This window comes from Solenopsis invicta, chromosome 7 (genome assembly GCF_016802725.1).
Source record: "Solenopsis invicta isolate M01_SB chromosome 7, UNIL_Sinv_3.0, whole genome shotgun sequence".
In the NCBI taxonomy this organism is placed as follows: domain Eukaryota; kingdom Metazoa; phylum Arthropoda; class Insecta; order Hymenoptera; family Formicidae; genus Solenopsis; species Solenopsis invicta.
The window spans coordinates 2962085-3444188 of record NC_052670.1 but is presented as its reverse complement, the minus strand read 5'-3'; the positions used below and the strand labels follow the sequence as shown (position 1 = coordinate 3444188).

Below are 482104 nucleotides of genomic sequence, written 5' to 3'. Positions count from 1 at the left end.
CTTTATAGCAGGTATTATTTATATATATTTACGGTCATTTCAATGTTAAATCTGACTTTACGACGTAGAACAGTCACGCAAACCGTGCATTAACGCCAACGGCGGACTTAACGTAAGTTTGAAATCTTTAAAGCATCGGCGTTAAGACCGTCAGATTACGGATAATCCCTCATTATGCTCGCTATATATTTCTGTTTACGTCTACCTCCTAGCTCGTTCTACGCGATGAAAAAAATGGTGTTCGAACTTTCGATTGAAACTTAATTTTCCACATCGCCGTTGAAACTGACGGACGTAACACAAATCCTTTGGAAAAAGGGAAAACAACTTTCTTTAAAGCGAGCTAAAGAGGTAAGAGAATAAAGACTAAATATATGTACAAAGTTAAGATAACTGTGAAACTATACTCCGGAAACCATGATGTTTAATCAGTTAACTGCGAATAATATCCACTTGGTCCGTATAAATTTTTTAGCTTCCTCCGAAAATTGCTGTAACGCATAAAAATGCTAGTAGCATTTTTGTACTTTTCACAGAACACGCAATATCAGAGCCGTAATAAACTCCGAGCACTTCCGTAGAATTCGCAGCTTGCGACATATTTTAGCAAAAACCGATGGGCTTCGAAATACTGTTAAAGAAAGTGGAAAACGAAACGCGATTTTTTTTTTTTTTTTTATAACCATCCAAACTGTTTCGTTACTCATGGGCAATTTCAATTTAATAACTATTTGAGAAACCGAGATCAATTATTCCTTATCGTAATTACTCGCAGAAGTTTTTGCGAACTAAGCTGCTGAGATGCTATTAATTAACAAAACCTCGTCGTTCATTAAAATTCTAGTTTAATCTGTTCTTTAAACATTTTAACTCAAAGTTTTATTATCGATATATTTAATATTGAATATCAAAAAATTACAACACGCAATGAATTCTTTCGAAATTTTTCCACGGGAAAAAAGTGGACTCCAGTTTCATCGCTAGAATTTAAAATTATAATGAAGGTTGGAGGTTCTGGGATACTCTATTTACTTCCGACTGATCTACCGTAAGAAAAATGTCGTCCCGGCGTTCCGCATTACAGACAATTTCTACGCGCTCGCTCTATAAACGCCTTCGCGAAATTTGTTTAAAAAGAAAATAAAAAATAAAAAAAATATATATATCTATCGAGCGGCACTTTTACAACATTTATTCTCGCGATCATCAGAAACCGGCGAAACTCGGAAACGTTACGTCGAATGTATTCGCACCTATCGCACGAAATCAGACGCCGTCTTCTATTCGGAATGCATGTGTAGGGAACAGTATTCGTCAACGTTCCTTCTAAGAACGTTAAACCACGAGGGAAGTTCGCACACGAATTGCGAACGGCTTAGAAACGTTTCTGGCGCACTGTACTTTTGATGTGAGCGATCGATGCGCGAACGGTTTGCGTACTTCGGTTTGGCATCAAAGCCCGCCGTCGGGGAAACTAGTTGATCAAACAAACAAAATTCGAAGAAATAGTTAAAAATGTTCCGAACTAGTGAGTAACTTTGCGTCGCCGTTGCCAGAAGCCGTAACGTTATAGTTCATCTCCCGTATAAGCGGGTATTGATTTTCCGCGGTGAGCCCCCCTTCCCCCCCCCCACCCCCTCGCAGCTCGGCCACGCATTTTCGACAATCTCGTCTCTCGCACGGATAAGACGGTTTTTCCGAAAACCGCTGATCCGATATTCCGCCGACGATCATCCGCGCTACGAAATTCCGTCCCTAGACGCGTCGACCGACTACTCGTGGCGACGCGACCATTGAAAAATTGGAAACCTCGCGCTTTGTTGCTCTTGCGCCGTTCTTCCTTCCCTCTTTTTTTTTTACTGGAATATTCGTTACGGCACAATATGTGTTTTTGTTGGAATTTTAAATACGAGAAAACTCGTGCGCGCGAACGCAAAATATTTTCCTTGTCTCGCGTGGCCGCAGTGTAAAAAATTGAAGGGGAGCTAATTGTTCCCGCGCTGAGGCAGATTAACAATGAACGAACGCGAGCGCGAATATTGCCGGGACGTTATCCGTTTTTGGCAGCGCGTTGCGCTGCGCCGCGCCACGCCACGCCGCGCGGACATTGTCCGCGATAGCATTCACATAGCGATAAGTCCGCGAGCGAAATCCGTGAATGTCGAAGTTGCATAATTATGTAAATTATTGGCAACGAGTGCGCATTCAATTACAGTCGGAACCATTAAGTATTTAATATCATTCACGAACGCGTAATGTTGCGTCATGTTATATTGAATGATTAAAAGAACATTCCAATAACTGCAAACTCTACATATATAAAATATAATTATAACGTAATTGTGAACGTATCAAATTAACGTATCTTTTAAAATAATGAAATCGTTTAAAATAACAGGGCAAGAATGTACGCGGGAGATGTACGTAACGTTGGGTATGTTACAGAAGCTATCGTATCTGTGCAACAAATGAAGAAAGTTTAGGAGACATCTTTTAAGGATATATCGAACGTACGGTCCCTACAGAGTAAATGAAATTTGGAAATGCGTTAACACTTCAAATACTATATAATATGTAAAAGTTGTATGAATAAAATTATACTTTTTATTTAATAACATTTTTATAATTTATTTACTCTATTTATTAATAAAAATTTTAATTATTTTTTACATTAGGAAAAGTCTCATTTTTCATTATGTAAGCAGTACCTTAAATATTCAAGATAATTTATACAAAGTTTTATTATGATTATTTGTTTAATTATTTCATAAATAAATAAATTCTGTTTGTTTTACAGAATTGATCTTTGCATCGCAATAAAACTACATAAATCATCTTGTTTATTTAAAGTACTTGAGTAAAAAAAATTCAAATTTTTTTTCAACATTTCTTATTTCATTATTAATTATATATATATTTTTTTTTATTAGAGCACATGTCTGCTTCTTATTGAAATAAATTTTTAGTCAAATAGAAATTTTTTTTACTACTTTCAAATGCAGTATAAAACAATCTGTAATCTTAATGTTTTGAGCAATGTCCTGTACATACATTCTTAATTATTCGCGCACGCTTTTAACTTCCCGCAAAATGAAAAAAAAAAAAAAAACGCGCTATTATATAATAATCGTATCATGATCGCAGACGCGTATTTTTGTAACTTTGGTAATGGTTGGGCTTTAATAATTCGATACGATATGACGATGTGTGTCGTGCTAACAATACTGCCGCAAAATCGTCACAACAGATGCTTGAGAATACATCTGTAACTGAGCGCGGCGCGAGAGAAGAGCGTGGAATCCATTTTTACGCTGTCCCAGCGTAACTCCCCATTTATCTTCCACCTGCGCCCATCACGTACTTGTCCGGCGAGTTCGAGAGTTCGTAGCGGAGACGGATGTCTCTCGCGAAAATCAGACCCGAAAGATCGATCGAACGGCGAAAGAGCTGGCCGCGTTTCTGTCTTTACGTCTTCCTCCTACCTCCGCCGTCTCCTTTTCGGATTCTTCGCATCGCTGATCTGCTTATTGACGCGTCGCGGTTGACTAATCTATCTTAGCGCGAGCCATCAGCAACTAATTTTCCAGACACCTTATTCGGCGTTTTTTTCTAACGCTTTTCGTGAGACAATTATTCAGCGGCCACAATGCAAATCAATTGCAGCGCAAGAGCCTTTTTCAATTACCGAGACATTCGGTTGCTACTTCTAAATAACAATTCTCCATTCTCTCGAAAAATTATTAATAAAAAAGTTTGAGATATAACGGATACGTTACAACGAAGAATGCAAGAATCTATTTTGAACCAAATAAACTTTTCTTGATGGAACACCGATGGATTTCATGGAAAATATTTTAAAAATGCGGAAAAGTGCAGGGACAAGTTATAAATTATGATTGATTTTGAGAAGATTTTAAAAATTCTTTCTGAGAATAAGCAATCGCTGTGAAAGGTAATCGAGAACCAGATATTACACTACGAGTTTTCTTCGCTGATAAACACATTTTTTTTTCAGGAACATTACACTCTCGTGCTCTCGTGAAGGCACTAACGCGACAGACAAACGACGTCGCGACGTCTGGAATGTCGGAATGGACTCATCGGACGACCGCACGGAAGACGGATGCTCCTCGCAGAAATCAGACTCGATGGATCGATCGAATGGAGAAAAAACCTGCCCCCATTTCTTACTGTCTTAGGTTATCTCGTCCCTCTCTCTCCCCCATCCGATATTCTCTCTCTCTCTCTCTTTCTCCTTGATCTTTACGAGCTTCGCACGAAGGACCGCGCACCTTTCTTGTTCGGGCAAACTCGTCCATTGAGGACGTCCCACAGAAACACCCTCTCAAAAGCGACAAACGTCCCTCGCGAAAATCAAACGCGAAACATCGATCAAATGCGGGCACAAACTTTCCCATCACTTGCTAACGTCAAAGTTTTCGGGGCGTTATCGTTTTACGGTGTATCGCTTATTTCGAGTAATAAATCGGCTCGTGACGTAAAAGAGATCTCTATCCTGTATATTTTCACAATACCAGCAGCAGTAGAAATAAAAGTCTCATTCAAAACGCATTACTTACGCGTAAGCGATATCGTTCAGACGATAAAAAAAAAAAAAAAAAAATTAGAATCATTTTGAATCTCGGAAATTTTGTTGACGAGAGAACTGTCGCGGATCCCTCATTCTTTGTTATCATTCGTGCAATATGGAGAGTAATGCTTCGAATGCTCTCTAAAATTGATAACCTTTTACGAAATTTCCCCAAAAGAGCAGTTTGCAATTTTGAGTGTCAGAGGCACATTTTACGCCGTGTATCTTTCATCGAAATCTTTCCGCTCAATTAATTCTGAGAAAAAGTTCGCGTCAGTTATGTTTGTCAAATAGCTTTTAAATGGTCGATAACTCCGCGACTAATCCCACTTTCTCAAAACCATGAAATTTTTTGTTCTAATCAACAGCGTTGTTAATGGCATTTCCAATAAAAAGCCCCGGAGTGTTATGTTTTGTTTCTCGTATTTATTTCTTACTTGCTGCGACTCGGTGCCCGGTTTCCGTGATACCAAGATACCACCGTGGCGAAACATTCAGTATCTCGACGGGGGGGCTCTCCTTATCTGTCCGAGGAATTTCAATTTAGAACCACCGCTAACAAGGACTCAAGGTCCAATCCACGAAACCTATATCCGTACAATCGCCTGCATTTCGCCGTAGCATATCAAGAAAGCTTTTGTTGCTTTGCTGCCGCTCGGCGTACTTTGGAATTCGCATCCGCCGGCTGATGTATGAGAGAGAGAAAGAGAGATTTCGATATGACGTTTATTTTTCGACTGTATCCGCATACTTATTCCGCAGGGTTGTGCTATTTCAATTTTACGTTCGAATTCCCGTTAACAATACTGCAGTCGATGCTGATATAATTGATATAATGTTACAATAACACAGTACATATTTGCAATTACCGTAATCGAGGTTGAACCACACGCGTGACGTTCGACAAACAGTTTTAGGTTCATTGTATTTATGACTTTTATGAACTTTTATTGTAACCTCTCTTTTTTGTTTTGCATTTATACATTGACGTTCGGATTTTTCAATTTCCTACTTATACGTACACACGTTTAATAAAACAGGAATATTACGTTTCTGATTACACGGTACACAAGATTTTTTTATAACCTGACGGCCTAATTCCGGAAACGACGAAAATAGCTTGCGCTACGTTCTACGAAAAACTAAAGCGCCTACAAATTTTTTTTCGGGCTTTCTGGGATTAAAGTCAGCTCACACAATCGCCGGTAGTTTCGGGACCGAATGTTCATCCCGAAAATCAAACCTGATCGATCGAACGGAAAAAAGCTCCCGTTCGCCTTTCCATCCCTGCACATTCCTTCGTTCTCGAACGGTCCTCTGGGCCATGTAGGGTGACATACAATATGAATCGGGAAGGGAAGGAAATTTATTTATATGTGCGTCGGATAAATAACCACCTGTCTGCCAATAGCTAAATGCGTTAACGTTAATCAAATTCTGGATTTTACGTGCCTCTTGATGAAGATGGTGCGTATCGTGTTATCTCGATCTAGATATTAGACTACATTTAATGCCAAACGGAGGATATGGATTATGGATGCTGATTATGAATTCGTGTTTCTCACTCTCTCTCTCTCATTCACTTTGCAAGTAGTTTCCACGCATATAACATGATATCCCGTATCCTGTATATCCGAGTATACATGTTCATCCCTTGTACAGACCATTGCGCTGCAAACGGCGCCTGGGTCCTCGCACTTTTCTCTCGTCCTCGAGAGAGAAGAGACAAGCCGACTGGCTCCTCGTCGCATCCCGTAAGATATTCGTTCGAGTGGGTACGTCGCGTGTGTGCAAGGCGCACTGCTGCAGGTACTACACGGTATGGTGCGGCTCGATGCTGATCGCGCGGAGCTTGACCCGCCGCCGGAACGAGGAGGAGGAGGAGGAGGAGGAGAGTGGAGGAACCTGTGTCCTCTCCTGTGGAGGATCAGGGGGCGGCGGACGAGATCGGCGTTTGCCAGCGTTAGTGCCGTAAGGTGGCACTCAAGAGCCTCGTCCTACTCCCTGAATGACTGGGCGACTGTCAGGCCCACGAGGCTCGAATTTAATACGCGAGAGATTTTGGCTCGGCGTGACGCGCGCTCGTCGCTTTTTTCATGTATACATCCGTGCACACCCTCGTTCACTCGCACACATATGCTCGTGGATACGCGCAAGCGGGGGTGGTATACACGGTGAGGCAGATACTTGTAGACATAGACACGTTTCAACGCGCGTTTACACGCAAGCGTAACATAGAAAAAAATCTACAAGCTTGCATTCTCGTGTACGCACGTGCGTTACACGCTCACGTAGCGTGTGCAGGTAACGCATACGCGTGCAATCACGATGCGCCTTCGAGCGTGTCCCGCGAGCGTTTTAGCGGAGCGTGAGCTTTAAAAATGATACCGCGCCGGTATATACCGGAGTGGCCGCGTCGTTTGCCACGAGAAATTTAGTGTCATTACGCTCTCCTCCCTTCGCTACGACGGCGACGACGGCGACGACGGCAGGGCGCATCGAAGAACGATTTTCGCGTTTATTGTTGCTGGCCGATGAAGCGGGGGTGTGCGTGCGCGTAAGTGCACGCTGCATATCCGCCTATATATCCGGGCATTATGAATTTAATAGTACATCGTTACTCTTCAACCGCCGGGCATTGACAAGCGGCAATTAAAAACTAAACGTTTCCGGTTATACATGTATCCGCGGATCTATCTTCGTGTCTTTTTTTTTCTCTACAATGGATAAACGAAAATTTGTAAACAATTTAATTCGACATATAGTGTCACTGCACTATACTGCTCTCGCCAAACGAGCATGAATATTGTTTAATACTCTGTGCACACGTTATTTTACGGCACCTTCTCTGCATACATTGGGTCTCGACACTTCAACTTAATTTCTGTTAAGTTGAAGTTTATTTTCATTTGCGTTTGAACGTTATTACACGGAAAGAACAATTTTACTGTAGTATCTAAAAATTTAGCTAGTTACAGATCAGAAAATAGAGTTTTATGTTGTCCTATCAAAATTGTAGGATTCATTCAAGCACGATGACATTGCTGCAAAAAGTTTTGACGTTCTAGCAACCAATTTAAATGTCCAAGTTAAATTCTTTAATGATTCAACATATTTATTTTTAGATCTGTATTTCAGCAAAATTGTTCATTCCATGTATGTATTTGTTTATAAGAACAAAGATCAAGATCGATTAATGTTATCATTTGTTTTCGTTATTTTGGATTAGAAATTTTAATTATTATTTGTTTTTAACATTTAAAAACAAACCGTGTGTCTTATTTTTAATTTTTATTACTTTTACAAGTATAAAAAATTCCTCAATGACTTTCACATATACTTTAACATCTTTAAATAGTACTTGTATAATTGTTGATTTAAAAGAATTGTGTATAAATATTGTAACTACTCTTAGTTCCCCGAAGAAAAGAGACTTGCAGGATAAAATTGTTGAACTGTGTGTACAAAGTGTTAAGAAAAATATTAGTATAAAACTTTAAAATAATAAATTGCAAATTAATATTTTGTTAAGCCAATTTTCATAGAGATTTGATTAGAATATCATTTTTTATTTGAAAATGCAATTATATAAAGTTGTTCTTATTTGTTCATCGACTGGTGCAATTTAACTGTTTAACTTAAACGATGTACAGAGAACATAGGACAAATACGACATTCAGGAAATAACACGTTAACTACACGTTAACTTGTTAGGTGTTACTAAATTTAAACTAATTTACTACCACAATTTTGCAACGGAGAGAACAGCATGCTACAAACGATGAAAATGTCGAGCGTCAGTGTTGGAAATATTTTTCGTACATGACTCCTTCGATAATAGGGCAAGTTCAAGTCAGCAAAGTGGCTAGGCCTGTTTGTCGAGCGATTGAACATGATTAGTTTTTCCATTACTGTATCCAACCGATCATGTTCAATCGCTTGGCGAGCAGGTCTTTACTCGCTTGAACTCGCCCATTGATTTGATAATATTGAAAAAAAAAAAAAACTTTCCATCGTGAGCATCCTTGGCGAAACGATGAATATCAGATATCTTGTCGCGTACGAAACATTCGAATCATAGACACCCGATGCAATTCTGCCGTTTCTTTTTTAGACTTTTACAGAGGCGCTTCGTCTTTTCTGCAGGCGCCGCGTTGTCGGTGCAAATCGATCCGCAAGAGAGACGTGATCATTTATTTAAACGGAATATTTAGTGTGCTCGGTTACACGAAAATGGATCGGATCATAGAAAACAATTGTTACAGCTCGATAGTCTATTATCGGCTTACCAATTAAAATGTTTCGTTCTTTTTTTTTTTCCTTTTTGAATCGCGTGCCTATGTTGTTCGTTGTCAAAGAGCTCTCGGCGCCAACTCTTTCGGCGCTACCGCAAAGAGAATCAAGCGATGTCGAGGCGTTGCAAAATGAAATAATATCGTCCTCTATCTCTGGGAATATCGTTTCCCCTTAAAGCCTGTTCTTCATTAATTTCGCGAGTTGCCTGTACACGCGGTCCAAATATAAGGATACCTTCCCACGCCGCGCACTAATTATTCAATATCCGGGAATAAGTCTACCTTTGTGACTTGATACCTGATTAATTCAAGTGGCGAATTCTCGGTACGAATCAATAACTTCTACTCCGTGGCTATTTAAAGGATCTTCCATCGTAGATTGCGTGGATAATTATTATTGGGACCGGCTCTCCCTTAAATAAATTGAAGGAGGTTAATAGCCACGGTAAAAAGAAAAGTACTGTACGAAAGCGAGCACACGAAAGGAATTCGCACAAGTGTAACAACCGGAAATCGGGGGAGAGGAGGAAAACGTAACGCGCGTTCGATTTGCGATACAATTCCCTTTTTTTCTTCTCAATCACATAATCGAGCGACCACTTCTTTGCACGCGAACGTGTCTCTCGTAAAAACCTCTCTCCGGAAGCACGGAGACGGTCCATTTATATGTATTTGATTGCCGGGCCGTTTTAAGAGAGGACCGTTTGCACAGAAGCGCGAAACAAGCGTTGTACGACTATCAGGAGGAGGCAAGAAACTGGGTCAAGTAATGTCTCCGACGTTTCTTTTCTCCTCTCTCTCTCTCTCTCTCTCTCTCTCTCTCTCTCTCTCTCTCTCTATGTCTGTCTTCCCTTCCCTTCCACCTCTCCCTTTTTTTCCCTCAAAACGTTCTTGACTGTTCGCGCGCGCACTATGTTCTCTTAGCGTATAATAACGCGGACGCCCCTCGCGCGCGCATCCCCGAACACGAAAGTTCGCTAATGCAGTCGGAATTTCCAATTCGCGGCAAACTTTTTGCCGCGTCGCTCGTTAAAAAATTCCACGCCACAAACGTGCGAGCTGAATTTTTCATAAAAATATCTTCGGGAGCCTCTCCGCCGCGCGCGCGGGTCTCCGCGGAGTTCATCGGCGTCGTCGGCCTCGCCTGGGCTTTCAGCCTGAGTTTTACCTTCTTTCCTTTCCCCCCTCCCCCCACCCGCTCCTCCCTCCCCTGTCGCCAAAAAATTCCATATAGGAACTTATGGTATCGGACGAAATCCGCATGGATCCAAATATATTCCGATGGGATTTTTCTATCCGATCTTATCCGCTCTTATCCAGTTACCTACCTCTCGATACTATTCGATTTAATACGATACCTTCCCCGGAAGCGCGGCACGCTTCTTCCAACCGCGACCGACCCTCGTACATCTCCTTTTCAGAAATTGTAACGTGTATCGTCATTCATTTGTATACAGGAGTGAAAAAATTTACGAGGATACTTAATGCGTAACGATCCTCCCCATGCGTCTCACTTCAACCTACAATTTGTCAATAAGCTCGATTTCCAGACAACACGCTTTTCCTGAGCTCTAACCTACACCCGATTCCTCTCAGGAATCACATCATTTATCATCGTATCCGAGATTAAGAGACGTTCGAAAAGGTACGCCGAGGTCCCAAGGTCCGAGAGTATCAGCGCGCGTCTCGATCTTCGGCCGGCGTCCCTTGATTCGTCAATATCCTCGAGACCGCCAGCTCTGGCGGCTATCGAGAACTCTCCTCCGTGCGAGAGAGGTCCGGCGAGGACGTCGGCGTTCCCACGGCGGACCGTCCGTTGCGAATGCGCTGGTAATTAAGCGCGGCATTTCCGTGTCTCTCAGATCCATCGTCGTCGGTGCGTCGCGCTCGCTCGCGGCGCAAGCATCGTCCCACCCATCAGCAACGGTCCGTACGTTCATTATCGAATCAATTTGTCGATCCACGCGTGTACCCCGAGAGCCGCGCGTTCGGCCGAGGCGCCGAGGCGTCCATGTACGGCACTGAGGGCCGGAAGGGGATGTTCGCGCGGATGGTGGGGCACGAGCAGCTGGGGCGGCCTGGAGCTCGGAGTCGCGAGCCCACGATACCTACCCCGCGCCAGGTCTGGGTTTGGCCGGGTCGCGGCGGCGGCGGCGGCGGCGGCGGCAACGACGGCGGTGGTGGGTGGCGGCGGCGGCGGCGACGGCGGCGGCGGAGGCGGCGGAGGCGATGGAGGTGGTGGTACAATGGTAGTGGTAACGGCGGGTTGCTGCGCAAGCAGCGGCGAAGGTAGAGATGAGCGAAAGCGAGCCGGATGGCGCAGCGACGGCCGACTAGCAGCCGAGTGAGCGAGCGAGCGCAAGACCACCGGGCTTGGTGAGCCACCCCCGTTTTGCCATCGGTCCGCCGCCACCCCTACCCCCCGCTCTCTGCCTCCACCACCTTCTCCACCTTCTCCTCCTTCCTCCACCGCCACTATTGCCGCCGCCACCGCCGCCGCATCCGACTCCTATATACTCTCTCTCCTACTCCTTCTCCGATGCGTTTTGGCCGCCCCGTTCGGTCCGCTACTACTGCGTTCGTTCGTTCGTTCGTTCGTACGTACGTTCGTGTATCCCCGGCCGAGAGAGCTTGTGCAGAGTGCTCGCCAACGTCTGCGAGTCCCGTGTCTTGCACGACTCTACACGGAGAATTATATTACGGAGGGCTCGCGCCCTCGTCGTTTGCGCGAGCGTAGTCCAATTTTCTCCGAAAAAAATCGCGCCCTCGAAGCTTTGGCAGCGCGCGCGAACCAGGCGTCCACGAGAGCTCCGGTCTATCCTCGCCCCTTCCTCACCCCTTCGCCCTTTTCCGGTTTGTGGTAGCTAACCGGCCGGCCGCGAGAAAAAAAGGGGGTACCCGCGGCTGTCCCGGGTGACAGAAAGGGCTCGCTCGTGTCACGGAACCCTAGGATATCAAACTCGTGTTCTTCGCTCGCGCGAGAGGCACGCGTGTCGTCGCACGCGTCTCTTTACCGGTGAAAGAGAGAGGAGAGAACCCCCGTGTTGTGAGACGGCCGTGCCGCTGGACCAGCGCGGCCCCGCCGCTGGGAGAGACGACGACGATGCAGTCGATGTGGCCAACGACGACGACGACAACGACAACAACGACGATCACGACGACGACGATGTACGCTCGGCATGGCGTGAGGAGCGACGACGGCGACGGGAAATTGTGTGCGCAGTGAACTCCGCGTAAACCCTCGCTAACGCTACGACGACGGAACTGCGTGCGTGTGAATGCGTGCGGTACGTACGTTCGTGCGTGCATGCGTGCGTGCGTGCGTGCGTGCGTGCAACCGGGAGACACACGCGTGGTCCGCGTCGCGCGTACCTACTCGTCCCGACTGGCTCTCGCTCGTCGCCGTTGCTCGCGCGAGACGACCAACCCCCTTGGTACACACCTAAGTGAGGCGTTCAACGTGGCCGATCCTTGGACATGTAAGTAACAGTACGATATCGGCGGTCCAAAGGCGCACCAACCGACCACCTCGCTAACGCGAGAGTCGATCTCGTCTCTCTCTCTCTCTCTCTCTCTTTTCTCTCCCTCTCTTTCCCCCTTTTCATTTCCCGAACGCGCAGCTGGCCGCGCGCGCGAGCGTGCCGCTCGCCGACGTGCTCGCCTTTGTTTGCCCTTCCGCGCGCTCCCCTTCAGGGCCGAATGCAGAACGGCGGATTACAGCCGGGATCATAATCGCACGATCGAATTCGGATCTCATAAGGGGAGGTTCGGGAACGTGGAATTTGCCTGAAAACCGATATACGCTGATGTAATCACTGCGGACGGATTGAACAGATCCTCTTATAAGTAGATTCGTTTCCAAATCGAGTTCCGCGTCGAGATCGTCGCGAATATCTTTAGATTACCATGATCGTTCGCGAGACGAGATTAGAACGCGTGTGTGTCGTCGATTCGAGGGATCGAGCTGCGAATATAAATAAATCTTTAGACCTGTCCGTCACGCGTTAAACACTACATTCGTGTGTAAATGCGACATATATTCGAAATTCGGATTTTGCACGGAAGCCTATCACGAAGTTAGGCTTCCATCTAAATACATGTATACGTGCTACACATCATCGGGATTGTGATTGCAATTTGACTCAAAGTTCTCGAACTTCTCTCGTTTTTGCCCGCAACGTGCTGCAACTCGCGCCGCGATTGCACGCCATCCATCGCGATCTACCGCGGTTCACAATTTTTGCAAGCCGACGGACGGACGGACGGACGGACGGAGCGAGCCGAAAATCGGTCAACGCGACGCGCCACGACACTGCCCCAGCGTCGTGCCCCAACGTGCCGTGCTACCGTGCCTTGCCCTGTCCCGTCGTGTTACGACCCGAAAGTCCCGTGCATGCGAACTGGAATGAGAAGTGATCGATTTGTTTGGCGGACGCGACGCGTGTGATACTGACAGAACTCGAGCACGCGAGTAAACACTCGAACGGGGCTGCGTCGAGGGACGAGGGAAGCAAAAGGGCTTGGGACGAGCGCGGGTGCGGGTGCAGGTGCAGGGAGGCTCGGAGGGTGGTAGGGTGTGCGACGAGATAGGGCGAGAGATAGGGCGAGCGGGGGTGGTTTACTCCGGGAAAAAGAATTCGATGTAATCGCCCTGAGCTTTCCTCGAGAGCTCGAGAACTCGGCGCGAGGGCCTGAGGTGGGGTGGCCGGCTCGGGTTACGGAGACGGTTTCCTTCTCCGGATCCTCTCTCTCGCCGCAGGGGAAACGTGCGCCCCGTCGCGAAAGATTGAAGGAATCCAGGGAGATTTGTCAGGCATCGCCCTGAGACGCAAGGAGAGAGGGGGGGGGGGAGGTTCGGTCTCAATATCGCCTTAGAAGCCTGTTGTTCGAAAGCGAATCTCCTTCGCTAACTTTCGGCAACTTGCTTTACGATGTATCAGCGGTATTCTGTATTAACGAGACAACAAGGATGTAGAATGACGTGAATGAAGGATCTCACGAATATATTATATGCTGACCAAAAATATTTCTTAGCGCAGCGTAAGCAGAAGCGCGTTTTTTTTTACGCGCGCGCGCGTATTCGGTGGTTTCCACTGCTAATGCGGGAAATTAAATGCATGTATTTTATAATCCTTTTATAGAGTGCTAGCATTATTGAGTGCTCTTCGCTAAAACATTAAAAAAATTATGCATTTATCGAAAATAACAACGAGTGAGCTTTGCATAAGTGTCCGCGGAGTCGAGAGAGCTTTCGCGTTGTTGAAAATTTCTCCGCGGAGCGCACTGGCCGCACCTATTTTCGAAAGACGTACTCAAATTCGTTTTGTTTTATGTAAGAGCCGTTAGAGAGCTCGGAGTTGGTGTCGACGTACAGAATAAAACACTCTGTTAATGGCACAAGCCCGACTTTCCATGGTTCGTAAAACAGTAAATGCCTCGAAGGTGCTAAAGTGCGTTTTTATCAGAGAACACAATCCGTACGTCATTTTTGTTCAAGAGAAAATTCTCGGTCTTACAGCTTGCACCTCGCGCGTGTACGTGCGACGATTCCTTTAAGCGATCGTATACGTGGCGTTATAAAGCGCTATTTCATATCCACTTTTATAAAACAATTATTTCCAGATCGTTCGCGCGGTACCGCGAGTTATCCGTCATGTTGACGTTACCTGATGTAAATATTTTTTTTTTCTGACCTAAAAGTAAAAAATCAGAGAAACGAACGATTTGAGTGTGTATAAACTTCTGTGCTTCTTGCGTGTGCGGATAAAAAAATTCCCGGCGAAATGGTACAACGACGAGCGAACAATACATCTTTATTATTTCTATACGTTTCTCTTGTAGTTATGATCAGGACCGGATGGCGTTGGCAGGGAACCAACATTGATCGGTATAAATTCGGATAGAATTTGTTCTCGGGTGTATCTCTTAACGCAGCCTGTCAATTCCCTGTCAGTTTCTGCTAAGCCGTAGGAGAGACGTACGAATTTACTTGCTTTTAATACGCACGTTTTCTTATCTGTTATAGCCGCGCGAACGATATTGTTACGTCTCTACGTTTCTCAACTCTGTCTTCAAATATCTTGTTTTATCGAAAGACGGTGTTGGACAATTTTTCGACCGCGTCGAAAATGATTAAGCGTTTCACGTACGTCACTATTCGCGTCACTGATTTGAAATGCGTTGTTTATGCAAGATGTTTTTATTTTATTAACTAATTCTACAAAAGTGAATTGAAAATGAGAAATCCTTCGTGGAACAAAGGCGAAATATCGAACATGTAATGCCGCAGGTATGTACATACGTCTTAAGACAATTGTCTCGAATAGATTAATACCGTTCATTCCACTGTGTCACACGCTCGCACATACACAAACACTCGAGATGTTATTACTTAGGTTACATACTCGTAATAGTTTCATTTTAGCTGCGAGCAAAACGCGTCGCGCCGCTTACCGTCCATTATACGCGTGTTTATTTTTACTAAATACATAATCCAATTAGATCCATCCGTGTATGATATTACGTCCGCAATTCATTATCGTGAAATTAATACTGTATCGTATTCTATTATTGGCATCATGTATTACATCTATTAATTCGCATCTATTACCATAAACGGACAGATATAAAATAGGACAGACATCAAATAACGTCGCTATTAATTACTAATAGCGATAGTCGGCTCGGTCCTTCGGGATTCTCTTTGCGCGGCCGGCTTTCTCCAACGCGAATATGAGAATATACAAAAATGATCCGCGTTATCTCCATGCACGTCCACGATTAGTTTGAAACGTAATTCACTCGGGACCGTCTTCGCGAACTTTGCTCTCAATCGCGATAATAAACGCAACGTGCGCGCGGCTGGGGTTGCTCGGGGAACGCGCCCAATGTGCGCGTTTAACTCCGGTTTAGATAGAGAACACAGTTTCCATTCATCAAACAGCGAAATCCGACAAATATGTGCGGTCGTTAGTAAGCACTCCTGGAAAGTGCCGTCTAATACGCTTTTCGGTCGGTCCGGCAAACGAGATCGAAACGGCGGCGCGGCCCGTGCACGTTTCCGATCGATCGAATTCACCTCAACCGGACGATCACGCGCATCGTCGATCATCGCGCGCCGCACTCTAAAGAGCTAACTTTAAAATCTTCTAAGCGGCTTTAAATATCTTCGCTCGAAACCTTCCGGCGTCGCCCTCTCGTCTCCCGCGGAAGTCTTCCCATTTCGTCGCTGCATTATAAATTCTTTAAAATTATCTAAAATACGATTTAAAAGAGCGAAGATAGAACGGACGTCTCCTTTGTTTCGTTCGGACGTTCTTTCTTCCGCAATTCAATAAAAGTTTTTTTTGTTGCGTGCAACGTTCTGTTCTCGATCGCGCGGGCAGAATTACAGGCGTAATAATAATTTTTCTGTATAGCCAACGTCTGGCGCGCACGAGTTTATGTACGCGCGCAACGTAAAACCCGACAATTCGTTTCGATTGTTTTCGTTTTGCTCGGGATCAACATCTCAGAGATCAGAAAGAATTTATCTCGTATCGTGCACCGCGCATAAGAACGAGGTATTCGCGAGATGTGTCTTTCGGGAACAGGATGTACAAGGAAACGAGCGATTCTGGTAACAGTGACGCGAGATCGATCGTCTGCTTCCGAAATGCTTCGGGCTGTGGCCGTCCAGATCTAACGCGTATGTACGATTCTCGACGCGAGAGGGATTGAAACACTTTTAATGTAATTCAAAATGCATTATTTATATTAAGAGAATATTATTTATGAATATTATTTATGTAAAGCGTGGAATTATGACAGTTAAATAAATGACAATGCGCAATGGCAATCACTTGCTGTTAATCCTTTTAATTTGCTAATTTTAAACGCATACGTATGAGTAATTTTTAGTAAATATTGTATTCTCATATTCCACGTTTGAAAATTACTGTGCGAATTGCCGTTTCGTCTATAAGCGAGACAATTCTAATTTTGAACTAATTTTTTTTAATTTTTGTTATTAATGTTGCTCAACAAAGATTGTTGAGTAAATTCTGCGGGTCACTGACAAAAAGTAATCCAATTTTTGTATAAAATTCACTATTACATTGTTAAAAATTATAAAATAACGTACGACAAATGTAAAATGAACATTTGCTAACGCGTGACACGAAATGTTAATAAAATCCATTTCTTTACTTTTTTTCTAAAAAGTACACCGGCCCGTTACATCAAAATCTGTTTTCACTGACGTATATATTACGAAAGTTTGGAAACTAGCGCAGTCTCATTTATGAAGTGCAGTTCGCGCGTACAACAATTTAGGAGTACGGATTCATAAGCGTTCAGAACGTAAATGCGTTAGATTAAATTTCGCCGTTTGTTTTAGGGATAAATTTGGAAGATCCATTTACGGCTTAATTTGACGTATTACGGACATTGTTGTCGCAGTATTACGTTATAACTTATAATAAATCTAGCTCTACTAAAATTATAGCGACTTCTCGCGTGTGAATTCACCCTAATGGGAAACAGCTCGTCGCTCTCGATATGCGCACAATCGAATAATCTGACGAGCGGAAGCAACGTTACCGGCGCTACTACAAGTTCCTGATCTTATGCCAGTCTGATAGTTAACTTCGACCTGGAAGTAACTAGTTAGTGTACAGGGCGGGCGGTTTAACGTTCGTCGATCTTATGCGTAGCGCCATCAGGCAATAGTTATTATAGCTTATACGTCGGCTGTGTCTTATTAATGAAGTTGTATTAACCGTGTTCGGAACAGGTTCACTGGAAAAACCTTCAGATTTACGTCATTAAATTTCTCCTTGTAACATACATATACATAATAACAATCGAACGATTGTTAATCGACACCCAGAGAAAAGTTTCTTCGAGCAAAACAAATTTATTTGAATTAAAGAAATTTGTGCATTATTATACGATTAAATAAAAGTTTCTTTGATTTGAAGAAATTTTCTGGTTGTTCCTTTTATTAAAAGTAAAGAAGTTTGATTTTGCAACGCTTTTTTTATTTTTTTTTATTTTTTTTTATTGAAAGAAATATATTTTGTAAAACCAGAACAACGAAATTATATTTCTGACATTTCTGTCAGTGCTTTCTTTGAATTGAAAAATTATTTGTTTAATTTAAACAAATAATTTATTTATTTAAAAAAAGCCAACGTCATTTCTTGAAATCAAATAAATTTGTATTTTCCTCAAAATTATTTTCACTTCAACTTGAAGAACTAAGTTACAGAAACAGTTTTTATCAATTTAAACATAACTTTTCTCTGGGTGTAACGAGCAATCAAGTGAAAGTTCTACTAAAAAGATGTGAGAGAAAACATAATAGCAAAGAAGTAAAAAATTGAAGCATATGTAATCTTTGAAAAATTGCTATCGTACAATATAAAAAAACTAAAACTCGAATAAAAAGACTAATATATACATACTTATAAAATATTAAAAAACAGATTAAAATTGTTATGTAATAATTATTTTCTTGCTAGACGTTTGCAGAAAACTTAATTTAATTTTTCCCACCTGCACAGATATCTACTATAGATTTCTTCTTATCGGATTATGATTTTTGCGTGGAGTAGACGATCATTGATATCGCAATGCACGCCAATATTTAGGGAACAAAACTTAGATCGATTTGTCCTGTTTCGAGTGTCCAATCAAGAAGTGGACTCCACGGCTGAATGGTAGTCGCGCAACTTTCACAGATTCGAATGCCTATTCTATATCCATTAACTCACACCGGAGCGCGACGTAAGTAATGCAGATTTTGATTCGCCGGAATCCGACGGCGTATTTGTAATGTAAATTAATACGGATCGAGAAACGCGAGGCGTACAAAACCGATGACGTTTATCTCGTATTGTTACAGTGCTACCCTTTTTTTTTGCAACCGCTGACCCGCGAAAGATCTCAACGGCGCACGGTTTATTCACGTTTTTTCTAATGGAAAGGTCGAATTTATCCGCTCGTAAAAAAAGAAGAAAATTTGCGTTCGCGTAGCCACGCAGCGCTTTTAAAATAACGTTCAGTTAACGCCGCACACGAGAACGTTTATTAAACACATTGGAATAGATACGATTTGTTCTATGCGCTCACAATTCGAGTGAATTTTATTCTCCAAGTTCTGCTCTACTTCACTTAAACTTAAATCCTCCTCTCAATCACACTATGAATGTAATATCAAAATTATAAAATTATATACATTGTATTAAATATAAAAATGCATGAAAAGAACGATTTTGGTGAAAATAATTTTGTTTAACCATCAAAATAATTACGAAAAACGTTCAAACACGACGAGCAATGCTGCCAAAAATCTGGGCGTTTTAAAGCAACCAATTTGAGCTTCCTACATAGTTATTTCGACGGTTTTTAACAAAATGAATTTAACAAAACTTTAGCAAAATCGTTCTTTCCGAGTAGGAGGAAGGAAAATTAAAAACAAAATTTGATAAAAATATGACAGGTGAGAGGAAAAATTCTCCCTATACCCTTAATGTGCTCCGCGGCAATGTGTTACGCGTAATTTCCATTTACGAAGAGCGGCAGCACACACGCGGTAGTACTCAACACTGATGATTTTCCCCTGTACGGTGCAGCATCTGAGGAAAAGATTGAGAATTAATCCCGACGTCACGTTTCGCCGGAACCAAGCGGCGCGTTTCGAGGCGACATAACGTAAATCGCGACAGATTTCTCCGGGCGACGGGTTTACGCTCGTTTCGCTTCGCTCGGGGCGACGTGGCCGTCGTCGTCGTTTCCAAGCTCTGTTTTTCAAATCCGGGAGGGGCAGTCGGTTTAACGGCAATCCGACGAGTATAATCCTGCGAGAGTGGTGAGAGGAGAGGGGGGCGGGGAGAGGAAAGCGAATTTGTCAAATCGATTTCGCGTCGCGGAGCAGTGAGCCACGCGAATCGCGCTATTTCTAAAGGGCAATCCGACCAATTACGAAAACGCGCTGAGCGACACTATTCGTCGCTTTGGTACCGGGCTAATGCAAATTTCGGTTTGTCGAAAGCTGCGAGTAAAGCCGTAATGCAAATCAGTGCAAATTAATGCGGATCGTAGGTGAAACCGACAGGCCGATAAAGTTTTTAACTGCGTCGCCGATGGAGCGGACGAACCCGGGGGTTTGTCGCGTCGCTTTCGTATCCTCTTTCGCGTGTAACGCCTGACTAAACAGCATGGTAATACCACTTATATTGCACGCGCGACCCCGCACCGTACACATTCTTCCAAGTGATTACAAATATTCCGTGTATACGCTTCCATTACAACCTCGCGTCGCGTCGGCTCCAAAAAAAAAAGCAAAGCTACAAGCGCTATAACTTCTTACGTGGAAGAGTTCACCAAGCGCGACGTTTAAGCGCGCTTACGGCACCCTTGACAGCCATTTTTCGTCTTTATACGGAGTACCACGGGAGAAACCCGAGCGGATTTTTTGGAAACGCAATATTCGCGCTATTCTAACGAGAAAACTCTGCCGACCGAAACTTATTGTTCCGAAAAAAAAAAATATTTCAAAAAAGAGAGTTTTTTCCGAAAATTTAATTTACGTAACTTGCCTACACTGTTAACTCCGTATAACTCGTTCTTGGATAATTATGTTATCGTTGTTGACGGTAAAAGCGCGTCAATGGGACAAATAATTACGTAAAGTTAAATAAAGGATACGAACAAGGAATATTTGATTATACAAAGTACTACGGTATACATGTATAAAAATCCTTCCTGAATAGAAGAATGGTTTTGCTGAAGTATCTAAAAATTTAACTGGATACACATCTGTGAAAATAACTTTGTTGGGGTCATCAAAATAATTTCGCAGGACCCTCAAATTGGTTGTTAGAAAACTTTTCGCAGCCTCGCTTAAGCGCTCCCACATAATTATTTTGATGGTCCAGCAGAATTATCTTCAAATCTGTATCTATTAGCTAAATTTTTACAGGAGAAAGAACAATTTTGCTGAAACACAGATCTAAAGGTAATTATGTTGAACGGTTAAAACGTTTATGTTGGACGTTCAAGCTAGCTGTTAGAATGTCAAAACTTTTTACAACAGCAGGATCATCGTGGCTTGAACGTCCTTTATAATAATTTTGATAGTTTAACATAAAATTATTTTCTGATCTGTATCTTAGCTAAATTTTTAAATGCCACAGTAAAATTGTTTCTTTCCGCGTAGATACGTCAGCGAAATTGTTCTTTCCATTTAATTTCTTCGTTTAAACGATTCATTTAAGCGAAAAGTCGACAGTTTTTTTTCCGAGGTAACATATAGAATTTATTTAATCGGTATTTCATCGAATATACACGTGTAACGGTTAGACTTCTTTATCGTTTTACCTGCCAGGATAAAGTGTTGTAATTTGATTTTTACACATTGTGATTGTATCTCGGACGAATGTCGGTACAATAGAGAAAGAGTTATTTCATTGAACGGTGATAAATGGTGGTAAATGAGTAAATTGTTTCGCAAATAGATAAACTAGTTTCGCGAATGAAGCCCCGAATCGATCGTCTCGAGCGTGCAAGTCTCGTAAAAAATGCGCATAATCTAATTTACGAGCAACAATCTCCAAAGAGTTGACGAGCGTCAAAAGGAGCGGGGGATTACGTAGAACAGCAGTATTGTTTGCTCTTACTTCAGTCTTTAAAACGGACGAGAAGAAAGAGGAAGTTTGCCAGTTACCGTTTGATTTCTGCCCGTTACACTTTACGAGCGAAAAATTTACAGAAATTTGCGCGTTCTATTGATTTTACGGATGAAACAGGGGTGAGGGAGGGAGGGAGGGAGGGAGAGAGGAAGAGGGGTCGCATGATCGAATCTCGAAGATTTGCTTTTAAACATTGAAACAGTGCTCGCAGTTAAAGGGTCAAAGCGAGAATGGCGGTGGCGCGGGCGCGGCGTTTCTTTACGATCGGTGATTCGCAGAGTCGTAAAGCGTAACGATTTGATTAGCTTCCTTTGGGATTTACATTTTACGTGCGGGCGCGCGGGGCGACGCGGACGTAGGAGTGCAGACGCGCGCGGAGCAAAATACGCGGTATCGCGGATCTGGATAATAAATCATCGTGGCTTAAGCCGTTCGTTAGTATCGCGCAATCTTTAATCGCGCGCAAGGAAAATATTTAGCGAATAAATGTAGATTAAAGACCCCCCCCGACGGCAATACTATCGCTAATAGCCGTCACTGCGAAAATCGTTAATCAGCGTTCACGTCTACGTCGTCACTTTGATTAGCCTTCCTAGGCGTTTTCAGCGTAACCGCATATTGCAAACGGGATCTGGAGATTAACATATACAAACTGACGTAATGATGACGGAGGTACGCAAGACGGTCAATTACTCTCGTTCGTCAACCCTGACAGTACGGAAACGGTAACAAAGACACTCCTCGCATTCGTTTGCACATCATAAATAATCAGCGCGCTCTCTTCACGCTGCGTTATACACTATGTGTATCAGCGTATCGCGCGGAAGCTTTCTCAACATGATTAAACGATTTTGAAAACCGGACATCCTCCCCGTATCCTCTTTTACATCAATCCTCTTTCTTAGCGTGGCGACCTAAGCGGCCTAAGCCCCGCGCGCACAGCACGGCACGTCCGTAAACGGGCGCTGCACATTCGTATACACGTGTTTCGGTCCCGCAAATCCCCCGATCGAAGCGAATCGTACCCGTGGTGTGCGGACCGCGGTGTAGAACCTTCTCGCCTACATCCGCGCGGTCTCCTCGAACCTGTCCGCTACACAACGGATTCTCGGTCGGCGAATGGCAGTCTATTACGGCGCGCGTAATCGACCGCTCGAATGGGTACGATTGTCATGGCTGACAGCCGACTCGAATCGAATCATCTCGGGCAGATAAGGCGATTGAGACGGTTTTGCGCGTCGTTCGCGCGCGAACGAGCTATCTATAGTGTACGCGCACACTGCAACTTGGACGTCCGTCGCCGCGCTCGCGCTCGACTTGCAACGACGTATTTCGCATTCGTATCTTCGTATCTTCGTATCTTCGTTGCGCGATCCGATACTCGCGATAACCTCGTGCATCCTAGTTTCCCCAGCAAATTTAATAAAACTCTACGTTATATTTTACTACTGTAATTATATTACTTTTATTACAAATTAATTAAATTAAAATCAAGAAATGCTCAACAACGATCAAAGTGGATCTCGGTGCTCGAATAATATGATTCTATAGGCGGTTTTTTATATACATTTTCTAATTCCCCGAAATGCGCGCTGCATATTCGTCGTGCTTGAAACGTACTTCTTAAATTGAATCAGAAAAGTAATTTCATAATATTACATTACTAGTAAATAAATTAACTAGAATTAACTAAAATTAGGAGAGAATTAAATCAAATATCTAAAGGATAATACCAATTAAAACCGACACCAATTATTGGTGTGTGTGTGTATATGTGTGTATGTCCACGTATCTATTATTAATTAAAACTACAACGTAACGTTTCGGTCCTGCGGTGGAATTGAATCTTCTTCAGTACAAACGTAATAAATTTTAATGGCTATTAAAAATTATTAAAACTCGTTTGAAACGCCATTATATATTTGATTAAATTGCTAATTAAATATTATCGATGCTAACAAACATTATGTAAGATCCTCCCACCTCATCCCGACAAATTAATTTTCTTCACATTTTCTGAGGTGGAAGAGGAGGCGATCTTGGAAACGCTGGTTAGCATCAATAATACTAAAATAATAATTGTCAATTTAACTCTGTGATTCTCTCTCTCTCTCTCTCTCTCTCTCTCTCTCTCTCTTCTAATTTAATTTAACAACTGTGTTTCAAATCGAAGGTAAAGACATACACTTCAAAAGAATAAAAAAAATATATTTAAAATTACACAAGAAACATTATTTTTAACATTAGGATCTTGATCATACACTGATTCTTTTTCGATTTAAATTGTACACTGTTAAAAATATCGTAAAATTCAATGTATTTTTAAGTTAAACATAAATTTAAAGTACATTAAATCTAATGTATCTATAACTGAAAAGCACGTGTATGAAATTTAGTGCACTTTTGACAACATTAAATGTTTTTAATGTACCTGCTTGAAATTTGCTTCCGTTACATTACATTAAATTTTGCTTTTATCTTATTTTTAATAGTGTACTAGAAATCACAGTTTTATTCTAATATTAGTTATTGTTAATCAATTTTATTACAAATTTCTTCGAGACCGTCTTGTTAGTCTATTAAATTATTTTTGTATTTACATAAAAAAAATAGAACCAAAATAAAAAAAAGGAAAGAAAATGATTAAGACATAATTTATATACATTTATATCATGCTATTTAAGAAAAAAAAAAGAAAATTTTTATAGTCACTTTTGCAAAGTTATTGACAAATAATACAAGTTTTAGAAACATCAATCGCCCAGTTCTTGATTCTTTTGAAAATGTTCAAACACTGTTTTCGAAACTCAAGATAATGTAAGCGTAAGATAATAAGCATATTATTCAAATCATTTATGAAATGCGTGACAATGATTTCGGCGATAATTTTTTTCGTACGTTCGTCGTAAACGAGAGCAATTCGTCCGACCGTTTCTGAACCATTCACACGCCATAGGCGAGAATGCGTCGCGCAGTTCTCCATGCCACGCTATTATGCAAATGAGATTTATCTAAAAATAGAGAAAAACGCGTAAGAGGAAGAGGACACGATCTCAATTTTACTGGCGCGCCGTGCGCCGGTGTCCGCGTGAAAACGAGGTCGGCGTAATTTTAACGGAGCGCTCTCTCGTGTGTTTTGGGTAAGCGCTCGCGCGCCACGAGATAAACCGCGTTGCCGTGATGCTAATTAAAAAAACGCCGCGGTTATTACGCGTCATTGTTGCAGACGCGTTGCGCCGCGCGCGCGCTCCGCCCACACTCGCATTTGCACGAGCGATTCGTTGAGAACAATTGACCGAATCGCGATTGACGTTGAAAGACAATTGGGTTACGGGTGAAATATAAATAAAATATTGGCGAACAGATCCCCATGATGGGGCGATTGACAGAGCCTGAAAACGCGACGAAAAATAATTCATCGTTTTGATAAATAATTGCTCGTCGAAGTTTTTCAGATTTTTACCGCGCGTAAGCGAGAGATAGAGATAGAGTGAGAAAGAGAAAGGTGGGGAGAGAGGGGAAAAGAGAGATTCCGCTGTCACGGAACACTGAATTTTTCTACGGTTGAATTATTTGGAATAATCCATGAGTTTTGTATGCTCTCGCGCTTTCGCGGTTTTACCGCGATAACGAAGTCTTCGTAGAATTTCGTGCGGAATTTGAATCGCCAATTACCATAATGCCGCGGATAGGACGTCAGTCTATCGATGATCAGTCAGTCGACCAGATTTTAAATATACGTTAGCGATAATGCGCTTCGCCGTGGCTTCCGCGATTCAGTGATCCAAAAAAAAGAGAGAAAGAGAGAAAGAGAGAGAAATAGCCCATGATTACACACTTTCTTCGGGTCTCGCGATTAATGAATAATTATTAATAAGTACTGGAACTCAGAGAAATAATATATCAACAGTTTCAACAATCACGTGTGCTCGCCGTGAGCGTAAAATTCAAAGTACTTTTGAATAAAGCGAAGAAATAAACGGCGCCTAATTAAAAAGTGGTTATGCAATTAAATGTGAGCGCGTAAGTTAATTTACAAAGAGAGGTAAAAGTTGCGAAACAAAATAGAAAAGTGTCGGAAAATTTTAAAACATTAAAAAAAAAAAAAAAAAATATTCGTCTCGCGTTTTCGCGAACTCGCTTTGAACGGTGCTACTCACAGAGCAGCAGGTTCAACTCAATTATCAACTTGTGTGTTCGCCGAATTTGGAACAGGGAAGATATACGGCCATCCTTTTTGCATTATCTACATCAGTAGTACATAAATAGCGCAGCTCCAACAGGAGCGTAGCTCCAACTTATCTCCGAGACGCTCTGTTTGAATTAGATTCAGATCTGCTCGCGCGCGCAATCCCCGCCGCGCACCGCCTCTAGCCTCCTCGAAGACACCGGCAGCTACTTTAGCGACAACTAATGCCAGTTCGACAGTTGGAGATCGATGAGGATGTAAAAGTATCGTCGGTCCACGTTTCGGAAAAAGAATAATTTCGCCGGGCCGCGCACGTACGGCGGGAGACGGTGATAAATCATTGGCGTCGCTCGCTCGATCCTCGCGGAGAATATACGCGGAACCGACGATCCACGTCCTCCCTCTCTCTCTCTCGTCCTGCGAATTTTTCGCACAGGCGAGCATAGATAGCCGGGCCAGGCCCTTTCCCCACCCACGTCATTGTAATTAGATATCCGAGCACGATGAATAACGATACTGAAATATCCATATTTTCCCCTCGTCCTCTTCGCCTTCGTTTCTTTCTTCTCGCGCGCTCCCGCCGCCTCTCGCCCTCGCCCTCGCCCTCACCCTCGGCCTCGCGCGTTCCTCTTCCTTTTTCCTTCATCCCTCTTCTCTTTTTCCTCCTTTTCTCCCTTTTTCTTTTTGCGCGCCACTTCCCTGCCGGTACGGCTCCCGATACGCTCGGTAAACCGAGATACAAAGTCCACTCACGTTTCCCGGGGAAACCGGGAGAGACGCTGAGGAGAGGCGGGACTCCTCGAAAGGAACCCGAGAAAGTATCCCGTATTAAATTACAGACGAGAGGCGTAAATCTTTACGGAGTGAAAACTCCAACTCGCGCCGAAGTTTTAGTTTTTTAACTTCGGCGAGACGGCCTTGTATAATGAACCACCGGGCATCGGCGCAAAGATATATTGTATCCCGAGCGTATACCGGGACGCGCCCGGATTTAAAAGACTGAGGGATCTTCCGCTAGAAGGACTGCTTTGGCGACGCGTTCCTCGCTTGTACGCGCCGCGCGCGCTCCTCTCCTTCGTCGCGTACGTGTATAGGCGCTCTTCCTCGTTGCGTCACCGTACAAACGATATCGCCAGCCGTATCGTTTAATAGGTCCGTGATTTTAAGAGGAAAACGGAGATAACTGTCTCTAGGATACCTCATTTCTCCTCGCCTAACGTACTTGGTTCAATTATTCAGAGTTACTATGCACTCCCTTCTACTTTCCTCATACATAAAAATATTTCTCTTCCGTAAGAGTGAAAAAATAGCATCAACCCAGAATTAAAGTGGTTTACGTAATATTTTCTTTTCACGTAAGCGCACGCGTTTTATATTTCAATCAATTTTGCAAGAGCGACAATTGAGCGAGACATTTAACGGATAGGAAAATATTTTTGGTAAAATTACTAAATTACTCTTCTTTTAGTAACACTCATTTTAATATAGCACCGAATGTTTTTGTATTTCTGCAAAAGTAAAATGTTTTCCAAGTAATTTGTTCTTCCCGAAGTGATTCGATTGCATTCTATTCCGCGGTAACTTTGTTATTCTGATTCAATTATATATTTATACGTATTTTCGAAAGTTAAATGGAAAGTTCAAGATGTATATCGGAATGCAAGTTACAAGCAAATTTCTTGTTTACTACCTTCGCTTCTGCAATTCGAAATGGCCGACGTAGGTATATCGAGAATCCTTAATGTCTTACATCGCACGCAGACCGTAAAGTTTTCGCAATTTCTCTGTACGAAACGTAAATCATTAACGGCTCGAAATGCGGCTCTTTCAGCGAAATAATACAAACACGAGCCACACGGTTGGTAGATATACTCTCGCGCGTACTTTCTCATCGATATTCACGGAAGTGGGTAAATCAAGCTGGCATCGGAAAATCCGCTTTGAGTCTCCTTAATAAAATCGCAATCCCGGAAACGGTTTTCTCTCATTAATCTTTTTATCCGATCTTACCCCGCGCCCGGAGCGTTTATTTCCTGTTCATCGCTAAGACGCGCATTCATCGTTACATAAAACTCCTCAGCAGTATTAGGATCTCAAAAAGCTCTCTCTGGTTACAGCGTTCGATTATTAATTTCTTTTACATCAATCGAGATTTCCGTACGATTTTCTTACGTCCCGCCCCTTTTTTCGGTCCCCCCCCACCCACCCCGTTTCTTTCTTCCGCGTTCACGGAGCTACACATTTTCTTTCCCTCTTTTTCCTTTGTTTCTACGTGTCCGATAAAGCGATTTGCCCGCTCATCTTTATTCATCGTGTACCAGCGGGTTAGTATACATTGTATATTACTAGCGCGGCGCTATTAATTCTCGTTTGACACTTCAAGACCGATGGGGTAGACACGTCCTGAGAGTTTTTACGGGATTTCCATGATCGATTACCCCGTAGATTATGCGAGAACATATGTACTCCCTCGTAGTGTTTTGCCTTACGTAACCAAATAAAGAGTCGGAGCTGCGCGCGCGGCGCGATCGCGTTGCCTACGGTATCACGATGAAAAGCCATGATGCATCAATGCGAATCTATCATACGGTGAGATCCGCTTGTCTCGGCTTATTTAAATAGCTTAGAAGCATCGTTCCAACTCGGGAACGGACGGGTTAATAATTAACTACCAGACATTCTTTGTCACCGTCAGAGATCGCTTATCCGTGCTAAAACCGTGCTAAAACGGACACATTAGTCTCATGAATAAAAATACAAACTTTTTCTTTATGATACACATAGCATGTATTTTTTTTCCCTTCCTCTCCCCCGTGAAAACTTTTTGCGCCTTTGAAACTTTTGAACATGTGCGATGAAGTAAAATGTCTTGTATAATTAGCACTAAAATACATGACGGTTAGAGAGTAATGGTTTTAATAGCTTAGACAGCACTAAGAAACGAAGAAGATAGTAAAGCTCAAAGGCTCAGAGTTGCTTGAGAGTTAAACCGAGCATAGTTGATAATGTTTCTTACGCTAGGTCATGCTTATCATATTAATTAACTACAGCTGATGACGCAATCTCTTGAAGCGGAATCTCTATTAAACTCGTACTTACATAAAACATTACCTCACGGCGCATAAGCGCGACTCTGTCGCGCAATTTGGAATGGAAAGTGAAAAACAACTCTATAGTTTCAAACGAACGTCGAATCCCCGCGATTGCCGAGACAAAAGCCTCGACGACAAGTTTTGATATACTTTGCACCTCTGCTGGAACGGGAGCGGAAACTCGAGTTCAATCTTAATATTTAATAACTCCGTTAAAGATCGTGCTCCCCGAAGAAGAGTAGGGCGCGCGCCTATTTATCATAAACACGTATTTAATCAACGAGCTCGAAAATGCAATTAATTATCATATACCATATGCACTAAAACCGCGCGTAAGATCGCTAATGTACGTCAAATAAATGCGCGAGTCTGTTATTACCGCTATATTAACTCGCCGCCGCCATCCCCTCACACCCAGACGCCCGTCCATGAGGAATTTTGCTCTATTTACGTAACTCTGCGATATCTACGATATCTAAATTTTTCCCCACGGGTTGCGTCATAACGCTCGCAATCTCCGTATATCCTTGAGGCATTTACGAGGCAGCTGGTACGTAGGCAAATCACCGGATAACCGGTACGTGCGCCTGCATAAGTGTGCGGGCCATGCAGCACCGGACAGTTCGAACGCGTTCTCCGTGAGTGCTGCTACCGGGATAACACACGTACAAACGGCGCGGCGGCGAGAAATTATTACAATTACAATTTCGAACGGGGTCACGGGATGGAATTAGAACGTAAAAGCAAAACGAGAAGCGGCCCGGGCCGTATATCAGGTCGCAGTTCACTAATCTGCTAATCCAATCCCGCGGCTCTCAAGCGATAGCTCTCCCGGTACTGGAAATTACCCAATTATGTCTCTCGGCCTTTTGAGTAACGGCACGCCGTGTTTAGTTGCTATCGGGTAAATAAGAAGTAGTCACCGCGATAGTTATGTCGGGCTAGTTTCCGCACCGACTAAATCTGCCGGATTTTAGCGTCACGAGTCGACGCGTTACCGTTTCCGAATGTATAATATCGTTTCACATGGTTGGTCCTTCTACTGCTGTATTGCGATGAACAAAATAGCAGTGAAGCACAGTTGGAAAATTTGTGTTACATTTAATGTATATTGCGTATCTCAAGCGATCCACTCAAACTTTTCTGTTAATTTAACATAGGATGAATACGTTGGAAAGTAACATAAATATTATGTACAAAATTAATACAAGAGACTAACGCCTTGATACAATTTGGAGATAAATTGCGGAAGTTGGATGTTTCTCCCGTAAAATTAACATTTATAATATATTGACAAGTATAAGTACATTTTATTCATTTATCTTAGAAAATTAGCATTTCAAAACTTCATTATGTTATTTGTTTATTTAGCCATAAATTGTATTTTGATACTACGAAATGTTGAATATCAATTTAGCACAAAATATTTAAATAACATAATCAATAAAATAACATACATGTTAAATACCCGAATATTTAAAGTTAAAAATTCGGCACAAAAATTTCGAGGGCCGTTTTTAACATAAATGCAAAATGCTTTTTACTATAATTGAGATAATTAATTTGTCAACCTTAAAAATACATCGCTTGTACTAAACGACGTACGAAGTTAATGATTTCTCGTCATCATGAAATCACATGCGCACATCATAATTATTTATAATTCGCTAGTCAGAGGAAAAAGAAAACGGGTCATTAAATTTCATCAAGTTACGTGATGCATTACTTGAAGTGAAGTTTGTGTATGTGTGCATGTACGTGAGCGCGCGCCTATTACGTTATGTCGTTGAGATTCAACGGCGGCAAGAGTGCGAGGGCTTTTCAGGAAGTTTAGGGACGTGTAAGACGTTATCATGTAATAAAAAGTATGCCGCGATACAAGATAAATAATTAAGGCGACATTCTGTAGCATGAGAACGCTCACTGTTCATTAAAGAAAAAAAAAAGTTGTGTAAAAAGTGACGCACCGTACACACGTATATGCGGACACTTGAAATTTTAATTGAGGAACGTATAAACTTCTGCACGGTGGAAGAAGAGCATAAAAGTGTAGTAATGAAAAGTAGCGCTTGTTTATTTACCTGCATCCTATATTTTTGTACAGTTCCATACCGTGTTAAAAAATTTTCTTCTTTAATAACGATCGTTTCAGTGAACTGTGAGTCTTTACTCATACGAGAAGCTAATATTCTTTATCTTCAAAGTATGAAATTCGAGCTGTTAAAGCACATATTGTTGGAATACTTAACTTAGATACATATAAATAGTCTTTCTGCAATCAGGTTTTTATTAAAGCGATAACTCTCCATTCGCGAGTAATCTCTTAAGATTTTCAAAATTCACAACTTCATATTATCGAAGCGACGTGAGACTGGAGATGCTAACATTAATATTATCACATTATAGGATACTACCATTAACTTCCGCAGAAATGTGAACGTAATAGCAAAAGCTAAGGAAGTGCAGACGTTAAATGTTCATAAACTCAACGTTTATTGAGTTTATAGTGCATACAACTATTTGCATAATAGTCTTTGACAGTGCGTAACTTTAATGAAACAATTTGCCATGATGTCGCACGCAGCGGACGAGTGAAAAACAAAGTGTTAAATGAAATGTGAAATAAACTTCGGAGCGAATCAAGTCGACGGGCGCTTTTTACCGACGAGGCGATAGTGACGGACAAATACTGGCTTTAGTTCCTTGCTGGGGCAAAGTTGATCGAATAAAGTTACGTCGCTTATATACTCGACGGTGAACTCAGTCGGTGGCAATTTGCGCGGTGCAGTTGACAGTCGAGCGACAACGCAAATCTCCCGCTCGCTCGTATACCAACTCCACCGCCGCGCCTTTCCGCGCAAAATTTTCGGAAACGCCCCGCTGGAACGACGTTTTTACGGCACGTTTGGGAACCAGGAAATTGTTACGATTAGCAAGCAAGCCAGGGATCGCACGAATTATGTCGGCAGCGGCGGTAACGAATGAGGCGCGAAACAAAATTCAAGCCGCTCCAGCTAATCTGCCGATTTAATGACGTTACTCACAGATATAAATGGGCGTGCGTGCGTGCGAGGGGACGTGTGACAGGTGCATTAAACTGTGGAATTAATTCGTCTAGAAATCGGGCCGTTGATTAAACGTGACCGTGCGCGCGCGCGCGCGAGCGAGCGATTGCGTCGTCGTGCACGAAGAAGAAAAAAAGCGGCATGTATAAATTCCATCGGGAGTGGTGAACCCCCGATTATTCGAGTGACTTGTTTTTTTAAATACACGCGATTTTTAATTTCGCGTCGGAACGGCGTGATGCGGATGACGTTCCGACGAATATATTTATGCGAACGCGCTATACAATTTCGTGATTTTTCCATTCGATCAGTTCAGCTCGGACGAATTCAATTTATTTGGCTGTCAATGCGTTGAGTTTTAAGATGAATGCATTATTCTAACTCCGTATTCTAACACTCTATTATAAACAAATATAGAACATAAAGTATAAATCAGACGAAAAAGTTCAACGTTCAGAAATAATATATACAAAAATAATTGATGAATCGATGTTTAAAAAGTTGCGAATATCAGCTCTGAATTATTTGTTATCAAATACGCAGTAGTAAAAAATTTTGTTTTTTTTAATATTATTGTCAAATATTATCATTTATGTATCATACGCGTTGCGTATAAAAATGTCATTTTGATAAAATCATTATCACGCTCTACGCGTTGCTATATTAAATACTTTTATTCTTTTATAGCAGGCATTAAAAGTTGTTTGGAAAGATGACAATTTTTGATCAATAGCGTAATGAATTCGACGCTAAACGAGATTATATAAAATAGCATTCTTGCAGATAAATATGCAACGATTATTATTCAGTTTCGTGCTTTTACGTCTACCGAACGCTTTTCAAATTATTCGCGATTGCCTTTCCGGTGACAATTAAAAATTCACCATAAGTGCATTCATGAACGCGCGTTTACTCAGTTGCAAAATAATAAATTTAAAAAAATGTATCGGATATAAAAAAAGAATTCCCGCGTGTATTTACGCGGATGTGTGCCACTGCATATAATCTATCGATATTATGCAATTTCAATAACTGTTTTATTCTTCGCTGCTACGTGATATCGCAAATTTTTCGTCGAAATTGTAAAACGTTTGTTTTCGTGCGTCGTACGTACGATATGAAAAATATCGTTTGTTCCTACGTGAATTCAAATATTGGGACACGGCTTCACTTTTTTGGTAGCCGCATACCGCAGTGTTAGGTACAACACTTTAACCGATATTCCGATACACACGTGCAACATTTACGACACACATGCCCCCTGTTGAATTCTACGATATTAAAAATAAATGATCGTTTATCACAAAATTATATTTCGCATTCGCGCGCGATAGCATGCTGAATATTCTCTCGCGAAATTTGTGCTCGTTACAAAAATGCCACATTCAATTTCTCTGGCAAAGTTATGATTATAAATCTCTTATTTTTGGCATTTTATTTTTAATCTATTAAAGATAGAACGTCGAAGACCGAATTCTCATTTATTACTTTATTTGAAAAGGAATAATCAATATCGCTTTTGTTTCTGCATTTTTACGAGGCGAATTTTGAATTATCGACTTTATATCAGAATAAACGAAAATTTTTTTATTGTCTCGTCTACCGTCGCATGAATTTTACGGAAATCTTTATATGCAGCAAACGGTAGCAATCAGATAATCATATTAACAATATTTAAAACACTTTGAAAAAATTCTTTTTATATTTTGCTTGATTTAAAGCATACGCAAGCTCGCTCCACTTCCAAATTTTTATTTAAAATTTTAAGAAATTTGCAACAGTCACAGACTTATAAATAAAATGAAAATTTAAACGGTCATCACTTTTCGAAGCTATTATATATTACTTCTCAATCTCTCTTTCGTAAGTTAGCAGTATTTTTCCAATTTTTTTCTGCCGATGCATAGATTGAAACGGGACAAAAGGGAGCAAAAAAAAAAAAAAAAAAAAAACTGAGGTCATATCGATCAGCGTGTATGCATAAAATAGATATAGGTAGAACACCAAAAATAATCTCTCCGCAAAAGTCACGCCCCGGGAAATGATCTCTCAGTTTCGCGAACCGCGAACGATTCCTTTCGCCGACGCTTTTCCGCTCCCATCAAAACACCCCCGCCTGATACACCCCGCGTTCCCATTTCGGTGTGCATTCTCTCTGTATCGTGGATATTTTTTTTCTGTTTTACGCCGCACCGTAACTCGTCATCGATAGATGCTGCGTCGATATTTTCGGCCCTATCTGGCGAGCGGGATTGATCTCACCGTCCGTGCTGTGCGACGACTGATTCAGCAATAACTTATCGCGCGCTGATACACACAGTGGTCGCGCTATTATCCGCGATACTTTTTCTACTTTGTCGACGTTTCTCGATATGCAACGACCGCTAAAAACGCCGCGCGCCGAGCGATATTTCTTTCCACTCTCACGCCCATATTATTTGTAACATCCTCTCGCAAGAATGTATTCATGCGCCGGCAATGGATACTGATTTTACCGGGCTCCAAAACTAATCAGCTTTTGGAGTTTCTCAGCTAGAGTGCAATCAAACGAGACGGTCTAAAGGGGATTTTACCCTTTGTCCGCGATAAACAAGGCCGTCGCTATCGCTTGATGAGATACTCCGATTAATTTGATGCCAATTTTTTATCAACGAAATTTTCGGATAACTGCTCTGAAGAAATTACTGTGTTATCAAATTCTTAAGAAATAGAGAAAAATAGGTATAAATTTCACTAACTTGGCTGTTCATTTGTCGTTGTTTTTTTTTAAACGTCACGTTGAGAACTTGATCGTAGTTAATCAATTTTGCGGAATTAATACTAATATATTAACATTGATATTTATTAAATCTCATATACGTTTAATTTAATATATTTATATATTAAGTATCACATCATGTACGTTTATTTTATGGGTGATATAAAAAAAAAGATCATCAGCTAAATAAAGTTTTCAAATTCCTTCTCACAAGGGAGGCCAAAGTCTTTTAAAGCGACGCTAAAAACATTTTATGCATGGTATAAAATTTTGTACGCACCTGTTTGAACGCAGTTTATTGCAGCGATTGTTTGCATTTTTCCTACGCGAATGGACGCGGATAGGAGGAATCGTGAACACAGAAATGGGAATCAGGATGCATTCATTATTTTTTCACGGCGCGGTAGTTGCACGACCCGATATTTCCCCACGCACTGTTATCAGTGGGGTCCCACGTGCGCGATATCATATTTATCAACTCGTTACTCCTTTTCGCCGGCGGCGAATCTCTCGTCGTTCTTCATTTCCCATGTTTAATTTCCGGATCTTTAATTACTATCGTCTCCTCCTTCTTTATCCCCGAGTGTTCTTTTCAACCGGCCGGAGGATGTCCTCAAAACTTTTTTAATTATAGATTTTATTAGCGTCCTTTCATATATAACATCGCCGTTAATGTGCGTTTTAAGAAACACTTATTACGAAGTTCACACGTTCGAGTCGAAAACGCCCTATTACGAGGGTCAACACCGTGCCGTTACACCTGTAATGACAAGCAGTTGGCAGCAGATGACGCGGCGAGTGGAGGGCACAGTGTACACGAGCAAATACGTGCTCCAAATAAATTGTAGAACTAATTTAGAGCGAATTAAAATCTCCACCTGCCCTTCCTCCTATCTCTCTTACGCTCTATTTGACTCTGGATGTTTCCTGAATGTTTATTAACAGCGCACCTTTCGGTGTGAAAATACGACCGATACAAAGAAGAAATTACAACTCTAGTTTCATTATTTATGTGATTTGTTATGACATCAAATTCATAAAATAAAATAATGCTGCATCTAGCTGCAAATTACGTATTTCTGAGCACGATTTGTACAATAATTGTTATCAATAAATGATTTCAATTATGTAAGAAGCAAATGTCTTAACATAACTTTCTGTTGCCATCTTTCAAAGCTCAAAGAGGTCTCTTGGAAACTCTTTTAATTTTCTTTCGCGCTTGGAAGGAGAATTACGTCAAAAAAGAAAGACAAAAAAAGTTAATGAATTATAAGAATTACACGTAAATTTTTATGTTCTTTATATATCCTCAATGAAATTTTAAGCTTCCTCGAGAGCTTAGGAAAAAAAAGCCAGACTCCTAAATAAAAGAAGTGAAGTTATTAAGGAATGAAATCGAGTTACCGCCGAGGTATTTCTTTACATTTCGGCACGTCCGACGATAAAAGCCGAGCGATCATTTCGCAGTCGAGTCGAATATATTCATCGTCAGTGCGACGCCAAACGTTTGAATAAACTAACGAGGCTACACTCTTTATACCACGGCTGTTGTAACATCACTCGTTGGCACGTCACGCGTAAAGCAGACCGAGAGAATAATTACGGACGCGCGGGCGGACGGTCGGCGGGCGTTTGAAAATTCGTCGTCGCGCATCGTTACCTCGAAAGAGCGCGTGTTGAGCTGTGTACGAGCGCAAACAAATTACTTCGGCAAAGTATTTGCGCAAATATTGTTAATGTCGCCCGGCGCGGCGGCTGGAAAAACGACGGGTCGTCGTTTCGTTCGGAAACATTAAAAACCGAAGCCACCGCGGCGGCGAGTCTCGGGGATGGTGGTCAGCCGGTCGACCATATTTTTCTATCCGCGACAGAATTTCCCGGAATAAACCCGACTTTAATGTCGGCCGCAATTCAGATAGAAATGGCCGATATCCTGCGCCGCCGCCGCCGCCGCCGCCGCCGTCGCCGTCGCCATCGCCGTCGCAGCCACCGTACCATACCGTTCTTCCGAAGAAACGTTACTCGGGGCTCTTTGGGACGCGGGGACTCGCACACGTCCCGGCGGAAGCTCGTTCCGCACGACGGAACAGTTACTACTAGCATAGATAGCAGGACAGCCGTTATTCCCCGTTATACGTCGAGTTTATGTACGGGGTGTTCCGGGATTATCCGAGAACTCCTTTCGGAACGGACCCCTTGACCTATCGATTTTTCCTTTTATGCCTCTTATTTACGTTGGCGATTAATTAATTTCCAACATTTTACGAGACAGCAAACGTTTTGTACTTGATATAAAAAGAAATTGCACGGCGTTTATTCAGATCCTCCAGATTCAAGGATGCCTTGGACACATACAGTCCTTACAAAGTAAATAAAATTTTAAAACGTGTTAATATTAACTCCTCAAATAAACTATGTACATGTGAAAGTTGCGTGAATGAGATTATATTTTTATTTGATAACACATGTTTATAGTTTATTTACTCTATTCGTTATTAAAAGATAAATTGTAAAAAATAAATTGAGAAAAATCTCAATTGTTTGTGTAAGTACTTTAAGCATTCAAGATGATTTATACAAAGTTATATTGTGATTGTCTGTTTAGTTATTTTGCAAATAAATAAACAAATTTTGTTTATTTTACAAAACTGATCTTTGCATCGCGATGAAACTTTAACGTAAATCGTTTTAAATGTTTAAATCACTTATAAGTAAAAAAAATTCAGATTCTTTTCATCATTTCTTATTTCATTTGAATTATATTTTTCTTAGAGCAAATGTTTACTTCTTATTGAACTTTTCATCTAGATAAAAAATCGCCGCCAAATTCTTTTTTACTATATTCAAATACAATATAAAACAATCTGTAATTTTTTCATAATTTTTTTAAATATTTTGAGAAATGTCTCGTTAATATTTAAAAATTACTTGCGGACTAATAATTATTAGTATTTGACCGAAGCAAACTACATTATTCATTATTTCAAGCTTGCGTTACCTCCTGCAGCGAGGCAGTTCTAGAACATCCTATATGTATAACTATACCCCGGTACGCGTACACGTTACATACGCATACGTATGGAGATACAGCGATGGCGTAGCGCGATGCCCTGTCAGGATCAAAATTGGCGCCGGGTCGACGATAACTTTCGTCCGTTATAAGCCCGCTCGTATTTCGGTACATGCTTGCAGCTGTCAAATTATTGTCACTTAGCCGTCGCTCGAGCTCGCCCACGGAGATGAAGATGACCGTGTACAAGGAGCGACGATAGTGCATCGGGCTCCACGGCGAGCCAAGCCGGATGGCTAGCTCTGCCACGTAGAAACCTAGATTGTGGTGAATTTTTAATACCGCACTGAGCTTAATCCTAAAACGAATGGGACACTTTATATACATTTTACACATATGTTTACCTTTCGCCCTCTCTTGTGATTTTCTCGAGGAAAAAGTAACACGCTAGAAATAACGGTAGGTCTGTTCTTAAAATGTCGAAAAAAATCTCATTCGAGTCAAATCTAGTTAGTGTAATCAAATCCAATAAAAGTACGATTCGCGAATCAGTTTCTGTTACTCGTCGTATATAGATTATACGCAAACCGCACAGAGATGTCAGCGAATTAAGAGTGATTTTCTATTTCTTGCAAAAAAATACCCGCGCCACGATAATTTTACCCCGTCGTAATGATCGCGCGAATTATAGCGTGTCTATAAAGGTAAAAGTACGATATGAATTCTAGGAATTTTGTTTAACAGCAGAAATTTCGCGTATTGATTTCTGAGATTAAAGGTATCGTTTACGTAATCTCGCTGGATTGCCGGGAGCAATATTTCATTGCAGCGCAACCGCCTGCTGTTACAGCCGTGAGTTCCTTATTTCAAATTCCGTTTGAACACGGAGCGAATTTGCGGTAAATCGGAAGGGCTTGCTGCACAGCGGTTCATCGTTAGATGCGACACTGCGTTTTGCCGGAATGTTTTTCGCCGGCGGCGCACTAATTTCCTCGGGGAACGACCGCTCGGGAAACTCATGTTTCACGGGTTCCCTGTTCCTTCGAGCAGGTGAAGCCGGACATATGCGCGAGGAATCGCAATTCGCATTCGGTTTTACGTACTTTGTCATCTCCCTCCCCTTTTCCCCGTTTTCACGTATGATCGACAAACGCTGATCCCTCGCTTAGATATAACTCGCAGAGTGTGTCTCGTTGTTAAAAAATGTATAAAAATTCACATAATTATTCATATAAAAGTTCAAACGTATAAAGAAAAAAATTTGTTCCTGAATCTTTCACTAGAATCTTAACAATATATTGGATCTCGCTTCGTTCGAATTATGGAAAAGACATGGTATCTAATAAAATTTTTGTTAAATTTAATTTTTTATTGCAAGGACATAAAATTTTTGCGCATATTTCCTCGAGTGTGTTATCAAAAGAGGCAGTCAGCGAAAGGAGCCGCATAATTCTAAGGAATTCCCAAACGCACACGAGCTACAATAGACTGTAGGATCGCAAAGGGTAAAATCACAGTAACGTGAAAGTCACCGTCGAGTTTCTTTGGGAATATAAGGAGAGCCGGGTGTCGACGGCGTGTCGCTCTTTCGACGGCAACCAGTGCATTATCATGCAACGCGTCCTTATTAAACGGAAGAGAAGGCGCGGCGGAGGAAGAGGAGGAGAAGGAGGAGGACAGCGGCGGTATATGGAGTACCGGTCGCGGTAGACTCTCAGTCGATGAACGGGCGAACAATGCACCGGGACGATGCGTCGCCGGTAGCAACAACAGCAACAGAGCCCCGTCGTCATCGTCGACACTCGTCCGCGTGTACATCGTGGCCCGGTAAAAGCTGGCGGCGACCTAAATGTCGCCTTTATGCCAGGGGCGTATCCGTCATGCGCGCAGCTGCCTTGTATCTCACGGCCGCCCTCGGAATATTAGTGACGACGAGAGAGAGAGAGAGAAAGAGACAGATTCCTCGCGACGAGATTCCTTCCTTTACCTCCGCGCGTCTTTTCCTTTACGCTCTTTCGGGCCTCCTCCGGTCCTCTCTTACGCCTCCCTCTCGATTTAGCCTTAGCTCCTCTTCTTTCTGCTCTTCCACGACCGCCGCCGCGTCCAGCCTCTCTCCGCACCATATGAAATCCTCATGAAGAATTTACGACGTGATAAATTATTGTTTGCTCGACGGAGAAAAGCGCGAGAAATGCCGGCGCGAATGTAAAATAAGAAGAAATTAGATTACGCGAGGACGATTCTGCAGAGTGACGCCGCGAGAGTTCTCGAGAGACTTCGCGAATCCTTCGCGACAGTCGCGAAGGATATCCTATCGTTTCGCGCTTTTTTCGAACATCGAAGGGAAGATTCTCGAGATAGCGACAAAGTGGGAACGATTTTCGGCAAATCGGGGATAATTTATCTGTCGCGCAGCGACTGAATGACTAATACCCATGTAGATCGTCGCAAAAGATCAAATTTTCATTATTAATCGCACGAGTTTTTTTACTCTTATCGCGCAAGGAGACAAACCAAGTTAAAAATAGTTTTACAATACCGGAACGATAAGAGCTCCGTTGTTTTAGACATGAATAATTATAAAACTCTCAGGAATATATAATTTTATATTGCACGTATTTTGCATGAGAACAGGAAACTCCAAACTCTTCCTCTGTTCGCTTTTATCACGATAGACGTGCGGTCTTTTTTCACTTATTCACTTTTTGCACGACAGGCCGTGATGTAAAAGAAATCGTAAACGGCAAAAGAGCTGCGGATTAAAGGAACATGCATGAGCAGTCAATAGACAATAGAGGAGTTCTTTTTAAAAAGAAACAACGTGCAGAATTTTTTACTACCTCTTTATCAAGTCTTAACCACATGTTGCAAAATAAATCCTTAATATAGACGCGATTCCACAAATACGCTGGCTACGCCGGCTAATAAATCAATAACATAATAATTCTTTAAAAGAAACATCAAAAATTTATTTTTAATCATAATTATTGATTTCATCAATTTATATTCCTCTATTACTAGAACGTATAATTTTTGTGAAACATAAAGATAACGATTTATGCTGCGTTAAGAAAAGTCCCGTAATAACTACAAACTATATTCGGGACAAGTTATAACCGAGCTAGTCGTTAATATTATTGCTCCATAACATCTAGCTGCTCTTACACATCCTCGCTATCAAATATTGACTACCTAATGAGATGCCATTTTAGACTTCTGTCTCTCCAAGTATTTAGTACTTTACACTTTACGGCGTCTGTGCACACAGAATATTCCAAGGATTGCGCACTTCCTCTCTACAGTTTCTCTTGACAACAAACTTTTCGACACGTCTGGAATTAATCTTTTTAGACGAGGATTTGATTTGATTGACAACTTCCTACATATAATTGTACTTGTAAATGTGCTCGATACTTAATCAATATTGCTTTGTTAATATAAAACAAATAATAATTCGTTAATAACTCTAAAAATTTTTCAACTAAAAATTTTTTAATGTGCCTAAAATTAAATTTAAAAAAATAAAATAAAATGTCTATTTTTGGTAAATTTACTTGTAAAGCCTTGTTACACTTGATTGTATAAAATAATTTATATAAAACAGTCTATTTTGAAACATTATAAATTGTCACACGGCTATTGCCAACTCATCCTTTAATTAGATGAATCCAAACGTACAAAGCGAGTACAGCTCTCAACCTGACCTCTAATCGATACGCCATTAACATTCGAACTAACATTGTGTTTCAACAATACGTCGAGTTTTGCTATAATTGCCAATTGGCGTCAATCTGCATTCCGCTAGGAATAAAGTTTCAAACATCTCTTTATATGCAAAAGCCGATGGATTAAAAACTACGTCAGTTTTCGCATCTTAGGATTAAATGATTGAAAAAAAGACTATATGATAATACAATAGTTATAATTATAATTATAACTATATGGCGTTATTGGAACAGTCGATATTCCTTGCTTCAAACTTTGTACCACATATCGAAATGTAATGGAATATTTAAATGAATCGCTGTTCCAAAACGACTGAGCGGTCAGAGGAGCGGCCCCAAAAACTAAATCAGTGACGCACGTTGGGAAAAATAAATTGATTCGGTCGATTAACGCGCAACGTAGAGGCCCTTTAATCGCGGTGCGAGAGTTCGACGTTACAAAATGGACCGAATAATTACATTCCCCGAAACAACGCTCCCTTTGTTCCTTTGGAAACTAGTCGTAAACTGACGGCGGCGCGGCGACGGCGGCGGCTCAAGGTAACGTGTATACATCGTCTCGCGCAAACAGGCGCGCCGGGTCCTTAAAACAAAACGATTGTAATCCAACAACGGCATTTCGCAGCATTATTTCGTGCTTCGTAGTTGTCTCGTACGCCCGCGTTGCACGGTCGGATTAACAGCAACGTGGACGCTACGGGACGCGACGCGACGCGGGCGCGAGAGGACAAGAACGGCTACGAGGGTTGCAGCGCGGTGCAACCGTGTTGCACTGCAGCTATACCCGTCCGCATTGTTCAAACTTTGCCTTCTTTCGTCGTATTTCTCTTATCAAAGACGATATGCAGTTACGCGCCTCGCGAAATCCGGACTAATTCCTTGCGCTGTCGCACGTTTTTTTTTTGTTACTTTACTTATAAACTTTTGCAAAATTTACTCTTGTGTATGTGTTACATTGATGTGTAAATCTATTTAAAAAAAAAAATAAAAAAATAAGTAAAACCCTCTGAAAATAGCTAGCCAACACAAATGGATGTTTAATTTGAACAAGAGGAGAGAGCTGATAATTAATGTATTTAATTCGCTTATTGAGCGCGCTTTTAAAGTCGAATTTGGCCAGCCTTTGGGAATTAATATATTTTTCACGGAATTTTTGTAACTGTTTCGTTTCGCAGAGTTTGAAATAACTTGGCGAACGTGATGCGGGTATATACATTTATAATATCAAGTATTGAATTTCAATCGAGCCGTGGAATAAAACAAGTACGATCAGCTCGGCGCAGACATTATAGACGAAAGGAAATTTCGTGCTCGTCTCGGATTGGGTTAAATGACGTTCGACCCGGGGGTACGAGGCAGAAAACACTTTGAAATTTTGCCTCGCGAAAATCCTGTATAAGGCAGTATATCAACAAAGAACACTCGCAAAAGCGGTCACTATCTACCTCCGATGAGCTACCAAAAGCGGCACGCGTTTGAATATTTCAGATTGTTCTAACCGACTTAAAGGGTAGGACCATGTTAATTGCTCGTTAACGGGATTCGCGTACGATGTGCACGCGCAACTGTGAAGGAATAACTGACGATGCGAGGGAATTTTGCGGCGATATTTCAAAGCGCGAGATGAGCGCGCGGACGCGTATATGCAGATCATCGTGAATAATTTATGCATTAATGGATTGTGCGCGGGCACGTGTTTCTTCATACTTATCAATTTATTACTCGTGCTAATTCCGCGCGGTCCAGAAAAGAGGCCATCCATCAATCTACATTAAAATTAATAAGGAATGAGAACCTCAATTAGCCGAAAATTTCCCTATTTACCGAGGAAGTTATTTACAGGGCATGTTTTAAGCCGATCGATTAAGTAATCAGAACGGAATTCAGAATATATGAACCGTAACGAAATATGTGGAGTGTGGAGTAGCTGTATTAACGATCTTTCTCTTTTTCCCGCCCCTCCCGCCCGCGTCCCAGGAACGTAAATCACGGTTAACACATTATACAATTTTGCAAATGACAGAAATGTACACGTTAATACATCGCAATCCATATTTTATTAACACGCTGAAGGGGGATAGCTTTCATATTTCAACCGCTACGAAGACATCAATTAACTATTATACTCTTTGTCATCAGAGTTCCTGTCATGTTCCCCGAATAGACGATACCGTTATGAATAATTAAATTTTATCACTTTGCGGAGGAGAGAGAGAGAGAGAGAGAGAGAGAGAGCGCCATCGCGCTTTCCCGCTGAAAATTCGTATTCTCAACCGGTTGGGGCACTTTCCTCGTTTTTCTTACTTGCCAACTACGTGACGAACCCGGTGATATTAAGCCGACGATCGCGGCGGAAACCGCGGTTTCGCCGTGCACATTTTAATTATTCTCCACGGCGCCGGGGAAGCCGCAAAATAAATGTCACCAATCCGAGCGGTGGTACATACACGTATATAGAGGTCTCCCAACCCGGGATCTCCATAAGCGGCGCGACCGGAGTCGCGTTTCCCAAAATAACGAGTGATATCGATTGCGCTCCGCACACACGAAGAAACTTTGCGCCTCGGAGGCACGCATGCATCGTATGCACTTTCATAACGCGCGCGTCGCATCGCGTCGCGTCGGTGCCGGTGCCGGTGCCTTATGCGGGAAAAGTATAGTATATGCTTTCTTTTTATTTTATTTTATTTTCTTTTTTTCTTTTTTTTCGTTCGATCACGTGGCACGCATGTATATTTCATGGCACTTCATGTTTAAACATCGCGGAACGTCGCGGAATCGAGAAAGACACGATTGTCGCAGGGCTGATCTCCCTTTCGAGCGAGAGCGACGGAATCTAGCCGCGGAATCGTGCCACGCAGATTGGATTTTTAAACGTTCCGTTCCGCGAAATGGATGGCTGGATCATCGCTTTTAATGAATTCGCACTGGCGAGTAAAAGTCGCGTAGCGCGCTTCGCTCGCCATCCCGGAGAGAGAGCCGCCCCGGCGCGGCGCGGCGGTCGATAACGAATGACTCCATTTGCAAAAGTTTCTTCTTCTAGTTTTACGTGACGCAATTACAGAGAGCTGAGACCGCGAAGTGGAAACGACCGGTCCCATCGTGGGAGCGTTTGCGCGGATGTATAACAGGCAAACTTCGGTAAAAAGCGGACCATAAATTGCGTTGTTCCATAAAAGATCAAAGCGCGCGCACGACCGGGATCGTCGGTGGAAAAATTGAAGCACGCATTCAGAGAGGGAACGCGTCGACGGTTTTACATACAGCGGACGATTTGCAACGAACGCACGGGCGATACATCTATGCAACCCGAATAGCTAACGGATATCTTACATATATCCCTTAGATATACAAACGTAACCCATTATTCAGGTTTCTGTATGTTGACATTGCCGTTACTCGCTACTGTACAGAACAGTTGTTTTATATGAAAACAAGTTAGCTTGAATCAATAGACTGTCGGGAACGACATAAACGCAAGTTGCAAAGAATAAATTTTCACCCCGCGGAAAAAAACACATTACGGTTTAAATTTAAATTATATATACACGAAAGAAGAAGACGGCTAAAATAAGAAGAAGACGGCTAAAATAAAGTCTAAAAATTTAACTCGATAAAGATCTAAAGTAACTTTGTTACACTATTAAAATAATTATGGAGAACGTTCGAGCCAAGCAAGGGCGAGAATATCAAAAGTTTATGCGGCATTGCTCATTACGAAGCATTCATAACTGTATTTCTATGATTCATTAAAAAATTATTTTCAGATTATCTACATCTGGCTAAATTTTTAGATACTCTAGCAAAATCTTTGTGCCACTGTTACATACGTATTGCATGAACATTGTATTTGGAAAATGGCTGAAGAAGAAAACGACAATGCTTAACATATTAAGTTTTGTTTATCCCGCGCTGAAATTATTCCAAGATCGTCAATTTATATGTTTCCCTCAAGGAAACTCAAGGTTATACCCATACGTCTCATCCTCCATTCATTACGCTTATCATATTTTCTTAACCATCTCCTAACTGATGATTAGACTCGTGTAATATTTGCCCACTATTCGCTCGAGAATGTTTCGGCACTACAGCCCGAGCGCGCCTAAGCGTTCCGGGTGCGCCCGAGAAGTTCATTGGCGCAAATCGATTATATCCTCACGATCTGCAAACACGGGGACCTACCTAAGTCACCGGTTACTGTAATCATGCGACGTCTATTGCCCCAGAGTCCCTTCGCTCGTACGGACAAATATTGTGAAAGACAATACGGCACGCTGACGCGTCCACGACAACGGCGATGCATACCGACGCGCCAGTTTGTATGCACTCGCCACCGCCGTTGCTGCTGCATCCCCCGACAGACGGACGTACGGGCGGACGGACGAACGAACGGACCGACCGACCGACCGACCGACCGACCGACCGACCGACCGACCGACCACCCCGGGATCGCTGACCATCCCCCCGACCGTCTAGCGCGATCGTCGCATCGATCTCCCTCCGGAACGGTTTTGTTCGAAGGGCCCCGGACTAGACCAGCAGTAAATTTTGATCCCGATCGCCCCGCCCGCCGCCGCCGTTGCTGCCGCCGTTGCTGCCGCCGTTGCTGCCGCCGTTGCCGCCGCCGCCGCCGCCTGCCGCCGCTGCCGTTGCCGTTCATTTGACTGCGGACGAAACAACAAACGCCACGTTGAATAAATGCACCGTGAGCGTATTAATCCTCCGGACGTGACGACTGCATTATGGCTCGAGGAATTTAGTGAGACACGCCGCTGACCCGCGGGGGTTTAATGGCCAGCGGTTATGGCAGATATTCGCCATTATCGATTTCCTCGCGCACCACTTCCGCGCCCCTTTCCGTCCCTGTCACGATACGAATAAGACATTTATGAAACTCTTTATCGAATTCCTCGATCGCGGCCAGTATGATGGAACTGGATCGAAGGGCCGTTGGGATATCTCAAAGATACCTCTCGATAATCTTTTACGAAGCAGGAGAGATCTTTCGCGGCGGTTCGATCTTTTGCATAAGATATCCCTTTGTACGCCCTATGCATTCAACTCGGAAGTTTTGTTAAAAGTATATCTTAGCTTTTCTTATCATATTTTAATACTCCGCGCCAACTGCTGTTTAATATTTATAAAATATAAAGAAATAACGATTTTGTAACTCATTTTGCCGAGACTTGCATATTGTAAACATTTATTACTATCGATTTCTAGTTTTTCCAGTTTCATTACTATTGAACGGGGTAAATATTACAAAACCTTTTAATAAGCTTTACACTAATATTATTTCTTCCTGTGTCAATGTTTCTCTGACAACGAGTGAAATAACGAGATAAGAAACAATCGATTGTTTTGTGAAACATTTTGCGATTTGTAAATATTTGCCGCAGTATCAATTAGCAATAACGAAATGTATAATCAACACCGTACAATTACATAATTGAAATTCTCTCACCCTTTCGCGCGTCTTCGTCGCTTATTGCAAAATGCATTACGCAATACATTAAACAAAGGAAGTAGCATCCCGGCAAGAAGCTTCATTATCATCGTCCATCTTTATCCACGCGCACTTCGTCCCACCCATAACCACCGTGCGCTTCCTCCAATATCGCTTTACATTTTTCAAAGGGGATTCAACGCCGTGCTTTGATTACCGTTTGAGAGGGCGAGAGAAAGGAAAAAAAGAGCGCTCCGTCGACATAACTATCTCGATCGCTATCGCACGGACCGACGACGTGTAGACTGACGCATGGGCGAATCCCATTTTCTGGAATTATTCGAAAGTACTTAACCCTCGCAGCATGACGTTAGCAAAAGTACCGGCACCCCGACGACGGCACAGTTAATTAATTAACACTTCTCGTCGTAAACTTCCTCCGCCCAGGGGATTACGTCTCGCGGCACAGTGATTGTGTTCCGCGAGAAGAAAAGGGATCGAGTAATACTGTCTACGTCGATGGCGTTCTCATTTGCCAGGGACGACGAGGAATTGTATTCAGATACGCCTTCGTCTTTTGCACGCGTGCCCTTCGCGAATCGCGACAGAGAGAAAGAAAGAGAGAGAGAGAGGAGAAAGGAGAGCAAAGCTGGAGACGCGGATTAATCGCGGAGAAACGGCCAACAATCGTACGCCATTATTCCGTTGGCCGAGATTCTTTTCTCCGCGTGCGGAAAAGGGCAGGCGCGATGATGATGATCGGATTGAAAGGAACACCGGAGAGAGGCGAGAAGAATATAATGGGGCAGAGTTCCTGGCACGGCGCGGCGCGACGCGGCGTTCAGGAGCGCGCGCATATAAAAGATACGAAGAAAAGAAGAAAAGATATAAAAAACAAAGAGAAAAGAATCGGACAGGTATATGAGAGGCGCGTGTCTCTATAAAGCATTCCCGAGCCGCGTGATGTACGATGGCGTTTGCGACGTAGGTGGCAATGAACGGAAGAGATCGCCGGACGTAGATAAGATATTCTGACGATGCTAGATTGCACCGGCAAGTGCTCGGAGCTGCTTCTACAGACAGAAGCTGCTCGTAGACAGACCCTGCTCGTAGTTTATATAGGGGAGTTACGAGTTTCTATCTTATAGCTGCTTATCAGTATAGAGCGCGCATTCTCTCTCTCTCTCTCTCTCTCTCTCTCTAAAACCCAAAGTGTAATCCTTTATCGAACGCGACCCTCACGAGATTTCAGCATGTTGTTGTGACTGTCGTTGATCCTGTTTGAGAATAATAAATAACAAAGGCTTATTTTATACAAAATTTACGACTAAATTAATTTTCAAATTTTAATATGTATAATTTTTTTATATTAATAGATACAAAGAGATTTAATATAATTTTTTTGCTAAAAAATAGTTGCGTCATAATAAAAATAACGAAATTCGTTACTTCTTATGTAACTTATTTTAAATTATATTACTTTCTTCTTTTTAATTTTCTATAAAATTGATTTATATTAAAGTGCTTTAAGAGAAATTGCTGTACTATTAAAAAGTAATTAAACCAACACGTTTCTGTTATATCATCATTTTTTTAATTTATTTATCTTTTATTTCGCGGAACATTATCAATAAATAAGTTTTCAATTGTTGTCTACCTAGCTGACAAGATATTTTTGAACGGTGGTCAATTTAATAATCAATCCAAATTAAAAAATTGATTTTGTTTTCAAACCATACAGTGATACAAAAAAAAATCGATTCTATTATAAAAGAATTTCAACATTTAATATGTAGGATAAATAATTTAATAACCTCATAATTAGTTATACATAAGCTGTATTTTTAACTTTCAACGCTTGGCCGAGTATTGATTTGTGGTTATTATCGTCATCAAGAATTTAGTATGAAAATATATATTTAAATGGTATATATGTGTATGTGTGATATATATATATATATATATATAGAATCATGATATAGAGTTTCTTCAATAAAAAAAGCATAAAAGCAAAATGTAATGAAAACACGAGGTAATATATCTCAGACTGCAGATTACTTTGAATTAACCATATCGAAGTAATTTGTTGATTAACATAATTGTGTAATTATGGAACATTGAGAATGATATCCGAGGCACATCTCGTCTAATGAAGTTGAGTTATAGCGATAGTTCCACGATAGAAAGTTTCTAATTGAGTTTCTACAATTGATAATCATTGTTCCAAATAGTAATTATTCAGCAATCGATATTTTGTATAAGTTATTACGAAAGTGATTGCAATATCGAATCTCATCAAATTTTTTCCTTATGCTTCTTAAAATCTCGTGATATATCATTCTTTTTTTTTTATATGAGAAATGTGATTAATACACGGAGTCACATATCGATGTGCCATGTGATCGAATCTAGGTCACTTTACACGCGTCTTTATTCCTCGCCGTATTATATTCGGCAAGAAATGAACGCCAGAGAGAAATTACAGTACGTTGATAAAAATCCTGATGATACCAAGTCGCACCGGTTCACCGTTTACTTACTCAGCTCACGCTACACTAAGAAAGGAACTGCCGTTATTTGTTCCCTCGAGATTGCTTGTATTTGTTCTGCCAGCCGGTCGATCGGTTAGCAATTCGATAACAAACTCCACTAGTGGAAGGTTCTTATTCCTTTCGTATTTTTTATTTTGTCCTCATTTTTTTTTTTTTTTTTTTTTATACTATATTGTGTTTTTCACGACGATGACGCAAAAGAAACTATATTTAAGAAAATCGTGATTAACGCGGACGGGAGAATTTGAGAACTAAAAAATAGCTTTATCAATATTTACGCAGTGTATACTACCGAAGTTTTGTCTATACAATATCGACGCATTAATGATAATAGGCCTGTTCTTTTCCTCTTTTTTTCGTGTTGGGGAGACTGGCTGTTGAAAAATTTGATCAAATTACAACAGTTTGTAATAATGTAGAACATGCGATAACACATTTGACCTCGCTTCGGTTAAAATAAAACTTGTTTTGTATATCGCATAATCGTTTTTCGTGCTGTGTATATTACTCGATAACACATTATAAAATTACGCTATTTCAAAAAAATATCCTCTTTAACCGGTATATTCTCATCGTTGACAGAAGTTGAAAAATTTTATTTTAAATGACATAAACGAGACAATCGCGGCGTTTATTCCGTTTAACCTCGGTGAATTTTTTTGATGTGAATTGGAAACACAAGCGCCGCAACAGACGAGCGCGCTTGAAAATTTAAATTACGAATGCGATTATAACGGAATTACTGGACAGAATCAAGATTCTATAAAATTCAATTTTAAAGCGCAGGAATGATATTGAATGTACGTTTCTATTTCCTCTGAAGTAATACCGCGCGTAATCTGTTTTCGGGTTTTTATTCAACTTTTTAGTGCTTAATTTATTAATTGAACGATCATCGATTTTCCTACGCGCATAAAGTGTTCGTGTATCAACGTTAAAATGATCAAAGCCGCTGCCGTGCTACCGCATATATTGACAGAAATAAAATAAAAATTCGTTATCATGAAAGAGAAAGAGCGAAGACTTTATTCATAAAATTTTTGTGGCTTGTATTTAGAAATGCGTTTTACTCCCGGGATGCATAAGGATGAAAAAACTTGATTTTTGGCAACGCAAAGCGATGCACAGTGCGATACTTATTTTTCCACTTTTCGCTGCTTTCGCTGGCACTTTTCCCTGACCATTCAACTCGCAGCAATCACACTTCGCGCACATATGTGAAAATCTATTTCTAAAAAAGAAAAACCTTGTCAGCGCACACAAGCGCCATGTAATTCCAAAAACCAGAGACTACGATAATTTTAAAATTATAAAATGTAATATCTACAGCGTGCTCCGATTCGTCGATTACTATAATACAGAAATATAGGTTCCCTTATTTATAGTTTGAATACAGACACACGTTACCTATTCAAATTTTATATATACATGTGCATTTTCATTTATAGAACGCGGGTCCATTTTATAAATATAGCATGTGATTTAATAGTCTTTTACATTTAAATTTTGCATTTGCAAATTTTAAAATTATCCTAACTATATCGGCGCACCAATCACATTGCTTCATGACTCAAATCCTAAAATCTTATTAGTATAATCATCAGCATTCTGTTTTAACTTTCAAACGTACGAGTGAATATCCGTTGTACGCATAACAATAGCGCAATCGTGAATCCGCAGTAAGATCGGATGAAATATATTTATGGAAAAATAAATGACTGCTCTTTTCCCCTGACATTTTCCTCTATAGGTCTGAAGGATTTCTGCGAGAGATAACGGGACGAGAGGGTGGGAGGGGGAAGAAGCTCACTGATATTTGTACGTAGCTCTCGATGTGTCCCAGGATCCCATCGCTACACGGATACATGGTAACAATGAGGTATCGTCGCGCACGAGCCAAATTCCGGCGACGTGAGCGTTTTTACGGAAATTAGACGGTCTGCCCTTCGGGCTGGTACCCGGTTTTTGTTCGCTCAATGCTCTTCTGCCGACGCAGCGATTTTGGACGCGCTTTTTGGACACGCTCGCCCCACACGAATGCGCTCCGTATTCGCAATGTCGAACACTGTCGTGATCGCGGATTAGTTCGCGCGACAAAGTAGTAGAACCAGATATGCGGTCGGGCTTCGTTGCGTCCGAACAGATAGACCACCGGCTCTGAATGCCGACTATTCCGGATCGAATGGATCTGGCCGCTCGGCCGCGACCGTATCGGCCTACCGCCAGGTATGAGCCTCAATGGGAACCATCGGATCGAAGGGCTGATTTTCGATGACCGCGGTCCGACACAGCACAGATGTCCGATGGATACTCTTGGATATCCCTTGGACGCTCAAGCGTGTCCTCGATATCCACAGTTCTAGATATTTATCACCATCGTACTTTGTACGTAGACTGTTAAATTATGAAACGTCAAAATGATACCATTTATTGTCTAAAGATAGTCTACCGTTCTTTATTTTAATAAAGTACGCGAAAGAGTTTGTTGAAGTTTGTCGAAATACTGGATACAGATCTGAGAATAATTTTATTGGACCATTGAAAGAATTGTGATCTCGATGTTAGGTATGTGACGTATGTTCAAGCGAGATGAGCGATGCTGCAAAAAATTTTGACACTCTAGCAAATTAAGTTTGAGAAGCCAACATAATTATTTTGACGATCCAATAAAATTATTGTCAGATCTGTCTGTATCCAACTAAATTTTCAGATACTCAGCAGAACCATTCTTTCCGTGTATTTTAAGAACTATATTAATAATTACGTACAGCTATTTTATCATGTTTACTAATGCTCCGAATCGTTTTCATACAAGCAAGATTAAAAAGGTAAGATCTTGAAAATTCCTACACGGAAAGAACGGTTTTGCTAAAGTGTTCAAAAATTTAGTTGGATACAGATCTGAAAATAATTTTGTTGGGCAATCTAAATAATTATAGAGGCCGTCAAACGTGATGAGAAAGGCTGCAAAATGTTTTGACATTTCAGCAACTAATTTCACTATCCTACGTAATTATTTTGATGGCCCAACAAAATTATTTTCAGATCTGTATCCAGCTAAATTTTTGGACACTTCAGCAAAACCGTTCTTTCCGTGTAGCTGCTTACCTATTGTTAAACTGAGATAAATATTTGGTGAAACAGACCAAACGTTTAGTTAAATAGTGATGGAATAAATTTTATAATTATAATTACTAAATATGCAGTTGTTATGACCAAACAATCTATAGCCTTAACTAAACAATCGTCTTTAAACAATTATAACCAAATGCTTTGTTAAACTAAATTTTTGGTACCAGTAACTACAAAATTGACTTGATCACTATTTAACTAAACGTTTAATTGATATTTCTCTCAGTGTACATGAGAGTGAAAAAATTAAAAACAGATATTATATAAATTAAAAGATTCGTATCAAATCAATTACAAATGATCGATGAACTTTTGAAATGTGAATATTGCGAAATACTTGAACTTGAACAAATAAGGATATCCGAGAATAACTGGATATCTTTGCTAATACGGGGAAGCGTGATCTCGACTGTTTCTTCTTCAAAAGTGGAAATAAGACAGGCGACGATGTTAGAGAATCGTTGGCCGGAAGACATCGCGATATGGCCGTCGCGATGTTTCGAATGGAAATGGATATTGATTTTCGTGTACGCGGCGCACGGTGGAAGCGAGACGCTCTCTAGGAAAAGCCAGGCGTTGTCTCTTCTCGTTGGGTCTTTGTCTCGAGCTTAAAACGAAACGGGTCGAACGACGGAGAAGACGACGGCCGCGAACGGCGAAGGCGTTAAAGCAACAGGCTGGTCGCCGTCGACGTTCGTTGGTCGTCAAGTTCTGCCGGGTTCTTCGGAACTTGGTTAAGGAGATTTTTCGGTCGCGATTTAAGCGGGGCGACGCGCTATTGTTTCTTCCAACAGGCGAGAGAGGGAAATGCCGCCTGGAAATTCATCTGTCTTTTTGTCGTATCCGTCGCGCTCGTTTATCGCGAGTTCACGTTTTTCGCAGCGCAGTCTTTCCAAGCGTACCGCGGAACGGATGGAAATTTTAATGCGAAAATGAGATATATTCAGAACAATCATATTTACGTTACATAAGACAGATAACACTGTTTCTGAAAAGAGATAATGATTATTTCTCTTTTCTATCAATTTCCGAAAACAATAATTGTGTTTTCTTTATCGAATTATCTAAACGTCTGCGTTAATTATTGCATGCGCAAATAAACAGAATTTTTCTGAAAACGTTGAAAGTCTTGTTATACGAAAAAAAACAAGTAAATTTCTGCGTAAATTTACTCACAAAAAATTATTGCGCGTAACTCTATTGTGCGTAACAAAAATGTATAAAAATAAAATTCTGATACGTATAAATTTTCGTGTTTACGTGAATAAATAAAAAATTGTATTAGCTTTTGCTTCATAAAATTATAGAAAAACATTTCAATAAATAGTCAGTTTTAAATAAACGTTTAATAACCCGATTTCTCGAAGTGAGGAGAAAGGCTTTTCCGCTCAACGCGGTCACAATTGATTCACTCACATATAAAATGGATTGAAATGAGGCGCACGCTCTACTAATATTTCCATTTAACAAAATAAAACAAGCTAATTGAGACTGCGACAAATGTGATAACGGTGATTTTTCAATAATTAAGAGACATTATTATAAAATTATTAAAGAGGTTCACAGGTGTAATGGGCATAGAAACGTTAAAAGTAACAATCGGATATTTCATTATTTTATTAACCGAGACTCTTTCAGCTACTCTACACTTGGCGCTCGTCGAATGCATCACAATGAGTTTTTGTAAGGACGATCGAACGCTTGTCACGCTTCAATTCGAAATTATATGCCATCTCGGAACATTTACGTCTATTCAATGATAATTTGCGTAATTCAGGTTTCCACGTAAACGCACGCTTCGCTCCTGCCAATTCGACCGTCTTCCCCAACGCGACCTCCTGACTCTGGCAATTCAGTTTACCTTCCACGAGAAAAAGAATGAGGTGAATTTCATGTTACACAGAATACTGCTCTTTGGCAATCTCCGAGCAGATGTTAAATCGTTTTGAAAAATTTAAAGGTTAAATGGAGAACAATTTTGCAAAAAGTTTTACATTGGATTTTAATAAATAATCGTTCGCCAGCTTCGGACTGCGGGGATGATCCCCGATATCTTTCTCAGCGATAGACAGTTCATCTCGCTAGTTGCGCACATTGCGGCATTTATTATGCATTTATTCCTCGTCGGAACGAATACTTGGCCGCGCCGCGCGCGCGTTTCGCATCCACCGAAACTTGAGCGCGTGAGGAAAATCCGGGAAGACGAGGGATCGAAGAAGAAACTCGCGGGAACGTAATGTGCACGCTTAAGCGAAAACTCAAATTACGCGAGTCGTTATTGAATAGATGCAAGCGTCCGGTTAACGGCGGCATATAGAGCCAAATCGAAGCGCGCGGGTGCGCGAGCGTGCTGCTACTTGGCTGTTACGCTGAAATCGCTCGTCCCCGATCCGCGCCAATTTCTTCGACTTTAAACACCGGCGGGCGTAACGACCGAAGGGGAGGCCAGAGCTATCGAAACGCAGTCAGTTTGATGGACGAAAATTCCAACGATCGCGAAAATCGTCGATCCCTGGCACATCTCGCCCCACCTCCCCTCGCCCCTCTACCCCCCCTCCTTCCGCGTTCGATTGACTCTAAACTTTCGTTACTCGTGCGCTCTCTCTCTCTCATTCTCTTTCCACCCGTGCCTCCTCGAATCCCCTTCGGCTTCTTGCGCCACGATTTCTAGCTCCAATTTCGCATCGATAGAAGCGTCGCTCGATCCCCAATGCTGGAAGCTCCTTTCTTTCTGTCTCTCTCTCTCTCTCTCTCTCGCCCTCCCTCTTTCTTTTTCTCTCTCAATCTGCAGTCGATTTTCTCGTGCATCGACCCAATTTCCCAGACCGGTACGGGCAATTTAACACAGGTCTTCCCTCCACTTCGCCATGCCAGATTGGCGGAAGACCACTTTTTCAGTGCCTATCGTGGGATAAGGGTCAGAACCGATTTTTAAGAGCGCCGCAGAGCGAGTCCTGCGGACGTTACAGTAATCGAGGGGGCAGCTAAACGAGACTACCCGCTCGTAAAAAAATTCTTTTTTGACGGACTAAGCTTAAATAAGTTCGGCGAATGCGACGTGAGTGCAATGCATGTAATTTCAAGCGATTCTCCTCAATGAAATAGATTTAATTCACATTTGGGTAAAAGTCATTTTCCTAGATGCATTTCCTAGATAAACGTAATAATTCATTTTCCTCCCTCACTGTGCGTGCTACATTATATTAATGACGTATTTTGAACGTTAATTAAAGAGTTAAAAATTCTCGGAAGAGAATTTTTCTCTTCTGTAGAAATAAATGTAAAAGTGTAGAGAAATTATAATAATTGTCAAATTATTTCAGCGATTAAAGTTAATCAATATTCGGTGTGCATAAAATTTGCACATTTAGTAAGTTTGCACATACACCGATGTGTTCTCTACTACTGATTTATCACGGATAAAATAATTACATTTCTTTCAGTTTTATCTTTAATTATATATTATGTTAACTATAATATTTCATGTCAATACGTATATTTATTGTTATGTTATTGTTGCAATACTCTACTTGAACATTAATCTTTTATAATAAATATCGTTAATAGTGTATTTTTTTTTATTAAGTCGATTATTAATGGAATATGGCGCATATGATAAAAATATTTAAGACGTTTCTATGTGTATTTTGTTTTGCACTGATATTTAATCGCGAGAATAGATCATACGCATATCTCGAATTTTATTAAAAGAATATTTAAAAAACAAAAAAAAGAAAAACTAAAATACATCTGGATACACGTATAACGATTCTTTCTTTAACATATTATATAGATACTCATTTATTTTTATTTCGCGAAAGTAATACAGTGTATCTAATATCTTGGTCGGATCTTCATTATTTATGATATGAATACCATGAAAAAAGTAAAGCAAGAACTTTATATTGAAAAAATATCAGTATATTTTTTGTCATAGAGTTTATTTTCTTTTTCTCATCTTTTATTGTTTATTTCATTATTTCTTTTATTTGTCTAAACAATAAATTCGAAATTTTTATAAATCAATTATATAATGTACTAAATTTAAAATTACATCTTTAAATTTTAAAATACGTCTTTTCAATGTGTCATGTTTATTTTCATAGTATTGTCTCAGATGAATTCTTTGGAAATCTCATCTGTTTATAAAGTGCTTAAAACACAATAATATCTTCACATATATTTAAAAATTTTTTTTTTATAACAGTTGCTTTATCATGCTTATCACTTTTACCGAGCACACTTTAATTGACATCTAAATGTGCCAATAATATTTCCCTTTTTATTCACCTACACTTGCCTAAGATTTCGAATTTCCCATAAATTTTGAGCGACTTATGTAGCTTGTAATTGTTAAACACCCAATTACCGAGCATTACCATGCTGCCGCATAATAAGATACCGAAATGCAGTAAATGATCTAACCGGTCAATAATGCATTAATAATAATGATAAACCCTATTTTGTGCGCTCTGTACGTTTGCATACATGTATGAATGCATGCATAATAGGTCGACGGATGGTTGCACGGATATCGGGGTTAAACATTACACTAATATGCCCTAGTTCATCCATTTTAAGGCAGCGGATCTGTCAGATATTATGTTTGACTGTAATATTCGCAAATCCATTACCTTAAATTAAAATAAGAGATAATTTAGCACTCACCAACACGATGCGCAGCAGCGGAGTTATAACTGCATCGACCTATAAAGCACACAGAATATATTCAAATTATAACAGCGTTCACACAAAGTGATCAATATCATGATTTCAAGCAATAATTATTACGCCCGCTCAATAGCACATTTGTCTTTGAAACATCAAAATATTTAACAAGATAGTATAATAATTCAAATGAGACAAGAAGAGCTTCAGGGCCGTGCAGGATGTTGTGCGCCAATACAAGATAAATACAAATGTAAATAGAGTAAACGTTTCGACCGTTTAATAACAAGTCATCTTCAGTACAACGAATCTATAAAATCGAAACAAATAGCAAATCATATCATAGACTTAACGCAACATAAATCAGTATAAATTTTCAAACGAAGAGAGGCCTTTTTTTCTTTTACTAGTGGAATATGTATGATAAAAATATGATATTTAAGAAGTTTCTGCGTATATTTTGTTTATTAATTTATTTAATTTTTGCACTAATATTTGATCACGAGGATAGATCATATGCATATCTCGAATTTTATTAAAATATTAAAAAAAAACGTAAAAAAGAAAATACATCTAGACATATAACGAGATTAGACATTAACATATTAATGTAAGTACAAGCTCTTATAAAATTTTACAATTAAAAAAAAATCTCTGCTCATACGCGAATCATCTAATTAAATAAGCAGAAAATAATTTTGAATATCACTGCCTTTTTAAAATCAACTCTAACTAAATGTGTTAGATTAAATATAAAATATAAATTATTTAAAAATATAAATATTAGGTTCAAAATTATAGAGATGTATGAACTATTCGATTCAGATTTGAATCTCTATGATTTGAACCTGAATTATTGGAAAATTTCAAATCAAAAGGCTCGAATTTTTACATTTTTGATTAACGTTTTGAAATATGAGATCCATATATCCTCAAATTCTACATATTGAAGCATCACGTACTTGTGTAAATAATATTAGCACATTTATATTATATCAAAGAAAACAGTAGATGCAAGTAATTATGATGTAACTATCACGAAATATTCGATCGTTACGTAAAGCATTATTTCCAATTATACAGCATTTACAAATTGCGTCGAATGGTACAATAAACAGCAATAAGTAACTTACTTCACGGTTGCTCCGCCGTTGCCTTCTCTCCCCTCTCTCCTCCTCTTCCTTCACCACCTCCCAGGTTTCTCGTTATTCCTTTATGGCACTCACTCGCGAAAACACGATTAATTACACACACACACACACACACACACACAGGTACGCTGAAGCACGATCTCGCGGCACTTGGCCCGACACTTTCAACATCAACGAAACGCGTACGTGACGCGATACACCTCGTCGCGATGGAGAAACTTCGTGAAAAAGTTGCGATTTCGCCCGGCACGCCGCATGCCGCCGTATCGTCGACTCGACGTATGCACATAATCGACGGTGAACGAGTCCCGGCGGAGAGTCCCTTAATCGCCGCACAAATCCCGGATTTGCGCCGTGTGTTTAACAAATATCAAGGTTAATCACGACCGTATTTACCAGTCAAACGGATCGCGACGCGACGCGACACGAGAGCCGATGCCGCTCAGCCGCTGTTGGTGGACGCGACTTTTCGCTAATGACCACTCGACAACTTCACGTCGGTGCCACGCGCGACACCACGCGGGTCAAGTCGTTAATTAAGATGCAGCCCGCCCGCAATTGAGAAAACCGACCGATTCGAAAAACATGTACGCGCGTGCATTTCATTTCGTCGATGACCATGTACAATCGTGCGGTATCGTTGAAACGCGATACATCTCGTACGCGCAAATCCCGGCGCATTGTTAATAAACGCTTGCACGAATACCGCGGTCTCGACGCGAAAATGACGGTCAAATTACACTGGAATCGGCGAGAAAGTCGGGGCGCGCGTTGCGCGTAATGGTATATATTCGAGAAATGGTACGTTCGAAAATATCAATTAATTAATCGTGCGTATTTAACCCTCGCGATACTACGTTCAGAACAATGCATCATCCCTACTGTCCTGGGTGTCTCAAATCTCTTCATTTTTTTTTCACCTATTTAAAATGATTTTAAAAAATCTCTAAAAATTTATGAACATACCTTCAGCTTTCTAGAACAAATGTCGAAACAAATGTAGTATATTATAATTAAATAAATAACCGAAATAGTCAAGCTTGTGCGAACAAGGAATTGGTCGTTAACGAAATAGCCAAGATAGTAAGGGAAGGGTTAGTCCCCTTCGATCGACATGTGAAAACACGATATAAATAAGAAAATTCAAAATTTATTCGGTGCGTAGTTTCGTGAACGTGAAAAAGATGTTCAAAGAACACGCATTAAATATCAGCTCTAGAATCTACGACTGATCAGGCACATTTCGAGATCGTTTATACTAATGTATCATTCCTAACCTCGATCGAGCGTTACCTCCGAATGAACCGTACTAGATATTCGCCGCGACGAACGCTCGTCGACATGCTCATTGACTCGTCAATAGGGAAAATACTTGGACCGATAGTAATCGCTTGTTCATCGATGGCTTGTTCATCGATGATACGCGCTTGTTCTTGTCCCGAGTGCTCGTCTCGAAGGATAATACAACGCTACGACGACACACGGAGCGACTCGCGCCGTCGGCCGCCCGCTCGGAGTCTCGCCGTACGAATGCCATCACGGGCGACCTTGCGTAAACAATAGCGCGCCGCGCGTCACGAAAACAAACGCCGAGCCGTGAGTCCCGTAGCCCATTCGATGAAATATTTCCAACACGGCAAAATGATCGATCGGCAAAACGATTGATCGAGCGCGTTCTGCGCTAGTGCAACTTTACGCTGTAAAAAGCTGTTACTCAAGCATAATGCGATTAATCAATCGATGAATTAAAAACCTCTCTGCTGTAAGTACTTAATGGTACGATGACACCGTTTGCACTTGTTTAAAGCAAGCTGTTTGCGGTTGTTTGTTTAATCTTGACGTCAAATGCCGTCCGTTTTAAACAATAACTCGTGTGGAAAATTTTAGCATGAAACTCCATTTATAAACATTTGCGAAATTAGAATTGATCTTTATACAGAAAATGTGTTTAAAGGCGTACAACAAATCATGCGATGTAAAGTTATAGACGTGATTCTATTCTAAAATGTGTGATAAAAATTATAAATAAGGTTGCTATCTATAGCAAAAATTTTTAAATTAGAACTTACAGGTCAAAAGTCCTGAACAATTCGCTTGCAACTCCGAAAGTATGAGTAAAATTGATTGTTCCAATCAATAATTATTTCACATGTAATTGTTCACCAGTATGTACAATTAGAGCAAAGAATTTAGACTGGAAAATTTAAACTGGAAAATGAATAAATACAGGATGTTTTTATTTAAAATAAAAAATTTTACTATAGATTTAGAATATATCGACGTGTTTTCATTGATGCTTTTAAAATATCAATAAAATAAATACATGAATATAAAACATAATAAAAAAGTCCACACTGATAAAAAACAGTTTACACTATTGATTTTTATTTTGCAACTGCACCCTTTAAATTAGTAAACAAAATCACATTTAAATATTAATTGAGACTGCATTAATTCCTGAACTCCTACGGAAAATTCCCCTCGGACGTTCCGAACGTTGTAAAAAAAAAGAGAACAGTCTGGAAAAAGAGGACGAGTTGCAAATCTAATTATAGACTGTTTCAATGTAAACCTTATAAAATAAAAAACAAACATAAGAGACAGAGAGAGAGAAAGAGAGAAAGGGATGCTGAATACGTTGTTTTAATTTCGATAAAAGAGAATTATTATGACACATTTTCGATCTAACGCGTTTATAGATTTATCATGTCGAAGTAAACGAGAAGAGAAATACGTGCGTGATTATAAGTTTTATCGGCGCTTTATTAAATTTGCTCTGTGCAATGATGTTACGCGTCCACTTCGCCAGATCTCATAGACGAATCCCTGCTTCTCGATCACGACTTCGCAAAGTCAACTTACTTTGGTCGAGAACGTGTATCCTTCGGGAAACTTTTCGAGTTGTTTAAATGATTAACGTAAGGATTATTTTCATTTTTAATTATCTCTCCGTCGGCCAATCGATTTCTAGTGCGCGGCGTAACCATTTGAGCGTTAAATGCTGCCGTTAAGTCGCGTGTCATATCGATCGCGAAAAAACGGATTTAGATTACAATTTCGACTGTTTAATCGAACCGAGACGTTACTAATTGCTTGTTTTTGTTACGAAATATTTCCTACCAACGCGCGCGTAACGTATGTATGTGTTTTTGTGCTCGATGTAACTGCCACAATATATTAAAAAAATAAAACTTATCTTTATTTTCGGGAAAGCATTTTTATTACTATTGTTACTTTACATCTATATTACATACTTCAGAGCGTAAAATGGTAAAAATTTCAGCACATCGAAAATTTTGCCATCTTAATGTAACTTATTAAAATTATGTGACTTTATAATAAATAAAAACAATTCTCCACGATTTCATGTTTTAATTTATTAAGATTTCGATTTATTAAAATTTCTATTTTATTCTATTAGACATATGTATAATATAAATGTAAAATAATAAGTATTTCTCTTTAATAAAAGATTAAAAAAAAATTATGAAAATTAATTTCTATGTTTGCAGGATAATATATTATGAAATAAAGACAAATATTACTCCAAATGTAGATTTAATAATTTTTTCTCGAGTAGAATAATTAATTTGTCAAATTTTAATTAAAAAATTATACAATTTGCATGTAACATAAAATGTGCTACTAATAATACTTGTTTCTAATAATTATTATAATGTATTATAATGTATAATTATTATAATGTAATTATTAAATTCTCTGCATATAAAAAATGTCAAAATTAATAAAGCAGTAAAAATTATTATCTGAATTATGAAAATCATTAACAAATGATATATTTACATGTGGATAAACATGTGGATAGTTGTAGATCAAATTAAATAAATTTTATGCAATATCATCGATCAACTCCACACTTAAAAAAATTTTTTTTTAACAAAAAATGTTCATTTTCTTAAACATACATTTCGATGCAAGTATTTGTATGTTTTATTGTATGTAAAAATATTTACTTTTAAGTAAATAGACATATTATTTTAAGTATATAATTTTTTACTTTTACATTTTTTATATTTTAATAATGTGATTTTACAAATAATTTAATAATATCATTAAACTTGATTAAATTGGTTTTTTAGATTAAAAAATTTAATTGTCTTGAATATAAAAATAATCTAACAGTAAATATTTTTTAAAACTGCAAGAAAAAATGACTTGATTAAAAATTCTTTTTTCATTTTATTTACATAAATATTTCAATTAAGAAACTTTTAGCTCGACTGCAAGTAAACAAGCTATTACACTAAAAAAAGAAGTGTTTAAAATAAATAGATTAAAATGTTTTATTTTTGTCTTCATTTTTTAAACACTCAAAAATATTTTTATTTTAAACGATGTATAAATTAAAAACACTAAAACGTATAAAACTAAAATCTTTAGCAGGCTTTAAATATCTTAGTGTTTTAAATTTAAATATCATACGACTATAACATTTTTAAGTATTTCAAGAATAGAGAGAGAGAAATAAAATATTTTAATATTTTAAAATTAAACACGTCTTTTTCGAGTGTAAGACTCGCCGAGTGAATAATTATTTTGTGTTAAATAAAATTTTGTTTTAAGATATTTTTTCTCTCAGCGTATAACTGAAGAACCGTTATAATATGAGCTTTTTTATATATTAAGATTTTCGATTTTATCCAATCTTCAGAATAACCGTTTGACAGTGATGTACAACGCTCTCCGTAATGCCTCTTAATATTCGCAACGCGAAGCGTACAACATATTTTTGCAATATTCCGGGTACGTGACGCAATTTAATGTAACCGATCGGCGTGAACTGTTTTTCCGCAAGTACGACCGCGCTGGCGGTGGGCGGCGGTGGCGTAAGCTTCACGCGCGTGCAATTTCAGTGACACTTGTACGGCGCGTGTATATTTGCAAAGTGAAGCAGAGCAGAGCAGAGCAGAGCAGAGCAGAGCAGGGCAGAGCAGAGCGCATTCGCTCCGCGTCCCGCTGTGGAGCGCACGCTGGGCGAATTACCATATTCCGTGTTGCCTGCCCGAGCGCTACATGTTCCCGTGGGCTTGGCCCAGATTCCGTTCCTACCCGCTTAATAAACAGAGCCTTTACTGTCGCGCGCGTGCAACGCAGTCTCCGCACTTGAATCCAGTTATCTTTTATTGCGGATTCCACTCACCCCCGGCCGTTCCAAGCCGCAACCCCCACGTCCTCCCGACCACCACACGGTGATGGTCCTCTCCACGTAGTCGCTCAACGTCCGAGTCTATTTTTACTTGGTCGTTGGTAAAATCAGATTTTTATTCCGCGTTCCTTCCGCGCGCCCTGTCGTGCCGCTCGTTAGCGCTGACGTTTTCGCAACGACGTTGCATTAGCATGGATATTATTCACGTGAAAGCCGATGGGTTTTGCCACGGGGAAAGGCGTTGTACGCGCGAGGTTAAAAAGACAGGATAACACGAGTACCGGCGGCGCCGCGCTGCATTTGCTTTCTAAGCGTACGTTGTGTTATCAAGTTTCGCGGATAAGGACGACGGAACTTTGTTACGAACACACTACTCGCGGGGGCATCGATCCGCGCCAGTTGCCGTGCGAATTAATAGATCCGAGGTATTTGTACGGGGAAACCGGGCGGTAGTCCATTCACGTATAAGGGGAGTTAGTTTTCTGAATAGAATTAACATAATCCTTTCTGCTCCCTCTCTCCCTCTCTCTCTCTCTCTAAACACTCCACGAGAATCACCGAGTTGTATTTGGTGTCTTAACGAGGCCCCGGTATTCATTTTATGTTCCAAGTGCTGTCCGTATGTCGAAGCAAATGAAATTTGCTTACGTTAATCAAAGAACATGCGAAGCAAATATGCGATATTATATTTCCTCTGTTCTCCTCGTCAGCGCGCTTATCGCGAGAATTTATTAAAGCGCGCGTCACCCATGTAACATTAAAAAAAAAGAAAAACAAAAAAAGAGAGAGAAGGATGCATCGAGTTAGCGTCTCCGGAGTAACAAATCGTCGAATCGTATTTGAGCGATGGTAAACGACTTTGAGAAAGGGACGGCTCGAGTGGAATGAATAAAACTTGGTAAAAAGTGAAGGGTCCAGTTGTAAGAGAGATGGAGCGCGAGGAGGGAAGATTTTAAATCGAGTGAACCAATGTTGTTGATGATGCACATCCCGCGCCAACATCCCCTGTGACACGGAGAAAGAGCAGGCCGGAGATAAAGCGAAGAACGTTTTATTCACATGCAATCGGACGAATCATTGATCGTTGAGCCGACTGCACGGGAAAACCGGAAAAATTCTGAAAAAGAAGAAGCTAATATTTTCCTGTACTAACGCACGAAACACCGGGAAAGTAAGAACTCTTCGAGAGAGACGGAAGTTGTTGACAAATTTAATTTCTGTAAAACTGTGAAAAGAATTAAGATGTACTTAAAATATTTAAGAAGGGCCGAGAGGGGAGAGAGAAAAAAAATGATCCGCGCTTTGTTAAAATATAATTAGATCAGCGGAAGCTACACGCGAAATTGTGAAGCAACAAGAGGGAACACACACGCGCGAAGGAAGAAAAATGTAACCACGAAAGAGAAGGGCTTTGCTGTGTAAGAGAACCGTCACTAAAAAGTGTTACGAAGAACAGGCTGGAGCAACACCTGCAAGCCGTGAAATATTACGACTATTTATTCGGTTCTTTTTAAGAGGATATATATCCCCGACCAATGAATATATCCGAGGTCTCGCCGAGACTTTTCCCGGGGTCCCCTTCCGCAATATCAATTTACTTCTTCAAGATTTTGAATTGTATCGTTCCTTCTTCTTGCACCGATGCGGCAAACGCTAAAGGACTATAAACATACTTTTTTCTTTTATACGCGGATTATCTTCTTCTTCCTTAGAATGAAGACTAAACAAGAAACTTTCTCTTTCTTGATAGAACCTGATAGTTCCTGCCATTTATTGACAATTTGTAGAGCCCTTAGGACTCCATTGTCCGTAGACTCTCTTCGTGCAGATAAGAACTTGTAGAACTACCACCACTATCGGAGGAACCGTGGATATCTAGTACAAACCAATATTAGAAGTTTGCAAGATATAATATAAATTCATATATTCCATATAATATTCCATATATTATATCTAACGCTATTATTTATTTATAAATCTAAAGCCCGCTTAAAATAATCTCTAATGCACAAAGTTAAACTGGAATTCTATTTATAATGTTAAATGTTCTAACGAGTCTAAGGATGACGTAGCGAAATATTAATGAAACGCTTTCAATATTTATTTAATATTATTTGTTTGATCTATCTACGTAAATACAGTATTTTTTTTCAACCTGCGAGAAATAATTTAAGAGTGTCAAACTTGTTCTTTTTAAGAAAGAAATTTAATCTTCTGCGTGTATAGAGTTAGAAAAAATTTCATTTCGGCCATCGCGTTACGTTGAACTTTACGATTGAATGATAAAATAAAATTAAAATACACTGTATTTGGTTTATACATATACATATACATGGCTGTGTAAAGTTTACTCAATTTCGCGAAATTTAATTTACTTTCAGGGTGAGGGGGCATGTTGGTGTGTCGGCGGTTGCTGCTGATCGCAGCCGCGATCGCGGCCTCGATCGAGGTTGGCTCGGCTAGTTACCACCCCGGCATTTCGTCGTCGGACTACTCCGGATACCCGAGTGGATACGCGATTTACTCCGGCGCGACGTCACCCGAGTCTTCGCCGTCGTCGTCGTCGTCGTCGTCGAGCAGCTCGTCCACGTCCGGTCCGACAGCGGAGTCCGCGGCCAGCAACGCCGAGTCGCTCTGCCGACCGTCCGAGTTCCAATGCGGCACCACTGGACATTGCGTCGCGCAGGACAAGTACTGCGACGGCGAGAATGACTGCGACGACAAGTCTGACGAACCGAGATATTGCACCCGTGAGTACTCCCCCCGCGGACGAACGGAGACGTCGAACAAAGCAAGTCGCCGCGCCGCCGGGGCGAATCGATACGAGCTATTTCACTTTCTCTCTCTCTCTCTCTCTCTCTCTCTCTCTCTTTCTTTCTGGAAGGCGCCTTTTATTAGACTATTTAATCGGAAAAATAATAAACGACTCCCAGTCAATCATTTCCTGAGAAGAATTCATTGTTACGGTTCTCTTGTTAAATCTGAATTTATGTACATACGATTATTGAATAACACGATAAAAAAAAAAGAAGCACCGAGTGGATCACCGTTTCCATCAACAAAAGGATTGACATTTTCATGTTTTTGAACATTAAAAAGCTTTCGACTACATCTGTCAAGTGGTTCGTATTAAAATACAAATAAATAAGAACCAAAAGCTTTTTATTTGGTATCGGATCGAATATTCTATCGAATTAATCATTATCAGGCAAACAATTAAATATCCATGGTTGGCAAACTGATAATAAAACGAAAAATGCATTTATAATAAAAACGATATTGAGAAATAAAAAAAAAATAATTACGATTGTTTTTGGTAATGCGCAGCAGTTTGTTTATCTGACATACTCAAAACAGTACGAATTAGTAAATGTATAATTTTAAATCAGCAACAAAGTTTTTGCTCATCCAAGCAGATAATGCCGCATACCAATAATTATTTTGTTATACGTTATCATTTAGCTCAATTCGTATAAAAATCGAAATCACGTTATAAAATTTATCCATAAAATATATGTCATTAGCCTCGTGTTTGTTTCGACATATGGCTTGTATTAGCATACAAACGCACGATTAAATAATTTTTATTTAATAATTTAATGAGGTAAATAATTTGTCCGTTCATTATTGGTATAATAGTAATTATCACTTTATACGAAATTTAATCGATTTGCAAAGCTCAAATATAATTATGTTATACAAATATCGCATTTTCATCCCTTTGAATTTTTAATTTTCGATAATATATGCGACACATTTCAATAGAAACGTAACATAATAGGAGGAATTTATTATAGCATTTGTGATCCAATTCCTTCATAGAATTTCAAATTGCATATTAAAATATATGCTGGCCCAAACCAGCTAATTACGTGGAATAATTACCTATGTTTTATGTTTTTAGTAGTCAAAATAAAAGAATATGAAGAACATAGCAAACGTATAAAAATTTTCAATCGCTATTATATTAATTCTCATGGGCCTATGTAGTCTATTTCGCGCACTGCAATGCAATGCGATGTGTCTCAAACATCGCATTAAACATTTAAAAAACAAGTATAGTTATAACGATATAATACAAGTGCATGTTATAAATATAAAAATGTGTAATTAGTAAATTTAAATGTTTATAAATATCTAATTGAACGTACAGATAACGTTACGAGAAAAAGAGAGAGGGGGGAGAAGGGGAGGAAAGGAGAGAAAGATAGAGAGAGAAAAAGAGTAATTAAGAGTTCATATTTTATAAAATAATGTTTTATTGTGCCGTGTTATAATCCGGCATAATTATACCACAGGATTTATTTTTCGCGCATAATAATTGCGCAATAAAAACATTCCGGCTTACTCTGGCCGGACTTTGTGCGGCTTGATATACGAAACCGTGAGAGAGTAGTTAGGAGAGAGTTAGTATTTTGCGTGTTTCAAATAATATTTTATCTCACCTATGTCATAAGCATAATCGTAACGGGGCATTGAAATATTTCAGAATATATTTTCCCAGATAATCGCGAGCGTGCGTGTATGCGTGTACGCGTGGATCTGGCATGACGGAAATATTTCCACTTCCAATCGGACATTATACGCTTCGATGTACAGGGTATATGGGCGTTTAGTTAGGCGTTAAAATTCTCTTGAATATTATTTTATCACGCCGCGTTATAACACGCAGGAATGATTATACGACGCAATTAACTTTTCCGCGAATAATTATTGCACAACGAAAAAAGGAAACGAGCGTAGGAAACGAACAAACGAACGAACGAACAAACAAACAAACAAACAAACAAACAAACGTTTCAGCTTGCAATCGGACGTTGTACGGTGACGTCGGGCGGACCTACAGAGTGGAGATTCGCCGGCCAAGGGAGGATCGACTGCCATTCCTGTGTCATCTCAACTTCACTGCCGCCGGATCTGATCTCGGGGATCTAGTCCAGGTTGGACATAGAAATGATGTAGTTGTAGAAAATAATGCTGACTAGTATCCCCGGCCGGCGTGGGAGTCTGTCACGGAACAGACAGCGGGCCGACCCGCCGCGCCGCGTCGGAGCCCGGATAATAATTTATATCCCGGCTTTTACGATTCTTATCGCGTTTATTGGCGAAATTAAATCAGCTCCCGCGCTGAGTAAACATCGTGTCCGCCATCACGGAATACGCTTACTCCACAGATCTCCGATTCCGAACTGTAAGTTCCCGTCAGGTATATATTCCAGAGATCCATCCCGATTGATATTGACACATCGATTATTATATCTCTCCGCATTGATGGAATCGATACTTACGTTGTGAGCGAAGTACAATCAAGCGGTCAAGAGTATAAAGTTTTCACGATGTGGATGGAATGGGGTATCTCGGGATAATAAAAACGTAAAAATGACGGCACAAAAATACTTGAGAGCTTTTGAATCTTTTAAGCAGCTTTCTTCGGTACTTCTGAAAAATCAATATTTCTAAATTAGAAAATACTTTAGAGCTTTCTGCCATTCTTATCAAACAATAATGCTTATACTATGGTAGTTGAACTTTAAAACAAATTGAATCAATATTATAAAAATTATATATATACGTTTATATAAAATTTCTATAACATTTATCCACTTTTGTTTTAAAATATAATTATAGTATAATTATTGTTGTCTTATAAGTTTAGCAGAAAGTTTTTAAGTATCTTCTACTTTACAAAAATATATATGTACATGTCTTATGTTATAGAATATAAAAGGTAATACGGAAAGAACACGTTTACTGCAGCATTTAAAAATTTAACTAGATACGGTCGGAAAATAATTTTATGCTGGGCTATTAAAATAATTATGTAGAACGCCCAAGCATAATAATATTATTACAAACAGCTTTGATATTCTAGAAACCAACTGAAACGTTCCATATAATTTTTTAAATGGGTCAACGTAACTATTTTGAGATCTATTTTTCAGCAAAATTGTCTTTTCGTTAATATGTTGCTTCTACATTTTTATAGAAGCCGCATATAATATTTTCACTAAAACTCGTTTCCTTGTGACTTGTCTAATTCCTTCTCAATATTACAAGTCAAAATGTAACATTGCGAAATAATTAACGGGATTATAATAGAAATGTTTGCTTTTATCGCGAAGGGTTCGTAATAACTGTGTTCTAACTTTTATCTTTAGTTTTATTCCCAACAAAAACCGTTAGCCGGTTGCTCGCGCTGATATTCGCTGGCTCATAACTTTTAGAATAATGCCCTCCCTCTCCCATGACCCCGGTGTTACAGTTAACTTTTGATACCTTCACGGTCGGCCGCTTTCAATCCTTTACGTCGGAAGGATGTCCAGATGGTTTCATGACTATTCGCGAGGAAGGCCGTCCTGCGACGGGAGGACAATGGTGTGGCAGTGCGTGGGGCTACACCGTTTATTACAGCGAAACTCCTTCCATCAATCTGACTTTATATTTACTACGTTTATCAGAGCAGGTAAGAAATGCGTCAGCTCGGAGTGGGATACGCGATTTGATTTTCCGCAATTTCGCTGCGGCAATTAATAAGGCACTTTTATCGAAGTTATTTCAAAGCGTTTAATTTAAATAACAATACTTGAAGTCGCCTCTTCTCGGAAAAATATTGAGAGACATCGTTACTCGCTACGCCGTTATCGCCTCCAGTTGTTAAATTATTAATTTGTAAATTGTTCAAAAGACGTGTTCTGTCATAAAGGAAATTCTGAGACGCATCAAGAGGATATTTTGAAAAGAGTTTTCCAACGTGAAGTAAAAGGGAGGCGACGCGTTACGATCGCGTGACAATTTTGGACAATTTTTCTCAGGGTATTGGCTACAACTTCGACTTCAAGCTGTCGTACAAGTTCCTGAGAAGAAGCGAGGCGCATCTCAGATACGGAAACAGCAGTATGTCCACATGGCGCGGCGAGCTGGTGAACGGCACGTACTGCGATCGCGTCCTTACCAAATGCGATACCAGGGCCTGCCGGCTGCAGTCGCCGAATTATCCCGGAGTTTACCCCAGGAATGTCACTTGCTACTATCGGGTGGAGCAAAACCGCGCGCCGGTGGGTCATCGGGCTCTACTCGCCGTTAGTCAGCGGAATAGTCACAAGATACACATTAAGGACCAGGTCGTGAAGTACGACAGAAGTCAGCGAGTGCTGAGGTAAATCGCTGATGCTGATGACGCTAATAAAGTCAATATCAAATTTAGTAAATTAATATTTAACAGTTGAATTAATATTTAATATTTAATATTTAATATTTAATATTTAATATTTAATACATTGTCGATAATTTCATGAGCATATTTTATATGATACAAAAGATTTTCGAAGATAGTGAGAAACAGAAGTGTGAGGACAAATGTAAATAGCAATACGAAGAAAATAGATTTTCCAAGTAAAATTCACGCGCTTTTCAAGGGTGTGGGATCAGTGCAACGTAGTGCAGGATTACTTAACGGTATATGACGGAGGTTCAACCTCAGACCGAGTGCTTGTAAGGCTGTGCGGAGGAGATGCGGTGCCAGACATCATCAGCAGTCACAATACGATGTTGTTAGAGTTCCACACGTCCCCGTACGACAATCCATTTCATCCAGTACCACTGTCTTTCCTACCAGGATTTGAACTCGAAGTTCAGGTAACGCTCGGATAACATATCTTATTACGTGATATCGTGACAAGTTGGTTGTAAAAATATGGAAGTGAAACTAATACACTGTGTGACACGAATTTTAGATCACAATCCAGACAAAATAATTTTTAGAGATTTTTTTTCCCTGAAAATCAATCCGCTGATGAAATGTTTCTATCATGTATTACTTCATATTTTGTAGCTATTTTTTCTCAAACGTAACTTTATGTTCAATTTTCTCAAATATGTGACGTGATATAGCAATTTTGTTTACGGATTGGTTTTCAGTAACAAAAAATCTATAAGAATTATCTGGTCTAGTTTATGGTCCGAAAAAAAGTTTAAGTTTGTCCAACAGTGTTATTTGGAATTTTTTCAAGTCGCTGATAGATTATTAAAATATGTGTTTATATTTGATTTAATCATTTAATAGGTAAATAATTAAATCAAATTGAATCTAGTAAATTATCGATCCTTTTCACGTACGTTCACGCGTGTGCAGGTGATTTTCGTCGACGAAAAGTCTCGAAGTTTCGTGAAGGAAAACGACAACTGCGATTTTTATATATCCGGTGACGAGAACTCGTCGGGCATTCTGGAAAATCCGAAACACTCTTTACCGCCGAACACAACTTGCCGTTATCACTTCCAAGGGAAACTCAATGAAATCGTTTGGTTATCGTTTGTTAAATATTACGCCGCCAGCGTAGAAGCTGCTGCGAGTATCGACACTACCGCTGATTGCAATGCAAAGCTTCTGATATGGGATGGTGATATCACAGTGGACAAACTTACTTCCAGCCGAAAAGTACGTACGAAATTGTATCCCGCCCTCCCTACCGAGTCTGTTACTTTAGAAACTTTCTTGCTTCGTTACTGAAGTAATATAACTTCGTTACTAAAGTAACTTCGTTAGTAAAGTAATATAGATATAAACACAAATTCAGAAAAGAGTGCTTTGATTCCACGAGCACAAGAATTGCATAATCTTAATATCTCGCAAGAAGAATAAAATTCATTCATAAACTTTCTTCCGCGAAAAATCCAACAACAAGAGTATATAATTATTTATAAACTGAAAAAGATCAAAGATTGTTTATTTACATATTAATATATATAACGGGACAACAAAATTACCATTAAATTACATCGATGTGACTGAACACGTCATTCTTATCTAACACATGCCGTATATAATAATTTCGCAGAACGTCACGCTGATGGGACAGTTCTGTAAGGACGACATACCGCGACTCTGCGACCACAGTCTACTGCGTAACAGCAGCCGTCACACACGGCCGTGTAGCCTCGCAGAGAGTTACGTGTCGACCGGCCGCGATCTCACCCTGGAACACATATTGCGCCAGGGTAGCGCGCTGTATCCGATAAGTTTCGTACTGCGCTACGAGTTCGTCCACGAGGCTATCTCGTGTAACCACGTGTTTGCCTCGGCGCCGTCAGCCTCATCCACGTCTTCCACGTCGTCCTCCTCATCTTCCTCTTCATCTTCCTCTTCTTCCTTATCGTCGAACGCCGGGAAATTCGCGTCGCCGAAGAACGTGTTCTTTTACGGTCGCGGCGGGGCGCAGAATCTGAGTTGCGTGTACAGATTCGAGGCCGAGCCCGATCACAGGATAGAGCTGTCCTTCGTCAGGGCCTCCTTCGGTGGCAAGAGCTGCGCGTCTTACGTGGATCCGTTGGTGAATCGATGGACGTGCGACCGCCGTATGGCGGATATTAAAAAATTCGGCATGGCGGATCTTGTTGTCGCTGAATATCCTTGGCAAGAAGTCGAACTGGTATGTTTAAACATATAATAACATTTTCTTTTATTTATTTATTTAATTCTAAAATTTCTAAGCTGTCGTGATCATTAAAGAATAATTTTCAAAAACTTATATTTTTGAAGAAACTATTAACACGTAAAAATCCAAATCTTTATTTTCAAATAACTGCAAATATTTTCGAGCTAGTGTAATACGATTAATTCCCTTCCGTACGATCGTCGTAATTCTCTGCTTTTAGGTTCGCGATTGTCTGTGCTCAAACGTGAGTGAGAGAATCGTCGTGCGGACTCTGACATCGAACGTAGTGGAGGTCAGGTTTACTATCACGCTCATGAACGTCACTCAGGATTACCGAGACTTCTTCTTCGAGGGGGAATACCGTTTCGTCCCGGTAGGCACGGAATCGAACGAGCACGGGTGCTCGTCGAAGCTCGAGGAGCGACGATTGCGCGGTACCAGCGGCGAGATCTCCCTCAGGAGTCCTCTGCCGCGGATGATTCCCAGCTTGGCTGCGGTGGAGGAGATCCTAACGAACACGGAGGATCTCACCGCGACGCAATGCGTGAACGAACCGTGGCTGATCGAGCCCGAGGACGCGCGCATCAACTTTCTGTACTTGCGAACCGCCGGCTACAGCATCACCCTGGACAACGTCGAGGAGTGCACGACCCTAAACAGAATCGTCGTCTACTCGGCTGCGAACACGAAGGAGCGCAGCGTGATCTGTCCGGAGGGTGGGGTCGACACGACCAGGACCGTCGACTTCTTCTCGGGTGGCTGGAATTACAGTGCCGTGAATGCGAGCGTGGCGATGGCGCAGCATGCCCGCAGCTTCGTCGTAGAGTTCCTTCAGCGAGAGCCCGGCTTCTACGCCGTCACATGGATCGCGATCACCAAACGTTCCCCAACCGCATCTAATTTAGGCGCCAACGCGTTTGCCATATTGCCCGCGGAAGATTGCCCATACAGGTTCGTTATATTATATAATTTACATTATATAAAATAATCAACTTTCTTATCTATGATAAAATAAGTTAGAATTTAATCGAAATAAAATCGTTTCATTCGTACTCTTTTTATCTATCGCCAGATGTCCAGAGATTCAAGCGTGCATCAGCTCTGTTCTGTGGTGCGACGGTGTGCGTCATTGTCCCTCGGGCTTCGATGAGGAAGAGGCCAATTGCTCATACCGTTTTGGAGTGACGCTGCTCTACGTCGCGGTGGGCGCCGGTGCCCTCGGTATATTCCTGATTCTCCTGCTGGCCACTGGTTGTCTCAAGTATTGCCTCTATCGGCATAAGGCGCGCAAGAAGAAGAAGAACGTTGCTCTGAACGTTAATCATCTCCACGTGAATCACACTCACCACAACAACGGCTTGACCGGAAGCAGGTTGAGCGGACGCTACAACCTAGCCACGCCCCAGGAAATGTACCTGGAGAATTACGGGAAGGACAGTATTTGTTGACAATACGCCATCGCCAATATCGAGACCACCGTGTGAATAGTCATGATTTTTAAATGCCTACCTCGCTCTGGGCCCCTCCCTCTCCTCTCCACCACTTCCCATCAACCCCATGAGTAACGGACCGGAGTGTACGGCAGCCAAACACTCCCATCCACAAGGGCACGCATACAAGTACATACATCCATTCAGATTTCAAACTTACATGCGTACACACAAACACACAAACACACACACACACATGCACACACGTATACATACTCTCGCAGTAATCGTACGAAATCCCGTAGAATATATCCAAAGCGCATAGAAGCGAGCGCACGAGACGTGCACGCTCGGTAACCACTTGGCTGGTGGCGAACGTAGTCGAATTCCATTCCTCTAATCGAATCATAACAATCGGCTTGCCTTGAATAAGCGGATCGCGATTCGACTCATTAGACCGAGGTGGATAATAACCGCCGTGCTTGTCGCACGAGAATGGATACCACGGGACGATGCCTGCAATCCTTCAGAAAGGAGTCGCGACGAGAGGTAGATGTAAACGCACCTCGTACGCTCGTGTATATGGCATTTACGATAAACACCGCAGTATCATGGTAGGTTTAGATACACACGATTTAGGAGTAAAGAGAAAAAAAAGAGAGATACGCGCGAGTGGACGAAGATGAGCGGCGAAATTGGGCGTTTACGCGTCCGCAATGCTTCTAAGAGACGTAGGATACGCTGTTTCCGTTGAGTGCACTTTCTGTCGGTTATCGGGCGAATGTCGTAAACGTCTACGATGCCGGTACGACGATAAAAGTAACGAGATGAAGGAGCGAACACGATGATGCGAGCGCTAAAGCGCGAGAGAAGCGCGTTTCAAATAGCTTACGTGTGAATGACGATGCGACGGACGAGAAAAAAAGGATACGCGTAAGATTCACGGACGCAGCAACGCGAATGACATTCGAATGATTTTCGCGGACGTGCCGGGGTAAAAACTCGGAGGTACTTGTCTATACTCCTTTGATCTCGATCACGTGTGTTCCGTTGATTCCATACTTGTCTGTAACACAACATGCATTTCTGTAATACGAGATCCAGGAAAAAAAAGAAGTGATAAAGAGTTGGCCATGTGATTAAGGAGGATTACGCCATTGACGTTCGCGCAAGATCTGTCTTGACGACTGGACTAACGCCCTTCACATCCATTTAGCCTGATTTTCTCATTAGATCACCCAACGACCTAACTAGTCGTAGGCTACGTTACCGCGATGCATTGTTCCAAATTAGGGTCACTGGACCGGATGATCTGTTTTTTTTTATCTTTCTATTAAAAGGCACTAACTGTTAAAATGTTTTCATTATGCCAGAATTTGATTAAATATTAAGCGCATCATATATTCACAATCTGACCTCAATTGAATCAAAATAGATTTATTAAAATTTAAGTTTTTGACTACAATGGATTTAATGAAAAATCTGATAATTTTATGAAAATCCCGCAAATAAGTGAATCAGTTTTCACAAATGCTTTGCCGTAATTCAATTAGTGCCTATTTGGTACAATCCTCCTTATAGTGCATTATTACTGTTTTATCGTACGATATTGCATTACCAATTCCACTTCATACAGTTATGATGCGTTCGCGCATTCTGATGCAACGAATGATCTCATTCCATTCTATGTCGATCCGACAATCGTCATTTTTATTTCATTTCATTAATTTGATTTTTTGAACTTTATACATGATTTATGAGAAAGACGTCTGATACATAGATAATTTATTCATATAATCCAGATTTGGCATCGATGCCCGCGGCTTGAATGAGACGTAGATACTCACGTATAATTAATTGGATGCTACAGGAGCGTGTACACCGTAATCCTGTTAAGCAAATGAAACGTTAAGCCAATGGACGCGGTCTCCACGCGTTAGCCTATTATGGACACTGTATGGTAAAGCGCGTCTGACGTACGTCTGTATGCTGTGATAGAAGTAAGCGTATCACAAATCGGAAATAAATCTCTCGCGTAAATTTCACGTTTGCATGCGCGCATCCTCGAGAACCATCGCCGACAAGATGGATCATGACCTTTCAATGCAATCTTCTTTGGTATTCGATATCTTAACGCGGCCGAGCGCGTAATTTCTAGATCGCCAGTCAAAATAATAGTGGCCCAAGCTCGGGGGAAAAATGCAAAAAAAGAATGCACGATTTTTCAAACGTACTGTACTTTGATAAAAAAAATTTGAGAAAAGTTGATTAAAGACTTATGAGCTGCGGACGTGAAAGCGATATAAGTCGAAAAAAACAAGACAATTTTGACACCTTATTATGTAATTCTTAAGAAGACATAATCAAATTAGGGTGAAGTAAATTTTATATGCTTCCCTTTTAGAAACATAGCAAATGACCACAAAGAGAAGCGATTTTACATTACATTTATAATCTTTTTTCTATCTATTTCAAATCGAAAGAGTTTCTCCATTAGCTGCAATAGTTCAGCTAATTGCAGGATCTCACATGGGGACGGTACTTAAATTAAAAGTGGCACTTGCAATTTTCGATGTTTTTGGTGTTAATCGATGGAATTTTGATACGATATTTTTGCAAAGTTACGAGCGCTCCGTGCCACAATTTTGAAAATTTCTGCAGAGACGTCGGCCGCGTCAAGATATTTTTTCGCCCGTCTCATGAATTGCTCCGTGAATAATTCACTACCCAAGGACATCGTCTACCAACGAATACTGCCGCAGTTATTATTTATTCATAAACTTTTATAAGTCTCTTTCTACCCGAATAACGAAAAAACTGTCCGAGTGTATATGACGTTCTGTACGCTATAAGACACGGAAATCCGATAACGAGTAATGTAACTAGCGAATAACGTAGCGTGCATTCGGAAGCGAAACTGTGTGCACCCATCCGGGCGCCTCGATGTGTTAACCGCGCGATTGCCACATTAAAGAACATGTTAAAAATTTACTCTAACATATCGAAAGTTCGAAATTAATTTAAGCGCGCCACCATCCATCACTATCTAGCCGAGACTGAAAACTAGCGAAATCATTTTTTTTTCACGGATGACCGGAGGCGACTTCCTTTCGTGAGAACAAATTTCTCCCGTTTCTCCCATTACACAAGGTTCCGTCAAGAAAAAAAAGGGAAGAAAAAAAAATAGGAAAGAGCAGAAAGCGTTTCACACGAAATTTTTTATATATCTTCGAGCGGATGGTTTTTCTCGCAGTTCACGATAAATCTGTCTATAAATAAGTAAACGTCCTTCGACGACGGAAATCGACGTAATAAACATTGTGGGACGCATCGTTTTTCTATTCACAAGGGAACGAGACGATTTATATTATTTTCTCGATACCGAAACGTTGATGTGATCCCGGCCTTTAAAAGCACCCACGGAAAGTCGTTCCTGTCGTCGTCGTCGTAGCCGAGGCGGATCATCGAGTTTTAATTTCTCCGACGGATACGAGTCTAAACTATGGAGCGTGTAGTCATCATGGGATTTATACGATAACGACTCGACTCCATGTCGCGCTCAATCGAGAATGCGTCCTACAATTACGAAACTATAGTACTAATGCATGTATGTAAGAACGTACACGAAAAAAAAAAAACAAAAAAGGAAAAAAAAAGCCGTAGCACAAACTGGCTCGCACACACGTAGCTAAAAAAAAAAAAAAGTGGATGGTAAAGAGTTTTGAATCAAAGAGGCCTTGATTCAACGACGTTTCTAAGCAAGTATTACGCGTTACACGATGTATTGTAATCCCGTGTTTATAATTTTAATAAAATACCATCGCGTTAAAGAAACCCAGCAGATTAGCCGTGGGAAGTGCATTATTAATTAACTCTTCGTTTCGTTCTTTCTCCAGAAACAGCTTTCTCTCCGAGTATATTCGTAATCATGAAGACGTATATGATCCAAATTGTTCAACATAAATGTGTGTAATGAACAATGACCAGAAGGATTATTCATTGCGGGAACACAAGGATTTTTTAAATTATTTTCTTATTGTTTTACGTAAATAATTTATAGTTAATATATATTTTAAAAAGTTATCGCAATAAATTATTTAAGAAATAGATTTAAATAATATTTAAACAAATCTATAAAAAATGTTTTAAAGTAATTTTTGCTAAACCAAGTCAAATAAGTTTGCATCCTCTTTTTCTCGTGCACTGTAAAAATCCAGAAACTTTTGATATTTAGGTTAACTCTGCTCGATAAAACTACGTCATAAAGATTGTAAGAACTCTTTCTCAATCGCAGTTCCTCGAAAAGTAACGCTATTCATATTCTAGCCCTAATTTAAGTTTACAAATTCACATCACGTAGCTATGTCTCATGCAACTTTCCTTCAATCTCTCGTACGCCTTCGAGATGATTTATGAAAGGATACCTCATTTTCAAAATACAAATTTTATCATATAAAAAAAAATAGAGAATATCACCGGAGCGCTAAATGACAGAAATAATAAAAAAGTTTTTGCTTTTAACTATTGCTGATGTTTTGAAGGCAAATTCTTCAAAAAATATAAATAAGAATATTACAGTACCTTTATCTCAAAAAAAAAAAAAAAAAACTTGCCAAAAATATCGTGAAAGCATACAAAAAAACACTTATTTACAAAGACAAATATGTTTATAAAACCGTGACCAGTTGACAATTTCTTTTTTAAAAGTTATTGTTTTACGAAATTTTAGATGAATTTTTAACTGATACATATTACACGGTTCTGTATGTGTTGATACAGAATCTATATTAATATTTATCATGATAAAAATAATATTAAAATGCAAAGCGATCGCTTTGTAGCGAAAGCAGCAGGATACGTGTATTCATAAAGCCCTGCAAAACAGTAGAATACAATTTCGTTAAAAAATCTTCAATATTTAAACGCCCCTCTGTCTTCTGACACTAATAGCAAACGTCCTGCCTCACTTTTATTCAAATTATCCGAAAAATGCATATCGTGGAAGACATGCATGGTCGATCACGATCAAGGGGACGCAATCGCGCTTCTACGTTGTTTGCCTCTTGACATCTTCCATCCGTCAATTTTCCATCCACGTAAAACCGCTCGCCTATAACCCGGCAGATTTATCGCGCCGATCTCGATGAAATATTCATCACGTCGCGGACAGACTCGCGAGAAGACGGGATCCTCGAATGTCCGGCGGGAGCGCATCGTTCACCGATACGGCGATACAGGACAAGCTGGAGCCACCGAGATCGCTGCACGGTATCGAGGATGCCGAGGTCATTTGGGACACGATCACACGGCGATTCCCGAATGCGGCGCCGCTTCTCTGCGAGATGGAAACGGTGATCGAACGGGCGGAGGATCTGCTGCAGCAGCTCAGAACGCCTTGCACTCAGGAAAATGGTATGCATTTCCTCGAAGCCCGGGGTCAGGCGATTTCTCTCTTCGTGTCTCTCCGCGGGCACGCGCATAAACGCGGACAAATCAACGAGGCTCGGAGAATTTTAGTGTACTCAATTTAACATGTTTTACGATTTAACACGTTTAAAATAACGAGCTTAAGCTTGAAATTAATGGTTACAATAGCGTGATCCAATTATGCAAATAGCCTGCATTTATTCGTGCATTCGGCTAACCTCATTGTAATTATCACGTTATTAAATTAATGGTATACATGATAGAACGGGAAATACACAAATAATTTATTCACGAGGAAGATTTATCTTTCATAGAAATGTACGGTATAAGCGAGACCTACATCCATTTATCCTTTCAATTGTATCACGGACTTATTGACCAAATTGTTATCTGGAATAATCCTTCATTTGCTTCATTTTGTAAATCTACCGTTTAATGATTAAAGAGTGCTTATTCGAAAATTTGCGACGTAATCTGACGCGGCGCCGATCGCGTAAGCTGATTTAAAACTAAATTTGCTGCATCCGCACCTTTCGATTGTACAATTTATTTGACAATTTGATCGAATTATTGCGCATAATAATTTTTCGTGTCACGTGATTCCAAGTATATTCTGGAAATTTTTGCGAATTCTGAATCTGAAATTTACAACGGTGCAATATTGTCTAACTTGTGCTAGTTCGTGGGATCTGACGCTCATCTGATATTACAGACACGTCCAGCTCGTTTCACACACCGGATTCCCGGGAATCTAACGCGACGATTTCGATGGTATCCGACATAGAATCGTTCGTCGAAGAAACGAATGTACGTAGCTTCCTCCTGACACTTCCCGCTTATTGTTACACGTTGTTGTTGCTCGCTGTCTTAAAGAAAAAAATAAATAAATAAAACAATACGTGCCTTTTTCCAAGATTTTGGAACATCGCAAAGCCACCGAGAATGTTGAAACGCATTTTACGGTACATGATATTCACGAAAAGCGGGCGGATTTAGAGTCTCAGCATCATAGTGAACAATCCATTCAGTGCGAGAAGAAACATCCCTGTCAGGGATATCATTTGAATTCACCTCCAAGAGTCGACGAGGTCGTTCAACATTTCAAAACGAGTTCGATGAATAAATGTCACAATTCCCAGGGGAAATCAGACAGTAACGTAAAGGATAATGCTGACAAAGCAATCGTTGTTAGTTCGGAAGAAAGTAAGTTGTGACATGGAATAGTTAGAAAAAGAATAATATAGTCTTACAGTGATATATTCGGACGTAGAAAGATTTATAACAGATTTCTTGTGTCCGTATGTGTATGTGCGCACTTCAATGCATGCGATTGCGTTTGTAATGTAGGACTGATGAAAGCAATAGATGAAACGAATAGTTTGGAGGCATGGGCGAAAATGACTGAGAACGCATTGCAAGATTGGCATGACGACGTGGAAGGTATAACAGTTTATTTTGCAATTAATAATACGAACGATAAATGTTGTTTCAATCGTCTCAGATGACAACAATTCGGAAAATCGTCCAAATGTCGAGGGGAATACCGATAACCATTCGTCGATGGTCGACAGTGATGACAAAACTGACGATAAAAAGGTAATTATAGTTATTGAGATGCTTAATGTTATATTTGTAATACTAATATTTATAATATAGCCGAATTAAATAAAGCGCATTGAACATGCAGCTTTTGAAACAGATAAAGCTTATAAGTATACATTTTTTAAATTTCTTATTTTATCTTTTTATGTACAGTTATTGAGATACTTAATTTTATATTTGTAATACTGGTATTTGTAATATAGCCAAATAAAATTAAGCGTTTTGGACACGGAGCTTTTAACGCGGAGCTTTTGAAACAGACGGAGCTTATAAATAAACATTTTTTTAATTTCTTATCTTATTTTTTTATTTATAATTATTAAGATACTTAATGTTATATTTGTAATACTGATATTTATAATATAGCCGAATTAAATAAAGCGCATTGAACATGGAGCTTTCAACGCGGAGCTTTTAAAACAGAGCTTGTAAATAAACTTTTTAAAATTTTTTATTTTATTTTTTTATTTAATTAAGCGTGGATAAAATGTGAATTTTTTGATTTACCTAAAATTTCATTTTTTATAACTATTACTGTCGCTTTAAAAATACAAACGTTTAAATAATATAGGTCAGTGTTGAGAAGTGTTCCATGGCAACTGCGAATCGTCGCTCATCGCTTGCTATCCTTGAAGAGTACGCAAAGCGATGCAAAATGCCGATCAAATACGACAATACAAAATCGAGTAAAAACCTGTGCGTGATAAACGGTTACCTGCATGGATTTCGCGGTAAATGCTGAGTAACTTATACAAACAGATTACACGGAATATTATCACCCTCATCGTGCACGTTGAGTATTTTACTTTTTTATCCGGTAACACCGTAGATTATTCACTGCAGTTATTCCTTATAACGATCATTTTAATAACTTCCATTTATCGTTCATATAAAATGTTGCAAGTGCTTCCTCACACGTTGTTAAACATAGTTTGGATAATGTGCCAGCAATGTCGTGTGCCGAGACCCAAGATCAGGCCAAAAATGAATTGGCAGCAAAAATATTGTGGAACATAGCCGAGTATCAGATGAATGGTTCGAAACTTTCTGCCTGGGGATTATTAGATTTCTCGAGAGAGGAGTAAGTTTAATGGTGCAAAAATATATATGAGATATTAGAATATGGATTTTGAAGGTATAAAACTGTCGGAGCAACGCTCGTCGCAAGACAGTCCAGTTTATGTAGAATAGAATTTAATGCACTCTCTTCGTATCAGGATGTTAGAGATAATAGAAGTTAATAAAAACGAGTTGAAGAACGCGTCGCAAAAACTTTACACGTTTTGTCTTGAGAAAGGGAAACCTGTTCCAACGTATAAAGTTAAACAGAAATCAACACCTCAAGGATTTACATATACGGCTACATGCGTAGCTTTAGGTCTTAATGAAGTTGGTACGTCACTTTTCCAGTTTGTTGCAATCAAGTATAAACCGGTTAAAAAATAAAAGCTTCATTATATTGATTTGCATCTTCGCAAATATTTTTAAAATTTCTATCACGCGTGAAATCGATATATTATTATTACTTTGTAATATTAAAAAGATATTTTTAAATGAAATATGATATATAATTTTTATGACACGTTACTTTTGAATATAATCAAATACTTATTAATAATTTATATTCTATTATAGGACAAGGAGTCAGGGAAGGTAGAGCTAAGATTGCTGCTGCAGAAAAATTATATCAGAAATGTATTGAGGCAGAACGGCAATCAACATAAGCTCAAAAATTGTGCATTGTTACAATATAATGATTATTTCTTTTGGTTTATCTTTAATAATAAAATTTAAATAGATAATACATCAAAATACATATAACAGTTAAGTTTTATATAATTAAAATTTTTTATTCGATCTAAATACATTTTTGTATCTTGTCTTTGTTTACTTTTATAACTTACGTTAAAAAAGTTTAATTAAATTCAATGTTAGTACGTTAGACCTCCAAACAGAAGTATGTGTGCTGGAGGACTTTATTTAAGTTAAAAAAAATGCAAATATATTTATCTCTTTGCTGCAATTTCCATACACTAATCATCAAACTCTCGATTGCTTTTTTTTTTTGCAAGAAGTAAGAGACATTTGTACCGCTATCATGGTATTTTGGCGACGATCCAAGGTAGCTTTCCGGTTTTCTTAAAAGACCAGTAATCATACAAAAGCTTGCCAAGCACGAGGAATATTAATGATGCCAATACGATGTTCAAAATGTCGAGGGGATGAAGCCAAGAATCTTCGTTCGGTGAAATGCAGATCTCTGTCCGCGTAAGATCGCGGATCTGAGAGTCATTTTATTAAACGTTAAAGGGCAACGTAATTGCATTTTAATTGCATTATTCATGCGTCTGCTTTTTAAGCTGATTTCATGGAAAAGACGTGCAGTTAGTTACCTGTTTGTTTGAGTTATCGCTGTCACTAGTGAAAGCGCATCTTATGTCGTTGATATCTTTTATTATATTTGAATGCCTGATCAGAAGATCCTACCAAAAAAAAAATAAATAAATAAATAAATAAAAACATATAACTAAATTAATAATTAATATAACTAAATTAAGCTTTAATAATAGCTGCTTAAAGCTTTTTTAAATCATCAGAAACAAGAAATTCATATAAAAAGTATATTATAAATACAATATTGGATATTTGGAGATTAAATTTAATATAATTTACGTCTTCGTGTCTACTTATCTATTTTGAATCTTTATTAATTAAAAAAACGATTAAAATAAAAAAATGTCAAACTTAAATAAAACGATAATTATGCTAATTTTAATTGGCAATTGTTTCTTTTAAATTTACATTCAAATTACGAGTATGTACGAGTATTATTAATTTAATCATACCTGAAAGCTCGGAGTGAAGTGACAGTCGCATGTCCACGAATTATTGCCGAGGTACAGGCTCGCTACATGGCCGTTGTCCAGCAATGCGTTCTCCAGAGCGTAAGTAGGCAACTGAAAGACATAGAACAAAAAAATCATAAACTATACCTGTAGTCTCGTGCATAATAGTAATATGCTATGTTGATACAGAACACATGCGCGTGATACTTTGCAATCTTCTTAAATCGCATATCTCGATCCATAATCATATACCGTGCCGCACGAAATCAACTCAAACAATTTTTCCTTATTCCAACACATCCGTCATATAAAATAGATTGTCTGCTCGCGTGACATCCGATAACTTTGACACAGCGAACTAACATCAGTAAGTTTATTTCCTCGAAGATTAAGGAGTCGGAAACGGTCCAGCCAGTCTGATCCTTCAAGCCGAGCGATAGATTCTACCAGATTATCGTCTATGTAGAGGTCCAGCACAGACTTATAAGAGGGATTTGTCGCAAGCGGAGTTAGGTCTTGGATCTGCAGTAAACAAAAGATTAAAAGAATATTTCAATCGCCATCTAACACATGTAAATTTTATCCAATATCACGTATAAATATGCGAAAAGCGTGTAAGAAAAATAAAAAGAAATAATTCAATATTTTATAATTTATTCTTTTAAAACAAATTATATTGCAGTAAATTTATATAAAATATTTTGAAACATGTTTACAGATATTATTTTGATTACATTAAATTACATCTTTTTTTTTCATTAAATTTAATATGATGTTTTATATATTATTAGCAGGAAAAATTGTGTAGATTAGTGACCTTGTTTCCACTTAGACGAAGGGACGTCGTATCCGTGGGTACAAATTTGGGCATTTCCGTTAAACCACGATGACTACAGTTGACCGAAATAAAAGCTATAAGCTGCCTCTGCGGACTAAGTTTGACCGCACGTCCAACCACGTAAATTAATTCGCAGTCGCAAACTGTTCTTTCGCATTCCTTCTTCAACGTCTGGAATGGAAAATTGGATTGATTTAGCTGCAAACTCAAGAGCTGTTTAATCATTAATTATAAGAAAAGGATGTATTTTCTCGTTACCACGATTATCTCGACGATCGGGACAAGCGGTCTTCCATCATACGGCGTGGCGCAAAGTAATTTGTCTTTGTCGGCGACTTTACTCGCGGCTGATCCTTCACTGGAGTCCAAAATCCACGCTACATCCTCCGTACATCTCAATGGATTACCTTCGTCAGTACGTCTTGATTAATTATCCACGATCCGCGCATCAATCGAAAGCAATTCTGATTAAACGATTTATTAATCACATAACAAAAAGTCTCCATATTGCAAAATTATTTCACAGCTTGTCATAAATAAATTATCATAATTGTAATTTACGACGTTTTCTCAGATTATAAATGGCTCGTTTATTTAACGAATTTTTGCAGCTTCTCATAAAAATGTCAATGGGTTATTCTTACCAGTCAGATATACGTGCTGCAACGTAGGTACATTGAAAGCCTCAATATTGATTTCTTCGAGAGTATTGTTTCTTAAATCGAGGCATCTCAAAGTCCGCAGATTAGAGAACGCATCTTTCGGTAGTGAGCGCAGTCTGGTGCCGGTCACATTGATTTTCTATCAATACAAACATCCTCCAAACTCCCGTGAATATTCTCGAGATAAAATGCAAAGTTGTTATATTGCGAATGCAAACGAATTTTCATGATCAATATCTTCCGAGAGAGAGAGAGAGAGAGAGAGAGAGAGAGAGAGAGAGAAAGAAAGAGAGAAAGAGAAGAGAGTCTGCTTAACTTCTATTCTACTCTTTGATGAAATAAACGATAAAACAATTATCAAGCCCATTGTCCATGAAAATTCAAATAAGCAAGTTGAAGTCTAGACAAAACTTTCGATTGCTCTCCAAGCGTTTGGCACAAGCATTCTCTACCTCCAGAAATTGCATCTCGCTCGGAAATGCGGTTGATAATCGAGTTAAGTTACTGTTCGCTATCATTAACCTTCGTAAGAATGTGAATCCTCGTAGGATCTCTTGAGGATCAAACGTTGCCTTCGGCCATACGCAAAGTATAAGTACCTGCACATTTTCAGCCCTAAAAATTTAGTGTTATTTTACTTCTTTAAACCCAATAAGCACACAGAAAAAATCTTATTATCAAATCAGCAATTCATTGTTCCATATATAAGCAAGAATATAAAATCTTCTTGGAAGTACGTACAATCTTAAACAGATATTTGCTAACACGAAGAAATTTTGTTTGACACTAATTTTTTTTCTGTTTGCAGATAATGTTTTTTAAATGTTTTTAAAATATTTAAAAAACTTTATAACAAAGAAGAAACGTTTAAAAACATTTGAAAATGTTTGTTGATTGGAAAAAGATTTTGAAATATTTATAAAATTATACCAAATAACTAATCTTCAATTTTGCGTCAAGAAATCAACAATATTTCCTTGATAATTATTCGAGAAAAAAAATTTATAGTACCTCGCTCTCCACTCATCTTTAAACCCGTTGAAACAAATAAGACGTTGCCGACTTTTCTCAAAATCACACTCGAGATGATCGTCGGCACGTGGATGATAACAAATGTCGTCATCTTCCGTAAGGCCACGCGAAAAATATACTTGTACAAATAAAAGTGCAATTCTGTAAATAAAACGATTTAATTAACCGCGAGGAATTTGGGGATGAGGGACTCGCGGAATTAAACGAAACAAGCAGAGCTATCTCGATCCTTGTATGCTCCTTCGTGAAATCAAATTTAGCTTTATTCGCTCATCGTGTTTAAACATCTGTGCGTGATCGCGCCGGGCATATAATTTATCCTTTGTTTGATCGTAAAATAACAGTTTGCTTAACAATATTACACAATTCGTGGACTCGTGCGACGGAAGTGGGTGGCTAGCGTGAGAGATTTATAATCTTTATTACTTGGCAGCTTCATCATTTGCTCAAGACGCGATAACGAGACCGACGCATCGTTATACTCTCGCCAGCATTAACGTGACTTACGTACATAATTTAATATCTCGCATTTATTATCTCTCCCCAGCTTTGACGAGCACCGCGATCGTCTCAACTTATCAGTGCTTGAAACACTTTCGCGATCGATTAGCCGCGTCTTCCCAAACAATTTAGTTTCCAAACCCAAGTCCACGACTAATGAATGTAAACGAATCACGTGACGGTGATGCCTCTACCTTGATTTTGCTTTTGATTGTCAACGCAATATTGTCGCGCTGATACTAAATATCGTGCAAATATTGTTACAGTTATCTCTCCGCGCCTAACAGTGGACCTGTCCTTCGCGTGAGCAACTCGATCACAAATTTAACATTAACGTCACTTATTAGTAATAAAGTGCGCCTTTTCCTATTTGCGACACGCAATCAGCTACACGTTATTATATTATTTGTAAATCTAAATCAACAAAAATGAATGACGATTTTTAAATTATAGCTTCAAAATTTAATCACATGTTAACCGCGTCTCTAGGCAAATAATTTTAAATTGCTAATAAAAATTTGTGTGCGTTGTAATATATGCCTGTAAAATTTTTATTGAGATAGATTCTTCAGATAATTCTCAAGATTTTGCGAGTACAAATGTAAATTACCAATCGATTTCCTATTAATCAATTGATTGATTTGAAGTGATTTACAAAAGTACATTTTACAATTTGAAGAAGCAATATTTAGAAGCAATACTTTGAAAAAGTTATCGTAAACTTATCTGCAAAACTGATAAAATTTGCGTAGTGATAGAGCCAGAAAAGAAAGTAAAAGTTAAATACTCACAGGAAAGTTCGTTGCACTACCATTCTCGTAGCGTAAAATATCAAGATATTGTAAATAAACATGAGTTGACGAATTGTTGTTTACGCAAACAATGCTCATTTACAAACAACAAAGTTTGTAAAAAGTACGAAATAGTATTGTCACTCGGCACTTTTTTTTAACGCGCTGTCGACCTAGTGACGGACCGGCAGCATTACATGTGCGATCGCGATGAGTGTCGTATGAAGAGTGGCAGTAATGCTAATAAGAAAATAGAAGATTCGGCGTGTCAGCAGGTGGATAACTAAAGCAATCCGGTGGCTTAACGTGTAAAGAACATATTGCGCGATAACAACCGCGGAGATGTGATGTACCTGATGCAGCGATGCTACATTGCGATAATACATTTTTCAAATAGACGAAGCCTACCAGCGTCAGCTTGGTTAAACGACGCTCGCATTAAATTATTATAAACTTTGGATTTCTTGAAACAACTTGCAGAACATGAAAACATTTGCGACAATGTTATTATGAGTATACGGTATTTTATTTTTCATTGTGTCTAAATTAAGAAAATATTATATTTCTTTCGTTAGAAAGAATGCAAATCAAACATTTATGTAATTATTTATTATTTTTAATTTTTACAAGATCACATACTTGTATGTGTGGAAGCTTTATCTTGAAAGTATGGCTTAAAATCATGCTTTAATATTGATCTTGAACAGGTTTATCTGTGATTAAAATGAGTATTTTTATAAGATAAAAGAAAAGATAAAGAAAACACATTTTCTAAAATAAGATAATCTGTAAAATTTATTTAGTAATAAGAAACTGCATCGCATTATATACATATAATTGTATGCATCAAAAATCTAGGTATTCAAAATTATATTTAAAAGTAATAATTTTAGTGAAAAATTAAAATCAAATGCAATAAAATTTGGGAAAAAATTTTTTATATATGTATAATTATATGCAATTACATTTCAAATGTGTCCATATATAATTTATATTATATATAATTATGTATAATGTATAAATAATATATATTTTATATATTAAATATATTTCATTATATATATTATATAAATATGAACATATTGATTTATAATTATATATAAATAGATATGAAAAATTTTTTCTTGGGAGGGTGAAAAAAAATATAAAAAGGCTCACTCTCACGCAAATTGAACCAACTGCAATGCAAATACTTGTAAAATAAACTTATTATCAAATATTAACAAAAAAATATTTACAGAAATAATTATGAAAATAAAATTTGAAGCAATATAAATATGTTGTGTTACCAAAATAATGCTATACTTTTTGTATTAATGCTATGATTCTATCAAAAATTAATTGAGAGTAGTGATAATTCAATATATAAATCATTCGATATGTGAGCAAATTAATTTATATCACTAATTTAAATTTATAAATTTTATTTATTTTGCTTATTAAAATTATTTTAACTGATTCGAATTTATCATCTTATGTGTTCAATCTGCACAAATGTATGCACTATATTTTCAAATTCCGAGTCATTTGCGATGAAATGCTGGACTAGCGAATCAGCGAGTTGGACAAGTTTCCAGTCCAGGCTATTGGTGCGCGTCTGCACATTTAGTCCAAAGAAGCTAATCTTTTTTATCGACCGAGTCGTATCACCGTCATACGTCAATTCATCCGCTAAAAATTCTTCCCGCGGTCATAACTATACACGCGCGAACGAATCCGTGGCGCTTTTGCGAACGCGATCGGCGTGTAACCCTGTAGCTGGGCCAACGGCTGCACCCTCTCGAAGTGCGCATTTTAAGCGGTTTCCCGGACTCGTCTGTCGGCATTGGCGATTCGGCAACATTCAAATCCCGTGGCAGGACTGCCCACGAGTGGCGAGGTAGTGCGAGGCACGTCGCAGACGCGACTGAGAGAACGTAGGGCGCCGTTTCACTTCGTCCGGCCGTGAGTGCTTCCCGTTCCGAGGATTGTGCCGTATCGTCGCAGACCCAATGTCAGGCATAGCGATCGCCAGGCTCGCCGAAGAGCGCAAGGCATGGAGGAAGGATCATCCTTTCGTGAGTTTCCGCCGCACGCTGCTAGCACGCGTTCCCGCGGGATCGCGCCATCGGTCCCGGTGTTTGGCGCGCACGAAACACGCCGATAATGATTCTTCGTTATGTGCCGCGGTTGTAAACAATAGCCCGCGTGGCGCTTCGAGTCGATCATTAAAAGCGAGAGTTGACGTCAACTTCTGCCCAGCTTTATCTTAACTAACGTACTTTAGAGATTAAAATAAAGATCATTATTATCATTGTTCACAATCATGAGCAATTCCTAATTTTGTTCGTAGAAAGACAAAAACTAAATTTTTAATAAACATTTTTTAATTAACTGTAGAACATTTGTACAGCAGGCTTGTAAAATTCTCTAGAGAAATTTGTTCTACTGTTTCTGTATCATAAAAATCTTCTAAAGTCTTTGCAAGCTGTTTGTAGAAATGTTGTCTCTACGTTTCACATGATATTGTGAATTTTTCTCAAGTAACACAAGAACCAATTTACAGGGCTTTGTAGCTAGGCCAACCAAAAACCCAGATGGTTCTCTTAACCTGATGAGCTGGGAATGCGCGATACCTGGAAAGAAATCTGTAAGTCAGTTACTTTTGAGTAAATAGTGTGCGTTTGTATTGAACTTGTAATTTTGCAGACTCCCTGGGAGGGTGGGTTGTACAAATTACGGATGATCTTCAAAGACGACTATCCGTCAAGTCCACCAAAATGTAAGTTTGAACCACCACTGTTTCATCCGAACGTATATCCATCTGGCACTGTCTGCTTGTCGCTCCTGGACGAGGAGAAAGACTGGCGACCAGCCATCACGATCAAGCAAATCCTACTTGGTATCCAGGATTTACTGAACGAGCCAAACGTGAAAGATCCAGCTCAAGCTGAAGCTTACACAATATATTGGTATTTGGTTACGAAACACATGTTCCGACTATAAACTCATCAATATATAAACAATAATGTTGAGTAATTTTGTTTACAGCCAAAATCGTCTGGAATATGAAAAGCGCGTTAAAGCTCAAGCCAGAGCAATGGCTCCCCAAGAATAAACTGCGAAAACCGTCGAGTCGGCGTATTTAAAATAAATGTGGGAAAGATATTGTATGTGGAACACTCCTAAGCTGATCTATAGCTCTTTATAATTAATCTTTTTTACAAGTAAAATTAATATATGTTGTAACTAGTTAAGTTAGTCAAACTTTTAACTTTTATTTACCAATTATTCCATTCATCTTGCACATTTCTCAAAATTTTGAAATGTAGATTACATCGTGTCGACGTGTGAGGATCAACACATAACTTCTTTCGCACATAAATATCTTATTAATATTAAGACCATGTTATGAAGCTATGCTATAAAGATATACTTTAAGACAGAATTATTTTTTGATCTAAACTTTAATTTTTAAGTCCTATAATTATTATTTTTAAGGCGGAGATATGAACGGAAGACGTTAAAAAAATAGCAGCTGTTAAATATCTATCGTCTCGAATTCTCTATTTGTTCTTGATTATATTACAGTACATGTATAGGTAGACTTATTTTAGAGTTTACTAAGTAATGTACAAATCTCGAAGAGAATAAAAAAAAAATGTCATCTCTAAACTTTGGAACGCATACTAAAAATATCGTCGCAAATATGAATCCTCTGTAATCACATGCAAATGTATTCCAGTCAGAAAATTAGTTGCCGCGCTAGCGAGCACACATTCAAATCGTCGCGACAGCGAGGAAAATGGTTCAATAGTTTCCTTAATAATTCACTATCGATCCTCGTCCTACCTTATACAGCCTACCTTATTCAAGCGTGACGTATCGTCGCTAAAATATCTAGACGCAACCTCGAGAGCTACAATACATGGATTGTGTTAGATAACGCCGGATGACGATGATGTGAGTGTGTGCAAAATATTGACAGCGGTTCAGTAGCAGTTCAGTAGCCTTTCGCGACGGTCACCGGCTCGTAGCACGATATCGACGATGTCGGGGATATTCACGTTGCGTCAGTTAAACGTCGGGATCTTGTCCATGTGCATAATCGCTCTCGGATTGTCATTCTACGCGTTGCTCGTGGAGTTCAAGAAGGAACATGATGACTCGTACGAGGCGATGTGTGACATCTCCGAGCACATGAGCTGCACCAAAGCGTTCATATCCGAGTAAGTGTACTCGAGTAGTGTGCTACGTCATCATAATCGCGCCTAAACGTGATTTGTTTAACCCTACACGAGTAATCGAACAGGCATTAACCCACGGGTTTGTTCTTTTTTTCACAACCTAGGAGTGACTCGACTGATCTATTTTTTCTCTTTTTCTCTCCAACGTGAAAAGAACAAGAGGAAAGATAAAACGTGAAAGAAGTCAGTTCTGTTGGATGTGGAAAAAGAACAAGTCTTATATTATCTTCATTTTCTGTTTAGTTGATCACGATTGTTCAACTCTATAAGTTTCTTTTTTTTTAATTATTTATTGAACTTCTTGTGTTACATAAATGTGAATAAGTTTCAGAGTTATTAAATAAATATAACCCCTGTTGAAATTTTTCTAATTTTTTAAACTTTATAGACATTGTTTCATAATATTTTAACATATTAAATATATATTTTTTACATCTTTAAACCTCAACGCGCTTCGAGATCGCTGATCGAGTGATGCTAATCAAAATTTTGATTATGTCTTGTGAACAATATTTATTCTAATTAGTGAGAATTTGTACGTTTTTTTTTTATTCATACCTTAATTGTTCGATCAACGATGTTCAAGTTTTTATTAACATAATAAATAAGCTGCTTTCATTTGGTGAGTGCACACTTGACTTAATCATTATTCTATTTTTTCTTAGTATTCAATGAATAACAAAGAACGACACTTGTGTCGACTGTGTTCACTAAAAGGAAAACAGCCATAATATACACACAGCAGATTTTATCCAAAAGACGTCCTTAGGATGTATGTACGGACATCCTTAGGAGGTCTGTGTGAGTAAGGTCCGATTTTATCAACGTTATTTTGGCTTTAAGCGAGACTTAAATATATGTTTGTATTTATTTAGAAAGAAAGATAAAAACATGTTTAAAATCAAAATAACGTTTGATACTACCGAGCCTAAATGCTATACGAGTATATAAAAAAGCTCTGACGTGTCCAAGAGAGCTCTTCTGATTGGCTGGACTTTTTCATTTCGAACATGATTTTACAATAAGAAATTGTCGTGATAGATATCGCGTGAATATTATTATTTTGTCTCTAGTGTTTAAAAAGGATAATATTCTGGTGTAATACATTCGTAAATGAAAAAAGCGAAAACAGTACTCGAATAGCAAACGTGACATGACAACGCCATGCACATTCGCCATAATTACTGCTTTCAACCGCGCGAATTTTTGAGTGATACATCAGAATTTATGAAACACATAAAGAATAAACGTTACAATTACACAATATTTAAAATGATGACATGATTGTGAAATCATTAAAAATGGACGATTGTAAATAATCGTAAAATTGTTTCGGAAAAATGTATATACGATAATAAAAATATAACGTGTCGTATTTCAGGTATGGCAAGGGATTCGGATTGCTGCCAAAAGATTCCCTGTTTAATTTTCCAAATTCTATATATGGTTTAGCATGTTATATGCTATTTGCAATTTTAAGTATGTATTCGATTATAATACCCTACGCGTTTATACGTTTTACGTAATAATAACAAAATTTTTTTTCAGCTATGTATAACAATTTCGTCTGTTCGGTCGCCCTTATCGTTCTGGGAATATTCTTTAATATCTGTTCGATATATTTGGCCTACATATTATATCTGCTTAATAATTTCTGCGTTATATGCGTTACCATGTATGTTATAAACCTTGTGATCACGATCTTCGCCGTTAAGAAATTGCAAAAATTAACCGCGGAAGACGCGCATAAAAAGAAATCATCTTAAAAAATTTATAATTATATATTTCACTATTGTTAAAAAAAAATTGTAATATTTTTTATGAGCACTCAGAAAGGTATTATAATTATTTATTATCATTGTAATTATAATACATTATAATAATATGTTCTATCTGCGCTATGTAGCGCAAATAGAATTACTAGTAGAGTCTTATTAAATTTTCTTCTGTTATTTTATTATTCCGTTTTTATTGTCCTGCAGAGCCAAAATTAAGAAGACTCTACTGTATAAATTTTCTCAGGTAGATCAATGTAAACTTTCTATATTTCTATATGATAACAAAAGAGATTGAGGTATTTTTTTCACTCATTATGCACTACAAACAACTCAATGAATTTTTGTATACTTAATATACGTAATGTTTTAAATAAAAAATATAATATACAAAGATAAGAACTCTCGTTTATTTACGTTATATTATTGTAAATCAACAATACGAACACTATATAAATAATATCGCATCTATATGAAACTCGTACATTCATTTGTTAATAAAAATTACGCGCAATAACAGATACAGAATGTTCCGCGATATTTTCTTTCAAGACTCTTGTTTTTACGGTAATTCATGAAAAAAAGATATCCTTCAGATTAAAAAATGTGTTAATACGAGAATATAAGAAGATAAGACATCTAATGAGATGCGGAGCATTCTGTGTATAAAGCGAGACGATCAATTATATTGCACAATATTTCTCAAGACTATTCAAAACAAACTCATTTAGCCTCCGGATAATCGATGATTTGTGCAATAATACTGACCGTCTAAAGTCCGCTTAACAACCTTCACATTTTCCGTTTCGTGAGAATGTCAGTAATCTGTCAAAAGTGTGCGGCACGTAAACATTAAAAATATACGAAACATTTTATAATATTTAAGAAGATTTAGCGATTGTTATCGAGTCTACCTTAATATATTTCATACGATCGATTTCAAAGGACGTGACTTTGACATCCTCGACTCCAATAGACTCTGATTCGCATTAAATAATTCGTGAGAATGCGTCATGTCGTATAATATGTACAAAAAATGTCGATTATAAAAGTTACTACCGCGGCACCTGTTAATTTCTTGAACAGTTTGCAAGTTGATTGCTATTTATTTACGTCACGCCGACAATAAATGACAATATCCCGCATTAAAACGCATAATTGATACTTGATAACATGGAAATAAATTAAAGAAATGTAATGCATTTATACAAATATATATGAACACCATGGCCAATAGTGACACGATTAGGAACGGGAGCGAAGAAGGAAGAAAAGATTTGGGCAATAACAAAAAGGAGAATAAAAACAAAGATTTACAAAATTTATCGAAAACACGTGTGTGTTCGAAATCTATAATACACATAAAATAAGAATATATTTAATTGCTTCATTTTTATTTGCAGCTTTTCGCTTAAAATTTATTAAAATCATTCACACTTCGGAAGGATCTCTGGGTTCGCTTATATAGGGGGAAAAAGGAGGATAGCGCAAATTAGCGTCCGAGAAAGGATTATTATATGGTTTATTACGGCCACCTCAGTATTTACCGTCTCTAAACAGATCCCTATTACTACGGCTAATGCTGGCGAGAATGCCGGGACTCTTCAGCGGCGGCGTCTCATCCAGGCGGTTCAGGTGTAAATTGGAGGTATACGGTACACAGGTCGGCGTGCCGTTTTTGTCGGCCTCAACGTTGAAGCTCTTGCTTCGTGACAGCGACGACTTGTACGTACGTTCGGGTTTCGGCGGTGCCTGAAGAGTGCTGTACGTAGACGTCGCGTTTACCTTGGGCGACGTGCTCACCGTGTTCTTGATCGATATGTTGATCATGCTGCTGTGCTGCTGGGCCACTTTGCCGGGTGTGCCGTGCCTGCCGATGTTCGCCTGGTGCCGTCTGCTGGTCTGCAAGCGTGTCGATTGTCCACCACTAGTGGAGTGCAGGCTCCGCGGTAACGTCTGGGTGGACCGGAAGTGCTCCTCCCTCTCGTGATCGCCCCTCTCGTGATCGCCGATCAGTCTGCTGGTGGACTTGCTAAACCTGCCGAGGGAGCTGGAAACGACGCTGAAACGCGGTCGTTTCCGAAAGGTGATTTCCAAGTCGTGCGGACTTTCTCTCGTCGACGTTTACGGCGGCGACGATCGAATGAGCCTACCGAGCCATATATACGTTCGATTCCCATGCGTCCCTTCATGCAGCCTTCACCCGAAATCGAAGCACGGATCGAAGCCGAGATGCGACTTAAAGATACCCAAGCGGCCCGATTTAGACGCACTTTGGCTCCTGAAGCTCGCACAACTAACTCTCGTCTTTGACGATCGTGAGCTACATGAGATAGCGAATTCGCCGTCTATTCACGATGACAGATTCTGATTGAGAGACAAATTTTTACTGACAACATATGAAAGCGTGAAATATCTTCTTAAACGCTATGTCATTCCTGACAAACATATATTTCATGCATAGACAGATCTGGAGAGTGTCTCGAATTAAGTCAAATCCCTCGCACTTTCGATTTGCATTCGATTTTCCCTCGGAAAAAATCAACGACATTCTTTGTAATTTTTTGATATTCCTATTTACATAATATTTATTTCAGATCTAAATTTGTATATTAAATTATATATTAATATCTTAAGAAAGCTCCCACTTCGGTTTAAATAAAAGAATTTAAAAAAAATAAAAAAAATTAAGTATCTTTATCTTTGATAAATTTCTATAATTTAATTATTTTAATCGATAAAAATTTATCCATCTTATAATAATAATAATAATAATGATATTAAATAGCTTCATAAACCCCAATTAGTAACGCTTTAAATACTAAACAAAACAAAGAACATTAATTTAATAATCCATAAAAAACCTTATAAACCTCAATTAGTAATTCTTTTAAATTCCTGTTGAAAAAAATCATACAAAAGAAAGAGTAGAAGACATAATATTTTACAAGAAATACCACTGTACAGTCACATGTTAAGTATACGAAGATATTTCAATAGCAAGCACGACAGCGATAAGAGGAGTATCAATCACAGCGCGATCTAATTTAAATAGGAGAGAACTTTATCAGTCAAAATTTGTCTCGCTCTCACTACGTCATATATCGAGTACTTGGATTACCTGTGCTCGGAATCTACGGCAATTTTACCGGAGCCGCGTGGTCTTCCGTGTCGCAGCCGATCTCTGTCGTTCTCGTATCCTTTTTCGCGGCCGTAGATACTGCCGCCGAAGGGATCCTCGCCCAGGTAGTATCTCTGCAAGGGCGGTGGCGTGGACTCGCTGCGCTGCCACTCCTGGACCCCATGATCGACCGTCTTGGTGATCGTCTTCGTGGCTTTGTTCGACGCGCTGGCATTCCGCGGCGATCGCGGCGGTCTCTCCGGTGGTTTCGCCTCCGTGTCTCTTTCGCTCACGAAAGGAATATTCCTGTCGATCACGTTATATTGCAAATAAGTCGGACCGTTGTCGTCGGTCTGCGTTAATTGCGAGGTCGAATTATTGCTTCCTCTCTTGTTCTTTCTCTCGGTGCTGGCTGAACGCAATTTCCCCACCAGTTTCCGAAAGGACTCGCCTATCTTGTACTTGGGCCCATGACCTGCGAACATACATTTACAATTTTATCATGATACATGGTTCATACACAATTATAATAATTAATAATGATGATAATAACAATCTTTTATGCTACTGACGATATTATTGTTTCATTATTAGTTTGCTTCGCAGTTTGATTATTGTAATAATGATTTGATTTAAAGTATTTTTGATTAAAATTAAAATTATAAATTTATAATTAGAGTTTTCACGTATATTACTTTCATCTTGAATTAATTACAAAAGAAAACTTACCCTTTGACGCTCGTGGACTATCCGTCTTCTTCTCTTCGCGACCGTTTATCGGCAATTTCGGTGAGGTCGACCGTGATCGCGGCGTGGTACTTCTGTAATCGCGTTCGGGTGTCTGTGCTCGAACATCGCGATTGCGGCTTTCCCAAGTTCTTTGCACTACGTGTACCGGACTTGAGGTACGGCCTGATGATGGCTCGTTCGAAGTAATCTTTTCCTCGGACTTTGCCCACTATAGAAAGTTATAATCGATAACGCAATGCTATGTAATACAGTAAAGCAGTGCAACATTTTACAAACATACAACATTGTAGATTAATTAGTCAATTTGATAAATTTATAACTATTCTTGAATTACATATTTAGTAGATAACAAAAAATAAAAACTAATATGACAGAGGATAAATTTGCGTAATATACACTTTACGCTTTTATAGCATTTAATATAATATATCTTCTCGTAAATGGTAAAACGATGACTGCGTAACGAAGAAAAAAAAATGTTTCGCACCTGTTCTTTCGATCTTCGTCGTATCGGTGGGGATGGCGTACATTGTCGTTCCGCGACAGAATCCTGATACTCACGTCGGAACGATTCGTAAGTTTTCGAGTACGATGATTCAACTTGATTTCTCTTGTGCCCGTGGGCATGTCCGTTGGCACGTGGAAATTCCACGTACCGAACCGGAGAGTTCGATCGTGCATGATTTTGCTTCTCTGCACGTGCAGAATACATTATATTCTTATCATCTCGAATTCATGTACCAATTGATATTTCTCGATGAAAAATTGTGATAAACAATTATTCCCTAAATTTTATATAATATCTATCTATATTATCTCCCTCTTTTTTTAAGGAAATTTTATAATTTTATACCTCATTACGTACAAAAATAATACTCTACATCAAGATATGTGAAATTAGAGATCAATTTTGAATTGATCGAAAAATACTTTTCATAATAAATTCTTTTTCCATACCTTTCCCTTGATATCGTTCCGACCATTCGCTAATTCCATGAAAGTAGCCTGAAGGCGAGCCTGATTCCCGTCCACGTCGCTGATTGCGACTGGAACTTACATTCTGATAATCGCGCTCCTTCGGCGTGCAAGATTTCATAGTGACGTTGATGTAGCTCGTGTTAGTGAGCTCGTGTTAGTGCTGGTAGGAAGAGGAGAATCGTCGGCATCGAGAGACCCGTGCGAGGAACGCGAATCGCTGCCGAAGTGGCTTTCCAGCCACTTGGACGTTTCGAATTTTCTCGCCTCGTCCTCTTCCTCAAAGTCCAACGGTTTTTTCGTCAAAGCATCTTTTCGAGCGGCATCCGAGGAACCTGCAATAATTAACAATAGCTTTTTAGAAAGGAGGAAAAATGGAAGAATAATATATCTCGATATTTTCTTCAGCAGACTTCAACTCTTTAAAATTGAGATGACAAAAGCAACTTTCGTTGAATGCAACTTTCTTTTTAATTGAATTTAAAGATACACACGCAGCACCCTTGAAATTCAGTCAATTTATCAGCTGTTAGATCTTATACTTAAGTGCCACTCGCGATTATCCGTTGACCCCCTGGTCAACCATTCGTAAACATGTGGAACGCAGCGATAGAAAATCAATAGAGAAAGGCGACGTACCGGGGTACTTGTGAAAACGAGTCGTCCGCATGCCCGTCGGTGATGGTGACCAGTCGCCTATTCGTTCTCCTTCGGTTGTCTCTGCGACGTAGCGCATTTCTCGGCCGACTCTCTCGCCGGCCGAGATGTAGTCCACCACGTCTTCTTCTCTCTTCTTGACGTATCTCTGTGAGCTTTCCTTCTTCGTTTCAGAGGCGTCGTCGTCGTTCGTCCCGTCGTCCGGAACCTCGTCGTCTTTGATCTGAAGCGAAAAATAATCGTTTTACTCGCAACTGTTTCTTCAATATGATATGTTAAAGTTACATTGATATATACATTAATTATGCATCATTGAAGTTACATATTATAAACAGTTTAATACAATTAAAATTGTTTTACAATTTGTAAAAGTAGTGAAGATAAGAAGAAAGAAATGTCAGCGGGAGTATATTAGCCAGTTTTTGCTGTCGCGACTCACCTCTTCGTGCTCGACCGTTCGCTTCTTCTCGGTAACGATTAATCCATCAGCCTTCAGTTCCTTTTTCTCCAAGGTCTTCTCGGTGTCGATGACTTTGTTTGACCTAGTCGTGTGCTGAATGACCCGCGGACCGGATTGCGGCGCCAACTGTTTCGAAGATTCGGCAAGAGCGACTCTCAAGTCGCCCCTATTGTTACGCACCGCCTTCTGGTAAGCCTGAAAACCAGATATGGATGCGATCATTTATCGTCTCCACTCTCGAGCTCTCCTGTATACATATATCTCTCGAAAGTGCATTTAGACCGGGTTGTTGGGGTTGAAATCTTAGGAACGCTGAAACTAGACACTTTTTATTAAAAAAAAAAAAGTTTTATTTTTAATTATTTGTCCTTGTTCCTAAATATACTTTTAAACAGAAAATACCTTTTGTAATTTAAATATTACAGTTTAGTGGATTAAATATTACAAACGTCATTTAACCTTGCGCAGGTAGCGATTATCTGATATATGCAAAAATATTTTTTAAATATTTTTAAACAGATTTAGTCCCAAACAGTAGCTTTTCTAATTTATACAATTTTCTTACAAAACTTGTTATTGCTCTCTAAATTTTATGCTATCGTATTTCTCAGGTACATCACGCGACCCCACAAATAATGTTTAAGACCACAGGTTTAATTTTTAATGTTTATTTATGAGAAAGAGAGAGAGAGAGAGGGGGTAGATTAGGGCGGTCGAAGATCACAAGTCCTTAGGCGCAAATTCTATAAACGCGGCCTTGGCCACAATAAACCGGCTCGTCCGGCTGTGCCTATTTTTCTCTTTCTTCCGCGAAAATGTATTGCTTTTGAAAAGGGACGTGACGCTCAAGACCAGCTGTAATGGGGCAAGTGCGCGTAATCGTATACTGATAAATATGTAAACGTATCGCAAATGAAACAGAGAGAGAGAGAGAGAGAAAAAGAGGAGACGTGATAAACCAGAAAGTTATCGCGTGCTTTACAAGCTTTAATTAATGAACATCGATTTGACAAGCAGATAACATCTAGATTACTTAAACTTAATAACGGAAAGCGACGACAATGATAATTATCGGTTATCACTCTTTCGTCCTGTCTAAATAAAACAATCGTCAGCAATCCACGATGAATAATTAGTGAACAAAAATAGGCGTCGTGTTTCAATACTTTATATTAATCATTGATTTAATTTTAAATTCGCGTTCTTTTTTACACACACACACTTTTTTTCACTTTTATTTTTATATATTTATGATTTTCCTTTAAAATCTCACGTTTAACGACATTCGACATTCGCTATATCTACTTCCTTAATTCTACTCGAGTGAAATCCACGTGTCAAACAATTATGTATTAAGAAATACTGTCTGTGCATGTCATCGGACAAATAAATTAAAAATTGCGCAAAGTGCCGGTTACGATGACACGACACGATGCTCCGACCTTCGTCGAAAGAACGACTCAGTATTCGAGCACGCGGAGGACGATGACGAGCAGGACGACGTACCGCCGGCCGCCCGATGATACACACCGGGAAAACTGTGTTCACCATGCGACATATTACTTTCGATCGAAGCTGCGTTCTGACCTAGCAGCGGTCTTGCAGCGGGCGCGCGCACTTATGCACATATGCGTTCGGAACGAGTCGCGGCGATATGCGATTCGATTTCAGTGCGACGATACTACGATACGATTAATATTATATATACCTTTTGCGATCATCTCTGCCTAGGGAGAAAGACGCGACACGTACCGCCGGGCACGAGTTAAGCGGCTCGGGTCTTTTTTTCGCGGAACGATTGTCCCGGCATCTCTCGCGCGAGAGGACGACTGGTCCTGTCCCGGCGCGGGGCAGCGCGGCGCGACGACGAGGAATCTCGAGACTACGAAGGATCGGGACCACACAGAGAAACGGATGAATTCCAGCGAATTCCCGCGGAGGGGGAGGGAAGGAACGAGAACGAGTGCGGGACACTGTCGCGGGCGGATTCGCGGCTGATCGCACCCGCGCGGCCGAGAGACGTGCGGAACAGCTGCTGCTGAGACTGCGGCTACACGGGCATCTCATGGCTCCTTCATCGCCATTGGGTGAAGGGAGAGCAAAATCGAGAGATCATCGACTTCCACTTCTCGAGATCCCTTTCCCTCTCTTTCTCTCTCTCTTTGTCTCACCGCTTTCCGCTCTCCCTCGCGCGGCCGTTCCCTCTCTCGCTCGCCAGCTCCGTTCGCCGTTTAACTCCGTCCTTCCTTCGTCCTCTTCGTCCCAGAACGATTCGACCTCCACCGTCCTGAATCGTTCATGCGCGCGAGAGCGTCCTCTCCTCTCGCGTATATACCTGTTGCCCGTCTTTCGCAAGCCGGGTATCCCCGCGAGGTTTGTGAAACCTCGCTGCGATCAACGTGGATGCGATTGCATGCTCCATAGATTGATATCAAGGGGAGGGAGGAGAGCGCGAGGGTTTTTTTCTTTCTCTACTCCGTGTGCTATTCCTGGGCGCATGTCTAGCCACGCTAACGCGAGCTAAATGCGCGGTGTGTTATTATGACACTCGGATCGTGACACGATCTATCGCTATTACCGTATCAAACGACGTAAACGTCAAGCTAACGTTCCTAATTTACGGTTTCTGATTAGCGTCGTAAGTGAACGCGATAATAAAATAGCCATCAAAAACTGTGACACGTTTTACTTCAGAGAGCAGCATAAATAAGTATGTTATATCTTTCATGAAAAACTGATAAAACAAAGAGATGATTGCACAATCTCAATGTAACATTTGATCGCCGTACGAAACTTGGAAAAGAAACTTCTTTTTAAAATAAAGAAAAATTAAGTACGAGAAGATCTTCAGAGACTCGTGATACTTAAATTTGTTCTTCGCGCGCGTGTTTGACATGCAGAACCGTATAATTTTCCAAAAGCGCGACGCTGAGATCTCCTCCCGCAGAGAAATATCGCTCGAGCATGCCTCCTTTCCTCAGCTTCAGAAATGATTTCGTAACGACGTGAAGTGAATATCTCTGGCGCCGTGCTGGCCGAATCTCGGCGAGCTTGAGACACGTCGACCTGCCGACATTTTTGTACACTGCCGACAATGCTTATTGTTAGTCAATGCCTACAATGCCGTCAATCCTATATTAAAATTAAGGCAATGCCATGCAATTATGAACACTACCGCGTGCCCATTATCATACGCCAATGCCTGCACAAGAATTCTAAAGCTTTCCCGAAGTATTCAAAAATTTTTGTGCTCAACCCCATGATCGAAAAACCGACTCTGAAGTGAGCTCACCACTCCCCAACCACTGACGACAATGCCGTCAATATTATAGGTCACTGCTTACTTGTTCTTCGCGCGCGTGTTTGACATGCAGAACCGTATAATTTTCCAAAAGCGCGACGCTGAGATCTCCTCCCGCAGAGAAATATCGCTCGAGCATGCCTCCTTTCCTCAGCTTCAGAAATGATTTCGTAACGACGTGAAGTGAATATCTCTGGCGCCGTGCTGGCCGAATCTCGGCGAGCTTGAGACACGTCGATTCGCGAGTGCTCGCGAGAGCTATCAGAGACGGGACGAGTCGTTGGAGAGAACAAACAGCGCGACCTTTTCGCGGCGCGTGACGCCGGGAAAGAGAATGCGCATACAGACACACGATGCCGCGTGTATATTCGCCTGCGGCACGCGCAGGTGGAATTCAGGTGGTGGGTGTGTCGCGGGTGCATATATACCTCGTCCGAGATATCTCCCAACTGCTGACGATCCTCCGTCTCGAGTCTCTCCTCGATCTCCTCGCGGCTTCTCATCACCGTCTCGTTCAGCTCCTTTTGCACGATGTTACCGCCATTTCCGGTCACAATACCACCTGCCGCCGGCCGCCACTCGACCTCCTGCGGTTGATCCCCGGTCGTGCGTCTCTAAACACCGGTTCGCGGACCAGTTAAAAGCACATTTCCTTGCGCGCGCGCGCGCTCGCGCGGAATACTACAAAGGAAGCCGATTCTGATACGTAAATGTATGCAGAATCGATGAACAATAGACGCGTGTCGAAAAGAAGAAAAAAGAAGAAAATTCTAGCGATTACAGAAGAAAGAGAGATTACTAGAAGAAAATTCTGCTTGTTACATCTTTCTCGTAAAAATTAGATACACTGAGAGAAAAAATTTTTTTAATGAAAAAATACATTATTTTTTAAAACCGTATATTTTGATGCAAGCATATGTTTGCTTTGTTTAAGAATATTTATTTTTTAATGAATATAACTATGTATTTTTATATTTGTCAAGTTTAAACAACGATGTTATAAATAAGCTAATGACATTAAATTAAATTAAATTTTTTTAGATTAAAAAGTCTGATTATCTTGAACGTAAAAATAATCTTAACAATAAATATTTTCTAGAACTGCAAGAAAAAGTCACTGGATTAAAAATTCTTTTGTTATTTCTTTTTACATAAATATTTTAATTTTTAATTTCAAATTTTTAACTTGATTGCAAGTAAAATTATTAAGACTCAACAGAAGTAAATAATTTTTTTGTTTCAAAATATTTTTTTCTCTCAAGTGTACGAATAAAACGCAATCTGAATAAAGAAATGACAGAAAGATTTGCAAGAACAACTTTGCATTAGTAAGTGAAAGTTCATGACCATTTGTACTTATCATTAAAATTTACATTGTATACTGCATTTATTTTGAGCTAAGTTTATTAGACAGATTAATGTTATTGGACAAACGTGCGAACCTCCTGAGTCGTATGCTCCTGTTGCTCGACGTCCTCGGTCGTGTTCGTGGTGACGAAGGGTCCGGTGTCGACGACCACCTCGCCGTCCTCGAGAACGACCTGCCGCTTCACCCTCGTCTCGATTTGCCGCGTGGTGGTAATCTCCTTTTTCTTGCGGGTCTCCCATTCCTCTGAAAGGCGGAAGCGGGCATTCTTTCAGCCTGGCTCGCAACACCGGCATTGTTTCGCAAAACTAATTTCTCGGTCCCGAACAAACGGACATAAAACGCGGATGATGAGCCGACGATGGCAGAAGGGAGAGGTGTCTTTTGTGCCTCTGTCGACATCGCTGTCAACTATCGCGCCTTTGCAAGCCAAATGAGCGAAATAACAGTTATAATATGCCTCGAGTAAACAGTTACTTTTGCAATCGTGATGTTTGTCAAATAAGGGAAATGAAACCGACGGAAAAGGTTCTTTGCTTTTCCATAAATATACTCGGCTCACGATCCATCTTATCTTTTATTTGAACAAAGGGATGGGTGTTTGGCAGGTATAGATCCGAGTCATATGCTAGAAACTTTTGGATCGAGATGTAGCTTCTTTTAACGTTGCTGGCGTATCTTGAAAAATAAAAAACTTAAGCCTCTCAAGATTCAAGAGAGACAAACAATATTCCAATAAAATCTATTTGCTATTTCACATTTATCATAAGGAAAAATGTAATTTTTTTCTTTTCTGGTTATCACGAGTGGCGGCATAAACGACCGGCGAATTACCATTTTTGCCTGTGGATTAACATTTCTGTTCGAAGAATTTACCTTCTTTGATTAATGCCACGGAGTTCTCAGGGTCAACCTGAAAAAAAGGAAACAATACGTGTATATATATGTAAATCCGCCTACGAGCGAGAGCGTCGGAGATGCGATTCCTTTCGGCTAAGGACATTCCGGGGAAGTTACGTATCGCGAGAAGTACGTCTACCGCAAATAACTTCGCCGTAACCGCTTTCTTACTCCATGTTACACGCGACTAAACTCCTGACCGACACCCGGCAGATTCCGATCCGACAGGGACGTTAACGTGAAGTAAGATCATTCGCAAGATCTATTCTGCGGCGAATAAACGCGCGAGGGACTCGCGGGGGACCGTGTGTTCAAAACAATTATGCAGATTACAAGTAATGAGTGTAATTAATATATGTAAAATATATGTTTAAAGTGCTGGAACTTTCAGACTGAACGAAAGTATCTTTGGGGGGAAAGTCGCTAATTTGAATATAGAAATTTGTCAATACACTGTTAAATATGTCACGAAATTCAATGTATTTTTAAGTCATGCATTAAATTTGATGTATCTATAGCTATAAAGCATGTGCATGAAATTTAACGCACTTTTGACAACATTGAATTTACGTTAAATGTACATTAAATGTTTTTAATGTACCTGCTTGAAATTTGCTTTTGCTACGTTACATTAAATTCTTCTACCAATTTTTAACAGCGTAATAAATAAATTGATGGATTCATATACCAAAAGGTGAAAAATTTTGTTCAATTTTTGGTCAACAAACTCAGCAAGTTTCTGTCGATTTCTCAGATTTATTCTTAAATGATTTATTTTATTGTTATTTCGTATATATTAGATTTTTCGAATATTTACGAAATGTAGGCCCGAGAATGTGAACTCTAAAGGAGAAACGCGCGAGTATCTGAGAAAATGCATTCTGAAGAGGCCGGAGAAAATGTTACTCACGAGAATAGAGGAGTGGGTATTTGCCGGTGGACGGGCCTCGTATCGGCGTGTCGAAATCACCTCCATCATTGGATCATGTCTGCTACGTAGTCCCGATGTTCCTGTCAGATTACTCGGTCTGTCGTTGCGAGGAGGGATTCAGTCGACAAACCATGAGCAACGACGTTGTGCCTCACGCTCTGCTACAATTACATCGATAATCAATTTGCATAATGAAGTCAGAAAGCTGATGATAAAAGTGCTAATAAAAATTAACGCTTTGATCAGCAGTGTTTCCTTTCAATTAAACGATAATAGTTTTATTTTGATCAAAATAATAAAGCGTGAAGCTTTGATCAACCTTCCGCGAACCAGATGGAAAAAATCAACATGGTGAACCATGTGAAGTATTTCATACTCTATATCACCTCTGATATACTTCATCAATATGTTAATTTAGTGCAATTTCACTGTCATAATACCGACATTTTTTTATTGGAAGATCTCTTGGGAGTGGTTTCATGAAATTCCAAATTCTTTTATATAATTGAAGTACGCACAGAAATAGTGAAAACATTTTTTAAACATATAAATTTTTAAAAGTTAAAAAGAAATTTTTTTTTATTATTAGCATAAATTTGCTTTTTGCGCGTAAATTGATATAAAATCTCTTAATGATCAAACAAAATAATAAAAAAAGAGAATAAACACCGAAGGAAATAAACGCAATATTTTAAAGCAAAAAAATAAAAAGTTATAGGAATTTAAATCTTGCTGCGGTATGTCACATCCCACTTCACATCCCAACTCACTGAAGGTTAAGGGAAATGGGAGGTAACTTCAAGGAAGAAGAACAATTTTCTGATCACTCTTGTTAACGATCACCTTGTGCGCGACATTGAAGATCTTTGAAGAAATTAATATAATATACATATAATTGTTTAATACATTATTGTTAATACTTAAAATTAATATTTAATTTTAATGTAATATTAATAATTTATTATAATTGTCCGACATTTTGTACGTCTGATCTCAGAGCGACGGAAAGATTGTCACCATTTCTTCAATGACGCGAGATTCTATTCGAGATATTAGTCTTGCCGCCGCGAGCCATCCCTCTTCTCATTCTTCCGCTACGTCGACGCGCGTGTGAGGAACACGCATCTCGCGAAGCTGCAATAATTCATCGAGAAGCTCTCTCCGCGTAGAGAGAGAGAGAGAGAGAGAGAGAGAGAGAAAAGAGAGAGAAGCCGAAGGCCGCGGATGGCGAGCCTGTGGTCGCGACCAACCTCGATATGGTACGCGCGATATGATATCGAGATGTGGCTAAAGACACCACGTACGGTCGATTGCTCTATGTCCTATATCAATGGCGTAAGGTAATGCGCAAGTGGTTTTAACTACAAGCATTCATGATTCCTTGATCGGAGAGTTCGCGCGGATTGAGTTGTCTGCTCGCCCGAAAGGATATAATTGACGCGTAATTGAGGAACGATTAATTTCTCCCTACGGTTATTATTAAGATAATAATTCCGGAAATTGTACTAAAATACTAGTAATAAAACGAGCAAAGCTGTTTCTTTGATGCTAAAAATAAAAAATACTGGATAGAAATAACAAGATACACGAAAAGAATTTTTTCTTGGAAATTTATCCTATAAAATAGTTTACTTAATTTTTACTAGTGTAATAAAATTCTTCAAAGTTCACGGTTGTTCCACAACTGCCATAATTTTGCGAAAATTTTAAGAGAAAATTTTCTCCGTTTATAATATTAGGACAAAAGAATGAAAAAATGTTCACAGAAGATTTAAGATTTTCCGTTCGCAGATAACATTAATAAGCATCAATGTGTACAGATTGTGTACTATTTCTGTAACGTTTCACTGATCTAATTATACTAAATAAGTTAAGCGTTCAACTTGATCGACTCAATCGTCGCTCGAGGAGTTCCACGAACGGAGCAATTTAATCCGTTTTTAAAAAAGAACTTTGCCTACGCCTCTGAACACTTGCGTCCTTGCGGTTCAAATTACGCACGCGTTCTCCCCACCTCGAACTATGGACAGGTACGTATAAGTATTTAAATTTTTTCTACCTTTTAGGATCTACGACTATAAAGTGTGATTGCAAATTAAATGTGCTTAGCATGATTTTTAAGTACTTTGTAGAGATCTGCGGTATATGTACAAAGTACAGTTGTCGTATAATTTCTTAATACGTTACGTGTGATGCTCAACTTATTCTGTACCATAAATTACAAGTTTCTTGATTGACGTAATAATTATAGTGTTTATTTTATCGTACAATTAATAATATAGAAGGGCAAGATTTTAATAATCAAATTTTGTAATAAATTAAATATTTTGATAAATGTTTACACGTGTTTGTTGCGGCAGACGTACGTTTAAGAATTACTTAAACGTGTTTAAAAATTAACGTTCCTTTGTTTTTCTGTTTTTCTAGCATCTTGACGGAGATAATGTAAACATCGCGCCAATAAACGTTTCATATCTCATGAATAGATCTAAGGAGACAAGCATGCACTTTGCATTGACAACATACTTCTTTGGTAATCCTCCATACAGCCATGTTAGTCTCACCTTATTTGATATGCGTGTGACGTCAGGGATGCGTCAGCGCGTAAAAGCGAATAACTCGAAAAGTCCATGACATTTTACGCACTTTGTCTACAGCAGAATGAACTCGCAAGAGCAACATTGAGAAATTCATGTAAGGAATAACGTAATTATCCTTGACAGTAATGGGTCATTAAATAGTTCATTAGCTTAATAAAAAGTAGTAATTTCATTCCTTCTTCATACATCTATGACACGGTAAATCTTGCCACATTTCTCTACGAAGATAGAGTTAATAATTAATGCAGCAAAGTTTTTGATATATAAATAGACTCCAATATGAATACATTTCTCATAATTTTTTTCACAATTTTCTGAGGAATTTGTATAGACAAATTTTTAGCGAATTTTTTACAAAGAAAAATATGTAAAATAAGTCGATTTTGGTCCCTGGAGTGGTAAGTAAAAACTATATGCTATTTCTGTACTTTTCGAACTGCTGAATTTGATTTTGACTTTTAAAAATTTTAATTTAATAAGCCGCTTTTAAAGTCCGACAAACATACAGCACGCACCTCGGGGAACTTGTATGCATACATAAATTCACGTAGAAGATTGTTATTGAGCACCGAGATCCGCTTTCGATCGGTTAGCCGTTTTTCTCAATTTAAATGTGTTTTGTAATTACGTTGCTTTGAAGAAACAAGTCCATGTTTGACACGCACCCGCCTACATTTCTTCGGAAAGAGCTACATCGTTCAAGTTTCACTAACGTCTCATTAACTTTAATCGCGTCCGCAGCCCCGATTGCTGCGTAAACGCAACGGGAGATTAAATTAGCGTTAATCGACAGTGGCGAAACTCTCCTTCGTTAAATAGATCGAGATAAAGCACGCGCGCGCGGCACACCGTTTGAATCCGCGCCGCCGACGCGCGTTCGTCGCGGTGATTTCAACGCGTGGCGAGACGCGCGAAAAGCGGCGATTTAAGCGAGGAGCGGGCTAAGCGGACGGCGACGCTGGACACGTGACCTCGCCAAGGACGTCGCCATTTTGGTTGAAAATACGAAGCGGGCTCGTTCGATCCGCGCACGAATCCATTTTAGGACCGCGCGACACTGAGGATCTATCAACGGGAACGGGCACCTTGGCTTTCACGCCAAATACAGGTTTGAGGTCGACCCTCGGCGGCTGCGGTGGCGGCGACGATCGATCGTTATCAGCGGACGATCGTGAAAGAAAACGCCTCGCCTCGAAATCGATAAATCGCGCGTTCATCGAACGCCCGAACACTCCGTCGTGCACTGGGAAGATTCTCATCGCTCTTGCCGCACGACGCGTTATATAAGAGGCTGACAATGCCACTCGCGTAATATCCTCGACGAGGAAAAGCCGTTCGCCGCGATGCGCGGGCCGCGATCCTTTCTCGGAAACGCGAAATGCACGCGACGCGTATCGGCGCCGCGCCGCGCGTAAAAGAGAGATCGCGGGGGAACGTTGGAGAACGGAGTGAAATTTTCAGATGAGAAGAAAAGATGTGGGAACGATGTGAGAGTAAGAAACGCCGATTGTTTACTCACCTACACTCCGCGCTGGTTCACGCGAATCGCGCGGCCGGAGATCTTCGGCACGGAGATCGGCACGACGGTGAGATCGATTTTTAACCAATTTAAGAAAACCAAAAGCGTTCACGTTTAGGGCGAGCGTCCTCCGTACCGCGAAAAATTAATTCTTTTTAATCCTGTCCCACAGCGAGAGGACTTATTCAAACGACACGATCAACCTCGAACGCGAACGAGCGCGCTGCTCACGACGCTGCGCGCAACGAAAGTACTCTCGACGAGACTCGCGCCGCATGCTTTCGCGCCAGCGCTCGCGATACTGTCCGGCCGTCGAGTACTTTCTGACGGATCCACCTGGGGCACCTCAGGCTCGAGTCTAGCAGGTGAGGCGCCCCAGAGAGTGCGTGGTCCGCCGTTACCACCGCCTAGTACTATAATACACTCTTCCAGCGTAGCCTCACCAAAGAGACAAATATAGAAATCCGGCACATCGTGACACCGAATCTTTCGGGTTTCCACGTGTGAGATCTGTGGATCCCCTTCTTTATCGAGGTTTCCTAAAAAGGAACATCTCGGACGATGCGTTCTATTTAAGTGGGCTAACTTGCCATGAAAGCGCGAATATTAATCGGAACAGTTGTGGCTCTAACAGCGCATGATGTCAAACGAATATATAAATACGATATATGATTGTACGAATATTTATACGATATTTAGAATATTATAGAATATTCGTACGATATCTAGAATATTCTAGAATATTCGTGCGATATCGTGTTCTGTTAGACTGTTAGAGAAAACAGAAACAAACGAGTGACTGAATTATCCCGCACAGCACGTAGTATTGTAACAATATTGCGACAATATTACCATATCGTAGCAATATTGCAATACTACGTACGGTGCGGGACAATTCGTTGCGAAGTTTTAGCATACAACTTTGATGTGATTATACAACTTTGATGTGATTTATTCAAAATTTCAAAACGACGATAGACTGGTCGTTTCGCATAATCGAAGAAGAATGAAGGTAAAAATACAATACGTTACGTTATTATACCGTAATAGGCCCTACGTAGAGGATTTAATTGTGCACTCAATTATGGTAACGTTATGTTACAAAAAGTTGCTCGTACAACTGAAAAGATTTTTACGCGCACAAGAAGTTAAATTGGAGCCCGTGCATTAAAAGTGCATTAAAAAGAAGTAATCGTATCATCGCACATGTGCGCTTTGGACTTGCATTGGCCTTGAATTAAATATAGTCTGTCCACGAGCCAATCATTTTCCAATTGACTGATCTCATTCATTATTCCGAAAGAATTTCAATTCGTGAATATTATTGGCATATAATTGACTCTATACTATTTGCGTTTTCATATTCGAGTCTAACAACACTTGAGCACCCATGTAGAACACAGAAGTCGTAATAATATCAAAAGTCACTCGTTTGTTACTCGATGACATAATAATGATGTCAAAAGGGACTTATTGACTTATAAGTGACAAACAAAGTCATAATGACGTCATTATAACTTTGTGCTCTACCTGGATAGGTAGTGCAAAAAAAGTATCGGTTATTTCAAGGGTTATTTTATTAGATCGTTTCAAGTGGCTAGGAAAGAATCTTTTTTTTCACAGACGAAACAGCTTCGCTGGCTTATGCCGCGACTGCCGGAAGGGGGTATCGAGTAGTAGGGAGGTGAAGATCGGCGGGGCGAAGCCACTGTAAACAACAGGCACGTACGCGACAATCGAGTACACGCCCGAATGGGCAAACACCGTGTATCTCTCGCCACAATGGCGTTCGTCCAATCAGAGATATCGTCGCGCGAGAGACGGAGATTAACGTCCCATTAACCCATTAAAGCGCGCGATTGCCTTGAGATCTTTCCGCGGCACGGCTCTGTTATAGAATATCCGCGCACCGACGTCTTTTATCATTTTCAGAATATGCTGAAACTAAGAGCGCCGACTATCTAAAGGTAAAAACGTAGAGCGCTGTTAAGAAATATCATGTCAAAAATGTCAAACGCACAAAATTGCGGAATACCCTTTACAAAAGCATCATATCATTTCCAATATATTGCATGAAACAAAAGAACGGATGAGAATAAAAATGCGTAGGAGCATTAAATCTTACTGCTGAGATATCCGATTCCAGAATTTAATTATAGCATTATACACAAAGAGGATATAGACATTACGAATTCACGACCAAAGGAAGAATAATAAAATGATACTGTTGTGTAATAATAATAGCAATGATCTAGCTCAGGGATTCCTAAAGTGGGTCGCAAAAAATTTTTCAACGATGACAAGAATCGAAAATAAATTTCGAAATAAACAGTTATCGAACTCTTTGTATATAAAAATAATTTGCATCAATGTCAGCGTCAAAGTCGTCATCAACAGAAATAGGAAATAAGCGCATTCGTCACACACATTCACATCTCATAGAGTTACAAAATTATAAAATTGATTTTTTAAATCTCGGAATAAAAAATTGCTCGAAACATTGGGCAAACTCAATTTTCTCTCTGTAAAACTTTTACTTTTACTTTTATTGGAGTGACAGATTATTCGGAAAATTGCACAGACTTGATTTCTTTTTTTTTTTTTTTTTTTTGTAGAGTGACGCTTTATTCTACGAAATTTAAAGAGATCTAAAAAAAATAAAAAATTGAGAATAAAGTGACACATATAAATAATGAATTTTTCGATGTTTTTTCCTGTCCCTCAAACTACATTGAAAAAATTTTTTATACAAGTAAGTAAATTTATTTCAACATCATTTCTTAAAAAAAAAATTTTTCTCAAGGTAAAAAATAAATTTTATATTAATTTTTATTTAAAAAACTGATAGTTAAAATAAGTTATATAAATTATATAAAATAAATATATTTACTTGAACATAAAAACTTTTTTTCGGTGTAGCCAGGTAGTGAATGTCTGACTTTTTAAAAAATGGGTCACGGTCTACATAAGCTTGGGAAACTCTGATTTAACTGATCTAACCTTCTAAAATCCATCGAATTTATGTGCCATCACGAGCGACCCGAAAAAGTTTCTCGATTTAATCGCATGTTTCTTGATTTAACTTCCTGCTACGAGGTCTCGTGAACATCCGCACGTTTCGGCGTCCTCGAACGGCGCCATCGTGATGAGCAAGTAGGTACATTTCGATCGCGTACATTTTCAGCAGCCCATTCTTAGCATTCTCGAGGTCATTAATATGCAAATGCGCACGTTCCGGCCGAGCACTTTATGCCGCGTATCAGATTCGGCATGTAAAGTGATTCATTTCGCGGGTCGTAATCGAAATACAGGTTCTCTCAATAGGTCCCATTGGCGGTCTTCGTGGATCCGCGCAATACGAGGTGATGCTGCGCGAGCGGCAAGGTCGATTTGAAATGATGACGTCCGATCGCCCTCGATGATTAATTAGCGGTGCGAGAGAACATCGGTAAATACGTCTCTCTTCATTTTTGTCAAATCGATGGAAATTCATTCGGTATCACGTGCAACTACGAGTGGGTCAATGATACACGTCGATCTGCTCTATTTGTCGTCGACAGTATATTGTTGCCGTTAGTTCATTAGTTCTTTGAATGATCGCCCCACGATGATTATTACACTGAGAGAAAAGCGTTTGGTATTTGTGACTGCAATTGGTTACGGTTAGGAGCTCCATTTTTATTGTTTATTACCGTTATAATGTTAGTAATTATAATCTTGTGTTTATAGTTCTATGAACAAGTTTACTGAAAGTGATTATGATAATATTACTGTAGCATAAATATTAAGTTATAGATGTTGAAAATGAAATAAACGTTTTTATACAAAATTATATAAAATTCATATATAAAAATATATAAAATATAAAATAAACATTTTTATTCATTATACAAAATTAATGTGTAAAATCATTTTTACATATTAAATGTAATCAATTATAAAAAATATAACAATTTTTTAAACGTTCGTAATATTTAATAATAATAATAACAGCTTTAATTTGTATAGTTAAAATAACTATAAATATATAGTTGGTACAAAAAATTATAATCTATAGTTAAATTAAAACGCAATTATTTTGCTCTCAGAATAGGAATGTTTATTTCTCATCGGAGATTATGTCGTATGTATATAACAACGTCGCTTTTAGAACAATTGCAAGTGCACTTAAATCATCCGACTCGTTTTATGTTTGTTTTACTCGAGTTGCGTCGACAAGCAAAGAAATCTCTGCATAAACAATAATTCAAGTGTTATCTGCGAATTATTATCCTATGAACTTTCATCGAGAGATGTAGCCGGCTGTAATCAGTGCTAATGTATGCAAAAGTCGCGTGATAACGACGAGTTATATGTTGTTTGCGTCGATATACGTCGTATAAATCAACAATAGAAAGCCCGACAACCGTACGAAATGTGTCTATTACGTGCCGTTCTCCCCGTCTACGATCATAATTTTCTCGCTTTCCTTGACGGCAATCTGATTCCTGCACAGCCGTGGCAAATTGTGTAAGTAGATCTCAAAGTTATCAAGACCTTGGGACCAAAACACGCGCATTAATCTCGGCGCTAATGCATAATGCGTCCGATATATCGGGGAAACGGTGTCAATGTCAATATACGCTGAATGCGGTGAGCGCGTTAAATCGTCGCCGTCGCAAATTTCCGTTCAGATCTCTCAGATTAGAGTCCCTTAAAATTTTCTCATAACTAGTGCATATCCCTGATATCGGTCGATCACTTCTCTCTTTGAAACATATACCCTTTAATAAACTTAGACCTTTGCGATTCAAACTATTTCTCGCAAGTGAAGTAAAGTATTTTAAATATCTCGTCTTTTAATCAGATTCTCATCGGCAGATTTAACATAAATTAAAAAATTTTTATTAAGTATTTGGAAGAATGTGTGAAGTTTTCAGAAATAAATTTTGTCAATTACAATCGAAATTTGAATGTGTGAAGACTGATGCAGTAGACGATAGCAATGCAATGCATAATGTAGGACTGAGTAGTAATTAAAAGTTAAAAATTAAATAATAAAGTTAATAATTTTTAACTTAATTTAATTATTCTTTAATGATTTAATTTTTAACTTTAACTAATTATTTTTAAAACATAAACTTAACTTTCTTTTAAATAAAAAATTGTGTGTATCTGTTAAGGAAAAAGATTATAATGAAAAAAATACATTTTTATATAAAAGCATTTCTTTGTTAATTTACACAAACTTAATACAAAAAAAATATTAAATTTGTATGATGATCCTTAATATAATTATTTTGAGTAATTTTAAAATTTTACGAATTTTTAATTTAATAATTCTAATAGTATTTTTAAAAGCATTAATATAAATAATGCTTTTCAAAATTGACTTTTAATTTAATTTAATCTTAATGTGAAATCTTAGTTTAAAATGGAACAAAATATAGTAATATTCGCTGCAAAAATTATTATAAACCAAATTTTTCATTGTTTTCTTCTTTACAGCTAGTTTCGGAGTCAAAATTGAGACATTTGTGGTCAAAATTTTTTTGTTATTAATTAGGAAAAAAAAGATAAGCCTAAAGAAGCCTTCAATGTCAATAATTTTTAGCTCGTATTGTATAGATAAAACTAATTCCTTAACTAGTTGGTTTTTTGTTCATATAAATTTTAATATAACTAAATTAATTATATATACATTATTTAACTTTAACTTAAATTAATTAAAAGAATATATTAACTTATTCAGTCCTGGCACGATGTCGAAAATTAAAATGTAATGTATTCTTTTGATGTTGAAATTTATTTAAAGATAACGTTTCTCCATGTCAACATCTTTAACATTATAAGGCCATCAAAATCAAATTTCTGCATTCGCTCAAGGGTCATCTTGTCAGTGTCGGGCACGTACATACGTGGGCGAGTCTAGAAGACTCGCGACGGGTTTTACCTATATGGATTTGAAAACATGCCGATCTCCAAAAGCGGCCGCGCGAAATGGGCGCGGATCGCGGAATAGCGAGCTCGACGAGGCGCGCTCTCGCAACAGCGGGAGCGTAATTACTCTCCCGCGAACTGGTTCAAAGGAGGCGCGCCTCTCCAGGTGCGGTCTGGCAGTGCGACGATGCGAGGAGATGCGATCGGTGCGGCTGACTACAGTGACGTCACCGGTCCGGTTTGCGCGTCCCCGGCAACGTCCTCGTTCGTCATTTTAAGGATGCGAATCGCTTGCCGTTCAGCGACTAGAATCGGCATGTGAGAGTAATCTCCGCGTTACGCCTATGCGAATGCGTCTCTTCCATTTTTAGCGCTACATAGAGGAAAAGAGCAAAAGATTCTCTTCTCCTTTGATACTTTTACACGTAATGCAAACGTTAAAATATGAGAAAGATTCTTCGCACGGCACCGTTCTGCCGTCGTTAATCATTATCATCGTGACTTCTCGTCCTTGTTCGCGCAGAACTGAAACGAAACTGGAGCAACTCTGCGGGAGCAACGCGATCTAAAAACGTCTATCGCGAGAATTCTCACCTTACGATCATCTAATCGACGGAAGTCGGAGCATCGGAAAGGCGTTAAGCCGCTCGAGGGCTCGCTCGTTAATCCACAAGACTTTAATAGCCGCTCGCTGTGGTAGATTCGCGCGCCTCGGCCCCCATTTCCCATTCTCGGCACGATCCTATCAAAATTACGCGCTGTGCCGCGCATCGAAAATCGATACCACTTGTGGGCCGAGGTACGTACCGCCACCTAGTGGCCCGAATTTTCGTCCAGAGGAAGCGGCAGAGGGCGCTACGCGCCGTCGCAGGTCGAGTCGGCGCGCGCGTTTTCTCATCTAGGGAAGAAACGAAAGATACCTAGAGGACGGAATGCCGAAGTGACGGCGCGGGTAGGTACGGAGAGGAAACAGAGGGGCAAGGACCGATGAGGAAGAGAAGAGGAGAGAGAGCGAAGCTCGGCGCCGTGGCGAGAGCGGAGAGCCACGACCCCAGACGAGAGAGACCGTAGGGCGCGATTCTCCGTACTTGTGTATGCATGTGTAGTTGTTTGCGGTGGTGTACGTGTATGCACCGTCTGCGGAGCGTAGGTAGCGTATACGCCATATTCTCTCGTGGTGGTGCGACAGAGACGAGGATAGGACGAGAGGGAGACGGCCGGCCGCGGACGGATGACAGAAATGCATAAACGTGCGAGCGCGAGGATCGACGTCGTCGGCGAAATCGCGTTGTAAATTCGCACGTAACACGAGGCGGAGAGGGTGGTGCCTCTCACCGCAAGATCTCACGGCACTCTCGCTCCGTCTCTGTCCCACACCCTCCTCCGTTTCTCTAGCTCGCTCGCACACTCTCCGTCTTTTCCCACAGCAGCGGTGCCGTAACCACGGTGGCTAACTCCGGTGTATCTAACGTGTAATACGTGCAAGTATCGCCGGAGCACAACGATGCGCCAGCGACGGCGCGCGTCACGCGTCATCGTCCCGTGACACGACGCGACGATCCGGCGGCGACGGCGACGGGGACGACGACGCCCGTCAACGACGTGCAGCGTGTACCTATCGCAGAGGGTACACTCGTGCACTCGCCGCTCACGAGGAGCGAAGAGGGAAGTACGGAAGAGCGAGAGTCAGTCAGTCAGTCAGTCAGTCAAGCAGGCAGGCAGGCAGGCAGGCAGGTAGAGGACGGGAGCTTCGACACACGACGGGGACACGATCTGCCTGTGAGAGAGCCAGGGCAGATCGGCAGCGCGGCCATTTTTACACCGTTTACATCGCGCACGATGCGGCAACCGTGCGTGCCCGTTCGATCCGCCATTCCAAACAATCGGTGCGCTACGTGCAGTCCACGCAGGATGCGTCCGACGGTGGCAGGTCGCGGTACCGCGGTGCTGCTCCGTCGGCGACGATAGGCGCTCCGCGTCGCGCGTCACGCTGCGCCAGTCGATCAGTTGGGCGGACGGCCGGACGGACGGACGGGCGCGAGTGAGCGAACGCGAGCGAGCGGAGGAGGCACGCACGCACGCACGTACGCACGTACTCACTCACTCACTCACTCACGCACACGCAACATAAGACGCGCTGCCTCGTACAGCGGTAAGGCAGCGGTGCGCTTGTGATACGACGACGTGACGTCGCGAGGACGAAGAGACGACGGCCCGTGGCCGCCGGCGGTAGTGGCAGTAGTGGTAGTAGTAGTGCTGGAGGTGGTGCTAGACGACGTCGACAACGACGACGTTGGCGACGACGACGACGACGACGACGACGGTCGTGGTGGTGGTGGTGGTGTTGGTGTTGGTGGTGGTGAGAAGAAGGAGGAAGCGTGGAGGCGAAGAGGAAGGAGGCGACGGAGGAGAAGAAGAAGAAGAAGGAAGAGGGACGTGCTACTGCTGCTGCTGCATCGCACGCGCGGCGATAACGTGAGGAGGATGATAACGGCGCGCGCGACCACCGTCGCGACGTGGACGGCCACGACGACGACGACGGCGGCGGACGACGACGACGACGACGGCGGCGACTACAACGAGGACGAGAAGGTTGCCGAAACGGCAGATCGAAACGGAACAATTACGCTGCGATACGCTGCCGAGTTCCTGCTTGTGCTTCGTGCGTGTCTGTGATTCGCAGTGGTGTTTAGCAAGGGCTATCAGCCCGTAGTGCGTGAATCGCCGCGTCGTGATTCCGTGTGTCTGTGTGTCTGTGTGTGGGACGGCCGTCGGACGATAACAGTGCGGCGACGAGTCAGAGAGTGCGTCTCGTCTCCGGTGTACTACAACCAGTGTATACGTGTGCTCCATCTCGAGGTATATACGCGCCGTCGCTCCGTCATTTTCTCTCTCGCTCTCGCTCGCTTGGCTCGCGCGCGTTCCCTGTCCCTCCTCGGTGTGTATCTCTGTGTGTGTGTATGTGTGTGTGTGTGTGTTTCTCTCTCTCGTTTGTCCCGTCTGTCCAACCTGCGTGCGTGTTCTCGCGTGTGCCTCCTTGCCACACGCACTAATCGTGTGTGGACTCTCTCTTTCTCTCTCTCTCTCTTTCTCTCTCCTCTTCCTCGACCACTCCGCGCTCCCGCGATCGATGTGACATCCGCGCGCCGTGTGCCGTGTGTCGTGTGGTTAAATCGTCGCCGCGATATCCGTTGCGACAACGAGAGGACTCGGAGCCGAGAGAGGACTCGTTCTTCGCGACGAGAGTGCATAAGCACGAAGAAGAGGATATATATATATATATATATATATATATATATACATATCGGGGAGCCAACAGCCGTGTGTACGCGTGTACACACAGTGTGCGTGCGACGGTGCGTGCCGACGGCAACGTCTCGTGAGTGCGCTCTCTCCTCTCTCTGCCTTGTCCCTTCTCTCCTCCCCTCTGTGTCCCAACCTACCTACCATCTTCTCCTCCTCTCTCGCTCTCTCTCCCCGCGCGCAGTGCCCTGCGCCTCGTCGTCCACGTCGTCTTCCTTTCTTCCTCTTCCCCCCCGCCCCTCTCTCACCGCTCCCTGCCTCGCTTTTCTTTCTCTCGCGCTCTCTCTCTCTCTCTTTCCATCGGTCGAGACGACCGTAGAATGCACGACAACGCTGCCAGCACGACCATCGCTGCTGTCGTCTGCTCGTGCGCTCCCTTTGTCGTCCCCGACAACGCTACCTTCCTCCGCGCCGTCCGCGTTGCATCGCGTTGACCGCGCGCCGGAGCCGCGCCGCGAGTGATCCGGCGACGACGATCGTACGGACCTTCCAGCCAAGTGGTAGTGCCCGTGGAGTCGCGTCAAGTGCCGTGGAGATCACGCGAAGATGGAGATCGAGGCGAAGCAACGTAGCCAGAAGAATCGGCGACGGGAGCGGGCGCAGCGCATGCTGGCGCAGAGGGAGAGCCTGGCCACCGCGAAGCAACAGCAACAGCAGCAGCAACAGTCGCAACAGTCGCGGCAACGGCCGCCGAACGACGAGGAAGATAGCCACAGCGGCGAGGACGAGGACCCCGCCGGAGGTGGCGGTGGTGGTGGCGGTGGCGGTGGCGGCGGCGGCGGCGGCGGCGGCGTCGTCGTCGTCGGCAGTGGTGGAGGCGGTGGTGGCGGCGGCGTCGGCGGTGTCGGCGGCGGCGGCGGTCTGCGGCGGCGGCGGCGGTGGCGGCGGCGGCGGCGGCCTCGGACTCGGCGCCAAGACCGGTCACCCGCGGGACGGCCACTCGCGACCGCCCAGGCCACCACGACCCCCGAGGCCTCGCAAGAAGTCTTCCCTCGCGGCCACCAACCAGAAGGAGCCACCTTTCGAGGAGGACATTATCGACGGATTTGCCATCCTCGCCTTCCGCACGTACGAGGAACTCGAGGTGAGCGACGGACCGGATGTCCGAAATTTTTTTCTTTATTCTCCTTCATCTCTGGTCCGAAACCGAGATCCGCGCGCCGTCGGAGCAGGAGGTGCTTGATAATCGGAGCATAGTTGGGGGAAGCTGCGAGCTGATCTGTTCCTTGCCCGCCGAACGTGTATTCGCCATAACCTAAAAGTCACCTGGAGATAACCTATAAATTTCTCTCTCTCTCTCTCTCTCTCTCTCTCCTCCTAATTCTGCTTTTGTTTATCTCCCGACTGTTTTCCACAAAGGCTCTTTTCACCTCGTAAATCGGATTGGAGTAGAAATACAGTCATTCTTATGGAAACCATTCAAAAGGAGGTTGGAAGTTTGAACTTCGTTTCTAGTAATCAAAGAACTAACCAGTCGGATCTTTACCCAATTCGTAATGTTCGATACGTAATGCGTAAAGTCAAACAACAATTCGAACGTGAAGAGTAACATAAGGAACTACATTGTTCGATGTACTGCAGCATTAGTTCTTTTTGCAGTCTATTGTCCTCGTCTCGCGATTCTCTATTTGAATCAGAGATTTTTCTAACTTTCAACTTCTCAAAGTAATAAACTGTTCGAGTTATACGACCGTTAAAAAACGGTGCTACTTCGGGTTTATCTAGCCTATCATTAATCATTCCAGACTTACTGTGTACGTTCGCGCAAACATTTGTAGCGCAATGTAGAATTACTTCAGACTATATTTCAAAGTTATTTACGAAATGCTTCGAAACGCTTGTTGAATTGAAAAAAATCGTGCTAGAATTTTATTTTTTCGTGCAACTGAGCGAGAGAGACAGAAAAAGAGAAAGATAAAAAAAAGGGAAGCTTAGATGTTTCTTACTGTAGGTTGTCACGTAGATACTTAGACAATATGGATAAAGACAGAATTTTTATTGTCTCCGATACGTCATGCTGTGCGATTACAGTGTATCGTCTTGTTTGGTCAACACTCTTGAAAAGAAGTGACGTCTTTCTCGGTAAAAAAGAGGTCGTCACGCTGTTTCGTCTTAATCTGTGGCTTTATACACGTTATTTATGATTGTGCAGAAGGTTTTGATAAGATCGTACTTACATCGAGAGTTGCCAAAAAATTGTAATACAATACTTTTTTTTTTAGAGAAGATAAGCAAGTTTTGAGTAATCTTAAAAATGATCTCAATAGCTTCTTGTTCCTTTCTGGTATTACAACTCTGTTACAGAGAAAAATAATTCACTTTAATGTAGAATATATATACAGAAAAAAATTAGTATCAAATCAACAATTTATTGTTTCTTATATAAGCAAGGGTATCGAATCTTCTTGAAAGAATTTGATAATTTTACACTAAGAGAAGAACTAAATTTTAATAATAAATATTTGTTTGAACAGTTATAATAAAATTTACGTACATAAATAGTTATCCAATAAAAAAATTATAGTTACATTAAATTAGTGATCCTTGTATTAAATAAATATTTGTTTACATTTAGCAAATATTTTTTTGCAACTATATTCAATCATATATTTATTAAAATATTTATTAAAATTTATTATTATGTAAACAAAATTTTTTCATGTTAACACATTATATCTGATTAATATTATAAATTTTTTCAGAAAGATTTTATATTTTTGCTTACATATGAAACAATGAATTGTTGTTGATTTGATACTAATTTTTTTCTGTGCACAAGAAAACAAGATTTGTCTCACAATTTTTCAGATATCAGAAATTTTGTTAAAGGAAATTCAACGTTCGATAAATTTATTCAATTAGCTCGTATAAGTTTGCCGAATGGCTGCATTTGGGTTTTATACGCAATATAGATTAATTGGGAAATAATGATCGATTATTACTCGTAATTAATTGAGATAACACAAATTAAGTTCTCGTGAGAAACGTTGACAGCGCAGGTCAGCGGTTCTCAAATCAGCGTTTCACGTGCTCGTGACACGAAAGCGTTAGCGCAAATTGTCGCCTGGATCGGATAAATCTCGGCAGCCTCGCTGTTAATTAGTAAAATTTCGATGGCGCGTACTTTAATTACGGAAAGCGTGTGCGCAATTGGTGTCGCATGCAGAATAGTTTCTGTAATTGGGAGAGCGCGAAGGGGAGAGTCGCTGGCGCAGGTAATCGGAGCAGGTCGTAAACTCGCGAGTGTTAAGCAGGGGAAAAAAAAAGGGGAAAACATGTATTTATATCGGAATAAGTGGCCCAAATCAAACAGATCGATATCGGCCATTATTTTCCTAACAACCGGATACTTCGGTCGGCAAATTGTACTGGAAATACTCTTCGGTGCTTCGGCAGGGTCCCCAGCTCGGCCAGTTGCCGCGGTTTAATCGCGGTTAGAGTTGAACCGACGTCACGCCCGTGCAACTGGCCTTTGGAACGCGCGCCTCGGCGATATCGGCGACTGATAGCGCAACGATCGCCGTCGCTCCTCGCGCGCGAGCAACGCGAGCAACGCGAGCGTGCTCCTGCCTCGCGGTTCGCATCGCGTCGCGTCGCGTCGCGTCGCGTCGTAATGCGTGTACCGACCATTTCTTCGCGGTGTGTAACGGTATCCACGACGCAGGCTCTCCTCGCGCGAACGAGCAGCGAGAGATAAGGATCCGCTGGCCGCGTATGCGTGAGATCGCGAATTTCTCTTCGCGAAAGAGAACGAGAGAGACACAGACTGGTTTTAATACAAAATGTAATAGTGAATTATTATTATTATTTTTTTTTTTAATTTAGACGCCTGGAAAAATTTATTTTATTCCGTAACTGGCGCGTAAACGTCGAGGAAAGAATATGAACCGAGAGTAGATAATTTGTAGGATTTCTCATTTAAATATAGAAGTCAATTTAAAATGAATTAAACACGAATCATGATATTGATCTCTACGTTAGCTCTCTCAATATAAATTATTGTACGTAAGGTTTAAAAAAAAATTACGTTTTATATAATGTAATTATGCAATATATTACAATTAATGTAATCGGAAGGTTACGTTAATCGTAAATGTAAATACGATTGAAACATTAACGAGAGTTTATCTTGGTCGAGATAGCAAGAAGGATAGAGCGTTCTGAGCTGATTCGAATCGGAGATAGCGCGAATATGCGCCGGACGTTCCGAAGATAGATAAGTCAGTCGTGAGGGCTCGTCGATAAGAGATATCGTAAATCGCTCGCGAGGCGAGTGCTTATTTTTCCCCCTATTGACATAAATTTGCATCGTAACGAATTGCGACCTTGCAGGTATCACCGACATGGACGCTTCGACGCGCATTACACCTCGCTGCCTTTTTTTTTTCTTTTTATTTATAAGCGAACAGTGTAACGCTTTCGACGTGCCGCGATAATTTCGAAATCTCGTAACGATTTCCCGGATATAGTCGGGAGGGAACGATCCTACTTTGAAGCACCCGAGACATTTTCCGGAGAGCCAAAGTAAAAGCCCCGTAAAATTAAACGGCACGGAAGTAAAAAAAATACAAGTAGGTGTGTGTGTGTCTTTGTAGGTTTGTTTCAAAACTGCACGTCCCGCGCCGCGACGAGAACGATTCTCGATAGAGTGAAGCTCGTCGGTGCATACACGTCGCCGAAAGTGGCACTCGAGAGTTTTATTCCCTCGCGAGAGCAATCCTCGACAGTAAAATTTCCGGCGTACATTGAGAGCGACACTTAATGAGCGCCCAATTGAGAGTTTCATTCTCTCCGAGAGTGATCCTCGATAACAAACTCTCGAGTGTGCACTTAGCCTAGCCTCCGACCAACCCGCGAGACGTTCGTCCTCCTCCTGCTCCAAATTCGTCGGCGTCGAATTACGTCCGTCCGAGTTACTGTTTTGCCTTTGTTTTGATCGGTTAATCGAGTGATTAGCGCCAATGTTTTTCTTTTTTTTTCTTTTTTTTTGTTTAACGCTCTTCAATACACACCACGCATATTATCGCCGACCTCACGATGGCAGGATATTAAATCTCAACTCTTGTTAATGCAATCGACATTAATCTAGTGACTTTTTTTGTTTACCAAGAGTATCATTACGCGCAATTAAAGATGAGGAGCGATATAATGACACTCATTTTACTCTAAGTAAATGTAATTTATCTTTTCCTGAGGGAAAAAAGAAACAATCTTTTTCTTCACGCAGAAGTATCATTAGCAATAATAACGAAGCTCTGAGATTAAAAATAATTAAAAAAAAAACAGTTATCCGATACCTCGTCGTTATCATCGAGGGAAACAAACAAATATCCGATGAATTCACATTGGCCTTGTATGAAGTTTATCTCGCCGTAAATTTTTTTTTTTTTTTTGTTTTTAATTTGCGCATCGATCGTAAAGACGACTTGACGCCTCGACGCTTTCTGCTTTCGCAGCGTTTATCGAGCAGCCCCGTCCGAAGCTGAAGTTATTTTGTTAATCGCACGTCCTAAACCCTGCATCGTGATGATTTATGCGTTGTCGTCCGCGCGCTTGTCCCGCGCGAGATTATTATTTCTTTTCGTCGGGAACGCGGTAAAAACTTGGCGTGTCGCGTCGCACATTAAATCCGCAAATTAACTCGAAGACACGTCGCGTAATTACGCGCGCGGACGCGCCTTTATCGTGATTTATCGCGGTCGGGAAGTTAATCGTTACGTTTTATTATTCGCACGATCTCTCTCTCTCTCTCTCTCTCTCTCTCTCTCTCTCTCTCTCTCTCGTTAATCGCGACATCGTCATTCTCCTTGTCAGCAAATTCAAACACTGCAGTGTGCAATTTCGTTAAATTCAATTTTTGGCGCCATGTATACCGAGAGGGGAACGTCAAAATTTGTATTACGCTCTCTATATTATTACGATTTCGTCGACACGAATAAATGCCAGTCCGTCCAAGAGAGATTTTCTTCAAATTCAATAAACCTGTACGTATTTTTAGCGTAACGTCGCTGCGGGATATTATCGTGTAACATAATTAAGACTTATTTAAATTAAATAATTGCATTTTAGAAAAGTTTAATTACGAAATTTATATCATAATCAGTTTTTCTTTCGTGAAAAACTGATTATGATATAAATTTCGTAATTACGTATTCCTTGCTTATTCTATTTTTATGTCACCTCCCGGAGTAGAATATAACTTAATTTCCCTCGATATCGACTAGATCTGAAACGATGACGATTTGCTTTACAAACCGATAATCGTGATGGAGATAACTGTCGCGAGGCTATCATAATTACGGATGTTTACTTTACCTTATTAAAGGCGTTTCTACGGTATTTCTAAAGTAATCATTTTGGTCTCGTTCGATTTTAGTGTTCTACGACACATGGCGCAATGTTGATCTCTCATCGATCTCTTTCCTTATTTAATCGCACGGCACTCGAGGGTTCGCGTATCGACGGAATATCTGTAGTTTATCTATCAAGGCTGCCTCGTGTTTATAACGATGGGCATCCATGCAGCCGGCTTGAATCTGCAGGTGGCTCGCCTGTTGCAACCATTCACCCGCTCGATCCCGATGGTTTACGTCTATCCCGCCATCACATATCGTCATGGCGATAAAAATATAACCTGCATTTATATAGCGCGCGTGTCGGGTTCTAAATAGCACGTATCCGCCGATCCTCAAATAACACGAATTTGAAATTCGCGAGATTACTCGATGCGAGGATTCGTCTCTTCTAAAAACTCACTTTTCGATGCCGGCCTCGTCGTCGCGGGCGAATTTTAAGCACCAACGAGAAGATAGAGCCAGACATTCGACGTTCGTTAAATCAAATTGTTCGAATGCGTAATAAATTAAAGACGACGACGTTTTCGTCCGAGATCGATTACTTTCTTACATAAGTTTTCTTCAGATTTAAACTTGAACGTGTTTTCAGCGCGATATAAAAAAATAGGTATTTAGGTACACTGTGAAAAAAAATTGAAAATATTTAGTTCAATGTGATCAACTAAATATTGGGTTGATTCAGCAATTATTTAATTGCACAAAAAAGACAGTTTATGTGAACTATTTAAATATGTTAATCGAGAATGAATTGAACCAACTCAATTTAGTTGAACAGACTAAATATTTTAATTTTTTTTTTAACAATTTTTTTTCTTAGTGCAGCACAATTGAGATTTTTATTGCACACACTGAAATATCTAAAATTTAACTAAATACAGATGCGTGAAAGTAATTTTGTTGGACCATCAAAAATAATTATGCAGGACGCTCGGGCATGATGAGAGCGATGCTGCAAAAAATTTTAGCATTCTAGCAACCAGCTTTAGCATTCTGCATAATTATTTTCATGGTCTAACGGAAAATTCTTTTCAGATGTGTATCTAGCTTAGATTTTTAGATACTACTTTATTACAATTGTTCATTCCGCACGTGTAGAATCGAGTAATTATGTGACACCATTATGTAAACGTCATTGCAGTGCAGTTTGTTCACTCCTGTCCCTCCTCCCCGCCTTCCGTCCCCTCCCGTCTTCAGCCTGATGAAGGAATAGCGAGATCACTCGTTCATCAATATCCGAGGTAGACTTGACTTCAGTTTCATGGTAATGTAGGAGCTGCCAACCTAGCTACTTCTCGCGCTTGTTTTTATTTCGCAAAAAAAAAGAAGAAAAGAAAAAAACGGCATTTATCTCGTCGCTAGCAATCGTTTTACGAGACGGCCGCAAAATACGTATCACCGTAGGTAACCGCTCATTATCATAATCATTACGCTTGCTGCGCTTGTTTATGCAACCAACTTCGGTGTGTGAGTGCGCCTTGTAAATTTATCGCCTCGTGACTTCTTTTACTTTGTATCGTCATCGCACTCGTGTCACGATTGAAGGACAAAAGTGACGAGGCAACGCGCAACTTTTCGTTATGGCCGGCCCGTTTTTTGGCGGTACAAAGATCGTAGCACGCGCGTGCATCGAGTCGACATTAAAATAATCGATACATCTTTTTTTTTTTCGTGTAAAAAAATAATCTTCAGATTTATTTTTGCATTGAATATGATAATAAGTTATTAAGACTTTATAAGCGTGTCGATTGCATTGACATATTTACCGAAGTACTCTTTGTATTAACGTCCCACTAATTGCTATGTTTACATTTTTCAATTATTCATTATTTACGGGAATAGAAAAGGAGGAACTTTAATAGTCTTTTCGTGTTTCTTTGTAATTTGCGAAAAAGCTCTTCGCATTTTTATTTGCTTTTCGAACGTAAATATTTTTACGAACGAGAATTGATTTTAAATTTCAATAGGAATATACCACGTATTGAGACAATGTGTTGACTATAATTGCATGGTTAGGAGCTCCATTTTTATAGTTATTACGACTACAACATTAGTAATAATGATTTTGTGTTTATAATTTTACCAATTATAAAAAAATTTATTATAGATTATGAAAATTTCAAATATTAATATAATAAAATATCAAGGTACGAATGACATTTTTATATAATAAGTTTAATCACACAGTTGTAATAGATTAACTATTTTTTCATATTCGCCACTATTTTTCCGGTAATAATGATTAATATTTATATTTTGCATAGTTCAAACTGTGAATTTGTATTTAGCATAAAAAATAACTATAAATTATAGTTAAATTATACAGAGAGGAAAAAACTCGTTGACCTGTCTCAATTTTTCAACTCGATTAACTTTTTTCAGTAAAAGTATTTATGTACTTTACTTAAATACATAAAAATTTGAATTTTAATTTACTACATATATATATTTAACTTAAATACATGAATACTTGAACTGAACAAATTCAATTAAGTTGAAAAATCTAGTCACATTAATAGTGTTATTTTTCTCAGTGTTACAATTACATTTTTTTTTCTTTTGGTGCGTCTACTTTCCTCCAGTAATGGATCACCTTACGCATGTCAATGAAAACGCACTTCTCGATACATATTTGTTCTAGCAGAATATTTTTAGAACATTGTACGGTCGTTCTTGCGGCATTGAAAAACAATCGGTACTTTTTTAACTCCGTTGAAGCGCTAAACGCGACGTTATTGTTATCGCGCGTGTGAATGACGGGGCAGAGTAGCACGAGGACCGTCTAAACGGGCCTGTCGATCAATCCTGAATAGATAGTCCGGCATGAATCAAGCTGCTCAAAGCCGCTGGATGTTCAAAGCGGAAAATCCGCTCCCGGCCACGCACGGCGATCCGTGTTTTTATTTTCTTAATTAAAAGTACCGCGAGAAAAAGAGAGAGAAACGGTGTTCTCTCTCTCTCTCTCTCTCTCTCTCTCTCTTCTTGTGCGCTGTAATCTGTTGCAAATTAAATAGAAATGGTCACCGAGCGTAAATGTAACGAGACAGTACATCCGCCGTCCGTGAGTTATCGACATCACTTCTCTGGTTATTGAGCCTCCGTTATCGCGAGAACGCGGCAAATAGAATGCTTCGAAAGGTCTGTCCTATACTATGATAGGCTTTCTCTCTCTCTCTCTCTCTCTCTCTCTCTCTCTCTCTCTCTCTCTCTCTCTTTCTCTCTTGCTCTCTTTCCGCAGCTCTTTTTCTCCATCTGTAAGGCGGCGATAGAATTCGATCCTGTTAAAAATGACGTTCCCCGCCGACCTTGGTTTTCTTATTTGGGAATACTTGCGCGGGTAAAGCGAGCCGCAGAACGGTGGACGGCCTTGCGAGCGAATTTCATTCTCTCGTCTGCCCGCCGCCGCGCCACCACCATCACCGCCGCGCTAAACGTTCGACTCCGATTTGCGAAATGTTTCGCGAGAGAGAGAGAGAGAGTGAGAGTGAGAGTGTCGTTCGGATTGCATTTGGCGCGTTCGATGTCAAAGGCGCCATTTCGCTCCACCGTGTCCTTTTGCAATTGCCGTCGGCGCGTGGAGATGAAGGAAGAGACGACGACGGCGATAGGAGGGGAAGAGATCCTTTTGGTATCTCCGATCCTGCCGGAATGCAAACTCCGACCTCGCCGCCAGGTGCCGATTCTCTCACAACAGCGAGTGTCTTTCGCCGTCATTTCTTTCCGTTTATTTGCTTCCTCCGTCGTCGCCGCCGCCGCCGCCGCCGCTGCTCCTCTTCCTCCTCCCTCTCTGTGAACGAGATCGTTCCGTTTTTCAGAAAAATACCGTCGCGCGTTAACATCGCCGTGAAATGTATGTGCATCCGTAATTATGCTGTAATAACGCTTCGGGGGATCATGCGAGTTTAACGTGTGGAAACGCGCGACTCGCAAATTTTCAACGTATCTTGCGTACAGCAGCATATTAAATGTCCGCGATTAATAATGCTGCAATTTAACGCTTAACGTGATTACAAAACGTTCTCCGATACACTTTTTTTACGTAATTAAATCACGACGTGTTCATATAGTTATTACCTCGACAGATTCACGAGACACGTTGGCCACTATCAGCTGGATAATGCAGAATTTCTGTCGATGGTCGTTCAACTGTGTACCTTTTTTCCTCCCCGATAGATTTCGAATTAGCACGTGCTTACGGTACAGTTATCTTCTTTTTTTTTTTTTCGTTCTTTCCACTTGTACATAATGCGTGATTTCGCGCGGTTTGCAGCGATTTAACAGCTATTCGAGACAATTTATTTATTTTAACAAAATCTCGGATACGAGAATCACAATATTGCGCGCAGCGTTGAAAAAAAAAAAAAACAGTGGTCACCGGCGAGGTCCGCTAAATTGGATTGAATTTTTAACGCCGCGTTTTTTTTCGGGAACGAAACTGCACGTACAAAAGAATCTGTTTCGCGCTCTGCACATATTTTTTCATCCAGAGTCATTATTGTCTATCGTTTTCGCCGCAATGCCCGCCACATTTCCGCGTATAGCGGACAAACTGGTAACGACTTGAAAATATTAACCGAGAATGGTATCGTTATTTACGATTATGGCCTCCCGGGCTGAAATCGGTGCGTTTCGCCCATCCGCGTTCGCGAGAGCCACGATAAATGGCATACGCTCCATGAATAGAGCACGGAAGAACGGATTTGTCGTTATAGTCTATTAAGATGTCCGCAAACTGCATTATATCAGGCCGCGCTCTCCTCGAGGAGCGTTGGCCGTTCGCGTCGACCGAAATATCGAGGCTCGTTGATCGTCGGGACGTTGACGGCGGTTCCGAAGGCGGTTTTTTCTGTTAAAAAGCCGAAAGGCGCCGGCCGATCGATAATCGTCGACGTACGCTCGTGAATTCGGGATGAGGTCAGTGTCACGTTGCCTGACAAATGAGGCCGCGTTATACAAGAAACCACCGACGTCGTTAAATACGTTATTTATTTCGAACGACGCCGAATGCGCTCTCTCTCTCTCTCTCTCTCTCTCTCTCTCTCTCTCACTCAAAAGAGAGAGAGAGAGATTGCGAGTTCAAGGATTAACAGAACGTGGTGCGCAGGTGTCTTAATTAATAATTTAACGAGGGAGCCTGCATTATTATCGCAGCGACACATGAAATATCAAATTAACGGTAACTTCGTTAATGTTATTGATATTTGCGGTAATGCGGACGGTAGATAGATATTATTCATGGACGCACTAGGGGGGGATTGCGGTTTAATTGACACGTAATTATACGAGTTTATTTCTTGAAGGCCGTAAGATTTCGAGCAACGAAACAAATTAATATATTACGCACACGTGTATCGACAGGTCCGTTACATCATAACCAGCTGGAGAGAACGTGGTAGTAAGGTCATTTTTCTTATCTCTACCGGAGAGACGGCGGGCGTCTTGATTCGCGAGAAAAAGTTAAACGTAAGGAAAGAAACCCAGTTACCTCAGTGCAATATTTTTATTACAGTTCAACGAAAGGAAGAAATTGTACGAAGCTTTAAGTCCAGGAGGCGGTCACGTATATACGTGGAAAAAAGTCGCGAATTTAAATTGCAAATTGGACAATCAGTGCGTATACCGTACCGACGCGAAGTATAATAAACTATCATCGTACGCGAGTACGCCGATACAAAATAAACACTCGGGACCTTCCGAGGGTGTGCGCGCGCGCTGATAAGACCCGGCGATAAGACCCCCGATGCGCTTGCCACGGGGTTTCGAATTACTCGTTTCGGGGAACGATGTCCCGCGGCTTCCTTGGCAACGGACCGAATGTCTCGAAACTTTCGTATCGTACCGAACAAGTCGAGTTCCCGTCGCGAGCGAGCGAGAGAGAAAGAAAGCAAGAGAGAGAGAGAGAGAGAGAGAGAGGGAGAGAAGAGGGTTTTCGAGTTCGTCGGCCGAGAAACGTAATTTTGCGTCGGACGAAATCGTCGGCGTTCGGCGGATCACCGAGTGCTCGCGCTCCGCGGTGTCGTTAGCCGTGCCGAGGGAGTGAGGTCAGCAGCGCCCGCGCGCGCCACTCAATAAATCAGAGTGCCGTTGCATCGCGCGACACGCGTGCTATCGGTCGGGAAGCGAGGACGGTCGAATTCTGCCACATGATCCGTCAACAGAGATCACCCGGATGAAATACGCGCATCCGCGTCGCATATGCATGTATATGCGCACCGACGCGACGGCCCCGTGAAAACCTCCCGGGAGCCTCGAGCGCAAGGGGGTTGAATGAAAGCCAAAGGGGAATGGCTCTACACGGCCGGGAATCTTGGAATCTCTGCGGGGGAAAAACGTGTAGGACGTTTTCCTCGATTGCGAAAATTTGATTTGAAAATTCCGAGGAAAATTCGGCTTGCTCTGCGGCGGAACGCGTTTCAAACTGCACGGAAAAGGACGACTTTGCTGAAATACAGATCTGCAAATAATTTAATGCTGAGCCGTTAAATAATTTTTATTGGACGTTCAAGCTGATTGTTGGAATGCCAGGTCTTTTCGCAACAGTATCATCACGCTTGTACGTCTTACATAATTATTTTGATAGTCCGACATAAATTATTCTCTAATCTGTATCTAAAGTTAAATTTTTCACAAGGTATTACAATAAAATTGTTCATAAAATTTTGCGCTCGTTATCGTATTTTTTGCATTTAATTGCCGCTTTACGGTTGCGCTGTATTTTGCTGGCTTCTTCATCATCACTTTGTTAAACTCGACGGTTGGCACGAGAGGACAGATTTTTCGATATGTGTAACATTCGAAGATTGAATTTAACCTTTCAAATGTCTCACTTTTGCGTAATCGTTTTAGAGGAAAACGATTCCCCGCAAAACAAATAGGTAGATTGAAATCTTTTAAGCTACGTCCTCCTTTTTTTTATTGTCGCAAAATTTTTTAACCATGTAAACGCCGTGTTTTATCTCTCCGCGATGAAATATCTACGAGAGACGCTCGTTTTCTATCCGTCGTTTTCCACGTCTGTCGTATTTTCGATACACATGTCGCTCGTCGCGATTCAATTTTCATTCCGACGCACGCAAAAATGATCACCAGACGGTTGTAATAATTCGAAGTATATGCACAATTTTAGCACCGGTCGGAATAACATTGAAGTTGCATGAAACGATATTATTTTTTCGCGATATTGAGCAACGAAATCGAAGCACTGCTCCTCTACTTTTACGGTTTTTTTTTTCTTTTTTTACTTCGTTCTCTCGATTGCTTCGTGAAATAATTCGTGAGTGCATCGCTACGTTATTCACAGTTCGTTAAAAAATAATATACTCGACCGACCGACAGCCCGCTAATTGCCGCGCGAGCGATAACAATTGGATGACGCGTGGCAACCTAATTATCTTATAATTAAGCATGCGCTTTGAGTTATTTTACGGCGAGCGATTTATAAAAATTATTCGAGCTACTCAAAGGCAACACAATGTAATTGACTATCATCGGCGAATAATTCTATTATCCCGAATTACGCGATACAACGATGAATGCGTAACGAGGTAGCATATTTTAATAATAAATCAAAGTGCGCTCGATCGGATCGCGCTCACTCCTACACCCTTTAAATCCCCGGGTTATTAATAAAAACTACATTACATTTATCGCTTTTAGTTAATTATACAAAAGCTCTTATTAATACTGGTAAATAAATGAGATTCAACGGCGATAGCAAATACACGGGATCCGTTGGATAATTACCAGCGATTAATTATCAACGATATGATATCGAGATACGTGCGGCGAATAAACGCGTTCCGTAAATAAGCACATTTCTATTCGTTTTGACGAAAACATACATGTATATCTCGCGTGTACCCCTAATATACCGTTGTAGATGCATTATGCAAAAATTGTGCGTCCACGACTTTTTCTTCACGCGATACGTGTGTTTTGAGAGGGCTGAAAGAAATGGGGTTTATAACCGCGCGCGCTGGTAGAGATCGATATGGGGGACACCGTATCGATGTCCGGCGACAAAGAAAGTCGCTTGCACCTGCATGAAAAGTGACCCACTTCTCTTGGTAATTCCCTAAGATGCGGAAGAAAGTCCACGTCTACTTTACCTTTTCGCATCTTTCTTTGCGTCGCGGTCGTTGCGGCTGCTTTCGCGAGAAGAAAAAAAAAGGAAGAAATTCACACGACGAGAAATGACTGTGCTATGTTGCTTCTCGGATTTTGAACAGCCTCGGGTACATCAGATACGATAGTTTTCTAGAGAGATATAACGTATTCTTTTTACGTTTATAGAAATAGCCTTCGAAGATAAATCGATATCTTTCGTTCCGTTAGAACGGTACCGAGACCGTATGAATAAATATTTTATATATACGTGTCGTGGCATGGATGACGACACGATTGTCCATTTACATTTTTTAAAAGAGAGATAAAATTTAGAGATAAGTAAGTTTTTAAAAGTTTTTTTTTTAATCAGTAAAGCTGCTCGCAGGGCATCTCTCCCTGATACGAAAGCTTTCTGTTATCCGAAAAAAAATTCAAAGAAAAAAATATAGAGAGAAGATTACGCCCGGAGAAAAAAGTCACATCAGCAACTAGAAATTTGAGGACAAATAGCGCTTCAAATGTATTATACAGTTGTAATGAGAACAATAAATGAACTAAGATTGATATCTATAATCGTAAATAATTTTCGATCTTTGATTGAAAGCGTAATTACAGATTCATTCATTTTTTTCTTTCAATCAAAAATTGAATAATAATTATTTATAATTATAAATATCGATTTAAAAAAATATAATCTAATCATTCGTTAGATAACTAGAGAAATATACAAATGTATAAGACGGTGAAAAGATTAAGCCTGTTTAAGATTCCTTCGTTCTTCTCTCTCAGCACTTAAGATGCCACATCACTGTTATCATAATTATTTTGATTGCGTACACCGAGCAAAAAAAGTTCAAGCATTTACGTATTTAAATTAAATACGTAGTTAAGTTAGATATATAAACGCCTAAATTGAAGTTTAAGTATTTTACGTATTTAAGTCAAATACATGAATAGTTGCACTGAAAAAAAATTTAATTGAGTATCATCAGTGTTACTAGGACGCCAAAGTATATTCCAACGCCGCGCCGCGCCGTTTCGATTTCGGCAGACTTTTAATGTATTCGGCAGGGAAGCTAATAATGGCTTTATTACTATTCATTGCCATGTTACGTGATCGATAGCTGACGTTTCGCTTATCTAAATAATCAACGACGTTTTTTTTTTCCTTTTATTAAAAGTTCTTACTCTCTGCATGCAGAGGGAAACCAGAAGGATCGGCGCGAATTTTTCCCGGAAGAGTGGCGGCGATCATTCGCACGCGGAAGCGATCGAGCAGCGGCGGCAGCGATATCCGCGATAAACATTAGGCACACGTCGCCGCGGCGCGGCGCATGCGAAGATAATGACGTGCGCGGTGCTCATTTTTCCAACTTCGTCGTCGTCGTCGTTTCGACGCGGAATTCTGCGCGTTCAACGCGCCGTAATAACGGGGCTAGAATTACCGGCTCGCGGCCGCGCAAATCGGCGAAAGATTTTCGCGCGGAAACGATCGCGCCCGGGACTTTATCGCCGCGTTTACGCCGCGCTAAATCTTTTTACCGCCACCGGTTTGTCGGTCCGCTATTTCTTTTCCTTTTTTCCCCTCTCCCACTCTCCTCTCGGCCCTTCCTTTCCCTTTGTCCGTCTCTCTTCTCTCCTTTTTTTTTCGTCCGCGTCGGGATAAATGCTTTATTGCCGAGCGATTCGAGCGGGGCCAGTGGCGTAAGCGAGTGGCCTACGCACTCGGAATACCTGACGCTTAATTCTCAGCGGGATGGAAAATCTAATGCTTCACTAATGCCTCCACCAGGCTAGACTCCTTAAGAAAAAATGTGTTCACGGGTGTTCGCACTCGCAGAAGAGAGTACAATAGAAGCGTCTCATACACTTTGTGTTATCGCTGCTGAATAATCCTACGATTATTTTCTATTATGTATCTTTCCACACACTCGCCATGAGAATGATTTAAAAGTTTTGAACTCGTTAGTCTCGATAATGCGTGTCGATGATATACTTAGAAAATATTCGTTATCAGCTGTTTCTTTTTGCTCCTTGCACAAATTCTTATTTAAATTTATACGAATGGAAAGAAGACGATAAAACCGACGTTCTGATAATTTCATTGATACGTGTGCGACGTTGGCTTGCCAAGGTTAACCACTACTTTAGGCGAACACGCGTTGACGAGCTGAGTAATAATGCAACTTTCTCGATCGTAAGTGACAGAAAGCTTGTTGCACTGCCCGTGCATCGCATTCCTCTCACTCCTCTTACATCGTTTTAAACGCGAAAAGGTATCGACATTCGCGATAAGAACTTTTTCCGTCCGCAGCGACGAAGAGAGAGTTGCGTTGTCGCAATCGGAATCGACAGTGTATTTTGACAATATTTCTCAACACGCTGCCGTGTTCTGCCGTTTAAACCAAACAATCCGACCGTCTTCCGTTTATTATCTCGCGTAGGCGAGCGTGCGCCTTCGTGTCGGATAAACGTCTCGCGTAACATCGTGTCCCCTCTGTTGGGCGGCTTTGGGATACATGCTTGAAATACACGTCTACTTTGTGGGACAATATAAATTCGTGCGTGCCGTGTAGCGAGGTATTTTTAAATTAATTTAGAACTATTAATGATTACAAAAAATAAATTTTGTTATCGTAATGCAAATCTGATAAATCTATTAACTAAATTTAATTTGGTTTATGTAGTCATGCTCAACCAAATGTTTGATTACTCCAATCAAAAAATATCTTTAAAGCAAGAAAAATATATTTTTGTAGGTAAATAGAAGGAATCAAATCTTTTAATTTGAGTAATTAAACATTTGGTTGTATTTTATATATTTGAGTTAAATACATGAATACTTGGATTGAAGAAATTTAATCAAGTTGAAAAATTTAGTCAATTTTATAACTTTTTCTCAGTGTATGTTAAAACGCATAGATATTAATTCGTAAGCACTGAGAAAAAAATGACTAAGTTTAAAAATATTTGTTCGAATAGTACTAATGAAATATTTACTAAATGTAAATATAGGATATTTATTTAATACAAAAACCACTAATATAATTTAAATATCAATTTTTCTTATAGAGTAAATGTTTATGTACCGAAGTAAATATTTTATTACAATATTCGAATAAATGTTTATGAAAATTTAAGAATTTTTTCTCTTCGCGTGGGGATCAAACGCAAGCTAGGAATTTACTAATTAAATGTATTGCGTAACAAAATATTTTTGAACATGTTGATTTTTCTTAAATCTCTAATGTTTGAAAACTATTATTTTATGTTACAAAACATGTCTCAGTTTATTATTACTTATAAAGAAAATTAAAAGACGCGTCAAAAAAGTTACGTGTTTACGGGAGTTAAATTAATTGAAGATGTTTGACTGCATGAAATTCGTCATGTATGTACAGGCAGTTAGTTTATTTGAAGCTTCATGCAGAAATTCTAGCAACCTAGTTTGAGTATCCAATTAACAAAATTATTTTCAAATTGTCTCTAGCTAAATTTTTAGATATTTCAGCAAAACTGTCTTTTTTTCTGTGCAAATATTGAAAGATAAAAGAGTGGTATCCAACTAAATTTTCGTTAAAGAAATTAATCTTAACTCTGGACATATGCATATGTGTGAATTGTCGCTATTAGCGCAGATAAATTATGAGAAAAAAATAAATAGATAGATGAGGTGGCTGCCAAGGACATGGCACGAGGCGCTGCGCCTTGACGTCAGTGACGCTTTCTCGTGTAAATCGAGGTACATCCGAGGACTTTTATTTTGCCAGCGCGTCGTAACCACCGCGATGACGTCGCTAACGAACAAATTACGGATGCGGCGCGCGCGAAATAAACGCGCGTGGAAATACGGCGAGCACCGTAACTCCGCGAGCGCAAACAATGCGTTCGGGGGATGATACGTGTTTACCTTCGTATAACTTTGGACGAACGCCAAACGCGCGCGTTCACCGAGTCAATTCCCCACTGGCAAACCGCCGAAATCTTCGTCAGACCATATGTCCTCGCGCGCGGGCTCCGTTATGTCAGCCACTCGTCGGGAAAAGTGAACGTATGTTGCGTGGAATCTTTTACACGTAAACGTTGCACACGCGAGTTGAACGTGGCACGCGGGCAAAAAGGGGAACGTTGTCAAATTTAACGCTCGTTATGTGCCGCGCTTATCGAGTGATTTATCTCGTTCTCGCCACTCTTCCGTGAAAATCTCTCTCGTTGAAGCGTGCGAGTCCGATAGTTTCTGTCAGCACGAACGAGGCGTAATTCAGTGACTTCACGTGCACGGTGAAAATACGATAAAACGATATACACTGAAAAAAAGAGTTGAGTAATAGCTGACAAATATTGAGCGAAATAATGCCAATTAAATATTTGCTTGATATAGCCAATAATAATTTTATTTATTTGGGAAATATTACTAAATTTGGTTATATATTTACTGAAAGTAAAAATTTTTTTGTTATATTATGCAAATATTTAATTATTTCATTCAACATTTGCTAGCTGTTACGAAATTCTTTTATTAGCATAATTATCTGGACGACCATGTTCCGTACACTCAAAAAAATGTTTTAAAAAAACTTATCAAAAAATTTATTGCGACACAAAGATTTTTTGTGTCTACTGTCTGCTAAAATTTTGTTTGTCACATATAGGGAATTTATAGTAGGAATATTTTAGCAATTCTTCTAGAAAATTTAAATCTCATTATACAGTCCAATTTTATAACAAGTATAATTGGTCTTAATAACAAAAACATACCCAGAGAAAAGTTGTGTTCAGATTGAAATCATTTCTTTAACTTGATATTTTCAAGTTGACGTGAAAATATTTTTGACGAAAATAAAAATTTATTTGATTTCAAGAAATGACATTATTAACCTTTTTTAAAGTAAATAAATTATTTGTTTAATTTAAACAAATAATATTTTAATTCAAAGATAGCACTGACAGAAATGTAAAAAATAATTTAGTTCTGATTTTGAAAATATATTTCTTTCATATAGCAATGCACAAATTTTTTTGATTCAAACAAAAATTTTTTTTTTAACTCGAAGAAACTTTTCTCTGTAGGCGCCACAGAACATTTTCATTCTAAATTTCACAAACAATTCAGATAAATTCTGTCTCTACTATTTAGATTGCTACCAAACACATGCGATGTCACAACATTTGCTAATCATTTATCTACCTTAGTTAATTTTTTGCAGCCAAAAAATTGTGGCTTACTAGATCCCTTTTTTTTTTTTTAGCATGTAAATATACGGTAAAAATTTTATTTTATCGATTCTGCAACAATTTTATTTTATATTGGGCAATGTAAAAATGTTGCTAAATATTTACCTACCTTAGTTGATTTTTCGCAGACAAAAAATTATGGCTGTACTTGCAAGACCATTTCTTTGAGTGCGCAAATGTATGGGTGAAAGCTTTATTTTAGCAGTTCTGCGACAGTTTTATTTTATATATATTGGTCAATGTAAATCTGTGCACGGGGCAATATCTTCCTTGTCATTCTCGCGGACGATTTATGACGGCTATAAAAATACAGCGCTGCACAGGGTGTTTCACCCTGCAGGCGTCAGTGGAATCGAACCCCGGTGTTTATACAGGTAATAGGAAGTAAAAATGAATACTCGTATCCTTTCGTATATGACCCAATCCGCGCTTTAATCCGTCAAAGCGCGCACGTAGAGTTTACACGGTATCGCCTCGATTATTAACGGCAAAGTGATTCCATTAACGCTTAATTGGAAAGGCAAGTAGGTGAGACCGTAAAAAGCCGTGATTGCCGAAAAAAAAGCCTTTGTGCGAGCAAAGTGTCGCTCTAAAAATCCACGTAACTCCTACTTCTTTATCGCGATGAAAATAAATATAAATTTGAACATGAGCATAGATATTATAAATTTAATTTGTGCTGGCACCGCGTTTTGCACTGAGTATAATTTATGCGTGATTATTTCGTCCGTAAACATCGCGCGCGACTTCAGACCGGATTAAAAAGTCTCCGCGATAAACCTGAACAGTGTTAACGTCCCGTTTGATGCGGCAATAAGTGAACAACCTCTTGTAACTCCGCGTTGTAAAAGTGTCGCGCGTCTGCCGTTCGTTGCATCGAACCGACTTTCTTTCGGGAAATCGATTTTGCATCGTTTTAGTGACAAATTAGAGCGGAGCAGCGTAACATTCGAAAAGCGTAACGATGTCGAGAGAGAGAGAGAGAGAGAGAGAGAGACGTGCATTTACAAGAAAGCGTCATTTCTGTGCGCAGATTTACGGTGAATTAACGATACGATCACCCTCCCCCTTCGCGCGCTCGACAAGATCCGCGGGACCCGGTTGCTCGCCCTGTTTCTCCCTCGTCCCTCGCGAGTGCATTAACAGCGTTTCGTACCTGTGTGTACGCACAGGCGAGAGCATATTAACGTCGCTCGCCGTGCGGAGCGGCGGGCGGTTGATTAGAGCAAGCTCGGTCGTGTCAACATAACGAAACGCACGGGGAAACGCGGCAACGCCGCGGCGTGCGGACGGACGACTTTGGTAGCCGGCCGGTCCTGAATGCACGCACGCATGCACGCACGGATGCACTCACGCACTCACTCACGCACTCACGCACTCACGCACTCACGCTTACACGGCACGCAGGCATGCACGGCCCACGGTGGAACGTCCGCGCGTCCGAGAACGACCTTCCCTCCGCGCGATTCGCACCGCTGAGCCAAGGAACTTTGCTCGCCGTGAAATAAGTTTCTATCTCGTTCCTCGTGCGCACGCCGCGACGAACGCAGATTTCTCCCGCGGACAGATTGAGAGGCAGATGATTTAATTGATCGATTGATTTTCAAAGATCTTTTGTTTTTTTCTTTCTCTTTTTAGATTTTTCTTGTAATTTGACAACCTCAGTTAAGCTCGTCTTTGGCCCTTTCAAACATTTATTTATGGTATTCAATAACGAGCAGGAGCCACAATTAGGTATAAATTTTTCTTGTCCTCTTGTGGGACCTTTCAATGACTCGCGTGCATTTAATGTTGTCAAAATTAAATTTCATGCACACTCTTTTCAGTAATAGATACATTAAATTAAATGTACTTGTGTGACTCAACAATGCATTGAATTATATGAAATTTTAAGTATAAGATAGTTGGAAAATGAAAGTCTAGAAGCATATTTAATTAAAATTTAATTTAAATTAATTGTCATAAATAGTGCATTGTAATAAATTTTGCAAAGTTTCACAATTTAATTTTTGTTACAGACGATTAGTCAAAATTACTTTTAATTACAAATAAATTTGAATATAATTTGGAAATTGGCCAAAACGTACACTGAAAAAAAGTTTGGTAATAGCTATCAAATATTAAATGACATAATGCTAATTAAATATTTGGTTAATATAACCAAAAATAATTTTAATTTTCTAAATATTTTGTAAATTTGCTACTTACTAAATATTTAGAAAAGTAAAATTATTTTTTGTTGTATTAACCAAATGTTTAATTATTTCACTCAACATTTGGTAGCTATCACCAAGTTCTTTTTTCACAATGCAATGTTTATAAGAAGAAAAGATTGACGTACGTGAATCTATGAAAATAAGAAAATTGATACATCTACATTGCTAAAAATACGCAGCAAAGTTTAATGCAATTTAATATAACGGGAGCAAACAAGCAAGTACATTGCATAAAAAATTGAATGTTATCATAAAATGCACTAAATTTTATGCGCATGTTTTTTCAATAATAGATACATAAAATTTAATGTATTTGTGTAACTCAAGAATACATTGAATTTTATAAAATTGTTAACAGTAGGAAACTCGGAAAATAAAAGTTTAAAAGCATAATTATTTGTGACATTTTTGCAACAAATTTCAAAACAACGTAAATAAATTTAAATGAAAAAAGATACTTTTTTGTTGTTTTCGTTATTTGGCACATTTTTATTGCATTAATAACGTGTCAATTATCGTAGAAAAAACACCGGTACACGTATAGATTCGCGTGTTTTACATGTTTCGACACATATGTGTGTACGCATTAATTTTACGCACGCGTGGCTTTTGAGACAATCGATAGATTTCACTATTCATTGAATGCCAAACGGTAAACAAGTCGTTTGTTGGAAAAAGTGGGCTTGCTGATCGTTGCGTCCGACTCTTCAACTCTAGTACTTTTTTATTCATGAATACTAATGGCTTTTACATCTCAATACTCGGCGCAGCGCTGTTGATTTTTTTTATTACGTTTTTTTTGCAACAAAAGCCGAAGTAAATATGAAAAGAATACATTTTCATTGATAAAATCTATCCCCTTTTTTGTCCATGTTCGCAAATTTTATGGACAATAGCGTGCGTTTTATAGTCTCATAAGACTCGTGTATCATTTGTACGCAAATCGCGCACAGTCGAACGAAAAGGAAGGGGGTATAGGGGGAGGAGAAAAATTATATGAATAATAATATGCAACGTTGCGTATCGCGACGTGAAGAAACTTTGTTACGCCGTAACGTCCGCGTAACGCACAAGAACGCGTGTTATCACATCGCGTTGCCTCGAGCGGCATGAGTCGTGACTTGCAAAAAAAAAAAAAAAGAGCAAATGACAAAGTTCGAGGAATTTTTTCACGCGCACCTAAACACATAATTACATCGCGTTAGTCTTTTTTTTTCTTTCATCTCTGCAGAGGCGATTAATCGTAATTAAGTTCTTGTGTCGTTCCCGTAATGGGATAGTCTTGAGGACAGGACGACGGGCAACAGCTCGTTACAGAATCAACGAGTCATGTAATTCGTCGGCTCGAACCGCGCTACTCGTATAATCATCGCTTCCAACGTCCGTTTTTCCTCTCCCGTTTCTCCCGTCCCTCCGTTCGAAGATCGTTCGTTCGGATTTTCGCGGAGAGAAACCGAGAGACAGAGGGAGAGAGCTACATACGAATTCTTGCGAAGAGATGCGCGATGCACGCCGCGTGCGATTAGCGTCGCGACGCGTCTCCACCGCTGGACGTCGCACCGCACTGTGCCGGAGCGTGTCTCGATTATGTGCAGCCGTGATGAATTATCGTGCGCATATTTCTTGCAAAAGGCGCGCGTTGTGACATACCTCCGCGAGTAAAAGCCATAGGGAGGTTTGCGGAATTAAACCCATACAGTCTCGCGCGCGAGCGGCGTACTCGTGGCTCCAAACGGGAGAAAGGATTTAATCATTGTGGATATACATGATGATAGCGTACGTTCCTGTCCAACGCGATATTAACGTCAATCAGAGTGCTCGCTCGAATTTTTGCGAGCAGGCTTTTATTACGCGCGCGCGCGCGCGCACACATACATGGAATGAATCACACGACTTTTACGCTGCCTACCGATCTGATATAATGTATCCGTAATATATTTACAAGCGATAATCGTCGAGTGTTTCGTTCTATAGATACAAGCGTCTCGAAACCGGGCGGTAATCGTCCAATAACGATCTCCGCAAGGGAGAAGCGTTAATCGCTATCGTAAAAAAAAAAAGAAGGTAAATTAATTCGCGCTGTACGAAGGTGCACGATTTATGGAGGTAAGATTGCTCGTTTATTAGAAAAACGCGAGTCACGGATGTTACGTTATAAAAATAGCGCTCGTGTGCGCTCGGAGGAGGGGAAAATCGGCATTCCTGATGTCTCGCGCGAGCCGCTTCCGAGTCCGGAGTGACGTCTCGTCTCGCGGTGTGCATAATACACGCGGCAGCCTGTTAATCTCAATCTGACAAAACGTCGCGTCGTTCGGGCACAATGTGCGACTATCTCTAAGAATAATGCGCGTCAGCTGATTCACAGTGCAGCCGTATGAATGAACGAGCGGCTTGCCAACCGTGATAGCTCTCATCAATCACGTCCTGGCGCATCTTTGCTTCGAAAGGAAAAAAGGAGAGCGCGCAAAGAGGGAAAGCGCGAAGAGACGGGGGAAAAATATATACTGTCTCGCGAGTTCGTTTTCGCTTCGACGACGACGCGTAATCGCGAGAATTTTGACCTACAGGCAAGGTGTGCGCGCGCTTGCTTCTTGCTTCGCGAGCGTTCTGCGCGAACCGGCGGAGGTTTTATTCAATTAATTCGCGTCGCCAAAGACCCAAGGAGGAACACGCGATTCTCTCGACCGCGACGAACGCCGAGTCCTAGGGGGTTTCGACTCGCAGTTGGCACACGTGCGCAGGTGGAGTGTGCGGTTTTTGCTGGGCGACAATGGTGGTGGTGATGATGGTGGTGGTGGTGGCAGCGCGCCGGCAGCGGCCGCGGCGACGGCAGCGGCGGTGGTTTTTTGCACCAACCGCGAGGTCTCTAGTGGCTTTTTCCCTTCTTTTCTTTGGTACCCACCCGTGGCACGAGGGAGGGGGTATGGCGAGAGGCGGACGGGAGGGAGGGAAGGAGCGAGAAGAGGAGCGCGACACTCCACGGCCGCGTGACGGACGGAGAGAGCGGCACAACGCTCCCGTCGTGAAAAAAGAAAGAGGGAGAGAGAGAGAGAGAGAAAGAGCAATCGGATCGCGGTTCGCTCCTTCCAGCTGGCCTGGCACGACGAAGGAGGCCTTGTCGCGCGGCTTCTCGTTCGGTCAATGTCTTCTCTTTCTTCCTCGCTCTCTCCCTTCTCTATTTCTCTCACTCGCTCGCTCGCTCTTAGCCCCTCGTAGCCCTTCTACCGTCTCCTCGCGCTCTTTCTCCTCGCTTCCTCCCCGCTCTCTTTCATCGCTTCCCTCCCCACCAGCAGCAGCACTCCCGTGCTGCATCGCGCACACACGAGACACGGGTGCCTGCAAAATCCCTCTGTCATCTTGCGAACGAACGCGCCCGTCCGCGGGGCCAGGATTATCCCGCGCCGTGCGCGATCGCGAAGAGTCAGTTCGTCGCGCCGGAGACGCGTCGTCGTTATCGTCGTTCTCGTCATCGGCGGCAGCGACGGCGGCGGCGGCGGCGGCGACGGTGACGGTGACGGTGACGGTGACGGTAGCGGCGGCGACAGCGGCAGCAGCGAGGAGTCGCGCACGCCACAAGAGATCCGGCACAAGCACCGCGGATCACCGGTAACATTGTTCGACCGGAGAATGAGAGAAAGAACGCGGTGCGTTCGGAAATGTGCGCTCGTACCGCGGTTTCGTTGAGGCGCGTTCGTTGAGGGCAAGGAGGAGGCAGGCGGCCGCCAGTGCTCGTTCGGGCTTTTTCCGCCGGCGGCCGCGCGCAACAGCGTGAAAGTTCCGCGATCGTACGCCGCGCGGACTCCGGCGCTCTCTCGACTTGTACGTCGTCGATGACGTTCCTGGTGGAGCCGTCGTCATCGCCACTACCACCACCGCCACCGTCGTTGTCGTCGTCGTAGTCGGGCCATTTCTTCGCGCGGTGTTTACATCGACGTGCGCTATTGCGTATCGGGTTGCGTGGCGGCGTTCCGGGGTGCGTGCGCGACACAGTGCGAAATCTCGATCGCGCGACTCCGGAGCATGGCTCTCGACGACGTCGTTGTCGTCGCTGCCACTGCCACCGCCGCCGTCGCACGTTAAGAGGAGCAGTATCGCGCGGGCGCGAAGAATGAAACTCTATACCGCGGACTCGCGGGCGAGACACTAGCAAGCGGCTGCGAGTGGCCTGATTGCGGCGACGCTTCGCGTTTTTCATCGACGCAGGTGGGCGCATCTTCTCGCATATCCGCGGATTGATTTTAACAGCGATTTAACGATATTAGGTAGATAAATATGGTGCCGATGTTTCGATGAAAGTGACGGCGATGTTTATACGTTCAAAGACTGTGATTCATGTTTATGACGTAAATAATAATGCAAATGACGCTTCTCGCTAAATGTAAAATTAAAATCTGCAATGACGTGGATTTTTGCAAATGTGCTGTTGGACACACGCTTTCATTATTTTCTGCGTTCAATGCGCACAATTCTATGGACAATGTAACGATAAAATAAAAAGTTACAAATAAAATATAATTATATATATATATATAATATACAAAATTGTACAATAATAGATATATGTGATTGCGTTTGTGTGCCCAAGAGAATATTCTTATTTTAACCACGTTCTGATAATTCACTACTAGTACTGAAAATTTATAATGTACCAAACTATAGATTTTCAGTATTGACAGCATACACTGGAACACAGCCCTTACATATTCTTTTCTCTGTTTTCAGAGTGCAATAAAGTTAGCTGGTAAAAATAATGCCAAGAAGCTGCACAATTTGCTATCGATAGTAGAGGAAAAGCCAAAGGTGGACACAGGGCAAAATAACAGGCACAACGAGCACCACATCAAAAACAATTTCAAGCATAACCATTACACACACAATTCCATACTGACACCCTCGACGCTAAACCAGGTAATTGACTAATCTTAAATTAAATCACGTTGAAACCATGCTGATGTATCTCAATTAAAAGTGATGATGGCAGTAACAGTGGTGTGAAAAATTTCTCTTACAGGGCCTAGATGCAGGTACAAGCGACGACAGTGGCAGAGCGTCTGAACAGTTGCACGGCCCTGGTATACCTAGGGATTGCCAGGACGCAGACAGTTCCAGGGACCATCTCAGCGATGTAAGTTCTACGTGCTGTAATTATATAACTTGGAACATTAATATAATTGTATAAGTTAAAATTTATGTAACAAATGTTATCTCATGTCTTCCAAGTGTGACAACATTAGTTTGATATTTTTCTATATAATATATATATGTATATGTATTATTTTCTTTAGTTTCTAGCTGTGTGATTAAGAAAAGAAATATACTTGCCAATTTCTTTATTGAATCAATCATAAAAAGTTAGAAAATTAGTTGGTTACATTTATTCATGAATCTATTTTTATAATGCAGGCTAGCAGTCATTGCAGTTCGGGTAAAGGTTATATCGTAAGTATCTACATTTAATCAATATACCCTCAGAAGATTATAAATTATATATTATGATGATAAGCAGAGGATAGGCATTTATATATAAAATATATATAATCTACATTACACTTATACAATGTAAACGATAGCTGCAATCCAAACACTTCAAGCGCTAAGATTGGCATCTTGTAGCCTTGTTTTCAACATCCAATAAATGATAAAGATAGAATGACGCCATAACATTTGAGCGTGAATCAGACCGCGGCCTATGTAAACTATGTTTTACATGTTATATAATTAATCTATAAATCATAAAAAAGTTAGATTTCATAAAAATAGTCAAAATTATATTCAATTTCTCAATATTTTTAATATTATATATTTTTATTTTATTAATAGTCAAGATATATTAACATTAATAATCTTATAACTTAATTATTTATTGGATTGTGTTATCCAATTTATAATAATTTACATGCTATTATCTACATGAGAAATTTGTGTAAACAAAACGTTAATAATACATAAATAATTCATATAGATGTAGTTTTGAAATTAACAATCCTGGTAATAAGTACGACATATTAATTCATTTAATTTTTCTTTTCAGTGTGATAGTGAAGGAGAAGACGATAAGGTATGCACGTTTCCTGTAGATACTGTACTATCATAAAGAAAATAAATGCCTCTTTAATTATTTTATTATTTTTATGTTACAGGGCTCGGATGCCGAATCTGTACTCTTTAAATCTTCTACCCCACCACCTCTCACACGTAAATGTAAGTAATGCTCTTAAAAATAAAAAATGTGAATATTTATATAGAACAATCAGCTCTGAAAATATATTGCCTTTATCCGATACATTGTATAATATATTTCTCATTTGCAATTTTTTCTTTTTGTTTTTAGACGAATTGCCGTCTTCTTCGCCACACGTACCACCCACAAACGGAGCAGGCGGATCTCCACCGGACACGGGTGGTCAAATTTCTAATCCAGCAACGGCACCTATACCACCTCCTGTGCCTGCGTCTGCACCAGTTCCAACAGCGCCAAGTCCTCCCAGCCCTACGTTGCCTCCTCACATATCCCAGCCTCCTGTAAGCTATTGCGTTATAAAAACTCTTTTATTGTTTGTGTACACAGAAAGGGGGTAATGTTGTTATTTATTATGTTTCAGATGACTAGTCCTTTGGCAGCGAATCCACGTGCAATAGCTCCGCAACAGCGGCCAGCTTCCCCCGCTCTGCCACCACCTTCCCTATCCCAACAACCGCACACTACGATACCTGCATTGCATCCAACCATTGGGCCCCTCGTTTCGAGTCATACAACTAGTCCAGCGGTAGCCAGTTTAGGTGTTACGCCAGCAGCACCATCGAACGGAGCGGCCACCACGAGTTATCCACCGCCTATTCCTATAGCTGCGTATCCGCAAACGCAACCGTCGTATCCACCCCTCTACACTCCGTACACTGCTTTAAATCACAGCCCATATCTTCCGCCTGCGGTACCATCCCCATCTCACTCTGCTTCGTCGCGCGCTGACGTGGTAAGTTATACGCATCATATTGTATAGCGTCAACATTCAGTTATATTACTAACAAATACTGTTTATCTCAAGTACAGAATATTCATAACGAGGATAATAATTATATTTCAGAGAGGGAGTAGAGCTTCTCCCTGTACCAACATAAGTAAGCAGACTATAGGAAATAATCTCACGAGTCACAATAATACTCCACTGAGTGCTGCCACCACAACATGCGTATCCACTATAACTAATACAGTTACCACGGCAAATACTATCGCTCATAGAGACATGGTGGCCTGCAGTCTGTCTGGACGAAACAATAACTCTCCACGTGGACATAGTCCCAGTCGGGAAAGAGATAGTTACAGGTAAAATATTTTCTTCTGATTGCAGTATTACGGGCACATTTATCAAAATTAAGTAACAATAGGAAATTTTAATAATAATTGTAATGTTTGTTACAGCAGTAACGTGAGTAGTCTAAGTCGGGGCAGCATAACGCCTGTTAGTGTGCCAAACACCTCCTCTCCAGCCAATTCTAGTCTACCTGCATACACCAAGCCACAAGGTTGGATTAGGTAAGTTCAAGCAATTTAAGGTTTAAACCTATCGATAAAAGTTGTACAAAAATAATAAAAATCTTTTTCCTAAAAAACAAAAAAAAACAGCAGCAACACAGCTTCCCAGCTCTCCCCAGCAACAGCTACGTCTGTTCCGAGGCCAACTCCGCCACCGGTACCACTCGGCATACACACGTTTCCACCACCCATGTTCGCAGCGCCTTTACCACCTCCAGTGTCTAGCTCAAGCCCGCATACTTCACTGCCCTCGCTTCCTCCGCCGACGACCAATCCTAATCCGTTTTCGGCGGAGTCTTTGTTTCAAACAAGTAAGCTTATAATCCAACTTTTTTCAACGCATTGCGGTCTGTGTGAATATGAGCAGATAATAAATGCACTAACCAAAAGAAGGGGTGACACATGTTGCAGGTCAAGCAGATCTTCTGAGGAGAGAACTCGATAGTAGGTTCTTAGCGTCTCAAGACAGAAATGTTGGAGTTGGAGTGGGGAATTTGGGTCCACCAGCGTATCTTCGAACGGAAATGCATCATCATCAGCATCAGCACACGCATGTACATCAGCATACGACACCATTGTTGCCAACAGCTGCAGCGTCAACGCTTTTTCCACCTCCAATTGTAAGAAATATATCTGTTACCTAATTAGATTAAATATTTATTTAGCATGATTGATCGTCCGATCAAACTTATTTTAAACTCGTCAATACATATAAACTGATGTTAAACGAAATTGTCTTTTAATAGTTTAAGGACATCCCAAAATTGGGAGGAGTTGAATCGCCATTTTTTCGTGGAAACTTAAACCTTTCTGGTTATTCTGGTTTTAACACTGGACTTCTTCATCCCGGAATTGGACCACCTTCAACACCCTTTGTGCCACCTAATCATTTAACTCCGTTTGCACCAAAGGTACTTTTAAACATAAATTTTTTTGACCTTTGTATATATTTAAACAATTGATCTTTTTACAGAAAAGTGGAAAATGGAATGCGATGCACGTGCGTATTGCGTGGGAGATATATAATCATCAACAAAAGCAACAGGCTGAAGCTAAGGCGGGAAGTGTCGTTAGTACCAAAACTGAGTTATTAAGACCACCGGGCCATCTTTATCCAGGGGGACCAGCCAGTGGTCTTGGACTCGGTGCACCATCAATGGCACCTCCCTTTCCCACTAACATACCATCTGCTCATCCTGCACCACCTCCACCTCATCCTGTCGGTTTTCTGTCAACAACGGCCTCACATTTAGGTAATAGAGGTAACAAAGATTCACATTTATTTTTACGTGCGCACGTTCATTTGTAGATACATACATTGAACTGCATTGTGTAATTCAGTGATTGTTCATGGATATGATTTTTTTATATATATATATATATTGTAGGAGCAGGAATATCTCCCTTTGGAAGATATCCTTCAACGTTTGGCGCGCCGAATCCCAATTTTCCAAATCTTTCAACTTTTCCACCAAGGGAAATGCCGCCTCTAGGTGGACTTGGTTCAGTGCACGATCCATGGCGAGGGTATGTATATGAAACATCAATCAGCTATTGGATCATAATTTTTCTATTAATATACTCTAACTAACTTTTGTATATATATATATAAAATTTCAGATTGCAACGCGCTACTACCGGATTTCCACAAACTACTGTTGCATGGGGTCTGAAGCCGGAACCTCCTGCGATAGACAGGCGTGCCGAGTTGGAGGAACGAGAGCGCGAGCGTGAACGGGAAAGAGAACGCGAACGAGAACGTGAACGTGCCGAACGGGAACGTGAGCGTATCAGACGTGAAAGAGAAAGAGAAAGGGAAAGAGAAGAGCAACGTGAGAGAGAGAGGCGGGAACGTGAGAAAGAGGAGAAAAGGAAACAACAGGAAGCGGCCGAACGGGAGCGAGAAAGGCGAGACAAGGAGCGCCGCGAGATGGAGAGGCGTGAGCTGGAGCGCGAGAGATTACTTCACCAGAATCGACAACACGTGGTCGTATCCCGAGATCGTTCGCCGCTCAGGAATGGTTCAGCGCCTTTAGATACCGGGGAGGTGCGCGTAAAAGAAGAACCGCGTAGTAAAGACGACGAGGTTGTAATGCTTCCACGGCCGCCGGTACCCGGTCCCGGAACGACAGGGCCCGCGCCAGGACCTGGACCAAATCCACTGCCCGATCCAAGACCATACCATCACCCGCATCCGCATGCTTATCTTACGAGGCATCCACACAGTATGCCAACTTCGCATTCTATGCCGCGTAGCATGCTTCCCAGTTTAAGCGCACATCCGATGCAACATTTTCCACCACCATCTGCGCCTGCCGGTCAACCGGGAGCTCCTTGGCCGGGTGATCCCTTCCGGGAGTATCGGTTCGACACGCTACAACAATTACGATATAATCCGTTAGTAGCGGCCTTCAGAGAAGAAGAGGAACGAGCGAAACTATACGCCGGCTATCCTCCACCGCCAGTGAACGCACTCAGGAGTAAGGACCCTAGTCCAGGTCCGCTCAGCAACTTACATATGCATCATAGAGCAGGACCCGGCCCAGGAGTACCGACACGTCCGCTTGAAAATGCCCTCATGCACGCGGATATTCACAAGAAGGAGGACGGATCGCAATCCCGATGATACATCGTTCCGGCGTCCTCGGCTTCCGCGAGCGAACGCACTGACGGGCCGACCTTTTGAGCATCCCACCCAATTAACGCTCGAAGCTCGGTGCTGATATTTTGCTAACAGAGAAGAAGCGTTATTTAAAAAAGAAAGTGTACATAATACTATATATAATAAATATAATATTTATAGTTATTGAGAAAGAGTACGGAAACGCGTAGAACTATGCGAAAACGTAACAAAGATGCCTTGCTATTAATGCCGGTGTTCCACCAATAACTGCGGCTAAATGAATGATGACGTTTCGTGAAATAATTACGGAGGCATCGCTGATGTATCACAAATAATAACGCTGTCGTTATGTGATTTCTGCAGTTTCAGTGATCTGACTGTCTGTAGTGGTAACGAGCTCTAATTATTACGACGATAACTATGCGTACATTTTAAAAAGTATCGTGTGTAATATTAATAGTTATTATAGAACGTGAGGCGATGGCTACGTAAAAGGGGAAAAAAAAAGAATCCAGAAGTTAGGAGAGTTAAATAAGCGGATCTCTATTATTACTCAAAAATTATTTAATTATTTATTTATTGCGACGTATAAACGAACTTGAATCTCTACTATTGACATACAAGTGCGTAAGATTTGCCTTTATTTAATTGATGTAATATACAAACGATCGAATGTAAATTTATTTCTAGATTTTAATTTGTATATTAGAGACGGTAGAAAAAAAAGAGGAAAGGGTATATAAAATGAAAAGTGTTCTTTGGCTTTCGGCGGCACATGCTTTTTTCATTTGCATGCTGACTAAAAGCACTCTCGTGCTTTCCTGTGATATAAAAAAGAAAAATTAATCAAGAGTAGTAAATTATTAATTTGTTTTTAACCGATCTTCGATTTTTTCGTAAATCGAAGATGCAAATAAAATCAAACTATCTCTGATAAAGTTATGACAGTTGTTCTTTTTTTGAGAAACACAGGATGATGCTTAATATAACAGCAGTTTGTCCGTGCCAAAGTGCTTCAATCAAAGAATATTTAATACTGTGTGCATGTGCATATAACATTCACAGTCTGTTTTTTATATGTTCCCATAAAAATTGTGGCAATTTTATCCTTTTCATTTAACCATTCTCTCTATTCTCAGCCATATACATCATTGTGTTACCAGAGAGCCAATTATGAGATCTCTTAGAAAGTTATGTGCCATGGACCAGGTTACGTTCGAATATTCCTGGTGCCTCAAAAGAAAAAACGTGACTTTTCTGAATAATCGAAATAATTCCCAAACTCTGTTCCGTTTATATTGTAAAATCACAGTAAAATTGTATATTATATAATTAATTATACACACGCAGTTTAAAAATTGTAGATATTTTTCATCAACGCAAAGTTACAATGTGATGCAATGATTTTGTTCATGTAGATATCGCGAAGTATAAAAGAGGATTTTGTGTGAATAGGTTTTTTCTAAAACACTGATTCTTTGTAAAAGGATCTAATAATCATAGTTTCTATCAATCTTGTTGTTTTCAGTACTTTTACCAGCCCTGTGTATAAAATTGTGTATATATAAGACCAAAAACAACACTGAAAAGGAGATAAAATAATTATGTTTTTACATCATTATCTTCTTTGATTGGGACAAACGTATTTAAAGCGAAATCAGTCATTTTTACTTGACTATATGTTAAAAATTATGTAAGAATTGAGAGGAAGTTCTCGGTCGAAACGAACCTTTTATAGTTGAATAAATATTCTTATATCAATTATTAAATTTATTTAATTCTATAAACTCTCGATATGATTGGCCAATTCGAAATGCAATCGTAAACTAAAGCTAAAAATATTTCAAATTAATTTAATCGTCAAATTTTTGGTTAAAAATTAATATATACATATAACTTTAAACATTTGCTTATAATTTCAAACATATAGTGAAAAAAAATGGTTGACCTTAAAAATGTTCGTCTCAAATAGCAATTCACATGTCGAATTTGAGATTGCAGATAAAACTCGAAATCAACTTGGTAAATAAATGTATACATATATACATATATATCTCATTTGCTAAAAATGAAAAACATTCTAAAAAATTTATAGCCAATATTTTAAAATATAATTTCATATTAGAGAAACGCATTCCCTCAGACTGTCGTTTCTCTTACATAACATTATTAAACATATTTTGTCTTTATTTATGTAAAAAACTTGGTTAATGAAATCCTATGATTCCTTTTCAATACATTAAATATGATTAGGGATAAACAATTATAAAAAAATTAATACTAATATCAATTTTTTTATGAACTATACATTAATTTTTTATACAAATATTTATCTTTTAATAATATCGTAGTAATGATATAACGTTAAAACTAGTTCTTACAAATTTTAGGTATCAATTACTACAAAGGAGACCAATCAATACATATTGTGAAATTAAGTATATTTCAAAAATGTTTCGATGAAACATTAAACTATTGTACTATTTATATAAACTAATTTATGATCGTTATTAGTGAACGTGTCTTATTATAATTAAAATCATTACATTTATTTTTGCTTGTGTTACTTTTAACACAATAGTTTGAAAAATGTTAATCATATTTAGTTTGATATTTCTTATGTACAATGCGATGAAAAATTATTATCGAGAACTACTCGAGCTAGATCTTGTATAACGACGGTGTCTATGTCGAGGATTTCCCGGTGGACTTCGCGATCGAGTTCTTATTCTGCGTGGTCGTGGTCGAGGACTTCGGCGTCGATTCATTAGCGGCGAACGTCTGCGATAACGTGGCGGTGTATTTCTACCGCCACCTCCCCATCGTGGTATCACGCGTCTGCCTGGTGACATTCGTCGCATCGGCAACGGTCGGGGCTTTGGCAATAATACTGGAGCAGCCGTGATTTCTTGACCATCTATCTGCCCTGTAAACAAATCATTACGAAATGCGTTAGCGTGACGATAAAATGACGCGACAATCGAGTGACACCGATATAAACCACGTTTTACCCCCGTCCATATGTTTCATAGCGTTTTCAGCTTCATCTGCAGTTTCGAATTCGACATAAGCAAATCCCCTTCCCTGATTTGGATGAAGCTTATCCACCGCAAAATCAACCATCTTTATTTGACCATATACAGAAAATATCTCTATGACATGATCTTTGGTGACGTTCCGTGTTAGATGACCAATGTGTATCTTTGTCGGTCTAGGAATCGGCGAACGCTCCCTACGCTTTCTACGTGGAGAGGGAGATCTGTGAATTAAGGAAATAATTACTGATTGACTAATTAATTATGAACAAGAAAAGATTAGAGTTTACAAAGTTAATACCTCGATCGTGCTTTTTGTTTAGCTTTATCAGGGACAACATTATTCCCCTTTTTCCTTTCCTTCTCACGGTCTCTGTCCTTATCCCTATCTTTTTCTCTCTCCCTTTCTCTTTCTCTTTCTTTATCCCTTTCCTTTTCTTTATTATCATGTCTCCGTGAGGCATCGGCACTCTTGCTGCGGCTTCTTTTTCTTCCTCGATCCCTAGAACTTGCTGAAGAGCTAGCAGAACTACTGGACGAACTACTAGAACTAGAGCTTGATCTGGAACTACTGCCACTGCTAGAGCTTGATGATCCAGAGCTGCTATCTGATGAGCTATTAAACAGTTTTAAATATATCTGTCAATAAAATATAATTCTAAGTATTGAATAGTTTAATATTCATGATCATCAAATAAAATATCTGTGTTTAATTTCTTGTCCTACAAGAATTCTTGAATATGAAATGTTCTATATGATTTGATAGCATAAATACATTCCAATCATCAGAAATCTCTAATATTTAAGTAAATATAGGGTTATACTACATCTTCTAATATTTTTACTGTTACCTACCTAGAACCACTGCTGGAGGAGGAAGCTGCCCGTTTTTTTCGTTCCCTGTCTCTACCTTTCTCCTTCTTATTCTCCTTATCTGTAGCTTCAGAGTCACTCTTACCCGTGCTGTCTTTTCGACTCCGGGCCCTGTATAATAGTGAGTTCATAGGGAAAAAAAGAAAGAGTTAAAAATTAAATAGATCAAAAATTGTTCAAATATTAAATATTACCTAATTATTGATTGCGTATAACGGATTTACTCACATGATTAACGGCGAAAGAATCTCCTGGCTGTACTCTTAGGATGATGTACTCCAGCTTCGAGGCGAAGCCGGATGGTACGCCGACTACGACGCGAGCACGTAATGGCGGACTACCGGGATACAAGCGGGTCTTACAATTGTATTCCGTCGGAAGTAACGCACCCGCCTCGCACGAAACAACGACAAACGCAAGAGAATGTCCGAAGAGAGCTCAGCCGAGCGACGCAATCAAATTGTCTCACTAAAATACTTTTGGCACACGTAAGAACGAACGATACAGTTACTACGAGACTCTCATGACAGTATGTCGCAGAGTTACCAGTTCAATTTGATATATTTGATACCCGTCCCCACTTTAGCTGCTTGAGGACGATACAATCACAACAAAATATAAAATTCTACCTCCTCGAACAATCGTTTTCCTTAATACAGGCCGGTGCCGTTTCCAACTTGCTTGATTGATGTAAAATGGCGTCCCTTTAACACCAACAGGGAGGGAAGGTTGGACATTGGGCAATAGCGCCTCTAGTAGTATTCTAAAGCCTTGTATCCATGATGCTAGAAATCGATCTAAAATCTCGGACAGAAAGAAAATTGACCAATCGCATTTGAACATTTCAGTTAACTAATTAATTCGATTGATCAATTCTTTCTCTGTCCAAGATTTGGGACCAATTTGTAAAATTCTTTGTTCCAATTGGTTAACCAGGCGCTCCAAAGCACTTCTAAAATCTCCGCAAAATAGTTTACTTCCGGTTTCGTAGTTATGCAATTATACGTTAGAGTCCTTAGGCCGGTATTCATAGTCGAGTCTTATTTCAAGATTGTCTTAAGCAACGTCTTAAGATGCTAATACGGCTCTCTGATTGGTTGATGGCATCTTAAGGTGATACTTAAGACGATCTTAAATATAAGAATCTTAAATATAAGAATCGACTATGAATACCGGCCTTAATGTCGCACTATCAATACTTTCATCAGGGTGCAGTCCCATGGAGCGTATCAGGCGTATCGCGGATTGCGCGTATCGAAAATCTGACCAATCGCGAACGTTCCGCTGCTTTCGGTACGTGAACGTTTTGTTCCTACGGTCCCATGAAGCGGAATTTGCGTAAGCGTATTAAGCGGATGCTCAATCACGAAACGAATTTTGTTATTTCTCTCATCCAAACAGTCTTGTGATTGGTGAACCGCTGATCCGCTTACGCGAATTCCGCTTCATGGGACCGTAGGAACAAAAGCAGACGGAAGAATAGTAGAATATTCACAGTATATATAAAGTGAATTTTATTTAATTTATTAATTTATTTAGTATAAGTAAATAAAACATTTGACTTTTAACAGGTGCAGAATGAAATCGAAAACAATATTGCTTTCAATTGCTTTATTAATAAAACGTTTAAAACGAATAAATTACGATGTTTTTACCAGGCATGAAATACATCGTAAAATTATTAATCTTTATGCGCTTTATTATTAAGCATTAAAAAACGAGAGAAAAATTGCGAATAAAGGAAAACGGAAATATTGGGTCAGACCAATATTTGTAATTTGCAATTTGTAATTTGCAATTCATAATACAATATTTATATCCGTATTTATATTAAACTGAAATAATCAGTGTAGACTAATCAAAAATATGCTTCGTCAAATTCTAAACTAACCTTAAAATATTATAATTAATAAGTATTACAAAAATAATATTTTAAAATACTATATGCTACTCACAGGACTTATATTTCCTTTGTTCATAATTGTTTTAATTGTATCAATTACAAGAAACTGCTATTTTTCTTTATGTTAACCTCAATCCGCTCTGATCCGCTCGATTGAATACGCTAAAGAATAACTTCGGCGGAACGGCAGCGAACCAAGAACAGCGGAAGCAGCGGAACGTTCGCGATTGGTCAGATTTTCGATACGCGCAATCCGCGATACGCCTGATACGCTCCATGGGACTGCACCCTCATTCGTCATAGGCTTTGTTTACACCGAATACTTGATACGCGTAATATTTAGTAACTTTCTATTCAATTATCTTAATTTCGGTAATAAATCTAATGAATAGTATATTAAGCTGGTACAATATGAATCAAGATAATTAATTAAATATAGATATCACGTATACATTTACACGTATTGTCGAAATTAAGACAATTGAATAGAAAGTTACTTGTTACAAGGTCCGTGGATTGGCGTTGGAGGAGAAGGAAGGTCGTTGCATCCACTTCAACGATGTGGAACGAAAATGGCGGCGGCCATACTTTTACTGCACACTCGCTCACGCACACAACTAATAGCTGTAGTACCTACGTACACTAATACTGACTCGCTGTCTCGAAAATGGCGGCTATGCAACGACCTTCCTTCCCCTCCAGCGCCAATCCACGGACCTTGACTTGTTGGTATGCGTGTTAAGTGTTCGGTGTAAACTAGGTCATTCGTCACTACTAGAATCCTAAGGCTGCGTTCCGATATACACTGCAAGTACTGAAAATCTATAGTTCACGTTACGTATACTATAGATTTTCAGTACTGGCAGTGAATTTCGGAACGCAGCCTACATAGGCCTAGTTTACACCGAGCACTTGATACGCGTACTAACTCGTAACTTTCTATTAATTTATCTTACTTTCGACAATGCGTGTATACATAATACATATATTTAATTATCTTGATTCATATTGTACCAACTTAATATACTATTTTTTTTTTAATTTATTTCCAAAATTAAGATAATTTAATAGAAAATTACTAGTTAGTACGAGTATCAAGTGCTCGGCGTAGAGTCCTATATAAAGAGAGAAGCGACATTGATCCCTCCCCCCACGCAACCTTCAATATCCAATTGAGTTCTCCACCGCCATTTTGGGACCGCCAACGTCATCAAACACCATTCGTATCATTCTACAAACAGCTGTGGTCACAATATGGCTGCTCGCTTAGCCAATCAAGTATCAATCAGATTACCAATCAGATATTCGGACATCAATGTCGCTTCTCTCTTTACATAGAACTCTAGTGTAAACTAGGACATAAAGAGAGAAGCGACATTGATGTCCAAAGCTCTGATTGGTAATCTGATTGATACTTGATTGGCTAAGCAAGCAGCCATATTGTGACCACAGCTGTTTGCAGAATGATACGAATGGTGTTTGATGACGTTAGAGCGGTCCCAAAATGGCGGTGGAGGACTCAATTGGATACTGAAGGTTGTGGTGGGGGTTCGATATCGCTTCTCTCTTTATATAAGACTCTAGTCACTACCGCCAACTACCAACTATCGCTTAGCCATGCGCCTAGCGATGTTTGTTGCAAATTTGAATGATATGCAAAATATTTATTTTAGAAGAAAGAAAGCAATTGATTTATTTGTTTGATTTTTGCTTATTACTGTTCCATTTTTGATACTCTCCAAGGCAGATAAAAATGTTGGTTACAAAGAAATTTCGAAGTCCTATTAAACTTTCGTCAAGTAATCCTGCCGATGTGTATTCTCATGATTTACAATTGTATCAGAATGTTCCTTTCGGAGAGATAACATTAGATGAACTGCAAGAAATCAGTGAAACGCGGCTCAAAGGTTAATTGAATTTTACATCTTGTTTTATTTAGCACATTATTATTTCTGTGTTTATATACATATATTTTTTTATCTATTTTTATATGTTGTAGTTCTCTCTTTGGTAGAACATATTCATTTACAAAAATTGACAATGTCAGTATCACAACGCAAAGCTATCCTGGTTGAAATGTTATGCAAAGAAGGATTAGACGAATTTGCAAGGTTGATTGATAGTCCAGGATGCAGATCGCACACTGATATGGATATACATAATAGAAGAAAAGATCATATATCTCACTTTATATTAAGATCTGTAGTTGCCTTTGACTCGCTTAAAAAGCGCTGGTTCTTTAAGCAAGAATCACGACTGTTTAAGTGGAGGTTCTCCTCATTGGATGATGAAGGAATCAAACAGTTCATACGTGTTAACAATTTCGATCTTATACCAGTCAGTCATTGCTTGTAACATTTAAATTTAATATTCTTCGAATCTTGAATTAATAATATTCTTTATTATTTTCAGATCAATCAGAGTGAAAAGGAAGATATCAGAGATTATCTTCAAATTTCTTCTCCACATGTTAGTAATATCAACAATACACATTTCTACAGGATACCTTTCTCTCACATAGCCAGTTTAATTAAAAATCGTAAAGTTTTTGTTATGCAAGGTGAAGCTTTTGTACCTGAACAAGACTTGGCATTTGTATTTGCATCACATTTTAGGAGAATTCTCATATCAAATTTCGAAGTAGGTATAAAAATAATTATTATGGGTCAACCAACAATTGCATTTTTTTATTCTACATATATATATTCCAGATTGCGCGTGAAGCTAGAGCTAATTCGTGCAATGATGAAAGGTTTACTGGCATCTTTGCCAATTTGGCAAAAATGATTCATACAGAAAATACCATTCTGGTACATGACAAAGAGATACAACAATATGTTTCACTCAACAAATTGGATATGGTAAGCACATGAAGCTTGCTTAATAATGAATAATTTTGTAACTAATAAATGATATATTAATTATTTTATAGTAATATCTTATACATTTGAGTTTAATATGTTATATTATTTTTTAACAAACGGTAACTGTTTTACTATAGCTTGCAGAAACTTCTTATCCTCTCTGCATGAGAGTGCTTCACAAAGCATTAAGAAAGAATCATCATCTTACACACGGTGGTAGAGTACAATACTGTTTGTTCCTAAAGGGCATGGGACTTTCTTTGTCCGACGCGATGACCCTTTGGAAGGATGAATTTACAAAAGTAATGAATGATACTGCATTCAAAGAGCACAGCTATACCGTAAGATTTGTCTATGGGCAGGAAGGTAGTCGACGAGATTATCAGCCTTACACATGCCGAAAAATTATAGAGTCATCGACTGTTGGACCTAGAGATTATCACGGATGTCCTTTTAAACATATGCTACACGATGTACTTGAAAACGAACTTGTTGATTGCGGTTTTAGCGCGTTGGGTAAGTATCACAAAATCTTCATTTATATAATTATAATGTGAATTCTTTTATATGTTAACTAATTTATTAAACCAGAGAGATCAGCGATAATAAACTTGTCTGAGGCCGGCCAATATTCCGCGGCATGTAACAAGTGCTACGAAATTAAACATGATTGTTTGAACGATACCTTATTTGAACATCCAAATATATATTTTAACGAGAGTGTAAAACAACACACTTTATGATGAGATTTATTTCTATTTTATGTGTATAAAAAAACCATTTACTATATTTTGTACAAAAATTTAAAATTACAATAAAATTAAAGATCTAGATCTGAAAAAAAGAGAAGCATATTAATCATCATATAAAATGATGAACATTGAAGAAGTTAGAACTATTAGAACCGTTGCAAGTTATATTTAATACTATTATATTTAATATTTTCAACAGAAAGTATATAATGTTTTTTTGTACAGATCCCTGATTATGAGTATATATAGGATGTTTCAGATTATTCTGTTTAAAATTAAGTTTCTTTTATTAAAAATCCTAAAAATGATAAATAAATCGGGTACACTTTATCGAATGATGATATTTTTAACTTCTCGTTCGATCGGAACTGAACTTTAAGATCTAGTGTTGAATTTTTAAAATATAACATAAACTTTTTATTGATTTAAATTACATGCAAAAAAATAAGTAACTTTTGTCTCAAACATTTTTCTAGAAAAGTGCTTCCATAAAATGACCTTTAAAATGATCTTAAAAATAAATGTGATAAAAAAATAAATTTAAATGTACGATTAATATAGGTATTTAGAAAAACTATCTGAGACAAGTTTATTTTTTTACGTGTAATTCGAATCTGTAATAAAAAGTAAAATGTCTCTTAATTTTAAAAAGGATGGTTTGGGAACACTGCATATGTGTGTGTATACACACATATATATATAAAATTTATTTAAAACTAATAAGATGTAAAATATTTCCAAAATGTTTTTCAAGTCTGATAAGCAATTAAAACTAGTTAATTTCATTTTGCTAATAACGAGTTAACAAGTTTTTAGCGACTTTTCAATTTCAAATCATATTATTTTTATTTTAATTACCATAATAAATGAATAATAAGTTTTAGTATTTCTTAACACTGAAAAAGATAATTATTTTCAATATCAAAATTAATTTAATTATAGTACTTTAGTTAACTTTAATAATTTATATTAAAATAGTTCACATGTTTAAATTTATAAAGTATAACGTAATGTATTGGTATATAAAAACACGTGCGTTAGTATTGAGGTACATCTTCATGTAATATTTTTGTTTGGTTGAGATGTATTTTAATTTGAATAAAATATTTCTTTTGACAATTATATGATTGTGAATTTAAGAACGCGATTCAATGATAAATATAACGTAATTTTTTCTTTCCTTTTCAACAAAATAATAGGCTTGACACAATAACAAAAAACATCACATCAAAAAATATTGCCACGATACAACACAGTATAATTTACTATGTTCCATGATTTTTATTCTGTAGTCATTGCTGTGGCGATACGTAAGTACCGAATGATATATGTATGTACATTTAAGTGTTAGAAGTAACGAGCAATATTTATGTACAAGTACACCGAATTATAAACACTTAATACTCGCCATACCTTACATATTATTACCTTAGTCAATTCGTAACGTTGTACCGTTGTCTCATTAAATGCTATTTAAAGCAAGACTACATGATTGAAGAGTATGGGGAATTTTTGGCACAGTTTGTTATCTTAATAAAAACAAAACGAGTCTGTGTTAAACAAATCCTAAATGTAACTTATCAAGAGATACGGAAGAAATGCTTATAATCCTCGTTATAACATCGTATAATCAAGAAGTCGTTATACCAAATGCAATGTTTTGTTCCAATCTAAAAAATATTCGATGTCTGACGTTAAAATGATATGTGTCGTATAACACTAAGTCGATATTCCGCGTCCATCCATCGTGAATCGGGCGTATACACAAAATTAATATTGCGTTGCAATCTGTAGCAATGTAATTATAGCCGATAATTATTGGCTTCTATACACATACACGATAGAGAAACCATCATGCAATTTCAAAAGCGGGATGTATATCACAAATTTAATAACGGCGATGGATGCAGCAAATGGATTTATGTGTAATGTGTATATTACAATTATTTCTCTGTTTTTTTTTTAACAAAATCAAAATAGTTTTTATTTTACGTTCGCGCATATATTATGAACAACCACCCCTGTATACATTTAAGAAAACTAGAACTGTACTTTTCACTCTTCTAAAAATGCATTCCTCTTATTCACACATTAATTATTTTTTATACACTCGTACCTTTTTCTTTTTCTCACATTCTCTTCTGCAAACCCTTTATATAGAAATAAAATATGTTAGTGGGCACATCGATAAAATCATCATTTATAACAAACAAGTCAAATTATAAAGTCTTATATTTTTTTATCATTTACGTATAAATATTGTTAAATATGTATATTAAAAATTTGCTACATATTCCACGATTATTTTACACAGATTTGTTATTCTATTCCCGATAATGACTTAAGTTGGTTAAGTAACTCCCTTTTTTTCCATTTTCAATGGACTCCTCTGGTGTTTGAAGAGTTAATAAGGATAATTATAAAGTGATCCCTAGTGCTTCTTTCGTTTATCAAATCATGTACCTTATCGGCAATGGAGATATGAACAAGAAAAAAAGAGAAAGAAAAGGATGACATTGGATTAACATTGTATTCTATAGGAGGATGAGTCACGGTGTCATTGTATAAAAATCTAAACTGACCTTAAATGTGTACTAAAAAATATAATTACTTCTGTCAAGCGAGAGGACCGAATATCGGTGATGGTTCCAATAAAGGTCAATTTCTGTGCGCTCGGGATATACTTTCGTTGACACTTCCGTGACTCATTAATTCGGATCGTCAGTCGGGCCGAACGCTGTTACTCTTAACATAACGAACATACTTCGCTGCTACGCATATGGAATCTATTTTTTCATTAACGATTAAATCAATGATATTATTAATGCGACAAGACACTTGCATGTCGTTGGTTCAACTTGCGTAAAATGCAGGTTTTCTACTGTCGTACCATAAGATTCCAGTGCCGAAGGAAGAATTGGAGAAATAAAGATTCGTCGTACATTTACTGCTTCATATAAATTCCTAACGAATTAAATGCGTCGACGGACCGACTTTCTCGCCGAGAATGAATGCTGTGTACTGTCAATCGCGACACGATTCGCGCGCGCGAAAACACCTACCCACACACGCACACACACATACACACATATACACACACACGCATATACAATATATATCACTGATGGCAATTTATCAGATGTGCACATCGCGTGTATCCTGAATGCTGTGGCAAGTCCAATGCTCATATTCGTAAGAATAATCCCATGGCGATAAACTGAAGAACCAGTCGCGATTTGCGTTTACCGCTCACGTGCAATGTTAAACGCGCGTAATTACATCACGAAAGAATTCAGACGGATATCTCATAAACGGCATATATCCTTTCCTCAGTGGAGCGTAAGACATGTAGACTCGGCGGCTTTCGTAAAATCTCCGTCCAGCCGCAGGATGGTGCGGAGATCGGAAAGGTGGGCTATACGGATATTTCATAGTTCATATCGTACACGCTCGCGCGGTCCGGTGTGGGTGTAGTTGGTCTCTGTGATCTCGAGTCGTTGGGCGCCGAAACCATTTCCATGGAGTCGGTCATCTCCAAGGCTCTGACGAAGGACATCGGTCGACGCCGTGCATCTCCTGAAGTCGGTGTGGTGGGTGTTGCCATCGTAGTCGCTTTTCGCTTAACTTGCGGCGACTGGTGCGGTTGATGCGGCGGGAAGACTGGCACTCCACCTCTCAGGGCTGGATGATACGCTGCCTTGGGAGCATTTGTCGCGTACTGCGACTGCTGAGTCGGACTCGTGGGATTGGAGCGGTAATAGTCGTACGGCGGGGGTCGATGAGAGGGCGACTGATGCGGCACGCCGCTCACCGCTCCTCCAGGAGGTGGACCTGGATAGCTGCCAGGAGAATTGTCTTTCCACATGTAAACACCGCGCTGCGGCGAACCTGCCAGTTCGCGTATGTTATCTACCGTGTTGTTGGTTCTCGAGTACGGATGATCGGTGCCCTGTCGCACAAGCTCGCTCTCCGACAGGAAACGTCGCTGCGGGCTGTAGCCAGTAATGACGGAACCGGGAACGCCGACTCCCATATTGTTTCCCTGCTGTACATCGTAATACGTCGGCGTTTCGATCACGCCTATGAAATCCGGCCGACGAACCTGCGTCGGTGTACCTGGGTTTGATCTGTAACAGACACAGCGAATCTTAGATCCCTTCCGCGGCGCAAAATGCTTTCGATAATCGACAAATGCACAGTACAGTGAACCAAGATGAATATGCGAGTGCTTGAGCATTGTAGCCATACAAATACGGCTCTGGCGAGACATACAGGAGAGAGAGCGCAGCGCATCATTCCTGTTAAGAAATTAGCATCTATTCAAGAAACATAAAAGATAGCGAACCTAAGAAATATGTGTGGAAGTGTCTTGCGTTGTGTGTATGCGCGTGTGTTTATGCCGTATGTGTATATACTTTTACAACCATGTTTTTCTATATATACAAAGATATATATATGCAAGAAAGCATAATTGTAAACTACGGTATGTCCTCGTAGGATGAAGTTCGTGTTTACCTGCAGTAGGTTGCAACATGATGGTAGAAAGCAGCTCCTTGCAGTTACCACCCCCTGCAGTGGGACACAAACTTATCTATATACCATATATCTTGTAATATATACATGCAGAGAGTACTAAATCCTCTACAATATTTATTGTAAGCTACATTGCGCAATTTTCCTTTTTGATACGTTCCTTTGTCCTCCAGAAGGCGAGAACAGTGGTGACAGAACAGGAGGAGAAAGAAGAGCAAGAGTGAGGTGTTTGACAGTGAGGAATAGGAGATCTTGACAAAACAGGCTGACATCATATCGAAGGATAACAAAAAGGAATATCATAAGAGGAATATCGTTCACTTTGTATTGGCAGCGTGCTCAAGAGATGCATTGTAACTATTGTACTAATGTGGCGCTTCCCTCTTGCTCTCTACATTGAGATAATTTTGTGCAATGTGAAAATCGCGATATATATATATATATATATATATATATATATATATATATATATATATATATATTTAAAAGTAGTAAATCTGAAATTATATATAAATATTCGAGAATATATTTCGAATAAGAGAAAGCACCAAATATAAGCGTTTAATCAATCGATCCCTCGTTATTTTTGTATCACGTGTAAATGTGTGTTTACGTTACTATTGAAAGATGCTTCTCCAAATATATCAGATTAATATATACTTTGATTTTTCTTTTTTGATAATGCACAAGTATGATGTACCTTCGTATAGGACTGGATATGGCAAGTGGAGTAGGTACTCCAATAGCTTTGATACGTTGTTGCATCGTCGGACTGGCGCCGCCCTGACGTTGAGGGACCGTGGCAGGCGAACCACTCGTTTCCGGTGACAACGGATCGGGTGTATGACTTCGAGATCCATTCATCCCTCTATAAATACGATGAACATAAGTATATCGCGCTGTTGAGCGTTTCACACATTGAAAATCGCGGTCATATTTACCGCAAGTACCTTGGCCTTGGATGTGGACTGCCTTTAGGATAATGTATTGGATGGCGATGCTGCAACGGCGGAGGATGCCTGGGAGATTCGTTGTTCTCCACAGGTGGCAGGAAGAAGTTGCTTTTGGAACCGTGTCTCTGCAACGGTGGCGTAGGTTCGCAGTCCGCGGACTGAGACGCCGTCGGTTCCATATCTGTATCCGATCCGTCTCGTCCAGGAGATAACTGTAAAGAGGAACCAACATTGTCATTGATCACATTAGAAAAAGATGTCAAACAAAAATAATATATTACAATATTTCTTTCTGTAATATACTTTACATATATTTCCTACAAATATTAGGATCAGGTTTGGATGAATGAGATATGCGTAAACCATAGGAGGAATTCAGTAAAGGCATCTTAGGACTCTGGATTGAATGATATTGATAGATGAGGTATCGTCGCTATAATTCATACTCTATGGATATAGTGAAAAGGATGTAAATATATATTATATATATTAATTTCTATAGTAAAAAACACTAAAATGTACTACAAAGCTAGTGCTAAAGAACTATACACAAAACTGTTAACAATTACACTTACTCCAAGTGGTACAACTATATTGCTAGCCATACTATACATGCTTGAAAACTGCATATAAGCGAAAGAGTGCTTAAGATATAGTGCCTCGTCCAAAATTCGCTTGTAACTGTGATAATAAATAGTAAGGATACAAATCATAATAAGAGTAAAAGCTCGAGTTCAAACATCAGATTCCAAATTGAAATCACGTTGTTCACAAAGTAAGGAGATAAGCGAGACTGCGCTAGCTCTTACCTTATTGTAAGCATTTGAACTGGCATTTCTAACACCATTGCTGCTATCCATGTAGGTCTTTACCTGGTTCTCACTGCCTATAGTAGATATCTCAGACGCACACGCTCCACGTCGCTTCCCTGAATACTTATCAGGCTTAAGTAAGCTGTAAATCACACAGAAAATTTATTAGAACAAAATAATTTTCAAGTGTAAAATTAATTTTACAATACCTTGGCTCCTTGCAATACCTTGGGTATTGTGGTCCAAATTGTGTATAACAGCAGTTGCGCAGACATCCACGAGAAAAAGGATTGTAGCCTCCATTAAATTTGCCTGTTACCTGTTCGTTCGTAGTACGTCCTCTGGAAACGAGGACCACGTGAAAGCCAGTCAGTCCAATAATTGGAATGAATAGGAGCATTACCACTCCCATGAGTACGAGTCTGTTACCAAGATTAAGGATCTTATAAAATTGACATTGGATAAATCTTTTGTTACAGCAGCCACACTTTACAAATACTTTGGAAATAATGTTCTATGTAAAGGATACGCAACAATAGTATTAACTTCGCTCAGCTGTTCCTTATGCTGCAGTAAGTAATATAGACAGAGCCCAAATATACTGATCATATGTATACTGAGTGACAAAAGAAAAAAGAAGAAGTATCTGTAGTTCCTTCTACCAATGCAGTTGTTTACCCATGGGCAGTGATGGTCGAACGTCTAAAAATATAAAGCTCATTAATATCTTCTTGTTGCAATCAGCTCCAATAAATATTAAAAAATAACATACCTCGATACAATGATTGCAGACACTGCAATGTGAGCAACGTGGAGGTCGATAAAACTTACAGGTGACGCACCATTTCATGCGCACAGTAATGCCATTGATCTCCACGCTCTTGTACAACGGAGCTCGGAAGTCATCCTCTCGGTCTTCGTCAGGAGGTGCTTTAACAAAAACAAAAAAAAAAAAAAAAAAAAAAAAACTCTGTATATCTGTGGTTTGTAGTAATATAGCATAGGCATGCCTCATTTAAAGTTACCTTTTGGTATAACACCAGGGTCCATAAACGTCGCCAGCGAGAAGTTTATCACCACGAAGAAGGTGATGACTCCTTGCAGGGCTGGCACCCACAAGCCCCATTGATAGACATAGTAGTTCGAGCACCTACAAATGAACGAACATGTGTGATAGTCACCGAAGAAGAGCTCTGTCTCGGCGAATGTGCTTGCGCGGAGAGGCGGAGCGATGGAGGAATGGAGAAGAGAAAGAGAGAGATAGAGAGAGAGGGACAACTTACGGGAAGATGAAGAAGAGCGCCGTGGTGACGAGTAGAACCATCCACGCGAACGTAGCTGGTAGATACCTCGTCTTCACATCGCATTTCGGCATTCTGCACGCTCCGCTCTTCCGGTGGCACACGATCAGCGCGAGTCACTAATGGACAGGATTTCTGCTAGCAGGAAACATGGCCGCGTCCATCGCGAGCTCGACTCACTTGCGACACGTACGTCGTACCGCGGCAAGGGTGACCGCGCATTCTAGCTGCCGTACGAGCGTTCACAACGCAACACACCGATCGGGCCGCCGGTTCCGCTCACTCGCGTGTCATCCCGAAACGTCGGCGGCGCTCTAGCAATATTTAAAGGCCAGCTCGCGTATACGGATATCCGAGCGACGAGCACACCACCTCGGTGACATACATATATAGCGTGCAACGCATCTCGCGATTCTCGCGCTCTCTCGCTGATCTCGCGCGGCAGCGCGTGTGTCACTCTCCCCTCCCTTTCTCCTTACTTTGTATTTTAATTATCTGTCGTTTCTCAGATCGGTTTTTTTTTACGGTAATTTCAGGGTCAAATTCGATGTAACCCTCACTATATATATGTACCTTCCCATTGAATTTATTCGTTGCAAAATGTACACAATATTATAATATATATATGTGTATATACATTAATCATGTATTTATGTATTTATCATTTTTTACTGCATTTAACAAATTGCATTAGCAGAATTTTTCTCTCTATTTATAGATAGTATAACTTGGAAAAGAATGTAATAAATGCATCGAATGTGTCACTTTTGTGTATAATGTAACATCGGACTTCAATCGATAAGTTGAGATACGAGTATCGATGTTGTTTGTCAGTCGAGTATCGATAAGGTAGTCGAACTGCATAACAAATTCGAGCGCGATAATTTCATTACAACAACCTCGAATTTCCTACAGCAAGATTTTAACTGTTGCGACACTTTCAGACAATTTTTTTTTCTAAATCTACAGATTTGACGTAATTCTCTTTCAAATAGAATACGAAGAACGCATTTCGAACGGTAGGGAGTAAAATCTGATTTTTCAAAATGGCACGAGAAGGAGCAATCACAAAAAAGTCGATGGAAATGACGTCCGCGCTAAACGAGGTTGCGATTGGTTGTAATACACGTGACAGCTACGCTCGTCACTTCCGTTTCGCGGGTAAATTACTCGGGGTAACATTTTCAATCGTGCCGGTTACTCGTCGTGTTGTGAAGTCGAGTAATATCTGCGTGAACAGTACCTGCTGCGGAGGTGACACTTCGACGCATCCGAGGAATCAACATGCACGTGCTCAAACGTGGTAAATAACAAATCTAAACAATTACATTTGCATCTAACGTGATTCAACGTATCCTCGCGTAAAAACTTTTCTTTCCCCTTTCTAAAATCAATGTCTTTGTTTATCATTAGATGGACGCAAGGAACCTGTGCATTTCGACAAGATAACTGCAAGAATCGAGACACTATGTTACGGTCTGGACATGAATTACGTGGATCCAGTGAGTGTCTGCACATGTACCTTTGTCACTGCAAAGACAGGAACAGAGTCTTATATCACTTTTATTTTTTACTTATTTTTACATTAATTAATATCTCCTTGAAGGTCAAGTTAACTTTGACTTGTATAAAATCGTCAGCTTGAGAGAAATGTGCTCTTCATTATATTTTTCTTTTACAGTCTGCAATCGCACTTCGGGTTATAACCAATTTATGTTCTGGAGTGACAACGATCGAATTGGATAACTTGGCAGCTGAAACTGCGGCGACTATGATCAATCAACATCCAGATTATGCAACTTTAGCAGCTAGAATTGCCATATCCAACCTGCACAAGGAAACAAAGAAGGTCTTTAGTGGTAAGATATTGCTTTAAATACAAATATTACATTGTTGATTAATATATAATTTATTATTAATATTTTTTCTTTTACAGAGGTGATGACTGATTTGTATTGTGCAAAAAGCTCGATCACAAATAAACGCCTATCTATAATTGATGAGAAATATTATGAAATTATCAAAAATAATGCAGACAAGTTGAATTCTGCAATAATATATGATAGAGATTTTAACTATAGTTATGCTACATTTAAAATGCTTGAGAGTGATCACTTGTTGAAACTAAATGGAAAAATTGTTGAGAGGCCACAGCACATGTTAATGCGAGTTGCTGTAGGTATTCATGGCAAAGATGTTGATAAGGCTATTGAAACATATAATTTAATGTCAAAACAGTATTTTGTACATGCTGCACAGACAATGAATACTGCATGTGCTGGTACACAACAAATGGCTAGGTGATTACCTTTGCTAATGAGTAAATTTATTAAGTGTTTAGTTATAATATAGTTAATAGTAGTATTTTTATATTAGTTAATAGTAATATTTTTTTACAGCTCGTTTTTGTTGACAATGTCTGGTGATAGTATAGATGGAATATTGGATACATTAGAACGATTTGCTATTCTTTGTCATTATAATGGTGAAATAGGCTTCAATGTGCATTGTATTCGAGCAAAGAATACGCCTATAAGAGGCACAGGGGGTGTGTCAAATGGATTGGTGCCTATGTTAAAAGCGTACAATACATCTATTGCGACCGTTTCTAAAAACGGCAAAAATGAAGGACCGATTACTGTATATTTAGAACCATGGCATGCAGATATCTTCGAATTCTTGGATCTCAAAAGGAGTATTGGTTATTATCTTTTATTGTTTCTTTTATACGATTCTTAAATAAAAATATATTTTTTAAACCATTATTTTGTAGGCGAGGAACAGTCTAGAGCAAAAGGCATGTGTTATGGACTGTGGACTCCAGATTTATTCATGAAACGTGTTTATGATGATGATGTATGGAACCTAATGTGCCCACATGAGTGCCCTGGATTAATTGAAGCTTGGGGTGATGAATTTGAAGCTTTATATATCAAGTAATTGATATGTATTTCGAACATTATTGAAAATTACTCTAGGAACTTATATAATTTACAAAAAGAATATTTCTCTTTAATATTTAGATATGAAAAAGAAGGACGTTCTCGAAGACAAGTTAAAGCCAGGGAGTTGTGGCTTCTCATTATTCAAATACAATTTGAAACAGGAGTACCATACATAGTTTTTAAAGATCACTGTAATCGTAAATCAAATCATCAGAATCTGGGCACAATTAAATGCAGCAGTTTCTCTACCGAAGTAGTTCAATATTCAAGTGCTGATGAAGTTGCCATGTGTAACATGGCTTCAATTGCTGTTAACATGTTCGTGAATTCTAATGAGAGAACTTTTGACTTTTATAAACTTAAGGAAGTAGCAAAAATTGTCACCTATAATTTGGATAAAATGATTGACCTTAGTTTTTATCCTCTACCAGACGCAAAATTGTCATGTGATAAACATAGATCTATCGGTAAGCTACTCGCACATAATTCACATATTATATACATTGCTTCTTTTTAAATTTATTTGTAAAACTTCAGGTATTAGTGTACAAGGATTAGCAGATGCGTTGATCTTAATGAGGTATCCATTTGAAAGCGACGAAGCTAAGGAACTCAACATCCAAATTTTTGAAACTCTTTATTATGGCGCTTTAGAAGCAAGTTGCGAAATAGCTATTGAGAAAGGTCCTTATGAGTCATATGAAGGCAGTCCAGTTAGTAAAGGTGTATGTATTCAAGATAAATATTTTTCCATTATCTATTGTTGAAAGTTATTTACATCTAAAATATGCAAAATTTTTTTGTAGATTCTCCAGTATGACATGTGGAATGTGAAACCAACAAATTTATGGGATTGGGATATTTTAAAGGTAAAAATTGCTAAACATGGAGTGCGCAATTCTTTGTTAATAGCGCAAACGTCGGATGCATTTATGGCGCAAATGTTGGAAAATAACGTATCAGTTGAGCCATATACGAGCAACATATATATGATATATGCATTATCAAAACAATATCCAGTTATTAAACCACGTTTGCTACGAGATCTAATTGAGAAAGGTCTTTGGGATGAAAATATGTGTAACAAAATTCTTGTTAACGGCGGATCTATACAAGTAAATTATTTAATTTAACTGCTATAAAATGATTTTATGTGCTACATAAATTTTATAAAATAAATGTTATACATTTTATAAGCAAACTGCTCTCTTGTTTGCAGAATATTAAAGATATACCTGAGGATTTAAAGTTACTTTATAAAACCGTTTGGGAAATGCCACAAAAAACTATTTTTGAAATGGCTGCTTCTCGAGGACCTTTTATCGATCAGTCGCAATGTTTAAATGTCCATATGATTGATCCTTTAGAAAAGCTTTCATCCATGCATCATTATGCTTGGAAAATTGTAAGTAAAATGCTTATCATATATACCATTATTTTCAAATTATATATGAATTTAATATTAAAATATATATTTTAATTTTCAGGGTTTGAAATCCAGTATGTACCATCTTGTAACTAACAGTAATATAAACTAGATGTAAGATTCCACACGCACACACACAACATTAAAATAAAAAATTTATTCAAAGGCAAAAAGTGAAAATAATGTAAGAATTTACATCAAGATAAAAGCAAAGATTTTTTTTAATGTCACAATAAAAATTGTATTTATCATTTTAAAACTAATGAATAATAAAGATATTTTTTATTTAAGATGCTTACCTCGATGCATAAAAGTAGACAGAAAATTTCTCCAGTTTTCTAAAAAAAAAAATTTATATATATAGTAGAGGGATAAAAGTTTAACTGATTTGCTCTGACTAGAAAAAAAATTACTTAAAAACTAAATTAAAACGATTGCATACACTGTTTTTTTTTATTACCTTTTTTTTCAAATTTTATGTGATCCATTTGAGATAAATATCAAATAAAATTTGTATTTCCCATCGATAATGTTCACGTTTTTGTGATCCTCACTGGCTATATTATGTATATATGTACAATGAAGTACATTAATGAGATCCTTTTTCGGTGTAGAAACTCCAGCAGTTTAACCAATCATGTGTTGCCATTGGCTTAGTGAGTTCGTCTGATTGGCTAAGATTACTGTGACTTGCACTAGTTACACCGAAAAAGGATCTCATTAATGCATCTCATTGTACATACAACATATACAAAATAAAAAAAAAATTGTAATTGATTTGAATGTAATATTTTTATTAAAATATTTATATACAAAATAAAATTGCGAAATATAGTAATATATAGGAACATTGTGTACATTTAGTATCATTAATTTAATTTTTTTTTTCCAGATATATTTCTAATGATTTTTATCGTAGAGTAAAAATTCTTCTCTCAATACAATTCTAATTTTTAAATCAATTCGTAGTCTGTAATTACGATCCTTTTCCAAAATAGCAGGACCACATTTCTACATAACCTCAATCTAGTAAGTAAGTTATCAATGTAAATGTAAATTGATACTATCTCTTGATAGTGCACACAACTATGCAGAATATTTGTCGCGATTGCTCTTTATTAAATACATAATTTTATTTTTAATTAGCGATCCCAAAAGGATTGTATATTTATTATTTCGACCGATTTGAAATTTTGTGTACGCGCGCTTGGTTCCTTTGCCAACAGTCGCAGATAACGTGCTTTCTGAAATCTAACCTGTACTTTGATAGTTTGGTATCGTAGTGTTAAATGTCCACTGTCCACGTTGTAGAGATGGTGTCTCGAAAAATCATATCTAAATCTAGCTAAAATCTAAATCGTGGGCATGGGCTCTTAGGCTTCTTTTCTTTCTTTCGATTTTCTCGTAAAATCTGTTTTATCCAAATTTTTTTGGTACGTACTTCTATTCTACAAAAGGATTTTGTAATCCGTCAAATCAATTTGAAAATTAATTTATTCTGTAATGCGATTGGTATTTAGGCCCCTCTTAAGCCCACAGTTTAATTGACTCCACTATTTAAAAATGAAAACCTCAAGAGCCAAAAAAGCTCGCAAGACTCTTGGGTTTTATGTAAACAATTACAAGTTTCATCAACCATTTCAAGTACTTATTGATGGCACATTTGCGTTTACGGCATTACAGGTTAGTTATCTATGTTATTTTCTATTTATTAAGAAATTTTACAATACAATTTACTTTCTCTATTGTATTTGTGCTTTATTATTTTTCAGAACAAATTTAACATTCAGGAGCAAATTGCAAAGTATTTTCAATTTGAAATAAAACTGCTAACAACGGCATGTATCATCTCGGAAACTGAGAAACTTGGTGTATTCTCTCCAGCAGTTAATGGTGCCACGCAGATAGTGAAGCAGTATGCTGTACATAAATGTGGACACGAAAAGAACCCAATAAGTGGTTCAAAATGTTTACGATCTATGATAGGAAGAGACAATAGTACAAGGTACATTGTTCATATTTATTAAGAAGATGCATACCTTAATCAAAATATCAATTTTTTAATTTTTATAATTTTTAATATTTAAATCTTTGAGATTTCAATCTTCTCTAAAAAATTTAAATTTGTTCAAATGACAAAGATATAACAATTTTTATGAACTAAGTGCATGCTTGTATTTTCATGTATATATGAGAATACAGAGATAACAGGTCTATCTACATTCTTTTTTTTGCATTTAAATAGAAAAGATTTAGGAAACTTGCTTTAAAAAATTTAATGTGTATTCGAAATATTTGATATTGGAAATTAATATTGGAAATTAATATTGGAAAAATAATAAAGTTTTCTTTGTTGTACACCATGTGTGTTGTAAGCTATTTTGAAATAAGAATAAAATGCTTATTAAAATATTTTGTAATGAAAATATCATTCAGTTAATGCATATAAAAATTCTTTTCACCTTAAATATATAATTTTTCAAATTTATAATACTAATAAATAAATATATATGAAGAGTATCTAATAGAAATTTTTTTTCTAAAAAAATGATTTTTTATAGATATATTGTTGCAACGCAAGATCGCGAGCTTCAGGATAAGTTGAGGCTAATTCCTGGAGTTCCTATTATTTACTTACATGGAAAAGCACCCACGCTAGACTCTCCTTCAGAAGCGAGCCGTAAACACGCTGAAGCTATGCAGAAAGGTTTGGGTATGACTACATGGGAAAAAGAAAATGTAAAAGTATTACGAAAACAAGCAGGACTAGAAGAGAAAGATAGTAAATTGAAGAAGAAAAGGAAAAAGGGAGGACCAAATCCTCTTAGCTGCTTAAAGAAAAAGAAAAAACCAGAAGTAACAACAGTGAACAAAAATAGTACAAAGTCTGGCAGAGTCAAAAAGAGAAAAATTAAAATAGCTCCACACATCAAAGAAGCTCTACTAACAGAACTAAAAAGTAAAATGTAAAACATAGAATTGTATGAATCATGCAAATTTTGAATATATATTCTGTATATATTGTATGTAATAAGAATATATATATATATATATATATATATATATGTAAGAAGTAAAATCGTTAAAAATCAGAAATTGAGAAAACAAAGCGTTTTGTTGCATATTAGATCAATGTTCTTTGATGACTTGAAAAACAATAAAATATTTATTTAAATATTTTACTAGATATATGTATGTAAAGTTTTATGATAGAATATATAGTTCTTATGATCATGTTAAATGTGAAAATGTTTCACGGAAGAATCTTTCATAATTTACAGTAAAACTTGGTATAAATAACCGAAACGTGATTTGTTTAACAGAAATAATTTATAGTGTTTGATTTTATTAATGAAAAAGTAGGGACGTGTGCTATTTTAAATTACGATTAATATTATTTAAATATGAAAATATATAAGTGACTAAGAAAAATAATTAACAAAAAGCTCTGACTTCCGAACAAAATTTATATTACATCCTTCAGTACGATATTAAATAATGTATAATGTCATTTTCCTAGAATATCTTAAAATATAGTTGAACACATGAACCTGGAATTAGGAACTTCCATATGTAGGAAGTATAAAAATGTTGGAAAATAATTTTTTCATTGTGGCACAATGTTATTTACAGTCTTCATTTAAGAACTTTCAAACGATATCTAATACCTTATTATTGTAAGTATGTATATGTGTATGTGTATATATATATATATATATATATATATATATATATGTACACACACATATTTATATTTATAAGTCTATATATTTAAAAGATAATATAATTGAATAGTGGCAGGTCTATATTTTTAAAGATCTAATATTTCTAGAATAGTTCTCAAGAAAGATTTAATTTGTAAATATTATGAGAATATTTATGCATCTATTTTTAATAAAGTTGATATAAAAGTTAAAGATCTAAAAATTTATATATGTATATACATAATACATATGTAACATAATTATATATATTATATATTCAATTATGTATATATTATATATTTAATTATAAACATTATACATATATACATGTATACGTGCAAAATAAAGTGTGAGTGTGATAGAATAAAAAAACTCTTCGTTGTAATGAGAAAATCGAAAAATTTAATATGAAGAATTTTAAGTTAGAGCTGGAAACATTCTAATGCGATTTTGAAATGTATATAACAGCATGTATCAAAATTCTACAGTTTCTTAAACTTTATCTTACAAGATTTACCAGTATAACGTAGTTAAACAACATAATCTTTTTATTAGGTACAGATATTTAAACTCAATCATCTAAGTAAAACAGTTCCAGCTTTATCTCATCATGCAATTGAATATTACAATTATCATGTATCATATTATTTATTCGAATATAGACCTTTCTAGTTCCTGAATTGCTAGTCATGAAAATAGAATCTTTCTCGGTCAAAAAATTATATTTCTAAACAATTAAGCCAAAAGTTTTGAAAGTTAGATATTTTTAATCAAAATTTTTAGACACATTCTTTCATACAAGTATGATTAAATATGTCATGAAATCCATGCACTGTGTCTATGTTTGGGTTACAAAAGTTCAAGAAATATAATTTTTATTATCAACATATAAATGAAAATTGATTTTTAGTTATCACACATGTAGGATGTAACACTGGTCATGCGAAACTTAACAGTATAGTCACCGACGAGAGACTATTAAAGACCGTCAACCCTGGGTAAATTTTCGGAGCCGTCACTGGGGCCCCAGGGGCCCGGCGGTAATTGAAGAGCGATAACGTTATTGACTATATGATTGTTAATACAAATATTTGAGTAATACATTATTAAAATCTTAATTTTTTTATTATACAAATACTTCATAAGCAAGTATGCATACTTATATTTAACAACATCATTTGTAATTCTTTTTGATCAGTTATTATCTCTGTCAATAATCAAACTTGGATGTTAACATCAAAACTGCAATTTTTAATAAAAATCAAGAATTTTCGAGTTACAAATACATAAGCATATCTATGAAACTTCAGGATAACAATAAATTATAAAATTAATACTGTATTGTCAGTTTATCATTAAAAATTTAACAGTCACACAAACTCCCATAAGATTAGCGGTCTTTAATAGTCTCTCGTCGGTGCTATAGTGAACGGAAAAATTTTTTTTTCAGTATTAGTACTGAATATTTTCTAATATTAATCTTTCGTCAACTCGTCAATATTATACTCAAAACATTTTTTTCATGTTAGAATTAAATCAGATACCTACAACTTAAATAAAAAATTATTTAAAAAAATTTCATTAAGCATTAATGGCTTAAACGCACGCACATACATTTGTGTATCTCTTAAATAAAATAAAATTAAATCTGAATGTTGTGTTGAAATAGCGTGAGTGTAATGATTTCACACATATTTGTATCCGTTTTATATTCTATATGAAAATTATACTGCCAGTCTTAAACACGACTTCTCTTAATATTGCTTTTAGACAAAAGTCGTCTTTAAACAGAACATAAAAAATCTTATATCTTATATTTGAATAATCTCACAAACGTGATGGTCAAGGATGCTGACTTAATAATGCACGCGTAGCCATAGCGAGCATTTTCATGCGGCGCGTCGATCGATGAGTCGGATTACTTGTTACAAATGTAGCTAATTGATTTTGTAGGGTCATTAGCACCGTGCCCATGTGTTCTCGTGTTACAGGATCACTTGGATCTAAATTCAATATTGCTTCCTCAAGCCATCTAAAACGTAGGCAATTTTTATTAAAAATATCTTGTAATGTTTACAAATAATACAAATCTATTTTTATATTATATAATCTGTTATATGAATTAAAAAATAATAGCAAATACCTATGTTTCAATTCTGTACGATGTCCTAGATCAGCAGATAATTGTTGTACGAGAGAAAGAATTACAGGTTGCTGCAAAATGCATCTTGGACCTTGTCCTGGGGCTCCTGGAGCCGAAAATACTTTCGAAGGTTCTGTTTTTTCACACACTAGTACTACCAATCCTAAATCACTTGCACTTAAAGCCTGTTGAAAAGCTGCATTTAGTTGATTTCTTTGAAGAAGAGACATGACACGTGCTTGAGCGTCAGCTGCAGTGGCTGCAGGTATAGCAGGTGTTGTAGCTCTTGATCTATAAGTTTCCAGAAAAAAAGGTCTTTTAATGATAATTTGCATAATAATATTTATAGTGATTAAATTTCAGATTTATAATACATTTTTTACCGTGCACTAGAAATTTCTGTAAGTTGCTGATTCAGATTTTCTCGTATGGAATCACGAACTGCCCGAATGGTATTATCTTGCATCGTCGTTAAAATTCTATTCAATTCTATCTGCATTTCCTCGCGTATTAATGTTGATACCATTTCGTTTAATTGTTCATTATAACGTTGATACCGTTTATCGATAATTGACTCAATATGTTGTAAATCTATAATATAAAAAAAAAATTATATAGTATGTTAAAAAAATATTTAACTGTCCCACTGATATTGACGGAATGAGCTACTTACATTCGCGAGTACCTTTAAAAAAGACGTCTTGGATTTGATTAAACATTACTTGGCAAACCTTTTCCATATTAGGTAAGAGGACAGATGCAAATATTTCTTTAAAAGCAATATCTAGAGCTGGTTTAGCTGCATTTGCAGTTGTCAAAGATAGGATATCCTTTACATGAGGACTGTTTATTAATTCAGTTATATTCTTCTGGAAGAGTTCATCCATTTGATTTACATCTAATCTCATTTGATGTTTCAAAGGCTTTATAGTTTCTTCGACTGTACGTGGCAAGGTACTTTCAATTTTATCTTTGATCGTTGTCTCAAATGTATTAAGAAATTCGTGTTGACGAGTCATTTGATCATATAGAGTTTGTTCCAAGTTGGCATTTTGCTGCTGAGACATTCTCGTCAATGCCGATTCTATTCGCGTGGATACTGGCGATTCTTGCCGTAATCTAGTAACCTCGGCACGCAACTCCTTTATTTCTTGACACTGATCCTGAACTATTTCTAAAATAGATTTCAATTTGTTGTTTAATTCATGATTAATAATATCGTTGTTTGGTCGCCACGATGTTGCAGGATCATCAGTAGGAAGGGATGGTGTTTTTGGTTCATCTTTCATCTCTTGTCTTTGTACATTATTCTCATCGTCTTCAGGAAATTCTTCCGACTCTTGCATCGCGTGTACACTAACATCTTTAAGCAAGACCATTGGGATATTAGACCAATCCTCATCGGCATTTGTTTTCGATTCCGGCTTGACATCAATTTCATCAGTTTCATCATCTGGTTTAGTAAGGGATAAAATTTCTCTCACTTCTCTGGATGGACTGCTACCACAACTTGCAGGAGCTTGTTCTTCTATTTCGTTTTTTACCAGTGGCGGATCAGATGCGTTCAAAGCTTGGACCGCTTGTGTAAGAGGACTAGTGGGTAAAACTTTCCTTAAATCTGGACTTTCGGAATTAGATTCTAATTCGTTGCTCTCTTTTTTTGCAGGTGAACTGAATGCATCAGGCGTCATTAGATTTAAACCACCAGTATTGTGATTAATTGTCGTTTCAATTGTAGCGGATAAAGACAGTTCTCCCTTACAATTTTCTCCAGACATGCCATTAACAGTTCTCATATCTGGTACAGTAAGCGTATCTATGAGATAGTTTGCTTGTGAGGCAGGTTTAAAAGCAATGTGACACTCTTGTAACGACTTTGGTTGGACTAGATACATATAAATAACAAGTTGTTCATCGTTCTCATCAATTTCTTCACATAGATCTTCCAGTGATTCGCCAGTCCGTATCTTACGTTGATCGGCATCGACAATTCCGAAACTTAGAATTGGATATGGCAGGAGAAACTCTGATACCGTGCTAATGCATGCTATCGCTTCATTTTTGTCCTTTATAAGACTTAGTACATATAAAATTTTATTATATATATCTGACAGAAATAGATATCCAGCACTAAGATCTAAACCTGCTTTTAGTACCGGCAATTTGCCTGTAGAAGGGTTTGGAGCAAATTTGATTGTTTGTAAGCAAGTCCACATTTCACACGTCCATATTTTAAGTTCTGAATTATTGTCACACCCCGTCACAGCAAATCTCCAAAACTGAACACTGAAAAACAGATATTTCCTCTAATTATGTTCAGGTTATTTAATAGAAATCCAAATTAAATACAAAAAATGAGCTCGCTTTATTTATAAGTGTAATCAATTGAAGGGTAACAGCTATTAATGAGCAAATTAAAAAGAATCATTTGACATGTCATAATATTCATTTTTTCAAGAGCATATACATAATTTTTTTTCTGTTAAAAAATTTTCTACAGTGTACTATGCTTTGTAACGTCTGTATAAAAAAATTATAAATTGATACAAAATATATGCGTTAACAATTTGTTAAATCATCTTTACATTAATTTCGGTTTATTCATCAATATAAAATGCTAATTTCAAATTTGATTATCGCTGAAAATTTTATGTACTCAAAATGTTCAATAAATATTTAGAATCTGATATTATTTAATATACATATGCTGTTGAATAAATGAATATTATGACATCAAATAATTCTTTTCAATTTGCTTGCTAGTAGACGTTAACCTTTGATTGATTACATTTGTACATACAAATTAATATTTCCAAATACTTACTCAGGTTGATAATTTTTATGATCATCAGGGAAAAACAGGCAGGAAATAGGTCGTCCTCCATGAGGTCTCCATTGATGTAAACAACGTGGTTGATTGTTGTGAGAATTATTATGAAGGAAGACTTGAAAGAATTTTACTTCTCCGTCTGTACTAGCAGTTGCCAATGCAGTGCCATCTGGGCTAAGTGCAGCTTCAACAATAGTTCCCGAGTGTTGATCAATTTCTATCATGCCACCGATTTCTTTAACAACTGAATTTGTTGCCTGATTAAGCAAAGAAGTTGACAATTATTCATCATATATATATTCCAATATTTATCAAATAAAAATTATGAAAGCGTGTATATTTACATACCTCTACTGATCTAAATCTTGACGCTACTGTTGAAACCGACCACAATTCTACTTTGGAACCGCGAGTTAGGATTAATAATTTTGATACTTCATCTGCATCAGCGGCGTCATCTTCTGGGATGTATGGGCACCAGATCACTCGGTGAGTAGTCGGAGAAGGGTCTTCCGCGTCTACTTGTAATACTAAACTAGATAATAATTCAGACGGCGTCGGTTCAATTGAATGTATAAAAAGTGATCCTGTATAATCGACACACGCAAGAATTGCATTTGGAACATGGGCAAACGCTAGATCTTGAATAGCACCTCGCATTCCTCGTAGCAGAGTTCTAAGTTCTAATTCCTTGTACACAACACGAACTACCCCACCACCGGTACCAACTAGAAGATGGAAAATTTATCTAAATAGAAGTATGACTTGAATCATTTTTACAGATATAATATTTAAAAGTTAAATTTCTTCATGTAAAACACGTCATATAAAGCACAATTTAATACCAAAAAAACATTGCAAACAACAAATCTTTTAACAGCAAGTTTTATCAAATGTTACCTTTTAAACCATAGGCTAAATATTTTCCAGATATATGAACGGCCAACAATTGGCCAGGATAAAGATGATGATCCCATGTAAAATCAACAATATTTTTCAATTTTACTTTAGAACTACCATGGTCATGATTACCAGGGGAAGGGACAATAATCACGTCCGTGCTACATAATTCAACTGAATGTTGATCCTCTCGTCCATTGAATTCCCTGTAGAAATGGAAATGCCACATGTATCTTTGTACAAATTGAATCTATATGTTTACATATTCTTTTCAAAGTAAAGAAAGGAGAAATCAAACAGGCAATGCAAAAATATATCTTAAAGAAAGTATGTTCACATAAAAACTTATTTTGGACATGGTTGAGATTTATTTTCAAACTATGATATCATTGTATTTGATTGAAATGTACCAATCGACACATACTTCAATCTCTTATACCAAAAAAGGATGATTCAAAAATTCAGCACTAAACTAAATAAAAGAATGCTTATTCAACATAGATCTACAAATGAATTCTTTAGGAATAAAAAAGCAGTTTGTTTTAATAAAGCAAGCTATCTAGCTCCTAGTTACACAAGCAGAGAATAAAAGGATAGATCTTCTAAATTATCTAATCTACCATCTTTCTTGTGATTTTAATGAATATCAAGAACTTTCAAAATTTCAAGTCGCCTTTTTTCACATCCTTTTTATTTCCTCATGAGCTCAGTGGAAAGCAGCAATCGCAATATTTTTATTCCTATCACTTACACCTGCTGTTGGTAGTGGTGAGGTAGAAGGTTATCCTCCCCGGTCTTGCTCATGTCGCCAGCCGTGTTCCTGTAAAATAAAATAATTTACAGAAATTTTATAAATCTGCGGAATTGGTTGATTCCTAACCCCAGCCGGCGGTGCCACTGGCCTGCTTCCGTGGTATTGGCATTACGAGATCGCTTTCCCTTACCTCTCGGGCATAAATGCCGTCGTTTCTGGTCGTACCGCTCGTTCAGGATTAAATGAATCAATCGTGCAGCCACACGCTCATCACCGGCACCGTTCACCACCTCTGTTGCAGCGATCTCAAGTACGCATACACCAATTCGGCAGAGAATCCAACGAAAGTGAAACGTCAGACGGCCATCACCCACTTGTCACTGCAGCAGGGCGGGCAGTCCCGGGTCCTCGTCGAGGAAGTCCCTACTAGTGCTGCCTTGCGGTGACCATACACAGTGCTGCCGCCAAACCGCGAGGAACAGCACGCAGCACTCGGTGCAACTCGTTATGTAGAAAATTGCAATAGGCGCTGCTCGAATTGTGACGTGATGTGCATTCTGATCTTTACTGAAGGAATTTAAATTCCATTCAAATGGCACCCGATTGATCGTCGTAAACATTTTTAATGCAGAATCTTCCGATTGACGACGGATGTTGGCACAAACGCCCGACATTTCACATGACTTTCGGTACTCCACGCCTCTCTCGAAACACTTTATTCGCGTCAAAAACTCGTACGGAACGACGAAGTTGTGAGTTGAGATGCGCCGCAACGCGCCACAACCTTCCGCCGTTCTGACCGACCGACTGCTGCTACTGCGTAGCAGTGGTGGTAGTGGCGCAGCGGCGCGCAGGCGCGGCCACGCGCCAGTCACGTCGCTGCTACGCAGTAGCAGCAGTTGGTCGGTTAGGCAGAACGGCGGAAGGTCGCGGCGCGCCGCAGCGTATTTCAACGCTCGCACCCTCATCGTCTCGTACGAGTTTTTGACGCGAGTGAGTGTTTCGAGAGAACCGAAAATGAAGTGAAATGTCGGGCGTTCGTGCCAACATCCGTCGTCGTCGTGTCGGATACGATGCATGGTGCGAAGTCGTGTCGCGTTTAATCGTGTTTCGCATCTTGTTCGTTGCCTCGTATTCCGAGTTTCCGATGCGTGTGAGTACCGGGAGTACCAGAAAGTACCGAAAACGAAGGGTCGCACGTTCATCTTTAATCTTCAATCTTCAATTTTCAATGCGTAGTCTGATACGGGCTTAAGGAGGATCTTGGATCTCAAACGTTCGAGAGCTGCAATCGTCGTACAAAGCTGGACGGATTTGAGCTACCAACGGCGAACGGTGAGTCAATTCATCCGTTTGTTTTCTGTTCCTGAACTCCCTGAATTAGTGTGCACTTAAAATGAAATAGATATATATTTGAAAGTTAGTGAAAGCAAGAAGGAACGTTCCAGTGCAGTCTAGTGTAGGAATAAAAAACAAGCCTATCCGTTTGTTTTCTGTTCCTGAACTCCCTGAATTAGTGTGCACTTAAAATGAAATAGATATATATTTGAAAGTTAGTGAAAGCAAGAAGGAACGTTCCAGTGCAGTCTAGTGTAGGAATAGAAAACAAGCCTCATTTGTATCTACTGTTTATTCGCCTTCAAGATTCAGTATTCGCTCTTCGTTCCGATTGCGTTCGCATAAATTAACGTCGATGCGATGCGACAAGAATCAATTAGTCGTGCAAAAGGTAGGAACGATTTGAAGTTGATGTAAGCTGCGTTCCAATATACACTGTAAGTACTGAAAATCTATAGTTCACGTTAGGTATACCATAGATTTTCTGTACTAGCAGTGAATTTCGGAACGCAGTCTTAATATTGGAGAAGGAAAAAGCGGAACGGAACAGAAACGGAAAGAAGATCAACCAATCAGAGTCATCCAAAAGCGGAACGGAATTACTTTGATTGGCTGATCTGCTTTCCGTTTCTATTCTATTCCGCTTCTTTCTTCTTCATCTAAACACGGCCTAATGGCGGACGGTAATGGTGAGTGGCGCGCGCGGTCAACGTCGAATGCGATTTTCGCGCAGTTTCTGTCGAAGAAAAAGGTAGTTTTGTTCGATCGGAATAACGATTAAGGATTCTATGTGGTTCGACGTTCTTTTTCGCGATTTACATAGCGTTTGCTCTCTGTTTCAGATAGCTGGCTAGGAGACAATTCTTACGACACAACACCAATTGGTTAACCGATCGTAAGTTTGACTTTAAACATACAAAGATTATTAAGAAGTATCGAATTGCAAATTTATATACCTTCAATCAAGCGTGTTTTATTTAAAATATCTCTTATGAAAAAAACTAGGCATTGGCGGTCTGAAATGACACTCAAATGGAGTGTTAACCCTTTCAAGTTGGAGGTTTATTTGAAAGTAATATTCAATTTAAGTGTCATTTCGGACCTCCAACGCCTAGTCGTGAGTGTATTTTTTCATAAAGAAAGTGAAGGCAATAGAAAGTTCGCTCGATTAAATTCTAAAAATTTTTAACTGCTATTGGAATAGCGATTAACGATTCTACAGACTTGGCGCTCTTTCTCGCAATTTACAAAAAATTTCGTTGTTTATTTCAGATAGTTAACGTAATGGCTGGAGACACATATTTTTTGCGCAGCACATAAAATCGACCAATCGTAAGTATAATTTTAAATTTACAAAGATTGTTAATGATTATGGTATCAAATTGCAAATTTTAAACGCCTATGCAATGTGTTTTTAAGAATATTTTTAAAACATTTAAAAATCAAATTTTTAAAAACGTTAAAAATAATGAGTTATGTCTCTTTTAATATATTAAAAAAAAAACGTTTACTTTAATGAAAGGATAATTTTTAACATTTAGAAAACGTTTATTTCAACATTTGAAAAAAAATGTATTCTTTAATATCAAATATTTTTAACACGATTTTCTAATGAAATGAAAAAGACTAGCTCATTATTTTTAACGTTTTTAAAATGTTTTTCAAATATTTCAAAAATATTGTTTGTTACTCGGGCGTGTTGTATTTAAAAGGGGTATTCTCATTCTCAGTACCATTTTTAGAAATTTTTTTTGAAAAAAAAATAAAATCTACAAACTTGAAACTTGGTACAATTAATCTTTAATATTTGAATGTTTTTACAAATTTTTTCGAACATTAAAAAATATAATTTTGATAATATAAATATAATTCTCATTTGATTTGCGACTAACAATAAAGAGAAAATTAATTTTTACAAAAGCCGGCATATTTTCAAAAAATTGGAATTTTTACTTGGTTATAAATTGGACGAAAGAAAAATGCATGTGTCCTAAAAATTTTGAATCATACAAACTAAAACTGTTATAGATATTATCGTGGCACAATTTTTAAAAACTTTATTAAAAAAGATTCGTTAAAAATTTTAAAACAGTTTATATCTTAATAAAAACTTTTGCAAATCTCTTACCTTTAATTTTTCTTTTTTTCTTTCTTAAGATTCAAACTTAAAAAAATGTCCAAAAAGCAATATTTTTGAAGCATAAAAACGAAAATATTCCTTAAAAATATTCAAATGCAATTCGATCAAATGTAATAAATTTTCAACTAAAGACAAATTTTTAAAAATTATGTATTTGTGTGCGTGTTGCAATACAAAAGATATAAAACTTGAAGAAACTTTTAAGAAAAAATAAAATAATGATAATTACCCGTTTTTCTTTTTAAATATGTTAGAATGTTCTAAGTTAGTAAAAATTTTAATTAATCAGAAGATTTAAAAATTAGCTTCTCAAATTAAAACGTCAATTTTCATATATGTTGCTCACGAAATTGTAAAACTATTTGATCGCATAAATATTAAATATTAATATTTTACTTTTGTTGACTGAATGATGTCTTGAAACGAGACGTAATTAATTCTGAAAGGTCGGGAATTTCATTGATAGGAAGGAGACATTCGCGATAAATTTACATTTTATTTCTTATGTTATATTACACTATAGACAGGCTTTTTCGTTCGCGTATGTGTCTATCCTTTGGAAAATGGCAGTAGTGCTCAAACGTACGTAGACCCAAAAAAAGATGGCAGTAAATTCAGCTAATGTCGTTTCACAAGTAGCGCTTAACGACTATACGCGTACGTTCCATATGCCAGACATTATTTTGGATCAAGTATTTTCATCGAAAGCAAAAAGGGAAAAGTGAATCGGATCGCAATATATTGTAATTAATGATATTGCCAATAACATTTAACTTGTGCATAATTATTAGCAACGTAGAATTCAGAATGTCTGTAGCTCGCTTTTTGCTCACGTGAAAGCTAAGCGCATTGTAAGAAAGTCAAAAGTTTGTAAACTGTGAAACTGAACTCTTAATCCAGACGAAGAATTAATTTGAAATTGCACTGCTCTTTGTTTTTCTTAATTTATTTTTAATGTAGGTATTAGTTTCATGTTTTATTCATGTCAAAATTAGACTTTATGATTAATCTTTTTTATTTAATTTTGTTGGAAAAAGATATAATAAAGCTTTAGTGTGGCGTACAGAAAAGAATTTACAGCGATAGTATTCGATAACACATTTTTCGAATGCCAAAATTAAATTATTTAATAGCTGTAAAAGAAATACTCAAAGAAATTTACAAGTTAAGTATGTGAAGATAATTTTACATAACATAAATTTCTACCTAACATTTTTTAATCATTTATTTTTGCGAGATTCCACAAAGATCTCGTTACTAAAGAATTTAAAAAAAATTAACGATTTCAAACAATTATTGTATCAGCAAAAAAATGTTATCCTGATTATATTTGTAACAGTTGTTATCTGCGTATAATTCTGCTAAGTGATCTGCATTGGCTATCAATCTTGTCTATATCATTGTCATTACTGTATGTACATACATACATGTTAAATTTACTACTTGCATTTGTTCTGCATATTTTTCGTACAGGATCGATCCATTTGTTCTGCAAGACAGAATCTTCTTCAGGACAGTATGCAAGAGTCAGTATAACAATTCTAATTAATAGAATTCTTTTACATCCGATTCACTCTTCACGACCACATTCTTTACGACGAAATGACTACAATCTCGGAGATTAAATATCGGTGAGATTCTTCTTCGAATATTGACGATACACGGTACACGGCTCTTTCCTTCCAATTTTTATCTCAGATATTAACGATCGTCGCAAAACTGTGCCTACGAATTTCCAAGTCCTCGTCGCGAATGTCTTACATTTCCACGTACTGCCGTATAACGAGTAATTTTTGGGTCTTCTCGCATCATATATAATGTTACACAATGACAAAGCACACTGAGACACTGCGCCAATCCAATAGAAAAACAATATCGTCGTTATTGTGCCGTTAGTATTCACAGATCGAAGGGACGTAGGACCGCAAGGATAGACTTCCGTTTGTCCTCGCGGCGATTTTTCACTCGTCGTTTTTTTTTTTTCATTCTATAGAGCTCGCTCGCTAGTAGGTAACAACTCAAAAATTAAAACTTCTTTTCCTTCCTTCACCGCGATTACAAGTTTTATTTGTAAGCGTAGTATTTCGATTTATCTAGCGACTAATCGACCGCGTTAATCGTCATACGTAAATTATATATGCACACAATATATTGCGGTAAAAAAACAATGACGATCATGAGTGATACTCGGCGGGTGGAGAGTAAGCTAAACCATCTACCTAGTAGACGTGTAATGTTGTACTTTGAATTTCAAACTATACTATGTAAAACTTCCATTTTTAATACTTGTTACTCTAAAATCAATTAATTATTACGTCTCCAATTTATTCCGAGTAATGCATTTGACGCAAGTGAAATCTAAAATAGCTGCGAGAGACGTCGCGAAAATGACAGTCTAAATATTACAAAAGATTAGAATCTCGGTCTGCATGAAGATATGAAAAATTTAAAATCTTTATCGTTTATATATCGAGATGGTCCCTGCGGGATTTTAAATTGTATATATTATTCTTCTTTGGCTGCGTATATATATATATGTGTATAATATATATGTATATATAATTACAAAAACAAAGTTTCATTTCGCTACAATTAGATTAAAAATTGATATATCTCAGATTTCGTATCGTACTAACGAAAATATGTCTAACGAGTGCACGGAAATATAGAATCTATATGATTTAATAGACGATACACTTAATGGCTATATTAGGGGGCTACTTTCTTCCTCTTAATGTTTACAGAAATTTTAAGAAATGATATTGAATCGATCGTCATTGGTATATAAAGTTTAAATTGGAATAACAGTAGCAGAGAAAAAGAGAAGCGTTTTGAAGCACCTGTTACTTAGATCAGTATAGGGTTATTTAATAATATAGGTAGAATATGAGTGCTCATATACGTGTAATAAGACAACGTATTAATCGATATACAAGAGAAATTTAGTTTTAATCCTTTGCGGGCACGAAGTGCAGAAACATGAAAATGTGAAATGTGAAAAGTATTATTATATACAATTAGTAAAAACAATAAATATCTAAAATAATAAAAACGCAAGTTATATATACATGGGCAATCGAAAAGAAACCAGACTCGCAGTTCGGTCGAGTACGCTGGCAGTCAATGTTCTTTACAAGAAATGTAAATAATACAGGAAAAAATAATTAAGTTTTATGATTCTTAATGTATCTGACTTTAGTATTGATAACATAAAAATATATAATATTAAAATTGAAAAAATGGAATATAAATTTCTGATGAAATCTGAATCTTCATCGTTGTTTACATAGATGACACGTAAGATACAGTTTACATATTTCACATTATATACAGGCAATGTAAATTATTTATATTTTACACGAAACGTCCAATCCTGCTGGCAGCAGCGTTTGACTGTACGTTGCGCTATCGCGGGTACAGTTTCTTCTAGATTGCCTCATGTATATTTGCTATTCAATTAAAATCCGCGAAAATTAAATGATATCCACTGATTTAATAATTTCACGATACAAATACTTAATAACCAATTATTACAACGTGCTACGTAATCGCAATCTTGCTCGTTGATATGCTTTGATATATTGCTCTGACTTATAAGGTACGCGAAAAATAAATAAATAAATACATCATACAAATAAATAAACCATTGTGATTTATGCCTAAGCGTTTACGGCTAAGCCCTTGGTACAAAAAACCTAGAGTTAATTGAGGACAGTGTGTGAATCGTGTTTGACGGACGGATTCGTGCAAAGGAGAACCAGAATTAGGAATATATATATCACGTATCACAAGCGAAAATGTCGACCAGTCCAGTCCATCTGTTTGCCCATTCCTTTCTACGCTAGAGACGCTAATTGTTCGGCGATAGAAGATTCTTGAAAGAATCGCATCCATATTTGCGTTAGTTGAAGTGGCCGTTACAACTCCACTCTCGTTTGCACGATGCCGCACAATACTCGCCGTGTTAATATGTCGTCTATTTGTTGCGTAAATACATGCGCCGGTCGATCTGCACATGCAAGAAGCGGTAGACTCAGAACTCGGAACGTGAAAGCGCTCGCTGCGCGACTACTCGACACTCGTGCGAGATAATTTGGCCCTCAACTGGAAAGACGACGTCTTTGTGTCGACGCGAGTCTATTCGTGTTAAATTTGAAAGATACTTTAATTGAAGCGAATTTGTGTGAAATAAATTTATCGAGCTCGCGACTGAATGACGGCAGAGCCATTACGATGTACGGCGAACTGATCACTTTTCACTTCACATCTTGTCAGTTAAGGGTAACAAACGAAAGTTTTGTAAAAAGGCTTAAAACGGTCGAGTCTACCGCTTGTGGCGTGATCTAAGACTAGGACATAAAATTTCGTTTATTTTGAAAAATACTGTACACAAGAATACCTAAGGCGCGCTGACGCTCGCGTTCCTCGCGTTTAGACGTGTATCGAAGCTGCGACTACATACGATGGAATCGATACATTTCTGTCGTAATAAAGACGAATAAACGTGCCGGACGATGACAAGACTGGATAGAGACAGGTGGAATTGATCTTTTTCACTCGATAGTATCCATCCTCCTTCAGTAAAAGCGTAAAAGCTGCTGCGTTCACCTCTTTAAGAATCGGAAGAAGCCCTTGCTCTTTTCTGGCGGTGGTGCCATCAGCATCGGTACCTGATTTTTATGTGTGATGCGAATCTGCACCAGAGAAACGTTTTTAGTCTTCCCATTTAATTTGCGTTTTAAATTAATGTAAAGACACGAAAGATCAATTTCATTCCATAATGTCGCGATGAACCTATCATATGTGAACTTCGGAACAGAATTTGTTTAAAATAATATTTTTAATTAAGTTTTGCATAGAGCACACACATTAAAAAATATTAATTCTACTGCTAAAAAAGCAATTATTTAATTTCTTTTAGCGGTTATTTTTAAGAGAAATTTTTTTCTTGATAATTGTTTTAAAATACACTCGTCACAAATTTGATATAAACTTTTATATTTATAAAAAGAATTTATACCCTTTCAAAGATTGTTATAAAATTTTATCAAAGAAAAGTTAAAACAATAGCAAATCGAATTTTTAACTTAATATTCTTGATTGAAATATTAAGTTATTAGGCTTCAGAAATCTATTTGAAAGAAATTTGATACTTGCGATAAACTTACAATAAATTTGCGGACTATAAACTTATGAAATATTTGAAATAAATAATATTTACTTAATTCAAGTATATTCTTTTATATGTACAGAAGTTTATTTAAAATAAATTTTTAAGTAAACGATGAGTGTATTTTAAGATTATTATCAGGAAAATATTCTTTGTAAGAAATAATCGTTACTTAAAAGAAGAAAACTAAAAGATAAAAGAATGTTTCATTCTGCCCTCAACAAAGCGTTCGGTAAAATCTTTGTGAAAAAAAATCTCGCTCATGTTCAGAAGATATTTCTTACGAATAATTTACTGCTCTGTTTCAACTCACCGTGCAAGGACCCTGCATCCAAGGTTCGCCGTCAATTTGCATGGGGAATCGTTTGTTCGTGATGATGGTGTTCGTGATGATGGTGACGCTGCTACACTGGGCTAGTCTTCTACCAGAATGTCGCAGTCCGGTCTTTACTTGACCCATGTGCAAGCAGTTCTCCAGACCGATCACCTCTATGAGATTGTCCCCAATGTCTGCGGACAATGGGTAAGTACTTTACCAAATATTTCTTTGTATTTCATATTTGCATATGTTCTCGCGCGTACAAGACGCGGGAGTATTATTATATCGTTCGCGGGAGGAGCGATTACTTCGCGCGTTGAATTCACCTTGAATAGCGGCTGTGAGATCTACGGAATTGAAGCTACTGGTACTGAGCTCTTTGTCGGGTCGCTTTTTTCGTTTGCCAAGACGGTGCCGCGTGTGATGTTCGCCCCAGAGGTTCGAACCCCCGTGAGTGAAAGGAATGTTTAGCAATGCGACTCCTTGCAGAGATGGACCGTGCGCCAAATCCAGCGGCGTACCGTCGCACTGCAATCGATGAAATGTACGTAGCGTCACGAATTCCATTGATTCCGTTGAATTGATTGATTACGGATTTGACTGTACGCATTCAGAGGAAGACGTTAGAACGGAACCGGTTGATTAATTCTCGTTCCGCCTTTGGTATTTGAATCTCAGCTCTATTCTCTACTCGACGTACCGATACATTAATACCGAATGAAGAGATTAGATACATATATATATAAATCATGCTTACAATTATCTCGAGATCCTCGTGGAGATTTTTGCAACTGGCAGCGAACTGCTCCGTGGTTGCGTATTCAAAGTACCACAGCTTATTTTTCATTCTGCTATTAAACTTCTCGGGATTCTTTTCCCTCTCCATGTGGAATTTGACGCATATGGCGGCGTCGACGCCCACCGAGAAATAATTGTTGATGATATTGTATGGTATACTATCTTGATTCGGTTTCTTTTCGTCCTTTTGATCCACTTCTATTTGCCAGCGGTCCATCATCACCTGCGTTGCCTTCTCTATTTTCTGCGAATCATTAGATTTCACGTAATGAACTTTCACAGCGCGATAAGTCATCCGACGTTTTCGTACTGACGTATAAAAATATGAGAAGAATATCTTTTTCAGTTAGAATCCAATATGTGCTTTACCTTAAGCACTTTGTGTACCGCTTCACCTTCGTAACCACCACCCCAGCGTAAGCATCTGGCTAGATCATTGCCCGTACCGAGAGGTATAACGCCAACGGCAGGTTGTTTCTCGAATTGCACGCGATCTAAATGAAATAGCATCGTGAAAGCAGTAATTACAACATGCGGTTACCATTAAACATTAAATTATTAGCAATCAATTAAAGCGGCAACGAAAAGCAACATTGAAATGATGAACTTATTATGTTTAATCAGTTAACGGGGAGGGAGGTTTATTAAAACACAGGCCATTCGCTGATCTACATGGTATAGTCGATGAACCTATTATCGGATTTAATACGTGCACGATTAACAATTAGCACATAATATTGCAAATTTATTACAAAGCACCGCTTTTACGTGCTGCCATTATACAACCGTTGTTCACTTTACTCGTGTTCTCGACGCCAATTTAATTGAATATATACACACATCATAATTAAATCACGATGCGTACCCATGGTTTCTAAAACCCAGCCGACTGTTCCGTCGCCGCCGCAACAGATCACTTTAAAATTTTCGACGTCCTTAAACATCTGCAAGCCCTGCATTGGCCCACCGAGTTCTAGATTATGAACCTGACGAGGGTTCAGAATGTATTGAAACTTCCGTAACATTCGCTCCCCTTGCCGGCCGCCCGATTTTGGATTTATGAAAACCAAAAGCGGCGTCGTGTTCTCCGGTGGTGTTATTTGAAAGGACATAGCTGGTTGCTGATCCGACGAACTACCGCAGCTCAGGAAAACACCCTATTAGATTCATTGCATTTATTTCTTGTAAAATATACACACGGAAAGAACATAATTTTGCTCAAGTATCTAAACATTTAGCTAGATCTCAAAATAATTTTGTTGAATCATTAAAATAATTAAAATAACTGATAGACGTTTAAGCATGACGAGCAAACACTGCACAAAATTTTTACTTTTCAGTAACCAGCTTGAGAGTCCTACATAATTATTTTGATAGCTTAACAAAATTATTTTCAAATCTGTGTCCAGCCAAAATGTTAGATACTTTAGCAAAACTATTTTTTCTCGCCGTGCAGCATTTCAGTATTGTCAAAATTTCTTAATTTTTACTTTTATTCTCTTAGCATTCCAAGATTCTCATTTACATTTCTAAATCGATTGATTTTAATTACATTTGTACATTTCAATTTTATCGCGTTTATTTATGTTTATTTAAATAAATTTAATTTACGAAGATAACTTTACAAATCAGAGAGCTTAAATCATAATTTTTCTGAATAATTAAATTATATGTACAGATGATTATATGTCATATTTGTTTCTCCGCGAGACGGATGTTCAATGATAAGAGATAATTAATGCGGATCATTGTATCGCACTTACGGAACTGACTGATGAGCTGTCCTGACAGTGTTTGCTACCACGTTTGCTGTCCCTCGACAATGACCTTTGTCTATCGAGCACAACAGGGCAAATTGCCGTAGGTGGAAGGATGTGTACCGCATGATCGCCGAGCGTACATTCCGCTCGCACTTGTGACGCACATCTATTGTGCAACTGCAATATTTCCATGGAAATATTCACGTAAACAATTAGGGATATTATCACATTCGCGATGAATAAAACTTACATACACAATTTTTAATGCGCGTATTTAAATTTTTTAATTAGTCCCAAAATATTTTTGCATTACTTAAATTTACAATTAGATGCACTCGATCTAAAATATTTGTATTAACTGTTTAATCAATATTAATGAATTATTTATTCTACATCTTTAAAGTATTATCTCTCTTTCTATTTCACTCACTCACTCACTCACTCACTCGCATAATCATGGACGTATTTTAGACGCTGTTTTGGATAATAAATATAATTAATTAGAGCAATATAATACGAGATATCCACACGTATGCACACGTATGTACACATTGCATTGTAGCCTGTAGGCTACTTGGAAAGTAGCTATCAACTGGAAAAGATACTCACGGTTAACTGACACCATCTGCATCTTAAGCCGGTGATGCCATTGTAACTCTTGATCGTCTTTCTGCATTTGGAACATTTTCCGTGGCAATTACCTTCGACCCAGTGATGAGCCATTGTTTGGGATGTCTTTTTGCTCTTGACATAAGTGGCTATGCAGGAGGGTGGCGCTCTTTGCACACATCTCTCGTGCACCGTGTATTTGCAAACTAATCCGAAAAGAAAGATCAACTTGTAATTCAACGATGATTGCGCGTGCCTCTATTCATTGATTTTGAATAAAACGCGCCCGTTTATAGATTTGATTACGCTCTTCGTACGATTCCGTTTTTGCAATTCGTTACTCTGATTTAACTTGCTCTGGCATCGCGAGACAGAGAGATAACAACGTCAAGGATTTCTTACTCACTGGCACAGCAAAGTCCTTTCTTGCCGAGGCCAACCAACATATTTAGACAGAGATTGCAATACGCGGGTTTGCTGAAATGTTTTAGCCTCCACAGATGGTTCCCGTCTTCCTTCACGTCGGAATCCAGGCCCAGAAGAACCAGCAGGGGTATTGTCGTGAGGCCACCTCTCTTCCATTCTTCCAGCGAGACTGTACCATCTGCGTCGTAGTCAATTTCTATCATCATATCTTGTAGAATCTGAAATGGAATTATACTTTCTACATATCGGTCCCACATGTTCCAATCGTCAGCTAGCTTGAAAAAATTTTTCCAATTTTCTTCGATATTTTCTTGAAATAGATAACAGAATATTAATTGAACAGAAAGGCGATCGTTTAGTTCTCAAAATCTGATGTGGACAGACCTCGTTCCTACTTACCGGTTTCAGCTCTGAGACGTCCCAGCCGAGATACTCTGCGACGTTCATCATTTGATTTACGATGCAGTCCATCTCCTGGATACACGTGATAATGATATTAGTAACAACGATAAAGAGTAATCGTTGCATTGATCGGCGCATGACGCGGCGTTCGCTTATTAAACTATTGTGCAAGTCGCGCAATGTATCGAGATATTGATCATCCATTCTACGGAAGATGCACACATATATGATATATCGAATATACATACATTCTTTTCATTTATGTATTTTGAGCTACGTACGCGGGCTTAATGCATCTTTCATTAAAAACTCGTATCTCGTGTTCGGCGCAGTTTATTTTATCCTAGCTGAATAGATGCTGAAGACAGCGCGTTTTTCGTCGCATTTTCATTTTCATCTGCTTTTTCCGCAATTTCGCTATCGGCAACGTGAATATTTATCGGCGCGCACAATTTGTACACCGCGATATCAATGATTTATTCAACGAGGGACTCATTATGCGGGCGACCATCGTTTTGCCGGCATCCTTCTTGACCGTAATTTCATGTCAACGCATAAATCGCGTCTCCACTCTATATATATATGTATGTATGTATATGTATGTGCATCAATATGCACGCATATCTCTAATGCCTCGCGCCTGAATGACAAATGCATTGCACAGCTGACGCCTGACTAAACAATTTCGAATGTAAAATACTTATTTTGCTTTTCCGAAACTATGGAAATATCACGATATTTTGAAATCAATATCAATATCCCGATATTTTGAAATTAATGTTTGAAACCGTTTCACGCGAAACAACGGAGTTGTCCAGTGTTTCGCGAACATTCTACCGCAAAAAAAATTGGCGCATCTTAATTATTTAAAAAGCAAAGAGATTTTACCTCTATTTGTGGCTTAATGAATACAATAATAATGTTTATTAGCGCTGCATTATTCGCAGAAAAGATTGACAATTTTTGCGACGTTACTCTACGGACGCTCCGTAAGCGCATAATCAAGCGCCGATATAAAATGGATTGTTTTCACGTAATAACAATGCATTAGTCAACTGATACAGTTTTCCGGGCTCTCAATTGCAAAGAGGTCAATGATGCGCGTCACCGAAGCACCGGAAATTACACTCGTTCTACGTAATTCACGTTGTAACGGATCGCAAAGGGTACATGTCAATTGACGTGCCTGTTATGGGTGCGGCCAACAGTATAGAACAAGTATTTATCTCTTCTATTAATATCAGCCGGAGCTATTCTATACCACCGTTGTTACTTAAGCAGCAAAGGTCAATCTATTTTCGCCGGAGGAAAAGTCGGTTTCGCCCGCGTAAATTGGCATTAGAATTATTTTTCAGATAATTATCAAAGACGACAATACTTTCTCCCGCGCGTCGCTCGTCTGTTGCGCGTGATTATTTTAACCTGAAGTGATGATACGGCACTTAACTCTAATCTTATTAACATATGATATATTGTAATTGTACCGTAGCCATAGCACGGCTTGTTAAAAAGAGAAAGACATACAACCCATGTTCTGTACGTGTTACGTCAAGCTATTTTTAACGTCATGTTGATTTTTCCTCTATATGTAACAAATTTCAGTAATATTGGTTCAAACAATGCACATTAAATGGTTTCTTTATCATAGTAAATTAAAATACGAACATGCTGCATTGTAGTAAGTTTTTCCCGATAAATTGGCACACATCACAGCGTAAGTTGCTTATGTTGCAAACTCTATATTAAATTAATAGAAAGAAAAACAGATCGCAGTGTTCTTGCAAAGATTGTATCTTTTAAAGTTATCTTGTGACCAAAGAGCAAAATGAGTTTACAGAAAAAGAAGAAATGCAAACTATTTTGAATGTAACTTGCTGCAACATATCCCTTTCCTATATAAATTCGCTTTTAATCACTTTACTATTATTCGAAATAACATGTCCCATAGCAGCAGAAACTTTTCTCTCAATTAAAAAGAATATTAATAACTTATATTTATTCTCGCAAACTGAAGAATAATAAAACGAAGTTTTGAAACATTCAGTTTACTTGCCTCCTCTTGAATACCCTTGATCTCCTCGGATTTCTCTCTTTCTTTATTGTAACGCTCATTTGATTTAAATAAAACTTTGCAAAGTGTAAAACTAGTTGGAAAATAGTACTTATATTATAAGAAATATTTTACGATCATTTTTCCGTTGTATCTTTCGCCATAAATGCATGAACAGAACGCAATGCTAATAATTGCCTCTTGTGCCAATAAGACTCGGTCTTCCCTCGGCATTTTACCATTGCTTTTCGGCGCGCGAGACGTGGCGATCAATTAAAAATCTGATATATCCTGGATGAATTTGAATCTGAATCTTTGGTGCAGAGAGCAGACGTACGACCCTCTACGCCACGACCACCACTCGAGGAAAGTATTAAAGTGTTAACGACAAAAAAAATTGTTTGATATAACATCTACAGAACACACGGGTGTCAAAAGTCATCTTCTTTCTTGAACACACCTTGTATATAACCGTAACTTGTATATGACAATATTTGCGCCTAGTGCAAACGATATTGTAAGAGATAATGTTGTATGCACGTGTTACCGCTTGCGCGATGATTCGCGTTAACTGATAACGATGATTCTTTACTCACGTTCGTATCAAGGACGCCGTTTCCATCCGTATCATACAGCCGGAACATAACTGAAAAAAAGGGATTATCGAGTTAACGCAAGCCGAAATTGCCGCGCAACAAGTTGCAGCTGCACAAGTCCAGACGGAATAGACTTGTAACAACTGTAGCAGAAAATCGAGAATGACTGTCGGCCGACACGCGAGTCCCATCGTAAATTCTATATGTCTATACGTCAGTTTCGTTTCTTTATTTTCTCTCATACGTATTACTTCAATTTTCTTCTCTCAAAGGCAAAATGTTTGATTAATTAAAGTAATTGCATTCGTTAAAAATTTCAAATCACAGGTTGAAAAACGTATTTATGAAAAAAAATTCAGCGTCTTTAACTATCGTTATTTCGTCGAGCTATTTCAATTTATCTAAATCCTCTCATTGTACTTTTGTCTTTTTGTGAAAATACTTCAAAACTTTTTTTCAATAAAGGCGCTTATGTGAATAGGTTTAATAAACTCCACGCCGAAAGACAAATGTGCAAAAAATGCAAATTTTCTTTGCGAAGAAGATTAGAGTTTGGATTTTCAAGGCTGGAGATGTTCACAACGATACTGTGTGTACGTACCTCGCAAAACAATTTTTCACTATTTAATGCGCGCACATAGGTGAAACGTCGCTCTGATAACGCTCTCATAAAAAAAAAACAAACGGGATTCCGTCGTGATTTATGCGCGGGCACGTTTTTTGATTATACAGGAAACAGCCGTGTAATCGTTATAGCATCGATCCCGAGCTACAGAAAACAACGGGGTCTGTTTCAAAAGCATCATTGATCATCCGCTAACGAATTATTCGGCATGAAAACAGACGGGAGTTTCGCGAATTCCGAGATAATCGTTGTTTCGTGGCAATTACTTACATTCCAATTTTTCTACCGGGCTGCCAGCTTCCAAGAGGGAGAGATAACAAACGATGTCTTTGAGGCTGACTTTAACGGACTGGACGTCTATTGTGCTTTGCTTTCTGACAAGATGCCTCATCTCTGGAAAAACAGAAAACTATTTTCAATTTGATCTCACGCTGGATGATCCGCAATAAATGTTGACACAATTAATGTTGCATCATTTATGAAATAACTCGGGGTTTATATTTCAGAACTCATAAATTTGTAGTTAAATATTTTGGAGTGTATTATATTTCAGCGTACGATAAATATTAATTACAGCTGTGTGTTACGGTATTAATTTACAGCGGAATTTTCTAATTATATCTTTCAAGTATTAGCGATATGATCTTTTGATTTATTATTATATCGCGAATAAAGGGTAGAAATTATTACAACTACCGCTTTCTAAACTGAATTTTCACTGGGATTTTCTTTGACGTCGCGTTTCGCGGAAAAATCGCTGTGCCAAAGTATCTAGATGTCGGACAAAGTGAGATTCGCCAGACTTACAATATGATGGATCTGTCCTATATTTCGTGGGAAATTCACGATGCACTGGCGTTAAAGTGCACGGAAAATCCGCGATTTCGGTAAAATGATCGGGCCGTATTTTTAGATAAACACACGAACTTGAGTAATTGTACCTAAAAGTCTAAAGAACCTGTTGCTTCGACCGAGGCGATTGTCAATACATATAAGCGATGAATTGGATTTGTCACAATAGATTGTTAGAGTTTAGCGGCTCGAGACAGGTCGACGACGTCTAGCCCGTATTTCTGGATCTCCTATTTATATCTGAATCCGCGCGCCGTATAGTTCTGCATGAATCAACGTGCCTCTATATCGATTGGATTGCCGTCGATAAAATTTATTCTTGAACGCTGTCACAATTTCGAAATTCGAAAATTGCCGGAAACCGAAATCAATATCCGCAAATTCGCATTTCAATTAAAAAAAAAAAAAAACATGCAAAAGCGATCTCTTGCTGGAAGTGGAGATAAAGTGGAAAAGGGACAATAGAAAGTATATTTTTCATCATACGAAGAAATAAACTATTAATATCACTTTAAAAATTTTAATTGTTGATTAGATAATAATTTAACATTAATTTCATCTTCAAAAGACAATTTAAAGATTGAGAATATCATCTGTATAAAGATATATAATCCTGTTCTTTGAAAAACTTATAACTTCGAATACGTTCCATATAATTATATAGTACATATATTTTCCACAGAGTTGAGTTAGTATTTTTTTAATTAAATTATGTTAAAATTAATGGTTTATAAAATTAATTTAGTTACGTTAAGAGTAAATCAACTTGAGTTAAATTAGAAATTAATTTTGAAAAAAATTATTCATATTAAATTACAAAATCGCAATTTTTTAAAGTTATAATTATAATATGGACCAACAAACAAACTTAATATTTTATTTGTAAATTAAGTTTGTATAATACAACAAAGAAATCTTATTTTTTATGTGGGATATTTGGGGTATTTTTCTCTTACAATTTTATACATAGACAAATTTTTAACTTGGGAAAAAAGTTAATGAATTAAAGCTAATGTGTTTCAAAAATAACTAGTTAAAGTTAAAAAATTAAATTATTAAATTAAATTATTAAAAATTAAAAATTAATTAAGTTTAAGTTAAAAGTTATTAACTTTTAACTTTATTAATTAGCTTTTAACTCTCCAACTAGCTATTACCCAACTCTGATTTTCCATTAATAGAAGAATTAGCGTGCGATATCCCAATGGTTCAATTTCTTTGGTCTTATTTTTGGGCGATATCGTCCTACAGGAATAATTTTGCATGACGATGAACAAGTTAAAAATAAACTTTCGTACGAGACGATGCGTCGCGCGAGCTAACGTGTGCTTTATCCATGCGGGATAAAGTCGTATTTTGTTTTTGTTTTCTATGCTCGAACAATCCAATTTATTCCAAGTGCAAATCGTGAAAAAGCGTTGGTAACGACACTAGAAAAAAAAAAATCGCTCGGCAACGAGAACGGTGACGTTCTGATCGATTGCGTACATGACGATTAATCACCGTGACGTTCAACGTTGCTGGAACTTCGAATAAATCTACTAAATTATTTTCTATTGCCTACGTAACGTCTATGTAATATCCATATATCTATATTTCGAGCAGTGAAGTTTCTCTCGCATTATTCTCTTTTTCTCTTAATGTCGACGTGGTTAAATCAAAATTTATCGATAAACCATTTCACAGCCATACAGCAGTTACCATTCGGCTTTGCCTCTTGTTTTAATGAAAATCTATGACAATCATAAATAATAAGTGAGCTCAGTAAATTGAATTAATTATTATTTGCGGGCTGTCGCATGGATTATTTGGTTTGGCCGATTTTGCGTAAATGGATTGGCATGTGTTTGCCGCATTAAAAGACCGTCGCTCTGAATGCTGATTGTACGTATGTACAATACAATTGTACAATTGTACAAAAATTTTTTTTCGAACACTCAATTGTTTTTAAGCGTTGATATTCCATATAGGTCGGTATTTATAGTCGATTCTTATATTTAAGACCGTCTTAAGTACCACGAGAGAAAAAATTACTGAATTTTAATAAATATTCGTTTGAATGCTCGCAATGAAATATTTAATAAATCTAAATAAATATTTATTTAGTACAAGAACGATTTTATTGTAGCATCTAAAAATTTAACTATATACAGATCAGAAAATAATTTTATGTTGATCAAAATAATTATGTATAACACGTTCACGTATGATGATAATTTTATAAAAAAAAATGTTGACGTTCTAATAATCAGCTTATAAACATCCAATATAAATTTTTTACACGCGGCGAATCTTCAAAGATCGTGAAACCTTATCTCACCTTCCTTTAGTTTCGCTCCCGACACGTTTGGTAACTGGACCATTCTCCCGCTGTAATCAAGAGCGACGAATAAAGGGGAAACTGTCCTCACTGAATCGTACTGTCTATTCTCTTTGTAGCGTAACAAATTATTAAGCAGGCTCGAATAATAAGCTTAACCCGGCAGCCGAGTGGTGCATTGACGTCAACGTGCGGGTTAATGATTTAGCACTTGTTGCTTCTCCTGCGATTCAAGAGTCACTGAGACGTGGCCCCAGGAACCTGGTATCATTCTCTCGCACACTCGTGACGTCATTTATACCGGATGATACCGGCGGTACAGCTATTTTGGTGACACTGGCACGTGTGCATGCGCTACGCAAACTCGTCAGCATGCCGCGCGAATAATTCGAAGCGCGCGCTGTCCCACTCTCTGCTATTCGGGATCGATACAGCAGTAGATTAGTAGTCCATTAATTAGGGAAATGATGTTACCGTTTTATAGCGGCGTGTGTTTTTTTTTATACTTTCCGCGTTCGAGATGGCGTAATTGTTGGCTCAGAAATATCGGAAATATAGGTCGGTATTTATAGTTGATTCTTATATTTAAGACCGTCTTAAGTACCACGAGAGAAAAAATTACTGAATTTTGATAAATATTCGTTTGAATGCTCGCAATGAAATATTTAATAAATCTAAATAAATATTTATTTAGTACAAGAACGATTTTATTGTAGCATCTAAAAATTTAACTACATACAGATCAGAAAATAATTTTATGTTGATCAAAATAATTATGTATAACACGTTCACGCATGATGATAATTTTATAAAAAAAAATGTTGACGTTCTAATAATCAGCTTATAAACGTCCAATATAAATTTTTTAACATTATACATAATTACTTTCAGATCTATATTTTAATAAAATTGTGCTTTCCGTACACTAACTTTATTGAGTAAATATTTTTATGTACCGTAAGCAAATATTTCATTGTAAATATTCAAACAAATATTTATTGAAATTTAGTAATTTTTCAGTGTACTGTCTTAAAATATCAACCAATCATAGAATCGTATCAGCATCTTAAGACGTTACTTAGAATATTGTTGAAATAAGAATTGACTATGAACATAACTAGCGATAGATTCAAGTTACAGAAACACATGTATAGAAGATGGAATCGTGTTCTTATAAGATCTTGTCACTGGTAGTCGCGGAGTCGTTGAATTTCATCATTATGTATTCGGGTGAATCGAATATTTCCGTATATACATTGGGCGAAGCAATTTTTCCACTCTCTATTCCTGTCCTCCTCATATGTTTTTCACATGATGTATTTTACGACCCTTTTTATTACGAAGTGCGAGCACCTGGAGGCGACTATTCATCTTCCGATTCATAAAAGACGCGTCCGTAGCTCAGTTTAATTCGGTGACAAATTCAAAATGGCTCGAGAGCACCGTAACGCTATCGGAACATTGATTCGCTATATATTCTCTATTTTTGGTTCATATTTAACGTTTTCCTTGCATTTTTCACGAGTCACGTGTACCGAGAGGCGCGCGGAAGGCTCTAGCTCGAGATTTCATCACCTCCGACGATGTATTCCGACGCGTAAGCGCACATGTTTCACGAAGAGATGATAAGATCAGACCCGGGACTTCCTTCAAACAGACCCGGAAATAGAACCGGATCGAGTTTTCTCAATCGCATACACAGCCTCCGGTACGTCATGACATTTCACGAAGATCAACCCGCCTTTCGTTTCTCGGCGTAGATTGTCATGTAAAACCAGAATTTAAAATAGCAATATCCATTTCCTGTATCTCCGGTAAGGTGCGTGGGTTTATGCCCGCGATCGATACCGCGATCGCCGCAGACGTGAATAAATATTTCCCTAAAATCCATAACGTAAGCATGATTATTTCCGTCACTTGTACCGGCGCGTCTTCACTTAGAGCAGACATAAACACTGTGTATGTTGACGTCTCGCCCGTATCATTTGAATCGACTTTACTTTTTACGTGTCACGCGCGCTGGAAAATTGACGGAATTAATCGAACTCGCTCCTTGATCTTGGACCTTCTCGCCAGTCGAGGCTCCCCATCGATATATACGTGGAACTTTAAACGAATTAATTATGGAACGATAAACTTTATCTATCAGGAATATTTCTAACAAAATCATGAAACACGTATCAAGAGATATGAGATACGTATATGCTCTGATGCGCGGATAAAAATAGCGCGAGAAACGCCCATGACAAAATTCGCGGAAGCGCATAATGAAGGAAAGAGATGGCTGCGTTGATATATCGTAAAAGCGATACGAAGAATGGTATATGTCGGCATCGGTATTGCGGTCGCTATTTTTTTCGATTACGCTCTGACTGTCGCCCCGATATGGTGAAGTACACTTCTGAAAGAGATGTCACGTCCCTCCGAGTCGTAATTCATTGCAGCATTTATCTCAGATTTTGTTTGGGAAAGAGAGAGAGAGAGAGAGAGAGAGAGAGGAGGAGGAGAAGGAAGAATAACGTGCTACTGTAAGATCGATGGCGACTAAAATGGAGCTCTTTGTTATATCGCTACGGCGCGATCTCTCCGACAAAAATGAATTCTGCATCGTGCACTGAATTTCACGGATACGCGAGTTCACGTACGCCGGAGGAGAAATCTTTTAAACGGCACGATCTAGCATCCTTTTAATCCCGCGTTCACGTAAAGTCGTACACAGCTGCTCGAGGAACTTTAATGCAGAATGTTCCTCCTTAAGAAGGCGCTCTCGATCACGAAGAACCGATTCTTTATCGAGGGCTCCTCTGCGAACGTAAGCTTCAAGTATCTAAAATGAAAAGGTTAGAGAGAGAAAAAAAAGAGAGAGCAGAGGTGAGAGGATTATATCCAAGGAATATATAGCGAACGAAGGCTCGTTAAAAGGGAGCGCGCGCGCGCGCGCGCGCGTGTATCGAGATTAGTCAATTTGGCGAGGAATAATTTCTGGGTTAACGAAGAAAGAAAGATGGATGAAAAATATAACGGAAAGATTAGCGCTACGAGACGCGGCGACGCGCGGAAAAGAGAGAGAGAGAGAGAGCGCAAATCCAAGTGGAAATCCATTCCGCAATGATTCGCAATGGTGAAACACAGAGTTTCGTATTTGCGAACAGTATTGCGCTCAATGTACCGTATGTATTGGATTCAGCGATTGCCCATACCTTCCAATTTCCCGTTGTTGACAAGGAGGGAATTGTTCGACTTCCTGGATGAATTACGCGACATTTGGCTTTGACTTGGGCTGCTATCCGTGCTCTTCTTCTCTAGAACGTCGTGACAGCTGTACGACGTATGGGTGACCGTTAACATCGGATGCACGCTTCCTGAATCGTCCATGTGATTGCGTGAAATACAAGAAAAACAAACAGCATGATCGATCGGCTTTGCAAGTTGATCTTGCTTCTATATGCGGCACCTTGAAAGATTCATTGGCTAAATATTCATTACCCGATAGTCCGAACATCTAATGTTCTCGTCGGGGGCTATACTTCGCGTCTTCCGGAAGATACCTCTGTTTACACTGTACGTCCCGGATCTCCCGCGTTCCAATAATGACATTAGATTGCAAGAGTTGTTCTATTTATGAGCGAAATAAACAAAAATCCGTTACTCTCTTTTCCCGAACAAATACCACAACGCTATATTGAGGAGTTATAAAAACATATCTACACGAGATTTCACATCGTGTTTTCATAATGTCTCTATAAATCAACTCGTTAAAGAATCACAAGTCGACAAGTTTACAGTTGGAGCGAATTTATTTTAACGAATCGTGCCGGCGGCGACGTTTAAAGGAGGTCTTCATTCAAAGCTTCTTTGGATTGAACCGATTGTTATTCGACCGCCATTTCGTAGGGAACAATGACATTCGATATGTGATGCAGGGTAAAAAAAAAAAAAAGAAAAATTGAAACCATCGGAAACCATTGTCATTTTCTTTCTGCCTGCTGCTGACCTATTTTGTCCAATCGCAAGAGTATATTCGTTTACCGTAAAAATACAGCCTGAGAAACGGAAGGCTCGAGCACCGCGAGCGCAAATCGAGAAGGAAAATATTTGCATTAAAATGGTATTGATATAGTGACCACATTTGTGTTGGTTGACAGTGCATCGCTATGATATTTATGCATCATTATAATTCATATAGTTAGAAAGAGTACAATTTATATGAATAAAACGACATAAAACGTCAATTTAAATTTTTCGCGGTATTATAGGAAGATCTTTGAGATTGGAGCTCTAGTAGATTGATAGTTTACTTTTCCACGTTATTAAAAAAAAAAAATTGCGAAATTTACGTTATATGTATATATTTTACATTACTGGATGTAATGAAATACTTTAACAATGGACGGGAGATAATGGGCTGTCGGTAAACTGAAAAATGACGAAAGGTATACCTTACCCGTTCGTGTCCTCGAGGCTTCGCTTTCCGTTCTATGATGGCCTAGCGCCTGCAATTTTTCCGTAATTCCGTGAATTTTTTCGGCCAGCGAGGATCCAACGTGGCTCTCCGTGGCCCCGCCTGATATGCCGGTGCTATTAACGTTACTGCTGGAAGTCGTGTGCGATGTAATTGCGGCGCAGGCGGTTGTCGAGGAGAGCACGGCCATCTCCTGGGAGCCAACAAACGCGGATAATACGCGGCTTTTAATTCTCGGCGCGAGAGTATCTCGTTTACGAGTGTCTCTTATTGTCGCTTTTTATGTCGAAAGCGCGCTCGCATGACGCGACACGCTTTTCTTTCCCAACGCGATACCATTGCGACTGCAACGCGCGACTCCGACTTGCAATGTCACTTGGTGTAAATTCTCTTTTTCCTCTTTTCTTTGCGAAACCAATTTACGCTCACGGCTATTTACCAGCAATGATATCGTTAATCTTTAATTTAAACATACGTTGATATTATACGTACTTTGAAGGCTTTGCTGTCCACTCCGCGCGAGCCCTTCCTGATGAACGAAAGGAAAAGATGTCGGCATAATTCATCCTTCGTTTCGATCTCCAGATACGAATTCAGGAATTTGCGGAAACCCTCGTAGTCGATGTCCTAGAACAGTCAGGAAAAGGAAACGTTATTTGGATGAATTTCTTTAAAGAGTAGAAATTTTAACGTGGCAAATCGAAGCGTGGAATCATTTTTATGAAATGTTATCTCGCATTATAAGTTATAAGTTAACGTATAATCGTATACTGAATCTGCTTCGAAGATCATGGAGAGATGATTAACCTTTAATCATATTAGCGAGTCTGAGAGACCGTGTACGAAATTTCGATCGCTTGCTGTGTAAAGGGAGAATAAGATAAAAGGTTCGGGTTAGGGAAGGGAGACAGTTAAGAGCTTTCACTATGGATCGCGACGTTGATCAGCTTCAGATCTCAATTAGAATGATTAGAATTTCAAACGGCACGGATAAAGTAAAGTTTATTGTTATCACATTCTTCTTGTTACATAACTATAATTTTAAAAGGAATGATACTGCCATAATTTTTTTAAGTATCATTTTTAGCTGCAAAACGCCGTATAAAATCCTTAAAAGTTTTTGTTGCAAAGATATTTAATTTAAAAGAAAAATGGATTTTTCACAAATTTTTATATTTTTACTTAACGGTTTTTTTCTTAATAACTATGATAAATCATTTTTTTGCAATGCTGTTTGTACCATCACATTTCTGAGATTCTAAACTTTCATTAAAAAAAATTTTTTTTTGAGAAATATTGATTGGAACCAAAGTTATGAGAACCAACTTCTCAAAGTTGCACAAATCACCCAGACTCGTGTGCTGTGTTGGCGTCAAAAGTGAGGCATTCAAGAGTTAAAGGAAAAATTGATTTATTTTTAACTATGTATATATATATATATACCTACGTAAGCTATTAGTGATAACTGATGGATTAAAAATTAAACGAGTTGGCGCTCGAATTTCAGTGTCGCACTTTTTTACAACCAATAGTTGCAAGTTAAAAGTATTTCCGTTACGTGTACCACAAAAAAGCCATCGTTAATTAATCCGATATATATGTAAGCCGCTATCTCTCGTGTTCGTTTCGATTCTATTCGATCCAAATGAATTTCATTCGACGGAAGATTAAAGCCCAACGAAACGTGACGCTTCTGCCGATACAATGAATCCTGCAAGGTGCACATTTCGCAAATTGACTGATTACAATTACATCCGGCGACGCGCATTTTGATTCTGCACGTTCTGGATGGATCGATAGTATTTAATGCTATTAACCATGCTCCGTTGATTGCTATTCACAGAATTCGTTTTACCGAGATTACGCGCGCTTAGGCCAAGTTCTTCTTTTCAAGAGAAGTCTTACCGCGACAACTATCCGAAGTTTTCAAATGGCGCTAGCATTCTTCGAATTTTGCACTTGCGAATTTCGCATTTCTCGAAACGAAAGGCTGCGTACATAATTGTTAAAAGATTGAAATCTTAAATAAAAAAAATGAAAGATTTATGGCTGAAGTTAAATAATAACGAAATGGTTGAGTGAGATGCAATGGTTATTGAGCATCTCTTTTGCGAATGCAATGCGCGACTGGTGAAAGAGAAGCAATGGTAAAATATTGAATTTAAACAACGTCCAATTTTACTAAACAAAAAGTCTATCGAACATGTGAACGTATTTATTGGACAGAATGCAAATCAATTATCTTTATACAACTATTGCCACTGTCTATAAAATCGATTCAATAAACACATAACGGACGCGATTGTTCAATTCTCACGTAAAGTATTTAAAAATGCAAATTTTTACTGTTGACGTTATGCTCATTACAGATATGATTTATTTACGTACAACAGTTTAGGTGGAAAATATATTTAATATAAATATTTGCCACAACGTTTTCAGCTGCATACATCTCGTAAACGTGCATAGAATCATAGAGAAAATTAAATTGCAGCATAAACAAAGTTATATTATACCATAGTTGATAAATGTTAGTCATCAAATGTCGAAAGTGTACCTAAAATCCGGAATATTTCCGTGCAGCCAGTTCATTCACTTTAATTAAAGCAGGAGCCAATTAAGCTGGATGACGTTCGCTCTCCGGGTAGAAAATTAGACAGAAAAGCGGTAAAGTTGCGGCATCGCACATGACATCCGCGGCGCACAATCGAAGCCGCAGTTCGCGTGCGTCTTTGCGCGGATTTCTCCGAGATGAACAAAAAGAAGAAAAAAAAAGAATTAGTCAATTCCGAAAACGCGCAGCCTACATTCGCTCGACCGAATCTGCATTGATATTGGGACTATCAACCGCGGACAAACGCGCGTCCATCTCTGACGAAAATTCATTTAGCACTGAAATGGCACTGCAACTTCATGCTTCACCTTGTAGAATTCGCCTGGGATAGGAATAGCAGTAAGCCGCGATTCGGTACGAAGGGAGGAGAAAAGAGACGCTTTTGTTTCGCGGCCCGCGCAATTTAATCAGCAGTTTTCCGCTCGATTTAATGATCGTTGTAAATGCGTTATCGTCCATTATTCACATTGCGAGTGCTCCAAGATTAGCGTTCCTCCTTTCGATAATCCGTTGAACAGGCAAAATGTCAAAATCAAGAGTATTCAATCGATAAAATGGTTTGTTAACGATCGGTCAATTTAAAGGAGCATTCTAATCTTGAGCGCGAAAAAATGGCTTATTTTTGGAAATCCTTTGGAATCCTTTTTAAAGAAAGCTACAGCCGCGTATTTTACGCTTTTGCTCATCTACTTGTATACATTTAAATAAATACCTACAAATTTTGATATGTCTAAATGTTTATTAGCTTTTACGTTATGTAAATTTCAAAACATATTTTTTAAATTAGTTAACACGATTTCTCAGAAACTATTAAAGCTTTTTTGAGGACTTCAGCTTTTGCGTACACAAATGTCTGTTTGTCGCTCGAACTAGGATTAATGAAAAATTATTAAAATAACGCGGTTAAAAAAAAACAAGTATCAATGTTTTTAACAAAATTGATTAAATTTAACATGTATGAGAAAATCGTTAATTTATAACTATCGCAACAATCATAGTTTGGGCAGTAACTTTATATGTGCAAAAGTTGAAGTCGATAACTTTAGTAGTTTCTGCGAAATCATATGTCATTTGTAAAATGTCTGTTTTCAAATTTATGTAACATAAAAGCTAATAAATATTTACTCATATCAAAATTAGTAGAATATATATACTAAATGTGTATAAGTAGTATAAAAGCGTGGAGGAATATGTGCAGCAGTTTCTTTTTTAAATTCTCCAAAATAGGCCACTTTTTGCGCTCTAGATTAAAACAACCTTAACTGATGCTCCTCAAGTATGCATACTTTACATTTACAGCGTATAATCGTAAAATTTTAATTAGAGTCGTAGGAAAAAAAACCAGTAGTCTCACTGAAGATGAGATCTGTGAAAAGCTAACCCAGTTTCGAATTTTATTTGAGTAGGTTGAGAGAACCACTGTAACATTTATCGATACTCGTAGTCAAGGACGCAGGGCGTCGCCTTTTATCTTTTTTTTTTTGCTCCGTTAAACCTGCGCTATGAGCAATAAAGTCGCAAACAGAAAATGGTTGCAAAGGGCGCGGTTCGCGCTAGATATTTGAAAACAAATTTGTAGCAATTATGAATATTCGACGAGATGAAAAAAATAAATTATCAAATTATGTCCTTTACGTCTTTATGCCACCAGCTGGTGACATAATAAAAGTACTTGGTCCGATAATTATAAAATGTCTTCCGTTCTTTCTTGCCTCTCTTCGATTAGCAACTTAACGTTAATCGGAAAACTGCGAACCGTTATTATTAGGCTGCTGTTATTATTAAGAACATCTTGCTTCGCGTGAAAAGTCATTCTTCCGTTCTAATTTGCAAGATCATTGCAGGTCTCGCGGTATTGTGCGGTAAATTAAATGGAAATTCTTCGACCTTACTTTGAACCTAAGTTTTATAAGTAGATCCAAGTAACTTTGAAAAGACTTCGTGTTTCTTTAGCTAATTCACTCCATTCACACCATTATGTATGTAGTTTAATAAATAACAGTAAAAATGGCTGTTTTTTTCATTTGCAATAAAAAATTTCTACATTGTAGATACATTTATAATCTAATAAATCTTATCATGTATCTGAACGCATACGTTAAATTAAAAGTATAGCATATGTCAAATTATCATGCTGCATCAGAACAGAACTATAACATTATTTAGTAATATTTTATAAAATAATAATCGTAATGAAAATTATAAGTATTACAACCTATAGTGTAATCGTTCACACATTTCTTTTACTGAATATATTTTAAAATTCTGATTAACACGTTTTACAGTATTTTCTTTTTTGAAAAACAAGAATTGATATTTTTTTTATCGAGAATTGATATTTTTTTATCGAAAAATACAAAACCCACGGTGGATTTTTGTCCCCTATCGAATTTTCACGTAATTTCCCTACGTCGGTAAAATATCTGGATTTACTACTGAGCCGTTAACGTGCATGCGTCTGTTGGCTATAATCCTATTTTGTGCATCAATCCCATAGCTATAGCGCATGCGGTCGAACGTGTTCTACTATCGACAGTGCAACTAAAATAATTTAGCTTCAGCCTACGATACTTCTAACTGGTCTTCATATTTTTATTTTGTGGTTTAACCGAGCTTGTTACGGGCACTTGATTCAAAATATTCAATCGGTTCAACTACAATTCACGTGGCTGTGCATACGTTTGAAGTGGTTCATTTGGAACTTTTGAAACAGGAGCTTTTGAAAATTATAATCTCTGAAATGAAAGTTAATATTGGTTCACAAAGGCAATTCATATATGCTTTCAATAATTTAAATAAAGTTACATTTACTTGATTATGCACCGATAATTCAATAACATTCGCTTAATAAATTTGGGAGCATGATTTGGATGCGGAATATAGATCGGTTTTGAAATACACCGTTATACTTGATTAAATAAAAATAAATTTCTTCCAGCGTGCAATTTCGATTAAGATTTTGATTTAAGAATTCCAATATCAAATATGTAAATTAAATGTATCCAACTTTCTCTCCATAACCATACGATGTATTAACAATTTCAAGATTTTCTTATATTATACATATACCTAAATATAAACGACGTAATAACAAGAGAACATTCAAGTGGTACAATTTTCATCAGTCGTGAAGAAAGTACATTATGTCGAGGACGTTACGGAAAGCATCGCGTTTACACGACCGCATAACAAACCGTTTTATGAAATAAAATACATCCGCTGAGCGAGGAAATGTTCACATGAATGGCGCAGGAGGTGGCCATTAAGCTCTAGGGACAGAGTTACTGCGGGAAGGGGGAGGGGACGAATCGGGGAGGACGAAATTCGAAGGGAGAGAAACGAGGTCATCCTGAATGGTCACGTAAGGGAGTGGTAGTGACGTCAGTGCGGCGGTGACGTCACCGTGGTGGCGTCATAACTCCAGCGGAAAAATAGGTCGCAGAGGGCGAGAGCGAGAGGGAGATAGACCGACGCATCTCCTGTTCGTTCGATCACGATATTGAAGGAAATGTACGTTTTCAGTTAAGTGAAAACGTGTCATTTCGAGGATGACATTTTCTGAGATTTCACTCACCGGACAGCGATCTCTTAAAATTATTTGGAAATTCGACAAAATAACGACAAAATAACGGCAGTACACAGTTTTACTTTCCAGATAATTACACAGTAAAAGGTAAAATGTAATTTTTACATTTTTGCATGTCCCAGAAAGTCCACTCTAAATTTTAAGTTGAAATAACTCAAAGGTTAAGTTAAAATAATTTAAAATAAGAATTATTTTAACTTCAAATTTAGAGGGGACTTTCTGGGACATATTATTTTTTACTGTGTATCCTGTTTAATTTAGAACTTTCTTGTGTAGTGTAGCGATTTATGTATAGATATATTTTTATGTATTTCAATCACACAATGACTCCTTTAATAAGAGTCAATTAACTAGTTTTATACGATAGTTTATAATAAGATTAAGGTCCGTTTTCATAATACGTGGTTAACCAAAAATTAGGTTAATTATAACTTAAAGCTTATACATATTTTCATAAGCTTAAATAAATTAAAGGTTACGCGTGTACGTAATTTTTATTTTAATGAAACTTAAGGAAAGAGTGCGTATTAATTTTTAAGTTATGGTTAATCTAATATATGATATAACCTTCTAGTTATCACATATTATAAAAACGGGCCTGAACAAGATTAAGTTATTAAGATAGTTTGCAATTTGCTGTTATTGAGATATTTGAGATTGAGAATGATATTACGATTGCGTTCCGAAATTCACTGCGAGTACTGAAGATTTATAGTTCACGTTACATTTACTATAGATTTTCAGTACTCCGAGTGAATAACGAAGCGTACTCCATGTACAGGTGGAAAAGAAAGATCGCAAAATTTTCATTACGGGAAAATCTACCTGAAAATCGTATCGAGAAAATGTGATTGACAGAAAGCGTCACAGAAGCTGGAAGCTGTGCTTAATATAAAACACCTATCGGTTTATTTATCGGCGTCACGGTAATTTTTCGAATCTACGGCACCGCGAAACATCGATCGACTTGTATGAATAATTCATAAAACGGCATTTGCGTACACTTTGATCGTGTTTAGCGTACGACAATATCGACGGGTTTATGTGCGCTGGGCGGCTGTGCAATAAAAATAAACACGGCGAGGCTAACAAAAACGCGCGAAACGCCACGGTGGAATTGCAAGCCTCGAAATCTGCGAATACTGCGAGCGGGATTCTTTCCGGATCGAAAACAGCGATTGACCCCAATCGCGACTCGCGATCACGATCATGCCGTGTCACGAGCTGACGATATCACGTCACTTAGGATCCGTCACTCCGTTCATCCTTCACGTCGGTCCAGCGGCAAGCACAGCGCGGATTATGGATCTCGGTTTCACGTCAGAACTGATAGCCGCGCATTACTCCGTTATATCATGTTGCTGTTATTCTGTTACTCGCTTCTCAAAGTGTTGTTCTTTCACGTGGAAAGTATCAACGTTTCTTTAAAGTCTCATTACTTAACTTATCTCGTTACGGCGTGAGGCGACGTAGTTTTTCAAATAACGATGTATACGATAAATTTAGAGCGCATCGTAAGAGCAGCAACTCTTAAATATGATTCTCCTTGAAGGTGCAGGAGGGGTGTTTTACAAGCGAGATAATCCTCGCGGACACCAATGCGAGAGGGAGTTACGATTATTCTGCACTCACTCGCGGACGCCTTTATCACCGAGCGTAAAGTTTATCGTCGGATGTACCTTTCGATATACTTCCAGTTAAAGCGAATTGAATCTATAACGCCTGATCGTCGCCCGCGTTCGAGATAGATCGGGCTTGTACGTGTGAACGGTACTTAAGAGCGGCTTAACGCGAACGTACACACCGACACTCGATCGCGATCATTCGATAGGGGGTGGGGTCGCAGTGTAAACAATTTAGGCATCAAGAATAGCTCAATTGTCCATATACCTGGTTATAAGAAGACCCCCAAAGGCCGTTCTCGAGGCGGGGTGGCTTCAATTAAAAGCTCTTACGCTGGGGGACCCACACCCTGCTCAAACATAGTAAATTTTTCACCCTCACCTGTACAATCCACGTGATCAGGACATATCGCATTACACATGTTTTTTTTTGCGCGCCTCCTGCGCTTTGTATAGACGTGGCGGGTTTTTTTTCTTTTTTTTACACACTTATAAATGACCATTCCTGCAAGTCGGCTCATGACGCTCGCGTCATAAAACGAGCACAGTGGTTATATTTGTGGTTTAATAACTCGTCTGTCCTTCCCCTCTCCCACCTCGCCTTATGAGTTTACGAATAGAAGTGCAGGAAATAAGTAAGCTTTAACTGTAATCATTTTTTCGGAAGTTATCGCTAGATAAAGCGATATACTAACTCTCCTAACTTTGTTAATGACGTTATCACTGCGAGGTCATTACAGCTTAAAACGTTACGATATAGTAATGAAATTGTAAGATTACGAGTTACGGAAGATTGACCGATTAAATTTTCGCTTTTGATAATTTCATAAATAAAATATTAGCTCTCGCGTAACTACAGCATTGCCAACTTGTAATAAGCTTATTTCAAGTTGGATAACTTCGGAGCAACAATTACAGCAATAATGATATGACTCTATGCTAGCAAATATTGTTCTTATACGAGTAATTTCAGTAGAGCAGCGTTAAGTCAATATCCAAGGTATACTCGGTACGATCGCTAATTAGCATTAATAGTAATAACAGCTTTCTTTGCTGCAACTTAAAAGTGGACTTTAACTCGAAATCAGTTTCTCATTACGCAGTACGCTGTTCTCAAGTTTACTCGCTTTTCCAATTCGTTTTGGCGAATCTGCACGCAAGAGCATTTTATACGAAAAAGGCAGACTATACATATATGTCTTACCGATTCTATATTAGATTTTATATCTTTTGCGCTTCACTTGGAAGCTGTAAAGTTCCACTGCCGTGCGCGAGATCGCATCTCTGGATCATTGTCTCGCGGCAAAGCTCGTCCAAGTGTCGCATTCCATAGAACATTGCCGCCGAAGCATATCGGATAGCCGTTTCGCTAATTCAATTCGATATGACGCCAACGCGAATCCTTTGTAGCGGCTTTGGCCCATCGATGCCTCCCGGCGATGCGCAGCCAAAGTTCGCCCGAACTAAGACAGTTTACTCCGGCAGCTTGCCGCTGAGACCATTTATTTCTGCACAGCACACCGTCGGGGAAAGGAGGAAGATAACACGTTCACCGGGAACAATTGTGTGCGTCGTGATTTTATTATCTGTTACCATTACGTAAATCGAACAAGTTTTGCGCGCTGAAAATCTCGCTCTATGCATAATGAAATGTTAATTCTCGCATATTCGACCGTTATCGAGATACTCGAGTGACCCGCTGCCTTGACGTCAAACGCGAGTTTCTCAATTCTTATTTCCTTAGAATTTTTTAACCAGATTTTTTTCCAACGGATATTTTAAAGAGAGAGAGAGAGAGAGAGAGATGCTGCGACTAAAACCAATTCGTTCCTTTGACGATATGCGAATCGCAACTTCTGGGCCAAACATTGTCGTTATCATTTTCTGCTAGGAGCGACAATGTGAAATCTAAAAAGTTTCGGCCTTTATAATACATCTGGAAATGAAGTGTTAAACATCGCGAAACGTTATTGAGCGAAGGTTCAATTTTTGTTAGAAAATTATTAAATATTATTACAATTGATGCTGCTTTTACTCTTAAGAAGTTTTATCTCATCAAAAAAAGCGGAATTAAATGTATACGAAGGATGAATTGCCTAGATAATCCCAAGAGTTTTAACATTTTGCGCAGATATCGCGCTGGCTTTGTACGAAAATGCTGCGCAGAGAATGCTTTCGACCTGGTTTTTTTAGCATGTGGTCTTAACGCCGTTCGTTTACCGGAAAATTACGTAGAATATTTATGTTGAATGGCGAGTTAAGCTTCTCTCGCGGCTAACTTTAAACTGGAATCTTTTTTCCCTCTCATAAAATCTTAACGAAATACGTAATTCTATCTACTTTTCATCTACGACACAAACACACACATACACACACACGTCATCCCTTTAAAGAACTATTGTCCGCATCGAGATAGAGAAAGGACTGAAAATTTCCCGCCGCCAAATTCAATATCTTCCGTAAACTCCGCAACGAAACGGTTGAAAGTCGGGTGAAATGAAAAATTGGGAGAAAGGTTATGAAATTCTTCATAGTCATTTGTCCGAACAATCGTTACAAAACAGACGCAACTAACTCGATTAACAACAGTTTAATCTTGGAAGCCAAGAAATTAATGTTCCAGTACGCCGTTATACATTTTCATTTTCCATTGAATTTCCAGCTTGCGTCTACAAATTGTACATAGTACTTTCCAGAACGACATTTTTAACTCGAGAGGTTTGCGAGAGTTAAAATGTAAAATAAAAACGCGACGGTGTTTTACCGCATCATAGAGAAATTTTTTTTTTATATAATACGTTCGATAAATGCATTTGTACTCGTGCGAGAATGCGTTTTCGAGAAGTGGCTTTTGACATATTTGCACCACCATCTGTCCGATATGAATTATAACGAGTGTAATCGTTGTTTCACTTTTGATACTTTTGATCAGATGAAATAATCCATTCGCGACGAATAACGTGTTAGTATTTTTGATTCTCACCTGCTGTGAAAAGCAGCAAACGTGAAAAGAAAAATCGAATATTACTAATTTTACGTGATTTTGAAGAGTAAACGTTATTATTTTGACGCCTTCACTTTAACGTTTCGACCCTTGATATGTAAATTTGTATTCAGAACCGTTATCATCTCGCTCGTCCTGAACAAAGGGTGAAATTTCCTTCTTGGAAATTTTTCTTAACGCAATGAGATCTTGATGTTACCTATGTTCATCCATCTTTTTAGAAAAATTCCAAGATTAAAAGTCTCTTGTGAAGTTCTGCCTGAAATTTTGGCAACGATCCAGTTCTTAGTTAAGCCACTTGAAGTAGCGTAAGCGTTGTTACACTCCGAGGCATTTAAAGAATTCTTAAAGAGACAATGAATATACATGAGACTCGAAAGCTATTAAGAGAATTAATACTACGATCTCCTGAATAATGTTCGTCGGTGTCTGACCAATTACAACATTTTTGCAGTATTCACGAAGAATCACGATAAATAACGCGATACTTCATACTCATAGTCAAGCAATTATTCAGACTAAAAATAAGTTGATTTTTTGCAGAAAATATCGATTGTGCGAAATGTAGAAAAAAAATCGAGTGAAATAATATTAAAGTTTACGTAATAAACAATATAATTTGTTTTCAACTGCTAACACCGACTCGTGTCACGCCAAGCACGTTTCATATTTATTCATACACTTACGTTAATGTTACATTTACTAGCGAAAATATAACCGAAGCACTCGGACTACGTAGATGTAATAAAGTCGAGCTTTTCTCTTATATAATTCATACTGGTTTATTGGGCAGTTCAGCGACACTCTCACCTCGAAGTGCGTAATACGAAAAGGGAGCAATACCATGCGCACGATTCCGTGAGCATGACAGGCGAATACACATCATCTAAATATACAATATGCCGGTCGGCCGATACTCCCGAAATAGCTACCCGCTGTGTTTGTTTCTGCAATGGCGACTATGCCGTCATACAATTCCGTACGCACTTGATGCGGTGTTTGTTTGTGCACAGGAGCGCCGCACTGTTCTCGCACGTATTCCTATAACGCGCGTGCAGTAAACCTACAAGATCGTATCCTTGTGCGACACGTTATCCAATAAATAATGAAAATTCCGATCGTAAACAGTTTTTCCCGAGGTTGCGCGAGAAACAAACAGAGAAAGTTTCGTAAATATTTGAGTTAAAAAAAATGCGATACCGTTAGCGGACCGCTTTTTTTGCGAAAGTTTATTTTTCTGTATATTTAAGAGAGATATTTTTTAACGAATCTGCAATAATATAACAAAATGCACATTTAGACCTTGTGAGAATTAATTACAGCTATTTTCTCTCTCTTTTAAATCTGCATTGAGAAAAGAGTTTTGGTAACATATCAAATGTTGAGTGAAATAATGTTAGTTTTAATAATCAAATTGAATTGACATTATTGCACTCACCATTTGGTAACTATTGTATCATCAACAGAGTTGGGTAGTAACTAACTAAAGAGTTAAAAGTTAATAAAGTTAAAAGTTAATAACTTCTGACTTCGTTAATTGTTAATAATTTAATTTTTAACTTTAACTCGTTAGTTTTGAAACACATTAACTTCAATTGATTAACTTTTTTCCCAAATTAAAAATTTATCTATGTATAAGGAAAAATTGTAAGAGAAAAATACATTTCCATATAAGAAATAAGATTTTTTTGTTACATTATACAAACTTAACTTACAAATAAAATATTAAGTTTGTTTGTCGATACATATTATAATTGTTTTGAGTAATTTAACTTTAAAAAATTACGATTCTGCAATTTAATATAAATGTTTTTCAAAATTAATTTCGAATTTAATTCATGTTTATTTACTTTTAACGTAACTCTTAACTAGTTAGTTTTTTGTTCATGTAACTCTTAACGTAACTAAATTAATTTTATAAACCATTTAATATAATTTATTTAAAAAAATGTATTAACTTACCCAACCCCGCTATTGTATTATGAAACTCTTTTTTCAGTGTGTAGAGCACTCGTAATAATTAATGATGACATAAATCAGACGCAAGATAAATCTGAATTGGATCCAGATGTGCGAAGATGGATTAAAACAAAAATGTCGAGCCGAGACAAAAAAAAATGAAAAAAAGTTGAGAGATAATTTGCATACGGTACTATCTAGCAAGACACTTTATTACGGCCTTTTCATTCGTGCCAGAAATAAAGGTATAAACTGCGTATCATGATTGTCTCTGGATTGGATGAGCCTTGCCGTTCCACGTGGGATATACTGTAGTGAAATAGTTACGAAAATACGAGCGAGATATCGGAGCACTGGCACAAATCGTATTTGACGCTTTTTTATCAACGTAATCCTCTGGATAGTATCTGTAACATTTTCTTTCTCTACTTCTTTTTCTCGTACACATGCACACACGTGTACACATATTCTATTCTTACTTTTTCGAAAATTTATAAGAAATTTTATGTTTTAATTACGTCATCTCTGTAATTTTAAAACAACTGTTGCACATATTAAGAATCGTTAGAAATTTTCCCTCTAGCTGCGTGTGCGTCTTTTTAAAACATTTATTCATAAATTCATAAAATTCATTCCCCCAGAGATTACTGAATTTCTATTTCTATGCATATAGAGAATTATATTCCACGGTTTCATATATTATTTCGCAATACCCATGCTTGTATTACTTTTTGCCGTAAAACCGTTTACATTTTTCTAAAGGTGAATCATAAATCATATATTTTCTGTATTCTTTTATACCAGGTATACAAAAAATTTGATAGAATTATAAAATATTTTAAGGATAAGTTTTTTACGACCGAAACAACCTTCGGTTGGCAAAAGCGAAGGGAGTATGCGTTTCATCGAGGTGGATCAGTTGTGTAACCAAATATCTCCACAATTACAACATATATTCTTATCAACTTTTGGTTACAGACTTCTTATTAAACAAGCTTGGTTTAAAGCATATAATTATTACGTGCTTGTACGTACGTTATGTAATTTGCTTTTTTTTCAAAAAGCTGAGAGAATGCGATAAATTTACATTACGCTTGAATTTTGACTCAAAGACCTCGGAATCGTCAAAATCGAAAGGGTGGCAGTCTTGCATAATAACGTGCAATCGACCATTGTCAAATATTAATGCGGGAATTTATATTAGAGCTTGATTTCGAGAAACTGTCGGAAAACGTTCCGAGAAGCGAGCGATTGTAAGTAAATAAAAAAAGCAAATTGCGCGCCGCGCGGGCATTCTTCCCCCTCTTCGCCTTCGCCTTCACGCCATCACGAGTGTCGTCGCGTTGTTATTTACACTTGATTGTTTATGGTCGCGCGCCTACTCCGCACGAACGCACACCCTGAAGTCCGCCGCACATTAAAGTATAAACGCGTCGTGAAAAAAGAAGAGTGTAAATAGCATAAATATGCTCCGATCATCGAAGCATCTCAATTATTTACTGTGCCAAGAAAAGCAATATTGCTCCATCAACTAGCAAGATGTGAATAAGATGTTTTAACTGTGCGATTTTTGTGTACTTATCGATTCGAAGCGTGCGACTAATCGATTAATTTTGTTGTTTAACAGTTGGTAGAAGTGGATCGCCAGTCGCCCCCGAGTACCCGGCACGGTGGCGTTCGATTATTGATCGTGGATCGAGAAGGTAATTCGCGGATAGGAGGCTCGAGTAGTCCCAGGTACGAAGCCAAGGATCTTCCCAAGGATCCTCCGATGCCGTGGAAGTGGTTGCGGACGGTAAACGGTCCTCGCGAAACGGGACGAGTGTCGCGGAGTGCCGCGTTTCGATGTTTACGTCGTAAGCGTCGCGTCGTGCGTGAGGGAGACGTATTTCGACGGGTAAAGGACGGAGAGGACGCGTGTCCAAGGTGCGTATCGAAAGCACGAAAGGTGAGGTAACGTGGTGAAAAGTACTTGGAAGTGCCTCTAACGAAGTAACGACTTCGCGAAAATTTCGTGATGCCTACATGACGCGCAGCGGTCAGCAGTAATGGCGGACGGAAGGTAGGAGGAGGGGGGGGGGTCTTTTTTACCGGGCAATTTCCGAAGATTTTTCGATACCGTGGAAGTGGTCGCGGACGACGCTCGCGTCCTGGTGAAACGAAACGGGCGTCGCGGAGTGTCGCGTTTTGGTAGGAAGTGTTGTGTGCGCGAGATGAATGTGAAGTGTTTCGACACGTAGGAAAGAAAGGATGCGTGGCCAAAAGTGCATATCGAAAGCAGGAAGTGAGAAAGGTGGTGTGTAATGAAAAATGCTTGGAAGTGTCTGTAATGGATTAATGACTTCGAGAAAATTCCAAGGAAGTCTACATGGACGCGCGGCGAGCAGTAATGAGAGCGGCCGAGGGGAGCAACAGACGTGGTCGTCGAAAAGTAAGTCGTAATATAAAATGTATCTACTTTGATATAAGAATTTCTCGCGACTTACGACGAATAAAATGAATACATTAGAGATTAAGGTAAAAAATTAGAGAAGTCAGGTAAAATTCTGCGTAAAATTTTCTCTTAAAAATTTATTTAAAAAAATCATGATAGTCATGGAACAACGTGAACTTTGGCAAATTATATTATTTTTATTTTTAGTATAATTTGGTTAAATTTTAATAAAATATGATTAAACTTCATTTTGTTATATAAAATAATTTTAAATTTTACTAAATTTCTTAAAAAAAGTAATTTTTTTAAGAAAAAAAGTTGTAGAGATTCTAAAGATTTTCTTACGAATTTTTTTCTTAAAAAATTTTTTTTTATTTAAGAATTTTAGTAAAGTTTAAAACTATTTTATATAACAAAATACTTTAGTTATATTTTTTTTTTAAATTAAAACAATTTTTTCTTTAAGAAAATTTAGAATTTTTTCTAAAGAGAAAAATTCTAAAAATTCTATAAAAATATAACTGGATTACTTTGTTATATAAAATGATTTTAAATTTTACTAAAATTCTTAAGCAAACAAATTTTTTTAAGAAAAAATTTTAAAGCTTTTAAACATTTTCGTAAGAATTTTGTTTTAATTTTTTTTCTTGAAAGTTTTAATAAAATTTTAAACTATTTATATAACAAAATAGTTTAGTTATATTTTTTTTTTAAGAAAATTTAGAATTGTTTTATACACTTAATATATTTACTAAATATAGCTTCATTATTTCATCAATAATCAAAGATAACATGAGCGATAAAATAGTTTTTAAGTGAAATAGAAAATCACGATCTCGTTTTTCCTCGAAAACCCAAAGTCACGATAGGGGATTCAAAAGCTTTCAGTTAGAAAATGTTCATTATAAATACTGGTTATTATCTAACTGTAAGTAAGGTAGAACGCATAATAAAAGCAGCTTGTTTAATAAGAGTTTCAAATATTTTATAATTTAACAAATTAATAATTTTAACGACCGCGTAACAAAGGCCACTTGAAGCTATCGATAAGCATTCGTTTTAATTAAACCTTTCTGCTATCCTAAAGCAAAAACTAGTTAATTGAAATAATTCTAATTTTGTTAACATTAACACTTTATCAAAAGTCTACTCTGAAAAAAAATTTCATGTTCCAAATATATTTATTTTAACGCTATTTCTTGATATATAAAAAGATATTTCCTAAATTTAAAAATAAATAATTTTATACTAGCTGATATTTATTTAAATCGAGAAATTAATATTCAAATAAATATATTTACTTGATTTTTTCTAGTGTAATAAAGTTGTACATGTCATTGGACGTGACCTTAAATTCATCGTCATCTCGCGAGAAAGTCCATCGTCGATGGATCTTCTAATTCAAAGAGTCAAAATTAACTGTTTTTTTTTATGTTAAAACAGCGTATCGCTCTTTCTCTCTTTATTATTAAGATGAATTATTTTATATTGGATTTGGAAATTGTGAGATTGGATTTCAGATCCGTTATCAATCGCTGTATACAGGCGCCATTCAGTTTTTTCCTGATAGCTTTGCGATACACATGTGCACTTGGCTCGATATTACATAAAAGAGTTATATGTGAATGTGAGTCGTAAAAAGCAGATTGATAAGAAATACGCTAAAATAGAACGAATTTTTATCCTTAGAGCTTTATCGAAAGTGCAAAGGTCCTTCTGCACTTTTTGGTAATGAAATTTACGATCCAGATACGCGAATAAACTTCTTTCTCTATAAACGAATAAAAGTTTCATGTGACTATCAAAAAATTTACGATCATAAAAAGCTCTTTCGAACAAAGTTAGCAATCGCTTAGGGTGGGCAAGGCCAAAAAATTTCATGAACAAACGCACAGAGGCCCGTCGATGCGATCATGTAAATGTTGTAAATTTAAAGGGGTAGTGACGTCGTATCACAGATGCACACCAGATGCAATTGCGAGGGCGCCGACCTCGGCTACCCTGAGCAAGCACTGAACTGCAGGTAGTGACGTCATGGACAAAGTCTCCCCCTCCCGTTTCCATGGATACAATGACGTCATACTTTCCGCGTGGTGGATGCAGCGGATTTTCGAAAATTCCGTTCCTCACGAATTAAAAATATCCGACAAACATAAGAGTTTCCTGTTTCCTTGAAAGCGTAATCGTAAAATAAAAACTTTTAAGTTCTTATAATTCTCGTAAATTTTAAAAACTTAGATACAAAATGTAATGAATCGATAATAGAAATTTTCTCAAATCTCGCCTCTTTTCTCTAGAGTATAAAGAAAGAAAGAAATATCGTAATAATAGAAAACGGATTAGATTAACTCTGATTACTACTGAGCCCAGAGTTTAACTTCGCCTTTTCTCTTCTTCGTTTTTCTAGCATTTCTGTTCACTGTCGCTTATCCGCTTTGTAAATTAAAACTTTACATTATGTGAAAATTCAATCCCGACAAAAAGCTTGTCCCATTTAAATTTACATTGTTACATCCAATATTACTGTAAAACGTGTTACTTAACTGTAACAAGTATATCGCGTGGGTACTTTCGCAGACTCTGATACGTAATGCCTAGATTTGCGATGTTTATTTATCTATTAAGTTGCTTTTAAACTGTTGATTTAAAATTTATACTACACTGGAAACAGAGTTTGGTAGTAATAATCAAGCCTAGATGATAGTCATCAAGCTTTGGTGAAATAGTTTCAATTAAATATTAAGTTAATTAATCTAACCAAATATTTAGTAATAAATATTTAGTAACCGTTCGATTAACTGTTTAGGTACCCGTTAGTATTATTAGATTTTGAGAATCACTGTTAATATAATTATTAAATATTTGGTTACATCAATCAAACATTTTTAATTGAAATTATTTAACTTGATTATTATTACCGAATTTCTTTTTAGTGTATGATTTAAAAAACATCTATGAAAAATGATTACATTTTATCGTAAGTGTTTTTATGATGATACTTAACGAGAAGATTGCGAAAAAAAAACGTGATATGCGGATCTTACTGCGGATTAATAATGTGATTAATCATAATTTCGAGCTTGTTAATCCATCTAATGCACTGATATTTATTCAGCTGGTAAATAACTTTCCCCTTGACTCGCAAATGAAACTCCGGGGGACGTATGAAACGCAGCGTGAAATAGTGAATGGAAAAGGAGGAGACAGCTCCATCCTCGATCCTCGTTTAATACCGATCAAGTCAAATCGATCGTGTCGGTCCTTTACAACCTTCTCGTCCGCCCGGCAATGAGAGCAAACGATGGATCGCCCGGAATGTAATGAAGAAAAGGGATTAGATTGGCGCGGATCAGCCCCCGAGTGCTGCTTTAATTTCGCGTTTCTTCCTTCTGCTTGGATAAAAGCGCGCGCACAGCCAACCGAGCAGACGGCAAATATTTCCTTGAGACGTCGCTGGAAAGGCAGCGGGAAGTTTTATCGCGCACGAAGACGAACAGCAAACGCAGCCTCCGGCCTTTTATCGTCCTCTCGTTTTTCTCCCCCCCCTCCCCGCTCCTGTCACTCTTGATATCTCACACTCTCTCTCGATCTCTCTCGTGTATCGTTCTTTTCTTCCTTCTTCGCTACGCCTTTCATCGGTTCCGTGATGAGATGATACGTCCGCATTGCGTTCGGCAAGCGAGAAATTTCACTCTTGATTACGACGATTGCGCTCTTCCCGGCTACTCCGCCGCCGCGTTTCGCCGACGTTGACGGCCGGTAGTCGGCTAGATCTCTAAAGGTTCACCGGTCGCGAACGCAATAAAGCTGTTACGCGTCTACGTGTTTATGTGTTTTCAGCTGCGCGCTGGGATAACAGCCATTACGGCAGCGCGCAGGAATATTACAGTCGCATCCGAATGATTTATGATCTCGAATACGTGCGTGACTACAACACAATTACGTGTGTTGGCGATTTGCTTCAGGAGGAGCTCGTTTAATTAAGAGTCGAGTTTGCGTGTTGAATTGTACTTTTTAAGCTTGGCCTAAATGGTATTGGTCTCCTTTTTTTTTCGTAATAATTTCATAATCATTTCACACATTATTCCATTGAAAAATACATTATAACAAATTCACATAAGCGTCATAATGTCTTGGCTCTGTGGAAAATCTGCAGGAGAAAGACATTCAGGATCAGATTTTGTTATTGAGAGAGCAATGCATCGAGCTATTGACGATTGTCTTGATTGAAGGCGACGTGTGTAAATCTCCAAATATCACCACTGCGCTCTGAGCACAATATTCGGTAAATGTTAACTACATCGTTGAGTAACAGAGCGCGTGGGTGGAGGCGAGGTTTTCTCTGCAAGCTCAGCAGTTGCCCTTTCGCAAGTGTTCTCGGGTAGCAGATACATTTACCGAGAAAGACTTGTGAATTATACAGCTCTCTCTCTCTCTCTCTCTCTCTCTCTTCTTCTTCTCCTCGCTGCGCGAAACCTTATTCGAGCATCCGGCGATACAAGTTTTTCTTTATCGTCCGCGTGCTTTATTGCCGTGATGTTTACGAGTAACCGCTTTGCCTCTCGACATTTTCATCGTCCGCCGTTTATCCCTTTGACGCTACAATATATCCTTCAGCACCGTCGACACTGTCGCCGAATTAATAGCCACACTGTATTGGTACACCAGCAAATAATAGCAGGGCTGCTGTCAATCGATCTTTTCGCTCGGCGACGTGACGTAATCCTGCGGGCTTATAACAAAATCACTGGAAATGGGGTTTAACGTAGCTAAACGTAATTTGCAAAGAGGGGCTAATCGCTCGTACAAAATAGAACAATATTTGGTTTTATCCACGGAATTACGTGAAACTCTTTGCTACCTGCTCGTTACTGTGTCACTTTCACAGATTATGCGACTTTCACAATAACCGTACGCTCTCACCAGCAAAGAGAAACAAATCCAAAATAGTAATTGAATTGCTTCAAGTAGTTCAGGTATGTTTATTCTACTCAATTAGACACGAATTTCTTTTAGTATTGACTTTGAAAAATCAAGCTAAGTGAAAATTATATAGAAAATTATATAATGAGAAAAAAATTTCTTGGAAAACTAAAATATTTAATCTAATAATATTTAGTCTGACTTGTTCAACTAAACATTGGATTGATTCGACAATTATTTACAAAAAAAAGGTATAATTCATTCATGTCAATCATTTTAACATTTTTTAATTAAGAATCAACTAAACCAACTCAATATTTAGTTGATTCTATCGGATTAAATATTTTAGTTTTTAAATAAATTTTTTTTCCCAGTGTATGTATGTGAGATACAATCACGAAATTAATTATCTGAACACAGGATATAAAAGTTTATTCGATAAATTCATCAAATATTATAATTTTGTTTTTTTTTTTAAGCAAAATTGGATTAAAAGTGAAAAACTTTCGCCAATGATACATTTCCATAAAAAGTATAGTATGCTCTTGATTTGCAGCATAAAATAAATTCCCAATATTTTTGTCTAGACAATTAGTTTCATAATTGTCTATAAGATTATTTTGTTTATTTAATATTATTCCGTTACAATTTTATCGTCGTTTACACACATTTTTAGACTTATGTAGAAACAATTAAAGATAGAAATTCAGTAGAATCAGCGCTTTGTAGTAAATATATTTAAACACATCTTTCGATCTGATTTTCTCAATAACAGAGTTAATTTTTTTACTTTCATCATAAAAGTTTGCTTTTGATGGAAATTTATGACTGACAAAGGTTTTCGCTTCAAGTTTCCCTTAAAAAATTACAATATTTAGCAAGAACTTGTAGCGTCAAATAAGCGTCCAATATTACGTGGGCAATTAATTTCGCGACTGTGTATGAACTTTCGATAATATAGAAATTTAATAATATTCTTCTAAAGGTGCATTATTCATTCAGAATGCTGAAACTTCATTATAGTAAAATGAACTATGAATTTTCGGTAATCGGAGTAAATTTCGGAACGCAGCCCAAGTGTTAAAGAATTGAAGAAGTATGCTTTGAAGTAGTTTTCTTCCCGCTTAACTACATGTTTTCTCGCGATCGACTGCCATCTTATTCCGAGATATTCTAAGTTCATAAGTCTCTCCTAAATTTATTAAAAATATCAAGGAAACTGCTACGTTATGTAGATAAGCAGCGATTTGGCGAGATTTATACGGATGATTGCGATGCGACTAACACTATTCAGCGAGGTATGAGAAAAACGGTTTGTAAATCTTCCTCACGTTGTCAGTTTTCTAGGCCAAGTGGAAAAATCGGAATAAACTTCGGTTTAACATCATGATTTACTAACCGCGTATGACGTTATTTTTGACATTTAATCGCGTGAGTTCTTTGCAATTTTACCTCTGCTTACGTTCTTACTGGTTCAATGAGACAATGCAGAGAATGTTCTGCACGAAATGTTGTGCTTCTGGATTATCTCGTCTTTAAGGTCGAATTAACGGTCATGTACAAGAACTTTACCCATTAATATTATTAACATTTTGTAACGGTAAAAGTATACGATATATACTTAAGATAAGAGGTCTCTTGAAAATAAGTATATAAAGTAACTTTCATTTATTTCTTGTATTTCACGTCGAATGGAAAATTTTCTTCTCTCGCTGAGTAACACCTGTTCCAAATTAATGAAACAGTTTGCGAAACGGTTGTGAGAAAAAGCGTCATTTTCAACGCTTGAGTGACCACTCGGTGCACTCTTTCAGTGAAACACTCACGAGGCGGATACTATGCGAAAAAGTAGACAATGTATACTACTAACAATAAGTGTGAGGCACAACGTATCAGCTTGACAAGACTTCATTTTTTTTTTCAATGTGTGAGAAAAAAACAGTGATCGGTTTGCACTCTTTTTTTACAGTACCTAAATTAATTTGATCGTTTTAATTATACACGAAAAATATGGATGCTGTTGCCTCTTATCTATTTTATTTCCTTCTTTCAACCGCGTCAACTCAAAGAAAAATAAAAATATAGGTATAATCAAGAGGTCTCGCAATATAAAAACATATGCGTTTAATACTGTTAAGTGATAATCGCGTAAGAATGATTAGCTCATTTTCCCTGTAATTAAATAAATGAAGTAAAGCAACACATTGCGCACAACACTCACAAAGATTTGTAATAAAATCTCAGTTTCATTTAGCTTTTAAAAGAGCTACTGTGTCCATTGTTCGCTATTTCTCTTCACAATTCGACGAAACAATGGGAGCATGTATGATATTTCGCCTGTGGTGAGAAAAGAATGGCATAAAAGAAAATGGAAATCTATTTATACATTCTAAAGTCTCTCTCTCTCACACACATAAACAATCCGCAGCTAATGGCAGAAAGAAAGCAAGGTAGAAACTTGGGCTGTGTGCTCCTTGGAAAACGGGAAACAGAAAAAAAAATACAGAAATCTAATTTTCTGTCGCCAGTAACGACGGTAACGGAACGTTATTGCATTCACGATTTTACTTCGATAATTCAATATGGAGATGTAGCACTTACACGAAGACGGGGAGCATACTCGTTTTATATTCGAAGCCTGCTTGCACGAGCTGCAAGTGTGTGGCGGCTGGCAGACGAAGCGAGTTAGCTTTTGCGTTTTGAGGTGCCTTTACCGGAGCATGCCGCGCTTCGTCGAGCATGAACAACTTGGCATCGGCGCCTATAATCGCGGCAAGGTAACGTGAGACGACCCGAAGAAAATGTAATATCCGTCCATTATCACGTTTTCCACCTCTAAAATGCTAGAGTCCCTTTTTCCCTCCCCCTCCCCCCCCCGCGGGGGATCGATAATCGCGGTTGGCCTCTGAACGATGACGCTTGAATTTTTAATCGCCTTCGCGCGGAAAGCACGACACGATCGCGGCGTCATCGGTCGCTCCGCGATGCGCTTCAGCTGTGTCAGCTATTATGTGATAACTATCGACGAAAATACGCGTTCACGTGTGTTCTCTCGCTTCGTCGGCTTCACGGATTTCGAAACGGTATTTTTACGAGGTATATTTGCTCCGTGTAGAACATCCCGAACGTGATCCCGTTTGACCGCGGTCAAGCGAGTGATCAAATAAAAGATAATGACGTTTGTTTTAATATGGAACACCTTCGTGACTAATACTGAATTTTATGCTCTCTCGAAAAGCTGGGAGCAATTGTTCCGGGTAATCAATGGAAAAGGGAGATAAATTTTCTAAAAAGAAAAAGAGAATTATATGTGCGAGGCGAGCGCTTGGAGAAAAAATTTTTACGTCTTCCCTCGGGCAGGTGGTCCATCTACGCTCGGTACTCCAAAAAACTTATCGCAGATAATAGATTTGATCGCGAATAGCCAAGGAAAAATCTGGACAGCGATATTTTATGAGTCCGGAGTTCGGAGACTACGAGCATCGTAAAGCGACGGCGTGAGCTTGACGGCGCAAAAATTTCGCTTTACGATAAATAGCTTTCTTAAAGAGATAGGACAGCGTATTTCTCGGCTGCTGACGCGCGATATCATCACGTATACATTGAATTAGATATAATAGCGGGCGCACACTAATCAGTCAACAATTATCGACAAGCCTATGGGGCAAAAGTATTCTGCACGAGCACTCCGCACGTTTGATATTCTTCAATCTAAAATCTAAAATAAATATTTATTCATGTTAGAGAAACAAAATTATTCAATACATAAAGGATGGATTTTGTGTATTGAATAATTGGATATATATAAAATATGGATTTTACGTAAACGACATTTTCAGAATTGAATTTTCTATAAACATTTTATATAAATTGGCCATGAGTTAATACATGTAGTTTATCGAATCGATGCAAACTACATCGGGGGCCGTTGGAAATCTAAAAAAGCATTGAATTCGAGTCCCCACCGAAATACCATTCTACTTTTATTATCGACGACATTGGAACGACGGTAGTAAGTAGATTACTCGTTCGGGCAAGCAGTAGCTTTTCACCGTTCCAAGCAAGTCGATAAGTGCATCTTCCTTATAAATTAGAATCTTTTTGAGACGGACAAGTTGGTCGAAACTGCAATCTACGAGCAACATTAATTGAGTGAGGTAGTAACCGTCACAATAATCTTTTCACTGCGCAAGTGGAGTGACAAGTGGATTTTAGAGATTCTCTTTGGGCAAGATCTATTAGATCGGAGCGTGAATCAGTAGAGCGGCCCTTGACGCTCTTGCGGCAGGCCAATCTATCCTGGGTTCTATTGGCCGGTGTGCTACTATTCGGGGTGGCGCGGTGCGGCACGGGTGCGGGCGCGGGTCGATCCGGTGCGCGAGGATGGACTATGGACTCGGTTTCGATCGTTCCTTAGGGTAGTTATCTAATCCGCCTCGGAAACCCTCCTCTTCGCGTGGATTCGCGTGGATTCGCGTGTGCGTGCGATGATGACGCAGTGACCTCGGCATGTGTGTGGTATCCGCTCTTTGTCGCACCCTCGGTATCGGCACGCTTCCCTTTCGGTGCGTCAGAGATGACGTCACGTAGCTAGGCAACCGCACCCTTGCGGCCCACGAAGACCCGTTTTTCCATGCCTTACGTCCCCAGCAGCCGTTTCTCATTGTCCTTCGTAGTTACGGGCCGAAGGACGAGCTCGTGGGGAACGTGTGCACATACACGCGGACGGGGTTGGCTCGATAAGAAGTTACGTAGTCTCTGGGAGCCCCTCGAGTGAAGAAACGGGGTAGTTTGTCCGGGTTACCGGATAATCGTTCGAAACATGTCACACAGTCGGAGAGCAACGTGATAATATAATTATCGGCGGCGATACAATTCGATCTCGTTAAGGAGTTTGTTTCGAAAGTTTGGAATATTGAGTTATCGCGCGCGCGGCAACAGGATGGCGCGGGCTTACGCTATACATACGGCAAACCGAGAGTTGCGCCCGTGCCGCCGCCGCCGCCGCCGCCGCCGCGCATCCTTCGGAGAACGAATTTCATCCGTCAGACCCTTTATCTCGATACTTTATCGGCACGTTCTTTTTGCGGAGATTCTTCGAACGAGAGAAGAGTGTATAACTTTGCGGGAGAAGAGATTCGTGGAACGTGATGCGGAACGGAAGTGAACGATAAACGACAGCGAGTAAAACGTTACTCGTGCCGATTACTCACACGATCTCTCCACTTTGCCAATCGAAGAATCCCCGAGTAAAGCTTCGCAAAAAATGAAAATCGTTAATCATTCCCGCATGAAAGTCAAATAACAATCGATTTGTCGCGACGGCGAGCGGCGCGGCGCGGCGCGGCGCGGCGCGGCGTGGGATGCAGCAAGGTGCATTACTGAAAGTGACATCGATAATGCGATTCTAGGCAACGTGTCACCGCATTGATATATGTCCTTGTCCGTTGCCGACCCTCGTAAGGGACTTTTCGCCGAGAATACCTCGTTCACAAAGCTTAATATAGAAACTGTAGCGTCCCTCTCACGTTCCGTCTTGTTGTTCGTTGCTGTTTATCCGTGTCTGCACCTCGTGCGGTTATATACGAGTATATGTGTGTGTGTGTGTATGCATAGGTATACATAAGGAAGATAGTCAAGCATGAATGCTACACGGGCGACGGCGCTGGTCTCGATAATACCCGCGCGCGTATGCACGACACAGAAAAGGTACACGTAGAAAAATAGCTATTTCTCGCCTTAGACCTACCCGAGATTCTCGCGCGGGGAGAATCGTGCGACAACAACGCGCGGCGATGAAATTAAGATGAATTTAATATTCCTTCCGTGCGCTTCCTCGCGAAATATTCGTCACTTTGTTCGTTCACGAGGCATGCGATTCGCGTGCCTACTTTTCCGTGAAACAATTCAAAATGCGAAGGAAGAAATTTACAAGAGCGGCAGGAAGGAAGGGTATCCCTCTTATTCGCGTGACTACGCGGAATATAAAGCGAAAAGGTAAGGAGAATCGTTACGTAACTCGGAGCTGTTCGCATTACCGAACATTAGTGCTATCTACAATTGCGAAGCTGCATTCATTCAATTAGCAGCATACAATGAGTTAATCGTTATCGTCAAAATGAAACTCTACCGTTACTACGCCTCTTAATTAGCGCGCGGCATGGAAAATGAAGCGCGGGAAGAGTTGCGAGCGAAGCGTTTCATCTCTCTTCCTGGTCCTGAATAATATGTTGGGTCTTCTGTTCATTTATTCATTTATTTTCTGTTTTAATACTTGTGACTTTACCTGTAATCTTGTCGTGTTGTTGTTCACACTGTTTGATTTTCTCATTTTATCGTTGACGCTAGTCTGAACAAGTATTTTTTTCTCCTTATATTTTCCACGTTATTAATTTTATATCTTGACAAGCGGTATTTTATATCGACGGATTTGAAATGCACATCCCTTGTTCCTGTTTTTTTCAGTTGATAATCAGTTATATTTATTACTCTTAAATCTCGTTATCTGTAGAAATCCAAATTGAATCACTGCTGGTGTATGTTCATTTGCCACTCGGTCATCTAACCGGGATGTCAAAGTAGGACATGTCGGACAGCAATGTAGAAAATTCAGCTTTTCATTGCCCCGGGATCGTAACAATTTTTTTTTTTTTGCATGCTAATTATTTTGAGGACATTTGCTGAAAATGGCCCAGCGTAGATTCGAAATGTCCGTGCTAGTGAAAATGTAATAAATTTTTTAATTAAACTGAAGAAGAATTCTTGCGCACCGATTACCGCGCGTAAATTTCTCATTAGCTCGTTTCATTTTCATTTTCATCAAGTTTCATTTTTTTGACAATTGCGAGAGTTTTAAGGATTACATATTTAATATATTCACATTCTTTTATTATAATCGCGTGTGATTTTACGTTCTATCGTTTTCTCATTAAGTACATATATTATCATAAAATGGATACACTTTACGAATTATACAAAACATTAATGGATTCATTTAGATATCAATAATCCCTTGAATCAATAGCCCCTTTTCGACATTGAAATGTCACGTTTATATATCCGAATTGATGAAGGAGTGAGGGCGGAGGGGTGCAAACGGCGCGGAGAAAAAAAATTTAGGATGAAAATCTACGTGAGAAAAAAAAGGTAGAAGGAGAAAAGGGAAGAGATAGAAATAGAAATGGTGTACCTTACGTGCTACGTAATGATACTATTCTCTGTGCAACGAGATAGCGAGTAAGACAATCAACGTGAGCACAGAAGGCTGTATTAGGATAACGATTTTCCGTAATGATCCGTCCCGTCTATTTCGCAGATTTCAATTAAGAGGATCCTCCTGCCGAACGTATTTAGTTAATTCGCCGCTTCAAGCGCGTGACGATACGGTCGATTTAAGCTGTCAGCCTCTGACACACGTCGACCGAACTATTTTCACTCGCGGATTTTTTTGCGAAAGCAATGACAACCGTATAATACACGTTTGCGGTTGGAAAGATCCAACAGGAAGACAAATCTCTCTAATTTGGTTTGCGGATGGAACGATAAATGAAAGCTTTTATACTCGATTTATAGTAATTTTTTGCCGCGAAACGAATAACTTTATTTCTGTATACGTCACACATGTCGCACGATGAATTTAGCTACACGTTATTTTTGAGAAATGATTTTTGTTTTTAATTTCGCTTGAAATCTGACGAAAAATATCTAGCTATTTTATTTCATCGTAGCCGCGCGTATTTTAAATATCTTTACATAGTACACTTTATGACTATTGGCAGAAAGAATTTTTTAACAAAATAATTCGTATATACGTATGATCAAAAGATCATGTATCACTACGCAAAAATAAAAATAAAAAAATCTTTTTTGTTCTTAAAAATATTAATTTGAACGTCCAAAGAATATTTATGAAAAAAACTTTCGCATATATCGCATATTTGAAAAATTAAAATTATAAATAATTTTATATGAATATAACCGAGAAAATCCTTGACAAATGCGTGTGTTGTATATGTTACATTTAATATTGAAACAATTTTATTTCATCTATGTAACGTGTAAATTTTCTCACGTTTTTATCCGATATTATTTAAAGATTTCTGCGGTACATAGAAATATTTTTTCTATCACTTTCCCCTTTTTTTATATTTAATAACTGATAAAAACTGTATTTTTTAAATAACCTAAATAGAAATTTATATTTGTATCGCGCTTTAAAAGAAAATTTCGGAAGATATACTATTTCTTTTTAGACTACTATACTAATCTAAACCTTAAACCTACACTGTAAAAAAATCTTCTCAAAATTACCCACTATAATAGATGTAAAGTTACTAAATTGTTGAAAATTTCCACGCATTTGTAAATTTGCACGAAAAGTTATAGAAATGATAAGGTCAATACGTTTTGCAATTGCATATTATACATTTAAATATTGTCCACCATACATATTGTAAACAATAGAATGACTACTTACTACATCCGGCATATAGTACGGATGTACGGATCCAGTTACATATTCTTCGACGGTTCTTGTCTTAGGAGGATGTAACCGGCTTTTCCTTTTCTCCCCTCCGCTCCAGCTTCTTATCGTGATCTAACTTGTTCGATTACTTTCTCTCGATTCAAGAATTCTGTGTCCGTCGATAACGGATAGACCGACAAGTGTGCTTTTCGGATTTCATTCTGACATCAGCCTTTGATTTTCATCCGATTTGAGATTCGATCTTTAAATCTGTCGAGATTTTTATCAGGTCCGTGAAATGTTCCTTTGTTCCTCACGTTCGCTTATTGAGATTGTTATATCCCATATAATCAATTAAGTTATAAATTGGAACGGATATTATATATAAATATCCCATATTTCTTTAATATAAACGGCGTAAAAAAACTCTCCGAGCTGCTTGTAGAATTAAGTAAACTTTTTAACTTTCGATGAATAATTCTTGTCAATCATTTAAATCGTATCTCCGATAGTCAATAAGTTTCGCAATATTGATGATATAAATTGGCGTGTTATCGAAACTCCGCAGTTAATGTAGGGAGTTAAGGCTCGAATATAATTATTCGGACCATTGCCGCAAAACCTGAACTTGCTCCTGGCTATTCAGTTATGAGATCTCGACAGTATTTTCTGCGCTAACGAGCGAACGCAAGCAACTCCCTTCATCCATCGCAATTCTATTGATTTGATGTCGCGCTATTTGTCTTCGCTTTTGTACATACGACTTTTCGTTGACTATTATCGCTATCGGGCAGGAATATTTTTTTGCTAGTATGTACGCATTTATTCAATTAATCTCGCAATTATCGGGCCTCAACGTTATTGTTTGGTGACCGCGTTATTCGTATCATTTGCAATGATGCTTCGGAACAATTAATCAATAAAACTTTTGATCAAAATGTGAAAAATACTGATAAAATAATTGAATAAAATATGAAAGATACGTTAAAAAATTCACTCTTAATTGAATTAAATGAAACATGAAGGATTAATACGATTTTGTAAAAATGATTACAATATTAAATTATAAATAAACAATTTTTTTTTTAATTCGGTGCAAATCGTCTCTTTAAAATACTTTTTGGCTATAGAACAAATTTTTAATGAAACGATCATAAAACTTTCGTCCAAATATAATAAAAAAAGAACTTGTATCTAAAACAGATTGGACAGCTTAGTAAATCGAATAAGTAATATGACGAACGATTAGCGTAATCGTAGAACAAAATTGGTGATTTTCAAACAATTCCATTCGTTTATGCGAAGAGAGAGATCGCGTTCGAGCAAAATCACAGTTTCGACTAGCAACAATCAAGGGAGTCGAGTGCTGCAGCATCGCGTTTCGTGTGACGGACTTGCGGTTGAATGTGACCTCTTATCGACCGTTGACGCACGTTTGTCTCTCGGTGGAATCTCCAATTATGAGTTCTCAACACCGGTTACGCTCCACGGCAAAAGACCGCGTCCGCGGGGGAATTTCCGGACCTCTTGATCTCGTAACCGACGTAACCTCTTAGCATTCGATGTCGATTGTCGCATCCCGCGGGGTTACCAAGTTTATGTTCTCTTGCACAAAGGACCGCGGTTGTAAATGTTGACGCAATATCGGTCGGTCCGATTTCGGTGGCTTTGTCAGAGCGAACTTGGAGAGCCTCATGTTATCATGATATCGCGGAAGTAAAAATTAAATGTCTTCTCCAGTTTTTTTTTTTTTTTTTTTTGGTTACGAAAGTACATAAAATTAAAATTGAATTCAAGTGGTCCCTAGGCGATCAGTACTGTATATTTCTCTAGACTCTTCAAAACAAACTTAATATAATCTCTAAACGATTAATAATACTTTGCAATATTCAAATGTTGCGTAATAACATTGAGCGTTTATAGTTTAGTTATCTTTGTGTATTTTATCTCACTTTCCCCTCTTTCATACGACTGATTAGTATTTAAAGGTACTCAGTAGAAAATAGATTAATATGGATTCGAAAGATGCAAAAGGGAGATTCAAATCATTACCGAAAGTTAATCGAGAGCTAATCAACTTTCACATTAAATTACATAAAAAAAGTTCACTAATATTACCTCGTTTAATCGCGAAGTCGACAATATTTTTCTACTAGCTCGTATTGCATGTATTTACGACAAATCGATTCTGAACGAATAGCGTCGCTGGCTAAATAAAGTTTACAGTATCTTTCTCGTGACAATAGCTCAACGTTAATGGATTTTAACTGTCACTTTGTATGCAATAAGATGAGTAAGCGTTGTGACACTCTTAGTGAGAATAATGCAATTTCTGTGCTTTCCAACGAACAAGTTCCGTTGGTGTCTTGCGAATCTCTACGGCACGTACCACGCTACAGAACGACAGAAAGCTTTTGAGGCATTATTACGGTGTATACGTATGAGTTATACAAGTCATCTTCTTCGTTTCAAGAAAACGCAAAACTTCAGACGAGTGTCTAGCGTGAAAATCCAAGTGAGATGTCATGTGGTTGCGTTTGAGAACGGCAGACTCCTAATTGACAAGTCTCGGGTTCGATCCCACATCCCACGTACGGATTCGTAAATTCGTAATCTGTGGAAAGCAGATCTCTAGCTCCTTCCTTCCAGGAAGCAGAGTCGGGCGGTGAGGCAGAATAGAGCTTTGTGAACTCTCCTTTGAAAACGCAATAGAGACTCACTAGTACTTCTGAGCGAGGATTTTTCTTCAGTATGTTTTAAATCTTCTGCATGTTGTTTTTTTTTTTAAATCTTCTACCTTCTCTTTCTCTTTCTCTCTTTCTCTTCTTGCTGGTGTTATCATTCTTGTCTCCTGCGTCTTCTTCGGTTTTTGAGTATAAAACTGAATAATTTTTATAGCAAAATAATTTTTATTATCAATATTTATGAATTATTAATATGGCAACTGCGGCAGTTCACGTTAGCAATTTTATTTTCTTTTGAATTATTTCTAAAGCCTTCTCTACTGTTTTGTTAATAATGAAATTAAATAAATAAATTCAGATGACTTAGTTTCCGGTTTCGAATTATTAATTACATTAAATTCATTTTTCGACACTGTAAAAATTCACGCAAAAATATTGCCAATTACCAAGACTCATTCTTTCTGAGCAAGATTCTCTTCGCGTATTTGTGTTATAAAATTTAGGTGCTTTAACGCCGCAATTTTTTGCGACCTTGTAAGAAATTCAAGCTTTATTGCCGCTCTGATAAAATAATTACGCGAAAATTAATACGTAGTGAAATTCCGGTCGCGGTCGCTCATATGAGAATATCACGCAAGAACGGTGGATTATTCCGCAGTCGATGGCGAGGCAGTAAATTTGCTCGCCGTCTGAAAGTGTCACGCGGTCGGAATTTGCGGAAAGACGCCGGCAACATAGAAGAAAGTAATTTAGATCGCTCCTCAAAGGGACCCCAACTTGGAACGTGCTACGGAATTACTACCGTCGGAGTCAGGCTTCTTGTTGTAACTCAGAACAGTTTTATAAGGGTTCCGGAATTTAGACGGAAATAAACGTTCAAATCGTTTACACGCGGGTGTATTTTGCTGCTTGTTGTAGTGTAATAACTGTACCATTATCAGAAAGAAATACTAACGAGAGATACATCTCCGATCTTGTTTTCAACGCGAATACGCAAAAAAAATATATGTATATAAAAGTGGAATTATTAAATAAAATTATTGTGATTCTTTAAAGAAACGTGCGCATTTCGTTGACGTATTAGCCAGTTGAATATTTATGATAACACTCGTGATTTTTCGCATCGAGACCTGGTGCGCAATTTTTGCAAAAAAAAAAAATTGCTCCATTAGTCACAAGAGAGGTACGCGTAAAAGAATCTCTGATCGATACATCATCGTGATGCAACGCGTGTTACGACAAACTGTGACGAACGGTAAACACGGTGTCGGCGGGTACTTCGTACGAAAAAAAAAGAGCATCGGCGCACAACTTCACCAATCTGTTTTAGTTTCGGAGTTAATATTCCGGGAGAGCTAAATGTGCTCCCGCGTGTTTACGTTTACAGACGTATGTAGCGCCGATGTTACACATTGTTCCAGCAATACATCGCACGCCGACGTAAAAGTAAAATGACTGTCAGGAAATAGCGCGAGGCGCCAAAGCTGGATGAACGACTTTAGCTTCGCAGTGAAATCCTCGAGACAAACTTGCGCGCGATCGTATTATGAGCTGCCAAAAAAAAAGAAAGGTTAAGGTCTCCAAATTGCGGACTCCGGGTAATCGTCGCGCCATTCTCTTTTGCGTCGTTGAAAAAAAAATGTATATGGTGAATTTAGGGGAGAGTTGCCAAATACGTATCACTTTAGTTTTTTTTTTTTTTTTTTTTTATTATATTTTGTATGTGATACTGTTTTGAATGCAAATCAAAATTAGAAATTGCAGCTTGACGTTTGAGTCATCTACATTATTACATGTTAAATCTTTCAGTAATAACAAATTAATTTATTATAAGCTTTTCTGTAACATGTTGTCAAAAGCGTAATTTAGAAAATCGATTGTCTAAAACGTATTTGTGGTCTCTTAAATCGTATCGTCTTTAATAACTTTCTAAAAAAATATCGAATTTATAAATTAAAAAGATAAGAAACAATGGATTAATTTGTTTTATTAATAATTTATCGAAAAAGCGATCAAATATTCAATAATTAATAAATAATAAATGAAAAGGTAAGAAATGAAACTAGCTTAAATTATGAAATTGACAAATGTTTATTTACAGCAATTACTAGTTTTACTATTATCATTATCAATTTTATATTAGTATCATTTTTTCATAGTAAAATTTATATATATTAAGAATATAAATTAAGAAACTTAATAACGCGTATAAAAATATCGATTTGATTTTTATAATAATTATAAATATATGTAAAATATATACAATAAATAAAAAATATTATAATCTAAGCTTTCTTTTATGAAAATATGACAATTCAAAATAAAACTGCACAATTATGTTATTACAAGCTATACAAGTTGATGAAAAGTTTACATCAGATAAACCTGATTTTCTAAAATGCTGATATCATGCACAAAACAAAATAAAACTTATTACATTTTTATCTATATTACTTATTTCTTATTTACTTTTTATTTTTATCACTAAATATTACTTATTTGAGGTAAAAGGTACGTTTTAGGAGATCGGCACGCATTCAGTAACTTTTCCCTATATTCAGCTATCCGTTATTTTCGAGATATTTTGTTTTTAATTTCGCTTGAAATCCGACGAAAAATACTCATCTATTTTATTTCATCCTAGCCGCGTATTTTAAATATCTTTACATCATATCACTATTGGCAGAAAGAATTTTTTGATAAAATAATTCGTATATGTGTATGATTAAAGGATTATGTACCGGTGTACAAAACTGAAAAAGAAAACATCTTTTTTTGAATCTTAAAAATATTAATTTACACGTCCAAGAACATTTTTGATATCAAGAAAGACAGAAAGGCTCAAAGATCATTTTTATGATGTTTTTAAATTATAATTTCTCATAAAATATATTTCTTAAATTTGAATGGGCAATGCGTGCGACGAGTGTTACTTGCAGCAAGAAACCTCTTTTCGTGCGAGAAACAACTTCGCGTGTGATTAGGAATTTGAGTCGGTCATTAATGCGTCGTCGGATGGAACTCTCTTATACGTTCGTCCTTATATAACGCAAGCACGCAATAACTTCCACCTGTCCCACCGAGCATCGTACGTGTTCTGAATGTTATTCTAGCGGGAATAGTTTACGATTTTATGGAACAAATGCTTTCTCGCTGTCTGCGAACATAATATTATATACTATCGCATTATGTCGCCCCTACATATCTTTCATTCAAAATATAAACTGTACGCTTATATAATCTGACAGTAATCGACATAAAACAGATAGAGTAAGAAGTTGCTCCGGAAAGATGGCCCCTTTCTTTAACACGACGATAAGAAATTTATCCTCGACGAACCGCTGCGGCGAGATCGGCTAACTTTTATTAAACTCGTTTCTGACACAGCTAAAACTGCTAATTACAATATTTACGTAAAACGTTTGAATATATCTGCCAGGCGAGTCTTCGTAAAATATCACGTTTCTTGAAAATTTGTTTAAACAGTTTGCGTACAAGTTAAGTAGATATTTGTCGCTCAAGTGCACTCTCGAGCACACCGATCGTTCAATTTCATTTTATAGAAAGGTTGAAGTACACCTGAGACGAGTGACGGCAACGAAATCGTGTTCGCGCTCGGTGGAATCCTTCACATCTATCGATTTACACAGAAAACTTGTGGGACTTTCTATGGAATCAAATGTATACTTTACAAAAAATAACATTTACCGAATGGAGTATCATGATAGAGTATCGGATGAAAAATTCAGATAACATGGGATAAAATATTTGCAATTTCCATGATACATGTTGGAGATACATCTTCCTAATTTCGCCCTATGAAACGATACATCTTTTTTTTTTAGAGGTGGAACCCTCCTGGACTTTAGATGTATATGCTATCGGCTATACGACTAAAATATGGACCAATCTTTATGACTCACCCCGTCTGGATGATATTTCGGCACGCCGCTGGGCGTCGTGGTGCTCCCACAAAATTCAGTCAGAACATCCTGGAGCTTGCGCGTGGAATCTGAAAAACAATTAATGGTTCGGTAATTTGTTGCATTGTTAAACTCTATGCATTCAATTAAACTCTATTCCACACGGTATTGGAGGGAAGCAATAATTGTCAGACATAAAAAAAATCTAAATAATAGCACTTCATTTACAAGTCGAAAATTTGATAAAACGTTGCTTACTAACGATATCAAATTTAAAGACAAATTAAAAACATAATTTTATTGGACGAAGAGATTTAATTGGCGCCACGTATAGCGTGCAATATTCAAAAGTTCCAAAAATTTTCAGAATGCTTTCCCTTCCACCTTTATAAATCGATCGTCGTGACAAAGGAATAAACAAGCGTTACAGTTATTCATTACATATATGTATATATATTTCGCGAGAGAGATCGTTTTTTTTCTCTCTCGTTCGTGCCACATTCGACATATCGCTGATAGATTAGACAGAGGAGAGGGAGGGCGATTGATCAACCATCTTGGATTCAACTGTTTACAGAAGAAACAACGGCGATAAATTGACTAATAATAGGAGGCCATTGGCCTAATCTACCCGCACCGACGTCATAATGCACTTAACAGACCGGGATATTTTTGGGCGTCTACTATTTTCGAGCCGATTGACGGCCACGATGGATCGTATTCGGACGGGCAGATGATTAACGCGCCCAGCTGAAATTCATGTTTCCGCTTCAATGTCGGCCCGCCCCGCAAAACTGCTGACGATTATTGAACGATTGTTTTATAATGGTAGAATGTCCGTGCAAATGGATCAGTAGACAACAACTCTGTGATAGAAAGATGCGACTTTCTCTCAAGAGCTGTGCTCCTTACGATTCACGAGATATTTACAATTTCTTAACTCGAGTGGACACTCGAGCAATAATGTTTAAATAGATTTAATATTGATTTTTTCCGTTAAGCAATCGTCGATTAATTTATATTTTAATTTATAATTGTATATTTTGAATTTATAGGAAAATGAGAGAGAGAGAGAGAGAGAGAAAGAGAATGTTTATTCTATCCACTGACAGTTGAAGTGTCGATAAACACGTATACTTATTCGAGAGAGTATCCTTTAACAGATTATTCTAATAATTACTCCCGTGATTTTTCTCTTTCCGTCCATCTCGTAATTGCATCAGTTTTTTTCGCGAATTCCAAGCGCGAGTTTCCCCTTGGACGTTTCACACGACATTGTTCTATTTCGAATAAAAGATTACCGGGATGATGGTCGTATTACGGTAATGCCAGTAAATTTGTTGACGAACGATGGCAATTTATTCCGCTCGTGCGACAAAGTGCAGCGTTTGTACGATGAATTAGTAGCTTTCCTACGCGAACGTCACACATGTTGCCTCTTCTCGAAAGAGACGCGTTGGGCGTTGTTATAGCTCGGCATCTCTCTGTCAGCCAGATGTAAAATACTAGACGGCAGGAACACCTGTACGTCGTCAAGCTCGCGATCAAGGCGTTTATACGCGGAAAATTGGCGGCGCGTTCGCTTGCTTGCCGGCCGATAAATCGCACGGAAATATACAACGGAATGGTATGAATTTCATCATCCGAATGTTATATCAGCAAGATTATATTATATTACAGGCGGCTCCACACATGCGCGCGCCTGTTTTAATTATTCGGTTCAATTGAGAATTTCTCGAAATTTCGCGCTTGTTTTTTTTATCCGAACTAATATCAGCGATAACATCTACGAGGTTTTCGTTTCGAAAACATCGAAAGCTAATAATTAATACGCAACATTTCTAATTGAAGTCAAATTAATTGTGAACTATTTATTTAGACAACACTTTACAACAGGAGGAAATAAATAAAGACGTATAAATTGTTGATCATATTTCCTTTTCCATTGTAACGATATTTGCGTTTTACAATCCATCTTGATGTATTTTTAATGGCTTTCTTTCAACAAACTTCCAATTGTTGACTTTCGTTCTACGTAATTGAACAGAGCCAATTACCACTTCATTTCAGTTATATTTAATTGAATTAAGTGCTGCCTGTAATTAAAGGTAGTGCCTTCGACACATATAATTTAAGAATATATTCGCTATGGCATGCTCAATGTAATTTACAATGTAATCAAAAGTACACAGAAAGTTTGCGGTTTATGCATTTGAAGAAAATAAAACACAATAATTTCGTATCAGAAACGCGCAATTATGAAACGTGTCGGCAAAATGCCAGAACTCTTTATTACAATGCATTTTCTTACGGTTCGGTTTATACTTGGACGGTAACGGATAACGTCACTATGTATTATCTTTCGTTGTTCAAATAACTTAATTTCCCGTGATCGTAATCCAGTTCGTGCGATGATAGTAACCCGATAGCGCCATTAACTTCACTTCCATCGCAACAAAACTTTTAAAGAACGCAACAGGCATCACGAGGACCTCATTTGTATTCAATGAGCAAATTCGCGATAAAATTATCGCGCGTTTGATCCGATCCGGGACAAACACAATTATGTCACGCAATTCAATTCATTCGCACGCTGCGTAGATGGTCGACGCTTAATTAGATATAGACTCCTGGGTTGCACTTTGAAAACATCGGGAGGAAAATTGCAAAAAAAAAAAATAATGCATTGCGTCATAACGATAAATAAAAGTGCGATAAATATTCTACTTTCGTTAAGAATGTGCTGCATAATAGTAGCTGCGAATATTAGTGAAAAAATTTTGGAATCTCGTTCTGATCAATTCTTCCAATGACAAGTGATCTTTCTTATTTAGAAGTTTAATATCAGCTTGCATATCGATAAATAATTAAGAGACAATCTTCGTTAAGTGTCCGCAAATTAATAACAGCGTCTATTAAGTCAAGTGTATATAAAGTTTCTCATGCTAAATTTTGCCGACGCTAGATAAGTCAAACTTTGTTAAAACTTCATCAGCAACGCGGACTTTGGGATTTATGACTTATTAAAAAAAAAAAAAAAAAAAAATTCAAAAGGAAAAAGAGTGAGCGCCGCGCTCTCCGTTGTGATTTATCCGCATTATTTTACACGTTTCAGCACTTCCTTCTCAGTTTTCTCCTTTTGTTACTTACAAGCTGCCAAGTCCTGAAGTTGTTGGAATTCCGCTGGCGAGAGCTTATCCCAGTGGAAGGCCATCCTTACTTCTGATCTATGTGTCCTTCAGGACGAGTGGCCAGATGTCGGATACTGAAATTCGTCACCTGCAAATTAAAAGATATCGCTCGGTAAAAAACACGATCGCTTTCGAATCCTTTCGCACAACTTCGTCACTTAAGCCTTCACATAGAGATACTTAATTAAATATTTCTGTATTCTATTGAATTACGTTTGAAATCATTTATTGTTACTCGCACCATATAAAGAAAATAATACTCGCATGTTCGATGAGTTTCAGTTAACTGATAAAAATTTCAATAACCATTTAATGATCAAGGGCTGTAATGCACGAAATGCATAGCATAGCGTAAGCCTGGCATAAGTCCGCTGGACCCAATGACCATTTTATGTAAATCAATACGGTGACTTTATGCTAGATGCTCATTGATCCAGCAGGCTTACGCTATGCTTATGTTATATTATGCATTTTGTGTATCGGAATCCCAACTGCGTGATCAATATCGAACTATCTTTCTTGTATTTTTTATTTTTTACGTAGGTATTATTAGGAATATTAATTAATTTTTTTTTATGTAGCAGCTGATAGAACTTACTTTCCGAATATTAAAGACGATGACTTATAAATATAAATTTTTTTGTTTGCACGGCTCGAATGGAGAGCATAATCATTTAAGTACATCATTACAAAGATAATAAGTTGATGTGAATTAAACAAATTGATTAACTAGAAGAAATCAGAGAAAGTGTTGAAACTCATGCGGCTTTGTTGGATAAATCGTCTGTTAAATCAACCTGGAATCGAGTTTGCTGTTGATTTACTATCTGCTAGTGGTTTGTACTAATATAGTCCACCGCGATTTCACACATTCGTTGCGCATCAGTCGTTCGTGCTAAAATTACAGATTTACGGTCGCTGTGGCCGCTTTTCTCTCGCTGTAAACGCGCCTATGCGCAAGAGAGGAATCCGAACGATCGACCGTGTTTCTCCCGCAAACATGTGGCGGCGGCTGGACACATGCTCTGTCAGCGAAACCGTGACGTCCAATGAAACTCATTCGCTCGGCGCTTTGAGCATTCGCGATCCCTTTTCACAGTACTGTCTTTAGCTGAGCCACGCAAAACTTTATTCACAGAGAGAAAGCACGATGTTCACACGTGTCCGATTTATTGGATTTTTTTTATTTCAAAAATTCGCCACGGCAAGTTAGGCCGGGCACTAACCCACGAACGAACGATTAAATTTTTATTGAAACGATTTGAAGCGATTTATAGATGCTATATAAAAAAAGCTGTGCGTTAAACGGTAAATCTTCTTTCTCTATAAATAATCAATGTACAGACTTTTTTTCTCTCTCAAGTCGATTCTTCATGATTGAAGATTGTGGTCTCCGTTTGAGACCGCAATCACATGCTCGTGCATGCTCCACGATGACTGTTTTGGCAAAGGTACTCTCGGTGATTTGCCATTGCCTTCCGACGGGTGATCAATTAAAAATCTGATGTGTTCTGAACACCTGGATTTTTGGCACGGAGAACAGTCGCGCGCAATTCTCACGCCACGATCATCATCGATACGGAATAATCGTGAATAAAAAAAATCATTTGATAGACACGAGAAATCGTCTACAATGCGTATAATATGTTACATTTATTTTCTCTCTCTAAAACTTTTTTCAATTTTTCCGCGTTCAAAAATAAACTAGTAAAATAAAAATAAAAGCCTATAATTGTGCTTACGCATTACCGATTTGACATTTATATTATTGTTTTGTGATTCAAGTGATTTTTAGCTTAGTGATTATTATTTTTCAGTCGATTTTGTTTTCCTTTTTTTTTCTCTATCATTATAACAGTCGACTCGATAGTGACAATTTGATTACGTTGAATAACGAATTTTAACCATTGCATGCAAATTATGTAATCTTCTGTTTCATGAAAATTTTCGATCGTTATCTCAAGCGACGCCGACGGGTCTGGATAACATAAGCCGTCCGATGTGCGATAATAAACTCATTCATCAATATTGATGCGAGGTACAAGAATATTCGACGTATACAGTACATTTATTTTACAGGGCGCATTAAATATTTTGCGACGAGTTGGCCCGTACACCGCTTGACATTTGTTTTTGCGTACAGCGCGTTATTGTGCATATACAAAGTGACCGTGTTACTCGGTCGCTTTGTTGTCATCGCGAGGTCGAGCAGTATCGTGAGCCGTGTCGTACATCGTCGCATTATGCCATGGAAACACGGTCGCGATAAGTGCTAAGAGACGCGATTATTCCCTACAATTAACGATCACCGAAATACGTGAATAATGAGCTCTCGTGGTGAACGATGCAAGTAAGCGGGTACTCGAAACGACGGTTGTTTAATTCAAACAAGCATCGTGCACATTTTCTTTGTTGAAAGTGAGATATAGGCCAGTATTCATAGTCGATTCTTATATTTAAGATCATCTTAAGTATCATCTTAAGATGCCATCAACCAGAGAGCCGTATTAGCGTCTTAAGACGTTACTTAAGACGATCTTGAAATAAGAATCGACTATGAATACCGGCCATAGACGCGGCAGTGAATGACAATTGACTTGTTGTTCCAACATTTATGAGCTGCATTAATTATTTCTTGAATCGATAGTGTCAGCATCGAGATGAAAATGCCGACATTTTTCGGCTTTTCGGCTTTATGAAGAACATTAGTCGACATTGCAGTGTGTTTAATTGCTGAATACTATCGCGAGCCTTTCGCTCGACATTTGTCACCGTGTAATATAAATTCGTACATATCGGTGATCATCGATGAAAATACTCTTCATCACTCGAAATTTGTCCGTAGTGTTTAAATTTCGAGCGGATACAATACCTTTGCGCAGTCGTTTTTTTTCATGTTTTTTCGTTACGTGTGATTAATATCGGGAGTATCGAGCAAAAATGCGCGCGATCGTAATCAACATGTTTTTACCAACGAGAGTTGTATGAGTGCATAAGGAAGTCGCAACAAAGAAATTTGAGAGAAGGTATGGCGGAGCAAGTTGACCTGAGATATTAAATTATTTATTAAAGTTAATTGTTTATTTTTGTGTTTATATACACAGTCAGATGATTTAAATAAAAATTGAAGAAAATGATTTTTATTTAAAAAAAAATGTTTTTTAAAGAAATAAAAGAAAGAAAGGACAGTAAATATTTTACAATCACGTAACATATTTTAATAATTTAATAAAATACCAGACAAATTATTATCGATTGCATTAATTATTGCGATGCGTCAATTTTGTATAAACTTTTCATAATTTATCAAATTTATTGATAATTCGACTTTGATACAAAATGAATTGACGTGAGACACTAATGTACACGTAACATACCTGCAAGAAGTTATAAGACAAAATCAAATCAGAGCAATAAAAATTAATATTTGAATTGGAAAAATGAATGCAATTGCGGAACTGAGCATTTGCGGAACACGCAAACTTTATGCGATACTAATTAATCAAGTTGGATCGTTTATAATTCGAGACTATCGTGATCTTCTCTTATCAACATTTTCAACTCAAATTAATATTCAAAATACGCTATTAAAGCATTATGCAATGGCTGTGGGACACCCCGTATAATGAGAACATAGTATCCGTGTTACCGCGAGTTTATTTGCATAATATAATTATGGTATTCGAAGCATTACGCATCGAAAATGCGAAAATTCTCTTTACGCAAATATTAATGCTTCTTTTAATATTTTAGAGGATTATTAAATAAAGGGCAAACACACAGCGTGTACAATGGCCTCAGTCATTCCAGATATTTAATAGCGACGCTGTCGCGCGGTATTCGTCTGTAAAATATTATAATATCTTTAAATATTAAAATGTTATAATATTATAATATCTTTTTATAAATTCTTAATTTATATCGTGGAATATTAATTAAATTATCAAAAAGGAAAAAAAATCTTCGTCGTATTTTTTTCATAAAAAAATCAGTAATCTGTTATTTTATAAATACCATAAAGTATGTATTAAACGTTACAATGCAGCTCCGCGCGTTTTTTTTTTTTATACAAGCTGGGTACGTACTGAAATTAATGGAGCCACCACAGTGTGCTCCATTCAAAGGCAGGGGCTCGGATAACGAGGAGGGATAACAAGGGGAATATCGGGCGATAACACGGCGAATTAAAAGAATTTAGTAGATTAGCATCGACGGATTATCTTCGCTATTTCGCATAAAACCTTAATTTGCGACGTGCACGTAACGCCGTTGTTACAACGAGCACAAGCGGCGAACGCGAGGCGATGCGACGCGTTGTTAATCCCGACGTATCCGCCCGCCCGTACATAATACCTCACCACCGAAGGACGATTCGATCGCCCTGCCCTCCTCCTTTCCGTCCGCGGACGCAGATTTGCCGATAATTTCGTTCGGATTATATAATCCGGGTTTACGCGCAACGAGGCCGGGATTCGGCGCGAACTTCGCGTGCACGCGCGACATTTCGCGCGAGCCACGAGCGTGAAATGCAATTTTATTGCTCCGTTGGCTTCTCTTCCGTGATTTACCGCGTGCCGTCGGCCGTCCGCTGCCTCTCTGGGTCCCCGAGCGCTGCTCGCGCGCCGGCCAACAAAATGCCACCAATCGATGCGGACGCGGCGTTTGTAATTAGTTTCACACACGAATCCGAATGAGGGACAGCTCGAGATGCGGCGGCCTGGCGCGGCCGTTTAATCCACTCCCCCGAGAAAAATAAATCCCGCGCAGGGGACGGACGGCCGCGCGATTGCGAGACGTTTTCGCGCGACAGCCCGTCGCTGCTTTTTGCCGAAATGGAGAGAAAGCGCCCACGGATCTCGCCCTCGAAAATGACGAGCTTATTTTCGAAAGAGACCCGAGTTACAAATGGCTTTTAAAAATGTGTAGCATGTGCGCGTAACTACGTAATCACGTAACCGCATTTGTACCTTTATGAAATACATTCGTATGCTAATTACGCGCAGCGAGAATACACGCGGAATAATAGCACACACGCTCCCTACAACAAAGATCTTTTCTTATTTTTTTTTTACACGAATACGTCTTGTTTGTGAGATTTGCGGTATAACAATGTGCAAAAAGACGTGTAAAAAATAGTTCGCTTTTAAAGGCTTTTTCGATCATCATCCGTAACGATTGTAAAGCCTTCCGATGGAAAAATATTTTTTTTTTTCACAAACGAAGAAAAAAAATGTTACCCGCGCCTGTATAGTTCCCCATATGTTTTTGTTTTGGTTGACAAATTGCTCCCATCATAACGCATTGTGGCTGGAAAATTGAAATTCACAGACTTTTTTTTCATATGGATTTTCACTTTCGTTTTTGTCGCATCGAATATGTCGGCGCACAATTATGTCCTCGCGCCCCGCGCGACACAATTAAAAAGAAAAAAAATCACTTTTTTTTATATGTATAAAAAGTAATTTAGAATTAAAAACTTATCTGCTGGAATTTTTATCCCGATCGCGATACGCGCGTGAAAGTTCCAAGACAAATTGTAGGTAGAGAACTATCTCGCTGATTCAACGCATCATCCATTATCTAAATGAGATGAATACTTCGCGGTAACTCCGCGGACGTCGTAATCACTAAAGGTATTCGCGCGCTGTCGTTTCGCGATTTAATCTCTTCTATTTTTACAACCTGAAAGAAATTGCGTTTCTTCTTGCGGCGCGGTGCGAAGGAAACTCGTTCAGAATGTAACGGCGTGTCTCGCGTTACAGCGGCCGATGAAATCGCTGACGGAAGGTAGTTAAGTAAATTTATTATCCTGTCTCAACAGCCGAATGAAATATACGCCGTCGTCAGTTAGCCGTGATAGGACCATCCTCGAAGACAATCGAAGACCCGCGGTACATCGATACGCGTGATATTGCCGTTGACATTTAATTGAGAACTCGATACTATTCGTAGCAAAATGTATTGGTGCTGTATCAGCGAATTCTCGTTTATGGTCAAACCTTAAACTCCCGAGATTATAATTTATATTACGCGTGGACGTATCTTTGAACGTATTATTATTACGTTTGGTTAATTTCGACGCGTTGTAGAGGAAACTACGTCAACGAGACTAATGATTTAACAATCTTTGTTACGTATATTCTCGTCTGTCCTTATTATTTTAATAAGGACAAGGACGGTTTCGGTTTACAGCGCGAAATAAGCGACGTTACTCGCAGAATACTTTCGCGGATAGGTGATTTCTGCAATTGACAAAGAGTAAAGCCGTTATGAGACTGCTCGGGAGAGAGAAATATAAGGTAATACATCATGTAAATTATGATACGACGCGAAAATACGTTGAGCTTTTTCTCGGAGGGAGACTTATTTCTGATGACGAGACAAATCTTACGTATTCCTTGAAATAGGAGGTATGTGATTTACTCAACCGGGTTCTGTTTATTTAAATACGCAATTATAGGTTAGTATAAATTCAAAATTAAATGTGGACTATTTATAAACGATGTGAGACTAAAATAAACTAATTTCAATTCTGTGTTCTGTATGGAATAAATAAAAATTTGAAGTCCGACTCTTTTATTCGTTAAAATTAATTAAAATTTTCAAATGTCTTTTGCGCACGCAAGATTCATATCTGTTTTACAAAACGGTAAAACCAACAATGCATTCAAACGTTTGGTGTTAATTACTCTTTTCGACATTATCTGATATAATTTATATTTATCTCTTTGTGGTTCGAACGTACCTCGTCTGTTTTCAGTTTTCGTTTTTCTAATTAAAAAGCGTTTCGAATCGCTGTCAATCGCGGTGCTGGCGAAATAAAATTTAAGAGGCGGATCAATGGACTAGTGAAAAATTTTCTATCGTTCGCGCTGGTATGACAATAATTGATTTACGATAATGCCGCAGTGAATATGCGTTGCTGAAAGCACAGGGAATTTAACAGGCATATACATAAAAATCCACCAGAGTTCAGCCTATCTTTCTTTTTTCACTCTCTCTCTCTTTTTTTTCTACTTTCTCCCTCCTCTCTTCTTCTCTTTGATAAAATAATCCGCGTCAGGGGAGGGGGGAAACCATTATGTACCTATAATTAAAATCGCGTAGAACTTTGTAATCTTTATAAAGACGTTCGTATGTGTTCATATTTATTAAATAAAAGAAAAAAAAACGCACATTATAATTGATTGACGGCTAAACGCGGAATTTCCCGGATATGAACTGTTTCCAGTAAAAAAAAAGACGCCTCAATTTTAAGAAGCAATCTTTAGCAATGGATATTATATTGTACAGCTGTACAGAATTTATTATAGCTGTACAGAAAGTACAGCCGTAATACGATGATCATGACCTGACTGAGAATCGTTGTACATGAAAGTTACGTTGCTATTTCGGACATATTCGCTATCGAAGTCATAAGTCATACTTTTTGCAAACCATTTTATTGGGGAAATCAATAAAAGCTAATGAAATTATTGCATTACATAGAAGAATTAAAAGGTACGTGGAAACTTTTATGAATATGAAGTAGCGGCGGAGCGCGCCCGAGACAGATAATAAAAAAGATATTGAAATTCTCTGATGTAATAAATCTGTTAAATCTTTTAGATGTATATGCTCCTTTCGAAGAAACTAATGATATTTTTTTTTAGACGGCGCTTAATGGTTATGCATTGATTGCAATTAACTAGATTAGGAGGATAATTAGGGCACCTCTCGAGACACACCTCGAAGATGTACATTGTGTGTACACCTACATTGCACACACACACACACACACACACACACACACACACGCACACGTGCGCATACTTGACTCGGTACGTTACGGTGATGCGAGAACTCACGCGGGAGCTTAAAATTAGTCGTATCGCACGTATAACACATTTTCGCTAACGCTAAAAATAACACCGCGAGTATGATTATGCTCTCCGGTAATAGTAATTTCTTAATATTATTATTACTTCTGCGAACGTGATAATCGGTTCAAGTATCCTTCTTTCTGTTACACGGAAAAAAATGACTTAGAAGTGGTAACTAAATATCAGTAGCTAGTTGGATATTTTCTATCAGTGCTAAAAATTAACTATTAAAGATAAAATATATTTGCTGCAAAATACAGTTTTATTAGGTAAAATAAAATGTGTGTTTTAACACACGTGTAGCTAAAAAAGTGGCAGCTATTCCTCAATATCTTAGTCCCGGACTACAATTAATGTTGCAAGCCTTAAATCGTAAAAATTGACCATGATCGATTATTCTCCTCATATTCAACTATGATTGGTCAATTTCTTATGGCTTAAGGCTTACTACACCTGTTGTAGACCGGGACTTAGGAGCATGAAACTATATACGCATTTGCTAAACATTATTTGATTCTGGCAGCAAATATTTCTTGCTGTAACTGCTAATTTTAATAACTAATAAATTTAGCTCCGGCAGCAACAATATTAGCTGTCTCTATTTTAAAGACACATCTTAGATGCTACAACTAAATTTTAGCTTTGTTGGCTAATCTTTTCTCTGCGTGTACGTGTAATATATGCGTAACGGCGTTATTATCGAAGAGTCGCACGTGTCTGACTTTATGCATTGATAAAACCCAAGCAAGCACAAACTGCACTATAATTAGTCGGTATAAAAATATATCCGTTAGAGAAAGTACAAGCGCAAGCCTTCTCGTGGATTATGTCTTATTTTCAAGACGGGATGAGTCTTGCTATATATACATGTATTTCAACATAAATCCGTCCAACGTAAAACGATACACACATATATATTTGCTTCATTTACGTAAATGCAATTTCCACGTAGTTTTAATATTCATATAATTATATTACAATATAATTGGCAATTTCATTTATTTCGAGCGCGAAGCAAGACGACTTCCGTTTCCGCCTGAAGTCGCAAACGATTCTATAAATAACGCTCGTATAATTACAAACAATTTCCATTTTAGTATTCGCGTAATTATATCACGCAATATAATTGTCTCTGTTAATGCGGTACGCTTTTATCAAAAGTTACTTGTACACCTCGTAAAAAGGATTTCGCGCTGCGAATCGGCAATTTTATTCTTTTTCGCGAGCGCGATCTATTTCCGCCTGAAGTCGCAAATACTTCTATAAATAACACTCGTACAATTATGGTCTCTATTTCTGCAAACGCCTCACGACTGTCCAGTAATTGCGCTTTCTCTCTCGCCGATAACGAACGACACGCGCGGCGGCGCATCTCGAAGACGTCTCGGTTTGCCATTTTTCTCCCCGTGAGAAGAAGTTTTCATTATCTCGCTCCTATCGTTGACCGCTGTCTAACGTTAATTACCGCGATAATTAACCCAGGGAAATTGGACAAATTAGCGATTACCCAAGGAATCGGTATCTCAAATCCAATTGCTCCGAACCCGGATACGTCTGTGAGCGCGTGTCGGTATAATGCATTCGTAACTACATAACGTGCTAATGACCAATCCTCGTCGTAATGGGGGATCATTCGATAACAGCAACTGCGAGTAGCAACTGCGTTGCGTAATCGAACACGTATCTCTTGGTTGTGATTCAAAATGCAGCGATGTTAAACTACGCGAACTTGTGTTTATCCAATAGCGGAGTTATTTCACAACGTAGCAACGGGCACACATTGGACACGCAGCTCCGTTACGATAACACGTACCCGATATACCTCACCGTTCGCTCTGCCGGCTGACGGGATAGAGCTCGAAAATCTTTCTTTTTTACTTTCTTCCTCTCGAGCTCCCCACGAGCTGCGTCGCCCGCCCGCCCCGTAAAATAATCGCTATCGGAAGAATCTGGAATATCTTTTCCGCTACCCTCTCCGGTCTGCGATTCGCTCGTAATAAATGAGATACAATAATGCGAGAAGAAAAATATATGTTCTACGCTATAACGGAACGCGGTAACGTGTACACAATAGCAATGTGATTTTTATGTTTTATATTTTAGCATAAATATTTATGTTCTGGTAAAACGTAATAAAACACATTCTCGCGGAGAGGTTTCCCGTAACGCTGCAATAAAAAGCGTTGTATCAGATTCCTGAACTTGGAAATGTCAAAGCCGGCGCATGCATATAATACGATACGCATGCAGTCACAATGGGCAATATCACCCTTGAAAAACATTTGAGATATATCCTGCACCTGGCAGCGCGACGCGAGAAGCTTATTCATTTAATATCGTTTTGACCGTTTGAATTTAATATCGTAGATCATACACATCGAGCGCTGATTGGCTACATCAAAGCGATATGAAAATCAAATTGCAATGCATATATATCGAACGCGTCAATCTACACGCACGCACACGCACGCACACGCACGCACACGCACGCGCGCGTATGTAGACGGGGTGTATTACTCCTACGCATCATTACGGTATGTATGTAAAGCGGATTTGCCCATAAGTAAATGTCCCAACGACAAAGTTATTTTGTGCGGTCAAAGCGGTACGATAATTTCTGCTTTGTAAATTATCTCGTCAAACCTCGCTGCGACTGTTATTGATAAAAACATTATAATCGCGTGATTGTGGGCGATTGAAAAGGAAAGCCACGAGAGAGAGAGAGAGAGAGAGAGAGAGAGAGAGAGCTTTGTACCGTGTAATTCTCATTTGCTAGGAAAATATAGCTGTAAAGCGGTGCGGAAACAAAGAGGTCTTCAATCGCATATAAATATTCCTGCGGGTATTCGAAGTTAGATGGAATCGAAAATTCAGTTTCCGGACAAACGCTCGGCTTTTAAATTTACGGCCTCGCTGACGATGCGGGACGATCGATGCCTGTAAAAACAGAAAGGCTTGCGTGGCGGACGTGGCAAACGTATACGCGCGAGGGAGAAAGCTGGCGAGAAAGATGCGTCGGGGGACACCACGAGCGTTTAATTAAAAACAGAGGCTTGGCCTCACCGCCGGATGTCGTCGAAGGGAAGAGGAGGGGAGGGGGAGAGAGGGGGATGCGGATGAATTACGAATAGCGAAGTTTATTCGGCGTTGTAAAAACCGTAATGAATTTTCACGATTTCTGGACCGTCGTAAATAAAATCTGGACTAAACGGACTAGTCTCTGTGAGATGTAGCGAATAATGAATGGCACTTTTATTCCGCATATAAACTGAAAAGTGTAAAAATATCAGAGGCACATATCTTGCTGCTATTACGTGACAAATATACATTTTAATGTATATTTGTCACGTAATAGCAGCAAGATATTTGTAACTGTTCTTTACAATTTTTTTTTTTCGGGATATTTTTTTCGGGAAGATCGTAGAAGTGCCCGTTGGCATCGGTAATATTAAATTGATCTTCAATTTAATTTCGTGATATTACAGTTCTACTTCAATTTAAGAGCTGTGTTTGAAACCGAAATTGTATTATCATGCCAGAAACATTTTAGCACTGAGCTATCTGGCTATGACCGTTTAGATGTGTCAATTATTTGTGTTATCATGCATAACTTTTTGTAGGAGAGTGAGAGATTATCGATTTCCTTACACAATAAGGTAAATTCTCACGAACGCTTTGGCATTTACACAACTGCTATTGTGTGCTGTTACACGCTATTAAATGTTTACTGAACTGCTTAAGGTCGATCTACATGATTGTTACGCAAAACAATTTCTCGAAATGGAACAATCCGAAACAACTTATATATTAATTATTGAACTATATCTATTATATTCTAGAGAGACTTTAATAGGAAGCGTCTCTACATCGTGTAAGTGCAGTTACATGAATTGCCTGGACTGAGAACTTAACACGCTTCGCAAATGCGATGTTTGTTCGAGTGCTATCGTTTATTAGTGAATTATTCCAGGTGAAATACAACAGTAATTTACGGGATTAAGGATAATAACACGAGAATTTGCGAATTCGAGCTTCGCTTTATGCGTAAATGTCTTCGCACACGAGGTCAAACGCGAAATACGATTTGCTGTAATAGAGAGTAAGGAACGTGCGCAAGCATGCGTTTCGCTTTAATTAAGTGACGTAATCGGAGGGATAAGCAAAAACAATGTTCCGTTTCTCGTTTTATTTAATTATCGTTACCTGAAATCGCGTTGTTACATTAAACTCGGACATGCGTAACAATTAATTCGTTTGACCTACTCTTTTAACAAGCTACATTTATCAGTAAGAAAAATACGCCCGCGTGCACTCGACAAACCACGTGTGTGGCTAACCTCCCCCGGCAAACTAATTGTTTAATTACTTTGCTTTCTCCCTTTCGTCCCCCAACGATCTTATTATCCCTCTCGCGTAACGAGAGAATCTCGATGATTTCGAAACACTTTCTTCCCGCGCAGCACCTATTAATCTACTTAGTACTCAAAGTTCTTAACGAGATAGTTCATTCAACTTAATAGTTTTCGGAGTAAACTGCGATATTGTCAATAACTACGAATTACGTTAAGTATCGCTACGTGATTGTGCCGCTTCGCGACGCTTGTATCTGTATACAATGCAAGTTGCGTGTCATCATACGTGCACGTAAATTACTCATTTATTTTCATAGCCGAGCGGACGGTTTAAGGGGGAATAATAATTTATTATATTCTAATTAAGATAGATAAGTCTGTAAAACGTTTATTCATAATATTAACGAGCGTGAAACAAACATGGATGATTGATTAAAATTCTCTGTCGGTGACGTAAATTAAATTTTCACGCAATTCTAGTGTAAGTGTAATTGACAAAAGTTTAAAAGATACACGTCACGTTTCTAAAGCATTTTTTTTTTTTAATTTTGTTTGGTTTTATCCGTGGCAGTTGCATTCAACGCAAATGCTTAAATACTACAAATTAGGTCGATGTTAAGGCTACATATGTTTCGCACATTACGTGTGAGCGCGCGTGTGTGTGTCTATGTTCCAAGTTGTTACGTATCCTTCTTGCGCTATTCCGAGCTACCCTACATTAATTTACGCTGGCCTAAGGTGCTTACTTTAGTCGGTTCTATGGCACGTTGTATTGTTCTTCTAGTAGAGTATCCTGACCACTCTCTGCAGTAGATACACATCGCTCCATGTTGCTCTACATTATTAACACCTTAATGTCTCATTGAAATACATTTAAGGACTACAAATTGGATGGATATTCCTTACAAATAGAGCACTATGTTTCGAGTGTAATTGCAAGTGCGCAGTCGTTATATTTTGCGGCGGCGAATGATCCGCGCGCGCTTTACGCCAATTGTAAAGCAATTTTAGCACTTCCGTGTATGTTGTATATTTACATACGAGATCGAAGCGGTCATTTGTCCACCCTCCCGCATGATCGGTGATCTGATTAACCGTGAAAGGGAGTCGCGGAGTTCTTATTACGCGTCGAGACGCACGAGATCAAAAGCGATCCGTTGAAAAGCCGTCGGTGGCAGCAGTGCCAAGGAGAGAATCCGAGGGCGGAGAATGCTTTTCTGTCGACGGGGTGTCGGGGGATGGACTGTGGTTGTGGGGAAAGGGTGGAAAGTGCCACAGGAAAGGAATCAATACGTACTAACCGTCCGGAACACGTTTGAGCCGTTATCTCGGCAAGTGACAAGATCGTACGACCGACGGCGGCGCGTGACAGGAGCGAGGGCAGAGGGGGGAGAAGGGTGGGGATTTAAAGGAATTTCGATTCTCCGAAAAGCGCGTCTCTCCCTCGTCGTCGTCGGCAAAAAATAATCCCGTCCTTTGCCCGCAAACCCCGCGGGGTTCTGAGAAACAGGGACAGATGAGCGCGTACATACGACGCGGTGGTTGCTCGGCAATTTTTCCGCACTTTTCATCCCGGCGCGGATTAAAAGCGTTCTCCCACAAGATCGGCTCACCGTGATAGGAGTGACGTGACGCGTGCACTTTTCTCATTACAAATTAATTATTCATCGCGCGAAGAGGTGCGCGTAATGTTCGATGAACGCGAGCGATGACGGTAATATATTATATTAGTTCGGCGAGCGCGTCGTCGGGTCGCGATGGCCCCTTTCCCCTGGATTACGGGTTTTTCATCGCGAAAGGATTAAACTTACCGTGGATTATGTTTACGCGATCGGTACACTCCTCGTGTCTCCCGGTGCTAATTATAATTTCAAGTTAATTTCCTCAATTTCGCCGAGTTTGAAATTAAATGCAAATCTCGGAGCGCCGAGGCGCCCCTCGTTGCGCCGCGACGCGACGCGACGCGACGCGGGCGGTGGCTTTATCGGATGGTTACCGATACCTCGGAATCGCAACATAAACTGAACGTCCTCGTTCCGGCGAAGACTTCAGCGGGACTTAAAAGTTCTCGCGAAGAATACAGGTCGTAGTATATCAAAGTTTGCGCACGTATACGAGGAGCTTTAAAATTCAACGCTCCATCTGACGTTAGCACTGACGACGATAAGTGCATAAACCCGCGACATCCACGAGATATCGGCACTTTAGCTCGCCCCGTGCTGTCTAAAGAGGTAAAAGAGTCAATTCCATTTTCTTGCTTCACCAATGTACCACACGGATGAAGGCTGCTTCCGATACCTCGAATAATTTTCGAATAGAAATTGGTAGCTTTCGTCGTCGGACGCGTATTTTACGATACGACGCTATCGCCGGTGGATCAAGCCTACAGCGTTCGGTGTACCTCCGGCACGAGCGGGTCTTTAAAAGAACATTGTCGGGAGACGAAAGGGAGAGATGAAAGGATTTAAAATTCTTAAGTTTAATTAACTTCTTGCCGCGCGTCCGACTGCGCTCACGCAACGGGAAAACGATTCCTCTCCATAAGTATAAACGAAGATTTGCCCGTTTCTACCACGACCAGCCTCGCATTCTGCTATTTTAAAGTTTACTGCCCCAGGATGGAAATTACTTTTACTCGCGGGAAACTTGTGCCAGGCGAAACTTTATTCCACTTTAATGCCGGTAATTCCAATTTAATATCCGCGTATTGCGGTCGGCGCGAGAGGCGAAAGGGAGAACCGACATACGAGACACCTCGTGCCAAATCGATTCGATAAACGCGACCATCGCCTACCAGTCGATATTTTTCTTGTCGCCAAAGAAAATGACAGTCACTGTTAAAGCAGTGTTGAATGCGCATAACAATGTGGGGAAAGATATAAAAATACAGAGACGAGTTAATTAAAAGATTCAAAAATAACGTGGCTCTCCTCTACACGTATGACATACATGTGCATAGGGCAATCTCGGCGATAGATGGAAGCGCAATCGTCGCGCTCGCAAATTGGTGCGAGTCAAAAGATTTGGCTCTCTCGCGCGCTTTTATTAAAACTTCCGACTCTTGCGCGCTGATCAAAAGCCGGATTTCCCGCAATAAGAACGATAAATTACGGGACATCGGACAGGAATGAAATCGTGCTTCTCGCGCGCGTGCTGGCCAGTTGGTACAGACCATTGATAGCCGAGGCGGGCGAACGGACGAATCAGCAGAAGGAAATTTACGAGCTCGTCCATAAAGCGGTTAAGGCCGTCGTCGGACGATGCACTTTTTGCCGAGGGAAGGTCGAAGGTGGAGCCAACGACGTGATATAACTTTCAGCAGGTTCGGACGACGATAAATTCCTGGCACCTTGTCGCTGACAGCGGGCATTAGTCGATGAATGATTATTGGAACTTTCACAATTCCAAAGTGCTTGCTCCTGCAATCTCCAATTAAGACGATCAGACACTAATAGTCGAACATTTCCTCGTTTAAATGGCGCCAGTACAATCGTAAAGGTTTTGTTTCAAATGTATAAAATGCTAAATTAATATTCAGAGCGTTTACTACATCGGGAAAAGCAGGAATTTTCAGGGGATTTCTTTTCTATAGGGATTCTATTGATATTCAGAGGAATTTTGGAAATACCGTTAAATTTAATTTCTGTCTTCCTCTTTCTGATAAAATTATTTCTTTGATCATTTTTTCTTGATATTGCAAAACGTTAACAAATTGATTAGCAGAAAGTACGGCTCATTCACGTACGTTTTTGTATGATTCGTGAAATTTTGTAAAAAAAAAAATTAGTTGCAATAGAAGACAGTACATTCTAAATTGGCATTGTGTTTAATTATCTTTCAAATTCTATACCTCCAATGTGCTCCGTAAATTTTTGCAGACACGAATCATTATATGCAATTTAGTTCTTTTTAATACTTTTTCAAATTTAATATTAATTTTTTTTAATACTTTCTCAAATTTAATATTTAAAAGTTCAATGATATTTCTCTGTGATTGTACACGGAAAGAATAATTTTACTGCAACATTTAAAAATTCAGCTGCACCGTTAAAAATGGGCAGCAGAATTTAATGTAATGTAACGGAAGTAAATTTCAAGCAGATACATTAAAAATATTTAATGCTATCAAAAGTGTGTTAAATTTCATACACACACTTTTCGGTTATAAATATATTAAATTTAATGTTTAACTTAAAAATACTTGATTTCGTGATATTTTTAACAGTATAGGTACAGATTAGAACATAATTTCATATTAGGCCGTCAAAATAATTACGTAAAGCCCATTCTACAATTGCGTAAACGTTGTTGTAGGATTATGGAAATAGTAATAGTACTGAATGTTGTACTACAAAGTTAATCTACAATAAAGTGAAGGTACATTCTATAAACTACAGCGGCATGGACACGTAACAGCTCTTTGAACACTTTGATTGGTTCGCTCTCACAACTAACGCTGTTGTAAGCCTGGTAGATGAATTCAGTTCGACCACTTCGCACAACGTATTTTACAATCGTAACAGCGACTTACAACTGCGTTTTGCAACCACTTTACAACTACGTTTACGCAACTGTAGAATGGGCTTAAGACGCCCAAGCATAATAATGTTGCAGCAAACAGTTTTGACATTTTAGCAATCCAGTTCAACATCCAATAACATTTTTTTAATGATTTAACATAATTATTTTCAGATCTGTATTTCAGCAAAATTGTTCTTTCCGCGTATGATTAGGGAATTATATATATTTTTTTATTTATTTTACGTATATCATTTTTTATTGAATTAATTTTTTATTGTTAAGATAAATGAAAATAGTGATAGTGATAAATTCTCATTATCTTTTTATAGAGATTTAAGAAAGCACAGTAGCTGATGTGTCTCAACGTTTCGAACTAATTATCTCCGTCCAATTATAAACTCGATAAATACTGAGAAAATCTTATGATATATTGATTGCCTCTGACAAAGATTCTAAGAATGGATACCAATAAAAGACGTTCGTAATCCTGTAGCTTTGGAATAACGAGTAGAAGACGCGTTATCAATGCGCTGCACGTATATGTATGAACGTGAAAATCGAGATGTGATTTCGGTATGCAAAATCCAAAACGCGAAATTCGTAGTGACATCGCCGAAAAGAAGTAGAAAACATTGCCAAACCTAGCCCGAATTCTATAGTTACTAATATTGATATTTCATCGCAATATCGACGTACGTATCTGTCCTTCGTAATATTGCCTCTCACGCAATTTCGCGATTATTTTCATAAATCTACGTGTGCAACGCATCTCGGACGTTTTTTTTCCTTCTCTCGATAAAAATCGACGTTTACAACGTTTTATGTGCGGCACGTAGCAATGAAACCTCTCTCTGAGTTTTCCTTGAGATTCCTTCTCGAGAAATTCTCGCGGAGGATCGCTCGCGGAGGAGCGCTACGCGTGATTTGCGATAATAGTCTACCGGAAATCTATACAGCGAGCGTGAAATCACAACCGGCGCAGAGAAGAAAAGGTGCGAAGAGACGAATTTAAAAGATTCGTCATGCTTGAAATCAGACCGCTTTTTCTGAGGACGCAGAGGAAGCTTCGTAAACTGATAAGGGACAGCAGTATCTTTACCGAGGAGAGAACTGTATGTTTGTTATATATATATATATACATATACGTACATGTATATATGTATGTGTACATACAACTGATGTACATGTGTACGTGTGTATATAATATATAAAAGTGTGAAAGTACCATGAGGTGAGGAAATTTCTCCCGTTCTCGCGACCGACCTTTTCTCGCTGCTTAGTATCAGAGCAAAGGTACTCCGAGCTTTCTTCCCTTTTTTCCTTGAGACCGTACACTTCCGCGCGCTCACGGTGCTTTTTCAGCGCGTTCGCCCGCGAGATGATACCGAGAAAGAAAAAAAAGGAGGGACGGAAGAAAAAGCTAATTTGCGGTAGTAGTCGTGCAGGTTTCAAAGGAAATTTGATCCCCATCTGCTAAGGCCTCAAAGCTAATCTCAAAGAGCCCCCTTCCAGCGATATTCACACCGTTCAATCTGTCCCGGTTGCGAACTTGTACGGAAACCGAAGTCATTTCGACGGGCAGGTGTCATCGGTCTCTCTGACCGGAAGCCCTGAGTGACAAGCGTCCACTCGATTGCCAAGTTCCACGTCCAAGCAAACGGGCTAAAGTACTTGCTTTAAGAGCTGATGAAAATAGATTTCTTTTCGAGGCCGCGTTTCCTGTAGTTCTAACTACTTAGTAGTTCTAACCACTTAGTTCGAAACGTGACAGGAGAGAGATTCACTTTACATTTAATTTCACAGAATAACTTGTGACGCGACGGAAATGTCCGTTTCGATGAGAACTTCTTTTACATAATGTTACGTAATAACATAATCATATAAAAAATTATCATATATATTGTGAATTTTTTTCTCGTATCTTCCCCAAAATTATAATGCGCATCGACAACGATAATAATAATTTTACTTTGCCGCGCGCAGCGCGGCCAAAGGTTGAAGTTCAAAGGAACCAATTTGGCTTCCCGTTCAAAATGTTTGACGAGGTTACAACATACATAGGTAATTCGATTTCACGTGCTGGACTATGGTTGGTCGACATACGTTAAGAACACAATGCGGCTTCGTGTGCTGTTTAGTGTTTAGCCCGGTGCCCCGCGTACAAACGCTAATGCGGACAAAGATTAGGGTCGTATAAAATAATTGTAAATTTTGGCGGTCGAGAGAATGAAAAGTTTTAAATTCGTTTTTTTTTTCCAGAAAATCGTATAACGAGGTCTTACCTCGAATCGTTTCCGTTTGAATCAATGGTCTCAGTCAATCACGACTTTACTTAAGTTAACAAGGAATTAATGAAAGACAATTTCTTGTCCCGTGTCAGACGGCAATCGTCATCATTTTCAACAAATGATATCCTTGAGTCACTAAGGTATTAATATTTGACGTTAAAAAAAAATTAAAGCTCTCGCACAAATAGTACACGATAAGTAACAAACACGATTTTATTTTATTCTTCGTCCGAAGCAAATATTCGGAGCATACAGAAGCAAATTTATAGTCCAGTTGCCAGAATAAATTCTCGTATATATCAAAACTTTATTGTGCAGAAAGGAAACAAATAGTTTTTTGGTAAAAGTAAGAAGAGAATTTCGTCAAAAATAGATGTTTCGCTGGTGACATACGCGTTTCGAAGCGACTATTACCATTTTACGAATTGTATGGGGGCTGGCAACACAACCGTCGTTTTTCATATAACGTACTACTTGGGATCAAAGTATACGAGTTGGCAAAAGAATCGGTTATTGCGTGCCTGCATTCTCGCGCGTAACGCGGGCGTTTGTGCCTCTTTGTCGCCAATAACGATTTACATGGCGTGTATCTTTGTTGCGCGCGGCAACTCGCGTTATATGCAGAAACGAATTTATGCGAATGTCGTCTATCGTATACGCCGGTACATATGCAGCACATTCGAGTATCATTCGGTATATTCGAGTTCGCCAGAGTTTTGCGAACTCGACCTGAAAGCTTGTTCATAAATTTTCCCGCTGAAGTGGTCGCGTTTTGCAGATCGAAGACGTGCGTAACTTGTGAACAGTACAAACCATCACGTATCTTATAATGCCGCGAATAATTAGCGTGACACTTATTATTTTTTAATTCTTTATTAACATTTTTTTAATTAACGCGAAAAAGATTAGTGGCAATAATAAAATATTTTTTTCATGACGTTCTCGTCATCGTATTATTATGAGATTAGTCTCTTGATATTTGAGAAAAGATTTCCTTCTTCTTTCAACTCGTGAGATACTTTTAAGTAGTAAAATATTACACTGGTCAGCCACAAGTAAATGCATATTCATATATAAATTAAATGTCGTAAATTTGTCTAGAAACAAATACTACTCTAAATTCCAAATAAAATTCCGATGGAAATGCCTGAAAGCTGGTTCAATTTTCCCGCTGAAGTGATCATTTTGCAAATCGAAGATGTGCATAACTTAAGAACGGACCAAACTATCACATATCGTATAATGCCATGAATAATTAGCGCGACGCTTATTTTTTGAATTTTTATTTAAAATTTTTAAATCAATGCTAGGAAAAAAATAGTGGCAATAATGAAATATTTTTTACATGACGTGTTTTCGTTGTCGCCATCTTCGTATCATGAGATTACATATTTTAGTCTCTTAGCTTTCGACTCACGAGATACTTTTAAGTAGTAAAATACCAGATTGGTCAGCCACAAATAAATGCATCCTCGTGTACAAATTAGATGTCGTATATTCGTTTAGAAACAAATATTACTGTAAATTCCAAATGAAATTCCGATGGGAAATGCCTCGCGCTACGATCTTATCTACGGTCCGCGAATATCTCACGCAATTGTTAAGTCATCGTGAATATACTCGCGGAATGCAAATGTAATACAGCCTTGCGACGCGTTGTGGTTATAGAAACGTACGTGGCCCCGCGTTGGGTAAGTTTCGCGCTCACGGCGCTCCGTGTACACCATCGTATTGTGTATACCGCTCGCTTTGCGCAATAAATTACAACGCTATACGTCCCGAGCAAATATAATCTAACTCGCGTTCCGGGTACCGCCTACGATCCGCCATTAAAACTCCGAAACCGCCGCCGTCAAGTTATTGCGGCGCGTACGATTATTTATCCGTCCCAAGCCGCGGATTGTTTTGCGCCTCGATTCCAACGTACGACCCGCGCGATCCATAATTATGCTGGCACGAGCGCAACTCGCGGACAACGCGAGTTTCATGTCGCGCGCGTGAAATCGGCCCCGACGCGACGCGCGGGCGACGCGATGGCGCGCGGCGATTAAAGAAGAATCGCGCGGATCTGCCGCCTTTGCCGCACCTGCATATAAATATTACGTCCGGCGCGACAGATCCCGCGGTCGCGATTTATGGGCCAACGTGAGCCGAATATCGAATATTTTTGCCGCACGTGCGCCGGCTACACGTACACGCGTGCGTGCGCATTCGCCCGCGCAAAAATGCCCGACGTACATGTGTACCGTGACAAGTGTGTCCGTGCAATTCGCGAGCGTATTTAATCACCACACCACGCGTGTAACGCGGATTTATGGAAACGTCAGGACGGACGCATTTACGTGTTGCGGTGACATCACGCATATTCGCGCGTTTCGTAAATCTGTCTAAACGCGCGCGACAAGTACAATGTGTCGCGTCGCGTCTTGTGCGCCTTGAATTTCGCGGCGCGAATTACTTCATTTGCGCTCATCGATCATAAATTATGTAATTGCGCGTGTAATTGAGCGACACTCATTTTGATACTCGTGTGACTCATACTATCCGACGCTGCATATCCGTTGCATATCCGCTGTTAAATTTCTCGTTGTCTATTTGTAAGATTTATATTTTGATTTGTACTGTCGTTTCGAGTAGTTCCCTAAATCTGAACAATATTGAATTAAAGATGTATAGGACATTTTTCAAAAGATTAAGAAAATTATGAAAAAAATTGCAGATTGTTTTATATCGCGTTTGAAAATAGTAGACAAAATTTGGCAGCAATTTTCTATCTAGATGAAAAGTTATTTCAGTAAGGAGTAGACTCTTGCTTTAATAGAAATGTAATTAATAATGAAAGAAGGAATAATGAAAAAAAATCTGAAGTTTTTTTATTTATGTCTTTAGATATTCAAGATGATTTACGTCTTCATTGCGATGCCGAGATCGGTTTTGTAAAATAAATGAAATTTATTTATTTACAAAATAATCAAAGAGACAATCGCAATGAAACTTTTGTATAAATCATCTCGAATACTTAAAGTACATGTACAAAAAAAAAAGATTAAAGGAAAATAAAAAAAATTTTATAAATCTTAAGGCTATAGAAACACAGGAGATAACCGTAAACGAGAAATTATAGCTCTAAGCAACAGAAAGGTAGAAACGCACGAAACGCGAACACTAGCTGCACAGTGCTCGCTTTATTGTAAATAATTAACAAGCCAATTTCCAGTAAGCCGTTGAATTACCATGCGAAATGCTAGGATTACTTCGCTGGGATGTCGATGCGCAATCAATGGATGGATTCATGCGGAAATCGTGTTGGAAACGAATTCTCCGTTTTCAGCGGGATACGCATCGTGGCTTCGTGATACGAAGCTATTGAAGTAAAGACGGAAGGAAAGAAAGCATAAGGAAAAGATTCTCGGACAAAAGGATAAAAGCAAGTTGCCCAGCATGCGAGCCTGGCACGTTACTATTGTGTAACAACGAAGTTTTTCCGTCCGAGTAAAGTCACAGGAACTATACCGTCCCGCTATTTCCCCCTTTCCTCTTTTTCTTCTCTCTTTCTCTCTCTATTTGCGTTCCACTTAATTAGCCGCCGATTATCGCACATTTGTCGCGCCTCCGCCTTACCCGTTTTTGTCCATAATTAACATCCGATACGAGGGCGTTCTTGTTACGGACGATGAGAACCTCGTGGCGCGTTATTTTTTTACGAATCGCTCGACTTTCGCACCTTTCTCGTCGACGTTTTTCTGCGCGATAAAAGTAGCGCCTTAGTTATTTCGATTACGTATATCGCTTACCCGTGCGGCAATTTTATCACGCGTCAACGCCATTACCTGACACCTCAAAGTTTGTCCAAGATTTGTTTTCTCTTATTTATCAAAAAATTTTTAACTATCGCGCGAGATCCAATTTCGTTATATTCGAGATATTTTTCTCTGGAGATATTTTCCGCGAATTGAAACTGTTTTTTTTTTTTCCGGCAATTCGGCACTTTCTAGGAAGATAAAGAACGCTTCAAGAATTCTATTGGAAAGTATCATGTCGATTCGCACCGACAAACTAAAAGAACGCTCTTCGTGTAACGAAAATATGACGTTAACATTTTACATCTTTTTGGATCTCTATTTTCTTAATATTCAAAACTTTTTTTTTTTTTTATGTATCAGCAATTTTAAAGGAAAGTTTTACAGGAAAGAGCTAGAATTCTATCAAAGTTTTACCTTGCAAGAGCAAATATTCTATTAATATTAAAATTTTAAAAACAGTATAAAATAAATGGGAAATAAAGATACATGTGCAAAATATTTGAAATTACATGTACATACTCGTATATAAATCTCTCTCTCTCTCTCTCTCTCTCTCTCTCTCTTGTACAACTTTTTCATTATCGATATAATATTACGTAGTTTATTATTTTTTCTCGTGACATTGACTTCCCGATCCTCCGTGTGTTATTCGATAAAGCGAATTCCATTTTCCGCGAAAGTTCGCATCCCTTGTTCTCGAAAGAATGAAAATTAAACACCTGTTTACTATCCTAATTGAAAGTGCGAAGAATGGGTCTTTAAGTTCGTAAATATTAAAACAGCAGACGGAACGTCATCATCGCGGCAAGTTCGTACACTATAATTATGCGGCGTCTTTCACAGCATTTCGCATTCGAGAAGTTTGCCAACAAGAAGGCTGACGTGCAAAGTCTCATAAACTTCCGAAGAATTTCCGTGAATTGTTGCGCCCTCTTCGCCCGCAACGGGAAAAACGAGCCCGTTTTTATTTAACGAAGACAAATCTTTTATGATTCCATCTATCGATTATACACTTCAATCTTTTTCAGAAATTATATCTTCTGCATCTTTTCGTTCCATGAAAAAATTACAAGAGCAAGCGAGAGAGAGAGAGAGAGAGAGAGAGAGAGAGAGAGAAATTGCTGTAATATTTTTGCTCTTTTAATGGAATAAGGAAGATTTTCCGAAAATGGCACGCGGTAATCGAATCAGGCCAGTAGATAGCCGGTGACATTACACATAATTTAAATCCTCGAATGTAATCTTGGTTGGGGTTGACATTACGCGATCCGAAATGAGAGTAGGTCGAGTCATTACCGCGTTGCTAATTATACAGGGCATCTAAATCCCTATGGAACATCATTACTCGATGCTGGAGATTTCATTGAGCTAATTCGAACTGACAAATGGATTGGCAGCGAGATTCACGATCTTATCTTGCCGGTTTGGCTTTGCGTTAAAGATTAATATTTTAGTAGTCCTTCTCTCTTTTATAGAAGCATTTTTAGCACTTCAATTTTCATCTAACAGCTATTCATGGTATCGTAAAAAATGATTAAGCAGATTGATATAAGCGAAAGTACGATTTGAAAAACAGAAAGTTTGAAAAAGTTAAATTATGTTAATAATTCACTTTAGTTGAACACTGTAGCTTTTAGAGCATTAATTAAGGTACGCAGCAAATTAATTCATACGTATACGGAAAGAATGTTGCTGAAGAATCTAAGAATTTAGCTGGATACAGATCTGAAAGTAATTTTGCTAAAACATCAAAATAATTACGTAAGATAAGCTGGTTGTTAGTATGCCAAAATGTATTCCGGCATTGCTTGAACTTTCTTTATATTATAATTATTTTAACGGTTCAACAAGATTATTTTTAAATCTGTATTTCTAATTAAATTTTTAGATACTTAAAAAATCGTTTTTTTTTCGTATCTTTATAATTTATTGTCATTTTCAATTAAATGACTCAATATTTATTTATACAACTAGAAGTTAATTCGTAATTCCGAAATATGATTTTATTCTAAGCTTATGTAAATGTTTAGTCAGAACATTAAGCGTTTCTCGATCTATGATTCAAATTGCAAAGTGCCCATTGCGGTAGATAACGTGGCGATATGCAGATTTAGGAAAATGGAAGTCTGGGCATCGCCCAAAGCTCCATTTGAAATCGTAAACGGATTCCGACGAGTTATGAACTTGAGGCACCGCGGCTGAGCAGCACTTGGTGCAAACGTGAGAAAAATAAGACAAGTGTAAGTCTAGCGCGAACCTAGGGTGAGTTATGGACCTTATAATTCTCTGATGTCTACTTGCGAGGACCGCAACGTGAAATTTAAGAAAAATAAAGTCTCATTATAGCATAACTTGTGTCAGAAAATACAGAGCGAATATTGCTCCTCAAAATTTGCCTTTTGTGAAAGACAATAAAAATTTATTTATAATAATAAATAAAAACAAAAGTACAATAATCATCTTCTAAAGACAGATCGTTTTGCTAGAAAATGTCGGATGCAATAAAAAAAAAAAATAAATAAATAAAAAAAAACGAGAATTTTTGCGCGAAAATTATTTTCAAATTGAAAAATAGTTTATCTCTTTTTTTGCAACATTTATGTGAGATTCATGGGATACAATATTCGTAAAAATAAAATCTACTTTTTATCAATAGTTAAAAATTTCATTGATGACGGAACGCGAAGGTACGAGCTTGTCGAATAATAATTAAAAAAGAGAAACAATCAGTTTGTTGACAGAATAAATTTGAAACATGCAATCGTAAAAATATTTCAACGTTTCGAAAAAAAAAGTTGTTATTTGCCGAATGAAAATCGCCTGTGGTTGTTTTTAGCACTATTTTTCGTAGAAACATTATCTCGAAGGTAATGCTAAACTAACATTACATTGTTTGAGAAAGAAAAATGTTTCGAAAACTTATCACACATTTTTATCCTTCATTATTCAAATATTTTCTTTTCATACATACGTTTCCCTCCGTAAGATTTTCGTGGAATAATCGACATGCCGAACCGAGATTCGCACACGGTCTTTATCGAAGTCAAAGTCGCATCGATAGTAGGATCGAAAAGGCAGAGCTATATATATATATATATATATTAAGTAATTTCGTTTATATCGGTAAACGAATAAAAATCAATGAAATAAATAACAATCGGCGTGTCTGCGTAGAAAAACCACAGAAAATCGAATCGAGGCCGTAAGCGCGGACCGACGTCCGCGCGATAATGCAATTGCGCCCTTTTGTACGCTTCCGAAATTGACGCTTCCAAAATTCACTTACGAATGTTTCTCGCCACGCTGTCGAAATATCGCGCGCTACACGGCTCGAGAGATCTGGCACGAAGTTCTGAAGCGAGCCGAGCATGAAACGATACCAAACGTGACACCCAGTCGCGTCATTACCGCAGCTATGCCTAGTTATACGCGCTATCTAAATCCCCATGGAAGTCTCGTTAGCCGACACCAGGATCTCGTTAAAGCGACCCAACCTATTCCCGCCTCGAAGCTCTCGGTGTAGTCAGTCACGACCCTTTTACAAGCGGCGCAGTTCGTCGCCCATATCTCTCGGCAACGCCTTCCCCCTTCCCCCCCCTTCCCCCCGTTCATCCGATCGAATTATATCATTACACTTCGATTGCCTCCGTTTCCACCGATCGCTTACGCGACGGTCTTCTTGCGCGGCGTTTATACGCTTTTCGCGACCGTCGCCCTTCGACGACGGGGAATCGTTTGATGACGTCGATTTGCGTTACACCGCGCCTGACTAAATATTCTTCCCCTATTGGGACAACACTCGGTCCTTTGACGAGTACAACTCCCTCCGATTGAACTGATTTAATTAATCGTGTTACGTTATATGATTACTTCGTATAGCGCGTAAGCTCTAGCGCGTATAAATTTATTTAAAGTCTTTAATAAATAAATGGTAATCGATATACGTATAAAACAGAATAAATAAGTGTTGATATTTTCAGACGGGACCTTATTAATAATAATAATTTTTATCAATTTTGTACATATTTTATCATTTATTTGAATATAGACGAATGAAAAAAAAAAAAGGGAAAGAGATGCAAAATATGCAGTTATTTTTGTTCAATTGTTGCCACATCGGGATAAGAAAATTTTAATTGCTGTTTTTAACCCGGCCTCGCTATCTGAAACATGATATCGCGCAAAGTTGAATATTGCATCACGAATTGTGAACGTTGCTGTTTAGAGGGTTCTCCTAGACAAGACTTAATCTACGTACACATCATTACGACGTTTTCAGCGGAGGAAGGGAGGAGAAAGCCTGGCATGTGTTAATTATTGATGTACCGTGTGTTTCCGCAGTTCTCCAACGCGTTCCCAATTTCGAGTTTGTTAGACACGCTTAAATCTCAGCGGAGATGCGGCGATATTCAAACAGTAATACGAGCTTTTTCGCGTATCCATAAATACCGGCAAATCCGATCAGCGGTACAGCTTTTTATTTTTACTCGCATTCGGATTGACGAAGCCGTTTCCTGTATCGACAGAGAAATTTACTTTATGCATATAGAGCGAACAGCGCACAGAAATACATTATACATATTATTGCGCTGTACTGATATCATTAAAGAGACAAAGAAAAAAAAAGAGAGATTGCGAAAATATATATTGTAATGTATAATTATGTTCGAACTCAGCAAACTCGGAAATGGAAATGCGTTAGAGTAAATTTGCGGAAATTGACGGTGCGTTAATAATTAACGCGGCGTACGCGTTATCGAGTCAGTTCCGTTTGTAAGCACTGAAATAAAAAGACTTCGGGAACTTTGTAATCAGTTTATTTATTCTTCGATTTGTCGATTGGACGACAATTGGCGCACGTTGCACATCTCCAAATATATTAAACGACATAGATAGATAAGATATGTATAATAATAATAATAATGGTAATTATGTAAAATTGAGTTGTCCTAATAATTAATCTCGCGACGTTATATTTATTGTTAATCTGGCAAATCGATATATAGCATATCGCCCTACATTAATGATTGTATAATTAATTGGTTGAATGTAGCTAAAATTCAGCACCATTTTAGCGTCACTTAACAGAAGACAGAGTGTTTATTCAGAAGCAAATAATGTGTCGAACGACGTGGTATGGTGAAAAAACATTTTGTTTCTGTCGAAAAATGGAATGCGGTGTAATAAGATGTAGATTACGTTAAACGTTTTACGAGTATCGTTACAAAAAATTCTGTGAAAAAAGTTCTTTACATATTAGCTGTAATAAAACTAAAAGCATTTTAAGGGAGCATATTTCCCCTTTATTATGCAGATTTACCTTTATTACCTAATAGCAATCGATTAGTGGAGAGTTGCCAAGCGCGTACTGCTTAAGTTATTTTTCATTATTTTTCCCATTTGATGTACTGATTTGTTTGCACGCAAAGGAATGTTGGAAATTGTAATTTGATGTATTTACTACTACAATGCTTAACTTTTCACCAATAACAAATTAATTTATAAGCTTTTTAGCAACACGTATTTATGAATTGAAATAATTATAAATATAAGTCATCATTAACTAATACTTCATATTTCATTATTATATTTTATAATTTATCGGAAAAAGGATCAAATATTTAATAATTAATAACGGAAGGATAAGAAGTCTCTCGAATTAATACTGGCTGGAATTTGTTTTTTTAATTAACATATTTTTATTCTTATTATTCTCATGTTAAAATTATTAGTTTTATTATTATCACTTAACAGACCTTACATCGACATCATTTGTTGTAATAAAATTTGTGATGATGCAATACGTTTAGGAAACTTGATAAATTTTATAGAAATATCGATTTAATCTTGATAATAATTGCAAATATGCATATACAATGAATGTATAATATTCCATAATAAATCTTCTCTTCTATGAAAATATAAAAATTGAAATATAAAACTGTACAAGTATGTTATATTAGCTACATAAATTGATCAGAAATTAACATCAGTTTTACCTGATATTTTTGAGTATTATTAGTACACACGAAACAACATGTAATTTATTAAATTTTTATTTATATTACTCATTTCTCATTTATTTCATGTTTCTGTCACTAAATGCTTTTATTAAGTAAAAATATAATATAAAATATTAATGAGGTACAATTTAGACAACCCGTACGCATTCAGCAACTCTCTCCTATTATGCTACAGAACATAAAATAATTCCATATTTTCATATGGAAAAGTTGATATCGAACTTAATTAAACGCACAAATTGTCGTGCAAGTAATACAAATTATAGAAATTGCAATGATCTGCGAGTCAAATAAATGTGAAATAAATATTAATGATATAAACATTAAAAAGTATCATGACGTCGCAGCAACGTAATTCGTTTTCCAATTTCAAGAATACTTGGTCGCGATACAGTTTTGTTGAAATTTCTTGGTCAGCTTGTGGATCGAGAAAAGTTGGGAGATACGTTGAAGTTGGAGAGGAGATATTCGAGTTGACAGTGACACGTAGATTCGCTTCGGCGCCCACGCGCTAAGTCACTGCGACTGAGAGATATTTGAATAGCGTCGCCGTAAAGATTAGACATACGGAGAATAAGGCTCAGAGACCAAAAGGAACGAAGAAAGAAAAACATTCGGTGTCGGAAGCTCGGTGCTCGGCGGAATTCCGAATAAGACTAAAAATCTTTGACCTTTTATTCGCTCCAAGAACCGGAAGATAAGTTCCTTTGAAGGTTAGGCTCGATCCTAATGAAGCTCTTTTGGGGCTCTGCAGCACGGATTTATTATCTACCATTCTCGTGACCCGTGAAACGTTCCGAAAAATTGGGAAAATAAATTTGAAATATTTAACAGATGCGATATATCCGGACACGCGACAAATTTTCGTTTAAGGAGTAGACTGGTTTCGTGAACGCCGATTATGTTATGTTCAATCACGGTTAGACTCAACTAATTATTTGTCTGGAGTTAAACCTCAGTTAAAAATTAAAAATTGAGTTATCAGAGCTGTAAAATCTGATATCAATATCATTCAAGCTGATTTCGCTTGAAGAATAAAATATAATATGTTGTTGTTTTATTGTTTTAAAATTGCGCGTATACATTATTATTAGAAATGGAAAAAATGCATAATTCATATATCAAGTTAATATTACGTTTTAATTCAAGTACCCTCGAAGGGGAGGGAATGTAAAGTTGCCAAGTTTCCAAAACAGATAATTTCTAACGATTCGACCGTAATTGTATCATTCGGAAAATCAACGTAATCTCGCAGTGCAAGGCATCGTATGTGCTGCGTATTAGCGATCTGGGATTAATACAGTTATTGATGAGATTATCCGCGTCCGAGGCATTTTCGAAAACTTATAATCATGTTACCGGTTATCTAAATGGCCTTTAGCCGGTAACGTCCATATCGGAGTAATTCGAGTCCTTGAAAAGAGTTACGAACTTTCTCTGTGTCACCCCAGATCACTAATATGCGCGTCCAATTTGTAAATATGAAAAAGGAATGGCTCGGTATTTAAAATATAAGTATGACGATAATAATCGGAAATGACGCATAATGATAAATTAGTTTGGCATTATTATTCCGTTTATTAAATAACACTGAACAGAGAGAGAGAGAGAGAGAGAGAGACAAGATAATCACAAAAGAGAGGTATTGTAATCAACTTACTCTCTTTCTCTATTAGAGATTAATTAATATTAGTAATTATATAAATGATGGCAAACAAAGACAAACTTTTTTCGAGCGAATTCTATATCTCGATATGTCATCATCATTATCAATTCACGTATATCATCGACGCAAATTAAAGACACAAATGTAAATAAACAGATAATGAGGCAATAATGCGCGCTTGTAACCCTAATGACGTTCGAATTAATTTGGATGCGTCAGTGTTGCAAAAACGTAACAGATTATATTTACCTATGTTGATGCAGACTAAAATATCAAATTAAAATATAACGCTTCCATTGACAATTATTTTGAGAACGGTCGATGCATAAGGTGATGCATCTTGTAACATTCGTCGCGCGAAAAAAGAAATTCACAAAAGTTAACAATGCTTTGGAAAACGTCTTATTGTTAAAGATTGCTGAATTTGACGAATTCGGTTCTAGAAAAAAAAGATCGAAAGTTTCACAGAGAGAAAAAGAATTTCTAAGAAAATTAAATATTTCAGCAAATAAATCGGATTAAAATTTCTCTAGAATTATGTTTTGCGGGTATAATTCCGTTCGATAACATTTTCCAATTTTTTAAAGCTACGCGATGCATATATATATATATACATAGCAAAAGGGAGATACGTTCCCTTTAACATCTCATTGCTCGGTTAAACTCCCACTGGTCGCTCGCAAGAATTATTAGACTCCGGAATATTTCCCACCCTGACCCTGTTTGAGTTGCGGCACAGCTGCGTAAAAGCCGGACGAGCAATCGGCGCTAAAACATCGAGACTTTAAAGAGGCGGCTTACGTGGGAGAATGAGGGATCAAAAGTATCTTTCTCTATCTCATTTTCTCCCTCTTTTTCTCTCTTCTTCCTTCCTTCCTCTCAGTGGACAGTGTATTCGTCGCTTCCATAAACCGAACGACGGTACCCGCAGCCGTGCTATAGGTAATTGCGGGTGTTTCGCACGAAACAGGATCATCCACAAGCATAACGTGGTTAACGCAACGACGAACTCGCGCGCGTTCGACGTTGCCTATTAAAATTTATTACGCTATAATATCGTAACGATCGATAGCCATCTCGCAACTCGCACAAACGGCTCGGATGTATCCGCATGTGGATTTAAGCCGCGTAATCGATGTGCAAATACATTGTGATTGGCATCCGAGTCGCATCGCGCGGGCGCGCAATTTTATTTTAATTTTTATGAGTTGTCGTAAAACGACGCAGCCGCTCCAATTCGCGAGCTTGATTATTTTCGCGGCGATTATGCGCTGACGGTTAGGTATATCGGGGTTTCTTTCGCGTTAATCGTTTTCAAACTGATATTTTATCAACGTGTTTCGTGTAAAATAAAATTTAAACGATACGAGATTAATTTTATTTCGTATCATTTTAAAGGGAAAATATACATTTCAATATACAGAATATACTGCGCCCAGTCTACAAGGATTTAAATATAAACAAATATGTCATTCTCTGAAAAAGTTTGGATATTGGAGTAGGTGTTACTTCAGCAGAATTAATTCTGATATTGGTTATTACATGATCAGGGCTCGTATTCTGTTAGAGCGTGAATTTTGTGAAAAAGCGGTGGCCGTAAAATAAATGTTGCCTCGAGGCTGTAAATAAGCTAGAACGACCGTGAACAAACTAATGAACCAGTAACGCCGATGCTATTGGCATTGAAACTAGAGAGGCGTGTTGATCCTTTTCCTCGATATATACATATAATATATATACATACATATATATACACTTATACATTGACATTAATCTTTTTTACTATCGCTAGCGTATTTTCAGTCCAACGATACTAGATGATTACGATGATTTTTTTTTACAATTCACTGTTATTCTCAATTTTTCACAAGCTTTAAAGATGCATGGGTCATACCTCAAAACACATTACCAAAAAATATAAAAATTTCATAGAATATTCCAGTATTACGTTTGAGTATCTGTGTAAAATTTGATCACAGTTCACTTAGATGGTTTGACAGTTGTTTGATTTTTCGTTTACTCTGGTAAAATCGCGTTTTGCGGTACTTGTTTGCAAATTTAATGGGCGAATAGCAATTACCGATTAAATAAAAATTTTTACACATATACTAATAAAACTCTAACAAATATTACTCGTGCAAAAATTTATTTGGATCCACTTACTCGTTTAAAAATTATTTATTTCAAACTGCAGCAAAATATAATAATTTTTGTTGCAAAAATCATTATGAATCAAATTTTTCATTTTCTTTGAAGCTAATTTCAGGGCCAAAATTCGGACATTCGGGATCAAAATTTTGTTATTGTTGATTAGGAAAAAAAAAATAAATCTAGAGAAGCTTTCAGTTTATAAATCTCGATAACTTTTAACTCGTATTGTACAGCCAAAGCATCCTTAAGTGTATTCCTCCCGTCGGGAGAGAGCTTCATTAGAGAGGGATAATATGAAATACGCCAAAAAAATATTTGCGAAACGAGATTCGTCCGTTAAATAAATTGCTCCGATAAGCGGGGTGTGTTAACTCGAAATAAGCTGAAAATTCTCAGCTGAGATATTGCCTAATTCTCCAAAGTAGCGCAGCAAGCGGAGGAGAGCGGACGCGCCTCGTTCGAATTAATGTTCGACCGTGCCTCGGGACGCGCTCCGCGCGCAAATAATTTAACCCGGGGTGCCTCGAGAAGAAGAAGAGTGAGTTATTTCGAGAAGCCGTGCGACGGTGCACAGCCGAGGTCTGATCCTGAAGGAGACGTGACTGCGGGGTGTTAATGTCGACGGCCGATTTGCTATTGTCACCGTATCGCGCGACGTAGGCGCCGGGCCGCGCCGCGCCGTGGGGAGCAGAATTTTTCACCGGCAGCTTTCTCGCGCGCCGAGTCATAAAGTGCAGCACACCTCGGGGAACTGCATCGCTTTCCGCCCACACACCCCGAAGATAAATTATCACCGATAACATCTGTCGTGCACGCGCGATAGTTGCGCGCGCCGCGATAACGAGACCTGAGTGTCTCTCCGCGTCTCCTATCGTACGTCGCCGAGGAATAATTAATAAGCGATTAATATCGCGAGGAGTAAACGACGAGGAAGCCGCGTGGGCTTATCTCGTTCAGTTTAGAGGGAGAGAAATGTAAATTAATATCTCTGTGGTTGGTAATATTTCATCGGCTTGCAAACAAAAGTCTCATTTGGAGATGAGTCACACAAGAGACTCGAATACATTTCCTAACGAGCGGACAATCAAAAAATTAATCCTATCGATTTCTCCCCCCCCTCTCTCTCTCTCTCTCGGTAGATTTTCGTGCGTGATGCGTAGCACATAAATAGAACCCGTCGTACGCACGCTACTGTAACAAAAGCCTGAAATAGTTTCTACCTTTTCGGAGTGCTCGATGCTTTATGCCCGTCATGCATCGGCATGGCTGCCGTGATGAAAATCGTTGAGGATGCATGACGACGATACGAGTCGTATTAAATTCCATCGGCGATATATCGGCGAAATGCGTTTTCATACATGACCGCGGCAGATCCGACGCGACGAGAGCAATCGCCAATACGCGTATACGGTATTTTTCCGGACGAATTTTCTGCGTCAGCGAGAAAACCCACCTCTCAAGGTGGGCCGTGGGCCGAGGAGGCGTGCTGTATTGTACATACACCTCATCGGGCGTCCGTCGTTTCTCCTTTCACGAAAATAAATTGCTTACCGATAACATCTACTCTTTCGCGATACATTGAGCAGACGGCCGCGATAAGGCGTTAATCTTGGGTGACGACGCGGAGAAAAATACGGTTCCGCACGAGAATTCGTGGGCGCGCCGACCTGAAAGTAATTATTTACGTAACCACTTTAGTCCCCTTTTAGTTTCCGGGTATCCAGAAATATATCCGGAAACGCGCTTTCAAACTGATAGCGTCTACCGTGTAAAAAGGCAGTAACATCGTTTAATTCGTAGTCTCTTCTTTTTTTGTCTCGTAATGATCTATGAGACGTAAATCCTTTTAATTTAATTAAAAATGAAAAGAATAACTTTGTTCAAGTGTCTAAATATTTAACCGGGCTAGATAGATCTAAAAACAATATTATTGAATCATCAAAATAATTATGACGGATGTTCAAAAATGATGAGCAGTGCTGCAAAACATTTTGACATTCTGATAATCGATTTAAAAGTCCGACAGTAATTATTTTCATGACCCAATAAAATTATTTTCAGATCTATATTCGGCTAAATTTTTAGATATTTTAGCAAAACCATTCTTACCGCGTACTCCGAAAGAAATGGAAAGAACGATTTTTGTTGAAATACACAGATGTGAAAATAATTACGTTGAATCATTAAAATAATTACATTGCGCTGAAAAAAAGGATTTGGTAACTATTATTTAATTTGGTAAAGTTATCAAATCGTTTTTTCAGCGCAACGCAATTATTTTCATGACCCAACATAATTATTTTTATGTTTGTATTTCAACAAAATCGCTCTTTCAACGTATATATAACATAATTACAACATTGTGTACGTATTCGTAACAAATTCTAATTTTCTGCAATGGCCTTACAGGGGCGATAATTGCCGATGCGCTTATTACTAATTTCGTAATCTTAATTTGATGTACTCGTTCATAAACTGCATAAATAGCCTGTTAAATATATCTCAGTTAGCTAATAGTCAGCTTGTAATGGTAGCTCAGAATGAGTAAGATTTATCTTGAATAGCTTTATTTAGAGAAATTTATTGCACTACACACGACTTGGCCGGTCGGAAGACACGTTTAAGTGACTGAAATTTTTGGCAATCATTGCAGACACGACTGTCGCGTGCAGGCCCATGTGCGTCAAATGGCATACGTTCAACGTGGCGTGACACGCGGAGGTGGAAGTCGCGATCGTTGACGTCCCGAATTAACAAAAAGCTGCAATCCGTTCCATTAATATTTGGGAACGTACAGTAGGTAGATTACTTATTGCATATTCATCAATATTAATGGAACAAATATTAGAGAAGATTCTAATCGCGCAGTCAGAATAGATGATCAATTAAAACAAGAATGCAACAGCTTTGCGAAAGATGGCGTAACATCACGTTCTCTCTAAGGAAACATCGAATTTGGAAACTTATTTGATCCTGGAAAACAAATGTCGCGGGGAAAACAAATCTAAAACAGTCGAATCATTCTCATACGAAAACTCTTTAATCTTTCAGTTTTATCGTAGCAATTTTATCGTAGCAAAAAGCGAAAATGAAGTGCGATTTGCAAAAGCGATTTATTTCCATTAAATTAACGATACGACTTTAGACACGTACGAATGTGAAAGTAGTAAATCTTGTCGAACGTATTCGTGGATTATACAGGTCCAAGAGGATTTCTCTAGAATCGCAGATTAGACGATACAGCGAGTATCGCGATTCTCTCGCGTTTCAAGTGATCAACGGAGAGATGTTGTACTAAAGAAAGAAGAAGGCTTAGGTGAAGAGAATGGCTTCAGTGAGTTTGCCTTTGTCCGATACGTAAGTGGTATATACCACTGCGAGCTAACGTAGATATACGGCTAATAAGAATGTATAGCGAGAACGGAGCGAAAGAGAATGGTATCGCCATCGCGCCGCGGCGGCTCCACGTGGAGTTTGTAGATACATACGTACGTCACGGACGTGGCCCTAAGAAAAATGCAGTCTCTATGCCGGCGCGGCGTCTTGAATGAAAACAAACGATCAGCGGGCAGCGGATCCATTGTGCTTTCCGCCCGTGGCTATAATCATCCCGTAGAACTCGTACAATGCATCGACAATTGCCTGTCAATCGAACGCGGTAACCGGTATCCAGAGCGTGATAACAATGTCGTACTTTACAAAGGCGTGCGCGCGCGCGAGATTAAAATAATATATATAAAAAAAAAAAAAAAACCGTCAGCGTGTGCTTTCCGAAGAAGAGCGACGCGAAAGGGCGTAAAAGGGGACGCACGTGCGAGATCGAAAATTCGCCTTGACGTTAAAAATCCGCGGGCGCTTTCGACGTCGCTCATCGCGCTCGATCGGTCGACGTTTCTTCCTTTCCGTCGCGTTTCACCCCTTCGCTCGCAACGGTCCTCGTATGACGCGTTGAACGGATATTTTCCATTTTCCGTTTCGCGAATTCTCGCCTACGGCTAAACGAGTGTATAACCGAGCGTATAACCGCGCGCCGCCGCACCCGTGCCTCCTTCAATTTTTTTATGTCATTCGCGCGTGACCCCTTCGATATTTATATTCTGAAATTCGTGATTTTTTTTTCTTTTTTTTTTTCACGAATCCAACTGGCTCGTACATTACGTACGCGCATGTCGCGGACACATTCGCGCAAAATGAATATGAACGACTAGCATTTTAGTCGCTAAAGCTCGGTCAACTTTCCACATTTTCTAAGTTTCGAAGTTGTAACGTAAACTAGGCAAACAATACACTTGTTCACTTCATTGTTTCACGCGTTTCTCGGACTTTTCCACTATGTCTAGTGTTGTCACATAGTCACGTACGTATTCAACCGCGATATGTCAAAACTATATTTTCTACGGCGCAGTCAAGTTATTTAATTTTCACATAACGTATTTCTGTATTTCTCTTACCAATACGATTATTATTTAATTTTATTTAATTATCTTTCTCTCTCTCTCTCTTTCTCTCTCTATTCCAAAAATTTTAATTATTTTTAAGCATTTTAGAATTTTATTAATTTAATATATTGTTGTATATTAAAAAATGCATTTAATCTTTCAGATTAAAGATGCATTTAATTCTGTATAAAATATTGACAGAAAATTTCATGTAAAATATTGTTAAGAAGTAGATTTCCATATGTAAAATGTAATACTTTAAGTTTTAATTATTTAAAAAAAATTATGATGTAACATTTGTTTCATTAATAAACAAACTAATCGAATTACATACATTATTGTATTAAAAGATACGAATTGTCGCTTCTGTAAAAGAAATAAAAATAATTACGGCACAGATTATTAACGTGCATATGTACGCTGTTAAGTATTAAAGAATTAAATTTAAACCAATTCTTTGAGTTAAATAACATTTTGTTTTATTTTTAACTTTCGCGTATGAAATTTATTATTTTACAAAACGTGTAGTTAAAAGAACAATCGCATATAATCAAGCCATTTTTGTGGTTGAATTGCTTATTGTTAGTCTTAAAGCAAGCAGTGTCCATATTAACGTATGCACTAATAAATAATAAATTAAATTTGAGTCAAATTTAACATTTCTTGAATCAAATTGCTTCACTTCATTGTTTTTTAATTAAATTAATGACGTATTAAGTAGAAGTAATGGGATCTATAAGAATGATTAAAAATAATTCAAATTCGAGGAGGTAACCACTTAATGATGGAAGTGCCTCATTATTCATCATCGTTATGAAATCCTCATGTAATTATCTTGCAATCAGATGTAATCATGAAGTTAGTTGAAGTCACCAGAAATCATATGTAAATCAGCAGAAATCATTTTGGATTTCTGTGTAATCATATGTAATCATCATGAAATTTACGATGAAATCATGATCATCATGAAATTTGATGATATACAGCTTTTCCTACGCCTTTTCTACATTTCACGCGTTACACAAAATTCAAGAATTCCCTCTAAATCGAAATCAGGGTATTATTCACTAAAAGACAATGAATCTGATTTTAGTGTCATACTCATATAAAATAATTACATAAATCAGATGATATTTGCTGTCTTAGTGATAGTGTAATTAAGAAGTGTAATTAAGAAGACAGTGAATAGTCACTGATGATCGCAATAATGAGTATAATAGCATTGTAAATCGATAAGACTTCATTGATTCAAACTTAGAGAGTGGAAAGTGTCTATTATCTACGTGTTTGTTTAACGGCTACTAATTACTGAAACGAATCCTTTTCAAACCTACTACCGATTTAATTATCGTACCCCCTTATTATATAAACAAAATTCACAAGATGGGACAATATTTTAGCTAGTTACTCCCTTGTTCAATTTGAGTATAATTCAATACTATGAATTTCTAATAGTAATTATAATTAATAAGTTATTGTAAGTGGCGATGACAGAGTAAGTTGATTTTAATGATAGCTTCTACAGGTGGTCGGTTGGCATTCTCGATGTCAATGGCAGCCATCTAATCTGGTTAACTCGATGTATCCCCGAGTTACGAAACTGCTGGCAACAACATGCGGAATAACAGGAATTTAATCTCGATTCAATGACGACGAGACGGTCGCGCCGATTCGAAAAGTTTTCCATGCAAAAACATGAGCAACGAGGAAATGAAATTCACTCCCGTGAATAAACTTTAGGTTTTTTTCCGAGTCGTAATTCGAAACAGGTAATTCTATTGAGGAGCAAAAATTCTTTCTCATCATACGAAACTTAATATATACATACATATATATATATATTTCCTTTATGAAAAATCAAATATCAATATACGGTTAATGATTATGTACGTATCTCGACACTCGATTTATCAGGAGAAAAATGACGTCGTATTTCGCATAAATCCGGAATTTATTATGTCGCGGAAGATGATTAATTATTTTTAAGATGAATTTTTTTTCGCATATATCCAAGTATTCCCTCGAATAAATGTTTCTTGGTAGCAGCTGCAGAGACGATAAAATTCCGCTGGCAACAGTCTTCCTGGAACCCGTTCAACTTGTCCCAGATGTACTTTCGCGAACAATACAATTCAGCGTTCTTCAATCGGTCGACGATACACGCTTCACACTCTCGCACGCTCGGTAATCCCTTGGGGAATGCAATTTTGTGGTATTTACGTATCAGCGTGTTTGCACTTGGAAATGCGAAGCGCAAACACAAGACAATGCACGTCGGTTACATTGTCGATGGTAATTAAGACTATCGGAATACACGAGCGACGTATGTCACGGCGGCGGCGACGACGACGACGACGACGACAACGGCATCGTCGTCGTCACCGTCGTCGCTCGCTCGCTCGAAGCTTATTTGCCAAGACTAAGACCGCAGCAGAAGCGTAAGCCTCAACTGCTTGCCCGAGTCTTTCATCGCGGCTTCGCGACGTTTTCGTCGGCGCGTCGTTCAAAATTATGCCACGTCTCATTCTTCTTTGTATTCGCCTGTACCTTCCGTCGGATGTGGCGACGTGTTCCGCCGACGGATTGTCAAAATTACGCGACATCTCGGTCCCCACCGAGTACGTGCTCCTACCGGCGACACGACGGATAGGCACGTGCATGGTACACGGAAAAGGGATGGGAATGGGTGGTACGTCACGCTGAGCTCATGCGTCGTCATGGTAACGTATTCTCCGTTGGTTGACCTTGAGCAGGGTAGAACGTGGGGCTCGCGAAAGGAAGACACGAGGAAATGAGAGAGAGAGAGAAAGAGAGAGAAAGAGAGACGCGCGAAACACTCGAAGGAGACGATGAAAAAAAATAGGGACAAAGGGGTGAGGAAGAGGAGAGAAGCTTCTCATCGCGGCCGCGCACGACGACGACGACGACGGAGAAAAGGTTCTCTCCGTCGGAGAGAGCGCCGTAAAAAAAAGGATTGAGAGGCATAAAATCAAAAGGAAAACTAACGACCAGCTTTATGAACTGTAAAGAAGTTTCGTTTTCCTTTTTATTGAATAAATCAGCGGTGCGCGCGCGTGCGTGCCCGCGCTCGCTCGCTCGCTCGCGACCGCTGCTGATGAAGCGCGTTAATGAAGCCGGCAAGCTTCCGCGGCTCGAGGCTCATTGTTCTTAACACGGTTAAGCAGTCTTGAATGCCGAACGTAGAACGTTAATAGCGTAGTCAGCTCGATATTCGATACAGCTCGGAGATTTATTTCGGTCCGCCTGTTCTCATTCAGCGGCAGATAACTATCTACTCTCCAAATCTGAATCATTCAAATCTTACTGATTTACAGTGCTATACTTACAGTTGTGATCATCGGTGATTTTTCACGGTCTTTCGGTGATTCTGCTTTTTTTTAAAGCGGAGATACATTGAGAAACACGTTTGGTGAAATACACCAAACGATTAGTTAACTAGTGATTCAACGAATTTTGTAGTTGTAATCACTAAATATGTAATTGTTTTAATCAAGCAATCTGTAAACTTAACCAAACAATTGTTTTTATACAATTATAACTAAATAGCTCGTTAAATGTAACTAAGTTTTCGGTATCAGTAACTGTATTTATTTGATCACTATTTAACTAAACGTTTGGTTGATATTTCTCTCATTGCGAGTGCATTATACTGAAAGGCAGTGCGTATATCACTCATTGATATAATTATAAGTACACCACTGAAATCAAGCTGTTCACTGTCTTTCTGTGAGTAATACATTAATTCCGATTTAGAGGCTACTTGTGATCTTTGTTTGTATAATAAGGGGGTACGATAATTAAGTCGGTAGTATATAGGTTTGAAAAGCATTCGTTTTAGTAATTAGTAGCTGTTAAACACGTGCGAAGAGAACGCACACTTTCCGCTCTCTAAGTTTGAATCAATGAAATCTTATTGATTTGCCATGCTATTATACTTGTCATTGCGATCATCAGTGACTATTCATTGTTTTCTTAATTACAAGGAGGACACTATCACTAAGACAGCAATTATCACTGATTGATGCAATCATTTTATACAAGTATATAGCACTGAAATCAGATTCACTGTCTTTCAGTGAATAATACATTGATTCCGATTTAGAGGGTACTTTGTGGGGACTTTGTTTATGTAATAAGGAGGTACGATAATTAGGTCAGGTTTGAAAAGGATTCGTTTTAGTAATTAGTAGCTGTTAAACACACACGTAGATAATACACACTTTCCACTCTCTAAGTTTGAATCAATGAAACCTTATTGATCTGCAATGTTATTATACTTACAACTGCGATCGTTAGTGACCTGTCTTCACTGTCTTCTTAATTACAAAGAGAACACTCTCATTAAGACAGCAAATATCACTGATTGATATAATTATTTGACCTAAGTATAACAGTGAAATCGGATTCATTATTTTTTTAGTGAATAATACACTAATTTCGATTTAGAGAGTATTCTCGAATGTTGTGTAATGCGTGAAATGTAGAAAAGGCGCAGAAAGCCTTACGAGTATAATCGCGCATAACGGCAAATACTTCGCGCCAGCCCTTGAATTTTCAGTGAGATACGATCGAGCGTTTTTACATGGGACAGAGCTGTTTGAAATTCCGGTCTGGCTGCAGAAGAAAATCGCTTACAAACGCGCCGAGTGGAGTATATAATTAAGCGATGCATATTCATAGAGCAACCGTGAAAGTCACGTTTACTTCTATGTCACGCAAAGCGGATTCCTGGATCGATCAGGCATAACGATTTAACCATCTTTGTGATACCAGATGTTAAAGCGGGACTCTCACGCGTACGCTCGATATGATTAATTTAGCACTATTTACGATAGGCATTCCTCCCGATCCCGAACACACTTGCTTGGTTAAATCTAAATTCTGACAAACGCCGTTGAACGGAATTTGTGCGGCGAACGTGTGTACCAAAAAATATGTTTCAACAGGTTGTTGATTCTATTCTCCACTTTTTCCATTTTAATCATTACGAAATGACAACGATACCTTAAATACGACGTACCAAAATTCTGCACATTATGCTATTCATACATCGTGTTTCTGAAGATGTAAAATGTTGAATTATTCATCAACAGTAAATGTATAATTCGTAATTTTTGTATCTACTGTATTCATTAAGGAAAAAAAGTATTGGTCGTGTTGTTAATAGCGATAAGATAAATCCTTTATTCTGATATTAATACATACATATTTGACGAATTTTTTACCTGAATTTGCAAATCTTCTTCAGCGACGAAATTTTGATAAAAATAAATATAAAATTCATTTATTCCGATTGTCAGATCTGCGAATTGTCTCGTTATTGGTTTTTCCATTTTCGTCATTAAGAACAATTTTGAATTGTTTAAACATAAATGACTTTCCGAGCTTGCATTATTTCACGATTTAAGATTCTCGAAATTGAAATTCACGATTTCAGATACGTAATAATGTATCACGCAGTCTGTAAACGTTCAACTCATCATGCCTTACATCGAAAACCGATTACCGCTCTGGATGAGAGACATTGTAAAAACGGTAGGGAAATGTCAGACGAACGACGCTAAGCGTCTTAATTCCTTCCACTGAAACGATGGAATATTTTTTGCAAAAAAATAACTGCATTCGTACTGCCGCGTACCTATATTTGGTTAGACAAACGCAATCAAATTGTTCTCGCCTCGCGATATAGAACTAATACAATTTATACAATTTGCCTTGTATGAATTATATGAGACATATAAATTGTTATAAAAATAAAATTTACTCACATACAATAGTCATCGAAAACAATGTGCAGAATTTATTGAAATTTAAAAAAAAAACAAAAGAAAGATGGGAAGTCGTAAAAATAAAACTAATGTCCAACTCGCCAATAAAGTAAACCCATAAAGTGAACTTTTTCCGCTTTTTTTCCCCGACAGTAAAATAAAAATGGAAATACCTTCCGCAAGGTTTTGTAGGTACAAGTAAACGCCAAAAGTTTTTCAAAATAGAGTCAGATTTCCAAAATAACGAAATAGCACTTACGCAAGAGAGACCTGCGACCTGTCTCCTTTGATGATTTGAAACTGAAATAGTAGAAACAGTTGAATCGGCAACCTGTTGAAACGCACTTTGTAAACGCGTATATAAAAAAAAAATACTTTCAGCAAAAGTGGAGTTTTTCATTCACAATAACGGCAGTTGTTACCTTGTACTTGGAATGTACGCAATTCAACAACTGTGACTGTATAACGCACGCGAAAAGCAGAGGAGCAGCGAAATGACTGTGGAAGAAAAGCGAGTACACTTTGCGGCATTGATCGTTACGAGAAGGATCAGATAAATTTTTTTTTGTAAATAAGAGTTAATCAAGAGAAGAACGGCGGAGAGAAAATTTACGTAACGATATTTACTTATTACCTGCAAAATTCAATTATTTACGAATAACATGTGCCATCTGTGCCGTCTATAATAATTTATGATACATTACGCAACAAGATCTCGACCATATATTTATTTATAAAAAATCAAATAATAAAAATAAAATTACGTTTAGTAATATTATCACTATTTTTTTTTTATATATCGTATGCACTTTTTACTGCACGCGATTAAATTCGTTAAGCGAGCGATAAGCGTCCAATTTGAAATACCGGTGATATCTTCGCTGACAATCACCCTTTACTGCCGCTCATAAAAATTCGCGTCTCTCATTCGTCAGCGTCTCGACCGTGGCGGTGTTATCTTCTCCCATTCCGCGGCGAGCGGTATTTCCCACGAGAGAGAGGACGAACATTTCGGATACAAGTATTCTCTCTCATTCGCGAAAACGCGGATAGATTAGTTTTGAATTAAAGCCAACTTTAAATTAATAGTCCGTACGTCGGGAAGACAACCCCAAGGGCACTTGCATATAAACTCTTACCATACGCTTGACAGACGCATGGACACTTCAAAACGAACTCCCTGTAACGTCCGATTGCAGAAACTCGCGAAGAATTTCGGCGTCATGGTTTATGTTTAGACACGAAGAGCGAGAAAGATTCGAAGTACGACGCGTCCGGCGTTATTGCGCCTGAAATTTTTCGGCTGAAATCTGTTTGCGTAAGTGTGACGTGTAAAATCGCGTATTTAATAGATATTTCTCAGTTAAAATAAATGCGACGAATTCAGGTCACTTTCTCATTAAGCATTCAGCTCTTGTATTCGGCGAATGCTAGATGGTAATTGGAAGACTTAATTCGCTCGTACGCGCGGTAGAAATTTTATTAGAGTAACATCTGTCAACGTTAAAATTAAGTTTTTGAATAAAATATGCACATTTTCGCTCACTTAACGTTACGAAATAATAATAAAAATTAAATAATGTAAGTATTTAGATTATGGCCTTTGATTATGGATTAATTAAGGGATTATAGAAAATTCCCAACAAATTCGAAAATAAGATATTTTTCAACGTCACGTAAAATTTTTGTTTAGAGGTAGATGTGATAGATGTGTTTTTATTTTGAAAATATGTACGTTTTTGTTTAAAAAAAAGGGAAGCAAAATTTTATTTTTAAAAACGTTGTTAAACATTTGAATGCATTTTTCTCAAAACATCATTTTTAAAAGCGGCAAGTCACGATAGCTTAAATATGATTTATCCAATCAATTAAAAATTTTAAAGCAACATTTTAATAACATTCGGTATCACGAAGTGAATATTTAAATTTTTACTTATTTACGAAATTCTGTAATTGAATTTGAAAATTGTGTTTTTCTGAAAAATTTTTTTCATTTTTTTTTTGTTGTAACTTAAAAAGAAATTAAAAATGGAAAAGTCTCCTCGATCCGAAAATGAGAGGTGTAAAAAGTTACTTTTTAACTTTTGAAATAATTTATCGAAGAGCGCTGAATTGTGCGGCTACCATACGCCGGTACGCACATTTGTTCACAACGTTATTGTATTACTTGTTTATTTTCATATTCTAATTTTGTATCTGACTTTTTTTAAAAATTACTTTCGAAGCAGAAATATTATTCGCCTATCTCTTTAAATAAAAGTTTTACACGATATTGAAGAATAACTTATTTTTCGATAGAATCCTACAACTTATTAAACATAACTATAAATGTATGCAAAGTTTTCAATTTTTTTAATCATTATAATTCTGGCTCGACTGCTCGAGAGTTACAATTGAAGCGGGACTCGAAACGTATTTTTTACTGATTATGTTGAAAGCCAGATCGAAGCCAGTAGTAGAAATTTAACAGGCAGCAATTGATTTTTGATTCTATATTTGTTGCATTCAACCGCTTTCGTGGCTCAAATCGCGATTCCGACAGGGTGAGTTGCACAATGGAGTAGCGAGACCTGGACCCTTTTGTAAGTTATACGAAGTAGTTTTAAACTAAGTTATCAAGCTGCGGAAACGCGGCTGCAAAAGCGGGCTACATCGCTTTTTCAAGCTCACTCCGATGTTAATGTATTCGAAACCACGGGATCCTGCCTTTCGTGTCGCAGAACGAGGGCATCGCGCCGCAAGTCGCGCGCGAATACGTATATATTACTACCTATACTATATAACACATCGCTGTGAAGGTCAAAGGTTAAAAGGAACCTCTGACAAAGGGTATGGAATTGGCTCCGTTTCGTGTAACCGCGGGCCGAAATTTTCGAACGCGAACCAATTAAATGTCCAACAAAAGAAGAATATTCAATTAAAAACGCATAGCCGGATATTAATTGTTCGGATTGAAACCGAATGATGGGAATGAATGCCGTGTTAAGGCGCCGGAGTCGCCGTCGAGGGTCAAGTGAAAATAATTTCGCCACGTTGCTGCCTATTACGAAATTAAAAATTGTACTTTTTACTGACTGACAGCCAAGTGTGAATCTAATACTGCTGTCAGACTTTCTCTTTTTCTCTTTCGCGCTTTCTTATTTTTGATTAAAAAAAAACGTATCTTTTTGATATATTATACCACTAGAAACGTGCCTTAGAAAGCATATAGATTTTATATATGTATTTTAAATGGAGGTTATTCTAATACTACATGATCAACATATAATGAGAATTTCTTAGTCAGCTATGGTCTGCATTCTTCTTCAAGGATTACATAGATAATGAAATCATATATCATTCGATTAATTTCAAGTAGAGAATTTTTATATAAGAGTTGAATTATAAAAGGCAAGACTTGAATTATAAGATGCAAAAATAAAATAATGGCTTTCTACGGCGCTCCGAAGGAAACTTTATTTAATTACTGTTGCACGTTTGTATTAGTAACCGATTGCCCTATGCTAAATATAACTATAATGAATTAATCACCCTCGATTTTGCGGTGATTTCTTAAATTAACTATTTCTCCCTAGAGTATAATTATCCCGCTTATAATATTACCGGGAAAAAAATAATCTGATGGATCTAAGCTTAAACTTTAAAGTCGATACATAAATATTGATATATGTTACCTACATTGAGAGAAATATTAATCAAACGTTTAGTTAAGTAGTGATGAAACAAATTTTGTAGTTACTGGTATCAAAAAGTTTACATTTAACGAACTATTTAGTTATAAGTTGTATAAAAACGATTGGTTGGTCAAAACAGCTACATGTCTAGTAATTATAACTACAAAATGCATTTGATCACTGTTTAACTAAATGTTTGGTCTGTCTCTCTCCTCCTCATATTTCTCTCAGTGTAGGAAATTATTCATCGGAGATTTAGTGTATAAAGTTGAGATATTAGTAGAAATGATTTATCACGAAGTATATAATAATCAAAATACCACATTGAATAATATATCTGATCCCTACATAAGGGGGGAGGGAGAGGGATAATTGTTTTTAATTGTTGTTTTCTCCATTTTAAGACAACGACGTCCTATTTCGTAAGAATCATAAACATTTATTATACATAACGCTCTTTCTTAATCTTTTTTTGAATTGCCATAATATTGATCCACGAATAATCGCATGCAGTATCGAAATGCATACTGTTCACGTTTCGTATTCATCGCGTATCACGATAAAACGTAACAGAATCGATCGACGCAAGTAAATCGAGTACTTCCATTGAATTAAATTTTAGATTATTCATAATCGTACGACAAAATATATCTAAATAAAAATTTCATGTAATTCTTTTACGTAATTCTATTTCTGATCTCTATATTACAAAATGTCTAGAGAAACGTTCGTTCGAGTCAAAACAATTTGAATCAAAGAAATTTGTGCATTACCACACGGTAAAGAAAAGTTTCTTTCTTTTGGAGAATTTTTTGGTTATTCCTTTTATTAGAATTAAAAAAATAGTTTAGTGGTGCAGCACAAATCCTTTTTTAAATGAAAGAAGTATACTTTTAAAATCACAGAGAACAACTGAATTACTTTTTACATTTCTGTCTGTATTTTCTCTGAATTAAATAATTATTTGTTTAAATTAATCAAATTGTCTACCTTCACAAAGGCGAATAACGTCATTTCTTGAAAACAAATAAATTTTTATTTTCCGCAAGGATGCTTTCTCTGGGTGTGGGTAATTGTTTTCAATTGTCGCTTTCTCCACTGTAAGACGATGTTATCGTTTCCCGTAAGAACCATAAACATTTACATATCACGCTCCTTCTTAATCCTCTTTGAACTGCAATAACATTGAAACGCGTTTGATGGTTCACGCTTATTGGATAGTTTAACCAACGATAATCGTATGTAGTCAAAACGCACACTATCCACGTTTCGTACTCGACGTACATCTCGATAAAACATAATTGAGCCAATCGGCGCAAATAAATCGAATATCTGCGTTTAATTAAATTTTGGATTATTCGCAATCGTGCGAAGGCAAAATACATCTAAATCTATCCAAATAATGACTTATTATATAAATTCTTTCACACGGTTCTATTTCTAATCCCTAAGCAAAGGTTTTCAATTGTTGCTTTCTCCACTTTAAGACGACGACGCTGTCGCTTAATTCTCCGTAAAAACCCTAAACATTTACATATCACGCTCCTTCTTAATCCTCTTTGAATTGCCATAACATTGAACCACGTTTGATAGTTCACGCTTGTTTGATAGTTGAGCCAAGGATAATCGTATGCCGGATCGAAATGCATACTATCCGCGTTTCGTACCCATCGCACATCGTCGATAAAACGTAACGGAGCTGATCGGTGCGCGAGTAAATCGAGTACTTCCAAGGGCGATCGAAGAGCGAGAGGGAGGGAGGCCGTAACCGGCGGGCGGCGAAACGGACGGGCGCGTGTCGCGGGGAACGAGCTATAAAACGACCCTAGTGCGCGTAAAAAAAAGAAAAAAAAAATAAGAAAGGAGAGGAAAAAAAAAGAGAAGAAACAGTGTATGGAGATCGCGAAAGCTCCTCGAGAGAGAGAAGATAAACGGCAGGGTATTTACCATTTCCGCGCCATCGCGCCGCGTATCGGACGCTCCAGGTGCGCGCCGCTCTCACATCCTCGTCGTCCTCGTCATCCTCGGCCGGCGCCCCGTCGTCGTCGTCGTCGAGACCCCCGTGGAAAACCGCGAGTAAAAGAGATACGCGGAAGTCGACCGCGCGCGCCGCTGATTTTGATCGCTGGCCGCCGTGCACCGCGCGAATACAACGTGAATTGTCTTATCGAAATGTCTCTCTCTCTCTCTCTCTTTCTCGATCTAGCTATCTATTTATACGTCTATCTCTTTCGCTCCCTCGCTCTTGGAGCTGCTCTCGTACAGCCGCTGGATGCGTCGGCACGTCAAAGACGCAGCACGAGATGCGCACACGCGTGAAGCGCGGAACCGACTGGCTCGGCTCGTTCGCCGAGATCTCCGGCCCCTGCGTCAGCGCCACCTGCCTCGCACGGATGCTGCCCCTGCAGCCGTTCGCCCGCGCAAAAATCCCCCGCGCTGCATTACCCCCTCCCCCTCACCGCGCACCTGCGCTGCGACAAAGAAGCGCTTCTCGGAAGCTGCACGAGCATCTTACCAAATACCTGGTACTTGATCGATTATCTGATCCACCTGAACATTGAAACGAGATTATCCGAATAGCGCAATTTCCAATCAATATCTAAATATCAGGATAACAGTCTAAATATACAGTCTAAATATACAACATCTGACGACGAAAAGTCAACGTTAACTTATTAAAAAGAAAAAAAAAATCGAAATGATTGAATGAAATCTAAATCATATTAAGCGAATGCAAATGCGTTATTTCTACAAAGATTCCTGCCGTAGATAGTAGGTAATACCTTGGCTCATTAGTGCACAGCTGCATTGCGTTTCTCGATATCGAAAGCTGAAATTCTCGCAATTCACAGGTCGATACGGCTCGTTTTGCAAGCGCTTATATAGAAGAGAAGCTTGCGGATTTCGCTGCGTCCGGTGCAGGCCTGTTGCAATAATCCAGGAGCAAAACCTCGCGAGAAAAATCCTCTTTCCCGTAAATCAAAATGCGAGAGATATCGCGCAGCGTGCGCGTTTATACTAAACTTGAATGGAGAACTGCGCGTTCTTCTCTCCATCGCTTTAGCGATACAGGATAGTAGATTCTATCACTAAATCTTGATTCTAACACGCGCCGTTTTTCTTCCATCTAATCAACATCCGAAACCGTCATCAGTCTTTCACCGTGTTTTGCACACTTTCGTTTTCCTTTGAGCTCCCATTTTACTAATTGAAGAGTCCGACTTCCCTTTCCGCGCCACGTTAGCCTTTGTTAGCGGACCCGCGCTTCTCTCTCGAATTTGCCATCACTGCAGAGTTGTTTATTTCGCTGCAGTAAATAAAAAAATGTAGCGCCGAAATAAATACGAGTTTATAGAGCGGTGTCTTGAAAATAAATTACCTCCTTCACATTGCTAAATTGTTGACTGCACAGTCGACAAACAAATATTTTCTTGTGACGAGCTTCTCTAAAATTTTACCAGCAATTTTGCCGGCTCCTTTTTGATCGATCATCATCTTTCATCAGCTTTCAAATAAATAGAGATAAATCGATTAGCGATAAGCAATTAATATAAGAAAATATGTAATGAAGAAAAAGAAATATTATTGAAGAAGATACATGAAGATATATGAAGATGTACAAGTGATAAACAAAATAATGTGAACACCTGGGAAATACATTACTTACTTTATTAGTAGGAGACTTGTTCATTACACTGAGAAAAATCCCTGGTAACGTTTGCTTGAATAGTGATCAACTGAGTTTTATAGTTATAATTACTAATTATATAGTTGTTTTGTAGCCAAATAATTATTTTCATACAACAAATTACAAAAAGTTTTGTTAAATGTAACTAAGTTTTTGGTACCAGTAACTATAAAATTCAATTGATTACTATTCAATCAAAACGTTAGTTGAACTTACCAAAGATTTCTCTCAGTGTATTTGTCTTTAATAAAATTTTCGTTTTGTTTGGAATATCGCCATATTATACTAATGCATAATGTTACACCATTTTTCTAGCAGAATACGTTTTAAGAAATATTGGAGAAAATCTATTTTTCACACTGCCCTTCAAAATCGCTCACAACGGCTCGACAATATTTAAGTCGAGTAATTATTTTGGCTGGAAAAAATGTTGGAATTTTGAAGAGTAGGAAGCAATTTTGAGTGGAGAAGAGTGGAGAAGTTCATCATTTATATAATTGAAAGATGTACTAAAAGAGTAGCACAATATTTTATTGATGATGATTATTTAAACATTGTATGACCTTATTCCAAACGAGATTAAAATCTGTATTAAAAACAAATGGCGGATTAATCTCTTATTAATGAATAAGTAGTGTTTCCTAGGTGTTCATATTTATTTTGTGCATCCACCGTATATAAAACCACAAACTGTATTTTCAATATCATTTTTCGTTATAAAAGTCAGATATGTAAATTATTATTATGCTACATAGAAATGTTACGATTATTAACGCTGATAAAATAATTATCATTTTTGGGATTACGAATGTAAATAATTTATTTCCTATTACTCCCTTGCATTATTGAATATTAATGTAGTAAAGTACGATTTTCTGAAATCTTTGTCGTTAGCGTATATCTTTTTTTCCTGATAGTTGAACATAAATGACGATGATTTTTTTTATGATGTGCAAATAAAATATCTATACATAAACAATTTATACAATAAACAAAATACGTGCAAGGAATCGCGAATAATATTCGAAATCCAGCAATTTACCTAACCGGCTGCATCCTACATACGATTCGCGATGCACATCTATTGTCCATGCGCATATCGTAATAATCATGTTCTGAGCCTTATGGCTGCATTAGTAACCGTGAATTATCATTCATACCGATGCCACTCGGTTACAATAGATCCGCATTACGTCCGCATGCGTTAATTTTCGAATTGCTCAAATAATTATGTCAAATTTTCCGTATGTGTGACGGAAGAAAATTTTTATGCGACTATGTTATTTTTCAGGCTGCATTTTTATAAAATTAACAGGACAATTCATAATTCGTATATACGTGTTTCGAATAAATTGTTTCTCCGATATTTCGCACCGGAAATACATGCATTCTATACATCTCTTTCGAAAAAAATTTATATATATTAATCTTAATTGTCCGCATCAAATCTAAATTTCGTTCAACAATTTGCGCATTCTCATTACGCTGTTTAATTAATTTAATTTCGAGGAATAAAGTGGAGCAAGTTAAGATAAAATAATAACCTTACACGGACTTCTTACAGTATCCTCTTGTTTAGATGCATAAGAAATTTATCAAAAGCTGAGAGATAAAGGCTATTATAACTTCGCGTAATAAAGTTAATTAAAAAGGATAATAAATTCCATAATGTTGCGAATCAACAGTTTGGATGTAGAAATTGCATAACATGCCAAATTTTAACGCTGTGTTAGACCTGCATGCCTGACTGCAGCTGTACTTGCATTTCTGTACTATATAAACAATGAAACTAGCCATTTCGAGCTTTGAATCACGAGAATATTAGTTCTCGATACCGAGAAATTCAAAGCAGCTACATACTAATGAATCGGATATTATATCGGTCATCCCATGAAACACAGATATAGTTAAGTAAGATAAATGTTGAATTCATGCCGTTTAATAATCAACGATTTAAATTTTAATTTGTAACGTACAAAGTATTTACAACCTCTGAATATTACTCTACTTACAGTTTATTAATATAATTCTTTCAATTTTATAAGACAATTAATTAATGTTATTCGTTCCGAAAGATTTTTTAAATTTCCTCATTAGTATCAAAATAATCTCTAATTTTTTCATATGAAAACTTTGACGATTATCCAGAGTATGTCAATCGTTATTTTGTACGGAATATAACATAACGTATTTATGCATTCGATGAAATTAAATTCTTTTGATATTTTGATATGCGGAATACGACGCGACAAGTTTAATTATGTCCTGTAACATTATGGTGAGGCAATATCGATACGCGCCGCCATATAATCATGTTAATTAATGCATACTAGAGTACACGGATTTACCGCAATTACCGCTTGTATCCGTTTTGCCATTAATCTTCGTGTCTCCATTTTCGTGTGCCATATACTCGTGGCGCGCACACATTTGGCGTTTAACAATCAACGAGTAATGGGTAGGTGTTCAATATTTTATGCGCCGCAAGAACACACGGTTGAACTTTACATGAACTTTACAGACAAATGGAAACTAACGACCAAGCTGACGCTTCTATTATTTCGTTATGTTTATGTTAATACAAGAGATTTGATGTATCTGTGGTATTCATAGTCGTTCTCATATTTAAGATCGTTTTCAGTACTATCTTGCGATATATTAAAATGATCACAGAGCATTTTAAGACATTACTTAAGGTTGTTTTAAAATTAGAGTTGATTATGAAGACTGGTCCAAAAAAACACACAATGAGATACGATCTTCCTTTGCATTTATTGGTCTAATGCTAAACTCTTTACATCCGAATTCGTGCCGGACTTATAAAATTATCTTCGATTATTCTATCCTTATTTTATTCTGTCGGGACGCATCGTTGACCTATTTAACGTAGTGACACATCGCGTAGGCAACTTTACAGGAAAAATGCAGGAGTGTACTGCACAAGTGATATAGATAAACGATAAACGACACATACAAAATCTTAATATAAATTGCTATTTTAATGTTTATAGTATTACGAACATATATAAATAAAATAGTATTTATATATATGTATATACTTTTTTTACACGACATCCAAGCGTACGCATGCTCTGCCGCATTTATTTAACTAATGTAATACAGTCATATGTCAAGTTCATGCAGTCTTTTAATAATATAGATCGCAACACATAAAATATCTAAAAACGAGAAGATGATTAAATGGACACGTTGTGTAGAAAATCGAGATACACTATACACTGTATAATTTAAAATTAATTGCCACGGTATTGTCGATCTGGTTACGAGATCGTTTAACTATTAATATTCTGTATATCTATATTATATATATACACACACACACATTTGGTAAATAAAATTAATCTTTTATTAAATTATAAAGTATTTCTTTCCTTCTCTCTCATATTCTGTCTCTCTCTTTTTCTTTCAACAAATCATAAAATTATGCAATCTAAACACTCTCTTAAATTATATATTACTTTACAACAAAATAGGCCAATTATCTTTTATTTAGTTGTTTTCTTAGTTAAAAAAAACATAGTTTTTGAAAAATATTAATAAAGATCAACAGACTATCATCGTCCTTTTTCTAATATATCATTTTATCATTATTTGTTCTAATAAACTTATTTATTTTATAACTTTCCGCGTTTGCTATCATACACTAGGTAACAAAATTACACAATATCAATCACATAAATGGAGATAACATAGAGCAGATACTTCGAACTTGAAAGTGTGCTCATCACTGTATTTTATCTCCAGATAAACACGTCATCGAAAATTGCACAATTAAGCACTTTTCGAATCGTACAGATATACTCCTTTCATACTATCACTCGCTGAACTAATTAAACCTGAAAAGTTAGTAGGAATAAACATGTGATTGTATACACATTTTCCATTTTTATGAAAATGAACTCAATGTGTAACGAAGTGTGCGTTTTTTCATTTTCATTAATCGAAATTGGTCGAAGGCAAAATGTACGCATAATAACATTCTAATCTTATCTATATTCATTTAATGAATGTATGCTTCATTTAAATGCATATTATATACACATTTATCAATATGTTAGGCTATATGATTTATACTATTAAAGAAAACGAAAAAAAACTCTTTAATAAAGCGCGTAAATAATATAAAAATAATTTCATAAAAAAAATTATTAAATTTTTTGAATATCACGCCCTATTTTTGCGTGATATATGATAGACGCATGATAGACGTCATCATACGTATTAAACATATACGTCACATTTCTGATATACTGTATACATTGTACATCAAAAGATACTCTTATCCAAACATTTGTAGGCACTTACAAAAAGCATATAATATACCTAGTTTTTAACTGCTATTATGCGACATGTTTTACAAAAAAAAGAATGACTATAATAGAAGATGTTTCCTTTTTTGTTTGTTTATCGCGATTAGAAATATTTTTGAAAAAAATAGCATACAATTTTTAAAATAAAACTATAGGATATGTAGGTAATATTTATATATCGATAACATTTTTATCGTAAAAAAATTGACGATAATTTGCTTACAAGTATAACTTGACTTTCCGAGTGCACACATTTTCTTCAATACCTGCTCAGTGTGCGTAGATCTGTTATACTCGACATTATTTTTCCTACCTTAAAATATTTAAAAAAAAATTTTTTTTAAATTTATTAAACATCCATAAACATTGTAGTCGAAGATTTCATGGTTATTATTTTGATAAACATTTATTTACTGAAATTTATTTTTAATGAACTTTGATGTGAGTAATGAAATTCTATCGTCCAGTATTACATTTTTTAGCAACAATAGGGGAGCGACAATTTTTATCAAAATCTTTTAAGAAAACGTTATTTTGATTAAAACAACATTTTTTACAAATAATTATCAAAATTGTTCATTATAGAAAAAAATCACATGTTGGTCTGACATGTCTATACAAAATTTTATAAATTCGGCGTTTAGCTATATTGATTTTTAATTTTTTTTTTAAGAGGGAAGCCAGGTAAACAGATTTGCTTGTTTTATAGTTACAGCTAGTTTTATAGTTATAGTACAAGAGTACATGTTGTATACTTTGCAGATACTGTAGACCTATGTGTGCATATAGAGAATTAAATTTATATAAATTATACAATTGTGTTTTCCATACAACTAATTTTTATCACGTTTCATTAGTAAATAAAGTTTGATTTTTGTTATAAAGTTTGATGTTTGTTCAATGAAGTATCACGTGACACTCAAATAAAATGTTTTAAAAACGTATCACCTTCTGAACTATTTTAAAGCATGTTCTCTGTCAAATTTATAATTACATAAATTTTAATATTCTTTTTTATACGTATGTATATTTTATATATATACAATGCATATTAAATAAAAATATATGTAGATCTAAAACATAGTACATACAAAAAAATAGATAATTCTACTTATCAGCTTTATATACAATGCTATATTAGATTGACGGTTTTTGCAAATCATTCAAGTATTCCCTTAAATATGTCATGAAATCTACTAGACCAGTGGACATAGATCTATCCACAACAGTTTGTGGTATCCAACCTTTCAGATTTGTATTTAGGATCCAAGTGAAACGACATTTGTTAGCTTCGGAAGGTAACTCCTCTGTTGCAAAACAGCTTATACCATTTTCACCCCTTAAAGAAAATATTAAAATAATGAACTTCCCCGTTCCCCTCTCTTTCCCTCTTTTTTTTCTTATATATTATCAAATATAATTTGTTTCGGAATCTCACCTTGTCATGTTTGGACGAACTTGAACTGTAGTAGGAATTGATATACCACTACTCATATAATAATTGCCACATTTGTTACGATGCCTAAAAATAACGAAATCTCGTGCCGTAATAATCCCACCACCAAAGGGCTTTGTTGCTTGATAAACAATATCTGTGTTTTCGTCAATAATCTATTAAAAATAAATTTTGTTATCAATATATACAAAATATTATGGTAGGAAAAAGAAAAGAATGAAAAAATTATAGTTTTACTAACCTGTAGTTTTATTGATTCTGACACATGCTTGTTCCACGAAGCTTGTTCCTCAATATTATCAAATAATAAATCTATCAGTACACTAGCAGGTGCGTCAATGATACCCTTAAATCGTTTATAATGTGAAAACATTTCTGCGTTACTATAGAATTCTGCATCTTTTAAATTTATCCTCAGTAAGTCTAGAACTCATCGGATTTGAACTTTACTTGCAAATATTTAAAACGTTATTGAAAGTATATATCGTTACAAATGTTTATTTTTGCGATTAAAGTTCAAATGATAGTAGTTAATTATAGCATCAGTCAGAATAATTTTGCGTCGATAAAACATGATGTATACTGAATCAAAATTCGATTGTTGTATGCCACTTTCAAAATCAAATCTGTGTACTAAATTACTCACTATATTCGTGTTTCTATGTTTTTTTTATTTTCGAAAATAAAAATGCCACTAAAAAGATGCTATTTTAAGAATATTGAAGTTATTCGGAAAAAGGCCAACGCGTTTTCTGAAAGCCATAGCGGTCAGACTTTTTGAATAGACAAAAGTAAAATTTTAAAAAAGTTTAACCATTTTATTGATTCAGTCCCGTTGGTTCTAGATGCATTGTATCTGTTTTAATTTACACCATATGCAGCTTACCGTGATTTTCATGACTTTTCCGCCTAATTTCCATTCTGATGGAAGCTGCATACACGACACTTCATCACCATCGTTTGTTATAGTTGTGTCTTTCCATTCTTCCGATGTTAACAAGTCATGACAATCTTGTAACATCTTAGATGTTTTTGTTTTATATTCATCAATCTAAAAAAAAACTCATAAAAATTTTTATATTTTTAATGTTTGCAGATGTGATACGTACATTCTTAATTAAATTATATTACATTTAAATAAAATTTTCTTCACAACTATACTTAACATCGTTTATTCTCAAATTTATGCAGAAGGTAAATTCATTTGATTTTGTAAAATTTATAATAATAACATGAATAGACAATAACTCACAAAAAATATCTTATTGATTGCTGAAAATTCTATCCATTTTTCTTTTAGGCACAAATTTATCTCAACAGGCTTAGGTAAATATTTTAAAGCATTACCCAAAAAAAAGGGACGTATAATCGTACGAATAAAATTAAAACTTAATAACATGATATACATAATAAAATAATATAAATCCTTTAACCAATTAAAATAATAAAATAATTTTAATAAATCACACGCCAATTAAATAAAATACGTTTATAGATTAAAATTTTATGTGACAAGAAATTTTATGTACACAAAAAAAAAACTATTAAACACGAGCTGTCCATCCACTTCACGCAAAGTTTTGTAATCGACTAAAGATATGTTTCTTTTAAGCATGCCCCTTTATTACTCCCACTACCTGTATTCCCCACCAATTTCTTAGGTATATTCTGTTAAAACTACTACTGTTTCTTTTAAAGAGATACTTTTTAAGAATTATTCATAGACAGATTAACTCAACATGGATTACATATTGACTGTAAATAATTTTATATAAATATTGCAAATATCACAAGGGTCATTGAGTCATTAAAATACTCGCCATGACGTTCGATAACGAATGTTAAACAATAGTTAAAGTTAAAGTTCAAAATATATCCTTTTTCTTCTAGTATTTCGAAATAATGATGATAATATAAGGAAAAATTTAGGCACGATGGATCGTAGTCTGCGGGCTACAAGCGGATCTTAAGGCGAGGACTGCCCTCTCGGTTTCTTTATTATTATTATTATTAAGGAAAAATTTCACTAACCTTATCAGGTGTAAGTTTCGCTAGGAACATAAATAATTCACTAAATTTTGAGAGCTTCTTCGAGTCTCCTTGCTTCCTGGGGATGTCCTCGTCATCAGAATGTGTTGGAGACTCCACAGGTGTAAAAAATGTACCTATGTGATCGACATTTGCCGCGTATTGCCGCGATTCAGTAACAATGTTTTGTAATAACGGAGTTCTTTCTGTATCTGGGAAACCTATAAATTTTGTAAGCTCGTTGATATTTTTTCATATTTTCAGATTAATTTATGATAGAAGCTTAAGATTAAATATTAAATATTTAATTGTAGCACTCTTTGTCTACTGTTGTATGCTATTGAACTAATATTTTTGTGAAATTCAGATTTATGTTGCATACTGTGCTCTTCGTATACAGTGCCATTCATTGACTAATAATTCAAAAACAAAAAAGAAAAAAATTAGAAAAAAGAAAACATTAGTAAAAAAAATTAAAGAAAGAAAAAACATCAAAGAAAGAGAGAAAGAGAGAGATCGCTTACTTCGAATCCAATCTCTTGCTTGAGTTTCTTGAGGTATCACGCGAAAATCAAAAAACCAAGCCTCTGCCCATGCTAATACAAAAGACGTCAAGATCAATAGAACTTGGAATACTGGTTGGTTAGCTGATGTCCACTGAAAACATGATACATTAAATTAATTTAATAAAAAAAATAAGTAATAAAGTTAATGTGCAAGTATTTTAAAAATACTTACGTCAAAAAGAAAAACTTTGGCAATTAAAAAGGCACATGTTGTGGCAGTTGATATCTATAAAATACAAGCTTAAAATTATTTTTATATCACACACACACACACTTCTTTTTTTTTTTTTTTTTTTTCAAATAACGCGATCAAAAAATATTTTACTTTCTGTTTTATTTGTTTTGTTGTGTTTCATTATAAGTAAATTTTTCTCTTTCATAAAAAGGTTCAATTGACAAATATACTCACAGCTACAATGATCCAATGATTGAGATACAACAGCGCGTAAAAGAGCAACAAGACCGTGAACCTGCAAATCGCTGCCATCTGAGAAGATGAAATCCGTAAAATCTCTGTTCCCAATGAATAATGAAAAATTACGACGAACTGAATGTAACTGTCGTCATTTTATTATTAAATTCTTTATTAATGAATAACGAAATATACTTACTACAATGTCAAACAAAGATGTCGTTATATGATAATGTATCACCTGATCTGTGAAAGCAGTGTTTAAACTTTCGCCTGCAATCTGTAAAATGTAATAAAATAATTATAAATTTAAATTTAAAAAATTTATATATATATACATATATATAATGTATATAGATCAACTGTATGATCATTTTAATTTCTTTAGACTTCTTATAAAGATGCAATGTAAATTTAGTATATCTACATCATCAATAAATAATACGCAAATAAAAATATGCAGCAAAAAAATAATCAATTCTTCACAAATGCATGTGCTCCCATCGCGGACGACAGAAGTAAGCGAACCAGTATTATCAAACTCATATTATCAAAATAAAAATCATATACAAGGTCAAGTTTTAGTTCATATTTATGAAACATTCAGATAATGTCTCGGACTCTAGCATACCATCGTGCAAATGAGCCACATGAGGAATGTAAGAAGTAGATCAAAAGTGACAAAGAGACAGAAGAAACGTCTAACGTTCGACATTCTGCCGTTATGTCTCGCCCCTGCAATCAAATCCTCGCTGAGAACAATATCCGGCGTTCTTGTTATGCTGTGTTGAGTAACCGAACTTCTCTGAGAATTGATCGAGCCACTTAGTATAGCTTCTGCGGCCATTCTAATTTGCCTCTCATCTTCCGCCATTTTTCTGATACACTCTCGATGTCGTCGTTGTAACGTCGACCTTTAATACAAGAAAATAGCACATATAGCAAACATATGCAAATGTAGTAGAACAAGTAGTAAAAATAGCACGACTAGTTGTTTTAATTTTCTACCTTCTTTATGTTTTATTACTTTTCTTTTCCAATTTATTTCTTCTAAAATCGGAATCTACTCAACTTCAAACATAGAAAATGCAATAAAAATATAACTAAAATAAATATATCTAATATATAAGTATTTATATTTTGTATTTTTGAAATTACAAATGTTACAAGAACAATTGTTGCTAATTGTAAGAATAGATTATTAACTGATGAAATAATATATTGCCAGATTGTAATATGTTATTTCATCATGTTGTGAAATATATATTAGCTGCTTTATATACACGTACAAGATAAATCCATTATTGTCTGTACGAATAAAAGTGACGATGATTAAAGTATTTCCTTGTATGATACTATTGCAATCATATAATACAATTTTATAGAATCATCTAATCTATTATTTCGATATTGAGAGCGGCAACGACCAGAGATCATGGGAGTTCTAATTTAAGAAACAAGTTTTTCTTCTTATCGTTATAGATTTGTTGCAACTATTCGCAATTTCTAAATCAATATACGATAACAAAAAAAAAACTGTAAAAATATGATAAGAATTTACGTAGTTACAAGTTACTCTGCAATTTGAACGTGCAGAAATATACAAACGTAACAAATAAACATAGTATTATATTTCTTGTAAGAAAAAATGTTTTTATTATGGAGTCTTAATCTTATTTTTATTATTTTTAAGCAAATCTGTTATTTTAACTATAAAAGAATATCGATAGAACTTTGGGGCACATATTCTGCAGATATATTTACTCATTATTTTTCTACTATTCACAAGAAAGTCTATAAAAATTTTTTTCTAAAACTTTATATTTACAAAAACATATCGCCATAAAATTTTCACACAATTCGATTAATTTTTGGGTGTTACAATTTATCAAAATATCGGAAATGCTTTGTATATGATTTAAATGTTTAACTACGTATACGACAACAAGACAATTAATGAATTATTATACTAATATGCTTGAATGATACGACAGCCAATAAAATGCAATGTTTCATCTTACAATGCATCTATACATGTATACATATAGTTGCACATATAATATGTACTCTTCTTTCTGCCTTCTCTAGGTTTTATTTTTTTTTATTTCTTCTAAAATTGGAATCTACTCAACTTCAAACATAGAAATTGCGATAACAATGTAACTAAAATGAATATGTCTAATAATTTATGTATTTTGTGTTTTTGAAAGAATAAATGTTATAAAAACAAATGTTGCAAATTGTAAAAATAAATTATTAACTGATGATACAATAAAATTTTGTTAAATTGTGTAATATGTCATCATCCAAGTAGTAAAATGTTAGTGAAAAAAAAAGGCAGAAAAAATTTCACAGGCTAATCCAAATATCTGATAACAGATAATCTCTGCAGATTAACGAAATGCATCGTTATCATTATGTACATTACTTTTTCTTTGTGACATTTAATATTAAAATGCAAATTAATATTTAAAAAATATTAGTTATAAATTTTGTATTAAGTCTAGTTCAAACAATCTACAATCTACTTACGAATCAAATCGAGAATGCTTTATAATTCAGAATCTAATTTTATTTATAATGTTATACATATAATTTAATACACACTGTACAACGAAATATGGAGACTGAGTGAATACAAATATATAAAATATATTTTGAATTATATACACAAGTTACAAAACTCTTGAAAATTACAAAATATACAACAAAATATAAAATTAAATAATAAGAATAAATAAATGAATTTTATCCTGTAATCTGATTCAAAATATAAATTGTTTTACAAATGGTCTGTAGATTTCATCTCGTTAAGATTAATTCATTAATCTTAATAGTTTAAATCCTTAGATTATTTTTGGAAACGTTATCTTTATTTATATTGCAATATTATTTTCAGATTGTACATTTTTCTGTATCTAAATCAATGAACAAAGAACTCAAAGGAAAATAACTCAAGTAAATGCATTTTTTTTTCCTCTTAAATCTCATATATATTTAAAAATCTTTTCATTCAGTCTTATAAAATTTCACACAAAAATTGTTTCTTACAAAAAAGGGAATACTACTATACGACAAGCAAAATACACGTAATATATCGCGCAAATATATAAATTTACTAAATTGTCTTGGCACAAATTCTCCGGCGGAGAAGATTTAGAATAAATACTCCAATTTGTGACTCGATCACGGAGGTTAATTTGATGTTCTAACCTCGAAATTATGAACGCGGTTGTTTTACCTCGTCGGCGTGACGCAGACGGTTGAGCTTGGAAAATTGTCGAAAGGGTGTACTTTGCGCGTTCTCGTCGTCAGCCGAAAAATATTTGCATCGCGAACAAAGGCACTGTCGCGCCCTGTCTCGAGCTCGACGGCCGAAGGCCGGAGACCGGAGCTACGTTTCAGCTTGAAATTTTTCTTTCTCTCGTTCCTTACCGTTTTGCGATTAGGAGCTCTCATAGATACGGTCAGATAGTCGAGTTGTATATCGACGAAACAATGTCACGCACGTGCATCGCCAAATATAAACAAAAGGAGCGCACAGTGACGTTTAGTGACACCTGAAGTTAGGCACAGTTAGGCATTTCGGAATCACGGATGAACCGTGTTGTCAAACGTATTCAACTTCAAGTGGCAAAGCCTACACTTATCTGTTTACTCCTCGTGACTGAACCTGCTGCACTTTTTATCGTTTCTCTTTCTCTTCTCAACATTCGGTCACGTAATCCGTTTCGTTTCAAGTGCAAAAAGCGGTGCAGGTGCGAAGCGAAAAGTATACCTGCGATCATGAATAAGAAATTAAAATAAAGAAGTAATCTGTAGAATTTTCATACAAATATTACAATTATTAGAAGAATAACATATTAAAAGTTGTATTGTTGAGAATCATATAGTCGAACATCGATTTTTAATCCAAAATTAATCATTTTTGTTATAAAAATATATGTATTAAATATATATTACAAAAATTACTAGAAAATTATAATTTTATTATAATAGGAGTAGAGAATATTGATATACGCATTTTACGAGATTTTTGAAAAATTGTCAAAGTTATTGGGAAAATACATTTTGATATGGAATAGCTAAAGTTGGAACACATTTTTTTCAAAGTCTTTATAAAATTATTAAAGGTACATTAATATATCATAAAAATATATTCTAATATATTACACAAAGATTTTTATCATAAAATATATTAAAGTTTATTCAATTGAGTAAACACAGAGATACATTGATATATATAAAAATTCTATAATCATTTGTATCTTTATAAGCTAAATATTCTAAATGTGTATAAAAAAGTAGTAATAATCTAATCTGTTTTGGTTTACAATATTTTAGTATTTATATACATATATATGCTAGCTTATAATATGTAATATATTTAATTCACTAAATCTTCTATATATACATATCGCTTTTACTACACACATGATAACTCCAAAAAACAAAGTTTTTCAGTTTGTATGTTTTGAATTTTAGTTCTTTACTCAATGTATTGAATTCTCATCAGAAATCTTTTTTTTTTGGCAAACTAAAAAAACGTTATGTTGTAGCAAATGAACGATATCAATAGATTTAGCCTTAAAATACATAGAATTATGATGCTTTAGAATTCACAAATTTTTTTCAATTAAGTAGCTTGCTTTTTTTTATTTCTAAAGTCCTGTTGGTGCTCAAATTTAACAAATTAGATATTTCAGTACTTCAATAGTTTCTGCAAATCTGTTTGAGTGTTACATATTATATTCTAAATATTTGTTTCTAAAAACTATTAAATTTTAATAAAAAAATGTGGGAATTATTTACACAATAATAAGCTTTCGTATTGATGTTACAAAAAGTTACAAAAAATGTTACTGAATATCCTAATTCGTCAAAAGCCATTAATTCAATCAAGAGTAATAGTTCGCAAAGAATCCTCGAGGAAGCTTTCTATTTCTGCGATAGTACCAAAGTTAAAGGGGACCGCTATTCCACCATCCAGAACCAAACCTGCATCTATGCATTGCGATTTCACAGTGACTTTTTTACAGAAACCTCGAGTGTGCATATCTTTCGGAACGGGTACTGCGTTGTTCATTATCATATCTCTTATGGAATAACACAATTTGGAATCCTCTGTAAACATAATTATATTCTTCAAGTAACATCATATCTTAATAGTATCTTGTTACCTAACACATGTACCGACCTGCATCAAATCGTAAGCTGCTATTGAATGACGAACAAATCATATCAATTTCCTCATTGGTAAATTTCCGTTTGGTATCTACCAGACTCAATATTTCTCGCACGATTTGGTGATTCACACTATGTATAGATTTGTACCAAGACGTTGACCCTGTCCCAGTGCTCACACACAAACCAGAACCCTTTATTTTCTGATACTTTTGCTCCTCATCGAACTTTATAAGTAAGGAACTCGTCCGTGCCGATAACGTTTCGCCCATGAAAACCTAGAGACAAAAACCAGGCCTGAGATATGCATGGAAAAGTAAGTTGAATTTCTAATACTTGTGTTTACATCGAGGAACATAAACAAACTCACTTCATTAAGCGCCAACCAAGGCAGTCGCCTTTCTTTTGGTAATTTGTTATGCTTGTTTTTGAACTCTTCATTTATATAAAATCTACAAGTTAAATAAATAAATAATGATTAAAGTTTGTACTGGAAAATATAAAAATGATAAATCTAAGTTTCAAAAATAAACTGTGGCTAGTAAAATTTGTAATCTTAAAAATATGTATGTGCTTAATAATTTAATTGTAACATTATTATATAACATGCCTATCGCCAACGATGCGTCCTTTCTCATGCATATGAAAAGGAGATTGCCATATTTCTTCTCCCTTCAAAGTGATTCGAATTCGTCTCCGCATGAGTATATTATAGTGTCCTGCTCTTAGCATTTCGAAAATTTCTGGTATGTTATTTGTATACTTTGCCGATAACAGGAGATAGCCTTCGGACTTCTCAGGATGCGAATTAATGCCCATTATAGGTTTTTTATCGTTAAATATTAAATTTGAGGCTAAAAGAAACGTTCCATCACCACCGATCGGCAGTACTAAGTCCGCCCATGTAAAAAGTGATTGATTTAAACACGTTCTGAAAAAATATGATACATTTTTACTTTGCAATAAACATTTAACGACTAATATTTCAATTTTAAAATAAAAAAATTGAAATAGTTTATTCAAGTTTATTGATATATGACTTTTTTAACTTTTTACAAGCTTAAGAAATTAAAGAATAGAAACTTCACTTTTTTTCTAATTATACTTTGGTTTACAAAGAGATTTTAGCTTACCTATCTATTATCCTATACTCCATATTCAACTTTCGCAATACCTGGACGATTTGATTTTCCACAGACTTGTTGGCTAAGTGACTAGCAATCATGGCATCATAATCCGAACCTCTTTCCAATAGCTTCAATTTCAGATCAGCTTCATTGAGCTCGGGTTCCCGCAATCTTTCAAAATGGTATCGAGACAACTTTGCCACGACAAGTACTTTCTCAGGTACAAAACTAGATTCATTTCGCAAGAAAAAGCGCAGATTTCTGTGTACATTAGCAGAAGGAGATTGTAAAAGCTGCAGCGTTTCTAAAAAGAAATCATGGATATTAGCTATTGCAATTAACTTTTTCTTAGATGAGATAATCAAATGTTATTTATCTCTAATCTCTCTCTCTCTCTCTCGCTCACATATACACACACACACACACACATGTATGCATATATGTATATAATGACTTTAAGAAACTTGAATGTATTTATAAGCTTGTATTTACAGTTTCTTTTTTCGAATGAGGAATAGAAAACATGATAAAATTAGGTCCAATTTTTGATCAAAATTTCGCGTGCATTAATTTATAATTAAATTATTAATTTATTTTTATTAAAATTTTAAATTAATAGTTTAATAAAATCAATTCGTATAATTATTTCTATTACTTTTCAAATAAGAACATAAGAAGATATTAATTAAAAGATGCATTTTTTCAAGGCTTAAGCATGTAACATAAAAATATGCATATATACATATGTGTATACGCAAGAAAAAAATATTCTCTTATAAAATACGATAAAGTGTTTTCTCGATTACCTTTGACCTGACATAAGTCATTCAAGGATATGAGATAGTTGCCTAATCGCACAATAAAAATCAATCGTGAGAATCAAGAGCTGTCATTGAAATGTCATAAGAATGTGCTCCGTTATACGACCTTGTCACAATAAATGACATTTAAGTATACGCGATAATAAGCAAGATCTTTCTTTATAAACGGTCGTTCTTATTCGAAAAGGTTATGTCATTATTGTGATATCATGAGTATGCAAAATCATCGTATTATGTGAAATAAAACTCATGATATCAAACTGTACTTTCTTGCACTTTTCACGCTTGAAACGGGATGGTGCGTTCAAGTTTGTTTACAATTAAGTTTCGCCATCGGCAAGAAGAGAACGTAGAAACCAGTAAAAAGAGAGACAAGAAATGCCTGTTTTTTAAGATGTATTCGACGGTACCAGATCTCCGTTCCTCTTCGATAACCGTGACGTTGGTTAATTCTTATCAGTCGTTCTCGCAAGGTACAACCGATTGCGACGAACGATGCGGAATACAACAAAATAAAAATTGTACGAGAAAACCGTACGGTGAACACTTGTTCGCCGCATGCGACCGAATTGTCATACTCACTTGCAGTTCTACAAAGGTAGTTGAAAACCGTCATCGCATGATGATCGTGACACGTTCACGTGGGTAATACCGAGCCGTCGCAAGTGACGAGTCGCTCCGCGGGACGATAGATCGACGGGCGCGTAACTAATCCCCTCTCACCGGCACGAGCCATGCGGCGATTGAGTGCCGTACCTCGTAACCTGTGTATACCTGGTACCCGTATGCACGTAACGCACGTAACTCACCCTCGCGAACGAAGCCGTGCGTCTATCCTTGTTGTCGTCACACTTGGCCACACTGTCGTCACACGCACTGCACGCAGTCGCACGCACAACAGCACGTTTTGCTCCGAAGTTAGCTTCGTTGCACCGATCGACATTGCGCATGCACTGTGGCGGAGAATTTGAAATTCTCACATGTCTCGAACAACAAAAGAAAATTATAGCGTACGGTAATGGTATCTATAATAGTATTCATTTATAATATATTATTGATATAATATAATAATATTGTTAACGTAATATCAATTATTAATAACATTAGTGCTTTCTGAATTTGCGTATTGATTGCAATTCATTATCAATCTAGTGTAAAAATGTAATAACAGAACGAAAGTTTAGCATTATTTTTGGAAAACATTAATTTCCCTTTAACGCAATTTTACTGATGAAGATTAATTGTAAGTGAGGTTGAAAAACTCATATTTAGAAAAATAAATTATTATTGTTAAAAATTAAACCATCTAGAATTGCTATATTACCGGCCGTTCTTTCTTTTATTTTTGCTTTGCAAGAAACAATGAGTATTATTACATAATATATTAATATATTAATGTTAAAAAACTTTTATAAAACGTTTACCAATATATTAAGGTGAAAAATACGCCTGAGGTTTGCAAGAGCAATCTGGTAAATTTCTTTTGTGGTAAAAGATCTTCAATCTATTCTTTATATACCTGATTTTTGGATGTCAGAGGGTCTCAACTGTTCATTGAGATTTTTATTATAGTTGCCAAAAGAAAAAGTCGCACTATATAGATACACGCTTCGCTTACACTTTATTAATTCATTTGCAATACATTAATTAAGTCTGTTTAAATAGCATCGAGGCTACCTAACGTATGCCTTCGTGTATACGATAGACAAACAATCACCTAACTTAAACATCTCTCTCTCTTTCTTTTCTCTCGTTCTCTCTCACTTTTATTCATACACATACACTCTTATTTACCTTTCTCTCTTTTTTCTTTCATTCTCGTACTCGCTCACTTGTTCTCTTCCCACACATTTCCTTCGTTTCTCTTTATCCGCTCCGTTAATCGATATCAATTATTATTACTCTATTACCATTGTCTCTCTCATTTTTATATACTATATATATATGTATGTATATATACATACACACACACACATACATATATACATATATATACTATATATATGTATCGTAAGATCGACGTTTAAAAACTAAAATTCGTATAAAAAGCGTCGTTTTTATTCGTACTAACAATGTAACTGTACTATTTAAATAATAATTAAATTTTAAAAAATTATTTGTTTCTGTTGTTGCGTGTCGGTTTTGTCGTCTGAATGTATGAGATGTCTAAATGTATCGGCTACTGTATGACGGTGCGAGGCGCGATGCTTCAAGCGGCACGGCCGGCAAAGAACAACCGGTAAGATCAATAAAATGCCCCACAATTTGCGCTTTACATTAGTGAATGTATGAACTAATTGCAGTCTCTTGTCGTCGCACATTGCAAAAGTTTTAACGCATGCAAAAGCTAACAGTTCCCCTTTTTTTTTACTGAAGAAGCTAAAATCACACGTGGCGTCAAGAACGAAATGGACAAACAGGAAAAAGAAAGAAGAGAATAAAATTGTTCGTCATAACTTTCGCAAATTAATACGCCGAGTACCCGAGTTACGACGAATTTGACCGCTGCACTTCAACTGTGGAGATAGTAATCGCTAATAATTAAATTGTTAAAACCATGAGATTAGTTTTTTTATCTTTATCATTTTAGCAAATTCTCACAAGTGTAATTAACGGTCTAAGTCTTGGCACTCGACGCATTGAGACGCTACGGAATTTTATAGTCACTGCGCAACTTCGTCAGCGATCTTACCGGATGTTCGTTCCTAAATTACGACGCTCCGTTTCAGTCGCACCCCGAACAATATTAATTACTTTTTACTTCGTAGTCGCTCCTCCGTCGGCATTTATACTCTAGTTAATACTTTTACACGCTACGAATGTTTTTTTTTCCTTTTTCTTTAAACCGTAATCATTTAGCATGTCACACTACGGCTGAACTCCCTCATCCCGGGTCTCTCTCGCTATTACCAACTATTTTGCTATTACGAGCAATAATGTACATCAATTACATACAAAACAAGATACAAGTGTTAATGTACTCTCGTTACATCGTCGACACCGTCTCGCGTAAGATGGTCGCATTCACAAAGGTACCACGTTTATTATTAATCGGAGAAACTCGCCATTATTTTAACAATCTATCGTTCGCAGCGCGATATATTATCCCTTCGCACTTTATTCTACGGCAAACACTGCGACGATACTTCGTTCGAAAGATTTTTCGACGATCGGCCGAGTGTCGTCCTTAGAAAACTCCGTGTTAGTGTAGGAGAGAACTGACACAAGTCTCTGCGTCGTCGAGCTCGATGCGGGGGTAAAATTGCAATATAATTCTTACATTATAATAATAATAATACTACGCACAGTAATTATACGAAAACTTAGCTTTTCAATAACAACAAAACCGCAATCGCGTTTATTACTCTCGCATAAAAATTCGAAAAAGGCGCGCGTTGTGCACGGCGTTCTTCTTACTGTATTCGAACAATCTTCATGCTGATTGTATTTTTAAACGTGCTAATTAATCTGACATACAATTTCTGGTGATGTCATTTCTGAATGTCTAATTTTTGTTGTGTATATGTTGCGCTGATTCGGAATTTTTATGACACTCGATGAACGAAAAATAAGAAGCTAGATGAACACTATCACTTTCGAGGGTAATGATCAATATTTCCTGCGTATGGAAAAATTAGTTAGCAATTTCTAAATAATAAATAAAATTTTTGGGTTAATGATCTTAACGCAATGCAAATCTCTCTAACGGCAGTGGAAGATTTTGGATTTACACACGCAACGTATACTAGTCGGAAAACGACGTTGTGTTGCATAAAATCAAGTAAACGGAGTATTCTAGAAAAATTTCACTTTTTTTTCTACGAGTAAAGTATTTAAACATATCGTTCATACATAGTGTACGTAAGATCCGACACTTAATTAATTAGTGGAGAATAATCGTTAACTAGGCGCGTTATAATCTGTCTAAATTTCTTTGCTTTTTAAAAAAAAAGTAATTGTAGTTATGATAGTTAGATCGTATACTTATTAATTTTAAATTTGCCAAATTCTAAATATCCGCAAATGTCACAGTAAAGACATATGTATATCCTTGTCTTAGAATACTGATGTGTGAAAATATGAATATTTTCTTTTTTTTTCTTTCTCTTTGTTTATATTATAAATAGTCTCGTTTTGCGTATATCGTCATGCGTCTTCCATATAACTCATAAGTAAATGAAACTGGAAACTAAATGCAAAGAACATAAGAAGCCAAAATGGTTCTGCGAAACGGTGCTAAGATCTTATCTTCAATTTGTAGCACGACAATCCGGATGATCGAAATAAACCTCTTTTCCTTCAATCTCCTCTTGGGCTGAAGAGAATAAAGTGGTTTTTTTTGTAATTTATGAGAAAAAGTTTATTTCGTTTATATTCGATTATTCAGACTATCATATTACAAATTCAAACATTAACTTCGTTCATCGTTTTGTCTATTCTACTTCTACGGCGAGTAATACCCTTATCGTGCTCATCCGTGGGCAAATGTACGTTTGAATGTATGTATGTTGTGACATGTGTACAATATATGTATATAGATTTTGTATGCATATACACTATATTCATATTCATATTTATATATTTGTATATACATATATAACTTCTTTCTTTTTCACATTTATTACTTTGCAAAATATTTCTTTCGCCGACGATGCGTCGGCATTAAGCCCGTATAATACAATCGCAAATTACATTTTTGTCGCTTAGGCAAATGTTCACTTGTTTATCGGTAAGTACAATGACCATTCACATTGCTCCGTCCCAATCGACAGGGAGCGAAACGATGCGCGCGTGCTTCTATCTGATTAATCACGTCGATGTCGAGAAGTGCTTGTCCGTGGACTAAGATCTCGACTTAAGTGCGAAGCTTGTCGCATCTTTATCAATATTCGTTAAACCGAAGCCGAATGTCCGATCGGCTATGAGAGCGTCTCGTTATAATACTTTACAATGAGTAAGTTTGACAAAAACTGCGTCATAGGTGCTAACAAGGAAATGAAGTACGAGACGTTCGTGTCACAGTATACCCGAGTACTAGAGCATCTTATGAAACGCGAGAAAAACGCACTCGCGTATATGATGAACAGCGAGAATGGATGATACGATAGGCGAGAATGTACCCGCGTTCGCAACAAATTACCATTAAAATGGAAAAACTTTGTCGGCCGCTAGAACGAGGCCGACTAATGCTCGGAAGTGAAGTGGTAGAGGGATGGATCAGTTCCTTTCGACGACTGTCGGTCTATCGCGGTCGGTGATCGCGACGCATATCCTAATAGTAGAAGTGAGCGAAGCTGTTGCAGGTGTTGCGCGAACGTACCGAACCTCAGCTATGTGTTTGTGGATGCGGAGGCGGTGCGCCGGTGATCTCGGTCCAGCGCATTTCGAAGAAACTGCGCATCCCGTGGCCGGCCTTGCCCACAGGACTGTCGTCCTCGTTGAATACCTCGCAGTTGATGAACATCTGCCTGACATCGGCGCAAAACTCATCGCGAGACTTGTACCTGCATCGAGAAGCACTCGTTGTGAAAAACTTCAGCCTTCCAAGCCGACCATGGTTGACGATCGGTCAATAGGTTTTTTTATTTTTTTTTATTTTGCGATCAGTCTGTGTGTATGTGTTAGATCTATTTAGGCCTGTCTTAAAGACCAAGAGATTTTGAGAGGAAAGGCAGCTAAAGATAGTACGTTCACTTAACTAATCGCTGGCGCGTATTGGACAACTTACGCGGAGTCCTGCAACTTCTTCTTAATCGTACTGAGATCCATGGGGGTTTTTATGATTTTCTTGTAGGTCGGGAACTGTTTGGTGTTCACCGGTAGGAGGAACGGCCAGGCCTCGTCCTGCTGCTCCAACTGTTCGAGGAGTATCTTACAAGGCGCCAGCTCTCGTTGTTGCTTCTTCGTGAGCGTCCGATTGTTACCCTCCTTCCGTGGTGAGGCGGTAGGAGTCGGCGGTTCCGACGAACTGACATCCTCTACGTGCGTGTTCGATGCCGTTGATGGCGTTGGACTGCGGCGCAAAACAACAGAGAAATTATTTGCACGATTAGCTTCCGTTCTGCAGGAGGTTTCCCGTCATAAAAGCCTCTGGACGAATGCGCAAGGACGAATTGCATAAGATTCGATCGTGTGTCCGGCTGAGACGGGTACGCTGCTCCCGATGAATTCTATTTGCGTTCTCTCTGACTCTCTGTCTCTCGTTCGCTCTTTATTACTTTTTCCGTTCTATTTTTCGCCCTCTTGCACCCTCTCGGTTTTTTCTGACTCGTCCTACATAACCTGAAGGCGGCTCTACTGTTACGACGAATATTTCTGAGAAAATACCTATCCCACAGTTGGCGATCGCAAGTACACTAGGCAACAACGATGTATCGTGAATGTACAGGGTGTCCCGGCGCAGAAACTTGAGACGAAACACTGAAGGAACGGAAACCACTCGGAAAAATTCTATCAGTGACAACCGCCTTCAAAGAATAAAAAATTGGATCTATAGCTTCTCATAGAACACCCTGCATAAAAGGAAAAGTTCCCTCGAGACGATAAAAATTCTCGGCGATATTGCGACACGGGCCGAGAGGATTAAGTAGGTAATCGCATGAGTACAGTGTATACAGATAGTTTTCGTATACAGTTAGATTCGTTTGAGATTACTTTATTCAATCGGGAATAATACTTGTCCGCCATATTTGCGGTTGCGATGAATATTATCAAATCATTCATTATAGCTGTTTTCTAATATACTTCGCATGAAACGTCATTAAGCCAGCAACTTGACAATGTTTGTTTGTTTTTAACGTAATCACCTAGCTGGTGGATGATCAGAACTTTCACTTTCTCTGGTGCCTCCCCCTTTGGTATGACTCCTTCGACTACTATTTCTCTTCTTTGGTTGTTTACTGTGGCAATTAGAGCAATACCATTTTCCTCGTGGCATCTGTAAGTAAAGCGTGTTACACGATAAAATATTTGCAACGCGTTTGATTTTATTAAATAACGAAATCTTCAAGTATCTACAAAGACATTTACTTACTTTTGGCATGACAGGATTATGGCAGTCAGTGTGATAAGCCCTAGGACAGAGTTCGCATAGGACCAGATTTTTACCTACTCTCTTTCCACACACTAAACAATTACGTTCACCTGTTGCTTTGTTCATACATTCGTGACAATACCTGAAAGTTAAGTAGGAAACGCTTGAAACTCTTTCCTTAAATCTAAAAGTGGAATAAGATAGGAATGCGATACGCAAAGAGCGTTACTCACCAGTCACCATCAGGAATGTTTTCCATTTTTGGACGGAAACAGTAAGTATGGTAGCCACGGTCACAGCCATCACAGAGCAGCAGTTTATCTTCGTTGTCTCCACTATGACAAAACTGGCAATTCTGCAATCAAAATGAATGAACTTCTCATTTAAAGGAGAACGGAAGAGTTAATCTTTCACGTGAAAATAGCATGAAGATTATAGCACTGTTTGTTAGTTGAGCATTTTGAACAATATTTAAAAGCAACAAGAAAGCTCTAAATAATTCGTGACAATCCAATTAATAAAGCGCGTAAATAATTCAAAATTGCACAAAAATTAAATCAAATTAAATCTATGTATAATAATATAATAAATCCAATATAATTTAGCATAGCAAATAAATCCACAAAATAATAAGTGGCAAGGATATTTTTGAGTTTTAGTTGTCATATATCATAAAATAAAATATGCTACTTATGCACTCATATTACAGTATAACTTAAATCCGTGCAATAATGTATGTAAGCCACAATAAATCAATCATAACAATCACAAGGATAGCAATGGAATTTTTGAACGCACTAAAATGTGAAAAAGCGAACTAGAGCTATGCAAACGCAAAAGTTAAAAAAACAAAGTATTAAACAATTAAAAAAAACTGAACAAATAGTAAGCGGCAGTTTTGCATGCAACCGTTACGTTAGACTCTGACCACCATTGAATGTACATTCTTAACGCATATTTTGCGATTTTTGATTCATGTACATAAATTGTACATACATTTGTGTCCCAATATTCAATAATTCATGACTCATCGATGGACGCGCGTTTAATTATAATATATTAACTACATCCACATAAATTAAGATGAATGTGTGTCCAGATATCGCGAACAGAGCGAAATTCAACGGATGTATGCAAATTTCATTGCCATATTCTTCGCACACGTGATATATAAGAATTTTTGAATGAGACTGGAAGCGAACATATTATAAAAATATTGTCGCGTGAGAAACATCGTTTAGGCTCTGGTCATCGGATCGAGTAGACACCTGTCGATATCCATTCGAAACGACGTACGCTCTCTGTGAGCCATTTAATGGAAAGGACAAAGGGTATCGGGAGCAGGGGTAAAGGACGATTTGGTTAGTAAGTTAGTGCGAATACCCACAGAGGTCTGAGAAGTAGTCAATAGCTGTTTGTACTGATTGGTAGCTTTGAGTGAGACGCAGCGGTTTCGTAGCTTGGCGCAGACCGAGTTTCTAGCTGTTGTTAGACTCACAGCCTTCATGATGCTCTTGTCCCATGCGATGCTGGCCTCGAGCATGTAAAGCGCCATGGCAAGTTGCGCCGACGTGTGCGCTCGTGCTGTCGCTTCCCGCCAGGTGTTTAGACCCCGTGGCGTTGTTTCCTCTGGTGGTGCAGGCGCCTGGTTATTCTGCTCGGAATTATTCAAGTTTGCGTTAGCGGCCGCCGCCTGTTCCGCCTTGAGGGCTGCCAAGTTGGGATCTCCCGTGCTACGAAATTACCAACACAAAATTAAAATATAATTATATTGTGTAAACCTTTCGCCTTACAAATTTAATTTAAATGTTAATTAAATGCTTTAATAATAAAATAATTAAATTTTATTTAAGAAGCCTTTTTTATATCTTTTCAATGATATATACAATTTTTCTACGAAATAAATAATCATAAATTTTCCTTTTATTATCAAATATTAAGGAAATTGAGACAATTATACACAAAAAAATAAAATAATTGAAAAAATTTATTTTACCAAACGCCTAAAGGTGGTTTCAAGTATCTCCTTTCTATAGCTGCCTCCAAAGAAAGTAGCCTTTGCCGCGCTTGTTCAACCGCGTTAATCTTCTCCATTTCGTTTAACTTCTCGATTTCCTCGGCTTCCTCGGTTCCTGCTCGCGGTGGTAGCTTCCAGCCTTTGACTTGCATACTAGCGTTAGCCACTTTGTCTTCAAGTGCTTCCACTTGTTCCAAGAGTTGAGCATCTACTCGTAGCGCAACCTGTTCGCTCCAAATGCTCGGATCGTCAGGCATCGGAATTGGTGTATTGGGATCATCTGGTTCCGCTTGAAGTTCCGTGGCGGCCATGTTGCCAGGATCAACATTAATTCTACCGGTTACAGCTAGGAAAGACTCCATCGTTGCCCACGTTGTGCGTTTCAACTCTTTCTCGCGAACACCACGAGAATGTAGATGCTCTAGAAGTTCTTGGAAAGTATCGACATCTGTTATCCTCGACCAACCGTATCTCAGATCTGTGTAAAAAAGACAATTAGAATCATTATCCTCATGGGTATATTCTTGTTTTAATATTCACGAAGTGACTTACCTCTCGGCACTGGTTTGGCTTCCCCTGGAGGTGGTAAACCATGCACTTTCAAATATTCTAGTTGCACTGCCTCATCTTGAGTTAATATCAAAGGCGCTGGACTGTCGCATCTATCATAACTCGGACTAGCCGGTGGCGGGAATATTGGAATTCTAAGCTCGGTCGGCTCGGCTATGCCAAAGATTTGCTTAGTGCTAGGTCCCGGAGTATCGCACGTTTCACGCGGTAAAATGGAGAACCAATTAGGTTCGGCATTGCTGTTGTCTGAAATAATCGACATAACTAATATTAATTAAAAATATTGAAGAGTCTGTTCTGGGCAAGGATTTATAGAAACTCACTAGAAATAAAGGAGCCGTTGAGTTCCTTCCCATTGTGCAGATTATTAACGTGATTGAACTTGTCGCCATTCGGTATTGTTTCGACGATCTTATCCTCCATCATTTTTACCAAAGGTTTCGGCGTGTCTTCGTCCATCTCTTCGTTCTCCTTTTTCACTTCCTCTTTCATGTCGACATCTTTACTGATTACCTCCGTCTCCTGTTTTATTTCCTCGGACGTGACATTTGTTTTCGCATCTGCCATTGTACTATCGATGTCGTTGTTTTTCTTCTCCTCCTTTACACTTTCAGAATTCTCTGAGCCGCAATTTTGTACAGGCTCCTTCTTACAGTTGACCCCCTCTATCTCAGACTTGACCTTATCTCCACGAGATTTCGTATCCTCATGCTGCTCGCTCGAGTTATGCTTCTTTTCATCTTTAACTTCGTTCGGTGCCTCATTTTCACGATTTTCAGAATTCGTTTTGCTTTCGCCCTCTTGCTTCACCTCGGACTTCTCTTCTATCGGCATGTTTTTGTACTTCTCATCAAGTTCTGCTTGAAGTTCGAGAACTTCCGGTTCGGCACTTTCCATAGCTTCTACAAAGATGCCGCCAGAGCATGCTAATTCCCAATATCTCCTCCAATACCTGTCTTGACCGAATATGTGCGCACGGAGTTGCTTCGAAGAGCTATTCAGCTTTTGCAATTGTTCCTCCGATTGTTTCAGTAGTTTATCCAATTTCTTACCCAATTCTTCGCCAGACAAATTCTTGTCTTCCTCCTAAACAAGAATTTTTTTTTAAATATCAAATAAACCTTTGTAGACTAACTTAAGAGTAAATCAATGTTTCAAGATACCTCTTCTGGCTGAGTGCCTTCACTCTCATTCTCAGACATGTCTTCTACTTCATCCTCGTGATGAATCTCGTCTGGTGTAGGTGTCGTTCCTACGGCAGTGGACGTAGTATTGCTTTCTTCCTCACCTTCCTTCTTCTCGATAGTGATTGTATCGCCAATCTTGTTCACAATTACGCCCACAGCCTCCATTCGGACTTTTCGACTATGTAATTGTCTAAGTCTATATAAACACATAATAAACAATATTATTAAAACATCTGAAAAAACAACGGAAATAATTTGTAACGTATTTTTAATTAATTTGATTTAACTTTTTTGACATATCTATAATAAAAAAATAAGTTATGACAACTTTTAATATTATTAATCCATCAATTTCATCTTCTAACGAATTATTTTTTCATATCACACAACTTACTTTCTGATTTTGGTATCCAATACGAATCTCTCCTTCCTCAACTGAGCCACAGTCTCGAGGCTACCCTCTATCTGTCTGATCACAGCCTTATTTTGCAGCAGCTCATTACAGAGGAAAGCGAGCATCTGCGCCTTATGCGTGGGATTCAACGCTAGGAAAGGCTTATCTCTTAATCTTTCGGACATCTTCCACGTTTCGTTGTTATGTAAGTGCTCATAGAACTGCGCGTTCTTTCCTGAACAGGTTGAAGCGTAATCGCCGCCGTTCTGATGATGATCGGCAAATTTCTTGTCGCGCTCACGCTCAAGGCACACCCCTGTCAGAGCCTTTACTTCGCCGGTTGCGTTCGCGTACAAATAAATTCGCAGTACTTCACTAATGTTGGCGTGAGTGATGTCAGCTTGACGTAAACTTTGACCCAAGCCTGTGGTGTGTCTGGCTGGTTGCGGAATTCCTGGGTCTTCAATAGCACACACTAACAGGTGCGTCATAACTGACAGCATCTCCTCCTCGGCTTCCTCATCATTGAGAAGGGCGAGTTGAAGACTTCTCAAGCTCGGCAGCGAGTCCATGTCTATAAAATAGGTCAATGATAATCAATTTCAAATAAAATGATTAGTAATTGTTACTCCGACGTATGTAAAACAAAATGTTCTCACCGAATCCTAAAGTCTCCCCGAAATTGTGTAAAAATTCGAATACCATGACGATGTCTGCGAACGCTTGCCCGGAGAGCTTGAGTCCAGGTATTCTTTTGACTTCTGGCAGTGGTCTGTGATCTGAAAGATTAGTCAAAATTAGAAGGAGTTTGTTGGAGTCCAAAACTCTCATCAGTCACAAACTTGGCATCCAAGTTCTTAGCTCGCTACGTGACGCAGTAGGGGCAATGTTCTCATCGCGTAGTATCAGTCACTCTTTTGTTCACGTACCTGTCAGTTCCATATCCTCCACGGGCTTGCGAATTTGTTCAATCAACTCCATCTCGACTCTCCTCTGTTCTGCTCGCTTTTCCTTCGTCGCTATCCTCTCAGCCCTGGCCTCCAGGCGTTTCTTCTCTTTCTCCTCCATCTTCCGACGATTCTCCAATGCCCGTACCAGGGCCATATGCTGCCTCCTTCTCTCCCTCTCCTGCGGTCATCGTTCATCGTTACAGTAACACGCAGCAAAACTAAGTGATATGCTCATGCAAATAATGTTGAATCAAGACAAAATTGCGAATAGTGTATATAGACTCTCCGGTGTGTATTGCCAATAAAGCGTAGTTTGTGTGTGTGTGTGTGTGTGTGTGTGTGTGTGTGTGTGTGTGTGCGTGTGTGTGAAGTAGAAAATCACAAGAAGCTATTACTTTTTGATTAAATCAAAGAACAAAAGGGATTTTGAAGAATATATTAGAGAATTTATATATTTTTTTAAAAAAACATAATTATAAAGTTTAGTTAAAATTTAGTTAATTCGAACGTTTAAAGAAATGAGCACTTTAATTATTATTCGAGTTATATCCAAGTTTCCATACAGTTTTCCCATGATTTTCCACTTTACATTTGTGTCACGCACGGACAACGGGCCAAACTCTACAACTGTCCCAAATACTCTTCCACGCATTACATATTACGAACAGTATTGTTACACGGATGCACTGATAGGTAATAGGAGAGCAATCCGGCGCGTCGTGGCGGAAAAAAAACCCGCCCAATTTACATTTACAGTGCGCAGAAAAAACCGTGCAGCTTCTAGCAAACCAGATCTAGCGGCCGCCCGAGCTATGAAAAACGATCTCCCTCAGTCCTGAAGTTTTTAGAAAACCCAAGAGAAATTTCTATTGAACGCGTTGTTATTATATGTATATGACAAAACGAATAAGAAATTTTCGATTTCTTAGTACTGAACTCAGAGGTGCGAACGCGTGCTTTTTCTTCGCTAGGATTCAAAGCTTATGAATTGTAATGATTTGTGGAAGCTGAAGCAAGTACAGATCAATTAAGTAAGCGGGCTTATTGCGTTACGGACAAAAGTATGATATGCCGAGATGCGTTGAGTGATAACGTATAAACCGCGACACATGATCCGACACAAACCATCGTTAGATCTCGAATTGACGCCTGTCGGAAACTTAATGAGAATGTAACGCATAAAAGCCGTTCGTGTGCACGCCGCCAGTTTGCGATGTAACGCAGAGCCAATGCGAGTTAGTTGCGAGAGCAAGTCGCTAATTCGTTAATGCCGTTCTGTTAGACGCTAGATTGGGTATGTGACATACCAGCTCGACGGTGTAGAGCATCTCGCGCTGCTTGGTGAGCTCCTGCATGTACATCTGCGGCACAAAACACATCCACAGTCCACTAGTGCTCAAACCGCCACACTCAATCTAACAATCTTTTTCTCGCTTTCTACCGTGTAGATGTTGTTCTCTACTTATCAAATTTCTGTCTGTCACAAAGTTAAATCGTGTCGCGAAATCGGCACCGCGATCGACCTTTTCGCGACAGGATTGTTGAGCAATGCGCGGCAATGATATGTTGAACTGATTTTTTTTATTTATTTTAAAGCGAGCGCGACAAGTGATTGCAGGTGTCTCATCTTCATTCTAATTAAATTTTTGCGACAGTTCGTTTATCAAGTGTAAGACTACAAAGTTTTTTTTTTCCCAAGAACTTCAAATCATCATGTGTAGAAACTTTGCAATTTTCAATACATAAGATTCGTTATATTTAATATAATTAAATATCTTATTAATGACTTGCCAATTTGTAACAAATTTAAATTTTTATTAGTGTCTGTTTGGAAGCTAATGAAAAAAGATTGAAATTTTATCTGTTTCAAAAATGTTCAAAAATGGCAAACCCTTTAAATTTCCACTGTACATATTTTGATACTCGAATGCACATTGAGAATTGCACTAAAAATGATTTTAATTCGAGATTACTCAGATAATTCGTAGTCGAAATTCATTGCAATGAAGATTGAACATCCTGCGTGTAATATGCATTGATGCATTATACACTTCCCCGAAAATGATATATTAATCGCATCAGCAATTTTGCTTTTTCATGTCGATGAATATTGGTATTACAATATAAATAATGAGTTAGAGCTGAGTGAATAACCGAAACAGAGAATGTTAGATTCTTCAGAGTATATTTTACAATGTAAATTGAAACTTATTAATCGTCGAAGTAACATGTAAAACAATAGCGTTGTATACTTTGTACTAAATGTGCGTATATAATTAATTTTTTTTAATGTAATCACTACTGAATTACTGTTGTGTTAAACATTAAAACAACACGTACGATTTCTTTGCCTTCAAAAAGATACGCGATAAATATACTTCGGAACAATGGCATGAATAAATACTAGTGTATAACGTGCTATTTTTCAAGAAAAAAAGAAAAAAATAATTTCTCAATTCTCAAGATACGATTTTAATTTTTTACTTTAAAAAATTAAATATTTTTAACACAATTTTTTAGATTAGATCTCTATTAATATTCACGTCAGAAATTAAATTCTTCGCAAAAATCTCTACGAATCTTTACAACGTCAGAGAGTTCGAAATAAGATGTACCATTCAAACATTTCTACGGAAAAATTGCATGCAAATTACACGAAGTTTTCACTACCCGCAAACACCGTTTTTTTTTTCAATAATTAATAAATTCTATTACGTAAAATATTCTGCTTCACGTGTTCACATTATTTAAAGTAATTGTGCTATGTATACGCGTCTGACGAAACAGGGTTCACTGATTTCCGGTTTATTCGATCCTTACGTAAAAGTAACTTGTTCAGAGTACGGTATCATCGTAAAAATAAACGGGAAACAACGAATGAAGGCGATAAAAGTAAAACAGCACCTCTACGTCTACGAGAGACACACTCACGCACACTCACGCTAATCTACAGCGACGAAACGATTGACGAAGAATGGTTCGTTTTAAGGCAAGAACTCACCTGCTCCTTCAGCATGACCGCCTGCTGCCTCTTCAGCTCTCGTTCCTGAGGAATTAAAGGACTCTTTAATACAACTCTGGTACTGCGTGGTCGTTCGTTCGCGTATTACATCTAACTTTAGGCGACTCGAGAAGAATGAGGTCGGGCATTAACATAGTAACGATTGTTGAATTACCTGTTGCTTCCTTTGTTGTTCTTCCAGTCGGATCTTCTCCACCTCTTCCTGCCGTTTTTTCCGTGCCTGCGCATACGCCATACACACGTCACTCGCATTCGTAATCATGTTTATTAAGAGGAAACTTAGGCAATTTCGTTTCTCGTTCGCGGGATCGCTCGGTATTTATGACAAGAGAAAGAGACATTGTTTCAAAGAAAACTATTATCTCGTTACCGGTTACTGATAATTGGTCAATTGGATCTGAGGTTACCGTTATTCCTTACTGATTTTTCGCAGCGACGATCGAGAAGGTTGCAGAACGAGCAGAAAAGCTATTTTATTACAAATTCAGTTTAAATTATTAAAATTTTTCTTGTAACGTTTGTTTGGCATTCGTCGTACGTCAGAATCGAATTTATAACAGCTATCATTTAAAATTCTGCATTAGCAGTCTGTAAAAAAAAATTTAGACTTTACTTCGTAAAAAAATATCCATAAATTTTTTTTAAGTTTTAAATTATACACTGCATTGAACTGTGTTAAAACTAAAGTTACAGAGACCGTCGCATCATAATTTTCAAAATTTTCTGGCTGTATAGAATTTTGACATTTATAAATATATGTTACTTGTGAATGTTCAGCGCGAAATTAGCAATTAATTTTTTATGCTACCGCCTCGATCTTCGCTTCCTAATTTACGGACTACTCTAGAGGAAATGAAATTCTTATCGAAATCGCAATCGAACGAATAAACTATACATATTCTCCACGTTTTTTTTTCTCGGATTTTGATTTTGTGATATTCACAGTGTAATTTGTGATTCGAAGACTACGTGTGAAAAGCGATGTCTAAATAGCGCAGATCAGTGATAGGGATTAAGCACTACTCTAAAGTTCGGGGATATAGCTGGAAATTAGTAACGGGTGCATTTTTTTTTTTTTTTTTTTTTTTAAATACTTTAATGTCATATTATTTGTATTTGAAGCTGATCCTTTCTCAGCACAGATTTTCCTAGGAAGGTCCCGTAACTTTTTAACAATCTACCTCGAGAATAACTAAATATTGAGTTAAAGTTATGATAAGTTGATTGTGAATTTAAAGAAGGAACAACCTACTTTCTACTACTTTGCACCCTTAATACGTGAAAAATAGAGTACGCTGGAGTTTCGGAATTACAAATCGTATATCTTTGTGTTTTTCCCGGCTACGCTGCTCATGCTACGAATCTAAATCTGTATCTCTGCTTTTGCTAAATGCCCGTAGTTTACTTTCGTTTCCGTCGACTCGGCGATCCGATTATTGCGCTCTCGTGGACTCTTTATCATCGGATATGCTAGGTTCATTAGCAGCCGTGAAATAACGCACGCTCAGTTTCTACATACCGATGAGCATTGCATATTCAATTAGCGCAATAGGTCCTCGTAAAAAATCCTTGTACAAAGAGAGAAAGAGAAAGAGAAAAAGAGTAGCAAAGGCATGCGATTTAATAAAAAAAACCCCATCAAGAAAGTGACGCGTAATACGCCGAGACAGCAACCAAGCATAACGAAGATTGACTCGCTAGTGAAAGATCTGAGAGTGAACTCGACAACAAGAACACGAATGGAAATAATTATATTTATCATATAAATAGAAGAGGTAAGAGAGTCAATTGTGTGAAAGATAATAAGAGAGCGTAAATTGTTATTATAAACCAACACCATTATACAAGATGAACAGAGACCGAAGAGAAGTAGAAGAAATATATGTGGAAAAGTGAAAAATCTCAGCCGGGCATGCAAGGAGCCAAGCAATACTCGCCTATGTATGCACATATTATATCAACGGTACGTATATGTACCATCGCTTAAGCTGATAAATAATATAAAAGGCTATCGTGTCGTTTTACCTAAGGAATATAAAAAATGTAACAGTAGATAATACATAGTAATAAAAATATATGTAATATATATGTGTATATATTTATATATATATATATATATATCTATATATGTATATATCAAGTATGGGTGTCGCATATCAATTGCGCGGGTAATTCGTGTGTCGTTTTCGTCCACAGTACAACGAGAAGGTAAAGGAAAGCTTCTTGTATATAATCGTGTAGCGAATATACTCGAATACTAGAGACAGGTCCTTCGAGAAGTATGGCATGCTGGATAATCATGTAGCTAGCTGTTATTTTGTATAGTGACAGGAGAAGCTAGGCACAGGATAGCATTGCGACAGTCGGTTCATATATTATCGTATATATATATCGTGCCTACGTATATATCGTCAGCCTTAACGTGCCTCGATCGCAGTGTGTCGATCTAGCATCTGGATCCCGCGCGATTCTCGATGGACCGCGCTTTTCCGTCGCCGATCTCGGAAATCACGTCGGCCAACGAGAGCACGAGGATCGACATCGGTGCTTCTTCTTTATAATTTTTCGCCGGATTTCGGATTTCTCGCTCGGAAATTTGCCCTTTATCGGTAAAAAAATTGATGGATCATTAAATCTAAACATAAATTTCGAAATATACTTCGAATAAATTGAGGATGAATTGGGTAAATCAATCTATATATATCTTAGACGTTACTTTAATTAGAGCTCTATCTTCGTTTTAATGAGATAGAGGACAGTAATAACATTAATTTTGGTCGTTAAGTAAAAAATTATGCAAATTTATTGAATAAACACACTAATAGAACAATGATTTCACGATACGAAGAGGAAGAACTTATTTCTTCTATAATTTTTATTAAACGAACAATAAAAACTCATGATTCTTCAAAATTAATTCATACGTGTGAATGTAATTGAATTGTCATTTTTGAAAGTAAGTACTGTCATAGATAGCACAATGAACGATTACTGATAATAAAAAAATAGAATTCCGAAATCCGTTTGGCCGGACGAAGAGATCGGCCACGTTCAACTCTACGAAAGCACGGTGATGAGCATCTATATGCATGATGTGTGTAGTATGTGTGTACATGTTTTTTTTTTTTTTTTTTCGTTTCATTACGCGATATAAAATAGTGGATGGGGGTGAATTCACGACGCCAGTAGCAGGTTCGTCTCTTCATTTTGGCGATACACGTTGAAACTTTCTAGTATTATAATAAGTATTATAATGAGAGAGCTCGGAGAATCGTGAAACTGTACGACTGGAAAAATATCATGAAACTCTCTGAATGGACACTCTCATGTTCATAGGAACATTGAATTTTACCCACCGACGTAAAACATGGATCTTTCAGCTTTGTTTCAACATAGCCGCAAGATATTTGGGCGACTAACAACCGAGATATTATTTGTGAAATATATTTTGAAAGGAATTTCAAAATTCGCCGATGTTTGTAAAATGAAAAACGATTTTAGGAATTAAATAAAGGAAAACTAGTCAGAATTATTAACGTTCTCCTTGTTGGATGTATGCTTTACAAGGAAGAAGAGAATATTCATGTATCAATTTATTCTTACTTTCATTAAGATGGGATTTGATGAAATTTTACTGTGGACATTATTTTTCAAAGCAAAGAACGTTGAGGAGAACGTTTGAAAGGAGCGTTGAAGAGACGACGAAGGCTGACGTAAAATGGTAAAATTCGCACGATATTCGTCTAGTGGGAGCACCGGAAGCACTTATATTATTTCACCCCACGCAAACACACGTAGAAGAATCGCGGGCCGCGAGCCGGTATACTCACGGTATAGCTCTTACCTCCGGGGATCTCTTCGCCCTTTCTATTGCAAACCGTGTCCGGATCGCGGAGGAAATTAAAGCCAAGGAAAAAGACAGGGACATCCGGAAGTAATAACGACTCACAAGACAATATGACAACACTCATTAGTGAACATGATGTGGTCGATGATGGATCCAAGTGGCGCATATGTCGGGATATCGAGCTTTCGAGACATTACGTGAGGGATGTCAATGGGGAAATCAATCCGGGTCCAGGCGGGCAAGACCGTGGACAGAGTGACTGGCGGACGGAGGAAGAGGAGGCGGGGGGCGGGGGATGCGTCATACGACATCTTACCTCCAGAAGTTCCTGACTCTGCGTCTGGGTCTGTGCCTGCTGGTGGGTATTGTCCAGCGGGATGATCGTGGTCGTCGTGCCGGTCGACGTAGTGGTCGATGACAGGTTCGACGAGGAGATCGACGTCGTCGACTGCGGTGACGGTACGAGGCCCGCCGATGCCGGCGGCAGGGTGAGGGTAGGGTAAGGTGGTGGCGGTAGTACCGGCGGTATCACCTGCACCTGCGGAGGCGGCACGACCACCCCAGAGACCAGAGACGGCGGCGTCGTCGTGATCGCGTTCGTCGTCGTCATCGACGTCGTTATTGCCTGCACCGGCGAGCAGAGTCCGGTCGTCGTCGACACGAGGGACGACATCGACGGCGGCTTCTTCGACGGCACGTCCTCGACGTCCGACTGCTGCATCACGTCGCGGTTACGCCAGCTCTCGGCGATGCTCTCGCGATTCTTCCAGATGGTGGCGACCGTACTGCTCGCCAGACCCAGCTCGCGAGCCACGTCGCTCTTGCTCTTGCCGCGCTCGATCTCTTGGATGATCTTCATTTTCTGCTTGATCGTGAACGCGAGCCGCTTTCGACCCTGTGTTGGTGGTGGTTTACAGGGATGCCCAATATATAATCGATCGCGTTAATCGGGAGGAAGGTGGTCGTTTATAGCAACCACGTGCGACCGGTCGTTCGCGGTCGGGGGGATTCAGTCGAGGCGATACGCGGAGATCACTTTACGCGAGAAAATCTTTCCCATGCAAAATATATTATCCTAAAAAATATATATTTTTATATCTCTTCTCTCGAGACTTTAAAACGCTAGATTTATAATGTATCGCTATTTAATCTCTCACAAGAATACAAGTAAAACATAAAGCGATACTATTCGCCAAATTAATTCCATCGCGTTATTATTGCTCGCGCTAATGACTTTGATAATCGCGGTTTTATGAACTCCGCGTACCATCCTTAAAAAGACTAAAATATGTGTAATTCCGATAAAGCCAATTTTAGATACTATATAAGCACATAAAAGCGATTACCATTAAAGGAAAAGAAAAAAAAAAAACACGCGACATACTCGTCGACTATTTATGAAAATATTAAATAATACGAAATTAATTTTCTCGACTATTTCTCGTAATGTGAAACACAATATAACAACACAATACACACATAACAAAATAATAACGCTCTCAATTACAACGATACTTTGCTAAATTATGCCAATCTCAGTTAGCTCATCTAAACATAATGTACATCCGTTTCATATTTCGTTCTCTACGTCTCAGGGAAAAAAAAAATCGATTAGGATCGGTTATATACGGTCTGGGCATCCCTATTTCGCGTTTTTCCACTACATACGAGCCCACGTGTAGCTACAGTTACTACACTATTGTGTCGTCTGACGTCTCCTTCTATTCTTTCAAATTGCACGGGCTGTGTGTGTATGTTCGGGCCAGTGATGTGCGTGTGGATGTGGAATGCGTGTGTGAATGCGAGGAAACATGAACGAACGAGTGACAGTGATTGAGGGGGACAGGGTGATAATCTGGCTTGCGCGAGGATTCCGATGGGGTAGTTTGGAGGACTATCACAATGGATGGACTTTTGAAATTTCTACAATCGCGCGCCTCTATTTCGTCGGGGTTTTCCCTCGTGTAGAAAAATTTCCAGAATAACGATCCCATTAAACACGATTATATTCCAATAGCGAAATGTATCCTCGCGTCCTTTGCAAGATGTAAATTAAAATTTTTAAATTTGTCCTCGTTCTTATGGAATCCGATAGCACTCGGTAGCGAATGGGAAATATTTCTGGACAATGCGCGATTCTTTATTCAATGCACTTTATTTATGCTTCGATCCTTAAAAATTTTACATCGTCTAAAACATTTTTACAAATAGTATTAATAAATAACTTTCTCATGCGGTTAAAAGTGTATAAATGATGTACGTTTCGTCTAAAGTGTAGAATCGAAGGAATATCAATTAAAATTATAATTTTGATATCGAAAGATGAAATTTCAGATGGTTCAGATGGCACGATAATCGAGTACTTCTCCATCAAGTAAAATTTTTCGTTGTCAAAAACAATTCTTAATGAAATGCAATTATTTGACTCATTATCCGGTGGTGCCGACAAAAATGACGGGAAACAAAATATATCAACGATACTTCTGTTTACAGCGTACATAAAGGCATCAACAGTATCGATTGAGAACACATGGAATTGTTTCAAAACAGATCTCGATGTATGAAATATTGAACATTGCGCAAAGAATTTTGGAATTTAAACAAATATTGGCATCCATATTAATTTATTCGTGATTCTCGCGTTTGCATTAAAAAAAAATTCAGTGCGTGTATTTTAGTGTACGCTGAGAAGAAACAGTAGATCACGATAAAAAGAATAAAACTTTTCTTTCATTAGACAGTTTGAATGCCAGACCAGTTATTATTTTTTTTTTTTTTTACTTTATTTCTTTTCCTCTCTACAATATGGATATTTGTTTGACAAAAAACGAAATCGCGAACTCAACTCTCAATGGTTTTCATCGAATGATTAAACGTAATAATTTGACAAAATTAAAAAGGGTGAAAAATTAATTTAAATGAGGTGGGAAAGAGGGTGGGGTAGGGTAGGAGGACATGCTGGGTTCTCCTGTCACTATCGCTAGCGGTTTTTGGTTGGCTATGGGTGTCTCGTGTATTCTGGGACATTAGAGGTTGTAAAAGGTTCATTGGACGTATATATATAGTATAAGAAAAAGAGTTTCTCTATACAAGAATATTCATTAAAAAAAAGTCGTATATAATATGTATAGATAGACAGATGTATATATATATACGGAGATAATATATATATGTATATATATATAAATACGGCACACACAGAGAGCATGCGACACGCACGACAGGTGGACAAAATACAAAAAAACGTAGGTATCCCAAATAGAATAAGAGAATAGTTTTCTGTGTGAATGAAACAACGAGATCGAGACAAACATGAAGGAAACTCGGTGACAGACGTTAACTTACCTCGAGTAGCTGTTGATTTCTGATTTCCCGTTCTCGTCTCACGGCTTCCAACCGTTCCGACTTTTCTTGCTCCTTAATAAGCCTACAACGAAGATACCATTAAGTTCATATAATTCCCGCGCGATAAAAACGCTCGAACAAATCATTAATCAAGGGCTGCCCGTAACTACTCGTTCATAAATGTCGGCTCGAGCGCTTCGAGAGAACTCGAATTCTGCATTAACATATTCGAGCGAATCGCGACATTAAGTTATGTTTTCGCTCGATAACATGTATGATTATGCGCACGCAATAATCTTACAGCGAGAAATAGGCGTTAATTGAATATCAACATGTTGTAATTGCGGAACTTGAGATTAAGTGATAAATTCCGCAGCGAGCAAATAAATATCTAACTGTTGTCACAGCGGCGAGATTAATACTTTAATAAACTTCACGATTTATTTGATTATTATCGACAATCAACTTTCTGTAATTTTATAGAGATTTTATCGGATCGGCTCTTTCTCTATTTTTTTTATGTTACATTAGCAACATTATTTTATACTTTTTTAGAGATACATTGATTTAAGCAGTAATCAACATATTTAAATAATGGTAGTCTTACCTAGCTTGTTCTTTGTGCCGTTGTGCTTCTTCCTTCGCGAGTTTCTTCGCGTAAGCCAGCTTGTCTCTCTCGTACTGATTGTTCGTTCGTGCGTCTCTGAAACCACCGACCGCTCTGAGCTCTTCCAGTCTTCGTGCTACTTCCTGAGCACCAAGTCTGACGAATTCAGCGTCTGCTAAACCCATCGTAGGCTGCAGAAACTCCCCGACCAATGGGCGGGAAGAAAACGAAAAATGGGCGGTCGTTAGCTCGGCTGGATTCTGATGCTCCAGAAACTGAAACGTAAAAGCAATCTCTTTTCGAAAAAGAATCCAAATTAACTCGCAATCTAAATTTCATTTGTATCTCGGTATAATTATGTTGATTTCCTTATTACGTCCTTATTATTATATACCGCGGCGTAGATACGATGATAATAGCGAAAGCGACGATAGAAAGTTTGGCAAAGTACTTCGTACTTCTTAACAACTTCATGCGAATCACTTTTGATAACATACACCAACCATCACCGGCCGTAATATGTAGCAACCAACCTTCACCAGATCGGGACTGCTCCTAAAAGTTTTCCCGCAGGGGCTGTAATACAACACGTCGCCTTTTATCACTCCGGTCTTTCCCAGTCCCTTGATAACCGTTTCACGCTTCCAACCGCGCTCTAACGGTATTTGAAGGTCTCTTTCGCTGGGCTTGAGCTTTCTCCTCTTGGCGCTGGGTGTGCCTTCCGCGTTGTCGTCATCGGTATCCGTGACAACGTCGGTGTTACTGCCGCTCTCGCTGGTCACGTCCATGTTACTCTCTTCTCCCGAGGCCTCCAGCAACTTGTTTTTCATCTTCTCCTGCAAAGATTTCTATATAGGGAGAATGGTTTTAGTGCGAAATCATAAGTAAAAAAAAAAAAAAAAAAAAAAAAGAAAAACGAACATGGCTCCTCGCCCACGAAGCACGAATTGGTCGAGGTCGCTTCTTCTTCTGTATCTTCGTTAGCAAGTGATAGTACTTTAACAAAAGATAATCGTAAAGATATATGGAAATTAGGTAATTACAGAAGTTAGAATAAAAGAATAATATTCTTTAAAGTACAATGTAATTATAACGTTCAAATTAATGCTCGTAAATTAATACTCGACAAAGGTGTTTCATGTTGAACCTGGTGACCAGTTTTTACCTTATCGTCGCTCTGGCTAGTAGCGACCTGCAATTGAGCCGCCAGTATGTTCGATCTCAGCAACGATACTTGGTGAGACAATGGCACGCTTGGATCCAAAGTCGGAGTAGGTTTAATTCCCAGAGCTCTGCTTTGTGCCAGCAACGAGGCGACCGTGTTCTTCTTAGGCTTCGACACACCGCGGCCAAGATTTCGCGGCCTACCGTCCTTGTGGTGGGTGGTAGTGCTCGCACTTTCGCTCTCCTCGCTGCCGCTACTCGGCCGCTGCGGCGAATCTGCGGCAGCGAAGAGTTGCGCCAAGGAAGGACTAGGCGACGCCGGCACCGGCACCGAATTCTGCGGAACTCTTCTCGGCTTTGGCCCAGGCTTTCGTCTTGCTACGGTAATCCACAACATTTTTGTCACGTATCGTCAGAAAAGTTGACTTTTCGAAAATAAAGACAAGCTTTTCCTATCAAGGCTGAAATTTTCAGCTCGAATACTCGTGCTTGCGTGCGTTGCACAATTTTGACGGGTTTTTGAAAACGGATATAATTAAGAGTATGGGATTACCGGGTTCTTTTCTGATTTAACAATTAATTTTTTTTAATTTCACTTTAGCTCGACGACTTAAAAAAATGTAGAGATTTAAAAAATGAAAAATGTTTTTGAAAAATGTTCTTAACTCTTTTTACTTCACAAACAATTTCTGTATTGAATAAAAATACGCGCCGATACTTTACATCACAACGGTTTCAAAATGGTAACAAGTGGAAAATGTTGCATGCAGTTGCCACACTTACACGTTCGATCGGAGGCAAGTAACGATTGGCTTAAATTACTGAGTTGACTGAGCGGCTGACTACCAGAAATCGGCGAGCTACTGCTCGTCGTGGCGGGCTTCAGGGAGAGATTTAGGGGCGCGTCCGAATCGTTGATGTTGTTGTTCACGTTGCTGCTACTGCTACTGCTGCTGCTAGTATATATCGGTGGCGCCGACAGAACGGAGCCGTTCGTTGAATGGGCCGGCAGTTTGATTACCTCTACTCGATCCACCGAATCTCTGTACTCGTTCGAGTCGGTCTGAGGAAAGACGAAGCGCGCACGATTACATGATGCATCGCACATGATTACAGATTCGTAGCGGATGTAAAATTAAGGAAGTAAATTTAATTCTACAACTAAAGCGATCTTTAAACGCTTAATAATTATTACATAATATTATTGAGCGTTTGAAGGCTAAATTGAGTTTGTTTTGAATTGTCTAGAACAGTATTAATAATATTATTGTACGATATTATTGATCGTCTAGGAGTTGCTTAAGTACCTATTATCTAAAATAATCATTGCAATGAAGAATAACAAGTGGCTAACTCCTCGCAATTTTATGCTTAGGTATTTCAGAATTGCGGCCGACATGTGACGGCTGAACCGCTGAACGTACCGTGCGATTATACTTCCTCGGTTCCATCATTAGCGACGCGGTTGACGTTGTGTTCGTCTGATGGGCGCTAAGGGTGGGGACGGGCGGCGGGTGTACGCTGACGCTGGGAGTGTCCAAGGATATTGTCTTCTTCCTGCCACGGTTCGTTGTCCCAGGAATCTTCGGACCGACTATACTCGACGTATACTTGATGATCTCTGTGTCGGGAGGTAAGCGCACACCTCCCAATATACTGCTAGGATCACTAAAGAAAACATCGCTTTGTGAAATTACCTATCTCTTACGGCAATTGAAGTAGATCAAACTACAATGACAACAATCAGATAACGAGGTTCGTGAATTTAACTCTATTGAAACCTAAAAATTGGGCCTACGTTTATACATTTGGATCCAATTATAAATCGTATCACGGAGCATCGTGAAGGGTCAATCGCGTAATTGAATTAATAATATATTCACCTTCCTTCCTTCGCAGAACTGTCGCGATAGAGATAGCGTGAAAATGGAATTTTTGGCGAGTTGAGTAAGACCAATCTACACAGAATACATGGCTCTGTGCCATGTATTCAATATGCGAAACGAATAATCTCTCACCTGACGACGTTCGATTGCGAATTTGGCGTGCTGCTGACCGGGGTGCTGTGATGAGAGGTCACCGGTGGTTGAGTGGACACCGGTAGGCTGCTGCTCGTCATGCTCGGCGTCGTTGAGCTACTACTGCTAGCTGGTGTCTTGTGACTCTTGCTTGACTTAGCTGCTCGGCCGCGAAAACATAAACACAATCCGTTGATTTCCCTAATCTGGATTAACGCCGAAAAAACGTTCGCGTTCGTTTCAATCCACGATTGTCCGGCAACTGTCAATTGTTACGGAAGTAGGTTCATAAAGTTTCAAGAGAGTCTCAAGTTTCTATCTCATTAACAAGTAACCTCGTTTAACTCGAAACTTCAGAGAAACTTCAAAATTATGTTATGAATTAAAATATAAATTAAAAAAAAAAAAAGAAAATTTATAAAAATACACCAAACTGAAACACCTTGCTCGAAAAATGGAAAATAATTACAGCGACAAGACGAAAGAAAAGCTACGATGTAGATATATGTAACTTGGATAAATTTTTGAAATATAAAAATACCGTGAGCAAAAAGCAGAAAGTAAAAATCGTGTCTCAGTCGGGTTTAGCGTTAAAAAGAGAAAACGGTTAAAAATATACCGTCCGGCTATTTCGAGCGACGTTGTTATCTCGAAGGGACTCGACGATCGAGGATTAAGCGATACGGAGGCGAGCGTTTCTCGAGCATCGCACCATGCAACATTGTCGATCGTTGTTACTTACACTTACTGGACTTGTGGGACGAGAGGGACGGGGGATTAAGTAGAGAGGCGGGATAGGGTGGCAGGAGGCTCTCGGCACCGGGCGGAAATCCTGGGAGTCCTGCCGCTCCTTGTAGCCTCGCGAGGTAGTCTTGCGCCGCCAGATGAGAGGCCATTGTCCACCATGCACTAGCTGCTGGATTGATGCCTGCAACGCAAATAAATGCCTCCGGTAAATCCGCCCGGTCTATAAAATTCGATCTCGAAACGTCGGCTCAACATTGTCCGCCGGATCTGGACGAGACAACGAGAGAGGTACAAAATAACTTCCGAAAGGGACGTCGTTATCGCAAATAAGTAAACGCAATCTCTCAAATGGTAAAAATGCGCTTTGCGACGAAGAAAGATCTCTAATCTCTTTGATTTGGATCGTAAGAAGACTTGAATGCGCATATATATAAAAAAAATATCGAATCTATGCAAAAAATGTAGAGTTTTAATATTTGTTTAAAATCACTAGCCATCGCACAAATTAAAAACTGCAATCATATATTGATTATTACGCACGATATTTATCGAATTTTCCAAATATCTTTGATAACAGTTTGAGAATTTTACCGAGTATTCGAGCACAATAAATTTACTACTATATATAGATTGTGAGTAGAAATATTGGAGAAACAGTTTCAGTTAGATCGATTACGGAATATTACAAAAGAAAAAAATCTGAATTTTTTAATTCAAGTATTGGATTTATGTAAAGTTTCATTGCGACGCAAGGATCAGTTCTATAAAATAAACAAAATTTATTTAATTACAAAATAACTAAACAGAAAATCACAACACTTTGCACAAGCCTCTTGATAATATTTACATTCGAAAATTCAGTTAACTTACAATCAATTTTCTTAAACATATCGTAATTATCGTATCGAGAATTGACTCGAGAGTGCCGTGCCACTCGGTCGATTAGCTGTATATGAAACCATGATGGCACTTCGCTACATTTACTACACACGTCGCGTTCGATGTTAGCCAAGCAGTGATCCCGAATTATCGCGAGAGCGGCCTCTTGCGAAAGACACGTTTTCGGGGGGGATGCGACGCTAGTTTCAATATAACGCGTGTAATCATGATAATTGGCGGGACGTCAGAGGCGCATGAAAGAGGGAGACCGGGATGAGTGTACGAGAGAAGGGTTGGCGTGGAAAATTTACTTACCTAGACTCGCAGCTTGACTGGCGGCCACGCTGAGTGTACCGAGGCTGCTGTGAGGGTACGGAGACGGGGGTGGCGCCGAGGCTGGTGTGTGGCCCCCGAAGCCAGGCGCCGAGCCCCCCCGGCCCAGAATAGCGTAAGCCGAGGGCAAATGGGGGGCCCCCAGGCCATAACCACCCGGCATCCCGCCGAAGAGCGACGACGCTGCGCTGTCGCCTCGAGGCCAGTATGCTAAAATTAAAATCGGGGAGACCGTTATGAATGGGTTCGCAAACCCGCGAATTTGGCGCGTACCCCTTACGTAAGCCCCTTGCGCGTCGATGAGTGTAGCACTCGAGCCAACGACGCTGTCTCGAGCACGATCGCGTCGCTATGCTCGAGACGAAAATAAAATCAATAAGGGCGATGATGCCTTCGACGTATAGTTATCGACATAATAAGAAACGCAGATGTCGAGCGTGGATTTTCTACTTTATCTCGCAAAGTAAACAATTATTTATACAATTTATTTCTACGCGAATAAACTGCTTTTATTTACAGATAAGCCTTGTTCGATCGTAGCTGGATTTTAGTGTTGCATTTCTTATACGATTTTATATACATTTTCAAGTCCGTCAAACTGCGCGCTGAATAACTTTCGATCTTGAAATCAGATAATATTATCACAATTAAATTTACAATTAATCTAATGAAAATAATTAATATTCGAAAATAAGTAATTAATTAATAATAATGAAAATAAAATCGAAGCAAGAAATACAGCACTACGACTGAATAAGACTCATCTTTAATCAGTTATTTTCATGTAGCGATCTGCGTTTTCTTATTGCTTTTATATACTTAGATTTATTTTTTTTTTATACACAAGTAAATTACTTTTTCAAGTAGTCGCAAGAGCAAGTTGTCAATTCGCAAATAATTCAGCCCTATTCTCTCGCCACGATATACAGACCATTCGTGCTTCGTGAAATCTAATTCTGCGTTACTCTATTCAATAGTGATTTCCCTTGATTTTGTGGACATTGGACGAACAGTGCGAACAACTGTTTTGTATAGATTCATATCGATGCCTAGCGTTGCCGCGCGTATCAAAGGCTGCCCGCGGCGATTTGAGTAAATTAATTAATTACTCGGGAGCAACGCGTATGTCATTTGTTTACGTGATAATGCCGCACGCTAGAGTAATAACGTTAATTTATCGTTGCTCTATCGTGCAACGGAATGCATTTACGAGTTTGCGGAAAAATCGGGACGGCGCGGACCGGGGCGGCGCCGGCGAGCGCGCACGTGAATTCCGCGCGCGCGCGATGAATAAATACATTGCTCATTGGAAAATGATTTCGTTACAAATGCACCGTAAATGTTTGCGAAGAGCTCGAGATTGTTAAACACGTCGCGATAATTTTGCGAAATGTTATTTCCGCCCGCGCAAAATATTTTGTATATTCGGAACGCGACGAAAGTGTGTCCGCAACGAGCGCGAGTACGTGCTCCATCGAATTGATGAATTTTTTTTACTTATAAATTACACTTGCGCAAGGGCGTCCAAATAAGCTGGCTGCCGGTCTTTTTAACAATTCCGCAATTAAAACCTCTATACGAAATCGTATTAACCGTTACGCGCGTTAATAATAACGACAACGAAGTACCCTGTTACGCAAGAGCGAATAAATGATGCAATTGAGTAAATCGTGCATGCATGCGTGTTATAATTTCAGAAATTAAGTACACGTGTCCGTTGTGCAGACGCGATGGAAGTGAATTCACGTAGATGCCAAGAATCTGTTTACGATAGTATCAGTCGTACCAAAAAACCAACAAAAAATAACACAAAATTTAATTGTATTATAGGTATGTTTTTTTGCGTAAAATATTTTATTTCTAAAAGAAAAGAAATCGTATTTAAAAAAAAAAGAAGCGATCAAGAGAGATTTTTTATCGCTGAAGAAAAAGTTCGATATAATGGCGCGACATTTTTTCTTCCTAAAAAATTGCGTTCAACGAGGTGAATTATCGCAAAAGAAAAGATCCGTCTTATTATCTTAACGGCATTAATTTTGCGGGTGATTGTACCCGATCGCTCAAGTCGTATTCGCACAATTTATTGTTACGAATGCCGGCGCAAATGTACCGTTGATTTTCTACGAGTGCGACGGCCTTGAGCAAGGCCGTGGCATTGAAATCCGAGCGCCGCTTTAATTTATACCGGTCGTTGAACTCCGTACTCCGGCTTATACGACTGCTTCACCCAGTGAGCAGCCATCGCCGCCGTTGCAGCCGCATAATGGTTTACGTGCATACGCACGTGTTTACAATGCACTGCCACGTGAATACACGGTGAATGAGACACGCGGGATCAAAGTTTCGCTCGTGATCGATTTTCCATGGTCTTTTAAACGTCGGGAGTCGAGAACGAGCATTTCACATTTTTTTTACGAGAGACGGTAAAAATTTGACGTTTCCCCCCCCCCCCTTCTGCTCTCTATTTATCTCTCTCTCACTTTAACGGGGGACGTTCGGCACGGTCGTGAGTAAAACGCGGACGTAGGACCAAGTTGGCGTAGCTCCAAAAAGTGTCGATGTACCGAGGGATTCGATAGCCACGAGAGAAAGAAAGTAGCAGAATGATATTTGAAAAAGCGTTAATCAATAAAGCCGTACCCATCGCGTTTTTTTTTTTTTTTTAATTCACTAAGCTCCGTCGTAATTTCATTCATCATCAATTTCCTGGATGGTACACAATACGGGTGGCGCGTACACCGTGCGCGGCTTCTGACCTCGATTGTCCGCGGCGACCCTACAATAACGCGCGGAACAATTTTCTTTTCTTAATGACTTAACGACGAGCGGAAAGTCGTATCGTGCCTTCCTCTTTAATCTAGATGCTTTAACGGCAATCCATTATTCGAACGACCGACGACCGGCTAACGCATTAACCGTGGCCGCCATTTTCGAATACATATATACGTATATCGTTTGATGTAACGTTGCCGTGCCGGGGCTCGTAAAGACAGCCGATAAAATACGCTCGTTGGAAGGAGCGGCGACGGGCGGTTACGTTTACGCGTCCCATCGTTGCCTTTCCATTCGACACGTAGTGACATTAACACGTATTCACGCGTGGCATGACCCATATCGTCGGATGGAAATTACGTCGGTTATCGGATACGAACACATATGGCGTGGCGTCTCGAATAAATCAACGTTTTGTTTAGATTATAGGTAATGCAGCGTAACGCGCGGATATATACTCTTGAGGAGGGGGGAGGGGAAAAGAAGAAATACGAGATGTGTGAAACGTGTTAGATCAACGAGTATCGATCAATCGAGTTCAACAGATACTTCGCTCTTTCACGTTGAATTTATTTGATGATACACCTGTCACTCGATTCATCTTGTATTTATAAGTGTTTCGACGCCTTTCCGGCATTTCTGATATTAAAATATGCACATCAAAGCGCGCGTTTATTTATACATTAAATCGCAACAATTTGCATGATTATAGATTTCTATATGTAGATAAAATTTCGTTGTACATGTAAATATTATGTCTGTCACTTTAGTGCATTTAATTAATTACAGTATCTTCCAGATTATATTATTATTTCTCCAATTAAAGAACCTTATCTAACGATACGTTACTTTTCATTTCACATGAGGTTTTAAATCGAATCATTATTAATGTAAAGTCTACATTTATGGACTACTAATTATCGCAACATGCATGTAATTTATTATAATCGATACAGATAGCTTATCTTCCACGCAAAATTAATTGGAACATCATGCATTTCTCTAATCAGCGATACTCGATGATAACCTATTCTCATGTATATTCAATGTGAGAGTGCCAAATGTATGGCCACTGAATTACAAGTTGTACTTATTGACACGGCCGAGAGAAAGAACTTTAAAACAAAAATAGTAATTAGATCGTATGTAAATAACAAAAATGAAAATGGAGAGATAAAGGGTCGCATTAACGTGCAAACAATGTAGGTAACGATTTGAATAATCAATATGTATTCAGAAATCCATTGTAACAACAAACGAACGTTTCCACTTCAGCGCAAAAATTTATGTTCAAATAAATTATATAGTAAAAGATTAAGATTGCACGAATTGCACAATGAAAACATGCTACAATAAGTTCGTTGACCTTCGTCAGCGAGTATAAATAAAATATGAACTGACGATGTGAAAATGTAACATAATAACAAAACAAAAACAAATAATTGAGCGGAGTCTGCACGGGCAATGATATAAAAAATGTGATCGTAGAATAAAAAACAAGAACTTTAAACTTGTGACAAAACACGATATTAAATGCGACGTATCCAACTTTACTATCGTAACGCGCGTACGGATCGAATTCGGTAAATGAGACAAAAGACATTTCAATCATTAAACTTTAAATTAAATAATTTTAAATTATTACATAGAGAGGAAAAAATTACTAAATTTTAATAAACATTTGTTTGAATACTTGCAATGAATATATTTACTGAATGTAAATAAATATTTATTTAGTACAAGAATCACTAATGTAATTCTATCATATCTTTATTGAATAAATATTTATGTACCGCAAATAAATATTCTATTGCAAATGTTCAAATAAATTGTTTTTCCTCAGTGTATTATCTTGTCTGTAATTAACTGTTATCTGAAGATGAAACTCGAGTTTTTCATCCATTAATCCTGATTAAGTTTCACAATTTATTGACGTGCAATAACGCAAGAAGTATCGTAATATTTGAAGCGCCGAGGTGGTTTCTGCTAAAACTCGTCGTATGTCGATAAGTAACGCAGGCTCAATCCTTGAAAGAACGAAAAAAGCTGTTATGGGAGGCAAGATAGGATGCTACTTGGAGATAAGAACCGTATCGGACGACACTGTGAGGATCGGTAGTTGAAAAGTTCTCACGTGCACGATACGTTTTGAGACAAATACGGCTGGAAGAAGCTCTTCTAGAATAAGCTGCGCTCAAGAGACTCGAGGAGATAATTCTCTTCGTGGGTTAGGCGCGAATCGTAATTGTACCGAGTCGAGCCGAGCCGAGCAGAGCAGAGAGAAAAGCGAGCGAGAATCGCGCATTGAACGTACGACGCGACGGTACGGGTGCGCGCGAATACGAACCATTATCCCCGCACGTAATTGCACTGCACTTCACTCGCGCGCAACTCCTCTTTCCCATTACAGCGTCACCATAGCATATCGCGCGACGCCAGCATCCACACAGTTCCACGACGCGACTGAGCGAAACGAATGCACCTGGCTGGCTGTCTCCCGACAGCGCGCGCTCCCCAAGATTTTACATACGCCTTACGTCACTCTCGTCGTCGTCGTCGGCGGCGGCGGGGAAGATTCGAATTCCGGACACGTCACTCCGCGAGAGACCTCGAGTCGCGCGCGTCTGGGGAAATTATCAGGGTGGTCTTCGCGTGTTAGCAAATTAAATCAAACGTTTTCGCGAACGTTGAATTTAACACTAATTAACTGTCCGTCGAGGGAGGCAGAATGCGGCGCGAGGGTCGAGAGACGAGGAGCGAGAAGGCGAGCCTCGGGGAGCGATTGTGATCGCCCGCTCCTCTCCGTGATCCCTAATCCGCCGGCAGTCACGCGCGAACGAAACGGTCGGAAATGCAGATAAGCCGGCGGCAAGTCGACGTATCTCAGAGGCCGCGGCGATGCGTCACGTCTATCGATTTGTGATTAAGCATTCGTACGAGCGAGCGTTGGAAAAAGGAGGAGGGGAGAACCAGGGGAAGGATCAAGGAGAAGCGCGGCGGAGCGGTGCGAACGACGCGGTCGTAACGGCGGCAGCGGGCGCGAGAGCGAAAGAGAAGGATCATGGTGGTGGGGTCATCGTCGTTCGTCCGGTTGGCACACGTCACCGTCGTCGCCGCCGCCGCCGCCGCCGCCCAACGTTCGTTCGGATGCGATGCGATGCGATGCGATGCGACGCGACGCGACGCGTCGCGACGCTAATTTCCTGTTTTTCGTGCCGCGTTAATGAAGGACTCTCTTTTTCACCCCCATACATTGTCCTCCTCCTCCTCCTTCCTCTCGCTAACCGACGAACTTGACAGCTTGGAGAGTAGTCCGAGAGTAGTCGAGGCTGTCGATTAGCAAGGGGCTTTTTTTCTATCGGACCAACCGACCGATGCAAATTGGTTGCGCTCTTGCGAAAATCGAGGCCACTTCGACTCCCCTGACCTGCCTTTTCCCGTTCTTGAAATTGATATCCGCGTAGATCGACACATCTCGTATACTTTCTTAAAGGTCGACTGTCGCACAAAGAATATTTTCCTGGAGTAATTCTCCGCTTATTCCCTATTACGTCTGCTGCTTCCATTCAAATCGTCGATTTAAGTACCTCAAAGCGGAAGCACGAAGTATCTTTCGCTATACGCGAGAACGAGAAAGCCCAATTTGTAAAACGATACAAAGACACGGCGCGGACTGCATTAGGAAACTTTTCCCTCCCCCGAGTTCCAACGACTTTTCGCTTCATTCTGTCGGTACTCCGTTCGCGAGTTTCAAGGTAACCAAGTCACCCAAGTGAAAACGCTACAGTGCGTTTGTTTTCTTTCACGTCAGCAGCGTGTCGATGAATCAGAACACGGCTTCTGTTTTCGAGAAAAATCTAAGTCAACGGTAAAGAATTAATTACTTCCATTCCCGCTCCAAAGAAGAAATTGCTCTGTTGCATTGCGCTTTTAGAGATTCCACCATTGCTCCGTAAAACTGCGCTCTTATGCGCAAGACTATATAGAGCTATCAACGTTTCAATAGAGCACTACCGCTTTGTCGATAGCGGAAGCAAAGTGGGAAGAGGACGGTGGTCGATAGTTAACACATCGCGATATAATTTAAACGTATGGACCTACGTCTCCTCCGGCAGTACGTTTATCCGCGGATATATCGGATACCATAGTAAATTTAACCCCCTGCCAATCCAAGCCGGCGAGAATGTCCGACCGGTAGATCGTTGACATCCCGCGGCTTAAATCGGAATTGCTCGCCTCCAAAACATCCACGTTCCGACCGCTTCTAATAAAACCGCATCGACTCTTACGCTGTCTCGTGTGCCATTTATAATAAGTTATAAGCTAAAGCTAAGCAGAGACGGCGCGTTTTTAATCCTTTCCCCTTTGTGCCGCGTTTGCGAATTATAGAATCATCAAAATCCGACGAGCGCGGTCGATTCGTAGGCTTAACTTTGGGTTCAGTCAATTTTAAGAAATAAAAAAAAAAAATTAATGATGATGATAAATCTGCTAAAAATAAAATTTATTCTAATTGTAAAAATCACGTTGAATATTTCACTTTAAAATTGGATCTTGCCAATTCATACTGGAATTTAATAATAAGCCCTAACTTAAGTCTCTCTCAAAGAAAAAGATTATTCTAATTCAGAGTAATAATTGATGAAATTGTAATTAGTATCACAAAAGGTTTGTAGATTCGCGCTTAGCGCTAATCCGTCCGGATTATTATCCGATAATAGCGATAATTAAGGATAGCGATTCAGCAAGTAACGCAAAAAGATTGGATTCGATCTTCGCGATAGTGGCTCGGACAGGAGAGACGTAAGGGTCCGCGAGGTTCGTATCTCGACACGCGGCGGGACGTGCACGCACAGGCAGGCACAGCGAGAGAATTCCGATGCGGCAGCGAAACACGCTCCGTGCGCCGCGGGCTCAAGCGAGATGAAACGAGATGAGAGCGCGGTCGCGCTGCAGCAGCATCTCGGTCGCTCGGGAGAGGAGCGTGTTCGTTCGGTCCGTGAGCCGGGAAAATGGCCGTGTTATTAAATCGATCGGTGCTCCGGCCAGTGGGGAGGGGTCGGAGCCGGGCCTGGGGTTTAGGGCGAGGTGGAGAAGACGGGGCGAGCGAGCGAGCGACGTGCGTATTATAGATATACGCGGGGCTGATGAGCGCGCGCGGCAGCCGAGCGGTGGAAAGGGACCGAGGATTACGAGTGGTGGCCCTTACTCGCCCCGGAGAAGCGGCCAGACCTGCGTACACCCGGTACTTTCGACGCTTGCTCGCGCGCGGCGAAAATGGGCAAGAATCGAGAGAGCGAAGAAAAAAAGAAGAAGAGCGAAAGAAAAGAAAAAGAGATGAGACCTGCCGATGCGAAAGAAATTAACGCGATTCTTCAATTCTACTTCGTAAAAGTCGGTAACCCTCCTTCTTTGTGTATCTTCAAAGTAATAAAGTTAGTAGAACGTATTTCTTTTTTCTTTTTTTTTTAATTAATTAATTCGGCGACCGGGGTCCGCCAGTCGTTTTGGAAAAAGAGAGAACATTTTGGAGGGAGGGAGGGGTACGATTACATGGAAACTCGAGCGATCCCGTATTAGTAGCCGCTTAAAATCTGAAAGATGATTATCGACATTACTTTAATAGCCAAATAGATCCGCTTGACAATTTCCTCAAGTAAGTGCGTATACGTACGTACGCGAACAGAAATCACTCACAGCTGGACGCACCATCGACTTCCCCGCGATCATTTTACGACGCTAATTTCCTTGATAGACGTAAACGACCCCGCGATTTTCCGCGGTAAAAGCGCGGGACGTAGGAAACACGCGCATTTACTCGGCCGTAATTTCCTCCGCGGCGCGGCGCGGCGTCTCGTCTGAGAACTGAGAATGGCCAAGCGCTGCTCTCGCTCCCGACCATCGCGGAACACAGCGTGTAACGTAACTTCTCGTTGCTATTTTCGGGGCGCAGAATATACGGCTGGAATTTTTTTGGTGCACCGGGCCCCGACGACAGGAACGTGCCAGGAAGAAAATAGCCCGGACCAACGGCGCGTCGCGTAACGACGCGGATCTTGCGGCCTGGAAAGACGACACGGTGGCGAGCGACTTCCACGAAAATCAGCTCGTGTCGCTGCTACGAACACGCGCACGCTAAGAGTGACAATTAAGTATGCTGCGCGCGGACGATGCGACATGTTCGCCTTGAAAGCTACCGGCGAGAAAAACGCCTGCTGGTTATTTCATTATTCAACTGGTCAACTTATTACTCTATAATAAAGACTAATTAATTTTGCCACCGAGTGGCAATAATTAAATAATATGTCTACGTTGAAAAAATGAAATTTATAATGCATCCAATATGGCATCAAATATTACAAAGGTTCGTTACATCAGACGAATTTAAAAAGCATATATTCTTTAATATTAAATCGGGAACATTTATTTCGACATACGGAAGATTAATATTAAACAAGACATTGTGGACAACTCGTATGACTTAAAAAAAAATAACAATTTGTAAAAAGACTAGATAAATGAGCAAATACGTATCGACTTAATAAAATATTTTTATTAAAAATGTATTAAATATTAAATATTCATATAACATTAGAATTTTTTTCTGACATCGATATCGACCTCAGAATTGCCAAATGTTGCATCGTTTTTTTTGTGATTAAGCTCGCTATCATTCGCGTTAAGCTAAATCGAACGCGGTAAAAAAAAAATTAAACGATTTATAGATCATAAATCTCTCCGCGAACAGATGTTGGAATCGTGTTCCACGTGTGTAATTCACGGCTGGGGAAGCAAAGGGTTATAAGTCGCAAACTCGCGCGAAAGTACAGTTCTTATAAAATAAACTATTGCCGGCATCTGTGCGCGAGTGGAATAAATTCACTCGGAATCTCGTTGTCTCGTATTCCTTCTTCCCCGATGTATATACGTACATACATATATACATACAACATTCAATGTACTTATGATGCAGTTAAATTATTCTTTAACGTAGCTTCCCCGTCTGCGAGAAACGAAATATATGTACGTATGAGGACAAACGGAACCAACCTATGTTTGTGTGTGTAATAATTAATGTATAATAAAACGTTTTACATAATTCTACATCGGTATAAAACGATTCGATACGCGTGTAACTCTTAGCTTTCAATAAAAAAATAAAGCATAATTTTGAAAAAGTCAATATACTTAGAATTCAATATGAAATAAATTAAAATTGATCAAACACACAGAATTGATTGCATGCGTTTTAAGCGAATTACGAAGACACTATTGGTTTCAATATTGGTTAGCTCATTCATTAAGCAAGATGTAGTATAATAATTTACACATTCCAAGCGCATAACGAGTTTTCACCCGCAAATGTGCGGCACAAAATATCGCGCCTCTAGTAGTGCATTATTTCGCGCATCACGAGCAAAATCCGCTTTGCGAGGTCTTAATAAACCGGTCCCCGTCCCCAATTACGGCTTTGAAACAGCCGCTTGGACACGCGGCGCTCAAAAATTAATAAAAAAATATTTAACGAGACCTTGCGCGGCGGCCAACTCCTGCCGTCGTGCGTTACGATAATCGCGTTTGTGCCGGATGTGAAAATTGCGATTTTACAACTTCGCCGCGGCGGGTTATTATTTTCGAAGGCTTCCGGGATCTCGGGGTCCCGCTCTCCATGTCAAATTCCTCGCGTCCGCCACAACGCACGGTCGCGTGCACTGCCGCGCGCAAGTTTATCGCGTTACGTGTATACTTGCCGTCGTCAACGTTTATAACTAGCGCGTAACTGTAACTCGTATAATATAATTTACAGCGAAGCGGAACGCATTTTCCGTCCATCGGCCGCCGCTAACAAATTACGACGAACAGTCGGGCGATATCAAACATACTGAAATCCACGGGGTCCGAGAGCGGATTCTGCACCCTCGGAGCCCGGACGAACGCTTTGATCTTCGTGAAAAAAAAAAACCGCAATTATTGGCGTTCGATCTAATACAAAGTCGATATACGAGGAAATCCCGGGGTCGCGCCCGCGTTTCTCTTTCCATCGCTTCGCGACGCGGCCTCGTCATTATTTCGGGTCATAACTGTCCAATCCGGATCGAGGAACGACGAACCCACCACCACCCTTCCCAGGCTCTTTGTGACGAGGAGAGGCCGGCGGGTGATCGATCGAGAGATCGGAATGTCGGGACGGGAGCAGATAACGACGGGCGACGACGACACGATGGCTGGCTCGCCTCCAAATCCGTTTAATTTCGTTTACGGGACGCGAGAGGAACGGCAACGGCAATCTTGCCGGCTGCTGCCCGTTTACTAGAATCGCGCGGATGCATCGCGACGAGATTGCCGAGATTTTCACCGTATTCACGTCGAATCGAACTGACCGCGTTGGACGGCGCGCGATCGACGTTTCAACATCGAACTGGATCAAGGTGGAAGAAAAGATATCTTTTAAGAAAACGCTAGAAAAAAAACATTAAATTGTAAACCCAAATTACAACAATTGCATTCTTTTCATTTTTCATCAAACAATAGATTAAAAATACTTATGTTAAAATTATTTATAAAAACATTTTTTTTTTTTTATATCCGCGGCTTCGTGTAACGTAAAACTCTTAAATTCTTTGCAAGAATCTAAAATTTTTATATTATCGTCTCATTTTTATCCTGAATTATCTCCTGAAATAAAAGTAAGTCTTCCGCGTTCCATAAAATCCATATCGCTTTCTCAACTTCGTAGCTTTAATTAAGTACTCAATAATAGTAATTAAATACTAGAAAATGCAATATCCTGCGTTGAAAATCGAAGAATTGCTCGCGATGCGCGATGCGTATACGTGGATTCTTTCTTGTGGAATTTACACTCGTACATCATCGTGGGTGAAAAGGTCGGTGTTAAGATGGCCCCCAGGCTTAACCCGTTTCTGTGCCACCTAATCGCGTTACTCTCGTAGCTCGCGCATTTCCTTCTTCGGCTATAACCGGGTGAGCCAAACGCGTAAGTTTATTAGCCGTGACGTAAACTTGACGAAATTGCAGTTAGGAGGTCCGTGCGGGGTTATCGATTCATCGACGGGTCGTTAGGTCGGGGAAAAAGTACGGTCGAGGGAAACGGCAGGTGGACAGACCGGATGAAATTGGAGAAGAAAATAGATTACTCGGCGATTCGTGCGCTCGTCGCACGGAAGTGAACGGAAGGGATATGCAGCGTGACACACGAGACGATATTTCGCACGTGAATTGTGGAAAACGTAAAGTGTTTCTTCTTTTGCCGTGGCTTAATTGCTTAATTAGCAGTGTTGCCGCTTTACTATGGAAATCTGTATTTAAGTTTGTTACGATGTAGTTTCTTGACACCCGGTAGAGTTAGCCACGTGCGTAAGCATAACCGGTTAACTAACTATGATACATAAACGATATTACATGTTGCATAAATAGATTAATAATAGGTTAAGGGTCATTTACGTGCACGGTCGGTAGGTAATAAATAAATGCATTTCCTCTCCTCTCTTTTTCTTCCTTCCTTTCGAGAGACATCCGTTAAAAGCTAGGAGGCGTAAGTTATTTATATGGAGCTTTGGCTGTATATATACACCGAGAAGAAAAAAAGTTGTTAGCTTGACTAATTTTTTTCAACTTGATTAAATTTCTTCACTTCAAATATTTTTATTTTTAAATTTTAATTATATATGTAGTTAAGTTTTAAATAAAATAAATGCTTAAATTGAAGTTCAAGTATTTTATGTGCTTGAGTCAAATACATAAATGCGTGAACTGAAAAAATTCAATTAAGTTTAAAAATTTAGCCAAATTAAAAACTTTTTCTTCTCAGTGTGTATATATGTACTTGATTACATATATATATATATATATATATATATATATATATATATATAGTAAGATTGAAAATAAATTATTCTATGTATAAAGTTCCATTCCTATAAACTTTGTAAACTTCGACAGTGAAATATATTTCGAACAGCTGTTGCTCTAAATCCCCTTAGCCAACATCGCTTGCGCTCCTTTCAGCAACGTCGCGAATCAATTGCGTGCAGAAACAGACGAATTATCTCCCTAATTTAATTTAATTTACCCAACGTGAACTTGAACGCTGTCTAATAATAGACGAGAATAAGAATAAATAGGGTGCCATTTATTAAATCTATTAATGCCGCGTTACTCGCAATTTTGAATATAAAAACAGCAAAATAATTGAGATCGAAGGACGATCTCTTTGACTTTAAAAGTTAAAAAAAAAAATGGCAAATGCATCTGGTACCTCGCGATTCTTTTGAAAAAGTGCTATTCATAATTTTCTGACGTTAATCTACTCTAAGGTGAAAATTCACTCGCATAATTCAGAATTTTGTTAAACTTTCAAGAATTTTTTGTAGATTTTTTTTCTATTTCACAGGTTGCAATGTATCGGAATAATTCAACTACTTTAATATAAAAAAATTTATTAAACGCTGTTTTAACTATTCATCCACAGTAGCGCTCTAAGGTTAACATCTATGCCGCGAATACTGTCGCCTATCTCCGACAGAGCGCACGATTCTCACACGTGATACCGTCCGCCAATCCTTTCCGTCCTCTCCTCCCGAGATATAAGATCATTCGACAAAGAAGATAGCAAGAGCGTATATATCGAAAGGTATCGACGGTTCAAAGTCCAGTAGAAGCTACGTGCATTATGCAGCGCACTGCGAGGCGATCGTGGCACGTGGAAGATTTCCGCCGAAGCAATCCCGCGAAAGAAATTTCCCTCGGTTACATAATTCAGTGGCTTAATGTTCCAGGAGAGGGTGAAATGGGGGAGGGGATGCGCGGGGGTAAGCGTATATATTCCTGAAAGTCGATTGATATTTTTGTATTTCTCGGCTGGTTGCGTCTCACAGGGCACGAGAGTAACACACACGTCGCGCGTCTCTCAAATCGTGTGTGTATGTGTGTCCCCCGTACCTTCTCCTCTCCCCAGCTCTCTCGCGGTCGGTTTTTTTTTCATCGCCTCGAGAGCCGCGTGTATGTACCGAATTCGAAGCACGGTAAACGCATTTATCAAGCCGCGCGAGCGTTACGCGAGTGGAAACGAGAGAGCAATGGGCGCGTGTTGCGTTCGTATCAGTGGCGTAGCTATACTTCTTGCGTTATTACACACGAATCCTTCATTTTTATTAATTCATACGCGGATTAATAAACTATATATATATGTATGTATGTATGTATGTATCAAATGCACGGAATCAAGATTAATAAGAAAACTTCCATAACCAGTTCGCACGTTCTGCGAAATTACATGCTTCTAAAATAACACTGAGGTAGCAATTTACGTGAGAAGTGCGTATTTTATTTAATTAAAATGTAAGAGAAGAGAGAGCCATTTTCCATCAAAGCGGATGACGGTGCCCAATAATAATTATGCATATTAGGCACCAAAATCCACTTTGACCGAAAATGACCTCTCTCCTCTCTTATGCTTGACGTTTTCACCGCTTAATTTTCATTTAATATTGTTGAATTAAAATAATTCCTAAATATGTAATCAATCAAAAAGAACGTGTGATAGACAACGCTGGACTACCGCGTATAATATCTGCTTTCAGCAAAAGGCAATAAATTATGAATTATGGATAAGTCCGGATTGACGTTAAACGTCGATCTTGTATTCTAATATTGAATTAATTATCATCGTCATTAAGTCATATCAAATAAATCAAACTCAAAATAAACACATTAATATCGATATAAATAAGCGTGAAACACGCTGATTTCATTCGATAATCCAGTAATCGAGGATTAATATTTAATTGGGATAGTACAAGGAAAAATTTCCTTCCTTCGCGTTTCCCCTGCATATTTTGGGCGTTAAAGAAACGAGAGCCGTGTGTCAGCTCTGCACTCGTGGGTTCCTACGCGGGGTTGTGTTTATTCACGCTATATGATAGCTACATCCCTGGTCCGCATGTAGCCGGCGGCCACGTGTGAGTCCCGTACATACTATGGCTCTCGCGCACGTACAAACGAGAGGGGCGTCGCGTCGTTTGCGCCCGAGTTAAAGTATGTACTCGCATTCACGCATTCTCTCTCGCACCGGCCACGTGTACATACGCGCGAACGACAATAGTTTACGCATGCACATAAACTATGTAAATGATCTTTCTAGATGCAATCTATGCAGATAACGCGCAATCTATGTAGACACTGCTATAATGGCTGTGACTACTCGTGTCTTTTTTTTTTTTACACAATTGTAAAACCACACTTGTGAAACAATTGTCCCAAATGAAATGAAACCGTTATTAAAACTGTGTGTTGATAAAAGCGAATTTTTTCTCTCTCTCTCTCTCTCTCCCTCTCGGAGACTAAAATTAGAAACAATTCGTCTGAACATTTACATTTCCCATTTTTATTGGAGCGTTGTATCAATAACGTGAATTATTGCAATGCTTAATGCGCTGAGTGGATTATCGCCGAGCACACGACAAAAATACGAATCCGTAGCGCGTATTTTTACGGCGCATTTCATGCAAAATGAAAATTTTTATTTTGCATTCGCATCAATTGCATTCGATTGTACTTTTAGCGAAATAAATTCTTATCCGCGGCGCATAATATCATCGTCAGATATTCCCGAATCCGAGATTAATGTAATAGATTCCGTTTTCACACGTGCGGTAGTCAAAATTCGGAGAGAAAACTGACAAGAGCTAACACTCGAACACAAAAGGAAAAGAGAGAGTCGAAAATATTTTTAAGTGTTAAACGCGCATGGAAAATACTAGAAATGTTTTCAACCAGGATTTATTGCGTCACTCACGTTTTAATCGCGTCTCCATTCGCGTCTTCGATCGAGCTAGCCGGCGCGCATGGCGGCACGATGAGCTCGACAACAAACGAGCTTTAAGAGGAGACCATGGCTCGCCCGCCCGGCCGTGTTCGTGTCGGGTGTGGGTGGTAAAACCGTCAGGTCGCGAAGGGTCACAGAGCAATGGAATCGCAAACGAGCGGAGAGAAAGAGAGAGACAGAGACGGAGAGCGCGCGAGAGCGAGACAGAGAACGCAACAGGAACACAAAGAACGAACGAGACGGAGGGACAGAGACAAAGAAGGAAGAGAGAGAAAGAGAGAGAGAGAGACGGTAATTTTTTCCTGCGCTCGATTCTTCGTCTTTTATTTCCCACGAATGACAGCGTTTTATTTGCGACGTACGACACAGGCTAACGATGATGCATGCACGAGAGACAAACGAGCGCGATAAAGACCTCGATAAGCAAAACGTCAAAGTGTTGCTGATGAAGAAATGAAAAAAATAGCATCCAAATGGCTGTCGTGCCATTAACGTTGCATAATGTAACGATTGGTAAAATTTAACACCGTCGAAGAGACTTCGACGGGAGAACTACTTTTGTTTGATCGCCGAACTTTTCAGCATCATCATTTGTACGTGAGATCCTCCACATGCATAATTTCATGTTATATAATCACAACTAATTTGGCGCATAATTTATACATAGGGAAAAAGAGAGAGTAAGTGTGTGTGTGTGTGTGTGTGTGTGTTTCCTTGCTATTATCGGAGAAAGGGAATCAAGAGGGAAGATAACGGAGACAGAGAGGAGAGAAACTGCAACGCAGCGGAGAAGTATCGTTTACCCGGCATAGACCTTTCCGTTTCCCTACTTTGCCTAAATGACGGCGTCTTCTCATCTCACAGCGTACTCTCGCCGTGGCGCTGATACCGCCGCGAGTTCTCCACCCTCGAGATATTAACGATGCCGAGAGGTCGACGTCGACGTCAAGACGAGGAAGCGGCAGCGGCGGCGGTGGCGGTGGCGGTGGCGATGGCTATGTGGATGTGGGTATATATCGCAAGCCCCGGATGGTAGCTTCAAACGAAAACTCTGCTGCGTCCAACGAGTTTGTATCGAGCGTAGGAGGTAAAAGCACCACGGGGTTGCGGAGAGAGAGAGAGAGTGAGAGAGAGTGAGACAGAGAGACGCGGATAAAGGTAGGACGTGAAAGAGAAGGCGAATGAAGCTTCGAATGAAACAGGACGGTAGTGTGGGTCGACGGGCGCGAACGAGAGATGGCCAAAAGAAAGAGCGAGAAAGAAAGGGGAAGAGAGGGAGCGAAGAGAGCGTGATAGCGCGAAAAGAGAGCAAGAAAGAGGGACAGAGGCTCCTCGTAGCGCGCGATGCTGCTGTTGCTGCTGCTGCTGCTGCTGCTGCAGAATGAGGCAGGGACGAGGGAAACGAGGAACGCGAGAGGGGTGGGGAAACTGCCGCAGACCTCGGTCTGCCCGTGGTAGGCGAGGTGAGGTGGCAATCAATAAATATACAGAACCGGCGAAGAGCGAGGGAGACGGAGGGTGGCCGAGCGACTGAGCGAGCGAGTAAGAGCGGGCGAACGAACGAGCGGCGACGGACCGAGAGCGAGAGAACGATGGGAAAGAGAGAGGAGCGCCTCGCCAGTTGTGCGTTCGTCCGACCGTTCGTTCGTTCGCTCGCTCGTTCGTCCGTTCGTTCTTGCGTCCCCAAAGCCCTACGGACCTAAACCCGGAGTGAGAAAGGAGAAAAAGCGGTGCGGCGGAGGATCGAGCGAGATGGCACGGGCGAAAAAAGTCACCGGCAAAGACGGAGACGGATGACAGCGATGGACAGGAAACCGGGGTAGCACGGAGGAAGGGGAGAGGAGAGGAAGACAGAAAACGCAGCGAAGAGCAACTTGGGGAGGAGAGAAAGAGGGAAAGAGAGGCCCCGGCCGAAGGCCGAGGGGAGAGAGCGCGGTGACTCGATGGCGGTCCAGGAAATACGAAGAGGGACGGCGGGTCGAAGGTGAAGGGACGAAATAAACGACGTGGTCCCGTCTTCGTCAAGAGCGACGAAGATCCTGCCCGGTCGAGAAAACGAGAGAGGCTCTTTCAGAGTGAAATTGAGACGAGCCGAGGAATGAGGAGCGCAGAATGCACCCCCGGCTGCATCAACGACCAGCCCTTCTTTTATCCTCGCGTAGAAAACGCACGTGGCTCATCAGACAAATAAATACACGTCCTCTTTGTAATCCATTTCGTAGATTAGTCACATCTATCGTTAAAGTATCGCTATTACGTATAATTATTATTTATATCGCGGAAAAATCGATTTGCAATAACTTGACTCCTAACTCCGTGGCATTTATCGCTTTCTCTTTCGTTGATTCGTATTATTTTCTCAAGAAATAAAGTGCAATAATTCGCAATACTAATTGACCGAAGATTAAGCTCCTTAAAGAGATAGAATTCCAACAATAGAGAAATATCAAAGGGATACAAGGCCACCACAGAGCTAGACTGGTGTCGAAAAAAGGAAAACTTTCCAAGATTAAATAACTCTTCCGAAGAACCGTTAAGATCTCAATTTGCCAATCGATTCCATTTCTCATACTCGAGTACGGCACTTGCGCTTGGGCGAGTGTGAAAAAGTTTGGGGCAATGCATCTATAGAAGCACCACGGCGCTCGAAACGAGTCTAGACGAGGAGCGCGAGTTTCTTTCTTTTGTCGCGGGGAAGCGGCCGGCGAGGATCGACGGAAGGAGCCTCGATAACCTTGGAAGGAGAGAAAGGCTGGGTATAGGATGTGCGCGCGCGGGACTAATTGATTTCGGAACGGGGGAGGGGGAGGGAGGGAGGAAGGAAGGGAGAGAGAAAGAGAGGAGGCCCTTCGCTCGTTAAGGCGGCACTGATATATATCGAGTTGACGCGCGAGAGCTTATTGGGGCCCGCGCGCGCTTTGCATCACGCGTCCGGCTTTCGAACGACTCTGTAAATCCACGGCAAGTGCAACGACGGCGTCGGTAACGGTGCGCTACATAGGTAGAATAACCTGAGAACGCGCGCGAGCGTGAAATATATCTTACTCGATCCCCCGATTTCATTAGAGAATGACTCGTCGTTCGAGCGACAGGCTCTCGCGCTTTTGTCCTTCTTGTTCCTTTTGACCGATTGAGAAAATAAAATGTATCTAAAATGGAGAGACGTGAGAAAAAATTCATGTTGTAAGTTTCATTTACAACCTGTATGTAAAAGGGAGCGAGGGAGAACGTCAACATCGGGACGTGAGCTTTCGAAGAAATTGAGTACGCGAAATGACTCGCGACAAGTTGTGCGATTGAGTAACGTGAAAAAGAGCGCCTATATTTACAGGAAGAAAGAGAGACTCGTCGTTTTCATCACTCTTCGAATTCCGTGTTACACCGTCCAATTTGTCAGCTTATGTACTCACGGCCCAACCCCTCCACCCTCCCCCCCGCCCTTCGATCACGCGAAACCGACTCTCGTCGCCCGTCGTCGCGGAAACGTGCCTCGGCGACCGAAATCGGAATCGCCAGGAGTAAACTTCCTCCTGGACAAGCATCATAACTCACGCCGACAAATATGCCGTTGGGACACGCGCATTCATCGGCGTCTGTTATGCGGAAAATGTTTGCCCGTTTCGTCTAAACAATATCGCGTATCGCGATTGCGAGTGAAATCAAACGTTGCCGACCAGACGCCGATTAAATTGTAAAAATGCAAAGGGAGAGAGGAGAGGAGGAGAGGGTATCGGCTTCGGATCTCCCGGGGAAACGAAGCGGAAGGACTTGTTACGAGATGTAAACGAGATCATTAGTTAATGAACAAACGTCATTGCTGCGCAGCCGATATACGAGAATGCACGCGAGTTCGCTCCTTCCGGATCCGTTATCTCTGATCTCCGTCGCTGATTTTCGTCGATCCATCCGCGTACAAGACGGAGTTTATATTTCGTAAGATAACAATGCAGACGTTGGATATTCTACAGACAAAACTAGCCGGGCGCCGAAGAAATCCCGACCATTAGAGCGCGGAGAGCGCTCTCCTATTATCGGACTTCTTTCCCCGACCTACCTTCGCCGCTTCGCATAACGATGCCGCTTATCGCGACGTAGCACGTCCGCACGTAGTTTTACGGTAGGAACGGGCGAAAAAGAGAGAAACGCGCGAGAGAAATCCAAAAAAAAGAAAAGAAAAAAAACTGAAAAAAAAAGAGAAAAGATAGAAGAGAAGACCGGCAACGGAACGAGCGAAAATGACTTACCGCCGAAGAGTGCAGTAGGATCGAGCAACGGATTGGCCTGGTCCGCCTGGAGTTTCTCGGAGGTGGAGGTGGCGCCCGGAGTCACCGCCGCTTCAGCTCCGCCACCTCCGCCGCCTCCACCGCCCCCGCCCGATGCGGAGTTCTCCTTCTCCATGCCAGTCCCCTGAAACATCGGACAATCCACCCATGGTTTCGTTACAGAGCTTCGCTCTCACGCGCAACGCGCAACGCGCGACGACGCCGCTGTGCCGCATCGCCAAGGACTCTCCGCCGCGCCGCACACACTTCGCCGTTCTTTATCTCGAAAAACCCGACGAGGGGGAGGAGACGGAACAGGTTTCGCGCCGCGCACGATATTTACGGCGGAGTTGCAGCGCGCGCGGCACGGCGGCGGTCGGTGCATCGAGATTTCGGTGTGCGAGATTTTTGGCCGAGGCGTGCAGCCCCGGCGACGCGGGAGATTATTATTCGGGAAGAAAAACGACGAGGGGGCGCGCCGGCTTTATCGGCCGGCTGTAGCCGGAAAGAATTAAAAAATGCTTGTTTACTTAATAAATACGTGCTTCCCGAGATATAATAAAACTTTGACAGGGACATTTTTCACTCTTTCATTAACGCATTTACAGAAAGTATTATTTAACGGCGTCGTAATTCTTCGCGAATAACGTTGTCGAATTGAATTAATTAGGTGCAGCAAGCCGCCGCACGCTGAGGATTAGTTACGTGCGATAAAAAATCAATGAAATAAAATAAAAACTCCAATGAAACTTTCTCATTAAATCCAAATCGTGATTTGTAAACGTAATTAACACGATCGTTAAAATCATTTTTTTTTTTCCTTAAACGACCTTTGCAATTTCCTATACGTACAACAGCCTCTACGATATGAAATCGCATCGTCGTCGCCTCAGAACGGAGATATTTCAGGTTCTTCCGTCTAATTGCGGCAATTAAACAGATTATCGTGGAAAACGCGTTCGCGTTTCTCGTGAAATATTTCACGACAAAAACAAAATAAAGTCGCTTTTACACATCCCAAAGCGTGGGTACGCGCGCGCGCGCGCGCGCACACACACACACACACACACACACACACACACACACACACACACACACATACACACGAGCGCAAGTACACATTTGCATTCGACGACTGTTTACCAGTCGAAGAAAGGCTTCCTCCGGCGGCGCTTTAAATAAAGGTCGTTCTCCCCTCCATCTTTTCCCCTCCAGCGCTTCAATCAGCTGACTGGCGCACTCCCCTCCCTCCGCCGCCCAGCTGTTGTATAAATATACATCGTTACAACGTTGAGTTAGGTTAGGCTGATGCTAGGCTAGACGATGCGCACCGGCGGCTGCGGCGGCGCCGCTATTATCATACAGCCAGCATAGTTATCATACGTACGAGCCCGCGAGACACAGTCGAGCAGGATTTAACGCCGTCGCGATTATGTTAATTAATTCTCGAGCGAGGTCATTTTTCACCTTTCGTACCTTTCGGCCTTTTCTCTGGAAATCCAAGCTTCAGCTGTACGCGACGCGTTTCGCGAGATGTCTGCACTGATATCGCGAGTGCTTATGTCAAGCGTACGCCTATGTGTGTAGAATTATTTCTCTCATTTTCCTTTCCTCTCCCTCTCTCTCTCTCGCTCGCTCGCTCGCTCTTTCTGCCTTTAAAGAGCGTCATTTCAGAAAGCGCGAGTGCATCGTTCAGCGATAAAGCGGATTCCCAGTTCGAATGGAATGCTGAAACGGCATTTACTACCGTTATTAACTCGTTAGTTCTTAAATATAGCCGTGTACGCCGCGCCGCGCCGCGCCGCGCCGCGAGCGAGAGCCGTCTCAATGCATTTTCTGTCGCTATTCACGCGGGCGGAATGCGTTTTCAAACACGAATCCGCGCTCGACGAATTAATTCCGATTCTATTGAAAACAGACTTTTCATACTGGAGTAATTGTACGGAAGCGTATCGCCGAGACCAAGATTTTACGTACATATAATATATTCCGTTTACGTAACACGGCAAAATTCATAATAGAGGAGCCAAAAGCTGCCCTCGTTAAAATTTACGCGACGCGCAATCGATTATCTCCCGACGGAATGTATATTTATTCAGCGCGGCGATAGAGAAAAATTCTAATGTGCATAACCACTTCCCATTCCCGTATATTATCATGTCACGACCGGAATAAACTCTCGATAGGGAAAATTCACCGTGGTCTGATATACACAATAGCCTTCATTCGGTGCGCTACGAGTCGTCACGCGATCGTTATCGGCGACGTATTGATTAAAGTTCGGCCCTCGTTCTTATCGGTAGTCTCGTTGGAGTGCCCCTCGCAAAGCATCCAGCATTTCTAGGGTCGCGTGATCGATCCGTTGAATGATGGCGAAAGTAACGTATAAATAATTCCTGCGTCTTTATTCTCGTTAATCTAATGGATGAAGGCGGATAAAAAGAAAGCACTTAGTATTGAGTGACATCGCTAAAGCGAAAGAAAGAAAGCATGATAATCCGATTTAAATATTTCAAAGATATTTCTAACGCGTGCGTCTACGTTTTCCGCGTATCCTTCTCCCTTTTACTTTTATAAGCCACCCTCTAAAAGAATCATCGTAAAATGCCTCTTCTATATTTAAACCACATTTAAGATATGTGAATACTTGACAAGAGTTTGAGAACGCTTCGCGGAGTTACGCGGATCTCTTCAAACAAATTTAAAAAAAGGAATTAGTCTATAATTAAATACATAGTCTTTTTCACTCCCATTTACGCAATCTTGCTTATCCACTGTTTTCAAAACTAATAGAGTACAATTTTTCAATGCTTTGAGATTCGGTTTCTTATATGTATTGTATAAAGAAATAAATCAATCCATTTATACATTTGTATATGAAAGTGCAAGAGGTGCATTAGATGGATTTTGAGTTTTTACTGATTATAAAGTAGAAGAAAAGATAATATCATTGCCACTTAAATTATCTCCATTATTAGGTGACGAATTCTAGTAATTATTTATGGAATAATTTGTTTAGTAATCATTATCTAATATGCTATCAATATAGAATAGGCAACATTTGTTATATTAAGCCATTTAAACTTTCGAGCATTTCAAAACTTTTTCAAATAACATTTAATTACATGTATCGCATTCTTTTCAATCTTGATTGTATTATCACACAAATGTTTGTACACTCGGCTGTTTTATTTAACTTTTCATATTCATAATATCGTTATAAATATATACTAAATATATACTACATCTTTACAGGCCACAGCATTAATAATTGCTCATGGAGTATTCATTTACAATTACTAACCTCGGAAAAATTGAATTTAATAATATAACACCAAGTCATTATACGCGGCATTGTAAGCAATTAACGCGATTTCAATATCCATTTGCACGATTATTTTGTACATCAGAAGCAGTTGACGGAAAGAAACTCTTACAATGGCTTTTACTGCACTCTCAGATTCGTAATGTCGAATAGTGATGTCGTGCGAAACCTCTCGTTTATAATTGACAAAAGAAGCCGCATAGAAGCTCTTTGTCGCCGGAAATGATCCTCCAAACAATTGTGACAGAAAAGCGTCCTTTCAATATCTCCTATTATTCCTACTATTTCTACTCCCCTGCGCTTGCTAACTAGCTCTTAATAACTAAAAGTGAAAAGTCGCAGACTCTGATTAACGAAAAATTTCAAGTCTCAAATAATCATTAGAGTATTGTCTCAACTATCTCAAATATCAAAATTGATTACTTCGCACTGAGAAAAAAAAATGATTGAAAAACTAAAATATTTAGTCCGATACGCACAACTAAACATTGGGTTGATTCAACAATTATTTGGTTGCACGAAAAAAGATGTAATTCATTTATATTAACCATTCCAATTTTTTAACTAAAAATTAATTAAATTAACTCAACATTTAAGTCGTGTGTATCGGACTAAATATTTTAGTTTTTCAACCAATTTTTTTTCTCAGTGCGGCGATTACCACCTCCGTTGCAAAATTATACGTTATCTTTCAATAATTTGCGATATATTTGCTTGCATTGTTACATACCACCAATCTGGAAGAAAAGATTTCTTATCATGAAAATAAATGCACTTTCCAAGTATTACATTCTTTTAAAATTAGAAGCAAGATCTGATAATGGGACAGAAGAACACGGTCTTTGCCTATTGATCAACGTTCCGAATTGTAAAAACAGAAATATCGTTGAGGTAGTATCGATTTTCCGGAATTATCAAATTTTCCTACCATCCAATTTCCAATTTAAGTTGCCTCGGCTTTAATAATAAAACCGCAGAGTTTGTCACAGTAATTCTATTTTTGAATACGATATATTAATTAAATAAAATTGAGAATACGATTACAGCTTGAGCTTTATTAAAAGTTCGTACACTCGAACGACACACAAAACTTTTTAACGTAAAGAAAGCGCGAAGAAAGAAAGAATGATACGCAATTGAATCATATACTTAAGTTTCTTTGCGAATGCTCCTTTCCACGCAGCTTCAACAATTTTCACGATTTCTGTACTCTTATGCGGTGCTGAAATATCAAAATCGACGGTCGAAATTATCACCTACATCCGACGAACGTATAATTAGACGCGTCTCCCGGGCGCGCCGAATAACACAGTATGACCGAGCTCGCAATTATGACTGCGGCAACGACTCGTCTGCAATCTCCAATCTCTTTACAGTTTTTTTCCCCGTGTATATCACACTACTTGCAAACAGGAATACTTGTAACTAAGAATATCGACATTTTTACTTTTTCAGTCTCATCGCGAGCATATATATTCAATTTTATGCAAAGTATTCACGTTGCTCGCAATAATTAGAGAAATTTATTGTCACAGAGATAGCTTTCTCTATGACAACAAATAGGCAAAATCATTTTACCTGTTGTTGTAAGTATTATAATAATAAATGTGGACGATATTTGCCTCTCTCGTACGTTTCTTTTAAATAATACTTTCCCACATAGCTAATTTATTGGCTATCGATTGGCTATCCTCAATTTATAAAGAGACAATTTAAACCTCATCAGTGCCATCTAGCCTTCTAATTATCGGAGTTAAATTAACGCGATCTAAAATACGCACAACAAAAATAAAGCGTCGATACGTGGACGGTAGTGTCGAAGCATTTGGTAAAAGGATTGCACCTACTCGCAATTGGAATCATCGGTGTCATCCGCGCACGGCGGCGGCGGCGGCGTCGTCGTCGTTCGGAATATCCGGGCGAGTCCGCGACGCCACCCGGTTTTCAGCTAGGCGGACACACTTCGAGATGCTCGTAAATTGACGAGAAAGAGAAGGGCGAGAAACGAGGGCGCGCGCGCGCGCGCGAGAGAGAGAGAGAGAGAGAGAGAGAGAGAAGGAATGGACGCCTTAAGGCAAGGGAACGCGGGGGCGGCGAACTGAGAGCAAAAGGAAGACACGGACGACCATCGATTTCTCGACCGGTATTACGCTCCTTTCCTTCGGCCGGGAAAAGCTCGGGTGCCAGGCGGCTGGAACACGGTCGTTGTCGTGGTAGAGAAAGAAGAGCCCGGTGACGAGGAAGAAACGCGCCGTTTGTTCGCGAAATGCGACGCCCTTGCTGCTCCCGACAATGCGCGTTCGACTTCAACGTATTGCGTTTATTCTTGCGCTTCTTCCGCTTTTTCCGCCTCGAATACCTCGACCTTATTAATCCACGAACATCTCGCGTCGTCGGCTTGTGCCGAGATAGCGGATAAATCAGTTCGTTCAGAGTTCGGAGAGCGTTAGCTCGAAATTCTAATTTTTCAGGAAGCATTCAGGAAAAGAAGAAGCATTTGGTATTCATTAATGCAATAAAGTTCCATTATCTCAGTTGCTAATGCAGCCTAATGACACATTCGCATGTTCGTGCTTATTATTAATGTAATGCGGGATGCGGTATATATGTCTAACGTTTTCCTATCCTAGCGTATACGAAGATAGAAAAATGCGTGAGATTATGCGATAACTTACGCTCTTCGAAGCAAAGCTAAATATGATTGCTACGCCGGCAATATCTTTTTCCCGTGATCGACCGATGTACGCTGGCAAAACTTTGGCTCGATATTTTCACGTAAACCCGTTTCTGCATCCACGACAACGCCGCGGCGGAGAGACGTAATTACGAGCGTTGCATCGATGTCACTGTGCCGCATCAGATAATACTTCCATATACGTTAATTATACCCGATTCCATTCCCCCGTGCTCGAAAGAAAAACATACAGCCACACGCGGACCTTGCAGCACAACATGAATGTTTCATCCTGAAGCGAGCGTATCATCGTTATGTCGTAACAGTAATTAGCGAATTTAAATAGAACGCCAATTTGCAACAAGTCCATCGCTATCCCGGTTAATTGCCGTAATGAAACCAGATGTATGTGTATATAATAATATTTGACGAACCGGAATTTTCGAAAAGCTCTCGCGAGGGAGATGAACGTGAAGCGCAACAAAGGGAGATACACGCGCATAAAACTATGACGCATAAAATTACAGGTTCATGTGTACAAACGTAATAGTGCGATCCTAATAACTCGGCGGGACGACAAATAACGTTGTAATTACAGAACGTCGAGGAGGTCACTCGGTGGGTGAAACGCGCGTGCGGCGAAATTTCAGACTCGTCGAAGGGGCGTACGTTTATCGAAATATTATAAAACCCGACAAGTTCAATAAATCGGATCTGGTGAGACGCGACGATTGCCCACGAACTCATCCGGAGCCGGAGAAGCCGAGACGCAAAACGCGAAGCACGCGAGTCTCGACAGCGTCACGAAGAGTGGCTCGTTCGCTCGCGGCCGAGCTTAGTTTCCCATTCAATGAATCCTTACATGGTACACGTCGACCGAGGACGACGGACATTACGCGCGTTCCCCGTCCATTCGTGCCATAGCAGATGGCACTCCTATCTGCGTCAATTACAGGCGGACTCTTCTCTCGTCGGGGCGTTTCGAGGGAAGAGATACGTGGCGCAACGAGGACCTCGGATCTTGATGGTTTCGCAGAGAGCGAACCAACATTACGGGCGGCTACGTTGGTGTGCGGGCGGCAGGGATCGCGGGACAGGAGTGAGGAGAGAGAGAGAGAGAGAGAGAGAGAGAGAGAGAGAGAGATCGTCGCAAGAGATGGTGGAGGTGGAGGAGCAGCACAGCAATCAATACAGAGCCAGCAGAGCAAAACCATCCCTCGACTACTCCGTGTGTTGCTCTCGCTCTCTCGCTCTTAGTTTCTCTTTCTCTCTCTCTCTCGAACGGCCCGCCAATATTTCTCTCCCTTTCTCTATTGGGAATACCGTCTCTCTCTTTCTCTCCCTCCTTCGGTTCCTATCTCTCTCGAACCGGCGCGAATACAACGGTTGCACGAACGCGCTACAGCGCCGTTAACGGGGACTTCCCCACGCGTCCGCCGAATACACGCGCGCAGATGCACATGCACATCCGTGCACCGATACGAGAAACGCGCGCGTACGCAACGGGGCGACCGGGCGTCATGCTAGCGTACATACGTCGCATCGGCTGCAATTATAGCGGCGATGCTCGTGGCGCGTAGCACGAGAAACGAGAAACGAGAAACGAGAAACGTGGCGTGCGAGAGCGAGCGAGCGAGCGAGCGAGCCAGCGAGATTGCACGAACACGAGTAGGTGTTCCTCCCGACCGAGCGCGCATACTTTTTCCGCGAACTCGGGCATGCCGTGGGGAAAACGCGGAGATACGCGGAAGCTGTAATAAGCGAATTATGTGGGAGTATTCGCGACGGCGATCGATACGAAGAAATGCGCGCCGGGCCCCCCGAGCACCGTAATCCCTTTCGAGAATGCCGCGACGCCCACGGTGGAAATCGCCGTCGCCACCACCGCCGCCGCCGCCGCCGCCGCCGCCGCAGCCGCAGCCGCCCCCGTTCGCGGCGAATCGAATTCAAATCGATTGCGGAATGAAGTCATATTAACGCGCAAACAGCACTTTATTCAGCGAATAAATGCGGACTGTAGCGGAAATGCGCGCGTTTGAGACGAAGCCAGCGAAACGCTCGCAATGATCGTTGTAGATTTTTCTTAAATCTATGATAATAAAACCGTTACTTATAGAAATGTTTAACGACACATGATGGCCTAAATGTATCGTGTACAGTAATCCGTATAGAGAAAACGATATTTTGCAACTGTCCTTTTGATTTATAAATTTAAAGAATATGGAGAGCGCTTCCTAAGGAGCAACAGAATACAATTTGTCCCTCTTTTTCTTTCTTCGACATGTCGACATGACACATGTTTGATGCATCTTATATATATATGTAACAGTTCTATAGCCGTATCGGAAGTTCAAAGAAGCGCTATTTTACGAAACGTTTAAAAAAAAAGTTGCATATGACACATGGCGTGTTGCTATACAAAGTTTCTGCATAGCGCGTGCGATGTAAAAATAGAAAAGCCGATAGTGAAATATTAATGCGACCCGTATTCTCGACGCACCTTACCGCTCGTTACGTTAGAGAAAAAGATCAACGATCGGACATCGAAACCCGTGCGTATACGCTTATGAAAATCGCCGCGGGCAGATTCGACTTTCTATATCGCTTCACAATGGAAGAAGAAGAAGACGCGTTTAATGAGTCGCGTGAGAGCGCCGCGATTAATATAATCGTAATTGTCAAATGTAAATTACGGGGCGGAGGAAGCGAGCGAGAGCGCGGAGAGGCAATAAAACTCGCGATATTAAATTCGCAATTTCGAGGGGGAAGGGGGGCATTACATATGCACGATACGTGTCCGGACGGGCATCGCTTAACGATCATTTCTCGTTGTAACACGCGGCATTCGCTCGCCATGTACATATACGCGCACATACACGCACACGCACACACACACACACGTATGCACGTGGTATACTCGTGTACTCACGATTAATTACGAAGCCTCAACTCATAGTAGAAGCCGGCTCCGCGAGACTCCATCGCACCTGAAACACAAAAACACATTGCGTCGTTAATAACAACGCCAAACGGGTTAGGATTCTAGTTCTTATATTACCCGCGGCCAAATGGGGATTATTAAGATGCGAACACGCGTAATCATCAGCGCATATCTCAACGGCGTGCGTTTTCTCGAATCGTGATCGATCGCCTTGTTATTGCGCATCCACGTGTAAACGTTTCCGATCGAACTGACGATGATATAAAACAAACTTCCCGTTTCTGGCGCGAGTTACTCCAGTTTCTAAAATTCGCGTGTAATTCGCGTTTGTAAATCGACTTTATCGAGATGTTGGCCGCAACGAATCCAAATGCGCTTGCAACTTTAGAAAACTAGCGACTATTGTATAAATAGAAAAGAGAACTCTCTTGGAATTATGTAACTATACACAGAGAAAAAAATTCATTTGAATACTTGCAATGAAATATTTACTTACGGTACATAAATATTTATTCGATGAAAAAAAATGACAATTGAATCATATTAGTGATTCTTGTACTAAACAATTATTTATTTACATTTAATAAATTATTTTATTGCAAGTATTCAAACAAATATTTATTAAAATTTAGTAATTTTTTTCTCTCAATGTATGCAATTATAATGCAAATATGCAATTAATGAATAATGAAAATTTCCAAAACGATTAATATTTATAAGATATGTAGATGTAGTAGTTTAAAGATACGTTTCATCACAGTTCCAGAAACACTCGTCTTAGAAATGTTCATTAATGTCAGAGCAATGTTCAAATCGAAGAATCAATTAAAAATATTGCTACTCTGTTGCGAAGAAGATGAGCTCCTGGTGGATACTTTATCGAACGTATTAAAAATACTTATTTAAAAATACACGTATAAAAATAGTCCAGTTATCTTAATGCGCTAAAGATATCTCCTTCTCTCCTCTTACTTGCAGATAGTAAAATAGTAGTATCTGTGTCAGTAAGTGAAACACAAATGAAAACACTCGACTCTCCATACTTCCATAACGACAGTCATAATTCAGAGCGGTCCGAAATTGAGACTAATTCCGAATCATTCATCATCATTACACGTACGTATCGTAACAGTTAACTGACCGAAAGGTTCGTCGGGGGAGATAAGTGGCTGAATCTGGTATTCGTAACTACGCGTGCGCTAGTCGATGCATATCGAAAGCGCATCCATGTACATACGAACCATAGGATCACATCCGTATCGGTATATTCGTCTCCTCCCCTTCCGCCCCCCCCCTCTCCTACCCGATCCACTATTTCTCTCTCGCTCTCTCGACTTTTCCCTATCGGCGCAGCAAAGTGATACCACAAACAAGTAAATAGACTGCCGGCTGGAATTGACCAAAGTAATATTTGCCATCGATCGCGTTTGCCGCGGGAAAGGAAACACATGAATGTAGCAAAGCGTTTACATTGGCGTACGCTAATGCATGAATGCCGAGTCAATGTTAGCGTTGCCTGTGCCTCGCCGCTGCGAAGTCGCTATTCGGTCGCGCATCCACTTCGCGTTTCGACAGAAATTATGATCGATACGATGGATATCGCGAGAGCGTGTGTATCTAACCGAGACAATCGTACATGGCGGCGTTCTCCGACGCGGAGAGCGATACGACCGTGTCCCTTTAAACGTCCGAGCACTTCAGATTTTTACGAGCCACTTGCGAAACCGACATGCGACGTCCCGCCGTCCGCATGTAGTATCTCTATGGTTTCGGTGTAGTACACATGTTTTTTTTTTCTTTTTTCATGGAACAATCGTCGCTACACCGAGTAACGCACTGATGGCGCACACGAAACATTAACGTTAAATACTAATCTCGTACACGAGTCTCGCTCAAGATTCGAATCATCTAATTTCTTTACAATAAATACTATAATATGATAATACCGAAATGTGCACGTTTTAAAAAGATGCGCATGCATTAACATTGATATCGCTCGACAAGTTCACCGGAGAAAATGGGTCTTCGCGAAGTCTCACGGAATCCACTAACCGCGTTCTGGATACAATCCAAATGTTGCCCCATAAACCAAATTACTCGCTTGTAATCATACCTGGAACCGGTAGGACAATGTGTACCCTCGCGCGGAACATTATTATATGAGCGGGGGATAGTTATTCTCAACAAACTCTCGAGCAAGAAATTCCACGAAATTTCGCGAACCTCACATTCCCGGCCATGTTAACTTTCCGCCCAAGTTCTTTCCCCCCTTGTGTTGCTTATATCGATGAACATGAGATATGTGCATAATAGCGAAGAATGTATCTGACGTTAAAGCAGTATGGCCATAAAAATACATTACACACACGGTATAAAATGTCCATGTGTGTGGTCGTGTGTGTGCGTGTAGGTCGTACCCATGCGAGGGGAGTTAGTGTCAATAATCCACCAAACGGTTGTGCCCTGACATTGTACCCACTCGGTCACAAGACCGAATGCGCGTGTCTGTCTCTAAAGAGGAAGATTACGTAAATCTTTACCGTAGCGAAACTAAATATCGTCTATAACCATGCTTATATATCTCCCTCTCGATCGCGGAAAAAGAAATCTTTGAGAAAAACCATGTCATTAGCGGCAAGAGTTTCACCGCTATCTTACATCGTTCGCGCGCGCTTTAACTTTCTCGACACGTCCGCGAATAATCAATAATCTGTTGTGCAATTAATTACGTGCACCCTGACACGACCTTTAGTTTTTTTCATCACGCGGAAGGCGATTTGCCCGCGGTGACGAGGATTAAAGAGTCCGGGACTCAATGGCTCGCCCGACCTCGGCCGATTTTATCTGCCGGGGCATTAATTCATTAATTAACGAAGAAAGCTCTTATCTGCTTGCGTTGATAACGGCCAAAAAGCCTCGACCTAGCGCAATCGAGCGTGGAAAGGCGCGCCCCCTTCCCCTACCGCTCTTTCCGTCGCGTATGAACGCGGAAAAGCCGCATCGCGACGTTTCAGCGATATCACAAGCGCTTCAATTGTATCCATAATTCATGAATAACGTGACGTCCGTCATCCAAACGTCAATCGCGCGCGCGATTGCACACACACACATACTACCACACCATAAACACATAACGCACGTAGCGCCGCGCGCTCGCGGATATTTAAATTAGCGGCATCGTTCGCAATAACAATAACTTTTATTGGCAATACCGCGACGCAAAGCGTCAGCATATTAATCTTTTACCGTTCACTTTTGTGCCTCGTAAAACGGAATTATAAAGTATGAATTGTAAATTATACCGATTTCATTATCGCGCTGTTGCGGTCGTAGATCCGACAACACAATTTGCTTCATTTTTATCTCAAACGGAAAGAGACGCGACGCGATAAGATATGATCGACTCTGCACCGACAATGAAAAAAGAAACAAACAAAAAGAAAAAGATATTACACAACTTTCTATCGCATTGCTCTGTAATTAAGAACACGCCTTTACGCGCCTCGTCGATGCTCATCAAAGCGGAACACAATTACATGATCCATGCGTCCGTTTGTGAGTGTAGGTGTGGAATAATAATTATCTTTGGCTATCGATCATTTCGAACGGTGCATTTTGTTAAATTATAGATCGGCACGCAACGACGAACGGGAACACGAAATGGCCATTTTGCCGCTGTTAACTGTTGATACAGACAGTAGAATACCATCAACCACAACCATTGATTATCGTGGCCATCATGGCACATCTTGCCCACGGTTCATTTATTCATGTACCAATTGTTATGTCGAAAATGAAAAACCACGAATCTATTCTTGAATACACGTAGCGAATGTAAAATGCAATCATTACGACCTCAATTGATCGGTGTAGCGCGTATTCGGATTCTCGTATTTCTAATAATTACACTTTAAAGAGGATAACGCGTGTATTGCAATATGTAACGTACGCATTAAGGTTGTGAATAATTTAATAAATACATTCGAACGTAGCCCCGTTATAAATTCTCGTTTTCCACGAGTCGCTTTTCAATTACTACCTCGAGTCTACTTCTTCTTCGCAGGTTTTTTCAAAAATCTTCGTTGCACGCTAATTACAATGTATACGATTGACGTTAATTTCCACGTTGATGTAATCCACCTTAACGACGGCTAACAAAAAAAAAAAACCCTCGGAAAGAGACAGTGCTCGATCCCGAGTTCAACGATCCCTTGAGAAAGCGCTTGTAAATTGCGCGAGTTGTAACGAGAGTCAGCGGGACTGACTGACTGAGTCATCGATATATAACTTTACGTACGCACGTATGTGCGCTCGTCACTACTACAGCTTCATTCACAAGCACTGCATTTTTACGCGCTGACGCACACACGCGGACGTACGCACGTCGTTGCTATGTAAATTATCTACACGAGCGTGAATATAGAATACGTCAGACAACTTTATCCTTATCGCCGATACGCAAGAAAACTCTCTTCGATCGTTTCTGAATTTTGTGATGTAAAAAAAAGAGTAATATAAAAATTCCAGGCGTGTCGGAACGAAATTTTTGCATCGCACATATTTCGAAGTTTATCGCTGTGTTTAAGCCTACAGATGATCAAGTCAAGTTCCGTTTATATCGCAAGGCGACCATAAAAGTTTATTAATCCCTTTCTTAATTACTCGTTTTCTTTTAACTTTGGAAAATACTTCTCACATCTTGATACTTTAATGATTTTTTTTCCCCACTAAAGACACGATGACATCCATTGTTTCACCGGTTTACCCACGAGAGCGCGCGACCAAATTTAATTTCGCTTCTGTTCAAAGGTCCCTATCGCGCGGTTAATCAACGTGGCAAACATTTCGCGATACGTATTGCACGACGTGCGCGTACATTGCCATTACCGGCGTGCACATAAACGGGCGCGACGCACACGCGAGCTCTCGTGAGCGGGAGGAGAAGAAAATACGTAAACCCACCTCTATTTTATACGCCACCCGCGGCCGCGCGCGTGTGCACTCATGCACTGTACGTGGACGCGCGGTGCACGCGCCGCCGGGTCCGGGGTATTATTCACTCGAGAGTATGTACGTACACACACATCGATCTATATACACGTACATATATATATATGTGTGTGTGGGTACATAAAATATATATGTAGGCATGTACACACGTATGTTTACATACGACCTTCCCCATGTACGCCGGTATCTGGGTCAGTGTCTTCCCCGAGAGTGGCAATTTCGATCCGCGATTTGACGGGTGAGCGTGATTTCTTCAGCGTCCCCCGTGCACTCTGCATTTTCGTCATCGGGAGATCCCGTCTCGCTGACTTTGATGCATTTTCGGAAAAATTATTTGGCACGAACCGATCGCGACTCTACTAAAATTTTCAATGACAGGTTTCAGCGAGTCTTCGCTCTAGTCGGTTTTATTTAACAGCCAACGGCTTCCGTCACCTTCCGTGGAGACAAAAAAAAGGAATGGCTTTACGCAAATCGAGTTTGAATATGACGAAATAATGTGACGCTTCCGAATAAATTGTTTAAAATCGGCTGACGGCGCGATTCTGATTACACACACGCGTTTCATCAAAGTTGCAAAATGAATCTTGATGTAAAAAAAAAAAAACTGCGGATAAATATGTCCTGTAAAGAATATTTTAAAAATAAAAATGGTTTATGAGAAATTCAACATTGCGTCATACACGTAACGCACGTGTCGAAACGCGTCTGGAGCGTATAAACATCGAATTGCCGGGGACAATTAATAATTGGGCAATTCGTAATGGCGATAAGAATTAACGCGAGATATATCGTCCGGCGCGATTTTTTCGATCCGAGCGAGAATATCAAATTGCCTGATATCAATTACGATTCTGCTAATTGCGCCTGAAAGTTCCCGCACAGCCGCAATACATTTCCACGAAATACTCCGTTGCTTTAATTATGTAACGACAATGCTCTCCGCTTTTCCCTTTGTCGCATTGGCTGTCATTACCTATGTAGTTAAACAGTCATGTTAATGCGCGCAATTTTATTCCACGCGAAACATCTCTAATGCAATGGTCCAGCAGTGGCCACGTATCTCTTTTCTCGAATGCATTAATGTAATAATGGATCATCAGTATTTTCGAGATTTCGTTAAAAAGCTTTTCGTTGTTGGCCAGAGTAGAATTATGCAAAAAGTATTACGGGAATCTTCTCCGTGCTGAATAATATTCTATTCCGAATGCTATACAGGCGATTTGTGTTAGCGGAAATGTTATAATACGGTCCCGTCATTGCTACCGTTATCACTTTATCTCATGCTAATACCGAAAAGTGCATATTCTCATAATTACTGCGATATTTAATTTAAATGACAAAAAAAATAAGTAATAACGGCGTAAGTAATAGCAAATGCGAATAATAAAAGCACGGAAAAAAATATAGCAAAAATAGGAAATACAATTTAAATTAATGTAAATTTCAGAGGAAACAAAATAATCTAACTTATCAAGAGCGAATATCTTTTCTGTTTATCAAATGCACCTATTACCATACACTACGTTTACCCGTGAACTCTATTCACTTTTTGCGCGAGTGTGCGACTCCTTTTTTATTATCCGTCTCTGTAAAATTTATAACTGTGTGACTCGCAGTCTTCTTTTTCTAGCGCCACGGGCGCTCTGCATATAAAATCGCGGCACTTGAAAATGCAGTTCGCGCGGCAGCGATCGCGCGGAATAATATATGCGTTGCGTACATGACGTATGTATATCGAGGGGAACGAGGGGACTTAAGTACTCATGATAATTAATGCATAAATTAATTCCGCGAGCAACACCTTCGATACGTCGCGCGTCGTCGTCGTTGTCGTCGTCGTCGTCGTCGTCGTGTAGTCGAGACGAACCGACAGGGAGAACAGTTGACGCAATCGCGCAATGGTTACGATTGAGTAATGTGGGTGAAGGCTAATGGCCGACCTCAAAGTTTTAATCGACAATTTTCGCGAAGCACCGCGACGCAACGCGTTTATACCTGTCGCAATATATAATCAATGTACGAGCATTTTCCTCGAGCAAGTTCCACTGAAACGAAGATTAACCTGCCCACAATAAAAAAAGAAAAAATAATGGACTCTAAAAACCGTTACGTTGATCTGTTGCTCGAGACTTTCTTTACATTCGTAAGAAAATGTGTACCTACACGCGGATACCAATACACGCTTGACAGGTAGAGAAAGCAATTAATAACGCTCAACAATAAAAGTAATTAGTGATATTAAACGCGCCGTTTTACGTCCCATAAATTACGCGAATCAAATTATTAACCCTTTTTCTATTATCATGGGTATTTCGTGTCCGAGCGATTCTAAAGTATTTTTTTTACATTTATTTATTATAAAATGTTATAACTTTTCAAATCAAATGCCACTTTTACCCAACTTGCGAATACTTCGGTTATTAAATTATACACTACATTTTATTATTTTCTAAAGTAAAGTTTCAATATTTGTTCTAAAAAGTTAAAAATATGTTTGTGAATTTTTAGAGATTTTTGGAACCATTTTTTGAATAGGTGAAAAGACTCGAGACTTCCAGGATGGTAGGACCGATATTCATAGTCGATTCTTATTTCAAGACCGCTTTAAGTAATATCTTAAGATGCTAATAAGGCTCTTTGATCGATGACATCTTAAGATGACATTTAAGATAGTCTTAAAAATAAGAATCGACTATGAATGCCGGCCTAAAGAGCCAAAGCGCTGCTGCTGTCGATGGCGAGAAACCGGCGTACTTGACTGGAGATCGTGACACCTTATACTTAAAATTCAGTCGTTCCCAGGTGTAACGAGAACGACGGTTTGAGAAGGGAAATATGCGTCTCTCTCTCGGTCCCTCGAGCCCAGTGAGGTTTCGCACCTGCACGCACGTTCCAGTTCTCAGAGAGTCGCGCGGCCTAGATTTTACCCTGCCGATTCGCTTCTGCGAGATAATCCTCGCTCGCTAGGTTCTCTCGCGCCGCGTTCGACTCGCGGACGACTCATCGACGGTAACAATCGCGCTGTCGAAAAATAAAAAGAGAGATTTTCGAGGTATCGAAAGAGGCAGGAAGATTAAAAAGTCAACTAGCAAACAAAAGACCAACACGAGCTGGTTGTACGTAGAGATAACAAAAAATGTCAATAACAATAGAGACCATTGAAATTCGTTTTTACGAAACTTTTCATATAACTGAATATTTGTTTACTTTTTAACACAGAGATTGGAATTGCAAAGAGAGATTTTCAGCTTCTCGCTCGTGAAAGAAACGTAACGCTTAATGAACGATTAAATACGCAATTATTAAGTATCGCTACTTTAATCTACCATTAATAACTTTAATTATTTAATGAAATTCACATGCGAGATATGTATCGCGTTACAAACTAAAAAAATGTCGACAAAGTCTCCTACCGTTTTCTTTCGTCCCATACGAATTTTAATCACGAATTTATTGTCCAATTATCCCAAATCTTTCCACAGTAAATATCTATCGAGCGATCAGCGATATCAAACACACGTGGGACTATCTGTAATCGTTACTGACGTTAGAATCTTGTGAAATCAACGGCGATCTCGTTTGAAAATCAAAGACAGACCGCATTAGTAGTATACACCGCACCGGGGCAATAGCAACGCGAGGCGAGAGTCGTGGTTGGCCATTCCGTTAGAAACCGGAAACCGGGATTGCCCCGCCGCGGCAAGACGAAACAAAATTGGCGGAAGTTACGCGGCGAAAACACCTCGCAGCGCCGCCGTCAACCATAAATCAGCAGCCCTCTCCCAAGCTTCCTTCGCTCCCCTCGACCGTTCTCTTCCGCGCTCCTCTCTTTTTTTATTATTCCCTCTTTCATTCCCCCACAGAATCGTGGAGACGCATCCACTTGTTCGACGGAACGATCGATCATAGGCCCGGCGAGCGACGAGCGGATGCGAGCGCAAACGCGATAGACCGACGCGGCGACGCCGCACCGCTCGGGATTGCGACCCTTGATACGCGAAATTCTTAGTATTCATAAACCAATACTGATGATTATTCAGCGGATGCAAATGTCGCTTGTGTTTGCATTGCACGTGGATGAAGAAACGGCCGCGTTTTCGATGTTAATAACTGTGGCCGATACGTGTCGATAATAGAGACGAAAAGAATGTGAAAGGTGAGATAATGATATTAATACATCGCGACAAGGAAAATAAGAAAGAAACTTCTTATCTGCATGCTCTTACTGTGATAAAGAATTACGAGATAATGAATAATAAATTAAAAAAGAAGACGATCGCTCGGGAGTTAGTATGCAAATTTGCGCTTTGAATCGAAATTGATGGTTAGAAATACGATTGGATTACATTGAACGAATCTCGGTGAGAGCTCGCCATTTCAATCTTGAGAGTGCCTACTCATCAAAATCGAATTCGAGAGGTCAAAGGTGAATTTTGTGGATGTTCTCGCTGGATCGTCTGCCGCCAGGTAACCGATTGCGTCACCGCGTCTGAAATATGTTCGACCGATTACGTGGAGCAGCGCGGAATCCTTTTCTCGTAAAGCGGGCGAGACAAAGGGAGGTGGCTCTCTCTCACGCGCGCGCGCGCGCGCGCGCAATGATCTCCGCAGCTCGTGGAACACGTGTTCAAGGCCTATCCCTGTAATAGGCCCATAAAGATCGACGAGTCCCTGCCAGATGATTCGTTATCCCGCGCGCCGACGAATCCTCTATTCTTGGCTGCCGACGCGGGTCGTATCTCGCATAAACAAAAAAAAAACAAAAAAAAAACAAAAAAAACAAAAAAAAACTAAAGCCGCGCCGTCATGGATAAAACTTTTTATCGAGGTGCAAAGCGACGAGGAATACTTGACGATATACAGCCTCGATTTTTAAGTACAGTCGCGCGTTTCACGAGTGCCTTCTGAAACTTTCGCCGGCCAACTAATTAAGGCGAGGAGGAATTCGGAGTTTATTGCAATTTCGCTTCTGTTCGCAAATTTAATGACATCGCATACGCGCCTACGAGGAAAACGTGGAAAGAGTGGAACACGTGCTTCAGCAATTTTCCATGCAGAAATACGGCGGTCACGTGTTTTTATTAAAAACTTGTAGTTTTGTCGCTCCGGCAGAAATAACAACTGTCGCTGGGGGAGGGGGGATGCAAATATAAAAAGAGTTACATTTTTACCGAAAGCATATTTTTCCTGCACACAAAATAGGATTCTATTTTAAGATAAGTATATTTAAATGCTCGTTACGGTAATTCTCTCCCTCGTACATGATTTCGAACTTTCGCTGTATCGTGCCCCAATATCACGAAATAATTAGCGAAACACCATTTTACTTTGACCCTTGTGTAAAGTTCTTTCCTTTTTACAAAAAAAAATTTTTTTCTAACAATTAAGTAGCGCAGCGAGATACTGTTATTGTTCCAGATTGCGCTCGATTACGAAACAGCCGAGTAAAATGTCGATTGTAGTCGCGTGCACGCATTGTGTGGAAAGTTCGGGCGTGAGTTCGACCAACTTCTCGATATTATATGTAGCAGACGTAACTACTTCGCAAACAATGTTTAAGCACCAGACGGCTAATGCGCAAGATCTACATGAAGCGCGCGATCTCACCTGATGAGAGTGCTTCTACAATAATTAAAAGAACGGCGCACTTTTTAATTTTGTCAAATGTCGACATAATGCAAAGTAAAAAATAAGAAAAACTCTTTAGCTGTGCTAAAGAATTTGGTTGCAGCTACAAAATGTTGAGTGAAATAATGCCAATTAAACATTTCGTCAATATAACCGAAAATAATTTTACTTATTTTATAATGTAAATATTATTAATGTAAATATTATTAAATTTGATAATACTTGCTAAAATAATCGGAAAAATAAAATTAGCTTTGATCATATTAATCAAATATTTAATTGGCATTATTTCACTCGACATTCGGTAGCTATTGTTAAACTCTTTTTCGGTGCACGACGATTTTCATTTCCGACCTACGAATCTCGGTTAAAGGGGGATCAATCGATATCAAATTTTGACCTGACTTATTATGCCGTTTCTATTTTTGAGGGAGGATATTGGGAACTTTGACCGCTTTTACATGTCACGTACGCGCGGAATTTCGGTCGCGGGAATCGAGTAGTCGCGCAAACGTGGAGCGTAATGGCCAGAGTTGCCACGGATTTTCCCCGAAATGTAGGTTTTGGTTTATTATCATGAAGACATTTTTTGAGTGGACAAAAAGTTCAGGAGAACCTTTAGAATACAAAGATGCACAATATTTTTATCCTCGCAAAAAATCTCTGTAATAGTAAAAATTGACAAGACCCTTTGGGGGAAATTTCTTCAAATTTCCGGCATCTTCGAGTCCACGTGGTGGCGAACGTGTCAAACACGTGACTCGTTCCCCGTAACGTAATCATTAACGCGAGGCACCTGCCTTAGAAAGAAAATTATATTTTTTTTTATCTCCTCTCGAAGCGTGACGATCCTTTTAAAATTACTTACATCGTTCACACAAGACGTTTCGTGAAAAACGTGTGCACGCGCGGATGGCACTCAATAATTATATATAGCCGCGCAATAATTACACTACGCGCGCGTACTGGTGCACGCGAACGGTCCGAGCTCCGCGCTCGTCGCTGCCTCGTTACTCGTTTTCCCTAACGTCGGGGCGACCGCCTCGTTTAATTAAGGAATGTGTTAACTGATAAGTGCAGATGAGCGGGAGCTACGCACACACGAGCGCGCAGTGACGCAAATGGGATACTGAAAATTGCGGAGGCTCGAAACGAAAACGAGTTTAGCTGCTAAAATTGATACACATCGATCGCGCGACGTTAATACATTATCTGTTGTGCAACCGATAAGATTATGGACGAGCTGAGAGAGAAAGAGAGAGAGAGAGAGACTGGGAAACGAATGAAAAAATTTTTCACTCTGATATCTTTGTTTCATATAGGAAAGAGACTAAAATCGAGATTTATTTTTGAGTGAGACAATGTGTGTTTTTTTAATTACCTGTTCACGTGGAAGTAATAAGATATTCTCTACATTTTTAAAATTTCCTTAACTCGTGAGTGTGGGAATCAAACTGTATTTCTTTTAGAAAGTAATGAAATTATTTGTAATTTAATTCATAATTAATAATATTAATATTTTAATTTTAAAATAGAAAAAATGTAATAATTTACATTCAAAATATATTAATATAATATAAAAGAGGGAAAATATATATAATTTATCAATTATTTTTAATGGCTTAAAATATATATATATAGTAAAATAAATTTAATAAAATAATAATGATAATGTTTAATAAAATTGTTTTTAAATGAAAACTGGAATAAAGTCATAAGCTAAATAAACGTACTATTATAATTAAATTAAAACATTACGCAGCAAAATATTAAAGAAAAATGTGTTTCTTACAATTTTGTTACGTTTTATTATTCTATCTTTATAATTAAAAAAATACACTTACATCAAAAAAGTCACGCACCTACTTAAGGGTTAAAGTATAAACATTTGTGTTCTCCTTTATTTGTTTCTAATTAATTAATTAAAAACTGTAGAGAATAGAAACCGTATCACTTAGCTTTAACAGTAAGCATACAAGACTTTTCTTAGAATTCCATGTGTCAGGCGGCGAGAATAAGTAACCTACGCATGCAGAGTGTTCGAGACTGCGCAAGCGTGAACGTGAATTCTACGTTGCATGTGCGATATACCGATGACGTATACGTATCGATGCTTACAGCATCATTAACTTTGCGTCATCTTGCGATCTCGTGTTACGCTATGATACAGCTGATGTCTCGCCGACCCTGCTATTCAAGTATTCATCCGTGATAATGAATAATCGCGGAACGATTAATTTATCTCGGCATTGAAACATGCCGGCCGTTCGTTCGTACCTCTCTCTCTCTCTCTCTCTCTCTCTCTCTGCCTTTCTTTCTGACTCATCGAACCGACGACGACGTGGCTTTTAGAAAACATCCCGGAAATGCGCGACTCGATCTCTACGCGCGAAATAAACAAACATCCTCTTCTCGCGCGTTTCCGTCGCCGCCGCCTCGAGAACGAGTCGTGTAATCGAGCCACCTTTATCGCACGGCGACGGTGGGCGTTGATACATCGCCGGCGTTTATTTTGCTTTTTCGCGCGCTTAGCGCACGCTGCAACAATGTGCGTGCAATTTCATTGCGCCGCGCCGTCCGTCGAGAGCGGCCCGCGAGAGCGGCGGATTGGCCTCCGCGAGCCAGCGATTTTTCATGCGCACGTGCGACGATGTGGGCCTCGCGTTACGCGCGCACACGCACACGCACACACGTACACGCACACGGTCGAGAAGAGGGGTTACGCGTCGCTCATATGTACGTACGTATACACGCGCACATATCGGTGCCATAATTTCGCATCATGCCTCTGCCTACATCATACCTGCTACGGAGAGCACTCTTGCAGCTGTCGGCTTTGCATGCTGCCTGCCTGCCTTTCAGCCGGCAGAGATCACGTTTCAATGGTCTCGATGCTTTCAATGGTTTTTAACGGCGCGAGCGAGCGCGCCGCGTACGCATCGTCGGCTTTTCAATCCTTTGCAAATTATCGCGCGGAATTGCGAAAACCAACGGTCCACCGAGCACTCGAGAGAGAGAGAGAGAGAGAGAGAGATTCAGCATGGCTATAATGCGATCCTACGGCTCCGATCCGTTGGATCCCCCTCCGTTGCTTGTGTGACGGCGAGGAGAACTTTCGCGATTTCCATGTAAAACGATAAAGTGCTGCATTATTCCCCGAGTGTGTACGTGTGTGTCAAGTGTCGCGTGTCGCGTAAAATATACATTTATAATGCGTTACGCTTCGTCAGAATTCAGTTGATTTAATTCGGTTGCCGTTATACGCGAGCACTCGATGCGAAATAACGTCCGGTGAGAAAAAATGTTCTCCAAATTTTTCCGATTACGCGGTTAACGACGCACGCGCGAGTTTTAACAACGTTATTATAATTAACCGCGATTTCGTCGCAGTGAAATGATAAACGAATTAACAAATTTCCGAACCTCTTTTCCGCTGTTGTTTTTTTGTCTCTTTCAGTTTCGTTGAGCGATCTCGCGGCGTAGCACGATATCAACTGAATGAACGTTCACCTCACGTTTACGCGAACTTAAAAAAAAAAAAAAACACGAGTCTCCGACTTATTTCTCCGCACTGTTGTTCGCTAAAGATCCCAACGCGCGCGCTCCGAGCCGCTCGTCGCTTCGTAACCGCTTCCTTCCGACTGTGCGCTCCACGCCGGGCGTCGGACGGCCACGAGACGGAGGACGCGCTGCGAACGCGACGCGACGCAACGTAACGCAACGCAACGCGCCGCTCGTGGGTCTACAGGCGAGACTAATTCCCGTGGCGTGGCGATAACGCGCGACCGTTTTCGAGACTCGACTCCGACTCTGCTCGGTAACAGCGGCGGTGAATCGGCCTGGTCGGCGGCGCGGCGGCACCGAGAGAGGAGCGCGGGCAACCGACATTTTCGAGACAAAAGTCGTTCAGCGAGGCCGGGTTGGCCTTCGTCGAGTCAGGTAGCAGCTGGAAGGACCCGCAGCGCGGCCATACACGCGGCCATATTACGCGCGGAGATATATATACGTACATCTATATATATATATATATGGGATACATAGGCACATATGTGCGATACGCATTATATATATATCGTTCCGATATAATTCGGACTTATCCGTCCGGCTGATACTTCTAACGCCGGTATCTCGACTTTCGTTGCGGCAGATCGATACCAGAAACCGGGGTGGGGCATTGTCGTATCCCCCCCTTCCTCTTCATCCTCCTCCTCCTCCTCCCCTTCGCCGTCCTTTCCGTTGCCACCGTCTCGCCCGCCGCTGATGGTTGACGGCCGCGACGAGGGTCCTGACGCTGGGAAACGTAGGATCGTCGATGCTTAAGGCGAATTTACGCGATACGCTTTTTGACAGGTCTCGATCGAAATGAAGAAAGATCACGAATTTCGAAAGTTCCCCTCTCGGTGAGCTCGAAAGCTTCGATGTTACGGGTAAGCGAAGAACCTCTGCGATTATCCCCCCCCCCGTGACAGCGACAATGATTCATCTAGGCCACGCAATGAAAAAATTTCCCTCTCTCTCTCTCACTCTCCCTCGCTGTCGAAAAAATTTATCTTAGAACACTTACTCTCGCAACTTCCTATATCCCGTTTGCTGTCTCGATCGCGCGTCGTATTATAATTTCGAGTTCGCTCTTTTTCGGCCCTGGTAAATTTGGGGATCATTGACGAAAGCGACGCGTCGTTCGCTGTCGGATAGACTGTCACCGACCGTACGCGTCTAAGCTCATTTGCTGCGGATGATTCACCCGGTACGCTCGCTCGTCGAGGAACGAACCGTGTAAATTCGCCTTTACGTGACGGCGCTGGATGCGTGTGTGCGTGGCGTGCGTGGCCGGAGGCCGCCCGTGCGCGCGCCACGTGAACAAAAACAAGCGGCGCTCTCCGCTCCTCGACGAACGCGATCGAGGCGGAGCGCGGTTAAACGTAAGGCTTCTACCAAACGTCGTTACGAACACGTCCTAGAAGGCTGGATTCTCCACGGCTTTCTCTCTCTCTCTCTCGCTCTCGACCTTCGGCTTCCCTCGTCCTGCGTTCTCGTTGCTAAATCAAGACTAGTCCCCGAGAAAAGCGTCTACGTCCCATTCCTTGTCCCTTGACAGGCGAACTACTAGCTTCCTCATGCAACTTTCGGTCTGGACTGATTAAAAATATCCCAACAATATCTCAGATCTAACGTCGCAAAATACCCTCTGAATCTGAATTAATGAATAATTACTGAAAGATATGGAAGAAACGATTCTGTTGAGAAAAGGGATATGAAAATAATTATGTTGGTTTATTCAAATAATTCCATTGCACTGAAAAAAAGATTAATCAAGAAAGGTAAAATTATCAATTTAGTAATAGTTACCAAATCCTTTTTTCAGAGCAATGTAATTATTTTAATGATCCAATCATTTTAATATTTGTATTGTCAATAAAATCGTGTTTTCAGTACAATGGCATACTTGGGACTGATAAATCAAATTCCACCTGATAATCTAAACCTAAAAATCATTGAAAAATTCTTACTGATCGGTGTATTAATAAATACACTCATGAATGCTAATAAATACACATGAATGCTAATAAATTCATTGATTTTTCAATTAAGATAATCACTGATTACCAGTAGCATACTTGGGACTGATGATCAGAATTATTCGCTGATAAGTGATTAATCACTCATTCAGATTATGAGAGTAAATTTGGATACAAATACAAAACCTTGAATATTCAATAAGGAAATAAATTTCAATATTAAAATATTTTCTTTTCCGTCTAGATAAAAAAAAAAAAAAAAAATTCATTTAGCGAGAACGAAGTCAACTTGAGCATTCTTATTTCTAGGAGACACGAAAAATTTTCGACAATATTAGGATACAAGTGCATAAAGAGATGTTATTTAAGACTATTTGCATCCAGATAAATCGAGGAAAAATCGATCAATGCACAACTGAAATAGAACTCGTTCAAAAATATTTGTCCAACCATGTGCGGCATAAAATTGTTTCTTGATATTTTTGGAATGGTATTTGAATAAAGTTAATTGCAAATTCAATTCCTGACATGTACTCCCAATTTAACGCAATTTAATTTATTAGAACTGGGCAATTATTGCGTTCTTCCCTAAGCTTTATTCGTACGAATAAAGCCTGTGAAACCCTCGGTTTGAGCCGATAATAGAAGCTACGTTGTAAAAATATCACGTTTTCATTCGCATACATATATATACGGATCTCATCGTAATTAAAACCAATCGTAAACTACTCCTTGAACGTTTACATACGCAGTGCGCAGTTTATTGGGTGCGTTAAGAGAACCGTAAATCGAACCGCTTATCATCAGAGTTATTATACATGCGTCGGATCTCATTATTTAAATTGCAGTAAACGCGCCCAATCGCTGCTTATAAAAAGCTCAACGTTGCATTCGGGAAATATTATTTATTGAAGTGACGAAAAATTGGAATAAAATGACTTTCGATTAAAAATCGATATTTCGTAGAAAATGTCAATTGATTGATCCTTCTGGTATAAATACTGAGAAAACATCTAAAACTGTCAAAGTCTCTATTATTTCTTCACATATATAATAGAAATCTATATATATTTTTTTCTGTACGCTGTACACAATCGGCCAAGAAAACAAGCGAGGAATTAGAGAGATAATTCTCGAAACGTAAACGGGCTCTGTTTGCTGGATTCTCGTTAGAAATAACAATCCCCGCCCGCTGAATCTGATTTAAACGGCGCATTGGCATTAGTCAACGTATTTCTCGCAACGACTTATTACGAGACGGATAATTACGTACGACCATAGATAAAGTGCTTTAAGGATCTCGAGAAACGAAAGCGGCGAATTTAATCAAACTTTTCGCTCGCGTCTACCTCAAAACGCAATTAATGTGAGTTAGCACTTTCTCCCTCCCGCGACCCTCCCACCCCCGCCGCGAAGCAATGTGTCGCGGGTCACGCGAGCACGCGAAAGCCGGCGTCTCCACGTTGCAAAAACGCGAAACCGTCACACCGCCGGCCGGTGCACGGCACCGAGTTCGCCACGCGATGTTTTAGTCGACAACACACAACGAGATATGAAAATAAAACGTAAGGACAGAAAAGAAATTGCATTTCGATCTCGGTGTCGAACCTTACGTTCCTCTCTTTGTTCCTCAAGTAGAAGCGAACGTGCGCGGGGAGGGACGCGTTGTCCTCGCGTCACCGTTGCACGGCAATGACAAAGAGAAACGTCATAAATTAAGCTAAATCGAAAAATCGCAATGACGCCTTGCGATAACATCATTCTGCGGCAGTAACGTATTTTTTTTTCTTCGACTTCATTTTGTAATTAATTATTGCTTAGATTCAACGATATTTTACGCGAGCGACTTACTTTTCTTTTTCGCGACGCGCGATCCTTCGCAGATTAATCGCGACCGCTCCGAAATAATTCAGTCAGCCTAATTTACGCGTTTGCCTCTTCCCCCTCGCGGATTTGATCGGGGACCGTTCGCAATATCGACAACACGACTGGCTCGCATCACCTCGAGCGATCGCGCGAAACGAGCAGCAGCATTAGCAGCAGCCAGCGGCAACTTTCGTGCGTTTCTGCCGTTTATGAGAGAAGTTCGTCGAACGCGGAATACGCGAGCGCCATTCCCCGCGTGTTTTCCTCGCGACGTACGCACGCGAGGTATGCCACGATCGCTCGTTAAATCATAACCGTAATGGAGGGCGCATTGCATTACGGCCGAAATGCACTTCGGCGGCGGCGGCGGCGGTAGTTTTTTTTTATTCACTTTTGACCGTTTTCGAAGCTGAAACGCGGCCTCGCCTAGCTAACGGAATTCTCAGCATAGATCCAATACTTTCCCCCATTGCGATAGCTACGGAATACGATTTCGAAGAGCTCTTCGGGGAAATTTCACATCACTCACAATTAAAAATTTACGCTTTGAAACACACGAAGGTCTATTTATAATAAAAGATGAATTTTTTTGCAGTTAAATGTACCGAATATTTCTGCGCGAATTTTTTCTCCTCCTTTTCACACGTTACCGGGATATCGCACATAGAGAAAAAGAACGAGCGAGAGAGAGAGAGAGAGAGAGAGAGACGTTCAAAATAAAGAAAAAGTTTAAATAAATAAAAACGCAGCATTTTTTTTAGAACGCTTTATTTCCGTTATTCGATTCGCGCACCAATTTGGGAACGACGAAGTCTCATCGTGGGCTCCTGGGTTGCACCGGGCAGGGGGTCAAAGACCGCGGCAGACGTTACAGCCGTTCGAGATCCGGCGCGACGTGTACCTCCAGGTGCATCGCGAGTATTCTCGTCGCGAAATTATCCGCGACAAGTCGCAACGCCGTCGTTCCGATTTTACGACACTGCCGATCCTTCTGTCGAACGTCTCTCTCGTCGATCGCGGCACTTTTCCCGAAAACGGAAGTGTGTGTGTGTGTGTGTGTTTGGATATAAGTCGAACAGTAAGATGGGAATTCTTGCGATAACATCTAATCGTCTATACTAAACTTTTTCAATGCTAAATACTCCAGGTGATAAAAAAATAAAAAGCGTGAGAAATCTAAAACAGTCCTCGTACAATGTAATGCAATTTGTTGAGAAAATTATTAGTACGCTTCACATAAAAAAAATTCGTACCACACCTGCTTTTAACTTTGACACACGAGCACACGTATGTAATTCGATTAATTCGAGATATCTTCGCAGTTTTCGATAAGACGCGAGTCTTTTAAAGCTGATAAACGCGTACATGGGTGCGTTCTACACACATATTCGGGCAGATTATTAACGGAAGAATAAATCTGCATGAAGATAAGCAGCGCGGCGCGACGCAGTGGAATCTAGTCAGAAGGACTGGACCAGTTCTCGAAGCACGCGCGATGATACGTATATTATACTCGCTCATCGACGAGAAGCGAGGTAAATCGGACGCGGATTTTTTTCACGTCGGGAAAGTCGAAGAAAACGAAATCGAGGGATCCTCGCGTTTAACGCGCGATTATTTAAATCGGTAGTTCACCTCAGCCGCTGCTAAAGTGCAACAGGTTGCGTTGACCTCTAATGCTCCTCAGCGCGAGGCACATTTAGGAGAATGATTAATATCCACGATTGACACGAGTCAGCATTATGACTATTTGCGTTCGCACCATTTGCGCCGATAAACAATAAAGCCGCGCTCTCGCTTGTTCGGCGAGATTAAAAGTTATATATTCCAGCGCGGCTGTAACAATGCGTTCGCACGACCATCTCAAATCAATTGCAGTGTAGAAATTGGTCGTGTCGCGACCGGAAGTCGAGAATAGTATGTTGTCACGTTAGCGCAATTAACACACAGAGTTGTGTGTTGCTTACAAAACGCAACGTATAATCTTCGTCGGCTTCTTTCGACACGGCGCGCGCGATATGCGCGCGGAATTTCGTAATTCTCTAGTTTTTTTTTAAGCAGATATTAAGCGAATACGCAGGAGCGGCGGCGGCAGTATTAAGAGTGCACACAGAGATCAGGAGGGGTGGAGGGTAGGGGGGATAGCGCGCGGTGTGCCGCGAACTCGATTTTCCGTTACCGAGGTTGCAAACTTTCTGCATTCGTGAAACAGTTCGTCGTGTGCACAGGAGCGCACCGTCGAGACTTTTCTTCGCGAGACTATCTCTTCCCACACAGCTCTTACGTCGTTAAACAATTTACAGTCTCGAGACTTACGGTGAAAGAGAGAGAGAGAGAGAGAGAGAGAGACAGCAATTGTTATTTCACTCTCTAATCGCCATTCATAATTACGTTCCGCAGATCCACGGTTTTCGTTCAAGGTAAATCCGCTTAAATCGCACGAAAACCGAACTTGGTTTCATCGCATCTCAATGCGCCGAGATCTTCGATCGTTTTCCCTCGTTTCTCACCCGCAGCTTTGAAACTTGTATGTGCTCCACCGTTACACCAATGCTCTTCGATTCACCAACACTTTGTAACTCAAAGTTTGTCAACGTCGCGCGTCGCCGATGTTCGCGTTCACTGCGAAGAAGACGCCAAATCGCTGGAGGAATCCGTGAACGGCTTCGAGGGACACACCGACGAGCGTCGACGGCCGTGCGTGCGCGGCTGTGCGCGGCCACTGCCGGTTATTCGACGGTTAGCGTACCGGTTGGCAGCCGGCAAAGAGCCGGCGCGGCGGCGGTCTGGCGCACAGTCGTATAAAGACTCCTCCGACTGAAACGACGAACCGGCACGAGAACGCGGCGCGCGGTGCGGCGCGACGCGACGCGGTTAATCGTGTGCGCCGTGTATCCGTTTACGCTCCGTGCGTGTCGCGTCGTGTCTCTCGCTCCCTTTTTTTTCCACCGCACCACTCTCTTTCTCACTCTTTCTCTCTCTCACTCGCGGCGTCTCTCCCTTTCCGTGCTCCCTTCGTTCACTCCCGTCCTCCGTCTCCGTCTTACCGTGCCGCGCGTTCCTTTCGTCTCCTTGTGCTCGACGTCGATGCACGCTCTCGCGCGGGCATGTACGGGGTGTCCCAGAGTTGTAACAGAGTACATCCGTTGATGATAAACGAGGAAGAGAGAAAGCGCACGATCGGTCGTCGGGGAATGCGAACGGAAAGTAGAAAATCGAGCGTTGACGTATAAAAACTCTAAAACGGAATTACGGACGGACGAAAAATCGTGCTCTGATTCACTGCGAGGTTTCGCTACTTTACCGCGGCCGCCTCTTGCCGCCGCTTACCGTTTTATCTCCATGAGAAAATTCACTTCGCACGAAACAAACAAAGACGCGTGCACGTACGGTCAAGGTGCAATGAACCCCGGCGCTGTCCTCTACGAGCGAGCGAACGAGCGTACTCGCCGCGAAGTGTCCGATCTCGAATTCGATCGAAGGCAGTTAAGAGCGAAGGAGGAGAGGTGATATAGCTCGAGACACCCCGTACGTATGCGCACACGCGTACGTATCACACGTACGCGCACTCCCGCGCCGAAGGCGGAAAAAAAGAAGAGATATATATGCAGGCGCACACGCACGTGCGCGTGGATCGGAGAGAGAGAGAGAGAGAGAGAGAGAGAGAGGAGAGAGAGAGAGAGAGAGAGAGAGAGAGAGAGCAGCAGCAGCAGCAGCAGCAGCGTGCGCGATATCTTTCGAGCCAAGCCCAGCGTCCAAGGTGCGTCACGCTCGGAAATATGCGTGCGGTGCCTTCCGCCTCACCCTACGAGCCTACCGAGGCACTGTACGACGACGACGGCGGCGGCGGCGGCGGCGGCGCACGGTGCGATATGCACGCGCGTGCATTCGAGTCGCGCACGCCACCGGGTGGTCGGACTCGGGCGCACGGATTCGAAACCAAGGGACATCGTTCTAAGGGCGCGCACGCGGTAGGAAAAAGCCTCGCATGGCGAAGAGGGTTCGGTAAAGGAGGGAGGGAGGGAGGGAGGGAGGAGGGGGACACGACGTTAGGGCGCCCGAGAACGTAGAACCAGCGGCGGACCCGCGGATTATTTCGTGAGCGAGAAGTTCGATCGAAGCCTGCCTGCCTGCCTGCCTGTGCCTGCCCGGCTCCCTTCCTGCCGTCTCCTCCTCTTCCCGCTCCCAGCCCGTGTCCGGACTTTACGATGTACTACGGGGTGTAACCGCTAAATCTCTCGGGCCAACGATGCCGTAAAAAGGGGTATTAACTCTACGCGCCGCCGTCATCTTTTTTCCTCTTTCGACTGACCGCGTTATTAACAGTTGCATTGCGGCGAGGTGACACGTTGAGGTTTTTTTTCGCATGATCAAGGAAATTAATGGCGGAACGAGGAGAGACGATAGCTTTCGAACGTAAATTATTCGATAAACACGCTTGTAAACTTTTCCGATGCCGCTCGAGAACTTTTAGTTATCGGCGGCGAGCAAAAAGAGAACTCTTAAAAATAATATATAGAGCGGTAGAAACTCGTCACGGATACGGAAAGAAGCTTCGCGGATGAAAAGAAAAATTACAAGTGTGATCTAACCTTTTAACTTTTAAATCCTTTATACCGCGATATTATTCATCGCCAGTCTCCGTATAGAAGATGCGATGCGCGTTAAAAAGGCGAAAATGGAAAGTGTGCTACCGCTGACTCGCCGAGGGCGGTCATCGAGAAGATAAGGAACAAGGCATAAGGAATGCAAACATTCCGAGGTTGTCCGGCCGCGGAACGTGTTCGGCGAACGAGGCACTAACGATAAAACGAGCGGCCTCTTCCGCCGTCGGCCTCTTCCCCGGCGGCGCGGCGCGGCGCGGCGCGGCGTCCCAACAGCGAGGATGTCGATGATCTCGATCTGCAGATTCAACGCAGCGCGCGTGCACCCGACCGCGGCGACGCGGCGTTAAGACACTGCGAAGGAAGGAAGGAAAAGGAATGTGGCGTGGGACACAAACGGAAAGCAGCGTGTGTATTTAGCGAGTAAAAGGCGCGCTAGCGCGCTTCCATGGATTACCGACTTCCAAACCCTTCAACGAGACGCGCTGATACTTTTTTTTTTCTTTTATATCAATTATAATGTTCCGAAATGCACGAGATCAATTCTAATTCCGAGTTATCTCGTCGAATTATTACTCGAACAAGAAACAGCAAACATAGAAGGCTCTATGTTCACCTGTACAGTCTTATCTTTGATGATACGAATTGATAAGAGATTATTGGAAAATAGAGATTGTAAACCCTCGACGCTGTCGCGTGTGTATGATTTTATGTTAATTATACTTACTGAAAAGAATTGTGGGGCAACTACGGCGATTGTGGGGCAACGGATTGACCAGGCTCCTACTCGAGTGTCTCCAGAACTGCAACCGACGCGCGTTGCAACCGACGGAGAATACGAATTAGCGCGGTGAGGGGTCGAAAGAGAAGGGGAGACGGCCGAGGCAGAAGATCGATTCGGCTTCGTCGGGGCACGTTTATTTGACGCTTCGTCCCGTGGTCCCCGCGCGCCACCGCGGATTTATTATCCGGGCTTGACGCGCGACAATCCTCCCCAGAAAGACGCGCTCTTTTTACGTTCGTCCGATTATCGTTTGATTCACTAACGAGTGAAGGCGCTAATTAAAAGCGAGCGACGTCACGAGAAATTCCGATGCGTCTCGAAAAGTGTTGGAAAAAAAAAGAACTGAATTTCAATTTTACTTTACGTTGCACTCTACAAATCAACAATGTGTTATATGAATAATTAGTTATATTTATTGTCACGAAAAAGTGTACAGCGTGTGAAATATCAGAGAGCTGTTAAGTTTTTTTTTTATCTTGACCTGTTCTGTGGTATAAATCGCGTCTCCAATAGTGTAAAAATATAACATTACAATTATTTTATATTCTCGCAAACCCAAATCAAAATAGAACAGAAATTAGAACACTATATATCTGCTGCTGCTTCTTTAAAATCTCTTTAAATAAAGTATCTTTAAATAACACGACGTCTCCTTCCGATCCTTTTTATCATTATATCTATTTTTATGCGACGCGTTTATTTGAATACGCGTCATGATACGCACAAGTGATTTCGGGATTGTACTTTCGATGGCCTTTAATTATAAAAATCGGTTCATCAAGGCCCGCGTTTTTTCGTTGCGTGCCGTATTACGATTACGCCGCGTACCCGACGCCCTTCTGTAATCACGAGCTCGTTAAATATTCATGAATCTCGTTACAATGTACTTACGATGACGGCGAAGAGGAATACCGATTTAACAGAGCGCATATTTCCACACGCGATGTGTAAAGATAAACTTGTACTGCAAACAAATCTGCCAGCCAGTGATACGCAGTTTGACTCGAATATTACGTACTGGTCAAATTGATCCTTTTGTTATTTTACTATTCAGTGGAATCAAAATGTTATCAAACCGCCATCGATATCTTTACACAGCGAAGTGTGCATAATAATTAATTACATTTTCGATCTGGTTAAATGAATGTCGATGAATAGCGAGGAGCGCGGTGACGATCGACACTATTTTACACACGTATTTCTGTAATTCGAAAGGCAGCGACGCCGTGCACTGACTCGTCACTTTTCGCGACATTGCCTGGCGGCACTTTTTAATAATTAAGACACCACCGACTAACTGTCGTTAGTGCTATGCGAAATATCGTCGCACCGTTAGGGAACAATAGGAACGAGCGCGAACAATCGAGTCCGTCCGCTCTCAATCACCATTCACGCTACAACGAATCTATTCTCTCTCCCATTCTCTCTCTTTCTCTCTTATGCCCACACGTATAAATGCACCTTAAAAGGCCGACATCGCGAGGCGGATCGCGCGCACTCGTGACAGGTGCGCGGGTAGAGAGGGGGAGGGGGGAGGGGGAGGCAACGGATTAATTAATGGGCAGGACAACCGTAATTAAGCTTAATTAGCTCGGTCGTTAGTCACTGTGTTTATATAGTGTGCTTGTGGGCATCGGTTGCCGCGGCCGCGCCGCATCGGGAGTCATCATTATCGGCGAACGGCCGTAGTGACAAAAATCCGCCCGATTCCGCTGCGCGCGCTCGCACGCTCGCGCACGGGCGAGCGGCGATGTTTCGGAATTTTATTAAACTGTGCATGTGCGAATACTACATGTATCTCGCGAGATTGTTCGCTGGAATCTCTCTGCAGAGTATCTTCCCACGCAATATATCTCGAAAATGTCATCCAACAAAGAATTTCCCTCTACACATTTATTTTATTTGCTCGTGGGACAATTTTTGCGGAAATATCAAAATACAGACGCACGATATTTTACGACGTAAAATGATGCACGTTGCGTTTGTACAATAATTAATATGCAATTTATGTAAATAAATTAAAATATGTGAAAATATGTAAAGATACATTTACAAGAATACAATTTGTAAGACTCCCACCATTTAATCATTTTTATTTTCATTAAAAAATAAAAAAAACAAAATTTTACTTTTATCTGATAAAAATGTATCGCTGAAATCCGTGAATAATACCATTTTAGTTGTGTAAATTACATTTTTACGAACGCGATTTTTTTTTTGTTTTATTTCGTTTCTGCATAATCGCTTTAAAATTCGCGGTTAAGAGAGAGTTTATACATTTGAAGCATAATTTTCTGGCATTACATTCGTGTATATGCAAGCACGTTAACAAGAGCATTATCATAAATAAGAATTTACTGCTAACACCTTTTTAAAGAATATCTCAGCAATCTCACATCGAGATACTAATGCCGATATGATATTGCGAAGATTGCATAGAGGTGCAGTAGAATTATAGACTATAGAGCGCAACGTCTAATAATCTACGCTAAAGTCGAAAGCTCGTTTCCGGCGATACGCGTTCCACTGGATGATCATCAAGACTACGCCACGTGTACGAGAAGGATGAAGCGCATAAATATTTATTACGAATAAAAGTTATTAATTGCCCCCCTCACCGTCCAATTCCTATCCGTTACGCAATATTCGTTTCATCGTTTTAAATCTGCGATCAAGCCGACGAATTTCCGATTTGCTGCCGATCGATAGCTTTGAAAATTACATACAAGTTCAATTCTAATCTAAATCGATATTAGGGTAGACGAGAAAAAACAATTAGAATCTCGCGCCGTCGATTAAAAACAGATTATCGTTCACGTCGGCTCACGTTTACTTTAATTATTTGTAAAATGACGCACTAAGCGAATGATCAATCGGTTTGGAATTCGAGGACGGATTCTCACTCATCGTCGCGATTCGCGTAAACTAACCACTTCGGTCCTCCTCCGAAAATAAATTGCAACGATCTTGCGCGCAAAAGCAAGATCCTCTCCTCGCTCTTACATAATTATAGCCGTGTTTAAATAATAGAATTACAAATCGAGGCTGAGAGAGAGGGGGAGGGGGGAGGTTACGCTCAGTCAGCGAGCGTTAATGCTTTATTTAGCGAAAATGGAAGTTCATCTTCGCTCCAAAATATCGACGCGCGCCACCGCTATCGACTAGCCTCTCTCTCTAACTGTATAGTTAATTATTATGTGCTAGCTATCCTTTTCGCATCAATTTCAAAATGAGATTTTAACGAAACAATCTCGATTATATCGAAATGTTAACGAAACTGGCAAGTGTATATATATCTTCCGTTCGTAAAACCGTATAATTGCAAGTAACGATTCCCCTCATTAATTTTAACGTAGCAGAGTAATGGACTATGCGTTCGTCTTATTCCGCAGGTACGACGTTTTGCGATGCAAATCGAGCTTTTTAGCCGTACTTTCTTCGTCGTAAGTGTATATTATCGAGAAGTCTCTCCCCGCTCTTTTTTTTTTCCCTCGGGCGCACGCGGCGAACGCCGCGTCCTCGCGGCTTTGTCTCGTGGTCGTCGCCGTCGTCGCCACCGGCGTCGTCGTAAATAAAATGGACGCGGCGGAGGCCGGCGTGCTGATCGTGCGGTACCTTGAATAAGTTAGAAGGGCTCGTTCGCGCGCGCACGATCGATACCCCCGCGGGCTCGAAAGCCCGAAACGTCGACGATGCGCGTCGCGTCACGTCGCATCGGTCGCTCACTCGCTCGCTCGCTCGTTCGTTCGTTCGTTCGCTCGTTCCTTCATTCGTCTGGCGAGAACGTCTCTTCGAATGGACGGACCGGATGGATCCGGTCTTAAAAGCACGAAACGCTCTCTGGAAGCCACTCAGCGTGATTTCTCTGGGCAAACCAGTTTCGCGCAGGCTGGCGAGCGATGCGTCGCTGCCGTCTTCTCCCTCGGATTCCGTCGGTGCCGGCGTTCTCGGGCCCGGGGAGGAAAAAAGAAGCGTTTTGGCAGCCGAACGAGCGAGCGGTCAGCCTCGTCCCAAATATCAAGCGGTGCGGCGCGGAGCGGCGCGGCGCGGCGGGTCGATAACGCGAGACGCTCCGCTCCCGTTCGTTGTTGCCAATGCAATCGTTCGTTCGTCCGTTCGTTCGTCCGTCTGTCCGTTCGGTCGCGCGGTATTTAATACAGAGAATATATGCGGGTCGAATCGCTCCCGTATCGGAAAATGTTTCGCATCCAGCGGAAATGATCAAGTTGCACAAACGCTAAGTGCGCGCCAATCGAAATTAATATGCGAGATAAACAGCGGAAAAATGTATGTACGTTAATCTCGCACTGGTTTCCGGCAACGTGCAATAGCGAGGATGTCGAAAGTAATGTTCGAATTGTAACGTTCGATATGGTGATGTTAAATGGACCGGCGGATAGTTCTTTTGGACGAAAGATTTTAAAAGCAGTAAAATATTCCGTTTTTTTCCAAGTTGTCTATCACTCGCAATAAATCTACGAAAAGATGAGGTCATGAGCGAGATGAGCCCAAGCACCATGCCGCTTATCACGAACGCATCATAAACACAGGGTGATTACGGCATCGTTGGCATAACGCCGTTATGATACACTTACGTTGCAATAATATTACAATCCGTTTTTACAGACATAAGTAAGGGGCAAATTCTCGCTTTTGTCGATAGTGTAAATTACTGCGATTAAGTGCAATTTAATTATAATACAAACCGTATCGAATATCGAATGCGAGCAAATTTGTAACGACGATCGATTTTCCCCCTTTATACACGCCGCGCTGGTTCGGCGAGTTTATCCGCATTGCATCTGGGATCAAAATCCACGGAGAAAAATTAACGAATGGTATATATTCACGCGCGAAATTAAATTCAATTTTCATCAATATCCGCGCGGATGAATTACGCGAAACACAAATAATTTTATTATCGGTAATGCCTTTCATCGTGTACCAAAGAAGCATTGTACAATTATTGACAAAAATGATTGAATTAAAGTCAACTTTTTTTTCCGATATCTTTAAATATCCACACTAACGTACCTTTGAATATTTTCTGAGAGATGCAAGAGCGATATTTCTACGTTGGTTTTTTTTTCTGTTACTCGTTTAGGTACTCGCCAGGCCGAGGATATCGCCGAAATTCGATCGCAGGGCCCTCGGGGCCGGCGCGGTGGCGGTGAGAAGGCTGGCTGCTAACGAGAGCCAGGATACTAGTGGCAAGAAAATGAGCGAATGTAACAGCAAGAAAACAGGTTGGGAATATCGCACGGTCTGACAGGGGCTTTACGTGCGGCGCTGCTGATTACGGGCGCGATCGAGGCCCGGCGTATCTGGCAGCGCGCGGCGTATCTCGTAATCGCGATGCACCGCCAGTTTTTGCGGCGCATCTAACGCGCGAGCGGAACGGTGGCACGATTTCACGCGCATGCAAGAACGTGCATGCGTACCGCATGCAGCAGTTACTCCGACATACAGGGTGTTCCGACTGCTTAGACAGATTCTGAGAAGAGCAATCTCGACCAATGCGCGATATATGGAAATGATAGCCCCTCGATAGAGTAATAAAAATGTCAATAAAGTATCAATGACGATCGGTGTCGATAGCTTTTCACGCGTTACGAGGGAATATAAATGAGCGGCGGTATCTACAGATCGGTCTCGGAGATAAAGGTCGAGAGAAGTATGTGTGAAGTAGATAAAAAAAAAAAAATCTTATTTTGCACTCAATTCCCCGAGAGCATTAATTCACAAAGACGTGGTCGAATTCATCGAAAATTTGTAAAGTTCGTTGGGTACGGTGTTGCGGAACAATTTACATGGATACGCCGGATTCTCCGGTAACGGCCTCTCGAGTCCTCCACGCGGAAGCAAAGCATGCAACGCTCGCAAGACTTTGCGCCGCTCAGGGTATATTACGCCAAAACACACGACCGCATAAAAGTTTCGCGCCGCTGCTCGCCGCCTTACTGCTCGTACCGCTGCAACGCTCATCCGCGAACGCCACTTTCAATTCTGATAACAGGGGAATGATGCGTTTACATCTCTCTCTCTCTCTCCGACGCGATGCACATTGTGCGATATCGAACATTGTTTGAGAAGACTACTTTTAGAGTAACTAAAGTAGATAAATTAAAATTCATTACACGTTTTTCTCTCGTTTCCGGATAATTTATCGCGCAGTGCGCGTTTAAACGAGAAAAAAAAATTCACTCAACGTTCTTACGCATTAAACTTACATGATGAATCTAATTGAATTAATCGTTCTGATTATATAAAAAATATATTTTCATAAATATGACAAAAATCTCGAGATTTATATGTTGGAAGAAACAACAAAAGAATTTAATAATTTCCTCCTTGACTAAAAATTATTTTATTGTACAGAGTATACAATGGTGTTTCATAAAGTACTTAATTGATTAAATTATTTTAGTTTTTTTTATACAATTGGTATGCGATGTAAGAAACTTTAAATTGAAATATGCTATTTTTCATCGAAACGTGTATTGAATATGTCTAAAAAAAAGTATCGCAAATAAAAATACGTTTTCTAAAAATATTTATTTGATAACAAATGTGTTGATTAAAGTACGGATGCGACAGATGGTACATAAATTGGATGTACCGTCTATCTACAAAGGTGCAATTTGTTCAATATTTTCGAGATATTTATTTGTTTCAAACGTTTTTACCGGGTGAAACTCGATTTTATTACTGCGAATGATCCTTACAGGGCGGACATACAATTCACAAGGACTCGTCGCGTCGAGAGATGTTCGCGAAGCGTAACGAGAAGTCGTCGGAGCGAGTCGCCCTGTCTTCTTGAAGACAGAAAAAGAAGAAAGGAAAGGATGGAGATCCGCCACTTCCGTCCAATCGTATCGTTACGGAGCTCTTGCGTTCGCGGACGGTGAAACTTCTTGTTACTCAATCAGTATGCAAAGAGCATTTAACGAAGAAGCGCGCCGATTTTCGCGTCACGCCGCGGAGACACGTCTCGATTACGGAAACTGATCTGTTGCGAAATTCGATCGCGAGTTTCGAGAATGAAATTTCGACGCGTGGGCGCGAAATTTGTCCTAGCTCGTTAAAGTCGACCCTCCTCCCGATCCCTTTGTAATTGAACGACATTCGCGAGGCTGGACGCTCGCATAACACGGATTTGCCGCGGCGAGTTATTATTTCTATTATTGAATTCTATTATTAAATGCTATCGTCAAAAGAGTGCCTGCACGAGAAAAACGAAGAGACCGTCGAAGAAGCTGCTCATTTATCGCGAGCTGCCGCATTTTAGATTTTATCGCCGTAATTACAGATCCTCCTTCGGCCGGTATTTACCGCGCTTTTTAGGGCCAGTAGTAAACGAGTAAATAAAACTTTTACGGCCATATCTGGCGGCACCTGCACACACGGCGGCAGACTCGTAGCAACGAAGAGCCGAAGATCGTATGTGCGTGCGTGCGTGCGTGCGTGCATACGCACGATGACGCCCAGTAACGCGTACGTGTCTCGCACCGCGAACGAATCGAATGGCGTAAAACTCGATTCCGTTACCTGCCTATCCTCTCTCTCTCTTTCTCTCGTTCTGATCCACTCTTCCCTTCCCTTCCCCTCCGTACTCGTATCCCTCCTCTTTTCGTGGACACGCGGCAGATACGCAACTAACGTACGTGTACACGGAAAGAATTGTTTTGCCGAAATATCTACAAATTTAGCTAGATACAGATCTGAAAATAATTTTGTCAGCTAAATTATTTTTCGGTCTGTCAGATTTAGCTAAATTTTTAGGTATTTCTGTAAAAAAAAAAAAATCCGTTCTTTTTGTGTATGTACGCTTGCATGCATACCAGAAATACCGATATAATAGAAATGCCATGCTACGATGACATTTGTTCGACATCATGGAAAGCCCGATTTAGCCATGAATTGGGAATTTATTCCGAATAATAAACTTGAAATATGGTGTGCTTCATTTTAGTATTACTTCCAACTTTGGTGATCCAGATTTATCAAATATCTGCGCAATATTGATATTCTTTTCCATATTGCAAAAGGAGATAAATTAGAGAATTGCAGCTACATTTACAATACTTGTAGATGATAGAATTTTAATTTAGTAAATCTGTAAAATATTACATGCATTTTTAAATAAATATTTTTTAAATATTTTCATTAAATATTAATAAATTGATAATTTATCATAATTTTAATGTTGTATGTTTAAACCGATAACATAGAATCAACAAACTGAAAAAATTTGGTAATAATAATCGAGTCCAGATGACAGTTACTAAGTTTTGATACACTGTAAAAAAATTCAGCATCTATTCTATTCTTACATGTAATAGATGTAAAAATTACACGATTACAGTCCCGTAAATATAAAAAAAAATCATTTAATTCCACAAAAAAATATGTATAGATTTGCTTTTGGGTAAATATATCCTTGATACGAAAAATTACGTATATAACAAAATATTTAAATATTATATGTAATTATCTAAATTTTTATAACATTACGTAATATAACAATATACCATATATCGCTGTGAAATATAATGCAATTAACGTTCAATGTGTATGCATGAAAACTCTGTCCACCTAGCATCACTATGTGCGGACACAGTAAGTAGTCATTCTATTGTTTACAACATGTATGATAAAGAGACAATATTTGAATGTATAATATGTAATACAATTGCAAAACGTATTGAAAACTTATTATTTCTATAACTTTCCATACATATTGTAAATTTACTTCTGCATTCTGCTTAATTATAAATTACAAAATTAATCTTACCCTTGTATATTGCAAATTTCCACGCATTTATCAATATTTACACCTATTATAGTGGATAATTTTAAGAAAATTTTTTTACAGTGTAAAATAGTTTCATTAAAATATTCAAATTAATATAATATTTAGTGACCGTTTAGTAACCGATTAATTACTATTACATTTGGGGCTACTATTAATATACTTTTTAAATACAACAAAATATTCAATTATATTAATCAAATATTTCAGTGAAATTATTTCATCAAAAATTAATGATTTATTATTACCTCTTTTTTTCAGTGTAGCATTATGTTCCTAATAAGTCTTCCGTCTATGTTAATTATTTATCAGAAGAATTACGTTGAAATAATATTCAGTTGGTTGGTTCACAGTTTGCTCTGAACTTGATCTAATTTGCGTAAGACATTGACGCACCACACGTTTTGATACCAGCGAATGCGATTACATATATCGGATAGTTTGACAACCGCTGTAAGTTCATTATCCTCCTGTCACCGGTGATCTGACCGAGATAACAAAATTGTGCCGGGAACGTGGCAGTCGAGCCTGATGATCGATTATGTGCGGTTAACAGAGCGATTTAACGTTATTATTATAGATATAAGTCCGATTCATTTTTTTTCCGCGGTCAAATAGTTCCCGGTGTTCGTCGAAAGAGAGAAAGAAACACGTTCCGCGCGTTATTGGAATTGTGCCGTAAATTTCCATGCTGACGCGATAGAGAAAGGGGCTCTTTTCCCCGATTATTCACGATTTGCTCAGGCTTTAATAAACCGCAAGCACATTTTGCCTTTATTATACCGTTCGATTTACAAGATTCCCATAACGCAGAGATCGCTCTCCACTGACGTCCGCTTTAACGAGTGCCTCGATATGTAATTTCTCTGAAATTCTCTCACGTCACGGAAACTCGATCTCGATCGTGAATCGCGACGATTTACACAGTCCGCCTCTATGAAGATAGCCGGACGCTCTATATGTGTAACGCGCCAAGCATGTGGCTACTTATTACAATCTGTTACACGTGCATTTACATAACAAAGCATAAAAGTACAAAATCGCGCATAATAAAGACGCGTTAGTCTTGTGCTTATTTGATTGCTGCCGAGCACGAGAGATGAGACAGCCATTTGCAAGTCAGATTTAAATATTCAGCAGTGAAATTATTTGAAAATTTAAAAAATTGCATGGGACAGTAAGAAAATAGATTTTTTTGTACATATACGTAAAAAGGAGATATATAAATAGCATTAAAAATTTGTAAAGTTTCCATTCATATTCCCGTGCAAGGTTACATAAATGAAACTAGGAATAAATCGAAAATGAAGTTAAAAACTCCATCACTGTCCCACTTTCACTCGCTTCAACTTACTTTTCTAACTCAGCTGGCGATTGTCCCCGATCGCTGTACTTTCCCTGGAGCGCGAGTCTTCAGCTTCAATCCGATCGGATCTGCGTACTACGGAATGGAACCAAAATAAACACGCGAAGGCCCTCCTCCCTCCCCCCTCTCCTTCGTGGCTCTCCCGAGACGGAGGAGTGAATTTGGCCGCGCTTTTAAGAGCGCGAGTTATGCACGACCGGGACGTGAGTTAGAAGCCGCAAGAGGCTCATCGTCGCGTACACACGGAAATATCTCGTGCGGGCTCGCGATATCTATTACAAGTGTCGTACGTGTGCATAATTCTTCTGAAACGCACTCGCGTCACGGAAACTCGGAATTAACCTGGATAACGGGCGAGCAAATTCACGAGCCCCGACACCGACGCTGACGCCGACGCCGACGCCGACGTTGCCGCCGCCGCCGCCGCCGCCGCCGCCGCCGCCGCCGCCGCCACTGCCGCCTGTCCAATCCGGATAATGAAACCGCGTATGTGCGGGATATCATGGCACACGGCTCTTCGATTATTACATCGGGCGAATTCCAAATTTCTCGTACATATCTCCCGTCCGACGCATCGAAAACTCGCCTCCCCAGTATCTGGCATTCGCCCGAACGTATCGACCCGACCGCATTCGCTGTGCATACGGTACATCACCGGGCGTCATCGCACCGTCGCGAAATGATTGCGCGCGCGGGGACAACCCTCGTTGCGCGCTAAAATCATTGCGGTAAATGTGCGAGGCGCGACGTTAAAATCACACGAGATACAAACTGCAGGGAGAGCGTTAATCTGTATAAAACCGCGTGCGCTGTCGCTGCGAATACACTACGGCGATCGTTATTTCTTTCGACTACCCACTCGCTCTTTTTTTCCTCCGCGCGACACAACGTGAAAATTCTATCGAACATCTTTTCACTCGAGGCGCTAATACGAGCCTCGAGTTCCAACGTGGCCTTACATCCTGCGTTTCCTCTCGCTACTGCGAAACTGGACGCGAAAGGAATTTATTGGCATATAATACGGCGCGCGTACGTTACGTAACTCGACGTATGCATGACCGATTCATACTCGCGCTGTTGTCTTCTCCAGCCATTCGCGTGAAAGAACAAACGGCGAAGTGTCGAGGCGTCAACTGTTACTCCCGTCACAAAAGAAGAACTCGTTTAACATTGAATGTGAGAGGAGTCTAATGGTGGAAGTTTAACCCTAGAGTGCTACTGTGACGGAATTTTTATTTGACTAATTCAAATTTAATACAGTTTTCGTAAAATTAAAATTCTGATGGTTCAAAGTCATATTTAACAAGAGTCTTTGGAATAGTGTTATTCTAAAAAAATCAAAACATTTTTTAAAGTGTAAAAAAATTCTTCATTTTGTGAACGAATTACTCGGAGTAGTGTCAACGTGAAAATTGAGTAGCATTCTAGGAAAATGTATTAAAGATGTTTTCTCGTAGAAACTCTTTTTCGACCGACTTCGAAAAGCTCGACTCTGTTGAGATATTAATGCGCGAGATTGGGAATTTGCAACAAACGAATTTAAGACAATCACCGCTCAGAAACACGCGATTTTGAACGGCTGTAAAATTTAACTCTGGGGACACACTACATTATCTACAATGGCTGCACATTTTCAAACGGATATGCAATATTCGGACGAGTTAAGCGGATGGTGCGGCGATGAATTATGAAAGTGATTAGTTATGCTCGTCACAGATGCTACCTCGGTAGATAAAGAACGGTGTCGCTTCCCTTCGTTCGCGCACACGAATCTCCACAGATGCAGTTCGATTTTCACGTAACCACCGGGATCAATAACGAGTCACAGCCGAGATCTCTTACATAAACCTCTCTAAAGGGGTGCCTTATGACACAAAAGTATCCTTCGCTCTTTCACGACGTTTTAGATTCAGCAGCAGCATTCATCTCGTGAATAATAACGTTTGAATTATTGATCAAATTATCGCGGTTAACTTGCAAAATTACTTGACAACATTTTGGAAATAAATTGGAAATTGTCTCTTAGCACGTAAAACTAAAACTCTAAAAATTTCCAAACAAAATAAATAAAACACAATTTTGTGTTTTTACCATTAATACGGAAAAAAAACTTTGTCGAAAAACTAAAGTATTTAGTTCGATACGTGTAACTAAATATTGAGTTACTTTAATTAATTTCTGGTTAAAAAATTTGAATGGTTGACATGAATGGACCACACCTTTTTGTGCAACTAAATAATTGTCGAATCAATCCAGTATTTAGTTGATCGTATCGGATTGAAAATTTATATTTTTTAACAAATTTTTTTTCCTCAGTGTAACACGCACTCGTTTCCATTTTGAAGATCGTTTCAAATCAGAAAGTCGCGGAATTAATAAAAATTCAAATTTTTTTAATTATAAAAAATATTTCTGATAACAAATTAGAAAGAATGCAATTGCACGAATATACGTACCTAGTTTATAAAATACTTTCTTTTGATGGTCGCTTCTAATGATTTATGTACGCGTACACGCGTGTCTGTCATATTCACTGGCGATTTTTAAACGCCCTGTATAAAGACGCGGGATTAACGAGATTAAGTGCAACGCGCACTCGTTGTAAAAGAGGAGGATCAACGTGCACGTTGCACCATGACACGGAAACCGGCATAAATACCACGTGGCTTGAGAACCCGGCACGCGGTAAACGGACTTTCCCGGCATGCCGCGCGCACGTGTGTGTATTTGTGGTCTTGTGCACATGCGTGTGCGTGTGTATGTGTGCGTGCAGACATACGCATGGCATGCGTACGTTAACGTAAAACGCTGAGTCTATACATGTGTATTCGTGGCGTATTTTCCGGAAGAGTTATCTCAATTTACCTCGTAGTGTTGCGTTATAATAGCTGGATTTTCTATCGCAAACTCGACTCGCTTGACAGATTACCGAGGACGATCGACTCGCCGAGGATTATTGTTAGTACCAGCAATAGCTCCTGCAATAGCTATACGATGAGGCGAAATCACGATAATGTCTTTTTCTCGTACACGTTAAATCCGTCATTTCATAACGCGTATATGTGCTGCGCCAGGTCGTATGCAAAACTAATTGATTCGCTCTGGCGTCACGTAATAACTGCAGATAATTTTAATCGTATCGCATTAAGCAATACAGAACTGAGCGACAGTTGATAGGATTTTCATAATAACGCAGACTTATTTTAGCCTTCGCGCGCATCCAATTTCCGCGCGCTATTGTGCCCGTGGTATAAATAATACTTAATCCCATATTTGCATAATGCGCTCGAGCGAGGTTTGCACTTACGTTAAATACGCGGAATTCCTATCGACAAATTTACTCCGCGAATTTATAGATCGAGGATACATTACTTCACCGATGAATGTTCGCGATTGACGTCTCGTATAATGGAAGGTTCTGAAGAAACCGCGAATACTCGTTCGTAATACCAACCGCGGACCAACCGGATGCGTCATCGGCTATGTTTCTTCGAACGGTAAGAAAGATCATTGCGAAAACAAACGCACGTTCGAGCGTTCTCGAGTCCTTCGAGATGCGATTACGAGGCGTCTGTTCTCGGCTTAGTTCGCTCCTAAATCAGCCTGCAGTTAAGTCGGACGTAGCGTCCGGTCATCCCGTTCACCATTTCCGCATTGTACGTCGGCCTCTCCTGCTATCTTTTTTTTTCTCTCTCTTTTATGTTGCAACGATGGTCGTAGAAGATCGAGAAGGTTCTAAACCTTAGAGAGCGCTTGTGAAGCAAACGGTTTGTATGAACCTGACTTCAATAGAGACTGATGCGCTCTTACGAACAATAAAAGTCAAAAACTAAGACCTTCGTCAATATAAATCAAAATATTGGAATACAGACATTGTATATGTTTAAACGTCTACGAGTATTTTGCAATTGTCGAAGCGATCAAGTAAATGACGCTCCACGCTATTTCTTTCATTCAGTGTCTCTTTTAGATCGCGATATTACCGCGAGATAAAAAAAACAAAAAACGAGAGAACGTCGCCGTTGCAACGCGGTGCAGCGTACGACGGTTGCATTCGACCGTGGTTGTCGCGAGCGCGCCCATTCGCTAAGCAGCTGCCTCGCTTCCGAGGGAATCGTAACGCGAGGAGGCAAACCGGGAGGACGGCGGCAGATGTAAACGGGAGAAGCTTTTACCTTTAATGGATTCGCTCGGGGGCCAACGGGATCTTCGGGGTTGAAAATACCTCGGTGGTAACGAAGTTTCGTAACGAGTGGCAACGCTACCTACGCGGCACTACTACGCGTGGGAGGGCGCCTACTCTGCATCTCAATTTAAATTCCAATTGCAGGCGCGATCGGACTAAAATCAAGTGCCAACCTACAGGGATCTTGCGGCGAGTTTTTGCAAATCTCGCGACCGTGCTATTGTCACGTTCGCGTAAAATTTTCGTTGCCTTGACCCCGGCAGTCAAAACTGAAGTCGACAGGATTATGAAAAAAAAAGAAAGTGAAAAAGAGGAATAGGATAAAAAAAAATAACAAGAGATATTCTTCTTCGGTACACTATTATTCTGATTCTCATTAATAAATAAAAAAAGTGATGCTATATCAAAGTTTTCTCAATGAATAAACGATTGATCGAATAATAAGAAGTATAAACGAATGATTAATATTTATTTTCTACGTTTTTTACTTTTGACAACACTAAACTTTCTCAAAACTCGTTCGCTTTACATTCCACGGGTTAATCTTTTGCTGAACTTTCGCGAGAAAACTGACTTAATCAGAAAATTGAACAAGTTTTAAGGTCGTACTTATAATCGTCGTTATCGTTAGTTAAAGTCCGTGGGAATCGCGAGCAATTACAAAATACAGTGATAACTTTTATTTCGCCAGAAGTCATTTTTAAGCGCAAAGTCAAGTTAAAAGTTCGTAGCCACCTATCGCGAGGGTGAAACGCGGCCAGGATAAGCATCTTTTAAATCTCTTTGACGGGATAGTTTTAATCGTGTCATCTCGGAGTGCTATATCAATTTTCAATGACTCACTCTTGTTAATATTCGATAGATTCGATAGATAAAAACCCGACTTGCAATTTTTTCAATCGATACAAGGTGTCAGTTTAATTTGAAGCGCTTGTAAGGATTTCTGTTTTTGTTATATTGCTGCTGCGCGTTAATATTTCAAACTAAAATACACCGGAAAACTATATATCTATATATATATATATATATAGATACAGAAGAAGACAACGTGAACAAGGGGAAAGCTTTTTTTTTCACGCAGTTTGCAAAAGGTAAAAAAAGTCGGTTGAAATCGGCACTGTATTTCCCGTATTCCCGCTATCCGTAATATTCGCGCTATTCACCGCTCGCAACGTGCTCGTATCCGCTCTCGCTGATTATTCGAATATTCGAAGCACCCAAAGCGTTAAATATTTCCGACCGGGTTTGCTCGATACACAGGGTATCCTACTGAAAATATTTTAATGACAGATTCTTTGACGTATTTCGAGTGAATTCTTTGTTGAGAATTTTCAACGGAGCCTTGTCATTTTCAACTTTAAACATCTCGACGAGTGCCAAGTTACATTTTTTATTGAAGTTTATCAAGGATTAATCGAGGATAAAGTGCCTCAATTATCCACTTAATTATCACTCTGTACGCACGCTGGGTAACGACACTTTTGAGTTAATTTTCATTAACTTTCATTACTTTTACACGTATAAAAAAATGCCTCGATGATGAATGAATTTATATGGTTGCTTATTTAAAAAAATTGTATATAAATGTTGTGCAATTAATTACGGTGTTTCCAATTTTTCAAGGAAAAGAAATTCGCGGGATAAAATTGTCGAATCGTGTACGCAAGAGTGTTAATTCAAATACGGATTTTATCCGTAGCTCGTTAATTCTACATGTTAAAGATTTTTTTATCAAGAATCAATTCAAAATTCGTCAAATGTCATCAAAGAATTTTCCGGTGTGTCACCCGTACACAGAGCGCGTGATCGCGACGCGGCGTCCATCGCGCAACAGTCAATACGTCGGAAAATGCAAACGCACATTGCAAGAATAACACATAACATATCCGTGTCGGCCTGTACCGCGTCACTGTGCGCCATCCAATTTGAAATAACGAAGGCACGAAATTCTACGCTGCGTTCATTGCATTCCGATGTACGCTTATAGCCAAAAGCGCACGCTGCGTAACGCGGAAAGACCTTTTTGTGCACCAAAAATTGTTTATTGTAGTTGCAGTTGTAAGCTAATCCTTTGTTTGTTTCTGGACGATAATGTAGTGCTGGCCATAACGCAATCACTCGGTTAACTATAGTTGGATCTAATTGATAGCCGATGGAATCAGATTTTAAGAATTAGCCTTCGACATGTCTTAGCTTTTCGACTCGAGAAAGCGAAAAAAGAGAGAAAGAGAGAGATACGTGTACGAAATATTTAAAACACATTCCGCAACGTTATAGGATTATTGAAGTTTGTTCTTCACTAAAGTCACGTCGAAGCTTGTCCAATAATCAGTTTACGTATAATCCGAGATCTTGAGACGCGACAATCGGGAACCGATAGATAAAGCTAAAACTTCCATCGAAATTTCATCTCGTTAAATCAGCGAGGGATCAAAGAAAATCATATTCCGGCGTCCTCCTGCGCGGCACCGGGTGTGTCACCTGTACGTCGATCCGCATTCAGTCTAATGGAACGTTTTCGCGAGCATAAGACGAGCGTGTAATAAATGCGCGAACGGTTTCTCAGTTTCCCTCCCCGTCGCTCCTTTCACGTCTCCTCGCCGCTTTCATCTACGTCCATCGGCACGCATACGCGCACGACGTACATGCACACAACACACGTGCGCTCGCGCTGACACGCATCGCTGGTACGTTAAAAGACGCAGAGACGAGAAATCGCCTGCAACTGGATTCCACTAGCCGGCCGGCAGGCCACAAAACTTGGCCGAGCCTCAAAAGAATCGTCCTTTTTTCTCTTTCTCTTTCTCTCTTGCTTCGCTTTTTCCCTCTTTTTTTCCCTGCTCTCACACCTATCGCTCTCTTCATCCAACGCTACGTGGCTTTACGTTCTACCGAATTCGAGTCTGTATGCTCGCTCTTGTGACACACGAAAGGAAAAAAAGAACACAAAAGAAGAAAATTTCACTTATTGATAGATACTCCCATATTTTGATAGCCCAAGAGAAGCACATGTTATATAATGCAAAGTCAATATTAACTATACTAGTGGTCCTAAAATTCCGGAAAGTTTTGTCCTACTGGCACATTTATATTTTACTTACAAATGCAATCGTATTTTATAGAAGAATTTGATAGTCTTGAATAATCATAATTAATTTCTATTTTTGCAGATTCAGACGATCGTGGTAAAAGTTTTGTATCAGAGTGCTCTTTGTGGCGCGAGCTCGTGTGTAAATCAATATAATTAGAACGAATTTCTCAGGTTTCGCACAAAACCTGACAATTGCCGGCGTAATTTGTCGCGCTCGTTGCGCAGAACATTAGGCGTACTTCGCATTTGATATCCTGGCGTGAAAGTCGCCATTCGTCACGGACGATATTTAATTCTTGAGAGTGCACGCATTCGACCACGTAACATAGCAGGAGTGAATGCGTCGAAACTATCGCCGGGTATGTACATACACGTCAGTATCGTTGAGAAGTTATAAAGACAACGTATTCGAAACTACCGGATCTAAAATCTTCCGCGACGCCGTAGGCAATTAATGTGAGGGGAATTAATCCTTTTGCAGTATGCTAACGACACGCACGTACGCACGGTATGTAAATGAACATTGTCTATATTATAATAGGAGTATATAATGCTTAATCCCAAATGGAATATTCATCGGGGTCAAGTAAGTGATTTATAAAGTATATTGTAAAAAAAATAATAGGTAAAGCTACGATTGAGCAGGAAGTAGCGATCTGGTTTTTTTTTTACATTCCAGCAGCGAGAAAATAAAACTCGCAATCAGTACAGTAGTTTTCGTTATTGATCGTAAATCCATACTTATTTTTTTCCATTTCTCCTTAATTAAAGAAATATTAAGTATAAATTTACATAACGTAATGAGCTCGAATAAATTACAGAATCGTTAACATAAAAAAAAAAAAAATTTAAGTGGCTGATCTTGGGTTATAGAAAGATGAAAAGACATAAAGGAGAGGAAAGAATTACGCTCTAGTTTTGTTACCAAGTGTACTTTCCCCGTTCCTCTCCGACGCTACAATCTATCGTATTGAGTAAAATCTAACGAGTGTTCGTAGAATGTAATACATGTTTATGAAGATATCCAGTGTCGTGATTATGAATAATAAATATTACCAGATACTAACGTTCCGTTGATAAATTTTATCGATACATAAAATCGTAATTAAACGGCATTGAATGACCGACCAGTAATAAGAGGCAAGTAAAACGCAGTAATATTAATAGATTGCGCTGCATCTATTTGCCTGAAATTCACGATCTTTAATTGGATCCTCAATAAAAATAAGCGAAATTTATGCAGCGCTCGTGTTAAAAGGTAGAAGGTTAACATCGCCGCGCGTGCGAGGGAAAAATGCGACGCGATAGCTCGCGGCGAGGCAAAACGCGGGCGTTCGTGTCATTTCCAGGTCGTTTAAAGCCCACGTATATAAGCGCTCGGTTCAGCTGGCTTGGCCTGGCCTGGCTCGGCTCAGCTCCGGCTTGGCACGGTTGAATCCAGAATTCGTCTAGCGCGCGGGGCCTCGGTCACACGGGCCGGGAAGGCAGAAAATTATCCCTCGAAACCTCTCGATCGTTCTTTCTCCTTGTTCACTTCTCTCTCTCTCCGTGCACCAGTATCCTCCCTCTCCGTCTCTAACGTCCCTATCTATCTCGCACTCTTCCTCTCTCTCTCTCCTACGTTCTTTCCGTCTCTTTCTCCTCGTCTCTCACACCGGGCGCTCCACGCTCTTTCTCGACCGTCGTCCGGGTTCCATCGTTTTCGCGTGTGTACGTGGGCAAGGCGCTCGATATTTCAGGCCGTCGCCCACGAGAAACGCAGTTCCTGGGGGCGTGTTCCGCCGCACTACCATGGACGACGACGACGGCGGCGGCGGCGGCGGCGGCGGTGGTGGCGGAGGCAACGGCGACGCAGCGGTGGCGGACTAAGCTCGGCGTTACCTCGCCGTCCGTTTACACCAAGAACGCAAGAAGAGAAGAAACCGAGAGCTCTCTGGCATAATTTCCGGCGGAGACGCCGGCGCGAGCGACGAGAGAGTGAGAGAGCGCGCGCGCGCCTCTTTTACTCGCCACGTCGTCAGCATCGTCCCCAAGCGAGTGGAGGGACCAGCGCGCGCGGTCGAGCGGGCGCGAGTAATCGAAATTTCGTTGCCCGTGAACTGGGATTGGAACCAATGTAATTTCGAGTTCAATTCTCTACGCCGCAGACAGCGAAAAATGGATCGCTTTATGCGAGTTGTCGCGCCTCCGCTATTGCGAGTACACGTGGAGATGAAGTTTCAAGTGCCGATAGCATCGAAATTCCCTTTAAGCCGACTGAAATTATACCGATCTCGATCTCTGGTTCTATATTTTCAGCTACGCTACAAGGAATCTTTTTCTCAAATTAATGGAATTAACGTGGCATGAAATATTTTAATGAAAAGGTTTGAAAGAAATGCTAAATAGTGGCACGTGGAGGAAAGAGAAAAAGAGAGAACGAATTTATATCCGTTCCTTCATATGAAATTCGTAGCTTAATTGCCACGTCTCGTACAGATAAAATCGTGCGATATGTTTAAGAAATGACTATTTAACTGTTTTATAAAATTGTAAAATAAATATTGTTTAAACGTAAATGTTATTTTTCGCAATATTATGTTTCAATAAAAGCTGCTTAATGCTTGAATGTTCTCGGTTAAAAAGACAAAAAAATATGTTGGAGAAAAGTATGCCTTGTAAAAAATAAAAATAAAAAAATTTAAGCGAACAGTTTCGGTTAACCGATATTTTCGGATAAAATACAGCATGCGCGCGAGTGCAATCGATATTCAAATGGTTTCGAGTTACTGATGTCATAATAGATAAACTACATTAATGCTGGATGCATGAGCGGCTAAGGTTTGTGTTCGGAGTTGAGTAGTCGGATGCTTCGGAGTAAATCGGCGAAGTATTCCAACGAGATTAAGCGATTCAATACTCGCTCGATCGAGCGGAACTAACTGCTCTGTTATATGCATTTCGACAAGCATATTGTTAATGCGGTGTGATTTATCATCTTATTTATGCTCTTCTCAAAGATCCAAGGATTCTCACCGTCTTCGTTGACACGTAAACCAAGTTCGAAAACTAATTCTTGAACTCCAATTTTACGAATTAATGCGTCGCGACAATTTTTCTTTACGTTAAAAGCACTAAAAGTAACTATTAAAGATTAAAACGTAAATGGCATTTTTACCTCAGAGTTATAGCGAGCATATTGATATACGAGAACAATGAATATACGAGAACAAGTAGCAATGGTCCATTATGTCCGCAGCTAGTCATAAAGATTTAAAAATATATGTCATAAACGTGTATTATAAAAGTGGCGGCAAAAGTTCCGATCGAACTTATAAAAAATTTCATTCAACATCAAGAATAGTATTTGAAAAATCAACAGGCTTTCCATATACATTTATCGATCGTAGAAATATAAAACTTGTGTAAAATCATAATCCAATAATAATGGTTAAGATAAATTCCCGGTGACCGGACGTATACCTGACGGATAGTTACATAAAAACTTATTATTTTAATCTGAAATGCTTCTTTTATTGTAATATTATAATGTTACAATTTTATTATAATAAAATTTATTTTATTATAATAAAATTTATTTTATTATAGTATAACAATTTTATTACATATTTATTAAATATAATTTTAAGCGCTTAAACGTTATAATGAAATTTTAGTATTATAATAAAAAAAAAACATTTGAAAATAATAAGTTTTCATGTGTCTAGATACAAGTACATTACTAAGACGCTTACTTTGTATGCACTTTTGCACGTAACTTTCCAATGCATCTTTTGTTGTTTCTCAAATATCACTTTAGTTGCGCTGATTTTAATCGAAGTCTGATTACAAAAAAAAAATTAAAGCAAATAAAAGTAAAAATAGAAAATATTTTTAAAGAATAAATAACTTTTTCCGAATGATAATCCTCAGATTGATACAATTAAGATGAACTTGATATACATTACATAGTACTGAAATAAAAGTAAATTTTCTCTGGTGGAAAATTATTATTATTATCATGATCAATATTATTATTATCATTTAAATTTGCCACGTCTTTCTCATTTTTATTAAAGCATATCCAATTTTACCATTTTGAAATACGAGAGCGTAACTATCGAAATCAATGCGCGAGTTACTCTCGATTGAGAAACTTCGAACTCAATTCGCCCCGTCATTATGGAGTACTTGTCCACCTCCGATGCGAGGAGCGCGAAGGGGATTAACGCCCGAGAATGCATCGCCACGTGGTGGCACGTGGTAAATGCGCCGTGCGCGCGGCGTGTCACCAATTAACCCTTTATGGCCTAAATTTCTGTACATGTTGTCCCGCCATAGTCGGACACAAGTATAAATTTCGCATGACCACCGGCTGTGAAATTTTCTTTATACTCGCACACGTGTTCCGCGACAAAATGCAACACTTTGTAGAACACGGTGGTAAATTTGTCCGATGTTGCGATGAAACGGTGAATTAAAATTATTTTAAAGAATAAATTTGTAAAAAAAAAAAAAAAAAAAATTTGAAATCATAACGGCAGAATTTTATGACGTGGAGCGATAATGTATCATGTAATATCATCGATGTTAATATGGTTTTCAGTACGCGAAATAATTAGCGATATAAATTACCAATTTTCGAACTTTTCGCGCAATAAAAATAACTTTTCGATTAATTATCGAATTAAGCTGCGCGAAAGCGTTATCAACTTTCGTTATCAATGCGCACGTATCGAAAAAGTTTAATATTTAATACTGTTTAATATTGAATTTTTATACAGAAATATTTAATATTTCTGTATATACACATCACACGTCGTCTCAATACGTCTGGCACGTGCTTCGGTGAGTTTCGCGACGGTCATGGTTGAAAGTTAATGTGATCCCGCTCCGAGATAGAACATCCGTTTTAATCGGCTCAACTTGCTATTTAATTTTTCTCAATTACGGCGAAACGAGATATTTAATTACACGAGGAATACATATACTTTATTCTCCTACGGTGCGTAAATTGTATCAGCGTTAAATTAATTCTGTTAGAGAGAAGCGTCAAAAAAAATATTACGCACGATCAATATATTATTTCTCTAACCGTTCATAAAATTCGGATTTTTTTCTTCGCGTCAATAATTAATGCGTTATTTACATTTTTAATACATTAAATCGCTCTCTCTCTTTCTCTCAATTAAATCTATGCCTCTGATATCTTGCGACATGTCGCGCTTGTACGGAAGATCTCGTGAGTCACTGGCTTGACCAACACTCGGGCAGCAATGGTTCATTGCGGGTATTCCCAAAAATCCGAGTCGTCGATGATACATTTCGTTCACGTCGCGTCGGTGGGCTAACACGGTAACACACGTGAGGTGCGAATTTTTTAAACTATTCATCGGCGCGAGAAGTTCCGAGCGCGTGTCCGCTGACCGGACAAAGAGCAAGAACAATAAAATTTGCATAGATGTCGGATAAATAACGACGCAGAACGAGAGCTGTAAATCAAACGTGTTCAACGATAGCGAAACGTTATATCATCTATTATCGAGATATATCTATTTTTACCCTCCCTCCCCCCACCCTCCCACCTCGTTGACACGATTCTAATGCGCGGCAAGAATTCTATCGTTCTCTTAAATTAATGACGCGTCGCACACGGCATTGTTATGCGATATCGTGTCAGGCGATTGCCGAAAGAACAAAGCTATCGATCTTGGAGTTAATCAGGATCAAGATAAGTGAGAGAACAACTCGGTATCAGAGCGCATTTACGTCTCTCGTATCAATGTTTGCATAATGCGTGGCAATACAGTGGTATTATATCGATATGGAAAGTACACATAGAATAAAAAGTAAAATTTATCTTTCCCGTTTAAACTTCTGCTCCGGTAAATTTGCTTTAATATAAAGAGAAAACAGAATATGTGCTTATTGAAGTTTAAATATAAAGTGTATAAAGTGTACGAATTCTTTTGCACACGCGCAAGAGAATTAAGCACACGTGATTGAAAGAGAGAGAAAGTGACGACAAAAGTTCGATTTACATCTGTTTTCTCTTTGCGCGAAAAAGAGCACTGTAATAAAGAGCAAAGTCGAAGTTTACGCTACTTCCACAAATTTTCCCTCGCGTGTCTCAAGATGGGAAAATGGGGAGGAGGGGGGGGGGGATGGTTTACATCGCCACTGTTCTTCGCGCATTTTCATACGGAAACTCCTGAGAGACATCCTGGAACGGCATCGAGATTGAGCGCGAGACGAAAATGCACGAGATCATCGCGCCCACGTGAGAAAATTCGCGTCCTCTGTTCACCTGGCGGAATAACGTTCGCACGTAGTCGCTCGGCTAACTGCGACACGACCGCGGCGCGGCCTACATATTGCGTCGAGTGCGAGTTTTGTAATATGCGATTTGACGCGGCAACACAGAAAACGCCGGGCGCGAGCAGAAAGCGTGGGTGGCTTCGATCATCGTCGAGGAAACGTGCCGGCGCAGCGCGGCGGTTGAGTCATTCCGACGACGACGACGACGACGACGACGACGACGACGACGACGAGTTCCCATAGCCCGCCGCCGCCAACGCCGTGCAAGGTGCCGTGCATGCGCAAGCTGCAATCAGCGGGCACGTATCTACGTGTGCAGTAAGAGACAGAATTGTCCGTTGACGTCATCGTCGACGATTTATTCGATCCGCGCCCGAAGTTCGACACGCCTGTCGCCGTGCGCGCTTGTACAAAGTGTCTCCGGCGCGAGTCGCGTGAATATTTTCAGGGAGCGCGCGATTCTAAAAGACGCCGTGACGTGACGGCATAATTAAAATACAATAATACCGAAGATTTGAACGACGGGCTACGTCTTGCTCAATCAGGCGCGAGATGTGGTAAGATTTATGTAACCGTCCGAGGTGTAAACCGTAAGTAAAAAATGTACTACACGCTTTCGAGGAGCTCTTATCGGACGAGAGTTTAAATTCGAGCAGTTGCGATGCCGTTTTAGCGTGCGCAAAATCTTCAAAGGGGAAAAAAAAAGTTGAAAAAAAAATTTAAAGTTTTTAGCTTGCCCGTGTTTCGCGTCAGTTGTTCCCGAAATGGTTAAATTGCATCATACGCGTTAATACACATACTCGAGATATAAAAACGTGAACGTGGGTCTGGAGATGTTTGCGGAAACTGTGTTTTATCAGTTAACGTAGTTTTTAGGGATGGATTTTTCATCAACAACTTTGTTGTGTATTTTAGATATGTTCTATAGAGAGAGAGAGAGAGAGAGAGAGAGAGAGAGAGAGAGAGAGAGAGAGGGGGAGAAAGAGAATATATATCAAGTATTTATAAAACATTACTTGTTGTGCAAAAACTTAAATTTTTAAATCGATGCACTCACACAATAATCTCGCCGACTATATAAATGCAACTTGAAATGTTGAATTTATCCAAAAATGTAATTGAACCTATATCATTTTTACTCTTGCCCGATACATATAATTTCAATTACATGGCATAATGCGCAAATCAAAATGCTAGAGCAAAAGAATCTTGAAAAATTAAGTATAATAGTTATTTGTAATCTTTTACTTCAGAATTTTTTTTTTAATATAAGGGAAAGTTAGATTACGTTTCGACCCGTTTGAATCTTTACATCTCAAAAACTACTGAAATAAAATTTTACAAATAATTTTTCAAGTACTTTATTATATTTTGATTCGCGAATTTCAGACATTCTGTACATACGTGAGATAATAAGATCTATTTTTCAATTAGCATATCTCAAGATATCTTAAAAACCATCTGTACCATCTTGTTTTTTCATTAAAAGATAACAGAGCGCAAGAAAATATGCGGGTATTTTAGTTTTAAATATGTTTTGAGTTTGAATCATACGTTATACATACGTTCTGTGCAAATTAAAGCATTAAATTATTTCAACGAAACTAAGCGATTTCTCGTGGCAGGCAATAACATTATGTTTATATAATAACGTTTGCAAACGTTCGCCACTCATCGAGCGAACCGCGTTTTCGGTACGCGCGTCAGATGGAATTTGACTATATCATCGCGATGTGAATTTTACGTCACGTCGGATGCCACTCGTTTCATAGAAAACACTACAACGATACTCCAATATCCACGTTATCGGCCTCGAAAACCGTTGTATCGATAACAAGCAAATTTTACCGGGTATTGCTCGACTATGAATCCGAAAGATTCGAAATTGTTGCAATATGATCGAAACAAACTTAGTTTCATTTAAACCAGAAAATAATAGCTAAGCGCGCGCGCGCACGCGCGTGTGTATGTGTGTGTCGCGGATTTCAATAATTTTGTTAATAATCATAAAAATCAGTATTTGCGACAAATTTTTACATAATTAAGGTTAAACGCACGCAATTAACGATGAAATGTCGATTGTTATATCGAGTTGTTTAATTTTCATTTTCCCTTCATCAGCAGCCCCAGGAACAATTTGCAGTTTGAATTTTCCACGATTTATGTCATTTTAAAGTTCATACAAGCTTAATGTAAATAAAGCAGGCGTATCGCCATTGCAGAAGTATTAAGCACGCCAAAGATGCTATCAATTTTCGTTATTTTCGTCATGCAGATCGTCGACGGAATAAAACAGTGCTCTGCAGCACTGCTATATAGGTCCGATTCGATTGAATACACCGTTGGCTCGAAAGCCACTACCGATAACGTGTCCACCGTAACCCCACCCCCCCTCAAAATCCACAAAATTCCGGAATCCGGTCTGCCACGCACAGGATGAAACGCAGAGAAGAACGAGGATAATAAAAAGCCCCTGGTTCCGCAACTCCACGTAGCTACCGCACGAAAAAATCGGTACGAAGATTTTACAACGCTCGAACTCCGCTCGCATGGGAAAAATATCGTATGAAGCAACGTAATCTGACGATGCAAATATACGTCATGTCGTTTCACTCACCATTCACATAGTTTAAAAATTTATTTTTTTTTATAAATTACATTTTTGTATTTTTCATATTTTACCAGCATCATACAATATTTTAGCGGCGACAATAATCGTATTACATCTGTCATTTATGCCATTTCAATCCGTTAAAGTAATATTTTCGTATTTTTATTTTTTTTTATTCTCTTTTTCGGATTACGGTCTCAGAAAACAGATTAGAAGCAGTTGCTAAATAGTGGTAATTCTCAATTATGTTGTGTTTCAATCTAGTTCTTGTACTTTGATGAATCGCGGTCGCATAAATAATTTATGGCGGCATAAATAACATACGAGGCGAGGATTATTTTTGCACGTACCTATTTTCTATCTCGGGCCCCATCGCGACATATCCATTGGCGGAGCAAGATCGATGTCAGCGCTGATCCTGGTAATGGTTACTCAACTTCGCTCCTGCAAAAGAAGGAGAAGAATTGAAGGTAAGAACTAAAAGATATGGCGCGTAATCGTTGCCGCAGTAGTAATTGCGACGGTAATGACGGCACGCATCATGCGAGGCATGATCATGCGGATAACGCGATTGCGTAGCATCGTCGGAATATGTGTCATATTATCGCGCAGTTATGATTTCCGCAAGTAAGGATCGGAACGAAGAAACAGAGATGATGATATGTTTATAACGTTTGCATAAATTAGTTTCTGAATACAGAACGCTCGCGACAACAGTATAATCCTCTTTAATATTTAATTGCTTGAATACGAAAGGCGCCGTTTACTCAGACGTTTACTCATTTTATTCATCACCGTTCTTATTTGCCTTCCGCGTTGTTAACGAAGAAACATCTCCGATTCTATGCATCCCATTTTTTCTAAATCAAGATTATTTTGTACATCTATATAATTATTTACTCATATAATTACGCTAAATTGAGGTGCACCTGCTTTTGCGCGTCGAAAGTGCTAAGCGAGCACTTATGTTAGTTCGTTCCGTGCCAGCGGTTAAAGGTTACAAATATTTTGTGCCACACACGCGAGCATATAAATTACACTTGACGTTATCTGCATATTATGCAAATTATCAAGTAGATAGTTGGAAAAGTGGAATTAAAATTCTTGTTACAAAAAAATGCTCATTATTTTATTATAGCACCTCTCTCTCTCCGTGCAAATTTCTAAAAATACAATATTTTCAAAAATTACACGGTAAACGAGGTGTACTTTTCTTAAACGGTCCAACCCCCTTGATGGTACGTAACCTGATTCGACGCATAACGAGATACGCAACGAAACTAAAATACAATATCGAAATATTTACGTAACAAAACGAGTCGCGCGCTATTAATAATTGAACTGTGTTCGAGTTACGTTGATTTCATGTTTTAATCGCGCGACAATTTACGTATCTCGTTCGCGGATCGAACGCGACGTTTCATAAAATTTCCCGCAAAATATAAGGAGTGGAGCGATCGATTCGAAATCACCGGTGTTACAAAGCGGGGAACCTCGCCCTAGCCGAAGGGCGTTCTCGGCACAGACGGACGACGGCACAAAGCAGCGGCGCGCACACAGTCCCTTTTTCCTGCGAATTTTATCGGCGAGATCTACGCACGCTTTCCTCTGTAGAAATCGCTTTCGATATCACATCCCTCCCCAGCTACCTCCTTCCCTACCCCCTCCCCCGCGCCCTCGCGTAAAATTCCAAACCTCTGTTCGAAGTACGCATCACAAAATACGACGGTATCGCCGAGATCAACGGTAACACAGATGCCCGTAATCGTCGATCGAGAAGGGCGTAGCGCGTATAGAAAAGAGATCATTGTGGGTTATGTATTATCCATTATCTCTGCCATTCTGATCGCCGGATCTCAAATTGTCTATTAATAAATCTTGAAATATCCCACTTCTCTTCCTTTTGTAAATTTAAGAAGAACATCGGGCTACTTGTTTGAATCTTTATCAAATTATCTTTTTTCTCACCCCCCCCTCCCCCCGTTTTTAATCTTGATCGAGAAAGCATAGACGCGGTAGACGTAAATGCGGTGATAAGACGACGTAACAAATGGTGAGCGAAACAATGGTGATTGATTTTTGTCAATTACACATCTGTTTCCTCCTTTTTCCCCGCAAACTCGTTCGGATTAGACAGACATGGGTTTTGATTATTTCTCTTTTGTAAAACGTTTCGAGAACATCGAGGACGATTTCTATTCTCTCCTATTCTGTTCTATTATATTGCTTCTAAATTGCTGTCCTCTCGCGCATCCTTTCTCCGTTTCCCTCACCCCTTTTCGCATTCTCTCGCACGCATACACGCGCGACATACGATCGGACAAAAGATAATCGCGGAGCTGCCTGTCGTGTTCCACACAGCGAGCGTACGGCTTTCGGGTGTGCTGGTTGCCCGAAGGGGGTGACGCCGGGCGTCGCGAGGTAGTGGCAGGAGGACAAGGGGAGGGAGAAGGGAAAGGGGCGAGGGCCGCAACGGGGATGGCAGTCGGAAGAGAGAAGAGACCGAGAGAGCGGAGTCGCGCAAAGCGAAGAGGAGTCGGCCGGCAGGCAGGCAGGCAGGCAGGCAGGCAAGCAGAGGGTGAGGCGCGGAGGTAAAGGGTGAGGATCGTAGGCGGCCGGGTAATGGGGGAGTCGGTACGTGGGGTGGCTCGGTGGTACGGCAACGAGCGGTTTCGCGGGCCTGTGGGTGGACAGGCGGGGGAGGGGGGAGGAAGAGCAAGAGGAAGAGGAGAAGGGGTGGTAGTGGCGGCAGCGGCAGCGGCAGCAGCAGCAGCAGCAGCAGAGCAACGGTGGCGGTGGCGGCGGCGGCGGCAGCAGCAGCAGTAGCAGGGGATAGCGCGGCGAGGGACCGGGTGGGGTTGGTTAGGCGGACACCACACAGAGGGTGACGTAGCGAAGGGTGGCGGAAGGGTGGAGGATAGGAAGACGGGTGGCGCGGCGGCGGGAACGGAGGGGTAGTGGTAGCGGTAGAGCGGAGGAGGCAGCAATGACGACGAGGCGCTGGTTTGAGTTTGTGAGCACGCGCTACCGCTCTTCGGGTTCTATCTGCCCACGTCCCTCGTTCTGCGTATCGCCGTCTCCTTCCCGCCTTCTCCGACCCGTGGCTCTCTCTCTCCGTCGCGCTCGTTATCTCGATTCGCCCGCTTCTTTCTCCGTCGCTCCATACCGCAGTCGCTTCTTCTTCGTCCCTCGCTTCGTTCCTGACACTCGGAGAGCGGATCCTCTCCACTACCCTCTCTCGCTTCCCTACCCCGCGTGCCTCGTCCTCTCGCGACAGCCGCATCGGTTCACGTTCTACGTCCCTCCGGCTGTTTCCCTCGCCCTATCACTCTTTCTCTCTCTCTCTCTCTCTCTCGATCTATCTATCCACCTTCCTCTGGGAGCACCGCGTATCAATCCGTCTCCGTTCCGCGCTCCGTATCTGCTTTCTCGCACCGGTTCTCTCGCTCTCCCTCTCTCGTTTCCAACGCTCCTCCGCACGCGCGTTTCTCTCGCTCTTTCTTCCGCCGTAGCACCGCTAGCCGGTCCTCTCTCCGTTGAATCGCTATGCGCGAGACAGACCAGGCACGAGGGGAGGTGAAGCAGCAGGCGGAGGTAGAGGAGGAGGAGGAGGAGGCGAGTTCACGTTCCATCGCGAAGCACTGGGCGGAATTGGTATATCGGAGGATAGAGGGTGAGCGCGGGTAGGCGAAGGGGTGAAGGAGGAGGAGGAGGAGGAGGAGGAGGAGGAGGAGGACGCGGGGACGCGGCGCTCGTAACGTAGCGACGCGCTCGAGACGCGGACGTCGTTTGAAGACGAGTTCTGCTGTGCTGGGAGGCATTCCGGGTTGTTGCACCGGAAGGACAGGCGGCCTGGGAGCCCCGATGCGTCGCCGAAGTAAGTTCTGCCGGAGCTTTAATGGAAGACTTGGATAATTAGCGCGAGTGCAGATCCCCGCTGCTTGGGAGTCGGGGACGCTGAAGCGACGAAGAATGCAAAGAACTTGTCTCGTAATGCGACGACCGATGCGGCGCGCTCGCTTCGAGAGCTTCATGGAAAGCGACTCGTCTTGGTTTTCGAATGTATCGCAGAGAGATTTAATTCAGACCTCGAACGCCCCTTGAGAAAGCGAGCTTTTCAAATCCGAATCGCTATGAGATTCTCTCGTCTTTCCTTTATTACGTCATATCGAATCATACGTATAAACATAATATGCATAATCGATATCAATTTCCGAGTTTTTAAATAGACGTCATCGAATAGGAATAATTAAGTTTGAGATTTTGAGTTTAGCGAAAGAGTAAGAGGAAAATCGCGCAAATTTAACGAACTACAAGCAACGAACTTTTACGAGTGGACAAACAGACTAGAGATTTCCACGTGTGTTCCCTTCACGCGTGCAGACGTCCATCCGTACGTGTGTATGTCTCTGCTATTATGGGCACGTCGATTATTTACTATTTACGTGGAAAGGCGTGCGTAAAGCGACATAAATTATCATGAAAATATGAAAACTGGACAATGATAAATAATGCCAGGAATTCGTATTACCCACGAGACATTTCGTTTCTACTGCTGCTGTTGCTGCTGCTGCTGCTGCCGCTGGTGCTGTACGTACCTTATGAATGAATATGGTTATATACGATCGATAGAGAGCAGTTACATATCGTTTGCACGCGCTTTATATACCATGTACATACACGGTCAGATCGTTATTTACTCATAATAATGGTCGGTTTTACATGTATGTACGCGCAGATGTGCGCATCCCGCATTCAGTTTTGTACGTGTTTATATAAACTCCGTCATCAATTCCAAATCATCGAGATAGCGTAACACATTAATGTACACAATAATATTTATGATGAAGAAATGCTATCTATCATAAGACGTGACGGAAGTCGAATGACAAACAGACGCGCTGATAGACCGAACCGAGTCGATATTCGAGTATATGTGAAATAACGCGCGCACGTTAAATTATTTATAACAAAAACTACGAAATTTTCATTCAGTTTGCACCGAGTCATTCATGAGCTCCGCGAGTAGGAATTTCTCCATCATTTAATATGCGTTGAATCATTCATATAAATTATAGACTTTTCATTAACTCGATCACCCCGCGTATCCCATAGCAGCGCGCGGTAATAAAAAAAAAAAGTTGTTTTATTTTCCTTTTCATAACAGCCGGACATAAAACGCAGCGTTTGTTTACCGTGTATATTTGCGTTATGTATGTAGTTTCACGTCAAACCAATTGTCATCTGTTCAATTTATTTGGTCGCACGAGATACATTTTACAATTCTGGGAATAAAAAAAATTTTAATTGAAAACATTTTTCTAGTCCACGGGCTATGGTAAATCAATTTTTATTGTTGTTTTTACATCTGCCAGTTTAACGATTAATCTTTAATTCGCATCGTTCAATTTAATTGCTTTTTAATTAGCGCGCTTTAATTAATTGCTACTGAATTTAATTAATGTATGTCCTGTAATTCGCGTCATAACTTTCAGTTCCAGATTGTTTCATCAGATTGGGGTCGACCTTGCCTTAGCGTTTCAACTAACATAATAATGCCTGAAATAAAAGTGGTGTCGCACTGGAAACGTCGATACAAAACGAAAGTGAAAACACGGATTCCAATTAAAGACCAAAGTTACGTGAACTAAGTTTTTCAATATCCGGCATCACGATTCCGCTCAAAACGTATAATACGCTACCCGCATTCTTCTGTGCAACCTACGTTTCTCTTACGTTCGCGAGTATCGATTTGCTCCAGTGACATTGAAGACGAGCATTATGGTAATAGCGACAATAAAGAATTTTGTAAGACGACAAATTTCACAACTTTCCGCGAGAATGAGAGATACTACGCAATTTTATTCTTATCGGACTGCGTTTACTGCATTACGGGCTAATAAGCTTGTTCGAAAGTGTGTTTATGCTAGGTGATTCAATGTGTGACGTTTCTTCGAAAGAATTTGGAATACGTAGTACTAAAAGTGAGTCAGAGAGACGATCCAGGGTGAGCTTTTCGCTCAAGATAACGCCATTTCTTTAAAGTATTAAACACCTAAAAGTAAGATTTATATAAAAACTTTGCATATAAATATTATTGAAAAATCAGTTATCGGCTGCGTTTTAGAAAGAGTATTTTCAACGCTTAAAAAATACAACTGTCGCATATTAAAATAATATCCAACGCATGGGAGATACAATTTAAAATATTTTGTTTTTCCTGTTATCGTATATATCGTCGTTACTTATCGTTATCGCACAGCTGCGAACAGAATCGGGCGTATTGTTGAAATTTTCTTAAAAAAAAAAGGAAAAAAAATCTTGACGTTCGCTCTCCCAAACGAACTCCGAAGAACCAGGTGTTCGGTTTCGGGAAGTACATTTCATCGCTCGACGCATGCTCCTCGAAACGAAACTGACGAGCCTGATGTCTTTGACCCTCGGGAGTCTTTGACCATGACACGAAATGAACAAGCTGACGGTCGCTCTCTATTATCGCGCTACCAAGCTTTGCGTTCTGAATGACAACGATATCGCAGAGATACTTTAATTCGTTTGATTCGACGCGCCTCTCACCGTTTATTCCGTCTGCGAACGGTCGTTTGTAATAATGCAAATGGAGAAGGCCGTTTTGCCGGTGAGTTTGCACAACTTGTTACGTTGTATCTCAGAAGCCTGTGTCTCTCCTTACGTAAGTTACATCGATTCTTTTATAACTCACTTCGCGAACGTTAAATATAACTTCATGTGTTTAAGGGAGCATTATAAAATAAATGATTACGTTTTTCGAACGTATAGTCGAAGCTGTATTTTCGGCACAATTTTCTATTTAAATAGTAACGTCGCGGTGAAGCCAGTCGCAATGCTCGTCGATCGAATCGTTGACCGAGTATGTAGATGGGTTATCGTACCTTGTATGTATCCACGGAGAACAAGAAAAAATAATATTCGATACGCAATGAAGCGTTGCTGTATGTCGATTATGCATCATGTCTGTCGGTCGAATATTTCTATTTTGAATAGCTCACAGTCACAAGATATCATCGGAATCCATGCTATCAGCGTGGAGATATCGACAGTTTAACGTTGATACGTATACTGCAAATCGCTGATACTTCGGGAAATGTGCAACAAAACGCATTATTGACACCTCAATAGCCAAGTTTTACAGCGTATAATTCCGTCCATGGGAGCATAAGTAACTAAACGAATTAAATTCCTCGAATAAAATGACTGACAAAAGCTGAAGTAAAATCAATGTAAAAATTCATCTCCCCGTCTCACTTTAAGCGGTACCGTTATAGGAACGGTAGCATCCATTCTATTTGTATCTGCGAAATGCATTGTTGTTGCAGCTTTGAGACTCTTAATGAAAAGTGTATCGAGCATTCGCAGCCCGATGCTCGTGATATATTGTCACGTGGGCGACGGAATTTTCATGAATTTTTTTTCGAACGTTCGTTGGCCGCTCGTTTGGAACCTCGGCTTTTCGTGCAAGGTTGTTTGTGCCCTGGCGAGTAACGCGATAATCGAAAGACTGGGAGTCACGAGTTTCTGGAAAGTCCGATCGCGTAGATTGCGACACGAGGTGCACTGCCGCTGCTGCTGCCGCCGCCGCCGCCGAGACGATGACGCTCGGCCATGCACCGCCCCGTCACACGACGCAGTTAAGATCAGCCTTTTAACTACGAGCACGCCGTTCGTCGTATCGTCGCGCGCCTTTAATGGCGGATCTCAAGTAATCAAGGAAAAATTACTGGAATTCCGCGACCCTGGTTAGTCTCGAGCCGAGCTTCAACGATAACTCTGTCCGTTCCAATAATTTCGAGACAAGAGTCGCGCTATCGTTAAACTTCGCCTCTGGTATGCGCACTTTGCGGATCCGTAGTAACTCCCCTGTATCACGTTGCACGAGCGTTTTATTAAAATCATATTATTGTGTGCTCCAATTTGCATTTCAACGATTCGTCCCGAAGATAAAAAAGAATCCACAATAAACTCTTCTGGATATTTTGTGAGATTAAATCAGCACGAATTCTCACGCGGAAAGAACAATTTTGCTGCAACGTCTAAAAAATTTAGCCAGATACAGATCAGAAAATAATTTCACGTTGGGCCATCGAAATAATTATGTAGGACACCCGCAATAACGCATAACGTTGCCGCAAACAGTTTCGACATTCCAGCAACAAAGTTCTAGTGAAACATCCAATACAGTTTTTTAAACGGCTCAACATAATTATTTTCAAATTCGTGTTTCAGCGAAATTGTTCTTTTCGCGCACAGAAAAATATTCCTCTCACAATTGAGAAAATTAGAAGACCGTAGCTCTGAAAATATTAATAACACCGTCCGTTAGAAAATTTAATTATGAACCACTCGTGATAAGGCTTTGAGATCTCGATAAGACCAATATTCCCGATACCCATCGTTTCAAAGCGATTTCGATGTTAGAATATACATTCTCTCTCGTGGCAGTTCCGTTATCCCCTAGTAGTATTCGCGAAGAATACTCGCGCGGTCGCTCGCGTACTTACGATCGACATGACGCTCGCTCGTCTCGAAACAGAACTCGCGGGGCGGTTTATTCAAGGCGTTTTATCGGTCGCTCGATCAAAGGTCCGTCTTTTTCTCCGACGGTCTACCGTTGGCGCTGCGAACTCGGGAACCCCTTATTGGTTACGGGAGGGCCGGACCTATCCAGCATACCGATTGCTCCCGCTCGCTGACCCGAAAGTAAATCCCCGCCGAGTTACAAAGTACGCGTATCCCGCGTACGTTCGCGATGCGAGTACGTTGTACGCGATGTGGTTGAAACGCACGCGCTATACCATTGCAGAAACGCATAAGAAGTTCGCCACAGTCACGCTCGAAAATGGAAATACACATAATCTACACTTACTGTGCTCCACTTAAGAAGATGGGGGGGGGGAATAAAGCAAAGAGAAAAAAAAATACAGAGAAAAAGAGAGAGAAAACGAGTTTAAACGTCACATCGAGGACGACTTAATCCTTTCACGAATGATGAATTGTACATGGAAAATAAAAAGAGAATAATAACCGAGCCATATATTACGACCCTGTTTAAAGGCTTATTTACGAGACATATTAATTATCCATAAATATAAATGAAGGATAAAATATTTGATGAAATTATAAAAAGTGATCGTAAGTGCACGGTTCAGCAGATATATCCAAACGAAAGATAATACTTGTGATGCATTATAATATAGCGAAATTCATTATTAAAGAGATTGAACGTCATTTACTTTCTTTTATAATTGCCACTGGCGTAGCACTCGGTTATGAGAACTTGGACGATAAGCAATTAACTCCGCGGCAGTATTTACGTGCTTGACAGTTAAAAGCGATCTCGACGCAACACTCGCACGGAACTGCATGCACACGTGCGTACGGTTCGCGTGTTAATACGCTGAAAGAGACCTTCCCCTTTTTATCTAAAGACCCGACGACTGTTACAGTATTACTCGGCGACTATATCGGTATCCTAGCGCGCTCGAACTGTGAGATCAATAAAGCAGTCCTTTATAGACTTCGCTACACGCGCCGTACAAGCTTGGTCGGTTCCCTCCGCCCGTTAGTCTGTCACTTTCTTTCCCTATCTCCGTCTCTCTTTCTCCCTTTCCCCTTTCCCGCTTACCCTCGCCGTTCCGTCCGCCCTCCTCGCACCGCGCGGCTCGTACGTACGAGTAAAAGAGTCAGTCGTCCGCCACCTCCCTGAAAACGCCACCCTCTTCCTTCGCCGCAAGCAAGCCCTCCTCTACGCCCTGCTCTGCAGCGAGCACGGGGCCATAAATAACCGAATGACCTACCGCGGTAGGGAGGAGGTGGGTGCGCCGGTCGCGCCGGGTTGCTACCGGGACACCCGTTAGACACCCGCGTGCACGCTCGACGCTGCAGATATACGACGGTGGATGACGAGCGCGTTTAACCCGGCAATTTTACACGAATTAAACGCAAGCTGGAATGACCGATAATGTAGGCCGGTGAGCATCTTTGCGACCGCAGCTCGCCCCATTACGCGTATGAGAGAGAGAGAGAGAGAGAGAGAAAAAGAGAGACGTCACTACCGTTCAACCAAATTTAAAATAAAACGGGCTAGTCTAATTCCTGAATTAGAGTACACGCTGAGCTTCACGATTTGTAAGATTCACCCATTATCGACGCGACCTACTTCATCTCTCCGAACAGTTCGATTGCAAGTTTTAACCAAGTTAAAAAAAAAAAAAAAAACGCAGGACGTATTAAATAGCCTCGATATTGTAGTGATCGAGTGAATCGCACAATCGCGACGTCAGTTGTAAATTTACGTTTAGCTGACTGTAAAGAAAGCGACATTCTCGAAATGTCGTGTATCTTCCGTTCTCGTAGTAACCCTTCACCTTCCACAACGTTCGCAAGACGGTAAGGAGTGCGTGGCCATAAATAATCGAACGAGTCGCCGTAGATTGCACGTTTCAACAACTTGTAACTAGGACCTTTCAACATATGCCTCGTGAACGACACGTGTTGCCGGATCGATCATTTAACAAGAGATACTTTATTATACCAAGATGCTAATTGACTCGCGTAAATGGTCAACGAAAATATTTTTTTAGTTCAAAAATATATTTCTCGAATGCGCGTATATTGAAAAGATTTATTAAAAAAAAAAAATGTTTCCAATTGCGAAAGCTAGCATATAGGTGTAACCAAAGGTTTTCAAGTTTATTTTTACGTCTCCGAATTATATCTAGAATAAATCACTCTCGGGTGAAATTGCGTTCTTTCGATTACCAAGTCGCCTTTGATTAGCAAACTATAGCAAATAGAGATAATCTAACTCATGGCGTGATAAAGTTTCCGCGATCTTTTGTATCAGTAACCTTGTTCCCGGCAACAAAGTACTGGCAGTCGCTGAGTCAGATGATAAATGCAAAAGCAAACTCAGGTTGAATGTAAAACCGTTACGTGCGTAGCGAGTTCAGCGACATCGTGGTGCAGGTGGCAAATATCGCTGAGAAATGATTCGTCGGTTAAAACAGCTGTCACTAAACTCACGAAATATTTCGGTGCGCGCGCGCTTAGTCACTCCAAATACGGTAATATCTCTGATGCGGAAATATCACGCTTAAGAGAATCATGAATAATATATACGTAATCTTGATTCATTCACTCATGAATATTACATAATTAATGAGTTGTGAAAACATATAATCTAGTAAATGAGGTCTAAAAAAAAAAATGACTGGAATTATATAAAAATACCGGTGGGAGCAATCTGGCGCTATTCGAATTTATATCTTTCATTAACATCTCGAGTTTTTTTAACGCGTTAAAACTTGAGAGAATTCTCGCACGCGATAATCGTTACACGATTCTGTTAAAATTCATCCAAATGCCTTACGGTGCATTGTCTTGCGCGTTAGAGCAACATGCCGTTACGGATGAAACTTTTCTTGCAAATGCCGCCTCGCGCTTTCTTTATGGCGAACCTCCGCTTCCGTCGTTTGAATGACATGCAAGCGTCGCAAACAACCGAACGGCACTCCGCGAATACGCAACGATGACAAATTGTCATCGCGACACCCGTTACACGTATAAACGCAACGCGTAACTGAATTGCCGATGGAGTTTCAGGTCGCAAATTATGTACAGCGCATCCAATCGACGCTCAGTGGCTGCATAATGGCGGAATGTGTCAGGATATCGATCACACGTTACAAAGACGGAACCTGGGAAATAAACTCGGTTTTGCAGGTAGTTGAAGATAGGCTGTGTGAAAAATTGATTTCGATGCCAACATTTCCATTCCGCGCCACGGATTCTAATCCGTTGAATTTTATTCGACGTACCGTTGTCACAGCAACGATTATACGTTGCAATAATACGTTGTTAAGAGTATCGCTGCAAATTCATACATATACATATGTAAAGTGCCTCATTCATGCGTGCGCGATTTAATTCTTTTGTGCAAAAATAACAGCGAAACGTGTTAAACTACACGTTATAATTGTGTAAATCCATCTTGTTATGAAATGGAGGGTGTTATTTTTCCACCGAAAACTAAATCACACGCATGATCAGGGGGGGGAGGGGGGAGGGGAGGGGCACTTTTTACACGCCTGGATTTGCAGCGAAATATATAAATTTATATACGCCAAACGAAAATTATCATTTTATTATCGCAAAAGATTATATCACTGTTCGCACTTGACAAAATCCCAGGTCGCATTGTAAAATAAAGAGAGACGTAAATTATTATTATACAAGCTTTTACGAAAATGGATTTGTAGCTCTCCCTCCCTCTTGCGTCCACGTATTTGCAATCTCGCATGTAAATAAATCCACCGGAAAGCTTCAGGCGTACTCTTTATCGTGTACGTACCACAACGCCGGACAAAAGTCGATATAGCGCGACGGGATTTCGCTGGAGAATCGAAAGAGTATCGCGAGCTATCACAATGCGCTATTAATCACGTCTTGCGGGAAGAGGAAGGGGAGGAGGAAGGGGGAGGGAGTGGAACTCCATCGGGCGTAAAACTGGATCCGTTACGGGATACGACGAGGCAATTAGATATACCGGGGAAAAGGGATTGCGCGGATTATTAAAACGATTTCGAGATATTAATCGTCTGTATTTTAAAATAGTCGCGAGGGACGACGACGTACGCGCGCATTGCCCGCGTTACGCTGCGATTGCCCAGGTTTTCCACGGACCATAATTTGATTTGCGAAGGAAACCCGCAACAGAGGGGTACCGCCGTATCCCAGAAGACACGAGAAATACCGCGGATTACGAAGCGCGAGAAGCCGATTTAAAAGACACACACGCGATTTTCTAATTATGAACGATAAGAAATGAAAGAATTTTGACGAGACTTCCCCCTGCGATCAATTTCAATTTTCGTTACGATCGCATCTTTGAATTTGGCAATGCGTTTAATAACACAGTTATTAGAAAAAAAACGATAAATTCGATTATAACTTATGTGTTGTATCGGTGATAAATTTTTCAAAGGGGCAGAAGGTCGTACGAAGTTTATGGTATGCCAGTCCTGTCGCATATTTCGAAAAATAACTGCTGTGTGTAGCGCATATAATTCTTTTTAAAATTCGCTGCATTTTACGGCCTACTCGCTTATATATTTCCGTTCCGCGGTGGCATCCTGACAATTTCGATAGCTACGGTATTTCATGACTACCCGAGAGCTGGATTGTTCTATTATTTATTCAGCACGTTAACATGTGCAGTCGACATGTTTCACTTATTTACCGATTACGTGGATTTATGTTTTTCGCGTCGCAATCGAAAATGCGTGTACTTTGCGCCCGATTTCGAAACGCGCACCGCCATTCCTAAAATATTAATTGTATCGTGGCCGTGTTGCGTTAATACTGACTTATTATATATGTATAATACGGATGTATTATAAAATGTCGAGCACGCTTAAATTTTCAGAAGTCGTAAAATATTCACGTCACAATTCGTTGTATAATCAATGTTAAAAATACACCGATAACAATTACATAACAATATTTGTTTTATTTTAAATATATTAAAATATGAAATCATATATAAATAAAAATGTGTTCTACAAATTATCGTACACTGTTCGGAACTTAAATCTCACCTTGAAAATGAATAATCAATTAACTACTAAATTATTCTGCCTGCTGAATTATTTTGATACTAGCCAAATTCTGAGAAATTATATTTACGTTATCTCATATATCGTCATTAAAAGGCCGTAACGCTCACTTTTTCGCGAAATAATAGAAGCTTAAAAGCAGAAATTAAAATATATTTTTGCAGCTCGAGAACAATATGTTTCCTTCGCTTTGCTATTTAATTTCATATTGCAACAGGTTCAAGTTACCGAAGCTTCGCGCGATATAACATTCTTGCTTTTCTATTCAAAACTATTAGCATAGTATTTTTTAATTACGTTAAAGGCGATGACAAAATGTTTTCAAAATCTCAAAACACGAAATTAAAGAAGAAAAAGAAATGCACGCCCAATAAAACGTGATTTGCCCTTGTTATTAATTGGTCGAAACAAAGGTTAATACTATCTTGATCGTGTCACTAAATTCGCGTGCAAACATTACGGACGCTTGAAAACGCTCAGTAATTTTTGACAACAATATGATTCGCTTTTTAAACGATAATCATTAAGTAAGTGGCGGTCGCCACACATACATATTCCAACATAAGGACACGCGTGACAGATACACGCGTACTTCGTCACAGTACGCGACAGATCAACTTGTCGAATTAATTCTCTACAATCGAGCTCTGTGCCAATATCATCGCGATAAATAATAAATCCAGTATCCTCTACCTGAGGAGTTCAGCTGTTGCCATTAATAAACGCGAAAGCGTGATCGCAGACGGTACCGTGCCCATTGTCTAGATCTACGGAACGATCATTTGTCTAAAGTCCTTTTTCCTCCTCTTTACAACGAACGTAATGTTTCAATGATTTACGATAAACGCCGCTAAATTGGACGTTTATTATGATTCGCATCAACGTGAGGTATTCGATAAACATTCGTGCGTTAATACATTCGCGTGCTTGGAAAGTTACAGCGGCGGGTAATCTTTCGCCGGATAAATTTTTCGCGGTTGCGTTTCACGACGCTTGGATTGCTGGCGTGATTTCTCGCGAGAACGCACTCGCATGAGCGAACGAGCGAACGCTCGACGCGTTCGATCGTTCGTTCCTCGCAAACGACTGCGAACGGGGAAGGGTGAGCAAGCAGGTCGACTCTCGTTCCTAGGTCCACGAGCAACGACACCGTCGTCGTCGTCGTCGTCGTCGTCGTCGTCGTCGTCGCCGCCGTCTCCGCGCGTCTCTTACGTTTTTGCCCGGAGCGCCTTCAGTCCCTCGCCACCGCCCGCTTCCTCACCTCTCTTTCTTTCCCACCCAGTGTCCTCCGCGCGGCGTCATTCTCGTCGTGCCGCTCTCAGCGGGAGCGCGCGCAAAAGCGGGGCCACGAGAGCGAGGAGGAGAAGAGAGAGAGAGAGAGAGAGAGAGAGAGAGAGAAGCGAAAAGAGAGATAGAGATCCCCGCAGACACCTGCAATTCGCCGGCGAGAAAGACGGACAAAGGATGGGCTCGCGCGGCCGACGCGGACGCGACGAGAAGGGAATTCGGGGCCGAGCGGGCGGACGAGCGGGCGGCGGAAGGGGAGGACGAGGGACGCCAAAGGCGATGCCAAAGAGACGACGAAACGAAGCAACGCGAAAATGGCTCCCGAACGAGATACGGCAGCCAGGAACTCTCGCCAGTTTCGAGCGAAATTACTGGGAGCCGGCCGCGCGCGCACGTTAGCGTCCCGCCGCCGCCGCCGCCGCCACCGCCGCGCCGCGCCGCGCCGCTCCGCTCCGCCCCGCTTATTTAATGTAATTTCGTTGCCGCTGCTCGTTTCCACACCGGCGTGGTGGTGGCGAGGTGAAGCGACTTCGTAGCCTCGGACTTCGTATCAAGCATTAACCTTTGTTTCGACCAATTAACCGACTTGAAAAATTATCGTTAAATTGTGACACGGCCTACCTCTCCCGGGACTACCATCACGAATGCACGAGCGCACGCGGAATGCCGTTGTCGCGCGGAACGCCGCGCCGTGCCGCGCACCAACGACAACGGGTGTGGTTGTGCGTGACGGTAAAAATGTTCGCTTGAAAGCTAAGGAGCGAGCATTCGCCACGACGCGACGCCGCGACGGACGCGTAGCACCGAGCCGATTGCAGTTGATTCGTTGCGAAAATAAAACTCGCAGCGCGCGATTCGTTTTCGAGAGAGAACTCGAAGAACTCGAGATTCAAAGCTAATTTTCCTAGCACGGGGAACGTGTTACATTAGAAATTATATCGCACGACATTGTAGCGTCGTTGCATCCTTTGATGTTACGTAGTCACAGTTATTAACGCGCCTCTTAAACAATACAATTTAACATGCGCGCTGCACGCGCTGAAACGCATTTGTGCACAGCGACCAAGAGGAGAAAGTGACGTCGAATCTTCGTGGGATTTGCATACTTGATTTAAATACGGCTATAATCAACATTATTATTTTTTATCGCACACATTCACCCAATTTCTATGATAATAAATACGCTCGTTCGCAACCTAGTGTTTAGCGAATTAACGCAATGCGCTGTAATTATGATATACATAATGGCTACGATGAAATCGTGAGTCGGTGCGAAAACGCCGTAAAACTCACATGAATTTACTTGGAAGATTTTTCCCTGCGCATAATCGGGTCTACCTACGTGCCAATCATACGTGCATGGCTCTCGACGTATAGACAGGTTTCTCGCAGGTGCGCGCGCGGGGCCCCTGGTTAAATCGACAATGTCGGCTTTGCGTACAGCTTTCCCTCATCTCGCTCCTTTTTTCGCGTGCACCTTTACCTCGGCATTATCGCTGAATCGCGGCCTCCTAGGCTCATTAATATTTATACACGCGAATTATTACGGCGAGAAATTATGTCTTAATATCGAATTACGCGTTATTACCCCGGGTTACATTGTATTTCGACGTGAAATTAAAGCGATAGGCAAGGAAGTGAAATTAAGAGAAGGCTCAAATTATGCACGCGCGAAAATATATAATTTGATATACAGGCACGCATGCCCGTAATATATGAAAAGGAAAGACATTTTAATTGTCACGTTCGTGAGGGGAGATATTCCGATGACTCGATGCAAAGAGGATATATGCATCCCGAAAAACTGTTTGAGTCATCGTCCTATAAATATGTGCGCGTAATATTTATATTTGTATTTATACACTGAGAGAAAAAAAATCTCTTGAAACAAAATATTTTACTTAACCCAACAAAAAATTATTTATTCGGTGGGTCCCAATAGCTTATTTACTTGCAGTCAAGTTAAAATTTTCTCAATTGAAATATATATGTACATAAATAAAAAATTTTTAATCAAAAATTTTTTCAATTAAAAAAAAATATTTACCATTAGATTATTTTTATATTCAAGATAATCAGATTTTTGGTAACTGAGGAAACAATTTACGATTTAAACAATTAAATTTAATATTGTTAGTATTATTATTTGTAAAATCACATTATTTAAATGTAAAAATATAAAATTATATACTTGAGATAATATGTTTATTTACTGAAACAAAACAAATGCTTGCATCAAAGTATAAGATTTTTAAAAATGTATTTTTTTCATTAAAAAAAATTTTTCCCTCAATGTATATATAATTTGATAATATGTAACGGTACAATAATAATATAATGACAAGTGTATATATTGAGTCGAAGATCTAAATGATCCGTAGATATATTAGCAAGAAATAACGGGAGAATGCAGTCAAAGATTTTTATTATTGACGGCGCGGCGACGTATTCCTGCATGGAAGAGCGATTTCCGGCCGAGATTAAACGCGAAGTTAAAAACTTTTGCATCTATCGATTCGGCCTCACACGTTGCTGTATTATCTGTCTTTATTCCACACACGTAACGGCGCAAAGTGAACGCTCGACGGACGGTGTCCATTTTAGTCGCTATCGGATTTCACTTAACGGAATAATCAGCGATTAATCGCCGCCGGTGGCTATTGATTAATATAAATTCCTCGGGCGGAATCGTTCGTCCAATGATACGCGCGACCACGGAAGTTAAAATTTGCGATTAAAATAGATAGCACTAACTGCCCATTCGGTTGATTAAATCAATTTTCTCTATATCATGCTTATGAATACGATCGAGAAAAGAATAAAGTATCATTAAGTGATCAGTCAATCCAGTTCTCTTATTTCACGAAGTACATTTCAAAAAGCGAATTTTTTTTTCCTTTATTGCAGCTTGATGAAAAGTTTAAAAAGGAGACCTTTGTATCAGGCAATTAGTTGCAAATAATCCATTTTTGTAGCTGCCGCGGATAGAAAAAAAAAAATTGAAATCGAAGAGGCGTTCTTAGAGTTAACACTAGCATAAACTATCATTATATAAGGAATTTTTCTTCAAATTATATATCGACAACTTTTCTTCATGTTATGACATTGATTGAATAAAATTATGATAATAGCTTACTAATGACAAGCCAAGTCAATCAAAGTAAATCTTCAGCGCGAGGCGTGAAAAAATTCAGCTCGTACATACGCCAACGTAAAAAGTACGCGAACTTTCCGCGCGCGATCGTGGAAATGAATTATACATCGATACCCGAGGTATGGCCCGACGATTTTATCGTCATCTCCTATGTAAAATCGCGCGAACTTACTGCAAACTAAGTAGCTCGCGCCTTGAAAAGCATCGATAAAACGAAGCCACTGCGCGAGGCGCGTGTCTCTCGTCCTCGGTGTATACCTCGGTGTCTTCGTCGCGACAAAAATAGGAAACGCTCGCTCGAGGAAAGTGCAAGTAATAGCTACTGCGCGACGGTGCGAGAGAAATAGAGAGAGATTTCACGCGTAGAACGTGAAAAGCGTCTACATGTTCGCGCGCGAGTATCGATCGCGTTTGAAAAGAAAAACGCGCGTCGTGGAGAGGCACACCGTCGCATTAGTCTCTCACGATACTGAAAAACCCTTCATCTGTTCGCGGTGTGTAATTAAAGAACACAAATGTATTGTATTCACAGACAAATAATGGATTGCACGAAACCGCAAAGCTAGTATATTTTTTTAGTTGCTACAAGATTTGCAAGAACATTATTTGTAACTTGTCGTTAATCGTGTAGCCAAAAAGATCTAATATCTCGTGATCCAGGAATACTCCCCTTGGTAATACCAAAGAGATCGTAAAGCTGCAATATACACGCGTACATCCATATTTCAGCGAACCTTTTATATGTGGCACAAAGAATTTTTCGTTAAAAATGGAAGGCGGAAAATCGCGAAATATAGAAAGCTAAAAAAAAAAAGAAGACAAAAGTATGGCGAGAGCAAATGAAGCGAGAGTACTCATTTGAAACTCAAGTAGACCACTTTAGCTCTTTTGTAACCGCTAAACCTTAAAGTCCTTAAACGATCCCGCCGCATTTTCGAAGGGAAAATAATTTCAAGCCGCGAAAGTGGCGTTTTTCAACCTCTTTCGCGTAACGAAACAATTGAACAATAAGTGAAAAATGCGACAAATAAATTTACGTAAGCATTTAGCACGAGTAATTACTTTATTAATGTAATTAATAAATTTATCGATGCGATTAAATTCCATTCTTTTTACCAAGTAACGTAAAAGCTGTTACATTATCACGGGGTAAAAGGAGGAAAAAAGGTTTAAAAAGAGCGTTTTCTCAGAACACAGCAGCGACGACAAGGAATATCGGACGAAGAATATCGTCGAGGAGTTATTACTCAGCGAGATTTTGGAGGAGATCGATACGAGCGCGACGATATTTTCTCCCGCGTCGCGCGTTTCTGCACGTCGAACGAGGAAACGTCGCGGGACCGTGAATCATCGCCGGCGATCGTGAATCACGTCGCCCTTCGCCAAAGCGAGGAGTTTAAAGCAACGTTCACACCAAGCGGAGCGTGCTCCGGAGAGAACCGCCGCCAATACGCTCCCATGGGTGCGGCCCGTAGAACGAAGGCTCGTTCCTACACGGGATGAAATATCTACCCTTCTCCACCTCCTCTCTCTCTTCCTTCCTCCCCCGCCCCCGCCCTCGCCGCCGCCCTGCTCCCGCGGCGGTATAATTAACCCTGGACGTTCGGGTTAACCCGCGCAGGTAAGAGCAGATACGTGGTAAACTTGGAGGGAATACCTCGTATTTCGTGCCGCGCTCGGCAACAAAGTATTAAATTAGCACCAGGAAGCCAGGAGAGGGTTCTCGATGCAACCCTTTTCCCGAGGTGCATCGAGAAGGAGGATTTATCGTCGATGCGGTTCGGAATGCACACACCCGCGCGAGCGAGCGAGCGCGCGCGCGCGCGCGTACACGTACGCGCGTGGAAATTCTTCGATAATCATGCTGGCTCGCGGGTACGAGCGGTGGTCGTTCGCTTCTTGACTCTTTAACCCCTCGCGCGCACCGAAATATTTCCATACGTTCCTTTTTTCTCTCTTTCCCCCCCTCTCTCTCTCTTTACGGTTCCGTAATGCGAGAAGCGTAGCAGTTCAGATATCAGGATATTCGCTCGGTTACTCCCGGTTACAGACCTCCGCCTTGCAACTCGTTTATTAACGACACTACCATCGCAACGAGACGTTTTTAGCTTTATCACTACAATCAAATTTATCGCGATAGCGCGGCGATAAATTTTTATCCAGTTTTTAACGTCAGCCGTAACTTCGTGTTACTCTCGCACGGAACTCGGTTGACAGACCCGATACTTTTCCGCCCGGTAATGACGCGTGTTTAAAACGAGCTCTCCGCCGATTATCTTCAGTGTCTATTACGCAAAATCGTATTTACCAGCATAATTAAGGAAACATTTTTATTTCTACTTCGCGGAAATAAAAATATCAAAAAGACAGAAAAGCAATCTGTTTTTTTCTTCTTTTCTTTTCAAACTACTGACGAATCCTAGATATTTACATCGTTCACAATTATTTGTCACTTTTATTCGATACGTCTGTGCATCTATTGTGCGCCGTGCCGCGTCGCGCCATATCTAACCCAATTACCTGAGGTGCCGGAATAGCTGTGCCCGACACTGGTTATTACGCGTTGTTCGATAAAGGTGAATCTACATTCGGGATTATCGCGCGATAACTCGCGCCAGACGCGATTTCTCGCGATGATGTGAATTGTAAACCGACGCGCGATAAGTGACAACGCCGTCGACGCGATATAACGCGTACCCACAGGCTTTGGGCAAGAACTGAGCTCGCTCGCGGCAGGCGTGTTGCTAGCCGCGCATTACGAACGATGCCGCAAGAAACGAGACACGGTCGGATGCATTACGCTTGTATGTGACGATGACAATGCACGATCCAACATAACGTTGTTAGGGGGGTCGGGATGCATGGCCTGGTGCGAAGCATCGAGTGGGCACGATGCAGCGGCTCTTTAAAAAGGGTTACGTAACACGAATGTTCATAAGGAAGCTACATTACGGACCGCGGGATGATTGCGTTCGTTATATTTGATTAATCATGCTCGGCAAAACCTCGATAAATAAATGTCGCTGCCGTGAAATATTAAATAAAAATTCCTTTTATATCCCCCGAATAAAATGTCAAGACGCACGCGACGGCTTTAGACTTTATTTCAATTTGGATATATTAATCTTCGCTGTGTCTTTCTCCTGCGAGCTCCCCATGTGCGCGCGTTATTAAAAAATCGCTCGTCTCTCTCTCTCTCGGTACTGCGTTTAATATTAGATTATTGTCCTGTACCGTTCGAACGCCGCGGCTCAAAAATCATTCCCGATAACTGAACGAAGAACACACATCCCACGATATTCGGCGAGAGAAGGGACCTTGCAAATTTCCATTAATCTCTGTCCCAAGCGAACTATCATCGAGGAGGTCGATCTTCGATCACCTTGCCCAAGGTCGATCTTGCCCTGTCACTTACCTTTCCCTTGGGGATTACTCCGACTATTTTCCGCCGTTTCTAAATGTGCCTCTCGAAAATCGGGAGATCAACGAACGAGATGTGAAAGTTGATCGCGTACGCGATACGCGACGACGCGTGGGGATTAGATGGAAGATACCTTCCTGGTGTAATTCAGAGAAGTGCGGAGAGCGAGCTGGGGCGTAATGTTTCTCGAGGAATGCGCGAATGATGCTTTTACTGTCGCGTTAATTGACTCGTAAATATTCGACAATGAATGATTAAGTATCGTAAATGATTAAGTATCGTAAATGTCTAACCCCTACTTTCACATATTTAAATCACTCTAACGTGATAAAACGATTCTTTTGTTTAAATAAAATACTAAGTTCGCTACTTGCGACTCGATCGTTCGATCGATGATGTATTAGTCAACGAATAAATCGATGTACAAATGCGCATAACTTTGACGTGTAAGATGTGTAAGTGTAGATTTAGATATCAGTGATAATGTCATATTGAATTGCCTGAACGATTTTTCACAATAACACGATTCATTTTTGCGTACAATCCTTCTTCGTCTATATGTGAAGTCTATAAGCTTATCTTAAACTGAATATTATTAGCGTTTAAAAATTCAATTACATATTTGTTTTTTTAATTTTTTAAAAATGTATACACACTGCGATATATCCGAAAATTTCATCAATATTCGCGAAATATGTAACTGCGATAATAAAGCACGTCATGTATAACGAATGAATATTTTATACATGATTATTATATTTTTGAATATCATTATTTCTCACAGCACATATAAAAATCAAATTTGTACACGACGACTTTTAAAAGTTTTTAAATAAAGTAATTAAATACTATTTTAAACATTTTTGTTCAATAAAAAAAAAAACAAGTAGGACGTATTATTGGACATGTTATTCATAAAAAAATGCGAATTAGAGAGAATTTCAGTTTCATGCTGTAATTTTCACTCTCATTATACGATTCGTTATATTAAAGCAGATCTAGCGTTACTCGGTATAAAGATAATGTTCATTATTGGCACTCGCTTTAACGTGATACAATAATCGCATCTTTCAACGTATATTCGTCGGTCACGTCGATGCAATAAGCGAAGGTATTACGTTATCACGCGCGAATAAAAAAAAAATCGAAAGACCCGACGTTAATTTGCAGAATCAACAATACCCGCTCGAAATCTCGCGGCTGTGCCTCCGCCAGTCGGTGCGTACGTAACCGTATCCTCGGGTTATATTCACATACACACGTGCCTGCGTGCGCGCGCGCGTCTACTTGGCGGTTATCTCTTGCGGAGCGTGTGCATTTACTATCGCGCATCCGTGCGTGTCCATTAGTGCGTGCGCTCACGCTCACGCACATGTGTATGTATGAGACTTGGTGAGCTGAGTCGCACACGTTTGGTCCGAATGCGGTCGAGCGCGGTGCGTTCACACGTATCTTTATACGTGTGTGTGTGTGTGTGTGTGTGTGTGTGTGTGTGTGTGTACGTGCCATGCGTGTGCGCGGTCGAGTATAAAGTCACAGTCACAGTGGGAGCAGAAGCGGCGGCAACGACGAGCACACACGCGACGTAGAGAGAAGAGTTGGATGGCAAAAGGAAGAGACGGCGGGAGGAAGGGATGATGATGAAGGAGGAGGAGAAGGAGGAGGAGGAGGAGAAAGAGGACGAACGAGGGACGACGATGCAGTCTTTCTCTCTCGTCAGCACGCTACGCATACCTAACTTAGGTCATACCGACACGAACGCGATAAGTGTCCCCGCCAGAGTGAGGCAGAGAGGGAGCGGGAGGGAGAAAACGAGTCGCGGAATTCGAGCCGGGGTGGTCCGAAAGTTACGAATCTGCGGGCTGCGACGAAGCGCGCGAGTGTGAACGCAGGGTCGTCCTCGAATCCGAGCGTGCAATTACGGCCGGATTTCGTTCTACCCGAGTAATTACGCGCACTCCGCGCCGCGATGTATTTTTGCGCGAATTTTTCGAGCGAAATAAGCCCGCGCAGCTGGTGAATTAGCAAGAGAGATGGTGGTAAATTTTCACTTAAATCGCGCGCGCATTAATATCGAATACGAACTGAAAAATGATTGCGTACGTAGCAGTTGATTTATATCGCTGTGATAAAGTAAACAGTGTCCATTATCCAAGTATCTTTGGCGATAATATGATTTCTACGATAATATGTATAAGTTGTAAAGATGTGTGTCAGCTTGTACAAATTATGTAATTATATATTATTTAATTAAAGTATCGGAATTTCCTGAGGTTACTCGAGGTTAAGCGAAAATAAATACGAAAGAATGAAGTATGCGCAAGTACGCAAGCTCTATAATTACACAACTTGAAAATAAATCTCTGAGAAAAGTTATTTTTATTCCGGAGCAGTCTCTTAAAAGTGAAGAAAATACTTTTTCCTCCTCCTCCTCCTCTCATCTTTTGCGCTCTGTCATCTTCTTATACCTAATGCGCTTTAAGATACACGCTGCGTGCGACTTAGAAATACATCGTGTATTATCAATGCGTTAGAAGACGGACCGTGTCGCGTATAATACCAGACACACTAACGTCAACTATTTAAAAACACTCGAATCCCTCAGAGAGAGATGCTCGCAACAATTTTCAGACCGGAAAGTTTCATCTCTGTCTCTCTACTGCTTCTTTCTTCGAACTGACGTAAAAAAAAAGAGCAGAAAACGTCGCACCAACTTACAATATCGAACTCGGCTCTCTCTCTTTTTCTCTGCAACGTCCGCAGCATCCGCTTCTAACGTAGAAACGAACGGTCGCTGCGGTGCGCGCTAGTTACATCACCTTGTCCGCTCGCAACGGCGGATCAAAAATTACAAGCTGGCCGTAACGAGCGAACGGTATATCGGCACCGTGCATCCGACGAAGGCGTAACTGCGTCGCCGTTGCGACATTTGCGACGGCAGAAACGAGCGCGCAGTTTTATCGGAACGAAAGGTCGTCCCCGTCGCGTCGCGTCGCCGTCGGTCCGTTGCCGCACGAAATTAAATTAAACGCACGCGACTATTTATCGCGTTTTCTCGTCTAGTCCGCGAGTATTTATCGTCATTTATCGCCTTCAGCAACGCACTGGCATCTCGCGCCATTCCCTCACGCCCGTTAATCATCCGAGAAAGATCTCGGGAATTCGATGATGGCTAAACAGTTTTCACATTGAATATTTTTCACACAATTTCGTGTAACGATATTAATTAAATATTGATACCAAAAGACCAAGCGATGAATGGAAATTATCAATTTGCTTGAATTATTCGAAGTTATTTATTGATTGACGGTATACCTTCGATACATGTACAATCACATATGATTAAATGAATCTATGTACAAATATGTAAACATTTTGAATTTTACTGAAAAAAATGCTACGAACTTTTGTTTCAGCTCTCTTCTGCAAACACATTTTATTTTCTTCTGCATCTCTATATTAAATTAATTTTCTATATTAAATTAATACATTAAATTAAGTTAATTAGTGCATAAAATTTTCTCCGTTACCATTGCCGATTAAATAAAATATATTTTTGTGATATTTGATGACGGAGAGAAAATCGAGCCTATTAATTTCATTTAAGCATTCCTAAAGCATTGATATTAACTCAGCGCTCGCATGGCTGGTAATGATCAGTTATCGTTATCAAAAATCTCTCGCGGTACAGAGTCACGAGGCCTTATTTCTCCTTATGAATCGTCGCACACAAATCACCCGCAAACAGACGTTCGGAGAGGCGCGCGCGACCCAATGTGTATCGATCCATCCGGTGACCACTGGCCGGAAACGAAATGAACGCGGTCGAGTCTCGTAATGCAAAAAAAACAGCACACACTCGTAAAAGCAACGGATACGCGATCGCCAACGTTGGCCGTGGCGCGGCGCGGCGCGGCGCGGCGCGACGAGACTAATTATCGTTTTCGTACAAAGATAAATTACGTCAGGCTGGACGCGCGCGTTTACCGACGGGCGCGCGTTCGTTGTTCCGACTGATTTACAGCGCGCGATATTGTACGCGGAGGATCGGCCGCGGGGACCTACTCTCTCGCCGGTCTTTCGCGCCGTTATCGTCGCGCGGCCGTTTCGGCCGCGATATCGCGACGATCAAATTTCGCGGAGCGCACCTCGCGGAGCGAGAACGACCGGTCATTTGCGCCGCGGTAAATCCGCGCGTAGAACCCTTTTATTCATCGCGACAGCGTGCGCGCGCGAGCGCGATTCGCGGACAGACAGGCGATTTCGGCGAGAGAGATATCGCGGGGATGCGCGAGAATTCGAACTCGGATCAATCGTCCTTGATGAAAGTGTCGGTGTATAAACGCCGAATGCTCGATGGCACGAGATGATGGTCTCTACTGCGTTACAAGTAATCTAAATAACCGATAAAAAAATTGCTGTTGCTCCACGTCACTTGCCCGCGTGAATTATGCATGAGGTGATAACTGGAATATCACGTAAATTATGCGCGCGTATTACTACACAGGTTGAATAATATGGTTAATACGAGGACCGTCAATGGCACGTTAAAAAATCAAGCTAACGTTGAACGGCTGATCCTAAAATTCAATCTTAAACCTCATCTGCTATCGATCGTAGAGGAAAGAGGCAAGTTACTTATTGAGATGGTCTGATTAAAAGTCGCTTGTTAGAAACTCTTCTCATTTCCGCGTAAAGACAACTGGTTTAAGGATGTATGCAATACGAGTTAAAAGTTATCGTTTAAAAACTGAAGGTTTCTTAAAGTTAATTTTTTTCCCTAATCAAGAAGAAAAAATTCCTGGAACTGTTCTAAGCGAGGTAACTGTATCTGCAACTAGATTTCGAATTGAAGAAGGCATGCCGTATCAGATTAGATTATTACATGAAGTATTTGTCTCTTTACGGTACGTAACGCATCCGCGACAGCGAAAAACAAAGATGTAAACGGCTTTCCTGCGCCGTAACGACGTACACGATGCGATGACGCGAGCGGTGACGAATGCCCGCAAATGGCCGCAACCCGATCGCGAGTTGTTCAATAAAAAACTTGAGTCACTTTAAAAGTACTTCGACGGCGAAATAGCCATCTCACGGTCGGTTACAGCTACCGGGGTCGCGGAGGTGTTTACGTAAATTTTTGCGGCTGATTCTCACCGGGCAAACAACGCCCGGGCGGCGATTGCAATTTAACGGTTATTTAGAAATCGGCGACTACCGCTGGCTGCCGTTGCCCGCGATGATTTACTACTTTTATAATCGGCGGCCATTTCCCGGGCCGATTTAACGACGCCGCGCCGCCAACCACCGGGAAGAAGAACGCGTACGAAGAACGCGTCGTGGTCTCCTCGCGAGAGAGAGTACGCGCACACAGCGAGCGGCCACTTTTTTTCCGTCATCGATGTGTTTCGCCGTGGAAATCGCGATTCAACGCTCGCACCGGCCCCGACTCCGACTCCGACTCCGACTCCGACTCCGACTCCGCGATCGCGCAACCACGAGAAACAGAGATCGTAACGGTATTGGCCGCCTACGCGCGAATTACGGACAGAGGTTCTACAATGTTTCTCGATATGTACTTGAAATAGATAACAAGTGTGCAACAATTTGCCTTTATCCTCTACAAGTGTTTCTTCTTAATATCGCGTTAAGTTTGTGAGATATAAATTGTCTAAGCCATTTGATGATAAATTAGAGTCGGAATAGAATTGAAATATGTATTCCTGCTGATCCGTATTAGTTGAAAGCACTTCTTGTAATTTCGACGCTACCAAAGTAAAAGTGATGCGGAAAAGTACATTAAATAAATTATAATTATATAAAAGTAAATTACTAATAATTCTTAAAGATCAATATGCAAGAATATATATAAATGTAATATCTTTATTACATTATACCGTTAACACTGTGAATGTTTCCTGTCACATTACGTGCGGTTAAATTGGCTTTTCTTAGTGATATCGATCGGGTAACCGTGCAATCGAGTAATTATTTCTTCACCCTCGCGTGACGAAATTGTCTCGAACACGCAATCGACACCGGCGCAGAAATTCGTATCTCTGTCGAAAATTCAGTAACGATTCATCTTAACGATTCAATGCAAAGCTTATTGCACCAGCGTGCATATTTAACTGTTTACATTGTGTTGTTACATGTATTTAAAATAGCTTCGAATATAATTTTAATATTTGACAAATTTAATAATATAGTTGTACCAAATTTTCTTAATATAATTAATAAATCATGTTAAATAAAACGTAATAAACGACAACATAAACGAAATGTGTTATCGGTCATAGCCAGACCTTAACGCCGATATTTATTGTGTGATTTTAATAATTAATAAATAAAACCATTTTTATTTATTAATTATTTCAATAACTAATAATCAATAAAGTTTATACACATTGATGATACACATTTGGACGAATTTGTGTCCAACCTATTTATAATTGTTAAATTGGTAAATGTCGTTAGTGAATTAATAAATTTTATAAATTTGACAGTTGTTCCATACGCGACCGGACGTGCCACACGACGTCTTAATACGAAACGCGGACGTCGTTGCAACGATACATTCCAATTTCGCACGCGATTCGAACGAATGAAGAAACGAACGAGCCAAGCGCTGTCTTATCGTTTTGTTTCATCTTTCATATCGCGGTAAACGTCGCGCGCAGAACGAAGCGTACGTGCTCCTACCAGCATGGCTCGCTTCCGGATAACCCACCTCTCTTATCCTTTCTCTCTCTCTCTCTCTCTCTCTCTATTGCTTTCTAGATTTCATCGCGCGCCTCATCAGGTCTTTCCTTCGATGTAGGGAGAGCACGTGATTGTCTCTAAAAGATATTCGGCAGTGGGATACCATCATTATGTATCTTTTCACGAATTCTGAGTCAAATTTCTCCGTAGGCGTTTCTTAATTGTGCCAGTTCAATATTTTATTAATAAGATATAAAACTTTGTTATCACGAGGTCTTAGCTCGGAAATCTGTGGCTATGCAATATTTTAAAATTTAATTAGATTCTTAATTAACTAACGAATAAACGTGTCTACTTGATATCTGTAAAGCTTAAATCAAATTTTTAATTATTTATATAATAATTTGAAAATTACTAGTGCTTTTAATTTCTTTTTTAAAGAAATTAAATTAAATTTCTTTTTTAAAGGAGCACGATGCCGATGAATTGATTTTGCAAGAAAAATTCAACCCTGACTGATCGCAGAATTGGTTAAAAAAAAAAAAAAAAAAAATGGCGCTAGCATACTATCACAGAATCAGTAAAAAAAAAGCCGCGCTGGAATACCTGGAACAAACCGTGTGTAACTCGCCGCTCTCGAGCGCAATATCGGCCGACCCGATTTTTCATCGTTCCTATTTTACGCGTAACTGCATAATCGACGATGTCCGTAATAAATTCGCAATACCGCGCCATAAATTGCTAGTGCCGGCGGTTTATCCAGATCTCATCTGGACGCTACGTTTCGACGATGTACTTTTTATAGACGTTTTAACGCCAATGATATTATTGTCAATTGTTGAAGCAACTATTATGGTAATTTCTTATTTAAAAATAAATTCTCTTTCTCTCTTTCTTTCTAAAGGTTATTGACAGATTTATTTATAAAGTCTTTCCGGAGCGCTATAACGATTAGTCTGTCAGCTGCTTCCTGCTGTCTAGATTATTCAGATAATCATACGCGTTTAGCCGGTTATCTGTCAACTCTCCGTGCATGATTATCATTTTTACAGAAAGTAATGGAAACTAATTTTAAGTTAATCAAAGAGAATCAAATTAATTTGGACGTATGATTTTTCTTAGATTGACAAAATTGATTAAAAACGTCTAAAAAATTGTTCGCAGGAAATACACTTTAATCGATCTCTCGTATGCATTTGCATTGTTAATTAAAAAATGTATTTTGGAGCAAATAAATTTTGTGCAAGTAAAACATACAATTTCAATTATTCTGAATTATGAAATCAGTTTGGCAAATTATTTCATGAAAAATAATAAACAGTTTTATCCAATCAGGCTGTGGTTTGATTGTTTTTTTATATTAATGCTTTTTTTCGCACGCTTACATATAATAGATAGACAATATTGACTGACAATCACTGAACGACTCGAATCGACAGCGAATGTATATAATACGCCCCATCATTTTGTGCCCACCATGAAACATTTGTATCATTACAACGGGAATTAATGCGCTGCTGGTGTAATAAATATAACGACTGATGTAACAAGCGCGAGGGCGGCGGCGAGAAATCAAGAATAAACGATATGCAATGATAGCGTTGCGCACCTGAAAGCATTGCAAGATAACATTGCGTTATGCCGTGGACCGATTTGTTTGCGCAGCGAAACGTGATATATTGCAGCTAATAACCGTTTACGTTCGTGCAGCAAATATACGGGTGTCGATGCTATTCGATGACTATAGAGATAAATATCAATATCAATTGTTAAGACCTTTTGCTACGCGACGCTCGGATAACTCGAGGAAAAAGCGCTACATGTTAATGAATATACATATGTAAAGCTACGCCCTGTTTGCTTGTGCTTCGACAAAATTAAATCACAGCCGAAATTAATCGATTAAGTAAATATTTGAACTCTGTCAGATTCGTAATGTTCTAGATAAATATTAAAAGCATTAAGCTATCGATTCTATACGGCGCTTTAAAATATAGATTTATGTTGATTCAACACAAAATGTTGATAGCGTATTTTGAAATGGCTTTAAAAAAATAGAAAGTTATTCTATCCAAGAGCGATGGTTTTCGACACGAATTCCAAATCGAGTATTTCCGCGATAAAATTTCAATTTTTCTGAAATGGTTGCATATAGATAGTTGAATGTAGGATGAACAGTGGGTATGTACAAATTAAAGCACTTACAATTCCAACTGTAACACTGTACAACTATGAAAACCTTCAACTTGTGCTAATTTAATACCATTACAAGTAGTTACTACAGAGCACCGAGAGACTTCTGCCGAATAACTTTGTACTGTCGTATATAACAAGATATCGATTTTCACCGACTAACAACAAACACGACGCTACCTTATACAAAATCGATCTTTATTAAGCTGACTCTCTCTTCATAAAAAAACAAGGTTTATAATAAACATTAAAAAGTCATTTCTTTCTTTTAATTGCTCTTTTGTTCGGAGCCACGCAAATTTGTATAATCAAGATATTACAAGAAAATTGTTCGGATGGTGAACAGAAAAAACAATATCAAATTAAAATTAATATAATTCTCTCTCCAATAATCATTGCTTCATATATGAGCAAGAAATTACATTCTTGTTTATATATAAATTAATGATAATCTTGCTTATATTAAATTAATCTTCTTTAAAAAATTTGATAGCCTTAAATTTCAGTAAAATATATATATATATATAATTATTTTACTGTAATATTTAATAACAGTCCTCTAAAAGCACAATATGATTGTCTTGAAAGTGCATATTAAAAAATTTCCAAAAGTTTGAAGATATTATTTTGCATCCAATATTTTTTTTCTCAATACATGAAAATTATTGCTGAATAATGAGAATATTTTTTTTCTGATCAAATCGTATTCCGTTTAATGCTACGTAATCTCTTTACAATATTTAACGTTTCAAAATTTGGGAATGAGGATGCTGTCATAGCAAGCTCTTTTCTGTGTGAGCACACAAAAACGCTCACGTCCGAATCTTGACGACGATCATCCCGGCTGAAAGAGGTATTCGTGTGGAACGTTTCCTCTCGGCTCTCCAAGTATTCCAGTTAGCGCCATATAAACGCGAGTCGTTTATGCGCGGTTGCAAGGTCACCATCGTCGTTGTCGCTGCCGATCTTGCCAATCGGTGCGTCGACCATAAATCCGGACAAGGTGCACATGCATTCGACCGTGAATTAATTATCAATGAGTTATATATAAGCGGAGTACAGAAATATCGGTGAGACACGTGGCACCGTCGAATGTGAATGAAAAACATTAATAAACGTTATAAATCATACTCTCATACCATTACGCTGTTAGTCATTACGCTGTTAGTAATTTCTTCTTAATTTCAGTGATTAGCACGTGTTTTAAAGATTAATAAACCTCGCAATGATTCCCGTTGATACAAGTGCATTACTATTTAATATCCCGTTACCATATTTGCTGCGCGAAAACGAAAGATGCGACAACAATTTGTTCGTTCGCAAAGTCCTTAGCCTCGTCCGCGCGAGGCGAGCAGCAATAAAGTAACGACCGCGGTCACGATACCGTAAGAGGAACAGAAATTAGCCGGAAGCGTTACGCGCTGCGGTGATATATCTCGCGGCGCAACCTCGAAACAAACATAAGCGTAGCTCAAGCAGCCATCAAATATCTATTAAGCAAATTTTTACCTCGTAAAATGCACGAGAGAAAGTTGACAAGAGTCCATTATTATTTCATTTAGTATGCATATTGACAGATGCAATTTAAAATATATTACGTGTATTGATTTTTCAAACTAATGTGAAAAAAAAAATGCTTCGGACAAGTGACGCTTTAAAATTAAGCCAATAATCAAGATCTCTCGATCACTTATCTGTTATCACATCTCTTTGCTTAGCTTAGTAAAGAGCTTCGAGGTAGTTTTCGACAACTTGGTGCTTCCCCCTCCTCCGAAAGGTTTATGGTAGAATCGAAAAAGGACCGAAGAGGAACGGTCTCTCAGAAGCGGATTCGCATCGGTCCGCGAGCGAGAGAAACAGGCGGCCGTTAAGACCGGCGGAATACCTGAGGGACGGGTTGGAAAAAAACGTGCGCACCGGCGAGCGGGCGAGGTGAAGGAACGAGTGCGAACGACGCTACGAGAGAAGCAGGGAGGAGGGGGAGAGAGAGGGCGCGCGCAATCGAGAGGAGCGACAGAGAAAGAGGCGGAAAAGAAAAAGAAGGTAGAGAGGAGTCCGATCGAGCTCGCTGAATTTTATCCGAAACTCGGTGCGACCTCCTCTTCCTTTCTCTGTCTTCAGCCTCTCTTCCTCCTTCCTTTTCGACATCTTCAACCTTTCATTTTATATCTCTCCCTTGTGCTTTCTACTTCACAGCTTCTACCTTTACAACTCCGTCTACCGTCTGTTTTCCCATCTCCTTTCTCATCTCATCGTTCGTCTCCTTCTCACTTTCTCATCGCGATATTATAACTCACTTTAGTCGTTACCAGAGATGTAGAGTGAAGCAATCGGCGAAGAAAACGAGAGAAGGTTGGGAATGACGCGGAAAAAGGAAGAGAGAAACGACGAATATCCGCGCTAACGACTAAGCCGTCCTAATTATTCGTCGAGTGTCAGTAGAAGAGTGTCAGAAGAGACATCACCCTCTCGCTAAAGCAAAAAGAAGGCAGGGAGGGAAGTCTGATGAGTGGACGCAAGAGGAGTTCTACCTCGTAGCAAACGAGCGGCTCTCCGTATCGATCATCAGAGGTCACAATACCAGACGGATAGGTCATAAATGTGTGAACATATGTACGTATATCTGTACACAGGCAGGCTTGCAGCAACGATTATGGACGACCGCGTACCAGAAGCGTGGAGAAGCGCGGTCAGAGAGGAAACGAAAATAAAGGGAGGTAAAGTAGAAACGAAATAAATTCGGGGAGAGGTGGAAAGAAGAGACGGAAAGAAGAGACGAGATCGGAGAAAATATTTGACGAATCAGCGGCTTTACGTCGTCGCGCGTCGCGCGTCGCGTCGCGCCGCGGCACGGCACGCAACGGTGACTCGAGCTCGCTCGCATATACGGTGCAACGGGCACTTCCGCGTATAAACGCGAAACGAGTGCTCCTCGTTCGCTGGCGGCATCATTGGGAACGCCTCGCGGCATGCGACTATCGAGGAAACTCGTTTAATCCGAACGACTTTCGAAGCGATACCGTGGCAATATCGGTATCGCTTGGAAACAGCATCAAACTGTATCACCCTTTACGCGTTTAGATATTGTCATTACAGAGACCGATAGAAAATGCTTTTCCGACCGCGCTACCGCATCGTATAAGGCTCGAAGGAATGAGATTTGCATAAAATAAGCATCGACAAAGGAGAGATGACAAAGGAGAGGTGTCAGGAATTGATATTAATGCCTCGTTCATTAATGATTGATATTGAATACACGCATTTATGGAATAAATGTGTATATATCGATGATAAATGTTAAGCCGTATCTCCGTCATACCGATAGACACAAAGCTAGTGGACACGTTTTGTATGTAGAGATGTGTCAGACTTCGCTAATTGGCATGCTGATTTCGGCAGGGACTGTCTGACACAATCCCCATATACAAAACATGCCAATCGGCTTTGCCGATCGACGTGAATGGAGGACACACGGTTTTAGAGAGAACTGCCATACCGGGTAGGACGCCAGGCTAGGATTTATTGAACCGAATTTCACATGTGTCTGCGTCTTTCCAATAAAGTAAGGCTTCTAAACGTGTCGAACGGAAGCTATAATTCCCTACTTGAATGTTTGTGTGTCAACGTATTACTTGTAACCTAATCGATTTGCCAACAGGAAATACCGTGTTATTCGGAGAGATGAAACAAAAAATGACACAGAGTTTCACAGTGATCCACAGTGATATTTATGTCGTCAAAATAGACAGAAAAATAAATGACTAATATTTCAAAATTAACTCGTCATATACACGACACTGTCCGCTGCAACTCCATCCCGAGTGTTTGTTATTTTATTCCTCAATCGTGTCGAACTCATCGCTACGTCACCTACTCTCGAATATCGAATGCTGAGCCATAAACTGGATCGCGTAAACTGGATCGCGTATATCTAAGGATTCTCTTGCTCTTCCCGTCTATCGTACGTACGTTCTGAATTATCTAACAGATATCCGAACGGGTCGCGGCACAAGTCGACATTCGCCGGTTTGGTGGATAAACGAGCGACCGTCGATTTATAAACCATGTTATTAGCTAGTCGTAACTGAGCTCGTCAACTATTCAGAAACGGCACGTCCGATTCGTCTCTCGCCGAGAACTCGGCGGCGCGCGTTTCGGCCCGATCGAGCGCGTGGTTTCGTTTCACATTAGCACGAGGGAGAACCCGCGGGTCTTCCCGCTGCTCTCCCTCGGCTCTCCTTCAGCCGGGCTGGTTTTGATCGTGCGAACGAACCATCCGTAGCCCACCAACCAACGATGGAATCGTGTTCCGTGAGTCCGTTGGGTTTGCGCGCGCGAGAGAGCCCGCTGCCACCGCCGCCGCTTCTCTCCCCCTAGCCTTTGCCACCCTCCCCTACCTCTCTCTCTCATGGAGTATTGAACGAACGAGCGCGAGCAGAGAGGAACCAGGAGACCAGAGGCAGCGCAGCGGCGACCGAGAGTGAGAACGAACGAGTGCCGCGTGGCGAGCGCGGGAAGGAGAAAGAGAGAGAGAGAAAGAGAGCGAGCGAGCGAGCGAGAGAACGCGAGAAAGAGACAGACGTGGAGAAACGAGCTGGGTCGCGTCGATGAGAGAAAGAGGAAGTGAGAGAGATGGATAAAGGTACGGGAGAAAGGGAGAAGATCGGAGCCGATGTGAAGCAGGGTAGCCTGGCGGCATACAGCATAGCCAGAGAGACGTGTCGGTTCTGTGGATCCCCTCTCTCCATTGCCACCTCACCCCTTTCTCCTTCTCTCTCTCTCTCTCTCTCTCTCTCTTCACGTTCCACGTTCTGTCTTCCGTCCCTCTTTCTCTCTCTGTTTCGTTCCGACACGACCGCCCGCCTCGGCTCTTCCTCTTTCTCTTCATCGCACACAGTTTCTCTGCTCTTGCTCCGACTAGTCTACCTCCGTTCGTAGCGCGCTAAAGTTCTCTCTGAAATGCGACGGTAACACCCTCCCTCCTACTTCGACCCCTTCGTCCGCGATCCCTTCCTAGCTCGTCCGTTGTCTTCCTCGCTCCCACGTCGTTTCTTCCCGGCGATCCCTTCCGCGGTCCAATCGCGACTCGCCGTGCTGTCCAGATTACGGAACGAGCGAAGAGCCGAAAAGTGTGAGTGTAAGCGAGAACGAGAGAGAGAGAGAGAGAGAGAGAGAGAAAAGCAGAGATTTGGAGTGAGAAGGCAACGCAAGAAAAGCAGAGTGAAAGACAGAGACCAGAGCTGCGCGTCATCATCAACGTTATCGTCGTCTTTGTCGTCGTCGTTTCCACGCCGAGTTGGGATACAGTATCTCTCGCAACGACCTCCGTCTCTCCGTGCTTCTCGAGCATTCTCGCATGAGCGGAGAAGCCGAGCGAAATGCCGGCGTTTTTGTCAGCCGTCCAGTCGTGGTTGACTTCTTAGGCTCAACGCGCGCAAATCCCCAGATATTCAGCGCGTCCAAATGAGCGGTTTAGGTTTAGCGATGTCGAGAAGCGTCCTCGCGTGAGAGAAATCGACATAGAGGAGAAGAAGTAGGGAGAAAGGGAGAGAAAGAGAGAGAGAGAGAGAGAGAGAGAGAGAGACCGTCTTCGGTCGGAGGGTCGGTCGGAGGGTCGGTCGACAGGAATGCAAATTGGGAGCCACATGTAGGAACGTCCGTCGAAATCGGTTAAGGGGGAGCGACGATTAAACGCTTCTATGCGGCTTCTATCTGGATTGTTTCGGCAGAATAGCATTACGCTATCGATCCGAAGCGAAGACGTCAAAACATGCATGGCAATTATATGCGAGATGATTAGTACGAGAATCAACGCGTTTAGAGTCGCTATACATAAGAGCCTGTACACATCTAATGTTTTTGGAATTGAAACTACGCGAAGAGATTTCATTACATATGGATACGCGTCTACTATTTAATTTTCATTTCTAATATAAAATATTGAGATGTAAGGAAACAAAAAAATTGAAAGTGTTCAGTCAATTAAAATTGTAATAATATTCATTAGTTTATCTCTCTCCCTCTCTCTGAAAGAGCATATAAAAAATATTATATATATCGTACGTCTCTGCTGTTAAAATAATACATCACTTTCAGAAACATCTGGGTTACGTATTTCATTAGGTGCCAGTAGCTCGATGATGAACGTGATCGCTAACCGATACAAAATTAGGATAGCGCAGCAATTCACTTATCACTCATCCAGTAACAGTTTATACGGTGGTATCAGGAAATCATAGCCGATCAAACGCAGTGAAAAGCGGCGCAGAAATTAATGCGAGGTGACGTAACGAAGGAGAGATAGCGAACAATTAAAATCGAATATAGGTAATCGATAAGATTGGGGGACATGCGACGCGAACGGCAGAAGGAAGAGGAAGCGGACAAGAGGGGTGAAAAGGGAGATAGAAAAGAGGGGGGAGGAGAGAGAGAGAGAGAGCGAAGAGGAAGTCGGCGGCGGCGTCGATCGGGAATATCGAATACATTAATCAATAAAGCGCGCGAGAGGGCCAGTTCGTCTCTCAAGTTAGAACGGGGAACGAACATTGCGGGAGTAGGAGAGCAGTATATCAATAGAAGACGCGGCCAGCGAATCGTATAATGCAGAAAACCTGAATAGCGGTATTTGTCAGCCTCGTTCTCACCGAGCCGTTCAATGGCTGATATGTCACAATTAATGCCGGTCCTTGCTTGTATCCTACTCAATGTCTTCCAAGTGTTCAATTTTTTCACGTCAATTTGAAACAAATCAAATCTCGCGAGTCATCATCGAACGAGACATTGGTAATAAATTATCGTCAAAATTATCGTTAAAAGAATTTTAAAATGATTAAACAATTCATAATAAATTTAATTTTTAACGATTTAAAGAAAAAAAATGTCCGTTATTATTTTTCAATAAAAAAAAATAAGATATCTATTGCATCGATTCAACAAATAACAAGGACGTACGAAAATCGCTAGTTTGAATTCTTTCTTTATCGCACTTTTCATTGTTTTGGATTACACTTCGAGTACAAAAGGTAAAATTCGCAGAACAAAGAATCTGATACTTTAAGTATCTTATGCCCGAGATTTTAATAAATCTCGTTTGCCTCGCTCGCTCTTTAGGAACGTTAAAAAAGTAACTTATACAAGCATCTAGTATATTCATCCGAGAAAAGTACGTAAAAGAGGATTACATCACGCGTACGCGTCCCATTCACTGTACTTTTGAAAGTTTTTTATGGGTGTAAAACTCATCCTGCTTGGGTATAATGTCTAACTCTTATTTGTAGCGCGCAGCACAATGCAAACGGAACGAATAGAACGAGAGACAAAATAAATAAATAAATAAATAAATAAGAAATTATCATAACTAATTAAGTACGATAACAGACGTAATTGTTTAATTGTTGATAAAACTAGATACGGTGATAAATATAATTTTAAGCTTCTTCCCCCGAATTAGCATAAAACTTTAGCGCACTCGCACACAAAGAGGACGATGTTCCGAGTCGACGGCCAAAAGAGAATTAAACATAACGCACGATCCGCTTCGTGCAGTCCTTATGCATGTTTAAACGCACAACAGCTGACGCGCGATCGAACTTCGCATATAAAGGTCGCGCCCGATCTTTCGGTGAGGGGAATGGATGGAGAATCGACGATTCCCCGTCGTCCGTCGGCGATAAAAAGCTGGAAAGTTTTTCGGCTTCGTTCGTCAGTATAGGGCGGAGTCTACAGGCATCAGTTTTTTTTTTCCTTACCAGAAGAGACCATTCTCCATTTTTTTAAGACAGCTGCGCGAACGACGCGGAATTATTGTGCACTCACCTACCGTGCGCACGCTCCTGTCCGCTCGATACGCGTGCATGCGTGTGTGTGTGTGTGTGTGTGTGTGTGTGTGTGTGTGTGTGTGTGTGTGTGCGTGCGTGTGCGTGGCTCGAATCTGTGCCACACACATATATCGAGTTTCAAGAGGCACGTTACGACGCGCAGCGTCGACCTTCTTATATGGAATCGCGTGCGAGCAGGTACGCTTGGGAAACGACTGAAGGGAAATAATACGGGCACCGGCTGCGTCGTCGGTGCGTATGCGCGCGTACGTGTCGCGAAACAAATTACTCTGGGTAGATCGTTTCTTCGTTAGTCATGTAAAGATACCCAGGTGGGATTCGCCAATATTAGAAATACGACCCGATGTTGGTCCGCTATCGACGAACAAATATTGATGAGCAATATACTGGCACAGTACTGGCAGTTTTGTTAGTTTCGAATACCAATCGCCGTTTAGCAGTACTATTTTACAGTACATGTCCGACATTAAATATGTATTAGTTTTAAATTGGCTTCTTTTTATAGATTAGGTGTTGACGGTAATTTGAATTTCTAATGTAATTATTTCATTAATTTTTATAACTATATTTAACTGTTACCATTATTCTTCATGTACACGCGTACGTGAGAAAGATTTAATTCGCCCGGTAGTAAAAAATACACTTAATTAAGACACTCGTAATTACACAGCCTTGACCAAAATGTTAGCCTCACTATATTTTTTCCATACATTCATCTGGAATTCTTTTATTTGTATCATTCCTGTTGGTTACCGACATTATAAATAAATAAATTTGAAAGGTTCTTGATAATAAAGGATAATTACCCAATAAGAAATAATACAAAATAAAAAATAATAAAAAAATCCTGATAGATGCTAAAAATATAAGTATATCTAATACTTTTAGCCAAGGCTGTACAAAGAAGTAGCATATTTTACAAACCCATTTATTATGCGTGTGATAGTAAAAAATTATAATGTACTGTAAGAGAAACTTATGTATGATTTCTTGGTTTTATTATTATTATTTGATATAAATAGTGATGATATAGCAGAGTCTTAAGTAATAATAAAATAATGAATAGCAAGATTAAGTCAATAGCCGTATATCGTTAATTGATACTAGCATACAGTACTAAAACAATTCTAATACAGATATGACATTGATGGTCGTTACTGCGCCAAACTTATCATCTCAATATCATGCCAGTATTGGACCAATATTGGCCTGCCAATTTAGCCTGCCAGTACCGAAATTTCAGCTCTTGATATCGGGCCAGCATTGGGCCGTTTGTAAATTCGCACCTGGGTAGTATTATCAACGCGCGTTTTATCGCCAATAGAAAATCATAACTTCAATAAAGTTACGTTATCAATTTACGAATTCAATTTACGAATCTACAGGCTTTCTATTTCGTTTAATATCTGTATCGGTCGATCTGTGTTATTTCACCGGATATTGCATAAATTATTATTCTACGTAAGCTATATTTGTTTAGTAACGAGAGACGCGAGACGTCACTTGGGATTTCTATGCGTAGATTATCGCGGAAGAAACAAAAGACTTGGTGTTATGCATTACTGTCAGCGAATATACGTAAATGCAACGGTATGTAATATGTAAAGTGCGTGAATTTTCTATCTGTAAACTAGTTTTCTGCACGATAAGATTTCTAAACATATGAGACATGTAATTGCTTTCAATTTGTTGCGAGACACTAAAAACATCGGAAATAGTTGTGATAAATAATGAAGAAAAATACCAGTGATAAAATACGATATTCTCGTTTGAATACATTAATTAGTTCCTGCATATAAATTGCGATTGCGTCAAGAATAAAATTTGTCGCATTCACACCAATAAATATCGCAAATATCACGTCAAAATATACGTGTGTCATTGTGAATCCCAACGCAGCATCAAGATTTAGAAACGACAAATAATGCTCTTATCTCAACAATCTCAAGTACTATATAGTACTTATACTGAGAAAAACTTGTTGCCTTAATTAAAATTTTCAACTTGATTAAATTTCTTCAATTTAATTATAATTAAAATATTTATGTATTTACATTAAATATATAAATGCTTAAATTAAATATACAAAAGCTTAAATTAAAGTTTAAGCATTTTACATATTTGAGTTAAATACATAAATCTTGAACTGAAGAAATTTAATCAAAATAAAAAATTCAGTCAGTATAACAATTAATTATTTTTCTCAGTATAGAACTGTGATCAAAAGAGAACTATAAAAGGATACTTAATTTCTACCAAGTACTACAAGTATTAATCATAGTACTACGATATAATACTGTGATTAGTAATTATAGTATTTAGTAGAATGAAAAAATTCTTTTACACTTCTGTCTTGATCTAGATGAAGAATATTACCAGATTTTATTCCTATACAAGACCTTCTTGTATCCCAAATAAACTTTACTTTATCTACGATTCTAAGTCAAGATAATGATCTACCACATCCAACTTACTTGAATTCCCATCTTATTACGACTGTCATACGAGCAATCGAACGGATGCGATCTCCGTGTCGTCGATCCATTGTTCGAGCGTATTGTATAACATCTGTCATTGATCTCTCTCGAGTCCGCGTAGAAAGACAAGGTCTGTGTTAAACGAGACAAATAATCACCATGAATGGAACCGCGGTAACAATGCGCCTCTTCGCGACCGTCGATCGCATAAATGGTACGATAAATTATTTTTCAGTTTCGCATCAGCGAGTTAATATATCGAACGCGCTGCGCTTTTCTCCGCGTTACATTAATTTGTTGTCGACGCATCGTACATTAAATTGATTATTTCAAAACAAATCGTTCACTACTAACAGCTGTCAGAGTTGTTCGAGTCATTCAACCCGATTCTCGTATTAGATTATGCTGGAATTTACCGATATTCTATTTAATAGAAGTTTGCTGAGAGAGAAGAGAGAAAGAGAACTGATATTATTAAATAATCCAATATCTCAACAGTATTAAAGACAGAGTAACAAAAATTTTTGAATTTTTAATTTTCTGTGTACGTGAATTTATAATTCTAATAAACATTTTAAAACGCGATTTTTCAAAGAGCTCTCTGTCACGAACAATGCAATTGCTAATTTTAACTCGAGTTAATTATATACAATTAATAAAATCAATCATCAAACAAATACAAAGTAGCACATCATTTAAAATTATAATTGACGTAATTAATAGAATTTATATAAAATAGTTTATCTGCGGCGCGCGTATGAAATTGAAGTGTTCAACTTCACCATGGATGGGCATTCACGACCCACGAATGTGCCAGTCAACTCGTATCGATCACTCGGTAGCCCTCGTGTAATCGTGTCTCCCTTCCTCCATTATGGGCAATACCTAATGAGTCGATAGACGTCGTTAGACATTACGGAAATTCGATTACTACCGAATGCAACGTCGAATGCTTCGCGCGATTCTTAACACACATGGTGATTTTTGTTCGAAAGTGAACAGTCAATATTTACATATCATGCTCATTCATGCATGTTACATAATAATACTACGTATAATATATTTAGACTACGCCGTTCGACACGCGGAGTTTCTTGACGTACTGCATCAAAGACATTTAGACACAGTGAAGTGATCGTTAATTCGTAACGATCAGAAAAGTGATTTTTGCAATTTATAAATTTATGTTTTAAGTTAAGATTTTGTGGCTGCGGGTACCTATTCAATAATTTGTCTCATTAACGAAACGTGAACCACACTCGAAATTTCAACACACAAGTTCTCGTGACACCTTAAATTCTCAATAAGTAAGTAAACAAAGGAGTTATTAGTATCCAGCTAACATATGGTCGTGACTGACAACAATATGACTTATTAGCATAATGGTGAGAGTGAAAGCCGATCGAGTAGCCGAGCACAGTGCCCAGAACTAACTCCACTTGACACGGTCATTGTCATTTAAATCATCGAGCGTCAAAGCTGAAAGAGTGCGCCGCGTAATAGACGTTCATTGTTCTAGGGCCAACGCGAAAAAGGACAAATAAGAAAATAATAAACGTGCAACGCACTGCAAGCTTTTATCATGGAACAAAATATCAAAATTATAAATATTCGTGAAAATTTAACAGGACTTAAAAAAAAAATAAAATAAAAATAAAAAAAGAAGCAAATACATTATATGCTCACGTATGTGAGTGTGTATCTTTAGAGGATTTTTTTCGAATGAATAACTACTTTTTCTTTCTTGTTTAATAACAAACAAAAATCTAATTTAAAGTTTTCTAATATTAGCATAAGTCAATAATTCCGCTTTGTTATTACATGTTACTGTGTCATAAAAATGAAAATAATGCGATTAGGAATAAAGCTTAGGATACTTGTTAAAAGCTATTCACATTTTAGAACTTTCAAATTTTTTAATTTAAATACATTTTTAAATTTTTTGCCCAAGTTTAGAAACTTGGGCAAAAAATTTACCTTTCAAATATTATTTTTCCACCGAATGAATAACGGAAACGATGGAGATTATACGTAGTATCGTTCGCGCAATTAAATTACGGTTGCTGTCGAATAATGCAGAATTTCGTATTTAGATGAACAGATTACATACCCTAAAAGTATGCACTAAAGCTGCCTATCGTCAATCATTCCGCGCGGTAAACGACCCTAACTGGGGCGTTGCCGGGAATCGCTCTAACGCAAATGGAAAACTTCGGAGTCCTCTCGTAATGTTGTACATACGACGAACACAACTATCGCTCGCCTGCCGATTTTACGATCGCGCAGATGTTGCCGACGTAGAGTCGTTTCACTCGCGCGGTGTTACGAATTCTAACGAATTTAAATGGACGCAATTAATTATCAACCGCGGCAAAAACCATCGTCACTGAACGTCATTACGTTAAAGAAAGTACGCGCACGCAATTCGCACTGTTAACACGCTCGATATAACATACACGCACGCACATTCCGAACCGTAAATAGGTAAAACGCTAAATGGGACGCGACATGCTGTATTCACTCATTTGCACGAATTTCGTAAACGCGTTATGGTTTACATAATTTGTGTTTATGTCGCTGGGGATTGTGCGTAACATTGAAAACACAGGCATATATGACGAATGCAATTTGTAAAATTGAACATCTGATTTAACAGCTTAGCGACACAACGAATGTCTCGCGAGATTCCTCCCCCCCCCTCCCCTCTTCTCCTCCTCTCGCTCGTTTGTTCTAGAAGCAGATCGCCGATTCCAATCGATAATATCAGTAATCGTTTATAGCAGTCGTTTTCGGACAAGTCCCGCAATGTTAACGATCAACTATCGCGCGTTTCATCGCAACGGCACGCGATTGTACGCAGATATTTCGTCGTTACTTTTGCGTGCCGTCTGCTCTTAGAAGGAAGAGAAGCGAAGTTCCTTCGTCCGCCGCCACCCGCCTGTCGCCTTTTCATCCTCCCGCCTAGTCCATCCGGCTTTTCCAGCTTTCAGACCCTCTCTCCTTCGACCCGTAGCCACGCAGCGAACAACGAGGCCCACGTTCGATCAACGCCAAGAACCCGGGCGCATCCTTTCTCTCGCCCGTTCTTGCACCTCTCTCTCTCTCTCTCTCTCTCACTTACACCCTCCGCCTTTTGTCCTACCCTCTTGTACACACACAAACGTGCGCGGAACCCGTGCACATGCTCGGATACACTCAACGACGCGCGGCCTTTCTACTCTCCTCGATCCGTTCCGCCGCCGCCACCGCTGGTGCGTCCACCGCTTTCTTCTTGATTTCACTCGTTTGCACAGAAATCGAATTTTCACGACGACCGAACGATACCCGACGGTGGAAGGAGGGGGGAAAGAGTACAGTGCAATAATCACCGTACAACGAACACTCAAACCAAAATATTTCTATTAAAAAAAGAAAAAAAAAAGAAGCGACGAAGAATAAATCGGAGGTAAAATTGCAACATTGTTGAACGGCATTCTCAAATGGCGCTCGATGCGATCAAGAAAATTCGTAATACGTGCCGCGAGGATGTATATTCACCGCAGCACGAAACGCGTGAGACGATGATTCGAACGTACGATGGTCGGCTGGTGAGTTTCCACGCGCCTATTCTCCACCGAGAGAGGCGATCGCCTCTGCCTCGCTTCCCTCTCGACCGCGCCTCTCGCCGCCCGCCGCCCGCCGCTGCGCTTCGCTCGTCTCTCGCCGAACAACGAATACGACACGACGTGACTTCTGGACGAAATGTGTGTGCCGGACGGTTGCTGTGTGGAAAGGAACGCTGCGAGATCCGCCTCGCTGTGCCGCGAGGATGGAGAGCTAAAACGAGTTTCGTGCGCCTGTTTCGGGGGAAGGTCTTTCGCGATGAGTCTACTCGCCTCGCTCACACGAACGGACGGACGGGCGAACGGACGCCACACTCGCGCTCGTGGATCTTGGATTACATTTTAGCTCGGAGGTGCTCGTGAATGCTACGTTACAATCAAGAAAGGTTTCATTGTGTTGTCGAAAGTGCCGCTTTACGACTGGAATGTTGTTCTTAAATAAACCGTTTTAGTTAGGAAAAGCAGCTGCGCTGTTTTCTCGTAGAAAAATACCGTTCGGACGAGTCGCGTAATCGACGAAAGAAGTACAAACTGACGTTTCCATCTAGACAATATGATGGAGCAGCGAATTGATTCTGCAGTTTTCTGTATAATGAACATCAATAGAACTTACGTAAATATACTCCGAATATACTCCGATTTATCTTGGTTGGAATAATTTTTGCTTTAACTCGTGCTTTAACTTTGTTGTTGACAATTCCGCATTGATAATCGTATTTAGATATTATACACAGAAAAAAAAGAGTTTGGAAACAACTACGAAACGTTGAGTGAAATGATGCCAATTAAATTCGGTTAATATAATCAAAAATAATTTTACTCTTCTAAATATTTTATACAATAAATATTACGAAATTTGATAATAGCTGCTAAATATTCAGAAAAGTACAATTATTTTCCATCACATTAACCGAATATTGGCATTGTTACGCTCAACATTTGGTAGCTGTTACCAAACACGTTTTTCAGTATGCAATTACTGCACAAAGTACGGAAAGAAGAATGCAGACGAGTTATAAAACGTCTCGACAAACATACCGATAAATACTGAAGTTTCACGAGCAGTTACAAAACAGTAGCGGAACGAGTCGATCTTAGAATTATCTTTTGCATATTCCATTCAAGAGAGAGAGAGAGAGAGAGAGAATTTCACGCCTGGTTGGCCACTGTTTGTATATTCGGAAACCTGCTTACACAGCCTTGACTTTGTGAACGCCGCCATACATGATATGCCCCCCTCCCCCCACGGGTCTAACATTTGTCTGTAGATTTATTGCAGTAATTTGGAAGCATTGTGCGAAATGCATTCGACTATTACTTAAATCTTTATAGTACTGTTCTATGCATGTATAACTACTACTCGCATTTTCTTAGAGAAAATGAAGGAGGACGAATCTGACACATTTCAAAGGTTACTTCTTACACGTTTCCAAATTAGTTTAAACAACTAAATTTATCAATTGTTTCTATAAAAATTAGTACGACATTGAGATACTGAAATGCTAATTAGAAAACAACTTTTAATAAAAGACAAATTGAAGTTTTGAGAAAATAAATAAATCTAAAGGAGCTACTCGAAACAAAGGACTAAGAATAAGGGTCCTTTAGAATAAAGGCCATATGGTTACCGTATGTATAATTATTAATGCACATGTACAAAATTACAAATTATATTCTCTTCCAAACTCGTTTTCCTGTCTAGTAACGTTTTCATTCGATAATACTAAATCTAGTTTTATTGTGCTAAAATCTTTGTGCGATTCAGATGTTATTTGGTAAAAAAAATACCATAAAATGACATTACGCGGTTAATGAAATACAGATTGTGAGATCTGCTGATAAAAGATAAGCTTAGCAATGGCGACGTTTGCGAGATGTACGATCGAATATATTTCCCGTTGAACTACGGAGCGACCTTCCTCTTCTTTTACCCGTCCTCCAAACAATGAATACAATACGACATGACGTCGCAGACAAAACGCGCGCGCGAAACAATGAACTCGGAAAAAAAAGGAAGCTGGATTTGACGGAGCGAGAGGCCGGCAAAAAACTGCGCTGAAAGCAAGAGCAGTTTCTCGAAGTCGCCAGACAAATCACAAAGTCTCTCGAATATTCATTTCTGCGATTTTCGACACCTCCTCCTCCTCTTTCTCTCTCTCTCTCTTCCTTCGTCTCGTAATAAAAAAGAAGTGCATACGTTATCTTCATATCTTTTGCATAATGCTTCCGATATCTCTACTGTTAGTAAAAACATTAGCGATCTGCGTTATCTCAAATTTGCACAGTAAAAAGGAGATTCGCATTTATAAAGTAACGATCGGCTGCCAAAATTAAATAGAAATGTTAGCAAGTTGAGCATTCGTTCGAGCATGCTGAGGTAATCCATCGCACTGTTAATTTCGACGCAGCTGACGCAGGAAAATTCCGCACGCTCGCAACTACGATAGCCACGCGGAAATGGTCACGACTCGAGATTTTCATGTGTCACTCGGTTGAGACATTCGCGCAATAGAACGCGCTGCGGCGCGCTATGCTTCAAGTATTGCGACAATTCTATCTCGGAAGCTGTGTAAATGATTCTCGCGTGAAGAAACTTTACTGCTGAAAATAATTTATTGTATTAACACAGCAATTTAGTAAATTTACGTTATTTCTACGCTGGCTTTCTCGTTTCTGAATATTTTTTCCTTTCTATTTTTTTTTTATTCTAGCAATTGACACAACTGCCCGAGTTTTAATTGTAATTATTCCCTTTCAAGATCCCAGTAGGAATTTATTTCATTATTGAGAGTTCTCTCGCTTTCTCGCGTCGCGTTCCGTTTTCGTTCAAGTTTGGAAAAAAAAACGCACGTGGCGACAGCCCCGACGACATGGCCGTTGCGACGGCCCCCATTTCGAACACGGAGCGATTAAGTAACGAAGCACGCTCGCTCGCCCGCTCGCTCTCGCTCACTCCCTCCTCTCCTCTCTCTTCACCGTTCACCCCGTGCACGAGAATAAATTCACCCTGTACGGGTCGCGCGGGGATCGATACGCACGATTATTTCGGGAACTCGCCCCGTCGCCGTCCCTCGAGAACCGACGAGCGGCAATGCTTGGGAGGAGAGCAAACGAAGGCAGGAGAAAGAGAGAGAGAGAGAGAGAGAGAGAGAGAGGCCCTTCTCGCTCTCTCGCTCCCCTTTCTCTCTCCCCGCGAAACGACGAAGGCTGCGCGAGAGATAGCGCGGGGAAAGCAATGCTCGGGAAAGATCGAGCGAGCACGTAGCGACGACGACAACGACGCGGTATACGGCAACGTTTTCCGAATCGATTTCCGTCGAAAACGCGCGTCGCGGGTCATCGCGGCGACACGCTCCTCTCTCGTTCTTTGTCTTCCTTTGATACACATATATATATTGTATATACATATATACTACTCGCTCTCGTTTTCTCGCGTGAACGAATCCGAGACTCCCACGATACGAACGTCATTGCGTGACCGAGCGAGTCGAGGTCTCGTAATAATAAGGGACTAAAAATCATCCGAAGGCGTAACTACGAGCATTGGCCTCCTTGTGGCGTACATTGTTACATCGACTAATTTAATGAAGAAAGACGAGAAAGAAAGGAAGAGAGAGAGAGAGAGAGAGAGAGAGAGAGAGTACACTTATTTTATTATAATTATTTGTAACGCTAGTGTCAACTTAAACACTGAAATATTTACAGGAGATTAAAGATAAACAGAGCGCACGTGAATAAATTTAGTTCAACTTGCAAACAACCTCAAGATTATAACGTTGCAATCAATCGCATGTCATAAAATTCACACAATCGTTCATATGTTGTAAAGTTTTTACACAAACGTTTCGGCTTAAGCCATTCATTCTCAATAGTCGACGCGATGTTGGCATGTTTTGGCAATTCATACGTTAAGAAACATTTGTATAAAAACTTTTCACAATAACATGCGAATGATTCAACAAAGGTTGTTTTGCAGGTTGAACTAAATTTATTCACGTGCGCTCCGTTTACCGTGTTGAATCCAAGTAGATCTTTTTTTCTCATTTTCTTATTTATAATACGAGGAGTCCTTACATTTAATTACTAATATACTAATGTAACGATTATGTTGAATATATGCGCTGTTACGCGAAAGTTGGAACAACATTTTCCCATTAGAGCATCGCATCTGATAAGAGTGATAAGTTTGCAACGCTTTCCCGTAATCCCTTTGTGCATGTCTATACATTTTGAAATTAATATAAGGAACTTTCGTTGCAGTTAAATAACAAAGTTAGGACACAGCTATGGGTCAAACCATTCATCAAACTCGCCCGAATATGTTATACATATTTATAGAAGGTGTTTCACCGGAGGGATACGGTCCTCTGTCCGAGACGCCAATTGTCTCTAATGAGTGTCTTATAATCCATAATCGAAATGTTACGTATGTCAACTTTCTTTAACGTTTTACTGAGCGCGGGCATGCTATTTCAAAATCATCTGAGGTAAGAAGAAACGAGATCGTCAAAGAAGTGCGCACAACAACGATCGTCATAATCTCGGCGGATTTATAGAGCGTAATGAGAGACTGCCGGATACCTAAGAAACACTCGAGAAATTCTTTGCTACGTATCCTTTTTAATATCTCCCGCGAGATTCTCTCTTAGAGAATAATTTCTTAATTTCTTCTTAATTTCGATATGTAGACCGGTACAAAATATTACGCTTCCGTTTTAAAAACGGCGTTAGAGTCTAATGAATACAAAGGATCCTCTATAGCTCATTCATACTAATTTCGTGAATGTTAAAAAGAAGGGGTCGGTAAGATAATCTGGTATAACTTATTTAATATTTATTATTTTAAATAACTTCTTATGACCGTTTCTTATTTTAGGTTTTGAATAAGTTTCTGGAATTTATTTTGTATTTTTTATTTTAAATACATATTTTAAACAATGTTATTTTAAATACGACCGACCCTTGCTAAGAAGTATAATTGTTAAGATATTTGCTAATTCTGATCTTCGAAAATCTAATTAAAAAACGTGACTTGTCTAGCTACCGTTCTGATGATGAGAATGAATAAAATGAGTCGTATACGAGACTCATATAAAATAAATACGTATTCATTCACAACATGCTGGCCGGTAGACTCGACTCGGATTCATGGTTTCTTTATTCATGTATGCTAATTGTGGTGTACAGATTACGCCGGTCACGAGATTCAGTAGATATCGCGGTAAGCTAATCGGGTATAACAGTCGATATCGATTCCGTGAAATGCCAACACACGCACATATATTATTGAACAAGTTTTTGAATAGATTAGATTTATATTAGAATTATATGATTGGACTGTTGATAATTAAGAAGACAACGATATTTAAAAGTGAAACTTTCTTTCCGAGTAAAATGTCCCGTATTTTTATGTCTTTGAGAGTCGTTGACCAAGATGCATATTTTATGGTTTCAGTGAATTAAATATCATGTTTTTCCTTTTACATTTTAAGTAACCAAATCAATGATTATTTAATTTCGGATTAATTAAGGATGTATCAATCGGATGTACAGTGCTTATAAAATAAATATAAGTAAATAAAGTTTGGAAATGTAATTAATATTAACACTTCAAATAAACTATACATATGAAAGTTGTGTGAATAAAATTATATTTTTATTTAACATATTTTTTAGGTTATGTATTTTATTTGTTAAAAAGAATTAAATTATTTTTAATTTTATAACATTAAGAAAAATCTCAACTTTTTTGTGTAAGTACTTTAAGTACTCCAGATGATTTATACAAAGTTTTATTATCTGTTTAATTATTTTGTAAATAAATAAGTGAATAAATAAGTGAATAAAATTTATTTTACAGAATTGATCTTTGCATTGCAATAAAACTTGAAATTTAAATTTGAATTTATTTAAAGTATTTAAATAAATTCTGATATTTTTATTATTCATTCTATTTCATTTAGTATTTTATTATTTATTTCAGTATTTCATTATTAATTATATTTTTTTTCATTACAGCATGTCTACTTTTTATTGAAATAATTTTTTATCCAGGTAGAAAATCGTCATCAAATTTGTTTCTACTACTTTCAAATGCAATATAAAACAATCTGTAATTATTTCATAATTTTTTAAATATTTTGAGAAATGTCCTATGCATCCTTAATTAACGGGCCATAAGGAAACATTCATACAATGTCAGATTGCACACAAATCGATTGATGGAGCGCAATTCTCGTGGGGATTCGAATACAGGCAAGTCTTTTTGTCGTCGATCGCGGAGGCTAACGTTTGTACATTACACGTTGCCGGTTTTCACAGCGCCGATAAATATCAGCTGCGTCGTACGTCCACCATGGCGTTCCTCGCCTTCGGCGATTAGTCACGTTTCGATTTCGTGGGACGATCGACCGCTGCGCGAAATGAGCCGCCTGCTAAGCAACGCGTTTTAAACGAGTATTCGTGGCCTGGCGAGCCTGCCATGAGTCCACGTAAAGTTTTGTTTCAACAACTTCGGATCTTCCGCGTTTAATCGAGAAACGTTCTATTAATAGAAATATAAATATTTAATCTTGGATAATGGTTGACAATATTAAATAGATTAGAACATACTTTTAGTAACATAAAGGGGTCGAGCCACGGCTATAAATATATCTTTTATAAACCGGGTAATATCAGCAACGATTGAGTGATAAATAACATTTCCGCGTATCTCAAGCAATTGCATTATCAATCAGCTGTTGAGCAAGCGATTAATTGTGTCGTGCGTTTGTATATGCATATGACTTTGATGATGCGGAAGCGTGACGGGTTTTTCTAACGTACTTTCCAAAATTTAGTAGCAAAATCATCCACCGTTCAAACGAGACGATATGCAGTCAACTCTCTCAATTGTTTTCAGCGTGTCGTTGCGCTAAGCGTAGCACGAGTCGTCCCGACGCGTCGATTACGACACGAACAAAATTTAAAACGAGAACTTCAGCTGAATGAGAGATTATAGTCACGCGCGGCCTTCTGTCGCGTTATCGACCGCTTAATCATCAACAAGGCGCACCTATCACCGATAACAGCTCGCGGTTTGCCTGTATGCGCTTCGTATATTCCTCCGACGCGACAAGACGCGACCTTCCCGTGCGGACAAAAACAAGAGATCGAATTTAACGTGTAAAGACGCGCAGTCGCGAGCGATGCGTTTGGTTCGACAAATATTCCGTATACGAGCGTCGCTCTCTGTACGAATTATCCACGTTTGCCGAATATTTGATGAAAACATCTCTTTTCCCATTTAAAAGTTACATACCTTATCAACGTCCAAAAAAGTAAAATTTTTTTTTAAATCTTAATTTATTACAGCTTAATAAAAGGAGCTAATGAGCCATGTACTGGATCCTATTGCATGTTACAAATTATTCAACTTTTATTTATATCCAAACATTTTGATCCTCGCATAGGTTTATTTTCAGTGTGACCCTAATAATTTATAATCATATCATTGTAATTTTTAATATGATTATAAATCATTAGTCACATTAAGGATGATCAAATATGAGGATCAAACGTTTGGATAAATATAAAAGTTGAATAATTTATAACGTGCAATAAAATCTATCATATGAATCATTAGCTTCTCTTATTAAGTTATCGAATTTTATTCCTTTGAGCCTCGTTGTAAGTCTGTGTCCAATGTAACGTTTAGAATATGGGAAAAAGTGAAAAGTTGCCCAAAAATATATTGTAATTATTCACATGAATTTTCTTTGTCAAACACGAAAACCAAGTTTTCACTTATATGAAAATGGAATTCTCTATAACCTGTCGAGCCATTTAAAAAAATTTTTATTATGCTAATTTTTAGAAACGTTTAAAGATCGGAAATTTGTCAATTAAGTCAAACTAATTTTTTAATTACCACAACTTTTTGATTTTTGCATAATTTTAAAATCCGGCCCGTCAGTCCTTAATGACATAATAATTCTAGAAACTCGTAATCATTTTTCTTATTTTTATCTGTTTTACAGAACTCTAGATTGTTAAGACAGGCCTCTGGAGGACAGGCCTCAGTAAAAATCAATTTAAATAAGTCAAAACAGTTAAAAAAAAATTTTTGTACAAATTAATAAAACATTTTTTTGTAAATTATTCAAATTTATTTTTTATTCTTTCCAAAAAAAATTCCCTCAAATCGGTAATTTTTCTGCAACGAAAAATAAATCTCTTAAACGCTGTATTTTATTATAATTAAAGTATCTCATTATAAAATTCCATTTTTAATTCTTTATCTCTCTCTTTACTAAGTTTGAAAATATTATCTCTCTGATCTTTCCACTTAACGATTCGCTATCATCATTTATTCGGCGTTCGCGTCGAAGCTTGTGGAAAAAAGACATCCACGAACGAGAACGCCGCGAATCTCCGACGAACGATTCGCGATACCGGTTACGACGAATTCGATCGAGGCAAACATCGATAGGATGGGCACAACCGACACAATGCTGCAATCGGATACGACTCACCGGCGCGCGGCGTGGCGGCGACGGGTGAGACGTGTGTGCGAGACCCATCGATCAAACCGCAGCAGTGCGCTTCTCTCGCGTTAAGCTAGATCCACAACCAAGCAGAAGTGTGTGTATGGTTCACGCACGGTTCATGGATTATACATAATCTACATAGATCATGTGATAGTTCACGTAGACGTAAACTATTGTTGCTCATGTAGATATCCGATAAAGCAATAGAGGACCAGCATTACGTCACGGAGCTCTGTGCGAATCGCAAACTCGCGGGGCAATGCTTAATTTCGGGCGAAAAGCAAATTTCTTTTCTGTTTGTTTCGAGTACACAAAGAGTGTAAAGATGTGTGTGTTAAACGGTTTTCTCACTATGATATTATTTGTACATTTCCATAAATACTTTTTAATTATATGTACACAAACCGAGGTAAGATTTATGCTCAAAATGCTTTCGTCTTATTTTCCTAAAAAAAAAAAAAAAAAAAAACGTATGCAATTTTTATATCATTTATAATTAAATGTTAAAAGAAATTTTAATGAAACGTGCAAAATTAATTTTTCCAAGTTGTTCACTTAATGATTATTTACATTGTGCCAAAGGGTAAACCTATTTTACTATCGATTAAGCACTAGTAAAGAACGAAGCTGCAAGAATAAAGTAGTCTTTACTGAGCGGATCTACCGTGACGTTTTTCGGTGGCGTCTCTGAATTTTCCTCACATCAGGATTCTTGCATTAAATGTTCCCATCGAAAAAAAGGCGAAAAACGAGAAAGAGCCGACCACAACTTCTCATCTGTCGCAAGAAGTGCCCTCGCGGCTCGCGAAACGGCGCGGCGCACATCTCTCTCGCTACCTGCCGCCCGATTTGGGTCGTTAACGGTAAAACGCCGCGAGGAAGCAGCTCGCGAAACCGAGGCAGATCCGTTACCGATGGTGGCTCTCGATTTTGCCGGCTTAGCTCGCTCTGAGAACGACGGGAGGACTCGATACATCTCACTGGGTGCTGCCTCACGAGAATCCTACGTCGGACGGACGGTACAGCTTTTTTTTATCGCTCGATACTTCAGAAATTACGAATTTGAAACTTAAAGTTCTGAACCTAATTATCGAGAGATCATGCAAAAGAATTTCACGCAGAAATATCCATTAACTATTCACAATCATATTACATACGATTTTTTAAACAGTATATTTATGTTTAAGTTTAAACTGTGAACTTTATTGTAATTAATTATTACAATCGCGCAGATAAACTCTCTAAAGCCCATTTTACACGATCTGTAATTTACGACGGAATTCAAGATGGAATTTTATTTACAATTTTACATTAAATTATGTGCAGAATATTAAATTGTTTTTTTCTTTAATGTAGTTGGTTTCTTAAAAAATAAGACATGGTTATTTTTTTGAAAAATACATGTAAATATAATAAAAGTATATCATGAAAAATTCTTTAATAATAAGTTATTAGTTTTAATAATATTCATGATTATAGCAACTAGTAATATTCGCTCGTAGAAATAAACTTCGTAAACGTAAAAAAAATATTTAGTGCAAGTTATAATTTATTAAAAGAGAATATACTTATAACGTAACGAACTTTTAGTCGAAGCTGCTATAGCATATCGAAATTTGTTATGATTAAGTAAAAAACAATTTGAAGATTTATTTTAGTAACATTCGGAAAAAAATTTTTTTTTCATGCATCAACACAAACATGTTTATTTTTGTAACTGATTTTACTACGTGTGTAGATAAGGATATTTCTTACGTTCAGTTAACAAACAAATAACTTGTTTCCGGAACCAAGACATTGTCATGTAAATGGTCAGATGTGACGGTAGGTTAAGTTGTAGTTTGTATCATTTATAATTCATGGGTATTTACACTGCAAATTGTCATGCGTTTTGTTTGCTCACATGTTTTCTATATAAAATTATACAGAATTCTATCTCGAATTCTGTGGTAAATTATAGATTGTGTAAAGTGAACTTAAGTCTCGTAGAGTGACAAATGATTCGAAAAATTGCACAATTTTCACTTTTTTTAGAGTGACGTTCCACTCTACGAGATGTAAGCCCGATTTCATCAACGTTACTTTGCCTTTACACGAGATATAAACATGTACCTGTCTTTATTCTTCTTTCAAAATAAATACAGACACGCATTTGAGTCTCGCTTAAAGGCAAAATAACGTTGGTGCAATCGAATCTTAGAAAGTAAGAAATAAGAAAAAAGTCACTTGTCCTGTAATAAATCTGCAATACCGCAGTGACGTACTATATACAAGGATCAACCCCTTGCCCTTCAGCCTATTTCAGGTCCGTGTTACAACGGCGGATGCATAATAATTCGGTATGTCAGGCTTCCGTAACACACTTTGCTGCACGTAACGCTCGCGAGTTACGTAAGCGCGGAAAAGCGTTAATCGGAGTCGATATTCCAACACAGTACGAACAGTTAACGCGTCTCTCTCCATCGTCGATTGTCTCTCCCATGGCTCTTTTTACGAGATTTCTACGAGATCTTCCTCAGCATCCCGATCTTCGCGCGCGCACCAAGTAGTAGCGGCAGAAAAGATTTCGGAGAGCGGCGGAACTCGATCGCGATCATTGCTAACAAACGCGTTTCTCGCGCTATACGTCTAATTACTTGCCTCGCATCCACGCGCGCCGTCGTTCCCCGAGGACGAGCCTCCTCGAAGGACGCGTGAAACGATCCGTTGCGCCATTGCGACATTAACGAAATTGCTCGATGTCATTTGATGATGTGGCGCTGCGTTTGAGAATTTTTAGCTTCTCTCTCTGTCTCTCTCTCTCTCTCTCTCTCTCTCTCTCATTAAATGTCACTTAACATTAATCGCATCCAGAATTAAGAATTTTACTTCCACATTTATATTACAACTCTGGCTAAAAGTGTGAAACAGCAGTAATAAGTCAAACCACACTGAGAAAAAAAAGTTGTCAAATTGATTAAATTTTTCAACTTGATAACATTTCTCCGATTCAAGTATTTATGTATTTAATTTAAATATATAAATGCTTGAACTAAAGTTCAAGTATTTTATGAGTTTGAATTAAATACATAACTGAATAAATACTTTAACTGAAAACATTTAACCAAGTTGAAAAATGTAGTCAATTTGACAACTTTTTTTTCCCAGTGTAGCCAGTCTACACATTGCAAAGCATTGTATCGTTCGTGTAATGCTATAGTAAATACGAAATCGAAATACGAAATCGTACACCATTTTTTAACGCTCGTATCGTTTAATCTGAAAATGTCTCGATTAATTCAATTCGTGGCGATTTACCAAAGATTTTTCAGACTGTGCGATAAAGATATTAAAAAAATTAATTAATTAATGAAAAAAAATTGAACGGATTAAAGTTAAATGACATTAATCAAAATCTAAAACGTCTGGGACGCGCGAGCGAGAGGAGGGAGAAACGAAAATATTGTCCTGTTTCTCTTTTTCTACGAAACACGCGAATACTTTTCGTTCACGTGCACGGCCGTATGAATGCGTAATGGAACGACCGAATGCATGCGCTATGAGGGAAATGCAAACATACATATTTCACTCGTAGTGCGTGCATTCATTCGTTCATTCGTTCGTTCGTTCGTTCGTTCGTTCGTTCCTTCACGTCTTCATATATGGCATAATGCACACGGACGACAAATACTCATTTGTTTCGTGCGAAGAAACCGTTGGAAAGTTACGCGATTCGATTCCGTCTCTCTCGTATCTTTCTTCGACGCTTCAATATTCGACCACGATTAAATGACGCTCCATTATTTATCTATAGCCACGATCGCGATGCCTACGATGACCACACATTTTCTTCGAGAAAATAAAGGACACGAATCTGAAAAATTTCTCTTCCTACATGGTTCCAAAGCAGTTTAAACAATTAAATTTATCAGCTGTACCACAAACGGCAAAATTGGATTTTATAAAAATAAATAAACCTACACAGAGAGAAACATTTGGTGAAATAGATCAAACATTTAGTTAAACAGTGATCAAATAAATTTTGTAATTACTGGTACTAAAAACTTGGTTACATTTAACGAGCCATTTAGTTATAAGTTATAAAAACAATTGTTTGATTAAGGCTACATTGGTCAAAACAAATACACATTGATCAAAACAAAAATATTTTATAGTCATTTAATAATAACTATAAAATTCGTTTGATGACTATTTAACTAAACGTTTGGTCTATCTCATTAAATATTTCTCGCATCGGTTTAAGAAACTTATTGCAAAAATCGTCTTTGAAAGCGTAAATGAATTTTAGTGCGATATAAATTACCATCAGCGTCTATTTAAAATTGCTAACCTATACCAGCTGTAAAACGAATTTTAAAGTTTGTTTACAAGCCATCGCGTGAGCGTTACGTTACCCCGTTAATTAGTTGCTCCGAGATTTGACGAATCCACAGAGTGGAAATTAGTGAAATTGCAACTCGTACAATGTTTTTCGCTCGGAGCGGAGGTCACGTTGGAAAACCGCGTGACAGCGATACGCGAATTTCGCAATGAGGCTTTCGATCGTAAAAAAGAGATCGCGGGATTGTAATTATCGCTGTTACGAAAAACAGTTGAGCGAGTATCGCGCTGCGTCGACGGAATGCGTCGCGTCGCGTAGCGTCGTCTTTCGGTGTGCAAGACCGGTACGGAGGCGCGTACCTCAACCGAAATAACTCCGAGCACTATCTTCATCCGCCGCCGCCGCCGCCGCCTTGCGTCTCTCTCGACGAATTGACGCGCGCGGGCGAGCGGGCGAAACGGACGCGCGAGACGATCGTCGTAAGAGCCGCCAAGGTAAGCGACAAGCGAGATAAAAGAGAAAAAGAGATTACACTTTGTAGAAACTTACCGAGGAAAGAACTTCCTATAGCAGCGACGCACGATGACGACGACGCCGACGAGGGGGGCTCTCCGGGGGGCTCTCTTCCCACTCTCCTTGGCTTCCGCGAGGTCGCCGGGCCGTTTACTCCTGGAACGCACAAACGCGCGCCGTGTGTGTCACCTTCCGCGGTTTCACGACGACGAGAGCTCGTCGTCGGGCATCACCGGCGGCCGCTCTCTCACTCCGTGGGACTCCACACGCCGCCGGCCGACGAAAACCGAAATGGGAACGTCGGGTCGGGTCGGATCGCGTCGCGTCGCGTCGCGTCGCGCCGCGCCGTTGCGTGCTGTTGCGTCGCGTTGTGTCGCGTCGTCGTCCGGTCGTTCGCGAACGACGAGTCTGTCTCTCTCTTTCTCTCTCTCACTCACACCTATTCCCGGACGCCGCTATTCCGCGAACACGATTCCATTCCCGTCCACGTCACTCCGCTTAATCCGGGATACCCCGTTACCCTGTCACGAGGCACGTCGCGCGTCGTCGTCGCTGAAACGCACCGATCGTATACGTAGGCTCGACAGCGTCACGCGAAGGAGAAACGAGAAAAAAACCCTCGAAGGGAGGGGAGGGACCTCACACTCCGCGCTCTCCAAGCTCGTAACGTGTGTGAGCCACGACAAACCGGCGACGAATCTCCGCGTGCGAAACAAACAAGAGACAGAGAGAGAAGTAAAAAAAAAACCCTTAGCTCTCTCGCACTGTCTTCACATTCTCTCCTTCCTCGCTCCTCGCTGTCTCGGTCTCTCGTTTGACGATGTCCCGGCGCGATACGAACGATCGGAGATAGATCGCGCACAAAGGGATAATCGATGTCTATTGTTTCTATATCTCTGTCTTCGCGCGTCTCAGACTCCCCCTCTCACGCGTTCTCCCGCGCACTTTCGACGCACTGCAGTAGAGTAGACGGATAACACACGACACGGCTCAGCGGTTACTACACGTTCTCCCGTGTCGCGTTACGACAGATTCACTCGCACTCGGCTGCGCCGCTGTCTCGCCGTCACAAGCTCGCGCTCGTCCGCCCAGGAACACCGGCGGAGGCCGTGCACGGTCACACGTCTCTCGCTCGACACGTCCGAACGTCGCGGGCGCCGTTGGCGGAGTGAACCGGTGGCGCCGCGAGCACCGACGCTGGCGCCCTCGCCAACTAGTACGGCCGCCCACCGGACCGATGAGTAGGGAGGGGGCGGCAGGGAGCGCACGCGCGCGCGCACTGGCGGCACCGCGCGACGCTCTTCGGAGACCGGAATACCACGGAACCGGAATACACACACACACGCGCGGGGAGCGCGCGCACACACACATACACACACGCGCGCGCACACCGAAAAGCCGCGCGCGGATACGACAGCTACACTCCGCCGAATCTATAATGGATATTCGCACCGACGGACCACCTGGCCCAGACCGCCGTCTCTCCCCCGTTCCTACACCATCTAACGGGTGTCCACCGATGCACACCGACGGAAGACGCGATCGTGGCAACGCCGTGGCGTCGCGTCGCGTTGCGCTTCTCCCCGACGTCGTCGTTGACGACGACGTTACAACGCGCGCGATTGAAGGGGGATATTCGGTGCTGGAAGGGTGTAAGGGGGGGAGGAGCACCCCGTCGAATTGTCACGACGTTTGCTAAGTTCGCTGTCGGGGTAATATTCTGATCGGTTTCGACGTAACTCGTCCGTATACCGCGCGTCTCGTCGCGACGCGGTCGTGGAAATGGAGTACGTTCGGGAAGGGCGGGAGGGGAGGGACGGGGAAAAAATTGGTTCGTCGAGGCGCGCATTGAGTTATTTACATTTCGCATTGAAACGCGCGGCGTACATCGATGCGCGCGCTCGCGCGTACGTCCAATAAAACGAATCTGTATTAGAACCGGGAGTCGATTCTTTATTCAAATGTTTGAAGTAAATACCGGCGAAAATGTATTTACGATCCCCGATTAATTAAGCGTATTTACGGTGTATCCCGCATTAAAACCCGGCAAAGTACGGTAATGAACGCGATTACGGATTCGGCCATGGTATTTCAGCGATTCCGTTCGCTTTGGGTGCCGGCGAAACGCGCTATGAAAAATCCGCGGCGAAGCGTGTACGTGCGCGCGTATACGTGCGAGCACCCAACCAAAAACATCAAAAAACTGTTAACGACGATGCGAGAGTACTATTTTTAGCAGCGACGAAAACGCGAGATAGCTGCGCGATTAATTATACAGTAATAATTTATGCATATACCTGGCCGCGATCGCCTATCGATCGCGCCTTTGTCTCATTTCGGCGACAAAATGGCGTGACGCGTACGCGACGATCTTCACGAAAGACCTGAATCATCGATACCGCAACGGTGCAGGTGTGACGCCGTACGCGACGCACTTGATACCACTAATACCACGCACCAAATCTGGTGCTTTGCGCGCGCATGATTCACACTTTCGGAGACGGTAATAACTCGAAAAGTACGGAGCGCGTGTTTAAGAACTCCGACGAGTCGCGGCGACGCGTTCCGTCAACTGACCGCGCTTCAAAATTATCAAAACTTGACGTCACGACTTGTCGAATTTCCCTAACGGTCGAACGGCGCATCAATCGCGTTGCAGCGCTTAGGTCTGCTCGTAATTCGGTTTTGACATAAATTTTAAAACAACGATTATTAAATAATGTATATAAGATTTATATAGAGTTGGATATTAACTAGTTAAATAGTTGAAAGTTGAATAATAAAGTTAAAAAGTTAATAACTTTTAACTCGAGTTAATTGTAAATTTAACTTTAATTTAAACTAGTTATTTTTGAAATATATACATAAACTTTAATTTATTAATTTCTTTCCTAATTCATTTATCTATGTAAAAAAAATATGTATATAAGAAAAAATACATTTCCACGTAAAAAATAATATTTTTTTGTTTCATATAAATTTAATTTACAAATAAAATATTAAATTTGTTTAATGATTTGTATTACAATTGTTTTGAATAATCTAACTTTGAAAACTTACTTAAATTTCTATTATAATTTAATATGAATCATGCTTTTCAAAATTAATTTGTAATTCAATTTAATTTGATTTTAACTTTTGCTTATGTAATTTTTAACGTAACTAAATTAATTTATAAGCTATTAATTTTGATTTAAATTAATTAAAAAATTATATTAATTTACCTGTTTTTATGTAACTTTCATAATTATTTTTTTGCATCAGCGTAAACTCAATATTTAATGAGAGATATTATTTTAAAATAACTTTTATTTAAACTATAAAATAGCGTGTGTATAAAATATGATCTCATATCTTATATGCTCCTATACCTATAGTACAGAAATACTGAAACACGTGATCCAAACACAACCTGAGTATTGTAAAAGAGCATTTTATTTAAGTTTTATTCCATACAATTTTGATTACCAATGGTGCTTCGTTCCACCGTACAATAATATTGCTAACTGCTAAAAATACACGTTACATCTGTCATCATTTTTCTGTCATCACAAATCTATCTATGAAATATTTATTTTAGGTGAATTTGTTGAATTTACTGTCACAAAAATTCTTTTTCAATCATTTTAAAGATACCTAGTGTAATATTTAAAACTGCTACAATAAATATGTATAGTAATTGTTTTTTCTCTTTGAATTTATTTACTCTCATTTAAGATATGCCGTCAGTAAGCTTGTGGCCAATAAAAATGCAGATTGGAATTAGAAATTTTTTTCTTTTTTTTTAATTGAATAGATTTCATCTTTAAATGATAAAAAATTTAAAAAATACTAACTTTTAGAAAAAACAACGGATTTATTTACACGATAAATTGCAAAAAATATATTTTTTCAAAATGTAAAAACCGAATTGTACTTCATGCCGTAGAGCAAGAATATCTTGGAGGAAGGAACAGATAAAAAAAATAGTAATCGGCTTGAAACAAAGCTGTGTACTTTACGCTGAAATAAGATTCGGAATATTCAGACAGATATCGGAAATAATCGAAACAGGGTGACTCGTAACAAAAAGCGTAATCGATGCAGCTGGTTGCATAACGATGATGTAATAACAAATGAATAATACTGCAGACACCGAAACGCGCGGCAGAAATAATAAAAGTTGAGACTCGTTATTATTTGTTAACAAATATTCGTGCAAACCGTGCGGATATATCTGAAAACGTTCTGGACAACGTACCGCAACATAGAAATCCATATGGAAAATTCCCATTCCCAATATATGTACATAAATAATGTGTCTCACTTTGGTTTTTCGTAACTATTTTCTCACAACTATTTCCTCGTCACCAATTGTACTTGCTCACTTTTTACTTCAGACGCATCATTTATAGGGAGGATGTTAATGAGAATCTTTTTAAGATGATTCTGTAAACTTAGCGATATTATCTCGCTTTGTTTTAGACAAGTTTAACTTAATCCGGGAGTAATCATTTTCTTTTTTTGTGTAAACATGTAAACACCTACAGTAATTTTTTACCCCCGTTAAAAGTCATTGTTAACTATATATTGTATTATTGATTGTTCTATAATTATAAAACAATTTTTTAGAAAACCTATATTTACCCGTAACGTTCATCAAAATATGCGCTAACAGATTAACATAACAAGTTTTATTTTACTGATGTATATTATGTACCAATAAATTATTGGATGAAAATACTTTGCAGAATTAAATATTGATATTAATCTAGCGTAGCGCATATATTTTAAATGGATCTCTATCAATATCTGGAGCAATGGATCTCTATCAATATATTCAACAGAGATTCATTACTAGATTAAAATATAAATTTGTCACTCACCGACACACGATGCGCAGCAGAGGAGTTTTCAACGTCGACCTGTAAAACACAAATAAATGTAATTCTCATTAATATTGTAGTAATTAATATTGCAAAAACTGTTTACGTTACATTGAGTTTTTATTCATCTTTTTCAAGCGCAAATTATTAATGAAATAAGATTTTTACAAAATCTCTATCACCGATACATTAAAAAAATTCGACGAATAAATCGTCTTAAAATAAATTTAATTTATAAATCAGGTTTATTTACCTCGTGGTTGCTCCGCCGTTGCCTGATGCCTCCCAGGTCCTCCACCTCCTTCTCTCTTTTTCCTGTTTTTTTCTGGCTCTAGCACTCACAAAAACACTACTACTTATTGTTAGCAATAATCACCTCGATAATCGCGCGACATCCTGGACGACACGCCGCAATAGACGACGAATCTCGAGCGCAGGAGTATGTACGTATTGCACGATCAAGAGGCGCGGTCGCGTATCGCGCCTATGTAAAAAAAATGTTTTTTTTTCTCTGCCATCTTTACGCCGCACCGCGCGGCGTAACATAACCTTGCCACCGATTGGCCGCGGCTATTGCTCACACACAACACGCACGTCTCCAGATGATTATTATGTTCACGTTCTCACGTACGCTGATAAACATACGAATCCAGACCGAAAAGAAACAGCCGCGGATTGAAAAATGTGATCGACCGACGGGCGCTGGATCACAGAC

At 39.4% G+C, this 482104-nt stretch overlaps 17 protein-coding genes and 1 long non-coding RNA gene across 44 annotated transcripts; 9 read left to right on the top strand and 9 right to left on the bottom strand.

Moving 5' to 3' along the window:
* Positions 1-11485: 11485 nt before the first annotated feature.
* On the top strand, positions 11486-77376 carry LOC105199919. The gene is made up of 10 exons (XM_026130362.2): positions 11486-12365; positions 65897-66265; positions 68319-68455; positions 69778-69978; positions 70328-70671; positions 70931-71150; positions 71647-71952; positions 72353-72943; positions 73170-73900; positions 74022-77376. The coding sequence occupies exons 2-10, from the start codon at positions 65908-65910 to the stop codon at positions 74395-74397; spliced, it is 3264 nt and encodes a 1087-aa protein (XP_025986147.2). The 5' UTR covers positions 11486-12365; positions 65897-65907; the 3' UTR covers positions 74398-77376.
* Positions 77377-78332: 956 nt separating this feature from the next.
* Positions 78333-83265, top strand: LOC105199918. Its single transcript, XM_039451564.1, has 3 exons — positions 78333-82489; positions 82626-82801; positions 83044-83265. The coding sequence occupies exons 1-3, from the start codon at positions 82359-82361 to the stop codon at positions 83130-83132; spliced, it is 396 nt and encodes a 131-aa protein (XP_039307498.1). The 5' UTR covers positions 78333-82358; the 3' UTR covers positions 83133-83265.
* LOC105199917 (protein singed wings 2) lies at positions 83203-88503 on the bottom strand. The gene is made up of 10 exons (XM_011167238.3): positions 88079-88503; positions 86766-86927; positions 86207-86369; positions 85737-85893; positions 85351-85499; positions 85072-85263; positions 84618-84776; positions 84255-84365; positions 83802-83891; positions 83203-83690 (listed from the first exon to the last, which is right to left on the bottom strand). The coding sequence occupies exons 1-10, from the start codon at positions 88138-88140 to the stop codon at positions 83505-83507; spliced, it is 1431 nt and encodes a 476-aa protein (XP_011165540.1). The 5' UTR covers positions 88141-88503; the 3' UTR covers positions 83203-83504.
* A 1276-nt stretch (positions 88504-89779) lies between these two features.
* LOC105199916 (SUMO-conjugating enzyme UBC9-B) lies at positions 89780-91728 on the top strand. Its single transcript, XM_011167237.3, has 4 exons — positions 89780-90135; positions 90624-90707; positions 90767-91029; positions 91109-91728. The coding sequence occupies exons 1-4, from the start codon at positions 90070-90072 to the stop codon at positions 91173-91175; spliced, it is 480 nt and encodes a 159-aa protein (XP_011165539.1). The 5' UTR covers positions 89780-90069; the 3' UTR covers positions 91176-91728.
* Positions 91729-91892: 164 nt separating this feature from the next.
* Positions 91893-94473, top strand: LOC105199915 (vitamin K epoxide reductase complex subunit 1-like protein 1). The gene is made up of 3 exons (XM_011167236.3): positions 91893-92286; positions 93686-93783; positions 93853-94473. Exons 1-3 carry the CDS (start codon positions 92108-92110, stop codon positions 94068-94070), a joined length of 495 nt encoding a protein of 164 aa, XP_011165538.1. The 5' UTR covers positions 91893-92107; the 3' UTR covers positions 94071-94473.
* LOC105199913 lies at positions 94470-110051 on the bottom strand. The gene is given in 13 exon segments (XM_039451590.1): positions 94470-96141; positions 97201-97675; positions 97930-98158; positions 98438-98643; positions 98908-99085; positions 99088-99260; positions 99565-99805; positions 100022-100237; positions 103772-103957; positions 104786-104955; positions 105586-105622; positions 106520-106701; positions 109105-110051. Coding segments are annotated over 12 exon segments (2706 nt in total). The 5' UTR covers positions 106589-106701; positions 109105-110051; the 3' UTR covers positions 94470-95615.
* A 10342-nt stretch (positions 110052-120393) lies between these two features.
* LOC105199960 (atrophin-1) lies at positions 120394-153461 on the top strand. Of its 2 annotated transcripts, XM_039451457.1 has the most exons (17): positions 120394-120635; positions 120745-120965; positions 146514-146699; positions 146803-146916; positions 147195-147230; positions 147823-147849; positions 147932-147992; positions 148123-148313; positions 148394-148765; positions 148877-149115; positions 149212-149325; positions 149416-149636; positions 149716-149945; positions 150072-150236; positions 150299-150587; positions 150714-150852; positions 150946-153461. In XM_039451457.1, exons 1-17 carry the CDS (start codon positions 120428-120430, stop codon positions 151949-151951), a joined length of 3819 nt encoding a protein of 1272 aa, XP_039307391.1. In that variant the 5' UTR covers positions 120394-120427; the 3' UTR covers positions 151952-153461. The 2 variants fall into 2 exon arrangements, with proteins under 2 accessions (XP_039307391.1, XP_039307390.1); XM_039451456.1 differs by lacking the exons at positions 120394-120635; positions 120745-120965 and adding an exon at positions 146066-146134.
* Positions 153462-154222: 761 nt separating this feature from the next.
* LOC105199912 (RNA-binding protein with serine-rich domain 1) lies at positions 154223-156584 on the bottom strand. Its single transcript, XM_011167232.3, has 5 exons — positions 156085-156584; positions 155839-155967; positions 155285-155599; positions 154960-155207; positions 154223-154874 (listed from the first exon to the last, which is right to left on the bottom strand). Coding segments are annotated over exons 1-5 (978 nt in total). The 5' UTR covers positions 156087-156584; the 3' UTR covers positions 154223-154590.
* Positions 156585-159304: 2720 nt separating this feature from the next.
* Positions 159305-162979, top strand: LOC105199911 (DNA primase large subunit). Of its 3 annotated transcripts, XM_026130327.2 has the most exons (7): positions 159306-159666; positions 159759-160096; positions 160172-160399; positions 160471-160620; positions 160761-160964; positions 161035-161139; positions 161215-161355. In XM_026130327.2, exons 1-7 carry the CDS (start codon positions 159513-159515, stop codon positions 161227-161229), a joined length of 1194 nt encoding a protein of 397 aa, XP_025986112.2. In that variant the 5' UTR covers positions 159306-159512; the 3' UTR covers positions 161230-161355. The 3 variants fall into 3 exon arrangements, with proteins under 3 accessions (XP_039307406.1, XP_025986112.2, XP_011165533.2); XM_039451472.1 differs by having other exon boundaries at positions 159305-159666; positions 161035-162979; XM_011167231.3 differs by having other exon boundaries at positions 159308-159666; positions 160761-161139; positions 161215-162979.
* Positions 162637-169437, bottom strand: LOC105199910 (palmitoyltransferase ZDHHC5-B). 4 transcript variants are annotated; one of them, XM_011167229.3, is made up of 9 exons: positions 168957-169425; positions 168699-168823; positions 168446-168603; positions 168203-168375; positions 167901-168095; positions 167671-167815; positions 166850-167073; positions 166609-166776; positions 162637-165502 (listed from the first exon to the last, which is right to left on the bottom strand). In XM_011167229.3, exons 1-9 carry the CDS (start codon positions 169046-169048, stop codon positions 164791-164793), a joined length of 1992 nt encoding a protein of 663 aa, XP_011165531.1. In that variant the 5' UTR covers positions 169049-169425; the 3' UTR covers positions 162637-164790. The 4 variants fall into 4 exon arrangements, with proteins under 4 accessions (XP_011165531.1, XP_011165530.1, XP_011165532.1 ...); XM_011167228.3 differs by having other exon boundaries at positions 166859-167073; positions 167883-168095; positions 168957-169422; XM_011167230.3 differs by having other exon boundaries at positions 166859-167073; positions 168957-169417.
* Positions 169438-169709: 272 nt separating this feature from the next.
* On the top strand, positions 169710-173608 carry LOC105199909 (ribonucleoside-diphosphate reductase large subunit). Its single transcript, XM_026130326.2, has 11 exons — positions 169710-170277; positions 170388-170476; positions 170656-170833; positions 170911-171274; positions 171374-171675; positions 171748-171910; positions 171998-172386; positions 172457-172644; positions 172726-173034; positions 173139-173324; positions 173407-173608. The coding sequence occupies exons 1-11, from the start codon at positions 170259-170261 to the stop codon at positions 173455-173457; spliced, it is 2238 nt and encodes a 745-aa protein (XP_025986111.1). The 5' UTR covers positions 169710-170258; the 3' UTR covers positions 173458-173608.
* A 595-nt stretch (positions 173609-174203) lies between these two features.
* On the top strand, positions 174204-176841 carry LOC105199907 (rRNA-processing protein UTP23 homolog). Of its 2 annotated transcripts, none has more exons than XM_011167224.3 (4): positions 174204-174374; positions 174866-175028; positions 175118-175350; positions 175907-176841. In XM_011167224.3, the coding sequence occupies exons 2-4, from the start codon at positions 174909-174911 to the stop codon at positions 176313-176315; spliced, it is 762 nt and encodes a 253-aa protein (XP_011165526.1). In that variant the 5' UTR covers positions 174204-174374; positions 174866-174908; the 3' UTR covers positions 176316-176841. The 2 variants fall into 2 exon arrangements, with proteins under 2 accessions (XP_011165526.1, XP_011165525.1); XM_011167223.3 differs by having other exon boundaries at positions 174374-174778.
* Positions 176842-178743: 1902 nt separating this feature from the next.
* Positions 178744-184028, bottom strand: LOC105194457 (enhancer of mRNA-decapping protein 4). Its single transcript, XM_011159370.3, has 9 exons — positions 183867-184028; positions 183674-183742; positions 182923-183128; positions 182371-182750; positions 182017-182279; positions 179866-181478; positions 179576-179783; positions 179193-179483; positions 178744-179081 (listed from the first exon to the last, which is right to left on the bottom strand). Exons 1-9 carry the CDS (start codon positions 183875-183877, stop codon positions 178892-178894), a joined length of 3231 nt encoding a protein of 1076 aa, XP_011157672.2. The 5' UTR covers positions 183878-184028; the 3' UTR covers positions 178744-178891.
* Positions 184029-184598: 570 nt separating this feature from the next.
* LOC113002975 lies at positions 184599-186347 on the top strand. The gene is made up of 3 exons (XR_003268212.2): positions 184599-185011; positions 185857-185909; positions 186287-186347. It is a non-coding gene; the product is annotated as an uncharacterized LOC113002975 (long non-coding RNA).
* Positions 186348-187630: 1283 nt separating this feature from the next.
* LOC105199906 (diacylglycerol kinase 1) lies at positions 187631-294866 on the bottom strand. Of its 4 annotated transcripts, none has more exons than XM_011167220.3 (18): positions 294463-294866; positions 245907-246035; positions 242757-242845; positions 208036-208170; positions 207526-207736; positions 206282-206443; positions 200180-200302; positions 199285-199334; positions 196636-196710; positions 196217-196454; positions 195811-196016; positions 195205-195378; positions 194307-194598; positions 193811-193935; positions 193401-193685; positions 192970-193171; positions 192638-192834; positions 191759-191848 (listed from the first exon to the last, which is right to left on the bottom strand). In XM_011167220.3, the coding sequence occupies exons 2-18, from the start codon at positions 245968-245970 to the stop codon at positions 191759-191761; spliced, it is 2718 nt and encodes a 905-aa protein (XP_011165522.2). In that variant the 5' UTR covers positions 245971-246035; positions 294463-294866. The 4 variants fall into 4 exon arrangements, with proteins under 4 accessions (XP_039307407.1, XP_011165522.2, XP_039307408.1 ...); XM_039451474.1 differs by lacking the exon at positions 294463-294866 and adding an exon at positions 289101-289119; XM_039451473.1 differs by lacking the exon at positions 294463-294866 and having other exon boundaries at positions 187631-191848; positions 245907-245970.
* A 4090-nt stretch (positions 294867-298956) lies between these two features.
* Positions 298957-308642, bottom strand: LOC105199905 (steroidogenic acute regulatory protein-like). 3 transcript variants are annotated; one of them, XM_011167218.3, is made up of 11 exons: positions 308432-308642; positions 305628-305910; positions 305196-305276; positions 304994-305071; positions 304757-304810; positions 304543-304675; positions 304022-304239; positions 302877-303041; positions 302232-302336; positions 301973-302145; positions 298957-301873 (listed from the first exon to the last, which is right to left on the bottom strand). In XM_011167218.3, the coding sequence occupies exons 2-11, from the start codon at positions 305868-305870 to the stop codon at positions 301672-301674; spliced, it is 1452 nt and encodes a 483-aa protein (XP_011165520.1). In that variant the 5' UTR covers positions 305871-305910; positions 308432-308642; the 3' UTR covers positions 298957-301671. The 3 variants fall into 3 exon arrangements, with proteins under 3 accessions (XP_011165520.1, XP_039307433.1, XP_011165521.1); XM_039451499.1 differs by lacking the exon at positions 308432-308642 and adding an exon at positions 308210-308422 and having other exon boundaries at positions 301625-301873; XM_011167219.3 differs by lacking the exon at positions 308432-308642 and adding an exon at positions 308238-308422 and having other exon boundaries at positions 301625-301873.
* Positions 308643-309226: 584 nt separating this feature from the next.
* Positions 309227-313024, bottom strand: LOC105199904 (NAD kinase 2, mitochondrial). Its single transcript, XM_011167217.3, has 6 exons — positions 312711-313024; positions 311314-311611; positions 310791-311111; positions 310551-310632; positions 310194-310458; positions 309227-310120 (listed from the first exon to the last, which is right to left on the bottom strand). Exons 1-6 carry the CDS (start codon positions 312742-312744, stop codon positions 309891-309893), a joined length of 1230 nt encoding a protein of 409 aa, XP_011165519.1. The 5' UTR covers positions 312745-313024; the 3' UTR covers positions 309227-309890.
* Positions 313025-313724: 700 nt separating this feature from the next.
* Positions 313725-477703, bottom strand: LOC105199959 (bromodomain adjacent to zinc finger domain protein 2B). 15 transcript variants are annotated; one of them, XM_026130288.2, is made up of 32 exons: positions 476561-477703; positions 419187-419280; positions 369048-369105; positions 360102-360264; positions 340224-340451; positions 339025-339210; positions 338283-338442; positions 338148-338165; positions 337689-337932; positions 337048-337327; positions 336266-336642; positions 336022-336096; positions 335634-335948; positions 335101-335375; positions 334494-334575; positions 331465-332043; positions 327456-327521; positions 327281-327325; positions 325587-325640; positions 324259-324457; positions 323989-324108; positions 323330-323903; positions 322912-323131; positions 322072-322834; positions 321731-322012; positions 321158-321656; positions 320549-320894; positions 319395-319516; positions 319162-319303; positions 318935-319065; positions 317857-318141; positions 313725-317632 (listed from the first exon to the last, which is right to left on the bottom strand). In XM_026130288.2, exons 4-32 carry the CDS (start codon positions 360253-360255, stop codon positions 317455-317457), a joined length of 6999 nt encoding a protein of 2332 aa, XP_025986073.1. In that variant the 5' UTR covers positions 360256-360264; positions 369048-369105; positions 419187-419280; positions 476561-477703; the 3' UTR covers positions 313725-317454. The 15 variants fall into 15 exon arrangements, with proteins under 15 accessions (XP_025986073.1, XP_025986081.1, XP_025986075.1 ...); XM_026130296.2 differs by having other exon boundaries at positions 320660-320894; XM_026130290.2 differs by having other exon boundaries at positions 321731-321994.
* Between the last annotated feature and the right edge of the window lie 4401 nt (positions 477704-482104).

Excerpts from the sequence above, each read along its gene's own strand:
- LOC105199919 (XM_026130362.2), top strand. The coding sequence starts at position 65,908 with ATGTTGGTGTGTCGGCGGTTGCTGCTGATCGCAGCCGCGATCGCGGCC. Across the intron at positions 71,953-72,352 it reads AACTTACTTCCAGCCGAAAA|AACGTCACGCTGATGGGACA; the intron begins GTACGTACGAAA and ends ATAATTTCGCAG. Across the intron at positions 72,944-73,169 it reads CTTGGCAAGAAGTCGAACTG|GTTCGCGATTGTCTGTGCTC; the intron begins GTATGTTTAAAC and ends CTCTGCTTTTAG.
- LOC105199918 (XM_039451564.1), top strand. The coding sequence starts at position 82,359 with ATGTCGTGTGCCGAGACCCAAGATCAGGCCAAAAATGAATTGGCAGCA. Across the intron at positions 82,490-82,625 it reads TTAGATTTCTCGAGAGAGGA|GATGTTAGAGATAATAGAAG; the intron begins GTAAGTTTAATG and ends TCTTCGTATCAG. Across the intron at positions 82,802-83,043 it reads TTTAGGTCTTAATGAAGTTG|GACAAGGAGTCAGGGAAGGT; the intron begins GTACGTCACTTT and ends ATTCTATTATAG.
- LOC105199917 (XM_011167238.3), bottom strand. The coding sequence starts at position 88,140 with ATGTTTATTTACAATATCTTGATATTTTACGCTACGAGAATGGTAGTG. Across the intron at positions 85,894-86,206 it reads GCGAGATGCAATTTCTGGAG|AAAATCAATGTGACCGGCAC; the intron begins GTAGAGAATGCT and ends TTGTATTGATAG. Across the intron at positions 83,892-84,254 it reads ACTTCACTCCGAGCTTTCAG|GATCTTCTGATCAGGCATTC; the intron begins GTATGATTAAAT and ends TTTTTTTGGTAG.
- LOC105199916 (XM_011167237.3), top strand. The coding sequence starts at position 90,070 with ATGTCAGGCATAGCGATCGCCAGGCTCGCCGAAGAGCGCAAGGCATGG. Across the intron at positions 90,136-90,623 it reads GGAGGAAGGATCATCCTTTC|GGCTTTGTAGCTAGGCCAAC; the intron begins GTGAGTTTCCGC and ends ACCAATTTACAG. Across the intron at positions 91,030-91,108 it reads GAAGCTTACACAATATATTG|CCAAAATCGTCTGGAATATG; the intron begins GTATTTGGTTAC and ends TTTTGTTTACAG.
- LOC105199915 (XM_011167236.3), top strand. The coding sequence starts at position 92,108 with ATGTCGGGGATATTCACGTTGCGTCAGTTAAACGTCGGGATCTTGTCC. Across the intron at positions 92,287-93,685 it reads ACCAAAGCGTTCATATCCGA|GTATGGCAAGGGATTCGGAT; the intron begins GTAAGTGTACTC and ends GTCGTATTTCAG. Across the intron at positions 93,784-93,852 it reads TATGCTATTTGCAATTTTAA|CTATGTATAACAATTTCGTC; the intron begins GTATGTATTCGA and ends ATTTTTTTTCAG.
- LOC105199960 (XM_039451457.1), top strand. The coding sequence starts at position 120,428 with ATGGAGATCGAGGCGAAGCAACGTAGCCAGAAGAATCGGCGACGGGAG. Across the intron at positions 146,917-147,194 it reads CCAGGGACCATCTCAGCGAT|GCTAGCAGTCATTGCAGTTC; the intron begins GTAAGTTCTACG and ends TTTATAATGCAG. Across the intron at positions 149,326-149,415 it reads AAGCCACAAGGTTGGATTAG|CAGCAACACAGCTTCCCAGC; the intron begins GTAAGTTCAAGC and ends AAAAAAAAACAG.
- LOC105199912 (XM_011167232.3), bottom strand. Across the intron at positions 155,600-155,838 it reads TCCTCCAGCAGTGGTTCTAG|CTCATCAGATAGCAGCTCTG; the intron begins GTAGGTAACAGT and ends ACTGTTTAATAG. Across the intron at positions 155,208-155,284 it reads AAACAAAAAGCACGATCGAG|ATCTCCCTCTCCACGTAGAA; the intron begins GTATTAACTTTG and ends CTTAATTCACAG.
- LOC105199911 (XM_011167231.3), top strand. The coding sequence starts at position 159,513 with ATGTTGGTTACAAAGAAATTTCGAAGTCCTATTAAACTTTCGTCAAGT. Across the intron at positions 160,097-160,171 it reads ACAATTTCGATCTTATACCA|ATCAATCAGAGTGAAAAGGA; the intron begins GTCAGTCATTGC and ends TATTATTTTCAG. Across the intron at positions 160,621-160,760 it reads CACTCAACAAATTGGATATG|CTTGCAGAAACTTCTTATCC; the intron begins GTAAGCACATGA and ends GTTTTACTATAG.
- LOC105199910 (XM_011167227.3), bottom strand. The coding sequence starts at position 169,048 with ATGCCGAAATGCGATGTGAAGACGAGGTATCTACCAGCTACGTTCGCG. Across the intron at positions 167,074-167,670 it reads GTTCAAATGCTTACAATAAG|TTATCTCCTGGACGAGACGG; the intron begins GTAAGAGCTAGC and ends TCCTCTTTACAG. Across the intron at positions 166,777-166,849 it reads CCAAGGCCAAGGTACTTGCG|AGGGATGAATGGATCTCGAA; the intron begins GTAAATATGACC and ends TCGTATTTATAG.
- LOC105199909 (XM_026130326.2), top strand. Across the intron at positions 171,911-171,997 it reads TTTGAAGCTTTATATATCAA|ATATGAAAAAGAAGGACGTT; the intron begins GTAATTGATATG and ends TTTAATATTTAG. Across the intron at positions 172,645-172,725 it reads GCAGTCCAGTTAGTAAAGGT|ATTCTCCAGTATGACATGTG; the intron begins GTATGTATTCAA and ends ATTTTTTTGTAG.
- LOC105199907 (XM_011167224.3), top strand. The coding sequence starts at position 174,909 with ATGAAAACCTCAAGAGCCAAAAAAGCTCGCAAGACTCTTGGGTTTTAT. Across the intron at positions 175,029-175,117 it reads TTGCGTTTACGGCATTACAG|AACAAATTTAACATTCAGGA; the intron begins GTTAGTTATCTA and ends ATTATTTTTCAG. Across the intron at positions 175,351-175,906 it reads GGAAGAGACAATAGTACAAG|ATATATTGTTGCAACGCAAG; the intron begins GTACATTGTTCA and ends GATTTTTTATAG.
- LOC105194457 (XM_011159370.3), bottom strand. Across the intron at positions 179,784-179,865 it reads TTTTAAAGGTACTCGCGAAT|ATTTACAACATATTGAGTCA; the intron begins GTAAGTAGCTCA and ends TTTATATTATAG. Across the intron at positions 179,484-179,575 it reads ACAGAAATTTCTAGTGCACG|ATCAAGAGCTACAACACCTG; the intron begins GTAAAAAATGTA and ends GGAAACTTATAG.
- LOC105199906 (XM_011167220.3), bottom strand. The coding sequence starts at position 245,970 with ATGGCCTTCCACTGGGATAAGCTCTCGCCAGCGGAATTCCAACAACTT. Across the intron at positions 194,599-195,204 it reads ACAGCTCATCAGTCAGTTCC|GGTGTTTTCCTGAGCTGCGG; the intron begins GTAAGTGCGATA and ends TGAATCTAATAG. Across the intron at positions 193,936-194,306 it reads CTGGGTTTTAGAAACCATGG|ATCGCGTGCAATTCGAGAAA; the intron begins GTACGCATCGTG and ends TATTTCATTTAG.
- LOC105199905 (XM_011167218.3), bottom strand. The coding sequence starts at position 305,870 with ATGGCGGAAGATGAGAGGCAAATTAGAATGGCCGCAGAAGCTATACTA. Across the intron at positions 304,811-304,993 it reads ATCATTGGATCATTGTAGCT|ATATCAACTGCCACAACATG; the intron begins GTGAGTATATTT and ends TGTATTTTATAG. Across the intron at positions 302,337-302,876 it reads GAAAAGTCATGAAAATCACG|GGTATCATTGACGCACCTGC; the intron begins GTAAGCTGCATA and ends AAACGATTTAAG.
- LOC105199904 (XM_011167217.3), bottom strand. The coding sequence starts at position 312,744 with ATGACGGTTTTCAACTACCTTTGTAGAACTGCAA. Across the intron at positions 310,633-310,790 it reads GGACGCATCGTTGGCGATAG|ATTTTATATAAATGAAGAGT; the intron begins GCATGTTATATA and ends TTTAACTTGTAG. Across the intron at positions 310,121-310,193 it reads CAGCTTACGATTTGATGCAG|AGGATTCCAAATTGTGTTAT; the intron begins GTCGGTACATGT and ends TTATGTTTACAG.
- LOC105199959 (XM_026130288.2), bottom strand. The coding sequence starts at position 360,255 with ATGGAGAAGGAGAACTCCGCATCGGGCGGGGGCGGTGGAGGCGGCGGA. Across the intron at positions 323,132-323,329 it reads TTGGATACCAAAATCAGAAA|ACTTAGACAATTACATAGTC; the intron begins GTAAGTTGTGTG and ends GTGTTTATATAG. Across the intron at positions 319,517-320,548 it reads TGACTACTTCTCAGACCTCT|AATTGCCAGTTTTGTCATAG; the intron begins GTGGGTATTCGC and ends TTTTGATTGCAG.